Raw genomic sequence first — 510,165 nt, 5'->3', positions numbered from 1 at the left:
TGTCGAGACTTTTTCATTCGCATAATGATCTTGCAAGTAGTTAACGCGTATCATGATCAATATCCAACCTCTGCACTTTTATACGCATGCTTACATGAATCCTTCAAGATACAGGATCGATGCGAACATTACGGGAGCATAAGCGCATTTCAAAATTGATCGACAGAACCGCGAGGGAGCGGAGAAAGGAAGAAAAAGATTGATGATTTCGCGGGGAAAATAAAAAAGATTCGCCGGCTTGCCTACTTTTGTCTCGAGCCTAGGAAATTTTCCAAGTTATATCATTAATTATATCGCGATACAGTTGATTTACATCGGCAGCGGCGCGCGAGGTACGGTCGATAGTTTCGCGACGTCGATGTCGGCTTATAGTAATGATTCACTGTTCGCTCGTTCGTTTCGCGAACGGGCGCGAAATTATTTAAAAATCACCTCCTCACGCGCGTCGCGCTTTTATTTAAGTCGCGTACACCTTTGGAGAGACTTGTTCGGACGCGGCCCCAGGTGGATCGCAGTATTCTCCTGTCAGGCCGCGGCCTATTAATTTTGTCGCGCTAATCTCCAATCTGCGTCTCCTTACTTCGCAAAGTATTACGTAGGATCCGTGACTCCAGCCGCGACAAGCAATACGCTTGTTATAATAAATCGTTTTGCGTCCTAATCCCCGGGCCACGAGATTTCCTAAACACAACTTGCTTGTTCTGTCAGATCTCCAAGACGTACCAGATCTCCCGCACGAATTTTGATAAATGTACAGTTTGACATCTTCTTCTTCGATTGTGCATCCGACCGAAACACGTTTCAGTTCGCAGATGCAGCTTCTTCAAAGAATGGAATTTTCCGGAGAGATATTCTTTTTAAGCAAAAGATGGGGCGACAACCAATTATATTTTAATTTAAATTATCGTCGAAACAAAATTTATCCTAAATTAAATTAAAGAATAATTTTTGGCATTTAAATCAAATATTCAGATATAGTTTAATTTTTATTTCAATGTGTAGTGTGAAAAATTTTCTAAGTATAACAACAAGGAAGTTACGTGAAAAATGATTGAAACTTAAAAGATATCATGATCGGATGAAAGTAATTGTCGAACGAAAAAACGCATTTCTTTTATAAATTTGACTACGCTTTTTTTTACAGAAGCAAAAGTTTCATTCTTTTGCTTATTTGTTAAATAATGCACCCAAGAGTTGCAAGTTTTATTTTACTACATCTAATCGCATTGAAATGATGAACATGCTCCGTAGTTGCACAATTGTTGTTTAAAAAAAAAAGAAACATATCATATTCCTCTCTCGAGTAGGAAGAGTATAAAAAAACATTTTACGTAGCAAGCGTCATTAAAGACTGCTTTAACATTTAAGAACGCCGAGAATCTTCTCCTTTAAAGTTTCTCCTTTGCACCGTCCGTTAACAAAAGTGTCGCTTACCTCTTGTTACATTTATAAAACGGCCCGTGATATTTTGAAACGCGATGCGTCGCGTCGACAAAGGATACAACAATTGTACGTTACATATTTCTCAAACGTGCATGCAGTAAGATAAACAGCATGTTTAATGCATACGATCTAGTTTTGTAGTACGCTTTGGCTGCAGTTAGAATCAAGTTTTATAAATTTGTATTTCACTCAAAATATTTTGCGATCCAAATTAAAAATATGAATTAATACCTAAAAAATAAATATAATATATATAATATAAATATGCGACACACACACACACACACATATAATATTTAATATTCGTTCTTTAAAAATTATATAATTAAATGCTTAATATTCGCTCTTTAAAAATTTTATAATCAAATATTTCAATATTATATATTGTTTTGTATTGCAATTGAATTGATTGCGAATCAAAGCCACATATAACAAAAATAAAACAAAAAATATTAGTTGAATTATTTTACATCATTACATAGATTTACTGTGTATCTTAATTTGATTAAAGCCCTATAAAATATAAATTCACGTCAAATGATAATATAATTTTAATATGATACGCTTTTTTATTTATTTTATTTCATTGCAGAAAATTTTTTACGTGAAAAAAAAACATAATTCTCCGATACGACGATATGATATACGATATAAAAAAATATTCATTAACGCATATAACTAATGCATATGTTAAGTCCGATGCAATAAAACGCACGCCCAAAGGCTTGCAGGAGAAGTTTACAAGATACAAATACATTTGCAAAAATCAACAAACATCCGCACATGTGCGTATAAATAAATAATTTTGATATATAAATCCTTTAATTTTTTAGCTTTATCTTAACTAATTTCTCGAAAATTTAACCAGAGAACTGGTGCATATATTAAACGCAATTGAAAAATTTATACATAAACCTCAATAAGAAAGAGAAGATTAATATTTTATTACATTTAGATCATCGGAAGAGAATTACTTCGAAAAACCTGCATCGAGCTCCTCCGCCGAAATAATCTCAATTCCAATTGGTCGAGGAATCCATAGATGAAACTTGCATAGAAAGAAATAATTAATTTACAATCTCGGAGACTGGAAACCCCGATTTTATTCATAGCGTTCTAATTATTTCGCGGCCGCGAAGGTGTCTTGACTAATCGTCGGCTGAAGTCCGCCTCGTCCCGCTAACAGCCGTCCTACAATTTATGATTGGTTTCGCGGCACACCGCGAGCTGGAAAAAGAATGACGATATAGAACGAAACAAATTATTTCATTGAATATTCAACAGTTGCCAGAAACAGATCCGTTATTCAATGGTTACATCGGGCCGATCGCGCGCCCGCGAACACGCTCGGTCGCCACTCAAAATATGTATTTTCCGTTTGTATAGGAAAATAAATAATATTTGTCGCCGATGCAATTCTCCCGTGCGATTGCGCGTCGCGACAGCCGCGAAATATTTATCGGGAAATATTGGCCGGGAAATATCTATAGGATACGCGCCCATACGCGCTTATCGCGCGGGTGTGCGTGGGCGTATATGTATATCGGAAGTGTAATTACGGTGGATAAACGCACGATTTAGTCGGGTGTGACACGCTTTGAACAAAATCGCGAGCCAACATGAGCGTAAATTGTATTTTTCTCGAGTGATCGACGTCCATGCGTGTCATTTATCGAGTATATTATATTTTGAAATATCTGCCCCGACGAGAAGCATCTGCTTTTCGAATGTGTCGAGAGCAACATGTTGCCCTACTGAACCGTACTGGTCCAAAATGTGTGTAATAGTCTTGGTTTTGTATATCACACGTGTAAAACACGTTTACAATATTATGTATTTATCTACTGGTAGCATGAAGCTATTTAATATCGAGCTTGAAATTAGTTTCAATTTCGCACAATTTGTCGGTGAGTCAAGCGCAAGCTCGTGTGATTGAAATTAAAAATGAGATTTTGCCACAAATATTAATACATTTTATATTAAAGAATAATTGTGTTAAAATAAAAAATATGACTGTTCGGCTTTCTTTCTCTCCTATTCAACAATTATTTATTTAAAACATAATTTTATCAATCGAAATAGGTAATCTAAAGTATCATGCAAATAATCTTATCGATGATGTGATATGGCGTTGTTAAGGACCGCGCAAATCAGAAAGTGGGAATGAAGCCCGAAGACGCGGACGCATCAAACGGAACATCTCTCTCGCGTCGCTTTTTGTCCCTAAACCGTGAAATTTTCGCTTTACAAACTCCGAAGCAGTTTATTGAATTATTCACCAGATAACGAGCCCGTCCTGGGCCGCCTAAGAGAGAAGACAATTACCAGGAAACAGCTCGAGATAACAACAACAACAACAACGACGACCGACATCCTCGACAGTCAGCCGGTGTCGCGAGACTTTGTCGGATACGGCGCGACTACGACTACGATGATGATGACGTCGAGGGTTGCGGCAACCCATTTACCGGGGAACATCCGACGTTATCTTTATAGTTCGACGGTGGTATCGCGATCGGGGCCGCGACTGTTAATTAACGCGGCTTCTTTCGGGGGGAGATCGAGATTGGAGAATCTCGCGCACGCATCGGACCGTTTTCTCGCGAAAACGTACGAGGTATGTTTGTATAGATTTGCGTGTGTGTCATGGACCGCAGATGCTGCAGCGAAATCGGAGAAATTCGAATTGGTATCGAGAGGCGGCGTCATCTTCCGAAGTCTCGCGAATCGCATTATTCGCCGCACGATGAAAGAATCGCGCGACGTGCTCCCATTTCCCGCTCTTCTTGTATATTCGTGCATTTCTTATCGAAGAGTGGAATTTACGTGAGATACATTAACGTTGACTTAACATCGATAAGCCACTAGGAAGCACATTCGGTTCCTTCTTGCAATTTTCAGCGCTCGATTTTCAACCGAGATAGAAGTGGTCGCGAATGTTATCTCTCCCAGCTAGACCCAGCATCAAAGTCCAACCTCGGTCTCTCCCCGCAATCTTCATTCTTATGCAATCCTCTCTCATTGCCTTCTTTAACTACGCCAGCAACGGGAGCCTCGCGCAAAGTCGGCACGTGTAATACTTTGAGGTCTGATTAAGCCTTGTGTGCGGTCGCCGCCGGGAACCCGGAGTGATGCTAATTAGTTTTGCCAGGCGACCTAGTATATCAAAATTTGCGAGAGACCACGTGCGTCCCGGAAAAATAGGAGGGGAAGAAGCGGCAGAGGGATGAGCCTGTTAGTTCGCTCTTTTGCGGAGGGATCATTATTTTTACCGAGGATCCGCGTAATTTCATCATCATCCGGGAACTCGAAATCGGCACCCGAATTGGCGATTCGTGCCTTACGCTCTTTTTGAAATTGGCCGGTCGCGAAATACGGAGCCAGCGTTGAAAATTACGAGCGACAAGGAACGATAGTTGCGGTAAAGCGAGGCAACGAAACTTGCGCCGGTTCACAATATACCTCCGACAATTCTACGTTTATCGCGGCTTTTATGTTTGCGGTCTTTACGAAACTTTACGGTATTCATCGCGCGCGGTTATCGGAACCGAGAAAATAACGATCCGTATTTGCGTAGCCCATCCCGCTCGTAATATTCGCCGAGTTACGGTCAAAGCGATTCGCCGGACACTGTTGTTTCGCACATATCGACGACTTACACATACGCATCTTATCGTGCAATAGGACACAGAAGAAATTTCATTTCATGCTCTCAGAGACAAACAATTACAAATACGAGAAATCAAGTAGCATCGAGAGGCACATTCTTATATAATTATATATATATAAGAAATAATTATTTAAAAATATAATATAACTATAAAAAATAAATAAATAGTAACCCAGCTATAGAAGTAATAAGGAGCGAAAACAGGATCAAGTAGCGTCGAAAGACACATTCTTATATAATTATTTAAAAATATAATATAACTATAAAAAATAAATAAATAGTAATCCACGCTATAAAAGTGATGAGGAGCGAAAACGTGATCAAGTAGCGTCGAAAGACACATTCTTATATAATTATTTAAAAATATAATATAACTATAAAAAATAAATAAATAGTAACCCACGCTATAGAAATGATAAGGAGCGAAGACGTTTCACGAATAACTCTTAACGCGAAAGACACGACGACAATAAACGGCGGACTTCTCGCAGGTATTTCCACCAACGTATTGAAACGCGATGCGACGAGAAAGATCTTAACCGTGTGCATCTCGAAATGCGTTTGCACGAGAACCCTCTCCTTTTTTGTTCGCAGACGTCGCTCGCAGCGACGGTTCGATATCACAAGGATCTGAATGCGGAAAGCTCCGTGCATGCGTCATTCTATTGCAGGAACTGCGGCTCAGAAAGCGGTTGACGTTAGGTGTCCCGGATAATCGTGCTGTTCCGGCTGCAGAAACTGTTGCTGCTGCAGCAACCCGGCCGTAACAGTAGCACGCAGATGTCATCGATGCACTTCGTGTTTCGAGCAAATGGGATTAACGTTTGTATGCGATATTATTACCTGCATTTGCCGATTATTAAATTTTGAGACTGAGAAATTACTTGTAACTCTAAATTCTTTAATCATATCACTTAATTATAAAATATTTCTCTAGGAAGTGCTTACGAGAAAAAAAATTTGATATTTATGGAATACAAAATTATTATATAATATTTTATTGTGTGATATAAATATAAATGTAATAAATAATAATATAATAAATAAACTCTGTACCTAGTTAAAACAGAAAAATAATTCACTTATCACTTTTTTTAGCATGAAATAATCAAAATGAGAATTTCAAATTCACACTCGTAAATATTGTATTATCTTATCTAAAATAAATGTACAAAGACAAATTAACTAAAGCGATCAAAGAATCAAAAGGACATATGTTGCAATATATTGCATCCCATCGATAATTGCAGCTCGATTCGTTCTTATCTCTCGTATTCGCGCATTGGAAGACACATAATTATAGTCGATAGCAATCGATTGACCGAGAAACAATGTAAATCGGATTAATGAGAAGCAGATATTTTCGAGTTTTCGCTAACAGATTTCCGCTTCTCGCAAGGTGTCTGAACTTCTAAAGCCTGACGGAGACTTAGGACAAATTAGAAAACGTTATCAAGGTGGCGACTCACCGCAAATGAAAATTCCTCTCGTTAAACGAGTTTCTCCGGCTTTGCTACACGATACATATATCCGTCAAATATCTCTAGATCTTATCTATAGGTTTTAATTTTTCCAGTTCTCGACTCATCGCGTCCCTTGCCGTATCCTTTTCTTTATTTCTGCAGAGATACTCTTGTTTGTTTTAATCTTGGTAATCCTTGGTCACTTTTCTCAATCCATTTCCTCTTTCCTTCTCGTGTTTTTCGCGACATATTTATTAAAATACGTTCTCCAATGACAAATCTTTATTATTTCCGAATCGCTGCATCGCACTATCTAATTAAATCTACCTGTTTCATTAAACATCCGCGGAAGATGATTAACGGCATGAAAAATTGTTTATCCTCAATCAAAACCTAACGAATAAAAAAATTTTTAATGCGGTTCACTAGTCGCATACCAAATTGTACGATTGTCTATTATGAATAATTGTGTTTATAACAAACTCCTATGAATATCTGCGAAAAGCGTATTCGTATCGCGCGGTACGTGTTCCTCATTTTCTCGCTACCGGGTATAGAATACGAGCGCGCGAAAACTCGATCCGTCCGTATCCTTGGTCGCATTCCCTTTTCACCCTTTCGCTATTTTGTTCCGCCATGTCTATTCCGCACGCTTCCTTTAGCTTTCTATGAATCGTCGCCCATCCGTTTTCACCCCATCTCGCTATTCGCACTTCCGTTCGCACTTTCCCTCGCCGCCAGCCTCTTTGTCCTTGGTGGCGGCCGGCTGGATATCGCAATGTGTTTAACCGAATCCTTTCGACACGCGTCTGTCAAAGTGAGCGCGAAGCACCGGAGCGCCGCGGGCTCCTGTGATTAAAGAAAATTACAGCGGATAATTACAGAGGGTGAGTGCGCGGACAGAGCTGACTGAAAGAGGGCATGTGGCAACCTCATTCCGCCCACACCTCACTGACCACCGCGAAATTCCGTCGTCTCTCGCGGCGAGCCGCAGCAGCATCCTCCGGCACTGTGCTGAAGGAACAAGGACACTGGACACCGGCGGTATAGTCGGTCTCGGTGTTCGTTTTCCGCTGGAAAATGCTCGCCTCTCCCCTCTCCCTCTTTCTCACTCTCTCTCCTCTTCTCTTTTGCGTTAGATCGAATTTTGCGGTTAAACGGCCGCGATACGCATATAACTTGGAACGCTGTAATCGTTCATCGAGGAAATTGTTATCGGTAATTTCAGAGAGTAATAATCGAGAGACTAATCGATTCCGAAAATTATGAATTTCATTGGCAGATTTATGCACTCAAGATGCGGGATTTTCATCTTTTACATCAGACAATACGTGAAAAATAGATAGATACGCGATAATATTAATGTCATTCGATATATCTCATATTATTTTTAATTTATTTATTGAAAAAATATGTGATTTGTTTAGTGGAAATATATGTAAAATCTGTTAAAATATGGACGTCATAAATTTCGTTACGTTGAAAATTTTCAATCTATACGAAGGATGAAATGTAATAAAAATCACAATCATGAAATCGTATGACAGTCAAATATGGATTATTACAGAAAATGTATAGCCGTACCATTTATTTCCATTAATAGCGCCAGAATCTCTACAAATTTCCCTTTAGGATTATGGAAGTTAAAACTGAAAAAACAGGATGCTTTGGTATCTACTCATATCCCGCATAGCGGACGACCACGAAATTCCCTTGCTTCCTAGCTAACCGCAACATCATTTTGTCATCCATGGGAAAAAGAATAAACGAAAGAAATTTTGCTGTTTTTCTCTCGAATAATATAACAATTTAATCTCATATGCCTTCGTACTTTCCATCGATATTAAGCATAATAAAAATTTTTAAAATAGTCTTTCACTTGCGGTATGATAATCATTATCGAATAAAAGTTCCAATGTATATTTCAGACAAGATAATAATCGATGATAACATGATTATATCAGAATCGGTAATATCTTTTTTACATGAAACATCAATTAATTTTTTTCGCACATCTAATTAGTCTCCACTTTCATTACTTGTCATCACTTTCTATGAACTATTAAATTGTTTTAGAACCGAAAGTATCAGAGAAAGGAATTTGATGCGATATAGAATAATAATCTTTCAGCGTTCATTTTCTATTGAATTTGCCTGTGCGCCAATAAATCGAATTTCACGGCTAAATGGCCCTTTTTGACGCCGAAATAATAACCCAGATTTAACCGTTATGTCTATCGAGTGCAAAAATAGTTAATATGCTTTCGCGAAAAATCTGCGTGACCTCGTATTATATTGATAATCGGAATTTGCATTGATAATATGACAGAAAGCTAATTGTCAATTTTTAATTTGAGCAATTGTATCGCGAATCTAAAAATACACGACGATTATCAGAGACCATTTTCGCACAAATAGCATTGTGTTAATTAAAATAAACTCAAGATTTCTATCAACCTACATTATTATGATAATATAGATGCGAAGTAAATGCACACGAGTAACTTAAATTGAAAAATGTTCTTTTGAAGAAAAAAAAAAAACATTTAATATCCTTTAAAAAGTAGTGTGTCCTTTATATATGTGTAGAGTCATGCCATTCAAATTTCATCGTAGGGGAAAACCTGCTCCGCGCGGTATGGGCATTAAAAAATTGTACAAATTCTGGAGATTCTTATATTGCATCGAGTTCTGTGGCGCGGCCGGTCGACATTCTGGGTGACGGAAAAGTGTATTACATATCCGGATTGAGGAGATTGAAAAATTCCCTCCAATGTTACTTGAAAACGTCGCGCGAAGTGATTTTCGAAACTCTTTTTCAATGTAAAAATGCGATAAGCAATACACGAAGTAAAATTTTCAATTTCTAATCTGCTTATTATAAAGTGCTCTGCAAATTCTTTGTAAATTCAGGCTTTCTACAAGAGGCCTGCAACATATATAAATTATGAAATTGATTTCATTTCTTGCAATTTGCACAGTCTTGCATAAATTTCCATGAAACATATATAAAAACAAAAATATAAAAAACTATATATCGAGCAAAATATAATTTATTATCACGTGAAATTTAACTTCCTAAAGACACTCGTAGCACTTTTGTACATGGTTTCCGAGCATAATTTCTACGCTTCTGCTAATTAAAGAGTACATGTCGACGCGACACGCGAAGAAAAATGCGACATCACGGCTTAGGCAACGATGTGACTGAAAGTCAACCGGTGACATATTTGTAAAATAATTGGGCCGTCCAACGCGCGGACGAAAATTTCCACGTTGCCTTCCATTATCGCTTCGTTCTTTAATCACCGGTTGGTAACGCGAATTTTTCGAGATTTACGATGCTCGAAAAGTGAAGAGGGAGGGAGGGAGAGAGAGAAAGAGAGAGAGAGAGGAAGGGAGGGAGGGAACGGGGGAGAGAGAAAGAGAGAGAGAACCGAGCATTATGGAATTACCCCTGTCGGGACACGTATCACGAAATTATCCCGGCAAATCGGGCGCTGACAGTAATTATGTCAGAGCGTCCTCCTCGTGTCTGTCTCAATTATCTGACTACATTTCCGAATTTTCATCCGCTATAACAGCGTACCGTTCGAATTTCTCCCACTAACCAATGTACTGATAACATTGAGAAGATTCGACTTGCGGTTTTCTCGACCTATCGATCATTTAGCGCCATTTTTTTTCCTTTTTACCGGAAAAAAAGAATGACTCTTGCAAACTTAAGTCAAAAATAGTTACTTTAGATTTGCAAATTTTTTTTACTGCCGATTCAAATGAAATCAAATCGATTTCAATGAAATCAAATTTAATCAAGTTTATATAGTAAGTTTAATTAAATTTTCTGTGAAAGTAAAAAAGGATAAAAATTCATTACGAAAATGTTTTTAATAGCGATACATGTTTCGCTTCGTAAGTAAATAAATTAAAACATCTTTTTATTATATATTATAATTAATTTTTATATAAGTTAATTTCAAATGTAATCATGTACAAAAATAAAATTTAGTATTCTTTATTTTTGACATTTCAAGAAATATTACGTTTACATAAATATAGTTATTATATACTTCGACAACTATGATAGCAAGCTTAAAACAAAAAATGTGTGAGTTTTTCACCTTTAATCATTCGTCCGTGCACGACTCTCTTTCGGAGCAGTGTCGACGTCGACACTGTCAGTTAATTCGTCTGTCAATCTATCAGCGGTGCTATAAAAATTCAAATGCGCCGCCCGACAAAACGCAGAAAAAAACTTTCCGGCCAAAAGGGCAAAAACGCGCACATCGTTCTTTTGGCCATCCTTTGTGCAACGATTTAACATTTAATTCGCCCTGATACTTCCGGATGTGACGTTCGATCGTTGCCTAAATTCGATTTAACGTATCCGCAAATAGCTTTATCTCCGCAAATGTGATTGACAGAAATGTGAGGGCAGAATAGTTCAAAAAATCTAATAAGAATAAGTAAAATTTGTCGGCGGATTGAAAGTAATAAAAATGAAGCAAATTTATAACTTTTATATAAGCTACACATTTTTAGCATAAAATTATATTAAATAAAAAACTAACTCTCTAAAATGAATCTTATAAATTAAAAAAATTTGCCCTACATATGCTCTGAACTCTTCATTCATTAGTTAGGAGTATCGAAGTTCTGTCAATAAAGATTACAGTAAATGGATCACATTTTAATCAATATGTGAATATAGATGTTTTAATATTCAAAAATAGATTATGCTTTTTAACATTTAAAAAATGTATACTTTTATTAATAATTATATTGTATTAATAATTATTCTGTGTAATTTATACGACTTATAATAATGTAAAAATATATTATTAAAAAATCTTACTAGTTGTAATAATATTCTAGTATTTTAACTACGACAAAATTATATTTCAAATTATTCTTTACGATTGATTTTTATTTTTATTTTGATTTTTATATGAACAAGCTATACAAATAATTGTTTCAATTAAATTAATTGAGGCATTTATCTATAGTGGGTCATAAAACAATTTCACATTTTGCGAGTACTAATGCATACCCTGCTATCGAAATGCAATAAACAATAAATTGGAGCAGCGGGTCAATGAAAATGGTCGACTAATGCCAAACGTAACTCCGCAGTTTCATATCGAGGGTTGTGTACTATGCTAACTGCACCGTGGGGGACGTTCGCAATTTACAACACGGCGTGTAACGTCCGTCACTCGTTGCTGACATGGGATGCGGTACGTGGCAAAGGATGTTTTGCACGATTCACTTTACTGCCATCGTGTCTGATCGCATAGTGAAATAATTTCTTCGTTGCAGGTCAAGAAAGCACGTATCTTTCCGCAGAGGAAAAGAGAGAGAAAAGAGATAAGTTTTATATGTATATTAAATTAATTTAATTGCTCCCTTTTGTAGAATTTCGAAACAATATAAAAATGTACATCGCAATATACAATTTTCATAAAATTCAATATGTCTTTTCAATATGATCTTTTAAAATTAGTAACAGAAGGATGCAATTTCTACATTATTTCGATCCCGAAATTATCTTCTTCTTGTGCACCATATGAATAAATATTATGCACACAGTTTCAGGTTATTATTTCATTATGTAAATTTGTTTTGAAATTCTACATGTCTCTCAGTTCGTCGACAGCGTCGTAAGAAGATGTGTCCACATCACACATACAAGTAGTATGTCGCGTTTTTTGTAAATTCCACAGGCACCATCTGGTTATTTCCGCGACACAGGACACAGGACATGCGGAATTCGTGAGGCTGCAGCGAAACTTTGTGAATGCACCCTTAAGCTGGGAAATCGCACTACTTTGTCCATAATTTAGTTAAGAGCGTCATGCGTGTGACGTGCACGGTATAGAATAGATCGGAACAACCGAAGCGCGAATAGAACTGGCGTGCGGCCAACCCCCTGGTCCAGGATCCGTGTAAGTGACTTATTATCCGCCGTTTATATGTGCGGGGCCCCCTATTAGAACGCGCTGTATATATACGTAGGCTCATCCTGCAGAGGCGCACGCCTAATTCTTCCTCGTAATGGCGCTAATCATTAAAGGCTGCGTGTAATTATGCGCGCTCGTGATTCTCTATAATACATCTCTGTCGCATTCTCCTTGTTTGTTTTCCCCCTGTTTATCTCTGGATAATCTCTATCTATTAATTTTTTTTATTGGCAGCCGATATTTTTCGGCCATGTGTGTCATATGCCCGAGGAATATCATACGTCATTTCATCAACTGATTCAAATTTGATTCGTATTAAGATGTTTAAATAAATAATAGCGAATATAAAAATTAATAGACGCACGTTGTCAAAAAATATTTATATTATTTAATATTTATGTGGAAATTAATTATTAATAAAAATTGAAAAAAGAATTATCCAAAAATATGATGTAATAATTATCAATAAAACGAGTATATATTGAATTATAAATTCGGAATATATAAAGTGAGTATATATCTTTTTAAAACAAATATATTTATAATATTCTATTTGCGTATTTATAATCGCAATAATTTAAATACAACAATAGTTTTAAGTCGAAATGTATTATGATTTCTAACTTTCTTTGCACGCCGTGAATTTCATTACTATTAATCGCTTTCAAGTTGTATCACTATGTTCGTTAAAAGATTTTATTACGGAAAGTATTTCTCCTTTTTCTCCGGCTCACAATCAGTGTTTTCTTCCTCTCTCTTCCTCTATAAATGTATACATATATATATATCTTCTATCTCAGTCTTGTTCGGAGGTAATTACAACGCAGTCACGCAAAATCAAATTGAAGAAATGTGCGAAGTGAGTTTAATGTTCACTGAGTTCCCCAAGCTAGTGCGAATAGACATTTATCTCACGTGTAAAATTAGGGGTTTAAGGAAGCATTTAAGTGTATCTTCGTTACCATGTTACATGTAATACACGCTCATTTAATTGCCCTATTGTAATCGAACTATGAGCGTGTTTTACGGAATAAAATTATATTTCGCATACAATTTTAAATTATAATTACAATTTTATGGAATAAAATTATAATTCACATTACAATTTTAAATTCTAATTTACAATTTTAATTTATCTCCAGAAATTTGAACCTCCACATTTTTCAATTATAAATATAAATATAATTGTTTCTATTAAATAGTTATGGAATAGTAAATAGGTATGGCATTCATAACATCCCAAATCATTGAAATGGATTAGAATGCCAAAGATTCTGATTGCCAGCGATTAATGTAGTAATTGAATATAATTCTAAAATATTTGTAGAATGTCAAGCTGTGGACATGAACGGAATTTATCAATTTGATTAAACTTCTAATTGCTCATATATTATACTCGAAATAATCGATAGCAATTTAATCCACTTAATTAGTGATATAATCTCGAAATATGTATCATGAAAATATGCAAGACAATATTCAAAATAACATATCCTCTTTCCACTTTCTTCCATCATTTCCGAAGGCGTGAAATATTTGCCATCGCGCCGCTCGACGAAAATGCGAAAAATATATTTCGAGAGGAACGTGCGGAAAAATACGACTCGTCCGGAGAGAAAAAGAAGGAGAGAAAAGCCTTAATCCTTGTTTATAACGACTTCTCAGGTAGAAGACTTCAGCGTAAAAAGGGATTCGGCAGCGGAGAAAGGTCCGTCCCGCGAACGAATGGCAAGTAGGCGTGTTGAAACTTTCCCAGACTGCGTATACGGTATAGCGTTAAAAGTTCGCCGCAGGACTCTCTCGAAAGTTTCCTTATCCAGGCAACGAGAACCTTTCGACGCACGCCGCCTGATGCATCGTCCTGGATAACTGAGCTCTCTTTTCACTCTCGGGATCGGCAAAGCGAGATTTATTAAATCTCAAGTGCGCAAGGAAGAAAGGGAGACAGAGATTTCGCAATAATTATATCGGGATTTTTCGAAGCTACCGCGCGATTTTTCAGTCACGAAGTACGCACGATCAGTATCAACGAATTATCTGGAGCGAATTTATCGCTTATCGCGCGAAAAAATTGCACAAACGCGAAAAAAGAAATAATTATATGCAGAAACGAAAATATGCGGAAAATGCGACGTTAACCGAAACACCGTGCAAATTGATTAAAGAGATAACCACGGGGAATGACCGCAAAATTTCATGGAATTCACAATCCACCGAGAATACGGGCATCACCGTCCGACTATCTGTCTCCCGAATACTCGTCCGCGATCTTCGTCGACATTTATCCTGGGAATATCGCAGCCAGGTTGAAGTATCGGCCGTCACATTTCTCGCATTGAACATCAATCGAACAAAGAAATCGCAGGAACTCCCAGCACGTTTTTCGCCAAGGAGAAGGCTCCTTGTACCTTGCCAAAAAATTGTTCGTCGAATAGAAAATACCGTGCGGATCATGGCATCGAGATCGAGCAAACGCGTGATTTATCGGTCTTTAATTCTTCTAATATCTTTAGTAGAACAAAATTTAAATAATTAACAGCTATCTATGCCTCTTTATTGAAACATTACAGAAACGTGAACAAATTATCTCTTATTTAAAGAAATAAAGTCGGAAATAATCTACCTCTGTTATTTTTAATCATTGATGTATACTTTGTAGCTGCATTCGCAACAGCTATTTTGAATAAAAACGGATTAAAATAGAAAATAGCACGTGAATATACGTAAAAAAATGATAATTAATCTCGTGTAAACCAAATTTTGCTTATTATCAGTCCGCAGTCGGATGCTATTTAATTGTTGGGAAATTTGCCAGAGCTCCTCGCGCATACGTCGGGTATTTTCATGCGCGTGCATATGCGGATATTTATTCGCAGCAATACGATGAAACGACCGCACGCACGATTATACACATAACTCATTCGGTGCGAGGTAATAAAGAATTCTGCCTCACAAAGCGGCCATGTAATTAGCAGCATTTCGAATAAGAGTAATATTTCATAAATAGTGCATTTATCTAATGTACGCAACAGTTTTACGTGTTTAAATTCTCGCTGATATTTTTTAATTTGTCCTTTTTTAACTTTTCCTCGCAGCAAAGTATAGATTAAAATGTATTTGCCATTCATAATTATTTTTCTCGATAGATTATCGTCAACGGAGGATATATTTTTCGAACGCACTTTTTAATAGTGATTTATAACAATGGATATTATATTTTTACACGTCATTAATCAATTTCATTATCTTCTTGTACTCTCTAGTAACGAAGGGAAGCGTAGAAAAAAATGTGTAAAAATAACGCTAGCTTCGCAACGCACTTTTACACGGGTCCCTTCGACTCGAGGATAAATCTCGTTCTCCGAAGCGTTTAACAGAATAATGGGCGATTTAGTCTCTCTCCGGAGCTGTAATAATTTACAAACCAGACGTTGGCAAATGATTTTGCTGTCTGCCGCTCAGACTGGCGCATCACTCTGGGCCCGGCTTCGTTGGCGAGATGAACCCTCCTCCTCCACGGTACATGTACATCGACCACCTTCGCGTTTCTCTACCCGCTCGCATCCAGGTGCTTCGACGCAACGAAGGCGGCGGAGCGGATCGTCGTTGCTGCAAATTCACGGGACGCTCGTGAGGGACGACGACAGCTCGCGCTTCGTTAAAACGCCTTGCGAGAGCATGAAATTTTCACCGCTCGAAAATTACGCGAGATTCTTCGCTCCAGTTGATAATTATGCGCTCAGCCGACGGGTTAACTCTACAACTGCAAGTGCCTGATACTGTTGGGTGGTGTCGGCAACCGACGACACGTATCCGACGCAATTTCTCCGCGATGTTCGGAATTATCGAGAGTTCAACCCCCGAGTGACTTTCGACGTGCGCGTGATGTAATTTAGCGTCTTGCGTAGATCGGATAAAGATCCTCTCGGATATACTAAATACTCTGACACAATCTACCGTCCGATACAATCTACGTCCAGTAGTGTAGCGTGCGATTTTAGGTAATCCTGCGATTTTCGAGAGATAATCCTGCCTCTCTCGTTAGTTGAAAGATCTCATCATTTTACATCGCGGTTTCATATGTTTTTGAATTCTATCATGTACGTATATCTACTTACTTTTCCTCTGAATCGCTCAAATATGTTGAAATGTTCGTAACATAATCTGCAACCGGTCAAAGTTCAGCAACAAGTTCAATGGGACACTACTTTTGTAAAAGAAAAGTACGAGAGGTAGCACGAACTTTCGATGCATAAATATTGAGCGAGCATATCTCTCACCAGCTGGCCCTCGGTCTTGTACATTTCTTTAGATCCGAAAACTTTCTTCGACGCACGAGTTTTGTATAAAGAGGGAGAAAGTTTCTTTATTTAGACATTGACGGCGGTGCGGATTAAAAATTTACCGGAACGCGGTCTATTTTTCTTACAGTCGCAAGAAATCAATACTGGAACTACTGCTGTAAAAATGAACGGACTGACCGAAGCGAACGCGGACGCCGAGAATTATTTATTAAACGAGCTCCTTGCTCTGCGCCTTCGCTGGCTACGCTTATGGGACGGCATGTAAAGGATCGACGTAACGTTCCATAACGTGGGCGAACGATGAAACTAATCTATCGGGAAATTCCCTTATAATAATCCAACGTGGCGGTATTTTCTTTAGAATTTTTGTTTATAGCTCTTTGTCTTTATTTTAAAAAGAAAAAAGAAAAAAATGCCTTTTCGATAAAAATTGAAGCATGATACAATTTATGTATAATATATTTATCTCGCGTAAGCTTTTATTTAAGTGAGCAAAAAGAACAGATTTTCTATTTCAAAAATAACACAAGTTTTCGAATTTAAAAAAAAAATAATGTGTTTAAATAAAATTAAAAATTAGCCAAATTAATTTATTTTTTTGAAAAAAAGAAATCTACTCTATTTTCCAAAAGGATAATTAGGTATATACAAAACTTTAAATATCTCTCTATGTACGAAATATTATCACAACTGTTTTTAATATAAGAGTAAATATATTAAAAATTTATATATATTTTTTTTACTTATATATTTTCCCACAATTAAATATTCGCATAATTATCATAAGGATATTAAATGCGAAGAATTGAAATATGTTTGATATGTCGTGCATATAAAAGAGACACGACATCTCGTATTCGATTATACAATTTACATATATTTATTCAGTGAATTATATCTATTATGAGACGTAGGGTGCATTCGTGACGGCGGAGATATGAAAAGCGGCTGTCACGAGACGTAACATGGTAACCTAATGTAGTCGTTAGCCTCTGCGCAAGCCAGTAGCCCAAATAATAATGTTTCGTACGAAGATCCTTTATTATGCTGAGCGCCGAGATTTTCAGAACGTCAGCAAATTTCGAAAGATGAACTAAAATAAATACAGTCCTATTGTGTGCGCGGGACGAGGCACGAAAAGATACATATTTCAAAATTTAACATATAAAACAGCAATACCTACGAGAGATGTAAAATGATACAATCTCTCAGTATTTAATAAATAAAGGAGCGCAAAGCACGTCGCTTATAATAAGTAAAAATTTCCTGCAAATACTATCGAAATGAAAATATGTGGAGAAAGTAAATAAAAATAATATTATTCCCGTAGAGAATTCAACGTTGATCGTTTTTTAAGAGTATAAAATTGGAACACGCGAGGCGAATCTTGTCGTCGGCTTGGTTTTGCACCGAATTACGGGACGCTACCGCTGGATTTTCATAACGATCATACGCAGGACTTGAGCTTTATATTCGCATTAAACGGAAGCAGAAAGACGCGTTTGCGAAACTCTCAGCAGAAACTACGTAGCCGCGACGAAGCTCAACGAAGAAACAGCCGCGCGTAAAGTTAATAATGCAACAATCGCTGTCGACTACACGCTTCCTTCTCTCCTCCTTCATCCTTTTCACGCAAAATTATCCCTTTATATAATTTAATTAGCTTCATACGCATATCATGCGTGTTTCAAAAACATGAAAAATTCAATATCGGATCAGCAATACTATTGGAGGAAAAAGTGTCGGTCGAAAAATATTTTTTTTACAAACAAGAAGAAGAATTTAGTTTTGTCATTTAATGATTCGAATGATTCATCTGTTCCACTAAATATTCCCTTCTTCTTTCATTGGTTATAAAGCGTAAAAAGCAAAATTTTGTGTAATGTTAAAAAGACTTTATCAGAGCAGAATGTTAGCACGAGAATTCAGTTAGTAAGAGGCTTTGAGAGATATTCCGATTTTTTCAAAATTTTGCTCGCTTGGACGTTGGCGAATGTTACGTGAATGCCGTCATGGTCAAACGGGATGGGATATATTTCGACGTCAAAGTCAGCTTTGTCGAAAGCCGTGAAAATATGAAAGAAGATAAAAAGAAGGAAAAAAAGAGGAAAAAATATGCAAAATGAGGATGCAAGCTTTTCTCAATAATCACGCACAACATTATTATCTTCTTTCACTAAATAAATAAATGAATAAAAAAGATAAAACCGCTAAGTATATAAAAAAGTCCAAACTTGTATATGCAACAAATAAAGTTAAGAAATATAAGAAATTTAGACATACTTATATAATTGATGTTTATGACCATAAAATCGAAGTAGCTCACCGATCGATGCGGAGTTAACTACATTAAAGCAAAATGTTGATCTGTAATATACAAATTGTAGTATCAAAATGATTAATATTTTAAAAAATTGTTGTACGCGTGAATTTTATATTCAATGTGTGCATTAATAAGTAATTATTTTATGAAATAATTTTACATATTTTGAAAAAACTATTTTGTTAAGAAACAAATTTTTAAATATAATTATACATTTTGTATAAATATTTTTTTTGTATTAATGTCTTATTTACTAAATTGTAGAAATACTTAAAAAAATAATGATCGTTTCTAAATGCCGTAACTAAATAATAATTAATTTCTCATCCCTTTAATTTTGAGTTAAATGAATAAATTGCACGAAATTTATTTTAATAAATAAATATTGCTGCTTTCATATATTTATAAGTCTCTTTAATTCTGCAATTAATTAATCATACGAATTAATCTGATCGTTAATTGTTTGGAGAGAATGATCGCATTTGAGAGGCGGCACATGAAGCAACTCGAGTCTTGTTGCGCACACAATTACAACATGTAACAGCCCTGCACACATAATAACAGCATGTCATATTCCAGCTTATACTTATTGTCATTTTGCAACATTATTTTATATTAAATATTTAACGCTTTATGATACATATTATTTAGATATACAATTATAATTTCACGGATAATCGCTTTTTATGTTTTTGATGTTACTTGATATAAAGATTAAAGATAATTATCCATAAATTTTACAGAAGAAAGTAAAAGAAAAAACGGATTTATACGGCTACATTTTTTATTTAATTCGATCCGATGCGGTGGTTGGTGCTGCTCGATCGCCGATTCTTCTTCGGCGTGATATCCGGCCGGATATATTTCGCCAGCGCGTACCAAGCGTACGAATTCCATCAGGACGGTGGGATGATCGGGAATATTCGCATAGTTTTGCACGGAAACTCCGATAGCCGAATAACGTGGTTAAGGAGAGGAGAACGGAGTGGTAGCTATCCGCAACATGTCTCTGCTTTCAAGCAGCAAGACCGTTTCTGAACTTTTCAGGGGTGTAATGATCGCGCGTAATGCGTTCGTAATGATTTCGCCGGATACGAAATAACAGATTCTCGGCCCGGAGATTCTTGACACGAAAAAGAATCGTTATTTTCATATTGTTGAGAAAAAGAGAACTCGTTCGAATGAAGAAATAATTACCAATAAAGTTTCTATTCGTGGCCTCAAGATCATATATTAATATTAATATATATTTTCTCGCATTCATTATTAATTACGTAGCTTTAAATTTTTATGAAACATCTGTAATCAATGTCGAACCTTATCCAAAGAACGTGCTGAATATTGGTTGCAAAGGTGCGAGAGATTAACGGCATGTCTCTCGAAGAAAATGTCCCCTTTTTCAATTCGCCCTCGCGTTCTCGCGCTATTTTTCCTTTCGTATTGAATATCCACGCCCGTTGTTACCCCCTCCTTTCCGAGCCGCTTTCCTCTCCGCGTGCGAATCGGAAGCAGAAGCTCGACTGCGACGCTGGGAACGAGACATCGTCACGGCGCCGGATAATCGAGAATATTCGTACAGTTTTGCAGGCGAGGTAGCAACGATAGGTGAATAAGGCGGGGGGAGAAACGGCGAGGAGAGCTGTCCGCAACACGTCTCTGCTCTCAAGCAGCGAGGTCGCCTCGAGGCATCCAAGTTTACTCGCAACTTCACCGCCAACTTCTCAATATTCATCCCAATTATATACCGAAGCTCATGCACAATTGCCACAGAATTCGTGTTGACGTTCTCATGCACATCCGCGAGCGAATGCAAATTATGTCACATTCGTCCAGCAAAAACGATCAGCTGGCTTATTTTAAACCAAATGTGATAATTTCAAACGCGCGTACGCTTTTTAGAATTATACGATATTCTGTATAACTGAATGTCAAAATTCTCGCTGACAACGGAGTAAAATTCAGGTAAAATTAATTTAAAATATAGAAAGTACAGTCGCATTTATTTACACTTTTAAAGTTTAAAACTCATTATTGAATAATTTCTTTTGTTAAGAGAAAATTTTTCCAACTTTTCCACACAAAAAATATACGTTCTACGTACATAAAGATTCCAGATCAATAATAATTTAACCTATTTTCACTATAAAATCGTAAGTTCACTTATTTTTATCATAATATCTTATATTCTGCAATATAAAAATGCATCCAAAGTGGACTTGGAACAAATCGACAGGCGACATGTGACAGTAACCGTTACCAGAATTTTATCTTTTCTATAGATTTTTGTTTTAAGAAATTTAATTTAGATTGACTTCTTACGATATCTGGCATATTTTAAAAATAAATTATGATTTTATTGACAAATTTGATATGCCAAAAAAAAACATAACATTATATATAACATTATTTTCCCTTTATATATAAACTGTTTATTAAATATAAAATATTTTCAACTGCTTGAAATTTTGCCAGATTTTTTTATGTAATATAAAATATTTTAAATATAAAATTAAAATAAAAATGTATATAAAAATGTATATTAAAACATACGAAGTATGTGCTTAATCAGTGTGCGCGATAAATTTTAAGTAAAGACAATGTAGTTTGCAATTATTTTAATCTGGCAGTTAGCGATCATGTTATATGATTAAAACTTTAATATTCACTTCTAATTCTGTACGATTTAGTTACATTAATTAATTTGATACGATTTGGTTACATTAATTAATTTTGCACAATGTAGTTATATGAATTCTTGAAAATAATACCATATAATATATACAGATATTTCTGTTTTAAATACAATTATTCAATCTAGCATTAAAAATTAAAGTTTAAATTTTTGAAAAGTATCGACAATTTTTATGTACTTTTTTTTATATACATTAATATTAAAATGAAGTGGCTGGAAATAATTTTACATAAAAATAAAATAAAGACATACAATAGGCAATATTTAATTAATATTAATATGATTGAAAATTAAATGTATCGTCAATATAATGTTGTTTTTAATAGTCAACTGATAATTGATAATTGTTATTAAAACAAAAAGGATATTACTAAAAGTTGTAAATTTTGCAAGACGTGTGTATTGTTAGAAGAAAACTATAGTCCTATATAGTGCAAAAAGCAATATGGGTCGAGAGACAATAGATATCGATAGGCGACAAGAATAACATTCTGCTGGTTGTGTTATATCGACAAAATTAATTGCATCGTGCGATAAAACTGTACATGGCAGATAAAGTTTCACGCAAAACCATGGTGTTATATTGACACATGTATGCATCGCGACGTTTCCCAAAGGACTATATATAAATCTCTCTGATTCTGTCTCTCTCTCTCTCTCTACTTTATTTTTTTATTTATTCATAATATGACTTTGATGGCATTGCGCATAGATTATCGCATGACACGGCAAATTGTGCTACTCGTGTAACATTAATTTGCATTCGCCATATGCAACGTTTGAACAGTATATAATGTACAAGAAAAAAGAATGTACGCGACAACGAAAAGTTAAATTCATTCTTCTGTTCATTTCAGATTAACAAAACATTTTTATTCATACTGCATACATAATAACTTTTCAACTATCTGACATATTTTCGAATTGTATATCTGTATTCGGTGCGTCAGCTAATTCGATTTCAGAAGCAAATTATGGCCTGCGAGTCGGCGCGGATTTTCCTAAATAAATTTTACAATTTTTGCAGTTCCCTCCCCGCGACTCGAGCTCAACCTGATCGCTCTCTGTAATAACACATTAGAATAATAAGACTTTGAAATGCATTAAGACTCTCTCTTTCTCTCTCTTGCTTTTGCCGCTATACTTATACGTTTCTTCGGCTGGTACATACATTTTAATTATGCCTCTGCCTTTCTTGGTGGCTCTCTCGCATTTTCTCTCGCATTTTCTCTCGCGAGCATCACAGCCCTAGGTCCCATCAAGACGAGAACAACGAAGTCTCTTTCACGTGCCTCTTATTACGCGCGGTCGACTAAGAATCTCGCGCGCGTGCACCGGAAACCGTGTACTCTCTGTTTCTCTTGCGGCCGGTAAAGCCGCATTGATAATATAAAAGATCGTTTGAAAAGCTGCGCACGTCTCGCGTAATGTATGCGGAGAAACCGAGTAAAACAAAACAGTCCCGCTGAAATTGAATACAAATTTCTGGCTCGTTCTCTTTCTTCCTCTCTCTCTCTCTCTCTGTCTCTCTCTCTTTCGTTCTTTTTCTCTAACTTACTCTCTCGCTTTAGTCGCCACCGCGGTCGACGCCAGAAATACGGAAGAATCTTACTGCTTCCGTCGTGGATATACGAAAAATTATGTTGGCCGTAATGACGATAAAAACGAGTGTAGCATGAGTCCCATTTCAAGCGGACCACTAGGATTGTTGTATCGAGATGAAGTACCGATGCCTGATATCGACATTGGTGTCGACAAAAACCATCGATGATATTCTTGATATTGAAAGAAACGTAATGATATTTGATAAATATATTGACGTCCTCCTTCTTTTGCGCGCGCGTATCTATTTCGAAATTAATATTTTTAACGAGAAGTCTTGGAGCTTCCGTTTTTTTCCGAAGATTCAACTCTTTAAGGATTTAATATCCCGGAAAATTTGCACGTAAATATTCAATTAAAGAGAATTAATCTTTAATAAATAATACAAAGTATTTAATTAAAAGGAAAATATTTTAACTCTTTTATCATTTTCTTACAAAGTCTTAATTTTGAAAAATATTCTTGATCTCGTTTTTAAGAGAGAAAGAGGAACGCAATGAGGTACAATAAGATATTAAATATGTAAAAAAATGAAGAAAAATGTATCGATTAAAGAAAATTTCTCGTGTAAGATAACATAAAAATTCTATTTTGCGCACAGCGACATTATCAATTTTATATAATAATATTAGTTATTTCAATTTATTTTCCTGTTTGAAAATATATATTAAATATAATAAAGTTAATTAATTAAGCAATAAATTAAATAAAAATTATGTTAAATTAAATTAAACTTTTTGCGCTCTATCTCCAACATCTTTTTAAATTAAAATTAATGAAAATGGTTTCTCCTTTTTTACATACTCAAGTTAAAATTACCTCTCTAATATTTTAAAATATGAATACAAAAGATTATTAATTTTATACATGTGAAAATATAATGTTGAGCTTTCATGACAGCTTGTATAGCTATTCTATTTATGAATACAAAAATATTCTGTCCATTTCTATTATTTTCTTTAGGTTTTTTTGTTTTAGTATATTTTTCATATTATCCCAAAATTCCAATAATTTTTTAAATGTACGATTAACAAAGAATTAAATTTTAAATATTAATTAAATTGATAAATTAGATAGCTCTCAAGATACTTAAATTTTTCATCTTAACTTAATTATTTCGATTATTTCTTTATATGTAAGTATATACATATGTATGATGATAAAATATAAATAATATATTCCCAATCTCGGGTGCATATAAGAATAAATTATGGTACCTGATTTGCATTTATAATCCTGGCACTTCGTAGCTAATCGAGTAAATTACTCTCGCAACCCGTCGCCTCCTTGTCAGAAGAGGATCGTATCGTGTTCGATCGAGAGTTACGAAACTAAATAATAATGACGGTATCGATTCTAGCGAGTTATCACTTTCGGAGTCGGAACGAAGAGCGCGCGCGGCCGCGTTTCCAACTTTATTCTATCTTCGAAATTAGTTCAGCCGTCTTGGCACGTCTTTGTCGAGCTGTTGGTGATAAAGTTTAGTATGCTAATTCGCGGAACAGCTGTGCGGCTCCGCCAGCCCGAGCAAAATACCAAAATTATTGAATTTAAATTGCCGTAATTAAAACGTCTTACGGACGCCGACAAATTTCTAGATTTCTTGAATGATTCCGAATTTCGCATTAATGTCAAACATCTGCCATGTTGCATACATTGCATTATATAGGTCATATATGCAATCTATTATTACGTTCCCGAATTTTTACAGATTTTTTAATGAAATCTGCAAAATTGCTTTTTGCAGAAAGATAGAAAGAGAGGATAATTTTATAACTATATAAATACAAAAACGCGAAAAGCGACAAAATTAATATATCACTTATTAAAATAAAATCGAAGTGAATAAAAATATAAATGATAGAAAAAAGATTGAATAGAATTTGAAAATAATTTCGATTATTCTTCAATTTCGAACTAGAGAACAAGATGAATTATATCTATAGACCGTATATAAGCGAACAATACTTGAAATCTCGCAAATTCTCATTGACTACTTAACCATAATCGAAATTATGCAGCAACTCGATTTTCATTCTATTAATTAACATTCGCGTACAATGCAGTGATAACTGCGGTATCGCAAATCACGATTAAATTTACGCGTGTGTTCCATCACGCTCTCTCCACCGCCGGATCGTTTAACTTCGCCAACCATCGAGAGACTTCCGGAATACATTTAGGGTACAATCGGCAGAAAACGCGTCGCATTTAGCGGGCTTCGCGAATCCGCGCCCGCGTTTCTCACGCGTGCGCGTTCGCACGCGTGAAATCGGTGCGCATTAGCACGCACCCCCGCGGGGGCGGTCCAGATCCATCGTTCGATTTAATCGTTTCCCATGCACTCCGCCATGCCCATTGTCGGTCGCGGCTCTATAATAATTTAATGCCAGATATAATAAGTTACTTGCTGTCTGGCCGACTGCCAGCCTTGCCCTATTCATTTCCTTCCATGAAAGCCGAAAAGCGACCGAGCAGATGGAGCGTTAACTTATGGACTGTCTCTTGATAGTGCCCGCCATCGTCGCTGGCGGCGGACGCGCTCGAGTGAATTTAAACGTCGTCTGATCTTAATTGGTCAACCCCTAATTGAGAGGCTCGTTAAAGGCCATTAATGCGCTATTAGCCAGCGAGATCATTCTTCTCCTTTTTCCCTGACACGAACGATATATTCGGAATCTTCGAAGGGTTAATATCTTGAACGCTCTACGAAAGAAAATGCTCGTATTCTCTGACGCGATAAGATTATTAAAATTATAAATTATATTATTATTATTAAAATTATAATTTCTTAAAGCTACTGAAATTCCTGAAAATTGAAGAAATGTCAAAAAATGATCTGCATTAAAAATTTAAAATCTCGCCATTTCTGTTGAGAAAAAATATATCCTAGCGTATTGTGAGGATACGGGGAAAAGAAAAGAAGAAATTTCGAAATAAATTTGTGATTTTCAATTTTTCGTCTCGTTAGTAGATTTTTATCACGACAAGATGGAAACGCTTGAGCCATGTCAGCGTTCGGGAAACGCGAGCGATCGCGCTAGACATTTAATTTCAATTAATGTCGCTGTCGAAATTATGCCGGGCGCAATTCACAGCATCAGAATATAGCGCGTCATGGCCGCGCGACTCAAGCAAGTGTCTGCCGGAATTAATCGCTGGTTAAAATGTGCTCGGCCGATGCAACGCGGCAAATTAATTCCCAGGGCGCTCTGTAAATACAACGTATTATTGTACCGCCACCTGCGATCTGTCCGCTATTACCGTCAGCTTGGGGATGGATTTAATCAAAGGTGATAACGCTGCCCATGCTGCGAACGCTTCATCGCCGCGGACGTGTTGACTCTCGCTCGCGATCGATAAAATTCTAAAAGTGCATATCAAAAGCGGTGTAACAAAATGCATTCGCGTAATCGAGTACAAGCAATCCGTTTATTTCACACGGATTACACCGCTGAAAATTCCATACAAATATCAAATTGACTTGATAGTTAACGAAACGCGATTCCCCAAAACAGACAAATTGAGCCACTTTTTCGAGCCCAATATTATCTCATTTTACATTTTGACATCTCGACAATTGTTTAAGTATTATTTGTAAAAATCAATTTTACGTTTTAATATTTACAAAAGCAGAGACATAAAAATATTTGTGCATAAAGATATTTACTAAATTTTAATACAAGATCCTAACGTAAATTTTTTCATTTCGTAAACCAACGTATTTATTTATTTTATAAACCAGTGAATTTATCAAAAAGTGAAATTGCGTATAGAGATGCATGCATACATACATATATACATACTATATACATATATTATTTGAAAAAAATTAAGGATCTAAAAAAAAAAGATCTATTACAAATATCTTTCAATACATATTTCATTTATTAAAAAAATATTAGATTACAAGAAACTATCTGTGAAATTTATAAATAAATAATTAAATATTGAAAAGATTATTACATATTGAATATTGAAAAGATAATTAAATATTGAGAAGATTATTACATATTAAGAAAGAAATATAAAGAATGCGAATAACAGAAATATTAAATCAAATATTAAATCTTGTGAATGTTTAACTTTATTACCAAAGTTTTTTCAAAAAATAATTTAGCCAATATTGATGAAAGTTTTATTAATAGGTACTACCGGAAAATGGAATTAAGCTTAGCAAACCAACATTTAGATTGGTTTACCCCGAAGCGATAATATAAAATATGATGGTAAGCGCAAAGTTTGCATGTTGGTTGAAACTCTTGCAAAGTTGGAAAACTATCTACTGAGATTAAATAAAACTTTTATAAAATATTAATAATGTAGCTATATATCTTGAAATGCAATCACTATAGAATAAAACAAAATGTTTAGATAATAAATAGCATGCCGATATTATATAATTATGACAAATAAAAATTAATTGTTATAAAACTGATGCGTCAATATGATATGTATCGATAAATAAATAATTTTGCGTAATAAAATAATTAATTTTATTTTAAAAATGTTGTTCATTTTTTTATTGTTTAATAATTTTAATATACATTATAGAATTTGTTTTCAAATATAATTTGTTTTCAAATATAATTTATTTTCAAATATATAATATAATTTATTTTTGACTTTCTTCTTTATTTTACGTAAAAAGTTTTATGAGAACATAATTTTATTTATAAAAGAAGAGAACATAATTTTATTTATAAAAGACGAGAAGAAATTTTATTTATCTGCACAACTATATTATCTAAAGTAGGAATGATAGTTTCTCGCAGATTCGTATGTCGCTTTGTCTCCTTTCTTGATTCCATGGTAAATGACATAATTTCGACAAATAAGTACCAACATTCGATCAATCTTTATCAATTAAAAATAAAATTATTGTTTCTTTAAAAAATATTTCTTTAATATTGCATATTATATATGTACATGACTTGATATAAATAAAAATAAAAATTAACAGAAATTAACAAGTACAAAATAATAAAATATATGCAATTTCTTGCATTTAAATAAACATTATTATGTTATTATATAATGTTAATAAATGATACATCAGATGATAACTCAGAATGCAGAATTCTGAAACCGCAACAACTGTTACATTGCAAAAAAATATAATTATTGTCTTAATAAATGAATTAAATATTTTTTAACATACATATATCTCTCTTTATTTTAAAAATTAGAAACTTTTTCTCTCAAAATCTTTGAGATAAATTTTTAAGAAATTTTGAAATACCCTTCACAGATTCCTAGCGCCATCCGTCTGCATGGGAAGAAAGCAATGAGCAATGGAATATCAACCAAACGGAGTTGCTTGCGAAAGGAGAAGTAGAAATGGATCGCAAAATTTATTAGTGGCTGATGTTAACAAATTAATGGTTAACTAACGTTGATAAATATAATAATACTAACAGCCAAATGTTAAGTAATAAATAGTTAATATGTTAAATAATAAATACGAATTATTATAATTATTAAATAATTTAATAAAACAGTTATTAAATTAATTAAAATTAGTATGAAATGAAAAATCGATTTCAAAAATATATATCAAATTAAATATATTAATATATTAAAAAAATTATTGAAAGATTTAGAGGTGTCTATCGAAATGTCATATTTGATCGGGAGAAAGCAATAATCAAATAAAGAAAATATCAAGAAATATTAAACTTATTAAAATTCTGAAATTCAGATAAAATGTACCTAGATTATATTATTATATTTATCGAAAATTAAGCTTCTTAAATATAGCAAACTTTTTGATATCTTTAACAATATACAATTCTCAAATCTACTCAAAATTTATATGCATTATTTGATTGCACACGCATGCAATTAATTCTGTACTTTAACAACCGTCGTTAGATATATTATCATATGAATAGCAAGTGCTCTATCATTTAAGACCGCGAACTGGTGCGAGCCAGCGATTACGCCAGCATTGTTCCGAAAATCCTCGTCATTCCGCTCCGTAACAGAGCCGGAGGATATCCAACATTAAGACGTTGATCCCACAATTTCTTCTCCGCGAGAAAAGCGGCGGCCGCTTTAAAGCGCGCGAGAAAGAGAGAAAGAGAAACAAATAGAACCGCTGCTCTCACTGCTTATATCGGATTTTACACGAGCGCGAGTTTCTCTGATTAGATTCGGACCGGAGCTGCTAAGAGTACACTTCTCGCCATCCTCCAGGGATGGGACAGAGCCCGGGGGTTCGTTGATCAATGTTCACAAAGTTCACAATACTCGCAATCCCATATCGCCGCTCACGGGTGTCGCGTGAGCATCGTGGAGAAAGTTGAATCGTACGAGAGAGTAATTTGAATAAGGACGCGACGAGGTGATATACATGCAGATTCCCCGTTTGCGGGATTGCCATAAGTGACTACCGTCCCCCGTTTCGTCGTGGTCGTCGTTGCGCGTCTGTGTAAGAAACTTATAGCCGGCGGAAAGTTTAATTCGATGAAACTTTGGCTTGCGCGACGACGGGCAACGGCATCGGCTGCTGTCTCTAAATTGCGCCCGGCTTATCTCCGCGCGGCGCGTGAAGAATTAAACCCGCAGATTCTATTCTATGCGCCGCAGCCCGTCGTGCTGACAAACATTTTCGAAATTCGTCCGGTGCCCGCGGTTCCGAATGAAGCGATTTTTATCGCGCCCTTTTGTTCGCCCCGAAAACGACCCGTTGTTCTACGCCAAGATTTATTTCCGCTACGAGAACCTACAGTATGCAGTGAAATTACTTTCTCTACGGAGGATATCTGTTTTTATATTTTTTTCTCATATAGGATTTTTTACTCGCGTATATTTTTTAAACGCGTGTAATAAGGCTATTTATTATTTAAAACGCGAATTAAGTACTTTTCCGGCACCTCGAGAAATAAATTACAAAATTTATTAGTAGCTGATGTTGACAAATTAATAGTTAACTAACATTGAGTACAACAATACTAATAGTCAAATGTTAAATTGTAATAATAAATACAAATCGAAAACTTTTATTACAATTATTAAATATTTAATAAAATAGCTATTAAATTAAAATTCACATCGATATAAAATTAAAAATCGATCTAAAAAATTAAAATAATATTGATAGATTGAAATTTATCGAAATGAATATCACATTTAACTATATCAGAAAATAATGGTCAAATAAATATACAAACTAAAAAAATATTATTTTTATATCAAATTAATAAGATACTTGTAGCTTATTAATTGCAAGACATTAAAGCATCCGGTCATATTTCACTTTCGTTGCGTATACAATTTATAGAGGGTCGGGGCTCATTATTAAAGACGTTTATTCTGCCGTAAGATGCATCGCGCTCACCTCATGCGGTTACGATAAGATAGAATAGATTCCCTCGTTTTTGCGAAATACCGATACCCAACTTTTCGAGCTGCTCGTCCGCGCAAAGTTTCGGAAGATCGGAATTAGCGACACGGTTGACCTGGAACGGCGAGGCTGTAATTCACCGGCTTCCACGTCGGCGATTGTATTGCGAAGTCGGGCCGAACGGACTGTGCGCGTCCGCGCGAGGAATATTACATGTCTGATTTAAAACACGCGCGACTACTGCGGATTCATTACGCCCGGCTTGTTTCGCGCATCGATTGCAATTCCGCTCTCGTATTTTCAGCGATACTTAACCCTGAGAATATCGAACTCTTTCCTCCGATCGTATTATCCAGGAGACATTTTCCGCTCGCGAATAATATAAAAAAATGTAAGAATATATATAAAAATAAATGGAAGATTGTTACTATTCTTGATTGTAAACTGCATTCTAAAAAATTGAAATTGTAAATTTCAAATGGGTCGAATCTGAGATATAATATATTGCAATATTGAATAGATATGCCTGTGCTATCGAAAATGTATATATTTAGTCATTTATCGGAATTAGTTCCTTATGAATCTCTTTAATCGATATCTCTGAGGTTCATTAATATTAATATTAAGATTACTTCCGTTTTAAAATGTATTAATATCACATGTTTCCATCGTAATTACATTTTTTAAAATTAACGTATCATTTTTTAATTAAAACTTTTTCACATTATATGCCATATATTGTTAATTAAAAATAAAATATCAAAATATGAAACCGCAAGAAAGCGTAAATATATCTAGTAATGCGTTAAAAATAAAAACTTGAAAAATTGTGCTAATTTGAAAGCACCGAAAAATAATAATAAAAATTTAGTTGCATATAAATTGCGTTTTAATTGGCATTCGTTGATTTATTTAAAACTTTTCGTAATGAAGAAAGCAAAGCGCGTATTTCGCGCCTTCGTTTAGTATTTTTTAAATTAAATTAATAAAAATTCCAGGAGAATTCAAATATAATTCAAATCAATAACATTCTGAAAATTTGAAGAAGCTAATAAAATAAATGATAAATCGTTAGCATGCATATTTATATCCTCTACAAACGAGTAATTACTAACGTTGAAAAGGGTCGGTAAATTAAAAAAAATAAAGATATGTTTTAAATAATAAAATCTTTCCACTGTAATATAAATAAGGATGTAATGTTTCGTTTCAATTCAATTTTTGCGATATATGTTGTTATCGAATATTATACATTTGACGCGATGTAATTGACAGGAAAGAACTTCAAAGCGGTCTTGCTTCAAGCTTATGCGTCTTTAGTTATTGTGCGTTCGGCTTTTACATACACACTGTCGCAGGTAGCTTTTATGCCCTCAGCCCGTTCGGCCATGACGCGCACGACATCAAAGCGAACGAACATGTAAGTCAACAACGCAACGCGCGTGGTGGGTCGCGACGAGCTTTGAATCCATAATTATGCAGCAGGTACGTATACCTTTCGTTAAAGCATACGCTACGTCGATATTACTTCGTACAGTGTACATTTAATCGCATCTCTTCCAGATTTAATATTTACAAGTCCCTCGACGTGAAAATGTTTTACTTCGCCATTATAATTGGAGGTAGGTTTACACAGTAGGTTTACAAGTTCGATTATGCATGAGTGGCTACCCATCCAAGCAACGGACAGTCGATGCAAAAGCGACCATCTGATTACGACGCTGATAGTCGTGTTTACACAGGACGAAAATCAAATAATTCTCCGCTAAACACGAGATGACCAGCTTCGCTTATGTTAGCAATATTTCGCTACGGATTTCCCGATTAAATGTACTACTAATTTGCATCGTTGACTCCTGTGATTTGCTTTCATCTATTGTCGCAAAGACATCTACGTTTGAGCGCCAACAGTCACTGCAGAATTTATCGAACGACTTTACGTCATTTGCCGAAAGCATAAACGATCCATCCCTTTCACGGTCCTACATCGGTTTTCAAGAGTAATCGATCAAACTTTTCAATACACTTACACGAGAGGGGATGGAGAAGTCCTTCCCGATTTAATATACCATTAAGCTTAAATGCGCTGCATTCGGGGGCACTTCGTTTTACCATCACCTTACCCCCGATTCTACGTCGTGCTTCCGCATTGAAAACTTAAATTGTGCCGCATTCACTTCGTCCCCGATTTTTACTTTCCAACTCCCGACGAATTAATCTTATTTCAATATTGATAAAGTCGGTCGTAAGTCATGGCGTCGATCGCGATTCCAATGCGCCCCGATAAATCACTTGACGATTGTCGGCTGGTTGAAAGTTGCCCCATAAACTCGCGGCGCACTTTGACACCTTATTACAGCGACTACTTCTCATTAGAGATGACATTCATGGAAAAAAATGACATAAATCGGACGAGGCTCTGATAAAGCAGAATTATACAAGAAACATAATCTTGAAATTATGTGATCACTGGATAAACCATATCTTTCCTTGCTGAAACTATTAATGCAAATCGAGTGAAAATCGATTCCTTTTTTCCCCGGGAAAAAGAGAGAACGAACGGTACGGTATAATTGTTACAAAAACTATACAACCATAAAAGAGCAATATCACCCGCCATTATGGGAGGTTAAAGAAGACGTACTGAAGGTAATAGCCCGTTTACACCGCGGAAACGGCACGCCAAGAAAATCGATATCACTTACAGCATTGAGGCCGTGGAATGCGGTGGGAACTTGCGGGTTGGTTCTTAAGCCGCGATTTCTTAGCTGCCGGCGAAATAGCGGTGTTTAGCATGAGAAGACGTCTCACAAAAGGGTAGCTCGTTACGGCACTAAATCAACCGCCGTAAAAACTCGGGAAATTCTGATAACAGGAAAATGAGATGGCATAATATGAAGAATATCCCCTAGCCTTGAACTCTTAACGAGCCGTTGCATTTTTTAAGTATGCCGAAAGCAAAGCGGCAACGCGAAAATACGAGATCAAAAGTATCGATAAGTATGCAAGGTCCGGAGCGGATGTAAAAAATTTAAAAAAAGTGGAACGACGATATGCAATTATAACAGAATATAGGTTTTTCGCTCTTTATCAATATATGTCTTTGCTCTTTTTCATATGTTCATTTTAAATATAAATAAAAATTCGCCCGACAAGATCGATATCGTTTTATGCGCAATAAAAAACAGAATTAAAAATACTAGTTATATCGTCTCGAATCTCAACATGAATTTCTCTGTCCGAAATGAAATAAAAGTTATCGAAAACACTGCTGATTTTCGAACATAATATTTTGCAGCGGACGAAAATCAATAATTGATATGACACGCAAAATGCCTGCGTCCATAGATATCCATCCATGTATATGGAAAGTATCAATGAGCTGCGAATGTAACCATTGTGTAACCTCCTTGTAAAATTCATCGTGCAAAATATCGAAAGCGTTATCCAATTCAATACAAGTGCGCACAATCAGTGGTTCTATTTTTTCGCCGATACGTAAAAGATAATTAGTAATATAGCTTAGAGCACTCGAGGCAATAATGTGGCCGTTTGTTTACCAAGTGGTCGCAGCGACTCGAATTTAAATAATAAACGCTAAAATCGAACTTAATACCCCGGGCCTTCCCATCGCGATAAAACTTTGCGCGCGTTAAATTTCCAACGATTATGTAAATAAAAACTGAATTTATATTCGCACAGGGCACATACAGACGATTCGAGAATAACACAGTGCGTTCTCGGCTTGATATTGTGCAAATATGTTCGACAAGTTATTTCGTAATTTATGTCAATACAATCTCAGAGTGTTGTAACTATGTTGTAATTTTGTTTAAATAAAAGATCGAAATATACATGCTTCGGATATATGTGCGTGTATGTGCAAAAGCAAATAAATAAATATGATAGTTTGTCGATAACGATTGAGTGCAATTAATCTTTTGCAATTTCCTAGCACAAATATATATTTCAAATATATATTTTCTGCAGAATTTCAACATGATAAATATATCATTTAATGTGAACATTGTATGTAGCAAATTTCAAGAGATATATTATCAAGCAATCAATTAGGAAGTTACATGTTATTTCATCGTTTCGGAGAAATATATTCCATTTTAATAAATCAATCATATATAATTAGTTTAATTTCTTTGTTACAAGTATTTGAATTATTATGACATTTCTATAATTTTATACTGCTGTAAATTGTGACAATTTCATCGCGATTAATTGTGAAACGTAAAGCACTTATTTCTACTATCAGTGTTACTCTAATTGACTTTAAATTATGAGAAACGCCACTGAGAGCAAATCTTGATCTATGTTGGATATTCCAACAAATCGGGCTTAATACGTTCTGCAATTTCACGACAACATGCTAAACCCCCCTCCCGTGTTCCCAACACGTGTTTAACGCTAAATGCGGTTTTGAGTTCTGCAGATATAACCGGTTGCTTATGTACGCGATGCCAGCGAGGGATTAGACTGAGGCATCCTTACATTCGACGTTACACGCATGCTGGGAATTCGGCTCTTGCGGTTTGGGGGTGGATCTTTGAGCATTATGCAAACGGATGTATGTCAACTAAATATTTAGCAAACGTTGGCAAAGTTATACTGCACGCGAAATGTCACCGGCTTGAAATTTCGACTTCGTGGCACAACTTTATATACAGAATATGCGCAACAATTATTAACGTGAATAAACAAAATGAATAAATCCCTGTAGCATAATAATATTGTACCGTAGACAAGGAGGAGAGAATGGCTTTAATCCCGTTACATCTTACGAGACAAACATCTAAAACTTTATACTCAACTTGTTAAATCTGTCACAAAATTATCATTTTCATCTTAAATATATTATTTCTTTATGCATAGTTATATCAATTTAATTGTTATGATCTCTCTTTTTATTAGCTGAGCGTGATTAAATACTTCCTCGAAACTGCACGAGACATTTTTCGCGCATTGCAATTAAGAGAGAGCGATGGAAAAATATACTCTCGGGTATAAGATTTTATTGCTGATGAAAATGAACGTATTATTAACTTTACAAAGCTTAGAGGAGATCTCTGAAGTCAAATATAAACGGAAACATTGAGACAGCAGCATAGCATGATAGCTATTCTGAGACTTTGCAAAAATACTAAAAAAAAAATAAAAAATTTAGATATTTTAGGGATATATCTAAAAGATATATCTAAAAGTGTGTATTCTTGTTTATAATAATAGCGATCGATATGTCATTAGCCCGCATAACGCGCGAAGAAAATTGAATACAACACATTACAATTTACCTGTGCACTGCTAAATTACCACAAAGTGTATTGATATAACAACGTTCAATTCACATCAACCATACAACTCAATAGATCCCTCATATATTATTCTGCCCGTAAGATCAACGCAGAATTCTCGTTAACGCGAATCGTTTGGTGTACCGATCGTGAACTCGAACAAATACCATCCGACAATGAAGGCCGACACACCATAGGCATGCCGCGCCACATACGGGGTATACGTGTATACACGTGTAACAGGCGGAACATTTTGCTCTAGATCCCATCCGATCGATCCCGTCTCATCTGAAAGCACGCGCTGGCACGTATTCCTTTTACGTGAAATCGCTAAAGCTCCCCAACATGTTTCGATGGAACCTACGAAGCCCGGAAAAGCCCGTTCTATGAACTAAACAGAGTGACAAACCGTTTAAAAGAAAATAAGAAGTCTGAGCGGATATCCGATATTTTCTTAAGTTGCGAAAATCCGCTAAATTCTTTGCAAACACGATAAATACTTTCGCGCAGTCAATATATCTTGGTTACACAAATGAAAATATAACACGAGTTACAATCACAACTAACTCTTCGATAATCGAAGGCTGATATCATTTAGGCTAATCTGTAAATTCAAGAAAAAATGAAGTTTGATTAATAATTTACATTTTTTACACACGTAAAAAAAATAAAGATAAATAAAATTATAATTCCGCGAGGAAGAAATTACATTAATAGATTCCCAATGCGAACAAATCGCGAAAAATAAATAAATTGCAATTGGAGCAATAAAAGTGTTGTTCTTAGCTTTACGAAAGTTCAGTTCTATAACTCCAGAAATCTGCGATTTGAAAACACTTTCAATAGAGAAACTATTAGTCCGTGATTCCGCAGATTCGCTGATCCGCGGATTGCCAAGCTTTTGAATAAAGCACTCATAGATCATCCGGCTTCTGTAAGCCCTTACACCGATATAGCGCTCGCAATCGAGGCTTTCTACCTCTCGCACTAACATTAATAGCAGTTATTGTCGGTCGAGGCGAGCCTGCGGCGCATACTTGGCAACGATATTCACGTCGATAAGTTTCTGTAAACAGGAACACGTTACACGTCGCTACCAATGTGCTGCAGTTTGGCAAGTACTCGCCGACTCTTGGAGGTCAATGACCGTGATACGACGCGAACAGTTTTGAGAGAGGAGAGAACGTTTCGTCAAATGCTGGGTGCTAATGAACTTGTATTAATTCGATTTGACAAACAGAGAAAAAGATGATCCCTTCCGTAGTCCGTTCAATTTAAGAAACTCTATCGACGTACTTTATTAGAACACAAAGCTCACATTTGCACGATCATAAGCGCGTCCCATTATAAAATTGTACTCTGCATTTTCCTCCGTCATTTGCCTTTCTCAAATTCCCAAAAGACCGATGATAAAATTATCAGCTGACACGCGCGTCTGAGATACGCTTGATACGAAGCGAGAGTTACGCGAGAGCCGGCAATAATCGACATTTAATATGAGCAAAGTTCGTCGATCCGTCAGCGGCGACAACATCATAATTCCCACCCGGGGGTAGCCACGGAATCGACAAGACGGAGGTCCTCGGGCTGTATGTGTGCCTTCCTATGCACTCCCGATCTCGCGGCGGTCATCCCCCGGCGCGGGGGTGGAGGGAGGGCCGGGAAAGAAAGAGGGTGAGACGCGGGGCGGCGGAGGGAGGGGAAGAGAAAGCGGTCTGCGCGTAACCGGTCCGCGCTTTATCCGCGGCGAACGCAGCAAAGTCATCGCGCAGGCGCGCCGCGGCAGAGCGTCCCCCGCAGGATCATTTCGCGCCGCGACGCCGTGCGGCAGGCCTCATCCGCGCCGGCGGCTGGTCCATGAGGGTTCAACGTCGTCGCGCGGGACGACGACGACGACGACGGCGACGAGGGGCGACGACGCGGCACGGCAACCTCGGTCCGAAGGGGCAGCGTACGATGACGATCGTCCGGCAGAGTCGCGCGAGTTAAATCTCGAGCCCCGATTCTCGATCGCGAGCCCCGATTCGAATGCGATTCCGACGCCGGAGACGATGATGCTGCGCCTGAGACTGGGCACTCGCGGGCCCGGCGTCGCGACGCTCGTCCTAGCGAAGACTCCACGTGAGCGCGGCTGTCATCGGAGACGCGCGAAAGCGGTCGCGAAGCATCATCTGTGAGCGCCCGGAACCTTGTTATCGTGGATTTGACCGTTTATCGAGGATTTACGACATTTGCAATTCGTTGTGTAAGGATTTATCTCCGTGGCTGCGGAATTTTTCCACGGATCGGTGAAATTTTCACAGCTATTAATGATCAAGCCATTAATCGTGTAGTGAGTATCGAGACATCTTCAGGGGCATGTACGAGTTTTAAATTGCTCGTATTGAACGGGTGCATAATTTTCGAAAGATAAAGTTAAGTGTGTCTGCTATTTCAAGAAGGGATTCGGCAGAAAACTGAATTTTCACTGTAAAGGATAGAGTGAAGACGTTGCAAAGTGCGCTGACGCAGCGGTAGACGTACGGATTGATGAGTACGCGTCGTACTCACGAGAGTGAATATCGGAGTAAGGATTAACAAGCAAGGATCGGCAGTGCAGCGTTCGAGGTGTTAAAAATGCTGTGTCGCTGGCTCGCCGTCTTGGTACTCGCTGGTTTTCTGCTGGTTATCGAAGCGATCGCGGTCAGCCAAGGTACGTTAAAATCTCATCTAAGATTTTGCAGAGCGTCGGCGAGCGTTCAAGTCGTCTAACATCACCCTTATCGTCGAGGAGGAACTTATCGCGTTCTTGCGGGGGTTCTAGATAAAGTGCTCTTGCGGGACTAATCTGCGTAATTGAATTTGTCAGCGATGAAATCTGATACAGTCCCTCCACTTTCGCGCTCACTCGAGGAACTTATTGAATCGTTGAAATTAATATAGCTCTATGAAGATGATCCTCGGCCCTGATAAAATTCCGCACCTCGGTTCCTTGCCTTTTCGCAATTAGCGCGCTTACGATGCCATTAACTTGTTCGTAAAGGAGTATATAGTGTCTGGCGGAATAGATATTAGCGTTTCATAAAAACAAATGTGCGGTATCGCAAGAAATTCCCGTTCCTCTACGCTCGAGTCTCAAGAATCTTCGCGAGGCAAGCTGAAGCGAGTTTTTTCAGAGCCGTCTACTTCTAATCAGCGCGCGCGGTCTTGCATTACTAATCGCGAATTAATGAGGGACACATACTCGAGGGAAATATTAAAATACTAATTGGAACCAATACAACGTCCTTAATCAGTCTTCTTTTATGCATAGAGTGTATTACATTAAATATGAAAAATCTAGATCAAACATCTTTCGCAAGAATACATGTGCAATTATAAAATTTCATAAAATGTATAACAAATTTATGAGGAATAATTTATTTGGAAATTAATAAAATAATAAAAGTAAAATTTAAAATGGTAATATGAATCAAATTTAAAATCCAACCGCACGAGTTGAGATTCGCGTATAAAACTTGATTCGCGCTTTGATAAAAGTATAAATCATATCGCGAATATCCTTCTCTCTTCCCGGATTCAGAATTTTCGTATCAGAGTGAAATTGTACAAAATTACGTAACGTTCGCTCCGGTTATCGCTCATAGCGATTCGGAGTAATTACGCGGGCGGAGACTACGTCAATTTGACCGAATCGCAGCCAGCATACTCGGATGAAACTTGTGGAAGTACGCCCGCACGGAGAATTCGCGGCGAGTTTCGGTAACGTCGCGCGGGATCGCGTTTAAGTCTCGCGCCGCTAATTGTCGGTTCATAGTCAGTGATCCGGGATAATCGCTCGGATGGTGCGGTGGTTGCTCGAGCACACCACGCGGGACCGGGATCATGGCATACGTGCTAATGCGCGGAAACACATGCGAGAGGTTTAACCCCGGCGCACGCTTCGACAATGACGACTAGCGATGACGAGAAGCGCGATAATGAGGATTATGTATCACCCACGCTGATGAATAATCAAAAACCTCGCGCTCTTTGCCGGTCATCGGGATCAGCCAAACATTAATATAACGACCATCGTCGACGTTCTCTCGTTTTTACGCATTCGGAATCCTTGCAATCAGAACGCGGCAGGATGCGACGCGCATCAGAGAGATGCACAAAGCTGCAAGGGAGACAAAAGCACTCACTCGCTTTGCGCCATTGGCTCGAAAATGTAATTGAATGCGATGTGCGAACACCCGCAGCGATTGTTTTGCCGGCAGGAGAAGTGATTTTATTTTATAAAACCACGGGGAATCACACGATATTTTGCAAAGGGTAACGCGAATCGCCTCTTCGAAGACGTTCTACCAAGCAACGCGAAAATAAATGCAAATCTTACAAGAAGTGAATAATAGTGACACGAGAAAAAGTGTCGAGAGATGACACACCCACGCATTTAAATATTTAAAATTATATAAAAGAATACGAAGATGAAAAGTGTGATTTAAACATTCATTATATTATATTAATGAGTTAGTTTAATGAAAAGATTAATTTACTGCACAAATATATATATCGCCTAATAATTAATTCTTATAAAGTGACACATTTCAAAAGGTTCTCATAAATATCAGAATAATCAGAAAGTGTGATTGAAATGTTGTTCTCCCGCAAACGTTATTTCCTTCGTCCAATTAGTCAGATTCATTCATTAACTTGTCCATCTATCGTATCGATCTGAAATACTTGCGCCCAGAGATTTTATTGTTCTCGTCCGACGAGTCTTGATATTAATAGGCGCGGGAATACTTGCGCGATCGGTGTCGGTGCGCAGACACAACCGCGATGCGTGTACATTTAACGCTAATGTGAATTCAACCGACTTGATTGACGTATATGCGGACGATTCGCTAGCACGCGGCTCTCTCGTGAGGGCATAATCGATGAGCGGCGATTCGCTGGCGCATTAGAAACTATTCGTAATCGGTGACGCAGGGTTTAACAAACGCCCGATTAGCGATGGAACGGATATTCTCGCGCCAGGTATTGAATACTTGACGCGTATCACGTACATCAATCTTCCGAAATTGACGCACCTATATTTGTGACACGTAGAGTGCGGTATCAATTTTTATTTTTGACAGAGTGTAAATCCATTTTTTGTTTTTTTATTTTTGCGAATTTTATTAAACAAGCAACGAACGATAAAACCGCGCGTAACGAGCATTGTAGTTGGCGTCGAAAAGGCGAACGACGTCTGGCAGTCTGGCCGGAAATTATGGCAGATCGCGTGCTGTTACCACAGCGTGAAGAACGCGAAAGCTCGACTGAGAGGCTCAACTTAATTCACGATAACGTTCCGAACGTGAATTAATTAACACATGCGACTCTTTGACGCATGCATTTTTAATATAATCCGCTTCCGGATTCAGTACGTTGCGTGCAGCGCGTAATTGCAATCGCGCAATTAACCGAGATCGCAATTTAGCCACGAGGGTTTTTAATTACCTTGAAAGTCGCGTCTTAAGCTGAGTGAGAATGAATGCGAAAGGAAGACAGAGAGAGAGAGAGAAGAGGATGGTTATCCGCTTTACTTATTAAAGATATCCCCTTTGAATAGTTTGTTATTCAGGTCGTTCGCCATTTTTTTGTCGTCATTTATGAGCTCCCTTTTGAGAAAGAACGTTACACATCTCTTGCCTCGAGATCAAATGACCGGAAGGAAAATCAGGCTTTTAATAAAGTGGATGGACTTCAAAAAACTCCTTTCCCTCTGTTTCCTCTTTAAACCACTCCCTTCTAGTGCATGTCAAACAGTCCCAACGGGCATTGCTGATCAAATGTAAGTGAAAAGATAGCAATCTTTTCGGGTAATATTAAGGCTTTTGGAAGTCCTTTAAGACGTGCAAAACATCGGCCGAGAAGCACGCGGTATAGTCGTTAAAAAGCAGTCCGTTTCAGCGGAAACTCGTTAAGGCTGTCCTTTAATTGCAGAAAATCAATCTCGCGAAGTTGCGCGAGCGGGAACATCGCTTTTCACCGACACGCACAAAATCGCGTCGTTAGTCTCTGTAATTATAGAGAGACAGTCCAGGCCGGGGAAACCCGACTCGATCCAACGCGCAGTTTTATACAAGTTGTTCGACAATCTTCGACGAAGCTTCATCAACGAAGTCTTTGATCAATTCAGAATGAACTTTTCTTTAACAAAGATTCAATTATGTAAGACATTTTTAGCATCCCTTTTAACATGCAAATATCTCAACAAATAAAATTGTATTATAATTCAAATTATAATTCTGTCAAAATAAAAATAAATAACGAACAAGGAGATATTGTTATACCGTTTCGTAAAAAAAATACAATGCTTTTTACAATATCTTAATATTTTTGATTTCTCTTAACAAAGTAATTAGAAATCCAAATTAATTTGATAATCCGTTTAATTTCGAATGCGCTTAATCCAATATTAATGTACGTTTTAGTAAATTTCTATACAACTTTAAAAACCACATGATGCGTGAATTGGAAGGGCAGAGTGAGCAGTTTAAAACGTATTTGAACAATCTCTACTTTGTTGTATTTGAAACGAAATAAAGCCGAAAAATCCCAAGCATCGAAATCGAAAGGCGCGAAAGTGCTTACTTTCCCATTCGTGTTTCTCCAAGTGCTAATCCGTTTACCTAGGCTTAACCGATAGCTTTGTTCTCGAATTCGCACCGAAACTCTGGTTTCGCAACAAGCTGTGGAAAGCGTGTAATTGAAAGTAGCTGACAAGCGGTCAAATTCAGCAGCAGCAGCAGTTCAAACAGCGGTTACATGTAATTTTCGTTGCCGACACGGTTATACAAGACTCCAATGTTACAAATCCGCGGTACATGCATACAGAAGGTCGTCTAGACGCACGTTTACATTGTGCGTACAGTTTCCATTTTCATTTTCGCACGTAACTCACGCATCGCATGAAAAAAGCAATTTTGCAAAAGAAAATTGCGCAAGCCAGGAAAGGTTTCGGTATCAAAAATTAAAAAAAAAAAAAATGTAGCAACCGCGGGACAGAAAATCAATAAATATAATTTTTGTTTGAAAATTATAATAGGATTACAAAACGAAAAAGAATTAAGAGAAAAAAATGATCTCCTTTATGTTTTACTTTTTTCCGTTTTGTCAATAGTTATAATGCAGATTTATTAAACAATTTAATTTCATGTAATCAGCAAGCTACACACGATCACTGTTAAACAATTTTGTACGCAACAAACGTGAGCTGTATATTCTATTTTGCGCGTGTGCATCAAAATCCGTTTTAACAAAGTTTAATTAGCCATAACGAAATTGCCAAGCGTACGCTTCGTCTAGAAATTACAAACTAACATCTCACATGGTCTTTATTCCCTGCGATACTATCCTGATTAATTCAATTATATCGCAGAAGTTTAATCACAACAACCAGATCAACAACTAGAAGTCCATCTATAGAAAATTTAAAAAATGACGCTAAATATTTCACTGCCAAAGGAATGTCGCGTAATGGATACAATTAAAATTAATCGAACCGCCTTGCGTCTGATAAATAATTCTTCCTAAACTGAAATAATTAGTTGCCGTTTATTATTTCAGAGGAAGATCTTTTTCATTCCGCCATTATTAAGTATGGAATTAAAAGTGTCTAACGATCGTGTGCTTCCCTATACATAGAGAATAAAGTGCAACGGACGCTTATTCGGAGAGGCACGCGTTGGTCGTAATTAATAATGTTCACGGGGCCATGGGTTCTCGAGCCATGAATCGTCGAGCACTTAGAGCGCTTAATAAAAGTACGGCGTCGTTTAGAAAAAAAGAGAGATCACCGAGGGAACCAATATTCTCGTAATGCAGCCGATCATCTATCGTGAGATAAATACACGCATGCTTTGGCGAGGAGATCTCCATAATCATATCCGTCGCCCATAAATTACTCCGAGCCCAGGCCGGTTTCGCGAGATGCCTCAACGCGCGCGATTCCTGGCTTCATATCACGAACTCACGTCGCGCTTTATGTATTACATAAGCCGGACCTAACCAGAGCGGTTGTAAGTCCGTGTCACGTTCTGCCGCCCTGTACGTGAGTGCAACGATTCGCATGTCACCACGAGAGAGCCACCCGAGGATACGTTCCATCTTCCTCTTTCTGTCTTCTATAATCGTTAACGTGAAAAAGTGTTTCGCGTTTGAAACAAGTCGTACTATTCGTATTTTTATAAATGCAACCATGTTTAAAAATTTGCACAGATAAAAGAAATAAAATCATATTCCCTCGCTGGACACATATTTATAGATGTATGACTGACTTTCATCTTATATTTGAATTAATAAAAAATTTTAATAAAAAGAAAAGAGATTTCTTTCCTCGTACTTTAGCAGAAAATATTAACAAATGCAAAAACTTAAAATATTGTATGTCTTGACCTAAGATTTGCTCTTGAATTCCTTAAATAAAAATACGAATCGTACAAAAATAATATTCGATTTATTTATATTTTTTTTCTAGAATTATTTTAATATATTCAGGTGTATTGCTGTTTATTACATATTATAATAATTTTAAGTAAGGGAATTCGGTTTTGAAATACAAAAATTGTCTATAATCTCAGAACGAAATCTTTGATATTATATCTTAATAATTAATAGTTGGAGCAATCAATGATGATTTTCAGAAAGCTAAAATAATAAAAAGATGATAAAGAAAAAAAGATACATTTAAAAACTCTATGAGAAATCAAAGTGTACTTCTTGTCTCATTAATAAACATCTATTTGTCATTTGCGTATGAATATGATGTAGGAATTATTGTAACTGTAATAATTACTACGATTATTATTCGAAACATACACACCTAACATGTTACAGTGACATAATTATGTAATCTTATATCCAGCAGATTGAACTATAGAGTAAATGACTATCTCGTGTCGCTTTAGGCATTTGCAAACTTCCAAGTACCTAGATGTATATGTTACACCATCTTCTTAGTTTACAATATTATCTCATATTAGCAAAGGGTTTTCGAGAGCTCCTGCATGTCTCTAAAACGCCATTCCGGATATCAAGAATAAACACATAATTGCAAGCTAATTATATATAAAATTTACACGTGGAGAAAGGATACCTGTGCAATTCTTGATCTTTGAAATCTTTTATCTATCGCTTTTTACAAATATATTCCTGTCTCTTAAAAAGTGTACCTAATAAATACGCATTATCGTCAGGCGGAAGCGCGTTTGCCGTGGAAAAATTAAATGACCCCGGTCCATTAAATTTAAACACGGTATTAAAACACTCGGGATAAAGCAAGATTAAATTAGCGCGAGGGATCGCCTCGCTCTCGCTTATCTGCGGCATTCGCGAAATCCCCGGCTATTATATATGAGCGGCTTAGCGCGCAGCATACATACATTTCCCGCCGGGATACATTTTCCTTCGTCTTGCGAATTTTTATTATCGGAGCTGAGAGGGCTCCCCGAAGAACGGACGCGCATTGCTTTTCGCGCCACTCAGACTCAGACATGTGCAATTTCGCGCGTGCATTTACGATCGCGTGTGATCGCCATTTACAAGCCTGCAGACACATTTCTTTCCCGTTGCGCTTTTCCCAAAGTACTGCCAGCAGTTAATAAGCTTTTGCGCGAGAGTTTCGACAAATCACCGCAGATGCGGCTTTCCTTTTAAACTGGGAAAATAAATACCCAGGCACACGATACATGTGAAAGTGCGCCTCAATAATTCACTCTTTCGCCGAGCGGATCGCAGAAAATAAAAAGCGTTTTGCGTCAGTCGCGGATTCATGTTCAGCACTTCGGTAATTTTCAGCCGTGCGCACGCCTTTCAAACGAAAAGGCCTCTATTAGATCGCTAGATTGAAAGCTTTTGCGCTCGTGAATGCCAGATACCATGTAATAATTACGCCTTCAACTTGCAAACCTTGCGAGTGGTTTCAAAGCTGCGTTATATTTGCCTTTAATTTATTTTAAAATACAGTAACTTTGAAGATAATTAATTTATTATTATTATAATAACGTTTCAGTTTAAATATAAATTCTCTTCAAATAATACAGGAGTAAAATTTATGTAAATAAAATTGATATTCTAAAAATATAATATAAAACTGACATTTCAAAAGTAGATATTTTTAATTAAAAAACATTAAGTCAATTTTTCTAATTAATAAAAATAATAAGAAAATTATTACATACGTTATAAATATTATCGCATTTCCATATTTAAAAATCAAACACTGCATCGAGCATTGTGCTTTTAAGAATTATTTTCGACGTTTTATTCGCAATATAACATAGTTGCATGAAGCGTCCGATTTTATTTCCCAATACCATCGACATATGTGCGGTTTGAGAGAGTCCATTATAGATGAGGAATCCTTGATGAAGGATTCGTCGATGAATGGGAAAATATAAGCGGATCATAGAGACAGACTTTTCTAATAATATAATTGATTCCAATCGTCACGAATATCGCACAAGCAGAATTTGCTAATTGAAACGTAATAACGAAGCATTCATCTCCGTGTATCGCGAGGACGGGCATAGTCATTGATAATTTAGCATCGGAAAAAAAAGAAAGACAAGAGTTATCATACGTATTATGGAGAATTATCCGGATTGGGTACGTTAAAACGAGGGAGATGCAGCTCTTTGCCGTCCATTAAAGCGACAAAAAAAGCACACTGTGTTTTGTCATATGTGACACTGGGGACGGAAATAAATGTTATAAATTCCACGCCCTCTAAATCGGAAATATTGAAAGATATAAAAATCAAACACGCATAAATAAATTAAACAATACTATAATATATCCGCGCACGTATTACAACATTGAAAAAATTCTAAAAATTAGTTTACGCTAAAAAGACTATCATGATGCGTGTAGTCATTCATGTATTAAAATGTCTAACGCTACGTGAATTTCAAATTGTTTAATGCTTAATGTCTGTTATCGATTTTACGTGAATTTGCGCGATGAAGATCGGACGCACCACTAAATTGCCTACCGTAATTAGCAGGCAACGAGTAAACGTTATACTTGCTCGCAGCACAAAGCCCGCTAAAGGTTACCTGTCGAGGAGAATCGACGTACCTTATAACATAATTATATAATGTATTACTTGCCATATCTGTGTCTGCAGCTGCTGACGGTAAATCTTTCGGAAACTACAACGATGCGGAATTTTTACATCAAGTAGATGATGATCAAGTTGCATATGAAACAAATTAATATCATTTCAATGAGATAAAAATGAAATTAAAGAGATTATTAATTTTGATATTATCTGTGACATCTCGATACAATATATATAAAAGTCGCTAAATTAAAAAATTATATTGTATGAAAAATTATATTTTACGAATCCATATTAAAGCTCAACGTTTATGATCTGATAATTTCATATAGTAAGATGCTGTTATTTTATATTCAATATTTCAATCTTCCCTGAAATATATATATATATATATATATATATATATATATATATATATATATCAAATAAAAACAATTTTTTTAGTCTGCTGAAATCAATTCGATTTTTTAACTTCAACATTATAAATCAACAATTGTATTTATTTTTCTATTGTAATAGAAAAACTTGAGTGAAACTAAAACTGTGTTTATATTTTTCTAAACAAAAAGCCGCACGCATAACAAATACTAGGCAAAATATTCTTTCATGTACCTGAAACTGAGCAATTATTTTTTTTAATCGCTACAACAAACATTCGTTGTTCGTTCGCAACGAATGATGCAACGAATATCACGCACTGTCAAATAGGCAACACATTTGCGTTACGAACTTGTGGATTAAAACGCACATCGACGAAAAATTTACGCATCGTACGTAATCGTCGGTAATCGTCCCAATAAAATGTATATTATCGAAAAAAGTTATTAATCGAGGTGCAAATGTTCATATTACGAGGTCGGACGGCGATGCAAAAAATCCAATCCGTATTTAAACTCCGATATGGCTGCTGCTACCATCCCGTATAATCCGCTTAAACTCGTTTCATTCGGCCAGAATTTGTATTATTACAGTCATTACTTTGACCCACGTACGTGCTTAATGGGCAGGTTTGCAATTGCACAGGGGTTGCGAACAAATAAATCGAGAGATACTTAAAAAGATATTGCGCGTATCGATTTTTTCCGTGACGTTATTTGGACTTGTGTGCGTAGTACATTGACGATAATTTTGGGGAGATAAAGAGAAAAAAGACAGAATACGTTATACGTTATTGATTATATAAAGTCATTAAAATAAAATACGTATTATTTATTCTCTCTCATCCATTTTATTGCATTTGCAAATTATGTTTAAATTTATAATTAAATAAAATCGATGAAGAAATAATGCGTATTTTAGTATAATTTAATAAATTTCATAATAATCAATATTATATATATATATTAAAAATTATTTACGTATTATTAAGTATTTAATAATATTCGTGACAAATTTTTCAATATTTTATTTATACTCTATATATCGATATATCAATGTCCCGATATTATCAACTGCATATACATGTAGTAAATTTACATACAACATTATTAGTTTGCGAGTACAAACGTTATCACTTGGCAAATATTTTCTTCGTTTCAAGTTGGATTTAAAACGAAACAATATCGCGAATGCGATCTATCATCGTATAATACACGCTTCGCGATTTACATTAGATTAGGGTAAGTCCTCCCTTATACATATATATGTACGAGAAGCGATATCATCTCGAAGGCCTTACCTAGCGCGGTATCAAGAATCTCGGTCGCGGTCTCGAACTTCTTCAAGTTTCCCGGAGCGTGGATGATGCCTCGGTGCCATGCGTGAGCTCGTCCGAGCGTCGAGGAAATTGCCAAAGTACATGGAACTTTTGCTGTTGCCTTTGAGCCTGACAAATCTTCCGCCGTCGCGTCTACCACTCCGACAGACCCGGCCACATAAAGGCGAACATTCTCCCCGGTGGCGGCCCTCACGCTCGCGTTCGCAATTTTCTCGAAAGCCTTCGAATTTCGAGCTACTCGCCGACGTCTGCGAGTGCAGACTCGACTCGCGCGTCTCGACCGCAGAGTCCGATAAATAAATAAATCGCCCCCGTTGCACGCGAATCGCCTTTTCGCTGCGCGCCTTTTCGCTGAGAAAAATGTTTCATGCGAAATGCTCGGACTTATTGATGAGGCAATTACACGGAGAGCGCGCATTTTTCACTCTTTAATTTCGCGCAAAGGTGATAAAGACTTTCGGAAATTGAAATGCGGACTGATGCGTTTTCTTTGTTCCCGTCCATTCACTGTCTTGCGGAGTTTTCTTTTATACGTATGAGTCTGATGACCTTTAACGAATCGTGTAATAAATAAGAATAATAGAAGAGAAATATAAGTTATTATAAATAAAACATTGTCAAGCGCGTACACAGTAAAAAATTGTACCATGTGTTAAAATTTTCTTGTGTTACCACGTTTTAATTAGTATTTTAATGTAAAATTAACATACAATCTATATGTTATTATTTTTATAACGTTTTCATGTGTTACATTTATGTCACCTTTATAACTTTACACTTTGTATATGTCTCTTAGAGATGGAATATTATTTTGAGTATTTTTAACATAATCCTTTTGAATAATCAACATGTCTCAAGTCAGTTTATTCTAAGAAAAGTTAAAGTGAATCTTCAAATAATCTTGAACTTTGACATACAAAAATAATCAAACTTATTAAAATCAAATGTTTCTATTACTAAATAATTTAAGTTAAAATAATTACTATTTTATGTTAATGTCCTACAACAATTCTTACGAGTTATTGTAACTATTTTTTCATGTAATTTTTAATTAATTTGTATGTTATTTTTACATTACACTTAAAGTCACGATAACAAAAATAAATGTAAAGTATTGCTTCAATTATTTAACATTTTTAATTTGTAATAAGTAACATACGACGAGTTATTTTAACTTAAAATTTAGAGTGGACTTTCTGGGGCATGTGAAAAATGTTATAATTAACATTTTATTTTTTACTGTGTATACTTTGTCGATGTTTTTTGCTCGAAGGTAGACCCAACTAATTATTAATCATTCGGTATGCGATAAAAACAATGTTTACACATAAACATATATATGTATATTTTTATACATCAACATTCGTTTTTCAAATAAATCGCTATTATATTGAATTCAAATACAAGAGCGCATATATTATACGCGTTATGTGGGGTTTTTGTTAAGTCTCGTAATTTCATAACGCTGTATGTTGTACATAATTTCACGTCGAGATACGTCGTGCGTCCGTGTAAATTATGTTGTAACTTTGAAGACAAATTTAGGGTAAAATTTGCAAACATCATCGCTGTAAGTCAAGAACAACATTAGCGATTTCAGCGAAGCTCTTGTTGCCAGGAAGTCTGGTATTTTGGTTGTTATCTAACACCGCATATTTAAATGTTAAAATATATGACTATCTAATCCTGACGTTTACCTTATACATTTTGAAATCTAGCATAATATAAAATCACATGATACTTTTGTAATGAATAAAACATTATATTCTTCTCGTCTTTTATTTTTAAAAAATTAGGATGATAATATAATATCACATTTTCTTTTTGTCTGTTTAAAAAAAAAGTTTATTTTGTTTTAGAAAAAATACATATTATTAAGAGTTACTTGTTTGATTTTGACTTATCAAGCTCCAACAAAATGTCAATGATGATAAGAGATAAAAAAAATTAAACATATATGAAAATATCGATGTATATTAAATATCGACAAGCATCACTTTTTATTCAAACAATTATATCGTAAAATAATTATGTCATTTATAACAAGTAGCTTAAAGAAATCTCACGGAAAAATTTCTGTTACAAACTTACGCAATTTGAAAATAAGAGGTTTTTCTTTCTACGTCGAGGGAGAATCTTTTGGCGGCGCCATATATTTTTTCCTCTCCCGGGTAGATTTCGCATCCCTCGTACAGACGAATGTAATGAGTGTTTGCATCTCGTACATCATAAAGATAAGCCCGATCACATTTCAACGTCACGGTGTAACCGTATGGGCTCTGAGAAATCGACTTCTCTCGCATCACTTTCTCTCGACGTACCGCAATATCCTTACCAATAAATAAATGGTTTATAAGCGCGGATCCCTCGTATATATATGTAGAATATATCCCAAGAAAGTTTCATCTTTTGACCGCAGTTTTTTTAAGGCAGTTCACGAACACCGGCTTTCCTCCAGCATAATCGCAATAATTGATTCGCCAAAAGAAAATATTATATTAAATATAATCAATAACGTGGATGAATCTACAGAGAGAAAAATAGTAGTGCTGTGCAAAATTCCTTTATAGTGTCTGAAAGAAATAATCCTCGTCCTTGTTTAATTGGTAGAGACCTGGTGTAACAAGGTATAACGTGACAGATCCAATTATCCAATCACCTGGCGACTGCCTTCTCTGTTGTGCAATGTTCCAATCTAGCTAGAGACAAGATCTGACCGCTCCGATTAAGAGTCTCGTATGTATTGATTCATCTTACATTCAAAATATTTCGATCTAAGAGATATTAATATCCATGCATTTTTTACATCTTTCATATTCCTTTACTTTTACACGCACTAAAAAATTTCCTAGTAAAATATTCAAAACAGAGCTCCTGCTGCGGATCTTTCTTAAAAGCTTATCTACTCTATCTACTTTAATTTAAGTAAAAGAGTATTGCATATGCAAGAGAATCGTCTATATACAGGGTGTCCTAGTTATCTTCCCTTATCTTTTAAAGACAAATTCCTGAGATCATCTGAAGACGATTTTTCCTCAATGAAAATATCGAGGCACTAATAATTTTCGAATTATAAGTGATTGGAAATAAGGAGTTTTTCGTAAACTAAGCTTTGTAGAAATAAAATATTAACAAAACCACATTCTTTGATTAATTTTAAATAGAGTTTATTTTAGTTGAGTTTTAATTTCAGACTTAATTGCAAAGATATATGATGACAAAAATCGGGAAACATGCAAAAAATGATAGCCTTCATTGACATTTTCGCTGAGGAAAAATCGTCTTCAAATGATCCCAGGGGGGTCTGTCTTTGAAAGATGACGGAAGATAACTGGGACACCCTGTATATGTATGCACAAGTTGCTTTTGGAATACTATGTCACTATAACGATATTTTTATTCATTTTAAGATATAAAATTACTTCGTCTTCGTCAATTCTTAGCGACATAAGATTAATAATTAATGACAGATTCATTCGTAGCCATCGTATCGGAGAGACAACGCAGCGTATTCTCAAAGTCCGAATCCCCGGTCGTATCGTCCATAACGTGCTCCACTATGAGACGCGATAAATAAAAGAACGTCGTAATCTCAGTGGTCGGCCGCATCTTACGTATGTATGAAGGGGTAACCGTGCCCCGAACATGCGCCGCCGGGGGGGGTACGAGGGTGTAGGAGTTAGGCTGTCGGGGAAGTTGATTTAGAGCCTCGAGAGACGGCCCCCGCCGGCCTCCGACATTGAATTATTGCGACGGTTCTTGGCGAAACCGGGAACTTGTTATCCGAGGTTATGACAGTATAAAAATACTCGTCGTTAAGAGCCCCGAACTTCGAAAGTATTGACGCGTGTCGCGACGACCGGCGACTTCTCGGTGAGTTAAGAATATGTCAACGTAGTGCCACTAGAATGGTCCTTAAAAAACTTTCCTACATGTCGCAGATATTTTAACGAAACGCGTGATTTTTATGCAGATTGCTTAGAACTTGGCAAATATTCTCAGCGTCTCTTCCTCTTACATTATAATGCAAATTCGTGTAAACATGTGTGCGAAAATATTTCCGAATCATAAATCGCCATTTTATAAAAAATACAGGTTAAATAAGATTCTATTATATATGTCATTTTATTTTCAAATCTGTATTTTATTTTGTCTTTGTACAGTATGATTTCTAAATTCCTATAAAAATTATAATTGGATAATCTTTTAATGTTTGATGATGAAAAATGAAGCTAAAAGTAAAAATGTTAGCGTTTTATTAGTTCTCTTTGAGATTAATATAACATATACATTAATATTTAAGCCTCCCGAATACTTTATTTATCTTATTTACTACTTGATACGTTTTTCAATATATTGACTTTTACTTTTAAAAGAATTTTTAACAGAAGTGTATTTTGATGCAAATAATCTATATATTAATACAAAATTCGCACACATTTTCATGTGTTTCTTATTATATTTGTTATTTTATTTGGCATTCATTGAGCATTGATCAATTTGATAGAAAAATAATGAATTTTTAATAAATAAAATAAAAATATACAGCGTAAATTTATCTCGTTATTAATAATTTCATTACATGTATTTATTTAACTACTTTTACATACCATAATTATATAAGATATATCTAAACGAAATAAACATGTAAATAAATTAAAACTAGATCGCGAAAGCAACGTTCTGGCAATCAACGATCTCTTCTACGAATTAGATGCGAAGTGCAATTAGGCGTTTGTCGACTCGATTCACGTTCGTGGGCACAAAAATGGAAAAGGCAGAAGAGGAGAAAAAAATTTAGAAAAAATTCGGTCTCGAGATTAGAGACGAAGGACGTGAATTTATTTCAGAGACTCCGTTTGATTTCCCAGGGCGAAAAATCCTTTTGAAGAATCGCGCGACCCTCGTATCGTCTCTCTCGTCTCCCCCAGCTCACCTTTACCATTTAGAGGAAAGCATGAATAGGTTTTGACACTACGACTGAGTCTGCCGCCTGTAAAATCGACATTTGAAATTCCATATTTCCTCGTCGTATTGGATCCATGAATGGCGAAGCACTTCGATTAAACGCGAAACTTCGAGTGCGAGCGGCAATGACGGAGTGTCACGTAGAAAGAGGCGTTTAACGGGCACGTGAATTAATCGCGTTAATTGACTTGCGAATTGTCCTGATGATTAACTCGTGAATATCGGACGAGAATGCGTACGAACCAAACAAGCAAATGTTCACAACGAGGTCACAAATGAGGCAAATACAATTAACAGGAGATGATGTTGTTTGTGATTCACTTGACATTGCGTCATTATTAATTGTGACTTCATATTTATTAACGATGATCTCCAGATCTAATTTTACGTTCTTTTATATACATAATAAAATGATATTAGCATATATTATGTAATTACTGTAAAGATATATTACATGTATAATTTTATTTGTATATTAAATTATTTAATATATTAATAAAATTTTAATAAATTATAAATCATTTAAATTAGTTAATCATTTTTCTATTATTAATATATTAATAATTTTTCACTAGAATTAATACTATATTATCTCATATTTTGCACAATTGGGAAAAAATTTATTTGATTTATTTAATTTGTTAATGCTAATTCAATCGGCTTGCTAAACGCGTGTTGCATAATTGTATCGAATCATCGGGGCAATAGTAATATGTTAAAAAGTAGTTTAAGAAAAAAGGCATTCGTTCGGAAGGGAAAAAACGCAAAACGAACGCGATGCAAGAATTGACCGGGAAAACCGGGTGGCTGCATCGAATTAGCCTAGAAAACGACTGCACTCCGCTGCAGAGGGCAACGAGAAGAAGAGCGGTGGTTGATCCGGGGGCCAATAATTGCTCAGCTTACCATACATTATGTCACAAACTAGCGCAGCATTAGCAAAATGGAGCCGCGCGAACATAAAATGATTGCATGTGCCTTTAGGCCGACAGGAACATTGAATAGACCGGTACTTGCGTAAGCTTTATGTAAATCTTTAATTTAGGAGCCGAGAAGTCGATCAAGTGCATTAATTCTTGCTTCCGTAAAATACGCCAGTAACTAGATTTATGCAAATTTTTTTCGGACGAAAAGCTGAACGTTGTAACGTAAATCTTAAAAAAAAGTGATGGTAAAAATTCTTTTGTGCTTTATTTTATATCAAATGAACATGCTCGCAATAACACATATAATAATTTTATAATATGTGCAATAAAATATGCAGTATTTTGAGACATTGAAAAAAAATTATTTTCAAAAAAAGGGACTTAAGGGATAATTTTTTAAAACCTTTTTTAAAACCTTTATTACGATCATGTTGACTTTTCACAAAGCGCCACATGTATAATTTCTCAGCATGACCCTTTGCGCAAATACAAAAATAACATTATTAAGCAGACATTCGCGTTTTTCATTCGCGCTTGTCAAGCTAACCGGAAGTTTCGTCGCGAAAACGTATCGCGTGGGTCGAGAGCATCTCTCGAGGCAGTGCGCATACTACGTGGAACAACAACTCCATTACGGGCCGCTTGTTCCAGTCAAAAGAAGCGGGCGGAATTTCCCTTCATAGCCGCCGTTGAAATGCTCGACGAGAGTCGAGCAGTGCTGTATGTACATGAGGCCGATTCATTCACGATGCCGCCCCTCCCGACATGGAGATACGCCAAAGAAAATTCCCTCTCCATTTCTTCAATGCACCAACCCTTCAGAACTACTCAATCTCTCTCTCTCTCTCTCTCTCTCTGTTCTGCTTCTCCCTTTTTATTTATCTGCGCACCGCATTATCATTCAGTTACAGTGCAGAGATTTTTGCTGGCTGTCCAATGTGTGAAAAAAATGCGAAAATGTGTTGCCTTTTGACAATTATAAAATTAGAGAGACAAACAGAGCTCTCTTAATTAACGCATATTAAAAACTTGTAATACTCAGACTTTAAGGATGTTTGTACCTATTTTCAAAATATTGAGAATTTAATGAAAATTGTACCGAATGTCCTTACATATGTTTAGAATCTTCAGTACAATTTTTAAATCGATTCACTAAAGCGTTCACAAGTTATAAAGGTTTTAATTTGCACCGAATTAACATGTGTTCTTATGGGAAACGTATAACCACGTCGATTCAAATGACAAAAACACACGGAAATAATATTCAGAATTTGTTTAAAATTTGCAAAAGTGTAATTTAGATACAGAAGAAATATTTGGTCAAATAATATTATACAAGTCCTAACTGGTTAAAATGATATTAAATATAATTCAATGAAGCCATGTATCTGTCACAAGGCGAAATTCTCTGCCAAAAGTTCATCATTTCGATTAACCAAATTCGGAATATTTCAGTAAAAACGCAATAAATATTAAAAAATACATCTTCCACGCAATTTCTCATACTCAAAATACAAAAGCGGATATATTCGTCAATATTGATTTTCAGCTACTGTTTGCTGGGATTGTACATACAAATCATCCTTAATTAATCATAAAAAATTATAACTATTGAATAATTGTATCGAGGAACAAATTTCCAAAGTATTTATCGCGATCAAGTTCCAGTAAGCGATGATTCTTGTGCAATGTAGAATCTGTGCGGATATATAAGCTGTCGGATATCGTGCAGCTATCCGTCAAGTATACGAGACATTGAGCATCGTGGCAGTATGTTATTCCATGTTTCCGGTGCGCTCTATTTCATAACCGACCGCAAGATTCGATTTGCACGCCGAGAGACGCGTTTCTCATAATACTTTATCGCGGGAGGCTTCCGAGGCCACGCTTTAAGCTCCGAAGCTCCTCTAAAGCGTATCCAATTTTCGAGGAGATGCAAATAGACCTGCGAGTTGCGTGTCCGTGTACAGGGGAGACGCGCCGACACGTACTCACACATATTCACACGTGACAGCTACCATGTTTCCTTTAACTCTCGGCAGCGGTTGCATTCAATCACGACTAAAATGTAGGTTTCTTATCGCATGAAAACCTGTATGCACGGTGCATCGTGGCCGCTACATATCCTGGCGCACGCCGCCGCTGCATTGCTTCATCCTTCACAGCCGCCGCATCGTTGTACGCTCATGCTGTATGCAAGCGCCCGTTCGCTCCTATTTTCCATCCGGAGTTCGTAAGTGAGAAGAAACGCTGGCCAAAATTGCGTTACACATATTTACCGATGATATAGATATTCGCGACAATGTAATCCGAATGGATGCGCGACAGAAATCCAATAACACTTATGGAGTAAGACATCATCTCGTTGTACGCGTATCAAATAATTTACTATTTAAATATTTCGTCACCCATATATTGGCAAATATATCGATTTTCTGTTTCGGGTATTAATATCCCGATCGCTTATATGATAATTATTGTTTGCTATTTCAGAAAACCATCGGGAATTAATAGAATACTAATAAACGTTTCCTCGACCTCTCTGTCTCATTTTGCGAGCATAGCGCTATGTCTCAGGTCTCGTAACCGATAAGTTGGCGAAGAGAACGAGACAAAAAAGAGGAGACACGACACGAACGAGCGATATATTAAATTTAATGATATCTCTCCCGCGGTGAATGTACAAAAAGATATTCAGGGCAATAATATCGTGACCTATATCGTCGAGCCATAATATTATCTCTTTAAAAAGCCTCGAAACTTTTCCCTCATGATTCTCACCTAGATTCGTCGGCAACCCGCGCATCGTTTATGTTTTTCGCGATCTGAGATAAGCAGTTTCGCAGTTGCGTTTTCGACGCAAAAATTATTTCATCGCTGTCCACGCGATATTGTTCCTCGGCCGGAACTATCCCCGATCTACCATTCTTCCTGCCTCGTCGGCGGAAGTACGTTTTTCCGATCGGCTTGTGCCGATGCCGGCCCGATTTTCCAGCGCATTATCCGCATTCCGTTATCGCGGGACCGAATATGCCACCCGATGCGTTTCAGCCTTTTTCTTCCGGATTGCACGGAAGAATATCGTTGCAAAGTCACCTAAATAACACTGTTGAATTTCTACCTGAATAACGCGACATAAGCAATTTCGAAACGGACCACATGCTTTTAGGAAACTTGATTTTTCAAAAGCATTCATTTTTCTGATATCATATTAAATTATTATTTTACTACATATTATTAGTTTACAATTAAAATATGACATTGTAATATATGTATCTACTTTTCTCTTGTTTATTGTTGATTAAAAAACATTTATTTATAGCATTTTTTTAAATATTATAATTCATAAATTAAACTTCTAAATAAAACTCGATATATAACAAAATAATAAAAAAAGTTACTAATTATTATTATAAAACATATTAATATATTAATAATTATATCTATATCATTATTTATATATATTAATTATATGTATGAAACATTAATATCAATAACCATATTAATAAAAATCATTTAAAAGATTCATAAGAAACTCCTTTCCAAATTATATAAAAGAAAATTAAATTTAAAATCATATGTAAACGAAAGAGAGAATAGACAATGGCATCGAGGCGATTATCCTTCTCGCAGAATCGATTTTATGATTCTTCCGATCGAAATACTACGATTTTCCACGCGAGTCAACTCGCAACAAGAATATGATGGAAATTGGAGATCACGAATCGTGGGGACGCACGCGGTGCATCGTCGCGATAAGAAACACCCTCCGGTCCCAGCGGAGGAAGGATCGCGCAAGGAAAATGGACCATCGCTAACGGGGTGCATAAAACCGTCAAGGACGATACGTGGCACCATGGAGCGAGGTATCCGACGTATCGGACGGCCGCCTTCCGAGTATAATCGTGATATACAGCCAATATCACGGAACGCGCGGATGCTGCAACGACGCCCTCGGACGCGACGGGGTGCATCGAGGGAATCCTACCCCGTTCGAGGAAGCGCGACGGGGCGCGGAGAAAAGTAGGATTAAGCCCGGCAGGATGTATCGCAGAGTTGCAGGATGTAGCACACGCCGCGAACGTCGCGAAATTGGAAAGTTTCCTGCGAGAAAGCCGCATGGTTTACCGTGTAAACTTTTCGTCCACCATGGTCCGCCGATTATAGGACTGCCGAAATTAACGCCTGTTTCTCTCCATCCTATTATCTTTACAGCCACGCAAATGCATGTCGATTTGTCTTCCTCGTAACAACGTGTAGCGTTTACAGTTAGATTCAGAGAAAAAGTTATAATTAGCGACCTAAATAATTAATTAAATATTCACAAACATATTAATAAAAATTAAAAATTAAATACTACAAAACAGTATTAATAAAAATAAAAAATTCTACAAAGTTTTCTATTAATTACGCACATAAATTTTATATGTGTGTACGCATTTCTAAAATTCTGAACATATAAAGTGAGAATGAAACACGATTCCCTGACAATGTCTTTAGAGCAAAGATTCTTTTAAAATCCGTCTGCGCTTTATCTTAAATTTTGCATTCCACCGTGTGGAGAAAAAGAACATAAATCAACATCTTCGGGATATCCTGCGAACATGTCTTTGTACATGCACAATCGTTTGCAGTCAGAGATGGTGAAAATTTATCGTAAAACGTTTTACACTGCTAGTGACATTCGAAAGCGAGTATGTATTTTGATGAGATGTAGAACTTTTCACACATCTTTCTCATATCTTTGCATTTTAACCAAATTCATCCGCCATCTCGGAAAGTAAATCTGCAATACGATACCGCATTTTTTATGTGCATATATAAAGATAAATTATATTATTCTATTAATATAAATATCAATTTGGATTATTTCAAAATCTTAGCCTTCGCATTTATTTTGCAATAATAATAATCTTTTTATTAGGCGTTGCAAAAATACTTCCAAACTCATACCAAATTCGATATTTTCAATAAAATCATTATTTCTTTATTATCTCGATGACAATCAATACTTACATTATACATATTTTTACTTTATTTCCTTCTTGATCGTGCAATTTTTATAAGAAAATCTATCACGTTATATTTTGATCAAAGAGTAAAATTCGGCAATTTTTTAAAATTAATATAATTAGCATTTCTAGAAGATCCGCAATCATTCGATGTATTCAATATAGAAAATGTGAAATATTTGCACGTTTAAATAATTATATTATTCATTTAATTAATATTACATGCACTGTTAATATCATGTAAATACTTATATTACTAAAGAGAACTCGATGATTTTTAATGTACAAGTTGTGTCTCCATGAATATCGCCGATTGAATCAAATCATTTTAATCTATTTCATCAAACACTGATTGAAAACATTTTAAAGTAATTAACAATTTATTTTGCATCGAGTGCATTGCGCACTGCATTCGTGCCTTTGCTACCATTATCTACTAATGCTCCGATATTATATTAAATTATATTTATCTTATTATTTTCAACAATCATAGTTTAATTCACACATAAATGTTCATTCATTTGTATGAATTATATGAAAATACTCCAAAATTATCACAAATTTACTGCCGTAGAAACTATTACTGCCTCTCTGTCTCTCTTTCTAGTATTATTTAATATAATGTCGCGCACATAATTACATTTCTTTCATACACGTATACCTTAAAATGAGATTTAAATAACGATTATAAATCGCAAATCCCCCGTGTGCGATTCTTTTGATTTCAAATGAAAGTTAGCGAGAGAGATAGAATAACGAAATGTGCGATTCGATTGTGGCATTGTGCGAGTTTGGTAATCTAAAACGTTTTAACGATACAAAGGGAGCATAATTAATCCGCTATAGCTGAAATATGATGTCGTATGCGTAGCGGCGCGGCCGCGTTGACGCATTCAACGATCGTCGGGATCATCATTCGACATATGGACTACAGTGGCTTGTTCGGTAATTCAATTACGGAGGCGAGCGCGCACACGCGGGGAACGTGTTTGCCATACTTGTACGATCTGCGTTTGACGCGCCGCCTGATTCATCCAACCGTGTTAACAGCGGCGCGGACTTTCCGCCGGGTTAATGGCGACCCGAAAATCGCTGACAGAACATTGTAATCGGCCGGCAATGTCATCAGGATCGCACAATGGTTCGTTGGACTTTCAATACGTTTCGCGAGTCCTGTCGGGCATAATCGAACATCGCGAATAATCCGTAACCGAAAGAGGCGGCGAGTTGCTGCGCATCGCATTGTCATATGCAATCGTCGCGTTATATTCACGACGTGAATGTTAATCGCTTTCGCGCCTCATTTGGAGATTGTTTCATCAAGCTACGAATATTAACGAAATTTCATGGATTTAGGATGAAATAACGCTCTCAAGCAAATAAAGCCCTTCCGCCTCCAGAATCTTAATTAAGGTCAGGTATCTTTCGTTTTCTTTTCATCTTACGATGATCCGTGATTCTTCCTCGAATTTAAGAATCTGTTATAGTATGTGTTCGAATCCTGAAATTTCTCGAACTCTGAAATTTAAATTCCTTGATACGTACACAGAAAAAAAGGATATTCTTTTTTTGAAAATATATATAATTGCTTACTTGAATAAAGCCATTTTATAAAGTTCAATCGATAAAAATATATTTTTATGATTTAAGATTTTTCTTGAATTGGAAAGAAACAATGTTAGATAGAAAATAACATTTTTAAATCAAAGATTATAATTGAAATCATATATCAAATAAAATTTCTCTCTCTTCCTATCACTTATTTGATAAGACTAATAAATAATAATTATTACAAGTACGAGTAATTATAAAATAGTTGACGACTATAAAAGTAATTAGTATATATATTTTACCATTTACAATTTATATCTAAAAAGAAATAAAAATTATTTTTCTAACAAATTTTTCATTTTATATTTTCTTTTAGTAAACAGAAACATAATTTTACATTCACATATTATTTTTAACGTCGTTCTCAACCGTCTAAGCTGGAGAGGATTAAACTCTTAAAGTTAATGCAGTTGACATGAGCAAAAGAGTTAAATAATACATTACACAGACTGATATCCTTATTCTTACAGCATGCGCGTTGCCCCTCGAGCAGAAGCTACAACAACTCGGCAAAGTTTGCGCTCTCTTTTTACGGCCCGACTTTTAATGGATTCTCCGACGCGTCGAAGGCGCCGCCGCGTACACGCATGCAGCCGCCATTTACATTTTCTGCTGTCGACTAATGTATTATAATGTAGCGGGTTAGAGCTACGCTCTAACGCGTCGCTGAACTTTTAATGCGGGATTGCAGGCGAGCATCGAACTTCGCGGCATCGACATCGAAAACTTTGACGGCAACGAAGAACGATCCAAGAAAGTTTCTTTCGCGCGTGCGTTCTCGCTCATTACCCGAATGATTCTGCCTATCGTGTGATTCTCTATTTTCGCCATCGTTGGCTCTCCTTTGACATTGGTGTCCACCATTATGCAAGTTAAGTGTTGTAGTAGAAAAAAACAGTCTCTCATGTGTACGCAAAATTTAAAAGCTTCTATTATTCTCTTTTCAAAATTAATAATGAATTGCATAATTACATTTTTTTCACGTAATTAGCGTCTCTGAAATGAGGCACTTATGTTCATCGATTTTATATAAATAAAATTATATCTGAGTGTAAAAACATTCTAGATAGCAAAGTTGCATTAACAAAATATATAGGGAAATGAAATTAATTCTGATTCACGGGATAACGTATAAGCGATAATAATAAAATGAATGAGAAGGCTAGATGCGCGCAGATATGTACGGGAGTTATACTATAAAGTAATATACTATGAAAACGAGTTCGAGAGCGAGTTGAAAACTCGTTTCGCAGACACGGCACGCCTACGATAGACCATTGTATCCGATCTGAAAGTGCCGTCCTTACGGTTCGTGCCACGGGTTATAATGGGCGAAATGTATTCGTTAAGGTCGGTGGGCCGTTATCATGAAAAATTCACTTAAATCGACAACCTTCGAAAGTAAGAAAATTTCCAGATAGTTTCCACTGTACTCGTAAATGTCGTCAAAATTTACTATTTTATTTTTTACGTAATCTTTTTGGTATTTCTAAAGTATTTTTAATTATAATATGCATTTCTAATGATTTTACTTGAAGATAAATGCGAATTTATAATAAAGAAATTTAATAATTATACACTGGAAAAAAAACACAAATTATTTCTACGACTTATAAAATATATTTTAAAAGTTGCTTGTACACGACTCATATTAATCATTTTTCTCGATAATAATTATACTACTTCTACACATCATTATTATTGCTATATTTTGTTTAATACTCTTCGTAAAAATTACGAAAAGTAGTTTTAATTAAATGAAATTTTAATGATCCAATCACGAAAAAATATGTTTTAAGAGATGTATTAATAAAGTATTTTACGAGCTCAAAATTTACATGCGACATATTTTGCCTCTTATTTCTATTCATAGTATATGTAGAATTTAATTATTATTTTAAATATTCTCTTTTTTAGTAGACATTATATAATATCAATTTTTAATTTTGCGTTATGACTGTTCATTATTTTTTTTAACAAATACATTATATTTTTCTCTTTTGTAGATAATAATAAATTACATAATGAAAATTTTTTATCTCACTATTCATTACGTATCACGCAGAAAATATATATATTTTATGAATAAAATAATTATCTTCTCGTCCGTTCCTAGTAGAATTTTATGCAATGACCTGTTGAAATAATTTTAATAAATTTATGCGCACTGCATAAAAATTTAATATTTAATTTCGATTATAATAGCAACTGATAAGTCATGTACGAGATGCATCTTAATTAAATAACTTCAGTGTTTTATTCGTTACGAAAGAAACAGCTCACTGTTAGAATTCTAATCAGGTCTCTTGATCTAACAAAAAAAAAGATCGCAGAAAATATATATTCTTCTTTATCAGAAATTGCTATTAGATTTATGTTTTGTAACCGCAAACCTTATTTTATTGCGAAACATTTATAGGTACCTCATCAAAAGAGTTTACTCCCTCAAACGTCGTTATTTATCATCGGTCTAAGAACGTCTCTTAAACATCATAAGAAACTCATTTACTTTAAATGTCACTTTATACCAAACAAAAGGCTGACTTCTCCAAAGAATAACCAAACAGTCAAAAAAGGAGACACGCCTCTCTATTCCGCTTTCGCGAGAAGAGACAACGAGATCCTTTCCTCTGAAATAAAGATGCGCAGAAGATGTTGCGCAAGAAGCCCTGCCTTTCCCAATTCGATCTTCTTCATAATCATTAATGGTAGACAAGCAACCGAGAGGGAGAATCATCATTTTATTCCGGCAAAAAAAAAGCAAGAACGCAATCGACCATAGATTACAAGTCGCAGCAACAACGATAACAACAACGGTTATTTACACGCTAACCCGGATCAATATCGTAGCAGGGGTGGGAGGGAGGAAGAGGAGAATATAATCTGAAACCGTTCGATCATCCGGGAACCCCGCAAGTTCTGATAAGATCCCAAGTCGATGTGTACTTCGCCGGCGAAGCCTTATTAGCGGAATCACGGGCTGAATTCTGCCGCTCCTCTCTTCCTCCAACGATGTCTTTTGACCGCCCGTCGACAGGCTCTTTAATTTCCGGCATCGAAGCGGCCCTTTGTCGTCGGCTACGGATGACTCGAGATAATGGGCTCGTGAAACGGCGCGTCCTTCCACCCCTTCTTCGTTCACTTCGAGAGAGTTAATCGCGCGCGCGGTGTATCGCGCAGATTCCAACTCGAATTGTGTACATAAAGCAACCGTCTGGCCATACAATACAGCTTTTCCCTGTTATCACGCGAAACTATTTTCACGTTCCGTGTTCAATCTTGTTTTACTAAACAAGAAAAAGGCACATTGCGTGGGCGCATCATTTCTCTCTCTCTCTTTGTGTCAAGTTTTTTTTTAATTATCCGCACGAATTCGCGAAAAGATTTCAGTGAAAGTAGTGGTATCTGTTTTTCTAGAGTAAAGGATTTTTAATAGTCATTCGAATAATTGCTGGGATCGACAAATGATTCTACATCCTTATTTCTTCATTTTCCCATAATGTTGTTTTAATTAGTTTATCTTAAGAAATTATATGCTTCACATCTGCCTCTTTTGTGAAATCTTTCCGATAATATCTCTTCTTGCATATTTTAAATTAATCGAACGCAATTATGCGCAAATATATTTTACTAACTTAATTTCGTTAAATGTATTAATTATTATATATTAAATAAAAAATGCATATTATTGCTTCGAGTATAATCAAATTTTTGTGTCTCAAGGTATTATACTTTGTTCGTGGTATCATATTAACAGGAACTCAGTAAAGGAGAGATAGCGAAAAGAAAAGATTAAATTTTCTCATTCTCTCATGTTATTCATAATCTAATTTCTTCGCTTTCATCTTTTGTTGCATCCCATAGAGAAAGGCAGACTGTGGAAAATATGTCTTTATTTTCATATTGTCATTTTATTTTTAATGAAATATCGAAGTATAATCCTTTGACTTTAGACGATTAAACACACACATATACAGAGTTAAACTTGCAATGTTATTTCTAACAATAAGTGAAATAAATACTGAAGAGGCCCAACATAATCTAAAGCACTTGATAGATCGAAATTTAAAGAATTGAAGAATTAGAAAACAAATATAACGTATTTCCAAACGAGAAAAAAATTGAAACAGGGACAGATTTGCATCTTTCCAAAAAAATTCTTTTTATAAAAAAATTCGAATAGATATTATGTAACATAATAAACATATTTGAAATATGCACATATAACAAGATATAGAATTAACAATAAAAAGTGTAGCCCGAAATTGTTGAAAGGAATACCGTCATAATGATCTTGAAATAGAAAAAGAGAATTTTATAATTGAAAAATTCTCTAATAGATCTCTGATAGATCCCTGGAAAAATTTAATTGAAGTCGAATTTATTTCATATATTTTGTATTTTTCAGATTCGTTGTATTCCTGATAACATTCATGAAAAATATTATTTTTCAAAAGTGTGTTTGTCTCTTAAGTTGAATAGATATATCTCTTCAGCGCTTCTATAATATAAATTTCAAAAATAATGTTGTTTAGTGTAAAGAAAATAATTTTTACAAAATTTAAAATTTATCTATACAAATTAAATATGATTTTTATGTACCGCGTTATTTGAGACCTGTAGCAATTTTTTTATCATGTCATAGAAATACCGTTATATAGAGACTTGCTATGTCAATATCGGATCAATTCTGGGTTTTTTATTTAGCGACATAAATCAATACAAGCGTCATTTTATCTTTGTTATTGTAGATGTTGAAAAAAAAAACAAAAAACCAGAATGACACTTGTGTCGACTTGTGTCTCTAAATGAAAATCACTCACTGTTTTTTGTTAGAAATGACAAATTTTCAAAAATAATTGAAAAAAAATCGTTTCTCTAGACTTATTATTATTATTTATTATTATTTTTCTGTGCTTTTAAATATCGATAATAAAAATAAATTTAAAAAAATTTTTAAATAAAAAATCGCATCGCGAAAATCTAGCGAGAGAGTAAACGTATATGTTGTTGGTCAAAGTGCTTTCAAAAGGCTGCGATTTCTCGGGTCTGCAATCACATAAACGAAGGCTTAAAAATTCAACTACAACTCGGTCAAGACAAGTTTAAAGCACGATGCACCCTTCAAGCAGTCACGTGTAGCGTGAGTTACGTGTTGCTTTGCTACAACATGCTCCACCCCGGATAAAACGCAGTGTTGGCGTATCTCTACCAGATGTAGATAAATCTTGCAGGCAAAGCGCTGCTCTCCCTCGAAATTTCAGCAGCGCGAATACACGTAGGGAGATTTTTCGGTGCCTTTTGTGCGCACAATGTTATATACGTCGCTAGTATGTTTCCATATCGACAGCAAATACGAGGTGAAATATGGCTCTCGCCCTTTTTCTCTTCCATATTCTTTCCATGTCACCGATTCGCGGAGAAACTGCTCTCTGCGACGACGTCGCGATATCGTATATTAATATTGTCCCAGCTGCCTTAGAGAAAGAACGCGAAGTCGATGGAGTGCGAAGTAAAAATCTTTTGTTCCACAAAAATATTCCGTTGCTCCGCAAACACATTATCGATTTGGTCGATACGGTAACTCGATTCTTCCGTAAGGAAAATATCGTTCTATCGGATGATTTACCGTTTTTTTCGTCTCTAACATACGTCACGTGAAATAATAACGCGAATGGAGGATCCCTGCACCCCCATAGATCGCGCGAGGCGCTTGATAAACACCCCGACCCCGATTTCCCGGACGATCCCGAGGACAAACGCGAGTGAACTCATTTTACGCCTCGGGAAAACTTGTAAGACCGGCGTGATTTACGATTCTTTCGACGCGTGTAATCGAAATGCCGCCGCTGTTTACAACTCGATTCCACGGAGGACGGTTCCGCTGCGTGAAAGAGTCGTAAAATCGCAGCGTAAATTATGGGACAATGGAACACGGCCTGATACACCAGGCCGAGAACTATTGTATCACCGTAGGCCAAGTAACAATGGACCAGCGCGGACAATAATACGACAGAGAGGGATGTAATTATCTTCGGGACGAGAGATATTCCGCATTGTCGGGCATCAGTGCGGATGTCTGTCGGTTCTCTCTATTCGGGACCATTCTACGGGCGGGAAGAAGGAGAGGGACCAGGAGGGAGACCAGAGAGACGGAGAGAGAGAGAGAGGGAAGAGAGCCGTCAAATGACGAAAGATCCGCGGCCAGCCAAAGTTACTCACCGGAAACCGCTGCACGCTTCGCGAAGCCGTTGTCACGAGATCAACGCCGAGCTACCGAGCGGCCGATATTAATCACGCTGCCTTGTCTTCGTTACGCTGCGATTCCACCGACTATTAATTATGATAACGCGACGTTACACGTTACTTTATAATCTAACTTTTCCCCAAAAACAAAGGACTTTTTATAAAGCGATGCACGATACTGTCCGTAAGTACGCGAAAATTGAATATGATTCAACGGAGGAACGAAATTTCAACTTTTTCCTTCAGAGGGAGATTACTTTGCATCCCTCGTTTAACGTTATCGTGCATTATTAAACGTACGAGGCTAGAAAAAATACATGCTATGCTTGATTAATATTTCTTTTAATGCGAATTTCCAAGAAGAGACGAAATATAGAAATAAGTTTTTCGCGGAAAGATGTACGAATTCTCTTTTTCTTAAAACACAACATATTGAAACATACTGTTCTTAATTATTGTATAAATATCATACATTTATTTTCTTTATTTAAACTTAAATTTCTCGTATGTTGGAATTCTTCGAAATAGAGATAGAGACATTCTAAACCGAGAAAGTCGTATGAGAAGACGATAACACCCAGAAATGCGCGCAACGTCAGCATCTCTACCCTTCTTCGGTCTTTCATTAAATCAGACTCGATTTGTGGTCGAATGTAACCACCAACCAGATTCGTTGCTTCATTCACTGTGACTCGAATTAAAGCTCTCGCTTCTTTCCGTTCGTTTTTTTCATTCTTTTTTAATGGCAAAATTAACTGAAGAATCAATTTCGACTCCTCGATTATCGACATTTTCTATCTTCCTCACTTGTTCTTGTGGATTTTCGTTAAATTTATTGCTTGCTGAGCTTAATTTTGACATGTAAATAAATCTAACATTAAAGCGAAAATATTATAATCAAAGTAATAAATCTATTTTATCGAGTTTGTGAAAAAATGATTGTGTTTACGCGCGATAAACGTTCATCCTTTAAATTACACTTTATTACTCGTAGTCAGATCAAAAGTACACAAATTGTTTGACTAATCTTTATTAACATATGAAATATATTCTATAGAAATAAATGGTGATTAAATTTTAAAAGATTGTAATTAATAGAGTATCATCCATACAATATATTAAAGTCTATACATTTTACATTAATAGTGACAGCAAATTTAATTGGTTTTTCTCGTTTGATAAAGAGCCCTTTTAAATATATCATAAGTGTGCTATTATTAAAGTATGTTATCATCAAGAATATTGTCCCAATATATTTATCGCTGATATACGTTGTAATCGGTACTAGTATCGTCGTGCTCCCGCATCAAAACACGCTCATAATGTGCCCAGTCACGTAGTCAATACTTGCGCTAGGATTCGATGCATCATAGGATGTACCAAACGAGACCGTTTTTCCAATGTACGTGATCTACGTAAGCAAAATTTTCCAAGAATTCGCTGGACAAGGCTTTAATGATGTTTCTGAAAATTCTTTTGCATTCAGCAAAAGTAAAATAATCATAGAGAATTACTATACAATTGACTAAAATCATTCCCTGTATTTAAAAATTTTCTACATCACGAGTGATATTTTTATTTGGAAATTGTAAAAAATCTCTACTCTGTTTTAACATTTTTAAGTTCGTCATAATATGTGAATCCCAAATTTTCTGCCTTATAAAATGTCAATCTTATGAAATATATATTTCATATATAATTTTATGTAAAATTATTTCATCCACATTGAGGCGGAATTTGAACAAATATATTCTTATCGTAAATTATTCATGGCAAAAAATTCCTATGATTTTGCTCGTGTCTAATGTATTTTTTACTAGCTCGACGAGTAAATTTTAATTATCAACTCGTAGTGGCTCATTTGTGATCGTTACTTTATATCGGAAAATTCAGAAAAGCATAGTGAGATAAAACTACGTTGGAAAGAAAACAGCATGTTCAGCTGACATACCCATCCGACAAAATTCTGTCTTTCTCTCTCTCTCTGATCATTTCTTTGTATAAAATTTAAAAAAATATTCGTAATGCAGATCGAGATAATTATATTCGTTAAATTAATTTTTTTTCTCCGTCAAATTATTACTAAATTAAGTTACTAAAATTCGTTTTTTATCACCTTTTTCAATAATCAATAGCAATATTTATATATTGACCGGAATATTTTCGAATTTGCTGATTTATAATAATCTAGATATTTTATTACAAACCGATAATAAATACGATAATTCGGTAATTTTTTTAGCACAAATCCTTTTCACTGTTCTACGATAGATCACAAATTTATCATATATTCATATTTGTCTCTTGTTCATTGTGTTGTGCTTAATATTCGCTTCATCGAATTTCGCTTGGAGTTTTGTCAGTTCGTCTAGCTTGCCAATAATTCTATCTCGTTGATTCCGCCAGTATGCTTATGCATAACATACATACATACGTGCTTTCCCAACTCGTTGCCGACACCCTTATGTACTTGCTTTTACGTAAACGTGAAACGGAAGTTTTCGCTCGAGGGAAAACAACTGTGCACCTCGCTCGCGAAGCGGATCAATTAGGCTGGGAATACCGGCGTGTCTTTGCGGTTACAGACGTGCGTAAAATTTAACAAACACTGTAACAAAAGTTTTCTAATTGAAGAAAACCGCATAATTAATCAGCGCATGGCAATCTAAATTTATGAAATTATATCGATTTTCCAAATTAGAGAAAATTATGTCTTTTTGAGACCAAAATCACATGCATTTAATACTTGACATGCGCTGATTACATATTACATGCTTTCCTCAATAACACGTTGATATAAATTTTACGAACAAAATGTTGAGTATGTTAAGCTTCTTATTTTTCAAGTCTTTTAAGCCCACTAGATTTATCCGCGACAAAGTTCAGGGTAGAATGCTGTTTATAATTTTATATATCATGTAAAATACATATGTAGACATAATACATTAAAATATAAGTGGGTTCTGTATTATAGATTATTTAAAGCGGGTTTATATCACATGTGTTTTTGCTGAAAAATAATATACGTATAATTTAAAATGTAATTTTAGAGAAAGATTTATTATATGCAAACAATTAAAATAATGAGCTTGTAATAATTGCTTCTATTGCATCGTCGTGTTTATTTCTCTCGTATTTATTTTCTTTTACCTCATAAATCTATTGAATACGTGATAGTAAAACTCGATTCACGGAAACAACTTGTATACGAAAAAGTTTTAATTTAGTCCCATACTCTATTTGCACAGTGGTAAATAGTCAGTAAACTTAAGTATCTAAATAGTACTTTTGCATATTTTTCACTATGTAAATCAAACATACTAACTCTTTCGATAGGAAGAGGAAACGGAAGACGGTGATATTACTAGGAGAATAATGCATCCGTGGCAATGACATCGACGCATATCCTGCAGAAAGCATTCATACGCTTTTCATTCCGACAAATAATTGCTGGAAGACAATATTCGTGGACGTGGAGAAAAATTTGTAAAAAAAAAGGTGTAAGTCGCTAGATCGAGTCTTTCGCTTTCCAGGCAAATGCTCGAAATCACTGAGCTATCAGACCTCACATCTAACACAGTGATATGCGATGTCGATTGCTACCCTTGAAAGGTCGTTCGCTGATCAAATAAGTGCGTACAAACATTCGTTAATAAATGTTTCAGCGCAATAGAGACAGCTGTTTTCCATTAACAGTTATATACATTTTACATGTCTTCACTGAAACTTCTTTTATTTTTCTTCTCGGAGTATAAGCTCGTTTAATTTTTCACATTTTTCCGTGGCGCATACGTCGGCACGTAACGCACGCAATGTATGTGTGCGATCGTTACACTCGTATCAGAGTGCCCGACCTTGTCGAAGTCGTCGTTGTCTTTACGAACTTGTTGCGGTACTTAACCGCGATGTGTTACGCACACCGCCGTACCGTGAACTTTTGTTCCCCCCGGGGGGTTACGCGCTCGCTAGACGATTCAATTAGGGTCGTTCCTCTGCTTTTGACACTTTGCTCGGCGAAGGAAAAGCGCGGCGCCGTACGTGGTTCACCGCGTCTCCGCGAAACGTCACGCGATATGTCGTCGGCGCACGCGAACGATATGTTGTTGCCATCATAATCATGAATCCGCGAGCACCGAGAAAAGTTTTGCGCCACCTGGGGTATTATAGTTAATCTCTGCATCGCGAATCGCTGGCTGCGATAAAGGTACGACGAAAGAAAATGTCAAACGCGTATCCTAACGATGAATATGTATATTTTTTGAATCTCAAATCGCGTGAGTTACAATTTTTATACGCTCGCATTTTATATAAGAGTATATTATTTAAATCTATAAATGTATAATAAAATGTTGAGACGTTAAATATTCGCGCTGGCTTATAGTGTATGAAAAAAGTAAATATCTCTTATAATATTGTTATAGCAGAGTAGTCATTTCACTTTTACTCCGGTTTTCCTCAGTTGAAAATTGACAATTACCTTAATTAAACTTTGGGTCTTTTAATATTACGTAGTATCCCCCACTTCAATGTCGTATTCATGAGTCAAGATCGTGAATGTCGTAAATAATGTGTGTATGTATATTATGTGTTGTACGATTTTCTGTTATTTTAAATTATAAAGTTTTGTCAAGAAAATAAAATTAATTTAATTCGATATTTCTAAGAAAAATATGTCATTTCTTTTTTATATCTCTTGAATCAGATTAAACTTTACTTCTATTGTTTTATGCTAGGAGGGAAATGTATTTTATGTATTGCTTAGAAGCAAAATTTTCTTCCTATATCTTATTTTGATATTGATTAAAGAAAAATTAATTTATCAAATAATACATCAACCAAAATTTTACATGTTATTTGTGGCGGACAAATTTTTCTGCATCGGTTAAAAAATAAATGCAAATTGCTTTACCTGAAATGCACATAGCATTTAATAAAACCGGTTTCATGAAGATGTGGAAGCAATTTAATTCCAATTTGTCGTCAATAGTATTGCTTTATTCAAAAGCATCCAAGATGCATGACGAGTTTGCTCGGTCAAAGGTAATATAGAAAATTATTTCTCAATATAAAAATAACGTTAGTAGAGAAGATAATACGTTGAATAATTTAAAGCGCGCTCGCACCCACAAGTATCAGCAATTCGCTATAGAAAGTTGCTCTTATTAAATTGCATGTTCTATTCACTGAACCAGTGTTAATATTAGCATTTCCTGGATGCTTGGGTGAAACTGTGTCTATATAGAGTACAGTATGTACCAACGTCGACTGCGCCAGAGAAAATGGATAATATACATACATTGAATATACGGCGCTAGTATCTATATATTCGGCACGCGTCTTTTATCTAAAAAGTTACCCTCAATCATCATTATTAAGGATTACTCCATTTTTAGAATTTCATTTTCGAATGGAGATATATGCTAAATATTTAGAGAGCATGAAAAAATCATTCCAAGACAGGAGTAAAAATTTTGTTTTTAAATATGATAAAAAGAGAATATTTTATTCCATTTTTATAATTACAATTTTCGAATGGAGATATATGCTAAATATTAGATAATATGAAAAAATCGGAAGGAAAGTAAAATTTTTTCTTAAAATATAAGTAAAGAAAATATTTTTTAATAGAATATGACATTGAAAAAACAGTCCGAACGAGAAAAATCATCATTATTAACGATTACTCCATTTTTAGAATTATATTTTCGAACGGAAATATATGCTAAATATTAGATAATATGAAAAAATTATTTCGGAAGAAAAGTAAAATTTTTTCTTAAAATATAAGTAAAGAGAATATTTTTTGATAGAATATGACATTTGGAGAACAGTCTAAGCGAGAAAAATCATCATTATTAGCGACTGCTCCATTTTAGAACAGAGATATATGCTAATATTAAATAGTATGAAAAAATCATTTCGAGAGAAAAGTAACAATTTTTTCTTAAAATATGTTAAATAAAAAAGGTATTTTTACAGAATATGACATTTGAAGAATAGTCCGAGCGAGAAAAATCAATAGATTTGCGTTTGAGATCGACAGTATACAAGATGTACCGACAGTATAGTAACGTTATCGCGCTTCTGTTGTGTAGCTTCTCGTGTTACTAAATCCGCCAAATCTGTTATCACGCGTATTCTCAAATTTCCGCCAGAGAGATAGAGCGTGATGCGTGATGCCAAACACAAAAGTGCGGCTAGATGTAAATGCTTTCACGCGTCCGCTCCGAAACTCCGAAAACACGAACCGTCGCCGCCATCACATTCGCATTTTCTCTTGGCGCGGCGTCGCCATTTTTTCCTTTTCTTTCTTTTTTTAAATTTGACTCGCCCACGACGCGGTATGTTTTTCGAGCCACGAGCACGTCGCCGAATATATAACACACGTAGCGACGCGATTTGCGGTGGTGAAGCATGGCATCCGCGTCGACGCGCATGGTCCGGCCTTTTTTCGCCGGACGCGCGATACGGGCCTGTCAAACGAAAATGTCGAACGCGGTATGCTGCGGCTTGAAAAACTGGCGCCGATAATAACGGAATGCAGGAACGCGGCATCGAGAGATAAAGCGGGTGGCCGACCCGACCGCCACCATCATCGATTTTTGGCTCTCTTCTCTCGCGCCGTCATCAATTCCGAAATAAATGATTTGATCTCGCGCGCGCGAATCGGAGCTTAGCCGACCGAGGTTAAACTTTTGCGTCTCGATCGTTTCTGTGACGGATAAATTTTCTTATTGGAATCTTCCTATGTATGTACTCGTATTATCCTGGAAAAAGTTTCAAAAAGCGGTCCTTTGTCGAAATAACGAGGATGAAAAGTTCAAGGATTTGTACGCGCATCTTCCACGGTAAAAAAAGACGCTCTCAGCAGGAATTTCTGCTGGAATTGTATACTAAAAATGTCATATTTTAAAGATATTTGAAAAATCCAGTATTTTATAATAATGTATTTTTACAAATAAATGTTCTCTCCAAATTGTAATAAAAATAATTTATAAATATTTGATATATATTAAAGCAACTAAAGTCGCAAAATTAATATTTACCAAAATATTACTTAAAATTTAAATTTAATATTTACCAAAATATTACTTAAAATTTAATATTTAATCCGAAATGTTGAAAATAAAATTAGAAAAATGAATTTTTAGTTGTAACAAACGAAAAAGAAAATCAAAAAACAAGACGAGAGGAAAATTTCATACGTAAATATTAATAAAAGATTTAACATTGTATTCTTTAGTTATTGTTTAAATATAAATTTTGTTTCGATAAATGCATCCATGATATTTCAGCATTCAATTCTCACAAGCGGATTGCGTGATATTATAGAAAAAACGTCGCGATACACCGCGACGATAATGTACCTTTATACTCGTAGCTTGGATCAGCGCGATCACGGAATTCGTGTCGATTACGAGCGACTGATTGCCTGAATTCTTTTCATCTACCTATTCACCCTTTCGAAAGTCGCGTTATTTCCTCGCAATTGCACGCAATCTCTCAATCCCGATTCGTTATAGAGACTCACGTTGTCAGGCGATGTTTATACACATTCAGCAGTGAACTATTCGAAGTTAGTGAGATATTCTGGCAGCAGAACGATGATCAATAAGCGATCTGGCGTTGGATGTATCGAAATCGGAGTAATTACATGGCTGCGATATAGGGCAACATTAATCCTGCGCAGCTTGCAATACAGCTTGAAGGTTCTATTAATAATTAATTAACATAGGTAAGGTATAGTTACGAGAGAAAGAGAGGGAGAGAGAGAGAGAGAGGGAAGCTCTGTATAATGAATTGCAAATTACAACGGAGTGACGGAGAAAATGAGTTACGTCAGTTGCTTTATTCATCCACCATCTTGTTAAACTTCTTATGTTTATCCTGTATTATATAACATTCTTTTTCGTTGAAAATATTAAAATATATTCATTGTATTTTTAACTTCGCGTGCTTAATTTTTAACTTTCCTAGTGGAATTGTGATTCAAGTCAGAGAGATATAAATAAGAGATATAAAAAGGCATCAAAAAGAATTCGCAAATTCTTTCCTCATAATCTTCTTCCTACAATTTTCAGTTCAAGTTATTTTATTTTTATTATAAATATAAATATATATTAAAAATAAAATTATTGATATTAAAAATACGATTATAATGCATTTACTGAAATAACATCAATTCCATCGTAGCAGCCACTCTGTCCACAGTTAAGTCCTAAATAAGGATTGCATTTATGTCATGTAACATTTAGATATGTTAGAGCTTAACAACAAAGTAGTCTCGAGACTATTCTCCTCTACGAATGGAAAACGAGCGCTAAAGTAGACTCAAGCGACCATTTCAACGATGGCGATAGACGTTAAGAGGGAAATTCACGTGGCAAAGGCGGCGAGAACGTAATCTGCTTTGCGTGCATCGACGCGGAAAGCCTGAAGAAAGATTCGATTCGAATGATTGATCGGGAAACAATTTCCACACGTGCGATATTACGTGCGCGTCCGTCCCCCGATACGGTTGCACCGCGTCGTTTATCCCGAAATAGCCACTTAAGATGAGCTGACGCCACAACGGGAGCAGTTTCTCAGGCGGCCTTTTTACGGGATCCCTTTACGCGGTCATCGTTGTGACGTAATCGGCTTACGCTATCTCCCTTTCGAGATACAAGGTGATTCAAAAGAAAACTTCGATGTTTCGTGGTATGATAACCTCCATTATTCGGGGATCAAGGAGGATCAGAGAGGAAGCAAGAGGTACTGATAGAAATGAAAGTTATACATTTCTTTTTATTATGAAAATATCAAGTTAAGATCCTCTCTTCAGATTTATATATGTATGCTATTATTAATCAAAAGTCAAAATTCTTATCGAAACATTATGTTGGACGGCTATTAGTAACCCCAAAAGACTCTTTGAGGAAAAATCGGCATTTCTGAGATGATATTGAAATTTTGAAATTGTTAAACTGCAGAGATTCCAGTGCACGTTTCTTTCTTCTTCTCTCTTTCTTGTTTCTTCATGTTTTCCGATATATGAAGATGCATAAATGAAATAAGACACTCTCTCACTGGCATCGTAGATACTGACATTCGCATACAGGAATGTCAAGAACGTCAGACAAACAACATATTCGCATACAAATTGTAAAATGTACTGACACTGGCATGTCGAGAACATTTCTAAACCGAAATACCATTTTTGCATTTTTCATAGCACTCAAAATGTCAATGCTATGTAACATTAAATATTAGCAATATATGTAATTTTTGTGTATGTTTTTCTATTACCATTAATAGTTTGTATTTATACATACAAACAGCTTTATTTTTATAGTCGAAAATTATTTTCGAAATGAAGCACCAGTAACAATAATAAATTTTATTATTTATTATTTTATTATTTATTTCATTTCTCACAATAATCTCTCTTTCCTCAATGAATTTTTCTCATGAATCATACTGTATACATACGTCATTCGCCAATTTAATGCATTTCAAAGCCGATTAGATTCCGTACAGATTCAAAGCACACATGCAATAAAATCTATTCGCAAAGGGCTTCGTCTCTAATTTTAAGAGATGACATTTGATATTCTGAATACTACGCATATGCAATGGAATTATTGGCTATTTATTTCTATGTTTGAAATAGAGAAGTTACAATCAAGTAACATTTTATTACGTTGTGTTATGTTATCAAATGAATAATTATACTGAAAATGGTTTTACGTAAAATCTATAAAAAAATTTAGAAATAAATCTATAAATAAAAAAACTTGTATACATATGGTTTGCAATTTTTATTACTCAAAAGAGATAAATAATGCATTATTTAAATCTTGGTGATATTATTACGCGATATTCAATTTATTACACTCACTTTGTTTCTCCACACAATATCAATCATTATAATGTCTACAAATATTATCTATCAAACGTGCTATGCACGTTATAGTCACATCGACAGTTGAACGTGTATAAATCTCCTAGAATCATCCGCAGCTGGAAACTTTCGTTCGATAAACGTTATCATGAATAATAGACGTAGGAAACTTATCCAAACTGCATTACCACGGAATGCTATTAAACGAAGTTTGATAGTTACTTCTTCATAGTAGATTACTGATTATTAAAGTCGTTATAAAAAAAAAATCCAAATTAAACAGAGAAAAATCGTCCATCGTGCAAAAATAACCGTCTAAATTTACGATGACAGATACGATGACTAAAAACTTTTTCGATGTAAAAGGTCGCGAAAAAATGAGGCTTTTATATCTATCTATTTATTTCTGCACCAAAAATTGCATTCGGCATTTTTTTCAAACTCAAAAATAATGTGCGATAAATGTCTCATTTGAAAAACGTCTGCAGTCACATCCGTGGAGGAAGATATTACGCGTGGCTTTATTGTTGGCAGCAAACACATCGCGCTAAGACGTCATCGTACGTCTCACACGCATATGTACGATGCACACACGTAAAGCATCAGCTTAACGAATAAATAGGCGCGATAAGGATGCGGAAACGACTCGCACACTTGCTGCAGTCACGGAAATCTTGACAGACCCTTTTACGGGCTTGTACATCACGTATCCCGGTGGGAGCGCGCATCCAGCGGCAACAGCAGCAGGGGGCTTTTGAGATTCGGATATGTCGCGTGTACACACCATAAAATATGGTGTCGATCGTACATGTGCTGCCGCACACGATGATACGTGACCGGCTCGTCGCGTTGATTCCGGCCGCGGCGGAATCGATACAACGATCCGGTATCGATGGGGAGGAAGGACCTCTCGCTATGACTGCGAAATCCGGCAAACGGTTCAATAATTCCGCGGATATGATAGCGTCGCGCGATGCAAGGTCCGGACGGACCGGATATCGCATTCGCCTCGCGATGTCCAGGCGAGACCAATAATCAAGGAAGTGTAATTTAATCATGCGCGGATCTCAAGACGGATGCTTGTCCCTTGTCCTGCTTGTCTGTAAGGCAACCAGATTTGCGGAACCGATCGATACGCTTCGCCGTTAATAGAAATACTGATGGTATCACTGTTACTGACAGTATCGATTGTACACAAGTGAAACGCGCCTTGTCAGTGAAGTAAGATGATGCGCTTTCAAAATAGACGTACTGTAACTGGGTCAGGACCCAGCTCGATTTCCTACGCTACGAAACAACATGAACTCTTACGTTAGACATTTAATGAATACGCGAGAAACTTGTAGACCGTAACACAAGCCTGTGTTTGTGTAATACAACGTACAAGATTAATATATTAAAATTGATGTACACTCTCTTAATGAAAAATACTTGATAAATAACTTGCTTTACATCAGTTATTTTTTCTCCGATGAGAAACAAAAAGTGACGTTTATTAAGAGAAATGCGCTTTTAGATTAAAAATTAAATATAAATGTAAATTTATTATACTGTACTGTGTAAATAATTGTATTTTAAATAACTGTTTTAAATAATTTAGGGTATTTAATAATTGAAGTATGTAGAAAAATAATACTTAATAAATAAATATATGGAAAAATAATATTTAATATAGATCAAGTATCTCTCGTTATAAAATTAACTTGAATTTAATAGTCTGGTGTCTGGTTATTAATATTGAAAATTTATGGAGAAAGATTGTTCCATGTAAATGATATATTTCTTTTTCGAAACATAAAACTTTGATTATATTTTGTCCATGCGCGTGTAACGCATATATTATTACATTTATATCAAAAATAGAATAATAAAATACCAATGTCGGAATTTTTGCCGAAAAAACTTTCTATTAAAGATGATCATATCACTCTTACTTTTTTCATTTTATATATTTATATTTTATATAAATGCTGCTTCGTTATTTGACAAAAATTACTATCCATTCATGTTCCCAACTAAGACTACGATCCTTCGAGCTACAGTTTCTGCTTTAGCCGCGACTTTTATCATCTCTCCTCGGTAAATGTAGCTTCAAGCTAAAGATTTTCATGTTCCGTCAATCGCACCGACAATTGCAAGAATCGCGAGACTGCTTTGCGATATTTCGCTGACCAGCCGACATTTTTAAAACGACCTTTCTCTTTCGTGTCACGAACAGGAAATTCAGAAGATAAAATCGGCAGAGACGGAGAGAGTCTCGATGCATTTTAAAAGATCGTATTTACAAAGTTTCCATCATCTAACGGAAGATAATAATCTAAGAAAATTTCATCGTTTCAAATAAGGAACGAATCGCGATCGCGAGTATAAACCGCAAGGTATTGGACAATCAAAAGTCTTTACTGCACTTTTATTACCGAATACGGCGATTAAAGTCCTTGGCTTTACGGCAAATGTTTATTTAATGTCGTTAAAATACCGGATTGTTCATTATTTATTTACGTTATTTACGTTACGTTGAGAATAAGATGCGAAATAAGGTTGCCGTTTTAAGCATCGAAGTCACGATCCCTGAGACTACCGTTTTCTCAGTTACTTCCTTGTCATTTACTCATTCCTTTGGAATACTTCATTAAGTACTTCGGTGCTGGGTAATTACCTGACCATACTAACGTTGAACTTTCTCGCTCTCTCTCCAATCTTACTCTGCCCTCTCCTCTTTCGCGCATCGCGACCCACTTTCTCGGAAACATTAGAACTAGCCGTGAAATTAGCATATTCAGAAGTTTCACAGTTTAACGGATGAGTCCCACACTGCCGACCCGAGCAACCTATTATCAAGCCGAACAGACGTCTTAAAGCAGCTCGTACAAACAATGTAGCCACGTCGTCGTCGCTCTCGAGCAAAAATCTTACCGTGCTCGGCGGATGTTGATTGGACGAGTTCGCAAGGAAGTTTGCGAGCGAGAAGGCACGAACGAAAGTGCCTATTACAGTTGGATACTAATGCCACGAAGATTATCGAGCTCGTAGTCGAATAGACGCAGGATAGATGCAGTAGTAGAGCTCGAGATTAGGACGCCTCGGTGCAACGATCATAAGACGCGAGCGCGGACCACCCAAAAATGTAGCGATATTTCAATTATAATTTTCTCATCTTCCCTCATTTAAACTTTTATCCCAAAGTTAATTACATTTTACATTGGGTATGGCGAACTTTATCCAATCTTGAAAGTTTCGAGGGTGACAAAATTTAATATCTTGTTGAAAGTATAAATTCCCAAGTTATAATTTATCAAGACTATACTGATAAATAGCATAATGTTATTATGTAATAATATCGTTGTATTAAAATGATACCATGTTATCAAACAATACATAAATAAAGCAATCGGTTAATTACGTATTGTGTTTCCGAAATCGTAATAATCATGATATTCATAATTATAATTATACTACTTGAAAAATATCGAAGTATAAAACTAATAAGAAGCTAATAATTTAATCGATATTTCGTTCTTAAAATATTTAAATGAGAAAGTTAAACGTTTTACTGTATCAATATGTTCACAAGAGCTTTTTATAAGTTTTTTGCATATAATAATAGATGATTTTTCAAAAATTGTAAAAAAATTCCCAAGAAAATTTCGAGAAAAGAAGAGAAAGAGAGAATTTTATATCATGCTATAAAAAATAAATATCTTTTTTATCTGATGTACGCCGATTCTTACATACATCGTGACTTAGATTTCTAGGCATCCCTTTGTCAATAATTAAATATCGGTACTGTCGATGGCAATTTTTTCTCCTTCGACGAGAGAAAAGTTGAAGTATTATTTGGTCGACCCTGCTCTTCGGTGAAAACACTTGTTTAGTTCGAATGTGTCAATCAAGCTGAAATACATTGAATTACTCGATTATTTCGTTCAAGTTTTACCTGATTGACATTTATAAACGGCGATATAAAAACACTTTTCTTAATGTATGCTCCTTTTAACATTGTTATAAAAAATTTTATTCGAAAAATTATCTATAAAATTACATAGAAATTTAAAAAAAAACCAGCATATATAATCTATTAAATAATAGAAATCCACTTTTCTTTGTAAAATATCTGTGGTGAGATCGAGTTTTTGATATCGCGATGGTATAATCGAGAATAAAGGATTTTCTGCGTATAATTGAAGGTGAACAACCACGAGCGTATCCATCTTCTTGGGGCTGCTGATCCGCAGCTGATTCGAGTTCGAGCTCTTTTGGCGTCAGCTGGACCGGCTGACAATGAAAGACCGATCGTCAGAATTGCAATCTACCCTCGGTACTATGATCGAGCGGCTGAAATCGCTGCTTCTTCGCCAAGTACAATTAGCGGTAACTGTCGGCGAGTTAAACTTGTAATTAAACTTCTTCTTTAATCGCCCCATGTGATTGTGGGCTGTCAGTCGAAAGCAGATTTCGCCACTCACGAGAACTGCGCTTCCGCTGCGATGGGAATTACTGTTCATTCGTTCAACTTTGAATTCGGCATCTCATTTTAGAAGATACTAGCATTTCGAAGTAGAAACTGCACTGATAGAACATTAAAAGATAATGAAGTACGAAATGACGATATTAAAGACACGTGAGAGACACTCAAATAGAGAGGCAGAGACAGAGGCGGAGAGAGAGGGAGAGATTTAATAAATTTAATTCTAATTAATGAAAAGTGCTTCGCGATGGATTCAAGTCAAATTTATTGACGCAAAGAGTTTGTAAATTAAAATTTATTCGTAAACACAATTAAGAAATTACGTAGTAAAAATCAATAGAAATTAAAAAGATCTTAATATATGCCGGATAAATTCCGGAGATTATATAAAGCTTCTTTTATATAAGCTGAAAACTAAAATCTTTTTCATTACTGCGATCGAAGAACTCTAAGCTCAATTTGAATAGATATTAATTAAGAGAATTATTCCATCATTTTGTGAATCCATTTCACAAAACGTCATCTGAACTTTAAATATGAGGCGCTATTGTGAGTTGGGATCAGCTTATAAAATTTTTTACGACATTAAAAGTACTGAAATATAACTAGGGTAATCGATTCCGAGTCCTTTCATTTTCTACAATTATTGGCATTAAAAAAATTTGATTTAATCATACGTATATCAATCAACAAGTGATACACATGTTGCAATTCTATTTATTCACGTTTGCTTCATCTTGAGTTCCAACGAATTTTTTTAGTAACGGAGCAATCGTCTGCGATTATTTGTAATTGAAAAACGAATGCGCGCATTTGTCTATCGTTGTAAAAGAGTGCCCTGAAGTGATCGGATTAACTTCCATTTTTACTTTGTGAGTATCTCGATTCTCGATGACAGCTCTCTGCCGCTGCTTCAAATCGTCGCTTGTTTTCCGGGGAAAATCCAGATTTCATGGAAATTCGTGTCACTCCTGTTATGCCGCGGAGATTTCGCGCACATGCCAACTTCGTGAACTATGGAAGTCCAAATTTTTCCGACTTCGTCCTCCGCGCTCTGGGTTTTATTGCATGCATTCTGGACTCACACCCGAATTTGTCGCTGCATTTTTCTTCATTCCGCATGTTTTTGTACGTTTCTATTACATTTCGTATTTTACGTTTCTCTCTCTAGCACGTTTTACATTTTCGCATGTTTATAACAATGCTGAATACGTACGTGATTACTATTTTAATGCCGTGCCAACTTTTCATAAACATTTATCAAGAACAGGCCGAGTAAAGTCAATAGGTTCAGGCGTGAAGGAGCAATTGACGATATTGAATCAAGTAGTGAATTAGTTTGTCGAGTTCGAGCACGGCACATAATTGAGTCTAACTTTGCGGTGAAGTCTGTCAGGAGGCCGAAACTCCCCCTAATGGCAGTATAGACGTCGTACGGCCTTCATAGTGAGTAATGACTAAATCTATCGCGTTTATATGTATATGCTTCGACAGTTGCATCGCAAAGTGATATATTTTATTAATTTTATTCGAATTTCCAGAAAACAATAATAAATTAAAATATTAATAACGAAAACTGCCGCAAATATAATCATTTAATAATATGTATTTATTAATATGCACTTATTTATTTATTTTACATTTATAAATAAATGTAAAATAAATAAATACAATAAATATAAAATTCCTCCAGTAGATAAATTGTATATATCATAAACATTTATGATAAATTTTAAAAAATTAATAGATTAAAGAAAATTATTCTAATTTTATTATATAATTTCACTCGAGAGATTTTAAATTTTATATTTAAATATAAAATTTATTTTATATTTAAATATAAAATTTAAAATATAAAATTTTATACATGGATTAAAGAAAATTATTCGGATGTTATTATTCCTAAACAGAATTATTCTCCAAAATTAAAATATATTGAAATAAAGAGAAATATATATATTTTACAATACATTAATTAATATATGTATTGTACACGTTTTTATTCTACTAATAAAAAATCAAATTTTTTAATTTAACAGTCATTTATACATCTCTATATATTTTTTAGTTACGGTAAAAAAAAAAGAAATTGCCGCCATTAGTCGATAACATTACAAAAGTACTTATTCTCCGCATTTTACCATTGTCTAGCTTATGCTATCCGATTCCTATCCAAAGAGCTCACTTTCTTAGAGATAAACCTTCCAACCGCCACGTCATAGCACATAGAACGACGCTCGAATGGCATTATCCTTTCAAAAACTACGACGTCCTCGTTACCTTCCCATCAGTCCCATCGTAAAATGAGATCCGCTTCGACACCACTTTTCCAAGGAACGCCGCCGTTCGACTGCCCATTGCGCCAGGATCGCGGACACGATCGAGGATCTCCCAGACGTCATCACGAATCTCAAAACGCGCGACAACCCTATGGGCGCAATGCCCAAGACCTGAATTTTCTCACGTACGTGACGACATTCCGGAACATTTCGTGATAATTTCATTGATCGAAGCTGGGGTCGAATCGCCGATGCTAAGCAATCCGTCGTCTGCTTTAATATTTCCTGTGCGCAAATAGTTTATCTGATTCCATTCCTGCCGTCATCCCTTTTTTTTTATTAAATGCACATTTCATTATGATATCAAGATATATAGCCAGCTGCAATAATGTTTTTTTCAACGACTATAATTCTTTTGCGAAATACGTGAATATAAAAATTTGAAATCATTAATAAAAAAGAGTAATAATTTATATAAAATAAGACAGCTAACTCTAAGAAATTATTTTTTGAAAATAACCACACCCGTAATTTTCTCTCTTTCTCTCTCTTGTGCGATACCCACAAATGTCAAATGTCAATTATAACTTATCATGTTGTAATTTTTTCTTTTTAAGTAAATTTTTACAATAAAAAAATACTGTTCTATATTATATAAATTTCACACATGTTATATACATATAATGTGTAATATCGATTGAGGCATGGACGCATTACTATCGATACCTACACCGGCACTTTTTCTCACTAGCCACAGCCGCAGCAGCTCTCACGAAATTCGGAAGCCGATATATATCGAAGTAGTAACAGGCGACTCCCTTGTGGCACAGACCGGCGTCTCTAAGGATACCCTCCCCTATCTCCGTTTTTCTTTTTCCTTCTCTTTTTTCCCAATTTTTGCGGTCCCGTGCAACTCACCAGGGATACCTCCCAGCAATAAAAGTGCGGCGTACTAACTTCTCTCCGTCTTAAAAGTACGGTCGCCGTCGCAGGACTTTACGGGGTGGCGACGTTCAAAGCGGAATGGGTGACAAGGGTTGGTGGTTTCGTCGGGGGCGGTGTCCCTTTAAACACGACGGGAAATCTTGTTTCGCGCGATGCCGGATGTCCTCCGCAAAGATTTGCGGATGTGAAAGGCGCTCCCCGCTTGAAGCAGGACAAGAAGAGAGAGGCTGTATTCCGGAAAATTATGGTCGCGGTAAGCGAACACGCGCGATTTATGTTCAACATTCGCGCGTCGCGCGTTTCTGTTGCTCGCTGATTACTCGGGAAAGGAACGGATGGAAAGGGCTCGACGCGAATTGGAAGAGAAATTATCATGATGTGGCAAACATGCTCCCCGCAATGTCGTTATATGGAAACGTCTCTCGTCAAATGTGAGCCTCGACGGTCATTCATATTTCATAAGAGCAAAATGTAAATAAGGCTCGTTCTTATAATTCGAGTTTAATTTCTCAAATTTATCATATTCCTTTTTACTCCATGACAAATCGTAAATTAATTTGAACATGGATTTTATTCACGAATATTTAGGAGAAAGATTTTATTCTCAAAAATCTCATGCATAAATATTCACTCGCAAATTTACAAATAGGGAAAACTGTAAATACTTTACTGAAGCTTATATATTTGTATTGCAAAGCATGCAATTATTAATAGCGCATAGAGAAAAGAAGATCTTGTTTTCTTATCGTGATGTTACATGGAGATTCACTTAGATATCGTCCTCTGTGAACTGACAGTTGCAATGCATGTTATCGATATATGCATAAAAAATTCAATCCATCTGTCACTTCAAGGTGGGTTTATGATCGTACGACGAGAAATCACTTCAGGGAGAGAAAAGAGCATGCCAACAACCACGGGAAAAAGTCCATCGATGTTTGCTTTCACTCGCTACAGAAATCTTGTTTACTCCGCGTCGCGCGATACACGTGCAGTCGGTGACTTGTTTTGTCGGATGTAACAATTTTCCTTGCTCAAACAAACGTATGAGCCACGCCGTTGTGTCATATCACTCTCGCGTCCATGACGTTTCTGTTATTAAATATATTCGCGAGTTGCGTGATCGACGTTTTTCACTCTGATGTTCAATATTATGGTAGGAAAGTCAAATAAAAATCGAATAATAAAGATTAACCATTTTAACGTTACTTGTATTTATACTGGTGCAATAATAAAATAAATCTGTTATTATACACATATATAACTGATTTATTTTACTACTGCAGCAATATAAACATGAATAAGTCTATAAATAATAATTTAAATTTAACAATCATTTTAATATTTATAAATAAATAATAATTTGAAATTAACAATAATTTTAATATTTCTAATAATAACATATATAATATACAATTATTTTAAATTTAATAAAATGAAAATAATAATTTAACAAAATATAAAATAATTCGTGCGATAAAAAACTATTATAAAATATTGTAACATTATTGAAACAAATATAAAATGATTTTAATATGAAATGAAAATTTACATTTCACACTCAAGTTGTCTCATTAAAACCTCATTAAACTAGCTTTTTTGTGAATATATTATATTAATTTCTCTCAAAAAGTAACATTTTCAGTACTTTCTTCTCTTTAGTTAATTTATTTTAAATAAATCTTAAATTAGAACACACGGTATTTTTACAAAAAATGTACCGTTATCCTAGGAAATATGAAACTTTTAATTCAACGGGCAGTTGGAGCACAGGAATGACGGTATCCATTGAGACTTGAAAGTAATTCAATCGCGGACAACCTATCTCGTAATGTTGTTTCTGCAGCTTTCTTTGAACTATTCGCACGGAGGACTTTCAGAAACTAATTAGTAAACGGTGAGTCAAAACGATCGTTTAACTTTGTAACAACGTGAAACCATGGCAAATTTTGTAATTAACCGCCCTCACCTTTCGCTGTTTCTTGAATAAAATTTGCCACAACAGAGGATTTCGTAACTCAAGTAGCACTTTAAATCCTTTCGCATTGTTATATGGAATATCCGTATTAAATTACGTTCCTATTATAAATGGTTAAAAATGATACAAAGCTTTCTTTATGTTCAGCAAATGTTCAGTTTGCAAGTTCTCAGTTTTTCTATTTCTTTTCCTACTTTCTCTCTTTTTCTTTCTTTTCCTTTCTCTTTTTTCCGCTTTAATTTCATAAAATATTTAACATCCGGTGTTATATAATAATATAATTTTATCCTCATTGTTATATCTTAAAATATAATTTATAATGTACAGAGCAACATTCAATCTCTTCAAATTTCAGCTAATATTGTATATTTTTATAATTATTATATTTAATATGTGTATTTAAAAAGATATTAAATATTTATAGCAATTTTACAAGCATCGCATTCTTTATGTATAATATTTAGGATACTGCATAAAATATTAAATGCAGATGAAAATATTGGTCAATATGATCAATGTTTAATATTAATAATCGTCAGATAGCTATTCAATTTTCATCTGATGGAGTTAAAAACAACGTTGACAATAAACAGTTAATATTTGGAATCGCGGATAATGTTAAATGACGCGTTAAATGTAGATGAGAATACTAATAAATATATTTAATATTATCGTTCAATTAAATTAATTATAATCGCTGATGCAATATACTTATACGTATATATATATATATATATATACGTATATATATATATACGTATATATATATATATATATATATACACGTATATATATATATATATATATATATATATATATATATATATTTTATTCTGTCATATTTCAATGCACTATTTATTGCTCGAAATTATTTACCGATATTTTATAAATTATGAAAGTAATTTCTCAAGTCGAAAATTAAAACTTATATAAGCAGATTCAAAATGAGGTAAAAACAAATACGACTTAAAAAGGACTAATGAGGTATATATTGAAATAATCTCTGCCAAGATTTAAATTAATAGTGAGAATTATACTTGCATGCTAATAACGATGCGATTACATTTGGCGGATATGATTTATGCGGCTTAACGGACATATATGTTATTATTACGCGGGAGAATTTCAAATTTGAGCTCGTCCAATGAAATCACTCCCATGTACAAAAATGTATAAATCCAATGGGAAGTATTAATTAATAACGTATGAATGATAATATATCAATCTGTGAAACATTAATAAAATGCGTAACTGAAAGTATTATACTAATTAAGATGACTTATTATTCCCACTTAATTTCGTCGAAATTTAAATCTTGATATAATTTGAATAATATAATACTTTTTAATTTAACATTTCAATGATTTTTCATAGCACATTATTTCATTTTTTACTTAGAATCGCAATATATAAAACAATATTCATTTTTATATAAAACGCAGCAAAATGAACAAAAAATATGATCGTTTATATCCCGCATCAAATGTAAAGTATGAAAAATTACTCTTATTTTATTTTTTCTTAAAGTACGGTAACTGAATAAAATGCCAAGCATTGTTAGAAAATATGTAAGATTGCAGGATTTTGATTCTCTTAATTTAATATACTGTACACAATTATTTCTCCGAGAAATATCCTTTTTCTTAATAATTATATTGATTTATGACAAAGATATAAACTCTCAAGAAAGAGAAAAAGATATTAGTCGTCCTACAGAAACAATCAATTTTAAGAAACGATATTTGAAGCTTTACATCTACTCATAATTGATAAAATGTTAAGCTGCAGAAAAAAATTTTTTTTTAATAAAAAATATATGCGCATATCTGCACAAAAAGACTCTTACACGATGAGTTAAACAGCTGAATGCTTTAGCACAGTTGACTAAATAAGTAACAACTTATTTGAATGGGAGTGTTGAATCAAACAGGTACCTTGCTTCTGTGCATCCGTTTTTTCCCCTTCCTTATTCTCACTGAACACTTCTTATTGATTCGTCCGGATTCTTTGACGTTATTGATTAGACACCATATAGTGCATCACAATTTTATATATTTTAACATAGAAGAAAATATATCTTACATATCTATTACAATCTTTATTTTCGCTTAATTAATCTAAGCAAATTTTATTGTTTCATTTAATGTTCTTTTGTTGATAAATTTAAAAAATTTTAAAAATTATAATATCTTTTCTAAAAAATCAAGTAAAATATGGATCATGAAAAAGATACAACATTCATGTGTAATTGTTATATTATAACAATGCTTTGTTTATTCGCAAAACTACATTGAATTAATATGTTTCTCTTTCTCTTTCTTTCTTTCTCTTTTCTCTCTCTTTCTCTTTCAATTAATTTTTTTTAAACACTAAAACTATGTTAATATATCCTGGTTATACTTCCTAGGAATGACGACCTAATTTTGTTAAACAATTCCGCGATTGTGCTTAAATCAAATTCGCATTTCATTAAAATCATAATATATTTTCTGAAAGGGGCTTATGAATCTTTCATAAACAAATATGTATTTAAACATTGGTATAATTTATCGAACAAAATATTGTTTTAAATACGAATTATTGAATTAATCATTAATCATTTATTTCATATATCAGAAAACATTGAATATTGCATGATTTCGAATTAACTTTTTAATTAATGAAATTGCGAATAAATATCGCGCATTTATTACCTATTTAATTGGAAGTAGATTTCGTGCAAATATAATTTTTATTCAGTGCTCAGTTGCTGAGAGTATAATTTACATTAAAATTAAAAAGCTTCTCATACACCATTATGTACGCATACATACATATTCACGCATGCATCCACATACACATTCACACAGATTTTCGAAGGAAACATCTGCATTTTTCAGCATTTGAGTATGTCGCATTATCTGTGCATTTTTCAGCGTCGTATACATATACGTATCCAGTCCTGAGATAGTGGTTGAATTTCTCTTGGAACATTACTTACGGTTAGAGAATCGAAATCCTCTACGAAAAAATTCTTCTTTCCGCTATTCTTTTACTCTTATTTAATATAAAAAGAATTCAGTATACATATACATATGTAGATTTCACATGCAACATTTCTCATCTTTGCACAAAATCGAAAAAAATGATGTTAAAAAAACCATGTCTCAAAAAATGGAAATAAAATTTATATTATTTTTAATACAACAGAATTTAGCACAATAATTTACGCAATAATTATATTACTTGAAACAAAGCAAATGTATAAAACTTTCTTCATCAATTATTTTTATGACAGTAATGAATCTAAAAGTAGAAAATTTCTCTCTTTTTCTCTCTGCTACATGCATACACATAAAATATATTTAACACATTCTAATTTATTCACCTATTATTCTGTTTATTTTAACTTACTTTACATCTTCAGTTTTTTTAAATCAATCAGCAGGCTTTTAGTTTATAAAATGAGATTCTGAAAGCGATCGCTCAAAGACATATTTCACTGTTAAAAAGTTCCAGGGAAAAAAATCGAACTCAACTCGATCTGGCCTAAGGCTACAAGTGCACGATGTATCCATTGTATGCAGAAATGGCGCACGACATTATATTGTCGCTGTACTCGCGTTTCGTCGCAAAATTTTCCATTGTTTTTTAAACGTCCCTACGATCACGGAAAATGTCGAAACGCGCAGATCAAAGCTCATGTATGTATTTTTTTGTTTCTGTAGAAGATAGATTTAAAGAAAGAAAACAATATTAGAGTTAAAATTATAATTACGCGTCGTATTTAGCATCATGATAGTTATTGTTATATAAAACAGAATCCGCATAATCGATGAAATTAAATTTTTTAAATCAGTTATTAAACGTCCAAGCAAAAAATATAATTAGCAATTATATAATTGTGCCACATATAATTGTTTCTATATTTCAACTTTTTTTCTCGTCGATCTAAATACTTTATTAATTGACTCCTACCATACATTATAATTGTTTCAAGAAAAATTTTTATGATTATTGAAGCCTTTTTCGTTCACTAGTAGTTTGATACATAATTATTTCACAATAAATAATGCACGTTCTAATAATTTCTTTCATTAACAGCGTTGTGAGAATGTATTTTAATGGCTCTATTTATTTGCTTGCACCTCATTAATATTTCGATTATCTCTATATATAATATATAAAGTGAAAAACGTGAGAAATTTTGTAAAGACTATTGTCTATTATGTAATAACGGATTTCCAACGGATTCTTAATTATTCAAATTAAATGAATGCAGCATATTATATTCCAGCAAACAAGTTTTTAATTTGTTCGAGAAATAACATCTATCATTATTAATCATCTAAATTAATTAATGCATACGTTATTTTATGCACGAAAACTGTTTTTCGTTTCCCGCAATTTTTCAAATTTTTTGACGTTAATATTTTTATATCATACTTTATATTACATGTCTTTTGTGTTATATGTTATATTTTACATAAAATAGAAATATGCCACATTAAAATTTATAGCTTCAAAATATGATATTTCTCAACGAAATTTTTATGATACGCGTTTGTTTTCATGAAACATGCAATAAAACATGAAAAGCTAGTATAAAGAGATTGTCATTTCACTCTCTCGTATATAAGAATAAAAAGCTGCAACGTTTGCAACGACAGTTTTAATACTGGATGGTCGCCCACTTTTATGTTCAAACGCAACCATAATCTCAGAAGCATTCGAGGTTTCTCTTTGCTCTCGTAAGAATCTCTATTAGATTTCCCCGGAACGGCATCGTTCTTATGCTCGTTCCGATCGTCGTGCAATGCGTTATCGCGAGGATTTTGCGCCCTGTGGCCGCGCAAAATTGTAGGAAAAAGAGGCGAACGGAACGAAGCGCTCATTTCGTTAAAAGGCTACGTCCGCATTCCCTGAGCTCTTGTTCTTAATGGGTCACTCGATCCGTTTAGCGAAACGGAGCCACGGAATAAGAACCGCTTTACAAGCCGGCCTGCAACAAAGTGCCGTTTTCATCCGAATCGCGGTGTGCATCTCGATTTCGTGTCATCCGCGATGCATCCTCGTGCTTTTCAGAGTCGGTCGACTCTGATGTTCAGCAGTACCTGAGTACATTCTACAAAAGCTACCGTATACGAAGGAACATATTTGTGTTGGAACAATTACTAATGCCTGCACTGTAATAATATATTGTACAGTAATGAATATAGACATAATATTTATAAAAATCAGAGTTTTTTTTATATAAATTGTAAATAAATTTTTCCCCTCTAAAGAGAATGTAATTTTTACCTATGATTAATTAGCGTCCAAACACTATTGATAGATGGATTTATAAAGAAATAAAGTTGAAATAAATAATAAAATGTAAGTGAAATAAAAGAGAAAAATCGTAGCTAAAAGTCATCAGTTTATTAATTTTCTCTTCATGAAATATCGCGTCTATTACACAATTATTTTGAGAACGATATTTTGTTAGTAAGCTTCGAGTTGCGCAAATATAAACGAAAAATATAAATATAAATCCTCTGTAATAATGTCGATTGTATACTTTCTTTCCTCCGCCCACGATCGTTCCGATGATGTATAGGCGAAGTGGTAGTGGACGAAACTTTTCTCGGCACGTTAAGATCTCGAAACGTGGAATACAAAGCCTGTTCTCGCGCGAGTAATTAAAAAACTTGCCGTGCACGTCGCAACGGGAGGAAGTTTGGCCGACCGAGTCGTTTAAATCATCGTCAATGTTCCGCAGACGCGAACGAGAAGAATAAGTCTTCCAGAATGGCGATATTATCCTTTATTTCGACGGTGCTCTAATATTCGGTGTCCCTAACAATTCTTTTTCTTCCTTATCACGCTTTTCCTTTTTTCTCACGACTCTTGAAAAACGCCCTGTAAGTCTTCACGATTCGCGTAAAGATAAATGGGTTAACCCATCTTTCGAGGGGTAACTCCGAAACTTTCGTTCAATGAAGATTACTAAAGTTTTATTATTAACATCGTGCAGTTCGGGTATCACAATAGCGCCGTTTTACGACCGTTATACCGTTGCACGCGTCTTTGACGGAACAAAAGATGTTTTTTGCGCGCTCATTACGAAGTTGGAGATGACTTTCTGGATTTATGAACCCGTTTCTGCTCCTCTTACATGACTCGCATATCGGCATGTTCCTCTAGAGTTAGAGCATCGCGTTCTTTTATCTGTTGCTTCTTATATTAAGGAGATACACGCAAAATTATATGCAATTTTCTTCCAATAAATTAGTGGCAATATTTTCCAAACTACTTCGAATAAAATCAAATTGATGAATCCTCCTTGGAAGAAAGTTTCATCAAAAATTCTGTGTCAAGTAACATCTGTACGACGTGCATGGGAATTTTCGAATTCTCGCTAAGAGCAGGGAAGACGCGTAGGATAACAATGAATAAAAAATCAGGCTAAGTACTCCGATTACGAAGTCGATTTCTAGAGGGCTTCTCTCTAGAGAGAGTTTCAAGAGAGAAGTTAAGCCAAGAAGAGAGGAAGACCGAAGATTCAGGTCGCTGGATTGGCAGATCGATGGCGAACCTGCAAGCATCGTGTTTGCTTTTCGATCTACCCTCTCTCTACCCCATCCCACAGAATTGAGCAGATGAGGGAGATGGAGACAGAGAGAAAGAGAGAGGACCCTCCTCTTCTCGCGCACGGGAACGCGAAGCGCTTCTCCGAAAGGTGTCGTAGCTCGGCTTCCGAAGCCACCAGAGATGGATAGTTCAGCGAATGGCTCTCGAGCGTCTTTCCGGAGCGGTCAGGTGACAAGTGCCGCGTATAGGTATCCGATTAATCCCGCCGATATATCCGTGGCAGCGTTTTCTCACCGGACGCGTTCGTTCCGACGACGCGGACAAAGCTCGGCGACTCGCCGAGGTGCCGGCCCCGCGATTTGTCAGACCCGGGACCGCCAAGATCGTTTCGCTCTCCCGGCGATGCGAGGCGAAGCAAAGAAACGACAGGGCTCGCGATGTCGTCCGTAACGGTGGACGCGTCGTTTCGGGTTCCGCTTCGGGTTTCCCCGAGAGAAAGGTCGTAGAAAGGAACGAGCGCGCTTTGTTACGAAGAACGTAACGTTTTGCAGATTTGCGTTGTCGTTGCAGTTCCGTTGCTGCTCCCGTGCGCCTCTCTCGCAGACATTGAATTGTTAATTGCGCCTCGATGAATCTCTTTCACGATTAAATGTGCGATTAAAATTGCACGTTTATTAAGATTTCCTTCCGCAAAATATTTTATATTTTATTTTAATTATATTTTACATGACATACATCATTTTTAATTGACGACAGAGCTCGAATCATTTGAATCTGCAATTAGCAAAATTAAAATTTCAGTACCTCAAACATTTTTAATTAGAATGAAAGCAAAAAGAGAAAGAGAAAGATATCTCCTATATTCAAATATCTGCATTGCTTTTATTTTTAGGCCAAAAGTGGCACTGTATCAGGATCAAAATAATTATTTCGTTTTTCAATCAATTATGGAAATTACAATATTTATTTTGAGCTACGAGGAGCAAACATGAATAGAATTCCATGATTCACGCTTTATCAAGAATACAGTTTCCCATGATACAATATGGTGATGATTTATCTGCCAGCACACGGACGGATTTCCGTTTTCCGTTTTTCGCCGCGTACGCCCATCCAAAATTAATTTGCTTCACGGCTATGGAGCTTTTCTTCGCTATCGTTGTTACGCTAGGGAGCAGTTTGTAGTACCGGATAAAAAGAGTGGGACGGTTAACCGGCGAGATTACCGGTAATCTTTATTTATAGACGACGTAGGAGGAAATCGCGGTCGCGCTAATTTCTTTAATTACGACGACTCTAGGTCGTTATAATCGAACCGTACCAGGTGCTGTCAAATTTATATCGATTATCCCACCTTGTGCTTAAATTGAGGATATTAGATACAGCAAAGTCGTTACTCGCAAAATCTTATTATAAATAATGAAACGGTTACAATCGATGAACCGTAATCTTGTCCACGAATATTGCCATGAAAAATGTATTCGGATGAAATCAATGACGGCGATGTACGGTTAACGTTGTTTTTCTGCATTGTAAGATAACTGACATATGATTTCTGCCGTAATAAAGTTTTCCGTTATTAGCCGCAAGCGACATTATAGAAAATCGATTCGCAATGCATCTCGACGCATTCGAACCCATTTATTGGAAACAGACAACGCCACGTTCATACGTGTTAACATCAAATCACCGGCCTCGTTCCCAGAGGTTCTATTTCCTGCTCGGAAACAATCACGTCGCGCCGTCGTCGTCGTTACCTCTTTCCTCCAATTTCCAGCCACGTGTATCGATACCGCCGGTCCTCTTTTCCGTTTTCCATCGCGTAATAGGGGAGAATCATGTGTCACCGGTCTTTACACACGCTCCATCTGTGCGCGCAGCCTCCGAGCCCGCGCGCCCGGAACGGTTCACGTCAAAACCAGGGACTTACCCGCGTACATATTCCATTATACAATGGAAAAACAAGCGACGGGTTGCTGCACGTGACGTGGGAAAATAGGATTTATTATCTTCCACGTAATCTTCTTCTAAAAGCGTGTATCAATATGTATGAAATACCGGCCGGCCGGTTTGATTATCGAGAAACGAGAGAGGTACCGCGACAATTTTTATTTTCCCATTAGAGAAACGTTCGCGAATATTATCAGGATTGTTGAAAAAAACTATCAATAGCTTAAAGAAGTGTTTTGAAACTCAAGTCTGGAGTTTATCGATCGGAAGAAAATATCGACAATCCGTTAAAACTGAACATCCATAATAAAGAATAAAATACGGTATGAAAAACAAGCGCAAATATTTTACAGTATTAATGATAAAAAATTATAAATATTATATTAGAAATAATATAATATCGATAAATTATATAATAGACATTACAGTAAAAAAAAATAGATATTTTTAATATAAAATATCAAGTTGATAAGAGAGAAAGAAACAAATAATATAAAATAATATACAAACAAATAATATAATAAAAACCTATTATGAAATACAATAAAATAAAATAAAATAAAAAATACTAATAAAATAACAATGTAATCTTACAGTATCACGATATATTATTTGGCATTCTTAGATGTGAGAACGTATTCTGTCTTTAAACGCTCCATTTAATTTTGACGGGAAATTTCTTCATTTTTTTTGTGCCTAGTTGGTTTCATCGCAGGGAAAACAACCCGGGATTATATGCCATCATCATCCATCATTTCCGACAGCTTTCTGCCCTGACTTTATTTCGCTGGTCGAATACGACATTTCGATTGGGCATGCCGAATACTTTGACATGATATATATATATATATAGCTTTTTCTACTACACTTTTTAAAAATTCCATCCGTGCTAAAATTGCGCCCGAAGAGATCACATGAATTAATTACGCGCTGGCGATCGCGATCGCATTGTCCTAGAAATGAAATGCGACGAAGATCAAATTTAATGAAATTATACTATATGGCTCGATCAATTATTTCGATTTCGATTTTATTTACAACCTTGGTCCAGATACAGATCGCTTACATTGAATTTCGAAAACGTGTTTTTTGATAAATTTGGAAACCATCTTCATCTGGAAAAATTTATTTCAAGGGTTTAATTTTGAAAAATTTATTTTGCATCACACACAATTTTATATTAAAAACTTTTAGCTCGGACAAGCTATTCAAGCTGTTATAATGAAATTAATTGCACAATATTTTGCTTACGTGATAGTCTACTTGTTTTTTAATAATAAAAGACAAAAATGTTTTCGAACAAGAGTGCTTTTCAGATATTATCGAAATAATCAATCATAAATATAATATTGATTTTTTGTTGGAAATTATTGATAGTAACGTTAGTCAATATGACATTCCGATGATGAATCGGCGAGATAGCGGTAGGTCGCGTGAAGGAAATCGGTGTAGAACGTGGGAGAGACCGCGTGTTCACATAATCATCCCAGCCAACCGACGCGGACGGCCAAGCTAATCGCGCGCTGCAAATGAGCTGTTTAGTTTTCCAGTCCGATTACGTGTCAGTCCCGGTGATAACGTTTGTATAGATTCTCCCTTCATATATGGATCCCCTCCACGAATGCGCAAAGCGGCTGTGGATTCCGGGGATTTCCTGCGCGTGTCGTCGCTAAATTCAGCTGTGAAATTGCGGCGCAACCTTTAGTCTCGTTACCAAGCTGTCAGAGACAAATCTCGCAATTTGGGTCAACGTGGTCAAAATCGGGCTAACCCCGCTTAAAGCTGACCTCACCACGTCGTGGTCGTTAGATATTTTACAACGAATTATTATCGCGCGAGATTCGATACATTTCGAATTCGGGGTTGTTTCTTCGGTCTAGGTCGCTCTCCTTCGTATTTCCCAATTTAACGTGAATTTGAAATCGACATAATACATGAATTTGATTCTCAAAAATTCCAGTTGTATCAGTAATTTTTTTTAACGAAATATATATATTTATCTCGAGCGAAAATTATTAAATTCTTAATATTAAATTTAATATTCGGTTTTTATTATATGCTGAATTAAAAAAAAAGTTAAAATTACAATTTAAAATTATGATACATTTTTCTAATATATCTAATATTTATTAAAATTGAAAAAAGAAATAGAAATTAACTTTATATAATAATTTCAAGAAAAAAAATTAGTATTAATAATATTCGAAAAGTTCAATTTGTATTAAAATCGAAGAAGAAAATATTGAAGGAGAGAAAGAAGCCGAATAATAAACGTATATACACGTTCCAATACATGTTCCAATATATGCTGCTTCCGTATCGATCACATTCGAAACCGAGTTTGTACACGTAACTGCACTTTCCGCGCAAGGACCGTTTGCCATTTTACCGGGTACTTCAATCAGATTTACAAATATCGACGTGACAACATCCCCCAAAGCTCTAATAAACACTTTCGTATTTGTGATACTGCCGATGAAAATCCCAGCTTGATTTGTCCGTCTCTCTTTTCGCTCGTATTGGTCCGTCGACGATTCTCGAATTGCGTGGGACGTAATGAAAATCCGATTAACTCTAACACAATTATTCCCCTCGATGCAATTATAAGCGATTCCCGTTTTATATATAATATTTACGATATATGTGAGATGAAATACATTCTTTAAACTCGCGTTATTTATATACCCATTTAGTCCGGAAATTTCGCCGCGTAATTTAATGGCGTAATTATACGTAAAATCACTGATATCACGCTGGGATAATGATACGTGTTAATGAAGAAAATCGTAGTTAATCGTTAACGTCGGATATAATGAAAGCACGCTAATTACCACATCTCAAACACAAACGCAAGTCAAAGAAATATAGAATGACGGCATATATACGTTAAATGCAGAAAGCGTAAAATAACGTAGCGTAGAATAACGTGGCGTAAAATAATGTAGCGCAAAATATAGCATAAGTATGAGCTGAGAGTTAGGTGAGATTATAGTGGAAATAAAACTCGGTGACGAAAATCATATAATGTTACGAAGTGAGATCTTTCTTTGAAATCGCGGTACAAAGAAAAAGAGAGAAAGAGAGATTGAAAATGTAATGTCGGCGGATTTTTAAATCTTCCTCACGCGAGAACACGCTGCTGCATTTAAAGCATTAGGTCGTTCTCGGCTACTGAGATTGAACCGCGCTCGATCACCCGGAGAAATCCCTAGTAGCCCTGCCCCGAAATCAGCTGATTTATGCGTCTTCCCACGTGTCTCACAAATTTCCCGGCAACCTTCGAATTTCCTGCTGCGGCCGCGTAATCCAACGAAACCCGGAGTTCGTCCAGGCCGAACGTACATACATCGGTGGGTCGTTTCGACCAACGTCATCGCGGTTGAGATCAAATTGGCAGCTTCGAATCCGCCGTGCTTTATGAGGAGAAAAAGATGAAGGTGGAAGGGAAAGACGGCCGATCTCAAATGTGCGCTGAAAATTTATGATTTGGAGCAAAAATATATTTCGCCGACGTTTTCCGAGCCGGGTTAGTTCAGGATTAAAAACTTTCCGCGACCATACGAAGCGTTAACTCGGATTGAAATTAATTGCAGAATTAAAAGCAAGTTTCAGAAAAGTTGAGCCTGCAATTATATAATCACGGTCGTTACATAATGTTAGAGAGAATAATCAGTATCCTTTTGTGACGTGAATGAATAATGCTTTAAAATTTGGAACATATCTTTCCCCTTTCTCTAAATTACATATTATACATCGAATTTCCTCATCTTTCAGAATATTAATATATTTTAAAAACTTCAAGTAAAAGATTTAATTCTTTCGCTGTTTTATAATTTGACAGAACTTTCATTGTGTGACAGATTTATGTTTTGCTAAATTTGACAAATATTTTCATAATTAAATTTGACAAATATTTTCATAATTAAATTTGACAAATATTTTCATAATTAAAATTTTCAACTAAAGGAAAGTCTCCTTTTTTCACTCTCAGTAAAATATGTGTACGTTTCAAATACATTATGTAACAATGTATGCAATATATTTAAAAATGCAAATTAAAAAAAAACAGGTAAAAATTCCCTTCGTAAAGACAAGAATAAAATAAAATTCAAATAATATTATCGTCCAAATTATGAATTATTACCTGTGTAATCCACATTAAAATTTTTTTTTTTGAGAAACGCCTTCTGTCAATAATCACTGCGATAGATAAAGCTCAGCGCAAGGTATATCTATCGCAGTGATTATCAAATTACAGCAACTAACGGACACAATGCCCGGAGCGCGTCCGTGATCGGACATCCATCAAATCATCGATTCACCGTGATTTCAGCAGACCCGGTAACTGTAGCCACGATCCTTTCAACCTGCCATACGTCACGTACATCGAACGCCTCGCTTCGGCGCTTTCGAAGCGCAATCCCCGGAGTGTATGGCTCGCTAGCGCGAGTCAATTTTTGCGACAAAAGTCTGGTCGAACAACACGTGGCCGCGCCCAGTGAAATGTAACCCTTACACTGGCCCAAATTACTCTTTCCGGAAACAAAAGCTACATATTTTTTCTGTTCGTAGCACGTTATTATATTCGACCCGGCTCCCTCCATCAAAAGAAGAAAAAATGAAAACCGAATATACCATTGGCCACACTCGGGGCGGAGTTGATTGTAATTTACACCATTTGTCTCCTGCGATTGTATAGTATATAATGTAATTAATATTTCAAATATATCTCCATAGGTCGAAATATCTCAAATATATCCATAGGTTATCAATAACTGCATCCCATGCTCGTAAATAAAAGCCATTTCCCACAGACGATATTCTAAACTGTGCGTGCTTACAATGGCTTCATAATTGATTGATATACCACGTATAGAGTATAAAATATCATTCGATTAACCGAAACGATTATACGAGAGATGATCGTCTCGGCTATCAAGTTTTGAATATAGTTAAAACGAACATTCTTTACCGTTTTCACGTAAACATTCTTTACGGAGCAACATGGTGAAGAGAGTAAGAGCGCAATTGGGACGAATAGAATTTTTATTTTTTTACGCGCGTCATCTTGTCGGAATGTATCGACATTTACTGCACCGATGGCAGCTGCTCTTGCACATGCATCGTCAAACTATAAGACCGCTGCATGCGCGCCAGCTTCTCCTCCATCTAATCCTCTTCGAACGCTACTATACGAAACGAGACAAAAACCCTGCTTCTTTGTTCTGGCACGTTGTCCTCGCGCAACGAGCGGGAGTAACCGCACGACACGCCAGATGCACCAACACCTACGCGACAGTATCGTGTATTCGAGCTTCACGGGGCCACGGGGTCGTAACTTTGCGGGCCGCATCTACTACAAGCATCGCGGCAGCGTTGGCGATTTTTGGTCCCGTCGTTTTATCGACAAGTCCGCCCGTTATTTATTATTCCCCCGTTATTGATCAGCGCGAATCACCGTGGCACCCTTGTAAAACTCGGTCGCGAAATATGGATGCGCTCATCGCGACAATGACAAATTATTTCACTACGAAACGCCCCGCGCTTTAACTTTAACGGCGCGGATGTTCGTGCCGGGTTAATCAAAATATACAACGAACGGCATGTAACGCCGGCAACTTGTAAAAAAAATTTTCAATAAAACTAGCGCGAGTTATTTTATGATCCGTAAGTGGTCTCCGATATACATATTTTAATTACATTAATGGAATTCTTTTTTTAATACATATATTGGTCCAACGAAAAATAACTCGCTGAAACGAGCGGAAGTCTATAATACATCGAATGTGATCCATTTAAAAAGAAATTCTCATGCGACCGATATCGATATTTTAAATATTAGCCATTATCAGAAAATGTGCCATCATTTGATAGCTTGAATAACGTCATGCTGCCTTTTTTCATGCGCAGTATCATTCGGCGGTTTCCAATAGTAATTCAACACGATGTGCGACGTTGGCATTCCGTTTCCGTTATGAAAAAGTTCTCATTTCCCGTCGATCCGCATCCGGAACTGTTTCCTGATCGCGACCTTTCGCATCCGACTATGTCGGAAGTTCGATACGGGCTGCTCCGATACGCGAGCTTGGATGCCTTTATCATTGCACGGCGAAAAACGTAAACGACAGTCAATCGATTTTCGATGAAATACAATTCATTAACTTGATATGAATTTTCAAGCTGGTACAGATTTAAAGAGGAATCGCGTTGATGCTCGCACGCGCGTCTTCACAAGCGCCGGATCCATTGCTCGTATCGATTGTACATGCCAGTGTTTTACCTGTTATTAAATGAATCGAGACCAGACTAGCAAATTGATTCATTTGTCGTAAAAAAAGAATGAGAATCACAATTGATTCTCCGCTTCTTATATTTTTATTCTTATAACGTATAAATGTATGCGAATGTATTATATTTGTATTTCAATGATATATTTTGATCGAGTATTAAGAATTGATCAAGACTGATTATTCCAGTCTAAATAAATAATATGAAAAATGTTTTATGTTAATTAAAGTAGATTTCAATTTAAATTTTCAAATTAAAGTTTAAAAAATTGAAAAACTATAGAATAACAATGACAAAATACAATGCATTATGCGTCTCTTTCTTATTTTAAATTTATAATATAAAAAAAAATTAATTTTTATAACGCATGAATGATTATTTGCGAATCTCACACATACATTAAAATCTATAAATTTTTACAAGATTAAATTTCTCTTTTAAATCGTTTTGCTAACACAAATATGCGCATATATTTCGGAATCATTACTTAAAGAGTGTTAGTACTCAAAGAAATGAAAAGCTTTTTAATATTTATACGGACAATTATTCTTTAAAAAACGTCAAGATACTATATAAAACGAATACACCTGACGAGTAATGCTTGGTACATTAATTCTCATAATAAGATGACAAGATGCCATCCGATACGCCTACTAATTAAACATTAACTTTCTTTAAAATCTTAAAATCTTTCTAAATCCATATTTTTCCAAGAGATGCGTTCAAGTATAAAATCGCGTTCTAAATTTTAATATCAAAAAAATTTAATACGCAATAATAAATTATTCTGTTATGACATAAGAAATATACGTATTGTATATTACATAAAACACCAAATAATATTCATAAAACACAGAAAATTGATTTATAGTGTGATTTATCGATGCGTACTGCAATTGATATTTTATGAGTATATAATCCATAAAACTTCATCCTAAACACATACAATTAAAGTAAGGATAATATAAGAATTCTCGGCAAAAGATTTATGTTAATTCTCAGCAAGAGAATCGACTTGTTTCACACAAGGATGAACTTTGCGTGCAAAATTCAAATCTTATTCAAATGTCACCGTGGGTTAACTGCTGAAGTTCACATAGTCTCGTAAAAAGAAACGAAATTTCTATGCGAATATATTTCTTGGTTTCCACGTGTACCAATTTATGAACCAAAAATACGTAAAAAGATATTAAATACTTATCCCCAGAGATAATATACTTTTAAAACGTATGTCTGTATTTTCATATTTATATCAACATAGACAATATTAATTTAATGCTATAGTTTTATCTTTTTATTAAATATTTCGTCTATAATCAATCTTATTAAAAACGAATAAAGTTCTGGTTTAAGTGAAAAGATAGACATACATATTTACGTTTATACTCTATCTAAATATAATATAAATATAATTTTCATCGTGCGAAATATAATATAAATTCAATTTTCATTGTGCGATATATTAAAAAATTTGTTTGCATAAAGGAAAAAATTCTTTTTCGAGTTGCAGTGAGAATTATACAATAATGAGAACTGTAAAAATTATAATACTAAAATTACAATAATATAAAAGCAAATAAAAATAATTTCTCAAATGGATGTCTTCGCAAAAATTTCCAATATCATTATTATGGCTGTTGAATATCGTCGGTAATTAGCGAGTAATCTAACGCTAATATCGACGAAATGACCGTCATCAGCGTGGACAAACACGCTGTACGTAACGTTTCATCCACAAAACATATTCTAGTCCAAACTGATCCGCGCGCAAAACACTATCAACGGATAAAGGGCCAGGTCATGCAAGCTCGTCCATCCCAACCTTCCTCTATCCGCAAGCTGCAGATTAATCTGCGATCTGTGTCTTACCTGCAAGCCAGATACAACTTGCGAACTTATCTGATTCCGTCGCTAACAATCAATACTCGAGCAAATCCTAGCGACGTCGAGAACCCACTATTTATCTCGATAACGTCAACAATAATTAACGAAATTACAATGTACTTGGTTCTGTTTTGTCGCGTATCTATTGTAGAGTTTTAACAATAAAATAAACACTAACGGCAAATTTCACGAGATTGGAAACAATGAAATTTGAAAATAAGTTAAAACTTAAAAAAAAAGTTTTGAAATAATGCAATGCAGAGAGTTCCTACGTATTTGCTTTTAAAAGTAGTTTAGAAGCTTATGTCTTACTAAATAATATATTATTATATGAAATACATTTTGAAAAGCACTATTTTCACATAATATAATATAGCTCCTGAATTTAATAAAATTGATATAAATTTGTATAAAAGTAGTGCACATCTGAATAAAAACGTTGAAATTTATGAAATTTGTGCACAATAATATAAAAGAAGAAGTGATATCATATTTTCAAAACACATTTAAGTTTAGCTTAAAAATTTCAGTTATCTTTAGTGCACCCAGAGAGAGTCTATAGAGCGAAAATGTTATTAAATGTTACAATGTAAAGAAAAGATTGAACAATCGCATTCAACACTAAATATGAGACAAGAAGATAAACCTTTAATTTTCTAAATTATTATGACTCACCAAATTGCATTTTCCGGCGAAGAGTTCCAGTCTGAAAGCAAAAATAATCTCTGTTACTCTTCGAAACATCCGAAACGAATTAAAATCTTAGAAATATACGAGGAAGAGAAGGCAAATTACACGATTATTTCCATTTCATTGCAACTGACAGAGCTGGTAAAATGCTTAAAGCTTTATACGAGCGCTTAATGAGTTTCGCGACTTAGTTGTGGACATGCTAATTTCCGACGTTGACGTTTCTATGTTATATGTCACGCAGGTACGTTCACTCGCGATCAGAGAGTTTTGAGCGGAAGTCTACAAGGGAGTCGCAACGTCAGCAATGTACCAGCTTTCGAGACGAACGTGCCACGGAATGTCACTACTGCGGTCGGTCAGACCGCTTTTCTTCACTGCAGAGTTCATCAGCTAGGCGACAAGGAGGTGAGTGACAGCATAATTCCTACATTTCGCAACTTTCTTTCGTCTAGGACAATTCGCTAATTACGCTAGAATATCCGCGACTGACAGCGTTACAACAAAAGTTTTTCTCCAGCATCAATTACCCTTTAAATAAATAGCTATAAATATTCGCATAATATCACATTTCCTTCCCGCAACAGATCTTTGAGATGGATAACTTGATAAATGCTAATGTATAGTTCGATATAATTTGCAACGAAATTACCATAAATAAATTTTTTTCGTATAAAAGGTATGAAAAGTTGTTAATTATTTCGGATCAAAGGAATTTTTAACAGAAAACAAATATCAAGCCTGGTAAATTATTTTATTGAGAAGATTTCATCGTAAAATCTTCATAAAAAAATATTATCCTACTTTATACGTTAATTAAATTCGACATGAAGTCCCTTTATAGCTCAGGCATTTATCGAGATGCGAGATAAAAAATTAAAAAAACTCGTTTGAACCCTGGAGAGAAAGAGTTCATAACCTTTTTAGTGACTCTTAAATGGGACACATAGATATTAGGTAGGAAAAAAACTTTGCAATATTCTCGCGTCAAAGATAGAGCGGAGGTTGCTGTTGCGGTTATGATCGCTTCATCGTTTTTTCAAAATCCCCAATCCCAGGCATGCCTCTCTGTCAAGCTATATAGATCAGAGTTGCCGGGTTAACATTACCACAAGGCTGGCCTGCGGTTTCTGGTTAGGTCGTTGATAGAATATGCATGACGCCTGTTTGAAGGGATAAACCTGTTCAAAGGCGAACAGAGGATAACGGCAATTATCTTTCCAGATTTTTGACTAAGAATCGTGATTGACTAATAATTGAATTCGTCACGCTTTTCACACCAAGTGTTATCCTTATTCTTTTTCGCTCTTAACCGAGCATTGTATGTCAATTACTCTTGCGCAAGAACAAAGAGCTCTCTCTTTCTATCCAATTTATAAATTTTTAATAAAAGTCTACATAACTGCAAAATCGTTCAAAGATAGGAAATTGATGATAAGTTATGCAATATCAATCGCAGAAATTTTAATGTAATTTTTTTGTGCATGCTCTGTTAAGGCTTAATATTTAATCAAGCCGCGCAATCTTCTGGTTACTGTGCTAGAGTTGCCGCAGCATGCGAAGATTTCATATTTCGCAAAGTTCCAGCCTAGTTCATATAATATATACGTCGAGAAAATGTATCGATGTTACCAGCATAACAAGACTCGATATTACTGAAGTAATTCGATAAATACCGATACGCAGGGTTGCTCAAAGTTTCAGGGAATATTGCATTTATTGCAATAAATAGCGCGAATTTACAATATCAACAATATTCTCAAAATAGAAAAAATACTCGACTAAAGTCGTAATCATGATTATAAAAATTTAAACAGCGTTCGCGTACTTATTACATGCCTTGCATGTAGCTCCCGCTTTTACACGGGAAAACTCCCTCTTTTACAATTGAATTGTTGCAAAATATCTTACTTCGTGGGAAGAGGCAGTTGGACTGATTACTCGTTAACGACCCAATTATTCACAAGCAGGTCAATAACGTGAGTTTCAGCTATTTCCGGGAGGAAGAACCGAGGAGATGGGGGATGTTCGATCACGCATCACCGATAACTTGTAAACGTCACGATCGTATTTTCACTCCGATAATTATAGGCTAACCACGACGGAATTGCGGTGAGATTCGTGCGAACCATGCATGAAATTGCTTTAAAATTTTTAAAAACCAAGTATTTTATAAGATATACGTTTCTCCATATTTACGTAGCTGTTCGCAAAAAAATAAAATTGTATTAATTCACAAGCTTCTCCGCGAATTCTAACAATGCTTCGTCGAAAAAATACTCTTTTTTAAATAAAGCACAAGCATGGATGATGAAAGAAGATATATGGAAGTTATTACGTTATGCTGCATTTTTCCAACAAGATTACTGCTTCACGAATATCACGAATCGAACAATAACTTTTCTCATTTTATAACTAGACGATATCATACGTTTTTGTTATTAAAGGAGAGCAATCGCACGCAGGATGTAACAAGATTGCTCATTGAACCAATTACGAAAATTCGCGCATTTTCTCGCGACTATCGAATCGAGCCCACATCTCGAAAGGAGAAAAGACAGAGAAGAACTCGATCAGGAAAAAGGTGCTGATATTGTTCCCGCAGAGGTGGTGCCCGATGGAGCTGAGACGGCGAGAACCGACAGGTCGAATCGTAATAAATTACATGTGAAAATCGCAGGTCATTTCTTGTGACTGGACGCCTTATCACGTCTTGACACGCTCACGAATGATTGGCTTAAGATTGAGATTGGTGATAGACTATCATAGAACTTACGATAATTACAGAGGACTTTTTTATAAAAAGGATCATTTCTGTAGTGAAAGAATTGATAGTTGAACATAAAATAAGAGACGCGATTCTCGCATATTGTAATAAAATAGTTATCGAAAACTTTTTTACATAATAATTATAGGTCTCTTCTTTAATAATATATGCGTAATAATATTATATATTATAATATATTATTGATATGATATTATATATTATATATTATATTTCATATCTTCTATATATTATATTCTTTATATATATATTATATATATTATATCTTCTATATATTATATATCATATATTATATCACATATTTAATAAAAATATATAATGCAGATTAGCAAAAAAAATTTCATAATTCATATATTTTTCTGGATCCAAGATAAACTTTTTAAGGGAACATAATTTGTGAGATTCTTTTATAAAAAATATTGAATAGCAAAGTAGAAAGAAGTATATACAGTTATTCACTTAACATTGAAATACTGCAAAACTTTTTTAATGTATTAATTTATCTTATAAATACATACTAAAATTCAGAAATATCTTCTAAATACATACTAAAATTCAGAAATTGCGCTGTACGAATGTTAGCATAAATAATTATATATATATACATATAGCGCCGCGCTTTACAATTTACATGTTAACTTGAGAAAGTCGGCGGTTTGACTTGCAGAAAGTTGGCGCAACGTATATGAAGTTATTGCGGGGCAAATGTTTGGAGTTAACGGAGACATTTGCCCGTCGTTCCTTTTCCGACTTAGTAAAACTGTTTACAACATATTCTGGACTTTTGTAAGTTTTCTCGACATCAACATACTGTTTATGTTGTCATTAATGGACACTTGAATTTAAAATATTTATTAAATAGTAACAATTTTTTTGCGAAAAGCTCGCAATTACTCGAAAATCAATACGGTGAAATATTTTAAGTGTCATATATATACATATATGAGATTGTAAAAAAGAGATTTTATAACTAAAAAATTAAAATTTTAATCTACCACTGCTTAGAAATATTTTTTTCGATATTTTTCTCTGTTTTCTTATTGTCAGTCAACTTATAGAGATCGCGAGGCCTACAGTTTGCGAAAATTATTCATTTTTCTCTAATTATATTTTATTTTTATTCATAAATTAGTTTCGTGATTTGATATTAATTTGACAGTATTCGAAGATGAGATAATATAGAAAGACTAAGTGCTCCAATGTACTTGGAGCGTTGATCGAAGTTGTAATCGTTCTGCGTTTAGTGACGTTCTCATTGTATCTCGAAAGTTTGTGAGTGGTATTTACGTTGACACATTGTATCAGAGCTTCAGCAACTCGAAATCGGGACATTAACTACGTTCGCACGTGCAACTTGGTACCGCCATATGCGGCTTATACAGGGTGCTCATCCGTAAAATGGAAACGCAACATTTGCATTGCTAATTCCATGCGTTACATTACGCGCTTGTTGACCCAAAATAATATTCCAAAGGGAGAAGTCATCAACTCTTGCTCTCTATTATATAATGTATCTATTATATAATGCATTTGTATCCCGAGTTATATGAGAAAAAAATTAAATAGGTATGCACAATAAATAATTATTCCTAACTGAATTTAGTCTGCAATCTCTAACCTTGTCTCTTTCTCTCTTAAAGAAATTTGTATTTAGTATAAATTGTTAATATTTCCCGACAAAAATAATTCTCAGTCTTATTCTTTAAAATCTACAATATTCACCCGCAAAATATCTTTGGAGAATAATATTTTAACTCGAATGACATATCTGCTCGAGATGCTATTTTAGTTCGGAACCTTCAACTCCACTTGATTTATATCTCTCGTCAAGAGTTTCTGAGAGTCTCCGGTATTTATACCATATAATCCGGTCGTGTAAACGACCCTTTCAACCGAATCGATTTACTCGAGGGAGAATGAATTTGGGCGAACCTGACGGATTCCGCATGATAAAGTTATATCGACGAGACGTAGTTGTATATATTCAAAGCAACGGGAAGAAAACAGCTCGGTAATTCGATCCTTTCGGCGAGGACCACTCTTTTCCCGGTTTGAATAAATATCGCGCCGGGAAGCGGAAGTGTCGTTCATCCCGAGGTTTTCTCTAGCTCGAGTCCCGACCCAAGATTTACGCGCGACCTTGCGAACAAGGAGGGAGGATCGGATTTTCGATGGGGATGATCAGCTTCGTTTGAGTAGCAAAGCGTAGCTGCTGAATGCTGTATATATATTGTAGATCCGCGAGGAATCTCCGAAAACGGTGTGTGCCTTATCTTCTTGCGACGACCTAATATAATGTTTTCGATAGTCTATCAAGAGCGACTCGAAAATTTCATTATTTTTAATCGCGCGCTGACTGATAATTTTATTGACTTCTTAATGACTTTGATATGCGATGTATCGATTCTTCATTTTATTATATCAACGTATATTGTTAATATTAATATATTAAATGTATCAAAATGGAATACTAAATGATGCAGTTTATAAGCTACGAGCTGTATGCAGTGAAATAATATGCGAGCTAGCTTATTAAAACTTTATTTTTTCTTTATTCTCTAATTAAACGATTTTTTACATTTTTTTACATTGTCAATTTTAAAATGAAGATAGTAATAAAGTTTTAATTTTAATTTTAATTTTATATAAAAAAATATATGTATTTGAATATTAAAGAAAGAAGAAGATAACCAATTTTAATTAACTTAATGGAACCGACTAATGTACCTTAACAATCTTTGTTAACAAAATATGTTGAAAAATAAAGTGAAAAATGTAAACGTAAACATCTTTACACAAAAATATGTTTTTGCACTGTAAGATTTATATTGTTTGGAAATAAAACATTGATCCTTAAAGAGAGGAAAATTCAATTTCTAAAAGTTATTGTGACCTAAATACGAGAGATAAGAATATTCATGTTAACGGTATAAATATCGATTAGTCTTATTTGGAATACTATCATATATATTTAAGAACATTAAATTCGTAATAATCTTATTGTGTTTCTATTTAATAGCATCGCTACATTCAGCAAATCCATTTAAAACTCTCTAGACTATTACTGAACAAACTAATTTTGTAAAGTGTAACGAGAACAATATTACTTGTTATTTGTGTTGTCGAGCAAATATGCAAAAAGCAAATATATACTTTCATGCATATTGCAAATGTAAAAAAAAGAGTGAAAACGAACAAAATTAAACAAATAGTGCAAAATATTCATGATTGTATTATTTTAATATTTTATTTCATTTGTTATCTCATACAATTATAACTTAAAACGTTAAAAGTAAAAGATTATTGAATATACGGGATATTTAATATTTCAATATATTTTTTTAACAAAAAAATAGATTTAATATATATATTAATAAATATATATTTAATATTTTTATATATTTAATAAATATTTAATAAATTAATACTTCTAGAAGTATGTATATCTATGTAATAAGATAATTATCAATATGTAGAGATATTTTGAAGATTAAAATGTAATGCAGGCGCTTTAAAAAAAGATGCTTTTCCCGTTAATTATAAATAAAACTTTTTTTTCTGTAAATAAAACTTTTATGCTGTTATATTTGTCAATGTACGTTTGTGTGTGTGTGTGTGTGTGTGAGTTATTGACTAATACGAAAATTTATAGAAAGTAGAGCAAACTATATCTGCAACGTGCATTGAACTAGATAATGATAATTTTGCATGAAGCTCCTTCGTGTCTAGTAAACACAGATGGAGGATGGTGCATCCTCCTTAAAGCATAGATGCTACTAATAGCCTGCAATTTGAAATCGATCCCTGGGGCAGATCGACGAGATTAATTGAATATTCGAAATTCCCGAATCGTGCAGCGATAATCGCGATTCGATCACGCGCGGCGGTTATGGTTAAAGAGAATAAATTAAATCTCGATACATATATGAAAAAAGGATCCACGCGAAAACCGCTGCGTTTAATCCGAACAATTGCTTTTCCGATATCAAATATTTCGTTTGCTGCCGCCTGTATTCCGAATTCCTTCCTTTTTCTCTACCGCTGTACTCTCTGCTCCTCTTTCTTTCTTTCTTTCTTTCTCTCTCGTTTTCGCTCTCTTTTATTTATTTATTTCCACCCCGTTTATGGCGTAACGATTGCCGAAGCACGGCGATCCGATAAAATTGCAAAATAACTTCGGGCGATTACGTAGATTTCGCAGTCCGCCAAAGTTATATATGCGTAAAGATTGTACTAAAATCGAGCAACATTTTAATTGCCACTGGTTCGAGTATGCGAGAGATTTAAGTATTTCTATTTTATTTACATATTCACGTTTTTCAGCGTAATTATCACGCGACAGTAATTTCATTATATTATATCATCATTTATTCAAATAATTATTTATTAACGGTATGCTGCGTGTCCGCGTTACTAAATGATCGACTGCATTGAAAACAGAATCATTATGAATATACGGGCGTTAAAAATAACATAAATGAATAACTACGATCACATTTAAAAAGGAAATAGCATTTACGACTGCTTTATCAATTATGCGTGTGTGTAAGATATATATCCTAAAAGAAATGAGCCACATATTTCATTCAAGCAGAATAAAATCGAATCATATTTATCCATTTCGTTCTGACATTCTCTGTCATACTTCTTTATTCCTGCAAGACATCTTCGGGAACCTTTTCTCTAGTGATACATATAAATCTTGTTACTCGTGGAGAATTGGATGTTACAAATCGTCTCGTCTTTCAACTACAATAAGCATTGCGAAGGTGCATGCCCTCGTTCCAGACGTAAAGAGAACATTAAGAACAAGTGCATTGAATGGAACAAGATAACGGCAAAGAATTATATTTAAATATGATAGACGAAGCGATGTAAGTTACAAAGATTTGTCGTTGTATTACTTTTATCGATCACTCGCGATATCTCTATTCTCTTGTAAAATCGGCATGTTAAGACTATTCAGTGTAAATTAAAAATGTTAAAAATATTTTCTCAGATGTTTATTATTACACAAATACAAAATATACGGAAGTAATTTTATACGAAAAAAGTGAAATATTTTTATATTAAATTTCAAATAAAAATAACAAAAATTAATTTTTAAAATCCATTAATTCTCTTCGATAAAATATCCTGTAAATTATTTAGTAAGATAATATATTTTCATACTTGTATCCATGTATGTGAAAATTTATACTAATGCATAAATATAGAATTACACAAACATACATATTCAATATCAAAATTTTAAAATATTTCGATGAAAACTGATCTTATTCTTCAATTTATTTCAAAAGAACTTTTTTATAGAATTTTAATTCAAAGTTTTCTGATCAAAATAATTCATAATAGAAGCTTAAAAATATCGAAAACAGATCAGAATAATATATCTCTACAAAGAGAATCTTACTAAACTTTGCTGTACAAACATCATAATGCAGTCTATATAATATAAAGGCCATTCACTCACTACTTCACGAAAATATTTGTTGCAAGCCGCATGATTCTGTCTTAGAAATAATTCACCTTGAGACAACATGGCGTGCGGTACCACACTATAATACACATCTCTTTACATTACGGTACTTTCTATATACATATTCAAAGGTAGGTCAATTTACAATATGCATGCTGCATACAAGGAGAAGAAAGAAAAAAAAAAGAGAGAGAGAGAAAGATGAAAATGAGAAAAGATTGTTAATATTAATACAGAATGGAAAAATATAAGAGACGTCTTTTAAATCTTACTTTGTGCAAGTGCTAATTATATAGTGTGATGTGCAAATAATAATTACACATTAAAAATTACATATTAAATAATTCCTCAAACTACACGTCTATTACAGAGGTAAAAAATGAGATATATATAATTTTAATTTTGCGCTCTATAGTATATGTACATCTTGAATATGTAATAAATTTATTACAAATTCAGGCTAGTGTTTTTCATGTCATTACATTACTTATTTAATTACATTTATCGATTGAATTGATTGAGAAAAGAACTTGTTTCTTAATGGAAGGGAAAATAAATATCTAGAAAATAATCACAAAATATAACTAATGAGTATTATCACAATATATAACTAATGAGTATATGATTCTAATAATTCTAATAATTAAAAATTTAACAATTCCAACAATTAAAAATGAAAAATTTGAATAAGATATCATTTGAGTAAGATTAAAATGTGTCTTTTGGTAGATTTCATTTTATTAAGATAATTATTTTTTTAAATACTAAATGAAAATTGAAGAATTATGAAGTATCTGAGATTACTATATAAACGAATGAGAATAATCGCAAGAAATTGAAAATGAAACATTTATTACGAATATCATCGCGAATATCAACTTTGCCAGATTAGACTTCAAAATTAATCAACTGTACATTATTATCTACTCGAGATAGAGACATCGTGGTAGATGAAGCGCAAGAGCACCAAGATGACATCGAGAGTTACGACGAAGCGAGGGACTGTTTGCCAGATTTATCTGACATCGTGCCGACCTTCTACCTTCCTAGGACTGGTAAACTCGGTTTCGCCTCAGCGAATTTACGGGATATAGAACAGCGTGAATTTGTTTATCGCATCATCGTGGATTCTCGCCGACACAAAGCGATCCTTGGAGTATCTAAACTAACACGCCAATCTTTCCTCTTGTCTTGAGCGTATATATATCGCAGTGCGTATATCTTATAAAATAAACAAAGACTCAATTCATCACCGAATGGTGCCAAGAGTTATTCTACTCGCAAGTCAATTACGTTGATGACGATGGGATGATCCTCTTATAAAAAAAATTGATACTTTTTTCTACAAAGTATCAAACAGGAGATATTTATTTCTTAAAACGTGACCCATTAGTAGTTAAAGTATCACAAAACTATTTATTGATCTCTCTATTTAATCGGCGCAAATTGTTTCCTTTTCGTTTTTATTAAAGAATATATGTTAGAATAATATACGACACAAACGATAAATACGAAAAAATGATAATTAGAAACATCTAATCTTTCATAATGAATCATAAGTGAATTTGTATATTAAATATCTCTGCAATATTATATCTCTGTAATATTAAAACTTTTTCAATTTCTTTATCTTTTAAGTTTTTTTCCATTTTCTTTATTAAATTTTTTTGACGAGAAGAAGAATGATACATTTCTCGCCATAATAAAAATCTGTGTATTCATCATCTTTATTTTATTCTCTATAAGCAAAATGCATGGTACTATAGTTATATAAAAAGCATGATCCAGCAAAGCACAATCTTGCAGAAGCAGAGGGCAGTTCAAAGAAATCATGCATATTTCCCTCCAACTTTTTCATATACATACACAAAAATAGGACAAATTTTACTGCAAAACATTTCGTTCTTATCGCTTCTAGCACGAGGCTCTTTTTGCTTTCTAATGAAAAGAACAAGTAGTAATCGAAACCGTCGTCGCGACCGGTGCCGTTCGCGATGTTACACGCGACAATTTTGTTTATAATCATATTTCTAGATGCTCTAGATAAAATTCGAACAAGAAAACCAAGTTGCATGTTTTCCAATCATGTATATGCGTGATACACAATTTAATTAATTATATAATAATAATTGTTGATAAAAACAACTAAAAAAATTTTGATAAAGAGTGACATTTTTTCATTATCATTATCATGTTGATTTAAGAGAATGTTAATAAATCCATTTATTATATGTTAAAAGAATTTATTATATTTTAAATGAATAAAAATTTAATTTCTTTTCTGAGATTATTTATCCAACTGTATGATAAATAAATATGTATGAATAAATGAATAAATTCTATATAAATAAATAAATAAATAAATATAAATAAATAAATATTGCAATTTTTTAAATTAAACACGTTCATAGCAAATATTAACTGACATTTCTCTGTCCGTTTACTGCCCTTAGAAGATACAAGGGAGGGGCACACAATGCATTTTTGTAATCGACAGAAACGGTAATAAAATTGTCGTCGATTCCTTCGGAGGAACTTTAACTGACGTATGTTTACAGACGATACTTTTTGTAGGAGCCATTAATCCACGATACGAAAGTTGGTCTCTTGTTATCGGCAGCGTACATTTTATATAGACCGGTGCAGATTGTGGCCGTGGTTTAATCGACGATAATGCCCCGCTTGCTCCGATACGTAATGTCGGCGATATTTCGTGCCACTCGATCGCGGTGCACTTGTACAATTCTCTCCAGTGTAAGGCAAGTATTAACGCTTTCCCGACAGAATCTTCGCTTCCAATTGCGAAGGTTGTTCCGGTAAAATATGAACGTGTCCAGTACCAAGTGTCATTTACTTTGAAAATTAACTCTTGATAGAACAGTATAATTTCACACCATTTCCTTTATTTTCGAACAAATATATCTCTATCTATCTTATTTGATAATTATTTATTATATATATATCAATAAATTTTATTTACAAAATATGTTTTTCAATCATCATGTAATAAAATTGTAAATACTGTTCATAATTTCATAAAATTGTATGAATAAATTGCGCGATTCTAAATTCCTGCGACAAAGACATTTTTGCTTTTGATCTACAGCAGCAATCCAATCGACATTACAATCTTTGATCATCGAAACTCTGCGGGTTAATACCGCCTCTTTCAACAGGCGCACTAAATCAGGGCGTACGTTTGTCGCTTTGAGCGACATGCGAATTTATGTTAAAGCGAGATTGCTAGTTTCGATCGGCGACGTTGCTGTCGCTCTTCACAGTAATAGTAACCGTTATCTGGTCAGTCGACAAACCAATTCTCGATCCTTCAAATCAAGGAAGACCATTAATTTAATTATTCCATCATCTAAACAAAATAATTTTGCACGTGTCCAAACAAAAAATTCTTGTGTCGCAATGAAATTATTTTTTATCATATATATATTCTCTGTCAAAAAGTCAAATGATTCATTGAAATAAAAATGAATTTATTCGTCAAACAGTCGCCCTAGATTTTTCAGTATTATCAAACATAAAGGGCCAGATATTTCAAACGTTATTACACTTGACCTACTTTGCGTTCTCTCTCTTTGAACCCCTGATATATAACCCACTAGGCACGAAAGGGTTAAATCAACGCACTCGACGTTTGCCCGTTACCCCTACCTTCGTACGAGGTCTTCGGGGTGCCGTTGACGAATACGTTAGACGTGTAGACGACGTGCGCGCATTTGAAGGACGACCGTCGACGAGAAAGGTGACTTTGGCGAATGGGATAAAGAGGAAACGTCTGAATGGCCGTGCCGATGAAAGGCTTTGTAAGATTGATAGAGCGAATCGGAGGCGAAGCGTGACTGAACAAAGCGTGGGATAAAGACCGCGCCAGGAATGCAGGCGTACGTTGCGAAAAGCTCGAGGCGAATTTACACGATTTGCACTTTATTACAACTCAAAATGATTACGTCGGATAAACGAGTTTTCGCTAGAATGTATTCGTCGAGAGATATAGCCGGAAATCGTAATGCAATTCAATGGAACATTTATTTAAACATGATTTTCTTGCTCGCATATTATTTTTTCTTGGCCGGAAAAATTGTAAATAAAGAGAATAAATGATATAATACATAAATAATAATTTATCCAAAATTATCATCATTCAAAAAGAATCCAAAGACAATGTTTTCTTATCATTTATTTCGTGAAAATGTTTTCACAACGTTGCAAGATTTGCAAGATTCAATTCTCTCTTCAAATTGAATAATTTATACCACATGATTGTCAAAAGAGAACATAAATTAGTCTTTAAAAAGACCGCCTCATACTTTTCATTTAACGTGAGAAAAAGTCACAGCTCGCCAACGCTCCCTCGTGATAGTAAATAAAAACGCCGCAACGTACAGGAGAAGAAATTGAATGAATTACAATGCGTCTCCAACCACCTCTTATTTTTCACAATGTGACTTTAATTGTACAATCCTGAGGATTCGCGTAATATTCTCGGTGTTTCCTTGTTTTGCGTCGCACGCGACTCGCATTCTTTGTACACTGAAAAAAAAAATGTTGGGCAAACCTGTGAGATGCATTTTATAGTGAAGTAATGAATTTTTTATAATATTTAGTTTTTATAATATATTTAAGCATAATGATAATAACAAAATATTTAATAATAATTATAAACATTTTAAAACAGCATATTTTAGTTTAGTTGAGTCCATTAAATATTAAGCTTAATTTAATTAATACTTAAATTATTTTGTCTTAATCAACTATACGTTTAGTTGAAACTACTTCACCACAGCAGTGGATAATATTTATCTAGTTTGGATTATTATTATAATCAATTCTTTTTTCAGTGTACCTTTCAAAAATGTGTGTACTTTTTTATTCAATACACACAGTCGTATAATTCTCTACATTATACAAATTATTTCAGATTTTTGTAATCTCGTAAAGAGAGAAGATTATGTTCAACATATAAAATTGATTATTATACAATACTAATCTTCTTACATAAAAATATTACGAAATAATACTTTTTCAAATTAATTATGCAGCTAATTATTAAGCTGATTGAAATGTCTCTTTCTGTCTCAAATCTCTCAAGTCTAAATCAAGTTTAAGCGGATAATATTAAAACGTCTGCAAAAATGTTGACAAACAATATCGTATTGCATGTTAACGTGGAATAATTTTAATAGAAATCTAATTATACAAATTATATCACGTTATACGAATCACTGGTTAGTTATTAACAGTAATCTGACGTGATCGCTCCGAACAATTCGCAGTTTCGATGCGATCCGTTCGACAATCGCACGCAAATGCACGGCTACGTGCGTCATACGGCCTGTCGATGATTTATCTGGGAGCTGCCGATAACCGAAACGGTGGTCTTCGCGGTGATTAAATCGTCATGCGGCCGCTGACGTTATCGGGGTCGTGCGCAAATCACTACGGAGAAAGGCAAAGGCGACTTTGAACGACGTAACAATAGTGGCAGTTACAGAGGACGCGATACATAATACAATTGGCAGGCCTCACATCGGTATATGCGGTTTCGACGGATGATTCAAGGACGAGCGGATAGAAACCAATGTTGCGATTGCGCTTTGATGCCGCACGTGCCACGCAAACACGCTAAAGCCGCTCGTCCGATCGCTCATTCCAGGCCAGACAAGCCCTGCCGATGCTTCTCGATGTCGGAAGTAGATGCACAGCTCGACGTCCGATTGTCCATCGATGTGATTTATCGATAGACAAGTCGATACTCCATATTTAAAAGCCGACAAAAAGGGGATTTTTTTTCATTGCTAAGCGGAAAACGATTGATGAAGCATATTGAAAGACGTCTTGATTTGGACTCGATTGTAAAAGTTCCTTAGCACCCGTCGTCGCATAAAAATTATTTGTTATCACGAGTCGAGATTAATACGAGTTTGCGTCAAATCTGCGTTACTTGCCGCGTGCAAAAAGTATCATTCTTTCGTCGCGACATAAATCAAGAAAATGTATTATAAATTCGGTTCCTGTCGCTGTATTCTTAGCAGAGCCGCACGCAAAATATTTTGGATGTTCCGGAGGCTGCGTTTATTTTGCTTGCTGCACAACGACCAGATTAATAGCCGATCCGCCACCATTAATCCGCAAGTTTGTCCGGGCTTTAATTTAATCGCCGTAGCGAAGGATAATATTTTGTTGTCGCAGCCGAACGCATCCGGACAGATCCGCCCGTGCGATCGATAAATTCACTTGACGTTATTATATTTTGGACGAGTTCCCGAGAGGATATTTTGAAGTTTCACAATCGCTGTTTGTGCCTGTCGCGTATATGACGCATATATACACGTACACACAGCTGGATTATTTGTCGCCGCGCCATTATTTAATCCCCGGCTTGTTCCAGCCAAAGATTAAATCCCCCTAACTCATTTTTTGCTCCCCCCTCGAAACAAATTGAATTGATAATTACGGAAGGACATTAATGTTCTCGAAAATTTTCTTGGTCCTTCGAAAAGTAATCCCCTTTCTTTCCTAAATTCAGACTTTTGATATTTTTTACAAAAACCATTTCTTTTTTTTTCAAGGGAAGACGAAGTATCTACACTTGAGTCCTTTTTAATTTGATATGAAAAGTTTCGAAGCACGCTTATTCCATGCCCACGAATGGAAATTACGTGGCGAGCTCTATAACAAGCCGTCGTGAAGCTACAAAAAAAAAAAAAGAACCACTATCGCAGCGTGCGAGTCCGAAAAAGCTACTTGGATGGTATGTGGAGAGTTAATGCCCTGGACCAGGATGATATTTTATACGCGTACAAAACAGCTTGAAAACAATAAGTGCGCGAGCTATTTGTCCGGCGGCGCAATATCCATTTGTTCGCGACACATTACATTATCGATGGATGTTTGTAAATTGCATTCGAATACATTGACCACGAGCGCGACGACTAGTTCGGGAGAGAAGGGGGTGCATTGTGCATTCAGCGAGATCCTAACAGGGGGTGGCGGAGGGAGCGAGCCGGAAACAAGAATGTGTAAGGGACGATTATTCGTGTCTCTCCTTTTTCCCCCCTTTTTTCCATCGAGCATTCTTGGTAAACGACACAACGGTTGAGAGACACTATGATACGTGACCGACATGAATATAATCCACCCTCTTGTTCTCGTCGTCGTCGTCGTCGTCACTTTGCGGCTGTTACGCGAAACATTATACGCATTCCGTTGTCCTGCAGCTACGCGAGCCACAATGTGATCGTGGCAGATACACCATGACGATCGTTAATACTTTTCAAACCGGTGTGGCCTCTGACACGTTACATGACAACCATTCCATCTTGCGGCCATCGCGCGGATACGTGTGTGAATGAAGACAGACCATTATTCTTGCAATATTGTAGAGTTAACTCCTCTCTTTCGTTTTACATATGGAATGCATTTGAGTAACATCAACGAGCAGATAAATATCGGTAACATCAAAGAGCAGATAAATATCGGTAATATCAAAGAGCAGATAAATTTCACGTTTATATAACAATTTTACTGTTTACACAGAAATGAGTAAACACTTGAACAGATATTTTTATGAATAATATAAAGATAGAACATAATTTTTTCATACATTAATATTCCAATATTTTAACGTTTTGAATTCATGAGAAAACATCATTAAGCATGAAAAGAATCCGAATCGTGTAATCATACGTACGCGAAACTCGCAAATATCTCGTCGCAACGTACTTCCGAGATTAATATTAAAGTTTGCGGAAAAATATCGAATTCGAAAGATATCGATTTGATCATATATTTCAACAACGACAAAAAATTCTCCACAGCGACAGAGAAGAAAGAAGTCGTCTGTGTGAAAGAGATTGAGAGATAAAGAAAGAGCCTGAAAAACACACAATTTATGACACGATACACTCACACGTAAATCATTAATCTTTGTAAACCGCCAGCGAGCACGTTTCCACACGACTGCTACGAAATCATGATAGGAAAACTCATCGCTAACACATTCGTTGCTCCAAGTTTTCTCCGATATATCGAGAGACTTTCCGTGATTATTGTTTTATCCCCACGATAACGATCCATTTATTAATAATTTATTTGATATATAAAGATATATTTATTGATAATTATTTATTAATGATTCTTCATTCATCACCATTTGCATCTCTGCACATCTATTAAAGCGACTTTAACGTCTCCATGCAAAGTTAGAAATCATTATTGCACATGTGTATTAGATAAGAAATTAAAATAAATATAGAGATACTAGATGTAGAGAGCATGCTATTGATATATATATCAATCACAATTACTATTAATTGCTATTAATTAGGAGAACAAAATTGGAGACGAATAGGATAGAAAAAAAGGTTAGAGAAAACAATTTTTTCTCGAAGCCTTTATTTTAACGTGACGAATTTTATTCGGATAACGCCATTTTTTTTTAACGCACCAGATGACGTGCACGGAGGGGGGAACTTTTCAATGCAATTTTTAAAATAGCACTTTAAATAGCAAGCCATCAATACGTCATCGATTGGCGCATCGGCCGAAGAAATTCGAGCCAAGTAATTTCCGAGCTGCACGTGATCGCATGCTGACATTTTGGCGCGGATTAATTCAGCGCTTGTAATTAACCGTAATTCCATTGCGTTCTATAAATAACTTATCGCGGCACGGTTGCGTCAATGTCTAATAATAATTAATCCCGAAGCGGAGTGCGCGGCGATGATGGCCGCTCTCGCATGAATGTAAATGGATCTTCAACGTGAAATTTCGACATGACAGACGGAAATTTTAGCTGTGTATTTATGCGACAACGATAAGTCTTTGATTTAACGAAGATCGATCGTTAATCACATTTTCATGAATTTTAAAATCCAAAACCCATAGAATATATAAATAAACTGTACGAATAATATAAAAATGTGCCTTAAAGATTTATAATTTTTTATATTTAAATAATTGTGTAATTTAAACAAATGTAATTTAAATATGTTAAATATTATAGAGATGTATAATATTTCAGCTGTTAAAACTATGTTGTAACTTGCTGCAAGAATTATATATATTTCATGAAATAAATTCTTTCGATAAGGCTATCGTAACTCGTGAGAAGCGTAATAATGTAAAATTTTCGATAAGAAATTCCCAAGAGAATGTTCAGAATGACTTATCATAACTGATGAATGTAAGTAATATAATGAAATGACGAGAAACTATATAATATAATTATAATATTGCGTATTAAAGCCACGTATAAAACGTTCTCGCATTATCGTTTCTCCATTTTTTGCAAATTTCCCTCGGTTGTTTGAAGTTTTTCGTTCAGAAAGATTTAATAAAAATATATATATATAAATTAAAATATTGTAACAAGTAAATTTTTAGAAATAAAATTTTGTGTTTCCCACTTAATAATAAACTAAATTTAACTTAACTAAAATTAAAGACAGCTAATATCCTAAATAAAATTCTTATAATTAATTTGCACATGCAATTATTAATTATTTCTATTCAAATAATATGTTTCAAGTTTCAAGATACTCTCCCTTTACAGATACGCGTTATAGTACAATGTCGGTACATTATAATACTCGGTCTTGTCATTGAAGATCTCTTTATATGTATCACGTAGGCAACGTGCACAACTACCGCATCGTTCTACTGGTAAAGGACCCTTTTGAAACGGTCGAAGTTTCCTATTTTAGATTCGAAACATCTCGAGTGCGCTTGTCTCGCAGCAGCAGGATGTATCTTATGCGGACCGTATTTCCGTTATAAGTGAAGGCAAGTTGGACAGTCGAGACGAGCGCGGTGGATCCGAATGGTAGACATAGTTACGATCTGTCCAAATGCGAGGCACAAAGCTCTCCATACGCTTCGATGCTCGTAATCTCTGAGTACATATAATATATGCGAGCGAGCGAACTAGTCGAATTAGATTAAATATAAGTTTCTATGTTCCCCGCACTGGCATTCTTTCCTGTTCATCAAATCTAGCAGCGGCAAAGTTATATTTGCCGATTCCACTGAGTAATTTTACTTCACCAATAAATACGATGGATCGAATTCGTATGCCATTTGAAACGTTTTAATTAATAATGGTAATATTAATAATCAAGAATATATAATATAATTATTTTTAATCAAATAAAATTATTCCATTAATATTATATTACATTGATCATAATAAAATAAATATATTTTAATATTATATTTATTATAGAATAAATATATATATTTTTATATATTTTTATTTTATAATTTGTGTCAGGTCTAAAATATTTTTAATAATTCCTACATGAATTTTTCACTATTCAGATTCCATGGTATATTGATTCCTTAAATTTCCTAATTGTATACATTTATATATCTCTGCACTTAAATTTAATTTAACAGACTCGAGTCTTATCGTTGCTAGCTCACTCATTCGTGCATTTTACATAATGCTGATACAATTGTTCGAGTATATGTAACTTGTAACTCCTACAGACGAGCAGAGTTATCTCAGAACTTACTTGTCTCTCCCATAATTCTTATCATCGACACAATTCTCGATGTGAATCGCGGAAACGTAGAATTCCTTTCATAAAGTGACCGCTGCATTAAATTGAGGTCACACAAAGAGAGAGAAGGGGGAGGGGAGTTAAAGAAAGTTCACCGAGAAAGAATGTGATGGCTTTGCAAGTTGCATATTAAATTCATTACGACAGCGAGTTGGATATCGCGTTGCTGCTACGTCGGCGTTGTTAAAACTTGTAGCAGCCACAATAAGATATTCCGGTGCCGATGACTAACTTCCATCGCGGGCGCACGATATTATCTTCAGAGAATCCTCTCATTACTGACAAACGATAATCCTCTGAATTTGTACATCCGCTGGCAACTTTGACGGTCGATGGGCTGCACGATGACTCCAAGAAGCGCACGAACGCGCGTGAAAGTAATAATTATAACTTCGTCTCTTGGTCCCGCGTACTCACGTACGAACGCTCTCGTTAGAGACTCGTTAATTACAGAGAGACAGAGCTTGCAACTTCGCGTTCGGCACGGTGTTTTTAGCTATAATCATCATTTTAGATATCCCCTCATCCTAATTGAGAAACTTCGTGACATTTTGCTAGTAAATATTACTGATCGATTAGACGCATTTCTGGGTCAAACTGGAGCAACTTTTCCGGATAATCCTCGAAAAGTGAAAGATCTTGAATTCTTAAGGCGTATCCCCGAACAAGATTTTATAAATGGTTTTAATAAATGGCACGTTATATGAAGAGAGAGAAACATTAAACGTATATACCGCTTATATTAGTAAAATGAAATTTTATTCGGGAATACGATACACACGTGTATATGTGTATTATTTAACATTTTGAGAGATAAACTTACGTTTAATTTCTCTCTCTTTCTCGGTAAATATCAATTTTTTTTATAGAGACAGCTTATTTCGCGATAGACGATACCATTGAATTGCGCTAAGAAACGAAATAAATATTATAATCGTTTTCCGGTTCCGATAACGTTTCCTCGACTGTTCGATTCTCGAGAAACTCGTCATCGATGAATAAGGCTGACTAGCAAAGAAGTAGTAAAGTCCCATGAAAGGATTATCGGGGCTAATTGAAACTCGACACTTAATTTAACTTAGATTCTAGAATTTCGTTGAGACTTTTGTTCGTCGTCCCGAGTGAGACGATGCGACGAAAGATGCAAAATCTTCGTTCGACATGCAAGGCAGAAATGCAAACTCGGGGATTGGACAAGGGGAGGGTAGATGCACTGTGACGAGAGGCAAATTGCACTCTGCTGGCCACGAGGATTCCCCTTTCAACCACGCGCCAGGCTTATCGCGCTCATGCAGTGCTACTTCCGGCGGTGGTTAAATGCCTGGTTCATCCCTTTAGAGTCCGCCCTCCTGTCGTCATTACTCGACAACTTCGAAAATTTCGATGTGCCCGCTTCCCGCTCTCCCCCCCTCCCTCTTCCTCCCCTTCATGCAGATACGTTTGACCAGGTAATTTTGGAGAGAAAAGGTCATAATCCGTAGTCCAACTTCCTCTCGGAAGACTGTAGTTTCATATGCTCTCATCTATATGATTCAAGCGCTAAAATGTGCAGTATAAGCTCTCTTGCGTGGCTAGTGTGCCATGCTGAAATTCATTTTGAAACGACCTACTTTTCCCCATATTGTTAAATGAACTTTACGTTTGAATTAAAGCCATAGGCTTATACTAACGTTATATAGCGTACGATGCAGTTGCTATCAGCATTTTGCATTTAATGTATGTTATTCGCGCAACTTGCATAAGATCTTGATGGTCAAACATAGCATCACTGTAGTCTTGATTCTTATAATAATTGGAATTGCTACTCACGGAATTTCGTTTCTGCGCATTTCCATTAATCATATTTGACAAATCTTATTTAACAAACGCATTATTAAAGAATTTTAGATAAAATAGTATGAAATATTCTAATCAATATAGCAGAATCAAAATAAAAGTTTAGCTACTGTTTATTTAAAGTTTAATAATGATGTTTATGCGGTATAAAAAAGGAAATATTTTATCTAACATAATATTTGCATTAAAATTTACTACTACTCTTGAAAAATCTTTATTATGTTTTTTTAATTTGCTAAAAAATATTATCTTGACTTAATTTACTTCAACAATTGCAAAATATTTCCTGTATTAAATAATTTATTGGTATAAATATTAACAAGATTATTTAATATTTTACGCAATAATTTATGAATATATCAATTATTTGTCCATATTTATGACATAATGTAAACTCGATGTAATATAAATACAGAATTTATTTTTCATATTCTCTTGATTTTTATATTAATAATTTTTTATCATATAATCATATTCCTTTATTAATAATTTGCAGTTTGATATCAATCAAAATTGCACGTATTTTTACATGTTTGATCAAATGAAATATCTAATAATTCGCGATCAATACCTGCATTCGGTTACTGAGGCCTGACTGAAATTCCATATTTCTGCTTTTCTGATCATCATAATTATTCCGATGACGCTGTAGAGCCCTCTCTCGTATTCATGAAGCAACGGTGGGGGAGGGTTATCGTCACCACAGCGCACAAATCCACTATTATGACGCGATGAGTCGACGATAATCGTTATCGTCGAAGTTAAGCGCTCTACATTGAGATTGAACCCAGAATAGATGACATTTAACTGGCCGGGTGCAAGGTAATGGAGGTTTTTCAACGACACCAAATTGTGCAGATTGAACGAAAAACGATGAAAACTCATCCCGCTTGACAATTAAATATTCAAATCAACTGCTATAAAAAATATAACAAAATTGCAGTTTCACTCTAAATCATCACGATTTCGAACAACTTTCAAAACAATATTATTAACAACTTCTAATATGTTATGATGAATTGTGTTCACTTGAAATATCATAATGCATTTCAAATTATTTATTTTGTTCTTTTATATTTTTATTACACTCTCGATGACCTTTTTTACTTTAATTGATATAAAAATTTATTTTAAAGAATGTACGATGTAAAGATTATATTTTAGAGAGAGAGAGAGAAATATCATTAGAAACAATATTAATTTTAAAAAACAATTTTAAATATAACTGTTCCATTTCGCAAAAATAAATATAACTATTTGCTAAAAAAATCTCCAAGCTACAATATTAAATATCTTGAGAGAGAATACAAGAGCAATACAAGTTAATTTCGCTACGCACCGCACATTTACATCGATATTAACAATCTGTATGTTTTTTGAAAATTAAAGTCGAATTCTCGAGAATTCTCATATTCAATAATATCCTCGTTAGTTTTCCGTTGCCCATTACTTTAGAAAAGGATTGCGCTAGATTGCGCGTGCGTTTGCACGGCCATAAAGGCACGGTGAGGAGGAGGACGGAATGAGGTCCAGGTCTCTCGTATGCAAGTGCTTACGAATGAGCCAATTTAAAAGTGCAATGGAACGGTATACAAAGAGGAAAAAGTATTTTCGCTTCGTGTTAGTCGTACCAGCTCGAACTATCTAACAGCCGCGGGATACCCGGAGCAAAGTGTGCCCTATTCGGAAATCCGCTTTTACAGATCTCCCTGGGGCCCCTTTCGTCTCCGCTCCCCTTTCTCGCCATATCTCTTCTTCCTGTCCCCTCACACTCGTGTCTCTTTATCGTCCAGCATGCGCAGTTCAGCTCTAGCCACTTTCGCCGATAAACGAAATGCAATTTGTAGTTTATAACTACGAGCGATCGAGTGGCCGAAAAATAGCACGCAAAGCGTACTATTAAACTATCCTAAATAGCATAAAAGTTAGTTATCTAGCAATGAAATTAAATCGTAGTATAAGTTTATATCTATATTTCACAAAAACAAGATAATACTATGATAATTTGAAAAATTGTCTATTGTTATAATTAAAATAAATTAATGGCAACCTAAAAAAGATAAATCAACATAAATGAGATTCTTTATTCTTCTCATTTTATCTTTTTTAAAGTAACATGAAATGTGACATGTTACAGTTTTTTATCGCTATATCACAATATACTCGTTAAATATACTCGAAAATCTCACATTTTCGCTTTTCAAATCATCGCAATTATTCCAACCAGAACTGCAAGATGTCTGTCACATTCATCATGAATCTCGTATATGAACTCTCACTGACTATTATCGGTTATTCGCGGAGTCGAATCTCGCAATAGCAACTAACTACTTCATCTTGTACCTCATTTGGCACAGTATAAAGTCATGATTGCCGTTTTTCTCTTTTTGAATAATATATATGTCGAAAAGTATAATGTACTCGTATATGAAAATTAGAAAAAAAATCTCGAGAAAAATTATTAAAATTATAAAAATTATTATTGCGATAATTTGTTCTAAAATAAATAATAGACGTAAAAATAAATCTTATCTCAAAACTTGGAAAGATATTTAATTTTGAAAATTAAGTTATAAAAGAGTATAATCTCAATCAACGTTCTATTGAGAAAAAACTGAATTAATTGAAGATTTATATTTCAATTTATAATTAAAATATAATTGTGAAAATTTCATATTTTACAGCGTAATTTTAGTTATGATGTAAAAATGTAGCGTAATAAGTACAGAAATAATATCGTTATATAAAATTAATTAATAAGTTTATTAATTACTAAAAAACGTCAAAAAATGATGTAAAAAAGAAAAAAGACAAGTGAGATGAAATACAATTCTCGAAAAAAAAAAAGATCAATTTATTTTGAACGTAGATATGATAAAATTATAATTGATTATAAGAAGACAAACGCGACATCAATCATTACAATAATAGCAAGAGATAACAAAGGAAAGGGATAAAGAAAAAACGCGAAATATTTTGTGTCATGCACAAAAACAACGACCTGAATTTTCAACAGCGGCAATCAAATAGAAACGACGATTGTCGTAGATCAGCAAGGTGGGCGATCGACAATCCGATTTTCTTAGAGAGAATTCGTTGTCGAGAGACACTTGCCAGCGAACAATTTCACCGTCGCATCCGCCAAGAACTTGCAACGAGAAGCCAAGTGACGCAAGAGGTCACGTCTTGCGGCCGCTACGTGCGGTATAATTGTTTTTCTGTTTTTCCCATCTTTCCATCGACATAAGAAAAGCAAATCGATCGTTCGATCGCCGTGCCCTGCCACTTTAATTACCCGATGCGAAGAGAATTTCTCTCCGAAATACGTATTCTAAAAATCTCCAGAGATTTCTCACCGAAATACGTATCACAAGAATTCGGGATAAACTGCAAGCAATCACTGTTTATGTCATGGTTCTATCCTTTTAGACGATGGCAATTCGTATGTATCGGAGGTCGACGTGGCTGATATCGATAGTTTTTGGATGCAAGCCAAGGCAACCCGAGCGAAAATGAGTACAATGAGCTTTTTTAATCGTGCAATTTAATTGCCTCGAATCGAACGTTTGTCGAAGTAAATAAAAGCAGATTAATCGATACAAAATTCAAAAACGGAAAAGTTTGATTTGGTTGCTGAACGGAAAGTTTGATTTGGTGGATAAATCAAGTTATTTTTCAATCAGTAAGTTGGATTAAGAAGTTATTTTTTTAATCAATAGGTTGGATCAATTTAATGTCATAGATAAGATGATAAATAAAACAATCGCAAACAGTACAAATAGTATAGTGATCGATAAAAATTTGCCGCCTATCATGAAATAAATGGAGTAAATTTACATTATTGGAGTTGCAGATATTTTAAAGCCAGATATTTTTAAAAAATTGCAGTATTATAATAAATAGTTAAAAATTTCTCCTTCGCGTTTAATTTTCATTACACACTTTTTACACACTTTAGTCATCGTATGATAATTTCAGTGGACGTATAATTCGTGACATTGAATTAATAATAAATATAAATATATTGTTTGTACAAAAATTCAATTATTGAAACTTAGAAAATCTTGTATATGAAAAATATGTGAAAAGAAATAATATATATATTGAAAAATATAATAGAATTTAAAAATATATCAAAAATGGTAAAAGGGTATACTTCAATAATAAAACGAATAAGATAGAAAGAGACACAAAATTAATTATGTAACGCGAAAGATAACATTATAAGAATAAAAGGGAAATTACCCGACACATGAAAAACTTATAAAGGCTAACTTTTGTAATTATTAGCATTATAAATAGTCAAAATGACATTGATTTATTTGAAACGCGTATATGCGTAAAGCGATAAAATGCTTAATCGTAACGATTGTTGAATATTTAAATGTAATAAAACATAAAGGAAAGAAGTCTAGCTACGAAGAACCGACGAAATGAGTACATTCATATTCCGTAAGAAGCGCAAAAATGATACGATGCACGTCGCAGTGATACCCAGTGCGCATTAGTCAGTGGTATTGCGGACAGTATCATCGCATATTCGCTTAAGAGGTTAATATTTCATCCTGGCGTGACTGCAAATTTCGCGAAGCCGGTACTGAAAAGCACTTGGCTAATGTCGCGCAACATGAGTACGAGAAAATGAACCGTACTGCACTAACACTCGCCTTATGAATGTTCATGTCGTTTTGATATGCGTAATTAAACAAACGGTCGGTAGAATTATTATGGTGAACCGCAAACCCTTCAACGTATATATAAATACGTATCCAAAATTTATCGCTTAATTATTGTTGAGATACTTGCTTATTTAGATAAATCATGATAATACGGGAATATATTCTTGTCTCGAAATGAACGTTAAGTCACAAAAGCAAGTAAAGTCACACAATGATTAAATTATTAAATATAATTATTATTATATAATTATTATTTATTATATAATTATTATTATATAATTATTATTTATTATATAATTATTTATTATATAATAAATATGATATATATATATGTAAATATATGAATATTGATATAATCTATTTAATTTAAAACAGTTTGTATTTTTGACGTGCATAGATTTATACATATGGAAATATTTGACAAATTCTAATTTACTGAGACTTTTAATTGGCATTTCCTAATTTATTCGGAAAGAATTTGTAAGTTACAGCAGTTAGAGATCCCTTATGCGTAAAGGATTACGCGTATATCGAATTTGAACACACAGCTTGCTGGCAATGTAACGTTTAAGATATTAGCGATGGGGAATAGTGCGGTGTATATGTATATACCACAGATATTAATTGATGTCTGGGATATGTAAATTCCAGCGATGCGGTGATACAAGCATGCGTATCGATGCAAATTACAAGGCCCGAGGCATGCTTGTTACCGTAACTTCATTAATGCAAGACGTATCTGCGTACAAATCGTTTGAAATGAGGAGGATTATGAATTAGTTGCCACGACACACACACATACCCGGATGAGAAGACGCGCGGATCAATTTTTTTAAATTATTATAACATTCGACCTCGTCTGACTTTTATTTCTATTCTCGTTCAAGGCTATCGCGCTTGATCGATCTGGCCAAGATCGCACCGACGAAAGGCAGCTTGTTTCGTTCCGAAAGGTGCGAATTTCTCGAGTGTAACAAATTTCGCAAACCGCTCGACAAACAGCGGCGAATCCGTTGGCCTCGCTATTGAACACATTCTCTCTCGTAGCGAGCTTAAGTCGGTCGTAAAATTCTCAAGGTTCGCAATATCGAAAGACGCGATATATGCACGTGTGTCCATCTCTGCTCCCCGTTATTATTCGTCTCTCGAGACGAACTTTGTTTCCATATAAAATTTACGTGATAATACTAACGACACGCGAGTGAGTTGTCGCCCTGTGAAAAACACTTTGCGACTCTAGCCATGCTCCATCCTATTTTTTTTATATTTTTGACGCTAGATTAATAACGCGCTTGGCGTGAACGATACTTTGGCATATATATTGCCGCTTAAAAGTATCACAGATGCATCATCGACTATAAGCCGCGCAATTGACCCACTTTCGATTCAACACGCAATGATTCACTTGACGAGAGTGCAGATTGACTCTTATTCTCATCCTGCGCTTGACGCTAAACGCGACCGACCGGCTCTGAATCATACCAGTGCATCGTCCACATATGATGTGTATGTGCAATGCGCGGATTCGATTCGCGATCGACTACATATATCTTGAAGATAGATAATGGCACGAGAATACAGATCGTTATCCTGGCAGTAGAAATCAGTGCGCAACGAAAATATATTGCTTTCGAAGCAAAATTGCTTCGGGTATCGTCACGATCAGCCACCGAACTCCTTTCTCAAGCTCAGTGGGCCGACAATAGTTCTTGCATCTTCTATAGAGCGGCGGATACTTTTTGCCGCGCTCCACTGATTACTCTTCCGTAGTTTAAATTGATTTTCCGTCCCAAAACTTTCCACGAAATTCATCCAAGTTTGGCCGACTGGCCAGACGACTTCGAAATGACGAAGAAGTGGACTCAAGATGCGCTCAATTTATCGGTTTCGATCAATGAAATGGAATGTACGATCGACGTGTTCAATTAATCACGCAAGTAAAAGTGCGTCTAAACATTTGGATCGCGAACTATGTTAATTAATCTTAAAAATACAATAATATTATAATAAATATAAATCTCGTTATAAATATCGTTTAAATATTAATATAAGATAAATAATACAGGTTGGCTGCAAAAAACGAATTTATTTTTGTGTGCGTCATAATGTTATAAAAAAAAAATCAAGAAATTATTTATGCGCGATATCTCGGTAGAATAATTTTCTCGACTCTACAATAAATAAAGAAATAAAAAAAAAATTCCATATTTTTGTAGCAATTCGTTTAAGCTGTTGCAGAAAATAAATATCCAGAATTATTGCGGCTGTGCTGCTGGCAAATTCAATTTACCTCTTTTACCGTGCTGTGTGTGATACATACCTGATTCATGCATCGGTCGATGAGCGGGCTTTTTGCTGAAGGTTAAACGTTAAAATAACTCATTTATCGAGAAGGTGGACTTTACAGCGGTTTTTACGCTCACCCGGTCCTCCCTATCGCGCAAACGAATATGCTTACGAAATCCACAGCATGGATCCTCAACGAGCGCGTAAATAAACGCAATTATCGCGGAATTAGATTACCGATTCGACTTCCCTTGGATTCTCGGGAGTGGACTCGCCATATATTCGCTCCTGAGTAATGAGAAGAGCGAGCGAGAGACAGGATGAGGACCGATATCGCGGCGGCTTAATCCCTCGAGCCACAGTTTCCCTCTTAAGCCCCCTTTGCCGCTTCTCGTTGGATAAAGCTCACGCAATTAACGGGTAGACGCAGTTAAGAGGTCCTCGGGCATGCGGACGCACACTTCCAGGTCGTCTTTCCGAGGTGAGGAAAGGCTCGACAGAGATCTCTTTCGGGATTGCGTGTTTGCTCGATCTCAATGTAATCGTGAGTCGACGAAAATGGACTATCGAACTAATTTTAAGCGATCCTTGATCCGGAATGCGGGGCTAAATTAGGCGGCAAGTCTCACGCCATCAAAGTGCATTTGAAAAGTTGGATTATTCGAGTACGCGATATAAGTTTAAACGTTATAAATGTCTTATCATATCAAAATACAATAAATTATAATTAGCATCGAAAGTAATCAAACAATATTTTATATATATGGATAATTATTTTATAACTGCTTTATCATAAATTTGTCACGACAAATATATAAGTATTTTTATTCTCTCTGATTTCACACACATATAATTCGGATTACTTTAAGTGTAATTTATTTTTATATTATTTCTTTTGCACGTACATCTTTACCTGTATTTTGTCTTATTAATTTCTTTGAGAATTTGAGAATAGTTATTTTATAACTGCTTTATCATAAATTTATCACGGCAAATATATAAATATTTTTATTCTTTCTGATTTCACACACATATAATTCGGATTACTTTAAGTGTAATTTATTTTTATATTATTTCTTTTGCACGTACATCTTTACCTGTATTTTGTCTTATTAATTTCTTTGAGAATTTGAGAATAATCTCAAGGAATTATAGCATTTCCTCGAGTAAGATTACGATTGTGTGTTTCCTGATATGCGCATGACTCCTGTTTGTCAGACGTAATCAGTTATCTCAGGTACGGATAACGGGTAATCGGTGAGATTGAATCAATTGCCATCTAGTCGATCGACTGATGAGTTATCTCAACTCGAATTGGAATCTGCGCTATGATATAACAGATACAATTGCACTCTCTTGGGAACTCCATGAAAACTATGTAAATGCTGTTTGACGAGACACGTTTCAATATCTCACAGTTTGTAACTAAATATAATACAGTCCTACTGACTGTAAAATATATCGTCTTTCAAAAAGATTTATTTTTCTCAATTTTATCGGAATAAATATCGCATTACCACTATTAGAAAATAAAGGGGAAAACAGTAAAATGATTGCATCCATTATTTTTCAATATAATGTTTCCATGTGTGATATCATTTATCTTCGCTAATTGAAATGTTGCATGATAAATTTGTTGTCTCTTTGTACGTCCTCGTAATTTTATATTCGCGCTTAATTGAACGATAAATTTACTGCATTATGTGTGTGTGTGTGTGTGCGGATAATAATATTAATTTATATTATAAGAGATCTTCACATACACCATATTTCTTTCTCTCTCTTCTCTCTTTCTCTCTTGCAGATATATTAAATACTAAAATTAATCGAAAGTCAGTTTGTTTGCGACAAAATAGTGAAATTTATAAGACGCACAATGCTGGAATTATCGAGAGTTTGGTAGCCATTGAAATGCCACGACTTGTGACGAGCTTAAGGTGTTAACGAGGTAAGCACGAAGTAGCTTTGTGGAATTTCCAGGTCAGTCGTTCTTAGATTCGGGGGAAGAAGAAGATCGAGAAGCGGCAGAGAAGCAGAACGAAATCCCACGAGATGCAATCGGTCGATTTCGACTGTCACCGTTCGACCGGCGACCCACGTAACGGAGATCGGCTACCGACTGACCGAGCTCGGCTACCAATGACTCACTCCGGGTTTCGAGGATGAATGTGTGTGGGACATTTTCGAGCGGCACATGCCCTTGCGAACCTGGTCGTCGAGGCGAAAGAGAGAGATACGCGAGGGCACCGTAACGCCATGTTTTCTGGCGACCGGCCAGACATCTTCGGGATCTCGTTCGACCGCACTCCGGTTGCCGCCAAATATCCCCTCGCGAAAACATGGATGTCTTGTTCTCCCGGTGCTTCTCCGTTCTTTTTTTTTTTGCCGTCTTCTTCCCTCTTTTCATTCGTCGGCTTATCCACCTGTTCTCACCTTCGCCTCTGATTCTACTTTATTTCTATTCGTTATCGCCTACTGCGGATCTCTATTCGCTCGTTTATCGACCATTGCCTCTCTTTAAATTTCACGCTATACCACCCTCATGCACCGAATGGACTTACCCAACATCGATCTGCCACGATCAGCAATGCTATAACTATCAATCGGCCATTTTAAAGTCGATAACTTTAAAATATTTTATAAATGTAATATATATTTTTTTTATTTTTGATAGTATGCAGATCTTAACTATTTTTGATGCCCTCTTAATAGATTCTTTGACCAGTTTATAAAAGCAATTTTTCTTTAACAAAATTATTAAAGAAAATCATCATTTTTTACACGTTTCTAATTTTTTTTAATTATTTCTATATTTTTGTTGAGCTGCAAATTAAAATTCTATTAAAGTAAACTCGATCTGAAATAAATGAATTGAAAGATATAATTTTGTTAACTTTTTAACTTTTTAACTTTTAAAATTTAATTTACGAAAGGTCTTTTTTCCATTCATTCCACACATTTTCAATCGCTTATAATTTAAAAATTGTTGATGTTTCAATATTTTAAGAAAAAAATATCCAAATTGATCAAAGAATTTGCTCTCAACGAAAAACGATAATTAATTTTGAGACACCTTGTATATTGTTAATATCGATATGGATATTCTTCATTAAAACATTTTGGTATATTCTTTTTTTGAATCTGCCTTCATTAATCATAAACATTAATCATAAATCACCCAATTTCTCAGCGTCAACATTAGAAACATTGAATTGAATGTTTCTCTGATGTGTCGTTTTATGACGAGAGTGATGCGTATAAATTTCTTTATCGTGCAGTGAGTTGACTTTTTACAAGAATTAAAAGAATATCGGAACGATGGATGATCAATTCGAGTGAAAGACAATCGTTCATAAAATATATATGAAATCCAAAGCACTTACACAATCACAAAACATCTGGAAAGATGTAGGATGTACCAGAGAAAGGCGCGAAATATGTTATAAGAAAGTTTATTTTCATCTTTTTCTGGTACATCTTTCCAAATATCTTGTAATTCATTAAATGCTTGCTCAACGTCATAGAGTGATCACACATCTCTCAAGATCCCTCTAGTAAATAATAATATCACTGTGCCAATAACAGTGGCAGATGGACCTTGACAAGCCTCCAAAAATTGAATTGAATTGATTTACTGCAGGATTTGCGCATTGATGCCTAGTAATTGTCAATCTACCGACCGTTTCTCTCAAAGGTGCCCACAGATTGTCAGGCCTAAGGTGACAAAGATTTCATAGTGGACAGGTTATTTGATCAGGGAATAGAACTCAAACTCAAAGGCATATGACAGTCGGATAATTTAATTATGACACTGCTATGTCTTTGTCATAATTATAGCAACCGCTGGCATCATAAAGGGATATTTATTACAAAATCCTAATCAAATAATATTAACATGGTTGATTAATAAATTGGGGCACAAATACCTTGAAGAAATTATTTCTAATAATTAAGGCTGCAAATGCATTTCCGGTTTAAACACAATACAATTTTAATAAATTCTACAGTTAGTTACTACATTTCATCATATTAACTCATTAATTTTATCTTTAAAAAAGTATTGTTAATATATGTGTTTCTACACGGAAATGTAAATATAATAATAATTACTATCAGATTAAAGCCGTATTTTAATTTTTTTCGATAACGTAATAAAAATATAATTTTTTAATAAAAGAAGAGTTACGATTTTAAATAATTTTTAAAAATGTTGAAACGAGATTTATCCTTCAAGGAAAGCATTTTTCAACGTACTAATAAAGAATCATGCTAGCACATGGACATTATTATATTATATTTAATATTATATTTTTTATATTATATTTGCTATGTGCTTGGTATTTGTTAGGCGCGCATCACGGTTTTTGCCTATTGTTATGTCTCGTGCGGTTGAGTCAGCTGTTCGACGGTGATTTAAATCGCCCGTATATAAGAATCTACTTTTCGGTATCTCCTGGATGGATGCGGAGAGTTTTGTCTAGCAAGCGAAGGCGGCTCGCGTTCCTCGTGAATTTTGTGATGCCTAAAGCAGTCGGATACTAGTGCGGAAGATGCACTTGATAGGCGCCGATATCGATCGGCAGCCTTTGCAGACAGCATTTGCACTATCTTCTGGCCTATGCGCATGTAAGGATATATATATATATATATATATATATATATATATATATAAATCATTTTAATAACAAAGGATTAACAAAATATAACTTTGGTAATGTTTAACGGCGCAAATAGTTTGTTTGAAACAAGAAAAGCCGCTCGTGCTTTACTATTTACTTGTTGTATTATTTACGTGCCTTGTAAGAGTTTTATCAAGGTCTTTACATTAAATAACACGGAATCAGATCTAACTCGGAAACTTAAGACATCCGATTTTACTTTCTTATCTCTCATGGCTTTTATCACTCTCTCGGCTTTAATGCGTAATCGTACGGGTGGAGTGCGCTGGGTAAAAAAGAACGACGTACCCATTACCCCACTTTCGACCGTAATTAGTCCACCATCCTCTTAACTATGCGCGAATCGATAGCTGCTATATTTGGATGCTGCTTGTGGTATAACTAAGTGACATCGAGGACTATCAATACTACTGATGTAGGAACCACTTTCCTTTCGAGATGTCACTTATCGACATTTCTTAGATTTGCAGATTCTAATCTCGATTTTCGAATTTTTTTTTCATGTATTAAATAATGATACAAATCAAAAAGTCCATGACGCGTTTTAAGCAAAATGATAGCGAAATCAAAATGTGAACATAATAATCACGTGCAACTTGAACTTATCTTTGTCACCTTTTCATTCGTGTAACGCACAACTAAATTTAACTCAATAAAGAAACTCGCTTGAAAGACCGTCTCGTTGCAGGATAAGCTTGAAAATTATTAGCCACTTTCTTCTCTTCAGGAGCTTAAACTCTCTTTTACACGTAAGACTTTGTAACTTTTCGAAATGCGTGCGGTTGCATTTGCCGTGTAAACAAGAATTACGTACAAATGGTTCAGAAAAACATGTTAGTTTTTTTCACTAAAACTTCTAGTGGCCTCGCTATATTTAACGTCCACATACTTCAACTTAAAGTTTTTAACAAAAATAATAAAATGATAATATATTTAATACATAGAATATATTTAATTTTTTTTTATAAAAAAACAACTTTTATATACATATTTTTTTCTTTTCAAAAAAATTATGACAAAATAATGTTTAGTCATAAAAGAAACTATCAAGTATTGTCTTGTATATTAAATAAAAAAATAGGTACATTTAATTTTAAAATGGATTGAAAAACGAGGACTATCTGCAAAATTGCAATACGTGTTGAGAAAAAAAAATAAAATTCGAGAACAATGCATTGTACAATAAAATGAATGAACGAATACGACGATGACATGTGCGAAAATTTTGCCACAAAATATTTTTAACTTTTTACTTTTATCGTTTATAACAATGATACATCGAAACGATGCATTTTCTGACCTAAAACTGCAAGCGAAAGTGTAATATAGTTAAAATTTGTAACATTAAAACGATTTAAAATTTACAATATTGAAATAGAATATATATATATATATATATATATATATATATATATATGCATATTATTACAATGCAATGCATACATAAAATGCATTATTATTATTATTTATTTATGCTATAGAAAAATATTAAAATATTTTATTCATTAATATAAAATTATTCATTGCAAATTAAAATGCGTAGAATTTTAAATAATATATTTATATATAATCACATAATTATTATATCACTTCAAATAATAATAAATACCATTTCGCAATATTTAATTATATTAATCTATAATAATTAGAATTTATATTTTTGAGCTTATATTTACGATATATTCAACAACAATGTTTTACAAATGAGTTTGTAAAACAAAATTGAAATTTGTAAAGCAAAATTATTCTGAGTTCTTCGTGATGTTTTATCGTTAAATTATTTAGCTCTGTAAGAAACTAAACGATATAAACGAGTCAGCAAAATAAATTACCATTTACATCTATGCTCGTCAACTCTTGACATCCTTTGTTGAGTGGCACACACATATACACACACACAATCTAAAATGCTTTTAAATCTTATCACAAATTAATCCAATTGTAAACTCCATGCAATTTTGTCAACGCACATGAATGTGTGTCTGTGTATTATCATGTAACCGATGCAATGAATAAACGTATCACTTTTCCGGCGTAAAAGTTCATCGGAAACGAGATGAACTCTCAGAGATGCGGTTGAACGAAATATTCACGTATGCTGTTAAATTACAGTTTACCGAAATTAGATGGATAAATGTGTAACGCGACGTCGTGCACCAACGCCACTTTACTTTAGTTTAATTACCGGAGTTTCTATAAGACAAACTTTCCTCGGTGTTACTTCCCGGAATTCTAGCTACAATTTCATTTGTTACGTAACAGCATAATGCAACAACCCCAACGGCGGACGTAACGCCGGCGTGTATTCGCAGAGCTGCCAATTAATTATTATCATACTAAATTGCACTCTGCCATCAAACTTCGCTTATCTTTCCATTCGAATTAATATAACGATGTCACGTATAATATATTGATTCGCGTAAAATAGATATATATTTTTAAACTTAATTAAAATATATACCTAACCTAATTAAAATAATTTGATTTGCAAGTACGAATAAGAAACTTATTTGTTTCAATAACAACAATAACAAAAAATAATTTTCCTTAATTCTTAAATAAAATTTTATACCAAAATTACATATAATAAAACGTGAATACACCGAAAATTTCGAATATTTTTCAATTTGAAAAAAGTAAAATTGATATAAAAATTAATCTTTCTATCATTTTAACTCATATATTTTTATAAAATCTTATAAGTAAAATTTATATTTTTTATCCTTCTTTTTATACATATATACAAAAAAATTTATATCAATAAAGATAAAATGTTATATATGTGCATACTAATATTAAATTTTATACCTTACTCTTTTACTATCTATATTTTTAAATATATTTTTCAATTATACCATTTATGTTTAAAACGGCTAACATTAGTATTAGATGATGTACAGTAATGGCTCGGTACATTTGACCAGATATTGACCAGGAATGCTTTAATTAGAGGATAGTTTATGAACAAAGAGTAAAACACGTCACGGACATAACGTTTAACAATGACACCACGTGTCGGTACATTTAATTATACTCCGGAAAACTGCGCGACCGTGCCATTAAAAGATATCTGCAGTTATGCGCACACGTATTTCGCGAAAAATAATGAAAAGCTCTGGGAATTGGAAAACCGGAGCATTTCTAATTTATGGCAATCGATGCGATATGGCGCACGAGACTGCACTTGTGATGAATCTAATGGCAATTCGAGCTAGTGTTCGAGAACTGAAACCCTTTCAGCATTGCAAAAAGTATTAATTATGCGTACATCGTCTGTAAAATTCGTGCCAACGGGACTAAAATCATAGTGATAACGAAGGAATCGATATATTTGTGAAAACCACTGCAAAGTATTTATCAATAGACGCGATTTAATGTCATATTTTTGGCGATACAGCGATATTACAATGCGATTACATATTTATGGAATAAAACTTTTATAATAATATATAAACGATTTAAAATATTTATAAGAGCTAGAAAAAATTTTATATATTTATATATATATATACAGATATGATCACTTTTAATAATCAATTGTATTCAAGATTGAATTTTATTTTAATTTATTTTAATTTTAATTTAATTTAAGAATTTATTTTAATTTTAATTTAAAAAAACGAAATTTTTTATAGTAAAAATTGAAGCTGCAAGATAAAATGTTTCTTCTCTTCCACAATTATAAAGTAATATTTTCCTTTCATAGTTGTATTTTAAACTTGACATACATTGAACTTGACATAAAAAGAATAAAAAGGAAATATTATTTATTCAAATGTACTTTTCAAAAATGACATAAGAATAATAAGAAAAAATAAATATATAAGAACTTATAAAATCCATTTAGAAAATGAATCTCCATGCATGTGTGCAACGCAGTCAATATAATACCATAAGTTCTTGTCGAAAATTCGCAAAGTCGCAAAAGTTTCAACAAAGTTCCCCGTGCAATTTTCAGTCTCGAATAATACGAAATTGCCACGGCAACATTAAAAAAAGTATCCATTTCCTTGCAAAGCACGTTTTCGAAAGCCGAAAGATCTCCGAGACACGTCACCGAAATAACATGCATTGGAAGATTTCCAGTAGGAAAATTTCCTAGAGCATTTTCCCTCTTTCTCCTCCCAATTCAATTGTATATCGACCAAACAAACAGGCGTTTAATTTATTTTATACACAACAAATATGTAACACACGCGTTTCCATTGAATCTTGCGAAGAAAAACATCCCTCGACCCCGTCACTCTCGGGTTATTGTACATACTAGTCACGTGGTGATTGGACAAACTGGCGATGCTCTCGTTTTAGGGTTGCTCGTTACAGTGCGGTTTAACGGAAAAAAATAGTGTCAACCAGCAAATTGCTTTCTTTCGTTAACGTTACCGAATCGTATGTAATTCAAAGTTTTTTACTGTGGTTTTGACGTGATTAGATTTCCGGGAGAACAACAAAAAAAAAAGAGCACAAACAGATAATATTTGAATTCTTTAATAACAGTACATTTAATATAAATAGAATATTTCTTGTAAGAATAAAAAATTTGTCTATGCTAAAATTTTTTAGATATTAAATATCATCATAAATGTGTGTGTTTATAAGGCCAGGATTTTATTAAACATGAATATTTAGTTTTTAACGAAAGGTAACTCGATTCGGCTTATCGTAGGAAACTCCTCGAAACGTGAACTCATCTACGCATTTCCTTCGCCTGAGAATAAAACGCTTAATGGTAGTTTTAAGCATGAAGACGGCGGATAAGGTGAGATTAATCGAAACGTGACCGGACCAAAGACTGATTTTTTTCCGCACGCGAGCCCGCTTGATTGGAAAAGTTCCGACTTTATTGTCGGAGCGGCGGCGCACGAACATCGACGTTTCTCTAACGTTTTCGAGCTATAATTGTCCGCCAACATGCCCTTTTTCCCAGGATCTTTGCTTTAGTCTCACGCGTTAATAATGATATAGATATTCTCTTCGACAAACCGTACGCGATCGAAATAATCAAAAGCACGTGTTTTGTAAACATTTCGAGAATCACGCATGAATATTTAAGCTCTTTCGCATAAGCACGCCGATTTCCATGTAAATTGAATAGCAAATATATCCCGACGCAACATAAAAAAGAATAACACGACAATGTATGCATTAGTAAATAATGTTTATTTTGTCCTCTTGTGCGAATAAACCATTTCAGGTCTGGACTAATTATTATCTGACCTATTTCGGATTGTTTTTGCTCCTATCTACTTCCATTAATATCACGCGTAGCATTATTCAGTCAGAATTTCAATTCTTTTGCTTCTGACATAAGAGATTAATAAGATAATCGTGTCTTCCCTTGCATATCAATGGTTTTGTCTCTTTTTACGATATCTATGTATCTACATGTTAGTAGAAAATGATATACATCCATGAAAATTAATAAGAAGTGAACGATTATATCATACAAAAATACTAATTATAATTATATGATATTTACATTATTAGTTCGTATGAATAGATCATTTCAAATCCAAATTCAAATATATATCTCTATATTTTTACTTTCTTAATTTAAAAATTAATTTCTCAAGTTTGAATAAAAATATGAATTATCCCACGAAATTTCGTCCATCATATTTAATCACATTTTTAAACAAAAGCTATTTATTTGCCAGCTTGACAATCATCCGCAAATCGTTTGTATTCTCGCTCTCGGCGGAAAACCCGCTCTGAAAAAAAAAAAAAAAAAAACGCACAACGAAATACCCACACAAAATATCTCATGAATATCGAATAATCTGAAATTATCCAGTAAGTACTTAATATCGGTCACGAAGGCAATATCGGACGCACGCGCACGCTACAACGAGATCCTCGAGAAACGAGATCTTGCGCGAAACGGCCGTTCGTTCGTGCGGACCCGGCACACGCGCATACGCGATCAGATTCCAATTTCCAATTGTTCGGAATAAGTCGTCTATATGAACGGTGGAAACGTTCCGCCGCGTTGCAGTCGTGCAATTTGCGATAGAGAGTATTAAATTATTATTCCTGGACACGGCGGACGGGAGTTACGATTTTCACGTAGAGAGGCAGAAGCAGGAAGCAGAAGAGGAAAATTGGAGAGACGGGAATAGGGAGAGCGGAGAGGCTTCTCCGGAGAATCCTTTAGTGCCGCAATGTATATCTCGCAGCAGACGAAGAAACGATTAAGGATAAAAATCTTTTCCGCGTTACGAACCGACCTCGAATACTAAACTTATGACGAGCCGCGATCTAGTTGCGCAAGGAGCATAAGGAAAAAGAGGAACGGCAACTACAGGAGCACCCAGCAAAGGAGGAAATAATATGTTCCACCTTCCAACGAAGTCGATAAGCATCATTTCGTGCCGGTGAATAGGTAATTGGATTGTCTCCCTTCATACATTTCGCTTTTATTGCCATTGGGTACAGTAGTACCGGTCGATTCAGTCTGACACTCGCGATTAGAGCTACGAGAAACTCCAAGAGATCCTTTATGCGCTCTCAAAAAGATAATGGAAGCATTAACCGTTGCGTATTTGAGAAGCGCTGCTATATTTCTGACTTTATGCTATCGCGTTTTCCTCCCGAGATAGTCACGTTTCGTGCAGAAATTTATTCGTCAAAGTATTTTAAAATAATTTACCATATGGAACAATTATACTCGATAATAACTTCTACAGCTAATGATGAATATATTATAAAAGTAAATAAAATTATATTATATTAAGTAGACGAATCAATTAATAATTTTTTCACGGCACGTTCAATTGATTTATGAATGTTCAAAATTAGAGTCATATAATAAAAAATAATAATTCTTCGCAGATCATTATAATGAAAAATGTCGAAATAAAAATAAAAATACGAGACTGGATAAATAAATCATTAAGGCAAAACAATGCCTCTGGACTACAACTGCTTAACTGGACCGCCTCGAGAATCACGTCCTGAAAAAACGAAATGAAAAAAAACGTCTGGAATAAAAAGGGCTCGGAAAAGTTTGCTTCTCGGACTCGGCAAACAATCGAGCCTTTCTCTCCGTGTTACTTCAGGGCCGCAAATTGTGAGACTCGCTACGACGAAGGTACGAAGTCACGAGGTACGAAGCCTCGCATCCATACATTCGTACCTTCGCAATCCGCGCCGCTTTCTTGTCTCGCGCCACGAAATGGGGAGTTTCGCGCGAGAGTTCGCAACTGTGTTCCTTCGGTTTCGGAACCGCGGCAATAGTTGCTACCGGGGAATTCGGTGCTCATTCCTGCTTCTTGCGCGCTTCTGCGTCTCTCATGCGCGCCGGAATTTCGAGCCTCGCGTTGGCGCAACTTTGGCCAACGCAAGCGGAAATGAGACTCTAGGATGCTCCATTTTGCCGGAGCTCCTATCGCAATATCCGCGCCGCTTTATACAAGGCAAATAGAGAACGGTTATGGCATCACGAACGCAATGCTAAAGAGAAAATACTCTGGTTAAGCAACGTTACGTATCTCTGAAAATTCGATTTGCTAAAAATAACCAAAAAATAAATATCGATCTGTCGATCTTTTTTGAAATTTATTAATATCTGAATAAAAGGATAAAAATATATATATATATATATATATATATATATATAATTTATACTGCTTATTATAATATTTATTTATTTTTTATATTTTTTCCAAAAATATCCCCTTTCTTATATGTTTAATTTAAATTCGAAAAACCAGATTTCGAAGAATATTTTATTTGTTATTTTTATGAAAGCATAAAATTCAAAAATTATCGCGTAGGATTTGAAAAAAATTCCCTGTAAAAAGTCAATTTCATATTAGTTTTCTGTTCATTTGCGCATTGTTGCAGTTGCGACACGTTAAGTTGAACGATAATGAGCGAATTTACATGCAAAGGTTTCACATCCAACTTTTCCATCATGCTTAATTTCGCATTTCATATAAGTTACTGCAAATGCATTAACTCGGCGATGAAGCGAGAGGAAAAAAGCTCTCGCTATTTTTTTTTCGAGTTTCAAAGACTTTCCTGTGTCACGAAAAGGAGTTCCCTTCCCTATCGTTAAGCAAGTAGCCTGGGATAATCGGCGATCAAGTACATGTGACCAATCCACTTCCACGACATTGCTCTCGACGGGAACAAACGATATCGTTCAAAATGATAGATGCGGCCGAGCGTTGTGTAAAGCAATATTGCCTCTATATATTTTAGATAAAACATTTATGAACATCGTCACACACGCGTACTTCTGTGTCTGGTGAAGCAATCATGTCAGAAAGATTAGTGGATCTTCAAATGGTTTTTCAATTGTATTTTAAAGCTTTTTGTCTATACACATGTAAAGTCTAACAAAAAAAATAATGATAACACAATTAAATATCGCGCATTTATTTCATTTTGTAAATATATTTATTATGCAATATGCTATACTATATTTTTATTATTAAACGCATAATCGTATTTAAAAAAAAAATTAATTTTATAATGTTGAAATGTTTTTTAAATTCTTATACAGACTTGTTTTTTAATTATATATAATTCTATCTTCGTTTTTTAATTATATCTTATATCAGATATTTTTTAATTATATATAATATTTTATTGTATGGAAATCACTAGAGAGAGAGAGAGAGAGAGAGAGAGAGAGAGAGAGAGAGAGAGAGAGAGAGAGAGAGAGAGAGAGAGAGAGAGAGAGAGAGGGAGAGAATATTCTTTCTACTTATATATATTGTTAATTTCATCTCGTAACATGCAATCGAAGCAATTCTTACAAGCTTATTTTAAAGTTGTTTGCACATAATAAAGCTTTCTCTAAAACTTACAGCAAATTAATATATTTTTTTTGTTATCGGAGAGAGGACAATTCGTAAGCCAACACTGCGATTGAGTGTAGCAGGCAATCAACTGACTCCTGACGAGCCCATTTCACGTGACAAGTGCAGATGAAAGAGTGTGTAATCCAATCCGTGAAAATCCGACCGGACAAATCTCGGTTTCAAGTCATATGAAGCGAATTAATCCGCGAGCGTACGCCCGTAGTTTCGATCTCGAATCCACACTGATGGTCTCGGTCGCGTTGCTAATTAATCGCCTTCGCGCTCGCCGATGAGCAAAAAAATCCGCGATAAATTGAGCCGAGAGCAGTCAGGACTTCACGCTTCTTTTTTTTCCTCCTCATACACGCCATACGTCACCATAAGCATCGAACATATTTCCCGACTTGTTCGGAGGTGAGAAAATCCATTTCGGCCAGCAGTCGAATCTCGTGATAAGTCAGAGAGAAATTATGCAACATATTCCTGCGCTGGAACGAGGCTTTACATTAAAAGTGCAAACTGCATATATCCCACGTGGTTAGAAAATTAAGTTTTTTAATTAAGTCTTTTGAAAATTCATAAAAATCTGGTTAAAATCTGACATTCAAATTAGAATGTATCTTTTTTTTTAATCGGACTGATTAAAATAATATTAATCGTTTATATTTCAATGAAAATAAATAAAATATGCTAAAATATCGTGTAATTTTTGCTATCAATCTAACTTTCGTAAATTATGTTGATTTTCCAAGGAAAAAAATGTTTCTGTCAACAAAATTTAATTATTTTGCAAACAAGAAATCTTTTTTACATTCGAAATGTAAACCTGATAAATCTATCGATTATACATAATTTTGATGATAATTACTAGCGTATTGTTAATTTGCAATTATTATTGTTATGGTGTACTATTTTATTTTGCATTTTTATCCTGAAATTCCGGAATATTTTACAGTTATATCATTAACTAGTAATTTTTGCGCAAATAATATATCGCTATGTGTTATAAAAAGCTACATGCTTTAATTTGTATCTTTCGCAAACCGGATAAAAAATGAAATAAATTAATGAAATGTCAGAAAGAAATATACGATTGCGACGTGTTGCCATGTATCTCCTGCGGTTGAAGACTTTAAGCTCTCACGTAAAAATTGCGCAAGACATTTCAACTTATCTCGAATTCGTGGATACATTTAATCGAAATTACGATCTTGAAAATTTTCAATTTTTTCAAAAAAGAAGTAAATTTTCTCACACGCACAAATTTCGTTTTATCCTTATCTAATTATGGATATTATTATTTTGAATAGATGACTGAAAAATTCGCATTATGTTTAGTCGCAATCTTTATGAAAAATTGTCATGTTGCGCACCAATCTTCTCGCATGGTTGCGAATAGCGTTTGCACATAATGTTTTATGTATAATACTCAGGTGTGCAGTTACCGTCGCGATAATGCAATAAAATGATACGATATATGGATCACTTCTTCATCTCACTTCGTAATCTTATTTAGACTAATAATATATCGCATTCGTAAAACAAAATGTTCAAAGTTAGTTAACGTTCATGTTAATATATCTAAGCCATTGTTAATCTAATGAAACAAGGAAGAAAAGACAAAGCTTAAGACAATCACGACTTTGTTATACTGATAAACTATCTAAAATCTGGATTGATATAATTATATATATATATACTGCGTTTGTGTATTATAATTCTACTCACCTAACATAGCAGACAACTCACATAGAGAAAATAAAAAAAATTAATTTGTATTAGCAACATAATATAATATCCATGCTAATATAGCTAATTTTTATTTTGTATCCATTTTTCTTCATTTATTTTATAAACAACAATATGACATATGTAAAAAATTCGCGATAAATTATAAAATATACTATAATTTAAATAGAAAGAACAGCAAATTTTTTGCTGGCTTAGAATTTCTGTATTTTAATAATGCAGTTCAAAATTATTCGTTAATTAAATTAGCTCTCAACCCAAATTTTCCACATATGAGAGTATCTTTAGAGTATAAAATTATAAAATTTTTTGAAAAATTCAGACATTAGATAGACTGTTTAACCGTGAGAAAAGTCATTCATATCTATAGCGATATAATTGTTCACATTTACTTGTCGATATTTACGTATTGATCAACCGAGAAATATTGTAATATAGCGCACTTCACTCGCTTTCAAAGTTTGCTTCTCGACTCCTCGAAATATGGAGAGAATCTGTTTAAAGAAAGCACTTTAATAATCTGACTTAAGATAAAGCCGACAAGAAAGATGCAATGCCGAGTTTCGTTACGTTCAACGAGATTTAAAACTAAGAAGGATTATCGTTTATATGTAGTTTTGCAACATCTATGTATAATAAATTAATTAAATAGTTAAATAGTTACCAATACTGCTAACTCGAGAATAATTTATTCGATCCTAATTTTAAAATTTGCAAAAAATGGATGCATTGTCGGTGACTTTTTTTCATAATATAACATATAATTCATTCGCATTGCATAATAATATAAACCTAACTACTGCTAATTACTACTAATTAAAAAATAAATAGCATTAAATTTCATTAAACATAATAACGCATATAAAAAAGAAGTGAAATACGCACGTACATGTACATCAAATAATTCTTTGTATTATTTTTAGCATTAAAAACATTTGCTCTGTTCGGCGACTAATCCTGCACAAAAAAAAACGAATTCACCATTGCATGTAAAATTCGACTCCGATCTCGTAACTTTGATTTATTGACTGCAATCTGAAATTCTTTTCGTTCAACTCGCCCGCCGACATCACAAGCCGATGACAGATAAGGGAAATTGCGAAGAAGTGAGGCGCCGCCATCCGTTCGCGATCAATCTGAACAAGTTCTTCAAGTGATCCGACCGAATATTCCTCGTACTTTGAAGTAATCGGCTATTTCGTCCTCTCAATCCAATTCTTCGCGTACATGCGAGGACCTTTCAAAAATTTCATTGGTCAGCGCGAACGCGAGTATCGTGCTTTCCCTAACCCAGTCGCGTTTTATTTCGCAGTCAGCAGTATCGATAATTGCCCTTTCCGGATCTTTGGCTTTCTCTTCCGCCAAATTGCAAAGCGTGTAACCACAATCCGCGGACCTTCTGTCGATTTGCATCACGTGATTTTAATGCCGTAGTAAAAATAAATGACGTAAAAAAAGACAGGCGATTGCAAAAGTAATTCGTCATATTCATAATTTCGAACAATATTAATATAAATAGTAAAAAATTATAAATAAAAGATTATAATAGATCTTTTCAGAAGATAAAATAAATATTATAAAATGTTATATTTCAATTTGCGTGAAATATTGATTGCTATACATTGCAAACTAAGTCGCATCTATCGCAATCACGCTCAAAAATTGAAGCTATTACTAATGCTTCCTTTACGGAAGCCACTCTGCAAAATATCCACCGTATGTCAAAAATTGACAGAAGAGGAAAGATATTTACGTTGCATACATATGCGCGAATGCAGTTGAGACGCCCTCTCGCACTCGCTCTATATCTACATACTCTATATTTTTACCTTCGCAGAGACAGCAAATATTTAAGACAAACTTGTTTGTCTTTTCCGATCTATATTTGTACGTTCTCGTTCGAATACTCGTTGAAAAGACACATATACGTTTTCTACACAATCACAACTGACTTATTTACTTTCAGAAATGGGTTTATTTCGCAATATTTCGCGTTGATAGCTACATATCGATAATATCAACTATACGATATAGTCTTACATTTTATTTAGATCTTCAAATCTGATAATTTTAATTTTAAAATAATTTTTTGTTTTCCCTCTCCAAGCATTTATTAAAGAACGCAAATGTGAATAGAAAAAGCAAGGCAATATTTTTCGATTAATTTACATTACGAGCTTAGTAAAGTTATATTAGCTTTAAATATCACATTATTTTCCATAAGAAAAGCTAAAATTATGATGTACAATATTTGCCGAAATATAGATCTAAAGCTTTTTAAGATAAAGCCATACCAACACTTATATTAAAATTTAAATCTTTCTTATATTCAAATACAAATAAAAATAGCTCATACAAAAGAGCTACAGATTTGGATTATATGTATGTATAGTGTAAAATTCTTGTCAAAAAAATATAACAATAATTACACAGAAGCACATAAGAAAATGCGAAAATTTCTCTTCGAATATTCTTTAATACGAGCTTTCCATTTATACAGATACTATCACTTTAAATTTAACGGGCTTAGAGCTTACGCGATAAAATTGCGCCTTCGAAATTATGTTACAGCTTTCTCGATTTCACAATGACCAACTTTACGAGGATATCTGGAGTCTTCCTCTTCCCGACTGAAATAATACTTACTCGCGATATCGAGCGAACAGAAGCGGAGCGCGCTCTTAATACGAACGTAAAGCAACTCTCAGCGGCTAAAAGAGAAAGAATTGAATTATCCAGACTTGTGCATGTGTCGCTCGCTGCCACCGCGTTTACGAGATACACGAAAGTCGCATGTGCGAGGCTCATGCCCGAGTGAGACAAGCAATCACGTTAAATCTCCAGGAAAACTTCAACGAACATATATTCACGAACTCGCGTCTTTTCCGGAAAAAGACGTCTAATCTTCATAAAGAACCTCAATTTATGAGGCGACCTATTTTTTTAGACATCCTCGAACAACTTGCAACGACATTTCTTTACGCTTTATCTTTCGCACATTTAATTTCGCGCATGAGTAAAAGTGTTTTAAGCATGTCTCCATTTTTAGATAGTAATAGATATATTCTTCTCAAAGGACTCGAGGCACAATTGCTTTAATGGAAAGTCATCCGCTGCGAAAATTAAGCTTTTTTTAATTACAATTAGAATGAAGAAGAAGGATAAAAATTATCCGCGTAAATTCATATTATGAAACTTTAAACTGATTTTAATTCAAGAAGTATTAAATATAGATTTTAGATATATATTATGTATAAATGACATTGCAAGTCAAAACATCTTATTTGTTACAATTAAGATATTGCTGTCCTAAATAAAGGTTCTTTTTCCATAAATTCATGAAGGTCCAAGAGCTTAGGGCAAATATGAATATTGAAATTCTCATTATTCGCATAGCCGCAAGCAGTGATCCGAACGCACGTTAACGGACATAATTTAAAGTTTCTAAACTAGCATGTTAAATTATAAATACGTGCGCGGTCACTAAGCATCCTGAACTGGCCAGTTAAATAGATAGATTGCAAAAGTCTCATCCCATAGGACATCGTTGCAAATATCTTTATCGTACCTCTAAACTAAGCGCATTTTTATAAGACTCCAAATTTATTTTTAGCAACAAACAAAGCTATCTTCCACATTTACTTATATTTTTCTTAAAAAGATTTTAATAGAATTTTTGCTTTGCATTGAAAAATTCAAAGAGAAAAATTTTCAATTTTCTTTATTCTATTCAGCAATTGAAAAGTCAATTTTTCCTTAACGAAAATTCAATTTAATTTATTTTTATAAAATATTTTTGTTGAAATAAAGATTATAAAATGTCGAGAAAAATAGGGCTAATAGAGCGCAGTAAATAAATGCACTTATATTATGTAAAAATTCCCTTTAATAATGAATGTCTTCTTTTCTTCGGATTATCTTCAGCATAGGGCGAATAACATACTTTTCATCAGATAGTCCAAAAAAAGATAATTCCAAAAAGAAAAATCGAAATGTGCGTTATTATTAAAAATATTTATCGCATTTGATTTTTATTAGCTTAGCTATTCCTTTTCGATTTTTTTATATTTCAGATATTAGAGCCTTTTTATTTTTACTTAAAATAAAAGTATTTTACTTAGTCCAACAGAGAAATGCTGTTTTCTATCACAATACGGAAATGCGAATGTCAAAAGTTGTTTTGCTGGAAAAATATTGAGATAGAATATGACGGATAATGAGACAAATAAAATATAAAAATCATTAATGTTCGCATTTGTTGTCCACATCTGTTAAAATTGCCAGATTTGTTATAATAACTCGGATTGTAATATCAATATTGCAGTTTCCCAGCGCATTCGATTGAGAAATAAGTTGCTCGTGACTTATCTGAAAATGTTCTAGGTTGTTCGGCTTCGGGTAGGAGCATTATAGATGTTAGTAACAAATGAGACTAAATGTAGGTCAGAACCGAGCTAGGTTCTTCATTTTTCAGCGCAGTTGGGAGATGCTTAATGTCATGAATCTCTCTAGTGTCGGACAAACAGGGACAGATGCGATTCTCAGCAATTAAACAAGCCGAAATGAATATGAAAAGGGTACTAACTAGAGCAAAGAAAAGTTTTCACGGAATAACTATGTTGGCATACTGGCCTCAATTTCCAAAAATTATCTTAGACACATAAAATTTTTCTTAAAGGTTAAATAAAATGTCTCAACCTTTGTTCATAATTAGAAATACAAATTTTATGAAAAAATAATTACTAAATTAATCTATAAACGAATTAATAAATTTCATAAAATATGTGAATTATAATATTCTGTAATTTTAGTGAATTCGTGATACGATTCTCATTAATATTTCAAGGATATTCAAAAGAACGCAGATTGATTAAACATATTTCCAAACGATATTTTATCAATTTCGAAAAAAAAAAAAATAACAATCTATAAACACAATCAGTAAATATTTCAATGTTAGTGTTTATAATATTTTTTATAATATCATTGTTATTTATCATTATTTATTTAAAAAATGTATCTATAAAAGATGAAGTATACATCAAAAATTTCATACACACAAAATTTCAGTGATATATGTATGGTTTTATCGATCAATGCTATTTTCTACACAAAAATTTTACATTAAATTTACAATATATATTTTTTTAATAAAAAAGTTATTTTTAAATAACAAAAATTGATTTCTCGAAATATATTTCCCTATCATTCGCAGCAAGAAAGTTTATTTTTTTGGTAAACATAAACCTCATCTCGTGGCTATTAACATATGTGCAGTGAAAATTGTGGTAGGTGATCCTGTGGTGTTGCTCCAGGGAAAATAACGTATTTCCCACTCTACTGTGTAAGAAAACACGCGCACCTGGTTCTATGTGAATATTCGAAAAAAATAAAACCTTTAAAACTAGATTGTATTATTTGCTGACATTTTTAAATAGTAAGAAAATAAATGTAGTAAGAAAGAAAATTTATATGTTATACAAACATTATAATATTCTTTTTATAGTTACTTAAAAAAAGTATAAATATAAAATAGTTACCTGTAAAAATTATATTATAAATTATATTATTAAAAAAAATTATATTATAAAAATATATTATAAAGAAATTATGAGAACTGTAAATAAAAATTATAGAGAAATTACCGAAACCGGATAGAGAAATAACCGAAAAAAATAGAACAATCAATTGCATTTAAAAATGCAATTTCGATTACATTGAAAAATGCTAGAAAATGCGGTTCGATTACATTGAAAAATGCTTTAAAATGAGGTTCTGAAAAAAGTACTAAACACAATTAGCGTGCATCCAAAATAGCACAAAAAATTAAAACATAAAATAAAATGAAAAATATGAAAAGTTCATAAAATTAATAAACAAATATTTCATTTCGTAAAACTCTTTTTTATTTTTCCTAGAATCATGTAAAGTTTGCATATATATTATATATATTTATCTAAAATCATTTATACTTTTCGGAACTCTTCATTTTTCCATAAAATTAATAAAGCAGAACCCTTTAATCCCGAACACTTTCCGTTTCGAAATTGACCGAAGGATAGTCAATGCCGCTCCCTTTTCCCCCCACTACGACAAAGCGGTGTAACTGGTTTGTCGCAGCTTAACTAACTACAGGATAAAGTCACCGGTAACGCCGGCATTTAAGCGGAGCTTACCGTTACGAGGTGAGACGAGATGTTTACTGCTAATTGCGGTTTCGAACTTTCGATTTGCAAGGATTTATATCAAGAACATGGAAAAGTGCGCGTTAAAAAATTTCTTTCCAATTTTTCCAATTGCACACAGCGTTCCATTTAGCTTTTTTTGTGATTACTCAAGAAAATGAAGGATAATATTTTTTCCATCTGTCGAGATGAATGAAGATTCTTGGCAAATATAAACTCAATTTTCTAGAAAAAATTTGCTTTGTCTATCCGTTTAATTTTCAATATTAAATATCTTGATATAATAAAGCTTCGAATTAGAATTTTGTTAAAATCGATCTTGAATTCGATAATATTTTAAACATTGATCTATATCACTTTCCAAAATAACCGATATAACAATATAACAATGTTAAATAATATTATAAATTATTTCCACAAATTAGCTAAAGGTTTTTTGTTGTCGAGTCGTTAAAGTTTCTCTTGGTTTAAAGAGGGAAAAGGAACGCTAGCTTTCAGTGATGGGTGAATCGACAGCGGACAGATCGTCCGATAACGCTCTAATATGCTCTAATATAAATAGTTGGTATCGTGCCAGATGAGTTAATTGCTAGATCAACGATACTTCCGTTTGTTCATCGCGAGCTTGGCCGGCCAGCTAAATTTTTCTTGGCAGGAGGCGCGCGTGCTTAAACTCACAAGATATTCTCGTTTAATGCACGCGCGCACTTTGTGATCTCATTTGCGTGATTAGATCTCGCGTACGGCACGCTACGAAAAACGCGGAATTTTTTTTCTCGTTTTTTAAGAAGAATAACATACGCGCGTGGCGCACCAGGCAATCCAACGGCAAAAGAAACGGAAAATAATTCATCGCAACATTATATTCGTCGACACGTTATCCGAATCACGCGAGCTTTTTTCACGCTAGAAAGACGAACGGAATCAAATTTCACCGAATGCTGAAAGGTTTCGGAGAACCATGTAAATTCGCGTGATGAAATTGGGTCGACGCAACCGTCGAGGAATTGGGATTAAAGCCTGGCTACACGGAACAGTGACAAAATCACGAACGACGAATGAAAGCTTAAATAATAACACGCGATAGATAATTCAGTTCGCGCGGTGCATATTTATTTCATTCCATTCGTAGCTTACGTTTTCACAGCTACATTTGTTGGCATTATGCTTGCTTTCGCTTTTCTAACGCGCATTCGCTTCATGATGTATCGACCGCAGATGTTACCGTTATTTCCCTCGACCCGTCATGACTCTCGCGGTCCTGAGAGGACTCATCCGAGGGTCGACGGCGGAGCAATTGAGGGTCCACAACGAGCCTGACATTGACGGTGCTCTTCCACCACCTGTACCACGGTGACACCTGGTCCTGAAGAAGGAGAGACAAATGTGAGCGACCGGAGAGAGCCGGGTCTGCTCCTTTTCCTGCCGATTTAAATTATCCGGGCAGTTTCAGTTGTCAGGGGCAAAGGGCAGTCCACTCGATAAATCAGGCTCGAGTGACGCGCCTCGAGTGCCCTCCGACGTAACAAAGAGAGAAAAAGAGAGACAGACAGAGAGGGAAGAGACGAAAGGGATCCGATCGAAAACGCGACTCGGAAAGTGCCGCATATTCGCGATTATTCTTAATTAAACATGACGTTCGACGATTTCGATTCAACTGCGATTTACGACACGGATTTTCTTTTTATTTAAAGCTCTCCGCTGTCTCTTCTCCGATCGCTTCGAGCGCATCCCGCGCTTAAACTTGCGGAATTTTTCGCGAGGATTAATGAAAACGTGTGTCGTGTACTAGACTCGAATCATCTCGCTCGTCTACCCTTATTTAGTATACAACCTCTGACGGTTCTATCTGATTTCAATAGTACAGCAGAGGCGTTAAGCGGCGTGAATAATTCTTCCCGGGATCGAAGGAGCACTTTGTTCCAAGAGAGGAATAATGTATTATAGATCTTAGTGGCTGATAAATCTTTCGATTTATCGGCGACATTGATCTGCACCGTACCGAGGATGTACGTGCACTACGTGACTAGATTGCCACATATATTCTTGGGCTATGTCGGCAAAAGATGTATAGTAATGCAGCCGATAATGCTTTCCCAACAAATACATGATACATCAAATAATACGATTTTTAATTAAATTCTCGCTTTTTTATATTCGTTATATTCGTTATATTCGTTTTATATCGTTATAAAAGAGATGTAAAATTGTACATGATTAAATTTTATTTATATTAAAAAGTTTTTAAATAATTTACTTTTTAATTTAGTTTTTAAATAATTTAAGATAAATCGAAAATATTTGGAAATTGAAAGTGTTATATTATAAAAGCTAAATAAATAAACACAAAATTATATTTTTGCTTCCAATTAAGTTACGCAAAATAAAATATTGTTAGAATTTAATTTATGCAAGAAGAATTATTTGAAGCTCATTATATGAGCAAGGGACAATTATTAGTATGATAATCTCATTCTATTAAGCATGTTTCACGAATATTTGCATGCAGAAACATAATGATTTCCATATTCATGTTTGAGATGCCAATTATGATAAATTTAGTGATTGCTTTAGGCGATATAATCAAATGTAACACTTGCTGACAGGTTCCACGGTAATTAATTATATCTGAAAATTTAATAAAAATATTATCAAGCATTTTAGGACATATAAACGATCGCCATAAATACTCGCTATAACAGCATTAAACGGAATTCCCATTTAATTCACGCCGTCATAAAGATTACGATCTTTATCCCACCGAGAAGGATGATATAAACCAAAGTTAAGTAAACTGCACGGTAAATCAGTAAAATAAACAGCCGCGAGTCGTGACGCGCAAATGTCTAATCATCAAAAAAAAGCAATAATATAAACGACCCTCTTATTACTATTATAGTAGTTATGCTTTCGAAATATAAGAAAATGAATTCGTAAAAGGTAGCAAAGGTATTTTCAGAACAAAAATAAACGCGCTTCCGAGATTATCTCTGTATATTATTTTTTTCATATCCAAACACGCAGGACACAGTTTTAGATAGTTCCTTATTACGTTATAGCCGTACATTCGAGCCGCTCGTCTGGTTTCACCTGCGCACCGCATTTTAATAGATCCGTTCGAAGCGAGTATGGTCGCTATCCGGCCCCGGCGAGATCGCGCCGCATAAACATAAACCGCGACGACGACGACGACGACGACGACACTCGCGTTGGGTGCGATGTAAAGTCGACGACCCGGAGGGGATTCATGCTGATGCAAGTTATACCAGCGTCGGCGCACGTTTCTAGTCAAAAGTGCCTGAACACCGATATCCTTACGTTACAAAATGATTCGATATCCCTACGTTACAAAATGTATCCCGGCCGTATACATATATTCTTGGAAATATGTTACGCAGTAAAATAAATCACGTTCTATCACGGGATATCCGTTGCTTTACCGTGCAACCTTTCAGCCAAGGATAGTGCAGTTCTAAACTAAGAAAAACAACCATTGTTTTAAGCTCGAAGCGTCAATACATATTAAGTTATTATGCCATGTATTGATTTATACGTTCGAGTATCTAAAGACTTACGCATGTGAAAGTCTAAAAACTCGAAATTTTTAACTGCATAATAAAAATATTATTTATTTATGGCTCAATAACTTAAAAAAATAATATTCTCGACAATAACTTTGTGATATTATTTTAAGAGGTTTTTTATTATGAATTTTATGATATATTGTGTATTTAGTATTGCAAATTAATTTTAAAAATAAGCAGAGAAAAAATAAAAAATAAAAAGTGACTCAGATAAATATAAATATGTGCTTTAAATAGAGAGATATAAACAATATTATATTTTACCTATATAAAATATATAGATATATATATTTTATGTTACAAAAATAACATGTTAATGAGCCGTATTTAAAAAATCAATTTTTTAAAATGCCATTTACATGTAATAATATTTGCATTCATTGAAATAAACAGGCAAAGTTAATCACCACATTTATTTTCCACAAATTTCTACTTATTGGCTCTTAACTGCAAGGCCCATTCGATTCTTTGGGATGTGTAAATACATTTCATACAGTAAATACATTTCACAATACGATTAAATACATTTCATTACAAAGCTGCGTGACCTCGTTTCACATATGTAATATTGCGCGATGATTTCAAAATATTGATTCATCCATTTCATGTATTTTACACATCGTCAACGTATAATATAAAATAATAATTTTTGCGAAATTAGTTTCTGATGAAGTAATCTATATAAATTTAATAATAATATTTGTATATGAAAATACTTTAAAATATTTTCCATATAATCAAATGATAATAGAGGATATAATATATTCATATCACAATAGATTATGTAATATATTAATAAATAGATATGTAATTAATTAAATGTTTAATTAAGTGATTTAAGTTATGAGTTATTTATCTTGCTATTTTCGTTAAACGTCTAATTTTATTTCTCATATTTCATTTCTATTAAATATCGAGTGGTAGAAGAATTGCACGTTAATAAAAATATTTGTCATCCGTCATAAATTTTTTCAAAAAAATCAATGTTGTGAATTCTATTTATTTATCGCAATGTATTTCTTTTAAATTAAATTGCATTTATTTCTATTAAATGCAATATTCAACAATAATATAAATTTTCAAGCATCAAACAAATATCGAATAACTTAAAAAGCAAGTAAATTGATAATATAATTAATAATTACCCTGCCAAGCAGGTAAACCGTGGTGACATAGCCTAATATCACGATGGTGAGAAAGAACCATATCGCCCCTCGAGTCCAAAGCTTGGAAATTCCTATCTTTTTCCCTTCAATGATAAAGTACCGCATGCCTGCAAAGTTATGGCGGATAACAAGTACGTACATAGTTTCGGTGCAACAATAGTTTCGCAAAAGTAGCACGCTTATCTGACGAAACTGACAATGAGATTCTGTCTGAGACTTCGTCAACGTGCGCTTTTTACTTTCTTTTGCAATAATGCTACCTCGTAATAACCTAACGTTTATTTTCTATTATCATAATACTCTTTAAAAAATGCAAAGATACCTATCAAGTGAGTAGGCGCACATATTTTTTATATGAAAATTTCCGAGTGATAATTAAATAATAAAATAAGACAACGTACCATTTTCGAAAGCGCAAAAATATTATAAATATTAAGCTCTAAAGAGAAAATCTCTCTCAATTCAAATACAATGATATAAAATATATGATTCTGTATTTAATAATTTAAAATCTATTTAATGCATTTTCCCGAACTTTTCGAATCTGTCGAATTTATTATGCATTGAAAAATATTTATGGAGTACCATTAATATTTGGAAAAATATCAGGCTGAAAAACATTTCAAAATATTTCTTGCAATCAATAATAAAGAGGACATTACTTCGATTAAAAAAGCTACTCACCCAAAAGGCACACCGCGGCTAATCCCACCGTAACGATAGTGAGTAACGTTAAGATGAGTAAGTCCGATTGTATATTTCTACGGTTTCGCGGGTGGCTGATCCATATTCTCAGAGATTCTGGCCTGCAGGTACCATAAAAATGATAACTACTTGCGCTGTTTAACTCGTGGAATCTAATTTTTTTGTGTAAAAGTCGAATGTATAAAGATACGCGCTTTATTATGTAACAAGTATATAAAAATTTGAAAAGAATAAATATAAATAGGTAAAATACGAGTAAAATTGATATCATTTATTAGAACATTTCATAAAGAGAATAGATTTATTTATTGCTCTAATACTAAATCACTCTAACAAAGCCGAATTTTTAATTTAAAGTGATTGATTGTGCGTTATTTTAGTGCATAAATCAAAACAGGTAACGCTGCACTTTGTCACGATTTCTCGAGTAATTTACTCGATACATCATCTTTGAAAATTCAAGTTAACTCCAAACTGCAACCTGATCAGCTCGTAGCAAGAAAACAAATTGCGCGGAAGAAAATGGAGAAAAAATGACCAATTCATGAGCAATTCATCGCGGAAAAGAGAATAATGGGCGCGGTGATGGAAAACGAAATAGGAAATGCGCCAACATGCGCGAATCGAAATGCACTTCAGGTGCTCGAATTACATCTGGCTTGCGAAACCCGCTCTCGCCCGTGTTCTTATCCGGCAAATATAATGCTCACCATCGATAACGAGGTGTCTCCACGGCATTGAAGTAGTAACGGCACAATTCGCAGTAAGTTCGACACGATTGATTCAGCCATCGTTCCAGGCAAGACAAGTGCACGTAAGCCAGCGTACCTTTACACCTACAAGATACATGCCGCGTATATCGCATTGAAATATTGTAACGTATTGTGTAACGTATTGTGTAACGTTATTGTGTGTATGTGTGCAACGTCAAAATGTTACGCGATTTTATCACGCTCAAGGACAAAAAAGTAACGTACAAAGATTACGTTTCTTTCTCAAAGTTGAAATTTTATTTGGGTCGTTTAAAGACGTAAAAACCCGATGAATTGCGTCTAGACAGCAGTCCAAGATGAGATCGTGAGGGATAAAAGCTAAGTGGCTTCGTTGATTCTTTCGCTGTACCTTTCGCGTACATTTGCTCGGCGGCATTCAAGCAGATGTAAAAGACTAAAATACGGGCTCGACTACGGATTTACGATCATTAATGAAAAAAATTCAATTTTCGGGAAGTAATTTCGTTATTTAAATTTTAATACAGACTTTAAAATTGTCTAAATATATGATTAATAATTTTCTCATAAAGATGCTATTATTAATTTAGCACTTAATTAATGTATCGAAATTATAAAATTTCTTTCGAATATCTTTGTCAGACGTGGTTACATTATGCAAACATATTAACTGCATCAGAATTTATTTTCCTATAGGAAATATTAAATCTGTTCAGTCGTAAACACAAGTGTTGTCGCAAGCGCGAAATGCATTTTAGAGCGTAGGAGATGAATTATGCCCGATTCCGTATTATTTTCGCCGCTTCAAGCCGGGTCTCAAAGTAACAGTCGGATTAGAAAAGATTTCCGTAAGTTCGAGAATTATGACGATGAACGCTCGGGAGATTTGCAGCGGGCCGCTCTCATTTCGCGCGTTTCTACTGCGTTTTCACGTAGTTCTTCGAGCACGAGTTGTGTGTCCTTAATCGCCGAGACACGTTCCACGAACTATTCATTCATTTACACCTTTCCGCAGTCTCTCGGTTGCACCGGGGCGTGAATGGGAGAGAGAAAGGGTGAGGGAGAACAAAAGAGTAGTTTCCTTCTTATAATGTCTCGTCTCACCCTTTCCGTCCCTCTTTAGCACGAGGGACCATCCACCATCGCGCAAGCCAACGCGAGAATTATGCGACTACGTGAGGTCGATTTCGATGCCGAGCTGGTATATACTTCATTTGACGATAAAGTCACGGCATTTCGCTTTGTCAGTCGCGTTAAACGATCACTGTTCGCCAATGGGGATGTAATCTCGTTATTATAAACAGCACCGGCAACTACGAGCTAGCGTCGTCCTCATTTCCCATGCATCTTTCGTCTGCAATGTGTGCAGCAACGCGCAAATTAGTCCAAACGAGATACGGAAGTGAGCAAGTCTGAGCTGCTACTGTCTGTTCGGTGATCCCGAAGACAAGTTTATGCGTTAAAGTCTCGTCAAGTTGATATCAGACAGCTTAAACGCTTTTCAGATTTCCTTATAAAATAAAGGAAACTGCTACGAGCTGTGATTCGAGATAAGAGATTGAATATATGAATGATAATTCTTAAAATATTTAAATTTGTTTTCGTTTATACGGAAAATCGTGTGGGCGAAATGATAAGAATTTCCGTTTTACAAAATGGATAATTTCATATTCACAAAATGCAATTATTAAAGAATATTTTATAATATAACATTTATAGTAGACATGTTTTAATTTCTGTTGGAGGAAAATCTTAAGCGTCTGCAAGAATAATATCTCGATGCCTTCGTCCAGTTCATTAAAGACAGCAGTGTTTAAGCACATGGGAAATGACGGAAAATTGTTCAACGAATGGAATATGCGATGTAGCAAAAAATTGACGTGACGTGCAGCTATTCGAGTAAAACAATTCTCTTTTATATGATTTGCCCCGTGGCTCGACAGCATCATAAACTTTTCCCTTTGACAGGGCCTGGCAGGATGTACACGGACGATGATTAGCCCGCATATCCGGAGGGAAACAGTTATCGTCCGATGAAATTTATGCTGCTTTTCTTTCGCGGCGCGATTCACGGAGTATGGCCGCCGCCGTTATGACATCAGTTTTGCGATTGTTCCGGCGAACAATGCGCGGTATGCAGCAGAATCCGGAATACTCCGTCAGCGTCGAGTGCGATATAAGGAGCGATATTAAACGAGAAATAATTCGCGAGCGGCCGCTGCGAAAGTTGTCGGTGCATCGCTCGGAAAAATTTCATCCAACTTCCGATAATGAAACATTTTAAACAGAGTTTCCCGCTCGCACACCTATAGCCTACAATCCTATATCCGCATTTTGAAACATTACCGTATATTAATTCATAACGCGTATTTAATTAATAATCGCGTGCAACTTTCATGGAAAAAACTTTTATAAATCTTTAATATGCGTAATAAAGTGGCGATAACAAAAATAAGATTAATATTTGGGTGGAAAGGATGTCGCTCTTCATTTCCCTCAATCAAAAATGAAGAGACGAGAATAGGGGTGAGAAAACAGATTTGCTTGTTCGAATAAAATCGAGCGTATGAGATCTCGAATGTGAGATCATGCGTGCATTTAGTAACGATTCTCCTGAAAACTGTAGAACGGTTTCACAACCACTCCATTTTCCACGTAAATAATCGGCCGGGTCAAAATTCATGTTGATTCATACGTCTAGTTGACCAGATTTCTCGTCGGATGCGGCGACGTCGTCGCATTTACCACTAATGTTGCCGTGGTAACGCGGAAAGAAATGGGTCACGAGATATAAATGTAGCACGTAGTCGGGAATTCTCACGAGGTCCTCGCAAATTAAGCCCCTACGAACGAAAACGTGCGACTCGGATCGTTAAGTTGACAAGCGGTGCGGATGCCACTCGCAAAATATGGTAATAAGGGCACGTGATCTGCCGAAGAGTTAAATAAAATAAGAGCCGGATGGAAAAAAAATAGAAATCTTAAAGTTATAAGACCATCTAATTGAATCACTTCCTTGTTTTTCAAAAACTGTAAGAAAGATCGTTGGCGATTAAGAGGAAGCGGAATTATAGTTACTGAGAAACATTCTCTCATTAATATTAGTTTTTCTATTTCTCAAACTCGACGAGACAAAACTAGAACGAGAGAGAAAGAGAGCTTGCAACATGTAAATTCGAATGATATATACTAGTAGACTTTCAAAGTAATGAATCAACTCAAGACATTTTGAATGTCTTTAGCTTTCCAAGTATACTAACGGCTAATCCCTCGCGATATTTCATTGGCTGACATGAGATGATCATCATTTAATCGAGCTTTAACGCTAATTAATTAGCGCCTGTCTAATACTAATGCAAAATTAGCATTTGTCGCCTCGCGCAACGTATATTGTGATGGATTGAGAAAAATAGGCTATTGGGAATCAAAGCAATTGAATGCTTTTCTCACTGTTCGCCTTTATATCGACTTGTGTAGCTTTTTTTCATATAATTAAATTTATTGCTAATCAACTCTACGAATTTGGCTAAAATTTCAATTTAAAATATCTCGCAACAGCTGCTAGATAAGATTTAAATTAAATTTAACTTAATATGAAAAATATTAAAATTCACAAAAATAGCTTTCTCTAATTATATTATTAAATTCTTTTTTCATTTAAAATTCTTTTCTTCATTAAGCAAAAATTAAATAATGATATTAAAAATTAAAATTATAATATAATATTAAAAATAATAAAATAATTATAAAATTATAAAATTATCAAAACTAATTAATATTGTAATGCCAAAACTCACTCTAATTATAATATATGCATATATATACATATAGCTATATAATACAGCTATATAATTATTATAATTATTACAATATTTTCGAGATTGTTGTAGAATAATGAACAAAGTTAAAATTAACTGGTACATTCAACAGATTTTAAAACAGAGTTTTCAGAAAATTTTTCTATTATATATCCATTCCGTTTTTCACGCACATTTTCATGATAAAATTTCGCTATGTATATCACTTAAGTGCATCAGCAGAAATATCTAAAGCTAAATCCGAAGAATTTAAATATCGTGACACTTTGCCATTAATACGTAAGCACTTCCCATTCCGGTGAGTACCACATTTTTCCCGAATCCTATTAAGTATGAAAGATGGGACGTTCGTAAGATGGCGAAATTCTATTCTAAATCCCGAATCATAGCTGCGCGAATGATATAAACCATTCGTTTTGCCATAAAGATAAAGTTTTCGAAATCGTAAATGCACAACATCTTTTCTGCTGTCTCTCGCATGCATGCGCATGTTTTTCAGTCGACCTTTCTCAAGCTAAAAATTTTACATATGTATGTATTATATATGTGTATATGTATTATGTGTTTTTTTTTTGTACTCGAAAAAGAAGTTACAATTACATTTACTAACAAACGTTTCGACGTGAAAGGCAGGGAGAAATGGCATCGTATATTTATTTATTTCTATTAGTTTTTAAAAATAGCTTCGACATTTTATATAATTTTATTATGCAACCTAATATATTTTATATTTCCATAATTAATTGAAAGAAATATCTATTTTAATACCAGAAATATGTCTTTATGTAATAAAAAATAACTGTAATGTCAAGATAAAATCTCATGTTGGAAAATCGATAGTATAACACTGAAATCTCAGCAAGCTGTTACATTAAGTAACTTAATCTAAGCTTATTCCGAAATCCGTCCAATTACGCTTCTTAAATTGGCGCTCTACCTTGGGTTATCTCCAAATACATCTGCAAGCTCTCGTCTAAATACTCGATTCAAGCGCATATTAATCCACATATATAATTGCTCGATTAATAAAGAGATTATATTTGATAAAATAAAATAAATCTTTTCGCCTAATTTTAAAAAAGATTCTAATATTGTGACCAATTAATTCTCTTTTCAACACCATTATTAACGGAAAAAATGTATCAAAATTTAATATATCATCGTAATTAATACAATCTGTGTATTCTTTTCTTGTATTCCTTATTTGTTTCATATTGCATGTATTTTAATTTTTCCATTCATTTATTTTATCGTTTCATCGAGAGATATCGTCTAAATAGATTTCCCGAAAATTGAGGTTTCGCCCGTCCAAATAGCGCTGGTTGACCCATAATCAAGTGAGTATGCATTTACCTACAAGGGGAAATGAGCGGTTCCTTCGCCGTGTTCGTGTGACATATTCGGCAGACGCTAGAGCCGACCGAGATCAGGCTGCGGGTAAGCCGATGCTGTTGTCCGAGGCCCCCCGGAGACACTTGCTGCGTGTCGCAGCCATTTAAATTGCAGGCCGAGCCCTCGGGAGCGGTGGCCGATGGCTGCTGCTGCATCGGCATGCTGCACTCGTGCTCCAAGTTAACTGTGGAATCAGCCAGAGAGAAGGACACATACGGTACATAGTGCATATGCATGATCCACCACGTACCCGCGCTTATTTACACCCCATTCGCCATTGCCGCGCCAGGCTTTAAGCGTCTATTTTCTGTAGAGGACCGATCGGAAATCTGATAATAGTTCGCGTCAGTGGTTGCCAACCCGCATGCTCTCAATGGAGCCTCTATCCAATTATTGTCTATCGCTTCTCCAAATTTCTCGCGAGACGAAAACTCGACTTTCCAAGTATAACGTTTCATATTTTCGGGCGAAACTTTTAAAGGAAAAAGATAATAATTTTTCTTCTGACGAAAAAAAATCGAAAAAAAGAAACGTAAATATCTGTAATCGAGAGCATTTAAATCTCTTAATTATTTTTTTCACAGGATAATCTTGAACCATATTTGTAATATTCTTTCCCAGATCGTATATCTATCACGTCGTATATCTTTCACAAAGAATTTCCTTCTAAATTTCATTTCACCTTTTAAGCTTTCTTTTAATCTATCGTCTGTTTATTTTTTTAAATATTTTCCGAAATGTAAACGGAATCAATGCTATTTTGTATGCATTACTTGACCGGTTTGAAGAGAAAGTTGCACATAACGTGGTGCATATGCATGAGCGATCACGAGAGGAGTTTCTGCATTCATTTATTCAGTATTCGGATCTAAATCGAATTTATTTGAAGTTTCGACGTAAAATCTGACGGTAGTTTATTGAATGGCGAAGTTAGTGAACATGCCGATGTATTGGCTTTAAAAGTTCAAAAATTGCATTAATGAAAAAAAAGATAATTGGACATTTTATTTAATAAAGACTGTATTGTCTGTTATATATACATGCACACATATACATAATCAATTTATCGATTTACTGTTTAATAAGTAGCAGAATTAATTATTTAAATCTTTAATTTTTAACTTTCATTGTACTGAATCAATAATCTAACGCATCAAAGAGAAATCAAAATCATTTCTATATAATTTAAATGTAATACTATAAACATGAATTAATTATAATGCTCACCACGCAAGTATAAATGTTTAATAAGCGGATCAAAATAGTTTATTAAATAATCAATCGTATCTTAATGACTTTCTTAATTCGTTTCAAATTTAAATTAATTGTATTCACTATCTTTCACGTATTGTATTTCTTAATTTCAAATCAGACGATTGACAATGACTTCTTCATTAACAACGCCATTCGTTGTCAATTAGTCCATTGAAAAGCTGAATGCATCGAGTCGCATCAGAGCCATCAAATTTATAATAAGGACTTTGCCGGATCTTCATTCACAAAATACGAGATTAATACTCGAGAATTTGAGGACTCCTCCGGAGATGCTGGTTGGGTGGAAATTTATATCATGCTCGGGCGCTCTAACGAGGCGCACCAGCTCGAGCTTCTTGATAGGGAGAGGAAAAGAGAGGTAGACGCTCTCAAGTTTTTCCGTGACAATGGGACCGAACTTTAAACGAAGTCTCGCTAGGGCTGCGGCAATATCCCGGATGAAGAATGCAAGCCATAGCGACAGACAAAACCTACCTACTTGCGTTTCCGACATGGCGAAAGTTTCCGCCGCGATACATAACCAACAATTTCCTCGTGAATGGGAGTCGCACGCGCGATACCAAGTCCTCCAAAGTCTTCCCGATCCCGTAATTTCCGTCGAGTTTATTTTTTATGTAACGCAAACGCCACCGCATACAAATGAGGAACCGAACTGAGGAACCGACAAAGCTAACTTAATGATGATAACCTGACCGATGGCTGACACTTCGCACGCGCGATGATAATTCTTAGTTATTTTTTTGTTTTTTTTTTGGCAAAACGACGAATGAAAATAGCGCTATATCGAAAGCAATAATTTTTTAATGTTTCATTTATGGATTGATAAAAAAAAATCATGTTGTAAATTTTTGTAAAATCTCAATAAATTTCACTATCCTATTCAAAATTAAATAATATTTTTATATGAAATTAGATACTATTTATGAAAGATTAAAATATATAAATATTAAATATATAAAGATTAAAATATATAAAAATTAAATTCATATTTTTATATAATCAACTTTATTAATCATTCTAAAAAGCTATCGTTTATTATAGATTCATGTAATAGATTGTACTCTTATACGACAACTGACGAAGACAACTGACAAGATTGAAAAAGAGAGATATGCAAGGTAAGATACTTTCTCCGTCTTAAAATGCTTTGCAAAAGGATAATATAAAGAAAAGAAAAGAATGAAAGCATGAGACGACCACTTCTCCTCTTTTCTTCTTTCCACCAACTGCACAATCGGACAAGAAAAGCATCTTCAGAAACTAGAAAAGTCTCTATTGTCCTTTCTTATTAATGTTATCTTTAAGCTTCTAACAAAAGCGCTCTGTCTATGTAAGTTTATGCATGTAATATTGACATATGAACTTGCACTTCGTCTTTTAACAATAATTTGCAATTTTTATAAAAAAAAATAATGCTTGTATATGAATTAATTACATCTTATATTATGAAGATAATATTAATGTATTCATGTACACAGGTATCGACTATTTATTTCCGTCAATTAATTTTTAAAACTAATATAAATACAGATTTTCTATAAGCATATTATATAATTGCGTGTAATATGCATAGATTGCAAAATATAAAAAAAGATTTATAAATTTAATAAACGCTTTGAAATTTGTCAGACCATAATTGTGCTTTATTCTCTTTGCCATATTATGATTATAAAAAACTTTGCTTTTTTTAAAAGAAAATTTTAATGAAAAAATTTTAAAGTGAAATTAAAGCATGATAATAATGGAACGCTATCTCTCGACTATTCGTACATAGTAATTAAAACACGTAAAAACTTCATGTACCAGAGCATCCTATACACGGTGCCATCGATGAGAGTACCTATGAATTAATCTGTCGGGTCACATTCTCCATGGATCTCTGAAATTAATCCCTGTGAACCTCTGGGACACGATCGCTTATGCGTGAATCTATCTATATCGATCTACATCTTGAACAGAAATAGTTCTATACCGAAAATAAAATAACGCTATACAATGAAACATTAATTCAAAATGAAAAACAAGCTCCCATTCGAATCGTTTAAAAACAAAGCCGGATTCTTGCTATTGAATGAGTAAAACTACATTTCAATCACAAATAAAAAATTTTTACGAACCGGAAAGCACTTCAATTTCGCCTTTCAAACGTAAACAGTCAGTCCGCGCAGTCTCTGCTCTAGCAGCTTTTTATTGAATTTCTCGAAACGAGATTCCTTTGAAAGAAAAAATACAGCTTTGAAATAAATGTCGAATAACATTGCAATTAATCAGTTTAAAAGCATACAGTTATCATTTAGTGATTTTTATAATTTTTATTAAGCACACAAACTATCAATGTGAAAAAACTTATTGCTTTTGCTTATTTATAATTTATAAGAAATTAAAGAAATATATTTAAATATATCAATACCTTTAAATTTATTATTTATGTTTTTTTAATAATAAATATTGAAATAAGTATATATATATGTGTGTGTGTAGAAGATATGTATATATAAAGAAGAATTGAATATTGATTCTAAGCTATTAATAAAACAGAATTTTTTGAAACTTATAAATTTTTTTAACACATGTATGAAAAATTTACAAGTTTCAAACAATTCTAGATATTTTATTAATAACTTAGTATCAATATATGCAATTTCTTTTTAATATCCTGCAAATCCATACATATATGTATATCAGATTATATTATAAAATTTCTATTACTTCAACTTTTTTCCAACTATTCATGTAATTATTCTATAATACAAAATTGAATTTAAACAGTATTTTAAAACGAATCAAATAACGCATATTATATTCATTCCAAATTGAGATCTGAGGAAGAATGTTTCGAGACACTGGTAGCCTTCGTCCTAAGATTATGAAGATTAATTAACTGCAGAAACTGTGCTGTGCGCTAACGTCACTAAATTGAATCTCAGGCGGGTTCCTGATTTATGGCGCCATCGAAACTTTTTCCCGCGAAACGCCTGGATTTGCATCGCATTAAGATTCACGGTCTATCATTCACGTAGAAAAAGAACCCGCCATTTGTACTTAACTTCTTCCAACAGGCGCTTTTCGAGGGTAATCTCGACTTTATCTTTTTATTTTTGTCTCGTTGGAAATTCTTATTTCCCGCGAGAAACAATAAAATAAACATTTAATATTAAATATTACAATGTACATTTGTTTATATTTGTAGAAAATTTAAATAAATTTTTCAACAAAAATTCCATTAGAAAATCAGGATAAAAATTTATGATGCATTCTTTAATGCCATTATATATCAATGTACAAAATCTCTAATGGAAAATAATACAAAATTCTAGCATAAAGTCAAGGAAATAACATTAATTGGATTATAGAGTGTTACAATTCATTCAATTTCGCTATACAATTTAATTATCGTTGTATAGTAATAATATAACTATTAATTACTTTTCATATCCGATAAACTAACGTGATATACTAGTTCGATTGATGTTTAATAAATCAGGCTTTGGCGAGAGAAATACGAATTGAATAATTAACGGAGAACAAGAGAGGGAGGTGTTATGGAAATTAATTCATATATGTTAATAGAAAACAGATATAAAATCATTCTCTCAATTACGATAAACTTTGGACATTTTGTGGGAGAAATTTGTTTGCAATACAATACCCGATAATATTTGAGTGATCGAGTGTCGCTCTTTAATTGCGGATATTTTAATTTAATATATATTGATATAAATTTTACCTGTTGATTTACACAATTTTTTAAATTGTCTTTTCTTCCGATACAATACTATACAACGATACATTAATGTAACACATGTAGATAATAGAGATAGATTCATTAAACAGATTTCTTTATAGATTTATTATTTAGAATTAAACTATTTATTTTTTAGATTTAAGTCTTAGATCTCTTATCCACAATCCATCTTCTGATGATAGCAAAGACATTTCTATCAGGTAACCCCTTTTACTACTTCAATATTAATAATAGGTAGACAAAAAAATATGTGTGCTTTTGCGTATTTGTGTAGTTGCGTATGAGATATTAAAAATGTAAAAACAAACAACAATGACTCATATTATATCTAATATCAATGAATTTTTTCATTTACTAATAAATTTATAAATAATATAGTACTCACAATTTGTAATATACTGCTATTTATTTTAAAAATTGTTAAAAATAAGCGTTTGACCGTGAATTGAATAAATTGAGACATCAAGGCTTTTGCAATCGATAATGTCGATATCTATTTTATAATTTCAGTTATATTTATCCGACAGTATATGACTGTTCTAATTTTATCCATAAACTGCGAAACTGAAGCAAAAAATTATGACATTATTACTAAATCAATAACATCGTATAATATTTTAAGAAGACTATATGTGTATATTAGACAGAGAAATATATCATAATAGAAAATAGACATCAACTATACAAAAAGAAAATACTTTAATAATCCAAGTATTTCTATTTTTAAGAATACGTATTTGTTAATTTTAAAAGAAATAGCGCAAAATTAAAAGAATCTTTTCAATTTAAACCTCTTGCACATTTTATACATATTGATTTATACATATATGCTTTATATCACTAATTATATAACAAACAATAACGTGGAATTTAATTAATTTGCTAAAACATCCTCTTCTCATTAGTTGTTGGAGATACAAAAAATATTATATGATTATCATCATTATACATAATTTGAAAAAGCACATGTCAACATTTTCCTTCATTTCTCTTGAATTGGGAAAAAAGAAAGAAAGAAAAAAAGAAAAAAAAATAAATGCTCATATGTCTCCAAAGTTCAAAGACCCGAAACCGAAGAGATTCTCGTTTTTGTATTCACTTCTATCGATTCTGTCGCCTTTCTTCCACCAGTCCTCAACGACATGCCATCGTTCTGACTGCATCTACCAGACATTGCCAGACATAACAGTTCGAACGAAGAAGTTTAAATCCCTTCCGCAATCTGGATTTTGTTTTCGGCGTCGGTCGTGCAAGACGACACGCTGGGGAACCGCGAAAGTTTTCAGTCCACGAGACGCCACTCGCGAATTGTCTCTCTTGGCGCAAATTTACCCCTTCCTTTAGCGGTATGTATAGAAGAAATAGACAGAAAAACAAGTACATTTTTGTCGTCAGAGATTTCCCTAATTTGATGTTTTATGTAAAAGATATTTACATATTTATTTTTAAAAAATGTTAAATGAATGAAACTATTACTCAGAAAATAAAATAAATTAAAAAAGATATAAAAAAAATAATGAAAAAGAGGGGAAAGATAAAAAAATTATAGTTGTTAGGTAATTTAAAAAATTTTAATGCTGCAATATTTGCATGTTATTATTGCATGAGTTATAAATAAGACTATTTCAGAAAATTATATACAATATATTTATTTACTTGTTACTTTTTTATTAATATAATTTTTATATTTTATAATTTGACTTCTATGTATCTCTTTTAATTCTCAAAAATGATATAGCAGATTGTATACATTGTTGATAAGTAAATGATCAATATATATGCTTGTAATTGTCAAATTTTACACAATTCTGCAATTTTATTCATCGATCATCTTTTGTTAATTTTGTTAATATTAAAATATTCAGTATAAACAAACATAAATATACGAAATTAAAAATTTATAATTATACTTTTGGTGCCTAATGTCGGGAAGGATTACATTTGTTTCACACAAATATGTTACAAACTAGGAAACGAAAAGTGGAACTGGCATTCCCCAACTACAGGAAACTACGAAACACTGTGTATACGCACGCCCTCAGCCAAACGATTTCTCTTAATTTCGCGAAGCGACGCCCGTAAATAGAAAGCAAACAAACGGATAACAGTCTCGTCGGGCCCGTCGGGTGAATTTAACGATGGGGCGCCACACGAGTAGATATGTTAACTAGATTTTCTTTTTTTTTTCATCTCTTGTTTTTTGCGTCAGTGCGAAGTGTGTGTCATTTAACTAGATTCGTTGCAATTTGTGAAAATGGCACAAATAAAATGTAATCGTAATAGTAGATAAATAAAAGATCAATGTTTATTAAAAAAGTTAAAAATAAAACAAAAATAAAAATTATTAATTTTAATTTTTTTAATTAATATAAAATAATACTTAAAAAAATATTATAAGTTTAAAAAAGATGAAGAAGAGTTTTTATCATAATTTACATAAATAAGAAATTTTTATCAAAATAATATTTTTAATTTTTATATAATATTATTAATTTTTCATTTTCATCTAATATTTTTAATTTAAATTTAATAATAAATAAATTTGTGTAGAATAAACTAATTATATATAGAAATAAAATCTTAATTTTTAAAAACAAAATATTTTCAGCAACATATATCAGGATCTTTTTTAATAGGTGGATATAAAGAATCCAAAATTTATGACGTTTATCTTTTTTAACATATTATATACACGCGTACATTTATAACACTTACATGCAAACAATAATATTTATAAAGACCATAAAACAGTGGATATATTAAGTAATAAAAAATATATCATACTTATATGGAGACTTGTCTTTTTATAATGCTCAATATATCAATCTTGTGAGATAAAAAAAGATCCAATAAAATAATTTTATTTTTTTTATAAGATAGTAAAAGTTTATCAAATAAATATTTGATTTTTTTTTATTATAGTACGTATTTGTATTTTCTTTCAATAAATATGTTGTGTTAAAAATAATTACGTATTTATTTTGTTAAAATTTCATATATTTTCGATAACACGCATCTCTCTTATAAATTACAGAATGATATTTGACCTTTAAAGTTTTAAAAATTTATACATTATTAAAATATTTTTTTATTTAGTCTAAAAACAAAATAAATTATGATTAATTTATAAATAAAATAAGGAAAGACATTAATAAAAATCTAAAAATATATAATTAATAATTAATATTTTCTTGGAAAAAAGTTGTTATAAATTAAAAAACTCTCTCTCTCATTTTTTTTCTTCCTAATCTATGTGCGAATTTTATCATTTTTGGTGAAAAAGATATCAAAGCATTTTGTTTTCAATGAGCAGTTCTAGAAAACGTGTATTACGATAATCCTGAGCCGAATTGGAAATTTATTGACATTTGCAATTGGGTCTCGGATTCCGTATCCTCTTTTATTTCGAAAAATGTTGGATGATAAAATGGAAAAAAATTAACGGTCGACCTATATCAACTTTAAATCAGATGTGGAGCTGTGTGCGAGAAAGCAAACAGAAGAGGAATTTATATTACTAGGGCGAGAACTTCGGATAATGCATGGTACTCAATCGTTATCATCTTCTCGATTTTGTGTATATTTTCTCTTCAACGCAAATGTGTAATAAAATTCACAAAAATAATAATTTAATTTTAAAATTATTTCACAATTATATATACACATTGCATGTACAATTGCATATATTTTGCGTTTAAAATATGTACAATTGGAAGAAACTGACTTTACTTATGTTCATATCATACTTTTCCAGTTCAGGCAAAATGTAAATTTTTTAAATAGCTAATAAAAATGTATCTCTCATTAATCATAGTCGAGGAAGTGTTATAAATCTTAAGTGATTATGATGCAAATATTACTTACTTTGCTTATTAATTTATTCATTTCATAAGCTTTTGACCGATTATATAAAAAGCAAGTGAAATGAATTGCAACTAAAATAAATAATAATCGATTACTGTTATCGCGATTACTGTTATCTTATATATTAAAAACAAAGATTCATGCACAGTAAAGTCCCTTTAATTAGTCATTTTACGCATATCCATTTGCATAGAATGCAGCACAGATAATAAAAATTTGCTAGCACGAGTAATCCGTAGTTCTCGCCGGCATTTTAATTCCATGATAAAAAAAAATCCGAAAAAATTCTACGATTAGGCGCAATTTCGCGCGGTAAACACACACATAAAAGGCTAGCGCAAGCCGTAAAGAATAGTCTCGCGAGAGCGATGAGAGCTACTGGCGCGCGCGCCGCCGAGACCATAACTCATTGCGGTTGTATGTGAGCGGGACGTATTGTGAATACCTTAGATAGTTCACTTCATTTCACCTCCATTGCTTTATTATTAAATATTACCGGACCTACGTCGCGGGAGCTGCTCGCTCAAGGAATCCACAGCGATTTCATTGTTCGCGTTCCGTAGCCTTTACAGTCGTCAACATTGTTACGTCATGTGTACATGTACTGATTTTCTCGCTGGATTCTGACTGGTGTGTGCACCGCGAGCAGTGAATTCGCACAAAAGCGAGAAATAATACGTAACTGTCAAGTATAAGTATATACAAGATGTTTCGAGTCTACCAACCGAAAACACGCTGCGGCATAAACTAAGAGAAACAATAGTTGTTTCGTTTGTAGAAAGTTTACATATATTAATAATTATAGAATTGGGCTCAAAATTTTTTTATTAATCGAAAGATAATTAATATTAAAAATTAAATTTTTTTTATGGATAATTAAAGTATAATTCTAAAAAATAATATTAAATAAAATTAAAATTAAATAAAACGAAATTAAATAAAAATTAAATTTTTTTTGTTAAAAATGCTTAGATTTAAAATTTATTAAATTACCTACGTCTCAAAAAAAAAGTTAGGATTAGTGACCAGTTAAGCGCAGTATGAGAAGCAAAACATACACAAGCAGCAACATCCTATTATTGGAGAAAACTGTGAGAAGTTAACTTTAGTAAGTAACTTTAGTATGAGACTCCTATTTGCTAACCCTTTGTCGACCCTATTTGCTCAATGTTCAATATTAGATAACTCGTTAATGAAGTATCGAGTTAAACATTTACAACATTTACACCGAATGCCAACCGAATGAGATAGATAAACTTCTACTCATTTACCTTCATAAGATATAATTTATCACGTATCATTCATTACAAGATATTATGTACGTCCTTAATCCTGCTGTTCTCTCTCTGTTCAGAGAGATCTATTTCAAACTACATATATTCATTCTCAAATCCTATAACTCTACATCTTTCAATATATTGTTAAATTTTATTTTTGTATTAATTTTTCAATTTTTAAATATATATTTATGATTAAATGCTTGTGTATAGTTATATTGGACAATTATATTTTATTTCCTGCTTTTGAATTCACTCGTGATACAAAGATCAGCTAAACGATCGTCGTATATATTTACATACATTACATACATTACAAAATGAGATAAAAAACGAAAATATATATTCAATTTATCAATTTATTAATTTGGAAAATATATTTTATTAAACTAATATTATTAAATTAACATTAAAATGATTTATTATTAAAATTATTAAATATAAATTATTAATAATATTATTAAAATTATTAATATTAAAATAATTATATTTTTATAAAATATTAAAATGATTAATAATAAATTAAATTCAAAAGAATTGGAAAATAAATATGTACAAATACACAGGAAGAGATACACTGAATAAAGATTTTGTATTATAATTTTAATAAATTTGTGTATAAAGTAATTAAAAGAACAAATATAATTGAATTAAATTCGCTCTTTGTCAACATTATGAATAATTCTCAGAACAATCGGGTCAATCTCGTATTATAATTACGGTCAGAAGGTTAAACTCGTTGACATTAAAGCATGCATACGAATAAAGAGCATCTATATCGCAAAGATCCTAGCGATACGTATTACGGGATCCTCGCCCAATTTCGCGAGCGAAGCGGGTTTTCGGGGTGTCGTGTTTAGTGGCGATAAATTTCGGGGTTTGTACCTTAAGACGACCGACTACCATTCACACGTGTGCCTATACATATACACGCGGTCGCACGATAGTGTTGGTGCGGCTGTTACGACGGCATCGCGGGAGCAGAGCGACACAAATTTTCCGTCGTGGCAGCTACAAGGACATATTTAAAGTGTCCTCCGCGCGTCCTCATAATCTCCCCAATTTCCATTAGCGCCGGGTAATCCTTGAGAAACACGTTTTTCACCCTTTTAGCTTAGCCGGTACTATACTAATTCATTACGAATCGCGAATGCTCTTATATATAATACATTTCTATCTGATTAAATGTGACAAAGAAATAATTGAAAGAGGAGTAAAAAAAAAAAACATAAAAAGATAGCAATTTTTTTGCATATTAAATAATTTTAAAAAAATTAATATTTGCTAGCACATAATATAATTCTACCTTAAAGCATCTCATTCACATTCTTATGTATGCCATCGTGTCGTGTATATTTGTTTCGATTCATTATCGCAATTTCTTATGGTAACTCCTTAACAATCTCACCAAAACGAATCCTCAGAGACATTCATTCGCGAATACGCGACGTACGACAACAAGAACGTTGCTCGATTTCGTACACGACAGCGCGCGAGTTAACATAGTCGATGTGAACTGCGAACGAGCAAGATCTTGTACATAACTGGAATAATTGCGTTACGAGTTTAACCGTTCTAACGAGAATAGCGCTAACGATTTCTCGTCAGAGTTTGCACGGCACTCCTCATTACGCGCGGCAAACGCGTTGTGTCCTTTTAAACAGCTTCCCGAGACGTCTCGGTTCCTCTCTCTCTCTCCCTCCCTCTCTCTCTCTCTCTGTCTCTATTTCTCTCTCTCTCTCTTTTTCTCTTTCTCTTTCTGTCAGGATCCGCATGAAAGCACGCAAAGCTTCTGCCGCATAGGACAAAGCGGAGTCAAGAAAGATGTCAGAATAGCGTTTCCGCGCTTTAATCCGCAACGCGCCGTGGGCTCGTTTCTTTGCGGACGTACGGATCAACAAAAGCGGCGTTTCACGCATTTACGATAGCAAACAGGAGAAAGAGAACGCGAAAGAGATGCTGCATCTCGTCAAGGTTTGCGGCGCTCCGAGATAAACGAGTTGAGAATAATATACCACCGCCTTTGCCGCTCGTACGATGAATTTCGCGATTAATTCGCAAATGTTGCCTTTCGCTCATTCGTCGAATAAAGGAAAAAAGGCAAAAACAGGCCAACGTTTTAATAATATGGCCAAAGAAAAAAGACAGAGCGAGAGAGCGGAGGGGGGGGGGCATTTTAATGGCTCTCTATAAATAAAAAAACTATGCGCACTCAATGTAATATAAAACCCATTGCAATTAAAAGAACAAGAATCATTAAATGCAGTAGTGCAATTATTCGAGAGAGAAATTGTAGAAAATGAAATGGGCAGAAAGCTCAAGCAGTGAGCATAAGAGCAAAATATTCGAATTTTGTTTAAGATTCATTAGAAAGATTTACAAGAGCCAATTAAAAGTATCGTTGAATACGAAAATAATTAGAATAAAATTATTATAGTTATTCTTATATAATTGCATAAGTTTCAAGTTGATTAAATAGAATCCGTTATAACATAATTATGACGATAAGCTGTTTTTCCCAAGTATGATCTATAATTTCTATAAAATTATGAATAAATTGTTTTATTTTATAAGGCATTTATATATACTTTAATGAAACTAGGAATATTATTTTACTACATAAAATATTACAAGAATTAATTATCCTGCTGTAATGTTTCCTAGATCGTTCAACTTCCAGAGAGGAATTTTACTTCCGCGAAAATTTCATAAATGCAAATTTGCGCAAAACGTTCGAAAACTTTTCATTAGAAAAAACGATCACGTCGTTATAACTTTTCGGCCGGTGGCGCATAACGTTCGTTACCAACGGCGATAGTTATATCGATGTCGATGGAAGCCTGAATATTTTTGGCTCACGTCCAAATTTGCGACGAATTTGCAGAATTTCGATAGCAAATTGAAAGAACGCGACCGCGTGTAAAGAGCGCGCGAAAAAAACTGCGCGAGGAGAATCTCGACGAGCGCCAGATGAATTTCAGAGGATGAGATCGATCGAGAGATGAAGGCAGGGAAAAAGAGAGAGAGAGAAAGAGAGAGCGAGACAAGTATAGAGTCCGATTCCTCTCAATTTAATATAACTGCTTTATGGGGACATTCAAAACGTATGACTTCATATACCGGGGATACGCGCGAGCAATTACAATCGCAATCGCGTTGCTCCGGTACCACAAATTATTTTCACTCTGGCGCATGAATCACGCCGGCAACGCCCGCGCGATGTGCGCAATCACGTTAAAATAAAATTTCCGTCGCTACCGCGTGTAATATACCGTACGAGCTAATTAGCGATAACCATAATACGCCGTTATATACGCCGAATCGTAACCGTACCCGCTTTTGTTCCCAAGTCAACAAAGTTAACGTCGAAATATCGCGCAAGCGCGAAAACCAACGATTATCGACAGTTTATTGGTTTCGAATTTCCAATAATGATGCTGAATCGTGATGTCGAATGAATGGTACGTAAAGCTTTTATATAACTGCTACTATACCATATCATTGTGCTGGATTATCAAAAAATGCCGTTAGTAAAATATTTTTCATATTTAGCGGAATTATTTATATAATTCATATAACAAATTCAAGGATTTCGTAAAAATTAAAACGGTGCAGGATTCATATGCACATGCACATATAACTTAATAATATTTACATATCATGAATCAAAAATCAAATTAAAATTTGATTAAAAAGACTAAATCATGAATTTTTTAGTTGAGCATTAATATATTTATAATTATCGCAACATTTATATATTAATAAAAGAATAAAGGTTTTACATATTAATAGGAGAATAAAATTTTTTCAATAAGCTTCGTGGAATCTCGCAGACAAATAATTGAAAAAAAAGGAAAAAAAACACATATACATTATACATATATACATGCAAGGGCGGTCCGATAATAAAGATATAGATATTGTGTGTGATTATACATGATCTGTACAAGCAACCCCTCGAAATCATGCATTGTAACATTGGGGAGAGTAATAGTCATGCAAGCGTTATCTTCCATCCACTGATAAGAGCTTAGCAAACGAACAAAATGTTCGGAATGATTAAAAATTATTCCACGTTCGACGTGTGCGTAGTTATCAGATTGTTTAAAAAGACATAAATCAGAATTTGAGATTCAGTTTTTAATTTAGTAAATGTTTATATTGTTTTAAACTGAAAAAAATCTGCATGTAATAAATTCAAAAATAATCGAAAATACAGCTTTGAATTTGAAAGATATGCCTGTTCACTCATCTTTGAATTTGTTGCACTATATATACACTTTTTTTCTCTTTAAGACATTCTGACTATAAACATTCAATTAGTCTAATAATGAATCTCATTCTCATTCACATGTCTACAAAAATCTGGTAACTGCATGAATCTCGAACTTGAATTAATTTATATTGGCCATTTCATTTGCTTGTCAAACTCTGATCAGTGGAAGACAACACGCTTGCATGGCTCCTCTCTCTTATGTATATAAGACTTCAAAATACAAGTGACTTCAAAATTGCACACATATGATCAGTGCTTACTTTTATTATCAGACCATCTATATAGGACAAAAAGTTTGTATCATTTTTATATTATATTTATATTACATATTTATATTATATTATTATATTTCTGTTATATTATTTATATCATATTTATATAATAATTTATATCAAGATTTATATCAAGATTTTAATGAAAAAATGACACAAGCTACTCAACTACTGTAAAAAAACAATAAAATAATCACTTACCAAATCATCGACCTGCTACGATGTAAGTTCTGCTACCACAATGTATAGTTGCAACGTATAGAGCATCTTCGAACAGCCTCATAACTGTAAAAAAAATATTAAAATATTTTAAAAATCTATATTATGTATCAGTATTACATAGTTAATACATACACGTACACACATTATAAGTTTTAGTAGTTTTAAAATTAATTAGAAATTACAATAGAGTATTATTCACTTGAAAAACTTATTCTAAGGATTGCTTTTATACATACAAATCTGATTTTTGTAATTTCTTTTGTTTATTTAATATTATTTTTACTATTTTTAAATTATCTTTATATATTTTTTTCATTTACTTGATATTATTTTTTAATTATTTTTATATATGTTTCTCTGCTTTATTTGATATCATTTTTTATTATCTTTATATATGTTGTAAAAAATAAAGAGCTAATAAAAAATACAAAAAAAAGATAAGTCTATTGAATATTGTGCAGAATAGAAATTATTTGAATTCAATTAAAAAAAAAGAAATTATTTTAATGCAATTATCCTAAACATATATACATATATATACCATACATACACAGACACACACTATGGTGTCATTATGTTAATGAATAATAAAACGATAATAAATAAAATAATGTATCACTATATTAAATATAAATGAGGCAAATAAATAAATACTCACCAATTAAAGTCATCCTGTTGCTATTGTTTCTTTGTCCAACACACACATTTTCCAACACACACTTTTTCCAACACACACATTAATCCGAAATCAATTTCAATCGCGCACGTTAATTAATCGTCACTTTGGAGACACGAAAATGGGGAGCGATCACGACCTGAATCTTTCAGAACGACGCAAAATGATATGAAATGACCGATATAAGCGGATTACGTGATATAAACTGTTAAATTATGTCATTGTTTCCTCGCGAGCTTTAACTCACATATAAATGTGAACGAAAATGTATATTCGAGCTAACCGATTATTTGCACAAAGAAAGTCTCGGTACGACGCCATTAAAATTAACGAACGATGCGTACCCGATATTTGATACTTCGAATAAACGATTGTTTATTCCAACTATTCCTATTTTTCGACACTCCCGATATTGGTCAACACTCGAATTTCACGAATTTCACAAAAAGCACAAAAATACACAACAACCGCGGCTCTTACCGCGAAAAGTGGCACGAAATGCACAGTAACTCCGACTCTGACCGCGAAAATGGCGACGAAATGCGTAGCAACTGCGACCCTCCTCCCCTCTACCGATACAACGCCTAATCTCCTGTGACGTAATGACGCGGCTAGGATTATATGATATCGGAAGATACTTCACTCGACAAGAGTAATTAACCAATTGGGCAGAAATTTTTTGTCCCTATATTCCCTATGTCAATCAAACCACTCGAAATAAACTAATTGCAATGCATCTATGTTTTAATGTATCTATGTATTATTAGTTTTTCTCGGTTTCTTTCGTCGGTTACAAATACGAATAAATATATTTCATCGAATTAAATTATAAAGTAGCCTCGATACGATTTTATAGAGACCTAGGTAACAAACGATGTGATTATTTATAACGCGTATTATTTGCCCGTCATATTTCTTGACATTCTCAATGTTTCATACGTGGATTTTATTCTTGAAACTTTTCGAGTAAACTTTTCGGTCATTTCATATCATTTCGCGTCGTTCTGAAAGATTCAGGTCGTAATCGCTCCGCATTTTCGTGTCTCCAAAGTGACGATTAATTAACGTGCGCGATTGAAATTGATTTCGGATTAATGTGTGTGTTGGAAAAAGTGTGTGTTGGAAAATGTGTGTGTTGGACAAAGAAACAATAGCAACAGGATGACTTTAATTGGTGAGTATTTATTTATTTGCCTCATTTATATTTAATATAGTGATACATTATTTTATTTATTATTGTTTTATTATTCATTAACATAATGACACCATAGTGTGTATCTGTGTATGTATGGTATATATATGTATAAAGCAATGAACATGGAGAACGATATCGATTCGTATTTTGGAATGATACAACAATAATCGTTCGATTATACGTCATTGTTTTCTCGCGAAATATGGCGCACAAAAATCTGTAGCGCGACAGTATCTAACGGAATAAATTAAATAATAAGGTGACTTTGTGCGATTACATTGTTATAGATATTTAATCACGAAATTATTTCGACAAGTATCGACTCTAATTATTAGAGTTACATGTATTAAATAATACATTACATTAATTGCCGTTAACCTTTCGATATTTTCGCCCTTAATTTGCTAGTTTTACTCTGAAGGGAAAATACGAACCGATCTTGTTCAAATAGAACTACGAACTAAACTCGAGATGTGTGATTACGTAACACAAAAACAAGCGCTCGACACACTCCCAGTCACCGACAAGACGGGTAGCAAAACAAAACATTATTATGGTATAGGTTGTTTCTTTTGACTGTGCTTTCTTGCCACATTTAAAACACATGTATATATATGTTCAGTCTATAGAGATAAATAGAGAAAAAACAAAGGTAGAATATAAAGAAAGAGGGAGAGAGAGAGAGGAAGAGAGAGAGTGAGAGGGAGGAAGGGAGGGAGGAAGGGAGGGAGAGAGAGAGGGAGGGAGAGGGAGAGAGAAAGAAAACACATGTCTAAAATAGATTTACAATTGTATATCTGCCGGAATTAATTAATGCTATTATTATATTTTATTCATATATAATAATATTATAATATTATAATTATGACATTATATTATATTTATACATTTAAATTACCTTATATAATTGTATATTACATTTACTATTGCATATTACATTTTTGCTTTATTCAATTGACATTTCAAATTGTTTAATTAATCATTATTTTCCGAATTATTTAATTAACCAATCAGGGCAAAGAACTCTTTGCTCCCTAATTGATTAAACAAATCTTTGGAGTGAAGTATCTTTCGAGTCGTATAATTCTAAACGTGCCGTGACGTCACGGGCTACCCCCTACTACTTGTTTATCCTGGGAAGGTCGCGGTCACGATTATTACGCGTTTTCGCGCATTTTACTCCAGACAGGAGTCTCGATCGCTACGTATGGAAGATTCTCACAAAATGGACAGTGATATACAAATAAGGAAACTGGTAGCTTCGTATTGCGTGACGAAGATTCGAAATCAGTGAGTAAAACATAATCATTAAGAATACATTTTTTAGTTATTATAATTATAATATTATTAATTAGTTGTATTGAACTTGTGTTGTATTAATGAACTTTTACATCATGTTACGTTATATTATTCGGTGATACACATGCTTCTGTTCGCTTTTCATATAAATATATACACATATATACATCGAAGAGGAAAAAATAATAGGATTTTAATATTAGATTTTAATAATATGATTTTAATATTAATATTTTAAATGAGCGAAAGGATGAAAAAGGATGAGTAAATGAGCAAAATAATACCGATAATAAAACAGCTGAAAATTAATATAGTAGTGATAAAATCGGATTTCTCATAGATTTTTTAATACATTTATAATATTAAATACATGAATAAAAAGATTTATATATCAATGATCCATGCAAAAGTAATGTAAAAGTTAATGATGTGATGAAAAGTATAATTTCTAATAATTATCGATGGATTTATTTTATTTATTCAAATGTATAATTTTTTAAAATTGTATTTTTAAATATTATACTTCTTATTGGAAACAGTAAAATTAATAAATTGTTAATCAAATTTTATAGGATTAATTTTTTAAATTTTATTTAAATATTAAACATATTAATAAAATATTAATAGTTGAAAGATTTTAAAAATTCGAGATAAAATCATATTTAGATTCTATAAAATAAAAAACGGATTATCGTTGAAAAAAATTTACATTACCTATGCAAATATCATTTATATATATTTATAAAATTTATAACGACATCCTTTTATTTTAAATTTTTCATTTAAATATTTTTAATTAAATATTTTTATTATAATGTTACATTAAAAACTAAAAGAATTTCGTTTTTAAATTTTATAATAATGTATTATTGAACTGAAATATGTGTGACTATGGCGTAAGACGTTTATCCTATCTACATAATAGTAATTTTATTATGATACTTATTTCATAATTAGTCAATATTAGACGAATAAAATTGTAAAATAAACGTGGGGGGGGGGGTAATTTTATAATTATAGTTTTATAATTATAGACATGGTACGTATTATTTTGATATAAATTCTATTTCTACTTCTTTAAATCTGCTTTTTTTTACCATTTATTATGAGATTTTTTATTATTCTATGTTAGAAGATGCAGAATAAAAATGTTGCGTTTAAAATGATTTTGACAGAAATAAAAATTTACTTTGTATTTATTTTTTTAATTTTTTTGTAAATAATACTTTATTTCACAATTGATTAAAAAGCATATATACTTTACTTTAACTCGTATTTCGATCGTTTTCTAAATTTTTAAAAATGATTATTGGTTTATTAAAATATATTGAAGGAAGCATAAACGGGGAATTACGTCAGAGCCAATTGTTTGAAAAATGTTCATATTTAGATTTCAAGCTTGGAAATAACTCTATGAATGACAAATACGAAAATTCTATTTTTCATGTCACATTGAAATTCAGAACATGCATTACTTGCAAAATAATGTTTCTCATACATATTTTTCAAATTTAACATCGAGCTATGCACCGCAAAAGATAATGCTGAATTTCTTAAAGATCAGCTCAGTCGAATTTATTTACGGTTTGATTGTAAAAAATAGATAACCATCGCGTTAATGAGTAAGCAATTGTGTTTTGAAAAGCGAGGAGAAATCCTACGTGCTATCAAATAAATTTACTAACCAATTACGGACAAGTAACATGCGCGAGTTATTTAGTTTCGACGTATATCGAGAATGCTTCTCGATATTTCACTTCATTAATTAACCAGTTGATTTGATTTCGAGCGCAGCGAAGCAAGCTTGTTGAAAAGCATACGTGTGCAATAAAACTCGACGATTCTTTGCTTTTTTTAGCAACCACTTTCAAATAAAATAGAATTTTTGTGGTAGGATCAGTCTGTCATTCAATAGTTGCATTGCACCATATTTGTACAGTGAAATTTGTTCTGTGAAAATAATATGAGAATTTTTATAAAAAGCTGGTGGAACGGTATTTTCCATATTTTCCCTCTTTTGTATATATATGTATGTGTGTGTGTGTGTGTGTCATTTCACCTTTTATCAGCGTTAAGTGCAAAAAGTAAATTTAATTCACAGCTTCAAAGGAACTTGTTCCCAAGTATAATAATCATTCACATGCTAGCCAAGTATAATAATTGACCATATCATAAAAAGTTTGACATAGTCAAAAAATTAATTTAATTTGATTAGAATCAGAGAAATATTTAATTGGGCAGTTAAAGAATTAAATTGAGTTCTAAATACCTATCTATAATTGAGTGAATTTACTCATGTTTTATTTAAACAAATGGAAATTTAGGATTAAAACTTTGCAGATATGATTTTTTCACTTTTTAAAAATAATTTCAAAAATTTGATTTTAAAGAAAGAAAAAGGAAATAAAGAGTTTTAATAATTCTATAGTTCTCCTGATAGTTTAAATAAATAAATAGTTGTGAGCATTATAAACTGAAGAAAATGCCTTTGAAATATCAAATTCAACATTTCATTTTGTCTTGTGAGATTTTCCTCAACATTTTCCATTTCCATCAAATTTTCAAAGATTTACATAATTAATTTTACATCAATTTACCTTAAAATAAAACCAAAAGGCATCGATTAAAGTAAAATAATCAAGAGCAAAATATTCAATTATATGAGATCGATTTTTGAGATTTTTATTTATTCTAAAACAGTTTTCATATAATTCTGAGTATATTCATTATTTTTAAAAAATAGTATCAACCATAAATTTTTATAAATGATTTGTACAATATTTTAATATTGCTGAATTAGTTTGCTAGCCAGAATTATTTATTTAAATTATCAAAAGCTATAGAAAGAATTATTAAAAATAAAGTAAGAACTCTTATTTATGAGTCTCCACAATATTTTAATTTTACACATACCTTAAATGAGCTTAACAATTCATACTATTTTATATATGCAAAGTGATATAAAATTATATTTATGTATTTTCATAGAAAAAAAAACTTACACATACAATTACACAAATACAAATGTATTCGTCATTTCAAGTAACTTCTGACGGTGAAAATAGACAAAGTACGTTTGCGAAATAATGCAAGCTACGTTTGTTCCCGAAATTATGTAACCTGCCTTCGTGCACAAAAGCAACCACGTCAAGTCTAAGTAAATTATCACCCGTATCAGGATGCACGGAATTTTTTACGCTAATTGGATCTACGTTAATTGGGACGTCTTTCTTGTTCTCCAGTTTTGCAAGATTCTAACGTGTATATAGATGAAAATGCATGTCTCTATGTGCACGTTAATTGGATAATTACAAGAATTACTTGACTGCAACAGTAACACATCTTGTCATCTCGCGCGGAAATGTTACACATGATATATCTTTATGATATATCTTTATTTATATTCTAAGCGAGAATAATTATTTGTTAGATATCATTATTCATTTTTTAAATAAGAAATCATAGATATCATTATTTTTTAAATAAAAATAATTATTTTTATTTGAATTTTTTAATAAATACAATATTCGCGCATTTTAAGGTACAACTTTTCCGATTATGCATAACATGATGTGACGTTACAATTTGCGGTAACTCGTATTTTTAGTCTTAGTATTTTAGTGTTGAACGAAATATCAGTTTCTTATGGACGAGTACACTTTTCAGATAAAAATCTGCGAAGTTTCTTGCAAGATGAAATGGAATTCCGTCACTAAAACGCGATGACAAAAATAGTATGTAATATCTCATTTAGCTCTTTTTATTAAATAGTAAATTTTTCTAAAAGAAATTTTTATTTATCTAACAATCTTCATAATTTTGTAATTAATAGATAAAATTTTTTATTTAAATCCATTTGTGCGAAAAAAAAAATATATATATATATTTTTTTTTTCGCACAAATGGATTTAAATCAATATATATATATATATATATATATATATATATATATATATATTGATTTATGAAATAATGAAAAATTATTTCTATCAACAAAAAAATCATTTAATGGTAACTTTTCAAATTGTGATATAGCTTGAACCATGAATTTTGACAATTGAGTAAATATCAGAAAAATACATAAAAATGTTAAAAAAGAAAATTTTAGAAAATCGTAGAATGTACGAGATAAACGCCAGAATCAGTCGTATTTCCGATAAGAGAAATATTCACCGGATTCCATCGCGTGGCATCGCGGAGAAAGGGACGCAAGACCGAGAGCAAGTGAAATTTCTCCGGCTTTACAATACCGGGCCATTCATAACTGTCAGCGCGACGATGGGATATACCGTCGCATTCACAAAAGCATTCTCTTTCGATGGGAATCCCGCCGAGATATCGTCTAATGTAAATATGTACGCTCCCTTTTCAACCCACTCTTTTCTCAACGTATTTATGTATACCCTATTACTAAATGTTTACGCGCGAACCCTTTAACGTCAAAGTCGAATATTTTCGCCAAAGTGCCATTACTTTTATCGGCACGTTATCGAACGAAAAGTTGGATCGCAAAGGATTAGCGATTTATTGGAGTTCAAATTAAATTCTTATCCGTAACAACTTTATTGCGCATTAATCCAATGAGGCGTCATGATCCATATTTTTGCAATCCTTGTGTTATAATTTGATCGTCTCTGCTGTTTCTGTTTCTGACACTAACTGTAACTGTCATTGTAAGAGTTGAATAAAATGATATCGCGTAAGCTAAAGAAAATTTGGTATGTTATTTAAAAAAGTTATATGAAAAGCATCTTATTTTAAAATTTAAGAGTATGAAATTTGTATATTTTCTTTGCATCAGTTTACGATTGCATTTCACTGAAATTTATTTCAAAGAAAAATTATTTAATTTTTTTGTTCGAAATTAAAATAAATATTGCCTTTACTTTTTGCAATGCAACGTGACGCATTATTGCACTTGGAGAGTTTGAGAGTTTTGAAACCGAGATACATCAAAGACCATCTCTTTTAATGAAAGTCCTATTGAGATTCATCGACTCGATATTAATACGGTCTGAATCATTCTCTGAATATATGTCATAAAGCAGAACATCCTTCTTCCGCAGGAGAATAAAATATAATTAATCTTTAAGATCAAACGAAACATTTGTCGTAAACTACAAGTCTTAGAATTTAAGATTGATTTGTTTGATAATGACATGTTTGTACTAATTTTAAATTGCAAATATTAATTAAGATTATATAACAAATATTTCAGAAGAGCGAAAGAGTGACTTTCCTTTTGACCCATTTCTTAATAAATATCTGATATAGACTAACATACAGAGTTTGTATTTATAAATAGCTCTTTGTTAACTATATATTTTGCTCGAAATCATGAAATGATTAATTAAATACACATCCCATTTAATATTTTTCTTTTTTAATTAATTTTTTACATTTTTCGTATTTGATATATTAATTTATTATAATTAGACAAATGCCAGATTCGAGAATTATTTCGCGAATTTATGAACACAAGTTTTCATAATTCAAAAACAGCATGCATAATATCTCTTAATCAGCAATATATGAAAAATATAATTTGTTATTTGTAAAGTAGAAATTTTGAAACAAAATTGATGTAATTTTAAATAACATCGTATTTGATAACATCTCTTTTTTCTTCAAGCTTTTGATTTTTCAAAATTGCAATCATCTCAAAACCGTCATTTTGTAATACAGTCACGCTTTTTCCGACCGTTGTTTAGACGACAGTACAATCGATCGAGAAATTACGGAATGTAACTATTTCTTGCACAAGACAATAAGAAAATTTAATCAGTCGAATACACAAAGCACGTGTAAAACTTGTAACGCTCGAATTCGTTGCTTCGTGCAACTTTTAGGAAGCGGAATTTCAATGATTCTTTCGAAAAGGCGCGAAGTAATTCCAATGTCAAATTTACTCACAGAACGTTAATATATCTTAGGGAAAAATGGAAGATGTGACTATCTCGGCATGTGATTAGATTATCTCAATAAACATTGTCATTATTATTCACAAATATAATTGAAAAATACTTGAAGTTATCATTTTCACCGAATCATTTTTATTAGCAACTATATCATGCTACATTTTTTTATATCAAATAATATAATTTTAATTGATATAAATTGATATAAATTGATTTTAATTGATGTGATGAAAGTAATCCTTTTTGTAAATAATTTTTACTTTGAAATAATTTTGAAATAATAAAAGTGAACAATGAAAAATATTTATATATAAAATATTTTTATAAATTTAATTTTATTATTTTTCATGTTTCAAATTTGTTTTGTAGATTGCAAAAAAATATAGTAAATTAATAGTAATTACGAATAGTTGCAAAGATATTACTATATAGTGGTTAGTACCATCTGTTCTACATAAATGCTGCTGCTTTTTTATATTATGTGTAACATTGTGAGTCAATGACTATGAAAACAAGTGTAATTCACGATGCTTTAAAATTCCAAGCACGAAGAACTATTCGTACTGATACGATGGTCCTACAAACATTCACCGTTGATGATGCCGTAAAAGTGCATCGCACGTATACCGGCGCTTCTATTTGTTTCGTTTCATTTTCCAACCGGCCGGATTAGAGGTTTGCCTTTATTTTGTTCTGTTCGATACGGAAGATATATTATTGGAAAAAATTGTTCTCCAATTTTGGGAGGATGCAATTTAAAGGTCTGATCGCCAATTGGCCCTCTGAACATGCAAATATTTCCAGAATTCTGATTGCAGTTGGTATAAAATATTGTAGCTTCTTTCATAATATCATCTGTGCCTTTCTAAACAAAAATAAAGGCAATCTTTGTTGCAATCGATTTTAAATTATTAGCAAAGAATATCGGAAAAATATAATCTTTTTACAGAAAAATATCTCACACAATAAGTATTTAATGCACCTTGTATATACAAAGTGCTAAATGTATAAGAAGATAGTAAGTTTTGTTATCGGAAATGTGAAATTTTTCTTTAAATAAAAAAATTAAGCTGAACATATAAAATATATAATTGGAAAAGTTTTGATTCTTTTCCAGTAATGTTTAGATTTTCTGATCTTATCAAATCAAATTGTTTTTTTTTGATGAAATATATATTTTATATTATTATTAACCTTACACATCGATTATTATTTGTTCACAATATTATTGTCTTTTATCTATAATCTCAATATTACAGAATGTTAAAATTTAAACATAAAAAGTATATGCGCGCGCGCATTTATTATATTGTGATTATATTCGCTAGTTTTGTTTATTTCAAAGATAACTTATAAAAATAATATACGTTGCTCGAAAGTTTAAATGTTATTTAATTCGGACGCACAGGTGTATAAAATTGAAAAATATGTAAACAAAGAATATCTTTTTTATCTGGCGCTATTCACGATCCGTTTGTTTGGATTGGAGTTTTCCATGCGATAATTTACATATATTTACAATATTTTTTTATGTGGATACAAATTAAATTGTGTTGAGATATGACATCTATTATTTTTTTCTGTTTGAAATAAAAGAGTTTTAATTATAAATCATAACAAACCTATAATAACAAACATTAAATTGTGATTTATATCTTTATAAAAAATTATTTTGCTTGAAAATCGTATCGAAATCAATAATGCAGAAATCAATATCAATTTTTGAAAATTTACAATGGAAAAGTTCAACGGAATTTTTTTATTTTAAGTGCGTTATTTTATTTCTTTTCAAATAACTCTCTATAGAATTGATTGTCCAGTTAAATTTAAAAAATCGATTTATTCTTATCGGAAACGAATCAGTTATTTACAAGAAAAAGTGAAAATTTGAAAAATATTTATGCAATATTTTTTGGACGATATATTTTCTTGTTCGATCATCCCCCATATCAGAGAATAGAGATAAGAGCGTGAATATCGTAGAGCCAAAAGTGAGATATGTATTTAGGCCGCGGTTAGCATAGAAACTACAGACATCCACTGACTGCGAGCTTAATCTATACTAATCCTTCCGTAATCTCACTGTAAGCCTTCTATATAACATGTGTTGTGAAGTTCGTCTACCTGAAAATGTTTCATTTAATCGTGTTAAAGGATGTCGCCTTACAAATTTTAATACTACAATTCCACATAGATGTCTCCGAAAGGATAACCATGCCGTAAAATAGTTAAGTAAAATTCTGTGACCGGATAGAATAGATTGTCGCTCTTGTTTATTGCTTCAGATCTGCTGGTGGTAAACGTGCTCCCGAATGTGTAATATCTATATTCTGGTTTCTCTTATTATTTTCTATCACATGAGCAACTTATTGGAGATAACATCAGAGATTTATAGTTGAATAATTAAGATTCAATATAAATTTATAGTTTAATTACAATTAAATAGAACAGATATTTTTTCTCATGCATATATAATGTTCGTATATAAAATAATTAATATAAAATAGCAATTACACATAAGCAAAAAGAAAAAAGAATGTTTTTATGCATACATTTTTGTGAAAACTATTTATATACTGTTTAAAATTAATTAATTATTAATTGCAAAGAATTGAGATTTAAATGTAAAATCTCTTAGATATAAAATATTATTACCGCAATTTTTTTTTCGTTTGGAAAAAGGATGACGTGTGGCTTATTATTAAGAAAAACATCGTATATTACCGACAATATATTTTCATCATTCTTTGTTTACCACCAGCAGACCTGAAGCAATAAACAAGAGCGACAATCTATTCTATCCGGTCACAGAATTTTACTTAACTATTTTACAGCACGGTTATCCTTTCCGAGACATCTATTTCAGCACAATCTTCGTCGATGGTAGAAAAAATGACAAGAGAATGTTTTATGTTCGCTTTTTATTACCAACATTGCGAAATACACGCAGGAAAAATATAGCACCAGTCTCTTTTGGACTGTATCGATCTGCTTTCGGTTTGTCGGACGGAAGGCCATTGAAAAATATTGCAAGTGTTAAATAATATCGATGGAATTCATACAGAACCTCTGGCTGTTGACGTGAAGTTTTTATACCGCTTTACGCAAAGCTATAAATCTTCAGGTTTATGTTTCGCATGATGCGTACATGATGGTATCGCTCTCTATCCATGTTTATTATCCATCGTAAAATTATGGAATATTAAACAGACTGTTGTTAAGTTATTTCTCTTAACATATACCTGTTTAAATGCACGATTTTACGATAACGTCAAAACTACATTACTGCTACTTTAAATAAAGAATATTTTTATTGGAAATTCGCGTAATGAAAATATATGTTAAATCAATAAATAGCTGTATAAAATATATCGTAGCGCATTTTTTCATTGAAATAATTGCGAACCATATTCATGTATGAGATTGTGTGATACTTATGTGATTGTGTACTTTATATATAATTACTTTAAACGGTTATAACGGTGAGATCTTTCTAGGGTTGCACGAGATACCGAGATTAGTTTTGATATTGTCTTGTCTTGTCTTGAATTTCAAGACAAGATCAAGATAAGATTTTTAATTAGTTATCAAGACAATACCAAGACTAAGACTGTCAAGATTATTAGTCTTGTCAAGATTATTGGTCCTCAAAAAAACTAAAATATTTATATTTGTAAATGAAAAAAATATACACTATATACGAATTTAAAAAAATTTTATTCAATAAAAACATTTATATTAATAAATTTAAAAACATTTAATATTAATACAATATAACATTTTTATAAATTAGAAATCAAACTCGCAAATTTTAGACATTAAAGAGCATTTCTCCCAGGAATTGATGCACATTAGTGCTTTTAAAGATTTACTTTGTAATCTGGTTTTCTATTTTTTGACATAATCAGAGTTCCTATTGAGAAAAGTCTTTTTCCTGGCACGGACGAGGCAGTTGAACTTAATGAATTAAAATGTCTCGAGCCATTTTTGACAATGTGGGATAAATATGAACCTGATTTTTTTACCACTCCAAAATATTTATATCTGCACATTTCCTTGGAACCTGAAAATAATTTCTGTTTTCCATGAAACAGTAAATGTTTTTTTATATAAATAGACGGCATTTATATCGATTACATAATAATAATTATAATTAAAATATAATACAGTAGTAATAATTATTTCAAATTATATTACAGAAATTATGTTAAATATTATTTAAATAATTTTTTAATATTAGATAAAAAATTGTTAATAAAATCGAGACAAGATAATATAAGACGAGACTTTTGCTACCAACATTCACTCAAGATCAAGACAAGATTTAAATTTTTCAAAATTTTTAATACCAATATAATATTTTTACGAATATTGTCTTGTCTTGGGTCTTGTGCAATCCTAGATCTTTCAAATCGTGCATCCGCCGTTTTTGGCTGGCTTCTCAAATAATCTGTGCTTTTCTTTCACGACAGTTTGGCTGATCGAAACACCGCAATGTCGTAGCGATAATACGCCAAATTTTTCGCACGAAACGTCACTTTTTATAGCCGCGTTAAAGAGACAAATCCGGCTCGTAAAAGGGATCCCTACGGCAACATATTTGCGCTCTCGTTCAAAGTGACAGCACGCCTGCTTTTTCTCTCATTCTCTCTCGCCTCTCCTTTTCTCCTTCTTCCTCTTTCTTTTTCTTTGTCATCGAAAGGTGTTTTATCGAGATCCTTACGTAATTCTCCAAAGGGAAGACTATCCGTAAGGATTCGCTACGATATTTGCATTTTACTTCATCGTTATCGAAAGAACAGCGACAGCAAATTTGATTGCAGAGGGTCGAAAGATGCGACAGGGAATCGATCCGAGCGACAAACCGGGGGCGAGCTTTCTTTGGCACGGGACGAGAACTCGGGCGCAAGTAGATGAAGGAAGAGACTGGTTGGCAGGTCATAAAAGTGCGGGGTAGCGGTATTTTCTGCGTAACTAAATTGGATTGGCAGTTTATTGGCGATATTCAATTGCGAGCGACATTTCATTGCCCCGTGTACCTTGTGACCAAAAATCCATTCACTACTCGCTACCTTGTTACACTGTATTTCTATGTCGCGTATATGTTTTGTTTTATTTCGTGCCTTGTCGCATTCCTGTGTGTGTCATTCGAATCGGTTAGTCCGGGTGAGGCACAATTTCATTGAAGGTCACATATATAAAAATATAAATTGAACAAAATATCAGCATGTACGGAATAGTGTGAAAAGCATAGAAAGCTAAAATAACAGTATATACAGTAGCAAAATATTTAATATTTTTATTTAAAAAATAAAATAATTAATAATTGTGTAAAATATATTCTATCGAGATCTTATAAGTAAATTTTGAAAACATTTTGAAAAAGCTCTTTATTTATGAATATATTTTTTGAATATATTCCTACATTTCTTTCATCGATTCCTTTCAATGCTTACACACACACACACACACACACACACACACACACACACACACATATATATATATATATATGAATTTTAAAGCGATTATTTCATTTCTTTTAGAAAACTATAAAATTTTATATTATTATATTTTTATCATTTTAGCTTGTTGTTTGTTTTTTTAAACTATTTATATATTTTTTCTTGTTGTGCATTTCTTTCGATGATATATTTATTTATATATTTTTCAATATTATTGCATATCACTATGTTGCACAAACAATAAATCTATTCAAAACATTTTTTTTGTTCTATTATATACATTCACTGTTCGGGGAAAGTCTTATCAGGAACATCATGAAAGTCAATATCGATATTGAGAGAGTAAAAGAGACTCTGTCGTAAGCATCCTTCTGCTCTCGAAAGTCTGAAGCATAAAACGAATGGCAATGTAAGAAGTTCCATCCGTATTAACGGAATCTTCTATCTTAACGCGACTTGGAAAATACCGATAGAAAATATGGAAGTCAAATGCGTTTTCAGAGTTAATTTATCACGGCTTATCATTATGAATAGTTTATAAGTAGTAATAGAAAGAAAAAAATATAATATATTTATTAATTTTTTTATGAATAGTAATATTTGTAATAATTTTATGGATACTCGATAATATATCGATCGATAAAATATCAATAATATATTGATGTGAATTATCGTATTTTAAAATATTCTATTTTTAAATAAAATAGAATAAATTTTTGAAATGTGTTTTCGAATCAAACTATATACATGTTTTGAAATGTTATAAGGTAAATGTAAAAAGGAATTCAAAATAATTTTGTAAATAATCATCATTCAAAGTAATTTTGGAAATAATCATTATTGTGCTGACAAGAATAAAATATTCCTCTCTTTTTAAAGATTTAATAATAAAGATTTAATAATAGATGTAAATATATTGATATTGATCTTTGTCTTTAAAAAAATGTTGTTATCATGATATTACATTATATGTAATTGTGCATTTAAATAAAATTAAATTAAATATATATATATATATATTAAAATAATATCATAAAATTTCTCGGTCAGATTTATTATTAAATTGCTAACGTAGAGCAAATGCAAATATGATTGCACACAGAAACACACACATACCCGATAGGCATTTTTTTTATTTCTTCAACAATACATTTATTGTGCACTTTACACGCAAATTTCTGCTCTAAAGAGATGTCAAATAAAGCATTTTTCGCTTTGCCTATTTATTCTGAATTAATATATTTTTTTTACTCAAAGCATAAATAGCAATAAATATTAAAAGAGAAAAAAAGGGGTAAGGATTTTCTCAATTTGTATTTTATTTTATCTTTTTCATCTATTGTCCTTCCGTCATTTACCATTGGTCCGTATCTGTCCTTGCTATCGCTCGTCTAGATTTTGTCGATTCATGTAAGTCCAGAAATGCTTTTCGCTCTATCAGCCACTAGAAATCTCTACCAATACTAACATAAATCATTGATGAGCAAATCTGACTGCAAACAGTCGTCTCCAAGATTCTTAGCATTCAAGAATTAAGAGCATACAATAAGCACACATATAGTTTTATTTCAAAATCATTTATGAAAAACTTAAAAAATATGATCACTAAAAATTGTTAAAAATTGCAATTCAAAGAATATTCCTGCTAGTAAGGATGTAATTAAAATTGAAAGGGAATAAATAAATAATTTTTTAATAAATTAATAAATATATGCATTATATTAAAAAAAATCATTGTTTCACTTTCTGTAATAAAATTTTTCATAATTCACATAGAAACTTCGGCTATCATGCAACAATATAATCCAGATACAGTCCTGAATTCGAAGGTGATAAATTGTCGGAACAAATGATTTTCTATCTTCTATTCTAATAAAGTCTTGAATTGAATAAAATTCATGTATACTTGACCACAAAAGAATTTTATAAAAAAAGAAAAATCTCTTCGGACGTCACGTGTACACATTTTTTTCTTATTTCAATAAAGATGGAAGGGTGCGACGCATGACCGCGATCTCGGAAGCGGAGAAGCTTCAAAAAAGGTGAATCGAAAGAAAAGAATTTCCGGGCGAGAATGTTCTTTTCTAGATCGATTCGTGGTTCTGCTAAAACTGCGAATTGTGATAAGTAAAGAGAATTGGACTCAGAATATTTGTACTTTTTTTATTCGTGCAGTTTTCTTGCTTTGCGGCAATGACTGGTGGATTATGAAATTTCGCTTGTCGACTTATGGAATCGAATATAAATCTTAGAGAATAGACTGATAAAGTCATTCAATCATTTAGAACTTAGTAGAGGATATTCCGTTTTGCAAAAGCCAGATAAATCTACCTTTTTAAGTCTTATTCAAATGTCGGAAGTTATAAATTATATTTTAAAATGTTATATCGAATATGCTCATATTAATTATTTAATTTTATTAGATATATGTATATTTATGTGTGATCAATTATATACAATATATTATATTGAAAAAATATTACATTTTCAGATTTTGACATTTTAATTGTCGTAAAAATGAATTTCATTAACTTTTATATATAAAAAAATTGAACTAAATAAATCTAGTTTTGTAAATTTAATTTTTTTCTACATATCGTTATCAGCAGTATTTGGTTTTCCAATAATTTTCACATTAATCGAAACAATTTTATTTATTAAAAAAATAATTTGTTAATAATTATCTTTTTAAAAATTTATTTCATTTTTACATTCAATTTTTTAATCTTTTATTTCTACCTCTAGACATCTATAGACTATACAATATCGTAAAGATTTATTGACATATTTCGGTTTTAGACACGTATTTTATTTTTTGCACTTTTGTTTTTGCAAACGTGACGGAAGGACGAAGGGAAAGGACCGCGCATTTATCTTGACGAACTATGGCGAAATATTGCGAAATAGTCGAGAGAAAAAGGACATACGTGTTGATAGCGAGCAAAGAGTACATGATGACGCAGGTAGTGGCCTTTTGTTTCGACAGAATGGCACAAAACCAAAAGAAAAGAGATTTTCTCATTTCTTTCTGGCATTGCTCGTCGTATGTAGCTTACTTGACTTTCTGTCACCGTTCTCCGCAAGACACAAAAACTTTACTGAAAGAAACTGTCAGAGATTATCGGTTTATCGCGGAATAAAATTTCTTTTCGAACAATTTTTCGCACTGGAAAACGTAATTAATTCATCGTTCTTGTCATTGATGCTGATATAAATTATGCGGATATAAGCATAATTTTGCACAACTTTATTAATTTTTGCGATTTCACTTTATAACTTTTTTTTATTAATTTTCCTCCTTTTTTGGGGAGGGGAGGCACAATTTTTTGTGATAATTATAACTTTGAATAATTGATAAATAATTGAAACCTGATAAATTGTTTTAGACCGAATGCAAAATAACGATATATATATATATATATATATATATATATATATATATATATTGTGTCTATTTTGATTAAAGACTACTTTTATATTATACATATATATATAATAGGCAAGGTTCTATTTTACTAGCTTTATTATCGTTGTTGGATTTGTTTTAAAATAACGAGCTATATAAAAATTATTTTTTTATTTATTTGTTTGCTTCAAAAAGGTAGAATATGAAACTTTATTAACAAAATAATCAGCAAAAATATTTTTTTTAATTTAAATATAAAAATATAACAAAAGAGAGAGAGAAAATCTTAAAAATTATTTTATTTTAATTAATAAAAAATATACACACATACACACATTCTTATAATAAAATTATAATATTTAATTTTTTATTTAATATTTGAATTACATTAAAATTAAAGTATTACAATAATTTTTTATTTACTTTTTATATAAAGTTTTATGGAACTTTTCTAGAAAACTAACTTTATACAATTCTAAATTGAGATTTGAGAGTTTTTGATAATTTTTGCCGCACACATGTATCGAATATTGGATTTTGGTATCCAATATCGCTAAAACTAAATTAAACTTTGAACAGAAATTCGTCCACCGTTGATATTTTCTCCCGCAAACATATGATTCGCCCGAAATAAAATATTCCAAACAATATCATTCTTCCCACATTTTACATATTGCTGTATGACAGATGGACGTAATAATTCACTAATATTTTTTCAGTGGTATGAGTGACACGTAACAAGTAGAACAGATAACATTTGATTGAGATATTGCCACTGATTGCCTACAATCTAGAAATTTTTCACGTGAAACACATCGAAAATGACACGATATATGCTAAAATTGAAAAAAAAAACTTTAGTTTTTAGGATATTATCTTAGTTTTTTTTACAATTTTATGCGTGAATTATATGTATGAATAAAACATTTTGTGATTACTAGTCTAGTTAAATAAAAAAAGCAAAATATATAAACCAAACTATCTTTTGGTAAAAATATATTTTCTTTATATATCGTATCTTCATATTTTCAAACTTATTTTATTTACTTCTTTTATATTTTTTCACAAAATATAAGCAAATATATTTTACTTGCGGATAATATTTATCTTGTACTTTTCAAGTCATCGTTGTGCAATGGAATAATTTGCAATATAACATGAATAAAAGAGAAAGATTTTCTTCTCCAAGAAAATGAAATTAATGTGATACTTATGTTCTTCAATTATTATCTAAGATTAAAGTATTTCTTGAATTTTTTCAATTTTCAAAAAGATCAGACCAGTGTACTGTACTAGTATTGATATAAAGTTTGATTTTTAGCAACTGTATTCGAAAAAGTGAATTTTCTGGGAAATTTCTCTGGTTGTGGCCGCATTTTTATACGTTTCGCCAGTATATATGGCGATGGTTGAGCCATGAAACATGTCGCAGCGAGGAATCATCCGCGAACGTAAAATTTCTTCATTCTCTTATTCGTGTATGAGCGAATGTCTCTACTGCTCATCTCTCTTCTTCAGTAATATAGTAAACATGAACATGATCTGAAAGAATCTATCAACCAAGTTTCAAGCGACTTGTCACTGCAGCAAGTAAAATAAAACTTTGAAAAGATTTTTCTCTTTACATATACTAACAAAGAAAAATATGTGAAAGATGGAAAGGATTTTCTTAACAAAATATTAATATTTTTTTACGAGAAGTTACAATTTAATATCTTGCGTGTATGATCTGTAAATTTGTAATCAGATATGTGAATAATGTAAATTGAAAATGTTTCAACCTAATTTTCTACAACTTATTAAAATACTAAAATAAAAGATTACACAAAATTAGTCTGTAAAATGTCATCATTTTGAAATACTGTACTATTCGTCAAGTACTTAACTGAGCAAGCATTTTGCTTTTTTCTTGAATACGCGCAAAATCATCCTCAATATTATAATTGATAAATCACATTTTCTTTCTGCAGTTTTCAGCAAAATTCGTGTCCCAACTAAGGAAAGATTCACATTGACAGTACCCTTAGTGCATCTGCAAATTGCAGCGCAGCTGCATTCATGTAAATTTCAGCGGTACATAAAGCGATTTCCTTTTCCCACGAGTAGAACGTCGCGGTGTCCTAATTCGGAAGCATCCAATGCCTGAAATGATGCGCGTAGATTCTTCTCTTCTCTATTTTTCTTTATCTTGTCAAACTGTAAGAAACGAAAGTTTTCGAGCAAACTTGGCCTGCGTCTCGCCGCACTTTGAGAATCGCCGCGAGACGGGAATATGTACGTTTCTATTTTTCTATCAATGCTCGCAAAATGTAATTTCCGTTTGTTTATCGCGTTCCGTGTTTCACGAAGAAGAGGAATGGAAATTCCGAAACCCGCGCGACGTCCCAGGCACGTTTGTCGTTGCCGCCAAATTGGCCCCAGCACGATCACGTATCGTCGCGAATTGCAAATTATTTTTCATCCTTTGCCGTGAAGACATGGCTAGAAAAAAAGTTATCCGCTTGTTTTTCTCGCGAGAGATAATATAATCGATGAAATCTGTATAAACAAAATGCAGATTTAATTTGTGTCGTGCAAAAAATGAAACAAATTTTGTTTAAGTTATCATTTGGTATGAAAAAAAAAATATTTATTATTTATTCCTTAATTATAATTGAAACGAGACTAGGTAAATAATTTTTCAGCTTCAATTATTACACCAAATTATTTATAATCATGAAAAACATATTCATCTTAATTATCTGAAATGAAAATAAGCATCGACATGCGAATAGCGTAGATATTTGATTAGTACATCATGCAATCCGTAATAATCTTTGGCAGCACGATTAATTAACGAAATTCCACTATGTGAAATATAAAGCCGATTTTCCTGACACGCTTTTTTTCCCCACGATACCGCGGGATTGATTGGATGATCTGTCATTTTCGGTCAGATTCGCACAGTCAAGCTCGCAATGGATGTCGGTGTATTGATATCGATTAAAAGCGAATAGCGACGTAGTTATGACTTTTAAACTTGCACCTATAATTGCATGACAAAAAATTGATGAGAGTCTGACATCGATAATATAATGGCGTCACGTTCCTACTCTATAGAAATATTTATCATTGCATTTTTGTAATTGTAGAATGTATATTAATTTCTTTGTTGAAAATTAATTTCGTTAATTGCACAATTACTATCGTTTCGATATTATAGGGTTGTTGCTCTTTCATTAGTTTTATGTATTTTTTCAACATTATTTCATGTCTATGTAAAATATTTAATTGCAGTGCAATAAATTCTATGTCCAACATTTATTTAAAACACAATGATTATTAGAATAAAATTAAAATTACTTGCAACAGTATAATTATTTTTGATAATAAAATCTCTGTTTAGCGTTTAAACACGAAATGAGAAGAGGAAATTCATCTTTAATCTGTAACTTGAACATTTCATTCATATGCTTTACATCCACACACATTGGGAGTTAATTTGCGCATTCCCTATAATTTGCTATATTTAGTATCTGATACGTCTGCAGGGAATGATGTGTAATTTCTCGGACACTCTACATACGTGCATTCAGCGCAATAACGCCGTTAGTCTCATGTATCTATGGAAATCGACGTGCACGGGCATCCACGGGTTTATGAATCATAAATCACGTCGCTCTAGATATAAACCCGCAAAACGTAAACAGATATCGCGATATGCGACTTTTTGGACGCGACGCGCTCGTGTTTCATTCTCTTCGTTTCTCCAAAAAAAATTCGCGAGCAGGGGAAAATGCAATGGATAATTTTTCATCTCTGAAAAAATGAAAGAATCTAATTTTTAAATGCAAGCACATTTTACTAGCTGCATTGCATATAATCCATCCGTAAAATGTATTATTATTATTGTTCAAGATTAAAGATATTGTTAGCTAAAATTGATATTTATTTTTATCGATTACATTTTATCGGATACATTTATTATTGTAACATCTCAAAAAAATATTTGTGTATTTGTATTACACGTCTCGCTGTAGATTCTGAAGGCAATATAATTTTTTCATTAAATCAAGATTCACACATTCACCTCATTTAACACCGAATGTGATGCATAAGATTCTTCATGCACGCTAACATTGTGAATGTGATTAGCATAACAAAATTGAATGGGTACATTTAAGCGTTTAAGTGCGAGACCTAAGGGTCTCTCGCAAAATTACACGCACATAGAATCACGTATGTGTGCCTTCCGCTGTCGATGGTAACCACTTTGACCGCAATTAACGCGCGAAATATCGTGGAAGCAATCGTGCGTAAAATAGAATTATTTCGTTATGAGCAGCCGAATAAACGCGCGAGAGCAGCAGGGAAAAATTTCGGACATTAAATTGTTAGTCTGTTAAATTAAATCGTTCGCGCTACAACGGAACGTTATAAATTCTATTCCTGCGATGCTGGAACATGTATGTCGGCCGTAATTAAAATTCAACAACGGCACGCCGCCCGTCATGCACGGCATTTCCTATTTTAATCTAGGAGCCATTATTAATCGCGCGCCACCTTGTTGTTTAGCGCAATTACGAAATATCTCAGTTTTAATTAGTCGTGCGTGGCTGTTTAAATCGCTAAATTTTCCATCGATAGGACAAATGTGCATGAAAAAATGCCCAACTCCATCAAAATGCAATTTAACTCTGCGTGACATTCGATTCCACTATTAATTAAATCTTCGTTTTTGTTAGAATTGTTTATTTTGACTTTTTTTTCGATATTAATATAACATTGCGTTATAATTGTGTAAATGTATGTTATAATCTTGAAAAATCACATAATTTAACTTGCTATTTTTTTACCAATAATATTTAGTTATTTTTTAACAAGATATTCTAATTTTAATATTTTTCAATCTAATTGCAGTGCAATTTTGTGACGAGCAGAAAACTAACAAAATATTAACCGTTACAATTGTTACTTTGTAAAGACAGTTTACGCACAATGCAAGCACTTATCTCAAAAGGTTGAAAGCTTTCGACGTTTTTCTATTGAGTGGATTCCATCTGCGAACGAAAGGGATTACCTGCGGAAATGTGGCAGTCGTATGGCCTGAAAAAAGGCTCTACGAGATAGGCGCATGCACGTATGCGTGACAATAGCGACATAAATTCTGGATAGACTGAAAAGAGTCATGAAAAAAAGAAAAAATACTTTTATCCTATCCAGAGAATGGCTTGTTAAAATATTAAAAAATGTACGCGTATTTAATTCTCATATTTTTTGTCAGTAACTTGGCAACTCTTTCATTTTTGTTTCTCGAAATTTTACAGAAAAATACATACATATTATTTTTACAATTAAATACATAGATATTATTTTTACAATTTATTAAAATTTATTAAAATTGTTTAAAATTGTTTGTTCAAATTTATTAAAATTGTCTTCAAATTTTTATTGAGAGAAAGGAATTAAAAGTTTAAAAATTTTCTAATAAATGTAGAAAAAATTATATATTTTTTGTAATTTATTAATCGATAGATTTGAAGGATCGTTGATTTTTTCATGTAAACAATAGATATAAGACAGATATTCGAATAAAGTGTAAATCATCGCGAATCGTCCAAGTTTCTCGAAGCGTTTGCACGTGCATTTCGTGTTAAGCAGCCAGCATGCACCGATGCAAATCGAACACGTACGGAATTTGAGATTGGCGACTGGAGCATTAGTTTCCGGCGAACAATCCCCTTTCGGCAGAACACCGTGACTATTGTTTACGCGCGAGATATTTGCGGAAAGCTACTACGTCCAAATATCGTTCGCTGTTCCGACAACTGTCTAAGTAATCCATGAGAGTCGCCTCGCAACGACTAGAGAGGATGAAAGCCGTTCCGGGGTGCGACGTCGAATAATCGTACAAAGAGCGAATGATTTGTCTTAATTCTAATCCGAAATATAACATTGTTAAAGTCTATCTAGGAGTTTGAAATGTCGATTTCTGATTTATTAAATTTTAAAGACCAGTTTCACTGCTTAAAAAATTACGATTAATTATATATCACTGATAAAAAGCAACACAAACATTCAATATCTAATTGAAAATAATACCTGTTTACATTAATTAAATTTTCAATTCCTTCGATATAAAATAATGCCTGTGATATATCAATCATTAATCCTCAAATATCGATTCAAATGTATATCATAATATCGACTGAGGACTTCTCGCGACTTCTTGTCGATAGTTTGGATCTTGTCTTCGATGTTCTCATACCTCGTTTTTCATCTCGTCGCGTTGCTGGTGAAAACGAACATCCATCATCCGGATCGGCGCGTAACATCGCGTGGACTCGTGACGAACGAAATCGATATCCGTCAATTTCCAATGAGCGTCGATCAGGCCATTTCAGCAACCTCATAAATAATGAAGCGCATGCAGATGCCGTCGTTGCGGTAAACTGCTATATATGCCGCGTCGTTATACGGCGAATTTGCCGGTTTTACGTAGCTAACGATGTGCGACATAGAGCACCTTTATATCTCGTATCCTCTCGTTTCCCCATAATCGACTAAAATATCGCGCGATTATCTTGCGCGTTCAGGGTCGCGATATGAAAAAATGATGAACACGCCATGTTAGAAGGTAAACGATATCACTTAGCCCTCTAGGTGTGCTTAAGTTTATATGAAATATCTTCTAATAAAATATATTTAACGAAACAGGAGAAGGAGTGAGATTACATACACTAAATATAGTTATTGCAATATATGTACCAAATATAATAATTGTTTTTTTGTAGAACCATTCGTAAAAATTATGTCTAAAGAAGATATTGTTTCAAAATATATATTAGATTAGTATTAGCTTCTGGCGACATATATACATTATTATTTTAGACACAAAAGCAAAAATATTATAAAATAATATCTGATTGAAAATTGCATTTACATTAATTCGCCGGCAGTATAACTAGAACAATATTTATTATTTATAGATTATTTTAATCGACACGCGAATACAATGCAAATAATTTATAGATAAATAATACAAATTATACGAAATTTTAATTGACAAACATTTAGAAAAAAAATTTACTACTATTTAAATTCAGAAAGACTAGAAAAAAAACAAAAGGAGAAAAAAGAGAGAAATAAAGAGAGGAGAGAGGAGAAGAAAAAGAAAAATGTGGCATTAAAATAAAAGTGCAAATTTATTTAGTAAAATAATTCTATTCGATAGATATTAATGTGAAGTTTTTTTATCATATATATAATATTGTTTATATTTATCAGAAAATGTTATAAATTCGGTAAATGTTATAATTTCACAAATAAGATTTATTTTCATACAATTGTATTAGAACATTTGCTTTCAACGCAAATGTAATATGTATTGTGTTGTTGAACATTTGCTTTCAACGCAAATGTAATATGTATTGTGTTGTTGAACATTTGCTTTCAACGCAAATGTAATATGTATTGTTGTGTTGTGCCTACGGCTATCACTAATAATCATAGTGTGAATGTATTAGTCGATACCATGACAATTAATGGATGACAATATTATTATATAATGATTCACTATAATGCAAATATCAACAAAATTGTATATATATTATGATAAATATCTCATTAATGCAAGATCGGAGCACACCACATCTTATATATTTATACTTCGCTATATCTTTATATATTTTGTATTTTAAATACTTTTATAGTAATTATTGGGTAATATCTCTTATTATTATTAGTATATATATATATATATATATATATATATATATATATACATATTTATATATAATTATATTCATTATTAATATACCGTTAAAAAAATAAAATTTAAACAGATTATATTTATAAAAAAATTTTTTTTTATATTGACTGTAAGATTAAAGAACGAGAATGCGTTTTATTTAGAGATAAATTAATAAATCATATTAAATCGTATTAAATCGTACATAAATGGGTAATTTTTGCTATAACAAGTATACATAAAATTTCCATCGAAAAAGATTTTGAAATTTTATCAAAAGAAAGTGGAAAACCATGATAACGATAATTTGACATGCAATAGAGTTCAAACGATTAATACGCGGGAGTGCTTTCGGCACGTACTTGGAACACTATTGGCAACGTCAATGCAGCATCGATCCGGACATGGCAGGCTAATCAATCTCCATCAATGGCTCATCAAAAATCAATTGTTTTTACAGTACTGACGATTGTTGTACATTAATGCTTTTAGCATGGAACGTCCAATCCTATGGTAGTGGCTACCTTGGGCAGGAAACTCAATTTGCAAAATGAAATTCATGGTTGACCGATGATGATCGTCACGAGATAGGATATAACCAATCCGCTTGATGCGGCACTACCTCGCGGCTTCGGATCGCTATTGCTGGTGGCTGACCTCCGATTCAGCAGCACGTTGCGCGAATTAGTCCCTGGCGTTTGTTCGCAAAGGCATCATCCAATCATGCACGTGCATCGTACGGTGTGATACGCGCGGTTAAGCCGCCTATCTAAATCAAGCTCTCAAGCTCTTTCACTTCCGTATTTAATAGATGTATTGAATCGCTTTCCAGGCCACTTGGCCTTTTTGATTTCCATGCAGCAACTATTCAACAGATAATCTTTCAAGAAATCGGATTAGAAGATTATAAGAATTTTTTACTGTTTAAATTAAATATCACAGCCTCAGAATTGCATACATTTCGTTATGTTCTATTTGTGATAAAAACTTATATAATAATACAAATGTTATTCTCTTTTAGATTTATTTTATAATTATGATGTTACTAATTAATATTGACAGAAGAAAATATTATAGATATTCTTTTTTTTTAAACTATATAAATATTGAAAAAAATGAATTAGTAGATGATTCTCTTAAAAATATTGTACCTTCTTTTTGAAAAAAAAAATGTGAATTTATACCATTTATTTACACGAGAACTTTTTGCTTAATTATATAAATTTAATAGAAATAAGAAAAAATTCAACTCGGAAAAGAACTTATTTAAGCCTCTCTTTTTCTTTGTAAAGAAAAAGAGAGGCTTAAATAATTATGTTCGCCTGCCGTTTTCAACGTGCATGCTGAGAAATTATTCCCCGGAACTTTCTGACGATGCATTAAATAGCCGACAGACATGTTCGCAAAACAATGAGAGACTATATAGAGATCGTTTGTGACACGCACGTCGACCGACCAAGGATTTATTATGGCGCCCTGGGTTGCTTTCCATGGTCTTTGTTTTAACATGAAATCAGTCATTACAGGCTTCTCGAGCCACGTTTATAACATCACTGACAACGATTCTCAAGGAGGCCTTTCGGCATTAAATATTAAACATTTTTTTTCTTTCTTTGAATTTCTCTGAGATTAAAAATTTGTATGAATTTACTAATTTTGATCAACAATATTTTCTATATATCAGTCTATAATTCCAAATTTAGTGAATAAAGAAAAAAAAGATTCAATTCTTTTCATTAAAAAGTGATTTCAGTATTTTATTTTATTATTATCCGTCAAAAAGTATGCCAATAACATACACATATAATAAAAATTACCATAAAAGTATAGAGAACTTACAAAAACTAAGATATTTTTATGAAAAAAATGATTTATGCATAAAATGTTACTATATATTCAGTAATAATGTTTAAGAATTACTTAGATCTTTTTTCAAAATTAAATGGAACATATTAGATTAATAATTTGATAAGTGGAAGTGTCAACTCGATTGTCATGTATAATAACGTACAATTATAAACGAAATTTATTATTTATTTCAGGTGTCTTGGATGCGCAAACGCGATATGCATATTCTCAGCGCAGGCACCTTGATGTACACATCGGACCTGAGATTTCAGGTGATCCATCCGGAAAAGTCGGAGAACTGGACGCTACAGATTAAGTCGCCGCAGGAGCGTGATTCCGGTGTCTACGAGTGCCAGGTCAGCACCGAGCCGAAGATGTCGCTCAACTATAGTCTCAACGTGATCGGTAAGTGCTACTTGAATTATTCACGCATCTGGCCTAGTTACGTAAATCGCAACCTCGCGTCGATCTATCTTCGAGTCTCCCTCTCGATCGGCGGAGCGGACGATATGGCCGTCGATCGGTTGCTGTCTCATGGAAAAGATTGTTCGCGACATGAGCCGGGATCGAGGAGGTTAAAGTTTAAACGCTTAAGTGCTCCATCGCAGGATTATCCTCTCGTGTCGCGTCGCGTTGCAAAATTCTCATCGTTTCGGTATTATAGTAAACTCGACTTTGATATCTCTGAATTATGCAAACTTAGTTTTATATATGATTCAATTTCACCTACTGATGCCTAATCTTTTGATAATGAATAAAATGATACAGCTAAAAAAAAATAAATTAAAAATAAATTCATCGGAAAAGATTAGTGTTTAGAAAATAGCAGTGTTCTTTCGAATTTCTATTGGAGTGAATCGCATAATTCGGATTTTAAATCAACACAATTGTACGCGAGCTAGGGCCAAACGAATTCGAGAAATGGGTTCGGATTTATTTTAATAGGGATAAGGCGAGGCTTAACAAACGCACGGGTAAGCAAAAAATATATTAGTGGTTAATTCGGATGTATTTACGTTGCTCGATCCGACGAAAACACGTATTGGCTAAAAAAAATGCTGAGTCAAGAATATATATGTCACAGCGGCGAGATTCGATATTCCATCCGCCGGCGAAGCTTGATCATTCGTGCGAATTTTAGAACGTGAATTATTGCTTTTAGGATACGTTTCGATTCGAAAATTGGCAATTGGAATTGCAAAAAATTCTACGTCAAATCTTTCAAATTTGTATTTAAAAATCGCTCCCATATTTTCTAAATAATATATTTCACGATTAGTTATAAAAATAAAGAGAATAAAATGCACGAATGCATCCAAATAACATAATATTTGTTATTAACTTATATAGAGCTTGCTATTATAATTTTTTAAAACAAATTCCCTTATTTGTTATTACAAGATAATTTTTCTATCGAGTATAATATTTTATTATATGTCTCATTAGTTTTCAATTAAAGTTATCTTACTTTGATCGTCTGTTTATTCAGTCGACCATTATCCGACGATTCTGAAGACAAATCTATCAAAATTTTGTTTTCCTTCATCAATTCTCAAATTTACTTTGTACCCCATTTTTCGACTTGCAGCCAACAAAAACTTTCGTGTGCACAGCTTTTTGTAGAACGGATTTGTAAAATTGATCTCGCCGTCGACTTCACGTTTTATGATTTTATGGACGAGAAAACGTGCGAAAAAAAGACGATTTATTTCGCGCCAAGTTTTCTTCCCCGTCTCCGGATATAAACGCTCCAGACGGAGTAGATGCACCTGCATCGATGCGCTCGTAGCGCATAAAAAGGGGAGAATAAGGGTGGGAAGAAGTTGAAAAGGACTTGGTTCGTCGACATGTTTCCCCCAAGCCGCTTATCGAACACGCTGAAGCTCTTACGCTTTCTACCCTTCCGTTCCGTATCGTTCCTCTTTCTCTTCCTTTCCGTTCTCCTCCTCATTTATTCTTCTCTCTAGTCTTCTAGTCTAGTATAATCTAGCACAAAACTCAAAATAAACGATTGTTTCTACGATGCTACATTCATAAACGAAAACGAATAATTTTATGCTGATTTTTAATCTTATTGATTGTACGAGCGAGTGAAAGACGAATAGAGTTCAAAGCAATAATAAATGTCTATTATTGTTTTATTGGCATTTAAAAAATATGATTAAAAAAATTAGAAAGTTATTTTTAAACCAAGAACTTCGGTTAGTTTCCATATTTTCATGAATCAAAAATCTAGAAATTGAAAAATTTTACAATTGAAGAATATCAAGTTTAGGAAACTTCACGATCCAACAATAAGACTTTCAGAATCAAATAACTTTATAAGAATCCAATGATCCATCTCTGAAATATGCTTAAAGATTTTATAGAATATATAGATTAGATTTCACAGAATTTATAGAAGAGTTTTTATACAATTGGAAAAATTCAAGAATAAAATTATAAAGTATAAAAATTTTGCATTAGATGTAAAAATTTCACAAAATTCTGTTTCATATCAAATTCAAATACAAAATAGATAATATGTAATAATTTCGAATAACATGTAGTGTATATCATTTTATGTTCTCTTTCACGATTTTTTATTTATTGCTGTTGAAAACTGTCACATGTCACATCGTGGTTAACGTAATTAATTTTGCGTAAAATCATAAAAGGTAGAAAGCAGCAATTGTGTCGATTTTCGGCGGAGCTGACAAATATTTATTACGACTGAAAGTTTACGGAGAGGGCGAGTCATGAATTGTAGTAATGAAAAGATTGAATTTTCGACGTAGCAGTTATGCCAATATGAAATCTTTCCGGATTACAATGTAACTTTGTTATGTTGTTTATAGTGTATCTTAGCTCCAACTTTCGATGGCGAAATAACTCGCCTTTCTTCGTCTTCGTCGTCTCGCTGCTTTTTATTTGGTCGACGACGCTCGCAGAAACGGAAGTCGTGCGTTATCGTTGTCGTTTTCCCTAATGTTCTCAGAAACTGCTGAAAGATTCACGAACATAAAAAAAGAATCGCGCAGGGACTTCGCCTAACTAAATCTTACGGTGTGTGCTTGCCTTCAACTTTAAAAAAGACATAGATACTGCTTTCAATGTATCTTGTCGCAACTAAAAAGATTGCCTTTTTATTCTTTCTTTGTATGAAGACAAACCGCGTCATAAACATGAACAACATTTTTATTACACGCTTATTTCTAAATGAAGTAATAAATCAAGATATTAATTTTTTTTATGTCCTATAAAAGCAAAAAATAGTTGTTTTTCAGTACATCTACCTCATAACATTATTGCGCAGTATACTGTTATTAAGCAGAGAGATGTAAAATATATACTTGATAACATGTTCGTATCTATATGAGCATGTAATTGTACATGTTATTGCCAACTGTATCGTGCAATCGGCATCCGTGATGAAACCAAGATCAATTTTCACACTCTCAGTGCTTTGTAGAGAAATTTCTGCACTGTCATTCAATAATTTATTATTTATCATCATTATTACATTAATGATTTTCATGTCGGAAATAATATTAAATATTACAAGCATGTCAAGTATTTCAGAATAATATTCTCTAAACAAATGCCAGGGTGACATGTATATCTATTAAATATGAACATTAAAATTTATTAAAACAACTGCTTCGATATCCAATAAATATCATAAAATGATATATAGATATGCAAATATTTATTATTTGTTTTATTCTTATTTGACAAACGTAACCATTACATTTATAAATATTATTAGATTTTATGTAACTTATGCACATGTGCAAAAAGCAGCATAATATATGTACAAATTGAAAACATGTTGCAACTTATCATACTCGTAAATGTTGCTTAAAACAATATTAAATTTTATTTCATTATTGTCAATGCGCATTTTGTAAATATGCGCTGAATTTATTTCAAGTGTTCTATATTAAAGCGTAATAAACGCTCCTGTTATCAACGTATACTTGAGGAACAGTTTTCATTATTAAATTATAATATTAAAACTTTAGTTAATAATCGAAATGCTCTTATAGAACGTATTAACTATACAAATCTAATTATTTAACACTAAATCTGGGACAATAGTACGAACAAAGCTATCCTACTTTGCGATATAATACAATAGATTTTATGTTGATTCTATGCTGATAGCTTTGATAGGATGTTCTGTTAATCAATGAACTTCGATCGCGGTAACATAATCGACGAGAGAGTGAAAATGATTGAAAATGAAATGGGCCGACAAGAATTTGCTAGATAACGATATCATGTAAATGACAAAGATATAACATATACGATAAACATTTCAATATGTTACCGTCCGTTTTTTTTATTAAAAAATATCAATTTTTATCATTATTTTATCATCTGTGATAGTAGTGGAATATGGATACATCAGAGATCATGTTGATAATTAGATATGCCAACATTGGCATATCTAATTATATACTACTATCAGATGATAAAATATAGATGATAAAATAATGATAAAAATTGATATTTTTTAATAAAAAAAAACAGATGGTAACATATTAAAATGTTGTAATAAAAATATATGACAAAATTCAATAATTCTCTTTTAAATGAAAAAGATTAATTATATTGCAGAATTTATTTTATCGCGATATTTTTTAAGACATTTATATTTTCTCGTTTTTGTCGTTTTTATTCATATAATAATAGAAGAAAATATATTTTATTTTTTATTGTTCACATTGTATAGAGTTAATATACATTATGAAAGCGTGTTTCTTTTTATTTCTTTGCGCTATGGCGATTGTGACTTTTAATGAAATCCTATACTGCATTATGTATTATGTGTTATGATCCGACGTTACCGATTCCGGAAGCTTTGTTGATGCGATGTTTCATTCAGTGAAATGGCTATGTCAGCAGCGATGTACTAGTGAATATCGGTGCGATGGAAGGCATAAAGATATGAATAAAATAGTACAATCGTATGCGGAGATATCTTACTAGCAATACATGCATAAGGCTGTACAAACGGTGTAGCGATCGATTATATATATTTTTTAATATGTTTTAAACTTTTATATATATACCATGTTTCAAAACATGTTTTACCATGTTCGCGACATATTTCACAAATATCGTCATTTTTTCCGAAAGTTAAAATAATTTTTTTATTCAAATACATTTTTTAAAAGCAGCATTTTTCCCTCTCTCTCTCTCTTTCTCTCTTTTACACGCATATATATACATAGAGACATATTAATATATGTATATTCATAAAATCTTGAAAGATATTCGTAAATATATATATATATTTACAATTTGAGATAACAATAAATTATTAACTTTCAATTTTTGAAGCATACAAAAATACATTTTTATTTTTTTAAATGAATATTAATAGGAATTAAATTTATATCTATACGTACCATTAACAATATGTATTATCATAAAATAAGATACAAGAGAAAACGTATAAGAAACTATACTCTCATCTATAATTTTGAACTGGATTCCATCGCGGAGATTCGCTTTAATTGTGCATTTAATTAAGAGGGGTATAAGTCATTCTTCGTCGAGACGAAAATGCCAAGCACGACGCAATCATAAATATCGCGGACAGTCGGCGTTATGGCCGCTAGTGCCGTTAGACAGTGATTTTAAATTACGCGAAACATGCAGAAGATGAAATTTAATTCAATCTTCGTAAGAGCATGGAATTCTCTTCCCGAAGAGACATCCACCAATCTTTAATTTAACGGTATACATATACATACGTTTAACATTTTCTATCATTTTACTCAAGCAATATTAGTTGTGATAGAATTAATTTTTGAGGGAGCTCGCAAAATGAAATTTGATTGATTTGATGAAGCAATCTCTTGTAATATTTAAACGAAAAATACGCGAAAAAATATTATAAATTATAAATTTCCACTACTTTATTGCAACGTAGAGAAATTTGGATCAAATTTTAATGAAAGAAAAGCTTATATACAGAATGTCACATCTTTTTTATAAGAAAAACTTCTTTGGTTTTAATTTGTTAAAAATGTAGTATGTTCTTAAATCTATTTTTAATAGAAATAATTTAGTTTATTTGCAGAAATAAAAGCTTATTTCTTTTTTTAAATCTTTTAATATTTTATCTTAAATAACTCGTTAATTAAATGTCCATTTAAATTTTCCTCGAATGGAATGCAAATGCTACGCAGAATTATGCTGCCAAAATATTATAAACTTTTTTGTAGCAATCCATGTGTAGGATTTCTTATTGTGAAATATTTTAATAGCTAATTTTTTACAACTCTTTCTCGAAATTAGTTTTTTATATCAAATTTGATACAATGTTTATTTATCAGATTTTTTAAATTAATAATATTATGTTAATATAATTAACTATAAATTAGAAATTTTCTACTCTAATTGTATAAAATAGATAATTACGATTATTTTTTTTATATTTTTTCTCCTTAACACTTAATTTTATTAAATATTTTGAGACTTTATGTAAGACTCGTTTATCAGCAAATTTTGTATCGTATCGTTACCAACAAGAAACGATTGTAAATTCTTAACCAAGGATTTACCGGAGAAATATTTTCCAGCAAAATATGTTATACATCTAACATATATAATATACATGCGTAGATAGGCATATAGTCGCTGATATTTAGAAGACAGTACATGATATGTGAAAATAATTACTCTCTGATGTTTTCATTATCGTTGCAATATTTGCACGCCATTGCGTTCCTCGCTTTTCTATCTCTCATTCCTCTGCGCATAATAACCGTGTGTTTCGGAGGCAAGGTTTCGCGTTTACGTAAGCCAAAATATTTCATCTTATGCGAGGCGAGGAAAGCCTTTATGTCAAGATGCAAGGGTGCCTGCGTTGTAAAAGGAGTTCATGGGAATCTACAGAATAATTTGTGTAAAACTTCAAGAGAGGTAACTTTGCTGAGAACTTTGCGAAAGCTTTTAAATAAGATGCGTAGAATGGATAAAGTTATGTGTTGTGTGTGAATTTATTTATACAGTATTTAATGATTTTATATTCCTTGCAATACAGATTGTCGTAGATACAAAATTTAATTAATTATTAATGGTATTGATAGAATAATTAATTAGATTAACCGAAATGTTGTATTTTTTACAGAAATCATCATATAATGATTGATATAATTAAGAGTTTTATTTACACAGTTGTACATTCGTAAATAGCAAATGATACGTTTTGAATTTCAATTTAATTACATAATCTTCTAATTATTCATAATTCTCAATTGTAGAAATTTCTTGTTAAATTTTCTTTTATAACGAAACAATTGCAAACAATTTTCGGAGTTAATTAAACTGCAATGTCATGCACACGTCGAAATGTGGTAATATCACAATGAAATAATATTTGTTTATTCGACGTTATACCATATTGGTAAAGTTGTGTGTGGCCCATATATTCTTCGTAATAATATATCCCGCATTCACAACGTGAAACGATGAGCGAAATGACAGAAGACAGAAAATAATATTAAGCCGCGTCAGAACAATGATCGTTATTATTCGTGCAATTAAGTCTCATTGTCACGATTGGTCACACTTGGCTACAATATGGGAGCGAATGACACGCGTTAACGCACTGACGGCTTAATTGGTTTCTCCCTCCTTCCTGCTGCATCCGTCCGTCCCTGACGCAGTGCTATACAGGCATCCACAAATCAATTGTGAAATTCGTGACTATCGTGTACAAGCAATACGATCCTTCAAAATTGGCATAGATACGGATGTCTATGTCAGATCGAATCACTTTTACACGCTTTTCTTTTTTTATTTTCTCGTATAATTTCAAAACTGTAAAATTATATCATCATTATCATCGTCCACGGAAGGTTTCATTTGAATCGAACATTTACTATTGTTATATTTTTTTTTTTTAAATAAAGGAAACATAAATTAGTAACATAAATTTTTTTACAAAGATTATATTGCATTATATTTCGTATAATAAATACATAAAATATATTAATCATTTCATATATAAACATTGCAACGTCAACTTTGAATGCTTAATTTGAAGGCTTGTTCTTGTACAAATTAATTATTTCGTGAATATTTGGAAAATAAATCATAAATCGAATTAAAGTAGCACTTTGTATTATGGCATATTGTACATATTTACATGTTTGGAATGCTTAATAAATGTATAATTAGTTATATAATTGGTTAAAATTGCCTAATAATAATACATGCGAAACATGTAGTTTTAATTTGAAAGCTTAAAACACAAAAAGAGAGAATTTGATTCCGTAATCGATATTTTTTTTTTGTTATTTTAATTCACAATATATATCACGTACAATCGATTTTTTAACACATGTAGCTATTTATGTTTAACATATTTCTATGTATCGCTTGTATGCATCATTCTGTTCACTTGATTTTTAGTAGCAGACGCAAAAATTTTTCCGAATATTCAAGATGCTACTGTAATAAACGTACCTTGTTTCGGAGCGGTTAATTTTCGTCATGCGATGTATGATCACAACGCGATGCGGATTCAGGGGAACAGGATGCGAGTATTTGTCACTCTTACGGCAATTACGGTCTCCCAGGGTCGTTTATCTCGTTATGATAGTTAGATTATCTCCGTTCAGTCACAAGACACATATGCAGATCTATAAACGGCGATCTCTCCGCATTCGAGGCGACCCATTCCCTTTCCTCGTAAATTCGTCTCACTGGGATTCGGGCAGACCGGACATAGCCAGGATTGGCTTAAGCGTTAAGCTAAATGGGCCATTATTTAGAAGCGAATACTTTCAAACAAAATACCTTTTATGATATATTCCGCATTACATATTTTACTAAAGTGCTTGTTACAAAAATGTTCTATCAGAAAAGTATAATTTTTTTTAAATTATTAAGTCTATATTTGTGTTTGTTGTTTATATATTGACTTTGAGTAATTAATTTTAGAAATTGTAAATCTGAAATTTATATATTTATATGGCTTCAAAACTCTGCAATATATTTTTACTTGCAGTTGTATGCATTTTAGAAATTATTTATTGTTTTTTTTTATATAATCAATATAAATATCAAAATGTATCATAAAAGAATGTAAAGTAGTGTGCGAAAAGATACATAGAAAGTTAATACAAATCTTTCCAATTTGAATTAATAGTATATGATTCCATGAATTACACTCTGCAAGTCATCAACAGTCACTATTCTCAGTTTGCGAGTCATTACGGATCTTTGGCGTTTCTAGTCACCATCGTACAATGCCCCGAGATGATTTTCTTTCAGTCCTGAATCGCTCAATTTAGTTGGCATCCGCGACGCTTTAAGTTTCCCCGAAACTCTCTCTAATTTACGCCAGCGTATTTATCTGCCGTTGCAATTAAGCGAGTTGCAGTTTGCCGATCCTGATCGCGCGCACCGGTGCCAGTGCAGCGAAATTAAATGCCGGCTTTTAAGTTATGTGCATGATATTTGTGTGCACCGTATTATAGTATTCTACTTTAAGTTTGCCTCTTGGATGACCCAACTTTTCATGAGGTCGCCCTAGAATATCCGGCAACGGGTCGTAAGAGAGGACTGGATAATGGCTAATTATTTCACGGGTAGCTTGTGACAGATGATATCGCGGAAACGGGAGCTCCTGGTTAATGTTGTTCTTAAACATCTTGTAATTAAAGCTACCCCGATTGGACGCGGATCAATTGATATCTTATTAAAGCGCTCGAGTTTAACAACAGAAATTAACGAGTCTTTTTGCGACCTATATGAGAGATATTGATTAGAAATACTAATTATAGCCGATGGGTATGCACGTCTTTAATCTTTTATAGCAATTAGCTTCAAATTTGCTTGATTCATAAGTAATCTATTGTAATTATTTTACAATAGAAACATAATCGATTATTCAACACATCTGTGTTATTATTTGTTACAATTTACTTAAACATAAAATATTATTTTTTTAGGAAAGTTATTTTTTTATATTGATTTATTTTTTAACAGAAATTAATTACTTTTCTATTTACGCTATTAATGAATACCAAATATCTGTTTTAATTTGTTTTGTGTACTATAAATGCACAAAAGCTTTTTTAAACTTATTTTCAAAATAATACAAGTATTTAAACACATGTAATTAAAACGTTATAAATTTGAAATTAAGAAATTAACAAACATTATGATTTTGTGGCATGAATATACTTGTTTAATCACATGAAGTAGACGCATATTAAATGACTATTATTATCACGCTAAATAATTTAAGCTCGACTTATAACAATGTTATTAAGTCCGTTATAATGTACTCGAATAAACATTTATTGCCACAAACCCCATAAAATCCATGATGAGCTTTGCTCGGCTTCTCTGTGAATTATACTATTGTAATATATATATTTCATATATATATTTCATAAAGCGAATGTGAGAAGTAGAGAAAATCTTATCGCGAATATGTGCCTGTATTTGTGAAAAAAAAAACAATTTCTTAAGATTTCTCATTGAATTGTTGTTTCGTTTTGAATCATATACTCGTTGACAGAGACAACTACGATAATCAAGTATGTGCAATAAATTCGACGAATAAATTCCATTTTGAAAAATTACATTGAAAAACTGGCGGTTTGTTCTCCAACATGCTGTCTAGCGAATATCAAGTTAGAAAGCACGTCGTAGAAAGCATGTAAAGTATTTGAAAATGACAAAGCACAAAGCAGCTTAAATGTAGCATAAAGGAAAAGTGTCGCATCCTTCTCGAGGCACAATATATTTTCTCTTTGTTGAAAATCTATCATTATTTTTGTGTAGCAAAATTTAATATTAAATAACTAAAAAAATGAGATTATTATTTTATCCATGTTTATGTTTAATATATCAAAATTTTCAATTTTTTTTCAATTACTATGCTTTTTGATTTGCAAGTTTGCGCGTAAACTGTATACAATTTTAAACTGTAGAGGAAAAATAAAATCGCGACTCATCTTTTACTAGCATCCGAATGAATTAAATACGCTCGAAACTCGACAATGCAAGCAATAGAGCGCTGAAATATAAAGAAAATTCGTTTTCCATCAACTGAAGACGATTCCGAATGAAATCGTGTTACACATACATAAACCTCGCGATCTTGTCAAATTGTATGATCGACACTATCCATTAGCGATTCATTAACAGTCGATTGGATTGCCATTACAAATAAATGTACTCGGTACGTAATAATCTTACGTGTTCCTCTTTTGAAAGTAAAAAAAAAATTATTCTCATTTGTTTGATGAAGTGCCTCCTCTCTCCTTGTCTGTATATAACGGTTCACTGCTTTCTGCAGTTTTCCAATAATTGGGAAGAATTTCTTCGGCGCCCGATTTACATTAATATCACGACCATCATATTTTTCTCTCATATTTTACCGCTATTACTGGCAGGCGTATCGCCTCGGAATTTATATCGTCGCATTGACGAGTTTTGACGATAAAAATCATTTAGAAAGGGAGGAAGGTACGAGTGTGTGCACACAGATGTAAAGTTTTATGTGCTTGATTATAATAGCCTGTGCAAATTAAAAATTTTAATGTCTCAAACATTATACAATAGTTGTCATTTTTTATCGCAGGAAATTTTTGTAACCTTTATAATGTTCGAAATTTCAAAGAAATCAAGATACTTCTTCATCTTTCGATTTTTGATATTGATATAACACTTTATAAAATATTCTTAGAATTTTAACGTTAATGAGTTAACGACGCTTATTTAGGATTGAGAATCGTATAAAATACGAGAAAAATAGAGAAATCTAAATGCATATAGTTCTGCTATACTATTTCGAAACTGCTTCAAAAATTTCAATTTTACTCATTGCTATGTTATCCGCTTCTATGAACTCGAGGTAAGTTCGCGCGTTTCGAATTTAAACGGAATGAGTATAGTGGGGCATTCGCTAGCTAAGAGCTATTTGAAGAATCGCTAAAGGCATCGGGCTCTGCTTCTGAAAGAAAAAGTAAAATAACCATTATTTAAGCACCCTTTAACCAAATTATTTTCTCTAAGCACGCAATAAAGAGAAACGACATTTGGCGGTTGTAAAAAGGCAAACTTATTTTGCGACATTTTTTCTTTTCAAGAAGAGAGCTTTCTTTGACCTACATGGAAAATCAAACTAAAAGCAGAAAGGCATTTATTTAAACATTATCAGTAAAAGCGCATCAAAGTTTTAAATTACAACATATGACTTTTTTATAAGATCTATGTTTTAAAAAGAAAGAGAATAAAATTTATCAAAAATTTATATAAAAGAAGATATATTTTATTATATTCGTAGGATTAAAAAAATGTTTATAAATTATATAATAAAACAATTTGAAACAAAATCGTAAAATTTCATGCTTTAGATCATTTTAAATTATAAAGTTTAGTATATTCGCGAAATATATATACAACTTTATCGAATTGAAGCTTCGCATAGCGAGCGAATTAATGTGTTTCTATCAAACTATAAATTGTATTCATTTGCAAGCTTTATAATCTATAATTTCTGGTAAAACGCAATCCTCTTGTTCGCACCCTGATGTGCAGCCAAGCGTGCGGCAACTGGATAGACGGAAATTTATATGCAATGTAAAGAGTGCATCGTGTATGCATCGAAAGTCAAATACTTTGAATCGCAGACGAATCTCGCGTCTAGCCGCGCAGTCAAATGCAGCTGCGATGTATAATCGATGTAAGCAGTTGACCTGCTTTCTTTTTTTGAATAGACAAATATTTAATGCTCTTTTCCCCGAACAAATTTTCTGGAATAGTCAATTTCTTTTCACGAAACTAATTGTGCAGAAAATTTAGGTCTACTTCATGGAAAATTATGTAGATGGATATTAAAAGTTTTTTTTTACCTTCATCTCCTTTACAATCTTTTACATAATCATCGTTAACGAATCATCTCCTGTTGATAACGCGTTCAAATTATTGTATGATTATAAGATTTTGCTGGCATATAATTAATGATATAATTAATTAATGATATAATTAATGATAATTAATGAAATATTAATTGCATTTTGCACTTAAAAAATATATATACGAGTATATATATGTATAATGGTAATATAGAATTGTATTGTATTAAATATTGAATCTTGCAATACATTATTCTGCATATATTATTCTCAACAACAATATTTTTCTCATATTACATATACTTTAATCATACATGTAATTAAATTTAAAATGTAATAAAATTTTAAAAATACAGGTAATCATACATGTAATCAAATTTAAAATATATATATGTATATATATGTAATATTCAAATATTTAAAAATACAATTTGTAATTTATAAAACAATAAATTATTCACACTTTTAATGGATACTGTCACCAACGGATTTAAATAATATATTTAAAACGTTTCTTTTTTTATATTATTTACATTGCGAAAATTGTGCGATCTTTTATCTCTTTTTATCTGTCAAATAAATTTTTGATATAACGTACAACTTGCGTACATCATATTTATGCGAATGATAGATAAAACGAAATGCGCGTTTAACATGCAATTGTGAGTTTACTTTCGAATCACGTTGCGCGCAAGCAACTGGCCCCACCGAAAAATTGCACATTATGCACGACAGAGTGACATCAAAATGATAATCGAACGCTTTAATGAACGGACATTTCGAATGTTACAAATGCCGCTGATATCACGCAAGAGTCGTTCATCATTCGTGCGCTTTAACGCATCCGCAGTAAAGCCAAATCTGTCTCATCGATGCCGCTTTTATAATACGTGACATTTAATAATAATGAAGCATATATATATGTGGGACACATCGCGCGGTTTGCGTTGTACGATTTTCGCCGCATTTTGCATTTCCTATAACAAGTTAAACATTTTCAATATTGTTACATTATCAAAATATTTCAATCTAATTTTCTAAAATAAAGTTTTATGTAATTTTAATTGGATTTTAATTTTAAATGGAAAAAATGATCAAATTTTCATGCGATGTAAATTTTTATGCTTCACTACAGGATTAATTATTATATATTAACATATATAATGATTATATAAGCCTACATTCTGCGTGTACATGTAAAATATATTTTTTTAACTAGCACATCATAACCATTTAAGTTATAAAGATACATATTTTCCAAAATTCCTTAGCAGAATATGTTAATTTTTAATTTTTAAAGATTTTTTAATATTTAAGTATACATTACTGTAATATTTGTAACAATCGATACAACTTTTGAGCGGAAAATTTATGAAAACAATTTTGGAAGCAGAATATGAATAGATTGAACTTCAACTTAAATTGACTTTAGGAAACCGTTAAACTTGAGAGACTGTTAAATGAAAATCGAATACAATTGAACACGAATTACATGTAAATATAGTTAAAATGGAATTTGAGTAAAATTTAAATTTACGTTGTTGTTAAGTAGAAGTAATCGCGAAAATTTCAGCGAATTGGAAAGTGGATTTGAATGGAGAAATGTTTAAACTTGCAGAATATCTAAATGGATACACACAAAATCATACAAGGAAACATGTTATATAATGCAATATTATTTATCATTTCTCTAAAAGTATCGAATAAATGAGTACGAATAAAATAAATTGCATAAAAATCATATTGACGATTTCGATACGCAATCCCTGTTATTTGGCGGTGCATCAAAGGCGCAACTATAATGAATGGAATTTGGTCGTGTGTACTGACACGTGATCATTAAAAAGGAAAGATTACAGCGGATAGTAGGGATGAATGCGAAAAATCGACGATGAAGAAGAAACGAAAGAGAGAAACAAATGAGAGAGAACGATCAAAAATATAACGAAACATCAGCTTGTGCTGCTCACTGCCAGCGGTATGCCGATTAATCCGATTGCAACGAACGGTCACTGTCCGATTATTTTCCGGTAATCCTCAATACGTGCGTAATGAATCGCGTCGGTCGAGTTTGCATGCTCCAACGTTAACGTTCCGCGCGTGTCCCAGCTGCAGTCCGCAAACTTCGCCAATTTTCAAGGCTTACGCAAGTGCATTGAGCCACATGCGACTGAGAGTCACGCACAAAGTTGAAAGATAGACGAGAAATAGCTAATTATCTCCCTTTCTTCTCTTTCCTTCCCGATGAGTGTCTCCCCTAACGAACGGTTATTCTCGAATCAAAACTTTCTTCTTTGATTATAAAAGTATCGCTCGACAAAATGCAACTTTAATAATAAGTCAATAGCTAAGTAATATTATTTTTAAATCACAATAGCATTATTATTTTGACATGAAAGAAAGTGTTGTAATTTCCGCGTTGCAATTAAATTACGTACAATGACGATTCGAATGTTGGAAAGAAAATTGCTCTTTAGCAATGTTGCAAATAATTGTATTATTATTATTGTTATTATTATTGTTATTATTATGAAATTATGTTCTTGTCGAGATGATTTTGTGCTTTGTAGGTTAATTTATTGGCGAAATATGATTACATCAAGTCGCGGCGATAAACGGATTTATATATGTGCGTCAGAATATATTGCCGAATGAGCGTTACCATAATGAATGCAGGTTGGTTGCATTATAATAAACGTCAAATTATATTTGTTTCAGAAGCAAATATTTTAGGATGCAATTATCGCGCTAAAGTTACGGGCGAGACCGTTTGTGTGATAGTATATTGCAAGAAACAACAAAAGTTATAAAGTCATAGTGATTTATTTGAGCCATAGGGCTATTACAATGAAAATGATAATATTATTAAAAATTATTCGCAAGTCGTTCGTTAAATGAACGTTTCAGTTAATGTTAATATCTTACTTTTAAAAGAAGAAATTATATTCATAAATAATAATTTAAATTTAATTATTTTTAATTATTTTGATTATTTTTATTTTTATGACAATAATAAAAAATTTTATTTCAAAGTAATTTAATGTGTTTTCTTTTTTGATTATAAAGTATCCTCAGTAGGTTTAATCCACTGATGACTAAAACGATGATTCCGATTCATCTTTTCGTTTATATCTTTTCGGTATATATAAATATTTAATTCACTATTCGACTGATTGCGTTCCGACTCGCTTTTTTATTCGATATATATAAATATTACACTTAAGTGTGAGTCCAAGAAGCAGATTTCGGATATTCACTGTAAGTCAGCCGCTCCTCGGGTGATCGGGACGAGATTTAATAGTGCCGCGAAATGGTGTAGAATTTTATGCAAAAAGAACGAAATCGCTATCGCGTCCGGAAGTCGAGATATAAATTGGCTGTTTTTCGTCTACGCGCGGACGGTCGAAATCGTGCACGACGCCGCGCATGTTGCCTGCCTCTCTCGCGTGATATTCACTGTAACGTGGCGAGTAAAATGGCAAGCCGAATGTAATCGTTCGATTAATTGATTAAATACTTGTATATACGAAAAAATGAATCGGAATGCATTCTTTCGATTAATTCGTTAAATATTTATATATATACATTATAATTTGATAATATTATGCATTTTATCGACATATCGACATATTTTATTGACACACATGTGCGTCGTAAAAATTTAAAAAATGATACGACAGAAAATTTAGAAGAATGTATTCTGGGAGGGACAAAACGTTCTGCTTTAGTAGATGAATGATGCGTATAATATGGGTGGATGATCCAAGATATCCACAATATCCTACGAATAGAAATCCTACGAATAGAAATCGCATAGATACTCGCGGAGAGCTCAGTACTTTCGAATTTTACTGTGAAATACTAGAATCAATATTATATTTCTGCTATGGGTAGCATTCGCATTTCCAATAAACCGCCGGTCGAGAATCAACATTTTAGAGACGCACAATACGAAATGTAATGTCAATTTAAAAGATAAAGAGATTGCAAATAGATACAGATACAGTATATAGTAATATTATGATTATTACATTTTGAATTTTTCGAAAAAAAATATTAATATACTTGACAGAACATATATATATATATATATATATATATATTATGCGAACATCAATTTCATGATGAAAATTTAATTTTAATTTAGGCAAAATGTTGAATAAAAAGTTAATAAAAATCGTAAATTTTACACACATACACAGACATATGGACAACTAATTTTATAATTTTAATATTCAATTTTATTATAATTAAATTCAAAATAATAAATTTTATGTTTGTATGTAAGTATTTATATTTGATATATTACATATATATAATAATTGTAAAGTATGTGATTACGTTTTTATCTTTCTGTTATCTATTAGTTTTGCTATTTCATACAAATTATCTTTTGATTCTTTTCTTTTTTTAATGATATATATATATATATATATATATATATATATATATATATATATATTGTTATGGCCCTGATGTCCGTGTTCATTGAGACGGCGCCGATTAACGAGAAGAAGCGCGTTGTCAAGAGGTTGTTGACAGCAGCGTCTGTCATCTGAGTTCGATTCCAGCTGTCAAGCTGCGCGGACGCGTTTCTGTATCGTGCCGAGCCGGATTGCTAATATTGTGTATAATATTGTGCTAACGTTCTGTGTTACCTTTTGTTATGTTCTGTGTTGTGGTGTTGTGCATTAAGGCCCTTATTTCCTTATAAAAGTGTTCATTCATTTCGCGGGACTCGCGAGCGGCCGATCTCTTCGCGCGCGTCTTCGATATTAATCGAAGTCCTCGCCGCGGGCGTAACAATATATATATATATATATATATATATTGCCTTTTAATTCAATATTTTATATTTATTTATTGAAAATAAATAAATGTACAAATATATTTTATTGAAAAATGACATATTTTATATATGGGAAGTTACCTTTAAATATATGGGAAGTTACCTTTAAATCGCGTGATTCAATTGTAGAAGAAACGAAGCTATCATACATAATTAAATGCAACAATAAATTTGTCCACGTAAATTTGTACATTTTAATATCGCATCTTGCTCTATTCTCTTTTTATATTTCTAAAGTCCAAGCTAAAATCTGAATATATTCATATTTTATTTTAAATAAAAGCGAGAATTAAATTACGTGAGAGTATAGCTAAAATTGAATAAACATAGTCTTAATAGCTTTGTTTTGATATCCTTCCTATTGTCGGTCTCGTTGGTGGGAGAGCGGTCAACTTTTAGTGAGTCATCGTAAGCTCAGTTTATGTCGGTGCGGAGAAGTGTCAGCTTCTATCGCATTTGGTGCGTGTGCTTTTTCTTATTTAAAGTGAAAAAAGTGTATAACGAGTATCGGGAATGATATATATGTCAATTATTATAATATATTATTTAAAATATACGATTCTTAGTAACGTTTTTTTTCACCATTATCAATATCTATCGCGTTATCTTAAAAATCGGGGTATATTCTTAGGTATGTACTTGTAAAAGAGATACGTCGATATACAGGGTCTACCAAAAGTGTGGAAACCCCTAAATATCTCGGAAAATATACGTTTTACAGAAAAGTGTTTCCAACAAAAGTTGTAGGGTTTAAGAAGATCTATATACTGATTCTATCAGTTTGACCTTGGATGGCGTCGTCAAGGTCAGGTCAAGGTCACATTGACTTTTTTAAATGACACCCCCTACATTTGATTGCATATTCTTATAGCTTAATTCAAGAGCTTTCCAAAACACTATAATAATGTTCATTTTTATTAAGTACTTTGCGAGTTATGAGGGTTGAAATAATTTCTTAATTTTACATAAACCATAAAATATCTAGTAAACCATTCATTTTTCGATTATCTTACCTTCATACTTTTATGTACAAATTAATGAGAGGAATCAATTGGTGTAAAGAAAACACATAGTTGTTTCTAAGAAAAAATATGTAATTTGCAATTAACAATTCCATATTTTTTCTTAAAAACAACTGTATGTTTTCTTTACACCAATTGATTCCTTTCATTATTTTGTACATAAAAGTATGAAGGTAAGATAATCGAAAAATGAATGGTTTACTAGATATTTTATGGTTTATGTAAAATTAAGAAATTATTTCAACCCTCATAACTCGCAAAGTACTTAATAAAAATGAACATTATTATAGTGTTTTGGAAAGCTCTTGAATTAAGCTATAAGAATATGCAATCAAATGTAGGGGGTGTCATTTAAAAAAGTCAATGTGACCTTGACCTGACCTTGACGACGCCATCCAAGGTCAAACTGATAGAATCAGTATATAGATCTTCTTAAACCCTACAACTTTTGTTGGAAACACTTTTCTGTAAAACGTATATTTTCCGAGATATTTAGGGGTTTCCACACTTTTGGTAGACCCTGTATAATCGCGTTACGAAAATTCGCGATCGGAATAAGAATGAAACGTAATCAAGAGCAGCTTTCGTAATACGATTATTTAATCAATTCAATTCAATTTTATTACGTTAAAATACAAATTTTGTGTTTCGTATTAGTAAAGCAATGATGTGAGAAAGTAATGACGTAATCGAATGAGTATCACGCGATTTAATAGCGGTTAAATTTATATCGTAGTAGTCGACGTAGTGTTGTACGTCCTTGCAAAATATAAACAGAGATCGCGTCGCATTTTCGCGTTTTTTGCTCGAATGTTTAAACTGATTTGAAACTGAATATTTGCGTGTGAATAAACGGTGAATTGGGAGTATCGAAAAATATCACATACAGACGAGCTTCGATGAATGTTGTTACTAATGCGTATGTAAATAATCGTATTCTTCACTAATCCAACCTAATCTAACTTCTTTTATGACGAGACGGCTTCTTTCATATAATCGATTCTTTCATATAATTATTTCGCACATTTATATTCTTATTCATCTAAAGAACATCGCAAATCAAAACAATGAAATATCTCGTAAATGTCAAAAGTGACCATAAGTGAACGCAGCAAGATATGTGTTAATTCTACGTGATAGCATTATTTATATTATTTGATCGGATTTTACACAATGTTTATTAACGTGATGTTCTTTGAATTTTTTGTTGATAGGGAATGAATCGCGTACATGTAATGAGTATTGGAAAACCCGAGTAAATCAACGAATGAATTTCGCATTGATTATACGTGATGATACTTATACGTTTAAAGCACACCGTAGATATATAAAATGCCGCGAGTGCCATGACAAGTGACGCTTAATTAACGCGCGTGATCGTAATTAGTCGTGTTTTTCGAGTTGATTCATACACGTGTGAGTGACTTCCCATGGAAAAGGAGCAAGTAACACAGGATGACATCGACTGGTGAGTTTATATATTTTTCTGAAATTTTTTAAATGTGAATTTTTTAGATTAATATGTTATATATTAAATAATTTTAAAAGAAAATAACGTGGGGAATATTTGTGCATAATCGAAATAATTTTTGTGCTACGCAAATTTTATATATATTTTATATGGGACACACACATATACATATAAAAATTCTTATTTCAATGAAAATATGCGCGCACCGATTGGTATTACGAATCGATATCGTGATAATATCGCTGAATATTCCAATAAAATGAGAATTTACGAATACACTCTCGTAGAAAGGGACAGATATGGATGACGGACGTTATTTATAGAGCTAAAGCCCAATTCATTATTTTCAAAAAAATGCACATTAATAACTGCAATAATTCTATATTTTCAAAATAAATTTTATTGAAGTAAAAATATATCTCTCATATTCAAAATGTTATTTATATAGCAATAATAGAATTAAGAAATAGAATTAGTTCGTATCTTTTCTCTTTGCACTTTTAATATCAAATATAATTATTGTTTAATTTTAAAATTTATTTATTTTTCAAATGAAAATCATATTTTTTAATAGAACATTAATAAAATATTTTAATGTATGACATTTGTATTATAATAAGCAAAAAACAGAAGTTAAAAGTAACAGCAATGCGAATGGATTAGGATAAAAAAATACATTAACTTGGACGTTGAGAAACAGTTTTCGTGACATATTAAAATTCAAATATATTATTTATAATACCAAATAATTTAAATCTAGTTATTATATTATTACATAATTATTATCGATTTATTATATCGGAAAAGTTGTCAAAATAAATTAAAGACTCAAAAAAGAAACAAAAAATCTGTCACAACAGTAAAAGAAATGAGAAAAATTGTATTAATTATTTGTCGATCATTAATAACTTTTAATGTCAACGAGACATTAGTAGGAACGCGAAAAGGAATATGATTGCGTTTTTTATTAATTTTATTTGCTTATATATTTCCACATATTATTTGTTTTAATTAATTTTATTTGTTTATATATTTTCCACATACGTGTTGCGACTATTTTAATAGTATCGTTACTTTTAGAAAAAGATAGCACGTGTTTTCCCTTAATTCCACTTTTGTTGCTTATGAACCAACCGACAGTCATTTTACTTTACTTTTTCCGGTATCGCAATTCGGTTTGTTCCGCCAACCGCAAACTTCATTTACTCGCTCGAGGAATCGCGAATCTTTTACGACACTTCGGAGGGCGTCGTTGCGACGAAGCTTGACGCATTCGGCGGAAAATCATGCTTACGAGCTCTTTCGGAAAAATCGCATCGCTGCGTAGTCGAGACGGAGCGATTTTATATGAAGAAATCGGCAATTCGAATCTCTGCGCATTTTTCTCGAGAAAGACGAACCTTTCAACGAACGCGTGACTCGTGCTTTTGCAAGTCGCGGAGGGAAGGGGAGGAGTCGAAAAGAGCTTTTCCTTGATCAGGAAGCGCTTTTGCATCCCCGTGTTTTTCAGTGAAAGATTGCGAAAAGCAGTAAAGGACGTTAAGTAATTTTTTTTATTAAGCCAGAAGAGAGAACGAGAGAATGTTCAGGTTGATCTATTTTGTATCTCAAAAAAAATTTAATTGCTTTACGTTATAAATCAAAAGAAAAGTAGATTCTTAATTAAAAATTGATTAATATAACCTTAATATCTTTTACAAAGAATTATTAGGCTATAGAAATTGTAATGTTTCATAAATAATATGTCAGTGCATCGCCGTGTGTCTGTAAAATAAATTGGTAAATACTATGATAGATGTGCATAATGTGAGACAATGTAAATTCATCAAGAAATGATAATTAAATATGTGCAAAAAGTTTTAAGCTTCAGAGAGTTTCTGTTATAAATCAAACATGTATTTTTATTAAAAATTATTACTTCAAATTATTACTTTAATGAAATTTCTCATTTTCATGTTCTTATTTTTTGCCTGAAGCGAAAGTATATTGTTACAGTTCGAGAGTATAAAAATTGTCTATGCTTTATCTCTTTTCAACTCTCTGACAGCTGATAATTCTGACGTATCTTGTATACTTGTCAACCCCATGTGATATTTGCGTCATCTTATATATCTCCAACAAATAAATAATAAAAGTTCCGCAACACTTGATTTCATAGAGACGTCGAGACTTCTCTTCGCTTACACTTTATTTTAACCGCTCGACCTGTTTACGTTTTCTACCCTCCTTTCTTTATCGCTTCTTTTACTTTTTAGGTCAATGCTTTTTATAGTCTCGCGTTACCTTACAAAAGCGACGATGCTTAATCTACGTTTATACATTGAAAGAAAAATCCAAGACGCTTTGAATATGATCAACTACCAAATATATTTTTAACCCCTTCTCTCAAATCTATATTTTACATCAATTTGTTTGTAATTATATAACATATAAAATAATATAGTATAAAACAATGACGTGCATTAATGCTATTCATAGTATAAATATTTAATTAATGTTATATATAGAATGTTTCTGAAAAAGATTGTAAAATTAAAGCCCATTCGAAAAAGATTTTCTGTGAATATATATGAATTCGAAAATATATTTGTTTGTTATGATCATGAAATTATTGTTTATCATTAATAGGGCCATTTCTAATTTTGTCTAATTTTTGGTCCGCCGATTTTATTTATTTGTAAAACATGTACATTTAACACGACGATGTTAATTTCTTATTTTAATTGACTAAAATGTGCACTTTATAGAGAACGCATTACGCAATTTTCGTATGCACCTCTCGACGAAACCGCATCACTCTCGAACACGTCCAATACAAATTTGCATCGCATTTGCAGTTTCCTCTTGAAAAGTTAATAGTAGTGGCGAGTTTGTGTCACACACTGTGGGGGGTGGCGTCTAACACAGTCGCCTAAATGCAGGCCAGTTCGCCAGCTCGAATAGACATCTCATCGTTTCTCCGAGTCAAACGGAACGCTGCCCTCATTTTCGAATGAAGTTTCGCTTCTCGAGTTTGTGGTTTCGTTACTTCGTACATCGCGCTACCCTTCGCTCCTTTGCAAGGAACGGTAAAATCTCGCGAGAACTTTCGCGGGTCAACGGATATTTTCCAACCGTTTATAGGATGTTTCAGGAAAACGTGGTTAAATCGGTTCGAAAGGAAGCGTCGTAGTTTTATAATATATTCCAATGTATTCTTTCAATATTTTTCTAATAGTTATTTGTTTTCATCGTGTTTTAATAGAAGTAACTTTGTATAACATTGTTATATATTTGAGTTCAAGGTTCAAAATTATTGTCTAAAATTAACGGATAATGCTATTTTATATCTTGAGTTACGAAATTATATGAAATTGATATAAAATTGCTTTAAAAGTTACTTTCGCAATTTGTTCTATAACGTAATATATAGTTTCATAGAGAGTAATTAAATAAAAAAAAATTAACTAAAAATAAAAATAGAGATATTATTTGTTAAAAGTTCAAAAATTAAAAATAATTATTTTAAAATAATGAAATGTATTTTATATAGCGCAATTACATTTGAAAATTTGATTATAAAACAAGAACATTGTCATTATTTATATTTGATCTAAATTTTTATTAAATCTCACATCTTTTTACTTACCTTTCAAAATAATCGGCTTACCTAAAAGTGCCACTGTGCACTCGACGCTGCAAAAAAAAAGCGGTGAGGTCAAGCTAAACTTTTTTCCTATCAGCTTCCGCCTCTACGTTTTTCGTAAAAAGCTCTGAAAAAAGCTGCTACAGTACTACCACGTTAAACGTAATTTAGTTATTTACATCACGTGAAAGGCGATCCCTACAAAATGATTAGATCAAGCTTGAACGCATAAAAGTAGCACGTGAGCGTTCATATGAATTAGAACGATGTCTAAATTTCAACTCCGCAGATTACATAATAGTTGCAACGTGGCTATTTCAGCGATTTCGATTGATGTTGTTAAATCTCTGTATATCCGTTTTCGTTTTTTGTTTGAACGTAACGTTTTGATGAAACGTGCAGAGCCAAAGTAAGCTCAGCGTACGCTAAATTCGTCGTTATAGGTTCAGAGGGTATTATTTATTTTTAAATTGATTATGTAGTTTTTGTATCAAAAGTATATAATCAATTCGTTAGCTCTTTGAAACGCGATGGATATAAATATTCGATGCAATAATAATTTTATAAAGAAATAAACGTTAAAACTTATTAAAAAGGATTAAAAGAATTGCATTAATGCAAATTTATTTGAAATTAAATATTGCATGTACAATTTATCAAATCTCGTCGCACGTATTTTTATTTATATAAAAGGGAGAAAACTTTCACAAAAAAGTTAAAGTTCAAATATAAAAAGCAAAATAATTAAAACATAAATAATTTTATCTAATTTTTGTAAATTATATTTTAATTTATTGTATTCATTGTATTTATTGTATTCATGAAATTAATAATTAACGTGATTCGAGACATTTTATTTTATTTTCAGTGCAGTTAGTCGTTCTGTCTTATTGTTAGATCCAAGTTTCTATCTTTTGAAAACGCGTGCTTACACGGAATTCTCATAAGCTAACGGACATGACGTACAAAGTTAGCGTCTTCTGAAGTCTGTTGCACGCGATTCTTGGAGATGCTCGTCGTGGAGTTCACGCGTGAATAATTCAACAGGAATGAAAAGATAAAGTATAGACACGCGGACGCGACTCTCTATTGCATTAAGGAATCTCCTTTATCTTTATCTTCCATTCTTTCTTTTAGAAATCAAGCGACAGCAGTAGTCGACATTACGCTATTTCATGCTACAAACAAACCTCGCCGCGATAAAATTGCATTTTTCCGCAGAAAAAAGACTCGATGTCACCAGTAAAATTGACGTCATACCGTAGTGGGCGTTAATACATCACAAAGCATTCTCGACTAAACTCATATGTTGGATGTACTTCGTATCAAACGGATCGCTCGCGATATTTAAAAAGATATTTTTAGAGCAAAAATAAAATTGAAAAACTTTATGAGCCTTTTTTAGAAAGTAATATATTTAAAAAGTAATATATTTTTGAGAATAATAATTGGATATTTCAAATTGAACAAAAATATTCTATTATTTTCTTGACAAACATATTATGTGTTTTGCGAAATAAAAAAAAAACTAATATCATTAACAAATATGCATTATGTAAATGCACTATGTAATGAGTATTTAGAATATTTGAAATAATAAACGTAAAATATATATCATTAACTGCTGATAACGATATAAATTTCGGCCCTTTAATTAAATTAATGACGATTTCGAATACGAGATAGTAATGAATAAGTTAATTAATTTCAATCTGAACATGCAATTAATGGTACATAATGCTGTTATTATTTAGCGTGACTTCTACACAATACGATCGAACTCGTACACGATAACACACAATAACTATTTCCACAATTATTAAAATTGTTTAAACTCCATATCGTATGATGCTTGTCATAGCTGATTTTTTCTTCCTTTTAAATAACTAATTTTTGTTCATCGTGGCACATTTTGATTCGGAAAAAACGCTCCTTTTGACTGCGCCGCACATGGAGTCACTCGTGCGTGATGAACTGCATATTTAATGCACGTGGCATCGCGAACTCTCCGCTCCGCACGTGATTAGGATGCGTTTTCCTTCCGAATTGGCCCGAAGCAATGCACCTGGTCCCAACTTGCGGGAACAAGCGTAATAATATTCCGCCGCGAGCTCTGCCTCTCCCATCGTTTCTCTTTTGACGATCGATTCCCGATGCGTCCGTTGCATACGCCGCATTTTCTTTGCTCGCTGCTCGCTCGTGCGTCAAAATGCACAGCAAACCATCGCGATTATCCGCCGATTGTGTATGCATCGGCGATACGCAATGTGCAAATACGATTTTTTTACATATTCAAATTTGTCAATGCGATAGCTTTATAATTGAATTTATATGCACAAAAGTTTATAGAAATATTTGTAAATTCGAAAAAAAAACTAGAGTTTATTATATTTGCTTCTATTCTCTTTAAATTTTTGTTGTTGTTAATTACTATTTTTTCAATTTAAACTCATGTTTGGCCGATTTTATAGAAATTAAATCTCTTTTTAATGAATGTTTTATAGAAATAAATGCAAAAATTATGTTCGTATCTTGAGATTTAACCAAAGAAACGAAAGATATAGAGGCAAGAGTCTACAATTTCTAAATACATTTTGAATGTACATTCTAGACGAAATGTGCATTTGTCTATGAGACAAATAAGAAATGACTGTCACAGCGACAGTTAGATTATTCATATGATTAGTTTCAACTATGCACATAATGACTATTCTCTTAGTTTGCTCTGTCATAAATTAAGTCTGTCTAACTTGTTGTCAAGAGAGAGAGAGATGACATAACTTGCTTCAAGTCTATTTTGGAACGAATCAATATAATATATATTCGTTCCTTAAATAAAAAATATTAGCGTAACTGCTCTTGCTAATCACTATATTAAAGATATGTATCTTATATAACTTTTTAAAAAAATTTTTTAAAAGATTTACTGCAATTTACAACATATATTAATATTCTTTATATTCGTATTTTCAAGCGTTATTTTCAGTTGCAATCAATATATTTTCTCAATTATTAATATGAAATATATATATTTCTTTCTTAAATAATATTTTTTCCATTGAATCGAGAATAGAATTTCCCGATAAATTCGTTCAAGTTTGAACGTAAGCCTTGAGTATAAACTTAAAATTTTTCGCTAAAACAAGGAAACTGCATTTCGAAGTGCACTTTACATTCATTTGTAATCCGGCCGTTCGACGCACGAACATTTGGTATATATCACACGGCACGTAAGGGCTGTGTTTATTCAATGGGGCGCGATACGTCTCTACAATTCGGCAGCGTATGCAACTGGGCGCGCAGGGAGTTGCCGCGAGGATGCATTTGAAGACCCGGTAATCTATACGACATTAGGCAGTCAATATGGTGAATCGAGAGCCACCGTTACAATACGAGAGGAACAAAACGGCAAGGAAGCCTCGTATCAACTACTGAGCGTCTTTATGTGATGCATTTATGTAATCACTCGATGAGGAAAATTTCATTTCCCGTAAAATGTCGAAGGCTTTCTCTTAGAATTTAAGTCTAAAAGAGGATGTATGGATTAAATGATACATTAATGAGCCCTTTAATCTTTTCTTAGTGTCCGAATAATATACATCGTATTTTATATATAAATTATAAAATATGCACATATCTTTCTATGTATCGTAGGTGTAAATCTATTTAACTTGAATAATTATAAGATTTACATGGAATCAAACTGCTAATGGCCGTGCGTTAAAGCATTTTGATTTCGTAGTGAATAATAATTCTTTGTTATTATAATGAAAGTTAGTTAAACGCATATTGTGTTAATCCTAAAATAACAATTTACGAGTGAAAGTTCCCTCTGCGATTCTGTTTGCATATTACAAGCGCAAAAGCAATATAATCTTTACATATACAATCTCGGAAGTTTAGTATGTATTGCTTTCTATCTGACTGATTTAATTGTAAATATTTTCGAAAACGAATTATTTCTCTTCTTTTTTAAATGCGATTATCGCGAACGTGTGGCATGCGTGGATAAGTCACTATAATTTTCTCTTAGAGTGAACTCTTAGATTCACTTTTAGAATCTTAATGGAGTAATATATTAAACAGGATAATATATTTTTAAGATTTAAGAACATTTATTTATTAAAAAGTAGAGTTCCTCATAAAGATGGATATGATTTAAATCACAATGCTAACTACACATGTTAAATATTTTTATTATATTTGAAATTACGACATTTATTTTGAGAAATAAGAAATAATAATACATATTGGAAACAGAATAATATATAGTACGTGTTGCAAAAAATTAGATGTGTAAAAATGCTGCTTTCAGTTACCTGGATTACTATTGGATTCAAATTATTACGAGTGCAAAAGATTAAATTATTGATATTTGTTTTAATAACAATTTTAAAAATTTAGAAATTTATTTTATGGCTCTATTGAGAGTAAATCATTAAGATTTCTTGTGAGAAAAACTACTAGTTTATCTTCATTATTATCAACATTGAACCGCCATTGTAATAAAATACCGACCTTTTTCTTCGACGTGATATAGCGTCCTAGTCGGGATAGTTTACGGGTTAGAAGGTGATCAGATTCGCCCTTAATGGATAAACAGTGAAGTTACTCCATACGCGGGCGATGAGAAATATTATCTCCCTAAGCTGCTAAAGTCGATCCGTAATCGACGGTGGAAGAGTAATGGTCTGGCCGAGACCCGATATACAAGCTCGAAGGTAGTATTAAAGGGATGAAGCAGAGAAACCATCTCGAAATTTTTCTTCAGAGACATAGCCACTTAATTAAATACGAATGTTGCTGGATAAATAAAATATCACCTTTGGTCAATTTACTTAGAAGTTGTACGAAACTACGCTTTGCTATCTTCTATTTAACAGGGCGAACAAATTTAACTTTACATTTATACTATCTAATATTTTCTCGCTTTAGCAGTTTATCGTATTTATCAATTTGCCAAAGTTTTAGAAACAGGCACAATTGGTGGTAAAATTATCACCTAGAGATGAGAAGACACTTGAATTGTAATAAAAATTTTATTGCAAAATTAATTAAGACATTAAATTAGTAAAAGTTGATAACACATTCGAATATGTTATTATAATACATGCGAAAGTACACTAATTTTAACATGTAATAACAAACCGCCACGTGCAGAGAATTTACGCAAGCGTACAATGCCTTTATTTTTTAGTTGAATTAAATTAGGTAAATCCTGTTATAACTCAAATCACATTAAAATGAAGTTTCACTCGGCGCTTCATTATGTAGGAATAATTATGCGTTGCATTTACGCTAATAATATATGCCAGTTATGCAAATGTTTTCAACGTATATAAACAAGTTTATTTCATATTTGGTTGATATATTTAGCGATTTAAATAGAATACATTCAGCAAATTGGAAGTACCTTCGTTAATTAGAGTGCACTTTTAAAGTGTCGATTTCGTCAATTTCAAGCGAAATACTCGTAGATAAAGCTAACTGATGGAATTAATTAAGATTTTGACGTCAGATGATCAAACGTATTGTTTATTCAGAATTCCATTTCCTTTTTCCTTATGTTCTTTTTCTTTTTCTTTTTTTTGTATGTTTCATCGTTGTTATTTTGCGAGCCACAAATATCGGAGTGATATCAGTTTTTGATGATTATAAAGATGATTATAAAAATAATTTATGTAGTTCAAATTATCGAGCATGTTTCATATTAACTTATTCGGATTCGTTTTCGCATTAAATCCAACGTTATTTTTACACGTAATCGTAATAATTGATGCATGCATTTGTATAGAAAATCGAAATAAATACGCGCCGCTTTTCTTGCGAAATGAAAGCATTGCTTAAGATTGGATTTTTATAGGCGGTGGAAGGCGAGACTGCTGAAATTGGTTACGTACTATTTTACGAGGATGCCATTCGATATTTACTACTAAACAGCAAATGGAAATTTTCCAGCAACTCGCTTATTTCAGTCATAAGGATCATTTATATTTTTATCAAGCCAAGTTTTCATTTTCATACTTGGCATAAAATCAGATAAAAAACGCAGAAAAATTTGTTTTAATCTAAAAAAATGTTAATATTTATAATATTGAAACAAATATGTTGAAATTTAACCATCATGCTTTTTCCTTAGCTATCAAATTATAAAATCTATTCTTTAATCTTAAATGTAATTAACAATATCTATAAAGATAATACTACAATAATTAAAAATTATCATACACGTTATAATTTCACCATTTATATTTCTAGTAGAAATATCTCTCTATCCTGCAAAATATGTTCAAAATAAAATCAAAAGAAATAAGCATTGCTGCTTATTTCTCTTTAAAAAATGTATCTATTTTTACACATGATTTGCATAATTATAATTTATTTTGCCATAATAAAGAATTTAGTTTATTGATATTTTTATCGTTTTGATTGTGCGTCGGCGATTACATATATATACATTCGTTTTAGTTTCGTTCAAAATTAAAAATCATTTACGAAGCGCCAGCAATATTTTACGCACGTCAATATCAACTTCAGAAGCGATCCTATCGTTTTTAATTAAAAACTGCCGACCGTGAATTCGTTCGGGCCGAATAACTTTTAACGAGCCGTAAGGTACACACGCTCATAAATTTTTTACAACTTCATCTGAGTTATATCACCCGCGTTCTCCATTCGTTTGCGCGCTCGCGCGTCTGGGATGTACAGAAAGTTGCCGTTGTCGAATTGAGTTACGTAGGTCGTACTTTCTTAGAATGCTTAAGAGAGATGTGGGAGGAACTTTGATCACCAGACGAGGCGCCGCAACCGGTAATCGTGTAATGACGGAATATGAAAAGAACGAGCTAGCAAGGGGACAAGACCGTGTCTTCGGCGTGACTGGCTGTGTTTCGCCGCGAGCTTTAATGGCGCAACGGATAACTGCAAATGGAGAAAAGCGCCCTTTGACTCTTGCTACGACTCCCTTCATCATTCATAGGGAAGCTTATTTTCCTCACTTGTTTACGTCGCGCGTTTCGCTTTCGTGGTTTTATCTATATTTCGAGTTCAAGAGCTGCCGTCGAGACTTCGACTGTCTACGATTGGATCTTGGATCTTGCCACAACAAACAAATATTTTTCTTGTAAATACTAAAAAGTGAAATGCTTGTAAATTGAAGAAAACAATGTGTAAATACTAAAAAGTGAAATGCTCGTAAATTGAAGAAAACAATGTGCAATAATTACACTAATAATTAAGAAATGCAGTTAATAATGAGTATCATTTTTTTATATTTAAGGTTTGAAAAGAAATGTTTAAGAATATTAATAAAATATACATCAAAATATAAATTATATATCTATATTATATATCAGTATCCACAAAAATATAATAGGATACTAGAAATAAAATATTATAAGGAAAATCCATTTTTATTTTTCAGATAAAAAAAGCAATCTCATGTATGCAACTCTTTTCTTTTCTATTTTTTTTTTAAAGTCACAGATTGGAAGAAAAATATATATAAATATAAGAGGAAAATATATATAATCAATATCTGTATTAAGTTTATTTATAATAATTAATATATATTACTCTATTAATATATATTACTTAATTATATATATTTATTCATTTAGAACTACACGTGGAGCTAATTATCGTGTTCTCATTATTTCCACCGATTAATAAAAACGTACAGGAGAAATGTCGGTGTGGGGCTGAATAGCTCAGTGGTAAGAGCAGTCGCCCGGCAAGCGAAAGACTCGGGTTCGATTCCTAATATATATTACGTTTAATCGAATGAAGCAAATCAAATCTATCACATGAAAGGAACTTTTAATTACTTATAATAACCGCTCTTTACGATTGCAGAAATTTCGCTCGCAAATACTACGACTGCACAGTCAAGTGAAAAATCATAAACTCGCAATATAATATTCATAAAAACTAAATTGAATTGATGATCGCAAAACATTCTATGTGACACAGTGTAATGTCGAAAAAATCGAATTTTCAGTGCCGCATAAAAATGGATTTCCCGTTTTAGCTTTCTCAGCGACGAAAAGCAAAACTCGTTTCGCGAATATTTTTTCACGAAAGAGATGGGGAAATGATGGTGGGGTGTTTCGAATTTCGTTCGGGAAAACGAAACGGAGGGAAAACGGGAAAGCGCGAGGGAACGGCTCGTCTAATAATAAATTCCATCGCGGAATATCAGAAAGGATCGCGAAACTTGCGCGAACGTCCGGCTTCGCGCGGCACGTAATTTCCTTTATTGCAAGGCACGTCCGTATCGGCCCTTGCGAGATTTTCGCAGCGATTTCCGGACGAAATTGATATTATGATTCTCCATTCGTCACCCTGCATATGTTCTGCATATAGCGTACGTGTCGTACGTGCATTTTTCTTACGTCCCCATCTATGGTGCGGGCGTGCGAGAGATAAATTTTGCAAGGTAACGCTAGCAATTTTTATTCCGAGTAGTTGCGCACTGTCTGCGCTTTACCGGCTCTCGTTTGTCAGAATTAAAAGGTTGTTTAAAGGACGAATAACGTAGCAATTCCGTGGACTTCGTAGTTACTTCAATTTTGTCAAAATTAGATTATTTCACGGAGAATAGCTGTAAACTGCATTCGATGTTAATTCGGTGCCTTTATTTTTGATAAATGTGGAAAAAAATGGAACTATGCATTGCAGTATATTTATCGATTTTATTCGCTCATATAATTATGCTACACATTTTATCTTTCCATTGACCTGTAGTTTTCGATATCAAATGATTCGAGTCGATTATTATTCTTTCTTATTTAATCGCTTCGCGATTAGAGAAATTTGCGAGGACGGCCGAGAAAGTCGAAGCCCGTGCGATAAATGTAAAATTGAGACGCGAGAAATAATATAAGCGCTTGGAATCGCTTAATAATTTCAATATTAATAAACGGCGTTGTCGCGTGTAATCTCACAAGGAACTTCCACATTTGGATGCAAATGACAGCGGAATCGAGAGGCGACAGCGGGATTAGTTCGAAACGGGTGTGGAAAATACCGCCGCCAACAGGTGAAAGTTGGTAAAGTTGATTTCACGGTAGAATAAGGGAACGTTGATCGAAGTTTTGCTTATGAAATCAATATGATGGATGCCTTGAACGAGCAATAAGCTCTCTCTAAGCGAAGTCAAACGACTGGCAAATAGAGCGTGATAAAAAAGACGAAAGTATGACGAGCACATTAAAACTTGTAGATAGATTTTAAATCTGCATGTATAGTCATCTCTTTTGATTGAACTTTAATTCCTCAAATAAGGATGAAATATTTTCTTTTTAAGTAATTTAATCTTTGAATTAAATTGTTCTACTTTAAAGAATACAAAATTTATTTAAAATGGAATATATATGTTTAATTTTATTAATCAATTATTCTTATAATTATTTTTTTTCTGTCGACGTCTAAGAATGTCGAGTTCTTGAATTATATCTTTCTGCTTGCAGAAAATTATTCACAATACAGGTACTATTTTAATCATTCGACGTCTATTTTAATAAATGTCTCGTTCCTTTATTATTCGTGTAGATATAACGCGACGATTAAAACGAAGCAGCCAATATATGTATCCAGTTTATATAGGGAAAATAAGCACAGCCTATTAACATTGAAACAAGTTTCGAAAGCTAGAACTCGGAATGCAACGTATGATCGCATGCGAAATATGTAATTCAACCAATAATTGGAAAAGTGCCAAACGCGGGAAATCGAGGGAGAAGATATTAGTCTGCGGAGAAAAGAAGGATGATGCGAAAGCTGACGGGCGGAAAAGAGGAAACGGTGTAGTCGCCACATCATAGATAAGCAATGATGGTAGACAAACTTTATTTTTATCGATATTTCTTTACGGTTGTTAAACCAATGAATCGGATCGTGCATTGTCGAAAATATATCTGTGCTCAGCTGTAGAAAATATATTTTTATTGTCGTAACTGTAAGAGAGTCCGTAAATTACATTATCCAAAGTCTCGATATTTTTTTTTTTTTTTTTAGAAGAGTCGATATTTTTCCTTCTTTTTCTCTTTTTATTATGTTCAATTATCGAGATATAAAATTTCCCGTTTGCACGGCTCATTAAATGACTTCCGCTTGTGATTACTTGATATTGTTTTCTCTTTCTTAGATTTTACAAACTTTACCAAACTCTTTCTTTACCGTCATTGCCTTTTAATTCTGGAAAACGAATGTTTTTCAAATAAGTTTTATCGAGCTTTATTTCGGTATATCTCAAACATGTCATCGTAAAGCAATTAAAACGCGAATGTAGGTTCATTGATCTAATTGAGGAGGACTGACTTATCGCTTTCGCGCGAAAGAATCGTGCGTAAATTTCCCCAATCGAATTATGCCGATCAAAGAACAGGGACCATTCCCGTCCGCTTTTTTCTGTGTTCGATGATCGCTTTTGAACTTGTGTGCCGACATCTAAATACGCTACCTACGAACCTTTTACCGGGTCCATTAACGGACGACGCATGCACAAAGAAATTTCAACCGGTTAATAGACTTTCTTAACGCGCCCGCGATAAAAGCGCGGCGGATATTCAAAGGCGACCACCCAAAGGTGACGTATGATTTTTAATCGTCCGGCGTACTCTGTGCGCAAATTCGTTGTGCTGTGAATATTAGTTAACTCACCCCCCCCCTCCCTCCCCTCTCCCCTCGTCGCGAATGCGGCAGACTATTTTATAAGGAAACGTGTACTAAACTTATATATTCGATTCTATTTCAGTAAATTTATTTTCACGCAAATTGAAATGGATTTTTTATCCTCTGACGAGCATTTAATTTAAAGTTATATAACAGTTTCACCAAGTCCCGCTCAGATAACGTTTATTAAATCTTTGACGAAATCTTAAATGCAATTTCTTTATTTCGCTGACATTCTCTGACGTTCGTATTTGATATACATTTTTTAAATTAAGAATTAACACTTACTTTAAGAATTTGATCAATATTTTTGAAAGTGGCATAATCTTTTAAATATCGCCAATATTTGAGGAATATTAATAACTAAAAGATTTTAATCAATAAATTTGTAGATGCATGAAATAAACTATATATTACTTTAATCACATACTTAAAGTATTTTAATTAAATGTACCGTAATATTTTTTACACTTTTCTCTTATGTAGCTAATTTCAATGACGTGAATTTCTTACATTATTCACTTTGCCACGTTTACATGAAATATTATACACACGATGGTATCTTCAAAACACGAACTGGCTTAAATGCCTGCAAATCAATGTCAGAAGAATAGCTCCTTGAACACGTGCTGAGGCTTAAAAGGGATCAACGGGGCTTATATAACTTCGCCATCAGCACAACGAGACCCTCGTACTTATGGTTACCGCAAAATCTAACCTGAAGGGGTCCTCGCTCTCTTCTCGTACAAAGATAAGACACATCTACCGCAAAAAATGTCATGGCACAATGTGAGTTTCTTATTAGATCAACAAAATTGTTCGCAAGTATCGAGACGTCGATCATAAAGATACGTTATATTTTGTTTTGCGAATTTCTCTCGAAGATCCGAATATTTCGCATGTTTCGCATCCTATTTTATTCTCGAACTTGCAAATTGCCAAGAACACGCGAATTATTTCAAACTTCCCTGTCTAAATTCGATTGGTTCTCTTGCCAATAATATCGCTCGACATTCTTACGATCGACTTCAAAATATAGTCTGATATTCGTGTGCCCTGAAAGTTTACTTTCAAAATCGATATAATATATGTGAAGGCGACCAAGATATCTTCTCCACTTTTTACCTATTTCTGACGTAAATTTGATTAAATCCAATATTTTCGCACTGAAAATTCTTGACAGAATTAACATTAAATATATCTTAGTAATATTAATCTTTAATAAAATAATAAATCTTATATAATAATTATTGACGTTTCACAAATCGATACATTATATATAGAAATAATTTTAACTTTTCACGATTATTTATCAACAAATTACTGTCAACAAATTCAGAATAATGATATTTGGAGAGAGATCTTTGGATAAAGATCTCATATTATTGCAAATATTCTTCGATAGGAACGATCCGGACGGGACATACCTATGTAAAACCCTTTTCACGGTTGCATAATATGTGCTATTCAGCCAGAATGCAGCGGCAGCGGTATCTCGATATTCCATAAACATCCTTCGGAAACGGCGGGGAATGAAGATGCCTCCAATAATGAGATCGCGCGTAAAATCCGAATAAAACGTACGCTCGAATCCCGCGGGGCGATGTAAAATCACGTCAATATCCTGTATTTGAAATTTCTGTGCATATTCGCGTACTCGGTATACTTTACTAAAAACATTGCACCCACCCGTTTTTCGATATTGATAAAATCTCATCGAAAACGTCACCGTGCATTCTTACCGGAGGGCGCAATCGGATTCAATTTTTGTCGGGATATCTCGAATCATGCCGTTAATCGGATAATAACTAATGATATATCGTACGATCATCAATATTCCGATTTGATTTAGAAGGAGTTATCCGCGAGTAGTGAAACTGAGGAAAACAAATGCCGTTGAAATATAAATATATATTTATAAATATATATTTAATTATCTATTTTTTCTATAATAATAAAATTCTATAATAAATATATATTTAAAAAAAATTCTATAATATATATTTTTTCTTATTCTAATTTTACAATCAATTAGGACATGAAGAGATCGCGATAGAGCAAGAAACTGCATTACATTACCATTACGGAGATAATTTTGCCGCGCGGAAATTGTCCGAAATTGTTCGAAGTTGGTTGGTCGTAATCGCGGTGCCCTCAATTCCACATTAACGTTTATTAGCGACGCAATTCGGCGCGATTTCGTAAGCTATTTATGGTTCGCGAGCAACATGTGCCGAACGACGATGATACGGTACTGATTCACCACGGGATTCGATTCGCGATTAAAGCCCGCGCGTTCTCGCATTATCAACGATATGAATATCGCGTGCCTCTCGCCCCTCTGTTTGCTCGTATTTTGCTCAGACCGGAAATGAAATCTGATGTCGCGTCCCTCTGCAAGCGATGCACGCCAATAATATATCGCGCAAAATCTCGCAAAAAATGTAAGGTTTTATCGAGACGGATGAAGCGAAATGATTTTTCCGCTGAAAATTTTTCTGCGGAATATATCGAGTGTCTATAATCCTAATTCGCTATATTCCCCTAAGAATTAGCTCCATTTTTGCCGTACTACTCCGAACGTAATGAGATTTTAAGCCGACCGGTTAATATATTTTTAGCTTTTATACTTTTATATAAGTCAATTCGGAGTCACATGTCGATAGCTTTCTGCAAATGTATATTGTACGTGAGTTAATCAAATTCGCTTTAAAAAGGAAGATATAATATCCGACGATATTATTATTTTATTATAGAGCTGTAAGTGATCAATAACTAGCGTTGGCACTATTTACTGTAACGTCGATGTGTATAATCAGTCTGTAATAACTGCTTTCTGCATATCATAAATACAGTTGTTTTCCTAATTCAGCGGCGACAAGTAAATATGGAACGTTGTTGCTCGAATTCGAAGTCAATATTTTCCTTTGGCGGAAATATTAAGGAAAATCGCTTGCATCGCAATTGTTTAAACTTTAACAAATTACGTATCTTACTGATTTAATCTCGAATTAAAATTTTAACAAAATAAAATTTGCCACGACTTTAAATTTTGCCATGAATAATATTATTTACTTATGCGTATTTGTAGCATAACTTTCTACTCTAAACGGTCAGGAAATTTTATTATTTCAATTTTATTATTCCACTGAGAAGCATCTTCATATTTCAAGCAATAACGTGTCGTGCAGCTCCACTTCTGCCAAGAAATACGGATTTCACGTTTTAAAGAAAATAAAAAGCTACGTCCACTTTATTTTATTTTTTTTTCGTTTATTATACTATTTCTCTGAATATCCATTGAATAGATAACGATTTCAATTTTCCGACTTTCACTTTTTAAAACGAGTTTAGCGACGAGCTTGCTGATGACGATAATCCGCAAAGCATCGTACCAAATTCTGGTAGCGTACACGACTCGCAGATGCGGCTGTATTGAATTTTGCAATGAAAAATCAATCCCGCTCGACTCACAGCAGGGATAGAAATAAAGTGAGAGAGAGAGAAAGAGAGGAAGGGAGAGAAAAGCCTCGGGTTCACGAGAGATATCGATGACGTACTTGATGTTACGTTCGAAAAATCGGCTTCAAAGGTTGCCCGAGGCTTCAACATTCGCGGGTGGTGAGCGCTTTGTGACACGTGACACTTTCAATATTTTTGGCTACTAATGTTACAAAACACACAATACGCGCATTGTGAAGTCGTCAAACTCTTTTCGAGTCCCTTCTCTTTGAAATACTTTAGAGCGCGCTTTTCTATCGTTCTTTTTATATTTAAATTGCACGTAACAAATTTCTACTATTGCAAGTGCAATATTTGATATTTTTTTAAATATTTATCTATTTTCAAAATTTTTAAAAATATCTTTTTTTGCGAAAGATCTCCGAAAAGCACTTAAAACGCCATAAACCTTTATTGTTACCTTTATTATTATTATTATTGTCATTATCCTTATCATTATATTATTATTATTATTACTATTATTATTATTATTATTATTATTATTATTATTATTATTATTATTATTATTGCGGAAATAAAGAATAAATGAGATTGAATGATGAATCAGGTTAAAAACTTGCGCGACATAAAAGTAACTAGCTTCCGGCGATCAAAGGAGTTAGTAGAGTACAGTTAAAGTGAACGGAAAATGAGTTAGGAAGTAAGTTTTTAAATTAAAATCCAATTCTATTTCTACATGGACATTCTTTGTCAATCACCTTGTTACTAGTTGTTGATATTTATTATCTAGATTCAATTATACGACTGTTTATGTCGCAATATCCATATTATAATATTCGTGTTATTAGTATTCGTGTTGATCATTATAATATTCGTGTTATTAGTATTCGTGTTGACTGCAGTTGGTGCGTTTAATCTGATATAAATACAATTAGAAAGCAGTTTTTGTGTGATTATGTGCGTAACTGGAAATGTCAAAGAGTATTCGCGTCCCGTCGCAATCCGCTATATATATGCATTTAGCGCTTGCTTTTTGACTTTATTAAGGTGCCATTTACATATATCCGTTGGCGCGACCATAGCCGTTGCATTTTGCACAGTAAGAATTTCCGATGAATGCGAGAGTCCGACGAGCTCGAGAATTTATGATGCGGTGTAATCCGAGGAATCTCTAAGAGTACACGGATAGCAATGCTAATCATGTCATGCTGATTGCATTTGAACTACAGCTTTGTCGTAGCGTACTGCGCGATTTATGCATTACACCATTCTTGAAATCTGCATTATAAGTTGCTTAATTGGCAATTTCATATTTCGTAATTCCGATTCGCGTTATTTTCACATATCGCGGTAATTTATTCATTAATTTATCTATTCTTTAATATTAATATTCCTTAATATTTCTATATTTCATTTTTTTTGCAGTGCTTTAATAAAATATCGTAATATCGGCCATATATATGAAAGAGAGAGACAGAGAAAAGAATTGTTTGTGAGAATTGTTAAAATATCATATTACAAAAAAATATTTTTTAAATCATATCTCTTATTCACATTTTCATTAAATTTTTATTTTTAATATTTATTTCTGTTTATTTTTTGACATAAAAAAGAGAATAAAATTCTATAACTTCCTATTCGAATTTTATTTTGGAAAGATGGCAAAACACCATCGTTTCGATACTTTCATTGTCTCGTTTATATCAAAGCGCGAACTCGCGAGATTTATCGAAGGCATGGGTACATTGAATATTTATCCGGTATCGACTCGGGCTAAGCTGCTGCGAGAATGGTCTTTAACGTCTCGAAATTCTGTATCGCGCTCCGCCGAAAAGTAGATCGCTGTTGTGCAATTTACGATATCGTGATCTCGAAATTACGGTCTTCCATTCGCGATTTCCAGCGACGAGCGCCGCAATAAAATATTAAGTAGACACGATCGAACATCGAGTTGCGTACACGTTATGTTCGTACGAGCACATTCTGATCAGTTGCAATGTCGAAATATTTGAAGTAACACGAGCGACATAAAAATATAATAGTTCTTATATGTGAATATTGAAGGCGTACGCTGAAAATCTAATGATTTTATCACGAATATATAATTATCTCGATAATTACCTGTCATTATCAATACAGCTTACTGTGTATGGTATATGACACATAATACTATTTATAACGAATAATAATATTAGCTAAATTATACGTTAATTTTATTGTTATTAACGAGATAAAAGGATTAAAGCAATTTTTATATATCGCGGATTTTCTCTTTATGTTCATCTGTTTAAAGCTAATGTTGCCGCTTTAATCACCCTGAAAATTCAATTATCTTTGATAATAAATATGCTCGCGTTGAGAAATATTTTACTATATGTAATATACATATATATATATATATATATATATATATATACTGCGCAAAGAATCAAGCGGAATTAAATTGTATAAAAATTATTGTTAAAAAGAGAAAAGATATTTTAATTTATATAATACATACTATATAAAATCTTGAAGGAATTATTAATAAAGAAAATATTGTTAATATAGAACGAGAAAGCGTGATATTAATGTAATTATACATTAATTTTATTATTGTTAATAGAAAAAATAATTTTGTATCGCAAGTCTTCTTTTCACATTTATATTTTCAAAATATGTTAAATTTAATGATTTATAATTTGTGATTCATAGTTTAATAGAATATATATTTATATAAATATAATATTTCAGAAAAAAATTTACGTATTCAGAAAAATACTTTTGTATATATGCGTTTTATATTATATTTCTTAAAAGAATTTTATATTTTATATTATATTACATCGGAATAAAAACAAAATTATTAAAGCTTATTCTACTGAAATGAAAATCATTCGAGAAATATACAGTTACTTGTACACATAAGAATCTTATCAAATTTCTCTCGAAATTATTCGTGATAAAATTTTTTGCGTTTTATTCGTATGTTAGTTGTTATGATATCGCGTATTTGTAAAAAAATAGATACATTTCGCAACCGAAATACGCGCGGAATCCACGTTAGGAACGATTGCGTGTATGAAGTTGCGAAAGAGTCCTGTGTTACATTTAAAAACGACATTCCAGTAATTAAAACGCCGGCCGCCGGAATGTCTGACGCACAAGGAGAATTATAAAATGTAATTGCTATACAGGGAAAAAGGATAATACGTGTTCACACGCGCGTTGCGCGCATGGAATGAAAACTTTTATAGAACATACATACATGCACAAGTAACACATACACATGTCACTTGCAGCGACACTCTTATAGTTATATTAACCACGCTTTATATTATTTCTAAGGGAAAATTTAAATGATTTAGACGTCACAGCAATCGTTCTCGGAGAATATCTTATGATATTAACAGAATGAGGAAAGAGATGCAGCATTATCGAGATATATGAAGATATACATATCTCATTTCTATGTATTATTCAAGATCTCTAGTAAATTAAAATTACGATTTATTTATAAAAAAATATATATATATACAGGATGTTTCTTAATAAGTGCGAAAAATTTTAGGAGATGATTTTTTTATCGAAAATTAAGGGAGGTTTTTCATATAAACATATACTTCTACATCCCTTCCTGTGGAATTACATTCTTCCAAAAATGGGGATAAAAATTAGATTATTATTATTATTTTTTTTCTTCAAATTTGAAACAAATTAAAGAAATAAAATTAGGTGGATATTTTCTACTAGTAAAAAAGTTATTTATTAATATTGTTTTTATCCTTCCGTATTGTTATAAGGGGATGAAACTAGCAATCTTTATTCAATTTTTTATTAGAATTTTTTAATGTTTATATGAAAAAGCCTTATTTTTTTGACAAAGAATCATCTCCTAAAATTTTTCGCACTTATTAAGAAATATCTTTATATATGTATGAGAGAAAAAAAGCGCGGATGAAGAGATTTTTGCAAAATATCCTTTGCTTATTATTTATAATTCCTGCACTACATCATATGATCGATTTGTATTCGGCTTTGCACGATATCGATGCATACGTAATATAAACCCATCGAAAAAAGTAATGATGACGAAAATCGCACGTGATTTTGATAAGAATGAATACCCAGCGATCGATTGCAGGCGAATTGAATGCACGCACCTTCGATAATAAATTCTCCACAAAGATGGAAAAGAAATGGTAAAAAGCAGAGAATTCGCAATGGAATCGTCACGATGCGGTGCACAAAGGCAGTCGAGACAGGACGAGAGAGATTCTGGGCGATTCTGATGTCGCGTAGACGATTGGCAGTCAACGTCGTGCCATTCCGTTCTCTCTCCTTCGTTGTTGCTTTCCTCTTTATTTCCCTTCAAAGTTCCCCGAGTTGCCACTAGCTTCTCCCATTTGCGCGTATGTATACCACCACAACCATTTTCTCTTCCATCGTCGCCGTTGTCTCGTCTCTTTGCCTCTTTTCCGTGATTCTCGTAACCGAGTACTTCCTGCGAGGAAGCTGCCGCGTCTTGTGGCTCTTGGTTCATCCTCTCGATCCTTCCTGTTATCTTAAGGCGCACGCTACACGTCCTGCTGTATCTCGCCCTCGGGATTACTAGCGACGGAAGAAAGGATTTCTAGCTTGCAAACAGGCGCATCGCCATTAGTGGCCGATGCGCAAAATCTAGCAGCTATTATCATCGAAAGAATCGAAAAAAAGTTTTAGCGAAAAAGAGAGGAAAAAAAATGTATAAGATGTAATAATACAAGTTTTTTATTTATTATTTGTCAAATATAATTCCATGTTTTCTTAAATTAAGTACTGCAAATTTAAAGAAAAGAGATAATTAATTTTTTTCATCTTTCAATGTCTCTTTTATAGCTCTCTTTACTTTGAATCTTAAAAATAAAAGAAAATAACTTATTTATTATTTTCTAATGAAATTACGATAACTTTGTTCCTATTAATAATTTGATTTGAGATTTAATTATTAATTAAAAAACAGATCTTTCTCTATAATTATTTGCATCAGCGATTATGCGTAAATGTTGAACTGTTATTCGTATACATGAAAAATGCATTCTCTCGTATTTCAACTGAAGACAAGCAAAGTGGCAGCGATAAAGAGAAGAACGTAAAGAGAAAGGAAACTAAAGTGATTGGTTTCTTGTTCCTCGAGTAATTTGCATACGGTTCCTCTTCTTTCTCTTTCTTCAAATTTGATTTGACTCTTGATTAACTGGATATTTAAATTGTCTCTTAAAAACATGCAATTAGCGGTGTTTTATTTCGCGATATAAAAGAGTGAGTTCACAGTTCCTTCAGTTCCACAAGCTTACGCTACGATAGCTTTAGCTACGATAAAGAAAGTTCTATTTCAACTAAATAAACCGGCTATTATAAATAGAAATTTCAGAATCAACAGTAAATAAAAAAGGCGAACTTATATGTTTTAAAATTCACAAAATAAAATTTTGTAACAAATACATAGTTACACATTGCGCTAGTTAACATCTACGAAATTGAAAAATCCATTACAAGATTACATTTAATATCAGAATTTAATAAACTTCAACGAATTGTGTCTCAAAAGTGACAGTACAACTGCATCTTATTTTTCAACGAAAGCAACCCATGTTCGATACAGATTTTATTGGAATCTTTTTTACATTTGCAAGTTGTAGGAAAATTAAAAAAGTTTATGGCAACTAAATGAAAATTTTATTTAAAAGAATGTCTTTCCGCTGGATAGAGAGATTTAAAATTTTTTCCTAGTGAACGCGCAATTTTTTCTTTTCTTCTGAAATGCAGCGTGAACTTTCCGGCACGTAACGGGATCTCTCAGTAAACTTTATTTTTGCTTTGCTGAGAAATCGAGTGCACTCACAAAGTAGGGAGTATCGAGAGCTAGCAAAGAGTGATAACAGCAACGCTTAGGGAAAAACTTACCATCTTCATCGGGATAAAGTTAAACATACGGGAACGTGATACCGAATATGATAACGAATTTAATCGCATGGCCGATTCCACTTTTTTAATATTTAATTGATCGTACAACGTGAAAATATAATGGATTCAAATAATAAGCTTCTTTCAGAGGATTGTTCTGCATTTTTGTCTGAGCTTTCTCTAATTTTCATTATTGAAAATCAAAAGTATATTCTCGTGCTACGATTTTTCTTATCGCCTCGTGATCGAAATAATGGACATTCCGTAGAAAAGAAAATGTAAATTCCTGTATATAATTATTTTTAATTTTGCTCTCCAAATTTGCGTTTCTTTCTTTATCTTATACTTAAACTTCTTCCTTGAAATTCGATGAATAATATTTTTAAAAAATACTGATTATGCGCGATTCTTTTGCGATGATCTAATAAACGAGAAATATTTTCGCAATTCTTGAATGTTTCCGGAACAGTTTAAAGGCATTTCCGTTTCGCGCAAAGTGCACATAACCTTTCACTTGTTTTTCCCATTCTTGTACGGTTGCTGGACTGTTTCTCTCGCATCCTTGCATTTAGTTCCTTTTCGTCGTTCATGACCGAGTGCTTCCCACGAGTAAATACGGTACTTGCGTTGCTCACATTGTCGTCATTATGACGTATTTTCCATGCGCCCTTTGTCTTTCCATTCGTTCATTTGTACAACCTTTCATAAACATGACCGCCGACTTCCTTCCTCCTCTTCATTCAAAACTCGATATGTTAAAATTGCTTTTCCATGAGCGCGATTCGCGCAGCTGTCGCGCGTCATTGCAGCCGGAGTCGCTTTCATGAAACTTTTTATTCTCGAATTTAAAAAACGCTATTCGCGTCGACGGCGATCGAAAACGGTCTAACCAAATTGGACACGGTAATATTTCTCTGTCGACGAGGTACATGGTGCCGCGAACGTATCACGGATATATTTGCGCGAGAAGGAATACAAAATAGATTGCATCAAGTCTCTCTCTCTCTCTCTTTCTCTCTTGGGAAAGTAAGTAAGAACTTTGTGGCATGATTTATTATGAATATCATTATGCACGTTCACAATTTAATTTTACTCTCTTATTTGTATCTATTATTTCATAACGCATAGACATCGAAGATTTGAAAATTCAATACACGCTCTTCGTCGAATATTTCATTTTATGCTTAAAAAAACAATGCGCGACGCAGAGCGCCAGCTGTATCAACATCACTTTGCGCGATCAATCGAAACTTTCAACCAATGCGCCGGACACACAGACCACAATAAATCTCCGATCGTTCAAACTGCGTATAAATTTAGCCGTATACGCGCTGCATTTTATTTGCAGTAATAACAATTAACGTTCTACACACTGCGAAACTTTTCATTACAAGTGTTTTGCGATCGCAAAATAAGATGTTTAAACTGCGCAAACAAAATTTACTCGCTGATATTTTACGCTCGCTGGCACTCGCTCAACTTTACCTTTGCCGTAACATTTTGCAGAAACACGTTAATCCAGCAGTTTACTTGTAGGATAAAATAGTTCAGTATAACACAACATCAAGTGTTGCAGATATCTTGAATGTCTCAGACTTTCATTATATTGAATTTTTCAGAAACACTTATACAGAGCATCTCTTCCCAAAAAAAGCTCTTGTAGCTTACCTCGAGAGCTTTTTAAAACACTGTAATAAAGTATTTTTTTTATCGAGTACTTTTCGAGTTATGAGACTTGAAATAATTTCTTGATTTTTATATAAATTATAAAATATCTAGTAAAATATTCATTTTTCGATTATCTCATCTTAATACTTTTATGTACAAAATAATGAGAAATCAATTGATATAAAGAAAACACATAATTGTTTCGACAAAAAAGTAATAATATATAATTGTTAATTGCAAATTACATATTCTTTCTAGATATTTTATGGTTTATGTAAGATTAAGAGATTATTTCAAGCCTCATAACTCGAAAAGTACTCAATGAAAAAATATTGTATTAGTGTTTTGAAAAGCTCTCGAGGTAAGCTACAAGAGTTTTTTTGGAAGAAATTGCCCTGACAGTCTGTGTAGAGAAGATTGTTGTAAAACATGTAACCTATAAGAAGTATTACTTTAATTTCCACATAAAAAGTAATATATTTACATATTATTTAATTATTTATTTTAATTATTGTAATTATTTATTAGGATACTATTTTCAAATAAAGAAACAATGTTGAATTCCAAGTTAACATTATTTGCGAATTTGAACGTTTCTCGAAGAGCTCGACGGTAGGTTTTACTCCTATGTTCGATCCTTCCGTGCTGTCGCTCAAAGTGCGACTGAGATTAACGACCCCGGAGACGAAACGTATTTCTATCGACAACCGTGTCGCCAGGAAAAGCTCAGATTAAGCTGTAAGTACCGTAGCTTAGCGCGTATCGGGTTTCGCGTCAGCGTTGCATTAAATCGATCATTAACTTCCACGCTGTCTAGAAGATCGCCGTGGAAAGTGCAGTCGAGTCTGATGACGCGCGGATTAACACGATAAGGTAATAACTGGATAATAGTACGGCAATTGCTTTAAGTCCCCGTATAAAAAAGATAATCCTCCCGTCAGAAAATTTAGCTTGTATGACTTGGCTCGTTTGAATTTTAACATAAATAAGGGAAATTGCGCGATTAACTTCCGAGCTTAATTTTTCCCTTAGAGAGAGACGAGATGCGCTTGTCCGTTTTATTTTGTTAAATTGAATCAATGCAAAATTCGATTTGTTCTATCTTGGCTTCAATCTAGTTCGTATATTCTGTTGCGCTTCTCCAATCAAGTTCCGCGCGATCTTATACATTCTGCAACAAGCGGGGCTTGCGCGTTTCCCACAAATCGCCCTCGGGCATTTTATAGAGGAAGAGGATTTCCAGTAGAATAATCAGTACTTAAATCACCGCGAATTTAACGACGTTGAATATAGGGAGTAACTTTGTTGAGTCAATCGGACGTATCGGAGCCAAAGCGCGTTTGACTGATGTAGGTCAGAAGGATCATGTTTATCTAGTAAATCGAGCACACTATTGTCGAGTGGTACAATCAGTTAAGCGTATTTGTCAATGCGACTATGATCATGTTTGTCTTCAAACTTTCGCAAATCTAACTCCGATAAGCTCTGTATTTTAATAGAGATCTCACTCCGATGAGCATTGCCTTTGATTACAATCTGCTTATATCATCGGATTAATATATTTGTGGAAATACGGATTCAGTCGGGATCTGTTTTAATAAAAGAATTCGCATAATATTTATTTACACAAGAGAGACGCCGCATGTTTATTGAAACTTTTTTCTTGTAGAGATTAATTGAAAGAAAAAAATATCGCAAGAGCGAATTCAGATGTGATGTTTTCATGCAGAATTGTTGCTACGATTTATGAATATAACAAAAGAATATTTATAATCACAGAAATATGTAACTAGAGAGAAATTATTTTGAGAAAGGTTTATTACAGAAATATATTTATACAGAGGTATATTTTAGGGAGGATTTATTTACTTGAGTCTTACAAAAAATTTATGCTTCAAAGTAGTCGCGACATTTATGTCGGAATAAGATACAAATCAAAGCATTTTTATACTAAAGAAGGTAAAAATATGCAAAAATACAAAGTGATATAAATTCTTTAGTATTTTTTTTTCCTCAGATGATAAAATTACGCTAGAAATTGAAAGCTCGAGATCAATAATACCGCGAGGACGACTGTTATATGTGGCGCAAAGAGTCTGATCGTATCGTTGACTTGACGACGTTACGTTGAAAGCACCTTTTAGTAGAGACATCACATGAGAGAAGCAAGAGGCGTGTAAATGTCGGAAGCTTTCGATGGGGATGCCGTTAAGATGTAATAAGGATGAAACGCCCGTCGAGGATTACGTTTCTCATATAAGCCGAGAGATCACTTTTTTAATACTTGATAATATTTCGCGGATATTATATATGGATAGCTTCTTACGTGGAAACTAGAATTACGTGCCTCGATCTTTCGACGATTATATCGATTTTCGACTTTTCTTCGGTGTATTTGATTTTATTTTGTTATCGAAAAAAATTATATTGTTTCATAAAAAGACGTGTAATTATTTCATGAAATTTTAAAACCACGAAGTTGATACAGAGAAAGAATTGTTCTTTAAAATCTGTATAATGTAACGTAAATTTAAAGTATCATTAACGGTAAATCGTAAATTCTTTGATGATAGAACACGAGGTTGAATCTATCTTAATATTGTAAAGAATAAAACGGATATGAGGCAAAAAGCGCGATTACCAAGTAAGTTGATACAGTAAAATAGCACATCTATTCTTGGCCTGCTTTATTACAGACACTTCTACTTTACTAACAATAGTAACCGACGATAATAACGATGCGAGAGACGGTAATAGTAGTTAGCGGACGTCATTGTAACGACGAGAAAAAATCTTAGCAACATTTGCGATGCACTTGCAATCGCGCGATGACTTTTCGCGATATCTTTACAACGGATATCTTGCGCGTCCCATCTGCGTTATTCGAGCAGGGCTTCATCCCTTATGAAGGAACATAGTTGCTATCTTCCGCACCACGATGTCTCGTCCATCGCGGGATATATTGTCCAACTCGGTGCGCGAATTTTCCCGGCAAAAAATAAATATTCACAGCACCGTTCGCGTCGACAATGTTACGAGCGGCGAAACTTTTCGCCTAGTCTCGTCATGTCCCTATAGAAAAACGATCCGCAGTCGTGCTACTGTAGCCGACACAGCCGCTGGTGCAAAGTGTCGCATACGCGTCGTGAAACTTTGAGAAACACGGCCCGCTGATAGTACCGTTTGTCGAACACGGTTTCGGAAATTACGCGAAATGTCCTGGGATTGGCGGATTGGCGATAATTATGTACAGAATAAATGTATACGAGGCATCTAATTATTTCTTTTATATATGTAAAATTTTAGGAGATGATTCTTTGTCGAAAATTAAGAGTATTTTCATATAAACATTAAAAAGTTCCAACAAAAAATTGAATAGGGGTTGCTAGTTTCATTCCCTTATAACAATACGAGAGGCTGAAAAAAAATAATAATAAATAACCTTTTTATTAGTAGAAAAAATTCCATCTAATTTCATTTCTTTAACTTGTTCCAAATTTGAAAAAAAAATAAAAACCTAATTTTTATCCCATTTTTGGAGAAGTAACTCTACAGAGAAGAGATGTAGGAATATATGTTTATATGACCTAACCCCTCCCTTAATTTTCGACAAAGAATCATCTCCTAAAATTTTTCGTATTTATTAAGAAACACCTTGTACATAATAATAATAGAGATTTTTCGTATTTTTATTAGTTTACTATAACGAGAATTTGATGTAATCGCAAGTTATAACGTCTACGATATTAAGCTACATTCAATATAGAATATAGATTATGCAGATATGTTCTTCCCTTAATCATATTATACTCATAGATCTATTAATAATTGCTTGAATATAGATAGATTATGGGAATGTTTTATGGCATTTCCCGTCGCTTCGCTTTAAAGCGATTAGAATTCATAAACACTATCTAGTGGACCATCCTCTATTTAAACCCTCATCCCCCCATATTTGGGATCTAAATTTAACACTAATGCATCACTTCCCCTCGGATATAATCCCCACGAATATATAAATTTACCCTCGGGAAAGCAGGTAGAAGATCGTACACAGGATATATACATGAGCGCACTTGAGACATCAGCTTATTTTATTGAATAAATAAATTATTACAGTTTAGATAAAAAAAAGTTGAAATCGTAAAACAAATACGTATTAAAATATATAAATTCTCATCAACAAATTTATTTTTTTTTTTTCAAAGATGCAAAATGAAGAATTTATCAAGCTCTTAATTATTTTATATATAAATATTTTATATTTAAAAATATATTAATTAAAAATTCAACTAAAAAAATTGTTTACCATAACTTTATCAATCTTATCGAAATTATTCTCTTAATAATTATACAATGACAATTTGCAGTGACAATTTCGATAACGGTTTTATACTATGAGTCCGAATAGCCTATGTATTTTATCGAATACGACTAAACGTATGAAATAACTTTAGCAAACGTTGCGACTATATCGTTCTACAGCTATGAAACATCGGTTAATTATGCCTGTTATCTGCACGCCACTCCTGAATAATTTCCTGCAGCGATGAACTTTGACATACACATCTACGTGTAATTAATCAGATTGCGCATGATCGCGTACCGAGTTAGTGAACTATTAAAGCGCTGAGGTGAATTTTTCAATGTAAACTGTACTGTGGTCGGAATGCATGTGGAATACAAAATTTAAAAAAATGCGATTTATATTGGGATCATTTTTAATTTGTAGTCTGCTTTTTGCGATATCAGGCTATACATAGCATTTTATATAATTATATTAATTTAAATATATGCGTGCGCTCATCATTTATTATTTTTTATTGTGAGCTTGCAAGATATTAAAATTAATTCACAAAGTTTTAAAGAAATAAATGCATAACTTTAAATATGACACACATGAAATGTGAATGTTAATTAAATGTTGCTTGATAATTAATTGCATGTCAGACAAATATTATTTGCAAAATTATAACATATTAGTTGTGTATTTGATGAAATAATTTGATGAATAATTGAAAAATTGAAGTCGCATATTGTATATTTTTCATTTCGCAATGATTTTAAAGCAAGTAATATATATATATATATATATATATATATATATATACATATTGTAGAATCACTATTGTTTGTTAATTGGAAAGAATTATATTGACATAAAAAATAAATATTACTTTACGTTAAATTTGACATTAGAGATGTAACAAAGAGAAAGAATTTTTATTTTCAAATGCTTTTATCTCTAAAATTTCTGAATTTTATTGATTTAACAGAGGGAAATTAACTTTGCCTATAGGGGGAAAAATGTAAAAAATGGTAGTCGATATTATTTAAATTAAATATATCGAATTTTTTCAATTTATATCTGAATTGATGAATGTAAAGCTTACTAATATGATGTATAATACATATTATCAAATAGTCAGCAAAATATATCTTATAAGAATTATTTTGAAAAGAAATGTTATTGAGAGGACACAAAGAGGAAAATGCGCGCTGTATGTTTTCTGCTGGGCATGCATACTAAAGGAAAATGGTTATTTCATGTCCCGTGAGGAGGTAGTCGGGAAGGGATCGAACGTGATAAATTGTCTCGCGGGAAAGATAACTAAACACAATATTCGAAACACGTACGCGATATCTTCGCAGAGCGGAAGACGTGATAAATGACGATACAATCATTACCTGCGTTTCTACCGGAACGTGACGACGCGCGAACCACGCGACTTTGATGAATCATGCATGGCGACTTATCTGAAAGCTTACGCATCATTAAAGACACCCGCGAGCAATCCATCGAATAAATTACACTCGCCAAACTAATGAAGCGTGCCATTTTATCTCGAAATCAGATGATATATATATATATCGCAAATTCGTCAGAAGTTACAGGCAAGCGACTTAATTGGCTCGACTTTGGGAAAGCCGCCGGTGTATATTTACAGAAAAATCAGAAAAAATCTCGAATGCCCGACACGCGCGTGCTACGACAATTTGATCCAATTTATCTAGCTAAGCGCAAATATTGGTGCAACCTTTTCAGCCGCGATCCTAATTACGGATCTCGATCACCGTTCGCGACCAATTATTGGCACAAAAGGAAGCAACGATTCGCCAGCGAAATCAATGAAAAAAGAATATCAGACATTCCCTGGGTTCAGCGAAGGGCAAAAAGGAAGAAAATCAAGCAGCGCGTGAGTCATCGCCAATCAAGGAGATATTAAAGGGTGCGAAACCGAGTCGTAAAGCGTTAATTATGAAACGTGATTATTGCGGCAAATATTGATTGAAATTTAAATGCTTATAGGCTGGGTCGCCTATCACATGGATAATGAAATTGGCCGGAAGCGTGACTACAATATGTTCGGATCGGCGTTTATTGGCAAAGTGAATATCATTGATTTCGTAAAATAATATTTCGTAGGGAACGCTTCATGAAAACGCAAATCAGATCTGGATAGAGTATCCGGACTCAACGGCTAGTGATTAGCAAAAAAAAGCTCGGACGTTTACTTTATCCCGCGTTAGTTTCAGCCAAGGGACGAAGGGGGGACGATTTAATACGAGTCTCTCATTTAATTTAATACGCGGTCGTCTAAAGCACTCGTTATTAGATTATTTACGGTGCACGAGGGCCCGGAAGGAGGAAGTTGGAGAGCAAATCACAGGGAAGGGGAACGAGAGACCCGTAAATATGAATAATGTATTTGCTTTGCCGGAGGGAGATCTCCGAACTGAGCTACTCGCGCAAAGAAACAGTCTCCACCGCAATTATAGTACACCGACAAACTTTTTGCAGAATTATCGACTTTGATTATCAAGAACCAAGGTTCCTCGTCACTACATCATAATAAGCGAAGAAGGGTTACTCGAATCCTCTTCTTTTGTTTTCAATAAAGCGTATATATGCAAAGCAACAGTAGAATAAATTTTTATATAAATACTTATATATATATATATATATATATATATATATAAAATATTTTAATATTTATTTTCTGATATGTGATAAAATGAGAAATAAAAGAGGTATTCAAATTGATCAAAAAAGCAAAATTATTGTGGCTTTTATAGATTTTCGAAATAAAGTAAAATTGAAGTATTTAAACTTTTTATTACTTGAAATAACTTCTGCGATTCATTACTTCATTTATTTTCTCCAAAAAACGAAGAGGAAAGATAAATATAAAATAACGGGCAAAAGTGACAATCAGATTAGCACTGTGATCAGAAAATTTACCGCCACGCGTGGCGGATCGATAAAAAGTTGCAGTTGGCATGCGGAAATACGGGCCGAGAGTTGTCGGTGGCAAAATATTTATTCCCTCTCTCATTTCCGTTTGGAATATTGAAAAACAAACTCACCATCGCCAGGGCAGCGGGTGCTATTCGCGGTGTTATTGGCTTTCCAACTTTCAAAGTGGAAGAATCTTTATTATTTATTTTGCGACAGAAGTTTATTTGTTTATTTCAACAACGGCGAAACGAGAAGGAAGTGATTTTTTTCAAAATGTGAATTCGAAATGAATTTGTCTCTTTGTTCTCTTCATTTCCTTCCTTTCTCCTTTTCTCTTTTCCTTTTCTTCTCGTTTTTTTCTCTCTCTTTTTCTTATATATACACACACATACACAAAGCTTATTTATCGCAAATAATAGCTTTCTCTCGAAGAGCAATATCACCGACGAAATCGCTATTCGAGAGAACAAATCATATCTGAAATGAACCATCACGTGTCTTCATTTTCTGATGTAAGATCAGAGAAAATGAAAGGACGTTTCCTTCTGAGAAGACACTTCCTTTTCGTTCTTTCGCATTTTCGTTTACTTTACAGTAAGAATGTGGAAATGCGTAAAAACGTGTCCATAAAGAGAAGGGAGTAGATAGAACGCGAGGAGAAAGAGCAAAAGCTCTTTACTCGACATCCATCGACTCGCTTTCTCATTTTCTGTACTGTCCATGTCTATACTTTCTCTCTCTCTTTCTCTCTCTCTCTCTCTCGCTCTCTCTCTTTTGCGGCACATACAGCTCGGATTTTCCTTTGTTAAAAATTTGCCTTCGCCATGTAACCGGGAGTCTCTGTTGACACTCGGTTCTCGTGGACAGCAACGTTCTCCAGTATTTTCCGGACGAAAAGAAAGGAATCCTCTCCTGCGGTATTTATTGGATCCTCCTCGTGCAGGAAATCCCGATCAAAGCTTCTTCGCGTAGTTCCGCACGAAAAATTCCTACCTGCCGATAGTTAACAGGAAGACCAATAACGAGACGATCCCGATAACGATCTTTCGCTTTTCCGGGCATCGAGCTTTTCTCGTCGGGTCGAAACGAACGGACAGTAGGCACTTGGAGAAAAATGAACGGGTGAAGACCGTCAAGCTTGAAAAATATAGTCGAATAAAATGCTTTTTTTTTCCTGTCCGGCCGCTCGATTTTTAGCCGAACATTTTATTTCAGTTTTATATCATTATTAATGTAAATAGTAATATTCATGTCTAATATTTTTCAATTATTTATATCTTAATAAATAATTATTTACATATCTTAATAGATAATTATTGGATATGAATTATAAAATCCACCTAGCGGATAGTTAATTATTTCAAATTAATTGGAAAACTGTATTATTTTTACTAAGAGAAATATTTTATTTTTATCCTATATATATATATATATATATATATATATATATATATAGAGAGAGAGAGAGAGAGAGAGAGAGAGAGAGAGAGATCTTTTAATTTAATATTTTTTAATAAAAATTTAAAAGCGTATTAAAAAATAAAAAAAATTACAATTCAACGTTTTATGGTTTTTATATTTCGAAATAAATACGAGTTATCACTGTAATACGCGACTATGATATCACAAACAACGTAATGCTATTTACCTAGTGATACATCAGTTCCGATAAATAAACAGGATATAAATCAATGTACAACATATATAATATATATAAAATGCGAGTATTTATTTATTCGTCGGTGATACACGTTCCTTCAGCCACCATCACAGCGGGATATATAAATCACATCTTATCGATAGCGACTTGCGTTGGCGATTGTAACGACGTAGATGGGAGAGAGAGTACACGCAACGGGCGCTTGGACATACTTTATTGGAGCTTAGATTGCAGCGTATCGCGGACACACGGAGACCATGTACGAGATAGCGATACGCGAGATAATTACACTGGGAGGATTCGATAAGACTTCCATACGTGCTCGTAAGTGGCATGAAGATGAAATAGCTTCTCGCTAGAAAATACGCAGCTCTCTCTATTTTTATACGTCATAAAAGTTCTGTGCATGTTCTCTCCGTCTCTTTTACATAATTTCTACTTTTTGGTGCTTTATTAAATATAGAACTTCTCTGACAAGAGTGGAATATACAGGATGTTTCTTATTAAGTGCGAAAAATTTTAGGAGATGATTCTTTGTCGAAAATTAAGAGGGGTTTTTCATATAAACATGCACTCCCTGTGGAGTTACATTTCTTCAAAAATGGGAGTAAAAATTAAGTTTTTATTTTTTTCTCAAATTTAGAACAAATTAAAGAAACGAAATTAGGTGGATATTTTGTACTAGTAAAAAGGTTATTTATTAATATTTTATTCAGCCTCCCGTATTGTTATAAGGGGATGAAACTAGCAACCCCTATCCAATTTTTTACGAGAACTTTTTAATATTTATATGAAAAATCTCTCTTAATTTTCGACAAAGAATCATCTCCTAAAATTTGTCGCACTTATTAAGAAACACTGTATATATAGAAATTTATTCGACGAATCGTAAAACAAGAAAATATGCGCTTCTTTTTGCAAACTATTGTGTAAGAAATGCAGTGAGAGATATAATTAACTTGCTCCTCTTTACTTCTTATTGAATTTTTATGCGTCTCTTGAAAGACGCAGCAGACTTAAATTGTAACTGGGTCAAAGGGTTACTGCGGATCGTATTAGCCGACTCTCATTAAATACTATCAAGTGTCAATGCGTATTACCCAACTGAGTAGAAACTTTTTCCTCTCTCTGACAAGTTTATTTCCGACGCTGTCGATTTTTTTACTCGTGGCGGTAATTTTATCGAACAGAAAAGTAGAAGAAAGGAAAAAAGCGTCGATAATCACGTACGGCGAATCGACTTATTTGGCAAATGTTTAACGCCCGAGTGTAACTGCAACGAATAAAGGAAGGCGTATATATGTAAAGCGAGTCGTGTCAATGGCCGACTCGATCTACCGTCGTTTCGTCGCTTCAATCTCCTCCTGCAAGAGGATGCGAGCGAATGGAAATTAGCGACCCGACGAGGATGCACCGGTAATTAGAAAGCTTCTATCTCTATTGCATCCTCTCCTCAAACCCCGTCATTCCTCTCGTCACATCCCTTCCGTTCTCCAATCGACACTTTCACCGTTATAGCCACGACTGTGTCATAATGTACCATAATCGAGATCCGTTATAACCGCTTATGAAAATCGACGGTCCGATGGATAGCCCTAACGTCGATGTGAAATTACGGGGAACATATCCGTGCAGAAAAGTACAAAAAAAGTACGAAAAAAAATCGATAGAAAATTTAAAAAATGGTAAAAACTGAAGCGCGTTTTCTTTCCGATGCAAGAGCAAGAAATGACGATTTAAATTAACTTTCAATTATCTCGTTCTTCTCCACATCGTTTTCAACGATATCTATCGAAAATAATAAAGTTCGCGTTTTGCATTCCTCGTAAAAATGGATTTTAATCGTAGTGTTAGATCAACGTAAAACTCCTCGAGGTTTCAAAGTGTTTCTTCGCTCTTTTTTTACGCTTTTACCATCGCCTCGGTATCGAAATTATAAAATAATATCGCCCAATATAAAGGCGTTATGCACTTTTTAAGTGCCATTAACTAACGAAAGTCTTGCATCCAGGTTAACCAGTTTAGCGCAGATTTTTTTGCACTTTTACAGTCTATCAATACGTTTAATCTTCGTAACAGGTTTAGCACAATTAGAACACAAGCGATAGGAGCGAACCAAAAAAAACATAGATTTGAACACTACGATACATAGAAGTTTCGCAAAAAGTTTCTAATGAGATTAAGTGCTTAAAAAAAAACGTGCAATCCGTTTCTCACGCGACCGTATCATCGCCAGGAGCTTTTTTTATGCATAATTAAAGCGCATAAATAATCGCAACGAGAGTAAAAGCGTGAAACAGGTCGGACTATAGTATCGCAAAACTCGAAATATCTCAACTCTCTCACGAAGGTATATATGGCGAGATCCAATACGTCGCGTAATCTCAAACATTCGAACTGGTACGAGGCTCTCAATGGCATAATAGCGTCGTACGGAGAGTTATGTCGTGCATCGACAATTGCACGCGCCGATAAGCAAACTGCCGACGTAGTATTGACGAGAGTGATAATAATCGCTCGCCCGCTTAAATAATTCGCACAATTTGTTAATCCTTCTTTCTTGTATCAAATCAATTACGACGCGCTAGTCACGATGCTGCCTTTGCCATAAACAGAGTCGCCAACAGTTGCATGTGTGTTGCAATTAAAATAATTGCATCTCTTTTTCTCCGACTTTCTAAAATATATTCAGTCCTTTTAAAAACAGGAAATATTTTACCATTATTTGTTTTTATTATTGTTAATCCACTAGCTATAATATTTCAATAGAAACCGACGCGTAAACACTCGCGTATTTTATTCGCGCTCGAGAGATTAATACGATCGTCAAGGAGCGCCATTCGGCTCGTTGGTGGAATTTTGTATGCAGTTTCGGGAAAAATTCACTTACTGACAGCCGGCAGTCGAAGGAAAGTTGATCGATGCAATTCTTCGCGCTCGCGAATAAAATAAGACTGCAGATCCCACGAGGCACCCCCGCGCAATATCTCTCCTGTCGATTCTCATCCGAGATACGCGAGAACGCATCGCATCTCGAGTGATGCAAATACCGTCTGATTTAACCGTGCGAGCCGTGCACCGCAACCTCCTGATCAAATTTTCTATAAAGCACGCGATCAACTTCGCATCCGCGGAAGCTTCCTTTCTTAGCTGCACAGAAGGGGAAAATGATGTATTATCCATCACCGTCACGACGGTACAAACGTATTGTCGATTTCGAATGTTGCAGAGAATAAATTCTTCTCCCGAATGTTATCTTAAATCCCTTAATGCGCTGCAACGTAAAATAGAATAAAGAGAATAGATCGTCAAGTCGACGTAGATGTCTTCCTTTCTTACGGTTTTGCATTTTAATGTCACAATAATACTATAATAAAAAGCTTATATTCCATCGGCTTATTCCGTCAGCTTATATTTCATTCATTTTTCTAAATAAATTTGCCACAATTTGACATGAAAAATGGAGGCCAGCATCATTATTAAAATTTATTTTAAATATATTGAAACAAAATTTTTTTTCTAACTAGAAAAATTTTTAGAATAATTTTGTGCATCAACACCGCTCTTCGGATACGCTAGAGTGTAATTCGGTTGAAGATGTGACATCGTAATCAAAAAAGTAGAATGACGTTGGAATTCAACGGCGCACCCCATTTATAAACCGCTCGTCCACCGCCTTCGTTTCGTTCGTTACGTAAAAGAACTCATTAAAAAGCGCATAAAGAGCTCGCACTACTTTGTGCTGCGACGCGTGTGTTGTTGCATTTGAAAAATTGTGAGCGACGCATTGTGAAAAAGAAGCGCAATGCCGTTGCTGCGCGAACTTAATTTCTTTCATCGCATTTTTCTCGAAAATTTCCACCGCTTAGAGCGACGTATAATAAATGGAAATTCACATTCAGGCAAGCTCCTCCACATACAGGCACTTTCTTTCAATTACATGACTTAATCGAGAGTGCTGAGTGATCAATAGTACTTTCGAATTGCGAGCTGTTAAAAATCAGACCTTCGGATTAATTTTAAAGAAAAAATCCACTTGGATTTAAACGAAAAATGATATTTTATTTCCAATTTACGTATTTAAATGTAAACTTATAAAATTTTTTAAATTGTGCCCACCTATTAAAATTTGTATTGCATAATATCGATATCAAGTTTTAATTAAAATATTAATTTTTATGCATATACATTTTTTGTTTGAACATTAATTTATTCGTCGATTTTACATGGGAAATGCTCGAATTACCGAAGAGTATCAATAAAGAAATGATACGAGTATCAACAACATATACTAATTGATCCCCAATTAGAAAAACATTTCTCGATAAATTTGAAAATAATATTTGGAGCGTTTTAATTACGCGATATTAAAATAATTGGCACATACATTTCGGGCGATATCGCAATCAAATTAACTAATACACGTTATCGAAAAGATTGAATAAAATGCGTCAGCGCCGTTTGTCGTTAAAAAGCTGATAAAATTTCAACGTCGAGAAGAGTCCCGAAAAAACTCGATCGAATCGCACGGGCGCGTTTAGAGCAAAACATACGATTCAAATCGGCATTAATCGCACGACGGAAACAATAATGGCCCTAGTTTTTTATTGGACGATCGAATGTTCATTAACGTATCAGCCGTCAATCAGAGCACACCGCATTCGGCAACATCTGGTTTCTCGTCCCCTATCTTTCTTCCATCTCTACCCCGTACCATCCTCATCTCGTTTGTCCGCGATTATTCCGCCAACAAATGGGAATAATAATATTAATGGAACGGCAGTGTAATGACATCGCTGACGTTAATTTCGATGCTGATAACCGTAAAACAGTTCCGCGCGTAATAATGACTATAATTCCGCTAAATCACTTATTATATGTATATATAATGTACTTTCGACACGCGTTCGAGGCGATGCGAAAAATTTACACCCAATTTTCATCACTGATTTATTATCCTCTCTCATTTCGGCTTATGAACTAATTCACCAATATACGTGCGTAATTTTGTGGTGGACTTAAGCGAAAATATCATGATTTATTCTCAACTACAATCCCTATATTTATCAATAATTTCGTGTATGCTGACAAATTACCGCAGCATATTTTTTAACGTCAGAGAAATAATTTAAATAATAATAAATTGTCTCTTCATAAATTTATTTTTTTAATAATTGCATAAAATTACAATAAATTACTTAACGCCATCTCAATAATAAAACAGTAGTTAAAATACTGAATATAAAATATAAAATATTGTGTGAGATTATCAGTTTTTGTTTTATAAAGAATTTAAAGAGCTGCAATAACGCTGATAAAAATTATAATGAATATAAAAAAAATTATAATAAAACGACAAATTAGAAAAGTGCAGTTCGTTAACATTTTCATTAATCTATTTTGGTCTGTTAAATTGTTACTCGCCGGAGGGTCGCAGCAAACGTATTGCGAGAATTGAATAAGATGCACGCGAGAAGAAATCACACGGGTTGTAAATTATGAAAAGCGTCACGAAGTTGCGGAGACGACATATTTCTCGGTGTTCTGTAATTTCTTCGTACTTAATTAATCAGGCCGCGGGAGAGTGCCAACGATGACGACGACGACGACGACGACGAGGGGAGAGCGCTCTAAATTAAATAACGGTGTCCGTATTTACGTTCTACTTTCATCAAGCTTTATGCTTCGGCTTGAGATATTAAAATTGCAGGATTATGCACGTCGCAACTAATATATATCTCCCGATTTCCATCTCCTCTTCCCGCTTCTCGCGTTTCCTTAATCCCTCGAGTTTGATCGACGAAGAAATTAACTACGCCGAGTATCGAAGCCATCGCTTTTCTCTTATGGACTCGCGCCTCGCAAATTTCTTCTCTCGCGTTTAATATCCCTCTGCTTAATTTTCTGATACAGCGCAAAATCTGAAACCGTGATACGACGGTATTTATTATTATTCTGTGAAAAATGACAATTTTTTCCTCGCAGATACTCGTCTATCGCTCAATGATATTTTACGCTACATTAGACGGTTGACTAAAAAATATGACCAGATAATACAGACTTCTCGTCATGAAGCAGTGATTTATCTGCGATGAAGCACACGCGCCAAGAGTATAAATGCGAAGAGGAACTATGAAGTTTGAAATTATAACACACGAGTCATATATCATATGGATATCATGGACGATATCAAATAACGACCGAAGGTATGGAAGCCCGAAAATGCAAATGACGTAGACCGTGTCAAAAGGAAGCTCGAGCAACTTTCTCTCGAGAGCCGCGTAATTGAATCTCCCCCGGCTAGAAAACCCGAGCATGATAAAAGGCCGAGGGGGATGGAAAAAGAGCTTTCGCGGAGGCAAGCCGAAGAACTTGGTACATGTATATTTACTTTTGCGCGTGTTGCGCGTTATAAATTTCTGTATTAAAAGGTACACAACTCTCTCTCTTCTGTGCTTCCACATTCGCTGACAGGCGTGTGTCAGCGTGTCTCGTGTCGTTGCGCACATCGTGTGTGCACTCGGTTTCCCCTGTCGAGAGACGGAAACGACGAAGAGGTCTCGTCAGCGGCGCGTCTCCGCTTTAATATTAATTGTCTCGGCTTGTAATTAATAGTCCCTTCATTAATGCAATTTATTACCTCCTTCGTCCGACGAGGGACGACGGGACTGGTGGAACGTCTGGTGCACTCTTTACTCTTTTGCTAACCACGGCTATTTTTCACCCTCGCCGCTAACACACTCGGCAAAACACGTGAAACGACGGTATCGTCTCGCCGCTTGTCACGTGATGACGAGCCCCTCGTTCGTTATCGTCAATCCGCCAGTGCATAAGCATGTTCGCCATTATCGTCGCGATCAACTATTAATCAATATGCTTTCAGAGTTAGAGTCAGACAAATATTATACTTCCGATCATTTTCGCGATTATCGCGCATGTAATATATCATGATAATTTTCCTGAAAACGCGAATGATTTTTTTTTCTCGATATTAAAAGATGAAAATATATTAAAAAGCCGGCTGTGATTGAAGGAGGAGAAGTTTTGGCGAATTGTTGTAATAGAATTTCGAGTTGGGGCATAGTTACCGAGTTATGTTGAACAAGTTATCGATCGATCGATAAATTCTTGGCTCATCATTGTTTATACCCACGATAAAATCGCGTTGAGATCGCTCTTTCATCGCAACTATCATGTTCCATTACCAAGTCGAGTTAAGTAAGTTAGACGAATCCACTTCAGCGTTACTCCGTGTTTGAGCTGTATCGCGCTGCAACGGCTGTAACGTCGAAATATCGAGTTATTTTCTCGCCAAGCGAACCGATCGACTTTACGCGCCAGCGCGCTTTCTCTGGCATTCTGCGCGAAGGTCTCTCTCGGCAGGATGGATGGTGTTTTCTTTGAGTTTTCTACAATATCGGACTAGCGTGCGGCGAGAGAGAAATTCTCTAACCGCGATATCAGAGAAACACGGGTCACCCGAGTTACCTCCATTCCCGATGAAAGTCACTGATGTGAAAGCGCGAGGAACCAGACGAGGGATGAGCCGTAGTATGGTATGTCGATAAATACGATATAACGGTCTCCCAGAGAGAGAAAGAGAGAGAGAGAGAGAGAGAGAGAGAGAGTTACGTGGTGGCAAAAGGTAAATTGGAATACGCCCTGAAGCACCGCAAGCGAAAGCGACTGAATTTCCTTTCGTGGGAAAACGCATTAAATTTCATGCACCCAAATCCTAGACGCAGCTGAACGAACAAACAGCTATTTTCTGACGTCGGCCAAACGTATTGACACTTAGAAAAATATTGAAAACTGTTTCTGAACGTGTATGCTTCGCGAATAACGTGTATTGTAAAGCGGTATTGCAGCTTTTCACCGAAAATGATTCATCACGTGTTTCTTTGCGACGAAAATAAATAATTATGTATTGTTAAAAAAACTAATTAATATACAAAAATTTCGTTTTTATTTCTACATAAATAAAATAAATAAATTGTCGCATTGCTTTGAAAATGAAGACAACGCGCGAGTGCTTCAAGAATTTGTAGAGATGAACATTTTTTAATTATTATTTTTATGATAGAAAGAGAGTATGAAACAAAACGAAATACTTTCAGTCAAATAATAAGCTTCTATTTCAATACATTTTGGCTTATTGCATATCATTTTAAATCACCTTTTTTTTCGCCATCATATCCATTATATAACCATCATATGTAGAATTAGAATTATGTCGACAGTTATAGTTTATCTTGGATTTTATGCGCAAGCTACATTATTGACCTACATAATGCATGAATCTACCTATCGAGATATCGCAAGCGAACATGCATCGCATATATGATTATTGCGGTTATTATCAGAGAGGAATAAACGAATCATCTCCATAAAGTATCGATATATGTTTGAAATTTGCAGATATTACTGCGCGCAATTTTTGTAAATGCGCCCTTTAATCGGCTCTTAAAATGTATCACGATTTTCTGGCAAAAATATAGCGAGAGCAAAATTAAGCGATCTCTTTTTCATAAAAAAATGAATTGAATCTTTCTCCAAAAAAGGAGAGAAAGGGAGATGAATAAATGTCATGACGTTGACGAAAAAATTTGCAATGTGACGAATATTTAATCCCGAACGAAGTCTCGTTTGTAAATATTTGCATTTCGAGATTCGTCCGAATTCCGTGCATCGCGCGTGTACAGGACATCCCTGATAAAACTAGCGAAACTTTCGATATTTGCGCTACTTATTCCTGTTATCATTTTTGCAGCATATGATATTTTTTCAACAATTTTTTCAATATTAAACGTCGAGTGGTTTAAATATTTAACGCTGCTTTAATTTGTAGCGAAAATAACAAGCTTCCTATTAATTAACGTGCATTTTATTACTTCTAATTCCGGAAAACAGACTCGTTGATTTATAATCGTTACGATAATTGGAAAGCCTGATTAATAATACATGTTAATTTACTTCTGAATAACCGATTCATATACATGATGAATAGTAATATTATTACCCGTGTCATTAATAATACAACGAGAGCGTACCTTCGCATTCCGCGTTATATTCATAACTTGCGAATCTTTTTTTAACACAGACGCGACATCCATCGCATCGGCAAACTCGTGAAGCAAAATATAGCACGCGAATCATTATATTGTAGATCGCTCGTCGATATGGAGTGTAGGGATGTTACGGTCGACGTGGAATCACCGCGGACCAGCAATCAACGAAATCAAATAAACCCGTACACGAAGAAATCAATGTCGAATAATGACTGATCGATGCGGGCGCTTCGTGAAACGATTAAAACTAGCCAATGCCACTGCTTCGCTCAACAAGTATATCGCCAATCCTATTTTCTCGATTGCTCTCGTGCTGTCCTACTACGGTTTACCTACGAATACATCTAGTGTATATCGAAATTTTTTAATTCGGTCAATACTATAATTAAAGTATAATCCCGCGCATACTTGGAAAAGGATAGTAAAGGAAAAGGATCATAAATGTCAGAATAATCTCTCTCGCTCGCGAATCGCGATATTTCGTTGATTCATTATCCTTTTATATCCTTTTATATCCTTCGTATGGAGAGGACACGGAAACATTTGTAATACTATTAATCGATGAACGACATCGTAATTTGATGCCCTACACTCATGAATAGCACGTTTCAGCAACGCTAAAAATGGAAGAAAAATAATACGAATTGTCCCACAGATGGAGATTAATTCCGCTGGATTATTTCTCGCGTTGCAGCTTTTTTTCCTTCCCCGTGAAATTAAGCGCCGGTATTTTCTCTGTGATATAACGCGTGAGAACAAACTCGCGAGACCTTTCGACATTTATGCGGAAATGCTCATTCCCCCGCGAACGAGTCGGTTTAACTCTTCATCCCTACGCGCCGAAGTTGATATGCAAAGTAGAACGCTCGCGTGCAAAGTGGAACACCACTCGGTGAACTTCTATATCTGATGGCAAGAACGTTCGTACTGCGAGATAATATCTTTATATGCGGGAATTTCAATGAACTATATGTCGTACTGAACGCAAAACGAGAGTACCTCCTCTCTAATCAAAGGATTTCGTGTCTCTTTTGATGTTTGTTCTGTCGAAATGTGCTTTAGTAAGAATTACAAAAAAAAAACAAGAAGTATAAAAGATCGTAAAAGAGATTAAGTAATATTGTCCAGGATTAATAACATCCCCGACATAAAGCTTTCAATGAAACTTCGATCAAATTAATTAACTTATATTGATTGCATCGATTAATTAGAAGTTAATCGCCAAGTTCAACAAAAATATATCGTTCTTATATGCATATAAATATCTAACAAAAATTTAAAATCTTTTTAAGGAGAGAAGGGAAATAAAATGAATCTTTAAACGCGAGTATGACATTAGGAAAATATTAATGTCGCGTGTAGTGTTTGTAAAATTTGCCGGTGAAGGGCGCATTGTAGCTTCATTACGTAACTACCTCGCTATCGTTGAAGAACGCGATAGTATCTTGCCGCTCGTTCATTTTCCAGCTTCAGCGGGATCAATGTCACTTATTAATGAGCGCACTTTATACCCGTCAGTCGTGACCAAGTTTTGAAGTACTTTGAAGATCGCGATTTCTCCGACGGTCTCGCCTCTGAAAAATGCACGAAGCTCGGGGAGGAAAAAATATCCTCCGTAAAGCTCGGCAATACCGACTGCATGACCGTAATATCTTGTAGCAGATAACTTCCCACGTCGAAAACTTTCGCGACCAACTTTTTCTTGGTCGCGGACTTCGCCGCATATCCGCCTGTAACTCCGCCACTTCCTGAAACATCTTCCGAAACCGCATCAAAGGACCTTAATTCGCTGTTATTTTCCCGGACTAGTTTTGCCGAGCGAATTTAAGTTCCAGCGCGACTCGTATTGTCACGCTTCGGTAATAACCGCGAGATAAAGATTATTAACGATCGAGTTGCCGCCTTAATAAGAAAACGAGGAAAGGCTTACGGTACCGCCTGGGAAAGCCTGGCGAATTTTTAATAATAAGTTTTACGAGGCTGCACGCTTCGGATGATAGCGCTGCTTAATATCCGGGACAAACTTGCAACCTGCTTAGCAAGAAAATGAGAATATTCTCCACAAGAGTCGCGATTTTAATCGGGAATGCAAGTGACATCAAACGAATGGTTGCGCATTATTATCAGTAGTAAAACGTAGTATTAGTCAGACATACAATGTAGACGAATAATAAGATTCATTAGATGATGTAAAATATTTTCTTCTTCGTATTTTATTATTTTTATTAATATCTTATTAATATTTTTATTAATATTAATAAGAAATTATTTGTAAAACAATATTAATTAAAATATATTAACAAAATTATTAATTAAGTAAATATGTTTATATAATTATGTGTTATATTTATTAACATCATTATATAAAACATTAACATTAATAACATTAATAACATTAACATTAATATATCAATATACAAAACACTAACATTAATAATGTTACGATTATTTGAATATATAATTATAATTTTATAAATTACAATTATTCACTAAATTAATAATAATTTTGAGAGAATTGACAATATAATTAAGTAAAAAAAATATGGTAAAGGAAATTCAAAATCTTAAATTGATTTGATACAAATATCCAACACCCTATTCAAGATATTATGTATTATTCGCAATATCTAGGATATTTATCGTACCGTATATAAAGCTAAAAGCATTAACGACTTGAAGACATTACTAAGCCACGACACGGAAGTGAGAACGACAGTCATTTCTCTACAAGGATGCTTCTACGAGGGCATATTGTCCGGCCACGACAATCAAGCTTCGATTTCCGACTCCGGCCGCCATTTCGAGAGACATTTCGCTCTTAAACGCGGCTTTCGGAGCGAAATGGACTTTTCTCGGGCCGTTGCATCCGCGACAAATCGCGCCACCGATCGTCTCCTCACATCGGCTACGCGAACTGATCAATTGGGAAGAAAATACGACTAGATGGCGAGAATCCCACGTTGAACGATGCTTCGTTTGACGTAAAACGAAACAAGCGTATAATTTTTATTATCGCATTTCTGCACGAAATAACACGATGAAAATTCCACCGGTGGCTTTAATCATCTAGATTTAATATTACAATGTTTAAAATGACATGAAAACATGCGAAATATTTAGAGTAGTTTTAAAGTTATTTCATATTCTGTAGTGTGGGAATTTCTTTAAAATTATTCTGTATATTATACATATATTTTTCAATAAAATATATGATTATATTTATAGATATCACATACAATTCACAGATATTCCAATGTTACAAGTATCATCAAGAATTTATTCTTTTAGAAAAGTTATAATATACTGACACAAAAATGTTTATTTCAATTATAGAAAGAATCAGAAATATCAGAAATATTGGAAACTGCATTGGCAATTTCAAAAATATAAATAAGACAAGGAAATTCGATTAGCCAGCAAATATTATATTGCTTTATTTCGCGCATTTTCCTATGTCTCTTTTTTTATATTTTCCATTTCTATCAAAGAACCTTTCTCTTTCACGGAGGACACGAGAAAATGTTATATTCTTTATTTTGCGAGAATGGCTATTTTCAAAGCATACTTTTTACGAGAATAAAAGTTGCGGATTTTGCAAAGCCGGAAGAGAAAAACGCATCGGCGATGTAGAATGCAATATTAAAAAAAATAATAAAACACATAGCTGTTGTTTGAATCGCGAATGTACTTTAAAATCTCGCGTAAAATCGCGTAACATAAATAATTTGTCAACATATCGATATAGAATATTGATGAAAGAATGTCGTATTAAATATATACATATTTATCACAGTACTATTTATTAATGTTAATAAAGCTTTGCATTCGTGATACATATACAAAATACGCATGTAATCCATTCTTATGAACATTTGAAATTTATCTGCGTAAAAAATTTGTTGCTAAAATGAGAAAGGAAAATATCAATATTTTACATATGGCTAAAATATCACAATCACGTTGCACACACAATATTTATATTTATATTAAATGAAATATACTTTTCAATATTCCATTTTCTTCGATACTTGACATTTCGCGTTCTTATATCCTTTTTATAATCCGGCGCTTTCCGAAATAATTCCGATTCTTTTACACGCGAAAGCTCGCGAATGACGAAACGTCGAGCAAACGGGACAAAACGAGGATGGACAATCGACGAAACTTCCGGATGCCATTGTGCCGCGAGACAATCGGCATGCCCGAGTCTCCTTAGAAAGCATTGGCACAGCTCGGTAGAATTCTTCTCTGAATTAGTTGCGCTGGCGAAGATCGGGCATGCACGCTAGAAACTCAATGACGATACCGTGAAATTCCGACATTGGCCCGCGGGATAATGCCCGGAATTTCAAATCGGACAATGGCGCGCGTCGAATCTTGGCAAATGACTTTGCACCGTTACACTCGTAAACGGAATTCGCGACTGATCACTTTGAATCGGTATGCATTGGCGCGGAATTCGCGCCTGGTTCAGAACTTTCGAATTCGAGGACGTTCGAGATTAAAAAGACAAAATTCTGATCGAATTTCAATTTTATATCGCCATCTTATTAATAATTTGCGTGCGTCTATTATTAAACTATTTTGACTCAAGATTAGGTCACGTCACTGCTATCAAGAATATGCGCTACAATCATTGTAAATAATTTACTGACTAATCGATATTGACATACTTTGACATTACGATTTATATGCAAGATCATAATCAATTTTATATTATTTTTTTGGCAGAATAAAAATAATTTGTGAAAAATAAAATTCGCGATAATTTCGACAGAGATAATTGTAACAATTGGAGCAGAATATTGAAATTGTTATTATTAAATCACTCACTCTCCCCTATCTTTTTACATCGCGTTTATTAATCGAGCAATTCGCTCTTGTTGGATGCAATATTCGCGGTACTTTATCGTTGTTAAAAACAAGATGCAGAGGACAAATATATACAAGACAGACAAGAGACGCGAATAATGAAACTGTCTTGCGGTGGTCGGTAACTCTTTAGAATTAATATGACATTTCTTCCTCGTATTATTAGATTTTCTCTCCTGCATAAGGTCGGCACTGTAAACAGGGCTTAGGTTTTCCGCTCGGGAAATACTGCGAACGTGTAAACAAGTCGCTCCATGTGCGGGCGAAATATATGGTTGATTCACGTGTGCATAAATGCGTTTATGCGTGTATATCTAGTTCATATTGTGTAGACTTGTGGAATCATAATAGAAAGAGTGGAAGAAGATGGTTGAAAAAAGAGAGAGAGAGAGGGAGATAATAGGAGAATATATCTGAAAATTCTTTCTTTCCCTTCCCATAAGTCGTCTTATCGACTTACCGGTCGTTAATACCCTACTGCGGCTCCTCGCAAAGTTATCGAGCAAGAAGTTTCGTCGACTTTGCCCGCCCGTTTCACGTTGTATATCCGAGAGTTCTTACAATTTCCTTCTTCGGGAGGTTACTCGATTGAGTCGAATATAACGTTGCCGTGTTGAAATTCGGATACTTTCATGTACGCGAATTGAGCTTTTATTAACTCGCGAAAATCTGCTAAGAAAGTTCCGGCTATTCGTTTCCGCTTGCTCGCCACAAGCGTCTCGTTCTCGCTCTCTCCGTATATTATCTGGGGATTCCACTGTTCATCATGCATTTTGGATATACATATAGTTAAAACTTTGAACTTTACGCTTAATTCAACTTCGTAGCTGACGATTCTGCTTGTTAAAATTGATCATTTCATGCGAGACCCTCATGGCTCCAAAGTACAAGCAAGTTCGAGATCCCATTTATTTGGCGATTGCTTAATATCGAAATACGAAACTTACTCGATTGTATAATACAAGTTTTAAGATATGCGTGATTTATGAATTTATATCGATAATTGTTACCTCCAAATAATTTAAGTTACGTAATCAATGTTAGATTGATGAGATATCGACAATAATTATATGTTAAATCCAACACAATTACCATCGAGATCCCATTTATTTGGCGATTGCTTAATATCGAAATACGAAACTTACTCGATTGTATAATACAAGTTTTAAGATATGCGTGATTTATGAATTTATATCGATAATTGTTACCTCCAAATAATTTAAGTTACGTAATCAATGTTAGATTGATGAGATATCGACAATAATTATATGTTAAATCCAACACAATTACCATCGAGATCCCATTTATTTGGCGATTGCTTAATATCGAAATACGAAACTTACTCGGTTGTATAACGCGTGACTTTTAATAAATTTATATCGATAATTGTTACCTTCAAATAATTTAAGTTACGTAATCAATGTCAGATTGTTCGATAATGGGGATACCAACAATAATTATGTTAAACCCAACAATTATCCATCGAGATCCCATTTATTTGACAATTGCTTAATATCGAAATACGAAACTTACTCGGTTGTATAATACAAGTTTTAAGATATGCGTGATTTTTAATGAATTTATATCGATAATTATTACCTTCAAATAATTTAAGTTACGTAATCAATATTAGATTGATGAGGTATCGACAATAATTATATGTTAAACCCAACACAATTACCATCAATATTCTGAACAATTCAACACCGATTATAAAATTTAAATATTATTAAATATTAATTATTTGAAAACAACAATTATCGCTCATTATCGACATGCATTAAAAATCGCATACTTTAAATTTATATCACATAAACGTGTTTGCGGCTATTCCTCGCACGATGTGTCTTACGACTCGTGTCGAAGAGCGGCGAGCTTAAATATTGCGGTCGCATGGGAAAAAAGGAGAGGACGTTCGCACTCTCGCGCCAAGGATTTTAATTGAATGCGCACGCGCGTTTTGACACGCGCAGCACGTGCCGGGGTATCAGACTCCAATATTTGCTATTGAGCGTAGAAATTGGGATCGTCGCGATGCCAGAAACGGCTCTGTTTGCGCGACTTTTATTCGCGCCGCATTCTCGTAGTTCGAAAAGCGGTGGTCGCGTTTAGCGATCCTCGTTGTGTAATTCTCGCCAAAACACAGCGATCCGCGAGAACGCATCTCGTCTCCATCGAATGCGCGGCTCGTAGCGCTAAATACTTGACCGAGCTGTTTTGTAAGCGCATACGCGAGTTTCGTTGCCAGTATTGTAACGCGAACATTCGCTGTGGTGTCGTGTGAATTTAAAAAAAAAGGAGAGAATAGGGTCAACCTATAAGAGAATTCGGATATCCATACAAACGCCAGGCCGTGCGAGAGCAAATTTGTTCGACCGGCCTCAACATGCACACAATAGGTCTCGTCGGTCAAACGCATGTACACACGGTATGTGGCCATCAGCTGATTGTATCCGCGGACGTTTACCGAAAATTTTTCCAGACCGCTTCGAAAGCGCAGCGAGTTGATTAAACGATTGCCGTCGCTGGAATACATGACGTGAAGTCCATTTTCGAGAGATGCAATAATTGCCGACAATTGTTCGAAGAGAATTAGTCTGTAGGAGGAAAAATTCGCACGACAGTAATCTGTAAAATATCTCTACACAGTAAAAAATTTTGTGTTAAATTTAACATATTTCACATGTATTTCACATGTATTTCCATATGTTAAATCGACATATCTCTTCTGTTATTAATCAAAAAAATGTAAAAATAACATTTTCTTTTAATTAAAATTAACATTATAAATATGTTAATTTAACATAAACTTTATTTCCAGATAAAATTTAAGTGTTATACTTTTGTGTCAATTTTTAAACATATTACTTGTGTTATTTATTTACATACTTACCTTCTGTTAAATTAACATTAAAATTAGAGTGGATAAATTGGGACATTTGAATATGTTAAATTTAACACAAAATTTTTTACTGTGTAATACATTTTTATTAAAATTTAAGAGCGCGTAAAACAATGCTTTCGTTTCAAGCACATATAAATAAGTTAAAGTTGCTCTTCTATATTGCCTTAGTACGCCAAGATATATTGACAGGAGCTACATGTGGGTCAGAGATCATATTTGGGGACTTAGCCTCGCTAAAATCCTGTTTGATGATGGTGGGAGGGTGCGAAGGGTGCGAAGGGGTGCGGCGAGCTGATTCTCGTCTCTTGTACAAAGGTGCCGCCGCAAACTAAGTTCCCGGAACTCGGTCCCGATGAACGGACGAGAGAGTAGAGACATGTTGAGGAAGCGAGTGACGTGCCGTCCGCAGGAACGCGCAGGCAGGAATTAGCGTAGCTTCACGTGGCAGTTTCGTGACCGGCTAATTCTCGTCACCGCAGGAGTGTCGAAGGAAATACGCTCGCATGTACAATAATACTTGCATACACGACGGTGTTACTCTCTCCGGCTCTACCGCGAGACGAATTAGTATTTATAAAGCGGCCGAGAAATTTCGCGGAAAGCGCTGCACCGGGATTTTGACCTAAATAGAGGGAGTTCCCTGTATCGTATGTTATATGCGCTTAGTTATATAATCCTTAAACTGGAGTACTAAGCGATAATTTCGTTTGAAACCGCAACGTCCATAATCTTGAAGTTCGTATAATAATTTCTGCCAAAGAAAATTATGTCGATTTTTAATTAATATTTAATTATAATTTTTATCTTATTAAAATATAAAATTTATATTATATTAAATCGAAATATATATTTAATATCTTACTTTATTAATATACTTTATAAATATAAATATCTTATTCATTAAATTATTTTTATCTTTTTCAATCTTTATGTACATAAATATATTTCCATTTAATATAATGATAAAAATTGATTATTGCATAAAAACTATATTAAACATATATACATTTAATATCTTAAACTTTCATCAAATTTCTTTTTATTTTCAATTATTAAATAATGAAGATAATAACATCAATATATCGGATACACGCTTTTTATCAGCTGTTTTTGTTTTGATTTTGGATTTAATATAGAGAGCACTACTTGACAGTGTCTAAAATCAAACATACGTATCTTATTAGCCTAAATTAATCGCTGAATATTGGACGTGATATTGAGAACAGATGATTCGTCATCGCATCGCGTTGTCAAAAAATCTCGAGCTACTCAGTGCGCTCTGTCAGATCGATCTATTCTTCATACCGTGAAATGAACAGCACTCCGACGTGACTGGTTGAAACTTTGATATTCTATGAAATACTTCCGCTCCAAAATCGTGCAAGAAGAACGGGGAAGGAGCTGACGATAGTTCCGGTAAAATCGGAGTGCATAGCTACCCGCTACGTCGATAGCAGGTGACTGCATTTCGTGCACTCGACTGCGCAAAGATATACTACGTGCATATACTTGATATGTGCGAGCGCCGCGAGCGGGCATTGAATCGTCAAATTACGTTTACTCATGCCGCCGATTCCCCGCGATCGCGATTTATTTTCGTGAGTAGCTCGGAATTTCATCTCGCGTTAGCAGTCAGTCGTACGTACAATTTATTGAGATCGTAACAATTTATTGAAATCGAAGATTTTCGCGTGACATCCAAATATTGAAGGATAAATTGTCCACAATATTATATATATGCTAAACATTGAGAAAAAGTAGGTAAAATAAAACACACGTACGTTTCTTAATCCACAATCAACATATATATAATAATATAATAAGAAAATTATTTGCAACACAAATTAGTTGTCATTAATAAAACTAATGACTAATATTTTTTTTGAAAGAAAAAAATATGCAAACAATAATTGTGACATACAGAGTTAAATTAGTGAAAGCAGTAATTAGGAGCAAATTCATGAAAACTACATGCTAGTAGTGTTAAATTGCAGCTAGTTTTTTTTATTACTTAATTTACTAATTACTTTTTTATTTTGTAAAATAATTATTTAAAAGTACATTTTTTTGTTGGCAGTCAGGAGTATTTTTTATTAAACATTTTTAGTATTATATATTTATAATAGTGTATTAATAATGTACATAAAGTATATATATTTATAAATATATATGTATATATATTGCAGCAACTTATTTATTACACGGTAACTCGATCGTAGCACGCAACATATTTCCGTATTTCATCGATGTTGTAATTTAAACCACGTCGTTTACCGCCATAAAATTCGGTCACGCCCCCAAATGCGCTTTATGATATAAGTACAGCATGAAAAGTCCACCTTCACGATATAAATTTGCTCTTTCGATGTTCCTCAGTAACGAATTTTTTAAAAATATACATCTTACTTCTCTTCATTATTTTATTACATTTTTTCTTTATTATTTTCACGTTGTTATTTTACGAAATAAATTCTCTTGCTCGGCTTTAAAAGACATTGCTTATTCTAGTTCATCCAATAATATTTTTTTTCCTTGTAATCTTTCAAATCTTGGCAATATTTTTGTATATTTTATCGCAGCTCGAACAAGATTTGGTGCCAAATGCGTGAAATTTCTCTCAGAATTTGATGTAAAATTACTGCGCGAAATTGAAATAACATAAAGTTTGAGTTAACTGGCACTCGTTTGTTTGTTACGAAACGCGATATTATTTTGCGGTGCAACGTGCTACATAACACGGAAGTTTAAATTGCCTGGTGTAAGTTGACCCGAGTCGTTCAACATCATAAAGTCCAGTCACGTCCTGGTGGCGGCTTTAAGATATAAGGGCGACACGAAGCCAATTTCTTAGTAATAAACAGGCTTTTCCCATGTAAAAAAGATTAAGTAATGAAAACATTTATGTAAAACATTTGTCGCGTCGACATTACTACGATTGCGATTTTCCATCTCTCCGCGAGACGACGACCGATGATTGAGTCTTTTCCAACTTTCTCTAAGAAAAGATCGACTACGAATCGACTGCATCGACGATAATTCGACGTGTCACGATGTAACGAGCGATGGCGCATCCACGGAAGTTTAAATCTCCGAGTTCATCGCGTGCGGGTAGGTACAGCCGAGTCGTTGAAGATATTGTGGAAGCGAGTCACGCCTCGCAGATGCCTTTATGCCAGAGCTGTAACATAAAGCCGGCCTCATCATAGTCAAGTGCACCTCGTAGTTGGGAAATGCCGGGAGGAGAGGCGGATAGAAGGGGATAGGTGGCGAGAAGAGATACCGCGTAACATGCAAAGCGGCCGACGAGCCCCATCCATTGACGGATCAGCATAAAAATTGCGACAAAGGAGCACGAAAGAATTCCGCCTACGCCGGCTCCTCCCTTCTCGTCTTCTTCTGCAGCGTCGATCGACGACCGATCGTTCCGTCAGGTGTCGGAAATGGCACAAAGAGTAATCAGCGACAAAGAGCGAGCGGCGTTGAATGTCTCTCAGCCTCAGGAAGGAAATTGCACCGACTTCGCGAAGCTCGGAGGAAAACGCGAGGAATGTATCGCGCGAGAAACGCGAGATACACGGAGTATTTGCAACAAGATCAGCTCTGCTCCGACTTGCTATTTCTTTGAACGGTTCCGTAGCATTAACGCTAAAATGTATATTTACTAGCACGGTACGTTGTCGTTTATCGTTATTTATAACGTGTACGTTTTTCAGCAGCGGTTGAAAGAACCTACCGCGAGATGCATTTTAAGCCAGCTTCTCCCTTTTTTACAAACAAGCAGTGTGTGTGTGTGTGTGTGTGTGTGTGTGTGTGTGTGTGTGTGTGTGTGTGTGTGTGTGTGTGTGTGTGTGTGTAACTGGGAATGTTGGTGTGAATGAAGAAATTTTCGACGTTATCTATCTTATCTCTCTTTCGCGTCGAGAAGTTTGAAGAAAAATTTCATTTAGAGAGTTAATGGAAAATGGGTTGCGAGATAGATATTCGAGGCATTCTCTTTTTTTTGCATCGGTTTCTGCGAGTTTCCACGCAGAATATAACGCAAAGTTGAAATCGACGCAATAATAGAAGAAAGTCTCGCGAAGTGCTGCGGTAAGACAAGGCCTTTTTCTCTCTCTTTCATAATAATTGTGTCTCCTTCTCTGTCTCTCCTGTAAGAATATCAGGCTCGCGCAATCTCTGACTTTCAAGGAAATTGAGAACATCGTCTTCTATCGGCGCATCGCTAAACGCGTCTTCCGCGAGCTAAAAGCATTTCGTTGCATGCGAGGAAAAAAAGAGCTCTGTGTTCTATCTGAAATCGATGTCTGAAAAGGCGCCGAAATAAAATATCATATCGGATAGCATATCGCCACCCTCGTTCTTTCTCTTAATCAGAAAATGTGCGCGCTTTTAGATGGGAATTCCCTACTGCGGCGAAAGAGACGCTATGAAATAAATAAAGGCAAGTAAAGTAAATAAATAAGTAACTTAAAGTAAACGAATCGAGTACGGCATTGTTTCCAGCGATGCAGTTTCCTGCTTTCAGATCGAGAAATGTACATTTCCGGTTTCGGAAAATATATATTGTCTTAATAGAATATAGTGCTCTCGTATAGAAGACAGAGAATTCTTTATTAGTAAGAGACAGGTTTTATAATTTAATTTAATAACGCGCAGATTTTAAATTGAAAATGTTTCCGAGATATATACGCGACTCTATCGCGATAATGAAATAGAAATCATCTGGCTAATGGAGAGTGATTTATGGAATTTATGGAAAAAGACTCTCATTTGATATTTGAATAATCTTTTTTCTCATGCATCGGTAATTTCGCGCTGATATTGACCTCAATTTTTTCACCTAATGTGTTAGCTCATAAATGGATAATTAATTAACGATCATTTTCATGATATTCGATCAATACACAAAACTCTTATCTAAAATTTCGAAATATTCCAAATAAATATATATCTTTTATCGTTATTACGTCATAATTTAGTATCGACACAATATTAGCATATATAGCACGATACGGTACATATCGTTACAAGCATTTATTTTATAGGACGTTGATAAATTTATAAGGTTCCCTCTTATATTCGATTTTTCATTATAGATATTCTGTCATCCTTCAACGAAATGCCGGGAGCCACTTTGCGAGGAAAAAAAGAATACAAATCCACGTTTTAAGCAGGTCAAACACTTTGCCGCTTACACATTCATGAGGCAAATTGCACGAGACAGCGTACAATTTTAAGCGACTGGAGTTTCTGAATGGTTACGATACGCTCGCGTACAAATTCCCACATTCTCTTCTCTTTACCCTTTGAGTAAACTTAAAACGCGCACAACAAAATCCGGGTTAAGATGTATAATAATTATCATCTCACCCCGTTTTGTGGACTGTGCATCGACGTAGGAAAATATTCTTCGATTAATAATTCGAGAGCTCTCTCTTGACAATATTAAAGCACGCGCGATCCTTTTTTGAATGTACACAGTATTTACTTTTTGCATAACAATGCGACGTTTTTATTGACGATGGCGAGGCTTTACCGCGAGAATTCTTAAACAAAGAGTAAAACCGACTTGATATAAAAATATGAAGGAAATTTCGCTTCTCTCGCGATATCTCCATATATACACAATACCAAGATAAAAAAATTCTTTTATTTTCCAATATAAGTACTCTTGCTATAATATTAATTATTTGCAAATATTGTTGGCGAATTCACAAAGAGCATTCATACGTACAATTAATGATAGTAACAAGAATTGTGAGCTTATAAAATTTGGATGCTTTTTCATAGTTTAAAAATATATAATTTCTTTTTACTATATCCCGTTCATTTATTTCTCGAATTTATCGTCTATATCCTTAAGTAAAATAGCGTTCATGGAAAGTTTTCTCTACAAGAAAGAACGGATTTTGTGCATTTTGTGTGCATTTTGCATCATTGAAATGACGTTGACATATAATGATGATCGTACGTTCTTTTATAAGAATTTTATTAATGCACATGTGCTACATCGTAAAAAGTACATTGTCGCTTCTTATAGCTTCTTATATAATATTTTATATACATGCATTTATCTAAGTCTGTTAATTTTTGGAGGCTTATTAAAAATATTGAAATAAAAATCCCTCAATGTGAAGTATCAATTTTTATAAAAAATTAAAACAAATATTAAAGCACATAATAATTTAGTATCGAGCACTAAGAGCCCGATACTAAATTATTATGTTGTTTAAAATACATAGAGCCGAATTATATACCAAAATATTAAAGCATTCTTCCGTTGCAATTTTTTAAATCTATATAACAAAGTAGCCTTTTAATAAAATTTTAAGTACCACTTGAAGTACCATTAGCAATTATCAGACGGTCATTCTAGCGTATGATTTAAAGTGCGCTCGACTACCACTCCAATTAATGAGTTCTTGTATCAAAGTTTTGTAAAAAATATCACCAGAAGTTATATTTCTAATTCTTATGGTTACGCGAAACATAAATCGATTTTAATTCCAAGAAAAATAGCAAAGAACATGATTATGAAATATGAGACAAATTTAGTATAATTTAAATTTTATTTTTCATGAATATTTTTCATATATACATAATATTAATTAATTTTTCTACTTTTTAAAAATCTGTTGTTTAATTTACTTGCTTTTCATTGTGTTGTTAGCATTTTTTATTCGCCCTAAATGAAAATATAGCGAAAATATTAATATATTCTACATTTTCCATTTTGTATGTGCTTTATTAAGCCCTTGAAAAAAGCGCTTAAAAATAATGATAAAACTCACTCATGAAAAATAATGATAAAGTAAAAAGGTATTAAATAAAAAAATATTTACAATCTATATATGCGGCATATAATATTTATATAAAAAATTCGAGCTCTTCTATGTTTATTATTTTCCTCGCAATTTATTTTCGAACGAAACATTGTTTTCTTGTAATCAACTTTTCCAACATGATAAAAATGTTTAATCAAATCAGAGATCTTTTCAAGACGACATATATATAACGATTTCTTTCCCTTTGTTCCTACCTTCGCAATATCCTTTCGCCGCTAATTATTACGATCAGCAGTAATTACCATTCGGTCAATCTGATCAGAATTTAAACGAAAGCTGAAACTGTAAAAGAATAAGAAAAAGTGAAAAAAAGAGAGCGGTCTTCTTGTATTCTGCGCTCACGAACGCCTTGTCATCCCCGCCAGCGGAAATTTAAGAACTTACCCCGGAATATCCCTGCCGCGGAACGGACAGCCTCTATCTTCCTTTCTTTTCTTCTTCTCTCTTTCTCTCTTTATTGTTAGCAGCTACAGAGAACTCGTTTTCCACCGAGCCGCCATTTATTCTCGCTGCGTACATAACTGCCCTCGCTGAAAATCTCATCTCCTGACAAATTTCGTTACGTGCCCACGGCAATTTCCGCGTATAAGTTCGCCGTTTTCGTTCGCAAAACCTGAAACCCCAAAAACTGAATGCTCTTTCGATACGCTTTTGGCAAAAAATTGCGCAAGAGTTGGTTTCGAGTGTTAACCAACCAACACGAGTACGCTTTGATTGCGATTGATGTTTTAACCGTGAACGAAGCTTCGGAAAAGAAAAAATTCTATATAATATTTAATTGTATTGTGTGATAGATTTACATCACCATTCATCATTATAATTTATTAATAAAATGTAAGAAGAATTAATTAAAAATTTATTATTATTTTATTTAAAATATATTTTTATCAGATCTTTTGCATTACTAATATATACTCTGAATTGTTAAGATTTAAAAATTATATGTAATTAAAGCGTTAAATTCATTAAACAACAAAAATAATTAAATTTTAAATAGTTAATCTATCATTAAAAACGAAAAAATTTCTATTACAAACTTCACCGGCGAAATAATTTTAATTTTTCACAATTTCGATATTGCTTACATTTTTTTATTTCAAGAATGAATTAATGATATACTAATTATCTTATTTGTCAACTTTTTTTTTTATTTGTGAGAAATAATGGAGAATGAAATTTACTGTACAATTACACACACATACAACATAAATTGCATTCCTAAGTCGAAAGTAATTGGGGAATGCAAACGTTTTTCTACTTCTACACTCACAATTTTTCGCAAACGTTAGTTAATTATTGCCGACGAAAAAGAAATAAAGTAGTCACGCAAGCGGCTTTTAGATAACGAGCCTAACCACTGTTTGTACGAACAGTCGTGTCCGTAATGACTGTCGCACCGATGATTACCAATGTGATTTAAACATTCGCATTATGTAGAGATTTACGCGGAAAACACGAGTTGGAAACCACGAACGCGCCGGCGAAATCCTCGTTTCAAATCACTCATGTTTGAGTCAATGCGCCGCGAGATTTGTCGCACGCAATCACGCAGCGATGCAATTCACCGCGGAAACTATATAATGGCGCGCTATAAATAATATAAACGGCGATTAAATCGGCGGGGGCCTCGACGGTCCTCGCCAAACATTGTCGCAATTATACGAGTAATTATTAATCTGTGCGCGCGCGCGCAGTTTTATGATAACGACGATAACGAGCAAGTTATTTTTCGAATATATTGTACCGCGATCCTAAATTGCGAAATCTGTAAAACGACAATGACAGACATTTATTTTCTCGTTACAAGTATTATGTCAGGATAATTACTGTTATTCTATCATGCAAATTGAAAATACGTTTTGCCATAAATATATGTTCAAAGGGCTGTTTTGTTTTCCTTACTCACTTTTGATTGATTAATCGATATAAATTGTTGCTCAACCAATTATTTCATAAAAGTTAAAAATGTTAATTTTAATTAAAATCTTGAGAAATATTAATCAAGACAATATTTCTTTATAAATAAATTATGTATTTATAAATTATTTTCTTATTTTTTTATTCATCGAATTTTTTCTACATTTTTAGAATTAGATTAAAATTTTTTAATTAATACTTATAAATGATATGCATATAAATATAAGTTTTTTTTTAATTAAACAGGGATATACATGTATAACAGACTTAAGATAATGTATTTACAGGTGCTTTACTGAGGTAAATATACGATACACTCGGATAAAGCGATTTCTCGCTGTTGCATTATTTAATAGAATCGTGGGAGGATAAATACGATTAGATAATTTACCCAACCGCGCGCACGCATAGGATTAGCGATAAGCTGTTGCCGTTTGTCATTATGCACACGAAACTTCCGTATTCAGGTTTATTTACTTTACTAATAGTCAATGCAACGCACACGCGAGAGATTCATCTGTGAGCGAAATTAATTAGGCGTAATTATGTCAGCGTACATATTAGTTTTCGACCAGCGTGATTATCACATCACAAAGTGTGTTTAGTATCTAGATTCGTTAAATACATGCGTAAGTCCAACTTGTATAACGTAACAAATAAATACTATAATTTTCAATACTGAAAAAAATCATTCGCAACATGATATTTCTCCAAACGTTAAATCCTTCGTTAGGAAAATAAATCGGAAAAATAATAATATTTCTCGTCCAATCGCGCATTAAGTAGATAATATTGTCGCAATTAATTATTACAAGTCGCAAGATTTACGCGAACCGTAATCATTACAATATTCTAGCAAAACGATAAATCATAACTCGGCAATTTGTTATCGCGTGACAAGCCGGTGATATCGCGAATGATTGTCACGAGACTAGGCTGCGACGTAGCGTTTTGTGCAACGTAGTAGTTTCCGGTAGGGGAACTTCCGGACGAGAGTAAACGTGTATACGTGAACATCATTGTGTGACCACGAATCTTGGCAAGATGCTAGACCGAGTTTATAGTCGCGTCGCGCCATCGCGGTTCGCTAAATGACACTTTTTATCAGACGCCAGCTCGCGTGCAGAATGAGTCCCTTTGGAGTCGACGAGATGAACTCAGCATCCCTGTTACGATCTGGAACATTAGAAGCAAGATCTAGATTCGCGGAAAGAACTAATCGAACAATTCTTTCCTTTAGCTAACGCTAATCGAGATTTAAAAGAACGCTCAATTATGTAATTTTAAAATTTAAAGAAATAAAAAGAATCGTATATAAAAATTAAAGAAGATTTAAGATTTAAAGAAATAAAAAGAATTGTATATAAAAATATATATATAATATATAATATATAAATATATAATAAATAGATAATAACGATATATTTGAGTTTTGTAGCTAAGACTCTAAAGCTATTGTCTGTTATTTCGTTGGAATTTCTTTTTACATATTTAAAAGATATTTTTTGATAAAAATTAACAAAATATTTTTAAAATTTTATCGTGTTAATTTTTATGCGACGAGATATAATAATTAAATCAATATTTCCATACAGATTTGCAACTCGATATACTTTCGTTGCATAATCATCGGCGCAATTTAGCGCAGGTGTAACGTAGGTTGCACGCAGACGAGGAAAAGGTCACGAACTGGCATGAAATTACGTAATTTCGTCGAATTCCCTGAACAGGATATTCGCAGAGAACGTACGCTGGATATCAACGTTAGAACGGCGTACAAAGCGCGAAGGCTTACGAAGGCCCAACAAGAGAATTGCAAACCTTCTCTTCCCACCCTTTGACGACCACTCGTCAAAGAGCAACGTCGTGCGAGCGTAAATTTCGCTCCCTTCTTAATCCGAATTTACTGGCGCGCTGCTGAAAGTTGCCATAGAAATACAAATGTTAAATTTGTGAAAAGAAACAAAGACATAATTTATAATTTAATATAAATACTTTTTATGATTTTACGATTATATTTTACACTTGTCATTTATTTGTTGCGTATCGCGAAAATTGATTCAATGTGTGCGAATAATTGCTTTTCGCGAATCTAACAAGACTATATTTTGCATTCTTTTCTATCTCATTTATTATTTATGTAATCGTGAAAGAGATAAGGCAAACTTTATAGTAATTCACGTCTTTGTTCTCTAACATTTCCTCTAAATCGACGTCATCCTTGTCTGCACGTACTGACCCAGTTAGCCTTTAAGCTCGATGCACATCCAACTGAATTACACGGTGTAGCTCGTGTACGTGGCCGAGCCAGGGGGAATATGAGATTGATTAAAAAGGTATCAGTATCTACAGTTGCGTATTGCAAGCGCCAGTATACATGTATACAGATGCATTAATCGAGAAGTAGCAATTAGTAATGAAGCGTATCGACTCGCGTTTCTGCTGCAGAAATTTATGGTTAAATTTCAACCATCGCGATAACAATCCAATATGAAACTAATTCTATCTACCATACGCGAAGTTATAATAAAACGAAACATTTGCAATATTACTTTTCGAGATTGTCGCGTGCAATTTTGCGAGCGGACGCGAAGGATGTTAAATTGAGTTTCGCAATCGTCTATCTCTCCGCTCTTACATATATTTGTTCAGCATATAATCGAGCGTGATGTCACAATCGTCATTTTGGCGTAGCCGTATCGCGAGGACTCGTGACGTTGGACTTGCGCCAATATGACTGCAATTAGAAATTCTATGATAATTTTCGCGAGAGCTAACCATTAACCCACTTCCATCTCGTCGAAAACATTGCGAGGCGTCGCGTTTCTCGATTTCTATCGCTGCTTTCCGCGAATTTTGTTTGTTTTCTTTTCTATTTTATTATAATAATCACGAGATTTAATTCTACTCTCGATGGAAAATATTTTCCTTCGGTCAAATACCGCAATAAAATAGATTGCATTGCAGAAAATTTTAACATTTATTGATGCACGCGAATAAAAATGTTTAACATAGAATCGACTTCAAACTTACCAAACAATCAATTCTTTACAAAGTTTTTTAAACTTTCTCTCTGAAATATTTAAATTTCTCTAACTTATAACGTGCTTGTAACTTACATATATAACACTCTGTTTTCTTTCACGCAATAAAGTCGTGAAGTATCTTTCAAGTTTTTACATCATCGTTCTTTGAATAAATAAACAGGATTGTGACATCAAAAGAAATTTTCAAGCATTGCTAAAAGAATAATAAGTTTGTCAAACTTAAAAAATATATATATTAGCTGCAAATGGTATACGCATTAAAGCATCCAATAAATAGATATGCATTGAACAATTAAGAATTAAATTAAATAATTTAATGATAAAGATTGTATTATACAAGGTGTTTCTTAATAAGTGCGAAAAATTTGAGATTTTGATTCTTTGTCGAAAATTAAGGAGGGTTTCTCATATAAACATATACTCTTACATCCCTCCCTATGGAGTTACACTCCTCCAAAAATAGGGTTAAAAATTAGGTTTTTATTTTTTTCTCAAATTTGGAACAAGTTAAAGAAATGAAATTAAGTAGATATTTTCCACTAGTAAAAAGGTTATTTTACTAATATTTTTTTCAATCTTTCGTATTGTTATAAGAGGATGAAACTAGCAACTCCTATTCAATTTTTTATTAGAATTTTTTAATGTTTATATGAAAAAGCCCCCTTAATTTTCGACAAAGAATCATCTCCTAAAATTTTTCGAACTTATTAAGAAATACCCTGTATATATATATATATATTTTTTCGAAATTCAGATTCGATTCAGATTTTGAATATGAAATCCGAGCGAGGTTTACTATCGCAACCACATCGTTATTGAAACATGCCCATAGCTTGAGCCGTGGGCTTTACATATTGTAAGTCTAAACTTTTCTTCCTCGATATTTTCGTCCTCTTCTTTCTATTGAATCTCGCTTTAGAGTCGTGAGACAGGAACGTTCTTTGTGCTACCGAGCGCATAAACGTGACGTCCCCGCGAGGTTTCACGAGCTAGCGAGACGTTATTAAATCCAACGCTGTGAGTATCTTCTCAGATAAGAAATTCTACGTAAGGAATATTTTATTGCGCGTTAAAAAATTATGTCGCATCCACGTGCGGATCTGCGACATCGCGTGACGGAAGACAGTCTTTGTGTTTGAGGAAGAAATTTTGTACAATTTTCCATCGGCGGGGAATGCTTCTTATCATTCAGAAAATTAACGACTCGGATAAAAACATTCGGGAATACGACTTGCATTGATTGATCGTATTATGCAATGGCGTGGAAGGAACATGTTCCTTAAGACATCGTCGAACGTGATAATCGCGGAAGGATATTGCAGATTTGTATGTTGTAATTTTCATAGATGGATGTGTCAAGAATTTGCAGAATCTTTATTTGATCGTCTTGAATCGTCAGATGAATTCAATCAGCTATTCTTTAATAATAAATTAATTTCTTTCGTCAGATTAAAATTTATCATCTAGTCTTTTAAAAAAATGTAATCTCATATTTCTCGTAATTCGACAATTTATATTATTTCGGAAAAGCGCAGAAATATCATAATTAATTGAGACAGAAATGTATTGGAGACAATAATACATTTAACGGTACAGATTAATTGAAGTGAATTGCTATCAACGAAATATTCCCGGAATAATATAATTATACAATGTAATTTCAGATCACTGTTAAGTGATTAACAACAAAATAATCTTTCAAGGATATTATCTATTTTCATTACGTTTTCATGATTTTCAAAAATTGTTATAATTATGAATGAAATTTGCGTGATTTTTAAAACTTTGTTTTTCCCCGAAATTACGTAGAAAAACTTTTTAAATCTTGTTTTTAACGAGACGTTCAGCTCTATCTCATCTATTTTCGTATCAGAGTAAAACACACGATTTTTCTTACTTGACTCAGCGTCGTTTTAACAGCGCCATGATAAAACATCGGCAAACTTTTGCACTTCTCGCTTTGAAAATTCATTCGTCAGTAGCTCTTGGGGATAGGATGGGAGCATCTTTCATTTCGCGACGCGCGTATCCGACGATGTTCCCTTCGACAGGATGTTTTGAACACTTTACCAAATTTATATATGACAGTGAAGCCGCTTGTATATCATCTAATACATAATTTCTTCCATCTAAGTTTTATTATTTATATTACACTTTTTCGACGATGAAAATGAAGCATGTGAATTTGCATCACATTATTTGCGTTTAAATAAACGTATGAAAGCACTTTTTTAAAATAAATTAACACACAGGAAAAATATAAGTGTCAAATCAAAACTTATATATAATACTTAAATTAACGCGTTCATTGTTTCGCATATACACAATAATTTATAATCTTCTTAGAAGAATTGAATAATTTTAAATTTCAACAATATTATAATTGTCACCTCAAGAATATATAATTATTTAATGTCTTATTTCAATATTGTAATTGTCACCTCAAGAATATATAATTATTTAATTCTAGTTTAAGAAAATTATAATCTTTGATTTAAAAATGTTATTTTCTATTTAACATTGTTTTCTTTCCACTCAAGAAAATTAAATCTTAAATTATAAGAATATAATTTTCTTGATTGAAATATATAAAATAGCTTCAAGCAAATAATTATTCAAGCAATTATATTTTTAATTTTAATTAACGCAATATAATCTCATTTCAAGATTTCCATTTTCAAACTAAAAATATTTTCAAAACAAGAATGCAAACAAATTTTTTTTTCTGTGCAGAAATGCAAAAAATTACATTATTTTGATCAAAACATGCGCTAGCTTCGAAAATGTCAAAATGTGATCAATACAATATTATTTAGCAGAATACATATATTATTTAACAGAATTATTCTACATCGAGATTGAAAAGTTTCTTTGCAAAACACTATTGATAGCAAATTCGCGACAAAAAGCTCTTTGATAAATGTTAAAGAGATAAGCGTAATGCGCAGGAAGGGCAAGGGAGAGGATTTTCACGACGTTCCCTCCATAATGCTCTCTATTGCAAGCACAAATGCGGACAAAAACGTACAAATCTGAAAGTCATTGAATGCGTATATATATTCGGGCCAAAGACCGCAAAAACATACCGGTAGGTGTAGACGACCTGGATCGACCACTAGTCCACGAACTCGCGCAAGAAAGTAGATACGGTCGACCGTAAGTATGGCCGTTCTTGGTCTGCCGTTACGTTTGACCGAACCGTAGACTATAACTACTAGCTTGCAAGGTGGATCCCGAGCCATAAAAACTTCTGTATATTTCCTCGCATTTATCGTGCCAAGCAATATATGTAGCGAGTAATTTTTTTCTAACATTACATGTCTTCGAATATTAAAACTTGGACTACTTGGAAAGAGACTGAAGTTTTTTTTTAAATGATAATGCTTCCCGAGTTTTTCTGCGGAAAAATTTTATTATTCTTTATGTTTTACAGAAGGAGCTTCTTCACATAATAGATATATTTTTAGATATTTTAAGATATTTTATGAATTATTGACTTTTTATATATATTTTAATATATTTTTGTATATTTTAATATATTTTCTATATTACTATTATATTTCTATAAAGACATAAATTGAATCTGAAATGCTGCGTATTTAAAATGAACGAAATATTTGTATTTATGTATTATAATATAAATGCAATATTACAGTACAATAGATTAAAAGCAACGCTATGTGGCAATAATGATGGAACTCGTGATTATCATGTAATTTGCAAGAATCCATTTACGTTTTATTCCTTCTCTTTGGTTTACATTCGGAATAGATCATGCAATTGCGTGAAAAAAAAATATTCACAATATAAATCGTCTCGCATTACCGTGTCTCTTGTTCGCGTATCAATGTGCACACGCAACAGGTCGACAAATACGACTTTTCAAATCAACGCTGCATGTTATAAACATCAATGACATTATAAAGTAGATTTGTCACACGCGAGAAGCGAATTGCATCAAAGGCAAACGTTCGAAACATATTGCATTTATAAGTTACATTTATAACAATTCCAAACATTATAACAAAATATTGCGCGATGCTTTATCATAAACTATTAACCAGATTACGAGAGGACATTTGAATAACGCATACAACCATAAACGGGAATCAAGTTGACAGACATTTCCCGCGATTTTATTGCGCGTTTTATTGACACAATAGAGAACGTAAAAAAAAGGAAAAAAATAAAGCAAGTTAACCAAGATCCACGTCTGAAATCTTTTCAATACATTCGACTCTGCTACACGGTATAACAATTTTATTGCTGCGGGGCGAGTCCCGCGCATTCCCATAAACGCCAGAACGCAATATCTCGAGTGTTCGAATAAAAGCGCAACGGGCGTGACTTAGATGCACCCGGCGGAAATTGTTTGGAAGTTCATTTTACAGCGCGCATTAAGATATGCCGCCGTAAACTCTCCGATGCGCATATTGCGTCCGGGCACATAATGCTGTCATGAAAGTCAGCCTTGTTTCGTTGCAACTTCGGGGACTGCAGCTGACGAATCGTAAAAGCTCTCGGTCTCCTCCATGCATTCTCGGTCTATTTCTCTTTCCTCTCTTCCTCGTATACTCCGCGTATAACTAACGTTTGCACCACTTGCATTTTCCTTAGAACTACGATATTTGACTTCTTTTGTTCTTTGCAGTTTTTTCTCCTTTTTACTCCATCATTCCTCCCATAGGATATATCGAACTTTTCATACTTTAAAATGTCGCATTTCCTCTGTTGGTTTCTCAACAAATATTGATGCTGCTTTTACCACAGATTCTCTAAAGATTAGCTATCGAACAACTATACTTTTTTTATTTTAATATTAATATTAATATTAGTAGAATAAATAAATTAATATTAATAGAATAAATTAATTTAATATTAATAGAGATATATTAAAAATAATATTGAAATACATAAGTCGCTGTCGAGCGTTAGAGGAAGTTAATCGGAGTAGTTATAATGTGTGGGCGAGAGTGTGTTTAATGTAAATATATTTATTTCTTATTTTCCCTATTTATTTTTCTCTCTAGTCTTCTCTTCCGTTTTGTTCTTTGTCCCTTTGTTTCAAGAGTATTATGCTTGCCCTTTCTCTTTCCTCTCTTTACTTTTTTAAAAAACTTATCATTTTTTCACGCGGGAGTGTTTATTACACAACAGATACTTAAGACGTCTCATGTATTCTACCGTTATAAGCGACAATATGTCGAAACTGATACATTCGTATTCAACGTTACAATCGATATGGGAAGCGAACGAGAAATATTACGCTACGTGTAAACAAATATTTTCGAATAAAAGTACCCGACGCACTCCATTCTCTCATCCTCTTTTTTTCTTCTTTTTTTTATTTAACGAACATGGCACACGATGAAACCGATTTGTTCGTCGCCGATACTCTCAATACACAGGATATTGGAGAAACATATTGTTTGGTACGTAAGTAAATAACACCGTTTATGATGACGAACTGCCAGTTTAAACGAGAGAAAAATAGTCGAAAATTGACTTTTGAAAAATCATTTCGCGTTAGTGCAACAATACTTCCGCCGATGATAAATATTGTTCCGTTATAGATATCGTTAAAATTATTTTTCACGTAAAACAGAGACATAACGTTACGTTGTACTTGTAGAATTTATATTATTTTCCTCATATTCGTATAATCAATAATTATGACACAATAATACGTCTTCTAAAAAGTCATATTAAAGTAAAAACGCGCGAGAATCAGCATTATTTTTATTTTTTACAATATGTAGAGAAACACACAGCCGGAAATGTTAAAGTTTTACACGTCAATTCGCCCGCATATTTTTCGATCTCATGACCTTAATCTCACCTGAAAGGTCTGACAAGCAGTAGGGCTAAAAATTGAAGTAGAATTTTGACTGCCAAGCGGATCGAGCAATCGCTTTACTCAATTTTTCATCATCCATGTCGGTGAACGGCACGTAATTCTGTAGGGCAACGTGACCAAGCGTAATTTTATCGGGTTTCTCATTCTTCTCTACTTCACACCGTTATTTTCTATTCTCCCCTTTACGGCGCGTGTATCCAACGATTTTCTGAGAGGTAAAGTCGAAAGCTTAGAACTAATGGACAACGTAATAAGTTTAGCTATTGCATAATCGCCGCTAATGGCAGGGACGTACAATGGTACTTTGACAAAAGATCTGTCCAGGGGAAAGACAAATGCCTCTTAAAAGGTTCCTTTTACAAGCATATTGCATGTTACCAGAGAATATTTAGCGAGTGAAAAGATCATACGATTGATAATGATACCCTTAACTTGTAATGTATGAAAATTATTTAAATTTTAATATACGAATTATTTAAATTTTAATTTAATATGGCAATAAAGTGTTCTACTTTAATTTTTTAATAGTTTTAATAATAAAATATAATTATGAAGTATCACATTCTTTTTAATTAGAAAATCATTTTTCAATTAGCTGTAATTAGTACGTTTCTCTGCTAAATATAATTTGTAATCTAATTTACAATCGTTTCATAATCCGGAAAAAGTAAATCCACGTGATGAAATGAAGCCTTTAAAAGGACTCTTTTAGCAGTATGCCACGAAAGAGATCGTGAAAACGGTGATAAAGATAGATGCAAAAAGGCAAAAAGAGAATTAGAGAGAGAGAGAAAGAGAAGGAAAAGAGGTTCAAACGATGAATTTCATCCGTGCACTATTCGTACAGTTTTATTCAACAGAGTTTGTTTGTGCAGCTGATTGCCTCGGTAACAGCGACGTCGAGAGTAACGAGAGTGAACTTAAGCGATCAATTAAAAATGTAAACTCGTCTAATTGGGACGTTAAATAGCGTATCATCATCAGCCGACCCCGACCGCTGCGATCCGACGAATCATTCGGTACTTTTTGATTACGCGAGGAGCAGAGATTAGTCTCGACACTTTTACGGAGTTGAAAGTCGAAAGTTGATAGCGGCCGAGAAAAAGGAGAAAAAAAACGGGAGATCGTCCTATGAAAGTTGCAAATGAGCGAAGCGTGCGTGCTTAATGACGAATTTAATTACCGATTTAAACGAGCGCAAAAGGAATATTTAGCGTCGCTCGAAAGGAAGCTTTCGCAGTAAAAACAGCAGCAACGAAAGTTAGGGGGGTAATTAAAATTATATCGGATGTGTAAGGGATTTCTTCAGTGATTATACTATCTCGGATTGTCTGAAATTGAATCGATCCCGTTATTAAGCTAATCCGACGCGCGCGCGATTCATAACTTTCGTTTTTAAAAATGTATATGTAAGAGAAAAAGAGAGAGAAATTATATAATCTCTAGGTAAGTAATAGGATTAATTTTATATGACAGTTATTGCTAAAAAAGAATTGTGATTCGTAACTTTTTTTTAATATGGTTATTACACTTGTGTCCTGCGAGAAAACTTAATACCGTACAGTTAAGTAATTTAATTCTGAATTTTGCTTTAATTATTTTCAATTATAAATTAATTTGAAAATAAAAAATTTTTTAATAAAATAGAAACATTATCTTCACTTACTAGTCATGTGCTATAAGTGCGACTATAACTTTTACAATCAAGAGAAACTTAATAATAACAAAGGGTAGAAAATTTAATAATTATAGACTTGGCTCAAATAATCGAAAAATCAAAAAGAAAATGGCAGCGCGGTAGTTGGAGTACACAGAAGCAACAACACTTCTTTCTTTTTTCAATATTAGTTTATTATTATTATTATAACAAAAAGCGAACATTTCAGATCATCTTTTGATCCTTCTTCAGTGCAATGTTAACAATATATATTACAAATAATGATGCGTTACATTAAACGAATTTATTTTTAAAGGGTAGAAAACATATATAGCATTTATTAAAGTGTAATACTGAGATTTCCAATGAAATTTTGACAAAATTTGGGGATATTTTTTTAATTCAGTAATCAATTTAGAGGAAGAGATAATTTATTTCGCCGCTATCAGTGTTAAACCGATCGTTTAATGCGATCGTTGCCAGGAAATTCGAAAAGGCTCTCAAAAAATTCGCTACGTAGAGGTAGATTATAGCCGCGTGGCAACACGATGAGTGCGAACACACAACCAGAATAGATCGCATAAATTAACGAGGAGCAGCCGTGGTACGCGCGGCGTAACGAGATAATTAATACACGGACGACTGTTGAAGTGAGAGAGAAGGAGAGTGCGATGAAAGGTTGATGAGGGAAAAAGAGAGGGAAACAGATGAGGAGGAGAGTGAGAGAAAGGATACGCGTATATGTATGTGTGTGTATGTGTGTGTGTGTGTGTGTGTGCGCGCGCCACGTGTGTCACTACCCTTTCTATACCGGACAACACGTACCCGCGCAGAATGCATTTACCTACTGTTTCGTTGCTTCTAATGGCCGCTATTCGCCACCCCGTATATTGTCCGCGAGGGTCGGTCGACATATCTTTTGTTCCACGTGCGCCGTTGCATGCCGGATGAGGAACGATCCCCGATCGCGTCCGAGCGTTCGATCGCACTACCACTACGACCATCTGTGTTGATGCACGAGCGTGGATAAATTAACGCCGCGGAAGAAAAATCGCCGAGGAGTGAAGTTTGAGAAGAACTATTACCCGTCCCATGTAAATACTCGGAGAATTATGTAAGAATCATGTCCCCCTCTTCCAAGAGGGGGTGAAAGTTTCTCTCAATTTACTTGAATAATATCGATTACCAATTTATAAATGATAACTTGCGATCCTGAGTCTCGCTGGCAAGCTGCCAGCCATAATTAAATTATCCTCATGTTAGAAGAAAAATTGACAGATAAATTATTGTCGCGTACAAATGCAAAAATATACACTTCTTAGAAACGAAATATATATCCGCAAATTTAATGTTCCGAAAAACTGCAAAATTTATACGAATTCGTGCGTTTATAACTTGGTAATTTGCTGGAAGATAAATCCACGTATCTAAGAATCTCGTGGAATCCATTAAAGATTCACGAAGCTATAAATCTCCCACAAAGCACTCCACAGTATATCAATATACTCGGTTGGAGGAATCTTTTGTTTTCAACGTAATAATCTCTCCTCTCGAAAGGGATGACGAGGATGAGCTGGCTGGCTATTTAGACTTACAACTAGGACGAGCAGCCGTCGACGGCGATGGCGTTAAAAGTGCCCTCGGAGTTGTTTTTGCGCCGCGTCATCGTCGGAAATTCCCAAAGTTCACGGTTGCAATTCGGTAACGTTTTACGTTCCGGTTAGAAGCAAACTGTCCCGGGGCGTTAGCTCTGCGAGAAACGTTGTCGGGTTTTTCGTTGCCGCGGGATCCTCGGGAGTTTCTCGCCCCATTGTCGAACCCGATCCCCGGCCCGAATGATTTTCATCAGCGACGATTGTTCGTATTCCTTCGTCGGAGAGTTGCCGGCCGCCTGCTCGCTCTCCCCGAGGTCGAATAATTCACTTCCCGCGGTTCCGGTATTACGCCCACCCCGGACTTCCGCATAAATTCACCGCGCGCCGCTAAATCGTAACCGCGCGAACTTAGAAACACGGCCACGCGGCTTATTATCTTGAAGACAAACGCGCGCGTCTCTACCGAGTCGGCCGATAAATCGACGCGACGAAATTGCCGCGCCTGCATCGTTCACCGTAAAACGAAGATTTAACATGAGAAAGACGCCGAAAGTTGTAAATTCCAGGAAAAGCCCTGCCATTCCGAGTAACATCTTAGTAATCGTCCCAGAAAAAAAATACGATGCATTTTATTTATTTTCCTTTTTTCATTGAAATGTCGTAGCCAATGAAAGTCCCTTCCCTCGATATTTACCTAGAAATAGACAATGGCGGATGATACGTAAGGCGATGAAATAGAAAATTACACGTGAAATAAAACAAGAGGGATCGCTTTTTTTATCGCATGCGCGTAGCAGTGAAATATTTCCAATAGGGGAAAAAGCAGCCACGGTGCAACGGACAAAGGTTGCCTTCTCGTCGATCATCCAGGCGCAATCTGGACTTCATACCTTTCTCGCTTTCGAGAATGTGTACATTCTATTGTCGGAAAGTATGCGACGCATTTCAGCGGAAAGGAACGAAATCGATTAAAGCGCAGTACCGGACTCGGAATGCGATTTTGTCGTCGAGTAAATGATACTGCGTATCTTTCCTGCACGAAGTCCACTTTCAAAGTGGACTTAACCTTTAACCCAGATATCCGGGCAACATTCCAGATTTTACTATTTCGCGTGGAAATGGGCGCGATATTATATATATGATGGCTTGCCGGTCCGTGAACCTTCACATATCGCTATAACGGAGCAATCGCGGCGCGAATCGATAGATAATTTATTGCCGTCGATGCGGCAATAAATCGTGGCCGCTGACCAAAGTTAAAATATTCCTGTGATTTCTTACATCTTTCACGATGCGAGAAAAAAGAATTCCACCCACGAAATCTCGCGGGATGATATCGCACGAGAAACTCGCGGAACCAGCAATAATGTCGCGAATGAGACTAATGTCACTTTTAAGGATTCAATAATGATTTTTACTGATAACCGCTGACGTAAACGGGTGAACGTCGAATAAAGCGATGATAAATCATATTTGCTGAGCGCGTTGAAAATATAAAATCCGGCGGAAGCGGGTTTGTATTTTTATCAGCAATAACTGGCACATCGTGCGACGAAATGTTGAGCTCGTAATTCATATTTGCTGATGCGAAAATTAAATAAACCACATATATAAAAGGTACTAGATTCATATTGATATTCCATGAACAACACTTGGATGGTGAGAGATGTAATTCTTGTATCACGCATCTGTATGTAGCTTGTTTTGTAAATAGTTCCGCTTTTCCGCAAATAGTATCTTTTTATTAACATGAAAGATACTTTTGTTTGTTAAAAACATATTTCTGTTTTTCGAAACTATATTTTTCGAAATTATATTTATTCAATTAAATTTATTTATTAAAGTTGTTTTTATATACTTTTATATGCGTAAATTAATTTCTTGTATGTATAAAATATTTTCTTATAAAGTAATATAATAAAATAGAGTATTGTCTTAAAAAATAATAAAAATCATGAAAGAACTTAAAAAAGAAAAAGATAGATATGTGATTAAAATTATTCCTTAATTAATATTTAATTTCACATCAGACTGCGCTTGATGAATAAATTTTAAATCTAATGTACAACAATTATCATTATTGATTAAATAATTGAATATTAATCATTGAATTCATTTATAGCATAAATCGGAAAAAGATTATCGCTTTTATGAAGAAAATTAGCGATGGAAAAAATTTCTTGAAATTATCGCACGCGATGCAAACTTTTGATTTATTATATAGATGATATAATAATAATTAATACATTATTTCAAATATATAATAAACGTATCGGAAAAATTATACTTATCGCGAAATTATCCCATTTTCATCAATCGTTGGCAAAAAGCGATATCGCTGATTTTCGACCGTTGTATCTCGGACCATTGAAAAAGCGGGGCGTCCTACATCGGAGATCGGCACGCTGGATTTATTACGTTTCCAACTTTAACAGGAAACTTATCTATTGGCAGCACGACTTTAACCGAGTTCGAGACGAGTTCGAGAGTCACAGTGCGACAGATATACCTGAGAACTCAATCCATGCCACGCGTGATTCAACTCGCCTGGACGGAACTTCGCCAATTTATTGACCAAGAATTCCATGAAAGATAAAATAAGTGTACCGGGAATGGATCGTTGCGAAGTAATAAGTCACACCATCAGATATACGAACTTTCGACGAGAGGCTACCGTATATTCGACTAGAAATCAATTCTTTCTAAGTAGCTCTCACATCGTGATATCAGTATATTATATGTACAGCACTTGAAAATGATAAAATACATCGTATATTATGTAATATTACACTGAGGAAAAAATTATCTTGAAATAAAAAAATTTTAGTTAACTCAAGAAAGCTATTTATTCGGTGGGTACTAATCACGTATTTACTTGTATTCAAAATGTCTGTTTGCTTAAGTTAAGTATTTATTTACATATGTTTAAAAAATATATATGCTTAAAAAAATATAATTTTTAATTAAATATTTTTATATTTTAATTTTACAAAATATTTATTTATTCTCAAAAATTTTAAATTTTTTAATTTAAAAAAATAATATATTTAATTTAATAAATTATAGTATATATTTTACGAAAATAGTATTTAAATAGTATTTAAATAGTATTTAAAAAATATATAAATGAAAATAATTTACTTAATATAACATGCATATTTAATTAAAATTAAATGCTTTTGCTTAAATGAAATAAACAATTCCTTCCATTTAAAGCAAAAGTTTCAAGAAAACAAATTTATTTGATTTAAAAAAATTTTCCCTCAGTGTATTGTTTTTAAAATTTGGCGTGTCAATTTTTTTACCAATATTTTATAAGAAATTTCTCAAATTTAATATAAATTTCATGATAATTTCCTTGTGTGTCGCAAACTTTAAACAATATTTTGACAAACTAAAAAACTATTGTTACGATATAATATTTATATTGTAACAAATTTATATTCATGTGTCGATATTTTTGTTTCGTCGTCAAACCTGTAAGTATTCAACGTATTATTTGCAGCCTAGATAACACGTGTTATGCGATAAAACAAGTTACACATACTTGAAGCTACTTGGAGGCATCTCGAGTCACTTTGACGTTAAGCAGCTTAAACGGCTGATACATCCGTGTTCTCCGTTCCGTACATCGGATTAGCTGCACCAAGGGCTCCTTGTTCCTACGCGCTGTAAATTGGAATCTGTTCTCTATTACTGTACCGACACTCAGTACCCGACACGATTTCTCCTTAGCTGGAGTGAGCGGCAAACACGAGTGTGAGCAGTTCAGAGACAAAGCTATATACGACCAAGATCGTGAAATGCATAATCTTAAAGAGAGGTATTGTACCTCCATTTAGAGAGGAGAAGCATTAATGTGTTTGAACTAATATTTTTACCAGGAATACGAATATTTGTGAAATATAATCAATTAAAATTAATTTCTTATTATTTTATAAGTTTGAGCATGTATTTTATGTTGTTGGATGTTTAAAAAATTACTTGAATAACATTTTAAAAATTTATTTTATGCTGTATTTTGTAAACAAAAACTTTTGAACAATTTTAAATTAATGAATAAAATAGATCCTCAATTAATCTAATTGAATTCGATTCAATTCGAAAAGATTCTAATCGAATATTAGTAATATTCAAACATATTGAAAATATATATGATTTTAATTTTTAGATATAAATTTGAATATTATTTCTTCTTTAAAATAATATACATTGAAATTACATACATATACACACATATACTTTATTTATATATGATTAAATTTGCATAATAATGATATTAAATTAACTTTAACTTAGTTTTATTATATGTATATGTAACTTAACAAGTGTGTTAATTCAATATCGTTACTATTCCGAACGTAAACGCAAGTTGAGCGAAGTAATTATCCTGGCAAGTACGCTGCCCGACGTTGATACGCAACTGAACTGAGAATTATTCGTGTAATCTACATCATCGTAATATTCCGCAAACTGGAATCGATTATTTGCCACGTTGAACTTCCATTAACTCCAGCCGACTGTGTTTATGTATCTGACAGTTGTAACGCGAGTGCAATTAGATGCACATTGAAGCAGTCGTAATTTTCTGAGTTTCTCCGTTTCGCTAAAATTATCTTACTTTGCGAGATGGAAAGTGAATCGAAAACTAAAATAAAACATACAATGTTTTACAGATATTGTATCTACTCTCTTGTCTTAAATCGATGTGAGTAAAAATAATTTTAAATTTTGTTGAAATTTTCGTTTGTGAACAATTATCTTTTCTCAAGACAGATGTCAATTTATTCAATTATTCCAAAGCAATGACGAATTAATATTAAATTTAAGTGTTTGCATGTTATAAGCTTTTAAGAGACGGAAAATCGTTTCTTACTCCCTACAAAACACTTTCGTACACTATTGATCTAGAACAGCGTAAACATTATGTAGAATACAGTAGAAAACGAGAGATAGATACGCCGTCAGGTTACAAAGAAATTAATCTCCAATACAGCGTAATGTAAAACTGATGGCCTCCTTTCGAAGTGAAAGAAAAAACGACCTGTCGGAATACGGTCAGCGCATCTTTTGCATCACAAACGGAGATCTCTCAATGAACTTTGACTGAACCTCATCTAAATCTCGTAAAAGATTTTCAGTAAGACAAAAGGGCTTCAAATATGACTTGCACAATTTTAAGATAAAATTTAAAACTTCGTTAAGAAACTCTTCAAGTTCTCATGTGAAAAATCTTTCCAACATTTTTTAATGTATCTGTAACTGTCACTTTTTGCTTTTTCAAGAAATATTTTTTAATTTTAAATTTTATTTTTTAATTTTTTATTTTTATATATGAAATAAATTTTAGATACGTCAGATTTTAGATAGATACAAAAAATAAGATGTATTTTATATTTAGTTTTATATTTTTAGAAAGACGAAATTACTTTATGATTAAAAATAGGAAGCAGGAGGATAGTGAAACGCAATTCTTTTTTTTTTATTATATCGTTATCAAAAAGACGCCGTGAAAATTTCTTAACCTTCCCTCGTCTCGACATCATATTCGAAACGTCAACGACATCCGCGTGGTATGGCACCGATAATACTCTAGCAACACGAATGGGGCTGCGAAAACTTTCTCGAAGCTGAACACGCTCTGGGTTATTTATATAGCTGAGAAATTTTTCATATTCGTGTCACAAATCACCCAATTAATAATATTTTTTAATATCAATTAATATAATATTATTTATCTTTTGATATCTCTTGATAATATATTTGACAATATTTAATGAAATAGATACAATTCTCTATTTTCGTATTAAAACTGAATATAAATGATTTTAATGAATATCAAGTCAAAAGTTGTTAAATTAAGAAAATTAATTAAATTTTAGAATCAATATAATCCTAAAATGCTGCAAATGCGACAACCATTTCCTCATGCATCTGAATTTGCAATTATTATAAATAAACTCGTCGTCAATCATTAATATTACGCTTTAATTAATTGCACCATAACGTTGGCTGTACGTATAAATTATCGGTATTATAATATTATTCATGTCGAGCTTTGTACAATCCGATGTAATCCGATGGCGCGCGTTTCACAGAGTTAGTAACATGTCGATGCGAAAGTTGGTCGTTTCCTGTGGAACCGACGTTTTACCTTGAATGTCCTTTTTATCGCTCCGCAAAGCCGAGCTACGCGTCTTCTTCAAATTCGACACATTCATTTTGCCGCACGTGTGATAAAATCGAGACGCGCTTCTATGACTCGGGATGACAGCTCGGCAAGAATGCGCCCGGTCATCGTGATGTGATATAAAATTCGGGCCGGCAACCATGACGGGGAAAATCCACCAGGTTGAAAAGTGGACAGTCGTGGTATGTGACTTATCGATCGAATATCGCCGAGGTGCAGCTTCGTCGTTTTTCACGGTGCTCCTTTATGCAGATGATGCATCGATGCGTCTTGCAAATTGCGAAGGGATGCTCGCCGTTAAAAACTACTATTTATCAAAAAAAAAACATAAAAAGAATGGTGATTGAATGCTGCGAATTTAAAATATGAGAATGTTTTATACAGAAGATGTGAACTGTGAACGCTGTAAAATATTGCACAAAGCCTGGTCTTTGAAATGGGTAAATATTGAATTTATCCTGCAATTATAAATTTATGAAATAAACCATATTTTCGTATGAATATCCACAAATGAATACGAACGTTTTCTCGTCAGGCGTGACTATTATAAAATCGCTCGTAAGTAATCGGTCGTATTTTATCAATTATCGATGCTTTTAATCGAACGCCGCTGCAACAGCAATAACGCCGTTATCGGTGGCTCACCATCAATTTTTTTCAACTTAATCACGCACCTTTTATTACATCGCGATATAGCTTTATCGAGCAGTTCGACGCAACACGTGTAAACTCGTGTAAACGAGCGCCCGACGATTAAAACTGTCTCTCACCGATTTATTTCTCCCTCACGCTGCCGTTTTATGTTTGTGTTTCGCCGCGTTTCTGTAAAATTCCCGCTCGCTCTTCGTGGCACAAAATCTCCGGTGCATCGCGATGAATTTATACAAGCGCGAGAGCGCGATCACCCTACTGTATTCAATTATTCTTGTTTCGAAACCTTCAAATTCCCTGGAGCGTTTCTATTTTTAATGTTTGCATTTTTTATTGATATTTTCAAGGTTCCTCTCCGCGTCACACATTACATTTATCGCAAAATCGCTTTCTGTTACAGAAGCGCGAGCCAGAATAATCGGTCCGCCAGATATCTACGTGAAGAGCGGAAGTCTTTTGACGTTGACATGTTTAATGTCGCAAGGTCCTCACGATCTGGGGACGGTGGCCTGGTTTCGGGGCAGTCAAGCGGTAGTGACGTCACCGCGATCAGAAAATGACATCGAGGCGGAACCACGCATAACCGTCGAGACGGAATGGAGCGATGCCCTCACATCGAGGTATGAATGAATAAATAAATCGCTTATTTACTCTTTAAAAGTGAATCAGCGAAAATATCACTAATTTAAACAGTAGAATAAGATTTCACTGAGAATCAGTGAGTATTTTACTGATTTTCTGTAGAAACGCTTATTTTTTGTTATTTTATCTTATATCTCACTGATTATGGTCAGTTAAAGTAAAATTCACTGTAAAACCAGTAAATTTCACTGTAAAATCAGTAATTGCTAGCTTGTTCATATATCACTATGATCTCTCTCGTATTTAAGTTTTAGTCATAAGAATTATATAAAGTTTGCAAAGAACGATAGATAAAATTAAAAATGTTACTTCGATTTAATTTCTGATACAATCTCAATAGAGAGATTTCAGACGTTAAATCGATTTTATAAATCGGGCAAGTAAATGTCTGGTGACCTAATCGAAAATTATTCATTCGTTATCTATTTAAAGTAACAAGTTCAATATGCATGCAATATAAATAAAATAAAATGTTTAATATGATAAATAGAAATAGAAATAAATATATAAATAAATATATAATAAAAATTATATATATATATATATATATATATAATTTTTATTATATATTTATTTATATATTTATTTCATATAAAATTAAAAATTTTATTTATATATTTATTAATATATATATATATATATATATATATATATATATTAATAAATATATAAATAAAATTTTTAATTTTATATGAAATAGAGAGATGAATTGTAGTTTAATATTACTGATTGAAACAGTCAACTCAATTCTTTCAATAAAATATCATTAATTTATAGTGCTGTACTTATAACTGCTGTAATCAGACTATTTACTGTTTTTCAGTGATACACTGATTCACTTTTAAAGAGTATATCTAAATCATTCTTTACTTAATAACTTATTCATTGCCAGCTTTAATGCGAGATATAATTTGTCAATATAACGAGATAATCGATTCTTTCCATAATATGTAATAATATGTCAAACAAGTGTTCATGTGTACGATAGTCTCTCTCGCGAGATATAAAGAGAGAAAAGAGTGTATATTTTGTAAATAATTTATTTTTTTAAATATCAGAAACTCAGTTTACGCAAAATTTGTTTGCGCGCCATGAACGAAGTGGACAAAAAAGCTCGTCACGCTTGTCGCACATCCAGAGTCATCATTTCCGCACGGGGCAAACTCTCATAAACGTGCACGCTCGCGTGTGATATTGTTATACGAAGTGCTATTTAATTTTTTACACCGGCTCCAGTCGGGCGCAAGTGTACGTCGACTAAATAAAAAATGAAAATTTGCGCGCGCGCGCCATATATTTGCGGCGCTTACATTTTAACGCAGTTTAAATATTTCAATTTTTGTCGCAACATTCCCGCAGCGCATTTTAAAAACCGGTTCCTATGTACAATGCGACTGAGTGCGTGTCATCCTAAACGACATGCACACTGCAGTTTTGTAAAATTGTTCGTTCGAGGACTTGGTGTGCTAACAAGTTTATATGCGACAGTGAAATAAATTCGAATAATTAAAGAACGTCACATAAAGTATTAAAGGGTGTTAATCCCATTCGGTTACTTTTTTCCTTTTCTGCGATCTGATTACAAATATTGGGAAACTTTTTAGTCCTATTCTTCGGTTTTTCGTTCAAGAATGCCTTCTCTCACCTTCTGCTCCCCAAAGGTTCCGTCGTTGAATCGTCCATCGCGTGTACAATATTTCATCGCACACGGTGTACCGTATCTTTTTCGAGCCGCCGCCAGCGAAATAAATAAATGGCCCTCCGCTTATCCCCTCTCGCATCCAGAGGAAATAATGAGAAATAATGGCGCTGGGTGGCTGTCCTGCCGGTCCTACACGTCGTCCTGGCTCTTTGAAAAACTGATCCTATGTTCAAATTAATTTATTTCGCGATACCCGTGGCTCTAGGGGACCGCCTTAAAAATGCACAATATGCACGCGTGTTCAGGTAACAGCAGTGACAAAATATTTATTCCGCTATTATTAACGCTCAAAAATGTAAAAATGATCATTTATTTTCGACATCTAGATACGGATATTGCTATCTTAAATTTACTTAAACGTATAAATACATTTTTTTATGTAATTTCAAGATATTAAATATGAGTATCATCCATTATATGAGATAACAGATGTGTACTAGAGGAAATATAATATTTAGAAAAAAATTGCAATATAATCTCCAAATGTGACTCTTCAAAAATATTTTCAAAAATATACAAAATTATGAATCAATAATTAAAGATACTCTCTAAAAGTGAATCAGTGTATTTTCACTGAAAAACAGTAAATAGTCACCGATATTTACCGATATTACAGCAGTTATAAATGCAGCACTGTAAATCAATAATAATATTTTATTGAAAGAATTTGTTAATAATTTTGACTGCTTCAATCAGTTCAATGTTAAACTACAATTTATCTCTCTATCTATTTCATATAAAATTAAAAATTTTATTTATATATTTATTAAATATTTTATTTATATTTATTATATTAAAAATTTTATTTTATTTATATTATTATATATATTGTTATTATTTAATTTTATTTTATTTATATTACATGCATATTGAACTTGTTATTTTAAACAGAAACGGACGAATAATTTTCATTAAATCGTCAGACATTTATTTGTCCGAGTTATAAAATCGATTTAATATCTAAAGTCTCTCTATTGAGAGTGTATCAGAAATTAAATCAAAGTAATATTTCTAATTTTATTTGTCGTGCTTTGCAAACTTTATATAATTCTTAAGATTAAAAAACTTAAATACGAGAGAGTGATCATAGATAAATGAACGAACAATTACTGATTTTACAATTAATGAAATTTACTGGTTTTACAGTGAATTTTACTTTAACTGACCATAATCAGTGAGATATAAGATAAAATAACAAAAGATAAGCGTTACCACTGAAGATCAGTAAAATACTCACTGATTCTCCGTGAAATCTTATTTTATTATTTAAATTAGCGATATTTTCACTGATTCACTTTTAGAGAGTAGATATAAATATTCAAAATCGCTGATACACTTATTTATTTGCCTCATCTTTATTTGAAAAAAAAAAGTTATTATTTTAGTGGGGAGGAATCAGACGAATCTCAAGGGCCAGGACGTCGTGGCGTCGCGCGCGTATGATGTCTGATTATTCTAATTGTTCGGGGCAACGTCGAGACAAACAGGGCCCTTTGTCACGTGGCCCGCGCACCGTGAAGACGCGTCGGACATGCCCCGCATTTCGGAGCTGACTGTTTAGCCGGGCCGCTTATACGTGTCGGGCCAAATATTGCACCGTCGCCGCCGTTGTGTCTGTCGCGCGTCCGTTTTTGGACGTGATTGACGATTGTCACGACGACGCCCGCGTTATACATCGCGCCGACAAATTTACGAGGACGCGGCCCAAGAAGCGAATTAATTGCCGCGCAGCTGCCTGGCCTGCGACTTCCGTCGCGCGCACGTCCGCTCTCAGTAAATCTGACAGAACTGTCTGAAAGTAACGCGGTTACAGTCGAAATATTCCCATGGAGATGTCACATGGTCGTCAGTAAATTTTCATGCGACCATGTATTCATTCACAATAGGCGTATAATCAGTATCGAAACGGCCGAGAAAATCTTTCTCTTCAACGATCTCTAATTTATTAAAACAAACGTAGAATATTAACGAAAAATACATATATTTTTTATTTAAAATTAACACATTTGTTTAAAACTATCATCATCATTTTTAAATTATATTTAAAAAATATTATATAAGAATTATTGAAAAAAATCGATTATACATTCTAATTATGTGCGTTCCAATCTAAACATTATCTCAAAAACGTTTTTGTAATTATTGGAGTTAATTTCTTTTTTATGTAAATTAAAAAAAAACTCAACAGTTCTAGAAGAATAAAATTTCTACATTATAATTCAAATTTTTCCTCCAACAGTAACACGAAAAATTTATCTAAGCATTATATTATCTGCACACTGAGGGAAAAATTTGTTTAAATCAAATAAATTTGTTTTCTTGAAACTTTTGCTTTAAATGGAAGGAATTGTTTATTTTATTTAAGCAAAAGCATTTAATTTTAATTAAATATGTTAAATTAAGTACGTTATTTTCATTTATATATTTTTTATATTTAAATACTATTTTCGTAAAATATATGCTACAATTTATTAAATTAAATATATTATTTTTTTATTATTTAAAAAATTTAAAATTTTTGAGAATAAAAAATGCATTTCAATTAAAATATAAAAATATTAATTAAAAATTATATTTTTTTAAGCATATATATATATTTTTAAATATATGTAAATAAATACTTAACTTAAGCAAACAGACGTTTTGAATACAAGTAAATACGTGATTAGTACCCATCGAATAAATAGCTTTCTTGAGTGAACTAAAATTTTTTTTATTTCAAGATAATTTCTTCCTCAGTGCAGTAATATTGCCATTCATGTATATTTTAGGATCTAAACATAATACATTATTTTCATTTATAAAAAGATGGAGATATTCAAATTTCGCGTTAAACGTGAGAGTTAATCTACGAGGTCGATTTTCACGTCTGAGAGTTCGGCGCGCATAAATCGCCCGAGCTTTCGATAATGCGCAACCGGATATCGTTTTATTCCATCACATCGAGATTACCTTCCCTTCCGCCCTTAGACCAAGGTGGTGTGTTCGTTGTCGAGAAGCTTAGTCTCCAACGTCGCTATATATTTTCATTATCCCGGGACTCCATCGGGTCTGCCGTTGCTATAACCGTCGCGCCGGCATCGCAATAATTATTTCGCGAAACATTTGGTTCACGCGAATGCGGTAACCGCATATGCGGGACAACGTTACGTAACCTTAAGCGGCCATTATTGGTCCCACGAGTGCGATGCATTACGACGTTACACGACGAAGCTAACTACTGAAATACGGCAAGTAAATGAGTAATCGATAATCTATTGGGAGCAGCGCAACTTCTTCGCGTGACGTTATGTATCGTGTAATGGATGCTCCTATTGTGCGTCCACTAATCTATATACAAGTCCGGCAAAAAACCATGTATCTATCTATCTTAGCGCTTCTTATCTGGAAACAATATTACAATTACAGGCGAGCAAACATTGAAGATATAGTAATGAAAATAATTACCGTAACGCGGGAAACGTAGATATTATCTCGTAATCGATAAACCGGTGGAGATTAATTAAAAACTTTTTATGAAAAACTTTTATCTTTCTCTCTTTTTCTTCAGGAAAAGATGCTGAGAAAGACGCGTTAAAGTAAATTTTTGCTACATTTCTTTCGTACTAATGTTTGGATTGAAAGTTTGGCAAAGACTAACTATTGAATTCAAAACCTGATGTGAAAATGTTAGGGAACTTTCGAATAGCTTTTTTATTTGTTTAACAGTATCGCGGAAAAATCCGCTCTTGATGCGAATCATTCAGAACGTGTTCAAACTACTTTTGCACAGCTAGCTTCCCGTGAAATTGACCAATCGCCGATTAACTTTTACGCAATCAACTTTATCTCCCGCGGTTTATTAATGTGTTTTCACGTCGAATAGGGAATTTTTTCCCTATGTGTATCACGTTTGAAACCAATTTAACGCCCATATTTGAAGACTTGTGCTTTTACCGTACCTGCAAAAAGTTTCGGATACGCGATATATCCCGAGAATTCGAGCCCATGTTCCGATTTCTATACCTATCAGTCCGATCAAATCGATTTACTGCAGTTCATAACGGTAACGAGTGTCGAGCAAATAGAATGGAAAACCAACAGGAAAAAAGAAACACTCCATTCCCTGTTCCTCGATTATTACAGCCGAATGAGTTGGTTGAAGTTTGGTTGGTCGCTCAGATGTAAACTTAGAGCGAGAAAAAGAGCTACTATTATTATCATGTTATATTTGTGAAAGCTCATGAGATTTGGACATTTATGATAAGGAAGCAAATAGATGTAACGATAAAATTAAAAATCTTTATCTCTCTCTCTTTTCATTTTACTATAATCATCAAATAAATAAAAAAACTAGATATACTTCAATACAATTTTATAACAATATTGTTTGTCAAAATAAATATATTTATTAATAAAAGTTGCTGGCAATCAAAAGTCTTATATATTTTTTTGAATGAATATCTTTATATGTATCATTTAGTTTAAGTCAATGTCCTTTACAATTTTATTTTTGGAATAGGCGAATAATTTCTGTATGTATTTTATATTATTGCACATCTTGTGTATCATTCATGTATGATCGCCAATTATAGTAGAAATACCTTCAAATCGTATTAGGAATTGCGTAATTGCATGTTGCGCAATTTGCATTTCACGGATATCTTCGACAAAAGTATGCACGATGCATTACGCAGAAAACAGGACGGGTAATTGGATCGCTGCCGTTAGTAACGTCGTTGGATAATTATCACTGAAATAACGATACTTTATTGTTAGTTGCATCATTAGTTATTTTATATGATCCTGTACTTTATACTGTTCTGACGAAACTATATCCCATTAACGTGTACGGCATGAGAACGATTTTGCGAGACGCATATACGCGATAACGATCTCGTTGTAAATTATGAGTGCCTTTGAAAATTCCACAGAAGTATGAAATTTTTTTCATGATATATGCTAATTACAAAATAAAAAAGTGTAATAATTTAGAGCGTCATATATAAAAGTTTTTCTGGTCGTCTGCATTCAATTCTGTGGATAGATATATTTTATCGAACTCGTACATTGAGATATTCATGTTCGCGTTAATTTTATTTATCATGCTTCACATTTATTACTTATTAGAAATTATATTTTTATATTTTTATAAATCTTCACAGGAGAAATATATTTTTTTCTATAACTTATGCGAAAGGAAGGAGAAAACTTTTATAAAGCGAACTTCAAAGGGTTACTTTCATATTTGGCATCTTTAATGATCGAGTAGTAATTTTCTGTATATTTGTCTTCTTGATATAAATTAATATTTTTTTTAATTTATTTAATTTTAAATCACATTTTTTAAATTAAGTTCATTTGCAATATGTAAATAAACTGTTCAATATAAAAATCATTTTTCGCTAGACACACTAAAAAATATACAAGATTAATTTACAACATGTATGAAAATGAAAGAGAAAGAAAGAGAGATATATATCATAAAATACAAACAATTATTCTTTAAATATTTTTTCTTTGAAAACAATATTTGTATTTAATGTAATCGAAATAGCGCGATTTTTATTTTAATCCGGAAAATTTCCAATCTTGCAATATATTTATATCGCATTTACCATAATCAACTTAAATTAACACACCTTATAATTGCAAAAATCTGGTATGTACAATGCAATTTACATGTATGACGTACACAATTTAACGATAAATTATTACCTTTTGTGTGCGGCAGATTGAGGATCACGTATTTGAAACCCGGTGACTCCGGAAACTACAGTTGCGTTCCTACCGTGGCGGAGAGAGCAAGTGTCAACGTGCACGTGATCAATGGTAAGTCCGTCAGAAATGCCATAACTGATTCACGCGACAAGATAATCCCTATACATACGTCGATCATTTATTCCGGGGAGATTGCTACAATATATACCTGGTCTTTATTTATCACGGTGCATTAACCCTTTCACGCATGGAATATCTCTTTGCTGACGATTTAATCTTCTCGCACGCGTGCTCGCAGGAAATTAAAATTAAAGCGATATTCCTGTCCGGAAAATTCAAAGTAAATTTTAATTCACGATCGCTGTTATTCGTATAATGTCACCATTTATCAATTTGGCTCAATAATAAATTGGTTCAATAATAAATCTTTATTTCATAGATTCGAAAATAAGTTATATTTTGTTTCCTTTTTTTATACTACTTTATTTTCTCTTTTCGTATTAAAGTTCTTTTCGTATCAAATTAATAGAAATTACGAAAGAAAGTAAGGAAAATTAATTAAAATAAAATTTATAAGATATTTGATAAGAATTTTTATAAGATATTTATATTATATAACAATATAACGTAAGTCTTATGTAATTTTATCATATATTTATGAATTTATTAGCCGTGAATACGTGCAATTATATTGCAAAAAAAGCGAAGATTTTATTTCGTTCTGGAAAAGCAGATTTAAACATTTATAGACAATGCGTGAATCACGAGGCACATTGTCGGCTTTATTGTCTGGCATGTTTTTCGCTAGAGCTGGTGTGCTTTTCGCTAGAGTTTCTCTGCTTTACTGATCGTCTGATAACGTATAGAAATAGTTCGATATCGCCAACGGCGCCACGTTTTCTGCCCGGATCTACGAAAAAGCGTAATATCCAGTGGGAAAAAGATTCGCAAGATGAAAGGTAGAACGTGCAGGCCGCTTGAAAGACGCAGAGTATACTCTGGTGACCCCGTAAGTGATCGAACTCGAATTACAGTCGACCACAAGAAAAGTCTAACCGCGTATTCTTGGTTTTCATTTAATTCCAATGGCCAGGAAAATAACAATTAATCATAGTTACCAATAGCATGATATTTGATCTTATTGTTTTTTAATAACTTTGAATTTTTTTCAATTTAATTCAATTTAGACGCACTTACGTAAAGATTTATATAAATTTTTACGTAACATTAAATTTATAATCAAATAAATATTGCATTTTTTTGTTATATTTATAATGCTATCATATAGTCTTGCCTATATTAATATAATTTTAAATTCATTTTCCTAGAATTAATTTTTGCCGAATATATCAGATAATTAAATATTATTGAAAAGGATTTTTGAAAAATTATCACTCATGTGTTTCAGGAGTTTTCAAATCGATGTACAGCTTATTAATAAAAAAAATGAACAACAGATTGTGATAAAGTAGGCCCTAGTAATTTATAGGGAGCTGGGCGGATATCAATTCTATTCTTGATGTGCCACTTTACCGCCGACCATTATCTTTCTTTTGTTATATCGGCTTTAGCGAAACATAATTCAATTCTGCCCCGAGATTCGACCTATCCAGCTTCCCTCTTTTTAACGATGTGGATTTCATCCACAGTACTCCTGAAGAAAACTACTCTCCAGTCGCACGTATCCTTATTTTGTATCCTTTATTGTAAATTTCAACAAGAACGTAATTGTCATTTTCGATGCTACATAAAACGCGGTTTCATCAACTGCATTTAAAACAAATAATAATAATTAAATAACGACAAAAGCAATCAATCTCGCTGATTTGTTTAAAATTTTATTGTGTCAAAAGACTTACGCACGTTTCCTCTTAATGATAATTAGCATCATAAACAACATGAAATATTAACCAGGAAATTAATAATCAAGCGATATGCATATATTATATAATACATCATATTAATGAGATCGCATAATATAATAGAGAGTGTAAAATGTATAACGCTATACGTATACATTAAAAGTTTATATGTTCTTCTCAAGAATTATGTTGAAAAAATTGCAAAATTGTAATCCAATTACTAAATGAGTCATAAAAATATTATACGGCTAATCTCATATATTCTGTTTCGAATGCATCGCACGATTATACAATCGGAAATTTACGGCATCGCCGACTCGTTAAATAAGCGTATTTCAACGAGCGTAACTCGAAATGACCAAAACAATGTAACGCACGTGTTTTACATTACTACAACCGTAATTAATACGTCGACATCTTTGTTGCGCGTCCACAATCCCAGAGATGTAGTATAATAAACCGTTTTATTACCTAAAGGCTTCTACAAAATTTGTAATTTGCGAAATTCAAAATGGAATTCTATTTATACATTTTACATGTCATGTAATGCAAAAAACATTTGAATACGTAAAATATAAATTAAAATATATTTCAAGATATATGTATACGTACATTAACTATATTTAGATCATTCAATGCATAAAATTATAAATAAATTTCTATCTTGAATTTTATCGTAAATTATAGATCGATTAAAGATCGCTTAGCATTATAATTATCATTTAATTTTTATAATTTTCTAAACAATTAATTAATTTCTTTATGACTTGTGTGATTGATCAAACTTTTATAAAGATTCTCAAAATAACCAATATTAAAATAATAAAACAATAAAATATTATTTTATCAATTTATGTAACTTATACAGATTGCAAAAGTTCAACGATGATCTTCTTTTTTAGCAATTTTCAACTAATTTCAAATAATTTAATCATATGCTATTAAAGAAATAAGATATTTATATTGCTTTACAATTAAATGTATGAATCAAAAGAGAATATAAATTTTATAGAATTTTTTACATCTACATTGACGTACTTTTGCGAGCTTCCGGTTGAGAATCGCTGTTCTACGCGATATAGCGCGCATACAATTTTCCATACATTTTGTGTGACGCTAGATGAGCTCTTAGATGCACGTGTGCATTTTATCAGAATCCGATTACTTGCACAAAAAAAGAAAATAATAGCCCCCTTTTTATATTTCGCTTGTCTGCAGTTGAACGTGAATTATATGTACTCGTTAAATCTCCCGTTTGCACCTTTATTCGCAGGATGAAAATTTTTATTATACGATTTTTATTGCGCATCGCATATTTTATGCGAGCATAATAGCAATTGCTGATTTCAATTGATTCCTACTAAAATTTTATTCCCTTACTTTTAATCTCAGCTATGAGTAAATTTTAAGTATACTTAAAGAGTTTATAATGGAATTGAATAAAATAATATTTTATTCTTTTATTTGTTATTTAATGTATATTATTTTAAAGATATTTATATATTTGAAAATTATATATTATAAAAATTATATGTATAAAAAAATTAATCATTTAGAGAACAATATAAAAAATTACATTTTGTCTTCACATACAATTATATGCAAGATATAATAGATATTTTTTATGTGTTTCCATACTCCATAGAGTATCCCACCATTTACAAGAAAATATTGCGCTTATTAAATATTTCAAATAAAAAACTTTAGTTTGCAACTAAAAATTCATTGTTTCACAAACGAGACGATATGCAACTATTTGAATCCTTATTTAAAATTTCGCAATTTCGCTACCTATGAATATAACTTTTGCGAGAGAGAGTTTTTCTAAAAATATTATTTTTTTTATTTTTTTCCGGTTATATATCGCGAATTTATGCGAAATATGTTGCACGTTTAATGATTTTTACGTAAAAACGCCAACCGCTCTGGATATTAGCATGAAATGTCAATTATATGTAAATTAATGAATATGTCACACCCGCGTAGAATAATTCGCAAATATGTTCGAACGGTTATAAGGTGCGCTCAGAATGCAAACGTGCCGAATAACATAATAAGTGATGCGTAATAAGAGGAAAATCGCGTGCGATTATTAATCGCTTTTTTTCATCGGACGTGATTGATTTTTTCGACAAAAACGGTTATCATAAATACAATCATCATCATTGAAAATGCCAATTCTATTCTCTGTACAAATTCAATAGACAGATAACACTTCTTTTAAATGTACAAATATAGGCAAACGATAATTTGATTAACTTAATTTTTTTAATGTGTTAAAATGCTTAGTTAAAATGATAGTATCTCTCTTATTAATATTTATTATATAGAAATCTTACAAAATAATGCGCATATATTTGTGTCTATGTGACACTACGTATAAAATATGCATGTAAATTTCGACTCGGTCATAATAAGCTTGTTTTGTAAATTGGCAAACGGTAATGGAACTTTCTGATGTACGTGATAATACAGCGAAATAATGATATCGATCCTCCAATCGCACGATCGTCCAATCGATTTTTGGCGTGCTTGATAATTTTCCATCGACACGAAAGTTAATTAGTTCAGGCAGAGTCGATTGAAATGGCTCCCGTTATGGCGCAAAATTCTTTAATTACTCGCGCGAGCGAGGTCGACAGATTAGCGGATCAGCAGATTCTCGTATATTCGTGCGTTTCGTGATTACAAGTACGGTCCTCGATCGAAGATTGCCATCGATCGATCGGACGAGCACGATAGTTGCACGCCAAGCTATCGAACGGACCGTTTAATGCATCGCTCGTTCCGTTTCGTATAATTATCGATCATTTCGATCGCGTCAAATGCATAATATTTTAACGATACGCACGCGGACGAAAAGTATGCAAATAAATTCGATTTGCGTGAGAATGAAAAATTAATGCATCATCGATCTGAGTTTTGCTGCAGTGGAACTGAGTCTTCCTTGCAAAAACGATGCGATAATTATAGATCGTTGAAAAATATCATTATTTTTCAACAAATATGTAATGCGTGGGAGGGATTGCTAATAAACATGAAAACTCCATTTATAATATTTACAATATAATTGTTAATATTACATGCATCTAGAAACATTTTTTGTGTTTAAAGTGCTCGAGTGCTTGTTGACGATAAAATGAAAAACGCTTTGTGATGTTTGACAAATCAAAAAAATAAAATAAAAAAATAAAAATAGGATGATATCATTTTTTTGATGGAATAGCGTAGACATAATTTCCTCCTCTCTCCTCATGATATATACGTGATATAATTGAATGGAGTTTCGAGTATGCCACGTGCACAGCGTCACGTGAACCGTATCCGTCGCGTTAACTCCCGTAAATTTAGATTAATCCGGATTATATGGACTCACGCATCCAACACACGCTCCCGGGTTCTCTTCGATCGACAAACTTATCGCGAATACACTGCGAGTGCGATTGACTGCTTTCGAATTAACGGACAATAATCGGCTAATTGCGTTCGTTAACATTAATCGAAAATAGATACGACGGAGATGCTCTTGATGAAAGATTTACTTATCTAACTTTTCATAAAAATTTTTTTATGAAAATTTAGAAAACTGAGATAATCAGAAGGAAAATGAAGCAAATACCGATAGCGGATGAAACTTTTATAAGGAAATAAATTAAAAGTTTTTCTCTCTCGCCAATTACATGAGAGTTACAAGTAATTTAAATACTTTGAGCTGAAAGGAAAAGCTTGTTTAAAAATTGGAAAATTTTTATCATTTATTTTTAAAAAGATTTCACACTTTTACTTGTATAATTGGCTCATATAACTGCGCGCTTCATCCTTTTCTGCCAAGGGTTCTCGGTTAGAATTACTTATTGCAAATGCCACAAGCATTGTAGCGTATCAAAATCGCATATAATAGGTAAATGACTCCACCGCTAATTGCAAATGTTGTTGCTATCTCCTACAGTTTGAGAACTTTTGGCTCGCAACTGCCACTAAGTATATACGTATACCATCGAATCGAGACTGTAATAGGTTTTCCACAATTCGCTCGCGCCTCATGTAACAAACGCCACAATGGGCCATGTACGGACATAATACAACTCCGCAGAGCAGCCGCATCTTGAATAATAATGACTTTTGTAATTGGAACTTGAAGTCTGACACCACTGAACAAATAAATGCAACCTCGCCAGTGATACCCATTTCCAGTTCAGCTTCATCGTATATCAAAATACAGAAATTCGAATCCAATTGAGATTATAAGGGTGCGTTTTCGCGTCAAACAATTGTCGTAGGGAAAAAAATATTGAAAGTGAGCGAGATAAATCAAATTAATATCTCTCTTATCTTATCAAAAATTGAAAATGTGTTCTGATAATTGAAACTTTAGAGATGGAATTTTAATTTTACGATATCTTGATTTCTAGATGTCTAGTTTCCTTTTTTTACAAATTTTTAAGTCATTTAATAATGAAAGAATATTTAAAAAATATGGCATAACGTTCATCCGTGCATTTTCACTAACAATAAGAAAAGGGCCGTTTGATCGGGAAACTTGCGGCTGAAAAAACTCGAAGAATATCCTTTACAACCAGTCTGTTGACACGTGATTTGATGAATTAATGCTATATGTACTGGAATCCGCGTTGCGGATTTACGCATTCGGATCTACTGTGACGTCCAAACGATAGTACAATCTGTCTGTGTATTATATGTATCCGATAACACGTCAGTAACGATAAACTGAAGTCCGGACCGCAAACGACTGTATCAAAGTCGCGCGGCAACGCCAGACAGTTGTCACCCATCGTTGTTTGTACGCATTTAACACTGCGAAATCACTGATACAATCATTACATCTAGCCATTTGCACGTGTGTACGATTATGCTGTGACAATGCGACAAGCGTATCCTCGCGATAATCCCGCGATAATCCCGCGTAATTATCGCGTACAAGTTTATAGGATAGCGGATTATCAGCGTTTTAAATAAAGTAAATTGAAAATCAGAGAAATCAAGATAAAAATAATGGCAGAAAATGTGTAAAAAATTTTTATCGAGATTTTTAATCGACATGATACTAAAAGAATATTTTTTTATAATTTTGCATAAAATGCGTTCACGTTATGTATAAAAGGATTGATTAATAGTTCGAGAAATGTTTTGATTCTCTCGCGCTCACAATTATTTCGATAAAATAAAATTATGATGCATTCTCTTTTTATCAATCTTTTTTAATCGATATAAATATAATCAACATATATATGTTAAAAATTTTTTAATAATTTTATCTGTTATTAATTTCGATATTTTTAATTAATTCGATACTTTTTAATAATTTTATCTGATTATTAATTTCGAAAAGTATCGCTTCATTTAAGCAACTCTTTAAATTATATACCTCAATTAATACTAATCAGCTTATTGCTCTGTACAACAATAGCCATTTTCCACTACCTCGTATTGAATAGACGTCCCTCGTGCGATCACGTGCTTGTTTCTAAACAAGCTTTTAATAACCCTTTAGAAACCTCTCGTATGGTGGAGCGGTTCACCAAACAAGTCAGTGGAGAGAGAGAGAATACTCGCTAATTTCTCCGGCTAATTAGTTTATCGTGCGGTCTTCCTGTTTTAGGTTTCGTCGTAATTTACTGCACGTCCGTATCGCTGGCGTCTTTCGCGCGTCACGCTTCCTGCGTCGCGTATGTAAATGTGGGGGAGTCAACGCCACCAGAACCGGGGCTCGGACTGGAGCTAATGGGATTTCGCGTTACGCGAGAAAGCGGTCACTTGATGATTCACGCTGATGATCATTTACGAATATTTTTTTTTTTCCTTTTACCTTTTCCTGCTTCTTTTCCCTCGACTGTTTAACTGTCCACTTCTGTTACGGAGATCGTACCCAGACTCGATAATTAGATTGCGTAATAAACGAGCGTTACTCGTATTGCTCCCTCGTGGGGCAAATATAATTAACAATAGAGACACAACGGTGTTATCTTCTTCTTGAATCTATTTCCCGGTAATTTTATCTCGAGGCAAAGATTCCGGGATATATATGAGTAACGTATTGCAGAAAATTAAGGGAAAATTAATTTGCGCAGACATCGTTATGAATCTACGTCTCCCAAGCTTATAATTATTATTTTTTTTATTTTATATATATTTTATATATATTTCTGTTATATCTTTCTGCGTTTTTTTTTCTCTTTTGTCTTTTTTTTCTCTTTTTTCCGTTTGAAAATCGACGGAAGCAGGATACATTCTATGACCAGGAAATTAATTTTTAATATTGAACGTTACAGTTATTATGCGATGTGCAACGAGGTAATAGCAGTGTCTTAAACGCAATAATTATTTCCCACTCCAGTCAATACTACGTATTATACCCTTCTCGAACTCATTCAAGGTCCGATAGTTTCATTCTGACAATCGTACGCCAATCCATGAGATTTCTATTTCAGAGGCGTACGAAAATTTTCAGCCATTACGAAGGGAAATTATAGCTATTATAATAATGACGCGTTTAATGAGAGAACAAAGGGAGGGGAAAATCGCGCATTTGCAGCGAAAGGGAGAATCGAGACGGGAGAGAAAAATCATCTTCGACGAAAGAACGAGTTATATCTTAATTATTTCAAACTGCTCCGAGACTGCGAGACTGTATCCAACGATTATTTCGTCGGATAGATATACACGGAAACGTGTTTTTATTCGACATTATGCGCACTCGCTCCTCTCGCGAAAAAAGTTTTAATCGAGACGCCAGAGACTCGCGCGAAAATCTGCATCTCTTTTTCCTTCATCCGCCGCGCTCCTCTTTCGCGTAATTTTTATTACTTCCCTCGGCCAACGCGACACCCATTTATTTCGCTTTCTTGATTTATTTTTCTACGTTAAAGCAGATTAATCGTATGCCGCGTAGACGGGCTGGCTTACTGCGAAATGTAAAAAGCGTGCTCGGTGCCCGCGTATTTTGCCTCGCAGGATTAACCGCGGGGGCGTGCGCGAGATCGCGCAGGATAATCGCAGATAACGGTGGCGTGTTATACGCGGTATCGCGCAAAGTATTACCAGCGATATCGCGAAGCGAAATCGCCGACACGTTATAAAAGACACACACGCAACCCGCATGCATGAGATGAAAATGGATAAAAGTCAACGGGATGTAGCGCAGAGCGCGTTCTTTATATTCAAATTTCTCCTTCTTCCTTCCTAGAAGACGAGCGTATTTCGCGAAGCACGTTTATAAGGACAACCAAATGACGTAGGATCGTCGATTCGTCTTGCGATTTTATACGTTGTATATGTTGGAATTTTATTCAACCTCCGTTGCCATCATCTCTTTCAGTTACGTCTCGGAGAAAAGCACCTGACGAAAAGCGACTGCTCGATGGATTTCTTGTATGATGAATCGTCGCGAAAATCGGAGCAGAAATCGCATGGAACGAGTGTACCCTGTTTTCTTTCGATCGCATCTCCAGCGTAAAATCGAATATTAATTATTGGCGGGATCTCTCTTTCCCCATCTTCGAGTCGACGTGCCTAATCAGTCACTCAGATATTCACCAGGCGAGTGCCACCGCAGCATCTCTGCCGTGCATCCCAGTCATCGTCACCGCCGCCACTTGCGTCCTCCTTTTCTCCCTCGAATGTACTCGAGTCTCTCTAACTCATATCCGCGAGGCACTTCGCCAGGCACTTCCTGCTGATTTTGCATACCGCATCTCGCTAGTGCATCGGTGCACTATGTGTCATGACCGCCGCGAGCATAGCCAGCGTTAACCTCTTGTTAAGTATGTATTACGAGGGTTACCGAGCTTCTTGTAACTGTCTAGGGTTTAACTTGGAGCGAATAGAGAAGGGATTTTTTACACACATATACCTCCTCTCTTTTCCCTTTCTAAAAAGTGCATTTTAAATCGATTCTCGAAAATCTTGAAGAATTGTTGCCTCTTTTCCGCGATGCCGATTGGTTCTTTTATTGCGCTCAATTCATGTTGGGAGCAGCTGTCATTTGCGATTATTACAAATTTTGACAGCTTGTGTGACAGTGAGAAATGTATAATGAAAAGGAATAAATGGCGCGCGCTTTGTGTTGTTTAATTTTTATAAAAGTTAAATTCTAAAAGATCTAAAAACAGATGAAGGAATTTGAGAAATATACCAGAAACCTGTATATTGACTATTCGTGAAGGACCATAAACTTTTTAAATCTTTTATTTAAGATTATAGAGAGTAACAGCTTTTTATCTGATATTCTCTATTAAGGTGCGAAGAGTGTGCAAGCCTGCGATTTATGTTTACGACCGTATTCAATAAACTGTAATAGCTTATTGGGTAACTATCGTAACTCGCGGATCAGTTTCCACGGTAAAGGAGGGCGAATCTAAAAGATAAAACGCGAATACATTTACGATGGACGTGGACTTTTCGTGGTATTTCAATGGTAATGCATACAGAGTATCGAAATGCGTCTCGAAATCCCGAAGCTACTTGTAATTCGAGGCGTTGTATACATTTAGCTTTTGGGTATCCGATATTCTCCAAGTACTCGAAATACTTCCGATATCAGAAACGCCTCGAGGCTTTCGCATCAGTTGAAACTCACCGGTCTGACGTATCGTTGCGGTCAGTCAACAAAATATATTCATGCGGAATATATTGCTTACTTTCCCTCTCCCCCCCCTCTCCCTCCCCCGCATGCGTCGCAATACGTAAAATATTGTTTGCTGTCTTCCTTTTAGCGGTTGCTGACGCGACTGATAAAAATTCGGACATTTCAACAACGCAGAAAATATATTCGTGTCGATAGTAATAATAAAAATATATATATTTTATTTATTAATATATTTAATTTATTTATTTTATTTTTTTATTTATTTTTTATAAATATATTTATGAATTATAAATTTGATAAAGATCATCTCATATATTTTGTCCATATTTTGGGAAGCATAAAAGAGTGAAAAAAAATTGATTTATATTTATGTATTAATTAAATATCTTTCTTTCTTCGGGTAATTTAAAATATGCATAAAACCTGGTAGAATCAGCGACGTTTAAGCGCTTGGAGCATCTTACCACGCTACTGAAAAATGTGCGAACAATTAAAAAATACATTTCTGCAGAATCGAATCACACACGTACAGATAAGCGTTCTAGTGTATTAAATTCTCGTACATTCTTTAATCGCAAAACCGCGAAATAAAGATCTTTATGAATATTCGCTCGCAGAGACAAAGAGGGACGCGGGGAGATAGCGGAATGTGTAAATGGAATAAAATTTTCATTTTATTACCGAGCCGAGTTCTGTGCAACGCGCTACAGTTACAAAGAAACCGCGCGACGAAATTTGTCCCGGAATGTATGCGCGCCTCAAAAAGCGCAGCACTCACTTAAGCAAATTACCTTTCGTTTAATTAAAGCCTTATCCCGCAGCTAAGGTATAACGCCGCTGCCGGACACGCCACCTAACATATTCCGCACGGTACGAGATGTTTTCGCACAAACTTCAAGAAGCCAGGCATAACCAGGACGGCGTAATAACATTTTTCAGAAATCTCGTAAAATAATTCTCGGCTGAAATTAATTATACTTTCAACGTGTAATGCGACTAGATTGCAGCGCGGTTCTTTCGTATCTGCTTAGCTTCCGTCGCTTTTTCGCGAGAGAGGGTTAAAGAGAATTTTAATCAAAACCTTACGAAATTACTTAATTCTTCATATTTATACAACGCTAATTTTACATTGAGATAAGTAGTTATTATACTGTCGCCGTGCTATTTTCATTCAAAGGAATACGCTACTTTTGAAGTATATTCAGAATAAAAGATGGCTATTTTTATTTAAACTTCGTCATTTAATCTAATAAAAGTACATTTTTCTACAAAATTATGATCGCAATTTTAACTTGTCAAATTTATAATTACATATTGTGCAAATGAAAGTCTGTTTTTATCAAAACAAACATGTCTTTATTAAATTCTATCAATATAATATCTATCAAATATCTATTAATATAATATCTAATCAAAATTCTAATTTCGTCTGTAAACATACGTAGGTTATTATTAGTAAATAGGGAAGATAATATTATACATTGCATTTTCGTATTGTATAATTTGATGATGCAATTGACATTATTATTATTACTATTATTTACATTGTTTATTATATATATTTATCGTTATTAATTAATATTTTAAAATTACTAACACAAATGTAAATATTGGATCAATACACATTTTTATTTGAATTAGATCAGAAATCAAAATTTCACATTAGATATTTGTCGATATTATTACTGAAGAAAAGCAAGGTAAAAATAATAAAGATTTTTCATACAATATAAAATACTGACAAATATTTTTCTGACGTAGAATATTATTGCAGATCACATCGAATCGAATGAAATTCGCAAGTGCAAAATAAAATATGATTATATACCATTTATTGTCGCGCAAAATATGTATCCGCAATATTCGTCAGACGAGACGGAATAGATGCAATTTTGCAAATCTTTTTCGAGCAAAAATTCAGTCACTTTATGTCGTTCAGGCACGGACTGTGCAGTTGAATTCGAACGTGATCGAAAAAAAAAATGGAAGAAAGGGTTCGCATGCGATCGCTTGCAAACATATTCAACACCCGATGGTTTCGCAATCCTCGTGGACGAACGATCGCACTCTGGACAAGCTTTGCCATCTGTTACGGATGCAACGCGAGCTGCCGGATGGAGAAAGCCCGCCGCGGTTTCGATCCCTCCTCCGAGGGGTTCATTCGATGCGCGAAATTGCGCCGTCGCGCACGAAACGGAACGGTTCGCGATGATTTTATTACACGGCACTAAAATCCAACAGATTACCTTTACAAAGTTACTGATCGAAACCGGGATCCTTTACAACGCGAGCAGCGAATCCAGCGCTGAAAGCGCGACGCTCTAGTTACGACATTAATTTTTCGCGATATCGAAGAAACTAGTCCATCAATGCCAAATCCAGTTTTTACTATTTGAAAGTCAAATTAAAAAAGCTCCTTCTATTTTCTTTTAAGTGTACGTGAAAAAAAATTAATCATAATTAAAAGAAAATAAAAGAATTATAAAAGAAAAAAAAGCAAAATAAAAGAATCATAATGAATCAAATCAAAAATTAATCAAAAGATTATAATTTAGAAAGAAAAAATAATAAATCTTTTTATTAATTGAAACAATCCAAACAATGTTGGAAAAGTGTAAGTATATAATTAGGTTTCGCGAAAGCGTATAGGATTATTTTAACTCGCAAAGTGCATCAAAAGATTAATTTTGCCATAGTACTCGTGAACTCGTACATTTAGTTAATCCGAGGAAAGACTGTTCGCTTCAACAAAAGGCGTTGATTCGCGCCGCGAAGGTAATTTGAGATTTGTCTCAGAAATTACACGGCAAAAGAGGAAGGATTTGACGACGATGATTCGCTAAAATGATTGAGATAAATTTAGCGAAAAATTACGAACAGCTGTTGTGGTGCGGTCGCGAAGGAAACTCGCTTCGAAAACTTCGCCTTTCACTAATTTCGTGGATGATCCTGACGGAGCTGAACTCGACGCACGGTGGAAACTTTTTCCACCGAAAAGTCGATCTTGTAACTACCGTTAATCAAACTAAGAGGAATGTGAAATTCTTCGGTTCTGGGAGTCGGCTGAGATAAAGAAACATGTCAAGTTATATCGCGCGATATAACTCTAAAGAAAAATTTAATTTCTGGAAAAGTCGAAATATTAAATACGTAAACATTAAAAAAATCGAATATAATAGATTACAAGCGCACAAATATGCAAACCAATGAGAATTAATTCACATCAGGAAGAACCTATAATATATGTAAGAGATTTCAATTATATAAACTGAGATCTATCTAAAAATATTCAAAGAAATCAGATCGCGTTAATTTCTCTTCGTTTCTCGAATTCTCCAGGTGAGCTTATATCAAAATGCATTATCGATGCAGTGAATGGAAATCCTCACGTACATAGCCGCCCGCATAATTGGTCCAGATGTAAAATAGTCGGGAGAAAAAGAGACGGACGACGATGGAGGGAAGTAAAGGACGAAATTTCCCGTAGAACGCGGAATGAAAACGAGTAAGTTCTCATAATACAATCGAGATTCAAGGGATCGAACCCTCTCGTCACGAAGTTATCTGTGGATGTGGATGACTCGCAGGATTTCTCTTCAAGAGACATCTTTCCTTCTTTCTCGATCGCTCTCTCTACGTGCTCTCTACGTGCTTCGCCTCGTCTACTCTTGTCTACTGATTTGATTTCGATATCTCGCTGTTGAGCCCTCTGTCCCCTGTCGGGAGTTTGCCCGCATAGGCGTTTCCAGGTGTTTGTTTTCTACGAGAAGAAAAGAAATGACGGCGAAATCGCTACACCCCCTTTGTGTCCCGTAGATTACAGAAACGAAATTACTCCCCGACTTGCTTCATCGATATAATCTAATACTTCAATTTTGTGAAGTGTTTCTGTCGTAATACACTTCCGTCGTTAAATAATATATTAGGTTGTTAGTAGTTTAATGCAATAATATCTTATATTTTATTGATACCCCTTAGATTTTATTGATATTTTTTATTATTTTTTATTTTCGTTATTTCGTTTATTGCATTCAAAATAATTATTATTATCTAGTTTTTTAGAAATAAATATTCTCGTATTTTATAAAAATTCTCCACAGAATATGCGTATTGTTAGAAATGTTAGTTTCTTGCTTTCTTTTCTCCTTAATTAAAAGTTGCCAAATGTTTGTAATTAATTAATATTAAAATTATGGTATTCTTTACATTGACTTTCTACATCTTTCTGAAAATTAATTAAATTTTCTACATCTTTCGGAAAATTAATTAAATTTTTCTGTTTACATAATAGAAACAATTCATAATTTTACGATATGCATAATTCGTGTTGATATATTGTGCTTGTACAATCTTGAAATAAATCGATAGATATCTTAAAAAGTTAATATATGTAAGAAGAAAAATATTTATGTTCTATAAATTTTATGCATTTTTAAAATCTATATTTTGTACGTACTACGTGAAAAAGTTTCAGCTGTAAGCTTTCTCAGACCGCGATGAGCGCCTTGTGTGTGGTTGGATCTCTTTAATGTTATCGCGACTCTTTTCGTTTCTTCTTCTTTTTCACTTTTCCATTAAGAAAGTTCCAAGATTTAATTCTTTGCTTTCCCAAAAAAAGTCCAGCGGAAAGAGATCGACGCGGGAATGGTGGGGAGGAAAGTTCGTCCCTTCATTTTCTTTGCGGAAGCTTTATTTAAATCTCCAGCGTAACTTCGCTAATTTCTCCCGACCATCGCTCCATAGTAGCCTGTTTACTTGGTCTTGCTTCCGATATCCTGCCGATTTCCCAGGAGCATCCGGCTGACGTACGCGATCGTTCTCTAAAAACCACCGCCGCGTAAAAAAAAAAAAAAGAATCAATCGGAAAGTTTTCCGCCGAATCACAGATCCCAGCGATCGGCATTGAAAACTTTTAGTTAAGCTGATTACATATACAAGGTGATTCGTCACTACCGAAAACTACTTTAGAAGCGGATTTCTCGGTGAATTCGTAATCGATGTTTCGATTCTCGATTTTTTGTTCTTTCTCTTTCTCGATTTACGTTGTTTTCCACTAAATAAAAGATATTATTGATGATAAAGCAATTTGAATAAAATTTAAAGCCTTACTTACTTTACAACTAGACGTATATCGAACGTTCAACATTATGTAATTGTAAATTAGTATCATACTTGTTCCACACGAATCACTTTCCGCGACAGCACGCACGTGACGGTTCGTCGCCTGAAAGCTCTCATTTATCTTCAGGCATTTGGCGACGTAGACACGCCACTAAAATGCCTTATCGGCAAGAAACTCGGAAATTTACCCCAGCTAAATGTTACGTAACTCTTACATACAATTAATTCTCATACGCGTATCTTTGAATAAATTTTTAGCACACGTTATCAAATATCAAGACGACAAATATAGCTGAGAAATTTATTATTTCCTTGATAATATCCGGAGTGAAATTCATATAATAGACCCAAGAACTCTTGAACTTTGGGAAGTTACTCAATATGCTACCGGGGAACAAAGGATTAATACCCCAATTGTGATCTGCATTTTACATCGGCATTGCAAGCATCTGGCGTTTGTATCGATCGAACGACACCTCGAAAATTATCTGACGTTATTTCGGCGCCGGGGAGATTTCGACGGGTTATTGATTTCCCTCGTACAGTTTTACCGCGGTAGCGGAGGGTAGCTGCTAAGCAAAATAGAGCGAACGCTGATACGCAACAAAACTACATGCCAACACTGCGCTCGTTGCTACTCGCGACCAAGCCAAGATCCTCTTGATTTATGGGATACTTGCAGCAAGTCAAGATCGCCTTGATTTATGGAACATTTCAACAGTAGTCGCGCGCGTGCGCGCGTCGACGTTTACACGCGTCTTGGACTTGAAGTCGGTTATCGAGTAATAAAACACATTTCTGTTATGAAATTTCGCAAAATATATTGCTTCGCGCACGTATTTATTTTTGAACTATATATATACATCGCGAACACATAAATTCAATAGTATGTGTTTTTATTCCTCTTGATAAACGATGCGTACGAAAGTCATCTTTGAATTTGCGAGAAGGTGGATGTATCAAAAATCAAAAAAGAAAAATATTGAGAAAAATTTCTCCACAAGGAAAAAATAAATTATGAAACACACATGAGATATATATTTTTAATATCGCATGATAATGAAAAGTTTTCAGCGCTTTTTGTGTCCGCCAAGTGAACAATTTTTATGTTAAAAGATACGAAAAATACTGAAAAGTTTTTCTACCGCAGTGGGGAATAATATAATATATAATATTACGTACAACCCTTTAACAAGTGCTTTCTCGCGAATATTATGTACCAAAATTTTGAATAAAATTTATCTCGTACAAAAAAATTTTGTAAAATCCCATGCGAACAGATATTCCAGAAATATTCAGATACGTGAGAGAGGATACAATTTCACGTTCACTATCACAATTTCCCGTCACATAACGAAGCCAATCATATAACTACGATCAGCACATGATGGTTTAGCAATTACGAATATTTCTATGAAAAATATACTCTCTCCATTTTGTCATCAATCGTCAATTGTTGGCAACAGTCGAGAATAAATACAGGCATATTCAGCTTTATTTTACTACTTTACAACATAAATATAAACGCGCAGAATGGATGATACACCATATTAAATCTCGAGGCATATAAACAGCGGGATTTATGCTCCAGGTTTCCCGAGTGTCTAAAGGATGTTCCAGCAGGAATCTGCAAAATTTTGGGTATCCGCTCTAAATAATTTTTTTTGAACAAAAGAAGAAATCACACAGACAAGAATGTCACTAAAAAAAGACTAATAAGCGTTAAATAAAACTAGTGGTAAAAAAATTTTCCAGGCGTTTACATTTTTTAAATGCTTCTATTGCTTGATTGTCGACGATATAAATTTGAAAGATATTGAAAGACGTTCCTAAATTGCAAATTGACTCGTTCTCGATTATCAGACAGTAAAGGGAAGATTGAACGTTTCAGTCGCATCGATTAAAAGCGGAACATTCTATTTCAATTTCAAATATCGCGGATCAGTGGCCGATGGTTGGCTTGTTCGAACGTAAAACGATAATACCGCATCGGCTTGCCCTGCCGATGATCCGCAATTTGCATAATTCCCTGCGCGACTTAATTTCCGCCATCTTGCCGCCGCGAAAATCCTCTCTCCTCGCCAATATCGCGAGAATTCTCGCAAAGATCGTCGTCCTCGAAATTAGTGCCGGATTAGGAAGCTATGCAATTATCAACCTGTACTGCTTTAAATTTCAATATAACGGTCAAGTTTCAGGCTGTTGCAACTGAAATATCATTAACGGAGTGTCTCAACAGGAATATTGTGTGTAATTCACAAGGAAACAAGAAAATGATTTTATCGTAGCGGGAATTTGATTTACATAAATAATAATTTCAAGAAAATATCCAAAAATACTGCTTCTGGATAAATTTGACGCGAATTTCAAAATTAGATTAATTATTGGCAATCATATGTATATTATTATCATGAATCAACAATTGCAATGTCTGTTAAGCAGGCGAATGCAAAATCCGCGATTAAATCACGGGTTATTTGACGTACAAATGCCCGAGTCGACGTTATTCATCCATTATGCAGCGCAGATTTTCGCGAGTCTCAAAGTGCATTAACAACGCTTATTGGGATGAATGAGCGCTATAGTGTTAATATTAGCATAAATACAGACCTGCATATCGTAATCCTGCGTTTACCATTTATACCAACTCGCTAACGCACCATTAGGAACATTACATGCATAGCTTTTGAGACTACGATGATTCTTGTGTAACAACATTAATTTTCCATCATTTCGAATTTGATCAAGCTTTTAGACGGACTCTTTGAAATAAAACCAATATATTATCGCTGAAAAATAGTAAAGCATTCCGAGAAAATAAACATTTTCAGATTGTTTGAGTCTGCATATTTTATATATTTATTGTTGATTATTTCGTAAAGCGCGATTCCATCTTCCCATGCGTGTTTAACGATGCTGAGAGATTCCGTGCACACGAGATCGATACATATACGAAACATAGAGAACAAACACGTATGTGTATACACACCCAAGGGACACGATTATCGCTGTAAAGACGTCTACGTGTATTTATGACCGAATTAACCCGCGGAAATACCAAGTGCAGTGACATAAATGTGGTCTCATAAATACGAGCGAACGGTTACGTTTACGTATAAAATCGCGGCGCGCGATACCCCCGAAAGATCGGTCGTCGCCAATTTATGGACTTCTCATTTATATGGCACTTGTAAAAACGCTGAGCCGATCTAAATTGTAGTAGCGAACGCGAGAGTGTCGGACGGCGAAGTAACCGGCACTATACCCGCACTTTTTACTGCGGGTACTTCCATTCTCCAAACGCGCACTACCCGATATAATATAAATTTTCTTTCCTTAAGAAACACGAAAATGCACTTTCCGACTTTTCCCGCAGATCCCAAAAATGTTTTCGGTTCCGCTTAATTTCTTAGTTTTGACAGTAGGCGCCATATTTGTAATACTTTTGGATATTTCCAACATTTATAACGCACGCGTATGCACGTGTATATATCATGGGAGACAGCGATAGCGAATACTCAATTATATTTAGATTTATGAAGTTATGCGTGACGAAAGAATGAGAGATTGCGTTTTTTAATTTTAATGAAACGCACGCCGTAATCGCGTTACGCTGACACATTTTAATTTATGCACGAATAGCGGACATTCTGTATCACTTTATTACGATGAAGATGAAAAATAAATGAAAATTCGCTTTATTATAATATTACTCGTTAATGCAATGTGGTTGGGTTTCATTATCCACGCCGCTTGATATCGCGTATATTTTTTAATCGAAGTTACAATCCAAACTGAAAGAGAAGAGAGTGGAGATTGCTTGAAAATTGGATTATAGATAGATTTGTCAGGAACAAACGAGATTGCAAGGTTTTGGAAAATTAACATTTAAATGTGTAAATAACTAATCAAATTCAGTGGTTTTTTTTAAGTTGATTTTAATTAAATTTTTAATTCGAATCTCTTTGTTTCTCTGTTAATTTGAAATTAAAATATGCGATATTAAAGATTAAATGACAATTCATTTTTCATCAAATTTTCTTTCAGCTCAATTTAGTTCAACAGAAAAATGTATTGCGAAAAATAGTACATAATTATACTTAAATTATGCTTGAAATAATATATAAACTGAAACATGATATTGGTGTTTCTATCTTATCGATGAATATTAATCGGAAATAAAGGGAAAATTACTTCAGAAAAGTGAAAAACGTTGTCATATGCGCTGTAACTAGGACAGTGCGAGAAATCGAATTATGTTTTCTCTATGCCTATAATAACCGCGACATAGAGGCGACATAAGGCTCATCGTGAAACAAACGAGATGCCGTTACAATGGCTAGAAAAATAAATGTCACGATCTTAAACATGATCTTACAATGCATTTATTTAACACGAATTTATTATCTGAAAAATTTAACACAATTTAACAAATGTATCCCTGAATTCGTCTTTTTATTTTTCTGCACAGCTTAAATTATATACATTCAAACTCTCGCGTTACGGTTTAATATAACTGAAAAATAAAGAAATCGAGAGATAAACGAAGGTAAATTTCCCATCAATCATATTGAAATTGATGTAATATAAAAATCTAGCTCTGTACATTGAATCTGGATTCAAATTAATAAAGTATAATATTCGAGCCATATTAAATTGATATCGGTCAAAGTATCGTATGCAAGTGTGCAAATTAACCTTTGTTACATAGCGAATATCTTGTCAGTTATTGTTAATCATTATAATATACACGCACGCGTGTATAATACACATAACTCATGCAAATACATGAATATCATGAATAATTAATTCTCTCTGAATTGTCACGAAATTAACACGGATTATAGTATATTATATCTTGTGCATAATATTTTCTTTTTATCAATTCTATGACGTAACTAATTTGTAACATTTAATCCATTCGATAAAATCCGCATGAAAATAACTCGTTCAGATACATCAGAGAAATAAATATTCCGCTCTAATACTGCAAATATTGCAAAATTAGATTCTATCAATATAATATCTCGTGTATTTTTATTAATTATTTATTAATTATAATTATTTATTGTATTATATTAATCATAATTATTTATTATATTATATTTATTAATTATAATTATTTATTATATTTTATATTTATTATTATATTATACAATTGTTTATTAATCTACAACGAGATATAAAATCTCATCATAGGCTATTAATTTTACCAACAAAGATACTAACAGACGAATAATTACGCTATAATAAAAAGTTTCTACCTAACTATCATTATATAACAGCATTAAATGTAAAATTACAATTATTATTTATTAAATTTAATAATAAGAAATAGATAAAAAAATTATTTAAATAGTCTATATATATTCGTAAAAGTTCATATTTCATTTATTATTAACAACTCACTTTAAAAATCATTATTTCAATTTAAAAATAATTGTACGTTCCACGACAATTTCGATTATTATTTTTCACTGCGACGAGATTCATTTAAGATTCAATCTCTGAACACTCGTCTCCGAAAAGCTTCGCGGTTAATTCTGCAATATCAAGCATTCATTGATGGCTAGGTGGAAAGGCTAATTTCTGTCGATATTCTCTCTCTCCATTCGCGAGAATCCATTAAAAGCTGGTCAAACAACGTAAGATGATGAAGCTCCCGCCAATCGATTTCCCGAGGTGTCTTTCTTTTTTTCCTTCGTCCCGCAGCGCGATCGCGACTTGAACCGGGTCAAGTGCACTTGCATAGCGGCAAACTGCCAAACCGCGATCGCGTTCACAACTGAGGATGAATCGAAAGACCGTTCGCCTAGTTGGTCATTAGCATAGTCTATTACCGTCCGTCCTCCTTCTCGCTTTTCCCCCCTCCCCCCCTCTCTTTCTCTATCTTCCTCAAATAGACATCGTGCTGCTTTCGAATGGCACTCGGTACCGAAATCGTAGTTCGACCGAGAACCGATATATCCCGTTCGAACGACTCGGTGGGAATCGTTTTTTCTATTTATTCCATTTTTGAGATGAATGGAAGGGAGGAGAGCACCTGATTGCTTTTCCGATATTTATTTCAGCAGTTTCCATTAATCATAGATAAAGATCCCCCCGCGTGTAAAAAGTGCGGTAAAAGGAACCCGATGTAGCCGCCGATTCGTACAAAGCGTCCGATTCTTTTGCAAGAATCTCAACTCTTTCTCTCTCTTGGCGCAGGAAAGAAAAGCAGGACCGTGCATAAAGACTGTGTGTGACATTTCGAAAACAATTTTGTGCGTCGATTTTCCGCGATTAAAGCGTTTTGGTGCAATCAATGGACATTTAAAACGTTTTTTTACACGCCTCTTGTAACATAAAGTTAAATTAACAATATTGATGTAATATGTTGCAGAGAGTCGCATAGTTTAACCCAAAATTAAATGTAAAATTAACAACTGGTTTTAATCAAACTTCAAGTTACAATATTGGTCAACAATTTTTAAACGTAGCAATGAATAAAATGAAATAACCTATGGAACAAAAGAAAAACAAGCAAAATTTAAATTTATATTATTAACGTTTTATACATTCAAATCTACATTATTTTTAACTTTTTTAACTTTAATTTTTACTATTATTTTTATGCAACATACATTTGGAGTTTTGTTTGATCAAAGAAAGAGAATTTTAGAGTAAAATTAAAATAAAATTGAAAAATAAAATTTTAATACAATATATTCCAAAAGCAAAATTTTAATTTTTTACTATTTCAATAATTTTTAAAAATTTAGAAATCTATCCCAACAATTTTTATAAAATATTTTTCTTTTTTATGCGAATATAATAAAAGTATTTTTTATCGTATTTTTGCAGAATTTATACTCTTTGCATTGTCCTAAGCTTTTGTTCGCGTTTATGCACATTGCAGATTCATCATTCTTTTTTTCGATGACAATTTCCGGTGTATGTAAAGAACTCGTCGCTCGACGGGAAAACAATTATCTAAAGCGAGTGTTTGAAACTTAAGCGATTATCGCATTGCGTGTTAATTCGCGCTGAGCTAACACACGAGTTTTCTGCAAACGAGTCCGATGCATTTTCGACACCCACGTCGTTTCGCTACTTTCACACTCAGGCGTAATGTACTTCATTTCGCGGTGTAATTATTGCTAGCTATAAATTGCGCGACCGCGTCGGGGGCGTGCGAATCAATCATCGGCTAGAAATAAAATCCGTCCGTGTTACATTCAACGAAACGAAATATAATCGGCGGGATGATTTATTACACGACACGACGAAATATTGCGATTGCAGCAGTTCCTCGACGAAACGTCGATTATCGCGAATAATACTGTTTCCGATACAATTACTTTTGCAACGATTATTTGAAAACTTCGCAACGAATCACTACAAAAGTTATTTTGAAAAAGAAATTAATGAACATTGAGACATTCTCGATATTACCTTCGAGCATCCTTTAGCATCCTTTTGAATCATCCATTTTCAAGATTCATCGAGTAATTGATATTTAAAAAATAATAATAATAAAATTGTCGATATTTTAAGTTAAAAAATGCGAGGAGAAACTGGACGTTTCGCTGAGCTGAATTAAACAGATTTCGTTCCACTCTCTCGCGAATTGCAGGAGACTCGTGCATGTAAACACGCGCCTTCGATATTTCCGCGAGACGAGAAGCGCAACCAAACACACGCTCCACTTCTATCGATCGTGTGTATTTATTTTTTCCGAGTTAACCGATTTTCATAAAACACGCTGTTTGCACTTGGACTCCAGGAAAGCCGCGCGAAAGCGACGCGCACGTTCGGCCAATATTTGCAAGAAGCGCGTATTACGCGCAGCGTGGCATAATGTTTGGCTGCGAATATTGTTCTCGAATAAGTTGGGGCGAGGGAGGGGAGAGGGGAGGTGTCTTCGAAGCTGCATCGCATGATTTTAGCGATTCAACAAGGCATTTAAAGGGCGCGGTACTATCTGTCACAGTTGCTGCTGCTGTCGCTGCGACGTGCTCGCGCAAACTTCTATGACGGATGTAAGTCATGTAGTCTAGTTTCAAGTGCTACGTCAAGTTGCTCAAGTGTCTGGCTGCCGTTTTGGTCGCGTGGTTGTAATTTTCATCTTAGAATTCTCCTTCTTGGCTCGTCATTCAACCTCCTCTCGCAATTTAAGGAAGTAATTATAAAAATGAATAATTTTTTCTAATGAATTTTTTAACGCAAAGTTTATGCAAAATTTTGCACGCTTACATGATTTATATCATTTTACATAATTTTATATTATTTTATTATTGTGTGCTTCATAGAAAAGTTTTTTTTTTTCATCTTTCTCTAACAGATATTTCTATTATTTATCACGCATAATTCTCGACGGTTTTAAGGCTGGGTCCTGCTCATCGTCGACGCTAAGATATCTCTGTCTGGTGAATCATGAAAAATGCAGAGGCGTACATTCAAATACAGATCCGACAGCCGCGACAATGCGGGATGATTTCCTTCGAGACGAGATTTCTTTAAACCCTTTGTTACCGAGCCACGTTTATTCTTCGTTTATTCTTTCCCGTTCTGCAGACGCAACCATACATCTTTTACGAGAACACCCGGTATCCTTTCAAGACGTGAACGAAGTAATAACGCGTGCCACTGAGAATTTAGGCCGTTTTCTCCCTCCGGAAATGCGTGCAAAAAATGCGAAGGGGCTCACGTTTCCTAGGAAAACGAAAGATGCCGGAATCGTAAAAAGTTTTTCTTGGTTTACCGCTTCTGTTCGCGGTCAAAACGAATTCTGTTTTTCTTCACACACAATATTCCTCAGGATTAAAGATCTAATTCCGTTGAGAAAATAAAAGGAAGAATCCTTTTTTATTAAGATAAAAGAAAGGACTAGTAAAAAAGTTTTTCCTTCCGGAAATGTTTTTAACATAGTGTTAGAGTGTCTCATCGTAATTCAATCATTGCATTGTCTTACTTCAATATATATACTTAAATCTTTTTAAAATTTCCACTGATAAGTTTACTTAGCAATGTAAATTTTAATTAAAAACGTGCTAATATAAGTCTTTAAGAATAAAAAGAAAACAAATATTTCTTTCTAATCTTTCCATCTAGAATTAAATTAAATTTATAGAAAGCTATATAGTAAAAATTTTACTTATGTATATTTTGCACAAAAAAATTTGCGGATCGTAAAAAATTCTTTATACTTTTTTCGCCGCGTTTTATCGACGATATTTTCTTTAAAGCGAAAGCGCCGAAAGCGATACGTGTGAATAATGTAACTAAAAGAGACACGGTAGAGATGATGTGCGCTTATAATAGCTGTTTTCCCGGTTCGTCCTGAATCGCAATCGTGCCGGAATCAGGTACAACCCCCGGAAATTTTTCGGTCGATCGAGCCCCGCGCGTTAATTACGCGCCGCTCCGTGCGCGAAAGATTACAAGGATTTTCGCGGTGGCGGTGGCGACGGGTGGCGGAGAAAGGGAAGGGGGACGAATGCGGGGGTGGAAATTTCGCGGTGTTTCGACAGGGATCTTTCCGGTTGTTTTGGCTGCAACCACCCGGGTGCCGTTACTGCCATAATTTTCGGCGGGCGCCACGCCGGCTGCCTCGGTGCAAACCAATTTCGACGCCACATTACCCTTTTGCGGTTATCTCGCCGCTTGCAACGGCTCTTCGCAACGAATCAGAAATCGGCAACTTCGAAGCTTCGGCATCGGTCAATTCAGCCAATTCCGACGGTCGGCAAAACCCGTCATTCCCGATATATTTCGCGATCTCGAAACCGTGAGATAAAATTGAAATTCCTCGAATATTGGCTAAATTATCAGGAAAATTTAATCAGATAAGGGGCACTATGACTGACATTCCTAGAATTGTATTTTCAGTCTTCATATTAATGATTGCTATAATTGCTTTATATTTGCAGCATAGCAATGCGAGGAGTTAAAGAATTCTTTCTTAATAAAAATTTAATTTAATTTAATTTTAAATCTTCTTATGCAGTTTATAATTTGATTGCATTCTAACAAGATCCTTTCATGTTTAGTAGCATAATAAGGCACATTTTTAATTATGCAGAACCCAAATGCGCTTACTAATATCATTGATCAAGATAACGAAGCAATTTATTGAGCTCTATTAATGCAAATACGAAGTCACGTCTTTAAGATTTTTTTTCGTAATAAAAATTATAATATCTGCAAATATTTTAAAGCAGCTTTTAAGAAGAAATGTTATTAAAATTCTTCTAAAAGCTGACCGTCTCCTTAAATTACAACATCAAATTGTAATATTCAAAGAATGCAAAACATAATATACTGTTTCCAGACAATCAAAATATAACATTAAAAGCGAATTGAAGTAATTTCTATTATTATCGATCAAATACTTCATTCAGTAGCATATAATTAAAGAAAACCATATGTTTAAAGATTTATATTTAGTAACTGCAGTATTTAGTAAAGAAAATATTTTTAATTTATATTTTACATATAATTTATGATCATTATAAAGTGAAATATTATAATTTTATTAACTCTCCTTTCTATCAATATAAATATCTTGAATTTATTGAAACATGATTAATAAAGCATAAAAAAACATTCAATTAAAAAAAAAAGATTCGATATAATTTAAATTACTAATTTTTATAAAAATTTATTGAGAAACAGAGAGAGAAAGAGAGAGAATATGTAACATAGTATTTTTATTTTGTTAGCTCGACAAAGTGGAGATATTACTTTTTAGAATCGTCCTATTATAAGGACAAAGACAAGCTCCATGCAACGCTTGCGATCCAATTTTCGAAATCCACTGGAAACTATAATACGCGACAAAAAGGAAAATTGCCCTCCTCTTCGTGAGTCCATCGGAAATCTCATCGGGAGTGAAATCGCCTTTCGAAGCATTTTCGTGGTATCACGGACAATTCTAATCTTTATGAACAGACCTTCGTGCTGACGCAAGCCTCTATCTATTTATCTAATCTATTTAGAGGAAAAATTCTGATAAGACTAATTTCTATCAAACTACTAAAAATATGAATTTTTCAATTTTACAGATTGAGCTGGAAAAACTAGATTTTTCATTATTTTATATTCGCAATTTTTTCCATTTAAAATTTATGATATTTAAATACAACATTAATTATAAAAAAATAAGATTTTTATTTTCTTAATTAAACATCGAAAAAAATTATGTTAATAATTCAATATTCATCGTAATTAAAAGATTATTGCGACTTCGTTACATGTCGCTCCGACTTTTCCATTTCGACGGTGTTTTTAGCTCGGACAACTTGCCGCCGAGGCTTTCGGAAGGCGGAAATGGCATACGGCGGCAAGCGGAAGCTGATACAAATAACGAATAAAGTACCGTCTTTCATCGTCGAAAAAAAGCGCATTTCTTCCGGCAGTGCAAATGAGCTGCGGACCTAGCCGAAGTGCAATTATCTCGGGCGAAGTGCATGAATTTATCTCTTCTCCATGCTCGATGAATGTGCGCGCCGGTTACTCCGGAAAGATAAATATTCAGATATGCATAACAGGAAGAGTAGGCAAAGGCGAGCGCGCGGCCGCGATTTGTATGACTCGCCGACTTATTTCTTTCACGAGGGACTCCACGCCTGTCTCGTCCGTTAGAAGAACATTAATTTCGCAAAATCGCGTGTCCTCTGGCACCAAATGCACTTGCAGCAATGCAATTATGCGAGTGTACGTCAAGAGAGAGGGAATATAAACGAATAACACAGTGTTCTATTCTTCAAAGAGTCACTAATGCGCAAATTAGTGCGAAAATTTAATATAAAAGAGCTATTTATATATATTAAATATTCCATTCCTCTGGAAATGACGTATTTCGTTGAACGGGAAAATCTCCATTTTCCCGATAGGGCAATTTTTTTCTGACGCAGAATTATAAAAATGCGCTCCATCCTCCCTCTTCTCGATTCTTTGAAATTTATGCTGAATTACTCACATCGGAATCTCACGACAATCTCACATATATCTATCTATCTATTGTACATATCTACGTAATATGCCTGTAGTAATCACGACTCGCTTTCTGGAGCGCGCGCTAAACGGCAATGCAAAATTCATTTAGCTCGCATATTCGGCTAATTATACTTTGTCCCATTCTCCGCAGCCACCACTGGGCCGAATTCGCCTTTGCCATGCGCGCGTTACGCGAATGTATTAATAACTCTCCATTATTCCGCCGTGGCATGAAATCGCCGAGTTCCGTCAAATTTCAATTCTCGATTAATTATACAGTTAATTACGCAGTTTCATGTTGCCCGCGGAGCATTTTCAACGAGTCCCTCATCACTCTTATCATATAGCTCGTTGCGAGATGACACGATTTCCCGTTTGTTCGAATATATACAGAGCAAGGATATCTGACAATTACGTTTTTTGATTTTGCTATCTCTCCTAATATTAATTCGGCTGCATTTTTCAACTTGTATTGAATACTTTATACCAATTTATAATTTTGCGCTCAGTAAAAATGCGACTCCACCAGCTCCTTTCATCTAAAGTTTATTGTATATCTAAAGTTTATTTATTGTTTTGTTTTTTGATTAAATTTTAAAATAATTCCAGGCATAATATACATATTTGATTGTTTGACAAGGTGATCATTGTTTGATTGATTGAAAAGGACCTGGATTAAGATCGAAACGTCTGTCGACAAATTTTCTCGCATATAATTTGCGTTTTCTATTATGTAAAATTTACACGTTCCAATTGTTACGCAATACAATTGATAATTTTTTTCCACGCACTACTTTTAGCGTCATTGATTCTTTACCTCTTAAGTAAAAATTACGATTCCTTATATCTGAATTTTTGACTTATCGAAAGACAAGTTCGACTCTTTCTCTCCTAAATTGATTTCACACAATTATAAACGATCCATGTGTCTTTATAAAAATTCTTTGTCGTAAATAACAGTTGAAAAATAATAACGGCTAAAAGAACGATAAAATTTATCGATGCGAAATTGTGACAAATCAGTTCTCGAGATAATCCGTCGATTATCAATGTTAAACCGCCAGTGCACATGGTATGTTATGGCTGGAATAGATGCAAATGCGATTGTTATTTGGAGCGCCCGCATAAAACTAAATAACGAATGCGATCGTGCGGTGAGAGACAAATGAACGTGTACAGTTAATAGAAACGTATACCGTGGTTCAAAAATGCGCACGTAACAGCTCGTGAATTCGCACGATGCATATTAATGCGACAGTAATCGCACGTATACGCGGTGACACGGGGATTGGATAAGGCTAATACCGGTTTATTCGGTTCCTCGCGCGACGCATCACTTTATGCATTTCTATGCAACGTCGCGAATGACTGCAATTTGCTGAACGCATATGATGTCAGCCGAGGAATCTACAAAGAATTTCTCTTTATCCTTAAAATAATAGGGAGATGTGACGTAAAAATATAAAGTTACGATCTGCCAGTTATACTTTCTTAAAAACATTAGAGATAAATTTTCCAAACAATCTTATATGCTTGATCAGTTTTCATGAATATGTCAGGTTCAATATTGAATCTCGCGCTCGAGGGATAATAAGAAAGTGTGCTCGTGTGTATGCTTGCTTGTCGAGGCAGTGAAGGCGAGAAGTCGCCGTAAACCGCCCTCACGACGCTCGTTCCAGTTCCAGAATTGTTCGCCAAGAAATCAATCGAGGGTGCGAATGCCCCGACACACGAGAAACACGCTGCCACTTCCCCTAGTAGTACTGTTGCTATATTACGCTGACCCCAATTCTACAAATCCGTCGAGGCTCCCCGGCGCCGACATGTAAAATTACGTCAAACTTGGGACTATTCCTAGTCTCAAAATACCCGTCCCGTTCCTTGGAGAGAGATTTCTTAAACAATTTATGCTCGGAGGCCCCGTCATCTAGTCATGCAAATGGCTAAGCAGCGGATTATTACATCGTCCTTTACTACCGCGCTGTATAAAGTCTACAGTTTTGTAACGTTTCAACGTAAATAGAATTTGAAAATTGTATGCTCGTCATGTAGAGGCCGGCATTAATATCAAGACATAAATATAAAAATTTAAAATTATATATTTTTTTTAAATAGGGATAAAAATAGAGAGGGAAGTGAAAAATAAAAATGTTTTATTTATCATTATAATATTTAAAAAAACCGCTTCTTTATGCTAAATAAAAGCAGATTTTTGATATATAATAGCAGAATTTGTGTAGTGTTTTAAAATATTAAAATCCCACAACATTACTACAAAATCTCGCGCGAATGAAAAATGTAGGCGATCGAAAAATAATATAATATTTTACAAAGTGATTGAGCCGAATTGAATAATGGATTATCTAATTTTGCATTTATAACAAGGCAATTTGTTGTTCTTAGGAAAAATTGTGTACATTATATGTCGCGAAAAATTTAAGCCCTCCGTGATAATACATCTAGCCTGCATCGTTTCCACCGCATTCTGCCGCATCCTGAGACTCTCGAAATAAAAGAGGAGTGTCTTACGAGTGCTCTGTTTCTGTTTCAGGTGAACATCCGGCCGCGATGCAGCATGGAAACACGGCAGCCGGCTCGCCCAACTCCAAGACGGTACTGTTGATGCTCGCCTTCCTTCTGGGTCAGCTGAGATAATGTGCGCGTGCACAAAGGTCACTCGAGACACTTATGAAATCAATGGACACGCATCGCGAGACGATCGCCCACACATCCCTAACGTTAATTCTTTTGCACAGACTATTCTGGATTAGATTCTGGATAGTTATGTCATTTAGCGGCCGAAGGACTACATAATTTATGTAATTATATATTAATTACGTAATGTGATCGCGGGCAATTAAAGTGAGATTTAAATTTAATTTATTGAAATTGAAAGATGAATCTTACAAAATCTACGAACAGGTACTTTTTAAAGCAATTTTTATCTTTTTTTCCAATTAATCGATCCAATTAATTAATTTTCGAAGAACGATATTTCAATATTATGCAAGTCTTATATTCTCAACATGATTTTTTATCATTTTACTGTAATTATTATTTTTTTAATCGTATATATACGAAATATAAATGCGTCGCTTGTAAACTAAAATTTTTCCAGTTCCGTTTAAATCACTCATTTTGAAGCGAAAATTTGAACTTGCCTCGTTATTACTTTAATTATGTCGTATTTTAATGCTCTCATTGTGACATTTATCTTGTCCTTTTTAATCTCTCACGAAAATACTCAACCCGTTTATCTTAAACTTAATTGCGAGTTTGGCCGCTAGAATGAGAAATATGAAGATAATCTCTGAGAGACAGCTAGTTCTTACGTAATAAAGGGGAGTCTCTGTGCCTAAGGGTTAAAGAGCGGAGTGTGAGGCAGCCGTATATACGGCGTCTCAGAACCACGGATTCTGCGCGACGAACTTTTCCCCGATCATCCGTAAACTCGGAAAGAAAACGAACTCGGAGCCGAAACTTTTCATACATTTGTCATAGTGACAACGGCAATATATTTACAGTTGAACTGTACGTATAGAGCATTAAATAGCTGCGTAATGATAACGAGCGAACCGAGACGTTTTCATTTCGCGAACGTTTTCAGTAATTGGTGTACTGCATAAATATAATATTTTCGACATCAATTGCGTCCAAATTTCATAATTATCACGTCGTGTTTAACAACCGTTCGCCTAAATAACAAGCAGATCGTTTGCTTTTATTTAATTGACGATGCATCTAGTTCACCGAGCGCATCGTTTTTTTTAATTGTATATCGTATTTCAGACATCCCTTTTTTATTTTTAATTGTTTTTCTTTACAATGCGATTCGTAAACACAATCAAATAATAGAATAATATCGATCGTGATACAATATCGATTTAATCCCGATTTATTTACGACAGTCATTGTAAAGAAGCGACCATTGGCGATGTTGCGATGCAACCCAATAGTTATATTTTCGCATGATAAGCTTCTTTTGCACTCTATATTCGCATATAGACGATGGAATAAGAATAACAAAATCCCTATTCGCAAATACTTAATTAGCCAGGCATCTGTTTGGCTTAGCTCAAGAAATTAGTTTATGCTTCGCAATTTAGCATCAGTACGATTTATTGTTGAGATAATAAACGCGACAAGCGTTGGAAAATAATTCGTACACACCACAGACAGAACAGTCGAGGGTTCTTATCATATCTACAAGCGACGAAAACGAGCGTCAATATTATTCAAGAATTTCAGCGGCGACAAGATCGGGGGGGTGATTCTTACGATTTATAATTAGAGATGGTTCCTATGCTCTTCGCGAGAGAAGGATTAAAGATTACATCGTCGTCGCTGAGATTTTAGGATAATTGCGTCGGGATGTCTAACAACGACGCAATGCAAATAAGAATTAACGATAATGCACAGCGCGAGTGTTGACGTGAAGGGACATAAACGCGGATGTCGCCAGGAGGCAGAGGGATGGAAGGGACAAAGCAGATAAAACAGAATGTCTCGCGCCCTTTCCCGATCATAGAGAGAAAATTCATGAGAGGAAAGTGTTAAGTGTAAAATAAATGTGTCACGAGCAAGTTTAACCAAAAGGCGATGTAATAAAAAGGGGTAAACCGATCTCTCCACCCGCGGCGAAGTACTTTCTACTTACGGCATAAGTGTTAAATGAAACTTAAAGGAAAACACACAAAGAGGACACACACGTACACACGCATACACACATCTTACAGATAATAGTAGAGAAATGTATGTAAACCACACACACACACATACACGCGCGTGACTTTATGACTCATATGATTTATACCCACGACTAGTCCGAAAAAAGAAAAAAAAACTGTGTTCCCCACCCACTCGCATCCTTTTCACGATCTGAGTTTTCACACGATTCTCTTGCGAGAAAATGCATTCTTGTACATAATGTTTTACTCTTGTAAATAAATTATCCACACGACGCTCCTCGATTCATTCTCGTCTCGCATGTCCCATCGGTCAGCGATTCATCTCGTCTCGATATCAAAGGACATATTCCGATAGAAAAAAAATATCTGGAAATTGTCTACATGTTTTAATCATGCCACATTATTTCGTCTTTATCAGAGACAAATTATATAATTGTAATACGGAAATATAGATTAAATTACCATACAACTTTTCATCGATTTTGTCGATAATGATTGGTAATTCGGCACTAATGGCTGCAAGAAGATGGTTTTCAAGAAGATCGATAGCCATGACCCCGATGCATTTCTCCAAACTTTTCCCGTCGGGGATATTTAAGAACCCCCGGTTTCGGCTCATGAACTCTCTCACTTGCAGACCATCCTCGCAAAATAACGATGGCGCCCGATCAATTTCCTTTAGCCGTTCAATGTCTTCGAAAAGGCTCTATAAGAGATGGGGGTTCTTTTGACCTCATCAGTCGAGCGAATGAGAGGTAAGTGAAATTTTTCACTATTTTTAATATACCAATCACATCGAAATAAACGGTTGATAGCGTTATCAATATTTTCGATATTCGACAAAAAATATAAAAATATTGGACCAGAAACTCGTATTTTAATTTGAAAAATTGCTCGAGAAATTTGAATTGGAACTTTATTCGCGATATTTACACCAGATCGGTCTATGTGTCTAGATAATGTAAATAAAGTATTTGCCATATATCACTGGAGATGATGTTGCAACATGTCCAAAGTTTCGTCGGGAGTTCGAAGTTCCGGCATTAGACCGTAAGAGATCGGATGTAGCGCGATAGAAATGCAGTCGGCATGTATCGACAACGCGGCGACGCAATCAGACCGGGATAGTTCGATGAATATTTATGTGCATCCCACCTACGCCTTGTAAAGCCGCGACAATCCACCGATGATATATACGATGAATTTTTTAAGAGACATTGCGCCGCATCGCCTCGAATCCCGAGAGCCGTGACAGCCATGTTGCATTCACGAGAGAGTAAACACACGTGACGCGTGAAAGAAAAGAGGAAATTAGATACGTATTTAAATAAAAAAAGCCTATGTCCCAGGAAAATAAAAGAATATGAATATTTCGTTAAAATCGCCAATTTAAATCCAAATTGAATGTAATATTCTTTATAAAAAATAACGCGAAGAAAATTCTTTTTTTATAAAAATGAAAAAATTATTTTATTTTTATTTGAATATATTTAATTTTTTCAATTATTTTATTTTTATTTGAATATATTTAATTATTTGATATTAAATCCTTTCAGTTTTTCACAGCTTGCTCTTTAATGTTTACTATAAATTTTTAGGTCGCTTTGTATAGCTGTATGAAAATCCCACGTGAATTATTGAAACGCTCTTTTTAATTCCAACGTGTATGTTCTAGTTAACGTGATTTTGTACTTTAATTGAATTATTGCTACGCCATTGAATTTAATTAGAATCATTCAACCATACAAACTTGATTTTCTTTAATAAATTAACTAAGCGTGCATATATTCGTATATATGTACAGTTTCCCCCCATTCACGTTTCTAGTCTTTTGCATATCAAAGAACCAATTGCTAACTATGTGCGGAAGTTTGATTAGAAACGAGCGCGAAATTGTGCAAGGAAATCTGACGCCATGTTTACGAAATAAACGAGAATACACGATCTTTTGCTCGAAATAAATTTAATTTTACATGTCATAAAATGTAAATTTTCTAGAAATATTAGGTAAAACATGCAATATAGCAGTAAAAAATATAAAATTCATATTTTTCAAAATCAACATTTTGATGTTTTTCACAAATCCAACAAATATAATTAATATTTATAAATTTCACAAAAATGAATATAATACATACATATATATAAAACAATTATTCGATTATATCCAATAAATAAATCCAAATCGATGATATACAATATATTTCTCACCACAAATAAAAATATTTTTATCTATACTTTTTCAAAGTATTTTTCCAGATTTCCATGCATGATTTGAAGTAAAAAAATAATAAAAAAATTGTTTAATTCATCAAAATATTCATCAACTAAAACTTGATCGGACAACGGTAAGGCAAATTTCGCATAATTTATTTAACTAATGGTACAAAAAGAGTGCGAGGATGCGCTTTCTGATGGACAATGTCCAAAAAAATGCAGATCACATGCGCGTTGGCGCGCATTAAAAGCTATTACGCACTTAACGGTAAGTGCATAAAATGAGAGTATTAACGCGCATTCGCTATGCTAGAATGCGAAATTGCTCTTACATGTCGCAGCCGTATGTACGCATCATAATTAATGCACGCAGATTATAGGATTAAACTAACTGCAGTAACGGCAACTAGTAACATTCTCAACCTAGATATGCAGCGCGGTCTGATGATGACACTCGGTCGGGCGTTTCGCGCGGATAATTTCTATTTATCATATAACACCAGCGGGGAGAAGTTCGTCCTTAGAATAATTCATTCTCCCGGATGTGTCGCGGCTATGCATGCATGAGCGCGGTTTATGTCAATGGAAATTTATCATACCTATGTGACCGGTCGCGAATTAGCGCTACACAGTTTCCCAATTTTCGACAAATTCTGCAAAAGTTTTGATCTAAAACTGTCTTTCTGTTTATACGGATCTCTTTATCTCTTTCGAATAACTAGATTAAATGCGCAATCTTTACAAATGTAAGCGCAATAAAAACATGGAAATTAAAATCGTGTAGCTAAATTAGGTCACTATATTCGGTTTTAGTACATATGATGTTTATTTATAAAGTTCCAAAAGCTCGCGGTAAAAGCAACTTGTGTACATTCACAGATATGAATATATAAATCTGATTGCAAATTAATTTGAATTACAAATTGAAATAAGTAGAATTTAGTGGAAATATATGACACATTCAGCGCAACTTTATTATACCTCGCAAATATCTTCATATTTATGCTCTCGGTATTATTTTTGTAAACTATTACAGTAACAAAGACGCGATTAAAAATTGAAAAGGAAATACACAGATTGAATTTTTATCTCGAAAAAGGGAATTGCTCGATGAAAAGAGGACAATCCCTCTGGTAATTCTGTTCTCGTCAATCAAAGGGAACCGAATGCGAATTCGGCTCTATTAGCGATGGATTAATCGCGATAGTCGTGACTGGAAATAAAGTGTCGCGTTCCTTTTGACGTTCACCCTTTGTTGTTTGCTTTGCCGAAATTATCACGAGTGCAATACCGCATACCAACGTGGGGAACGCTTTGAGCGACGTGCAAAGGACGACGCTGCGCGTTTCAAATCTCCCTGAGTTTTCTCGTCGTTTACACGTATGTCCCACTTTCAGCTCGGACGAACGTTGCCCGATGAACTGAACGGAATTCTCGATGAAAGCGACAGAGATTTGTGTCGTTAGAGAGAAAGAGGGAAAGGAGATCAAGAGACAGAGAAAGAAAGGAGGATCAGTCTCGTCCGACTCAACTCGTTCTGTTACTACTGACATACTGTATCCTTTTCACGCGAAGCATCCGCGCGGGTCGATCATTGACACCACGTTAGCCTTTCTTCGCATAAAGACGGCAAGGTATTTATTGCCCGGATTATAGATCATTTCAATAGTCAGTCAACTGTACGATCTCCATGAAGGAAAGCAAACGACGACTATTTTTACGCTTTTTCTCGAGCAAATATAAACATTTGAAAATAACCATTGACAAAGAAAGGAATAATTTTGAAATTAAAGCGAAAGAAAATAGCTACTTTACGATAAGTAAAACATAATTTCTTTACAAATTGCGGTCTCCTTAGTCGAATAAATTTATTAGAATTTAATTAATTAACCGGAGTATTTTTCATTATTATTTCCAATTACTTCGAAAATGAAACATATTATTATTACTCGAATAATCAAACTATTCGAAGGAAAGAAATTAAAACTTTCTTGTTTAAGAAAGATTAAATAAGACACGTAACTCTATCTCAAGATGTTCTGATAAAGAATTAAATCATAAAAGAGAGAGATTTAAATCGTTATGTCGCATATAATGGTCGGTACTTTGCTACATGCAGACTGCATAAATCTGCATGTAGCAAGTCGAGGTGGAAGCCGCGTAAGTTCGCTGCTTCTTTTCTAAATGGACCGAGACAGGATACTGAACTTCCGCTAAGAAGATAACGCGACGGAGGCTGCGTGACATCGGGTAGGCGCTTAAAATTCAGCGGCGCAGCAGCAAGGCAACGTCATGAACAAACGACGCCGATTTGCATATCAAAGGTGAGAACAAACTATTCAGGAGCCGGGTCAGAAATCTTAAGCGCGACGCGAGATCGCCGGAAAAATATTCCCCCGCATACACGTGTTTACACGCGACACTTTATATGCGCACACGTCCGTCGCACGCCTCATCAAGCATTCCTAAACATTTTATTCTCTGACACCCAGCACCATCTGAGAAATTGTAGACTCGGGAATGCTTACGCGACAGCTTCTTATCCCGACACGAATTTCACATTTCACGAAAAGCGCAAAAGTTGGGGGAGAGCAAACATTCCTCAAATAACTTCTCCCTGTGTGAACATTGAAAACTTATATATGATTGTATTTAATATAGCAGCCTTAGATGAATGATGTTACTTATAATAAAATATAATTATTTATAATAAGATATGATGTTTTGATACAAGAATTAATAATGTCTAAAGACAGATTTTCATCTCAAGAAAAGGAATATTTCTGAAATTATAATCCTCTGTGAAATTAATTGAATTCCCTCAAGATTAATTCTTGCAAGTTGAAACTTTCCTTTTGTCTTTTTAGTAAAAAAGAAAATGAGGAATTCAGGAAAGTCATCTGGTGATGTGATAAGTATGGTCCGCGAAATATACATTGTATCTTGAAAAATCTGTTATTTCACGTACATGAAGAGAAGACTTGAGAGCTTTAATTTTGCTTCCGGAAATGACACGACGATGTGTTTAATATCTGAAAAGCCAAAGAATGATTTTCTGAGAAAGATACGGATTTATCTGCGGAATTTCAAGATTTGAAACGCGTACACGCGAAGAAACGGACAGTAGTGTTCGATTATTTCCGCTTGCCTTAATATCAACGAGCAATCGCCATCAGTATTCGGCGAGGAATACGACCGTGGGTGAACACAGCTGCTCGTTACGCGCACCGGTGCGTATCCGGAGGTGTTTAGTTAACCGTACGAAATGAGGAGAGAGAGGAGGATCCGTTCGCGGATAGCTTTGATCGCGCGAGCGGAAACTCGCGCGGGTTTTCCGCGAGGCTTAGACCGTCAAATCAACGGCAGGGAATCGGATTATACCACTGACAACGATCTATCTATTTATCTAATTGAAGTTCCGCTATTTAAGGTCCTCGTCCTTGTTAAGGCCGTTTTCTCTGACCCTCTGTCGTTCTGTCTTTCGCATTTTCTCTTTTACGAGAGGATTCTCTGCTTTGATGCGAGCACAGATTCAGCTAAAGGGAAAATATAATTAATTATAATATTAATAATCATTTTAATATAATTAAAGTGTTTTAATAAAGAGGAAAAACGATGTTTATCTTTTCTGAAATTTTTAGTTTCTCAGTTTAATTTTTTTTAGATGATCTATAATTCGCGATAGAGTTTAAAATAAAAATACATGTAAAATTTTATTGTGTATCGCGTATATTTTATATATACATATATATGTTTTATGTGTGTATATTTTAATTTTTCAAATATTTTTTTACGATATGAACTATTATATTATACTCATATTTCATATATTATAATATGAACTTATAAACAAGATTCTACTTCAAATTACAGATAATCTAATCTAAGCTTTTAAACATTTTCCTAATTAAAATTTTATTTTAATAAATTAAAAACTAATATCTTTATCCCTTTTAAGAAATAAATTTTAGGATAAATTATATAATAATTATTTATAATTATATTACATTTTTAATTATAATGATGACATGTTAAAACTCACTCGCGCTGAATAAGACTTTTAGATGTTTCCAAGAATTTTTTTGCTCTTTCCGAGTCGACGAAAGAAAAGAAAAGAAGAATTGAGAGTAGAAAGTTCCCCCCATGAAAAAACAAGAAAGCTGACGAGCAGGAAAGCTCGCAATCAGAATGTCAGGTAATCTCACTGAGGTTAACCCTGCTACGAGGGTTAAGGGCACGATAAGGATACGATCGGTCTTATCTTTGGCAAGAATCGAAAAAAAAAGTAAAAGAGTTATTTAACAAAGAGATCGACGAGTCACCGAGCATTTGTTCGTACCACTATGTATATTCGATTTCCTGCACGCGACTGCAGGAAATAGATTCGTATATTCCAACAGAATGGTAGGACAAGAAGATAGCGAGAAAAATTAAAGCTTGCCAGAGAAGCGCCAACGATCCTTACACACGAAAATTCAAGATTCTTTTATTATGGGGAAGTTCGCGAGAGATCGTCTCGCGAATTATGCGATACGATCTGAGAATCAAAGGAAATTTAATATGAGCCTGTCAGATCCTTTAGACATTGTCCTGGTACCGAATATCACCGATATAACAACCGATTTCTGCATTTAAGAAATATTCGAATTAAAAATAAATCGGTTTCGAATTTTTTTGAGATTAAAACTTTTTATCAGTATTTGATTTACTCATATTTTATTTATATTCACAAATCTGATAATTAGTTATTTTTTAATTATATATTTAGTTTAGGATTCAATTGTTTATTTGTATATTTTAAAAACGAATTATGTAATACTGTTTATTACACAAACGAATAGAGATATCTATAATAATAATAATCTAATATTGCACTATTCCAATTAAGTAAGAAAAAACCTTTCATAAAAGAAACTTTTCAGAATTAATTAAAATTATTACGAGCGAAGCTAGAAAAAAAGCTAACGGAAAAATATAAATATTTTTTATAAATAAGATATTGTATCAAAAGTTGTGTATAAAAAAAGAAAAAATATATGTTTAAAAGAATTTAATAAGATTATATAAACAAAAAAAAAACAAATTACATAGACAACAAGGATTTTTTAAATAAACACATTATTTTTTAACAACTAAAATATGTTTGTCCCTTTTTCTAATATTCACGTATAATATTCAGATCATTCCTCTTTATACATCTACATTGGTAATTTTCTCTAATAATATCTCCCATTTTGACACGTAATAAAACATAAGTATTATTCCACATAAAGTGACATTTTCATTTCGGAAAATATAATTTACAAATTTTTAGTCATTATTGCTTAGAATTATAAACATAATATTTTCATTCTTTTACATTAAATAATTGTATTTAAATAGAATGCCTTAAAAGAAAGAATATCGTTAACATGCGCATGTCTTATAAAAATTGGTATTATGTACGACTAGAATTACTTTCGATGTTTTAATGGTTTTTTGCCAGATAGAGAAATTACCATATTTTTTTGTGCAAAAATTGCACAACGACCTATTTCACAATATTTATATAGTGAAACGATATCGATCCAATTCTAAAGTCGTATCGTACAGCAAAAATAACAGGTAAAACCACGTACGTGGCGTTACAGAAGTTTTATAAATAGATCCGCCGGGATGCAATCAATGATGGGGATCAATTTATATCGAGCACGAAGCGAGGTGGATGCGGCTTTCTTCGCAGTATACGTACATACTTTCAAAAAGCATTTACGACCATCGACAAATCTCGCGTTATAACTTACGAGCCAGATGGCACAAATTCTGCCCGACATTTACACAGCGGTTCAAGAGTGTCTCTTATTTCGGCGTTTGTTTCTCCGTGTGTGGGTGCGTGCATCACATACCCGATATCGAACGTCGATATACCGGTGTTTCATCGATAGAGTCCGAAGTCTGAAGATTTATACGGGAGAAACCGCGCTCGCGCGCGTCGAGGAACGATAAATCTCAATCGCCGTAGCGAAAGAGTAAGGAGCAACCAATAATCCGCGTTTGTCATCCCGATAGAATTTATGAAATATAAAATCTATTCTTAAACTCACATCGTGTCTTCTATTATTTATTTAAAATAATGTGTGGTACAAGATGAAAAATTGCAATTTTTCCACGAAAAACACACACAAAGAGATATATCTACGTCATCTCTGCAATAAGTTTTATAGTCCAGTTAAATATAATATTAAAAAATGTGTTGCGTGGATAAAAGATATATAATATACAAGATCTATTCTATAAAATTAATAGATCAGATCAAATCAATTTAAGATAAGCTTTCGTACATGAGATTATTATAATATATTATAGTAATGTAATGTCCTCTTTCAAGCAATATAATGGTTGTACGTGTAACTTGTAGTCAAACACGACAATATTAGGAAATTTATGTGTCGGCGACTAATCACACGAGTACAAATATCTACCTAGAATCCCGTATTATATCGATAGGACTATTGCATTCCGTTACGTGACAGCCAATAGTTACGATCAACCATTACACCGTCTAATCGTGATTATCGTGACGGGCAATTAAGTACAAATTGCGTCAAATATACCTAATGATATAGCAATATATATGTATATATATATACGAGATGTATTCGTACAGGTGAATAACGTATAATAAAGTTGTGAGAAATTCTTAATCTTCTTTCTTTCTATTCATTTATATAGCTTTGATTACAGTTGCAAAATGTACAATAAATTCCTTCTACAATTTACAGAGTTTCAGAATTAAAAGTAAAGAAAAAAAATAATTATAAATGGTTGCTACAAAGGAGAAAAAAATACAGAAAATAATTTATGACCGCTCTTTGCTTGACTGTCAAAATTGGCAAAATAATTTTCATTAAAGATGTAATATTTTGAATTCTTTCCCAGAATATGTACAGCCGGTATCAAAAACGGTCAAGTAGCACTGCTAAATGTAACAAATGAACGAGCTTATCGGGGATTCACCTTTAATGAGTATCGATCATTCGATATTCTCGCGGCGGAGCTTCCTTCCAAGAAACGCTCGGAAAAATTGCAGTTTTCCATGAGAATACCACAAAGGAGATAATAAAGAGTCCTGCGATGCCACCCCACGCCATTCCACGCGCAATGTTCATTGGCAGTCATAAAGAAATGAATGAATTCGTTTTAACGTTAATTAGCGCGCTCGCTCAAAGAACTCGCGCGCGCGACTTCATTTAACGTCCATTATAAATTGCATTATTTTCACAATCGATATAACTCTAGCGCATCTGATAAAGCGATACTTGCGGACCGAATAAGACCGGTTTCCTTTCAGAAAAGTCGTTGACAGTTTTGTATTTCATTTGCATTGTCTATAAACTTATTTATATCTTACCTTACGAATTCTACAGGATCTATTGAAATTTTAAATTAAGATATATTTCACATTTTAATGAACAAACTCTCCTCTTCTCGAGTTGTCTGCGTGAAAGATTTAATGCGTCGAGTATCTTGTATTATTTGCATTACACATTTTTATAAATTTATATTTTATATCTTCTCAGACATATTTTATTTCGCTTTTATATCAAAGAAACATATTTTAAAAATGACAAATTTTTTCCCGGATAAAATTTCACATGTCTCTTTTCCTGTTTAAAATATATACATGTAAAAAACAGCGCTATAGAATAAAGATCTAACAAAGATCATTACGATTTCATATTTTTATGCGCTAGCTGTCATATGTATTAATAATCCTTAATAAAATTTCATTTTCCTCTACATTGTTTTAAAATTCAATTGCATCGAAAGTTAGGAGATTAAAGAGAACTTCAGTAACTGTTTTCGATTGCAAAGCCAACAGCGAATATTCGGTGCAGGGTACGTGCGTGATTAAGAAGTTTCGACGTTGCGATCAGTCAATCAGTGTTGTTAAATATTATCTAAACGTACGAGAGAACACGAGCGCGCGTCGCACTCCTTGCACCTAATGAATATTGATTTCGCGCTAACCGGCGCGGATCCGTTTCGGAGCAGGAAGGAACCGGGAGGATGGCGGTGCATCGCGCGCTAGATGGGAGAAATTTCGGTCCCCGGTGACCGCGTAATGGGTCAGGCTCATCGCCTATCGCGTAAGTAAGATAAATGATCCCCTAATGCCCCCGCCGTGGCCGTGGCGTGCATAACGTGCAGATGAGCCGCCGATATAAAGCCGCGACTTCGGCTCTCGAATTCCACCGCTGGGACGCGATCCGTTTTCGGCGTTTGCGAGAAAGAGAGCGAGAGAGAGAGAGAGAGAGAGAGAGAGAGAGAGAGAGAGAGAGAGAGAGAGAGAGAGAGAGAGAGCGTGCATGGCGCGAGATAGACGCGATGACAGATGAAGCCCAAGCCGAGTTTGCGCATGCAAGGGTATTCTATTTTTCATTCAGAAAGAACAATAGTGCTTACGTAAAGATAAAGACCAACGATCCCAATAATTTTCTAGATTCGTGTAGCTTATATATTTGAGGGAGGAAAAACATAGATAAGAAATAAAAAAGATCAAGATAAACCACAGCAAAATTATATATGTTGCTTCTCTATCTCTTTTTTTAATGTCTTTTTTAAATTAAAGATTTATAATTCAATCTCTTTAGCATTATTATGTAAGAAAGTTTTTCGGAAGCACGCGGCAAATGCGCAGGGGGTAGCTGCGGAATAATGCGTAACAAACGATTCGACCGAATTCCGTGAATGAAACGAGCCCCGACGCGTCCGTAAATCGCCCGTAACACGGATCTCTCGTAATCGCACAAAGAATCGCGTTAATTAAATCACACTCTCCGTTCCATCGGGTTTCAGATAAAGTTCAATTCTCGATCAGGAATCTGTAATTAACGTGCCGTCCACTTCAGTGTGAACCGATCAGTTCCGCCTCTTTTCTACGCTCAATTCGAATCGCTCATCGAATTTATTACATAATAAATATCGATATCATCTTGATGCTCCCAAAAAAAGAGGGTAAAAATACTTTAAGTACTGTGATATATTTCTTGCTTTAATAACTGCAATAATAATACATAATTTCAGTTTATATTAACAATATTTTTTCCGATTAAAAAATAACATATTTAATTAATAATATTTAATTTAATAATAATTTGATTTTAATTTAACCTACAAATACAATACAAAAAGATGTTGTTAACATTAATGTAAATAGGATAGTGTAAGAACGAAAATTTATGGAATGTGAATTAATAATGATATCATCGTTAATATCGTAAAAAACGTCGCATTCACTCATTATTTTTCCAAAGTAGCAAAATGCCACATGAGAATGTCGAACTTATATTTTGTTAAGAATCTCTTTTTTCGTATTGAGAATAAAATACCTTTTACATGAACGCACCACACGTTCAGGAATTCAATCAGGATAATGCAATCAATTATTTCAGTACTCTAACGATTGAATCAGCTTGTATATACTCACTTTGTAAATACACAAGTAATTCTTTCTCATATCTTTTGTACATAAAACGTTAAAAAGCAAATTTCTTTTTTAAATTTGAGATGAAAATTATTATAAGAAAAATATTGAGAAAACATTTCATTTATTATAATTTCAATCATCAATTTTCGACATTAAATATCATGTTAATTAAATCTGAAAATACAACTCCGTTCAACAACTAAAGGAAAGATAAAATAATACGATTTCTATTTATATGCCTGCAGCGCTCTTGATTCTTGGAAAAACATTTTCCTCTTTAATTGCATGTAACCGGAAAATTCTTGATGAGCGTAGCATTTCTTTGGAAACATTAGATAAGTAGAGATGAAACGGAATAAATATTTATTATATTCATTCAATAATCTTTAAAGAGAAACAGAGAAGAAATGTAATTAGTTTAATAATTCGAATCAAATATTTATAACGATAAGAACGAATCAAATTATAATGGTCAAAGCAATAAATCATTCGCGTTTCTTATTTTTCAAAATTATATCATAATTGCAACAGATATTACCGACTTCTTCTCTTCAATTTACTTACAAAATTTATTTTTCTTTCGCTATCTTAATATTTATATCTTCGCCAAAGCCAACAGCATTGCATTTCAGAAGGCCTCGCGAGGGTTCGAAGGAAAAATATCGAGATCAGAAAAGTTTAATAAGATACCGCGAACTGTCAGCCAAGCCGAATTAACGGCAGGCGTCGCGAGTTCTATCGAGGATCAATCGACTGTTAACATCAAAGCGGACGAGAAACGAGGCGCTGTATATGCAAGATGTATTTACGTATCGACTCGTAAAGAGGCAGGCGAGAGCCCATAAATACGTCCAACTTTTCTCCAGTTATAAATCTGATTTGAAACGCGTACATCCGCATGGGTTGGACGAGGGTTGGTTATGTTTCTGAGAGGCAAAGCGAAAATGTCCGGAACTCGACGTCAGGTTTTCACGGGCGATTGGTGCCGTCAGTGTAAGGCGTCTTATTAGAAAGTTTAAATGGTAAATAAAACTTTAAATTAAGGCAATTCTCCCTAGTAATGTCGCACCGGGCGAGTTCGTCGATGAATGAAATCGTATAATGTGAAAGATCGATTATTTCTCTCGGCGAGAGAGAAAAAGGAAAAGAGAAAGAGGGCAATGCTGACGATTGCCGTAGTTGAAGTCGCCGAATAGAAAATTGATCTGTGAATATTGTATTATTAACATCACGCTCAGATCAAGAAATTTCTTTTTCTTACACAATAATTTTATGTGAGATATTATTTTACAAATAAATTAGTTTTCCATGAAAAAAAATAATAAAAAAATTATAGATGAGAACCACATTGCAATTATAAAAGTATATACTATAAACTAAAACAACGCATATTTATATTAATATATTTGTGTATCTAGAAAGAATATAAATTTGAAATTTCATTTTTATGAAAAATTTAAATGTATATTCTTGTATTATATATAAATTAGATATATTTATAAAAACTTAGTACCAAATAAAATAATAGTACAGTTATAGAAATTCTTTGGAATATAATTAGTGAAAAAAAGAGAGAGAGAAAGAGAAAAATGGCGATAAGAATTTTATTATAAATATAAAATTATTGTAATTGTAAAGTTATCCATGTAAGTAGTGGTTTCTTTTTATAGACCATCATCAGTGTAACCAAAAATAAATTTAAACATCGAATACATATATAAATTTGCAATCATACAATATTAATAAATCATAAAAAAATAGTTATTTAGCATAAATTCAAACTGAAGTCTCCACATCATCGAAGCAGCGTGAATTTAAAAAATATCATTGGAGATGCATTGGAAGCCACATTTTGAATTCGTCACACTTCTCTGATGACATGAGGGATCTCAGGTTGAATTTATATTAATAACTATTTTTTCTGATTTAATAATCTTTACTTGTATGACTGCGAATTTATTTATTTATATATATTCGATGTTTAAATTAAACTTTTTGATTGTGCTGAGAATGATCCAAAGAAAGGGGTCGAAACGTACGCTATTTAAAATATATAAATAACTTTATAATTACAATAATTTAATATTTATAACAAAACATGCACTTTATCTACTGCATTAAATTCTTATTATTAATTTTCACCTCGATTTAGAAATTAAAATAAATTTTAAAAAATTTCTCAATTCATTCATTCGAAGTAAGGGTGAAGGACGTCAACAGAGAAAGTAGCGGACAAGATCAGGGCAAACGAATCGAGAAAACGGCACATTAATTACAAATCACGCGCATCGGTCCCAACCGCAAACCCGTGTCCACGTGCCGCATGAAGAGACTGTCTTCTTCCGTCTGCTCCTCGTCCGACAATTACCGTCAATTATTCGATTCGCCCCGTGCAGCTGGAAAATCGCGTCCGGAATCGCATCGTTGCATCGAACGTTGAGTTTTCCGCCTCGTTAGCACGCGTTGTCTTGTCGTTTAAGTAACAAGGGATACGAAAGTCGCGTCGCGGAAAAAGTCTAACTCGCTGGCGGAAATTAATGGGCCAAAAAAGCGACCGCTAATCCGCACGATCAAGCAGGCAGACCGCAAATTTTTGCGGCCGGGATAATCACGCGGGACCGTAAAAAAAATTGCGCACAGTGAGCAGGTTCGTTCCTCAGGAACGAGCAAGGTATGATTCTGCGGAAAGAATGTATGCATGTAATGTATTTGAAGCAGAAAATAATAAATGCTAAAACCTAGCGTATGTAAAAGCTCTCTTATTACAATTCATAAAACGCGAGTAAGAAAATTATATTACTACAAAGAATTACGATATTGAATCTAGAAAAATATCTTGTAGACTTCAATATTGTCGGTTTCTCTAAAAATTGTATTTAGCCTTTGGAATTCTTATTAGATAGTTAAATCACAAGGATTTCAAAAGTAATTACTTTTAATTATTGTAAAAAGTCATCATTCCCTAATCTACTTATTAAGGAGATAAATGCTAATTACAAATGCTGCATATTTAGACTCACAGATTTCTGTGATAATTGGTATGTAAAATTATGTATGTAAAATGCATGCGATGTTAGTAAGATGAAGTAATAGCATGTCGACTATGGGCATTTGGTGTAGCCTGCAGGGATAATCGAGCGTTGTTGGATAGTTTGACCAGAGCTTTTGGAAGCAGTTATGCGAGCAAATGAAGTTGAATATCGCCTAAAGTAACATTTGTTGATTTGTTATAACGTTACATTAAGAAAATTGAAGATAAGCAATAACGGAACTGAAAATCTCTTATCTGGGAAAAATTATTATCATATTCTTTTATCAAGTTACTGAGTGAAACATTCGTGATAATTTATCGATTAAACAAATATTTCTAATAACATGATTGTTTTTTTAGGGTATTAAGTTAGAAATTGAATTTTATTCTGTATTTTATCATATATTGTTTCCATATAAAAATACTTTTATAAAAAAACAGCGTGGCAAACAAAATTAGTGGCGGACGTTAAAATAAATATCAAGTTGTTTGGACAAATTGTACATATATTTATCCAAAAGTAAATTTTGTCGATGCAGTTGCATTAAAATATAATAATTAAAATCACTGATTTAACTAAAATTTAATTAAAATCACTGATTTAACTAAATATTTATTGCATTAATTGTATAATTTGTTTGATATAACTAAATATTTATGAATGTGTGCATTGTTTTCCGAGTGTCAGTTTTCTTTCTCCACGCAATTTTTTTTTGAAAAAGCAAAAATAAAAAATAAAAATTATTAGCATTTCCGTATTAATTTTAAAGTTAAAAATTTAATTAATTTTTTTGTGGTAATCTATAGAAGGTTTTTTCAATTTTATTGCAGATTTTGAAAATGAAGAACACATGACTTTTATGTTTTCCATTTGATAAATCATTGAACAGAAACTATTAATTCTATAGTTTCTATAGAATTTCATATAGAAATTCATTCTATAGTTATATTTTTAATTATATAATAAATATTATAATAATAATATAAATATATAATATAATAAATATTAAATATATAATAAATATATAATATAATAAATATTAAATATATAATAAATATTATAATAATAATATAAAAATCATTATTCTTTTTTAATGCATATTTTGAAATATTGAAAAATCTACTTATTCTCAAATTTATATATTTATTCATCATTGAGAAAGATGACGTATAAAAATTATGCGCTATCTATTCTAAACTGCAAGTTAAATGAAGTTGTTATAAATCTAAGTTAATGATTAATTCGATTTCGTTTGCTTTCATAATGTTATTCATATTAGTAATTGCCATGAAATTGTTGCGTGTAGCACAGAAGGCAAATTTATATCCGCGTGCTATTACTATGCAAGTCGAAATGCACGCTGTCGAAGTATATCAGATATGCGATTAATGAGAGTGTTGTAATGTCGCTAAAAGCCGATCGATTTGTTACAAGAATGGAATGCATTTTTGTTGAAAGACATATTGGCATTCATTACGCAATCATGTTTAATATTAATAGAACATTTTCCAGAAGAAGAAATAATGGATATCATAGTAATAGCATGATAAAAGTTGTGCGTCAAATTATTTTTTTCCATTATTTTGTATTGTCCCTAGTTAAAAAAGTCTCCATCATTTGTACTCTAAATTTATTCAAATTATCCCGGATTTGAATCCTATTATCACAGAATATGCAAAAACGCTAAATCTTGTTGTATGCAACAACAATGATAACAACATGCAATCGATGAAAATAAAACAACTAAAGATTAAAAGCAAGTAATTTTCATTTATGAATTCAACAAAATTTGATATTTCTACTTTAAAATGTATATAAAACAAACAAAATGCAAATAAAATTCTGATTATACATATATGAAAAGATAACTAGTTAATATTCTAATTCAATTTTCGAGTTTTTAATCATTTATTAATTATTAAAATACAGGATTTATTTACTAAAATTACAGGATAACCTATTACAAATAAAAAAATAAAAAGAGATAATGCAAAATTTAATGATGAAAGAAAAAAATAAAAAGAAAAGAAATGTTAAATTGGAAATAGTGTGAAATTATTATAGATATAATATTAAAGACTAACAATTACACCTTGAATAAATCGCATTACATTTAATTTAATTGGACAGTATATTTAGTATATTTAATGTAATATAATAAATATATAATAAGTATATTTCACTTTTTTATTTTTCCTCGTAAAATTTCCAGGTTACAATTGCGGTATCTAATTCGAAAATACGACCCTATAAACAGACTCCTGAAACATGCCAGATAACGGATTATCGAATCTCAATAGTGCTTTTGTGTTGAGCGATAAATCGAGATTCACGCGACTGGCATTCCGGTGGAAAAGATAGCTAGGGAAGTGAGAAAATTCGTACATGCGATGCATTCAACCACATTGAGAGTCATCGCAGAACGACCAATGATTGGCGATATCGAGGAGAGAGGAACAATTGCAAAGTCACGGACTGCAGCAAGCTGTGCACGCGTTTTCCAGAACAAGCCGATAGCATCGAAATAACACGTCGCGTACACGGTATGCACATCCATTCTTTGCTATTTCCTCCAATGATCGTGCAATTTTCGCTCTCTTCGTCGATTGCGCGATCATCACTATGAAAGTGGTTTAAGCGATTTTTTTGATTTAGAGATAATAAAATTGTCTTCCTGTTCTTGCTCTCATTAAAGATTGCATTTGATCAGAGTTAACAGACAAAGATAAAACTTGATTATCTATTTTAGGAGATCTTCAGATATAATTCTTAAATTATAAAATTCTTAAATTTTTATATCAAATAATATTACAACATATTGATACGTCAAAATTGAAAAATATGTATTATAGTTTTTGGTAGATTCTTAATATTATCTAAAAGAATATCTTACAATAAAACTTCGTTAAGTTAGTCTTCCGCTTATGAGAATCAGAAAATAAATAGCTCAGAATTATGATTCATCATCCAATATCATGCAAGTGAAAGATTTGATTCACAATCTAGGAATCAGAGAAAAAAATATATTTATCTACAAAAATCAATCTACAATAATAATTAACAAGCGAATTCTTAAGAGACGAATGCAAAAGTTTGTCAAATATTGCATACAAAATTATTGCGTTCGAAAATTCGTTCTCGTAGCTGCGTGAGAAATATTTGCAATAAATATTAGAAAGATACAAAAGGAAATCACGAAAACAATATATCACGTCGATCGATTTCTTTGCCACATGTTTGCAAAAGTCAGTTTGAATATTAACCAATGGGGCTCCAAGGCATTCGAGGATAATCCTATGTTTTCATTTCCTGCATTGAATCTTGATTGGTCTTGATTACTACTAGCTTACCGTCCAAAGAAGCCTTTTGTAAATGAAACAATGAATTGAGTTGCGAATGAAACACGTACATTCTCTTGTAGTAAATGTTCCTTTTCTAGTTTGAACGCTTTTCTTTATAAATGTAAAAAATGCTTTTATAGTTATATATTTTTCATGCACACTTAAAACTGAAACAGTTTCAGAAAACTTCACTGTTAAGAAAAGTTTTTGACATATAAATTTAAATTCAAAATATATAAATATATAAGCGTATGCACAAACTTAAATAAGTTAAAGTAATATAACTATTGTGCTGTAATTTTATTCAAAAAATATATTTTACTTTTCTTGTCATCGAGAAATTATTTTTTATTCCTTTAATTTTTCTTTTCGTTTGCTTTGCACATCTTGATTATTTCCATCTTTCATCTTAATGAATTAATAGGAGTATTATTAACTTATAAATACCTATGCAAATTTATATATGAGATTTATTTATTTCTGATGTGAGAGATTCATCAATAATAAAGTTAATAATAAAGTTGTTTCAATTTTCAAATCATAGAATGTTTAAAATTTATCTTATTGTACGTTTAAAAAAATTTAGTAATCAGTTTTATTATTCAACTCATCTGTACTAAATATTCTTTGTTTCTCGTAAATTCGTAAGTTTAAACTCGTAGCGTTATTGATTATAAATTTAATAAGATAACAATATTTCTTTGTCAAAAATCAATTTAATATTTTCTTAACGAAGATATTAAGCGGTAATTATAAGTATCTTTTGAGTTATCAATTTAATAATTAAGAAAAGTAATTTTCTATCAAACTAATACAAATATATGTCAAAATTCCGTTTTCCAACTTTGAATGAATTTTAATAATGCATTGCATTTTAATAATATATTGTTTCGAGATATAATTTTGAAATTATTTAATTATTTAATAAGATACTTTCCCCAAAAAATTTTACAAAAAAATCTCTTCCAATCAGATTATAGAGAAAACGCTATTTTAATCTTCAATAGGAAATATTGCACTGATTGCTAAACATGCTTACTGTCAAACACCTTGCATATATAACTGAAATTTGCAATCAAAAGTTTCGTAACTTTACTATTGCAACGACGATATGCATGTTCCTCGATAAGAATGCACGCCGTTCGCGTCTCTTTCGTAAAAAATTGGCGACCAGACACGTTTCGCTGATCGATTTTTATCAGCTTCTCGTACTTCGCAAACTGGAATGTATGTTAATCGACTGTCCCAGGCATGATGCAATGTAACACTTTCTCTGCAGTCTGGTGCAGCGGTTTTGGCGACGCCTGCCTAATGTGGTTTATGCGTCCGATAATCATATTATGGTTATCTACAATCGATTATTCCAACCATGTAAAACCTAACCGAAAATACATCACGGGAAAAAGAAAAAAATGTAAATATAATAAAAATTTAAATGTAACAAAAGTATTTTTAATTTATTACAAAACTTGATATAATGTGTAATATATATTACATATTTATAATTTGATATAAGAATGATATATGTATTTAATGCAGGCAATAAGAAACTTATAATGATAAAATAATCTCTTGTATGGATTTAGTAATTTAATTCATTTGTGCATCATATTTCATATCATACTTTTGGATATTAATGGAAAATAACAGTACGATGTGTTTTAATTATACAATGAATATATCGTGTTTAATAGCAAGATGATATTTTAAGATGATATGTTCATTTACACTGAAGAATGCACATCTAGAGTATGTTTTATCAGATAATTATGAAGGATATCATGTAAGGCTTAATTATCTGATTTCTTGGCTACGTAGTAGAATTAGCTCTATGAAGAATAATTATCTCGTGTTAAACTCACATTAAAAAAAATCCGATAATCGTGTAACGTATACCACAGCGAACATTTTTTCGGTCAAAAAAGTCTAATATGAACTTTATAAGGTTATTCGCAGAATTTATCGATATAATCTAATAATGTGTGTGAGGCACTGAATAATAATAAAAAGCATCGCCTGCTAAGAATATTTATTATGATTAAATTCATATTCAATTTATTACTTCTATCTTTAATTTAATTTAAAATGTACAGAAAGACTTAGGCTAGTTTGCATTTGCGAATTTTTCAATAAATTTGCAATTAATTCCGCTTAAAATCATCCATAATTGCAAATTTAAAATAGTCAACATTAAATACATTTTTGTAGTTTTATATATTGTTATAATCTTCATGAATTATAAATTATTATTAAATTATTTATTATTAAAAAGAGATGAAATTTCGATTTCAAGATCAAATCGAAATTAACTTTACAATTTGTCTGCAGCTTTAAGAAATTTAATTTCGGAAAAATTTTTATTTTTTAATTTTAATTTTTAAAAATCATGAATGTATCATTATATATACAAAAAATTTATTGTATTGTTAGAGTCAAAGAATTCATAAATAAATTCCAAGACACTCTTTATTTTGCAACCATAGCGAAAATAGATTCTGCGATGATTACAAAGAAAAAGAACCGATTCAAATTGCGAGTCAAAAGAAGTGCTTCGTAGCAGAATTAAATATTATATTCCCACATTTTCCTTGTTACTATATATACTGAATGAGATAAATACGTTGCAGGGAGAAAATTAGCCGCTTGACAAATGATTGTCATGCGGCTTACTTTTGTCATTACATTTGCCAAGATAAAGAAGATAAGAATAAATGCGCACCTAAGTTTACAATCTGACTTTCAATTAGTATCGCTGCGCGAATAAAAACGTATATCTTACATGTAAAGTAATGTGTCGTAAAATGCATGTTTATAGAATTAATTTTTGACGCTATTTTCTAATTATTGATATTAAAAAAATCAAGCGGTACATTAAAAAATCTGACATTAAAAACTACTAACCGGATTAATGCAATGCTAATGCCATGTGTACACATATTTATTAATAGTGACGTACTCATGTATGTGTTATTTCAAGTAAATATATTAATGATATTACATTAATTAGTACCAGTCATGTGTACGTGTAGGCCTTAATTATATTACTGCAAAATAGCATCAATACATATGATTAATTCAATTATTGTATTAATTATTATACCAGTTAATTTTAGTTCGTGTGTTTTCTTAATGCTCCGTTAATATTACATACATGTATGCCAATATGTATGTGTGTGTGTGTGTATATATATATATATATTAAAATTATATACTAAATATTAAAATAAAAACTATAATAAAAATAAAGTTATATATTAAATATTAAAATAAAACAAGAAATATTAAAATAAAAACTATTATATATTAAAATTAAAATTAAACAAAGAAAGTTTTGTTATCTATTTTCACCGTTAAAATCAAGAGTGATTTCCCATAAATTGAATAAACACAGCTTGAAATTTAAATCATATTTAAGGCGTTTTTTGCATTTTCTATAAGTTTGCATTTTTTTCGCATACTCCAACTCTCATTTTTCATATTTCTCATCATATATTCTATATTAAAATTTTATTACAATATATATACATATATATATATGTGTGTGTGTGTGTGTGTGTGTGTGTGCTTAATCTTAATATTATCCCCAAACAATATAAATTCCTTGTTGTCGCTATTATACTATCTCGATCGCTCACTCGCGTTCCGCGCTTCGAGAAGTCCATCCAATCGTCGCTCGCCGACAATTACCGCCAATAATAAACGGCCGTTAGAGAAAAGCCTCCATTCATGAGACGGTAACTCGAGCCGACGTCCGCGAATCGGTCAATTAACCACCGATCGGGGCCAGGTCCGCGGGTGACCCGTGGGCCATGTGACTAGTGAGCACGCGCACTGCGACGCACGTGAGCGCGTTCTCGGCGGGCCGCTCGGCACGTGCGCCTCTCCCTCAGTATCGTTCGCGCGACCGATAAGTGACTTGCCTGGGCTCACGTGTACCGTGAAACGAAGGAAGAAAGGAAGACGAGAGGAAGAGACAGATCGGTGAGTGCCCCGATTAATTGATCGCGCGATTCGACGAACTGAGAGAGAACATTATATTCCGCTGTTACATTATCTACGAAAGCCGATACGTATATTGATATCGCGATGACCACGTGCGCTTGAAACGCACATCGCGCTCTTTGAGGATGCTAACGGTATTTCGTGAAGCGACGCGAGAAATACAGTTCGCGGGAAACGTAAGCACGTGAATAGCGAGATTCTTTTTCTCTCTCGTTCGTAAGAAATGTCAAAAAGTAGTCGCAGTTGATTCCTTATCTTCCTAGTTTCGAACATTAAGAAGATAGTCGTTACAAATTAAGCCGACCTCTAATCACGTTGGAATGAACTGATGAGTCATGGCCGTTAACTTTCGAAAATACATGCGGAAAAATAAATACACGCATGTTTTGGAAAGTTTTAGAATCTACATTAATATGATTAATAAAGGTATTCGTATCTCGTGCATAGATACAGTAGTCTTCTAATCTAATTTTTATCTTTTGTTTGAAAGAAGGAAGAGGAAGTATAAATCTTTTTATCTGCAACATGTGTATCAGAATGTCTAGAGACAAATTTCCATTGATTGATAACATGAGATCTATAATATCTAATTATTCATTTTTTACACGATTTAAGTAAACAATATTTTATCGTTCATAAAATATATATATCTCGAGTGATTAGATATCTTATTACTAGATCATAGATCTCGCGGAAAAATGCGCGAAAATTATACGTAGTGTGATCGTGATAAGATAGAATAGATGTCTTAAAAAATTGTAGTGAATCATATACACGATTTTAATTCCAATAAATAAAATTTTATTTAAAGTCAATTTTCATGCGAGCTGAATCTAGAAATATCTCCCTCTTATTTATATAGATTTAACCTTCGGCTGTTTGTCGAATCAATAGTGGTGAAATGATATATCGAAAGATCTCTAACAAACACTAAATACAATAACAGTTAGGCTTTGTTCGGTATGTTTCTGCGACCTTTCGTGTGTTCGATCGACGACTTTGTATATACTGATGTTAGCGGACTTTTTTACGTGACATTCTTCTTCTTTAAATCTTCATATTTTTTAACATTAAATATCTTAATAAATAAATAACATTAAAATCCTGGTCAAGCAAAATGTGTGCGTCAACTTCAATAATGAATACGTCCGCAATTTACGAAATATAATTTATTATTCCCCACTTTTGATATACATTTTTTTAAATAAAATCGATTTAAAAATTTCAAAGTTTATTAACTTCAAAATCCAAAGTCGAGTGTAACGCAGATTTCTAAACGCATTTATATAATTTATATAATTGCATTAATTAATTAAATTTATTCAACATGGAATGAATCGACTTGGAAAGTTGAGCGGATTGGAGCCTCGATAAAACATCTGGGACGCAACACGTTGCATTGCATCTCGTTATCAGCTAGTTGCAGATCGGTCTCTTACGCGTCCGCATGCGCGTGTTATCTCGTCTTTTGTCGGCACAACGAGGGGACGTCCACGTGGCCGCGGGAAGATCGTCGATTGTCATTCGCTCACGTGAAGAGACGCTCCGGACTTTCTCGGGGGACCATCTCTCCTCCGTCTATTTGTGTCTTGTGTCTCGTCGCGCGTGTCGCGATTTCTGCGACGTGTATCCACGGTATCTCGGATCTCGGCATCGCCGATTTTTAATCGCACGCTCTTGCGTGACGCGTCCCACCGACAGTGGGAGATCATTTCGCGGGTGATCATTTCGGCGAAGCAGAAGCGGAAAGCGCGTCGAGGATCCGGGTAGGAAACATCTCTTCTTTCTTCCTTTTTTTTTCCTTTCGCTTATGTCGCTTCCGTGCATCGTAAACGTGCGCGATCGTGTGTACAGAATGTCCGGAAACTATCATCGCTGGATCTTTACTCTTGTTAGCTACACGCACCTTCTCTCTCCTCTCCTCCTTTCCTCGCTATCTGAGAGAGGAATCTTTACTCTAATCGTGAAAGCGCACTGGCACGAGAAATATTTCGAGTCTTTTGGGCCGGGAATTTTTTTTAATTAAGATGATTGTGTTTTATTGAGGAGAATATTATTCTATCATCTTCTTTCCAGCTTTGTAATTTGTAATATCGGATAACGTGTATCGTAAGTTTCATTACAGATTCAAAATCGTTTTGGAGTTATTTATAAATGAAAGTTTTGTCATCGGTTTCTATCTATAATGTATTAATCCGCTTATGTAGAAATTATCGATTCTGAATTTGTATTGGAAAAAGATTGAGAGATTGTAGGTGAATGCATTAATTTTGACATTTCCCTTTACATATATCGGCAACCATATTGTCGCGTTTGTAATCATGCCTGTAATCTTTATATATAATAATAGAAAAGGAATTTCCACAGAACAAAATCCGGTGTATATTGATAATGATGACATCATTTCTATTCAGAGAGATCGTGGCGAACACGCATATATAAAGATATATACTTTGTCATATCTTAAAAACAACATGCATACATTTATAAATATCTCGCGATATCATACAAATAATTAAGCGAAATTAGAAAAGTTGAAGGAGGAATTTATTTTTTAATATAATATATTTTTTAATATAATTTTAGGAGGAGGAATTTACATAATTTTAGAAGGAGGAATTTATTTTTTAATATAATATATTTTTTAATATAATTTTAATATAATTTAATATAAAAATTCTTAATTTTCAAGAAAATTGGCTTTATATGATTGTGTTTACTTTAATTCACTTGTAAAAAAAGAAGCGATATTTTTTTATCATATATTTTATATACTTTTCCTTAACTGCGGTTCCGTGTTGTACGAATTTCAAGATTTATCGAGCGATTTCATAAGTTCTTATACGTGTCGCGAAAACTTGCGCAGCGATGTGATATTTTAGTGGACACGAGCCAAAACTTCGAATCGAGAAATATTCGTATCGTTGTAACGTTCGGTGACAAGAGAAATTCAAACGGTGTTTCAATATTATGTTCCTTTTCAATTAGGTGTTTACATTCTCGCAGAATCGACTGGAGCTCTCAAGGCCGGTCGTGATATAAAAACTATGTTATCTATCATGTCCAAATGAAAGTGACTTTATAAGAAGCTTTCTTGGAGAATCTAAATTTCTAAAATAATATTCGCGATTTTTGATAAATTTAGGAAAGAGTCACTGATCAAAAATTGTTGCATTAATTTTCAATCGCAAGAAAGATAAAATTAAAAAGTTTATAAAATGATCATTAAGATACAACAATATTAATTGTATTAATTATTTCGATGAAGAGTCTTATATTTTCAGAACAAAAAATGAAAGTTGACTTTATAAGCTTTCTTCGGGAATCTAAATTTCTAAAACAATGTTCGCGATTTTTGATAAATTTAGAAAAGAGTCTCTGAACGAGAATTATTGCATTAATTTTCAATCACAAGAAAGATAAAATTAAGAAGTACATAAAATGACTATTTAGATACAACAATATTAATTGTATTAATTATTTCGATGAAGAGTCTTATATTATCAGAGCAAAAAGTGCTTTTTTACTGTAGGATTTTTCGAAATACGTTAATAATGTGAAATAAATATTATATCACCTTGTCATACATAAAAGATTATCTTTGTTTTACCTATTTTATTAGATTAATTGATATAGAGAGAGGGGAATAAGAGATTCGTATGTAAATCTTTGCTCTTCGGGGCTTCCCGGAGACATAAAGATGACGTTGAGAAAAGAAGCAATCAGAGTGAGATAAGAATACGCAAACGTTTGCTTTTCAGGAAAGTAACTCCGTGAACGATGGTATCGTCGACGATGACGGAAGTAGATCCGATGAAAAAATCATGCGACGCGATGGGCATCGCACCGGGTGATTATTGCCTGGTCGGCTGGGACATGGATACCACCGGTAAGAAGGTCATTGACGAGATCTGCCAAATAGCCGGGTACACCTCCAACTCCACTTACTCCCAGTACGTGATGCCGTATAAGGATCTCAATCCGACCGCCATAAAGCGACACAGCATGAAGGTTGTGACCAATGGCAAATTCCGCGTTCTCAGGAATAGTAAGACCAACGAGGTACGTACCAAGGTCGTAATACTAAATACACATCGATACTCCTTCGTAAAAGGAAGACAGAATTTGTATCGAAGGCACAGATCTTTTGAAATAATACTTCATGAATTGGAAAATACAAAATTAATTTCTCTTCAACATATAAAAATTCTCATTAAATTCTCGTTAAATTCTCTTTGAATCCTAATTGATATTAATCATAATTTTATATAACAGCAAATGGGAGAAAAAAATTATTTCTAATCTTTTACGAAATTGTATTTGCTTTCAAAGAGATTTTTGACAAATGCCAAAAATTTCCTTATTATATATAAATTATTTTTTTACACAGGTGATTAAATCCAAAAGTGAAGTGTCCGCGCTGACGGATTTCTTGAGCTGGCTGGAGACTATGAAAGGAAATGCGGACGGTGTAATTTTAGTTTACCACGAGCCACGCAAGGTCATTCCTGCAATGTTACTCGAATCATTGAAGAAGTATGATTTTCTCGATCGGTTTAAGCAGACGGTCAAGGGATTCGCGAATGGCTTTAACATCGCTGAGGACAAATGTGCAAACATGGCACATATCTATTCTCTTCGCACTCTGTCACGCACACTGCTGCAGAAGGTGAGAAGAACGGATATATCTTGAGCAATATTTATTTTTTATTAAATTATATATTTTCATTATATATTTTCATAAAAAAAACTTGAATTTATGATAATAGATGTTCATGAATTAATAGCTGACATATTGTGCGTTATAAAAATGCTTCTAAAAATGTAGTAGCGTGATACAATTGTTATTATAATAATTGTCAAATATATCCAAAGGAAATGAATCTGGGAAATGCGCAAGATAGAGCATCACTGGCGTTGCAAATAGCGGAATATTTGTGTACGATTGAAAACATTAAGGTCGAGGGTGAGAGCAATACAAACAACGTAGACAATGATGCAGCTATGAAAAAAACGATCGAAATGATTCGAGAATTTGCGCAGCCCGTTGATATCGAGGAGAAAGAACACAACGGTATCTATCATTAAATTTAACTAACACGTATTTTCGAAAAAAGAATCTGGTGCAATTTTCATTTTAAAATTTAATTGTTTTGTTACTAATAATAAAAATATGTAATCTAATAGTAATATACAATATATAATTATTTATTATTAATTATTGATAAATTACTGCATTTTCTTTAAGAATTTTAATTTTGTTACAAAAATATCCACTAGATAAAACACAATTTTATCCCAAACTTTTCCAAAACTTTAAATTATAAATTCTTCAAATTTCGTCAAATTTGTAACCGGAAAATTAAGTTGACAGGTGTTCGAGATAAGAAATTGATGCAATGTATAACTTTTGTTGTAGAACTGAAAATGGTATTCGAGCGGCAGAACAACTTGCGGCCGATATTCAGCGCACTGTTCCGTATGAACCGCCGCGAACGTCAACACGCTAGTCCCCTCCGGCGATTGCTTGCCGAAGCCGGGATCGTGTACTCGGAGCTACAGGTGAGTGTGTCTGCATGATTAATTGCGTGCTAACAATCAGGGTTCGTTTACGCCGAGCAACATCAAACGGAAACATGTGTAATCCGATTTTTCTCAGTTTCTCTTATAAAACGTTTAATTTATTATCGAGTTATTATCTGGGATTTCTCTGTAAAAAGATTATATGACGCTTTTATCCTTATGAAAGATTCGATTTATAATCAAATAAGCAGTTTCTTCATCGACCATATCGATAGTTATAATCGAACATTGGAAATGCACGTTTCAGGATGCCTGGACCAACTCGAAGAAAGATGGATTGGAGCATTTGATGAAGGAGAAGTTGCCGAAGGTCGATGAGAAAAAACTGGAAGATCTCATGATTATCCTCGAGCGTCACTTCGACCCGGAGAAGAAGCCGAAGAGCAAAATGTCGGAGAAGAAGAGTATCAAAATTAAAAATGAAAAGAAGATAAGCGACGACAAGGAGAATAACAATAAGTGCGATTCGGGCCACGACAGTCCCGACACCACCACGTCCGGTTCTCCTGTCAAAATAAACAGCGACGAGATTAAAGCACAGGAGGATGTTTTAACGCAGGAGTGCGCCGAAGTCTAACGATGTTGACTTCTTTTACGCGCCGCAAAACAACAGTACAACATCGCGGCCATTATCTCTACTCGTTATTCGGATAAACGAGCGAACGTGGATTCTTTTTTGTTGCCATAAGTATCGATGACGAAAAACAATTGATAATTAACGCAAATGACGATTGCAGATTTTGCGTGTCGAGATAAAATGCAACTCGCGTTTAATCGGACTTACTGCATTAAAAGCGTGCTGTGTTTCAGACAATCATTAGAACCATTTATAACAACCATTGAATTTATGTTACATTGAGAAGAAACGATCCTTTTCAATGTAACGTAAATTCAACGGTTGTTCTTTTGATTGCGAGATAAATACGTTAAGATAAGATTACGATCGCCCCATCGGGTGTTGTGCGTGATCAAAGACAAGTGTTATTTGTTGCAGTATTGCATTTTTGTTTCTTTTTTCTTTCTTTTTTTTATTTTTCCGTTCAGTTATTTCCTGACCGGCGTTACATTAGGAAGAGGACAGGTTTCCTGCGAGACACGCCGTCATATTTATCAAATGTACAAATAACACGTTAAACGACGTTTAGTTAGTTTATTTACGCGAAAAGATATATTTAATATCGTTTACATTTCCTAATTTTATACTCGTATGTTTTCTCTCCCCCCTTTTCTCTTATTTCTTTCTCTTCTTTTATTTATCCTGCAGAATTTGTACGCTCACTACATAGCGAAAGCGTTCGTTTATAGACTGCTCCGCGTGAAAAGCATAGAAAATATCGCGGGCTTTGTTACCACATAGTTCACGACGTATAGTGTACGATAGCGTGCACGATATTTTCTACTTTTTACCGTTTAAGCCGCGCGCAAGGTGCGCATGTGGTAGTATTAGAGAGAGATATATATTTTTATATTATCGCACAATTATATATATAATACGCCATTTCATTTCTGCTGCGAGAGTTCATTGTATCAGCATTGGATAATAAAGATTCGAGTTTAGTTACAATCTTTAGTTTGTTTTATAATTCTGCAAACATTTCTTCACATATTTAATGTATATTTTTAATTCTGTAAACATTTCTTCACATCTTTAATGTAATATTTTTTATCATTTAAACCTCCACAAGTTTGCATTTATGTTTTAGCACTGAATGCATTCGTCTGATACTTTATACGAAAATTGTAATTTAATTTTTAAAATCGCATCATGTTGCTTAAAACTGACAATCATATAATCATATTTTAACATTTAATATAGGATAATTTGCAGATTCAACTGTGGAGGAAACATTTCCAATTGCTTTTCAAGCTAAATACGTTTTAAAATATAAATTAATTATGATGATAAAAAATTAGCATTAAAAATAGAGAACGCAGCAAGCGATTAATCTACGCTAATAAAGGATAAATTCCAAGTTTGTCGAAGAATTTACCTGACGAAAGATTACACGTAATATAGCTCTGTACTGTCTGCATAATATCGGAGGTGATTTATTTCCGCGCGGGATATATACGGCGTTTATTAATTGCGACAAGCACGCGCTGCGATGCGTGAACTGCGGGGAGGAGGGCTCGATCTTATATAAACGCGATTCGGTAAAATTCTTAATAAGCAAAAAAGTCGCCGCGCGGTTAAAGCGGAATTCAGCCGCGGGGAAAAAAGCGGAATTTTCCGCTTTCATCTCTCGCGGCGGATGCTGCCCCTTCCCCTCTCCTCCCGATCCCGAAAGAAGACGGAAACGAATTAAATACGCGAGCGAACCGTTGTTCAACACATCTGCCGCGGCGGATTTTCATGCCGTGTGCCAAAATGCCCCGAGGCGTGAACGATGCGGGGAAAATGATGTAGTTTATACAAAAGAGATTAAAGAGAGAGATGCTCTTTTCCTCCCGGTAAACGCGCGCGATTCTTCCGCGAGTCCTTTTTCGGGCAGGTGCGATGATAGGTGCATAGGCAGGATCTCGCAGGACTGCGACGCACTCGGCTAGAAAATTGAGTTTTTCCACACGCAACGGTTCAGATAGAAGGTACCGTCATGTTACTTCGCGTATATACGCCTTTTTTTCTGATCCCGTAAAATATAACTGTGCGTTTAGTAGTATACAGGTGTTTCACGCACGAGCTGTTTCGGAAACCAGAATTTAATTTCACTATCCGATGTCAATCGAAAGCATATCGGTACTTTTGAGACCACCTTCAAGAAAATTCTATCGACGATGAAGAGATTGAGTAATTATTTATATATTCTCAATTATATATATATAACACTTCTTCAAATTTCACAGCTCTTAAGTTAATTAAGAAAAAGAATTTCGATTCTTATCTGAGTAAATGATAAATCTACTGTACTTCTTATTTGAGATAATGATAAATCTACTGTATGTGTATATATATCATACGTTTAGAATTTAAATTAAGTTTACTGTTTAAAATATATAAAAATTCGTAACATTTTATCTCTTTTTCAGAATATAATATTCTATAAAAAACAAATATACATTATAAATGTATATTTTTTGATAAAATATGAGTTTTCTAGAAAGAAATGATATATATGTTTCTTCGCTTGGAGGGAAAATAGGTCACCCGAATAAGAAATGACAAAGAAGGAAAACACTTGCATAATTTATATTATCCAAATGGTTCTTCATTGAAAAATTAATGTTGCCATTGGCATCCAACAATAACGACTTGAAATATTATTTTTAGAAACGATAGATCGATAATTATACATGATGAAAAATAATAATTTTGTAATTGTGATTGTTTTTCTTTTGCGATATATTATTTTTGCAGAAAAAAGCAAGTTCTGAAATGTGGTTTTCATGATCGCGTTAATTCTATTGCCAGGACGCTCCCTTGACGGAAATTCTTTTGGAATGAAGTTTTATCGTATCCACCAGAAATCGATAGTGGACCTGGCAAAGCGTAAAATACCGACTTTTAACCGACTTTAACAACACCCTTCGATGACCGCTCAATCATTCAACAGTTGTAATATACAATAATAACATAATAATGACAGCCGGAACATTTCCAGGAATCGAGGATGAAGCACAATGCTTCGGATATGGAATTTATAAAGAGTATCCCGTATTGTAGCAGTATATGTAGCAGTTCCGCATAAATCATACATTGCATGTTACAATACCTGTTACAAACTCTAATTAATAAATTCATCGATATTTCTTTAATATATCATAATTTTCGCATATGGAAAGTATATTTCTATTAATTTCGTTTTTATCAAGCGAGCATTTTTACATCTGAAACATATTTTTCGGAAAAAAGCTTTATGTAAAACAGATAATGGAATGTATTTTGCGGAGTGTTTTCTTTGCGAACTTTTAATTTAAGCACACAAGAAACTTTCTCTCTAGAAAATTAAAAAAAGTTTTATTAAATTAATGCCTCAAACTAAATTAAAATCTCAATCAGTTACATAATTCGCAACGACACTCTTATGACTTTAATAATTTTTCGATTAACTAACATATTAAATGAAAATAAACGACGAACAAAATCAATGGCCGCGGACGTGAATTTCGTGCAATTAATTTTGTATTTCGATCGCGTAATTTCGCAATAGTCGCGGAGCGATTATCGACATAAATGTTAATATTAATTGCAGGATTTCAGAATTAACGCATTGATAATTGAATGCATGAGGATTTCACGGCAACACCACGAATTAGCGAAAACCTGCAATTAACGCGTGTTATACGCAGGAACGAATTATTAACGCGAAGTGTCTACGTGCAATCTCGCGTTATCTCAATTAACGATGATACCGATAGTAGAATTATTAGTGCACGAAAAGAAATTTAAAAAAATCGAGCGAGATTCTCTCTCCTACGAAGCGCGAGCGCAATCTAAATTGATAAGTAATTAGCATACTATACTGTATTTTTCTTACGCTCGTTTGCTAGGCATCATTATTGCGCAATACTTACGATCCATCTTCATAATTTTACACGCGCTCGTGTGCAATTGTGCAGTCTAGGATGCAAATTTCCTTTAGAAAATTATATCGCGCGCTCGCAATTATACACGTCTACTGAATGTCTTCGATGAGCGCCTAATCGACTTGTATAATATTTATAAAAATATAGTTTATTAGAAATAAATCGCACGCATCTCAACGACATAATATTCATCTTATTACATTAATTTAACAGTAAAAGAAGATATTAATATAAATATAAAATAACAATATAAATTAAATACAAAATATTAGATATAAATTTGCTGAAAACTGAAAACAATATAAATGAAAACAAAAAAATCTTATTAATAATTTAAAATTTGTGTTACATTAGTTTAAATCTGTTCTCGTCTAAGATAATGGAGATCTTTCGAGAGTAAACGAAAGAATACAATGGCCGTATAAAGGTGCACAGATCGATACATTGTCGATACCTCGATAATGTTCCTATGAGCTTAATGCGCGTGCAAATAATCACCTTCGTCCTGTTTAATTCCTTTTCGCAAACAACCAAGCGTGGCGAACAAAATAGCCCACGGCTTGGTATCGCGATCGCCGCTGTAACAAGCGGCGCCGCGAAGGAAATTGCCGCGTCCGAGGGCTACCTTAATTGATAATAACGCGCGGGCAACGCAGAAGCTATCGGGATAATTAATGACACGCTGGCTAACCGGCGCGCCGGGGTTGCTTTCGTTACCTCGCTCCAACAATGTATCCGGTTGATGAAAGGGAAGGGAGATGAGACGAAACAATCGTGATCCACGCGATGCAGCATCTCCCGCAAATAGGTTGCTGGAATCTCATTGCACATCTCTTTGTGTGCGAATGGATCGAAAAGAAATCAAGACACTTGCAGCATTTTGATAAAGGAGATTAAAAAATCATTGTTTCAATTCTTGCATTTTCCGTTGTTTAAATTATTTTATCAAATCGCTTCGTGAATCGATATTTATTGAATCATGCGCGGTATTTCGCTCAAGTTTCAAAGATTCAAATTTTTTAAAATTTTAATAAATAAAACGAGATAGTGAAGTGAAATATAAATGCTTTTTAATCGTACACTCTGCACAACCAGAATAAAATGGTTTTTTAAACCTGCAGTAACGTTCGAGAATATTTCAGAAAAAAGAACACATGGTCACACTTGTACAGACAATGTTGTACAAAAATCAGTTAATTCGAGTGGTCTTTTTTATTTTACATCAAGTGCAAAATATATATCATGTTGCAATTTACTTTTAAAATTCTCCATTAACCTGCTTTTTTAATGTGAGTTAACATTGAATATCAATGAATTGAAAATAAATTTTTAAATATAATGTATAAATTATAATCCTAAATATTCAATGAGTTTCTAAAACTCTCGCATGCAGATTTTGCACCATTTTAGCTTTAAAACATGTTATAACTTTTAAATTAAAAATTTCTTCCTTATATTTCATATAAGTTTTAAATTATTTTTAAATTATTATAATGCAACATAGAAAAGCTATAACAATTGTTTTAAGAAAAAGATTGTAATTATTTTATAAAAATAAAAATAAAAATTAAATTTAAATTCGGTTTATATTCGGTTTATATTCGGTTACATAGCTTATTACTTTCTAAAAGTGAAAATATTAAGAAAGATTCTTTCTACAAATGGAAATTGAACTAAAAATGATGAGAATTTAGATTCAATTTTTTGGGAGTTTATATTTCTATTACTTGTCTATTATTTTTCAGTAATTACAAAGAAGAGAATAAATTGTTTACTTACACGAATAAACGCATACTGCACAGGATGTAGAAAATAGAGTAGTCAAAATAAATACATTTATTGATGTTGTAATCTGAAATATCGAAGACCATTATTGTCAGTGCACATAATCGCAATCACTTACATTGATTAATCCAAGTTTATAAACACATACTAGATTCTTAATATTGATTGTGTGCAGATAATAAAGATAATGATTATTTCTCTAATTCTATTAAAATCAAATGTATTTAATTCGATATTTTAAACTTTTCATCGATAAATTGTTGTTGAATTGTTTGTAATTTGTCTTTAGATTTAAATCGCATAATAAGACATAAATTGTTAATTGAAAATTAATAAAAGCAATTGAATTAAACGTATTAAACGTATTAAACTAATAAAAAGCAGTATCAATCGCTTTAATTAATAACTAATAATTAATTTAGAATCCAGAAACAAATATTTCAAATTTATTTTATATTGAGTTAAAATAAATGGCTGTAATGAATTATTATAATATAGTTTACACAATGTTTAGCGTTCACTTTCTTCTAAAATATATAAGATATTATTATTTATCCAAAAATTATATCCTTGATCGAAATTGATCACATGAACAATTGACAAATTTAATTATATTCTCGAATATTTATATCTATAAATATTTATCTTTAATTTTAACTTGTACACATATTTATTCATTTTTGTTAAAATGCGATAAAGGCAAATCTCTTAATTATAAAATAAATTACAAATTATACATCGTGTCAAAAATTAAATAAACTCCCCCACGGATATATCTTGACATTGATGGGAGGGCTTAGTACTTGAAAGGTTTATCCTGAGAGGAAAGTTACCTAAACGATTCGTGACAATATTGTAAAAGCATTATCAAAAGTCATAAATAATTCATATGTCATAAGCGTATTTAAGCGCACATTAGTGTATCAGTTTTTCGAGTACATCGAGAATAATTAATCGTCTTTGTGTGATATTTTGCTCCAATAAGCGTTTTAATTTAAATCATTTAAAATTAGATCGGTTACTTGATAAGAGCAAAATGAGATCGTTTTTCGTTTAGTTCCATCCCGTCTCTTGTCTCATACATTATAAAACAAGTACGATCTGTAATCGTATTGAAGTGACGGATATTTATTAAAAGAAGTTTTCATTTTTTGAGAAGAATAAAATTGGCAGACATTGAAATTGTGTGTGTATGTGTGATGATTAATTGGTTCTTTCGCACAGCGAAAGCGCGCACACATACGTGCTTTTCTGATTAAATATATCATTATACATTACTATAATATAAATACGTTAAAATTTACGTAATAACAATACACTCGAAAATGCAACTTTTTTCTTATTTTATAAAAAAATCATTACTCTATTATCTTTGTGTGACTCCTAATAAATATGTCGCAATTCACGCATATTATAAATTGAAAATTATTTGCAAAATAATCAAATATATTTGGCTTTTATAAAATAAATTAAGATTTAGCTTATTAGAGATTAGAAAATACATTATTTTGAAGAAATGCAAATTATCGAACGTCTATAAATTTTTGACATATCAATATTTCTATATCTATTATATTTTACTAATAACTTTCTATGTGTAAAGAAATCTTGATATTAACACGCATTGATAGATTTATATTAAATCGATAAAAAAGAACTCAATTATCTTACAGGGCACTTTTTATAGTTAATGAATTACTGACGTTTCGCATTTGCGGTGTCAATCGTTAGGTAGCACTATTAGAAGGAATCATCGTACGTTCACTCTTGTCGAATTCGCGGTAACGAATGAATCTTACCGTAACTGCCGCAAGAAAAAGTGCGGATGCAACGGCGGCGAGGTCAGCGGCACGCGAGCGAGATAGTTTTTGCGTCTTTTCCGCGAGCTCCTGGTAGTTTCACGCGCGCACTCGCGAAATTCCGCTTCCATTCCCCTTCCCCTTCCTCCGTCGACTTCCGATCATCTTTCGTTCGCTCGCCTCACGAGCAAGTTCACGATTAACGACTAACGTAATTATTAGCGCCTCGCCGGCTGTTACGTCGACGTTGATGTAACAGCGCGTGCAACGTGCCTTCATAACGTCACGGACCATAACGAACGTCGGCGAATCGCGAACGACGAGGATGAGAACATTGAGAATGCGACGACTGTAATGGATAAACCTTCTTCGATTTTTGCTGACATTTAAAGATTAAGATAACCACGTGCAGCATCAGGAATTTATATACAAATTAAATAATCTGTGAGACTAGAAAAAAGTTTTATAATAGAAATGCGAGGCATTTAAAATTATTCGCAAATAATTAATTTTTATTTATGATAATATTTAAAACACATTAGAGAAATTTAATTTCTTGAGAGAAATATATAGTTTACATCTAGTATATCCAGTTAATATGCAACGAAAATGAAAGATTTATTTTGACAATTTATTTATTTATTTTTATATAGTTTTATTTATATAGTTATTGTTTTATTTATTTATAGTTATGATTTATTTTCATTGATTTATTTTTATTTATTTATAGTTATGATTTATTTTCATAATTTTGATTAATTTTCATTTGAAAAAAATTAAAAAAGCAACCGCTTATTCGAGAGAGTTAAACGACAGGACAGACACGCACAGCGAAAAATAACGGAAGGGCAATTTCTTTCTTCTCATATGAAGGAACGTGGACTGTTACTATTACTATGCGCGTTTGGAGACTGCGTGACACCGCATCGTGCTCTATCAGTCACTCAGTCAATGACAAGTACAGTAAAGTCGGTGCGAATGTGCGATGCCGGGACCGTCATTCTCACTTTTTACAGAAACACACGACGTCGATAAGCACTTAATTCACTATTCTATATAGCGATCTATCACACCTCGAAGAGAGTGTTACAACACAAAAAGTCAATTTTTGCAAAATAAGGGATTGTGCAATATATTTGAAAAAATATGGTTTTCTTTAAAAATGCTTCTTTCCTTTAATATAATATTCTATAATCAATGATCTATATTTTATTAATATTGATCTAGGATACATTCATAAAAGAAGTCAGTAACCGGTTAAATAATTCACCTATTATACATGTCAGAATCGCATAATGTTTCACGATTCGGTGGTTTCACTGGTCTTTTCAGATCAAAATGCATTCGCAAGCAGAAAGAATAAAATGATCAAATTCTCCTGTGGTTATGGATCAATCCTATAATTTAAAATGCCGTTTGTAGAAAGACATCGCAATGCATTATCATAAAATATAACGTATTTGATATAAAAGTCAAAAAGCACAGCTTAGATGTAATAATCAAGACTCTAAGAATATCTCTATTTTTTGCAACAGAAATTTGAAAAATTAAATATAAAAAAATTGGGAAATATTTTCAGAATATAAATAAAATTAAATTCATATGAACGATCATTTTTCCTTCGAAAAATTCACGCGCTAACATCGCTGAATCAAATTTCTAGATATGATAACAGATATGAAAACTAGAACAAGTTTAGAAAAAGAGGGAGAAAAACAGAAGACATAGTCAAGCGTGAAAGACAACCTCAGGAGCAAGATCGGTCGAATCGGATTAGGATGATGATGTTTCTTGCACGCGAGGGAGGGGCACCTGAGAGACAAAAGCCGACGAAAACACTTTGGAAACTGGGACATCTGGTCACCTTCGGGTCAGATCTTCAGGTCCTCCGGTCCGAGGAAGCCTGGACTCGCGACGCTCGTTCGAGGTCGTCACTGGGCGAACGCACGGAGCGAGGATGGTTGTTAGTGGAGGCATCGAGCATGCATTTAACAGTACTCCGGACGGGCCGGTGCGGCGGCGGTGGTTCGCTGATTCCCTGGGTTTCCGAGGCCCCTTCTTGTCGGGAGGACGAGCTGCGCCCGGCTGGACATCGGGGGAAAGGAATCCTCCGCGTGCCCCGACTTGGTGCACGCGCTTCAGTCCATCGAGGGCCTTCGTCAAAATTGCATCCCTCTCTGGCCACCGGCGGTTAGTTCTCCAGTTCGAAAGTGTCTCGAGTGTCTCTAAGGTGAACACCTTACGTGTTAACGAGGAGAGTAAGAAAGAGGAACAGAGAGCCTGACGAGATCATGTGGAGAATCCTGATCGCAGGATTTTGCACGGTGAGTCTATCCAGAGGCCGGCGCGGGATTAAATGTCACGAATATACTTGTCTGAGGAATAGATGCGAGTAACTGATATTTTTTTCAAGCCTTCTCTCTGGTCGGTGACGTAAAAAGGGATTTAATAATTCTGCCTTCCATTATGTGTTTATATATTTTAATATTAATATATCTGCCTTTATATGTCAATATATTAAACTTATTAATTTTTATTTAAAATCCTTATCAATTTGTTTAATATATCTATTTTGAAAGTATCATTCGCGATTATATTGGAGAGCTTTAGAAGTTCTTCTTTTGAAATATAAGTTATTCGTTACTTAATTTGCACTGCTTCCATTACTGTCTTGCATAAACCTATGCATCTAAATGAGACAAAGAAAAAACTCGGAGCAAATCCTCTTTTTTAAAAGAGAATTTGAAGAAGTTAATCTAAATATGATATTTTCTGGATTTTTTAAATGAATCTCGTCAAGTCATCTGATTATCAATTAGACTCTAATGAATTTTTCAATAAACTTTTCATGGAAAATATGAAACCTTGACGTTAGATTCACTGGATAGTAAAAATGTTTGTCCTCCTCGTGCTTTGCACATCTAGTTTGCATGTCCCACAATCTTTATCAACGTGAAGGACGGATTTCGGCCGATTCTCTTGCGAATAAATCAGTTCGATCGTGGATGATGGACGAGCACTAGATTTCCATGTCATCCACATTCCTGGTGACTTATGCATGTCATACGGCACCAGGAGTTTGTTTGACACTATGTGATGACAGTTTGTCATATGATCGTAATGCATATACGCGTATTTAGATATCGAAAGACCATCAATATCGATCTTTTCTATTAATTCCTGTTCAACTATGATATAATCTTTTAACTTAAAAAAATAAATTTAAAAAATATTATATCCAAAATTCGCGATCATAAATATATTTGTATAAAATATAGAAATTTTATGAGTTACGAATCTACATAAATAGATAAATAGAGTTTCCCATTTAACAAATTATTGAATAAATTTTGAATCGATATATCCGAAGCGAATAAGAATTGTGATTTCTATATAAAATAAATCGTAACATATCTTTCAAAGTAATTAATAAAATAGGATTTCGACATTGATTCATGTTTATCTTTCAACATCATTTTAATCTTATGACATTTAATTATGTATCCTTTTCCGACTTATCTTCTATTTATTCGCCTTCATCAAACTCGTCATAATTTGTTAATCTTGTGACACGGTTTCGAAATATCTGCCAATAACGAAAATGTCAATTAATTTCCGTTGGCAAAAGAAGCTACCGCGTAGGCGAGTGTCCGGAGGTATTCTGCGACAAAGAAGAAGTGATCGGTTTTCATTTTAACTGGAGCGCGCGGGGCAATCTTTTTCTCTCTCGCAATGTTCCTTTTGCGAAAAAACTCGGGCATTCGATGTATTTTTATATTACGCCATTAAATCACGCCACACATCAAGAATAATGGCCCATCGAGGCGTTTTTCGCGTTCGATTCATTTGAATTTTCCAGACCGTCAGAACGAGAACGTCGCAAACGTAGACGCGCAAATAGACGATATTAGCCGAGGATAATTTAAAATGCACCCCATTAATACACGTGACAACATTCGAAGTGATGAAATACGATAACGGGCAATTTAAAGCGAGTCGCGCGATCCGCTACTGATACGCTTGAAATATTAATGGCTTTTCCAAATGACGAAATAATTGTATTGTGTCGGACAATTCCCCGCGGTATATTGGGTGCGCGGCGACTAATTTTGCCGTGAAACGCGATATGTCGGAATACTTTAACACAGCCGTGCACGCGAAAGTATCGAGAGGATCGTATATAGTGTAATATAATTCTTTCGTGTAAATTGTTTACATGTGTATATCTTGATTATTTTTTTCTTTTTTCCAATACACTTGTATTACATACAATATTGTATAGCAACGTAATAACGATATGATGAAAAAGATTTTAAATATAATAGCTCGCTGAAACACGTATATCGCACGAACAATATTTATTCTCGCGTCATCGATCTCGCCAACATTCGCGCTTGTTACCGAAAACAATTTCTCGTCACCAAGTTTAATTAAAATTTAATTAAAATACGTTTGATTTAAAGTTTAAATTAGAAATTAAAATTAATAATCCAGTTGTATATGTAGATTAAAATTCTAATTATGCATATAATTCGATTGAATTTTATAAGCAAAGATCCTGAAACGTTTGACAAATGACAATTGATGAAGGTCTAAAAATATAATCTTATATAAAGTATTATCTATATTTTTAAATATTTAATTTTTTTAATAGTGAGATGGAGAAATTGTCTTTATACTTTTGTTATGATTCATAAATGTTTTCAATGGGAAAATCAAAATATCATAATGTTCTCTTGCACAAAGTTATAATGATATATATGTTGTATGTGTATTTGTCAAATTGTATTTATTTACAGCTAATTATAATTAATTATATTTGTTTATATTTTTATTGGTTTTATTTAATTAAAGAAGAAATATTGATTTAGTTTTAAGATAATATATTAAGATGATATAAAATTAAAAGAATTTAAAAAACATATATAGACTGTATTTTTGATAGAGTTATATAACATTTATTATTAAAAAATATAATAAAATTTCAAAAATTTGTTATCAAACTTATATATATATATATATATATATATATATATATATTTGCAAATTGCAAATTAAAAATCTTATATCATTAATAATAAATTTGAGTTTTGATTAGATAGATAATCAAATAGATTAAAAAATAAATTGAATAACTTGATGATAGTAAGAGATAAAAATGGATTATGCAAAATAATTTACATTATTTCTTATAAATTATGTACATCTTATTTTATTCGTTATACATTATTTTGTGAATATTATTAAAATACCATATCATACACACAATTTTATTGTAATTGTATTATCTTTAAATACAATTACATCTTATCTGTTGCATCTCATTTTAGCTATTTGTTTGCTCCTTGACCGTTGTAAAATTTTTTGATACGCTGACATTTCGCATTGTGTCACGTATCATACTCAAATTAAATTTGCTTTTATCTCGTTCCAAGTCATTCGAATAGGACATGTCTCGCGTGTCAAAAAATTTAACTGTACCGAATTGTGTCGGCGATGAGAGGACACCGATGTCGCGGATGAACGATACTAAAATGGCTTTAAAAAAAAAACGGGTTTTATGAAGTCATAAAGAGAAGAGTTTGCGGTTCTTCTCGAATGAGACCGAAAAAAGGCCAGGGACTACCTGGCGGTCAATCGCGGTCGTTTCGTCTCGCGTGGCGGATTTCGAGCTGTCTGTCTTTTACCGTTACATTTGCTCGATTCTTAATGAAAAAACAAAATTCTTCTTGCTATATATGAACTAGGCACGGTTTATTAATTCGTTTCGTGTTATATTACGTAATTTGTCCCAGAAATCGCAATCTTAATTTTGACGATGGAATTCTTAACGCAATCTTGATTCGACAATCTAAGAAAGTTCTCAAAAGGCATTATATTAAAGAGTATTCTTTTTCGTATAAATTTTTTCAATAATTAATATGTACTTACGCTTGATTACTTACATTAAGTTTATTAAAAATTGCATTTGCAATAATTTTAATTTATGTTTATTTATTTATTTTTTTTCATATTTTTTCTTATTCGACAATTTTTATGTAATTAAATTGTTAAGTATGGATCTGATTTATTTGTCGTAAATATTATAAAATTGTAATATTGTAATGTTCCAGAGAAAAAAAATATAGGAAATATCGAGAAAAGATAGTATTAATGTAAATCTGCATGGAAAGTTTGCATTTTAATTTATGAAGATTAATCTCTCTCAATTTAATTTGAAATCAGGTTTTTTTTTTAGTCTATTGTTTGTGTGAATTTTTCGAACCATCATGTCGACACGCGTAATCACTCGATCGAAGTTTCGACAAGTCGCACAATTCCTATCAACTCGAGACGAAATTCATCGAGAAAACAGCATCATGAAAGTTGTTCGATGAAAGCTGTAATGCACATACAATCAGATGTTCGACTACTAAATACTTTGATTCCTTTATCAAAGACGCTATTAAGAATATTGCTTGCATTGCAAATAGTTTCCAATATTAATGGCCGACAATCGTCCATCGCGCTTTCTTGAATCTTCTACTCACATTCCACTTAATAGATTTCGCAAATAAATTTACGAGATGTTCATGATAATAAATTTGCCGTTTATTTATTTTCTCATTTACAAAGATTCTGATAAGGAATAAAAGGCAACAGAGCAAAAAACACAAAGAAATTTTAATCGACTCCATTAAGCTTTATTTCGCTCAAGTTAACCTGAATTTATGAGTCTATATGTCTTTGCTTTGAAGCTAATTTTTAAAAACGAAGAACCAGAATTCATTAAGAGAACTTTTTACCAGCTTTCTCGGAAAGCTTTAATTATTAAGTTATTTCTCGTAATATGAGGAATTAAAATTTCTAATCTTCGATCAATATTAAAATTAAGCTGATAAAAGCAAGGATTAATCATTTCCTCTTCCAGTTTTTTTTAGCTTTTCCAGCTGTTTCTATGCATATCTCTTTTTATGGCAGATTTTTCCGCCATTTCAAAAATAAAGATTGCACATCACTCAGTGCCGTTTCCAACTGCTTACATAATTCGCACATTACATCTCGTGACTTTGATGAATTTTGTATCAGATACGTTTTCTTTTTTGGACTTTACAGAAATATCGTCTCAAACGGAATAATTATCGCGAATTTTACGAACGCGACAACATAAACGCAAATTTGCAGCGCAAATTTATCTCTTTAACTTGGTTGATATCACGTTGGAAATCGCATGGACTATCATTTATTCCGGAAATTTTTAATTCCAAATATAAAATATAAAAAAGATCTTTATATGATTTTAGATGAAAGCTATAAAATGGTCGAAATAGTATTAATTTATTAATTAAAAAATCCTTATTATATATTCAAAATAGGATTATAATAATCTTGTATTTGCAAAAAGGAAAATAGGATTATTATAATCCTATTTTCCTTTTTGCAAATAAAAGATTATTATATAAATAGGATTATAATCTTGTATTATATAAATAGGATTATAATCTTGTATTATATAAATAGGATTATAATCTTGTATTTGCAGAAAGGAAAATAGAAATAATATAAAAGAGAAGAATATAATATATGCGATTTGTGCTTTACTATGACAAATATGCATTGCATATCGTGAAATTTAAGAAAATTATTAAAAGTAATTAAAAATTATGTATTTTATTAAAATTAATTAAGAATTATTATATCAATAAATTAACAATCAATTTATCTTTTTAATTTTATATTTTAAAACGTTTTACTTTTTAAAATATATAGATGTACTTATACATATGACTCAAGACTTGAAAAATATTATAGTTATTAATTGTAAAAATAAAATAATATTTAATACGAGAGGAAAAATTTATTTAATTATATCTAGCTTTTAAAACAATGAAATTGTATTAAGATTAGCTATGATAGTTTTCTTCAGGTTAATCTCTTCGTTCTAAAATAACATCTCTGATATTGCATCCTTTAGCTTATGACTTCGCATAATTGACAAAGACGGTAACTGCTTGTAGTACTTTTTTTTAAGCGAAATATAATGGAATAGTTTGATATTATACGAAAAGCATAAATTGTGTAACAGAAAATCAAAATTCCATTTATGATAAAAGTTCTGTTATAAACAAAATAATTCCTCCAATATTGTTGATTGAATATAAAAGGTATTATATTACATGGAATTTATATATATATCTATACATATAAAAATGAAGCTAAATGATTATTTTTAGATAAAGCTATGAATTCTATGGACCCTATGGATTTATGAATCCCAAGAATTGTGAGCTTAAAAATCTAGAAGATTCTCGATCAAGAGATTCATGAATCTACAGTTTCAAAAATCTATAGCCACAAAGATACTAACAACTCGTGGACTTCGCGATCTGAAAAACAATTTGCACGTCTACAGAGCATCTACAAATCTTCAAATCTAGCGATGCACGAACTTAGCGATCTATGACGAGTCATCTACGTGCCTACGAATTTAATGATCTGTCCTAGCTGTCTACGCAACCATGAATTTATGATCCTAACATCCTATGAATTTGACGATAAATCTATCAGTAAATAAAAAAAATTTTTCATAAAAAAAATTCGCGATTAATATTAATTAATCTAAATAAAATATGAATAATTTCATAATTGCTTATTTTTTGGAAATCTTTTTTTATAAACTCATTAAAATATGAAAATTGTTTTTTTTTTAATATATGAGAAATATATAAGACGTAATAATAATTATATATAAGACATTATAATTTTATTTTTTTCAATGATAATACACATAATTATATTTCTTCATATTATGTTTTGCATCAACAATTTATTATCACCTCACTATCAGTATTTTTATCTCATCTACGTCACAGAAATTGACGAACACGCCTGTGCAAATGCCTAGCAATATAAGTGCGCTTATCGATCGATCTGATGTTCCGATACGGTATGATTACAAGCAAGCTACGAACTCGAAAAATACGGCCTACCATGACCTGTAGGATGAGCATAAGCACAGTACAGGAGCTCGCGCAATATATAACGTGTATGGTGCACATAACGAATATCTTACGCGGCCACCAGAGCGTTTCCTTACACCGTTACCTGTATCGAAGTGGGTTCTCGGTTCTGGTCGCGCGCTGGTCACCCTGTTCTTTACCAATAGTAATGTAATGGCTTTGTAAACGTCGTCGACACCGAGGTCGTCCGTGAATCAGCGAGCAAGAATTCTTCTTTTTAAATGATAATTAATGTGATATATTCGCGATGAAAGACGGGAATGTCGAGTATCATCAACGTAGATTAATTAGAAATTTAATTATTTTTATTGCAATGCATAAAACATTTTACGAAAAAGAAAATTCGAAAATATATTTTATTTGATATTTATGTGAAGGAAACGATATGAAAAGCTCAGAAAGACAGTTAAAAATATTAAATTATATTTTTTATATTTTCTATTTTATTAAACTATTTAAAGTTGAATAAAATTTTGTTATCTATTTGATTACTGAAATATAATTCACAAAAAGACTCCTATTTTCAATAACTTCAAAAAAATGGATAGCTCATTTAATAAAAAATTAAAAGCTCAATTAATAAAAAAATTATTCCTTCAATAAATAATATAAATTTTAATAAACAATCTGCTCATACATATAACATTTTATAGATTGGTTTCGAGTTATCCTCGATTCCGTCCGAGAAAATAAATTCAAATCAACCAAAGTGTTTATTCAATTTTCGTAAACTAGGACGATGCAATTCTTTTAAGTAGAAAGTAAATCCGGTTAAAATTGAAAATAATGCACTATCCGCTATAGTACCGCGCGAACGCAACTGGACGTCAGTAAATTACCGTGAAAAAAGATGTTGACTGCATAACAGTTATAGAATAATACGGTTGTTAAATTTCAGCTATTTATGCGACTTTACTATGTAATGTACAAGTCTATTTACGATCCAAATATAGTGTGCATAAGCTATATTATCATACAATATATTATCATATATTCTATTTACATTGCATTATCTGCTATAATTTCATTCTAATAAAGATTGACATTAAACGAAAGTAACTGTCTGCAAAATGTTCACTTTTAACATAACGTTTCGAGATAAAAATGATGTTTTAAATATTGCAAGGATGATAATAGAATACCTTTCAACATAATACACAATCAATAAAATCAATTATCTTTGTGAGATAGGGCAAAAACTTTTATAAAAACAGAGGATTTTGTTTTTTCAATAATCGAGTGTTAAACGCCACGAAGGTAAACAAAGATTCAAAAGAAGGCAGTGGAAAGGATCAAGAAAAGCTTTGATATTATTCACAAAGTGAACAACACTATTACGGCGAGGGAGAAAAATCGATATTAAAGAAACAGGGTGCAAGAGAAAACTTGCTCCCTGAAATCTCTCTCGTGCCAGCCTCCGGCTGCAATATCAGCAATATTTGAGCTGATGCTCGTGTTTCAGGTTGCCGCCACCGTTGCCCAGGATTACGAGGTCTCGGACATTCAGTGCAGCGGCGCGGGATCGGCGGCCGATCTTCTAACAGCGAAGATCAAAAGACCGGTTGGCTTCAGAGGCACCCCGCTCTTCGCTGACGACAGATCAGCGAATCCACTCGCCGACATTCACTGCCAGATCAGACCCGACCCGAATGATCCGCAGGAGGATAACTACTTCCTGAAGGTGACTGACTTCTCCCGATGCGGTATCCTCAAGAGAAACGTGAGTCATCGATCGAGAGTTACGCGGAACTGATTCTTATGAGGGGTTACGATGATGCGTTCTTCTTGCGACTTATTGCTGACGTTGCACAAGCGAACGGAACGGTCGATTCGTAGATTGCACACTCGATGGCAACTACTAATTCGCAATTGATTCCCTTTTATTGCGGGAGGTATCAATAGAATGCTTTATATTCAGTCAGATCAGGCATTATTATCAGGCATCATTGAATGCCGTTATGATTCTTCCACAAAAAGAGATATCAGCTAACGATGTTTCGATGTAACTTGCTGGTGATAAATCACGTTTAACTGTATGATATTTGCGTTCCATTCTGCTGGCCGACCAGGAGCTGATCTTGATGTGCCGGCCGCCCGAGCCGACGCTGCTCAGGCATAAGGCTGCTGGCTTCGCCGGCACTTTGTAAGTCACACCGCGCCCATTCGCACGATATCTTTGCGAATCTCAAGATATAATAAACGAGCATTATTTCCGCCACACTACACGCATCGCATTCGTCGGAGCGCGTTCCCGCGCGAGTTCCTGCGCCGAGGAAACAGTTATTTGCACATACGGGATACTGACACAGTGATGTATACAATAAAATGCTTAAATACCATCCAAAAAAGGATGTACTGATTTATCGTTCACCCGAATAATCGTAATATCAGGATAAAACTTAATGAAGTGCATTTTATAAAATAAAAAATTGATATATTGCAATATGTACGCGAATTAAATATAACTTATATAAGTTTCAAGTTTATATTCCACGATAGAGTGCAACTTGCTGAAGCGACGACGCGCGTCTGCTTTAAAGGGCTAATCGTTTCAGTCCGCACGGCGCCAGGGTATCCGGGGTTGTGGAGGAGACGCCGGGTCGACTCGAGTACGAAGTAGCTCTTTATCGAGAGGCGACCGGCAACGTGTCCGATAGCTCGCAGACGGTCGACCAGGCGGTTCCGATCGGCACCAAACTGCAGCTGCGCGCCCGCATCAGTGCGGACAGCGCATGGGGCTACATCAAGTTGTTGGAGGTGACCGTCAGTCCGGACCCGGATCAGCCCCATGCTCCCGGTAGCGTCGTACTCGTCAAGGATGGCTGCAGGAATCGCGATTTCGCGTCCATCATCCCGCATCAACCGGCGAGGTATCGCGAGCGCAAAAATGAGGTCTTCCTCGACTTCGAGGCCTTCTTGCTAAGTTCAATGAGGGAGCGCTCCACCCTCTGGATTCACTCCCAGATAAAGGCGTGCATGGAACCGCAGGACTGTCAACCGGTGCGTGATAATGACAGCTGTTTAGTCTAATGTAAAATGCAAATGAGATGATAATGGATGTCCTATCCTAGGACATCTACTTCTATTTCCTAGAAAGATGAGACTTGGGTGTATATAGTGTTCTTGACAGATTGATTTTCCACAAGGAGTTATATATGACATAAAAAATTAGCATAATAGAATATTATGTTAATGTTATGCCATATATGGCACTTTATTAGTCTTTTTATCTTTGCAGGATTTCTGTCTCGATCTCTTCGAACCCTCGGGACATGGAAGAAAGAAAAAAAGAGCGGTCGAGGCGAGTGTAGAAGCATCGGGTGAGTTTCTCCCAAAAGTCGAGCGTTTGATCAAAAGGTATAACGATTCCACGCAATATACAAAGTTCAAGGAGAACATTGAATATACGGTGATGATGCCAGATGGTAAGTTAACATTTTTAAATTTATTAAAAAAATATTATGAAAAAATTAAATTTTTTTTTAATCAATTATAACGATTCTTTATATCTTTTCTAAAATTAATCTTTCGTTTTATTTTCATTTTTTTCGAGAATAGTAATAATTTTTTCGCGCGCGTTATAATTTATAATACATAATATATATATTGAATTGAACGTTTTTTTAATGTTTCATTAAGTCTTTTAGAAAATAGAATTTCTGAGAAATTTCTGCAAAAACACGTATAATCTTTTCGGAAAGATTAATCTAATTTAAAATTCAGCGATATAAACTGAAATATTAATTTCTTCGATATAAATTTTATTAATATGTATTAAAATGAAGAGCGTCTCGCCTTTAAATAACAGTTGAACATGAGACGCGCGATCACTGGCAATTTTAATTAATATTCTCGCTCATTATCATAGACTTGTATGACAAAGTAGCAGCCGGCCTCGAAGGTAGCTGCGGAAATTTCCTTTACGTGGCAACGGGATTGGGCGCTCTACTAGTGTTATCAGCCTTTATCATGTGCTACCTAGCATCGCGTCTTCACAATCTCTCCTCGACGATGCAGCAGAGCAAATCTATCGACGAGTTGGTCAGAGATCGCACTAGAAAATATTGCGACACCACGCCTGGCTACACCGGTCGTTCGACGATGCAATAGATTCGGAGAGAAAAAAAAATTCGAAAATAGTACTTTGTCGCGCAATAAATATACTTTTCGCGAAATATACATCAAGTTACAATGTAACGCGTAACGTATAATTCATGCAACGTTACAACGATACTTGGCAACTGGAATGACAGATATTTATTCGCGACAGGGAATACGTTATATTTGTAAGCCACATTTTTTTCTACAAGAGGGCAAAAATACTTGTCCTATTTCAAAGATAAGAGAGATGCGAGAGATGTATTTTAATGTTTCGTTAATAATTACGTTGCATTGCAATTTATCGTAATTATCGATATTAGTATTGAGAAATAATTAATTCTCATCGCGAGAAAGACTTTGACAGGGATTCTCAATAACGTTTGAACAAGTGAACAACATCGCCCACTGAGGAATAAAAATAATTCTCACGACGTTAGAATGCTCGAAAATTCTCGTGGTGGCAAACGAGAATATTTTCCATATAAAATAGAATCAATTCGCATTAACGAGACATGAGCGAAGATAAATTGCAAATTTATAAAAGAAATTTATATCGCCAAATTTGGAGTTATGCCGATGGAACATCGTTTGCTACTTTGCAATGTAGATATGATAGTCACGCTACACGTGTTTATATTTTATGAGGAAGCACAGTTTTAAACCGCTTAACACAGTTTTTCTATATGAATACAAATGCAAACAGTCTATTTTTTGCCCAATTCTTCATTTCTTGATTCTCTGACGTCAGTGAAATAAAGTATTTAAGTGAAAAAATAATTTTCAATTTATTATATAATTATTTAATAGTATACAAATTTATACTACTTCTGCTATATATATAATTTATCTACTTGGTTGAGTTTTATTATCAGGACAATCAAACGAGTAAAAGATTTTACTGAAAAATTGAATTCTTTCACTTAAATGCTTCTCTTCTGGGTCAAAGAATTTCAATATAATCTAACTTTTAATGCACGATACTACGAGCATCGCGCACATCATATTTTTCTGTTTAAAGTTTCATCAATTTATCGATATTACTCAAATACAAAAAATGGTCTCATTACGACGAGTCTCTCAAATGTGCAATGCTATCACGTGACCTGATCAAGCGAGTCGATCCACATTGATCGCTCGTATAATATGTAGGATAAGAATCTCGCCGGATGCGAAGAAAACTCGACGGGATATTTTGGGTGGTTGCACGAATTTATCTCACCTTGTAAATAAACACAAGCGACAAAGTTCTCTGTATTTTACAGCAAACTTATTAGCGCGAATACTTAATGCATAATATTATAAAAATCTATTTAAGTCGTAATAAACGATACTTTTATATAAATAGAAGCTTATGACAAATTTCGAATCATATTTATTTTTAGAATATAAAATAAAAAAATAATTTTAAAAATAAACTTTTACCAAAAAATTTTTTGCAACTTGTACTTATATTTTTTAGCTGGATGTTGTAATTAAAATAGGATTTATGATTAATAAAAATCATTTTACAGATTCTGAGATGCGTAAAATTAATCTATATATATATATATATATATATATATATATATATATATATTTGTATGAAAAAGGAATTAAAGTTATGCATTTAATAAAAAGAATAGAAAGAAAAAGACACGAAATAAAAATAAGGAAACGCGATTTTGAAGACAAGATAATCGATCCATGAAAATAATTGGGAAATGTAACATTATAGAAACTGCGCGAAAATTGTAGAGATTGACAATTGTAGTGATCATGTGTACAATGACTATTTATTATAAAATAAAATAAAAAATTAAACAATATTTTTTGCATGTTACACAATTTTTATTCGGCGTGGATTCTCCTGTAGAAAATCACCAACTATATATATACATTTTTTTTCTGCGTAATCTAATTCAATTATCGCTAAAAATTTATCGGCACCAATGTCATCGTCGCTATATTATATATGAAAAAATTTGCTTGTGTTATATATAAAAGATATTGGAAATTTTTTGGGCTACAAATTGATTTCGCTACCAATCTTTACTTGATGGAAATTTGATAATTACATATCATAATTTAAAATTTTATTTGATAATTTACATATCATAATTTAAAATTTTAATCTAATAATTATCAATCGTAGCAATTTTTTAAATATTGAATAAAAAATTTAATTTATCTAAAACAACGAGTTTCCTCTGTCTTTGTATACCACAATAAATTTTGAAACTGCCATGTATTTTTCTCATTCGTAGAACAAATAATTAAAATTCGACGATTATATGGTGACGTGAATTTACGTTCAGTTTATTCGACACTCTAAACCTAATTTTCTTTGGCTTCGTTGATATTTTTGGATATATTTTAATTTCACATTAGAAAACCTAGTACTTAAAGTTAGTCGACTTCTCTATCTAGCCAGATGTCTTTTGAATCGCAAAATTCGAAACATCGTTATCAGGATAAAATGCCGATAAATCACCGAGGAATATGTAGGCATATCTATAAATTCTCAGGAACTTTTAATTAATTAGACCGAATTGAATTTAGCTTACTTATTCTTATTTCGACTATATAGTAATTCCTGGATAAAGAATTATAGAATACCTGCATACGCATAATCGCGTTTTTATATACTTTCGCTATTTAATACACGTAAAATATTTCGTAAATATAAGAAAGCGTACACTTTATATTTTACGACGATGACAAATAAATGATTCTTGAAGACCAAACATTATTATCCAGTAAAACTCGATATTCGCAATCTTTTAAAAATAAGAAACTTCGATTAAACATAAATAACAAATGCTTCAACGTGTATACAAGAGATATAAGAAAGACAGCATAGAACGATAGAATGATAGAATGATATTATGATAATAAGTTTATGACACGATAAAAGAAAATATTATACTGATAAAACTGCGAACCTCAACAACTCGATCTGAAAATATCTGATTTTTATAATGATCCCTCTCTTACATGATAATTACGATTATTTTCAATATTTGAGTTCAAACAACGATATCACGATAATCACATCGTGCAATAATAATTATAAGCATATCTACACTCAAAGACGATTATAACATGCGATATATCTTTAAAACACTCTCCATATCTTTAGAGATATGTCAAAGTATATGTAGGGTGTTCCAGACTATATTTTAAATCCGTGGAATTCTAAATCCCTAGAAAGATATCTGATGAAATTATTTAAGTTTCTACTAAAAAAATCTGTTGAGAAATTATCTTTAAGATATAATATAATTTAAAAAATCGATTTTCAAAATCAATTTCATATTAGTACAATTGCAATATGATAAGGATTCAGTTAAAGTTTGTCTAAAGCTAAAGATAGACTTGAGCTCTTTACGCAATATTTAATAACCGATATTTAATAACCGATCATAAAAAAAGATCTTGTACCACGTCACATTTAATTGATAAAACCTCAAATTAAAATTTTACTCAAAGCTCATTACATAAAAAAATTAAATATTATTCTCTTCTACTCGTAATTCTAAATAGATACTGATATATGTAAGAAAAATGAACTCAGAAATTGGTAAAAAATCTAGTGAAGAGAAACAAATGGCGATAGTTCTGGCACACCTTGCATATAAAATATTTCATAATTATCATTGTGTATTATTTTTCATTGCATTTTGCAACAAATAAAAATCAAAATTGATCTTCCCATGTCATTAATCGACTTTTCTAGCGTGTCGAACAACTATAAGTGTTTACTTCAACTCTATGTAAGGCATTTCGAAACGATAAATTGAGTGCCAGTGTGACATCATATTTACATATTAACTTTATAAAATCTGATTATCACACATACACACTGTAAACGTTTGTGGAAAGCAACAAAACAAATAATTATTCAATGTTGTCATTTTTCTCAGACTTCATGAGGGCTTCGTAAGCGGCAAGCTCTTTTTTCTCCTTTCTTAAATTTCTATCCTCGTATTCCAACCTGTAATTAGATGCTAGATCAACACGTGATAGAAATACTCAAAATCAGTGGAATATGTAGATGTTGTATTATCATTGGAAAAGGCTGCTAGTATTACGATAAATAAGAATGGAATAAAGTAGAATTCAAGAAAATATTTTGCAAAATAAACAAAATTGTATATTCCAGAAGCAAAAATGAACAACAAGAAATTATAGCGGAAAGTAAATAAGCTTGCGTTTATTGCAAATTAAGTACAAAACAACCAGATTTGTCCCATCAACAATGGTTGAAATTCTTAATAACTGTATAAAGCTCGTTCGGCCTAAGGGGATAAAAAAGCAAAATAAAAAATTAATATATAAAGATTTTCCGTCTCAAAGAACATTTTAGTTTTGCAAAAACCTTATTTTGTAGATGCAAGTAAGAAGTTTTTACAGAAATAATATCTTAAAAAGAAGTTTTTACAGAAATAATATCTTAAAAATGTATACAACTTCAGAAACAGAAGCGATATGGTAATCCGAGAACACACAATATGACATAATCAAATTGCGATAACATATCACCGTTCGAGTAACATGATGTTATTCTATAACACTCTTTCAAATATATCGAATTATAATATATCTAATTATAATATATTCAAATTATTATAATATATAAATTATAGGAGTAACTTAAACTTTAAAAATGGAAAATTCGAACCGCTTTTAATTTTCAATTATTCTTTATCACATTCATGTTTATTAAACACATAATCCGCGAATGTAAATACATGGCAGTGGATGTTGGTGGGTAGAGTGGTGAATTTAATAAAGATGTTTTATACATATACATATGTGGAAGATTATGCACATACACACACACATACACACACACACACACACACACACACACACACAATTTTCCAAATACATACTCTCTAAAAGTGAATCAGTGTATTATCACTGTCAGTGCTGTACTTATAACTGCTTGTAATCAGTGAGTATTTACTGTTTTTCAGTGATAATACACTGATTCACGCGAGAGAGTATATGTTTATAAAACTCAATTTTTTTGTTTAATTAAACTGAAAGCACTTTTATAAAGCAATATGTAAATAATCCATATAAAAATTTCATAGTCTTACATCAACTCTATGATGTATAAATTATATTATGAGAGTATAGCATTTAAATTATAATTAGAGAATTTTATATAATATATGATGCATAACACACACAAAATTATTCTTAAAAAGTTCGATAAAATGTGTATGTATATAACTTAAAGATAAAACATACCTGAAAGATAGAACATACCTGTGAAGAATGATTCTTTCGACTATTTTCTCCGTCGTCATGTCGTTACCACTATCTAACAATTTAAATTTATTTTGCTTCTTGGGTTCTGCATATGGATCTGAACCATCTTCGCAGGGCATTATGGGCGTTTGTCCATGACACACGACAGAGACATTGAAATGTTCCATTAGATCTCTTGTGACTGCATATGGTGCGCCGATTACAACTTCATTGACGTACTATAAAAAAAATATAAAGAGCTCTTGTAGATACAATAAAACTTGTTATCTCAAAAACAATAGTATAACTCATTAAACTTTTCTATTGGAAAAAATTATTAGTGTTGTAGAAACTATGGAAATAATGTCTTTATATATTAAGAAAATCCATATATTTTTACATTATATTTTTGCATATTATGATATGTCATAAATATAATCTGAATGAAAATGACAACATCGCGCACCGCTTGATTAATCGCGTTGAGCGCCACTGGACGCTGAATAAGAGATAGATAGGCTCTGTACTACAATTGCTTTTCTCTCTTTCTCTCTCTCTCTGTGTCTATTATTGTTTCATTCAATATTTAGTTGCGCTCAACGTGAATAGCCATTCACCGCACGTTAATGCTTTCATTTGGATTCTACTTGTGAAACTTTGCATTAAATATTCCGAATGATCAGAGTAACTCTTACCTTACATGCCAACACACTGAGAACTCGTTCATGAAGGTTCATAATGGGATGATTGCCGCACTTGTATCGGTTAACGGCTGGATCCGTGTGCAGTCCGACTATGAGATAGTCGCCCTCCTTCTTAGCGACTTCCAAGAAGTCCAAGTGCCCCACATGGAAGAGATCGAATGCGCCTGCCACGTATACAATCTTGTCTTCTGGCTGAGGACTCTTGCCGTCGCTGAATTGTATTATTTTCTGCGTGGTTGGCAAAAATTGCGAACAGCCAGTCCATGGACTCCGAGCAGTTCTATCTTGACCCATGCGCTTGCTCGGTTCTCTATCAACGCTATACTCATTGTCACCCTGTCGAAAGTGCTGTCGCGTCATTAGCAGCATACGTCCCACAAGATCGGTCGTTGAAACGCCAGCTGTCCGTTGAACTTCTCTGAAATAACATCTCTTTTTAGTAAAAAAAAATTATATCATCTTTTAATGGAAATTTAATTGAACAGGAAAATTTATTGCTAAAATTTATGGAATTATACCTATAACGACCGGCTGCCTTGACTAAATGATAAGTATCTACACCATCGGCTGTCATTGTGATATCATCGCCATGAACACAAAAATCACAGTTATACTTGTCTAATGTCTCTAATGTAGTGACATAAGGCGCAGCTTCGACTACTTCGTCCACCCATTTAATACCACGCACCATTTTGTACCTAAAAAGAAATTTAATACATTTGTTAGTGTATTCATTATTATAAAATTGCTAATATCTTAGTTATATAATCATTATAATATATTTTGTCATATATATATATATATATATATATATATATATATATATAAAATTATTCACAAAATTATGATTAAATATAAATTACACATATAATTTTAGTTTTTATTAATTACACAAATAATTTTACGAAATGCACATACAAAATTATTATATTTGTTATTCGCGTTTGTATAACGTTCTTGTACTGTCTAATCTTTAATTAATATCGAAGAAAATAACATATATAAACGCAGTTGACAAGACAAGGTTCTTTCTTTCTTTACAATAATGCTGTATTATATTCTTCAGCTACATAAGTTTTTTTCTAGATCCAGATGCTAATTTAAAAAACGTCAAGGTTGCGGCAAAAGTTTGCTACCAGTTCTGAAATTATAGCTTTGAAATACATTAACTTTTTATTGCCGCACGATGATTACAAAAGTCACGTTTTTTTTCAAATATTTTTCACAATAATTCAAATATTTTTCAATATGTCGAAATCAACACAGTTCAATCACGCTTCCAATGCATCATAAAACCTATTGTTTTCTAAAATATGTTGCGCGATTCTTTGTAAAAATACATAATAAAGAAGTAATATAATTAAAAAAAGAATAAAGTCAAATATTCATGGATGAAATTAAATGAAAACATTATACTCTAATATAATTAACAATAATATCATATTAAAATCTTTGTATTATTCTCAATTCTTTTAATACATACTTATGTGTTTAAATAAAAAAAATTATATTTTAATATTTTTCGAATTTTTTTACGAATAATTAATACAATATAAATAATTATAATGTATAATATACATAAGGAATAATGACTTAGAAATTGATATTATATAAGAATTATAAATCTACTATATAGGATTGATAAAATATTCAAAGTTATTAAATGGAAAACGCGCTCTAATCATTACACTAGTACTATGTATTTCAAGAAGGTAGTAACTGCGGAAATTGAAAGATTGACACATAATTACTAACTTTAGAAGAATAATCAAGATCGTAACTAGTCATTATATCTTATGCAATTTCCTTTAAGAAAGCAACGAAATGATACCTTTCTTGTTCAGTAAAGACGGGAGGGCCTTTGTGTCTCGTAATCTCTTCATCATTATGAACACCTACCACCAAATAATCTCCTAAGGCTTTGGCCTGTCTTAAGGAATTTGCGTGTCCGAAATGCACCATATCGTAACTGCAACCAATGACACTTTATTCGTAATATGATTTATACAATTAATAAAATTATTTCGCAATTTATCAGAAAAACTATATTAACAAAAGTCATTAAACATAATATAATATATAATATAATAAAATGATATATATAAGAATGAAAATTTAAAACGGAAGAAAATCGCTTGAAATCGATTGAGATAAAATTAAAGGGAAGCTAAATCTTTTATCATCGCAAAACTTTAGAATAAGATTAATTTTATCGTCGCAAAACTTGATCTAAAATAAAATTCAGTTTAATAAAATTCGAAAAAATACTCAATGGACCTTGGACGTAAAATTGCTTTATAATTATTGTTTTGATGATTATTATAGCAATCACACGGTTCATGATGTGTGACTTACAAAATATGAATTACGATATAATAAAATATATTACAATGTGTTGTTTTATATGCCATGTGTTTTCTTTCCTATCGCTTTTACGAAATATAATTAAACGTTATCATTTTTATGATAAAAAAACTGTATGAATTTTGGAAAACGCACTAGATGTAAATGTTTTGTATCGACGAGATACAAAAATCTATTTTAAAATTAATATATTCATAATCATAACTATAACTTGACAGATCAATTGATCTTTGCATATTATTATCCAATCGTACTCATATTACGCATAAATTATTTGAATATAAATTTACATGTGAACGAAACATGGTAATTAAGGCCTCGCATTCCGAGGTCTTGCGACATCGTAAAAGAATAACAGTGTAACATATAAACCGTCAACAACCACAAACCGTCCGATAAATATCAATATCATTATTATTATTATATGAAACTACTCATCTTTTATGTATTTTTAATTAATGTGATTTTATTTTTGTAATCGCTAGTTAATTATCGTTTTAAACAGCTCGATAGCTAACGATATTTTAATCGATGGAAATGTACAATATTTATTTTTATTTGAAGAATATTTTAAACATAATTTTATTTGAAGAATATTTTAAACATTTTTATTTCGCAATAAAAATGTAAGTTTCACTCGTACAACGATTTAGAATCGAGCGAAGCTTAAATTCAACGCTACTGACGAACAGTCCGTTATTCATTCGTGCTTACTCTGTATCATTTTATCGAAACAGGGAACAAGGACACGTATTCTTTAAATGATGTGAAGGCGAGCTCCAATCAGATATCCGTTGATAATTTCTCATGGCGAACTCAGATATCCGTTGATAATTTCTCGTGCACATCATGTAGAGAGAGAGCTTGATTTTGAAGCGTAAACTATCTCCTATGTACATACATACACACACGTTTCATGAAGAAAAATAAACGCAGCCGGAAAATTTTTCTTTCCTTTTTTTCTCTTATTAAGCCTCGCTCGCTTTCTCCAATTTATTTCTACTTATAAAGTAGAAATAAATTAGAAATAAAGTAGAAATAAATTATTTCTACTTATAAAGTAGAAATAAATTAGAATTATAATTAGTTTAAAAAGAAATTCGGAGCATCAACTCGGAAACTTACTTTACTCGGAATGTCGCCGAGACGAGGACGCCTCTCGAACGACCAAGTAATATCGATTGTTCGTGTTCCTAGACGCTGTAAATGACGATAATACGAAATCTAAACGCGCGTCGCGACGTCGAGAGCGAGAACCGACACGTGTCGATCGCTTTTATCAGCCGGCCGGGCTGACAAGCGACAAAGCGACGCATTTATCAGTCGCACCCTCCCATTTATTCGCGAACCTGGATGCCCGAAAAAGAAGGCCTCGATACTCACCACCCATCGCACCAAACGCGAACCTCCTTGCGAGTCCCCTCTGTCATGATGACCAAGCGTCGCGCTTCTTGATACACACACTATCGTTCCTCTCCGTCGCGTCGTAGGGAGTGACGTGAGCTGCGAGTTAACCTCGAGGAGGGGGAAAAAGGAGCGAGGGAGACGGAGAACACAACCGTCGTGGATGCCCTCGTGAAACTAACTGCGCGCGTCGCATTTCCACACCTCGCCTTTAAAATCCGTCGACGTATCGTGATGCCCCCTGGAGTCCGGATCTCGAAGCAGGGATTTTCCAAAGCGTTGATATTTCTACGATACATATGAAAACAAGTTTCTTATTTATCTATCGTCTCGATAATAAAAGATAATTGCTAATGACATGCAGATTTTCCCCGTATTGAAATTGATTGCACTTTCTGGTATTGATTGATATGAGCATTTTTTAAATAAAAAGCTGACTCGACAAAATTAATCGCGTGACCTTTTAATATGAATATGTGCTAGATATATGTATATAAAGTTATACAATCGATTGTCGAGTATTCGAATGACAAATATGAATACGTTTTTATCATATTTTTTAAGTGAATTTTATCGCATTATACTGTAATTGGGATATAATTATGTTTATATATATATATAGAAATTGTTTCATAGAAATGCTGAATCCTGTTTGCTTCACACAATCATTATTCATTACGTGGATTCTAATTTTAATTTCTAATATATACGAGTTTCAATTCTTCTTTTTATGTAGACTTGTAGACATACATTTATGCATGGAACAAGCTACATATTTATTAGCATAGTCATTAGCATAAAGTGAATAGTTACAAAATGAAATCATAGAATTTGATATTTTGTTGGTCTTAATATAATTTGAGATTTTTTTATGAAATATATGGAAAAAATTTTCAAAGTAATTTAAACAAATTGACAATTTGGATTAAATTTTTAATCGTGTTATTCCAAAAATATCGACAAACCAGACGCATTCATTATTATGTCCTGAATCTCAGGAATATGCAGATTGGAAAATTTGGTTTAAAAGCCAGATAGTTGACGATATATGTCATTTAAATTATGTAATTTTAAATTAAAAATACATCCATTAAAAACTGCATTTACATCATTTTACTATTTATGAAAAATGTTTGACATTTTACATGCATGTAATATTCTAAAATCTTATAACAAGAATACCACGTAACATTTATTTTATATGTATGGTATAAACCGCATATAATTGTAGTAAATAACTGAAAAGACTCGATTAGCGAAAAAGTAGGAAACATAATTAGCAGACATAACAAATATCTCATTGCGATAAAGGCATGTACTTGACCGAGTATGTGTATAGAATCAAAGAGCAAACTCTGACCACATCGTATGATTCTTGATAAACTGAATCAACCAATCAATGAAGGCGATATTTTTTTCAAACTTGATAACGATTAATTATTCTCGATAATGGCATAGTACAATTAGCAATATCATAAGTTTTCATTTTAGATAAGATGATACTTCATAGTAGGTCTACTATTATTCGTTATCGTAATCGCATTTGTGACTCACATGCACATCTTATACATAAAGTAATTTGTCATTGTATATACTTGATGCATTGAATGAATATCGATTTTTCGATTATATAATTTACGACTCATGTTGCAACGCACTTTTACGTGAGCATCTCTAAAAAATATATTCGCTCTGTGACCGAGGCAAGTTGATGTAATTTTAAAGTCCTATTGTAAATAGATTGTAAAAAAAACTCGCACATATATAGAGAATTATCATATTATTTGTTCTTAGGATTATATTATTTCATATTTTCCCAGAATACTATCTATTATTATGTTGTTTCCCTGAATATTATCTATTTTGGATGAGACTTTCTTTTTGTATTTCTTTATTTTCTTTTAAAAAGATATTATTACGTATAATTTAAAATGCTATAAAAAAAGGAAAACATCAAAAAATGTCGAGGCAAGAAAAAAATCACTTAAAAGTGTAACAAGTTTTAACACCTCTTCTACTATTATTCTTATGCTATTTTATTGAATGTACAGTAACAAGCCAATCGAATTGTTTTTTTTAATACTACACCATTCGGTGACAATTACAGGGGGTGTAATTGACCATCTAAATATATTTAAAGAGCTATCCTAAATATGATTTGTATAATATGATTTATAATTAATTGCAATGTTCATTAAATAAGCTAATGGAAATCTTACGTGTACTAGGAAAGGAAAAAGAAGGTGAAGGTGAATGCTCATGAGAATGTATGAGTGTACATCTTTCGGAACGATTCTGGGTGACTCTGGGCTTATCGGCTGGCATCACATTCGCCGATATGTATCATTCCCTGGAGCCTCTGGAACATTCTCTGTTACAAATAAAAGAAATATGTATAGAGACAAGCAAATGGTAAATCTATTGTCTTCAGAACAATTAATTCTTTTCTAGATAATTTTTATTACAGATAGTCCTTTCTATCTGCTTTTTTCTGAAACATTATATAAATACTTACTTTTATTTTTCATTTAGAATCAATAGCCATTTTGTTGCCTATAACTTCCTCCGCCATATCCGCCATTCTGACTGTAGTTGCTGGAACCACCACCTGAAGTTCCACTGCTAAAATTGTTTTGGGGAAATGATTTACTGCTTCCATAGCTAGCTCCGCCCATGCCACCTACATGAAACAAATGTCAGATATTAAACTACAATATATTTTATCAATCTTTTATTACTTTATAATTTTATGGAATGTCATACATAATTTAATATGGATAATGATAAGTAATTGATTTCAAAGTTTTTTTTAAACCTACCACTGCTACTTCCGGCCCATTTATTAGCACGATCATTGGCACCGCCAGAACGATCGAATCTTCCTCTATCTCCCGCCTCGCGACCTCCACGAGAACCTCGCGAACCGCCACCGCGGCCTCCGGATCCTCGTCCGCCGCCACCACCCCCGCTGCGTCCACCATATCGTCCTCCTGATCAATTAGTGTAATATTAGAAATGATAAAGAGAAATTAAAATTTATATATTTTTTAAATAATTATTTTTAGATGTAAATAGGCTGTTTAAACTTCTGTTTAAATTCTGACGAAAAGAATAAGTAATACTTACTCTTATACACGCCAGGATTTCTAGATAACTCGTATAATTTCGGATTGACAACTTGCTTGGCCTCTTCTAAAACTTGGATCAAGTCACTAGCCTTATGCGCATTGGCGGGTGTGAAAAAGGCATATGCGGTTCCTGTACGCTGCGAACGACCCGTACGTCCGATACGGTGCACATAGTCCTCAGAGTTGGACGGATAGTCCAAGTTTATCACAAATTTGACATCCTCGACATCTGCGAGATGCAATGAATTAAAATCGAGGTATGCAAAAGATGCTTGTTTCTTTGTGGTTCAATTAACTTATAAAGCGAATTGATTCAAGCATTTTACCAGAACGTTGCCTTTTGCTAATGGAATTAAAGAATCTAGGATCTCGAATCTTATTAGATTATCGATTTTTTTTACATCAAATCTTGAAACAATTGCTATTATAAGATATATAGAGTGACGAAATCTTCTTCAGTGATGCTTCTACATGTTTGACATTTCAAAATGATATTTAAATATCAAGAATGAACAAACATAAAGATTACCTTAAATAGATGATACCATTCCACAAAGATGCAATAAAAATAACTTTAGTTCCATTTGCAATTTGCATATAACAACACTCAAGTTGACCACAAAGAGCAAGTCTGCATGTTAATTACCTGTTTGCGACTAAAGCTGGAAATGTAAATACATTTTTGGAAATGTAGAGGAATCAGAGCTCAGATGGTTCTCATGGAATTCTCGCTTCACGTATTCAGCGAGCTCTACATTTTTATTCTTAGAGAGGCAACATTACACCCTTCTCTCCTGCACCAAAGTATGGATCTGTGCTGGCTATTTCGAAATTTGGTCCTTGTACATTGCTTCGGTGAAGAGGTTGGAACACCAAGTGAGCATCTTGCGTTCTCCACTCAACCCCCACATGTACTACTCCCATCGAATAATTAAGCATCAAGAATTACGCACCACAATATTGTGAAGACTCTCCAACTTCAATGTTATAATTATTATTAGTAATTATCATTATGTTTAATTTAATTACTAAGTTTATAGAATCGCACACGATCCAAATTAATAAATAATGTAAACATATAGAAAACTTAGCAGAGAGCGTATACTATCAAAAATCATCCATCCTTGCGAGATAAGACGCAGATATATATATCGATAACTTTAGAATAATATCACAATTAATGCAGAGCGCGACTTGATGCAATTGTTGCAATCTAACGAATGTAACCGATGACGATATCTATTTTTTTTCTTTTGTTTTCTTGTGTTTACGCGCTAAACGCCTAACATCACGATATTGTTTTCCATACTTTGGACCATAGCAGGTACAGAGAGTGTTTTTCGAGTGGCAAGGTGACCGAGGCACAGCGTTAGCTTGTTGCGAGGGGGCGGCGACCAGCAGTCACGCCCCGTTCAATTACATTTTCCAAAGCTAGCTGCAGAGTTCTAAGACTCCTGACTCGCATGTGCCTCTGAAAACACATAGAACAGCACGTTAATACCAGACTGACAAGACTTGTTTCGATCTGAGTACAAATCGGAAGAGATGAACCTGACTACATAAATCGCTTACCTTTCTTACTCTTAAAGCTGAAATATTTTGACGTTCTTTTTCTTTCTGTTTTATTTAGACGCGCATGTTTGATCAAGATCTAACATGAACTACATATTATTGTTTATAGAATAATAAAAGAACGTCAAAATCCACCTATATATTAATCTATAGATAGTCAAGACTTAGAAGAAGTTAACAGAATAGTTGAAACTTATTCCTTTACTATTTGTATCGCTGAAAAGAGTGTTAATTACTTTAGTGCGTTCGAACGCGCACTTATCGAGATTCTCAATTAATTAGTCGGCGAAAAGAAATAATTAGATAATAAAATTAACAAAATAAAAAGGTGTCAATGGTGAAATTAAAATGGGGCATTTAATTCCTGAAATTCCTTAAGAGTAATCAAATTATCTCCAACCACACTTGTGTAAAAAAAAAAGAAAAAAAAAAATAACGTCAATCAGTCTGGCACATGCCGTTATCTGTTGCCACATACAATATTACAACTTTCACAAATGTGAAATAACCATCGCAGCCTGACCCTTACATCATACCTATATATCTGCAAATTCTTACCTAAACCTCTCGCCGCCACATCCGTAGCCACTAGGATGGCAGACCTGCTATTCCGGAACTCTAAAATAATACCTCTCACATTAGAAATCACATTACAGCTCTTAAAAGCAATGTAAAATAATTCAACATAAGGATAAATGTTAGCCATATTTTTAGTTTCCTTTTTCTTTAGAGAGAAGTATTGAATTGTATAATTTTAAAAAAGATTTCAAATGTATCATAGAAAATATTTCTTTTTGTATTGTACAATTCTAAGTTCAACAAATAATTAATTTTTACAATTTGAAATAAAATTTCAAGTAATATTTATAACCAAAAATATTGTTTGCTTTTTATAGATTAAAAGGTCATAATAATATCACTTACGATTTAGTACATAATCTCTTTCTTGTTGGCTTTTGTCTCCATGAATGCCAATTGCTTGCCATCCGTATCTATTAATGGCCCTTGTTATATCATCTACTTTTCTCTTAGTTTCCACGAATATTATAGTCTTATTTTCCGGTTCTTGAGAAATCTCTTCCAAAAGCTTCATAAGTTTACTCTCCTTCTCGTACTCTTCACACACATCCACAATTTGCAAAATATTATGATTGGCAGCCAATTGTAGAGAGCCAATATTGATTTGTATATAGTCTGTTAAGAATTCCTCCGCGAGATTACGCACTTCCTTTGGCCACGTCGCCGACCACATGAGAGTCTGACGGTCAGGACGTATTTGTTCTACAATTTTTCTAATTTGTGGCTCAAAGCCCATATCTAACATCCTATCAGCCTCGTCGAGCACTAAATAAGTACACCTACGTAGATTCGTGGTACCACGTTCCAAGAAATCTATAAGGCGACCTGGCGTAGCAATGCAAATTTCTACACCACGTTCTAGGTCACGTGCCTGTGGTCCTTTCGGGGCGCCACCAAAGATGCACGTATTTCGTACTTGCGAAGACATGCCGAAATCTGACGCTACTTGTTGAATTTGCTGCGCCAGTTCTCGGGTCGGTGCTAAGATAAGAGCGATTGGACCATCATTTCTGCTAAGTCTAGGCTGATGATTTATATGTACGATCGCCGGTAAGATATACGCCAGTGTCTTTCCCGAGCCCGTTTGCGCTATACCGACCATATCGCGACCGGACAGAGCAATGGGCCAACCTTGAGCCTGGATGGCAGTTGGTTCGTCGAATCCCTGTCTACGAATCTCGTTGAGAACGTACTCCGGGAAGCCGCCTTCCTCGAAAAGCATATTGGGACATGGGACGTTGGCTCCCTTTACGGTGATCTCTTTACCGGAACGATAAGACTCGACTGCGTGAACGTTGCGTCCCGTCACGTTGGGATGCGGCTGGTAGAAGTCTTTTCTGAACTGCGGCAGGCTGCTCATGTCCCATCGCGGTTTACGCAGTCGCTCCCCGGGCTGTCGATTCTTGAAGTTATTATTCCCAAAATTGCTGTCTCGATTCCCACCGCTACTGAATCTGCTGCCTCCTCCACCATCGCGTCCACCAAATCGACCACCGCCACCGCGTGCTCCACCTCGCCTGTCGGAACGTTCGCGTTCGCCGTATGCCCTTTTTCAAACAAACAAATTCAAGTTATCAATCAATTATTTTTAATAAATATAAATTAGAATTTCCTCTCATGAATAAATAGAAACTAATTTCCTCAATAACATAGACTAATTTCCTTTTCGCAGTCGCTCACAAATGTGAAAAAGCAATGAGGATTCGCAAAATGGCGTACAGAGTTAACCGAGCACAAGTTGTCGAATTATAATCGAACAATAGACGAGAATCTCGCGTCGATTAGAATCACATTGTAACGATTTAGGACTTACATCGTAAGCAGGAAAAATGTGCCGCTAGCTTCTGTGCAAATTCCTTAACGTTTACCGTGAACAGCCTGAAACGTGGCCCGAGCCGATGATTGATTTCCTCGTACGGAGGAGGCCCTTGGCTGAAGAGAGCGAGAACGGTAAGAACAGGATGTTGACGTCACAGCTTCACGACGAGAAATAGTCCCTCCGCCAATCGCAATTACAGGGTATAAATGCGATCTGTGAAGAAAAAATTTGTATTTCGCGTGACAATTGCGAGTGTTTCTTTACATTACCAGGTCAAGAAGTCGATTATTCTCTTAAACACACTGATAAGTAATGAAAAATACAGGAAGTCGAAAACGGATCACGTGCGTGCAACGGTCTGAAAATTAGGTAGAGATATGTATAGTAAAACTTCCCCCTCTCCTGACATCACCCTCATCCTCATTTTAATGACATGTGCAGAATGAGAATATCGTTGTCTGCGCAGGTCTTTCACTTCTGCTTTTTTCACTCGCATTGTCACGTGATCGTGTGAAAGTAATGGGAGAATTTCAGTTTATATAAGTTTCACAATAGAGAGAGATCCATAAAACAGGGATTCTACTATATAAATGAAAATGATTTTTAATAATTATTTTTAACGCTTTGTATTGTAAAAATTATAAATTAAATGTAATTAATAAAAAGTTCTATATGGTTAGAAAATATATATTTCTATTTATTAATTTATAACTATTAATTATATTAAATTTAAAAAAATTAAATTTTTCTTCATTAATTAAGCTTTAATGAGTACAGTTTATGAAGATTTAGTTCTCGAGGACAAAGGTATCAAGAGATATGAGATACAATGTATATTTCATGGTACAAATGCAAGGGAAAATTCTGTAGATTTTTCCAAGAAAGCGAAAGTAGTTTACTTTATTAATCCTGCAACGTAGAACCATGTAACAAATGACATATCAATTCTTTCTGATAAGCTCTCTAGCAATTTATCATTAAGTAATATACTAATAATATCACAGTTATTAAAAACAGTTGTTAATCTCCAGTATCACAAATAATTATAAACAATCAATCACTTATTCAGTCGATTATCAAATAGCAAATTTGATTATATATATTAGTTAATTAATATAAATAACATTATATTGAACAGATAAAGCCTCTTGCACATTAATTTAGCCAAGTATAAAAGCAATTACAAGTATCTTAATCGTGGTAAATGTCCAATATGTGTGTGTATTCCGTCAAACAATGTGATAATTTGAATTAAGCATTCACTACTATTATAAATTGTAGTGTGTATGTTACCCATATACATCTTTATATTATTTCGTTTATATTTTAACATCTATCATGCTTATTAATATATTTAATCAAATTTGCTATAAGACTAGAGTCACAGAAAATTCACAGTTCTATTAAAACGAAAGAAATGTAAATCAATATCATATTCATATACAGTGTCGATCACATTTCTTTCTGCAGATTCATTGACAAATTTTTATCACATTTCCTTAGCCATTTCCTTTTAATGGCATATAACAATGGACAATTGTTTAATATCAACTCTAAAACACCTGGCAAATTAAACATTATTTTTAAGAATTTAAGTACGCAATTAAAATAAAATAATAATACTATGAAACTGTAAAAATTAAATAAAATTAATAATCCTTAATTTTCGTTTTTCGAAACAGATTTTTTAAGGATAAGTGTCAAAAGAAATTTATCACAGAAAGATAGTAAAACATACTGTAATAATAAAAAATAAAAATAGTAGTAACGTAAAACATACTTTATGATACTAAATTACTTTATAAAAAATTTTTGGTCAAGTATTGCACATAACTATATCGATGACGCATCTCTAACGTGCACAACTTTCTCTTCACTTTATTACTGCATATAATAAAATTACTTATTAAGATTAACAAAGTTTAATATGCTACAAACAAGCATAATTGGTGTAATAATATATATATGTATATATATATACAGGGTAGGCTATTTTAAGCTACGCATTGAAATATCTCAAAATCCATAAGTTTAAGACAAAAATGTTTCAGACAAAAATTGTATGGCATGAAAGGGGACATAAGATGGTGCCATTAGTTTGACTTTGAAGAGTCACCTGAAGATCACCTCCAACTTTTTAAATGGGACGCCCTATATACTTTTGCATATCCTCTTGTAGCTTGTCTCAAGAGCTTTCCAAAACACTATAATAAAGTATTTTTTCTTTGAATATTTTTCGAATTATGAGGCTTAAAATAATATCTTAATTTTACATAAACCATAAAATATCTAGTAAAATCTTCATTTTTCGATTTTTCTTACTTTAATACTTTTATGTACAAAAAAATAATGAGAGGAATCAATTGATGTAAAGAAAACACATAATTGTTTCGAAGAAAAAATATGTAATGTGTTACTGTAATTTGTAATTAACAATTATATATTTTTCCTTAAAAACAACTGTGTTTTCTTTATACCAATTGATTCCTCTCTCGTTATTTTGTACATAAAAATATTAAGGTAAGATAATAAAAAAATGAATATTTTACTAAATATTTTATAGTTTATGTAAAATTGAAAAATTATTTCAAGCCTCATAACTCGGAACATACTCGATGAAAAAATACTTTATTATAGTGTTTTGAAAAGTTCTTGAGGCAAGCTATAAGAATATGTAAAAGTAGGTAAGATGTCCCATTTAAAAAGTTGGAGATGACCCTCATGTGACCTTCATATGACTCTTCAAAGTCAAACTAATGGCACCATCTTATATCCTCTTTCAAGCCATACAACTTTTGTCTGAAACACGTTTTGTCTTAAGCTTATGGATTTTGAGATATTTCAGTACGTAGATTAAAATGGCCTACCCTGTATACTACTTGCAGTAATTTTTTGTGTAACATTTCATAAAATTTATAAATAAAATTCTTATCTATTGCATGTATAAAATAGAATATAAAATAATTATTTAAACAAGAAAAAAACTTTGACTTTTGAGTGATTGCACTCTAATACATATTATATAGGAACTCATTCTTCTGCTCTTGTTAAATTTTGATTTGTAAAATTAGCTGCAAATGCATTAAAATGGTGTCAAAGGCTTTCATTATTCACTGCGTTAAATATGTAAATGGATGGACACACTACATGTAATAAATATGTTATCAAACAGATAGGTCGACAAATAAACCGTCGACTTACAAATATTAATCGACTATTATTCCCTTGATAATATAATATAATATACACTATCATATCGATATTTTTTTTATTCTGTATAATTTATTATTTTCCCTTGTTTCCTGTGTTTTTTCTTATTTATTATAACTTTTATGTCGACCTTAATCTGTATGCATCCAACCAAATTCACTATAACTAAACATGACACATTTCATACATCATCGAAAAGATTATTATGTACTATCGATCGTGTAAAAACGCGATTAATAAGTTGTGCCTCTATATGGATAACCGCTTCCATAGTTATCGCTACTCCCATAATTTTGAGGCATACTTCCCTGTCCATAGCTTCTTTGTGTGCTATATCCATATGTCGTACTTTGTTGACCCAAAGAAGAACTTTGTTTCATATTGTTATAATTATTATAATCCGATCCTGAATAAACACTTGAAGAAGATTGATAAGAACTTCCGCCACGAGAAGGACCTCTTCCTCTTGTTGAAGTACCTCCTCTTCCTCTACCATCATTGCCTCTTCGACCGTTACCTCTTTCAGTACCATTACCACCAGAAGCACCAAAACGTTTTGCACCTTAATGTAGATATAAAATGTATGAAATAATTTATAGTAAATATACAGTTAGTATACAGTTAAATTTTCCTATTTTAGATTTTTCTCTTAGTTCTTCAGTTTTTCAATCCCTATACTAAGAAAATATTATGTTCTGATATTCTAAATGCTTAGAATAAGAATGAATGAAAAATGAATGAGAAATAAGAGAAACTATGCATAATTTTATATAATGATGTGACAAATATGAGTAATGGAAATTTAAAGTAATTTTTTTTAAGGATAGAGAAATTCGACTTTATTATGGAAAGATACCTCTGCCGCTAAAATTTCCTGCTTTGGCCATTTCCGCCATTTCACTGAGACGTGGATTGACATTCTGCCCAGCTTCTCGTAACACCTCTATCAAGTCTCCAGCATGCTTCATATTGTGACTCGTGAAAAACGCGTATGCCGTTCCAGTTTGTCGTCTACGCCCGGTTCGACCGATTCTATGTATGTAGTCCTCCGATGAGGATGGATAATCGAAATTTATCACATATTTCACATCATCCACGTCTGTGAAAATGTCATGGAAAATGTTAGAATTGTTGATATTAATAAGCAATAATTTTATATGATATACTTTTCTTCGTATATATCTTTACATTCTTTTTAGAAAAAGTATATTTTAATTCTTTATAGATTAAGAAATAAATTCAGATATTTTTTTGCTTGATTACAAAAATATTATCACAGCACATTTGAGAATAAAAGTTTATCAACGCTTGTGGTGTTCATATATATGAATATATTATTGTAAATTTGTTTAAAATAAGGAAATAAATTTTTTTAAATAAGAGAAGATATATTTTTCAAGTGAAATAATTAAATGCATATTGAGATATAAAAAAATATGATATTATTTTTTGGTAAAGCATTATTGATATTAATTTCTGCTAAGAATTTAGTCAATAAAATAAATTTTGACCCACCTTGCACTTGGACGTTCCGATGTGAAATCAGCAAGAGCCGACTCTTTTTAAAGTGTGGGCAATTCTGGTTGCTTTCTTATGGTAAAATATTGGTGGCCTAGAGATTAGACAGACACAGCGGTTGTGTCTGGTTTGGGATAGAGGCAGCAATTTAGGGTTTAAGCCTGAGTGCATTAGTTTCGATAGGCATTATATAATTTCTTAAAATTAGAGGCACTTGATAACTTAGTAATTGCACTTTTCGAGTTATTGCAAATTATCACAATTATATATTTAAAATTATTTAATGTGTGCAGACTTTTGAAAGAAAATCATTTGGTTCATTAACATCAAGTAATGATTATTTAAACACAACACACATTTTATAATCTAACTGTCATGTGTCATTTAATATATATTGAATGTCATGTAATGTACTTATTAAATATTATTATAAAGTTCATTTTACTATTTTGCAATAATGAGAAAATTAAAATAGAAGTCAAATATATGAATCTATCCTTGGAAATTGTGATAAGATATAAGCAAAGGAAAATAAAATAGTCACTGTGTCTGCCCAATACTGGCAGTACACCGCGTTGAGTTAGGGTACTCTGTGCCTCTGAAAAAGAAAAGCAGACAGACTTAGTGGTAGCTTGTGTGCATTTTTTTAGAACTTGTTCTTATACATATTATTGTCAAAATTAGTAAAACTCTTTCAAAATCGAAGTTAATCATATATTAATAAAAATAATATCATGAGTAATTTAGTTATAAATCAAATATGAATAGAGAAAATGTTTTTAATTTTTGTATAATAATGAGGAATATAAATATAAATTTATTAAAAAATAATGGAATTATATATAATATTAAAAAGTAAAAAGAAATGTATAAAAATAATAAAAGAAAATAATTTAATAAAAAGAAAAATGTTTAATAAAAAAAAATTGTTTAATATCTACATAATTGCAGAACAAAAAGTTGCTTGTAGGAAAACAAACTATATAAAAAATATTGTAAATTTTACATAATTCCATGATACAATCAGAAGTAATAATAATAAAAAGTTCCAATGCATCACACACTGCTACATACACACAGCTGTCGGCTGGCCTCACTCTAATAACGCATCACTGGCTAATCCAATAAGTGTTGCCAATACCCAGTTTAACCGTAATTCTTCTAATGTAACCTACACCAAAGCGTAGCCGAAATAAATAAAGTTTTACTTACCCAAACCTCTAGCAGCTACATCGGTTGCGACTAAAATCGGTGCTCTTCCGCTGCGAAATTCTTGTAGCACATGATCTCTTTCTTGCTGATTCTTGTCACCGTGAATACTCACGGCTTGCCATCCATCACGTCTAATGTTTCTTGTGATATCGTCCACTTTACGTTTAGTTTCCACAAATATAATGGTTTTATTCTCTTTTTCAGTACCAATCTCTTGAAGCAGTCTATACAATTTCGAATCTTTCTCATACTCATGACAAACATCAATGATTTGAGTGATATTGTGATTGGCCGATAGGGTCAAAGAGCCGATATTAAGATGAACATAGTCCGTCAAAAAATCTTCGGCAAGGGCGCGAACTTCTTTAGGCCATGTCGCGGACCACATTAAAACTTGTCTGTCGGGACGTATTTGCTCGATTATTTTTCGTATCTGAGGCTCGAATCCCATGTCTAACATACGATCTGCTTCATCGAGTACTAGATATGTACATCTGACAAATACAATAAAATGATATTCAAATAATTGCATATTTCTTATAATTTTCAGTCTAACATATATAAATTAGTGAAATTTAAAATTATACATACCTACGTAAATTTGTAGTCCCTCTTTCTAAGAAATCTATAAGTCTACCTGGAGTAGCAATGCATATTTCGATGCCTCTTTCCAAATCATGTGCTTGCGGACCTTTTGGCGCACCACCAAAGATACATGTATTTCTTACAGCTGCAGTCTCTCCAAAGCAATTAGCTACTTCTTGAATTTGTTGTGCTAATTCTCTAGTTGGAGCTAAGACCAAGACAATTGGACCATCTCCATTGCTTAAGCGTGGTTGATGTATGATATGCACAATTGCAGGTAAAATGTACTGAAAAAAAAATGTTGCTGTTTAACACTTCTGATATATACATATGTGTATTTATTTCTTTATTCAAATTATACAAAATTTATATTATTAAGCTACATTTGTGCTTTAAAGATATTTGTTATTATATAATATAAGAAACAAGATTAAATGTTCTTAAATATAAGAAACAAGATAATGTTATAAAATTGTTCTCATTTTCTAAAAAGCATAGATTTCAAACAGTTAAAATATATTTCTAATACTACTCACTCCAAGTGTCTTTCCTGAACCGGTTTGAGCAATTGCTACAAGATCTCTACCACTAAGGGCAATAGGCCATCCTTGCGCTTGAATTGGAGTAGGCTGTGAGTATCCTTGTCTACGAATACCCTCCATTACATAGGGTGGAAAATTTCCCTCTTCAAAATATTGTATAGGATTGGGAACATTTTCACCTTTTACAGTTATTTCTGCATTTTCGCGAAATTGACTTACTTCTTCATTAGATCTAAATTCAAAATATTCTTATTGTAATTAAATTTAATATATGTGGACATTTTGTATCAAATAAATAAATTATTAAAAACTATATAAAATACCTATTTCTAACTGCAGGATGCTCTATATAAAAATCTTTGCGTAGTGGTTCCAAAGTGCGAAGATCCCAATTTACTTTTCTTAAACCACCACCAGGTTGCTTTCCTTTTAATCCGCCTCGTACATTATTAGCGCTTCCTCTACCAAGTGTAGCAAATCTGCTAGCAATGTGCCCACGTCCATTATCACTGCCTCCTCTACTAGTACCTGTCCTGATAGTTCCACCACGACGGCCCCTACCCTGATCTCGGTCACGACTAAACCTAAACATTTATATATACTTTTATATATACTAGCATTTATATATACTACTAACATTTATATATATTAGAAAATTATGAATTTTAATAGATAGATAATCTTTATTTTTCAGCTTTATGAATTTTAATAAAAGTACAATCTATATATATTATATAATACTCTGTTCAATAAATCATAGGCTTTATTAACTAAATTTGAATAGATAAAATTAATAAAAATTCCAAATTTAATTTAATTTAATTTACAAGCTCTGATCATTCAAATTATCCTACAATTAATGCTAAACACAGACAACACTCTGCATATGATTTATAGTAAATATAATTTCTATACCTTATTTTTTACTACAGATTAAATCAGAATTTGTATTAAAATATATACAACAATTATGTTATATATATTTGTATTATTACAAATTGTTCAATAATCCTTGTCATTACAAATGATTAAATAATCAATTGATCTTCATGAAATATTGAAAAAAAATTAAAAAATACTACATTTCCTCTTTTTTTTAGCTTTGATAGCGGATTATTTTTTTATCAAGAGCGATGCATTGTCCTAAAGAATAATGCAATTTTAATTACTATCTTCTTTTGTTTTTATAGATAGGATAGTCCATTTTATATTGTCAGAGTATCATCTCGAAGCATCTCAAGAAAAATAGAATTAATGCGCGTTTCTCGCGAACGAATCACCGTAAAAATTCAGTTAAGAATAATTCGATCGTGTCGCGGTCAGACAAACGAGAAAAATATCAATTTCCGAGCGGTCAATAACGTCAGACAGCTTCCGTTATCGATTAACATTCACCACGAAACGCTGCTCATACAGCTTTACGTGTTCCTCTACGAAGAATCTCGCGGATATCCCACGTGTCTCACAAGACGACCGATTGTCGAGAGCGATCGTTTCGCATCCCGTACGACGTTGTCATTGCGTACTTACATCGAAAAGCGGAAAAATAACTTCCTGCGGGTAACGGACGACTATCGAAGCCACGGACGGTTCCACGGGAGCCAATCGATGGTATATCAACGATGTATCTAAATCGCTCGTGATAATTGGATTCTCGGCAAGTCAGATGAATCTCGGCGAAATCGAGCAAATTACTAATAGAAACTAGTCAATTTTTTACACGCGGAAAAACGCGAACAACGTTTGACCCGCCACCGGCGAATCGACGGATCGAAATTAACAGGCCAACTTCCGCAAGTAGTTCCGTGTAAACCGTTTCCACGGCAACCACGCGGAGTGATACGCGGACGCTTTCCCGGTGCCCGCCCATTTCCGGCCGAAATCCATACTCGCGACGATTCGCGACGATCCACGATGATTCGCGAGCGCGTGATTCGCTGTCAGACCGCGGCGCGGAAAAGATGACGCCAGTGGCGTCGCAGCATCTGCTCGAGCCGGTAAATCCGGTAGATGTGATTAGATTCGATCGCAGTAAATGGTATTGAAATTTAAAAATTAATTCGTCTCTTAAGACGTTCATTTTTCACATTCGTAAAATACATAAGAGGGCTACTGCGAACACTTCTCTTCCATTGGTACGTGTGCAAAAAGGAATTTAAAAAAAAAAGAATTTTATGACGCAGATAAGAATTTTAGTTCGTCGAATTTATACCGGCTCATAAATATATGCGTGTATATGTGAAGGTTGAAAACGTCGAATGTTATAAAATTTATTGTTACATTTGTATACTGTAGTTGAATTTGCATATACATATATCTATACAGATATTTATAATTGCTATACTTTGTATTTTTTTTCTATTTTTGCCATCTGTACTTGACAGGTCGCCTGATTGCGGGGCAAAGTCCGCAGTAAGCATGCTTTTATAGCTGGAGTCTGCTTGAACTTGACGAGTTACGATTTACTACTAGGATTTATTATCACATATCCACATGCTTGGAATCCGCTCCCAGGACCTGATCTGATACAAGGCTGTTATCATTGGTGGATGCAGCGAACGGAAGAAGAATGATAAGGTTATCTAAGTGTAGGTTCCTTCCATGTGCACATTATTTATTGAAGTAACGATATTTTTGGATAAAAAAATATCGCATCGAAGCCGAACAAGGATTGACGATGACGGAGCACGAGCAAAACGCAATGTTCGTGCGCCTGATGTCGGCGTTATTTTACGGACTGTCATCGTTTATGATAACGGTTGTCAACAAAACCGTGCTCACGTCCTTTGCCTTTCCGTCCTTTCAAGTGTTGGGGATCGGCCAGATGTTGGCGACGATATTAGTGTTGTTCGTCGCCAAGAAACTACGTTACGTCGAGTATCCCAATCTGGAGGTGACAACGTTCACCAAGATGTGGCCATTACCCTTGATATACATCGGCAATATGATATTCGGACTGGGTGGCACGAAGCAACTGAGCTTGCCGATGTTCACCGCCCTGAGGAGATTCAGTATCCTCATGACGATGATCGCCGAGTATTATATTCTTGGCATTAAAGCACGCATGTCTATACAATTAAGTGTTTATACCATGATTCTGGGTGCAGTGGTAGCTGCGCTCAACGACCTTGCCTTCAATCTCGAAGGTTATATCTTTATCCTGTTGAATGACTTTTTTACCGCCGCTAATGGTGTTTACATGAAGAAGAAATTAGACTCTAAGGAGTTAGGAAAGTACGGACTGATGTATTACAATTCTCTGTTCATGCTAGGTCCAACTGTCCTGTTAGCATGGTGGATGGGTGATATAGCCTTAGTGTTAGAATTTCCCGATTGGTCGAATTTGTTATTTATTTTACAGTTTATATTATCGTGCATAATGGGTTTTGTATTGTTATATAGCATGCTCCTTTGTACACTGTACAATTCTGCATTGACCACTACTATAATTGGATGCTTGAAGAATATATGTGTGACGTACCTTGGTATGGTTATTGGTGGAGATTATATATTTTCGTGGCTCAATTTTGTAGGATTAAATTTAAGTGTGATAGGTAGTTTAGTATATACTTGGGTAACATTTCGTAAGAGGGAAACTTCACAGTCAAAGTATACTCTGTTGACTGAACCTCAAATCAGCAAAATACAAGCTGTATGATTGTAAATTTTCACATAGACATCTAACATGTACAATATGAAGAACAAACTTCATACAATAGAGTTATTATCATTTCAAAAAAGCATGTAATAGTGATCTTTGTTTAGATATATAAAAAAATGATTAATACATATAATGCATTTCTTCATTCTAAACAAAGATCAAGATGATGACCAATATGCTATAAGCCATAATTTTATATGTTTGTTCCTTGTATAAGTATGTATGTCACAAAGTGCTTTTTAACTTTGAAGTTACAGAGCGACGTGAAATAACGCGTATACATACGTGAAATCGCTGATCACCTGACTGTAATATGTACCAAAGTAAAAAAGTATTGTTACCAGATAAGTATTACGCTAACTTTAGGAAAACGTTCAGGTCAATTGAGGTACATCATCGCCATAAAGTTAGTTGTAATCTGTATATATAACTATCTGTACATATATAACACTATTCTAATGGAAATAAATTTTATCTATTAACTAGAGCACATGATCAAACTTCATTTTCTCCTCACTCGGTTTCAGGCCGTTTCGCGACTGCCTCGGCACGCGAAACATTTCTGGAGGATTATGCCAAGCACCATGTATCCCTATCCTCTCTGCAGCGTGTGCTTCTCACGGCGGGCTCGGCGGTGATATCGTTGGCGAACCCGTTTCGAGGTGACATGATAGCATGTCTTGGGGAAACTACCGGTACAAACGCCCTCGTGCATTGTCATCGACAGATGAAGAATACAGCTGAGGGTCAACGTATACTCGCGCAAAAGCCACGTGTAAACACGTCCACTGTCGATCTCTCTTATCTCCGAGATCTACCACCAGGAACTGTAGGCAGAACGTATCGTGATTTTTTGGATAATAATGTAAGATATGAATTTTATCGTTCATCGAAAAAAAAGGACACGTTCATCAGCATTTCTTTCTTGAACGGGCAACTGTAATGTATGCGTTGCAGAAGGTATCTCCCGACGAGAGAACAATGGTGCAATTCATCGATGATATCGAGCTGGCTTATGTGATGCAACGATATCGGGAGGTGCATGATATCTTTCACGCTATGCTTTTAATGCCTACGACGATGCTAGGAGAGGTGTCTGTTAAATGGGTAGAAGCTTTACAGCTGCGCCTGCCGATGTGCATAACCGGTGCAATATTCGGAGCGAGTCGGCTACGTTCTAGGTAAACTAATGCTTGACGAACGCTCTGTATGATGGCTTATGATTATCGCTGGATGACGTATCATCACTTTTATATATCGTATAACATTTCAGGCAACGACAATTGTACCTACATTATCATCTTCCGTGGTCTATAAATACGGGATTAAACGCAAAGTTCTTGTTAGGGATTTATTATGAGGAGCGCTGGGAACAGTCTCTCGAGGATTTTCACAGAGAGATGAATATCACACGTCTCGTATGATAAAAATTTAGTTAATCGAAAGGTGAAATTATATAATAAATATTAATAATGAGACTGTAAATAATGACTGTAATTTATCAATGATTATTTAGTTATTTGTGATAAAACGAAAAATAAAGTTGTGGTAAACGTTTATTTCCTTAATTCGCCAAACCTTTCAATTTTCAGTGTAATATAATTTCAAAGAAAGCGCTCTATAATTTTTTCTTTAGATTTGTTGAATATTTACCGGATAGTTTCGAAAGCAACACACATTATTGATATTACAAATTTGATTTAATTAAACGTTACATCTGTTATAAACATATATAATCTAAAATTGTACGTTTACCATAATCGTTATTATCGTCGTTGTTGTTCCAATTAGCGTAATTGTGATTCTCATCTTTTGCTCTCTTGCTCCTTTTTTTGTTTTCTTAATATTAATTGCGTTATTATATATAGGATGTATCTTAAAATAAAAGACAGTCTTTATAGAGACATTATATCTATTGAATAAAAAATACGCTATCTATCTTGAAGCGCACATTTTTTTATAATTATTTTTGGCACAAAAATTTTCATTTAGATACATTTTCTTACATTGGAAGAATTAGTGACGCGATAACATGATCTGTAAAGAGCGCCTTCATTTTAAAATACACCCTGTAAATTATTATGTTTTTGAATAAAAACAGATGACTTAGCTTAAGATATATATAAGAAAGGATATATTTATATATATATGAAGAGTATTTCTATTTAAAAATTTTGCGCCATTGCGAAATTTGATTAAAGATTAAACGATTCGCCTTCCTCCTAAGATGGGTAAGCTGAATCGATCAATACGAGTATATTATGATATTATTTTGTAAAATAAGTACATATAAATAGATGAGCAAAACTGATTGTCATTATTCGACGTAATTGAGTATTACGTTCGTTTTATGCTGATCTCATTAATATTATTTTGCTTTGACTACACGCAACGAATTCTATACGACGATATAAAATATACCCAGCTATAAGACAAAATACGATTAAGCCTTGCGCAAAATCTGCACCAAAATTACGATAAACTTTGCTACAAATCTTGTCCATAATCGTTCTACGATTAGCTCTGGGTAATAGATATAGAAAAAATGGAACAATTTTCTTAAGAGTAAAAACGATAATGATTATCACATATATATATAAGCGTAGGAAAGAGAGATATGTGTAAAGTAATAAATTAGTAAATAGATAAATATTCGCGCGCGAAATCACACATTTCTCTCAAATACTGATTGATCATGGAAATAATCAATGAAAGATATCACCTTCAGAGATTATTCCTCAATTATAATGCGTAGAATATCGTACGAGAAACCTGCGATTATTCGCTGCATTTGAGTTTTATCATTATATTATTAACCTACATTTATAATCAAAATTAGATAAATCTAGTTGAGCAGTAATATTTTAGTGGCCAGAGAGCATCCCATACCTTGATGTGTTTAGGCATTGACGACTCTTCGACTCGATGTATCGGATTATCGGCAATTGAAAAGTTCGAGCCACACATGCAAAAGCGATCAAGAAAGCAATCAGGATGCTTCTCAGCTGATTGTAATCGATTTGGTCCGCGCTGCTGCTGCTGCTGATGATGAGCATGGATCGTTTTCCGCACGCTCTCGCAGAAATGCGTTCGCATAAATTTAATCCAAAGTCAACTTCTTGAGGTAGCAGTGAATCTCCTGGAAACTCGGCCGATCCTCCGCGCGTTTACACCAACATCGCAGCATCAGCCGATACAAGTCGTCTGAACAAAATACTGGCTGTTCGAGAATCCGCGGACATTTTCTTTTACCGCCGCTGTCGATTGAATGATACCACAGGCCACAGTTCTCCAACACTTGTTCCGGAGTCAGGTCGGCATGGGGTACGTCTTCGCAGCGCGTCAGAACTTCCCAAATTGTTACGCCATACGACCAAACGTCAGATTGACAGCTTCGTTTTCCCTTTGTATATAAACGGCAAAATTGTTCTATTATTAGATTGATTTAAATATTACAGAATTTTTGAATAAGTAGCCGAATATTTTAAAATAAGATTGGTCGCTCTAATTTTAAGGCAATTACCGATAATACTGCTTCCCACGCCATCCAACGTAACGGTATCTTGGCATAACATTCATCAACGTAATATTCATTATCGTATTTACTGCAATACATGGCTTGGTCGGATACTTTAATCAACAGATCTTTACAGACGATGCAATTCCTACGACGCAAAGCATGAATATGTGCAACATACGTACATGAGTTTATTATGAAATATTATGTAGTGAATATGTTACCTGGCTGCCAAATCGCAATGAGGTACGTTTAAACTTTCGAGATACTTCATACCCGAAGCGATTTGCGTGATGAGATTTAATGAGCACTCGTAACTGCAAAATTCATTATTGTATAAGAGTCTGATAAAAAGAAATAAAAATTCGAAATCTCTAATTAAATTGTCATGCAGTCTTACCTTATTGGCACATTGCGGTCATGATTTTTTAGAAAACTGGACAAATCTCCAAGTTCTCCGTATTCGAAGATGGCACTAAAAGGTTCTTCTTCAACAATGGCGATTATCCTGGCAATGTTGACATCACGAATTTCAGCCAAGATTCGCATGTCATTCATAAAGTCCTCCCTAATTGATTTCCATGCAAATTAATATTTTGCAGAATTAAAATCAAATAATATCGCTTTACCTTAGAGCATCGACGACACCACGCCATAAAGACCGGACTATCACTACTTGACGATTTTGAAGGATACCTAAATCCGGATTTTGTATGCCTTTCGCTTCGCATAGGTGAACCTAAGCAAATTAACATAAATACATGGATTCATAAATATTTGAATAGTTAAAAAGTTAAATAGCACAGAGATTTAAAATTACGATTAAAAGACATTTGAAAAACAATATCTTTCAAACGTTTCCTATAATGGTTTCAGAAATGATGTTATTCCCTGAAAGATGAAGTACATACGTGGATGAAACTCACCAAACCAAAGTTTCCCTCGCCGAGTTTATCGAGAATCCTTAATCTATGTCGAGAGATACGTGGAACATCGTAAGTCCCGCGTTTGTACGATACAACAGAATCTCGAATGAGTAGCGGTGTGAAAAAACTCACGCTTGGATGCTGATCGCGTCTCTTTATCTACAACATATCGTAATACTGTATCGAGTATTGCATTAACAATCACAAAATCGTTAAATCACTATCATGCTCGAACGTACTGCGAGCACATTCTTACCGTCAAGATGTCTGTAGCCGCATAATAACTCTCGTAAACCCTCTGATTGATTTTTCCCGTTTGCGAAGGATTCGATTTTATTGTTGGAATTATGCATTCCACTCGTGTTTCGTCGTTAAAGTTTTCGTTGTTTTTAATATCTAAAACGTATACGGATCGGTGATAATATTACATAGAATGTAATATATGAAACGCGCTCGACTAAATTGGAGCTGCATTAATTATTCGTTAAATATATTCCATTTAATTACAATTTACTAATTAATGTATTTATATTAATGGATGTGAAATTAACCATGAGTAAATTAAATGTCATCAAGAAAGATGCAAAAAAGTTGAAACAAATATAAACTGATAAAGACGCAAAAACTAAATAAATTATTTTGATAATTATAGGATAATCATTACGTCGCGATCATATATATTTATTATTTAGCGATTATGTACATTTTGTTATTTTTTAGTTGAAATATAAAATGAAAATAAATTGTCTCTTTCTCTCTTTTTCTGTACACAATTAAATACGATCAATATTAGCTGATTATTAATATCATTATCATTAATATACGATTCATATACATACCAAATTGTTCTGTTTTATAATTGGATCTTCCTTCGCATTTCATATACTGTTCCGTGGGTATTTTATCAATTTTCTCGTAAGCATTACGTTGCCCATTCGCACCGACATCGTTGAATTTGTAATCGTTATTCGAGCCAATCTTGCTCTTTAACGACAATCTCGATTGCGATAGATTGTTTACTACAATCGGTGTAGGTAATTTGATATCCTTCGTATTGATCGTGATACCCGATGCCGGCGAGCCGCACAGTAACGCAGTATGTTTTTGCAGTAGAGCCACTTTGTTGCGACCCCTCTGCTTCATCAAGAAGATTGTGCAACTCGAGAGGAAGGCGATGACAGTTAACGCTGCGCTGATCAATCCGATATACGTTGGTGAATTATTCACGGGAAAAGCGTCTGGCGTTAGATTCGACTCGTTTAACACCGATGTTGTTTCATTCGATTCAGTTATTCCCGTCATTGTATGTCCGATATTAATTCCTTTTTCATCGCCAGTTGCGCCTCTGATTTTGTTATCTATTTGAGTCTCGTTGTTTTCGTCCTTATTTTGTCTGTCCTCCATCTGTTTTATTTTTGCAATCTGATCTTCATTAATCATTTGAGTCATATTTTCATTGTTATTCAAATGTATCCATACTCGTTCCAATGCTCTGTCAGTGATGTTCTTTATATCTGAAACTGGATTACACACACAAAATATTTAGATTATTTTAAATTTTTGCGAATATATAATGATAAAGCTAGAAAGATTACCTGTCTCAAATGTGATCTCGCTCAACAATAACCATTTTGACTTAAATTTTAATTCTATCTTAATAAATTTGCCGATTCTTGACTGTAAGGGAATGGATATCGATATACTGCTTCTGCTTCTGCCATTTTTCTCATTGCTGCTGTTAGGGATGGTGTTCGTCTTAGAGTCATTAAATGTTTGAAATATTTCTGGCGTTGCGTGATAATCCTTGCCATCCAGTGAAAACCAAAAATTTGCCATCGAGAATGTCTAAAAATATTCTTGATGTTACAATAAATTAGAATAAGTTTGTTAATAGAGCTTATTTCTCGAATAATCACGCACCTCGACACTTAGATCGGGCAAATCGGCCACGTGAATCGTGCAGTTTTTAAATTTCTGAGAAAGTCGGAATTCAAAGAACAATTCTACATTGTCGCGATTGTGCCATCCGACCCAATTGGTTACTCTATTAGATTCTCGGATCTCACTTTCGCTGCCGATTATACCATCTGTTAATTGTCCCAACCCATTTAACATTAAATTCTCGATCTCGGTGCCATCATATGACGTATCCTCGACATTGCATCCATTAGGTCCAATTTTATCAGCTTTAGGCATAGCATAATTAGCAATGTTTCCTGCATAAAAAATAAAGGGCATATTTTTTCATATATTTACGTATATTAACGAAGATTTGAATTTTTCGTCTTCGTCTTTAAATTGATTGATTATATCTTTAGATATATATATATGTAATATCTTCAGATTTATTTCTTCACATGAAATTTTATAAATTATTTATTATATTAATATAAAAAACGAAAATTACTCGATTAGAATTGTTATAATATTATATACATTCGTGAGGATAAATCCGTAAATATAAATAAATATAAAATTAGAAGAATTGCATACTCACGGTTCCAGATGCAACCGTAAATCTCGACACGCATGCACACGGTGCGCGGATGTTGACTGTAAGGAACAAATCTCACTCGACTCGCAACAAACGGTAAATCCAACTTCTGCTTCTCGACTAGATATGTATTGCTATTACCACGCAGGATCTACATAATATAATTTGAAATTTTAATTAAATAGTTTCGAGTCGATCCTCTTATCTTAATTATATCGAAGTCGGATACAAACGCATACCTTGTTCCCCTTCAAATCTTTATACTGATGCCACTTTTCGTGTCGCCAATATTCCAGAAAAAATGCCTCGGCGTATTCCTGACCCTGACCGTTTCCGAATCGACCTTGAGTCTCGGTCCACGTGATAAGATGATCTCTCGTCAAGTCAATTTCCAGATATTCGCGTATAGCGCTACTGATTTGAGCTTTCGGACACCAAGCACCACCGTTCTTTTCCTGCCGTATTCTATAAATATTTATCAATTAATTTTCATATATAATTATTACATAAATATTATCACATTTTAAGTTCCGTACCTTGCATTTTGAGGGCCGACGGATTTCATCTCGTAACTGGACGATGCCGTGATCGCTTCATCCGGGATTCTTCCTTCTTCCATGCCAAGGGGAAGAATGCATTTTTCTAAAATCATCATCATTTTTATAGCTTTAATATTTTAATATTATTATTATAAAATTTTTATAATTATTATTATAAAATCATCATTATTTTTACATTTTTTATATTTAGGAGTAAATATGATTTTATTTATATAATTTCAAACAAGAAGCTAAATATTATCTATTTTAGCTTTGAAGTGCCATTTGTTTTCATAAATGTATAAAATGTAATAAGAGAAATATGAATAAACTGGAAAAAAATATTAAATATGCTTATTATTCAAACATAAAATAATTATTTATTTTTTCACTTAAAATTGTATTTTTTTATCACTTTTTTATCATTACTATTTTCAAACAATTATTAACATTATTAATTATTATTTGACTTATATATGCAATTAATCCTCAATAAATAACAGGAGGAAATCAAAAAGTCGCTTTTATTACTTCTTATAATTTTAAAAATTAATTGGGAAAAATAAATTTTTTTGTCAAAGGACATCACATAGATCTCGCGAATGCGGTCTGTAAAAAAATAATATGTATATTAAAAAACAGATCATTATATGAAAGAAATATTGATAATGGAACAATAAAATGATAAAGCGACTTACCGAAAGCGTTTCCAGGGGATCCCTTTGTACACCAGGTAAACAGCATTAGAATTTGTATCAAAAGACGTACTGGCTCCATGATATGTTACGATAGCGCAGCGCGTATCGACAGCCCGAACGCATTTATAAATCATAATATAACTCGAAGAAATCTCCCCTCATCGCGTTCTTTCTCGCAAATCCATCACGCGGTAAAAAATTCGAAAAAAAAAGAAAAGGGATGTGATCGACGAAACGGCAATGTTCACGAGGGTAATGCAGCTTTTTGCTCGCACAGGGTGGGGATGTTGATACTCGGCGTAGCTCGGCCCGGCTGTTGTCTCTGCGCAACAAGTATGGAACGATCAATATGCGTTATTTCGCGGGTGGGCGAAATTCCGCGTATTTCGCTAATCTTCTTTTTTCCTCCTCTAAACGGACGAGCGCGTTTGCTCTCGATTCCTCAACAGCAGAAAGATCGAGCATCATGCTCGAGATTTTCAGACTCTAATCCCGCGCATACTCTTGAGATTCTTACCGTTCGAAAGGGAAATCGCCGACCCTTGAAAGCTGGTCTCATAATTTAAATGAAACACGTGCGTTGCGTTAACGATAATTCTTCTCGCAATGAAGCCTGGCACTTTAATAATTTTGCTCGACTATTTCTCTGCTTCAATTTCTCTATTATGTGTGTAAGACGTTTGCACAATGGTCAATTTCCGATGGTCACTTTCGCAACATCCGTGCCAACGAAAAGTAATTCGCAGCATTACTCTCGCCACAGCCACTACAATATCGCGGAAGGAAGGACCTTATATAGGGATGTGTGATAACGCCAAGGGGTGTGACGTTTCGATAGGCGATAGCAGCGGCATTTCAGTGCGCAAAATCATAAAATTCCCGGCAATCAAAATACCTTTTCGTACAATATCAAGATAGAACTTTTAGTAAAATTAATTCTCTAGTAATTAAATCGTTATCAGTTTTTTTGTTCTATATCTTATTATATATATGTGAATAATGTATAATTTATATAAAATTTGTAACATTTATCTATTTCGAAAAAAACTGATAAAAGCGATTTAATTACATTTATATAGATCTTTTTCTAGCCATTATAATATGTAGGTAATTAACTTCAAAAATTTAACATGAAATATGAAATAAAATATTTTTTTTATATATTTTTAATATATATGTTTAAATAAAATAAAGTTATTATATATTAAATAAAAGTTATATTAAATTCAATTTGATATGATTAAGTGAAAAAAAATGCAAGTTATAAAGATATCTTAATGAACACCAAATATTCAAATATCAGTTTTTTTATTAGCACATTTGCTTTTGTAATACTTTTCATGATTCTGTTTACCTACGTTTTCTCGTTTCGTATCTTACTACCGTTTTCTGTACAATTGGTAGTACCTGTTTACGTGTTGCCTTTATATTTCTTTGTCTATATAAACAGAGTTTATATTTCTCATCTTCAATTTCTTTGATCAGTTCTAAATTTAAGTATGCTTCAAAAGAAAACAATGCTACAGTTATCTATAAATAAATACGATCAAATCAAACACAAAATCATATATATATATATATATATATATATATATATATATATGTTGAGATAAAATTTGATAGATAGCATTGGCATTAAATAACACTCACATCAAATGCTAATCGATTATCTAATGTTGAAAAAACTGCAATATCTTTAGATACACACTTTTGTTCATCGCTTATATTTTGGCCCATGAGAATAATGACATCATAATTTCTATCATTACCAAACTTTTCAATTGTCTCTTTTGCATTTTCTCGCGTAAGAAAATTCTAAAATTGATTATAAGACATATTTATAAAATAAATGAAAGTTATAAATTTGTTAATTAGTAATAGAAATTCTTAGTAACAGAAATAAATAACATACTTCTATCAAAAAAGGAAACCCTACAAGAGGTATACCATTGGTTACTTTCAGATCTTTAATCATAAGTTCTTCAAGAGTTAATTCACTAATATCTGTTTTTGCATCCATAATTTTATTAAATGTTTCAGTTCTTGTTTCAGATGTAAGTCCACCAAGTTGCTCAAGAGCATTTAATACACTAATATCAGTGGCAGTTGCCCGACGAACCTTATGTGACATATTGCAAGTGTCGATTAATATTGGACCTGGAAAATACATTGCATATTATATTAGCAGCATTGTTATAACAGCATCATTAACAACAATTTTGCAAAAGATAATGCTTACCTCGTAAAAGACTTGCAAGTTGAATGTCCAAAATACCATCATTCTTTTGTAGAACATTACGTGCAACAAGGGTGGCACAACTTCCTACAATTCTTATAGTTAATGATATGTTAGGCCATGACCAGGCTGGATCCAATGGTCGATGATCAATTATTGCTATAACTGAAGAATTCAATGCAAAATCTTCATTTGAGAGAGTATGATGGTCAACTAAAATCAGCTCCAGCTTCTTATTAGCATCATTCTGTATACTTTGCAAATCGATCTGATCTCTGTCAAGAGCATATTGGAGTAACATAAAGATCGCAATGTTTTTTAGAATTCAAAGACTCACCTGAATGTTATCAAATTTAATGGAATATTATGAGACTTTAGACTATAAACTACTTCAGTCTTAATGCGAAATTCTTTTTCTGGGATATTCATGACTGGTATTACAGCAATATCATCCTGACCACACTTTTTGACACCAACATGTTCTAACAATCCTTGAACTAGAGCGCATACAGCAGAATCCAAATCGCATGTCTGATTTCCCAGAACAACTCGAATTGTATGATATGATGATAACTGTGACTGAAGCAAGAGACAAGAGATAAAGTAAACTAGATAAAATAACAGAAAAAGAGATAAAGTAAACTAGAAAAAATAACAGAAAAAAAGATTTAAATGTATGCACATAATATCAAATTTTTACCAAAGCAGTTTTTGACGCGTTAAGGAAGGATTCCATAGCTCCTGGCGATTGCATTATATCAGTTTCTTCTTTTTCCTTTATAAATATAAATTATCTATTCTTGTAAATATACAAAATTACTTTTTATTATTCTAATTTGTAAACTTTAAATCCTTTTCTTTCATGTTATTTTTCAACAATGGCAATTCGCATTTAGGTTGTTGTCTTCCCCCTCCAGATATGAAAGAAAACAAAATTACCAATGAGATGCTAGCAAAAAGGTCAACATATAGGTCTGCCACACAAGGCATGTTCCATTTGACGTTTACAATACTCGCGATATTAAACCGGACGCCATTTTTGCTCCAGCTTATCTTATTGAGATCAAAATTGCGGTACTTTGTTAATCTAGTGACTTTAAGATCGCCTAAAAGCAGACTATGACAAAAAAGAGTGAAAACTATGAACAACTTTGTTGTTTGTTTTATAGATTTTAAAAATGGCTTGTCGTATGCTACATATTTAGAGTTGTAAATAATTTGATAAAAAATGTTCAATCTGTAAACAATGGTAACGCAAATAAAATATATCATTGTCTCTAAATCATTATATGTAATTAACATATAATGTGTATTTAAAATTAATTTATCAATTTAACTCTAATAAAATTATGAAATTTTTTTCAGGTATATATTATTGTTTAATATTGTTTAATTTATTGCTTGTCAGTCATTCACATTTATTAAAAATAATCACTTTATTAAATAATGTGAGAAACTCTATATTTTTTGCGAATAGTAAGTAGAACTTTTATGGATATAGCATTTTGATAACAGTTTATATTTACAGTAGAAAATAATTTGTATTTCACTGTGCTTTTGTTCTATAGGACCTGAAGATGAATTATGAAAGGGTGTGACAAGTATCAGTAATGCAGGAAGACGTAGAGGTAGAGCAAGAAGAGTAGTGAAAAGAGAGAGCTCCTAAATAAGGAGCAAATTATTGGCATGGGAAAAATTCCGATACAATTTCCTGGTCTAAACACTCCTGTGTTTAGAGGAAAAGAATTAATTCAACAGCAAAAACTGCTTGTAAATCTTGAAAGAAAGCAAAAACTTATGGAATTACCACAAAGTCAGACCAGACCAATGCAAATAAAATTATCGCCATTGGAATGTGGTTGGATGAGTGTTACAATGGATGGCAGAAGCATTGAATCAGATCTTATTGGAAAAGGTTAGGCTAATATTTATGCTATTATTGGATTATAATGGTTAAATCACACACATACAAAAATCATGTGATACGATGTCTATTTTCAATTTTTTTTTTGATGTTTCAGTTCTAAATATTAGAATCTTATATAATTAATATCTTTGTTTTCTGCAGATACATTTGAAAGTTTTGAAACCTGGATTTTGGAAAACAAAATGATAACTTGTATGACCGGTAATTTAGCACGTAAGACTAGAATCAGTTCATTTATAATAACTGGAAATGGAAATGGATTAGCTGGATTTGCGTTATCAAAAGCCAAAGCATCCCTAAAGACGGTTAAAAATAGGGCTGGTCAAAGACTAATGTATATTCCTACATATAAGGAATACATTGGTAAGAAAATAATTGTCAATACTATATAATATAAAATTTATTTCTTCTCTTTTAATATCACTTTGTATTTTTTAGTGTTACATGATTTCTTTACACAGTTTGAGAATATAAAAATATTTGTAAAGAAAATTCATGAAGGATAATGGGCTTGTTTGTCACATGCGATAAAAGCGTGTTGCGAGATAATTGGCATAAAGGATATGTATGCCAAAGTACAAGGAGGAATGTAAAAGCATTCTTTGGTTCGTTTATTGCAATAGGTGTGAATATAAAGTATTTAAAGACATATTATACTTTTTATTTAATTTATATTAGAAAGAAACATTTTTTATTTAAAAATATATATACATATATATATATATATATATATATATATATATATATATGTTAGACATAAAGCTAAAAAAAAACGTGGACTGTGTCGATTAATTAATTAATTGTTTTATTTAATTATCAATTTATATATGTATATTATTAACAATAATTTTTTGTTTACCTAAACTGTATAAAGTTGTACATAACAAACAATCTTTTTTATTTAGTATTTCAAGCATATTTTCATAAAACTTTAATTTAATTATTATATTATTAAAAATATTGAACAAAATAAAGAATTAAAGCTGGCTTTCTCTGCAGTCTCATGGCAGATTATATCAGAAATCATACTTTAATTATTGCAATATATCATGAAACAAATCAATCTCAAAATAATGGAAATATTTGCAGAAATATCAAATATGTAATGTAAATATTTTAATTTTTTTTTTATTCTATCGATGTTTTCATAGTGATGCACCTTGAGCACTTTTGCTTCATATGTTTGCAATAAAAATATATTAAAGCAAATTATTTTGCAAATTTATTATTCTAATTTTTATTTAAAAAGACTAAGATTAAAAAAGACGTATGCATTTTTTTCAGATATTTCTATTGAAAAAAACGCATCAGATAAAACTATCCTGTACATTTTAAATGTGCAAAAGATTTGCTCTTTATTCCACTTACTGCAATAATGTACACTAAAAATGACAGATCTGTATTAAAAATGATAGATCTATATTTAGTAGTTGGAAAGAAAAAGAGGAGAAATGAAAAGTGCATCTAGAGAATTTAAAAGAATAAAAATCTAAAAATATAATAATACATAAAAATTAATATTATGTATTTTTTTCATGAGGAATGTGGGGTGCACATTTATGCATTTATTTATTTAGATGAGATTTACTTTAGAGCACATTCAGTATTCAACTTTAATTTTATTTTCTCTTTCTTATGATATATAAGTATAACATAATTACCTGCAAATGCTATCATTTTTGTGTGCTTACAGTGATACAGAAGCAACATTACAAGTATTATATTTACAGATAACATCTGTATAATAAAAAAAGCACCAAAAATCTGATGACGAAAAAAGGATAAATATTGTAGACCAGCATAAGTATCAACCAATTATTCCACCGCTCTGTTTCATTAGAGTTGCAATTTTTTTTTATATCATAAATATTATAAATAAGATAAAGATTTCTGTACGTTTCAAATAAATTTATATATTTTATGTATGTAATACTGCGCACACATATTAAAAGGTGATAATATCGCAGTTATAATAAGATACAATCCTGGCAATGTAGTGATTTTTGGATCCTACTTAAAATAATTTAATTTGATTTATTTTTGAGAAATGCGCACAATACTTGAGAACAAATTATTTTTGTGCCATGTATTACCTGTGTAAAATTGCACACACAGTATCATATTGTCTGCGATATATTGAAAGCTTCATCGATGAAATATGATTGAGATATAAGAAAAGTACTTGTAATGTAGTAATATAGTACTTGTAATGAATAACGTTAATGTGGAATACATAAATATTTTATATTTTAATTTCATGTAATCGAGATGAGATAAGACACTCATGATTACTTTAAAAATGTGTCCACAAATATCATGTAACTTCAATAGCTGCACATTGGTCAAATTAATCCTATTACGTTAAATCAGAATCACAGCAGCTTGTTTTAATTTAATCTAACCTAACCAATTATATTATATGCTTCTCATTAAAATGTGTAAAACTGTACGTCGCACATTTAATACGATTAATATGCTACGTAATAAAATGTAATACACTAATGAAATAATTAAATATTATTTTTGAAAGCATGATAAAATCCAGGGAGCATACGCTTGTGTTTACATTCGATATCCAAAGATACTGAGAGGTTAAGTTATGTTAGGTTAGGTTAGATCAAACAAATTTATCGTTTAACAGTTGGCAGCCCTACGAGATAGGCTGTGCAGCACTGCGCGCGCGTATACAAAATAAATTTGAAATCGCTTCTAGCATAACCGTCTTCACGCGATCGACTTTATTTGAATTGCACCGAATCGAATTATGATGCCGATTTGTCCGAATGTAATTCGGGACATCGCGATGCTGTATAAGCGTCGAATGAGCACAAATTATCACGCAAATATGATAAATCAAATCTACTCACCGGCTGTTCCACAGGCCGCTCCTCCTCGGGACAGTTCGCTCGCCTCGGGACGTCCTATTCCGATCTTGATGTACACAAATCCACACGATATCATCAACGCGAACGCGCGACACTTTATTCGGCACTCCCGATATTCGCTCGCATCCGATAATCATCATCAAGGGCGCGAATAACGCGACGCAACTTCGCTCCATCTTCGCAATGACGTCTGAATCTGAATATCGTCAAAAATCGCTGTCGCGCGTTTCCATCGACACACTATAAAAGTCGCGCGATCATCCTTCGACACTCTCGACGCTCGTTTAGTCGCGATATTCGTTTAAAAACGGTTAAAAGATGCGAAAAATGCGGACATACGACGATCCGTGTAACTGCGTATGATTCCGATTCACGCGCCAACATGGCGGCCGTATGACGCGTTTGACGTAGCAGTGACGTAGCAGTGACGAAGCAGTCACGCGCCAACATGGCGGCCGAACCAGTGCGCATTCGTTTCTGCACATGGCCATTCCTGCGCGCAACTTTGATTTCTGAATATTGTCTACGGCTTTAATTAATAGCACATAATGATAAATATATAAAGATGGAATCAATTAATCATATGTCATATCATTGGTCATATATGTAGACTTGCCTGAAGAAAGAGAGTTGTTCTCGATGTTCACTTTTAAAGGAGTAAAGAGAATTATATATAAATGTAAATAAATTATCCGAAGAGAGAAAAAATTGAGAGATATTTTTAATTTTTTAATAAAAAATGGAAATGTCTATTCATAGGCTTGTTCTTCTTTTCCTCTTTTGTGCAATTTCGATTCAATATATAACGTAGAAAATTCATAGTATATTGCATTTATTTTTATATATTCACAACTATAATATTCGCACGATCATTTTTTGACATTTACAATACTCGTGTGCCTTGTTCTCGATGTTCACTTTTAAAGGAATAAAGAGAATTATATATAAATGTAAATAAATTGTCCAAAGAGAGAAAAAATTGAGGGATATTTTTAGTTTTTTTAGTAAAGGTTGGAAATGTCTATTCATAGAAATACAAAGAAAGAAAATTATTATGTTTAAAATAATAATTTCATATGAAATACAAAATTAAAAGTTACATTATATAACTTTACTTTCTAAAAGCGTAATAAAACAATCAAATAGTAGACAGAGAAAAGACTAATTGTAAAAGAAAAAAAGTTGTTAACTTAACTAAACCATTTAACTAAATTATTATCTTTTTAACTGGAATATTTAACTATTATAAATCTAATATGACATTTATTTAACTTAAATATTTCAATATTTTAATTTAAAAAATAATAATTTAGTTAAATGGTTTAGTTGAGTTAACAAAAACTTTTTTTCTCAATGTACGTGTGTGTGTGAGACTTTAAAAATATACTTGGATATAAATACACTTATATTATTAAACGATTAATACATCTCGTGAGGTTTAATAAATAATTAAACTGTGTACACTGAGAAAAAAAGTTGTTAACTTAACTAAGCCATTTAACTAAATTATTATCTTTTTAATTGGAATATTTAACTATTATAAATCTAACATAACATTTATTTAACTTAAATATTTCGATATTTCAATTAAAAAAAAAAATTTAATTAAACGGTTTAGTCGAGTTAACAACTTTTTTTCTCAGTGTACGTGAGAGAGAGAGAGAGAGAGAGAGAGAGAGAGAGAGAGAGAGAGAGTGTGTGTGTGTGTGTGTGTGTGTGTGTGTGTGTGTGTGTGTGTGACTTTAAAAATATACTGTATATAAATATAATTCTCACATACGTCACAGTACGCGTTAAATATTTCGGCAGCAAGCTAACACGTCATTCGACCTTGTGACGTCATTTGGCCTTGTGACGTAGCGCGCTATTGTTTACATACGCGACGACCTCCCCTCATTCGCACGGCGACATTCCAACGGGAGAAAGTAGCGATACGGACCGCTTCGTATTATCGAATTCTTTTCCTAAAGGTACGATCGCGATTAGATCGAAATATAATAATTCGACTATTACAAATGACAAATAATTAACTCTTATAATAAATGCAATTGTGGCGACGATAAATTCATCGAAACGCGATCTTTCATTATTGCAAATAAAAATTGAAGCGAAAGGGGCAAAAATTACAAATTTTCTCGCAATATTCTCCGATTATCGAACTTTACGAATAATAATTATTTCTTTAACATTGCGTAGAATGAAATTCGATTTCGCCCGATGTTTTAAACTTTCCTAAACTGCATGCATATATATCATATTAATTAAACGATTGCTGTATCATCAATTTACATTACTTTAATATTTTAATCTTATGATTCGCGTTATTATGCATATATTATACATCAACGAATAGAAATAGTTAATTAATGTAAGAATCGAATGGTGCATGATTTTGGCTTCGTTTAAAAATCGAGCGAATTATTGTAATTTTTGTGTTCCTCTCTTGCAATAATAATAAAATAATAATAATATTATAAAAATACGTATCTTGTATGATTATTTTGCGATCGGGAGTGCCGTGCAAAGTGTCTCGCGATCGTTTCTGTATATGACTGAAATATAATTAATTGAAATATAATTGTTTGTTCGCGAGTGAATACGTGACTGCTACGAGGAAACAACAAAGGATGAAACAACAAAAGAAAAGGACATCTGGAAAAGTATCAGACAGTCAGAAAGTAGGGAGAGAGCCTGAAGCAGCCAGAGACATGCGGTGAGTAATTTATAAAAATTATTTGTTATTTATTATTTATATACACTATTTTTAAAATAGATATATATTGCTTATTATTTTATTATCGTTTTATTTTTCGATCATTTAAATATATAATTCGGATTGAAATGCAGTAAAACAATCGAATCGTAGATCTAAATAATTAACTTAACAAAAAGATCCATAAAAGATATATTAGTTCTTTTAATAAATAATATCATATACTTAATCTATATAAAAATGAAATATTATCTATTTATTTCTAAATATTAAATATTAAATAAATTTAATAGTTATATATTTTGTAAAATTTAATTAAAAGAATCTTTAAGATATTTCAAAAGAAACGAAGAACTTTTCTCAACGTAGAAAAAGTTAATTATAAACAAATTTATATTTAATTATTATAATTAATTTGTATTTAATTTTATTGGAATTTTATTATTAATTTTATTGCGTTGTCAAACTCTACGCGATCTCTGTAATGATAGCTATTCACGAAATAGGTACACTGAAATAATCAGTTATTATCGAAAAGAGGCAATAATATACTTTTAAATCTAATTTAATTTTTGATAAACGATATAAAATTTTTTTATTATGATGAGAAATCTTTATTAAAGATCATAATTGCAAATAAAAATGGAAATAACTTCACGAAGTATATTAATCGTTTAATAAATAATTAATCCGTGTGTACGTGTACGTGTGTGTGTGAGTGTGTGTGTGACTTTAAAGATGTGTGTTTAATAAATTATTAATCCGTGTGTACGTGTACGTGTGCGTGCGTGCGTGCGTGCGTGCGTGCGTGCGTGCGTGCGTGCGTGCGTGCGTGCGTGCGTGTGTGTGTGTGTGTGTGTGTGTGTGTGTGTGTGTGTGTGTGTGTGTGTGTGTGACTTTAAAGATATACTTGTATATAAATACATTTGTATGTAATTTTAAAAATATATATTTCCGTTATGTTAATTATCCGATTTTTATTCGATCGTTTTATTGCGCGTTCTGAATCAAATTATATTTAGATCAAATGATATCAGAGAGAATATTTATTTATTATATTAGAATTCTAAATGTGTGTGTGTGTACACATATATATTAGGATAGAAACGAAATAGAAATAGAAGAATAATCATTGCTCGTAAAGATTGCAACAAAGTAATAATTTATAATTTTGATTCCTATCGTATAATCGAGTATCATATTTCGAGAGCAATCAACTATTTATTAATAATAAAATTGTATATAACTTACGAATATATTCCACTTATTCTGGACGTTAATATCGCGACAACGACGAATAAACTTTTCAAAAAAGTTCAATTCAACTATTTCATATATGAGACAGTTCTACCAATCACTGATACACAAAACTCGTCAATTGACCAGTTGGTGAAACTGTTTCAGTCCTGAGTATTTTCTTAAAAGAGCTGTTGGCGCACATACATGCGTGTATTATGTTTACGCGCGTCACGCGTTCGAACGAACCTTGACATATATATATATATATATACTACAGCGAGTGTTATGATGCTCAGTCGATGATCTTGAATGGTTGCGCTTGTATGCGTTCGAAAATTCTAATTGTGAGGTAAAATTTAGTTGATCAATCAAAACAAAAAGGGTAGCAAAGATTTTTTTGTGTAATTATTTATCCTAATTTTTGAGTAATATAAGTAACGATTTATATTTATAGGTAACAGAAAACAGAAGATATAAGAAAGCAGTAAAGAGATTTAATAATTTTGCTTCTCTGATATTATTATAAATAGGAAATTACATATCGTAGAAAATGCGCTCGATTGGCAATGTCATACGATCTTTTAAAACTCATCTTTGGAGCTTTTTCAAGACTCAATCAAAGGTATGTTTTTTTCCGACTGAGAATATTGCTTCATTATTTTAATAATTCCCATTATAGCGAAGTGATTTAAATATCTTTATTTAAAAATTGTGAATATATGCAGTGTGATGTGTAACCTGCACACATAATGTTTATTATATAATTTTTTGTTATGAGAATATTAGAATAATTTAGATGTATACTTTGAATTTGAAAAACTTTCTTTGTTATTACTTTCTTGTTCTACTCATAAATTATGAACAGGATTATTTAATTAAAATATTTATTTCAGGCTGAAGAGATGAAAATATCCAATTCTGTTCATGCTTATGATAATTATTCTTTTGGTAAATATAATATAGTCCAACCATGGGTGGTTTCTGATAGGGTAACTGTACCTGCATACATACCCCAGCCATCCTATAGCGAATCATCAATACCTAAAGAAGAGGGACCAATAATACCTGAGATAAAAGATGAATATCAAATAGAATGTATGAGGCAAAGTTGTAAACTTGCTAGTCACATCTTGCATCAAGTTGATACATTAATTAAGGTGAATTATTTCTTACATAAGGCCATAAATTCATATTACCACAATTCATTAACTTCAAATTAATCAAAGAATTTAGCTACATGAAAAAAATAGAGAAAATTTTAAGTTCTGTATGGAAAATATTTGAAATATGCACATATTTTATGTGTAAAAGTATGATTTATGATTTAAAATAAGAATATCTTTTTGTAAATTTTTATTTTTGTCAAATTTATCATTATTTATTGATCACATTGTGAGCTATTGTTATATATATATATATATATATATATATATATATATATATCTTGGAAGCAATATTTTAAAATAGCAATAGCAATTCATACATATGAATATTTTTAGATATTTTGATTTTCTAATACATATCCCCAAAAATTATTAAATATTAGTAACTTTCATATATACATTTGTATATTATGTATTAAAACAAAGTAAAATCAATACTGTTAGCCAGGTGTTACGACTGATTTTCTTGATAAACAAGTACATGATATGATCATTGGCAATGGAGCTTATCCCAGTCCACTCAATTATCATGGTTTTCCTAAATCTATATGTACAAGTGTTAACAATGTTGCATGCCATGGTATTCCAGATAGTAGACCTTTACAAGAAGGTGATATACTCAATGTCGATATAACAGTGAGTAGTCTTATTAATTATGCTAAAATATTTTTCTAATAATCCAAAATGCTAAAAATAACAAAAAATTTATTTAAGTTTTTGTTTAAGTAGGTGTATCTTAATGGCTATCATGGAGACTGCTCAGCCATGTTTCAAGTAGGTGAAGTCGATTCAGAAGGCAAACGATTAATAACAGTCACAGAATTGTGCTTAAACTCAGCTATTGGAATATGCAAGCCTGATCAACATTTCTGCAGTATTGGTAACATCATCTATATAATTGAGAATCTTTATTTTTAAATTCACACTAATGTTTATATAATATTATTACATTAATTTTTAACACTAAATTCTTTCAATTTCTAGGTAATATAATAGAAGATATAGCAAGTAAACATAATTTTAATGTGATACCTGCGTTTGTTGGCCATGGTATTGGGACTTATTTTCATGGTGCACCAGACATATTTCATTGTGGTACAAGAAAAATTTTTGTCATTATGAACATTAATACCTATTAACATGATTGGCCAGAATTATCTTATCTTTTTTTACTTTTTTTTATCTTTTTTTTGGATATATTAATTTTAATTAAAATTATTAATGCTATACATTTCAGAATAATTATTTGCTGTAAAACGAAATAAATAAGTGTTTTATTTCAATATAAATATATATAAATATATATATATATATATATATATATATATATATATATACATACATATATATTTATATTGAAATAAAACACTTATTTATTTCGTTTTACAGCAAATAATTATTCTGGAAAAATGAAACCAGGGATGACATTTACTATTGAACCAGTTTTGACTCAAGGAATGATACAGGTTGAAATTTTGGAAGATGGATGGACAGTTTGCACTGCTGATAATGCTAGAACAGCTCAAATTGAACATACAGTTTTAATAACAGACAATGGATGTGAAGTATTGACACTCTAGTCCACAATTATTGTTACTGTTTCTGCATATATGTAAATAATGTATTAAATATATTATTTCTATATATTTTTTATGTAAAACAAATTGATACATTTAAAATAATTTACTAGTAAATCTGGCTGTTCTTTCTTATTCATGCATAATTGATGTAAGTTCGCATATCAACGAAAAAAATCAATTAAAAGAGGAGACTTAACTTCTAAGCTTTATTATAATTTAGACAGAAGTGTAAAAAAATTACTTTTACAAAATTGCAGGTCCCCAATAGCTATCTAAAGTTATTGGTCCTTGTATTTCAACGCCTTTTTCCTTTGTGATAATGCCAAGATGATACTATAAAAAATGAATTGAGTCATTAATGATACGATTAAAATCATTGATTATGCATATACAACTTCCGATATTTTACCTTTGGGAAAGATCTTGCATCTCTATAAAAGAGAACTTGCATTACTTTGTATAGAAGTTCGATAGCTTCTTCTTTGCTCATTTCGCTATTTTCCTCATAAGCTTTTCTTAGAACAGGCGTTGCCATATAGGCACCATATCCAGTCGCGATTACTGGATCGCTGTAAGCTGTCCCAAGTTTGTCAACAGTTGCCAAAAATCTGAAAGAGCAATGTCATGATTTGCAATGTAATGATTTAAATATATCTGAAACATTAACAAAATATTATACTTACGGTTTCTCATCTTCCAAACCAGCAATCACAAAATTATTCCAAAATGGATCAAAATTTGATCGCCTATTGTACATGACACGTGTTAACCAACAATGCAGCGCTTTTGGTTTCAAACTAAATCCATCATCCAAACATTTTTCTTCCAGACTGAAACAAAAGCATTAATATAAAGTTGCACTGCACTGTTTTTTTAAGAGTCATTGAAAAGACTAATATATATTTTTATATCATACAAAAAATTCTTTACTTTATTTCTAATGAGAAAATAGTGTATCTATGTATATCAAGGACCTGATATTTCAATCTTATTAAAAGAAATTTACATTTTTCTCTCCACATAGCTTTTGATACACTGAAAATCTGCATAATCTCCAGATGCACCAAGAATCGTGTTATCATTAACTTTCATAATACGCTCGAGATTTCTATAACGAGCAAGTGAACCATAAGATCCTAAGACGTCAGCCGCTATGATGACTCCGTCTTTAAATTTTATGCCAATAACAGACGTGCCGGTCGTTATAGGAGATCTACAAAAAAATTAATTTAAATTTTATAACTTCTTATTACATCTCTTATTACATTACTACGCTTTAAAAATCTATCGAATGAGCTCGATGCAACCTCAATTATTTAATTACATTGATTTGCTTTCTGTGCGAGACAAGATGACATGCGAGTTTCGTGTACGCCATAGTAGGTTATGCTACACAAATACATTTAAGCAGACAAAATATCCGTGAATTGCAATCGGATAAAACGTACTGTGATTTTTGGAATCCACCGGTGCCGTATTGATTGCCTGGAAAATGATAAAATGCACCAGGAGACGGTCCATTGTGCCACAGAGGTACAGCATCCTTACCAATGAACGCCATTTTTGTTTCTGATACGTCATACGCAGTGATGCGCTGTTGTGGGAATAAAGTCGCGCATGCGCATTAGCAAACGCTATGAATTCTCAGTACATACAGAGCCATGAATGTTCTCAGATAAAGGTGCAATTTCATTGACGCTAAAAAGCAGCGTCAACCATTGGTTAAACAATGAAGCAACTACTTACTTCTTTGTTCAACCAATGATTGACGCTACTTTTTAGCGTCAATGAAATTGCATCTTTCTGGTTTTGTCCTCTCTTTCTATAACCTTTCTTCGTCCACTATAATATAGGGTAAGCAGTGGTGAAATTGGTTCCTGTGTTTTAAATAAATCTCGTGCATTTTGAGAGAAAAACATGAAAGTAAAAAAAGACGATACGGTGCGGAAAATATCGAGGCCAAAAGCAGGCGATAATCTCGAAAGAGCTGTTAAAAATGTGCAACATATTTTGAAGGTTAGATATAAATTTTTAGTGGACAATGTGGAATGTGTTTCACATTTTCCAATTTTATATTTATCAAACCATTTTATCGTGTATTTATTGCTGATTTATATTATTACTTATTATTATTGATTTTTTATTTACTTTATGCATAATTATTTTAATATTTATTATTGTATTTACTACATGCTATATATGTTACATTTATTAATATGAATACTCTTTCCAGAAAAAGAAAGCAGAAGCTAAAGCTGCTAAGAAAAAGAAAACAAGTTTAACAAAATGTACATCTAAATCTAAACAATTTAAAGTGAAAAGGAGACGTAAAGGGATAGTTTATGTAGGACACATACCTCATGGATTTTATGAAGAGCAAATGAAAGATTATTTTAAACAGTTTGGAAAAGTAACACGAATACGAGTGGCACGATCCAAGAGAGTATGCATAAATGAGTTGTAAATTATTTTATGAGAATGAGAATTTGACTGTTTATTTTTAAAAACTTTATTCGTAGACTGGGAAAAGTCGTGGATATGGTTATATAGAATTCCTTCATCCAGAAGTTGCAAAGGTTGCAGCAGAAAGTATGAATAATTATCTCATGTGTGGGAGATTATTGAAAGGTATTTAAATGTTTAAGTTATATTATGTTAATTTGATTGCTTTTCTTTATATTCCTATGACGTGTTTTGTAGCCACATATATTCCACCTGAGAAACAGCACTTTGGATTTTTCATGGGATTAAATTGGACAGAAAATACATATCCCAAATTAGAAAATAGGAGAAAGATGGTCCTACGTAAAAATCGTGATCAAAGTACCGAAAATTATAAAAGCTACATTGAAAAATCACTTAATAAACTTTCTACATTAGAAGGTAAGCTACAAGAGAAAGGAATTAATATAAAATTTCAACCTATTGATGTACCAAAGTTATAACAAATAATGAAAGTTATAACTTGATTTTATATTACTGTAAAAAAATATGTGGTACATCATTTATGTATTGGAAGAATAATGAAAATTTATAAGGTAAATACAAGTCTCTATTATACTTGTAACAATAAACATTAAATTTGTAATACTTCTATAAATGATATCTATCATTATGTACAATTACATCTAAGTGTTGTATACTAAATTATCGATACTTGAAAAATATATCACGATACAGTAGCGGTTTCCTATACATTCGTCGTGCTTCCTTTTGTTCGCTTCCACTTCATACGTCTATTTTGAAACCACACTTTCACCTATAAAAATATGATTGAACGAGATAAATGAATATATAGAAATTTTAATTTGTTTATTAAATCTTTTATAATATACCTGACGTTCTGTCAAATCCAGCGCTACAGCAATCTCATAGCGACGCAAACGTGTTAAATAATTACTGTGCGCAAACTCGCATTCGAGATGCCGAACTTGTTGCTTTGTAAATGCGGTTCTCTCTTTCCGCGGCTTTTCGCTTGCCCTTTTCGTTGTTTCTGCAATCATCAAATAATCGAAAAATTAATAAACTATTCGAATTTACATGGTATTTGTAATTTAAATATTTTTTTAAGACCGATTTCTAGCGTCAATTTAATTAGTAAAATTTTCTTGCTTTTATCATCTATAAATGTACTCGAATATATCATATGCTCTTGAGAGCATATGTAAAATATAGATAAATATAAAGAACATAATTTTGAATTAAATTTAGAGAAAAATTCTACATATTTATATTAAATTTGAGAGTTAAAAATTATGAATTTAAAATAATATAATGAAGCAAAAGAATTCATAATTAATTATAATTAGCAGGAAACAAACTTATGTTGATTCGGAATTAACAAAAATCATGTGTTTATAGATAATTCTGATTTAGACGCGAATCCTCTCTAGAGCGCGTTAAGAGATTGGTCCAGTTTCTTCCTGGACGGTGACATAACGCTCATCATCCGGCTCGATCTCGCTGCATCTCGTCCTCTTGCCGCGCAGTTTTCCGCGGCAAGATTTTGCGGCAACTTTTTATCGCCGAGATGAAAATAGCCGCGCGTATGATGCGTCAGTGCGTGATTACACCCGCTCGCAACTTGCGAAATCCGCTTTTGCTGGAGAAGCGCGGCTTCTTCCGCACAACGACACGTGGCCACCGAGAAACAGAGAGAAAGAGATGAGAGACTTTTTCCTCTCTCTCTTTCTTTCTCGAGGCCCTTAACTTTGCTTCCGTGCCGCTATCTCGGCTCTAATTGCTAGCTGACGTCAATTGCGAGATCTCTCGTATAATGCGTGGCCAGCATCGATGGTCACTATGAACCAGTTACGAGAGTAAAGCGATACATCAGACAAGGACCTTGTGCGCCATTTTTACGAGTTATATCTCGATGCGACTAGTTTATATAAACTCGACTTTTGATAGATAGATATATAAATTGAAGACTTACCGGTTTTTGAAATTAATCGCTAGAGATTCAAATGAACAAGCGAAAAGAAGAAATACTATTTCACACAAAGTTTCATTCTTCACATATGTATAATTCTAATTTATAACATTTAAGTTAAGGAAGCAAATATAGGGATTTAATTAAAATTACATTCTAATTTTAGTTGGACACTAATTTAGATTTCTATCGTTGAATATGATTTCCTTTCTTAGTTAAATGTTTAATATTTAATGAAGTTAATTGAAATGCTGATGAATGCTATAATATGAGAAAGGATATATTTGATTATTTTTTTTAATTTTGTGAGAAATTATTTTTTATATTTATTTTATTCAATTCAATGCTGTCAGAAAATGAGAAAAATTTTTCAGTTTGAAAGATTCATTTGCTGCTCATCAAGTTAAGCAGAATGTAAAGAGAAATAGAAAGTCACATTATAAAAAGCAGTATAATATAGTATGGGAAGAGACACACCACGACGTTTATTACGCAAGATGTATACCAGCTCGAGATACATTAAACATTTGATAAATATTTAGATTGCACTGGGCCCGTTATGGCCGCATTGGCGACACTAAAGACATAAACCTTCCAATTGTACTGTCAACGATTTACATCGGAAATCCGTCGAAGCTATATGATCCGAAATGTTTTAAACTAATTTACTACACACACAGCTGTGCACAGCACTATTAAAAATTATATTTAATAACGATTAAATAAGTATGTTGATATTAGTTAGAAATGGCATAAGAATTATTTCTCAACATATGATAATCAATTTTTGAATAATTATTAATTTTTTTATGTAATTTTTAATACAACTTAACAAAATTAATTCTTCTTTTATAAAAGATATAATTTAGAATGCGTGTATATATAATTAAAATTGATAGTAAAAATATGTTACCTTGTTCTCGATGATGCGGAGGTGTATTTTCTCCGAAGAATGAATTCGCACAACTTTGATTGTGTTGCGAATCTTGCCAAAATTGATACTTGTTCTTATCCTCATAATTTATAATCGTATTTTGCAAATGAGGTATTTCCCAAGTGCGAAACATCGTTTCTGTATTTGTCGAGGACATCACATCTTGATTTTCGTATAATAAATCTTTGGATTCGTTCGAAGATGTCACATCTTCCTTCTCATTCGACGGATCGATTATCGTATGACAATCTGTGATATCTTGCTGAAAATATTGCTCCCACCTTTGAAAATATTAATTAATAATTTTACACATTATAGTAAATATAATTTTACACATTTTATAGTAAAATATGCAATTATGTTAAATTATATAGGATGTATGGTAATGATAATTTCATGTTATTATGGCATTTCTTGTTTTAAATTAGAATAATTTTGAAAAATTTTGAAAATATTCTTTTTCTTGTAATAATTTTTATTATAATTGAAATCATTTTAACAAAATATATGATGTTAAAAAAATTGCTCACGAATAATGTGATATATTTTATAAAAGCAGAAGTAATTTTTGAATGAATATTCTTTAGAATATTATACAGAATATAATACAAAGTACATGATAAAATAAAAGTAGAAATAATATTAAAATATTATTATTTTATAATATATTATAAAATAATAAAAGAGAAATGTTTTTGTGCTTTTAAAATATTTCTTATTTGGCTCAAATAAAAGAATACTCTCTCCAATATTGATAAAAATGTCAAGTACCATTAATCATATTTTATACAGCTTTCAATCTTTTTACGCAAAATTTAGAGCTTTACCTGCGATAATTTTGATTGGAGTCGGTGCTTTGAAGAAAATTCGCGATATATGGTGAAGAGTGTAGACGGGTGATTTCGTCGGTTGCAATGTCAAATCCACTACAGGAATTGCTCCAGGACCATCTATGACACCAAGATGTCATCTCGCAATCTGTCGCTGATCTGGGGTTCTGTCCTTCCAAGTGAAGACACGACGGTGTTGGCGGTGTCGGTGGTAATTCAAAATTGTCGGATATTCGACGGCTGTTCGTAATCGTGTTTTTCGACCACGACATCACGACTAGCAATGAGACAAATAAAGATTCGACAATTTTTCGGCACGTATGTTAATGCCACCTGTGTATATATAAAATTTCTTTCCAAATATATGATAATATATAGAAATTAGTAAAAAGACATTTAAACAAAATTCGCGATTCTTTTCCAATATAATTATTCATATATTCTTGATCTTCTATTTATTTCATATAATTTTATCTCAAAAGAAAAAAAAGGAAGAGAAAAGGTTCAAAAGAAAGTAAATTTTTAATTATTTATATTTAATTGGAAAGCATGTTTCTCACTCGGACATTATGAAGCATTTCTATAAGCTTTATAATTTTTAATGATATTGTTTTTGGTCTTCTTGCTCTTACTTTTTCCTCTCTTTTTCCTTTATATCTTTCAATAAAGTCGCATAAAATTTCAAAGATGTGTCAAAAACTTGATGTGTGTAACATTAAACATGTACAACAATTGGGAAACACCGTATATAATTAATTTGTTTAAGAAAATCACACAAATCGGAAGAACACAGCTTCACCACAGAATCACTCCGTGCGCGGTTCGGTGCGAATTGTGTTAGCGCCTACTGAGAAATGTCAAACGAGCACATGTGACAGCATCATCCTAAGACTCGCCGTAACATCATGGAGAATACTATTGGAATCGTAGGAGTAGGGTCTTTCATATAAGCTCTGGAAGCTTCTTCCACGTTTACTTTTGGCTTTTTGTCCAATCCCCGAGTGAATCGTTTCTCGTAGTCAAAGTGACTAATCCGCGTTCGCGAAAGAATTTAATTGATGACACACGAAGGCGGTCTTGTCGAATTTTTTCCTCTTGTCCACCATTTGCTGAAAATCAAGAGAATTTTAGACACGTGGGAGTGATGTTTTTACGACTTATTTTATTTGACAGCCGCTAAATTTTTAATATTTTTATAATAATATAATATTTTTACAAGTGTAGAATTTTAATTAAAATCAAAATAGGTTAAAAATAATTAGGAATCTTCATATTCTGAATACTTAAAACATGTTTTATAAAAATTTAAATAAATTTTAAAATATACTCTCTAAAAGTGAATCAGTGTATTATCATTGTAATCAGTGCTGTACTTATAACTGCTTGTAATCAGTGAGTATTTATTGTTTTTCAGTCACTCTAGTGAAAGTAGTATATATACTAGTATATATACTACTAGTATATATATACACTGATTCACTTTTAGAGAGTACATTTTATATATTTTCTTTCATAAAATTTTTAAGTAAATTTCATTAATGAGTGATTGAAATGGAATAAACTAAACTGAATTAAAATTTATACCATCAATCAATATCAATATTTTTAATTATATTAATATAATTGTTGGGATCAAATAATTAGAATTAAGTTTGACACCACTATAATAATTTAAAATATGACGTTAAAATATGATCCAAGTTTCACCATTTTGAAATACGATAACTTCCGAAGACATGCTATATAGAAAGGAAGGAAGTATTCGTTTCGGTTGTCGAAATGTTGATTAAAAGAAAAAATTAAAAATTAAATTAAATTAAAATTAAAAGTAAAATTTAAATTTAAAAAATTTTATAAATTCAGTGAAAGAGAGAAATCTTATGTACTTTGGATTTACTCATAATTGTTGATCAGAGGAAGTGCGAAGTTGAGAAGAGTTGTGTTGATTATTGTTATTTTAATTGATTTATTACATACGAAATTTGTTCATAATGAAATTTGTCCATATTTAAAATAACTTAGCTTCTTGCAATGCTAAAGTAAAAACAGACATCCTGAGATCTTTTTAATTATGTGCCTATTAATTCACTTACAATTAGCAATTTAAAATCAATTTAAGCAATTAAAAATCATTGAAAATGCCTATTTTTTATTAAAATGTTTATAAAAAGTTTAACTGTTGAAATCAAACGAAAAATCATGTTTAACATTAAGCGCGGGTTGAGAATTTAAGTGCGATTGCACACGATTTTCTTATCAATCAAAATAGAACGATAAAGAAGATATAGAAGAGAGAAATCGAATTATTCTTTTCTTCGAAACGATTCATTCACGAATTCGCCGTCGAACGTTGCATTGAGGAAGGCCATCATTCCATCAATGAGGAGTATAAGTCAATCAAGGGAAGAGGAGGGAGGAGAAACCACCTAAGAAAACACGGAGGGCGAGAGCGAGAGCGAGAGTGCGAGTCGGGGTCCGACGCTGTGTTTCGAGGGGTCGACCTCTCACGCGTCTCCATTAGTCATCGGCATTGTTTGGCTTCCTCTTTCAGGATGATGGTCACACGGCCAGAGAGGCCACCATCTCGTCAAGCACTCAGCTCTCGGCACAGGAAGCAGGATTCTCTGAAACGAGACACTCTCCTAACGGCGTATCGGTGCCAAGCAGTCTCGGTGGATGGAAACGCCGAACCCGCGTTTTCCGCATTTCACGCTTTGCAGCTAGTTTTTTTTAGCGCATAAATTCTCTGTATATATTCAATAAAAATTGGAAATCCATGAAAATGATCAATAGTCTACAGAATTAATAAAGATTATATAAATACTATAATATTATTATTAATTATAACGTGGATTAATTATAAGCTTTAGTTTATTTAAAAAACACAAGGAATTAAATTATATATATCTGTTGTCTAGAAACGTAATATTTTCCTGATATTATAGAACATTGAAGTAGATGATACGTAAAATAATTTTTTAAATCAATATGAAAGAATTAAATACTACTTTTTGGATTTACACTTGATAAAAGATTCGGCCGATGATTAAATTGCTCGAAAGATTCTCTGAAAAATAGGATCCTCTTTTTCCCACGAATTTTTTATCTTTCATATGACAGATATATTTTAGATCGGACAATATCTTACAAATTCAAGCCTTTTTTCGTGAAGTCAAGTTTCATGCGACATAATATGAAAAAAAGCGAAATCCCACAATGAACACTTGTCGCAGTCTTGGAATAGGTATCTGGCTTTCTCATTAACAGCCGAATGAGAATTCTCATGCAACTAACTCAAAAGCTAGACATATCTAGTAGTCGCAGCACATTAAGCGCACATTAGATACCCACGTGTTTGTTTCAATTATCCACAATCGCGGTCTAAACGATTTAACTCTTCGTTGATGATTTACGCAAAAATTATTGATGATAACAAATCTCTAAACAATTATTCATTTTTAAAAAAGTCATACTAAATCGAAAATCTAATATATCACAAAAGTCTTGAAGTTTATTGTTTTTTTTCCTTGATGTCGATTGGTCTTTTTCTTGTTAACAATTAGCACATATAATTTTCTTTCTTTAATTCCTTTTAAAAATTAAAAATTTACTTCGGTATATTGGATTATTAATAGTGAGAATTAATTTGTTGAATTTAATAATTTTTTCAAATCTTCTTAAAAAAACAAATTTAAGTCTGTTCCTCTTAAAAATCATTTTAATTTTAATTTTAAGTTTTTATAATTTTAATTTTAATTTTACATAATTTTTATGTATAATTGTAATCTATACCAATATATATATATATATATATATATATATATATATATATATTGATATATATTGTTGTATTTAAGAAAACACACATGCATTGTTCTTGTCATGACAAAGGAATTTTCACAGTTTATGAGATTACTGCGACAGATTATATATAAATAGCAACAGATTTGAGAGCGATTAATTGAAATATGCTGAATTTTATAGATATCTAATTAATTGAAATATATTGTCAATTTTGCAATATTCATATACATTTTCAAATCACCGAATTTTTTCTGGTTCATTGGTTTCCGGCCAATTCTGCCAATTTTGTTTACGGTGATTAATGGCTAAAATGATCCCAACCTTTCCTCGGTTCTTTACCGGAAGCTTATAAATTACAAGTGCAAGATGACGACGTTGCCCGTGTGTATTCTTGACTCATTGCATAACGAAACGTGCGCTTGTCACGACAGAGCGACGCCCGTCAATTTCTCGCGAGTTTCGGACGAATTGCAATTGTCTGTAAAATATACATGTATGATAATATTCAATGTTTAAGTGTTTCTCTTGGTGTATTTTTGGCGGGCACATCTGGCTGAACTCTTGACATGTTTCCCGCCTTTCGGACGCAGTTGCCGTTAGTTACTCGTCGGCAATGTTCGTCCGTTCATCAGATCTTGTGGGAGCATAGCACTTGTTCGCCGATAAGAATGGAGGATCATCAAACACAAGGTAATAGCATAGGGTAGGGAAAAACCTATCAAAATTGTTATTAGAAATACGATGTACAATTTGGGATATTTAAGAATGAATAATAATAAATATAATTATGACACATAATTTAGACACATGAGACAATTTATATATAATTCTTTTGTAAATAGTGACAAAATTTTGTAAAAATGCAGTTTATTCTGATTAATCAAAAAACGCAATACATAAAATAATTATTTTTTTCTTAAATGTAGTTGAATTGTGTTGAAATAATATTGATAAATATTATATACGAGGAATTAAAAATAAATTATCACACTTTGATTATTCTATTATATATTACTTTGGTATAACTTATTTTATTACAAACAAAAATAAATATATATAAAATCTCATGAATGATACTTTAGGAAGATCGCGTCATGGATGGCACGTGAGGGCGCGAGTCGCGATAATGATATTCATCTGCGTGGCCGTTAGTTCAATGATCATTTACTGGTTCGTTAGTTCGATTATAGAAAATCGGCGGAATAGTAAATACAGGGGCTCGATCGATGGAAAATCTCATAAAATGGCTTATTTGGAGAGGCTATCCGATCAAGTTTTACCGTTGGAGTACACGTAAATACAATCAGAATATTTTTTTTGCTTGCTACTGAAGCACTGGAAATAAAGAAAAGAGATATTTTTTTATTTTTTTATTTATTTCAATTTTTGAATTAAGCGTTTTGTCAGTTTTTATAACATGTATTAACATCAATATAAGTCGCTCAGTTTTCAGTATTATTCTTTCTCTCTCTCTCTCTCTCTCTCTCTCTCTCTCTCTCTCTCAATCAAATATATCAAATTAAATGTGCCAACCAGTGCGCATTAAGTATATTTAATTAAATTCGCCATTAAAGATTTCTTTAGCTGTTGTTAAAAGAAAATATCTATGCAACATATGTGATATTTAAATAAGTTTCCTCTAATTTTAAATCTCTGAATAGAATTCAAGTAATATATGCAATGTTTGTAAAATTAACACAGTTTGTCGCAATGATAGACTGACATTTGAATTTTCTGTCTGCGCCGCATGTCAATCATCTGAATGATTAATATTGCAGACATAAATTAGAATATTTGCAGCGCATAACTTTATTTGCTCTTCGCTTGTTCGGATTAAGATTAACGTTAGAATCCAATCATAACAACGAGGAGATAAATATTTATGTTTATAGGAAGTAGCACATCTAAATTAAAACAATTAACGTGTATTAATATACCACTTGTTTTTTGATCTTCCATAATGTAATCTTCTTCGCTTTGGAAAAATTTACGTTGCAGCTTGAAAATAATGCCTATATTAGAGGAGAAAAATTTTACGATGATTGGTATCGCACAAATTCAATTTTATTCCAAGATTTCGACCAAACACATACGTTTTCATGCCCGCAAACTTCTCATACAAAATATTACCGTGAAGGAATATCGTTCCTCGAATTCATTGAAGTTGATTTACAAATACATCGAGACGGAGAAGGATTTCATCGATGTGTATTTTTCGCAATTATTAATAGCCGGAGAGACTTACGTTTTGGATGTAAAATATACGATCCCATTACATGAGGAACCGATGGGATTTTTTAGGAGTTCATACATCGACCGTGATACTAATGAAACCAGGTAGTAATTGACGCAAAGATGATATTAAATATTACTTTGTTACCTTTAATATTATCTGTCAATATCGACATTAATTTCTTCGTTTTATAATAAAACATTTAGTGCAATTTGTGTTTATGTATTATATATATTTTCATCTTGTAATATTCTTTTAGATGGATAGCAGTGTCGAATTTTTCCCCCAACTACGCTCGTACAGCCTATCCATGCTTCGACGAGCCGTGGATCAAGACGCCGTTTCACATTTCAATCGCCAGAAAATCCAACATGCGATCGCACTCGAATTCAATGAGAAATGTCACCGAAGAAATGTAAGAGATCCATTCAATTTTATAACATATCGCATTGTTAATCGCACATCCAACTACTGCAAAGACTTACATATATAATGTATTCGCGTTTAATTACACACAAAGATTGATTATATATATATATATATATATATATATATATATATATATAATATTCCAATTTAATTCAGTTTCTTCTCTTCAGTCGTGATATGCCAGGATATGTTTGGGACCATTATGAGAAGACGTTACCAATGTCCACTTACTTGGTCGCCTTCATGGTCACCGATTTCGTGAGTTACGAAATTGCTGTCACCGATCGACCGTCACATACGATATTTTTGAGAAAAGATGTCGCAAATAATATAAAATATATCGGCAATTTAATACCAAAATTGCTTCGTTTAATTCAGAATTTTACCGAATTTTATTACGAATTGGACAAATTGGATGCGATTGTGGTTCCCAGCTTTGCTTATTCCGCGATGGAAAATTGGGGCCTTATAACATTTCGGTAAACAAACTTGCAATAATTTTTTTATAAGAGGTATATTACCTAAGATTTTTCGTCTCAAACGTGATTCGACTTTTTCTTCAAAAAAATGGTTACATATTTATAAAATATATTTATTAAATATTAATTTTATAATATATTTATATTAATTATATTACATATTAATTATTAATTATTAATTATATTTATATTAATATTTATTAACTATTAATTTTATGTGTAATATTATAACAACATATTAATTAACAAAATTTTAAATATAGCTTTGGAACTATTGATATTGCTACATTGATATTTTTAGAGAAGATTCCATCCTCATACAAGAAGCTGACGGTATCGCTAACGTTAAAAAAGAATTTGCTAGCATCGCAGCGCACGAAGTCGCCCATCAATGGTTTGGTAATCTTGTAACACCGAAATGGTGGGATGACGTATGGTTGAAAGAAGGATTCGCCTCATTTTTCGGATATTTGGCATTAAGCGTGGTAAAATATACTTAAATTAATTTTTTAAATTAATGTTAACGTTTCCTTTATATTTTTCACGTAATAATTTTTCTGTTAGACTTCTAGTAATTTGATGTGATTGCTATTTTTTTACTTATTTGCTGATAATTTTTCACAATAGCTTATATTTATCGCGTTTTAATGGTTTACGAGAAGTAATTATTAATTTTTATAATTGCGCAATCATGGCGTTGTAGTATTTATTCAAGGATTATCCTGCGATTACCCCCCTTGATTTTTCAGCTTGAGCCTGCATCTTGGGATTTGCAGACCAGCTTCCTGATCGAATGCCGCGACATGTTTGACAGCGACGCCGATGAAACGGCACACCCATTGCATATTGATTTGAGCGAACTGAGCTCGCTCGCTGATGTCTTCGATTTAACGTCGTACGTCAAGGGTAATTGCATGGCGCACATGATCTATCATTTTCTGGGTGAACGGATCTTTCTGTCGGCTGTGCGCCGCTACATACGTACATATCGCAGCGCTAATCAAACGGATCTCTGGAGCGCTTTTCAGGGTGAGATCGATGAAGCGAACGGGCTACTGGCTTCCTCGGGGCTCCGCATGAAGGACATTATGCGAACTTGGACGTATCAGGCAGGCTTCCCTGTCTTGCACGTCCGACAGAATCGTGAAACCGGTGTGATCGAGTTTACGCAGGTGCGCCCCATGTTTATCGCAGATCGATCTACACAAGCGTGTTTCTTCATCTCTCTTCCTTGTATCGTCGACGACAAATTATTTATCGATGGAATGTGTTTACGACGATATTAATCATCGTTATTCCTTCAATGAAATGAGACAAAAATGACATTATGTGGCTTTACGAATAAATTATATAGGATGCTTCTGTGTATATTTTAATCTCTCGGCAGATCCTCCGAGATTAATCTGAAATTCGATTTTTTCTTACCGAAAATTCGATCGAGTTACACACTTAGTCACGATCTTTCAATATTTTGAATTAATTGATAATTGAATTTTGTATTGAAATTTTGTTGATATGAATTTCATTTGAAATTAAAATATTTATTTTAAATATTTTTTGATTAAAAGTTAAATTGCAAATGAAATTGTAATTTAAAAATATAATTGTGAATAAACAAATAATTTTTATATTAATTTGTTTGCATAGTCAATATTAATAATTTTTTCGTTTATCATTTATCTTTTTTTCATTATATATGTATAATTTAATGTATATAACTTAAACATTTAAAATTAATCATAATGATTTATAAGCATTATAGATAACTTTTTCAGGAAAATATCGTAACTTATAATCTCCATCATTATAATAGATAAATAGATGTAAAACACAACCGTGAAATATTTGCAGTGGACGTCGATAAAAATTGCTCAATTATGCGATGTTTGTGTTTCAGAATCGATTTTATCATTATGGCCTAAATAGTACCAGCAAAGAGTTATGGCATATCCCGTTGACATGGACAACCGAAAATGAACAGCAATTTGGTAATACCTTGCCGAAGGCATGGATGGTCAAGAAACACATGAAAATTAACGACACTGCTCTTAGCCAGGCGACTTTCAACAATCACTGGATTCTGTTCAATATCAATCAAACAGGTAATACTCTGTCGTAACATCCACCGTTCAATTAAGAAGATAATATCCAGAGCGATATTTTCACCGACAATGTTAATCAGTTTGAAAATACCCGAGTCATTTGATAAATTTACATACATATTTATTTCACACATAAAATGTTCCAGAGCTTTCGCAAATATTAGAAACTTAAATTAAAAATAATGCTATTCATTTAAGTGTCCAGGGATTAATAGTTCACAAACTATAACACAATATTTTTTAAATTTTATTACTTTCAAATTATTCAAGACACTTCTGTTAATAGTTTATCGTCCTTATATTTTATAGCTTTATATCGTGTCAACTACGATATAAAGAATTGGAAATTGTTAACGAAATCCTTCCGAGCTTTGCCGAAAGTAGCAAAAGTGCAAGTGCTGACCGACTCGTCTGCGATGGTTAATGCTGGACTGCTCAATAAAAGAATCATGTGGAGTATTCTTGAGAAACTGGAAACGGAAAGCGAAGAAATGTTGTGGACACCCGCGATGCCTTTATTGACTACCATCCAGAGCCGTCTTTGGGACTCGAGCATATTCGAAGTAATATCTGAGATCATCAATGTCGCACTCAATGTTTGTGCACTCAATATCCATATAATAAAAACAAACTTTCTTAATTATTAACAATGATTTTTCCGCGACAACAAAACACACGATATATCCATAAATAAACGAAATCGCTAATTTTTGCGATATTTGCGCTACGTTTGCAACTCATTTGCCAATTTTTCCACGATCATAAATGGCAAGGAAAAAATTTGAGCACACATTATGTTTTATTATTAATTTATACGGCCGCGGCGCGCGATAAGATATACGAGATAAAATCGATGCCGCCTCGCGCGATCTAAATTGTTCACTATGCAGTTCTGTCTTATGTCGTTATTACGCGCAGTTAAGGCTTAAGTATGGTATTATAAAGCGTATGATTATCCCTGAGACAGATATATAAGCGATCATCGGCCCATCGGCCATCGTTACGATTCGACGTTCTCAATTAGGTCGGAGGACTCAATCATTATTTGCACCGAAATACGAGGCACGTAACATTTAATTAAGCACTCGCGCCGACCAATGTTGCCGTAACAGTTTCCTTTTCACAGAAGCCATTATTGCAAAAATATACGAGAGGAAGGTCTCACTGCAAGTAAAGAGGCGGGCCCGCGCGCGATTTCTTTGGACACTCCGTGTCCGTAAGCCTAACGTGCCAAATTAAATAAATACGCCGCGGCGTATCTTCGCGTTTTAATCCACCCGGTTTATGGCTCGTAAATTCTGAATAAATGGAATTACTCTCTTACTCCTTGTGCGAATCAACTGCAGATCTCCATAATGTTGCGATAAATATCGCTGCCGCGATTACTTTGCCTTCCTTCTCGCAATTTCACAAGAACATTTTGATGTTTTGCAAAAAAGTGAAACGGAATCTTGAAACGAGAGAGTGACATTCGCTTAAACTGTAGCAGCAGTTTGTGGTTTTTTTTCTTTTATAAAGAAAATAAAATCCTGCAATATACAAAAAATGAAGGGAGAAGGAAAGAGAAAACATAGCTTCAAACTTATATCCAAAACAAATTTTTTTTTAAAATTACTTAAATTATTTTTAAATTACATAATAATTAATTATCTTTTTATGTTTACGCGGGTATAATTTTAGTTACACTATTTAGAATGTAATAGCTATCAATTGCATCTTGTTCATTCTCAATAATATATTTTAGCTTCAAAAATATTAATATAATTAACATTTTTAAAAATATTAATGTAATTATTTTTATTTTTAAAGTTTGTTTACTTTACATTGAAATTTTTCTGAACAGAAAGCACAAATTTAATCGTTTCTTCCAGTTGGTGATGTGCAAATTCATAGACAAGGTATACAGTAAAATGGAACCGTCGTTGGTTCATAAGGATCCTTTGTTGTGGACAGAATTCGAGGTCAATGTAATGAAATCGGCATGTTTGGTAGGTCATCGGGCATGTTTAAGGACAGCTCTCAATTTCACAGACAAAATGCTACAAAGCGAATCGTCAAACTCGTAAGTAGTTACAGTTGCAATTGCAAATATTGATACCTTATATTTAATGTCGGATACAGTTTGTTGTTTTTGCAATTTATTGTTTGTTATCGACGTGATATATTAATATTAAATGATAATCAGAAAATTCTTATTCAGTTTTAAATATATGATAGGAATATAAACATGTTTTAATAGTAAACACTATTCTGATGGAAGAAAAATCACTATTGAATTAGTGTTCCAGAGAAATTTCGTAGTTGGATGTATTGTACATTTATGAAAGTTGCCACGGATAAACAATGGCTAGAATTCTTGAAGAGATATAACGAATCAGCTGTATACGAAAAGGAAAGTCTTGCCTTTGCATTAGGATGTCACGTTAATCCGAATCTGTTGAAAAAGTAAGTTACATGTACAAAATAAAATTATTGGATTTTTATATAAAAATTATCCTAGTATATCTATTTTAAATATAATATTTAAATAAATGTTTTCTTAATTACAAGATATAATATATACAAGAGATTTAATATATGTATAATTCTTGCGAATCATAAATTATGTTAGCATAAATACTTTCAGATATTTGCCTATGATATTTTCACAAAAGAATACGCCTAAACTTGCTTTAGAAAATGCTCTAACATCCGTGGTATTAAATCCATATGGGTATCACGTTGCAATGGAATTTCTAATTGAACATTGGGATAAGTTTAATGCGAATGCAATAGAGAAACATAATAATTAGTAAGTTAAAAAATTTAAAAACACGCATGATAATGTCATCTATTTCAAATTTTTATCAACGATTGTAAATTTGTATTTCTTAAAATATTAATTTTTCTATACATTTTATATTCAAATTACAACTCTTTAATATTTAAAATATTTTCATTATTTTAATTCCAGCGCGAATGTTGTTCTGATCAATATATTCCATGTCTTTGCGAAACGTATTCATCAAGAAGAGGACGTAGAATGGGTAAGAAAATTGCGAGTGGTGAAACTTAATGAGGATCGGAAAGTGAATGATAGTGTTCCTCGAAAACGGATATGCATATCTCGTGGGTATGAAAAGTGCCGAATTATTATGTAATCATGGCGTTTTTTCTTTCCCAGCTACGACGACTAAAAGGCATGAGCAAGAAATACGACACTGTGATCGGACGGGTTATTAATAGAGCTCGAATCAATGTCGCGTGGTACGAAAAAGAAAAAAATGAGGTAACAGGTCTCTGATTATTCAGAAAGTGAAACGAAGTTCCATATCTGACAGTCAAACTTCACGCGATTCAAAATCTTCCCGTTTTTTAATTCATTTTCGTTGTTTCATCGGTTATTAAGAAGATTATTATTATTAATTGATGACATTTAAATGCATTCTGATGTATTTATCACTTATCATAATTTACATGACGAAGTAAGAAGGCACACGCATGATAAAAATCCTTCACAACTGTTTATGTTGTCAGTTTTAAAAGGAACAGAAAGTTTGTTTGCAAAGCGCTAACATTTGATTCTTAAATACATATATTTTCTTGCAGACATTAAAGATACTGAAGGAAATTTCTATGAGACACGCTGAAACGAAATATTGCAGGAAGCAGAATTAACTGTGTTAAAGATTCATGCCAGAATCAATGTCAGCTATATATATGTATATGCGATTATAAAAGATCAACAAAACAATCATAAATAATTTATGAAACATTTAATTGTGCAGATGTTAATGCCAAGACACCAAAAGAAACTATTTTCACTCTCGTATTAATGAAAATTATTAGTGAAAATATCTACTTTTTACTATTAATGATAATAATTACGAAATAAAGAATATCTATTTTTATAATATTATTAAATGCAAAAAGCTCTTACGGAATTGCTAGACTTTTTCTTGAAATACGAAAGATAAATTGATGATAAAAAAAATCAATAGTAATCAAAAATAATATACAGTATAAAAAAATGCATCAAATGTGCTAGGATTAAAGGACGCAGGACATTACACTTTCCCTTCGAAATCATCCCTCGAATATCAATGCGTTGAGCCAAGCTCGAATATAATTTATCTGTACAAAAAATAATCAGCTGCCAAGTTATCGGTAGAACATCGCGGATGAGCGGATATCGTCAGCATCCCCCGAGGAGAAGTTGCGAGAAGTTCTTGCCGCGAGAAGCGCCGGCGGAACCCCGCTCCTAATCGGGCAGTAACGAGCCGGGCTTTCGTGTGGTCGGAGGGAACGTTGCTAAGTAAGGGATTGATTCACGGGCAGTTATAATACCGCCAAACCGAAGGCCCTAATAGATTCAGGTCAATGCCACTACCGTTCTTCGAAGTCGTTTATTATGTGGGAAGAGCGGACCCCGTTCTCATGCCACACAGGTCGTCGGTAACCTGTGTGTGCAACGGACTCTCCACGGCGGTAGGATTCGCCAGGAACGCCAAAGTCGAAGGTCCCATCGAGAGAATCTCCCTCTATCTACATAGGGGGGGTTCTTCGTCCGCACGGTGTCTTCTTTTATTTCCACATATGCCTCTCTCGATGCGGTTCATTGGACAAAAATGAAACACGATTCTATTCATCTCTTCTCTTTTTCTATTCTTTTTTTTTAACTTTTGATCACGTTGCGACCGGGAGAAAACACATGCGCTAAACTTGAATAAAAATTACCAGCTTGATTTCACGTACTAAATTTTTCATTATTATAATAAATATTTTATTTTAATGCAGTATTTTTGGAGTCTTTTACACAATATAATATGTTCGTAAAAATGAAGTCGCTAATAGTAATTCATACCTTCTTTGTCGATTAAATTTGTAAAGTTTGCTGAGAGGGAAGTTGATTGGTAACTTTCTCACGCCTGAATGGTACCCTTTGAAAAAAAATCTCACGCCAAGTTGTTTTGACCAGCATAGTTATCCGAGTGGCGTTTAAGTTCATTTTTGAAGAATGTTTCTAGTAAAAGTCACGTATCGGTTTCTGAATTAATATATATGTACATTATATTCACACATGCGCACAAAAAAAAACGATACGAAAATATAGATGCTTTCGCACATGTATAAAATAAAAATATAAAATATAAAATAAAAATAAAATTAGCATGTAATTGTAATTCATATTAATTATAATTCCTATTAAATATTTTCAATTGTTAAAAACGCATGCTTGATGAACGAGTAAGTTTTTCTTCTTTGAATACACTTCTTCACGTTCTCAATACGCCATAAAAATTACTTTGTTTGATATTAAAATAATAAATGATAGAAATAAAAAAGAACCTTATACATTTTAATAAAATAATGAATAATGAAAGACTCTCTCAGAGTTTTGTTCGATTCACGGGTGTATGGTTAGAAGAAAGGAGCACGGTTAGATTAAAGAAAGAACCCTCTTCTCCCTCGAAAAGAAGGGTCAAAGAGCGCTACCGTGTCCTCAAATGCGACGGGGAAGAAAGGAAGAAAAAGGAAGAAAGGAAGGAATAGGAAGGAAGCTCTCCCGTCGTCGGTTCGGCGAACGCGCTCCCCGCGCGTGTACTCCTCGCTTGCGCGTGCGAGCCCCAGGACCCTTCCTGAAGTTAATGATTCGGTCATTGCAATGGGTGGCGGTGACGGTGGAGAGTGGTGGAAAGCAAGTGGTGTGGGCCCGGTGTAGAGTAGGAGAAAAGTGCGCCAGGAGGGCGAGAGAGCAAGGAGAGAAGGAGGATCGGTCTGCACAGGAAAGTAAGCCCGATCCCAGTTCGAACGCTTCGGCTCGGTCTTACGGGTTTAGTCTTGTTGCGGATTGTTGCCGTGGCTGAGTGGCTGGTCGGCGGAAATCCAGAGATAGATAACGTCCCACGCAATCACGTTATCAGTTGACTCGAGCGAGCCTGACAGTCTGGCGCCATGCACCGGCCGTGTTTCTAATAAGGACGACGACGACGCGTCGTTTGCGGTGAAACAAAAAGGGCCCTGTTCCTTCAAGGAAAGATCCTTGGCGCTTTTCCATTCATTTGGACAGAGATCCGCGATAGGATTCACGGTCGAGCACGTCGCTCCCGGAAAATCATATTGCGATCCGATGCCGCACGCCGGCAATCCAACGTCAGCTGTAGCCGCGAAGAGAAGGTGGAGGCAGCAACCGATCACCCTCAAAAGTACGTATGGGGATGTAGGATGTAGGGATGAATAAGAGATATCCACGATGACATTAACTGGTCAAGAAAGAATTGGAATGAAAATCCTAATCGCTTTATATACTTTATCGTCTATAATAGTAATTTTAGCATTGATATATTTTTTATACATATTTCACTTACATTATACTGTTGTAGATATATTAAGAAAAGTCTATATATATATGTAGTGGAACATTTAGAGATTAAAATTGTTGTTGATAAACAAAAGAAATACATTGCGCCATAATTAATATTCCTATTTAACTCTCTCGTTAAATGGTTATATGATTTTACTTTATGTTTTGATAAATATTTTTTAAATTTAGATCAGAAATTTTCAATTTTGATGATAGTTAATTTAAACGATAAATTTAATTCAAATAATAAATATTATAATAATTAATATAATAATTTGAGATTAATTTTAATTGCAACCCTTCAACAACCGCAGTCTTGAAAGATAAATAGCTTTTTAAAAGAAAAAATAAAAGCTACCTAAAAATTTTTTATGTATTCTTTCTCTTTCTCTCTCTCTCTCTTTTTTTCTTTCTTTTTCTAATATACATATGAGAGAAAAATTTTTAAAATAATGCATCATGATATGAAATAAGACATTTCGCGTATTCAAGTGAAAAAGCTAAAGTGGATTGACGAGAACCACTTACAGACTCCGGTCTTACCAAAGTACCGTTTAACTCAAAGCTTCCCAGAGTAGCACATTCGAACCCTTGAAGTATTCCCTTATTACTGAAAATCAAAGATTACGATCAAAGTGTCACTAAACACATTTAAAAAAATAATTAAATTATCAAATTAATTTAAAATTTATCAAAGAATCTTTTTCAAACGTTTAAGCAAGATTAAGCAAATATTTATTGTAATTTTGCAAAACTTCAAATTTATTTGGATAAGCATGTAAAAATTGAAAAAAATTTTAAATATAAACATATGTGAATTGTAGGATGTAGAAATATAAGTGATACAATTAGATACAAACCTTTTTCAAAACGAATCTTTTTTTAGAACATTTTAAAATAATGTAAAAATAAAAAGAGAGAAATATCAAACGATTAATTTTTTTAAATTAGTCTCACCTTTACCATGTAGCGTATAATATTTGCAAAGGCAAGGCTAATATCTCGGGGGTATCGAGTAATGTACGCATTCCAAAACACATAGCGTACTTTCTCGCGAAATACATTGAGATAAGCGTAATGAGCGAGAAGAACGTTGAGACAAGAATTATCGGTAAGATTAGAGACGTGGGATAAATCCAGCTGGTATTAAGGAATAAATACATGAGTCATAAATTTCCATTTCAATCGTTTGTACGAGATGCATTAACTAAAATAATAACAATAAAGAAAGAATTATACAGACAGAAAAAAATAAAGATAATTCAATCGAAGAAATCAGCTAAATGTTGTATGTCATTAACAATCACTCGATCACGCTGTTTTTTTACAATGTTGAGATTTTATAAGTATAAATTAATCAGAGAGAACTGTAAGAATTTAATTAGACAACCCTGCTACTCGATATCTTCACATTTTTACTGCTAAATATCAACTTAATTTTCAATTCAAGAGAAGAATGCATTTTGCATAAATAGAATTTAAAATTAGATTTATCATGATATATGAAGTATGCTATGCAGTTCGAGAATTATTTCTCTTTCTCCTATTTAATCATATTTGAATCTTTATTTGTTGTAGAAAAAATTAGTTCTATTAAATTAATCCTGTTTATATTTACGGTGTTACTTTGATTAGAATTAAATAATGAATTTTTGTCTTATCGAGGTTAAATTGATAGCATTATTATACTTTTCCAATGAGAAGTACAGTAATGTTAATAATCAGTGACAGTATATTCACGCGTTAAAATAAAGCACGAGTACCTGAACATACTTTCAAGAAGTCGACGTTAATCGATCGAAGTCAGATCATTAAACGTGCGAATTAATAGTCGACAAAAAATTAAGGGGTCGTCATGTCTCCGTGACGTTCGGTTGTCGCTGGTAACCGGCAACTCTTTCTCGACCACTCTCTCAGGACGAGCATGTCCTTCTCGGTGAGAGAAGGCATTGAAGTCACCGACAAACGTGATTCTCTTTGACGACCGATGTCGTAACACGAATCGATCGTGTATTAATATTTAGTTGATGTATTGTAATTATAAATTTGGAAAATTGAATAAAATTGCTGTAGATATATAACTATGTTATAAATATATAAAGACTTTATAAATATATCAAAAAATTATACATAATTATTATATATAACAAATGCAAGTTTAAATTTTTTTAATACAATATTTCGTTTATAATAGTAGGATAGCATGAATGATGATTTAATAAAAATATAATTAATAAAAAAGATGATTAATTTTCTCGTTTGAATAAAATAATCATTAAAATGTAAAATAATCATTAATAATCATTGTTTAATAATATGAGAAACTCACATTTTCTTCGCGTATCCCTCTTTTCTCATTAGCGATATCCGCGCAAAGAAATCGATTCACAAATCTTATTCCTTACTTGTTTTCTCGTTTATTCATACGGACATGATCGATGACAAGCGTCGCCGGTGTTCGTGCATCTTTCACGTGGTTCTCTTTCGCGTGGTTCTCTTCTGCGTCGTATCATTCCGGTCTCTGCATTTACGTGAACGGCGAAAAAGCGGATGCGATCGCCTTCTACCTTCTTGTCGACAAGCCCCAATCGGAATTCCGAGGAGGCGCGTGGGATCGGCGCAGGTAGCTCATATCTTGCGATCGCAAACGGGCGAACGAGTACGCGACTGTATGAATTGTATACTTTTGCTAAAAGGTAGAAACAATCTCCGGTAGCCGCGAGGATGGCGGATAGCTCGTCCTCCTAGTGCGCTAGGAATAAAAAGAAAACGAATTTAAAATGAGCTAAATGACGCTCAGAGCTAACCCAGCGAGTATACGCTAATGGCATACATATACGTATCGCGCTCCCTCAGGACTACCATCGTGGGAGTAACGCCGATAGCAAACAGACCATGTTGAGAAAGTGCAAAGTATACCAATAAATAAACACTGTGTATAAGTATTGGTAATTAACTAAAAAGCGAAAATTATACGAAGCAATTAAATTTCTGGAATTTATATTTTTACCAAGGAAAGAGAGGGAGGGAAAAAATTTTAAAACAAATTAAAATTGTTAATTTTTTTATAAAATAATTGATAAATCTTGTTATAATATGTCATTATATGTGTTTTTTTATTAAGAATCCTTCTTAACATTTTAAAGCATATTTTTAACATTATCTCCTTTATTTTTATTTATTAATAAATTTCCTAGTTAATCAAAATGATGATAATATCAGCTGTTCATTTGAGAATATATTTAATAAGAAATTTAATAATTTAATATTATAAAGAGAAAGAGAGAGAGAGAGAGAGAGAGAGAGAGAGAGAGAGAGAGAGAGAGAGAGAGAGAGAGAGAGAAGTTTTAACCAATCACATGCATGCATGCATAGATGATGATTTAAATTATAACTCGCGAAATGTGTTTCGATTTTCAAGCTATGTGTTTATGTGCATCATAAGCAAAGAAAAAATACCAATGAACGCTGGGTAGATAATAATATGATGTCTGCGCAGGATGGTGGTTGTGGTGGTTACTGCTACCAGGATGTTTGGCATCATGGACGCGATACGTCGAGGAATACGACTCTATTAGAGTGGCCAGGTGTGATGCTCGATGCGGGGAGAATCATCCCGACGAGGTATGTTATGATGAGGGCACGTGTTGTGCAAATGAGATTATCTCATCTCATTAACATGTGTAATATTGTTATTACTGACAATATTACAGATGTTAATGAGATGAGATAATCTCATTTGCACAACACGTGTTGTATATTGTTTCTTCAAATAACGTTGTTCTTTAATCTCTATAATATATGACTAACAAATTTCAATAGAAAATATTCTTGACACATGGAAAATATTTTCCGGCGTTTTGAATATCCTTGAATCACATTCGTTCTATTTTATGGAAAGCTGTATTTAATAAACAATACAGTAAAATATACAGTAAAACGTTGTCAAAACAGTAATATCTGAAGGAATTAACAGGGTGGAATATTAGCATTGTATCGAATAACCATTATTCCTCCGACAAGCTCGATCATTGTTGGCGTTTATGGCATCGATCTGCCGCGTCGCAATCAGCCGAAATAATCGGTTCGATTAATCAACGCGCTATATTGTACACGCTGTCCGAGTGGAGATCGATTTTAATTTCGATGGCCGATTCAACACTCGATAGCGTCGCTAAATAAACTGGTTTCCTGCAATGCTTTGTCGCCTCCCAAGAGTTGCACAGACGCGCTTGTCGATGATTCATCCGAGGCTTGTCCAGATTTTGCAGGTTCTCGCTCGCGTGTAATTAGTTATGCGAATCCCGAGCGTCTCCGAGTCCGCGCCCACTTGAATCATCGTCACGCTCGACGATTTATGAGGCATACCATGCTATAGATCGTGGGACTTGACTCGAACTTGATGCTAATTCGACGGTCAACAATGATGGCTTGACAATATCTTATTTGGGCCATCTTGAGCCAAGAGAAAGCTTCCGTTGAATGGAAAGCACGATTCCACAGCTATAATTATATAATGAATACAGACTTGTGAATCGAATCCTCTCAATTCCTGCAGCAGCATCTCATGCCTCTGAGACTACTCGTCTGTACATATCATGAGTGAAAATAATTTATTTACTAAGAGCGAGTAGCGAGAGAATAAAATATTTTAACTGGCATCAGTCGAATAATAACAACATGAAAGAATACGAGCAATGATACTCATTGACTTACCAGTAACTCATTGGCAATCTCGCTGCGCATTATTGCTGGTATTTTTTGCCGGCATATATACACACGTCATTACGGCCCCGAAATGATTCCGGAGAGCAGGGTAGACGAGAAATGACGAAGAGATAGCCCCCGAGCTCTGACTAGCGGCCGGCAATAAAGACCCGAAGTAATGGCCTATAAAAGGGTTGCGCGCGCGAGCGGCAACGCACCGAGTCCGGATGTTATACCTATAGAAACGCACTAGAAACGTATCTTCCGACATTATCGAAAACAGGTTCCTATCCCAAAGCACCGACAATCAATCTTCCCAATGGCATTCGACTATACCGCGCGTATTCGCGGCGAGCATCGAGAATTTTGCGAGCGAGATCTTTTGTTTTCCAGACCTGACTTCATTTCTGCCTCCGCAAGCCCGATCGTTCTTGACGAAATTAATTCTTCCGATGTCCACTGCAAATAAATATTGAAGTTAGCGAAATATATTATGATTATGAGAGAGATTGAGTACACAAATGAGGTAATTCGTAAGGCTTGTTACAGAGATGATGGCTTCGTGAAAGTAAATCCGCGAATTATTACCTCTCATTCTTGTGCTGAACCTTTACTCATATCTCGATTCAATCTTGCACGTAATTATTGATCAACGATAGAAATTATATTAGTACCTTCAATTTTCTTGGTGAAAGTAAAGCACAGTCAATTTTAATGTGCCAATTTAATAGAAAAGCAACTATTATTTTCCAATCATTTTCAAAATAAAGTTTGACCTGGGCAGTTCCTGTTATAAGATATTTAATTTTTTTTAACTTATAAAAGCAATTCTATTTTTTGACTCGTATTAGTTTAAATTGGTATGTTTTTACGTCATTTAACATGTGAAGTATAAAGCATTCATCTCTCGTCTCACACACACATTCTAATCGAATACGTTCTATCAAATTAATCACACCGCATTTTTATCTTTGCGCGACCTGTGTTATGTAATCTTCCGCATTCTTTTATTCACTGTTACTATAATTAGCTAACGTAATAGTGGCCGTTGAACTTGGATAGAAAATTAAGAATATTAAGATGAGAATATTAAAATGTACATTCCATGATATGAATCATACAGCATCTTATTGATTATTAATTATAGCTTACTCAACAGCACAAAAAAATGAAAGAACACGAAGGAAAAAAATAATTAGCATATAGCATTTATTAATTAATTTTCTTAGCACAACCGTCAAAGCGGAATTTCTGCTGATAACTTTCTGCACTCATGTTGTGGGAATATTAAAGAAATCTGAGAGAAAGAAAAAAAGGGACAGAGAGAAGAGATGCAACGCTTGCCGTTATTACAATTAACTTCGTTAGCGTGATTGTCATTGCGAAACTTCATTTTGGAAGTAACATTTAATAAGCGGGCATGAATTCCTCGGTATTTCAATGGCGGCGGCGTCCTTTAGCATATTGATAAAAAAAAAGATAAACTCCCGCCGTTATAACAATCGACTTCGTTAGCGCGTTCGTTACATCGCGGAGAACTTCACCAGGAACTCCACGCCGATCAAATGTGAGTCCCACACGCGGCGCCCTTTCGATTGTTAATTATCGGTGTCGTCGCGGAGGAAAGAATAAGCGAGAAGATGCGAAGCGCAAGAGAAGGAAGAAGATGAAGAAGAAGCGAGAAGAAAACGACACTGGCAAAACGCCAATGGGCAATATAATTTTCTTAACGACGACGATCGGCGGCCAGCCAATTCTCGCGATGAACTTCGATCGAAGGCCGCCTCGACCATACCGATCTTAATGAATACTTCAAACCGCGAAGTCTTTAATTGGGGTAGCCTACCGATGCGAGAGAAAGAGAGAGAGAAAGAGAAGAAAGGGGGAAAGAAAAAAAGAAAAAAGAAAATGAAAGAGAGAGAAAGAGAGAAAGAAAGAGAGAGAGAGAGAGAAGGAGAAGGGAGTCGCGGAGGAAGCGGAGAAAGAAGGAGCAACGATCGGCTTGCATGATTTTTCAGTATTGTCGATCGACACTATCGCCGATCTTCGCGGCGGACTACATTAGTCTCCTGCCATACCCTAATCTTCGCGATCACTTCACGACGGCCGCGCGCTTCGATCTTCACGAAGAAGCTCTCGACTGGAACAGATCGGCCCTTGCGCGCCTTCGGCTCGATCGATGTGGAGGGCGTGAGAGGGAGAGAAGAACGAGATCTGGTGAACTTCATTAGCCTTCTTGTATACTTTGATCCGCGCGATCGCCTCGGATATCACTCGGTGATCTCGGCATGCATCGGCGAAGTTAATTCTTCGATCGTGACGACGCTTCATCAGATCGCGCTGCTCGTTCACTTCGGTTTGCTCTTTTTACTCTTTTACGTCCTGGAGGCCATTATCACTCGCGATGCGAGCATTGCGAAACAGTCCATCGTCCACTTACTTCTTTTAATGCGTATCGAAAAAAGCGTAACAGAGAAAATCGCGACGGGATACCTTAATCTTTTCAGGTTGTAGCCTGCATTTAAAATTTAAATTTTGCGTACAAAAATAATTTTGACACTAATATTAATTCTCAACTATCATCTAGGCCCTAGGCTATTCGCACAAATATAAACAGTAGAAATATCTATTTAAAAAATGCTTACAGTAAATAAGCGTTTTAAATAAAAAAATAATAAAGAAGTTAAGAAAAAATTATTTCCTGAATATACAAATATATTTTAGAAAATAGTCTTTGTATATTCAGGTTTTTTACTAATTAACAAATTTAAACTTCTAAAACATTGAGTTAATGAATAATGAAATAAGAATCGGACTTAATAAAATAATATTATTAATTATAATTAACATTGAGTAAAAAATGTATAACTGTTTTATCTTATTGATTTATATACATATGTATATGTAGATGTAAATTACAAATGGGGTAAAATGATATAGCAATCATTGCATAATTATGTACCAATGTAATATTTCGCAACAATGCCTAGTATCTATTAGCAACTTGCATAATAGTGCTCTTTCTTTATTGCTCTTTATTATTTGATATCATAAAATCACATATAGATATTACTTTGCTCTGGAGAATGGAATTCCTGCCAGTGATAAATAGAACCTTTAAATTAACTTTCTTATAGGTGTAGTATTATGTGCATACATAGTGATTTATATATAGAGATCTGTGATAATTCCAAAGTATTTAAATATTTTACTTATAATTGTACATGTCCTGTTACAATAATTTTACTTATTCTGTATTTATAATTTTACAATTTTATAAATTTATAATTTTACATATTATAATTATACTGTTGCTAAAATAATTTACAAAAATGGTTATTAAAATCTTTTAAAGATTTAAATTAAAAATGTATATGCTATAGTATATTGAAAAAATCATAAGAAAATTCTAAAATTCCATTGTGAATATTCTTTTAATTTATGTAGTGCTTAATGTAAGACGACTTGATAAATAAAGTTTAGAAATAATATAACTGTAGTATAATAATACTAATAATGTAATATTTCTGTTTGACTTGCAGCAAATCTCGACTACCAATGAAATGCAGAATAATTAATCGATGTTAAATATGCATTTTCTTTTTCATTGAAAGTATTATTAAGTAGTAATTGAGAGAGAAAGAAACATACTATCTACGTCATAAATACAATATATGCATCACGCATAATTCAATAAAATCAAATTTAAAATATTAGTCTTTTACAAAAATTATATAAGACATGACTTTATAATTAGATTCATCTTAAGGTTTGTCAAATATTATATTTAATATAGTTGATTTGTAAATGACAAGTGATGCATTAAATAGAATACATATGTGTATAAATATATATATTTATAATCTAATTATTATCTAATTTCTTTTAAAGAATTTCCAAGACACAAAGCTTGTCGAAATACTCTTTCGAAAATATTTCATCAAATGTTCTTCTAGTATTTTTCACGTAAAGAATAGAAAAAATAGTGTATCTCTTTGGAATATGAAATCGTGAACATAAGCTCTTGGATAGCGCGATTTCATTTCCCGGATTCTCGAGAGCTGTTCAGGGAGTCTCTTAAGAAGAGAGAGTAGCCTGTAACGCAAGAATATCGCGATATCCTTATGATTTCGCGAACAATGCTACCGACAAGATACGATCCTCGAGAGGATCGGTAAACTTTATTTAGCTGGTCAATGGCCCCGGACGAGTACCATCGTCGATCGACGACGTCGTCGTCGATCCGTTCTACTCTGCTCAGTTCAACTCGGCGTACTCGCTTCCCTCTGTAAAAAGTAGGCCAATAAATAAGTGAACCAGTTTCCCTGACTGTTGCAATGATACATGTCGCAGTCGCGCAACGCGATAACAAATACAAGCTTCCGTTGTTAGGAATGTTTCTTCTGAATCTCCTCTGAGAAGAATTGGCGATTTGCCACCTTGGAAATCACCAGATCCTGCGATAGCTGTGCAGGCCATCCCGATCTCTGAATTTTTAAGATCCCTAGGATCCCTTAGTTTATATTATAATACTAATCATGAGCACGGAACACTTCAGATTAAAAGAAAAAAGAAAGTTTTTCTTTTAATTTTTTAACAATTATGTATTTTATTTTAAATATTTTAAATATTTTAAATTTAAAATTTTTCGTTGCTTTACTTTCTTAATCTTTTCTTTGTATAATATATGATACATACGTTTTTCTTCTTTTTTTCTTCTTTATGCGAAACGCTTATATTACATTAACGCAAAGCCGACAAATTTTATTCCCGCATATTAATTCTTAAATTACGTCTATAACACAAAGATCGTACTATTTACATGTCGCATGTTGCTGACGGTTTTTCAAATAGATTAATACTTGTTTTTCCTCTTTCTTTCTTTCCTCATGCATATTTAATTCAAATATCAGGCGTATAATCCTTAATGTACACTTAATGTATCTCGTAACGATAAATCATGTCACGTCATTGACAATATCGCCCCTTTAATGGATTTAAACAGTACTTGTAGGCTATTTTTCGTTTGAATGTTAATTATGACTTGTAAAGAAATTATTTGTACAATGTTATAAATTTTTCACATGCTATTACAGCGTTTACTCGAGTCTTATTCCTTAGAATTTGTTATTTGGGTCAACAAACGTAATATGTGGTATGCTTATGAGATGTTATATAGAATTAGCTTTATTGGTTGTCTAAAATGACCATCAATAATGTGTTGATTACGAAGTTCGATGGCGTAAGATGCCACGTAATGTCCTCGTCAAATGCGCTCTTTTGCAGCGAGAATAAACGCGTTTCTCTGCATAGAAGAGATTCTTTATGGGCCATCGATAGTAGCGCGTGTCACTCTCTACACGACAGCAGATCATAAAACGTCCGGCATGGATCTGCAATCTGAAATGAAACGTCAAACGTGTATTAGGCTTCGATCGTAAACAACAATTAGCGATTTCTTCTTTTGGCACATTTATTTAGAAGCTGACAAGGTCACGATTTTAAAATTTGATATGATGCACTTACTTTATAACAAGACTTTGAAAATTTGCCCTGAGTCTCGCGCTATTAAGCTTAACGACTTTGCGAACTCCATATTACGCTTGTAATCATGCATCTTACTGCGCCGTCGGCGCTTATCTTATAAGTTGCATTTTTTTCGATCGACTTGGTCGGGTCGGCTCTCTCGCGTCTATATTGTACGAAAATAATGACGGGATAAAAACACGGCAGCGCGCATTAAGTTGAAATATATATGAATAGGCACCTTCGTCCTGACGATCAGAAATACGCCTCGGGGATCGTTTAAAGGACCCGGACTCGCATTTCGCATCAGAACGGAATCGAGGAGCAGTTTCGTAACTATGTAGCGAGGACTGGCTTCCACGAAAATGGCAGGGAAGCTCTCAATCGCGGCAAAACTCGATATCGGCGGCAATTTGTTGTATTTTTATTTTTTTCCGCCAATTGACCGTATCTTTTTCGGTATCGACGGGATAGGATCGAATCGCGAATGGAGCAGATCAAGAGCGCTCCGATTAAGATGGCATGCGGTGAAGTTCGAGCCGACCTTGATAAACCCGCCCGCGGAATGAGCGGTGAAGAAACATCCTTACACGAAACCATTGAGCGAAATGATGGTACAAGTCTGGAAAAGTAAGATTTTTAGACTTGCACGAACTTTCGTGAATAACGATTTTGACGAGATAACATTTTAACACATTTTTTCAAGTATTTTTTAGGCATTTTCGCAGAATCTTAAAATTCGTAATATTTTGTGTTTTAAAAATATTACAACGTTGTAATAAAATTATAATACCAATTTTGTTGGCTGTTTTAAATTTTATAACAGTAATAGATTCACAATTTTTTAATCAATTTTAATTTAAATTTTAATTTAATTTTAATAAATTCTTTTCCTATTAAATCGTCAATATAAAAATGTTGCCAGCTCTCGATTCAGTGCAGATTGTATTTATTAAATTTAAAGCGTAATTATGAGAAAAAAGTAACGATGAGAATTCAGGCAGTAGTTTCTTTCGCGTCGTAAATGTTTTTGCACTGTATCATCAACATTGCGTGCGCATCTCGGTTTACACTTCCGGTGATGAAGATGGCGATGAAAATATCATCACATTGCATGGCACAAAAACTGGACCACTTAGCGTTGGTGCACGTATTCCAAAACAAACGTGTTTAATTAATTAGATAAGCATTGCGCTAATTGGATAAGTGTTTGTCATTAGATTTTGACGATCTTCGGATGTCATAAAAACATACGAGCATATTTAGTGTATATAATTTTGCTCTACAAGAAAATAGGAATATTTTTTGATGAGATACTTTTTTCAACAAATTATCTGAATATTCAATTAGTAATCGAATATTATATAACACATGTTTAATCACCAAGCGATTTTAAAATAAAGTGAGTAAAAGATTACAACTGTATTATATAAAAATATTTGCTTACTTGTGCATTTGTTTATGTAATTAATATTATTTGTTTTCTTGCATATATCCTAACGATGAGAAATCAAAAAATACATTAGAAACAAATGTAAAACAAATGTAAAAAAATTTCATAAATTTTTTCTCGTGTTTTATTATTGTGTTGTAGTGCGTGGAAAATTGCCTGGCGTCGAATTATACGAAACCCGGTTATTGCCCCGAAAGAACGTCCATGACGCCCTTCGAAGCCGCTTGCTTGGATGCCTGCGTCGACGATTCCCGTTGTCCGGATTTGGCGAAGTGTTGCCCCCATGATTGCGGCATCACGTGCATGCATCCCGTTGGTTTGGACAATCGAAACGGTATGACAGCAATCAATGTGCCATGTTTATTTATATTTTACAAGCTAATTTTCAGATTATAAATAAAAATTAAAGTTATAAGAGTTTTAAGAAACAAAGTTTAAAAAACAATTTCAAAAATATAAATGATACAGTGGTGCTATATTATTATTTTTTTTCAAATGGATTTTACTTTAATATATGTAATTTAATAGTTAATTATAAAAATATTAATGAGAAAAATGATAAATTTGATTGACAATAATAATAACGATTTATGTCAATAATTCTGGTTTAAAAAAATTGATCAATGATTTCATAGATAAAATCTTCATAAATCTTAATAGATCGCTTATCGTAAGCCTGTCATGAACTTATTTGAATTATAATAATTAATATTAAATTTAAATTAGATCTGCCAGCTGTGCCGGAGAATTTGCAGATACAGCAGCAGAAGAGAAATCTGGTGCTTTTGACGTGGCGTAACGGCAGGCCGGGAGTGAGCAATATATCTGTCAATGAGAATGATAATGACGCGGTTCGGTATCTAGTGGAAGAGCGTCACCTTGTCGGTCCCAGATACTTGGAGTCCAGGCTAAGTTCCTGGACCGTTTGCCACGTATCGACAAAACCGCATGCGACTCTTCGGAGCCGGTTAAAGACGGGGCACTGGTATCAATTCCGTGTGGCGGCCGTCAATGGAAATGGATCGCGCGGGTATTCGCAACCCTCCAGACCCTTTAAAACGAAAGGTACGTATATTTAAAAATTATAAGAATAAATATTAAATATATATTAAACATATATTATATATTCGCAATTATTTATTATTATCATTGGATGAATTCAAACTGAAAAAGGAGTGGTATTCTTCTACATAATTTAAGTAAGAAAAAAAGTATATTTATAGAAAAAAAGATTTCTTTATATAGAAAACCGATATATAATTTGAAGATATTTTTCAAGAAATGTCAAAAGTATATTTATGTGCATAATATATATTATGCAATAATACTATACAATAATATATATTATACAATACATATACATATACATTATACAGTTATACATATTATAACATTATAGCTAATATTGAGAATATATAATGTGAAGTGTATATATTTATGTAAATTTATATGTATTTATATAATTATATATATTTATAAATTTATGTATTTATGTATTTATATAAAATTAAAAACATTATCAGAAAAAAAGGATCAGATTGAAAATATCGCAAGTTTTTACATTTTAATTTATTAATCATTATCGTTAAATAAAAATATTTATTTTATCTGTTTAAATTAATATCAAGTTTTCGCTTGAAAATACTTCGTTTATTATTCCTACATTGTAATACTTCGTCCATCATTTCTACATTGTAAATTGACAGAAGGGAACAATAATTTAAGAATGTTATGGAAGGCTAGAGCTATTATCGTTGATTGTACGAACTTGTGGAACAACTCGTTTCTCACGCAAGGTCGACACGCTTCGCTGAAGAAAATTTACCTGTGAATACGTTTGTATTTGTTTGTTAACTGGGAATTCTGGTCATTAACCTGCGGCGAAAAGTTCCAGAGTCGTGTTAATCGCATGCGCAAATCGCTATGGTAAGTATTGCTTACGTTGGCCTCTCGCACGCAAATTAAACTTCACTGGCCAACGGTTAACGTGAGAATAAACATTGAAGGATCACGAGTGCGATTGTAAAGATTCGACAAAGAAAAATGACTGTAATGATACCACAAGTTCGAATATTGGTTTAATAATTATAGTTTAATTATTAATTAAGCAGCACAAATATAAATTGAAATATCTATTATTTTGAGCGGGTATCTCTCAAATAGATTGATAATACATTTTCATATAAATTTTCCGTCTGCATCGCAATCATGCCAAACAGGTTCGATCTATAAAAATAAAATGATAATTAGTATGACGAACGCAACATGAATCAACAGAGATCATGCAAAACCGGATTAAGTATTCAAGTTGTTTCAAAATAGCTAAAAAATCACATATCCTGGCGGTTATCATTTCACATCAGCCAAGCCAGGATGTTCCTTTTATTTATTTCACCTATCACTTATTTTTCGAGTCCCTTGATGTACAAAATTTTCTTAATTATGTAAATTATTAAAAAAATATTCTAAATCTATGAATAATACAGTAATGACAGTTTCTATTAAAATATTTTATGTATTTATCGATTTTTTATTGTTTTTTTTTTATAATTATTATATTGTACAAATGAATGAAAAGATTGAGAATGAGATAAAAGAGAAATATAATTTTACGCTATAAAAAGATTGTCAATTTTGAAATTTAATAAATATTAATAATTATTATTTATAAAAGATAATACAAAAAAGCTTTTCTATATTATGCATGGAGGAATAAAAAAGGTTATAAAAAATATGCAATAATGGATAATATTTTAGGGCGGCAAGAAATTACCTTTACTGCGGGCTATAAATTAAATATGCGGTTGTAAATTGTATTATTAATTAATACTATACATTAGAATAATTATCTTAGTGGTGTTTCATTGATCGTAGAACCGCGGAACCCGAAGGAACCACAAAACTTGACTTTGTCTAATGCACGTCTCGTCGGTGGAAAATTACGTATTAATCTGCGATGGGTTAAACCGGCGTCGGATGTACCGATATCATTCTACAAAGTGTTTTGGAGCAGACTCATTCACGGACCAACGAACGACTCCATCCTCGTTTACCACAAGACGATTCTTAAAGTAAGCTTATTAGTGGATTAGAAAAATTTATTTTAATAACTGTTTCATCTTTTTAATAATATTTATGATATTCATATTAAATAATTATTATTTTATTTGTTACTTATTTCTTAATCCCTTTGTAAAAAATTTTCTTTGATTATGTAGATTATTGAAAAAATATTCTAAATTCGTGAATAGCATAATAATAACAGAACAGAACATAACATTCTATCAGAATATTTTATCTTTTGATCAATTTTCATAATTATCATTTTATATGAATGTTCTAAATAGAAAATTTAAGCGGCTATATAAAATCTATAAGATTTGTTTTTTAAAGTGATATAAATTTCACAAAACATGAAATGATTTACAAATGTGATTCACTTTTTTTTTAATTACTTGAAATCGGAAATCTCCATGTTTTTTTAATATAATTAAGATTTCCATATGTCTTTCCAGGACAAAACATGCTATGAACTGAAGAACCTGGAGCTCAAGTGTCAGTACTTTCTGCAAGTGCAGGCAGTGGCGGTTTACGGTGGTCGACGTCTGACGTCGCGCAAGGCATCTAAGGTCTTCAACAGCACAGACTACATGGCATACGGTAAGGTATCAAACTTCTGACATGTCTGTGACGCGATAAGCTCATCAATCCTCCCCTCAGTCTCCCTTCTAAGTCCAGTGTAGTTGGGATAACCAACGAAAGCGGTGACCTTTCATTGAAGCCGACGTCGGGAGACGTTCTCGCAGGTGCGAACGAACCCAGGCCGGCCTCCACGTGCGTCGCATGAACTGTCATTGTGGAGAAGTCAAGGCGCGTTTGGTTTGGCCAACAAGCGGCGATGTCGACGCATATAATGTCACGTGGCAAGAGGAGTCATGTTCGCGCGAGAAAGGCTCGGACCGTCGACGAAAATCTGCTGCTTGGAAAACGGTTCAGGTATCACGATCTCAAGATCCTTTTGTCTTATATTTTTAGGAATAACATTTATTGCAATATTATTTATGCAACATCATTTATTGCAATATCATTTATGCAACATTTATCGCTCTTACTTCAAAAAGCACAAATAAAGTATTAAGATTGATTTCGAATAAATGTATCACTGATATGTAAACAAGATAATATAAATTAATCGAAAAAAAAATAGAAAATTTCAAGTTTTAATTTATCATTACAAATAATTTCAGACGTCGTATTATGATCTACGACAACTTCGAAATGACTGCATGTACAGCGCAACTGTGCGAAACATTTTTAAAAACGGCGAGAACGATGGTCATGGGACCAGTATAGAGTTCTTTGCAACCGGATGTCAGGGCGATCAGAAACGGCAGAAGTATTCGCGGCGAAAGGCAGGACGATGTAAGAAATCATCCAGATCAAGAAGGCAGTTCTCTGGTTTATTTGTGATATAAATTTGCTAGCTGCTTATACAGGACAGATAAACAAACTATAATAATTGTAATATTCATGATATATGAATATCCTAATAATAATCTTTACAGAGATTATGAATATTATTATAGCAACTTAATTTAATTTTTTATTTTAATAAGTAAAAGATTTACATTATTTACAGATTTAAAAATGTATCCAATAATTTAATATTGCAAAAACTTTCCAATGTCAAAATATTCAAAGTAATCCAGTCAAGTAAAGTTCGAAGAGAGGAAACGCGATGCAATATATTGTTCATATGTATGGAGAAAGACATAATAATAGATATCTACTATTAAATTAAAATCATATTTAAAAAATTATAACAAAAATTAGATTAAAAAAATAATGTCTACATCTATTTAGAAAAAAATATCATTATTTATAACAAAAAATGTAAATTTTAAACATAATTTATATCCAGAGTTTTATATCACCGAGAATTGAAGAAAATCTTTTTTCCGTTAATTTTTATTTAAAAGCACATTGAATAATACATTTATCATTTTTATTTTTTAATATGTTTTCAAATAAAATACTTTTATTTTTTGAAACATTATATATAATATTTCAAGAACTTAAAAAATAACTGTAGATATGTAAGTTCTTGATTATGTTATGTACACAAGAGCGGCGTTTATAAATGGTACGAGAAATATTTAAGAGGCATAAAAGACACAAGTTTATCAAGGTGCAAATATAAATATAAATATAAAAATACATGTGTGGTACTGTAAGTCTACTGTGAATAAGATATCTTTTTTACAAAATAAAATTCATCATCATTTTCACGCACTTTAGGTTTTATAAATTAAAATAATATATTTATTCTTTTATCATTTAATTACACACAAACATGATAAAATACATTTCAAATCGATTTATATTTTTATGTAACATAAAGTTTTTTTATAAAACAAATTGTCTTTTACTTAAGATTCATTATCGTATGTGTTTGTGCACAGATTCCAACATCAAGATCAACCATTAATTCAACCAGCAATGGTTAAATAGATTTAACTATTTCTAGATATTTCAATTGTCGTAAAATCGGTTAAACTACATGCTATTTCAATATCGATACTTAATTTGAGTATAACATATTATAAATATCTTATATAAAACAATTTATACCGTGCAATACAACATTTTATACATTTTAAGCTTTTATCATTTATTTAATAGCAAAAGAAATGTGTTTTTTCAGACAATGTGATAAATTTGAGCCACCTCGCGTTATTATTATTAAAAATTTTAATTTTTTTATCACTAACTTCAGCTAAACTGCTACTATTTCTTTTTTATTAAACTAAATCTTTTAACCTTTGCGATATTTAGAATTATAATTTAAATTTATTGATTATTTTTATTTTGTAAAGAGATAACGCTATCTATCTATGCTATCTTTAATGTATTTGCAATATATCTTTTTATTATTTCTTCATTATTTTTAAACATAAAAGAGTAATTGAGTATGCCTGATTTATACTCTAAAATATTAAAAATTTAATAAAATTTTAGAAAATTTTTAATATTAATAGGATATATTACACAAGTGTAACAAGTAACATTATACATATAAATCTTACCGTCATAAATGATGGTAACGAGAGACTAAACTTCTCCATTGTTGCAACTTTACACTTTAGATTGTTACTTAGTATCATTAATAAAAATGTACGTTTTATCGATGATCCATATTGATACCATTTTTCGTGAAATGCCATATCTGTTATTTCCGTGCTCTAAATTCGATATAAAAGATAATACATAGCAAATATAATTATTGAGAGAGAGAGAGAGAGAGAGAGAGAGAGAGAGAGAGAGAGAGAGAGAGAGAGAGAGAGAGAGAGAGAACAATATTTTTTCAATTTTCGAAGAAGGTTTGCATTTTATAAACATTTTATATTTTAAAATATATGTAAATGTAATTTTTATAAATAAAATTTCGATCTCAATAGTTATTACAATTTATTGTAATTGTTATTATTAAATAAGCCCACTGGAAATATGACACGCGATTTAGTAATAATTTGTAAATCTTTAACATATACTAATTGGTATTAAGAAAATGAATATCTAGAATTCTAGAAAAAATAGTACATTACAAATAGCACATTACAACAAAATACTTACTGCGTCCAATAATTGTTGTATTGCAGAACATAGAATGTAAAATTGCAACATTTCACCGAACGCAAACATGATTATCGTAATTCGCTCGAATAAAGTCTTTAATTGTGCCTAGATTTATGAATGAAAAAAAAAGAATATATTACTTTTATATTATTTTTATAGTAAAGTATGCCAAAGTTAAACAATCAAACTTTGCCAATATATTCTATAAATAGGGACAAAAAAAGATATTATATAAACAGTAATTTGAAAAAGTTTCATTATTATGTTACTTAATATCATTAACATAAGTTTAAAAAAATTACGTTTGCTTAATTTTTCATTTCAAAATGCCATCATTCGTTTTTAATATAAGCAAATTAAAGTTGAAAAATTATATGTAAAATTTTATAAATTTTATTTTGTGTGTTTATCTTGGTATATGTCTTTATCTTTGATTCAATAAATATGAAACTAATCTTTTTAATAAGTTCTTATCACAAAATGATTCTATATAATTCACTTGCGCCCTTATAATTTCTCGTAGATAAAATCAAATTACGATCAACACGCAGCTAATATATAGATTAGATTAACAAAATTGTATTTATTTACATAAAAATTTAATACATTAAATGCTAATAATTATAGGAATTATATTTATATGAATAAAATATTTCTAAGATTAATTATATAATATTAACAAATATAGTACTTACTAGAGTAACTAGTATGACACCTAAAAAAGAAAATCGCAAAACGGTACCCATATAAATTATACTAAAATTTAAAGACAAAAATTTTTTCAATATTATTGACAATCTGTAAAAAAATAGAGAAAGATATGATATATTGTGTATATATATATATATATATATATATATATATATATACATATAAAGTATTAAAAGTATAATTTGAGACAAAATTTTGCTTGCAAAAGAAAATAATAGATATAGCGATTTAATTAAGTTTTTTATATTTTATTCACAACTTTTTCAATAAAATTTTTAATAAATTATATAAATATATGATATTTGCGGAGACTTACTTAATTACAATATTATAATGCCGGCATATCGACTTCATTTCTCTCTCTGTCCATAAATCTATCTTCTCAGAACAAAATTTTGTTCGGGAATTTATTTTGTTTTTTTGTGAATTTTCTTTCTGAAATACTTTCTGTAATTTCACCGCGATATATCGGTATTGCACTGTTATCAATAGTACCAAATGCATCATATAAAAATGTGCGGCCGCTTTCTTCATAATAATATACAAGCTAGTGATCACCAGAAACAGAGTTCCTAGTACAAAGATTTTAAAGGAAAATGGTTCTTTGGAGATGATGAATGGCAATCTGTAATCCTCGTAATAGAAGGAATCCTTTTTGATCACTATGAGCGGCAGGCTTATCCACATTGTTATATTTATCATCATGTTTATCCAGTAGAATTTAGACGAAGAGTGTGCTATCTTTAAGGTTGTCATCATGATACACTTCATAGTCTCGTCCTGGGCGCGGAGAATGTCGTTTATCTTCTGGATCAATTGCATAGCAAGATCTTTACATGTATGAATTCGTATAAACATAAAAAATACTTCTATAATGAACACAATAGAAATCATGCCATCAGCTATAACTTTTTCCTTCGACACCATGGTAAATCCCAAAAAGAACAAAGTAATTACGCTTATAGTGATTAGCCATACAATAATACTGTATATTTTACAGCCAATTGAAAATCGTGAATCGGTTGTCATTGGAAACAAATTTCCCGAGATTATGTTCATTCGCACATTTAGAAGATTGACATTTTGGAAATCCATGATTTTGATACTACTTCTTCGAAAATATTCTATCGAATGTGTTATATAAGTTCAGATTAAATTCCTGTACGGAGAATATTCGATATTTTTTATGTTTACTCCTTTATGCCGTTGTACTTAGAACTGACGTAAATGTTCATTTAACTTATACCAAACAAATGAAAGTATATTATTTTAATTAAATGTTTGGAAAAAATTGATTATTCTTTCTCTCAATTAATTAAACGACTTTTCTTTCTGAACTATAATTTTACTTTCTTTTACAGAAAGAGAAAGTTTAACTAGTTACATTTAATGATCGAGTCGTTAATATAAATTGAGATAAATAGTTATTTTTAATATTGTACTAAACATGTTAATTTATGTTCGATTTCTGTACTATTATCGCGCAGTTGTTTTTTTAGAAGAAAATATAATTTTCAAATTATTCTGGATGTAAAAATTATTAAGAGACTGAAAAGAGGCAAGGAGAAAAAGAAAAAAAAGAAAAGAATTATGCATAAATATATTTAGCATTAATGATATTTTCCATTAATCTTTCTTCTTATGTCATTTTAATTCATAAATTATATTATAATAAAATTTGCTTCTTAATTACTTGTGTTAAAATTGATATTCAAATTTGTCAATTATTATTTCTATTAAAAAATAAAAATTTGATTAAAAAATACTGTATTTAAAAAGTCTACAAAATATGTCCTTCGTTATTGCTCACTTCACCCTTAAGAACAGAAGAGCAATCGAATAAGATTGATTTAAAATCTAAAAGTTCATTATAAAATTTCAAAACTGTAAAGAATGATATAAGACTCGAATAATATCGTAATATTCAAAGCTATAAAAAAACGTCTTACCGTCATAAATGAGGGTAAAGATAGATTAAACTTATCGCACATTGAAAGTTTACATCCTAAATTATTGCCTAATATTATCAACATGAATGTACGTTTTACAGATGGTCCAAACTGATACCATTTTTCGTGAAATGCTTCATCCGTCACTTTTCTGCTCTAAATTAAACATAAAAAATAATTTAAGATAATTTAATAATCAAAAGTAATATAATTAATTATCATTTCATTCTATACTGCTTTGCGCAATATATATATTTATAAAAACTTATAATCAAATTAAACATATTGTTTTGATTATTTAACAATAATAATTTTTCAAACTATTTCAAAGTATATTTCAAACTATTTTTCAAAGTTAGAAAATCTAGAGTAAATTTTTTATATCAAAACAAAATGGTATTAATAGTGAGAATTTGAATTTAAAAAAATCATGCATTATATTATGATCAAACTTACCGCATCCATTAATTGCTGGACGCAAAAACACAACATGTAGAATTGAACTATTGAACCACTTGCAAACATAACGATCGAAGAACCTTCCAAGAAATTTGTTGATGATATCTAATGATACATATGTGTTACAACGTACACCGCTCTTATATAGCATAATTTATATTAAAAATATTATATTAAAATATATTAATATTATAACATTGAATAATTAAAAAATGTATATTTATCATTTATATATGCGTATATATATATATATATATATATATGTAAAAAATGTATATGTGTATATGTGTAATGTATATATATATATATATATATATATATATATATATATGTAAAAAATGTATATTTATCGCATTTATATATGCGTATATATATATATATATATATATATATATATATATATAATCTACCTATAATTTATTTAAATGTATATATTAAATGCTATATTATTAATAGGAGTTGTTACTCACTGTACTCAACATAATACCAATGAAACAAAATCGTAAGACACTGTTCACATAAATCATACTAAAGTTTAAAGATAGTAATTTTTTAAGCATAGAAGATAAGCTAAAAAACAAAATTTTCATATGTATAAAATATAATTTTGTATAACTTAAAACGTAAAAAATAGTAAATTAATTTAATAATGAGAGACTTGGCTCAAATAATCAAAAAATCAAAAAGAAAATGGCATAAGAGCCAACGCGTGGTAGTTGGAGCGCAGAGAAGCAACAACACTTCTTTTTTTTCAATATTAATTTATTAAAAACACATTATAATAACAAAAAGCGAAACGTTTTGGATCATCTTTTGATCTTTTGAGTGCCTAGACTAAATTGTGTTGATGACAAAATTATTTAAGAAAGCCGATGGATAGTGAGCTTATTCTTTAACATAAAAAATTCCTATTTTCATTCATTTCCTTCTGTAGCGCTAATGATACACACCGTTGGGTTTATATTGCGGATAGTGACGCGTTGCATTGAACGAGTTTGTTCTCGACGCGTGGGTGACGCTGGGTTGCATTCCGCGTCTAGTAAGCACCCAAAAGATTAAAAGATGATCCGAAACGTTCGCTTTTTGTTATTATAATGTGTTTTTAATAAATTAATATTGAAAAAAGAAAGAAGTGTTGTTGCTTCTCTGCGCTCCAACTACCGCACGTTGGCTCTTATGCCATTTTCTTTTTGATTTTTAGTAAATTAATATTTAATTATTTTTTTAAATTGTTATTTCTTTTTGCGGTTTAAATTGCGTATCGTATTATAAAATTATCTTATAAAATCATAATTTACAATTGTGAAAAAATAATATATTAAAAAATTAGCGCATGTGCTGCAAAAGGAAATGAATGAAAATAGGAATTTTTTATGCTAAAGAATAAGCGCACTATCCATCGGCTTTCTTAAATAATTTTGTCATCAACATAATTTAGTACAATTTTACTGAATAAAAACGGATTCGTTACTTACTGAATAACAGAGCTATGATGTCGACATAGTGCTTCCATTTCTTTTCTTACCCACTGATCCTTAAGCTGATATTCCTGGCATGAGTCGTCGAATTCACTTTGCGGATTTCCATCTCGAAATATTATCGCGAGTTTTGTAGAGATATATCGATACTGCGCCGTTATCAGCAGCACTAAATGTATCATATAAATATCCACCCCGACTTTCTTTAAAAAAATATACACGTTACTCAATAACAAAAGTACGCTTCCTACTAGGAAGACATCGATCGAAAAAGGTTGCTTGGAGAAGATTGCTGGTGTCCTGTAATCCTCGTAAAGAAAGGCAACTTTCTCGGAGATTAATAGAAATGGTAAACAGCACCATATGAAAACAGACAACCAGCCAACTAGCAGATAAAATTTGAGTGGATCTCCCATAGGCTTTAGAGTGGTTGTTACAATATTTTTCATGGTCTCATCCGCAACACATAAAATGTCGTTTAATCTTCGGATCAATTGATTCATCAGCTTTCTGTGTGCTTGAATCCTCATGACCATGAAGAACACCTCTATGGTTACCACGCAAGTAACTGTACCGTCTTTCAAGGCCTTTTCTCGCGGCACAAAAATAATCCCGGGAATTAATACAATTGCTTGGATTATTTCAAGCAGCCATACAAAGATGCTGTACATTTTCCACATTACCGGAAAGCGCGAATCATTTTTTGACAAGGGCAACAAATTACCCGAAATAATATTTATGCGAACGTTTAAAGGATTTATGCTTTGAAAATCCATGTTTTCGAGACAACTCTCTTTTCTCGATGAATATAAAAAAATTCACTTCCTTTAAATATTTGTATTTTCTAAATACAGTTTATTTACTCTATGTTAACTATTATATATTGATCACGTACGTTACAATACATTTAAAATAAAATATGCGAGTATCATATAAACACCGTGTGCCTCGATTCCATTATTACTTTAGCTTCTTCTTATCTAGACTAACGTGCATCGCTTTTCTGTCGTTCTTTGAAATTTGCTTGCAGCTGACAGTAGCTTACAACCATTTATTATTCTTCTGTAAATACTATTGCTCAGTTGTTATTAATACATTGTGTGTGATCATACGAGGAAGACATTCTGTTTCAATAACAATAAAGCACGCAGGTAAAAATTAAAGAACACCTAAATTAATCTCCTCTGTAGATGAGAACCTAGAAAGGTTTCGTATATTATTATAGGTAAATGAAGAATGTGACTATAAATGTATCGATAAAAAATAAATGATAAAATTTATTACAGATTCATTTCATTCTATTTATCGTAGAAAAAAATGCATGCCACTATAAATTTGTCTCTAATTAATAATGCTATGTGAAACGGCGATTATCTTATAGTGCTTCGCCGATCAGTGAAGTCCAAGACAGTGAAATCCACAAATCGTGGAATCTCGTGTTATTTAAAAAAAAAATTAGAATTTGTGGATCCTAAAATTATCTATTAATTATTAATCTAATTTAATATGCTACTACAAAATATTTCCAAGTAGGCTTTTCTGTAAATCGTATCTTATATTACAAGAGCTTTTATATTATTACAAATTAATTTTTGAAATAAAACTTTTAGTAAAAATTTTTACAAAATATGCTTACAAGAAATAAAAAAAGAAAATTTTTAAATAATTTTAAATAAAAATAATTGTCATACTTAATTTAATATTACTGTATATCATTTTTAAAATATAAGTATATGTTTGATATTAGTGGGTCATTCTTTTTAAACCTAAATATAAATAAATATAAATTAAATATATATTATTTCTTATATTTAAAAAAAGTATTAACAAAAAGTATATATCAACTATCAAAACTTCTAATATTCTTCTCACTTTTTTAAATCATTATTTTGAAAATAACTAAATAAATTTTTCTTTATATAAAACAAAAATTATTTTTCTATTGCTATATTATATTTTTCCATTGCAATACTTCTATACATGAATTTTCACATCTTTGCGAAGCAGACAGAAAATTGAAAATCGTTTGTTACATATGAAATATTCAATTCGAAATATTTTAAATTTACAACAATAGCAGATAAGTTAACAGAGAGTACTGTTATAAGATTGATATAAGATTGATTTATTATATTTAACTAGTTTAAACTATTACATTACATAAATATACTTGCTTAAATAGATTTCAAACTTTAAACTGCATTAATGTAGACAGAATATTATTTGTCATGTTTTATACGCGTGTAACGATATTTATATATTCTTACTAGAATTATGTGTAATAATTTAATCATTAATTTTAATTTATAAGTTGTAAGTAGTAAATAATATATTGATTATTATCAGTTACTATACTTTTACTGAAATAAAAATTAAAAATTTTAATGAAAGAAAAAATAAAAGTTTCTTCAACATATATATTATTTATATAATATTATAATAATTATAGTTATATTATTACACTATACGTAGTATTATCTTCTTCTCTTTAATTCATTTTTAATAATAGAAGGGCGATAGAATATGATTGATTTAAAACCTAAAAAATTATACAAAATTATCTTAAAATATTAATAATAAGTTAATTATATAGAAAAGTACAAATATCTTACCGCCATAAACGAGGGCAAAGATAGATTAAATTTTTCAAATGTTGAAAGTTTTAACTCTAAATTACTAGCTATTATCACCAACATGAATGTACGTTTTATAGATATATTAAATTGATACCAGTTTTCATGAAATGCTTTATCCGTTACTTCCATGCTCTATGCAGAAAAATAATGCACGATATAATTTATAATTATAATACATTCATAGTTCTTTTTATGTTCACATGATTTTGTGTTTGTACAATTTGTGAGATTTAAGACTCACTATAAAAACTGATTTTTTAAATTATATTTTTTATTAAAATACAGATCACATTTAATGAAAAACATAAAATTTTCGGTAATTTAAAAATTATTTTCTATTTCGATAATAAAACAAGATGAGAGCGAGATATAACAATAAATCTTACTGCCTCCATTAATTTCTGGACATAAGAACATAATATGTAAAATTGCAATATTGCACCACATCCGTACAAAAGAACCATAAATCCTTCCAGAAAAGATGTTGATATCTAAAGTTTCACAAAGATACATTGCTGCTATACTATAATATAACTGATGATAATTTGCGAAAATAATTCGATAATATGATATTTATTATATTATTGTAATTGTAAAACTGAGACAGTATTCTAAAATAATTAATGTCAAAAAACCTCACCTTAGTCAACATGATACCAACAAAACAAAATCGAAAAACGTTGTTTATGTATATCAATGAGAAATTTAGAGATAACAATTTTTTTAGCATTAATGTTATGCTGAAACATATAATTTATATTTATAATATACAGGGTGTCCGTCAATTTTGGCTCAAATTAAGAAGGAATAACCTGTATTGTTTTAGGATTATCGCAATAATTAACGAAATATTAAATAAAGAAGATCGGCCAATCTGCGTGAATAGAAGCGCGCGGCGACGACAGTCGTCCCAATGTAATCCGATACTACGAGCGCGGCGAAGTGGTGGATGGGTCGCTTTCCGAGACATGGTGGTTTGCGAAATATTTAACGAATTAATCGAACGATTGCATTCGGCTTGCCATTTTACTCGCCGCGTTACAGTGAATATCGCGCGAGAGAGGCAGGCAACATGCGCGGCGTCGTGCACGATTTCGACCGTCCGCGCGCAGACGAAAAACGGCCAATTTATATCTCGACTTCCGGACGCGATAGCGATTTCATTCTTTTTGCATAAAATTCTACACCATTTCGCGGCACTACCGTTTAAATCTCGTCCCGATCGCCCGAGGAGTGACTGACTTACAGTGAATATCCGAAATCTGCTTCTTGGTCTCACACTTAAGTGTAATATTTATATATATCGAATAAAAAAGCGAGTCGGAACGCAATCAGTCGAATAGTGAATTAAATATTTATATGTACCAAACGAAAAGATGAATCGGAATGCATTCGTTCGATTAATTCATTAAATATTTATATACATATATATATGTGTGTGTGTGTGTGTGTGTGTGTGTGTGTGTGTGTGTGTGTTGAAAATTGTATAAAAATAAAATCATACACAAAATATAATAAATTATAATACTTATAATATTTAAAAAAAAAATCATTATTTTTTAACATTATTTAATAGTATTATAATTTGTTACAGTATTATGATTTATTATATTTTAATTTTTGTATAAAATTTACTTGTCTAGATTAAAATGCTTTGAACTAAAATTGTTCGAAATAATTTACAATTTTACTAATAATGTTAAGAAATGTACCGCGTGACAGAATTGTGATGTCGACATAAGGTTCTGATCTCCTTCTCCATGAAAAAATCTATCGTAGGTTGATTCTCTTGGGCACCGCCATTATTGTATTGCAAATGACCACCGTCTCGAAATATCGATACAAGTTTCAAAGCAATGTATTGATATTGTGCCGTTATCAACGCTAGCAAATATGTCATATATATGTCTACGCTGACCTTTTTAAAAAAAACATACATGTTACTGATCAATGCTATTAAACTGCCCATCAAGAAGATATCAGTGGAGAATGGCTCTCTGGAATAAATGGCCGGTGTCTTGTAATCCTCATAAAAGAAAGTATCCTTCTCGAAGACTAACTGGAAACATATACAGTAAAATAGAAAGACGGAAAACGAACCACCCACCAGATAAAGTCTGAATGGTATTTCCATGGGTTTTAGATTTGTCATGACGATTCTCTTCATAGTTCTATCTTCAACGCGTAGAAGATCGTTAAGTTTACGTATCAATTGTTGTACCAATCTTCTTTGAGCATGAATTCGTGTAACCATGAAGATTCCTTCTACAGTAACTATTAGACTGAGTAAGCCATCATTCAATGCTTTTTCTTTTGATACGTAAAAGCAGCCGAAGATTGCTGTGCCCATATATACCAATTCGAGTAACCATACAAAGACGCTATATATCTTCCAGAATATAGGAAACGATGAATTGACAGTCATCGGTAATAAATTGCCTGATAGCAAATTTAGCCAGACATTTAAGGAATTCATTGTTTGGAAGTCCATGAATCTTGATGTCACTTTACTGTAAGAATTGGAAGAGAAAGACATAATAATCATTTCTTAATTGATTGATTCTATTTTTTTGTGCAATTTTACTATGTGTTGAATAAGATTTATATACTAATCGTGGCTGCTTTTTACAATTTTCATATTGATTCTGTGAGTATTTATATTATTTTAATAATAATTAAAGCCAATAAGTTTGCAATTAATCAAACTCAATTAATGATGTTTCTTTTAAAATTTTAAAAAATAATACATTTTTGAAAATTCTTTTAGTTTTAATCGTCGTTAATACATATATTCTATGAAAGAGTCTTCAACACTTTCAACACTCTCTCTTTATATTCTTAGGTAAAATACAGACAGTATATATGTATATATGTACTTATCTTCGGTCTACGGTTTCTGATAACATTTGCGTTTCTCTTTGACCAAAAGAATATGTAAAGCATATTTATATGAGTAAAAATTATTGATATCTTCAATAATTATTAGCTCGTTGAAGTCCTCCTGTTTTTCATGCATTGTACATTGTCATATAGCAATCTACAGGATTAGGAATATACTCTGTGCGCTAACGTATAATTACAGAATTGCTCTATGTTCATCTAAATTCATCAAATGCATCACAGATGAATCGTTAATAATTATGACATCATGAATAACTGATAAGTCAGAAATACTTCGTGTACTATGTATACAGATATGCAAAAATTTGAGAAACAACAAGTTTGTGAAACAACAAATGTTACAATAATTAATTTATTGTTATTAATTATCAGAAAACAGGTTTTAATGCATCTATAAGCTAGCTTATAATTACTGTCAACGTATAAAGTATCGATTATCTTATGCTGCAGTGTTGACCCTCTTTCATTGTCAGAACTCTGCAAAGTCTAAAAGATGTTTGCTACATCGCTAGAGGAACTTCGTATTTTAATTTGGAATAAGCTACAACAAAATGTTTTAGTAGGTTAATCTATAAAATATTCCATCTACATATACCGTACGTCTATCTCTTAATGTAAATAATTATAATTTATCATTATTTGATTTTCTGTTAAATTTTTGAAAGTATTAAATAGATAAAAATTTTATATTTTTTATATATTATAAGAGTAACTGTCATTAATTAAAAATATATAATTGTTAATGCGTTATTTTAATATAAAAGAAAACTTTTAAAATAAAAGTCTGAAAATGCTAATAAGATACGTCAAAATATGAAATATACATAAATTTATTATATTGTTATAAATTCAATATTCCATGTTATTATGAATAATTAGAATTTATTGTACTTTATTATACTTTTCAACTCTCTGTCACAGTGAAATCTATGTATTGTATCTATGTATTGTATCTATGTACCGTATCTATGTATTGTATCTATGTATTGTACAGTATTTTTACTTATATTTCTTTTCTCAAATTTTCAAATTTTTTTTAAATTTTTAAATTTTTATTTTCGCACATTAAAAGTAACATCTATTAATTAAAAACATATAATTGTTAATAATATCTATATGAATATAAGAATACATTGAATCTATATGAATATAAGAATACGTTGTCAAATAAATTTTGTTTTATGTTGTAAAATATAGTTAAAATTTTTATTGCTTACAATTGTTTCACTACAGTGAAATTTATATATTCTATTTCTATTAATATTGTTACTTACATTTAATTACTAGTTTTAATATATTGTATTTTTTAATATTCTGAAACAATTGTTATTTTAGAAAAATGTAAAATGTAAAGATAAAATTAATCTTAAATATTATAATATTTACATGTATAGTTTGTATAAGAGATCATACACTTGCAGTATCTAAAATTTATATAGTTAGTTCTTTTTAACTAGTTTTGAATAGTATAATTGCGACTGAATATGATTGATTTAAGATCTAGAAGAATATTATTCGAAAATATACAATAAATATTTTAAAATACTAATAAAAGAATTAGAATAAAAAATGTGATTTTACTCACTGTCATGAATGAAGACAAAGACAAATTGTATTTTTCAAATGTTGAGAGTTTAAGTTCTAAATTATTAGCCATTACCATAAACATAAATGTTCGTTTTATAGATGCTCCGAATCGATACCATTGTTCGTGAAATGCTTGATCCGTTATTTCAATGCTCTAAATAACAAAGAAGATAGTAATATCTATAATAAAACAATGTATAATGTGTGTGTTTCTCTCTCTCTATATTTAATATATGCATGATAATATAGTTTTGTTGATTTTTCACAATCCTTGATTTATATTGCTTTGTATTTATTAATTAAAATACATGAAAAATATGTATTAAAGCTAAATTTACCGCATCTAATAGCTGTTGTACACAAGAACATATTATGTAGAGTTGCACTATTCCTCCAGATGCGTACATAACGATTAGAGATCCTTCCAATAAAGTCGTTGATGGTATCTAAAGTTTTAAGAAACCACATAAAATTATGATATGATCACACATTAATAGTTGTCAATATTTTGTAATAAGATCCATCAGCAATATATTGTCTTTATATTATCAAAAATTAATTAATGTTAAAAATTTTTACTCACTGAAATCATCATGATAGCGATACCGCAAAACCGAAGAATGCTAATAACGTATATCAGACTAAAATTCAACGATAATAGTTTTCTTAAAATTAACGTTACGCTGAAACAAAATTTTTGCAAACATTATCAAATTATATATTATAACAGAAAATAAAATTAAAATCCTGCATTAGAGGCCAATTGCAATATAATAAACTATGAATATTATAGTCAAACATTTCAAATTTATTTAGTTTATATCATTTAATCTTTAAGCATTTCTTTTCCTTTATTTATTAAAATGTTTATATTAAATCAGAAGATTTTGAAAAAAAAACTATTTTATTCTATTGACATCAATTTCTCAACTAATAAATTTACCGAATAACAGCGTTATGATGTTGACATAAAGATTTCATCTGTTTTTCCGTATAATAATTTTTAGAATAATGTTTCCTTTTATTAGAACTGTCGTGATTAGTCTGCGAAATATCATCGTCAAATATCATCGAAAGTTTTAAAGCAATATATTTATATTGTGCCGTTATTAACAATATCAAATTTATCATGTAGCTATCCACGCTGACTTTTCTTGTAAAAGTATACATGCTACTGATCATAATGCTAAAACTTCCAATCACAAAAATACTGGTGGAAAATGGTTCTTTGGTGTAGGCAATTGGCATTCTGAAATCCACGTAGAAAAAGGTATCTCTTCGAAAAATTAACGTAAAGGGTACACCACTCCATATAATTATGGATACTATGCCAGCCATCCAGTAAAATCTAAGGGGAGTCATCATCGGTTTCAGCGTCTCCATTACTACACTTTCCATCATCTTGTCCTCTATCCGTAACAGATTATTCAATTTCTGAATTAATCGCTGCATCAATTCTCTACGCGCATGAATTTGTACAACCAGGAAAACCACCTCTATTGTGACTACAATCGCGATTAAACTATCTTTTAAAGCTTTCTCTTTCGGCACGTACATGCACCCGGGGATTGTTATGCATGTTTGAACTATTGCGAGCGACCACACTAGAAAGCTATATATCCTCCATAATACTGGAAACGATAAATTTTTAGCAGTCATTGGTAAAAGATTACCTGAGATCATGTTCAATCGAACATTTAAAGGATTGACTTTTTGGATATCCATTAATCCGTTGTTGTCTTTTATGATAAGTCTTATTCTATATGATATAGAAGATATGACATTAATTAAAATTTTGATTGACTTTTCCATGATTATGTATTTTTACTGTGTATTAAATGAAGCATATTAATGACTTATTGAAGTTTATTTGACAATTTCTTAAAATTTTTATATTTCTGACTTATATTTTTGTTCATCATTTATAATCAATAAGCTCATAGTTAATATGGTTAGTAATATATTTTTCTCTAATTTAAAACTTTCATAACTAGAGAAAGACAACTTCTTTAATTTAAATCATAACATTAGTTTCATAAAAAAGTTACTTCAATATTACATTTTAGATAAAAAAATATATAAACATATACATATATGTATATATACTTACCCTGCTTTATGCTCCTATGTCGACGCTTTCTATCGAAATGTTTAATCTGGCATTTCTAACAGTATTTAAAAGTTATTGCTATAACTTCAACAATTCCATATTTTCTCCAAATATTTCCCATTTTACAATATACTATATGCTATCACTATACGACAATGTGCATAAAGTATAATAAATGCTTCTTTCATTTTTACTATCGATATTAGTCTTTTATTACTGCTCGAGCACATCGCAGGTGAATCATTAATAGTGAATCATTAATCACACACAATTTTTTGAATACTTGATAAATAAGGAGGACTTTATATGTATTAATCTATAAATATAATAGAGTTTGTTGAAAGGAAAAAATATAAACGTTGTGGTAGATAATGATTTATTGTAGAAAATTGTACTAGATTCAGTATAAGAACAAATATGGCTATAAATTTATTTGTGACTATCTCTCTCACGTTTCTATAAAGCTATAATTATCTTATAGTATATATCTGCGACCCTCACGAACAGTCTACTAGACGCATAAAATTTATTAATCTCTAACGCATGATACATCGATGAGAAAACTTTATGTTGACATGATAACATATCAACATGCTGCATAACTACTGTTCAATGTTTTGGTATAACTTTCTTATTTTTAATTTTAGAAAAAGATGTTTCAGACAAAAGTTGTATGGTTTCTAGGGGGACATAAGATGGTGCTAATGTAATAATGTAAGTTATTACATATAATTATTCATATAAGTTATTAAATATAATTATTTTATTATTATTATTAATCATTAAAATGTGTAATTGTTATTTAATGTAAGATAAAACTTAAAAATAAATTATGTAATAAATACAAAATTTTACATTATTATAAACAGTAAGGATTTTTTCATTATTTAGTAGACTTTATTGTACTATTTAGAACATTATCTCTATGTAATATTTGTTATGTAGTGAAAAAATCACAAATTTTACAATAATGACAGTTTATCTTAGCAAATTAAATAAATTTTTATATATTTTATTTGGTATAATAAGATATACATTTATTGTGTGTAAAATCTATAAACTATATCTTCGTTTGTCAATTAGTTTTTAATAATAATAGCGCGATGGAATAAGATTGATTTAAGATCTAGAATATTATTTAAAGCAATTAAAATAGAGAAAAATGGAAATACTCTAATGAAAATGTATTAATAATAATAAGATATATCATAATAGAATAATAATAAAATATTTTATTATACATAAAAACTTACCACCATGAATGAGGGTAGAGACAAATTATATTTTTCAAATGTTGAAAGTTTTAGCTCTAAATTATTAGACATTATCATAAACATGAACATTCGTTTTATAGAAGATTTAAATTGGTACCATCCCTCGTGAAACGCTTGATCCGTTATTTCAATACTCTTAAAAATTAAATAGAGAAAGTAATGCACACACACACACACACACATATATGTATATATATATATATATATATATATATATATATAATATTTCTTTATTGTTTATATTTCTTTATCTAGTTTGGTTTGTATTTAATATTTTTATGTGAAATATGCATTATTATAATTACCGCATCTAATAGTTGTTGCACACAAGAACAGAATATGTAAAGCTGTACTACTCCACCGGACGCGTACATAATCATTAGAAATGCTTCCAACAAAGTTGTCGATGGTATCTGAAGTTTTATGAACATATGAATAACAGTGATATATTATAATTCACGATAAAATATATCACAATATATATTGTCTAACAATATCTAGCAAGCATATTATTTCGAGATTGATAAATACATCAAAAATTATTACTTACTGAAATCATCATAATAGCTATGCAACAAAACCGAAAAACACTGATAATATATGTTAAACTAAAATTCAAAGATATCAGTTTTCTCAGCATTAACGATACGCTAAAACAGAATTCACAATATATTATATTATTTCAAAAATAAAATTAACATTTTATATTAAATTTAATATAATAATTATATTAAAAAGATATATATTAAAAAGATCTATATTGATAAATATTACAAAAAAGTATTTTAAATTTATTTGTTTGTTTATAAAAATTAAGTGTATTTTTTATAATGATTAGGAAACATTATTATAAAATCTTCATTAAATTAAGCAATTTTCACAAAAATAGTATCTAATTATATTGACAATTTGCAGTTAATAACTTACTGAATAACTGCATTATGATGATGACACAAAGATTGTATCTGTTTTTCTGCATAATAATTTGTTTCAGAATAATGTTTTTCTTGATTAAAATTATTATGATTAATTTGCGGAGTTTTATCGTGAAATATCATCGAGAGTTTCAAAGCAATGTATTTATATTGTGCTGTTATTAACAACATCAGATTTATTACGTAGCTATCCACACTGACTTTCTTTGTGAAAATATACATGCTGCTGATCATTATGACAAAACTTCCCAAAACAAAAATATTGATTGAAAATGGCTCTTTGGAAAACACGACCGGCATTCTATAATCCACATAGGAAAAGGTATCTTTTTGGAAAATTAACATAAATGGTATACTACTCCATATAATTATGGACATCGTGCCGGCTGTCCAATAAAATTTAAGAGGGATCTCTATCGGTTTTATCGTATTCATTATTGTGGTTCTCATAATTTTGTCATCCACATGTTTTATAGATTTAAATTTGATGGATTCATATCATTCCTCGTAAAACGCTTGATCTGTCAGTTTCATACTCTAAATTAATGAAAAATAATATAATATATAAATAGACAAATAATATTACAATAATACACATACGCGCGCGCGCGCGTGTAAAATATTACATTTTTTGTTAATTATTTATATTTCTTTATTTATAATATTTTACCTTTTCTTATTTAATATCTATATGTGAAAGTACGCATTACTGTAATTATCGCATTTAATAGTTGTTGCACACAAGAACAAAAAATATAAAGTTGTACTATTCCACTGCATACGTAAGGATACCAAACTCGTCCTATAAAGTTTTTGATGATATATGAAATTTGATGAAGACGCAAAGAATCATAATAAACGATAATATATTATAATTGATAATTAACGATAAGAAGCATCAGCATTATATTGTCTACTTATGTCTGGCAAGCATCTTATTTCTAAATTAATTAGTTTCAAAAACTATTACTCACTGTAATTATCATATTAATTATGCTGCAAAATTGAAAAACGTTGATAATATATATTAAATTAAAATTTAAAGATAGAAGCTTACTAAATATTGATATGCTGAAACAAAATTCGCAAAATATTACACGTTATATACATGTTATATATATTATAATATATATATATATATATATATATATATATGTATATGTTATATATATTAGAAAACGTTATATAGACGCTACAGAAAATGTTACATATATTAAAATATTATATTAAATATATCACACAGATATAATTATAACAATAAATCTATCTGATCCTAGATAGATAATCTATTTATTACAAGGAAATATTATAAATTTATTTTGTTTATAAAATTTAACAATTTAAATCATTTTTTCTTATTAATTAGGAAACATTATAAGATTAAATTAAAGAATTTCAATAAAAAAATATTTGATTAATAATGTATTGATAATTTCCAACTTCACAAATTTATCGAATAATCGCATTATGATACCGACATATAGAGATTATTTGTTTCTCCGCATAATAATTTGTTTTAAAATAATGGTTATTTTGATTAACACTATTGTGATTAATTTGCGGAATTTCATCATAAAATATCATTGAAAGTTTTAAAGCGATGTATTTATATTGTGCTGTTATTAACAATATCATATTTATCATATAGCTATCCACACTAATTTTTTTTGTGAATATATACATGCAACATTTGAAATGGAATAGTACAACTTTACATACATGCTACATTTTGAACAATTTTATTTTCCTTCTTGAATTTATTTTCTGTTGTTTTTCACTAATGTACGCTATCATTATGTGATAATGTACAGTATATACACAAAACAGAAATATGCTTTCATCATTTTAATGATCGATAATTGCTGTTATGATCACTACTTGGCTACACTATAAATGGATTATTTGTGAGAACATTAGGACTCTAAATATTTAAAGAAGAACTTTTAACAGAAGAACTTTTAAGTGTACGAATATCTATGAAGACTTTGTACATATTAAATGTACGAATATAAAAGAATTAATGAAAAAATATAACAATTCACAATCATGCATTGAGAAAAAAATCAACTATAATTATATAATAAAAAATTATAATTTATATTTTTATTTTTATAGTTATTATTATTATTATTGTGCTGATACTAATAATCTTAGTAATGATAATCGTATCTTATCTAATTATCGTTAAAATAATTTATGATAATTACAACTTATTTTCATTCAATATAGAAATCTATCTATTGCAGAAAACTTTACTATATTCGATACAAAATTAAATGCAGTTATTAACTCAACTACATTTATTATTGTTCTATTGTCGTAAATTTTGTTTTATATAATCGTAACTATTTAAAATTATTATTACTTATAATATTTTCATCACAGTCTATATTTCACTAACATCGATACTTACATTTTATAATTTAATAGTTATTACATATAATTTATTTGTTATACATTTTATAATTATTAAATTATTAGTTTCAATATATTTTTAACATATTGTTTTTATTCTGAAACAATTATTATATATTTTAGAAAAATGTAAAATTAATCTTATTTTTTAATATATATACATATATGTATATATATATATATATATATATATATATATATATTGTGTGAGTGTATGTATGTATATTTTGTTTGTATAAAATAAAAAGTAATACACTTACTGTATATAAAATTTACATAAAGCTCATCACTTTTCAATTAGTTCTTAATAATATAAGTGCGATTGAATATGATTGATTTAAGATCTAGAAATATTATTCGAATATATACATACGAAATATATTTTAAAATACTAAACAAAAAACTAAATTATAAAATGCAATTACAACTCACTGTCATGAATGAAGCCAGAGATATATTATATCTTTTAAACATTGAGAGTTTAAGTTCTAAATTATTAGCCATTATCAGAAACATAAATGTTCGTTTTATAGATCCTTCAAATCGATACCATGGCTCATGAAATGCTTGATCCGTTATTTCATTGCTCTAAATTTTAGAGGAAATATAATAATTTCTATATAATAATGTATTTTTGTTACAATTTTTCAATTATATTAAAATTTATAGAGTTTGCCACATCCAATCATGCTTACCGCATCTAATAATTGTTGCACACAAGAACACAATATATAGAGTTGTACTACTCCACCGGAAGCGTACATGATAAATACGGCTCGTTCAATTGAATCGCTTGATGGTATCTGAAATTGCATGAAGAAAAATAATAAGGATTAATGATTTCCTATTATTGATAATTACTTATAATGTAAGATAAAGTAGCATATACTAGCAAGTATTGTTTAGAATAATTAATATTAAAAATTTCTACTTACTGAGATCACCATAATAGCGATGCAGCAAAATCGAAAAACGCTGTTTAAATATATTATACTGATGCTTACGGCTAACAGTTCTCTTAACATTAACGTAACGCTAAAACACAATATATTAAGATTATTAGATTAAAGATTATTTTATAAAAAAAAGATATAATAAAAAACACTTAACATTACTTTAAACGAGAATTCAAAAAATTAATCACATCATTAATTGTACAATTATCTCATAAAATATTTTATACATACACACTTTACACATACAGACTTATTTATAATTTAATAAGATTATTAAGTTTTTTGCTGAATTTAAATTTTAAATTTAAAGACTAAAATGGTAAATTTATATAAAATAAATTTTTTATAATACACATATAATTATACATATAATTATATAATATACATATAATTTATGATTTTCCTAATGATATTTGGTAAATAATCTTACTGAAAAACAGCATTATAATGCTGGCATATAAATTTGATCTTTTCTTTCGCGCAAAAATTTGTCTCAGGATAATCCTTTTTTTCATTAGAACTGTTGCAATTACTTTGCAATCTTACGTCTTGGAATATCATTGAGAGTTTCAAAGCGATATATTTATATTGTGCCGTGATCAACAATATCATATTTATTATGTAGCTGTCCACACTGACTTTCTTCGTAAAGATGTACATACTGCTGAGCATTACAACGAGACTTCCGAATACAAAAATGCTAGTCGAGAATGGCTCTTTGGAAAATACGACTGGCATTTTGTAATCCATATAAACGAAAGAATTTTTTTGAAAAACCAATGTAAACGGCGCGGTGGTCCACATGATTATGGACACCAAACCTGCCATCCAATAAAATGTGAGAGGAATTTCTATCGGTTTCAGCGTCTCCATCACCGTACTCCTCATCAGCTCATCCTTCACGCGCATGATGTTGTTCAGTTTCTGAATCAATCGTTGCACTAGTGCCTTACGGGTATGAATTCGCATGACTGTGTAGACCACTTCCATGGTAACCGCAATACCAATCAAGCCATCTTTTAGAGTTTTCTCTTTCGGCAGAATAAAGCAACCAGGAATTAGAACGCACATTTGAGTTATTTCGAGCAACCACACTAAAGCGCTGTACATTTTCCATACTATAGAGAAAGATGAATTGTCAGTAGTCATCGGTAACAGATTGCCTGAGACGGCGTTCAACAGAATGTTGAGGGGATTCACGTTTTGAAAATCCATATATTATCTATATCGCTTTTCTAGCAAATAGGGATCTGTAAAACAGAATGTATGAGTCAAATAATTAAAATAAATTTCATATTGCCTTGTCAAGTGCATATGTCCTATCCACCTTTTCAACTTCAAAAGAACTGTGTTTTCCTCTTGAATTACTATTCAAGATAGATGTCAACGCCAAACGATGACATTTCGCTCTTTTCATTATAATTATCAGGTTTATTCTGTAATTATTGTATACTTGAATATCATATAAATATGTAAGGAGATTCCAGACAAAGGATACAGAATTTTCTATTATCTACTATGTAAAAGTTAATAAATAAGTGTTACAATGTAAAGAAATGAAGAAATAATATTTCATTATATTTATTATAGAGATGAGTAGGACTATTGATTTTCTTGTAATTGTAGACTATATGCTTTTCTGAATCATTATCTTATAGTATTTTGTCTACTATGTAAAAGTTAATAAATAAGTGCTACGATGTAAAAAAATGAAGACCAAAATATTTCATTATATTTATTATAGAAATGAGTAGAACTAATGATTTTCTTGTAATTGTAGACTATATACACATCACAAAACTGCAAAGGACTACTAAATGTCATCATTTCACCAAAAAATTAGAGTGCTTAAACAATGGAAAACGGCAAAATATTTACTGTAAATAAATCTATGAATTTATTCATTAGAGTTTGTCGATTGAATGTATAATAGTTTTATATAGGCATTTATAAGCAACTTTTCACATATCTATGGATAATAAATCGATTCTGATAAATAATTTCTAGAAAATTTGCAAGTCGGCATCTAAGAGGATAAAAAATAATATATGTTATAATAATGTTTATTATATTCAATAACTGTTGCGCAAAATATATTGTGTTATTTTACTGGATGCACATACATAAAAAGACTAAAGATCCTTTTAACAAAATCATTGATAACTGAATATTATTTATATCAACAGCCAATATGCATTACGGAAAGAAGACAACAATACACTTCGAATATTGATATAATATGCCTTTATGAGAGAGAGAGAGAAATAGAGAAAGAAATATAATTTAATTTAATGCAAATAAGTAGCAAAAATGCATGTTGTATATTTTTCCTAATTAACTTTTTTATTTTCTTCTGCTATATATCTCTTATCTTCTGTTCTAAAAAAAATATAAATATTAGATGCTTTTAGCAACATAAATATAATAATTATTTTGTTATATATAAACATATATAAGATATAATTATAAAATTATGTAATAAAATTTTATAATTTATATAATTTATATAATAGTTATTAAAATTATGTAATAAAATTATATAACATATATAATACATAAATTATAAAAATTTTACACGATTATTAAGTAGCAATAATTTTAAAAATAAAAAGGTTATGGCATAATATATTTAAAATAAAAGACGTACCTTATAAATTTTTATTTTATTCTTAAAAATAGAAGAGCAAACGAATACGATTGATTTAAAATCTAAAGAAATAAAAAAAGGAAATAAGTTAAAATAATAATAATATTGTCAAAAATAGAATTAAAATTTAAGTAAATTATTATAAACTTAATAAAAATAATTAAATGTCGGTATGTCTAACGTATTCACAATATACATTTTATAAATATTACCGTCATGAAAGAAGGAAGAGATAAATTAAATTTTTCAGAAGTTGAAAGTTTGCACTCTAAATTATTGGATATTATCATCATCATAAATATATATTTCAGTGATGGTTCAAATTGATACCACTTTCCATGAAATGCTTTTTCTGTTAGTTCTGTACTCTAAATTTAAAACAAAAATACATAAAAGATACATAAAAAAACCCAGTTATCAATCACAAGACTTTATTTTTCGTTATATATGTATATATTTTTATATTATATTTATTTATATATATTATATTTATTTATTTATCTTGCTGATATCTTCCATTTTCAATTGTTAGAAATGAGTAATAGTTTTCTTCTTTTTATACAATCATTATTTTAAGTTCTATATTTAAATTATGTAAAAAAAGATGTGATTTTTCAATAAAACTTACTGCATCTAATAATTGGTGAACGCACAAGCATAGAATATAAAGCTGTACTAATCCGCCGCATATATACATGATGACCATACATGTTTCTAAAGGAGCTTTTGATAATACCTAACAAAGTTTTTACATGTATTCAACTATTTTTTTAAATATTTTTTTGTGTATTAAAATATATATATATATATATTATATTGGTAAAAAATATTCTTAATAATTCAATAACGTTACATACACACACAGTAAAAAATTTGGTGTTAAATTTAACATATCCCAATTTATCCACTCTAATTTTAATGTTAATTTAACAGATGGCAAGTATGTAAATAAATAACACAAGTAATATGTTTAAAAATTAACACAAAAGTGTAACACTTAAACTTTATCTGGAAATGAAATTTATGTTAAATTAATATATTTATAATGTTAAATTTAATTAAAAGAAAATGTTATTCTTACATTTTTATGATAAATAACAGAAGAGATATGTATATTTAACATATGGAAATTGTTATAGAGAGAAAAATAACACAACTTATTTGTTCATTTTAACATATTAGATATTTCATCAAGAATTCGTGCATTTACATATTAATTGTGTTGTTTTAACTCTTAGAAACAGTGAATATTAACTCAATGCAGAAATGTCAAAATAACGCCATGATAATATGTTACATTAACATAAGAGTATGTTAAAAATTTAACACAAAAATTGAACACAAAAATTTTACACGAGAAAATTTTAACAGAAATGTTTTTACCGTGTATTCCTTATAATCGTTTAAAAAGCATTTCTAAAATAATTAATTGTTATTATTTACTTACCGCACTTATAAGCATGATATTGAGAAAGCAAAAAAGGAAAATATTTGTCAAATATAATAAACTCATATTTACAGATAATACTTCTTTTAGCATTAAAGTCATTCTAAAAAAGATTAAATTAAATTTATATTTGATTATATGTATAGATAAGATGATAAGATATATATTTAAAATCATACGTGATGATATGATGACTCTCTTATAGATGTTTATCAAACATTAAACAATTATCTTTTAATAATGATATTAATTAAGAAAGAATAATTTTAAAAATATGTGAAACAACATTTTTATAAAAAAATAAATTACAGAATGTTCACTGATTACTTACTGAATCACAGCGTTATGATGTCGACATAATACTTTTAATTCTCTCTTTAACGCATCTTCAGAAAAAGTATTTTTTTTCTTAGACTCATTCTGTGAAATCCCTTCGCCAAATAGTACTGCAAGTTTCACCGCGATGTAGCGATATTGGGCAGTTATCAATAAAATGAGATTTATCATATAAATGTCCAAAGCGACCTTCTTTATAAACATGTACACGCTAGCGATGGACGCGATGAAGTTTCCCAAGAGGAAGATTTCTATCGAGAACGGCTGTCTCGACAGGACAATTGGTAATCTATAATCCTCATAGAGAAAATATTTTTTCTTGAAAATCAATGCAAAAGATAGACAACACCACACTGTTATAGATCCAGTTCCTGCTATGCAGTAAAACTTGAGCGGAGTTTCTACCGGCTTTATAGTTGATTTAACGATAATCTTCATGGTCTCGTTCTCGATGCAGAGAATATCATTTAACTTGCGTATTAGTTGACTTACAAGCGATCTGTGTACATGCATTCGTCTAAGCAAAAAAATTACTTCTATGGTGACAACGAGACCAACTGTTGCGTCTTGCAAAACCTTATCTTTGGGCACGAACATGATGCCAGGAATTATTGCACTGGTTTGGATCACTTCAATCAGCCATATTATAGTACTATATATTCTCCACACGGCAGGAAACGTGGAATCGTTGTTAGTCATTGGTAACAAATTGCCTGAGAGCATATTTAATTGAACATTTAGAGGATTTACATTTTGAAAATTCATGCCGTTGTTCCTTGAGGAGGTGATACGGTGTGCAAAGTACAGCTTGCCAAAGTCCTTTTTAATATTTTTCTCTTTGTTATACGTGTATATTGAGGAAATTTATATTTTAAGATATTATTTAAACTAAAAATATATTTAGTTAAAAAGTAACAATTGCTTTTAGTGCATAAATTTGTTTAATTGTATATTTGTATTTACCTCCGTTTGAGATCTGTCCATTATTAAGCATAATATCTTGTCAGAAGAATACATAAAATATAACGAAAGTTAGTTCTAAGCAATCGTCAATCTTGAACGATATTTTTCTTGAGTTTTTACTTATTCATATAGCTTATACTATAATATGCATTATCATAAAACATGCACAGCAACATTGTTTTTAATTTGTAAAAATTATTGACTTTTGCGCTACAATGAGTGCGCGATAAATCAATTTTCCTTCAATTTTCATTAATAGCAAGTTCT

At 32.9% G+C, this 510,165-nt stretch overlaps 20 protein-coding genes, 1 long non-coding RNA gene, 1 other non-coding gene and 1 pseudogene across 32 annotated transcripts; 9 read left to right on the top strand and 14 right to left on the bottom strand.

Moving 5' to 3' along the window:
* The first annotated feature begins 37,929 nt into the window (after positions 1-37,929).
* Positions 37,930-345,169, top strand: LOC105254898 (zwei Ig domain protein zig-8). The gene is made up of 6 exons (XM_011263866.3): positions 37,930-38,800; positions 104,824-104,987; positions 207,702-207,912; positions 306,983-307,202; positions 314,640-314,737; positions 344,745-345,169. The coding sequence occupies exons 1-6, from the start codon at positions 38,725-38,727 to the stop codon at positions 344,846-344,848; spliced, it is 873 nt and encodes a 290-aa protein (XP_011262168.2). The 5' UTR covers positions 37,930-38,724; the 3' UTR covers positions 344,849-345,169.
* LOC109610274 lies at positions 104,557-180,722 on the bottom strand. Its single transcript, XR_002192715.2, has 3 exons — positions 180,630-180,722; positions 179,951-180,034; positions 104,557-104,595 (listed from the first exon to the last, which is right to left on the bottom strand). It is a non-coding gene; the product is annotated as an uncharacterized LOC109610274 (long non-coding RNA).
* Positions 345,170-368,750: 23,581 nt separating the features above from the next.
* Positions 368,751-376,089, top strand: LOC105254899 (maternal protein exuperantia). Of its 2 annotated transcripts, none has more exons than XM_011263867.3 (6): positions 368,751-368,921; positions 372,704-373,004; positions 373,333-373,611; positions 373,818-374,016; positions 374,362-374,504; positions 374,773-376,089. In XM_011263867.3, exons 2-6 carry the CDS (start codon positions 372,723-372,725, stop codon positions 375,100-375,102), a joined length of 1,233 nt encoding a protein of 410 aa, XP_011262169.1. In that variant the 5' UTR covers positions 368,751-368,921; positions 372,704-372,722; the 3' UTR covers positions 375,103-376,089. The 2 variants fall into 2 exon arrangements, with proteins under 2 accessions (XP_011262169.1, XP_011262170.1); XM_011263868.3 differs by lacking the exon at positions 368,751-368,921 and adding an exon at positions 370,483-370,708.
* An 8,185-nt stretch (positions 376,090-384,274) lies between these two features.
* LOC105254900 lies at positions 384,275-396,460 on the top strand. The gene is made up of 6 exons (XR_003122995.1): positions 384,275-384,957; positions 393,095-393,390; positions 393,665-393,775; positions 394,188-394,632; positions 394,871-395,057; positions 395,501-396,460. It is a non-coding gene; the product is annotated as an uncharacterized LOC105254900 (transcript).
* Positions 396,461-399,005: 2,545 nt separating this feature from the next.
* LOC105254901 (ethanolamine-phosphate cytidylyltransferase) lies at positions 399,006-405,649 on the bottom strand. 3 transcript variants are annotated; one of them, XM_011263871.3, is made up of 6 exons: positions 405,423-405,648; positions 403,507-403,644; positions 402,194-402,373; positions 401,667-402,093; positions 400,990-401,210; positions 399,006-399,706 (listed from the first exon to the last, which is right to left on the bottom strand). In XM_011263871.3, the coding sequence occupies exons 1-6, from the start codon at positions 405,467-405,469 to the stop codon at positions 399,610-399,612; spliced, it is 1,110 nt and encodes a 369-aa protein (XP_011262173.1). In that variant the 5' UTR covers positions 405,470-405,648; the 3' UTR covers positions 399,006-399,609. The 3 variants fall into 3 exon arrangements, with proteins under 3 accessions (XP_011262173.1, XP_025265832.1, XP_011262174.1); XM_025410047.1 differs by lacking the exon at positions 405,423-405,648 and adding an exon at positions 405,165-405,330 and having other exon boundaries at positions 399,570-399,706; XM_011263872.3 differs by lacking the exon at positions 399,006-399,706 and adding an exon at positions 399,898-400,010 and having other exon boundaries at positions 405,423-405,649.
* A 1,794-nt stretch (positions 405,650-407,443) lies between these two features.
* LOC105254902 (ATP-dependent RNA helicase dbp2) lies at positions 407,444-412,743 on the bottom strand. Of its 2 annotated transcripts, none has more exons than XM_011263873.3 (7): positions 412,536-412,743; positions 411,068-412,269; positions 410,702-410,761; positions 408,570-408,800; positions 408,263-408,433; positions 407,959-408,123; positions 407,444-407,814 (listed from the first exon to the last, which is right to left on the bottom strand). In XM_011263873.3, coding segments are annotated over exons 1-6 (1,812 nt in total). In that variant the 5' UTR covers positions 412,538-412,743; the 3' UTR covers positions 407,444-407,814; positions 407,959-407,977. The 2 variants fall into 2 exon arrangements, with proteins under 2 accessions (XP_011262175.1, XP_011262176.1); XM_011263874.3 differs by having other exon boundaries at positions 407,444-407,802.
* Positions 412,744-415,824: 3,081 nt separating this feature from the next.
* Positions 415,825-421,442, bottom strand: LOC105254903 (ATP-dependent RNA helicase dbp2). The gene is made up of 7 exons (XM_011263875.2): positions 421,139-421,442; positions 419,932-420,192; positions 419,603-419,840; positions 419,073-419,353; positions 418,482-418,975; positions 416,608-416,850; positions 415,825-416,313 (listed from the first exon to the last, which is right to left on the bottom strand). Coding segments are annotated over exons 1-7 (1,848 nt in total). The 5' UTR covers positions 421,141-421,442; the 3' UTR covers positions 415,825-415,984.
* Positions 421,443-421,538: 96 nt separating this feature from the next.
* LOC105254908 (UDP-N-acetylglucosamine/UDP-glucose/GDP-mannose transporter) lies at positions 421,539-424,978 on the top strand. Its single transcript, XM_020028647.2, has 5 exons — positions 421,539-421,743; positions 421,993-423,264; positions 423,722-424,134; positions 424,227-424,450; positions 424,543-424,978. Exons 2-5 carry the CDS (start codon positions 422,286-422,288, stop codon positions 424,691-424,693), a joined length of 1,767 nt encoding a protein of 588 aa, XP_019884206.2. The 5' UTR covers positions 421,539-421,743; positions 421,993-422,285; the 3' UTR covers positions 424,694-424,978.
* Positions 424,979-425,396: 418 nt separating this feature from the next.
* Positions 425,397-432,364, bottom strand: LOC105254904. The gene is made up of 15 exons (XM_011263876.3): positions 431,961-432,364; positions 431,444-431,765; positions 430,743-430,848; positions 430,446-430,671; positions 430,210-430,357; positions 429,633-429,928; positions 429,308-429,557; positions 428,552-429,232; positions 427,969-428,108; positions 427,713-427,871; positions 427,416-427,525; positions 427,187-427,354; positions 427,011-427,103; positions 426,793-426,934; positions 425,397-426,672 (listed from the first exon to the last, which is right to left on the bottom strand). Exons 2-15 carry the CDS (start codon positions 431,520-431,522, stop codon positions 426,370-426,372), a joined length of 2,901 nt encoding a protein of 966 aa, XP_011262178.1. The 5' UTR covers positions 431,523-431,765; positions 431,961-432,364; the 3' UTR covers positions 425,397-426,369.
* Positions 432,365-432,732: 368 nt separating this feature from the next.
* LOC105254909 (exopolyphosphatase PRUNE1) lies at positions 432,733-434,599 on the bottom strand. Of its 2 annotated transcripts, none has more exons than XM_025410161.1 (6): positions 434,380-434,599; positions 434,017-434,258; positions 433,683-433,954; positions 433,356-433,600; positions 433,094-433,258; positions 432,733-432,973 (listed from the first exon to the last, which is right to left on the bottom strand). In XM_025410161.1, exons 1-6 carry the CDS (start codon positions 434,431-434,433, stop codon positions 432,794-432,796), a joined length of 1,158 nt encoding a protein of 385 aa, XP_025265946.1. In that variant the 5' UTR covers positions 434,434-434,599; the 3' UTR covers positions 432,733-432,793. The 2 variants fall into 2 exon arrangements, with proteins under 2 accessions (XP_025265946.1, XP_025265947.1); XM_025410162.1 differs by having other exon boundaries at positions 432,766-432,945.
* Positions 434,600-435,094: 495 nt separating this feature from the next.
* On the top strand, positions 435,095-436,906 carry LOC112638432 (annotated as a pseudogene).
* A 4,160-nt stretch (positions 436,907-441,066) lies between these two features.
* On the top strand, positions 441,067-445,204 carry LOC105256822 (methionine aminopeptidase 1D, mitochondrial). 4 transcript variants are annotated; one of them, XM_025410109.1, is made up of 7 exons: positions 441,067-441,204; positions 442,898-443,065; positions 443,337-443,600; positions 444,051-444,242; positions 444,336-444,486; positions 444,591-444,701; positions 444,996-445,204. In XM_025410109.1, the coding sequence occupies exons 2-7, from the start codon at positions 442,994-442,996 to the stop codon at positions 445,184-445,186; spliced, it is 981 nt and encodes a 326-aa protein (XP_025265894.1). In that variant the 5' UTR covers positions 441,067-441,204; positions 442,898-442,993; the 3' UTR covers positions 445,187-445,204. The 4 variants fall into 4 exon arrangements, with proteins under 4 accessions (XP_025265894.1, XP_011265358.1, XP_011265359.1 ...); XM_011267056.3 differs by lacking the exon at positions 441,067-441,204 and adding an exon at positions 442,725-442,792; XM_011267057.3 differs by lacking the exon at positions 441,067-441,204 and adding an exon at positions 442,725-442,825.
* On the bottom strand, positions 445,129-446,769 carry LOC105256823 (proteasome subunit beta type-4). Its single transcript, XM_011267058.3, has 5 exons — positions 446,635-446,769; positions 446,193-446,399; positions 445,870-446,016; positions 445,596-445,794; positions 445,129-445,519 (listed from the first exon to the last, which is right to left on the bottom strand). The coding sequence occupies exons 1-5, from the start codon at positions 446,745-446,747 to the stop codon at positions 445,430-445,432; spliced, it is 756 nt and encodes a 251-aa protein (XP_011265360.1). The 5' UTR covers positions 446,748-446,769; the 3' UTR covers positions 445,129-445,429.
* Positions 446,770-446,989: 220 nt separating this feature from the next.
* Positions 446,990-448,383, top strand: LOC105256820 (MKI67 FHA domain-interacting nucleolar phosphoprotein-like). The gene is made up of 4 exons (XM_011267053.3): positions 446,990-447,202; positions 447,420-447,629; positions 447,706-447,814; positions 447,887-448,383. The coding sequence occupies exons 1-4, from the start codon at positions 447,104-447,106 to the stop codon at positions 448,129-448,131; spliced, it is 663 nt and encodes a 220-aa protein (XP_011265355.2). The 5' UTR covers positions 446,990-447,103; the 3' UTR covers positions 448,132-448,383.
* Positions 448,308-451,689, bottom strand: LOC105256821 (homeobox protein Hox-D3). Its single transcript, XM_011267055.3, has 4 exons — positions 451,380-451,689; positions 450,532-450,833; positions 448,522-448,679; positions 448,308-448,445 (listed from the first exon to the last, which is right to left on the bottom strand). Exons 1-4 carry the CDS (start codon positions 451,652-451,654, stop codon positions 448,377-448,379), a joined length of 804 nt encoding a protein of 267 aa, XP_011265357.2. The 5' UTR covers positions 451,655-451,689; the 3' UTR covers positions 448,308-448,376.
* Positions 451,690-455,625: 3,936 nt separating this feature from the next.
* On the top strand, positions 455,626-464,213 carry LOC105256819 (thyrotropin-releasing hormone-degrading ectoenzyme). The gene is made up of 15 exons (XM_011267052.3): positions 455,626-455,876; positions 456,269-456,479; positions 457,185-457,523; positions 457,679-457,834; positions 458,019-458,327; positions 458,629-458,812; positions 459,077-459,499; positions 460,225-460,429; positions 460,739-460,992; positions 462,301-462,491; positions 462,710-462,874; positions 463,056-463,220; positions 463,383-463,455; positions 463,593-463,697; positions 464,018-464,213. Exons 1-15 carry the CDS (start codon positions 455,753-455,755, stop codon positions 464,084-464,086), a joined length of 2,973 nt encoding a protein of 990 aa, XP_011265354.1. The 5' UTR covers positions 455,626-455,752; the 3' UTR covers positions 464,087-464,213.
* A 1,990-nt stretch (positions 464,214-466,203) lies between these two features.
* On the top strand, positions 466,204-482,959 carry LOC105256825 (anosmin-1). The gene is made up of 8 exons (XM_020029265.2): positions 466,204-466,614; positions 470,272-470,396; positions 478,600-478,792; positions 479,185-479,523; positions 481,333-481,529; positions 481,974-482,118; positions 482,240-482,454; positions 482,706-482,959. The coding sequence occupies exons 1-8, from the start codon at positions 466,539-466,541 to the stop codon at positions 482,931-482,933; spliced, it is 1,518 nt and encodes a 505-aa protein (XP_019884824.1). The 5' UTR covers positions 466,204-466,538; the 3' UTR covers positions 482,934-482,959.
* A 4,625-nt stretch (positions 482,960-487,584) lies between these two features.
* LOC105256824 lies at positions 487,585-490,518 on the bottom strand. Its single transcript, XM_025410091.1, has 5 exons — positions 489,689-490,518; positions 488,684-488,783; positions 488,211-488,318; positions 487,755-487,910; positions 487,585-487,662 (listed from the first exon to the last, which is right to left on the bottom strand). Exons 1-5 carry the CDS (start codon positions 490,465-490,467, stop codon positions 487,612-487,614), a joined length of 1,194 nt encoding a protein of 397 aa, XP_025265876.1. The 5' UTR covers positions 490,468-490,518; the 3' UTR covers positions 487,585-487,611.
* Positions 490,519-492,178: 1,660 nt separating this feature from the next.
* LOC109610394 (odorant receptor 49a-like) lies at positions 492,179-494,853 on the bottom strand. Its single transcript, XM_020029268.2, has 5 exons — positions 494,040-494,853; positions 492,968-493,067; positions 492,714-492,818; positions 492,304-492,459; positions 492,179-492,230 (listed from the first exon to the last, which is right to left on the bottom strand). Exons 1-5 carry the CDS (start codon positions 494,816-494,818, stop codon positions 492,180-492,182), a joined length of 1,191 nt encoding a protein of 396 aa, XP_019884827.1. The 5' UTR covers positions 494,819-494,853; the 3' UTR covers position 492,179.
* Positions 494,854-496,635: 1,782 nt separating this feature from the next.
* Positions 496,636-499,002, bottom strand: LOC109610393 (odorant receptor 67c-like). Of its 3 annotated transcripts, XM_020029267.1 has the most exons (7): positions 498,926-499,002; positions 498,489-498,574; positions 497,759-498,224; positions 497,399-497,498; positions 497,154-497,261; positions 496,814-496,969; positions 496,636-496,728 (listed from the first exon to the last, which is right to left on the bottom strand). In XM_020029267.1, the coding sequence occupies exons 2-7, from the start codon at positions 498,538-498,540 to the stop codon at positions 496,678-496,680; spliced, it is 933 nt and encodes a 310-aa protein (XP_019884826.1). In that variant the 5' UTR covers positions 498,541-498,574; positions 498,926-499,002; the 3' UTR covers positions 496,636-496,677. The 3 variants fall into 3 exon arrangements, with proteins under 3 accessions (XP_019884826.1, XP_019884825.1, XP_025265861.1); XM_020029266.1 differs by having other exon boundaries at positions 497,759-498,574; XM_025410076.1 differs by lacking the exon at positions 498,489-498,574.
* A 977-nt stretch (positions 499,003-499,979) lies between these two features.
* LOC109610392 (odorant receptor 67a-like) lies at positions 499,980-501,200 on the bottom strand. Its single transcript, XM_025410077.1, has 5 exons — positions 501,127-501,200; positions 500,750-500,849; positions 500,505-500,612; positions 500,179-500,334; positions 499,980-500,051 (listed from the first exon to the last, which is right to left on the bottom strand). The coding sequence occupies exons 2-5, from the start codon at positions 500,837-500,839 to the stop codon at positions 500,001-500,003; spliced, it is 405 nt and encodes a 134-aa protein (XP_025265862.1). The 5' UTR covers positions 500,840-500,849; positions 501,127-501,200; the 3' UTR covers positions 499,980-500,000.
* A 2,639-nt stretch (positions 501,201-503,839) lies between these two features.
* LOC112638421 (odorant receptor 67a-like) lies at positions 503,840-505,888 on the bottom strand. Its single transcript, XM_025410103.1, has 6 exons — positions 505,833-505,888; positions 504,936-505,755; positions 504,485-504,584; positions 504,245-504,352; positions 503,982-504,137; positions 503,840-503,893 (listed from the first exon to the last, which is right to left on the bottom strand). The coding sequence occupies exons 2-6, from the start codon at positions 505,718-505,720 to the stop codon at positions 503,843-503,845; spliced, it is 1,200 nt and encodes a 399-aa protein (XP_025265888.1). The 5' UTR covers positions 505,721-505,755; positions 505,833-505,888; the 3' UTR covers positions 503,840-503,842.
* A 3,038-nt stretch (positions 505,889-508,926) lies between these two features.
* On the bottom strand, positions 508,927-509,700 carry LOC112638401. Its single transcript, XM_025410054.1, has one exon. The coding sequence runs from the start codon at positions 509,698-509,700 to the stop codon at positions 508,927-508,929; it is 774 nt and encodes a 257-aa protein (XP_025265839.1).
* Positions 509,701-510,165: the final 465 nt, after the last annotated feature.

This window comes from Camponotus floridanus, unplaced genomic scaffold, assembly GCF_003227725.1.
Source record: "Camponotus floridanus strain SB8 unplaced genomic scaffold, Cflo_v7.5 scaffold3, whole genome shotgun sequence".
Taxonomy (NCBI): Eukaryota; Metazoa; Arthropoda; class Insecta; order Hymenoptera; family Formicidae; genus Camponotus; species Camponotus floridanus.
This window is presented reverse-complemented; position numbering and strand designations above follow the sequence as displayed.

Bases quoted from the DNA above. Each gene is read 5' to 3' on its own strand.
- LOC105254898 (XM_011263866.3), top strand. From the start codon at position 38,725: ATGCTGTGTCGCTGGCTCGCCGTCTTGGTACTCGCTGGTTTTCTGCTG. The intron at 38,801-104,823 runs GTACGTTAAAAT...TATGTCACGCAG, and splicing joins AGCGATCGCGGTCAGCCAAG to GTACGTTCACTCGCGATCAG. The intron at 207,913-306,982 runs GTAAGTGCTACT...TTTCTGTTACAG, and splicing joins CTATAGTCTCAACGTGATCG to AAGCGCGAGCCAGAATAATC.
- LOC105254899 (XM_011263867.3), top strand. From the start codon at position 372,723: ATGGTATCGTCGACGATGACGGAAGTAGATCCGATGAAAAAATCATGC. The intron at 373,612-373,817 runs GTGAGAAGAACG...ATATATCCAAAG, and splicing joins CACGCACACTGCTGCAGAAG to GAAATGAATCTGGGAAATGC. The intron at 374,017-374,361 runs GTATCTATCATT...CTTTTGTTGTAG, and splicing joins CGAGGAGAAAGAACACAACG to AACTGAAAATGGTATTCGAG.
- LOC105254901 (XM_011263871.3), bottom strand. From the start codon at position 405,469: ATGACAGAGGGGACTCGCAAGGAGGTTCGCGTTTGGTGCGATGGGTG. The intron at 403,645-405,422 runs GTGAGTATCGAG...CATTGGTTGCAG, and splicing joins CGCGTTTGGTGCGATGGGTG to TTACGATATGGTGCATTTCG. The intron at 402,094-402,193 runs GTATAATTCCAT...ATGTTATTTCAG, and splicing joins AAGGCAGCCGGTCGTTATAG to AGAAGTTCAACGGACAGCTG.
- LOC105254902 (XM_011263873.3), bottom strand. The intron at 408,801-410,701 runs GTAAGAATTTGC...TGCATCTCGCAG, and splicing joins TGTGGCGGCGAGAGGTTTAG to ATGTCGAGGATGTCAAATTT. The intron at 408,434-408,569 runs GTAAGTATTACT...CTAATTGATCAG, and splicing joins AAATCCTGGCGTGTATAAGA to GAGGACGATATGGTGGACGC.
- LOC105254903 (XM_011263875.2), bottom strand. The intron at 419,841-419,931 runs GTATTTTATATA...TTTTGAATTTAG, and splicing joins CATCCTGCAGTTAGAAATAG to ATCTAATGAAGAAGTAAGTC. The intron at 416,314-416,607 runs GTATCTTTCCAT...ATCTACATTAAG, and splicing joins AGGAAATTTTAGCGGCAGAG to GTGCAAAACGTTTTGGTGCT.
- LOC105254908 (XM_020028647.2), top strand. From the start codon at position 422,286: ATGACGGAGCACGAGCAAAACGCAATGTTCGTGCGCCTGATGTCGGCG. The intron at 423,265-423,721 runs GATTGTAAATTT...ATATATAACACT, and splicing joins CAGCAAAATACAAGCTGTAT to ATTCTAATGGAAATAAATTT. The intron at 424,451-424,542 runs GTAAACTAATGC...ATAACATTTCAG, and splicing joins GCGAGTCGGCTACGTTCTAG to GCAACGACAATTGTACCTAC.
- LOC105254904 (XM_011263876.3), bottom strand. From the start codon at position 431,522: ATGGAGCCAGTACGTCTTTTGATACAAATTCTAATGCTGTTTACCTGG. The intron at 428,109-428,551 runs GTATGTATATGA...TATACGTTTTAG, and splicing joins TTATAAAACAGAACAATTTG to ATATTAAAAACAACGAAAAC. The intron at 427,872-427,968 runs GTAAGAATGTGC...GATATGTTGTAG, and splicing joins CGGCTACAGACATCTTGACG to ATAAAGAGACGCGATCAGCA.
- LOC105254909 (XM_025410161.1), bottom strand. From the start codon at position 434,433: ATGCAATCGCCAGGAGCTATGGAATCCTTCCTTAACGCGTCAAAAACT. The intron at 433,955-434,016 runs GTGAGTCTTTGA...TGCTCTTGACAG, and splicing joins TTAAATTTGATAACATTCAG to AGATCAGATCGATTTGCAAA. The intron at 433,601-433,682 runs GTAAGCATTATC...TGTATTTTCCAG, and splicing joins ACTTGCAAGTCTTTTACGAG to GTCCAATATTAATCGACACT.
- LOC105256822 (XM_025410109.1), top strand. From the start codon at position 442,994: ATGCGCTCGATTGGCAATGTCATACGATCTTTTAAAACTCATCTTTGG. The intron at 444,487-444,590 runs GTAACATCATCT...TTCAATTTCTAG, and splicing joins TCAACATTTCTGCAGTATTG to GTAATATAATAGAAGATATA. The intron at 444,702-444,995 runs GTACAAGAAAAA...TTCGTTTTACAG, and splicing joins ACCAGACATATTTCATTGTG to CAAATAATTATTCTGGAAAA.
- LOC105256823 (XM_011267058.3), bottom strand. From the start codon at position 446,747: ATGGCGTTCATTGGTAAGGATGCTGTACCTCTGTGGCACAATGGACCG. The intron at 446,017-446,192 runs GTAAATTTCTTT...CTTTTGTTTCAG, and splicing joins AGCTATGTGGAGAGAAAAAT to TCTGGAAGAAAAATGTTTGG. The intron at 445,520-445,595 runs GTAAAATATCGG...CATTTTTTATAG, and splicing joins ATGCAAGATCTTTCCCAAAG to TATCATCTTGGCATTATCAC.
- LOC105256820 (XM_011267053.3), top strand. From the start codon at position 447,104: ATGAAAGTAAAAAAAGACGATACGGTGCGGAAAATATCGAGGCCAAAA. The intron at 447,203-447,419 runs GTTAGATATAAA...TACTCTTTCCAG, and splicing joins ATGTGCAACATATTTTGAAG to AAAAAGAAAGCAGAAGCTAA. The intron at 447,815-447,886 runs GTATTTAAATGT...CGTGTTTTGTAG, and splicing joins GTGTGGGAGATTATTGAAAG to CCACATATATTCCACCTGAG.
- LOC105256821 (XM_011267055.3), bottom strand. From the start codon at position 451,654: ATGTCGTGGTCGAAAAACACGATTACGAACAGCCGTCGAATATCCGAC. The intron at 448,680-450,531 runs GTAACATATTTT...TGATGATTGCAG, and splicing joins TCCGCATCATCGAGAACAAG to AAACAACGAAAAGGGCAAGC. The intron at 448,446-448,521 runs GTATATTATAAA...ATATTTTTATAG, and splicing joins TGGATTTGACAGAACGTCAG to GTGAAAGTGTGGTTTCAAAA.
- LOC105256819 (XM_011267052.3), top strand. From the start codon at position 455,753: ATGTTTCCCGCCTTTCGGACGCAGTTGCCGTTAGTTACTCGTCGGCAA. The intron at 458,328-458,628 runs GTAAACAAACTT...TGATATTTTTAG, and splicing joins TGGGGCCTTATAACATTTCG to AGAAGATTCCATCCTCATAC. The intron at 460,430-460,738 runs GTAATACTCTGT...TATATTTTATAG, and splicing joins GTTCAATATCAATCAAACAG to CTTTATATCGTGTCAACTAC.
- LOC105256825 (XM_020029265.2), top strand. From the start codon at position 466,539: ATGCCGCACGCCGGCAATCCAACGTCAGCTGTAGCCGCGAAGAGAAGG. The intron at 470,397-478,599 runs GTATGTTATGAT...ATTGTGTTGTAG, and splicing joins GGGAGAATCATCCCGACGAG to TGCGTGGAAAATTGCCTGGC. The intron at 482,455-482,705 runs GTATCACGATCT...AAATAATTTCAG, and splicing joins CTGCTTGGAAAACGGTTCAG to ACGTCGTATTATGATCTACG.
- LOC105256824 (XM_025410091.1), bottom strand. From the start codon at position 490,467: ATGGATTTTCAAAGCATAAATCCTTTAAACGTTCGCATAAATATTATT. The intron at 488,319-488,683 runs GTGAGTAACAAC...ATGTATCATTAG, and splicing joins TTGGTATTATGTTGAGTACA to ATATCATCAACAAATTTCTT. The intron at 487,663-487,754 runs GTAAGACGTTTT...ATGAACTTTTAG, and splicing joins CTTTACCCTCATTTATGACG to ATTTTAAATCAATCTTATTC.
- LOC109610394 (XM_020029268.2), bottom strand. From the start codon at position 494,818: ATGGACTTCCAAACAATGAATTCCTTAAATGTCTGGCTAAATTTGCTA. The intron at 493,068-494,039 runs GTACATTTCTTA...TATATGTTTCAG, and splicing joins CATCACAATTCTGTCACGCG to CATAACATTAATGCTAAAAA. The intron at 492,819-492,967 runs GTGAGGTTTTTT...GTGAAACTTTAG, and splicing joins TTGGTATCATGTTGACTAAG to ATATCAACATCTTTTCTGGA.
- LOC109610393 (XM_020029266.1), bottom strand. From the start codon at position 498,540: ATGGATATCCAAAAAGTCAATCCTTTAAATGTTCGATTGAACATGATC. The intron at 497,499-497,758 runs GTAAATTTATTA...ATTTTGTTTCAG, and splicing joins CATCATAACGCTGTTATTCG to CGTAACGTTAATTTTAAGAA. The intron at 496,729-496,813 runs GTGAGTAAAATC...ATATTCTTCTAG, and splicing joins CTTTGTCTTCATTCATGACA to ATCTTAAATCAATCATATTC.
- LOC109610392 (XM_025410077.1), bottom strand. From the start codon at position 500,839: ATGCTGAGAAAACTGATATCTTTGAATTTTAGTTTAACATATATTATC. The intron at 500,335-500,504 runs GTAATTATAATA...TTAATTTTTAAG, and splicing joins TGCAACAACTATTAGATGCG to AGTATTGAAATAACGGATCA. The intron at 500,052-500,178 runs GTAAGTTTTTAT...ATAATATTCTAG, and splicing joins CTCTACCCTCATTCATGGTG to ATCTTAAATCAATCTTATTC.
- LOC112638421 (XM_025410103.1), bottom strand. From the start codon at position 505,720: ATGGATTTTCAAAACGTGAATCCCCTCAACATTCTGTTGAACGCCGTC. The intron at 504,585-504,935 runs GTAAGATTATTT...ATTGTGTTTTAG, and splicing joins CATTATAATGCTGTTTTTCA to CGTTACGTTAATGTTAAGAG. The intron at 504,353-504,484 runs GTAAGTAGAAAT...ATGCAATTTCAG, and splicing joins TCGCTATTATGGTGATCTCA to ATACCATCAAGCGATTCAAT.
- LOC112638401 (XM_025410054.1), bottom strand. From the start codon at position 509,700: ATGAATTTTCAAAATGTAAATCCTCTAAATGTTCAATTAAATATGCTC.